The following is a 545,342-nucleotide window of genomic DNA, read 5'->3' as shown; positions in this document are numbered from 1 at the left end:
GTGTGTGTGTGTGTGTGTGTGTGTGTGTGTGTGTGTGTGTGTGTATAAATCTTCCATTGAAGCACATCTGATTGTCTTTGGAATATTCCCAAATCATGCTTTGCTCTATGTGTATAAAATATGTAATTTGAAGACTGACATCTCAGACATATGGACCCCCACTAATTCATATATACATAAATGTTTTTATTTTTGTGGCCTATGCTGTGGAGTACCATGAGCTTTTTTGATTGTTTTCACTATTAGACACATTTCCTTTTCTACTTTCAAAGCTGGATCAAATGAGCCTCTAACAAAAAAAAAAACCTGAATCAGCCTCCAACTTTGAAAGCATATATGACTGAAGAATTGAGAAATGATGTTGTTTTCAACATTGCCATTAAATTGTGTCACTTTACAGCCTTGACTTGTCAACATTTCTCATGTTTTATGAGAGCGTGACATTCAAAAACAACATGTGGTAAAACTCATTATTATAGCTTAGATTTACAGTTATGCAAATGATGTCAGGAAGAGACATGCATCAACATAACCCCGAGGCTGGTGTCTGTCACTGCTCTGCTACAAGAAAAGCCCTTTTTTTTTACATTTGAGGTTTTAAAACCTCAATGGCGTTACATAATAATAATATAATTCAGGTATTTGTTGTTCATACTCTGTGTGTCTTGCACTTCAATAAAATGCTGTTGTTAGACACCTTTAAAACGGCCAGATGCTATCAGGGTATCTGAGTGTGCTCTCAATGATATCACTGAGAAAAAGGTCAGCGTGATCTCGAGTTCATACCAGAGATCATAGCGGTGGGGTCAGGGGGATGATTGCATGTCAGATGTTGGAAGATCAGAGCTATATTTGCAGACGTGCAGACGTTCAAACTGACTTTGATGTGTAAGAGAGTCGGTACCAGATATGATTAAAGAACGTCTGCTCATTAATGAGAGGGGAACATCAATGCACATTCACCTGGACCGCAGATTGACCAAATCCAACAAGATTAAAATGCATGCAGTTGGAAGTTCACAATCATCTTTGATTTTTAGTTTTTTTTACTATTTCTATTGATATATAATATCACTTTGAATCTGAAAGCTCATCTTGTGCATTTTAATTCAAGGTTGACAGACAGAAGGGCATTAAACCCTTTCAGCCTTCAGTTTGAGCTCAGGATCTCTTCTCCTCCTCCAAAAACACTACACAAATATGAGGGATGGCAAATACTTGACTCATCTGAGGTTTAATCAAACCGCAGCTTCATCTCCCTTTTGTTCCTCCTTGCTTTTTTCCTTAAGAAGTTGGCAGCATAGCCCTATAATTTCCCCCCAATCGCCAGGCCAATGTGGGCTCTGTGCCATCGTTCCACCCATTGCTGTCTAGATTGTAAAGAACGGGCTCGTTCCCGTAGCACATGCAGGATCTCTTCTTCTGCATTCATAACGCTTAGAACAAACATTTTAATCCTGTACTGAAAGACAAATCTCTGTGTACGCAGTTGCCACCCATTATGCTTCATTCTCAATATTTTCAGGTCTAGATCAGGTTCCTCCATTCGAAATTTCACAGTGCTGTTGTCATGCCCGGCTGACGCTGAAACAGATATTTAGAGGAGATTAGAGGAATGTGTGAAGGTTTATTTCGTAATGAGGTGGAACAGATCAGATTCAGTCCGTGTGGAAACCGTATTTTGTTTGTGTTCAAGCTAATTAACATCATGGAAGCTCTTCAAGAGCTCAACAACTAAGCCACCAGGGAAATCTGTGGCAAACAGAACGACCAAGGCCTAAAATCTCAACCTTCCCTGCCCAGAACAATTACTCAGATAATTTAGGAGTTGGATTGAGAGGTGTTTTGGATGGCGGCACTGACAGCAGCCGAAGTAGGAACTATTTGTACTGCATTGATCCTCTACGTAAAAGCGGAATCCATCACGTATCGGCCTGTGGCTGTTTGAAGGAGGCTGGACTGGTGTTGAAAGTATTGGCAAAGCGGATCTATAATAAATGCACCCAGCAGACTGTGGCGCCACTCTTGCGTGTGCCTCTGCATATGAGCATTGCTCTCTCTCTGTGTGTGTGTGTGTGTGTGTGTGTGTGTGTGTGTGTGTGTGTGTGTGTGTGTGTGTGTGTGTGTGTGTGTGTGTGTGTGTGTGTGTGTGTGTTGGTTGAGTTTGTGAAACAGCCTGTGAGTGCATGTATTTGAGTCTGTATATGTAATGGAATCAAAGTTTATAATTCCTCTTGAATGATAGTCCCACTATTTATTTCCAAATGCAGGCTTAGGACTTAAAAGTTATGGATCACAGCCTTTCTTAATATGAGGAGCTGTGTAACAGAAGATGTGAAGTCGTAAAGAATACTGGCATTAAATGTCTGTGCTGCATTTTCCAAAGTAAACGAGTGGTGTTTTTGATGGATCGAGGCGGCAGGAGATTTGCTAATCCAGTTTTCTAAATTAATTCATCTTTTATTCTTTTTCTTGTGTTTCACAGCCAAACAAAACAAGCATGTAGCAATGGTTTAGCTATCTATTTTTTTTAATTATTATTATTTTTTTTAGAATCTGTCAGTCTGAACTATCACAACACGAAGGCCTGACTCTTATTCAGTGAACGTACTGACTTCATCCACTAATGTATTAAGTTTAGGCATGTAGAAGAACTGCACTTGCTTGTGGCTTTCATGTCACATTTTAAACAAAATTTAATCAAACTATGTCAAAACTGTTTTAGCAACATTCATTTTCTTCTAAAACTATATCTAATCCACAAGAACACATCAGAATCGCGTAGATCTCTGCCAGTGTACCATTAGGCATGAAGACATTTCCAGCATCCTCTGTATGTATGCCAAGCATAATGCGCCTCCTAGTGGTCCATATAGGAACACTGATTAATTCAATAAATCCATTGACAAGCTTATATAGCTGGCCTAAATTGCTGCTACATTACTTAAAAAAATTAGAACAAGTATTTTACTGAGAGGCCATTCAGCACCTTCCGTGATTATTAAATTGATGCAGTTATGTTAGTGGCATTTTGATTTGAGGAAAAAACGGACAATAAGCCTACCACCTTGTTAACAAAAACACGTAGCCTGCTTTATTGACATTCCCTTTCGATAAAGCGCGATTTATTCCATCTGGAAGACTGAATAAGGAAGAGACTAATCGTATTTACCACATATTGCTGTTAATAATTTATTTGACAAGATTCAAACTGATAAACGTAGTTAAGGCGAAAGAGAAAACTTACAATAAAAGAACGATAAAATGCTGCCAAACCGCCAGTTATCCCACTTACTTATGAGGACGCAATGACGCATGAAAGCCAGATTGCATAGCTAGATGCATAAACAATTTTGTACATTTTTTTTTCGAGATGTGGCTCAAAGATTAAAGACGTTCAGTTGACTCACGTGTAATGTACAGTATATAGCTGTTTCTCCTTCCTGAGAAGGTAAGTCAGTGAAACAACTTTTCATGGTTAGTTTCATGTTCCAATTCCTTATAAGTTTGTAATTCTAGGCTATATTAAGTTAACTCTTATGCCTTGTTGGCCAAGTGAAGTGGTCATAGGCCTTTGAGCATGTGGCCTAACCCATAAAAATCATTATGGAGATTTTTTTTATTTCTTATTTTATGGAATATTGCAGTGTTTTTTTTAAATGATTTATCCTTGTAACCTTTAATCAAAATAACTTTCACAAAATTTTTAAACGTTATTTTTTTTTGCCCGAGGGCAGTAGGCTACAACGGCTGCATCTGAAATCGCTTAGGCCTATTTCCCTATAGTAGGCGAAAAACAGTATGTGACGAAAGAAGTATGTCCGAATTCACAGTAGGCTACTCATAAAAGAGTAGGCAAAAAGTACCCGGATGACCTACTTCTTCCAGGGAGATTCTAAAGTGCGCATACGTTGGACACTTTACTATCCCCATGAGGCCACGGGAGAGGATATATGAATGGCAAGCGATGCAACTGACGTGCGTGATTTTTTTCCACAAACCAGGCCTGCGTTACAGTCCACTTTTAGACACGCACTGGGGAACTTCCCTAAGCACTTCCTCTTGGGGGAAGTGGACAAGAGAAGTTTATATGGACAGACCCTCGGTCCCTCAATTTTGACCGCCAGTAGTGGACACTAATGCAACGTAAGCAATGACGTACATCCGAGTGAACAAGACGGAGGGAAGTTAGCGAGTGAAGGGCATGACAATTTTGGACTGGAACGCAGCCCAGTTCAGCGGAAATCCCACCCTAGAGCTAATTTCATTTGTTACGGTTACAGTGACGGGTAGGATTATGGATCAGTGTTAGATGTAGGCAATTAGTGTAGGCAATTGACATGACCAATGAAATCTTTAGAATCGGCAGGCGGGATTTCCACGGAACTGGTTTAGGGAAAAAAATTCACACAACTGACGCTGGTAGGTCACGTAATAATGACAACATGGCGAATGTAGTAGGCCTATGTCCAGATTAGATTCATACTACACACATTCATACTATATAGAACATACTTTTTAGCGGTTGCGAAGTAATCAGGCTACTTATTCAAAATAAGTACCTACTCAAGAGACTATACAATTTCAGACGCAGCCAACCTGTCACTCACATGAGATCACAGCAATAGCAAACCACAACGATCCAAAGATCCAATCAATTCATGATGGACAAAATGAAGTACTGCCTTATGTTTTTTTACACTCTGATATACATCGCAATAGGGAAGAAAATATTATGACAACTTCTGTTTCATGCCGACTTCGTGCTTTAGATATTCACACTCAGAGAGGTTTGGCTCCATTTTGCACATGACTCATTATACTCTGATTCGATTGTTATACGTGAGAATCCATAACCAGATTTTGATTAAACCTTCTTACAATTGTAATAATGTCTCACAGAAAGACGTCATTTGTTTTTACATTGCAAAAAGCATCTTGCGTATTAGTGCCATATTGCACACCTCACTGCTCGCACAAATACATAAAACCAAACCATAGCTGACACAGACGAATGGCAGCTTTTGTGTTGGGCCGCTTTTTGAAAACGATTCTGAAGCGTCTATCCATCAAAGCACGAATGACAGATTTATGGCTTTACTGTTGAGACCATTTCCCTCTTTACATAGATATTACCTCCTAAATCTTGCAGCTACATTCGAGTTATTCAACCTGGCAAGCATGAAAGCATGAGGCAAGCATTGGAGGAGAGACCTGCACCCACATGCTGGCACGGGGAGAAGTTATCATGGATTAACGCCTTGTTTCAGCTCAAAGGAATGCCTCATCAGGACTGCCTGGGCGGGATTGTAGGAGCAGGCGAGTGAGGATATGGAGAGGTGTTGAGTCAGTGTTTCCATGGCGGCGCTGGAGAAGAAAGCACGGCGCGCTCTCTGTGCAGTGACACCTCATTGACAGGTATGTCAGAGAGGTGTGCTGGTGTCCGGAGCCAGGCGGGCCGTACCACAGAGCTTGTCAGAGTAAATCTGTCGTCGCAAGCCCCTACGAGGTCTCACCAGAGTGCGAGGCGACACGGTTCTTGTCCGCCCCCGCGAGACAAGGCCGCGGGAAGACATGGCGTTTGACCAAGACCACCGGTGCATCTTGGCCGGTCCTTGTGAAATAGTTTAAATGGTTTCAAACCTCATCCACTGGGAGCTGCGGAGCGTTTTATTGGACCCGCCACAATAAAAAGGCTCTATATTTGAATTTCAATTTAGATGACTGTTCGAATTAATATAAGACGACTATTTTTGGTATATTCTGCCCGTTGAGAGGAATAAAGGCGGTGCTCAAAAAACCAATACTCTATGAACCTGAAATAGCCCTGGAGAAAATAGTCCACATGATCCTCTTGATACTCCGCTCTGCATTCCCCTCAGCTCAGCACGTTTGTTAAGCCTCAGATGTAAACATGCTTGTTTCCCGGCTCAACCGTTCTTCTCAGCGCTGAACATCGCAGATGTGTGCGTAGTCGGAGGGAGAAAGAGAAAATCCTCTCAGAAGAATGTGACTGTTTGACATGTGCTCTCACAGCTAATAATGGATGAGAGCAGAGAATATTAGAGTGGCCCGGTTAGGAGCTGACATGTTGTGATAGAATAAAAGTGCTATGTAGGTCTTCAGAGGGAAATTCCCAAGTGTTTACACTATGAGCAGCCAAAACGACAGTCATAACAAGGTCTCAACGGGAAGCATAGCAGGCAACACTAGCCTCCTATTTGTTGTAACTGACAGATCCAAAACTGGGGGACGTTTAAAAGGATGCAGGGCATGTCTATATTGACAGAATGGAATATAACAATATGAGCTCAATCGAGAGCATTTTTGACAATAGTAATTTCTGCTTGTTGCTTTAAAAATGCAAATGATAAGATAATTGAGAAGCAGAAATGTGTAGCTTTTAATTTTATAAAACATCTTGCATTAATTGTTCTATTATATTTTACAAAAATGCCCCATTAGTTAACTCAAAAACTAACATCAACTAACAAGGAGCAATACAATTGTTACAGTATTTATTAATCTTTGTTAACATTATGGAAATACAACTGTTTATTGTTGGTTTATGTTAGCTCAGGTGCATTAAAATGATATTAACAGATACATCTTTTTGAAAACTTTTTTAATAATGTATTACTGAATGTTAATTAATGTGGATTAATACATTCATTAGAAGTATTTTTCATTGTTCATGTTAACTAATGTAGTTAACTAATGTTAACCAATGGAACATTATTGTAAAGTATTACCAAAACGGATAATTTTTATGGACGTTTAAGCGTTTCGTTGTAAAATTGCGTTTTATACAGAAACGGTTATTGATAAAACCATGTATGTGATTTTTTCTCTCTCACTAAAATCATGTTAACATGCATATTGTTTAAGCCTGGTGCAATACTTTTAAAATATTTGCAAGCTTACAAATTGGCCCAATTTCACTTCCATTGCAAGCTCCTTGCTTTTACCCGGATTTTTGCTTTTTTGAAAGAAAAGGAGGGACATGTCGACATGATTTTTTGTGGTAATCAATATTATGCCACAAGTGCTGTCAGCTGAGTTTAACTTGTAATATGCTTCAAATTAATTTGTCCACTGAGAGGCATCTCACTGACTGAAGTGCACTAAACGTCTGCACTCAAGACCATGTTGCTTTAGAAAAGTCCTGAATCCAAGAGCATAAAGGATGATCTCTGCAGACAGAGTGTGTGTCCTGCAACAGTAGTAGAGCGATAGACAAGAGACGAAGAGACAGAGAAATGTTATTGCACTGGAAGATGGATGGGAGTCTGGTGCGCGTGCCAGGGGGAGACTCCACATTTCCAGACTGGCTCTGTTCTGGCGGGTGACTGAGTGTGGGTACGTGTGTGTGTGTGTGAGTGTGTTTGGAGGGGGCTACACTGCAGCACACTGTTCAAACTGTTTATGCATACCAGCCTGCTCTGAGTGCCTCTTTGTCATGAGCTGTTTACTTAAACTTATTTTGGGAAAATTCCACATGACTGGTCGGGATTTCACCATAAATCATTGAATCTGCAGCTTTGTGTAATGATAACTTCTGTCAGTCATTTAGTCCTCATAAGCTCCTTTTCTGCTTTGTGTTTTTCCATAGGACCAACCGGCATTGTGCTGCCTATTGTGAGTGGTTAAAGGTAAATGTGTGTGTGTGTGTGTGTGTGTGTGTGTGTGTGTGTGTGTGTGTGTGTGTGTGTGTGTGTGTGTGTGTGTGTGTGTGTGTGTGTGTGTGTGTGTGTGTGTGTGTGCGTGCAAGCAAGAGTATTGGAAGACTTTAAAGTCTTAGGAATTGAGTGAATAATATGTGATTGTCATCATTAACAATATTTATTTGGAGGCATTTTGTTCATATACAGTCACAATTGTTCTAAGTTTAAATAAACTCACCATACACTAGATGGCCTCAGTATATACTGTAAAAAATATGCTGCATAAGGCAGTGGAGAATCTGAGACCACCAGTCAACATTTCTGAATACAACATTTTTAATTACAAATTATATCACATAAAAAAATGAATGAAGGATTGAAACATGCATTTCTGATACAATATCTTAGTATTGTATGTTCCCATTTTCTTTTAATGACACCTGCACTCAAGCTGCCTTTGACATGAATTCTTAAATTTTTTTAATATATATTTTTATAAATATTTCTATATTATTTAAAAAATTCACAAAATTCTACTTCCGTGCTTAAATAAAAAGAAATCGCTAGATGTTTAATGTGGTCTCAGACTTTTGGACCTCGCTGTAATATTAAAAGACAAACAAGCAATTTAAGAATAAGTGATTGTCCCTCTTAGAATGAAGTTTGCATGGAGTCCGTTTTTTCCTGGTAGACATCATCTATGTCTTTTGCTCTGTTGCAGAATGAAGGTAAAGTAAAACATTAGAATATCACAGAGAGGTAATGTGCTGAAAATAACAATGAATTAATGTCATACTCCATTTCTTACCTCAGATTCATTTTGTATCTTTTATATCCGTTGTAAGATGTAACAATGACAAACACAAAAAATAAAAATCCAGCCACAGCAGCAAGACCAATGAACACGTTCGGAAGACTCGACTTGGAAGTATCTACAAGAAAGAAAAAAAAAAGAAAAAAAATTTGATTTATGACCTGTACATTATGTAATTTGAGATAAGATATTGATAGAGCTGGTCCACGTGTTAATAGATCATGGGGTCATATAGTGAAGGACAGGGTAAATCCTTGCATGTTTTTATCAATTGGCTGATGATTGCTGCGATATAATTTAATGGTATTGTTTGTTTGAATGTTGTAAGCATACAATGATACCTTATCAAGATGCCAAACCTGATGACTATCATGATAAGGTGTCTTAAACTGTCAAGATAGTTAAGGACATAACAGAGATTGTGTTTGACATTATATGCAGTTGATCATTTATATTGTCAATCATTTTTGAAGCATATTTTAAGGAATGTCACTTTTTTTCTATAGTATGATTTTTTTTACCTCTCAAAATAACCAAAATATGTATTATCTCTGACCTTGAAGAAACTTAATAAGTATGTGAATTTAAATGATAAGATTTTTAAGAAAGTTTATTTTTTATTTTTTATCTTGTCACCTCCGGAATCACATGACTCTCCATTGGATATCAGCATATGTCGGGTGTTATCCAGTGACCCGTCATTGATTTCTGGTTTTATACCCAGTAAGTGGCACATTAGAGGGTAAACGTTGACGGTCTCAAATGGTCCAACCAACAGGTTTCTATGGAAATCTGGTCCCACTGCCCTGAAGAAAGGCTTCATGTCCATGACTTGATTGTCATATCCATGTTCCCCATTATTGTTCTGGAATGGGTAGAACTGGAAAAGCATTCAGAACATAAGATCACATATAATATAATGTTTTCATTGTAATATTGCTTATTGTGCCCATTGTTGTTTACTTCATGCTCACCCCATTGATGACATATCCTGGGTCTGCATAGAGAATGATGGGTAGAATACGAGGATGCTTGGCGTAATGCAGTCGAGCAGGCATGTCTTCTTTCTTATAAACGTGAAGGTTTGGATGACCTCCTTTCAATGCTTGATAAACCTTTTCAGTCATCCCTTCTTTGGGCAACAGCATCCCAGAAGGTCCATAATCCACCATGTGGAATTTCAGATCGCTTAAGGAGAATCCTGGGATGTCATTGAGTATTATCTGTTTTACTTGCTCTCCTTTGAACACAGTGCTCATTCCATGGTCAGCTGTGATGATAATATTAAGATGGTCACTGAGCCGGTGTTTCTCAGCAGTTTCCCGTATGTAGCCCACAGTTCGGTCCACTTTCTTGACTGCCTCACGTCTCTCAGGTGAATCAGGTCCATACTTGTGGCCGGTCGAATCTGGATCACCAAAATACAAAGTGACAAAGTCTAAGTCTTCATTTTTTAACCATTCTCTCATGACTTTATCCACATTCTCTCTCCATGCCGTCTCATTGGTGTAATCATAAAACTTTGGTTCCACCTCCTTCACTTGGACTGTTTCATTATGGTACTTGGCAGCAGTGCCAGGGAAGTGTAAGGATCCTGTTTTAAGCCCCTAAGAAAGGACACATTTACAAGTCAGTTTATGTCTTATTTAATGCCAATGTAACTAAGTAAGGTATTTTTTTCTCTTGCTAAGTTTAAGATGTTATAATAAATTATTTAAAGTCAATATCATAAAGAACATTAGCATGTCGAAGGTCACTAAATTATTTATTTTTTTGACTTTGAGATTTACTGAAACTTTTGTCAAGTTGTAATAGTTTGAGAGATGTACCTGTCTTTGAGCTGTGATCCAAATGGGTAGACTGCCATTATCCCAGTAGTCGTCCACAAACTGTGTCATGTAGTATTGCTTCTTCTCCTGTGTGGTTGTGTTGAACCAGTTGTTATGAATCACACCATGATTTTCAATGTACCTTCCTGGGGGAAAAAAAGTTTTTTTTTTTTTTTTGACATGGCTGAGACTTCCCCAGAACTTTATATTTGAGTTCATGCATTTGGCAGACATGGATATCCAAAGAAACTTACATTTCGTTCAAGCTATATGTTTTGTTAGTTCATGCATTCTGTGGGAATGAAACCCATTGCCTTGGCATTGCTAGTATTATGCTTGTCTGTTTGAGCTATGTGGACAATCGAAATATGGTGACCCAAAAACTCCAAATCCTTTGTGGCCATCCATTGTTCTTATTCTGTTTCTTAATTTCTAAAAATTATTTGGACTTTTACTTCACTACACTTAAAAATGTGTCAATTTAATTGCACTAGATAACAAAATGTCAAAGCAAGCGGCATACAAGCAATCAATGCTAGAACCCTCTTTTATTTTATTTTATTAGGAATTCTTTGTGATCTTTATGAGAGTCAAAATAAATAAATTCCTGAAATTAATTTAAAAATAAAGCATATACACTATAGTTTAAAACTTGTGGTCTCTTGTGCTCTTATGTTCACCAAGGCTACATAAAAAAATACAGCAAAATAGTAATATTGGGAAATATTTTTACAATTTAAAATAGCTTCCCCCCATTTTAATATATTTTAAAATGTAGTTTATTCCTGTGATGGCATCTCTGAATTTTCAGCATTATTACTCCAGTCTTCGTTGACACATGTTACTTCAGAAAATATTCTAATATGCTGATATGGTGCTCAAGAAACATTTCTTATTAGCATTGTTGAGTGAAAACAGTTGAGCTGCTTGATATTTTTGAGGAAAACCAAGATCAAAACAACAACATTTATTTGAAATATCTTTTTTGTAACAATATAAACGCCTTTATTGTCACCTTTGTTTAAATTATCTTTGCAGAATCAAATTATTAATTTCTTTAAAAAAAATAGTATACTGAGCCCAGTTTTAGGCACTATATGTGTTATCTATTTAATTTAAATTAGAATTGTTTTGTTATTGTATTTTTGTCCTTACCAGATAACAAGGTGAAGTGTGTAGGACTAGTGATGGTCAGGAAAGGTGGAGTGACATATGCGGCTTTGACTCCTTCTTCAGCCATTTTGTCCAGGTTTGGGGTGTCCACATCTCGGTCGTAGTCCCACCTGAACCCATCGAAGCTGATTAGCAGAAGTTTGTTTCTGCCTGTGGTGCAGCGATCTCTGGCTGGAGCAGAAAGACACGCAGGGAACATAAGCAGAAAAACGCTCAGTGCTAATAACATGACAGGTATTCCAATACTCTGTTTTATACAGAAACGGTTTTGATGAAACAATCTTGCTTCTCTCTGGTTTGTCTGAAGGTTGTTCCTAATGGCCTCAGCTTTTGACTGAATCTTTTGTTTGTGTTCTTTGCCATCCCTTTCTGCACACTGAAGTGCACATCACATATGTTTTATGAGATAAATTACATGCTTATGCTATCTTATGTTATCTTATCAAGTGGCTTATCAAAGGTTGTGAGACAAAAGCAGTTATTTTCTATGTAACTAACCTTTCTATGATTTACAACTCGCTGCTTATATAAAATGACATATGGTGTTTTATACTGTATTAAGGCTGCGTTGTGTGAAGGTAAAGATAAGTGTCTAGCCAGTCATTTACACCTGCATTGCTTAATTGAGTTATTTATCTACTCTTGTGCAATTGTGTTGGGAAAAAAATCCCCGATGCATTTGGACTTTATCAGTCAGATATTACATATGAAAGCTGCGTAAGGCTGTTCTTTGCAAAAAACTGTGACCTTTGACTAATTTCTGCTCTTAACCAACTTTAGAATCATCCCTGCTGAAATGACGAGCAAAACTTGATTTGTTTTGCTCCCACTAGCCTTCTTAACTGCAATTTCCTTGGCTAACCAGTTTTATCCAGCATCAGCTAGACCTGCTTGGACATTTGTGCTAGTATTTTCAGCATACAGGGAATCCTGCATTCTAGATCTTTAACCACCAGGTTATGTTAAGTTATGTATGATCATTAAGAACAAAAGGTATTTTCATTGTTTGTAACCACACAGCGTATGAATATTCTGGGTTATTAGATTCTGAAATTTGAAATTGTCCACAATAAATATATATGAATGTATGCATAAAACTGATGTGAATTGCACTCTTTATTGTGAAGCATATTAATCATAGTTTAGGGCAAGACTTTGACTGGCCATTCCATGTTGTTTTCTTCTGTTCGAGGCCATTTTCTTGTTGATTTACTCATGCTTTGGTCATTTTCCTGTTTCATTCACCTAACCTCTGTTGGGCTTCTATTGTTGAGTGAGTCACTGATCATAGTAAAACCTAATTTGCTCATTAATGAGGCATCAATATTGCACTGGCTTTTTATATTCATACCAATAATGTTGTTATGCAAGTTATGCAGTATTTGTTATGTTGATGTCTACAGATAATTCTTGCACACAAATAATACATGACTCTTTGAAATGAGTATTGCATTCCTATCTCTTTTTATTGGGCTGTTGCATATGTGCATATATTAAATATTCATAATAATATGCAGAACTTGTAGGTTTCATTTATAAGATCTTCAGTCCCTCAATTCTATTCATTATATTATACAGAACAGTAGGTATCCATATTTGTATACCCCGAGACCTGGTCTGAACACTACAGGCATGCTTTCGGTCTGCTTGTTTAATTGGTATTTTCATGGTCTTGACCCAGGCTTTCAATAACTGAAGTGCACACACACATTCAAGACCCCAAAACACATTTAATTTCATAATGCAGTTTATGATGCACTTTCCCACCACCACCTACCAAGTTCAGTCAAATGCTACCTGTTTAAGCCATGGTAATGTATCATGATGACTACTGAAAACAATCTACATAAAGCTCAGTGGACATAATAACAGGCTTATTTTGTGCTCTTCCATTAGAGATAAAGATATCTATTATAAATAATGACCCACTGCCATTACATGATATTAGAAGTCTGAACAGTATTATAATCTTATAAACATCATCTTAGAATTGTTTGCTTGAAGTTGGCTTTCATCTCTTCCTCATCTCATTTTTCTTTCCCTCTGTTAGAGAGTAGAGGTAAAGACATGCATCAGATTTTCACTAAACAGAAAGAAACTGTCCCCATAAATAACAAGTCGAATGTCTATGTGCCATACTTTTGACTCATTTTGCGTCTATTATATTCATTGTATGTCGGGTGTTCTATTTCGTTCTTCCTGACCGCCAGAGGCAGTGCTTCACACTGGATACTATCTCTCGTTGCAATGCATAGGTCGAGTCTAATACAAACAATGTCCCTCGTGACCAGGATGACTCGGGGTGCTCCTCTATTTAACCCCGTGACTTCCTGCAGACTGTCCCTATAATCTTCTCGCGTGCACGTATGCAGGTCGTAGATTATGTAAAAAAAAAAAAAAAAAAAAACTCGAATCCGTTCTTCACAGCTTCGCAACAGAAAACATTTGTTGGTGTCTCGCGACTGCGCGTCCTCCAGAGGCTGCAACGGATTCATTCATTACGAAATAAGCAACACGGCTGGTGAGTTTGTTTACATTGATGCTGGGGTTCGTTCTCGTTTTCCTGGCATTGTGTTGGTCGCTAGACAGAGTGTTTTCGCTCGTTGGAAGGGCCATAATAACTTGCAGCTGTAGGTAAGTTAGTAAGACCACGCTTGGAGGGTGTGCACTCTGTATAGCGATTGGTATCTGAGCTACAATAGCTGCATACTCATCTATTGTGTTATTGAATGAGTCTAGCATTGCTGTAAAAAAAAAAAAAAAAAAAAAAAAGGGGGTGCCCCTTGTGTGTGTGTATATATATATATATATATAACAAAATAATTATAGGATAATATATATGTTATTATTATTATTTTTATTTATTTTTTGGTATATTTACATGTACACTTCAATAATTGGGTGTGTGTAATATATTGTATTGAATTATTCTCTAGTAAGTTTTCTGGCAAGGCTTGCTTAGGACAGGGACAGTCAGAGTGATTCCGCTCGACCTACCAAATATCTTCCGAAACCAGAATGGAAAAGTTACCTCATACTTGCACATTGTGCATGGCTGTTCTCCAGGCAGATGATGGGCATGACTGCTGCCCTTCCTGTTTAGGCCTAGAACACCTTAAACAGAGCCTCACGGAAGATGCCTGCATGAACTGTAGCGTCATGTCTTCGGAGAAGAGGACTTCGAGGATAACCATGGTGGAAGGGCTTTTGGGGGAGTCGCTACCTCCACCCCCACCACGTAAAACAACAAGTAAGCGTAAAAATACTGAATCAACCAGTGCTTCCGCTGGTAAAAGACCCAAGGAAGACCCTTTAGGGAAGAAGGTGGATGTGCTGACGGCTGAGTTTGCTCAGATTAAGGCTTTGCTTATGAAGTTGCAACCGGGCGAGAGACTAGTATCTTCAGTCGAAGCCCCTGCTATGGAGTCGCCCATTGGGGAGGAGGATATCCTTTCAATGGTGGCTTCTCAGAGCCAATTCTATGATGATGTTGATGGAGAGGTGCAGGTTTTATCTGATCATCAATCCCAATTCTCCCATGATGGCTCCCAGGAAGCTGGTCATGGATCTGCAGAAGGTCCACAGTCAGAGCAAGAGCTAGTGAAGCAGGCTCTTCAGGCTGCATTGGCTCGCTTGGGTCTTGACACAGCCCCTGCTGTGGTAACCTCTTCTAGTGCTTTTTTCAGAGGTTCAGCGCAACCCTCTCCTCTTACAATTCCACCATCAAAGGATTATATCGAGGAGTTGCAAAGATGCTGGGCTAACCCTAGGTCGCTTACGCACCCCACTAGTGCAAGCAGGGCATTGGCTGCGATGCAGGATGCAGACACTTATGGCTTGGGTCAGATGCCTAAGGTTGATCCACTTATTGCCTCTTTTGTTCTTTCCCCAGAGGAGGTATTGAGGCCTAATGTTCGGTGCCCCCGGCCTCAATGTAGAATTACAGATGACCATCTTATCCAGGCATATAACACAGCAGCACGAATGGGTCGCATTGGCAATTCTCTCTCCCATCTCATGTTGGCCCTGTCTCAATCCCTTCAATCATCAGGGAGTGATCCTTTTAACCAAAACTTAAGTGATGCCTCCCTTCAGGCAATAGCATTCATGACAAGAGAGCTGGGAAGGCTGATGTCAACGCTCACACAAGCACGCCGCCAAGTCTGGCTTGCACAATCACCTCTGTCTGAGGCATGTCGGAGAACACTAAGGGACCTTCCAGTAGTTCCAGGGCAACTCTTTGGGCCAGCTGCACAGGAGACACTGGAGCGTAGTGTCCAGGTGAATCAGACCAGGCAGCAGTTTGCTGACCTGAGGAGAGTTCCACAGGCTCACTTAAATTACCGTCAGCCTTCTAGGGGGTATGAACTACCACGCTCTACGGTTTCAACACGCTCAGGTGATGTTCACAGGGGCCAGCCTCCGAGATCACCGCGAGTAGGGAATTCTGCTCAGCGGCCCCGGGCTCGGGGTCAGCAAGTATTTCAGGCCCCTAGGGGTACAGCACCTGGCCAACGGCCCACCAGGGATGCTAGAGGCCATGGACGTAGGTCCTGAAGGTCCGCGGCCGGCCGTCGGACAGTTTTCTTATCAGCAGCTCAGTTACTGGGAAGCAACAACTTCCGACCCATGGGTTATAGCAACACTAACCCAAGGGTACAAGCTGCAGTTCTGACGGCGGCCCCCCGCCTTCAAAGGGATCAGGATGACTGTAGTCTCAGACCCCAACAGTTCACTTGCCTTAAGACAAGAAGTAGCACAACTCCTGGAGAAAGGTGCCATCGAACCAGTAGATTGGTCAGAACGGCTAGGTGGTTTTTTCTCCATTTACTTCATCATTCCAAAGAAAGATGGCGGTGTAAGGCCCATACTCAACCTTCGCGGCCTCAACAAGTTCCTGAAGGTCTTACCATTTCGTATGTTGCGCATAACCGATGTTCTTCAGGCGGTCAAGCAGCAGCACTGGTTTACTACGGTAGACCTAAAGGATGCTTACTTCCATGTTCCAATTGCTCCTCAACACAGGCCGTTCCTCCGATTTGCATTCCAGGACCAGGTCTATCAATTCCGTGTCCTCCCATTCGGCCTTTCTCTGTCGCCACGAGTCTTCACCAGATGCATAGCGGCCGCACTGGCTCCAATCCAAGCCACAGGGCTACAGGTGCTTCCATACTTGGACGACTGGCTCCTTTGCTCCCACTCTCAGGAGCAGGCAGTGTTAGAAATCACACAGCTGCTCGCACATATTACTCGACTGGGCCTTTCTGTGAATTTCAGCAAGAGCCGATTAATTCCAAGTCAGTCTGTGAGGTTCCTAGGTCTCACGCTGGACTCACGGTCAATGAAAGCCACTCCATCAGAACAACGAATGGACAATATACTACTCCTCCTTCAACGGTTTCGGAGGCAGGCAAGACTTCCATTCAGGTGCTTCCTCAGGCTCACAGGTATGTTGGCGGCAGCAGCGGCAGTCATACCATTGGGCCTCCTTTCACTACGCCCCTTTCAAATATGGGTGAACAGTCTCCACTTGAACCCCAGTTGGCACAGGAACAGGTTGATCAAGGTGACACAGCAATGCCTTCTGGCCCTGAAGTCTTGGAGGAGCAGATTGTATCTGACCAAGGGGGTTGTTCTGGGCATGATTCCCTCTCGGAGGGAGATAGTCCAGACCGATGCGTCCCTTACTGGCTGGGGGGCAGTCTGGCAACACAGAGCAGTCACAGGACAGTGGGGTCCTCGGGAAAAATGCGAGAATATAAATACCCTGGAACTTCGTGCAGTTCAGCGAGCTCTGAAGCACCTCGCTCCGTTTTTGAAGGGCAGACATATCCTCGTCAGGTCGGACAACAAATCAGTGGTTTATCACATCAACCATCAAGGGGGCACAAGGTCCAGCCAATCCCTTCAAGTATCACAGGAAATGCTGACTTGGGCCTTCCCTCACTTTGCAAGCATCAGAGCAATGCATATCCCAGGGGTATCAAACGTGGTTCCAGATTTCTTGTCGCGCCACAGAATTCCATCGACGGAGTGGAGGCTCAACCCGGAAGTGGTAGAGATGATATGGCAGCGGTTTGGCAGGGCAGAAGTGGACCTATTTGCCTCGGCGACAACGACCCACTGCCGTCTCTGGTTCTCTCTTGCGGAGGAATCCAGTCCGCTGGGACAAGATGCTCTAGCCCACGCCTGGCCAGATCGGTTACTCAATGCCTTTCCCCCGATACCGATGATCGGGGTGACTGTTCACAGGGTTCTTCAAGAGCACCACAGGCTGCTGCTAGTGGCGCCAAACTGGCCGGGGAGACCGTGGTTTCCAGTGATGTACAGGCTCCTAGACGGGGATCCTTGGACCCTTCCCAGGAGAAAGGATCTCCTCCAGCAGTTGGAGGGTCAGATTTGGCACCCGAACCCAGACCGCCTGAAGCTCTGTGTGTGGCCTCTGAGGGGCCGGAACCACTCTTTGGAGCCTGCGATCAAAGGGTCCAGAACACCATATTGAACTCTAGAGCACCTTCCACCAGGAGTGCTTATGCCTATCGATGGAAGCTTTTCTCTGAGTGGTGTTCGGAGCAAGCAGTGGTCCCAGAGCACTGCCCTGTTCCTCTGGTTTTACGTTTTCTGCAGTCCCTATTAGAAAATAATAGAGCAGCTGCTACTTTAAGAGTTTATGTGGCTGCAATTTCAGCACATCACGTACGAATAGATGGTCAGCAATTGGGTTCTCATGCTTTGGTTACTCAGTTTCTTAGAGGTGCTCAGCGACTGCGCCCCCCTCAGTCCATTAGGGTTTCTTTATGGGACCTGGGCCTAGTCTTAAAGTCTCTTACATTGCCCCCGTTTGAACCTTTAGAGCAGAGCGATCTGAAGTGGATCTCATTGAAGGCAGCATTTCTCTTGGCCATTGCTTCGACTAAGCGGGTGAGTGAACTCCACGCGTTATCAGTTAACGCATCCTGTATGCGTTGGAACGCAGATGGCTCAGTCGTGACGTTATGGCCCAACCCAGCATTTCTCCCCAAGCGGCTTTCTGCCCTTTTTAGAAACCAGGCTATTGAGCTGGCAGTGTTTAATCCTCCAATGTCAAACGCGCTGGAAGAAAGTGGAAGCAAACTGCTGTGCCCAGTAAGAGCTCTCCGAGGCTATCTGAGAGCCACGGAAGTTTTTCGAAAATCAGACCAACTTTTTCTCTGTTACGGGGGCCCGAAAAGAGGTCAGCCCCTCTCAAAGCAGAGATTGTCGCAATGGGTAGTTGAGGTTATCACCCACGCTTACACATCTAATAAATATCCAGTGCCTTTGGGGGTGAGTTGCCATTCGACAAGAGGAATATCAACGTCTTGGGCTGCATTAAAAGGGGTCCTTCTAAGTGACATCTGTGCAGCAGCTACGTGGTCATCAACAAATACATTTGCCAGATACTACAGGGTAAATGTGGCTGCTTCCGGTAATATTGGAACAGCTGTCCTCTCCGGACCCTCAACTTCCTCTTAACTGTGAGTAGGACCTCCTCGTGACCTTGTTGTTATAAGTCATCCAGTGTGAAGCACTGCCTCTGGCGGTCAGGAAGAACGAAATAGAACGAGAGTTACGTATGTAACTGCGGTTCTATGAGTTCTGGATGACCGCCAGAGCTTTCTGTCACTCGGAGTCAGGCGAGAAGATTCCGTAGGGACAGTCTGCAGGAAGTCACGGGGTTAAATAGAGGAGCACCCCGAGTCATCCTGGTCACGAGGGACATTGTTTGTATTAGACTCGACCTATGTATTGCAACGAGAGATAGTATCCAGTGTGAAGCACTGCCTCTGGCGGTCATCCAGAACTCATAGAACCGCAGTTACATACGTAACTCTCGTTATCCACTGACCCACCATTGATTTCTGGTTTTATACCTGGTGGCCAGAAGTGGACAGTAACAAAGCACATTTCCTTGAGTACTGTACTTAAGTACATTTTTTTGAGTATCTACTTGAGTATTATTTTTTTCTGGAAACTTTTTACTTTAACTTCACTACATTTGAAAGACAAATATATGTTTTACTCCACTACAATTCTGTCAAGGTCCTTGAGTAGAAAGTAACACCCGTCAGGGGATGATTTTGGTTGCAGGGGTTGCATTTTGGTTGGAAATGAAAGTCTGGTTGACGTCAGAACCCGACTGATGTTGGTTTCTAACGTCAACCCTTTTTTCATTTTCAACTACAGTACGTCTGTCCAACGTTGGAGATTAATGTCAATCTGGCGTTGGATTCTGACATCAGCCTGATTTTCATTTTCAACGTTGGGTTTGGTCTTCTAAATGCGGATTTTGTCATTGTTTTGGAGCACACTAGATAACAGTAAGGTTATCATATTCATAATAAAATCCAAACAACTTTAAATAAGGCACTATTTGAGGGAACAGCCATTTGGGTGTCCGAAACCATTGTGGACGTTATTGAGTGCACTTATACAATCTCACATTCAATCCCACGACTGGAACTGTGTTCTAGAAATAAATTTGATATTGATATGGGGGTAGTTGTAGCCTGGCAAGCCACACCTATCAAGATGTTAGGTCTGGGAACTCACAATTAGCATACCTCAATCCAAGGGGCGGGATAAACGGTTGTCTTTCAAATTCCCTCTGCACGCAGTAGGACAGCGCTACAACCAACCAGAGCAACGAACGGCTGTGGCTGAGTGAGTCCCATGCGTTTTTCCACCAGCGGAGCTAACGTTAGTTGATATATTAAACTTTTGCCGTATCCGGTCGTCAAAACTCAGAACACATCTTCCTTTTTTAAGAATGACTTAAGTGACGTTCTCTTCACTCCAAGTCATCCCGAGTCGCGGCCAAAGCCGATTCGAAAGACCGCTAGGGTGCGTCTAGATTTCTAGACTAGGGTAGTTGAACAATAAAAAAACAATGCATTGACATTAACGTTTTACTTTTTGGTACTTAAGTACCTTTAAAAACAAATACTTCTGTACGTTTACTTAAGTAAAATCGGTCTTTACAACTTTTACTTGTAACGGAGTAATATTTGACCAGTAGGGTAGTATCTGTACTTTCACTCAAGTAAGGAAGTTTGTCCTCCTCTGCCAGTGGCACATTAGAGGCTAAACGTTGACAGTCCTAAATGGTCCAACCAACAAGTTACTGTGGAAATCTGGTCCCACTGCCCAGAAGACAGGCATCATGTCCATGACTCCATTGTCATATTCATGTTCTCCTTATTGGTCTGAAGTGAGTAAAACTGGAAAAACGTTTAGAACAAGACTACATAATGTAATGTCTTCAATGTATTTTTGTGTCACATCTCGGTCGTAGTCCCACCTGAACCCATCAAAAATGGTCAGCAGCACGGCCTGTGGTGCAGTGATCTCTTGCTGGATTTGAGAGAGATGTAGGGAATATAAGTAGCAAAATACTTGCCAATAATATGATGACTATTCTACTACTCTGTTTTGCACAAAAAACTTTTTCTTTTTTCCCCCCTGATGGTTATGGATTTTCAGCTCTCGCCTCTTGACTCATTAATTTGCCTTGGTGCTTTGCCATCAGTTTCTGCAGACTTAAGTTCACATTATCATTGAGATTTATTGGATGAATTGCATGTTTGTGTAATCTTTCGTTATCTTACAGTCTTATCAGAAGTTATAGGGCAATGATAATTTACTCAGCTCTTTTCCTTAGATTTATAGTTCGCTTTTAAAAATAAAATATATGTAGGATATTAAGTCTTTTTTTTGCCCATATAAGAATCTAGCCAGGCATTTTCTATCTATGCTTGTGAAATTGGTTTGAAATGTAATATCGCTTGATCATTTTCGTTAATCTTTTGATAATCATTCAGGCGGTGCTTCAAAAGGTGACCTATAGTGTTCAAACTGCATGAGACAGTTTCTCTTGAAAAATTCAACTTCATTCCCATAACTCCACCTCCAAAAATAAATAGTTACCAATTGTCAATATAAAACAGAAGCTAACAATTAAATGATATCAACTGAAGGTAGGTGGGACATATCTAGACACTTTAAACCCTTATTTTTGTACTATTGACGATGTGATAAAGTGCCTGTACAACCCCCCCTTTGTGCTATACACCTCACACTACACAAACTTGACCACCAGAGGGAGTTGAGCCTTTGACTAAGAAATACTGAAACTCAGAACTGGCTCTTTGTTGAGATTCAGTAGTCACATTTAAGGTCCCCTCCCTCTTACAGCGACACCTCTTCTCTTCTCTCATGATGTTTAGCAATAGCAAACCACAACGAGCCAATTAATTTCCTATGGATAAAATCAAGTCCAGCCTTACAATTTTTCTTGTTCAAAAAGCCGTTTTAATAAAGCCGTTTTACTCGGATATACAGTAAGACGAAAAGACTTCCATTTCATGCTCACTTTAAAATTAACTTGATGCATTTGTGAACACTGAAGCTTTAATTCAGTTTTAACATGGCTGGATGCAATAAAAAAAGAACAGAACACATGAAAAATGCAGGTTCCTTCCTTTTCAACCAATCGACTTGTTCTCTCAAAAGAGAGCTTTTCATTGGACAAAAAATTGTGTACGCTTAGTACAGGATCAGACTGCAATCATTTTGTCAGGCATTTGCTATGTTCAAAACTTTTATTATATATCACCCTGGAGAACACTGAACAATTACATAAGATATTCAGATTTAAAGTTATTCAAATGTTTGTTATTTGATATTAATTTCATACTTTTTTAATAGAGCTTTTCACATTTCAGCCTTCCACCCTTTAAATCCTCTGTTTTCTTTGCCTGTCATTTGTTCAGATACCTGACTGCCACCGCCAGAGCTTAAAAGGAACACTGGGAGCAAATCAGCCAAGACATGGAACTGTGGGACTTGGAGGGCCTTGGAGTCTGATACTAGAGCAATGGGACCTCTGGGAAAACAACAAAATCAATAAAATGGGTGTTTCATTAAACACCAGTTTTTAATGCTTGTTATGTCTTCCCAGAGGTCAGGTCAGGTGAAGGTAATCATTTGGAATATGAGAATAACTCTCTTTAATGACTGGTGGTTGAGTTTCCTATACGACCACATGATGGCGTCAGACACCTTCCAGATCTCTCTATGGTTTGTGCAAGTCTTGTGGTCTGTTCAGATTCTGTTCTTCAAATATTTGCTGTAATGATTTACATGAATAGCTTGCTTGTATTTTAAAAACAAGGCATTAACACATACAAACACTTCAAAACAACTTTATTTTAAATTGAAAAACAAAAACAAAACAATAAAACTTGTCATTATTTCAACAGAAGTACAAAAAGAAACATCATAGACTGCGTAACAGGGCCTTGTGAGACAAACGAATATTGCTGAAAATTGTATCCAATCTATTTATTTATTGACGTTCCTTGTGTCTGAGCTCCACTCCTTAATGGTCCTGTCTCCTACAAAATACAACTGGGGGTGCTTCTCAATATCCCTCCTCGTCTTCTCGCTCCTCCGTCCTCCATCCTATGACCCGGAAACCGATCAAGCTCAGCCATCTTGAAGGACATCTCAATTCTCTAACTGCATTCTTTCACTGTCTATGATTGCATCACGAGTCGGCGAGGATCAAAGAGTGAGGAGCTTCCTGAGGAGTCATGAGCGAGGATACACGGGTGGATCCTTTGCGGAAGTGTTTTATCAACTAGGCGGGCCATACACTGTGCGATTTTCGTCCGATTTTTAGCCGAATTCTGACTCGTGCGACTCTTTTCTGACTCGATTTTCAGCTTTAAGTCGTGCGTCGTTAGTCGTGCAGTGTTCGTGCAGTGTACAGGGAGAAACGAGAGGTGATAACCTCTCCCGATCGGCAATCGGATGGTCGGATGAATTTCTAGCATGTCAGAAATTTTGGTCGCTCGTCGTGACTATATCGCACGAAGCAGAGCTGCGAACCGATTGCCCTAAACTCAGCGTTTTTCCCTCACTGCGCCTGCGTGAAAACAGAACTTTAACCATTTCAATATGCAGCAAAAAAAAAAAAAAAAAAAAAAAAAAAAAAACGAAAAGAGGGAACTCTAAGTTCTGTAATTCAAACTAGCTACCAATTAGGCCTACTGTTGCTTACCTCCAGTTTGTCCAGTTATTAGCCACGTCTTCCAAGCCACCTGCGATGTAACACCGTGCCTCTTTAATTAACTTGTTAAACAATGATTTTTAAATAAACCTGTTTTTAATTTTCATTGATGACTAATTATTGCAGTGTTCGGACATAGACTGTTAATATAGTTAGGATATATGCCTATAATTCATTGTAATCGACCAAAATGTTTTAGACAATTTTCAATTGAAAATTGTCTAAAACATTTAGGTCGTTCAATGAATTAGGCATATATTTATATTGTAATTATTTTATTATTCCTCGAGGAGTAAGCTATGTAATATTTTATTATCCTCACAGCCATTGTGGTGATGTGCTGTGAAATTATTGCGTGGCAAATTAATTATAGCCTAATAGCAGATCAATTTAATAATAAAATTAGCCTTCCCTAATACAATAATATACATAAATTGGAAGTGCTAAATCATCTTGATATTGGTAACTAATGCTTGATTTGACAATCTATGGATACATGATATCCTCTACTCCAACCCAGCACGCGGGTTTATCGCACATATTTCACACCATATAGTTTGAGCAGTCAAGTCGCAGCTCGACGTTCGGACCGTATAGTGTGAGCACATAAATCCTGAGGTTTGGCTTTACAGCGCATGCGATTATCATTTACTCGTTCAGTGTGAGTAGGAACCTTGCTGAAATCGCACAGACATCGCACAGCGTATGGCCGCCTTAAACGTGACGCACGTATACATTCTCCTCCCCCTTCACATCGGTCACAATAATTTGAATTTATACTTGCAGTTTATATAAACCACACATCTCAAATATTTCAACAGGGTATCTTGCTTTATTGTTATTTATTATGATAATGAATTTTTAAAATAACCAGACATTTTAACAACATAAAGGCAGATTCTTATAGCGCAGCTGATGCAATATTATCTGTCTGCAGTCCCGGAGACTGCATTTTCAGGACCCCACTTCTAGGACCGCATTTCTAAGACCCTAGTTTTTTGTGACAGCGCCACCTACCGAGTCGGAGAACCGCAGTCCCAGGAACGCATTTCCAGGACCCTAGTTTTGGAGGACCGGAAAAAGTGCCACCAATGCAATATTTCCACCCAGTTTTAACTACATTAGAGTGTTTTTTTTCTTTCAAGATTTATTACACCCAAATACTACTTTCTTTATTGCAATTAAACCAGGTTCCTAGGAATGTTGAGAAATTATTGGGTCTAAGTAGCATATAATAACTCAAGTAAAATAAACAAGGAATCATTTTATAGTCTTTTCAGTCACTATGGACCACATTTTCAAGTACAGAGGGAAGACAAGGATGACTCTGGGGGTAGATTTAAGATTTTGTATTTTACAAAATAATATAAAACACCTGAACTTGAACACACAAAATATTTTACAAAATAATATATAACTGAAATTGAACACACAAAATATTTTACAAAATAATATATAAAAACTGAAATTGAACACACAAAATATTTTACAAAATAATATATAACCACTGAACTTGAACACACAAAAAAACAAATTTGATCATGACCTGAACCACATAGACAGAACTTCAATGGATGGACAAACACATGGACAACATCATCACTGACTCCTAAGAGAGAGAAAGAGAAGTGATTTAAATAAGGAACATTTAGTTGACCATGTTCTACTCTCTAATTTTAAATTTCATATTTAAAAGATCTTAGTTACCACAGAGTAATGATAATGATAAAAATAATGATATCAATCTCCATACCAATTAATTTTCATAATACAATTATTGCATACTGTTAAAAGATTTGAAAAAAAAAATGATTTTGATGTTCTCGGAACAAAGGTTCTAGAAACACTCATGTCGTTTCTTGAAAAACATTTTTAAGTTAATTTCATATAAATAAATAGACATAAATGTGGCCTAAGCCTAGTGCTTAACCAATTTATTTATTTATCTTTTGTCATACTATTGCCTACCCTGAGCTGTGTCCTTGATAGCACTTCATATAGAGTACAGTATACAGTAAATGACACAATCTAACACGTGGGATTTCAATTATTATAATGGCCTCTCGGAATCGGATATGTCTGACTATTAAAATGTCATATGTCTCAACCAACTTTATAAAACCATGTCAAAATGAAGAGACGTACACATAACATGTATTGTGGGTAACGTTAAACAGGCTGACTGTGAGCAGGTGACAGTGAAAACATTAAGATTATTTTAACTGAATTAAAATGGAAAAACAATGAGTAATAAACAAGCTTTCAGAACAAACATGCTACAGTTTATTGTGCTGTAAATAAGTCAACACAGGCTTATCATGCAACAGTTCCGTTAAATGAACGTGCTAACAATTCATTTTCCAGCATTAGAGGCTAATATATGATGGCTATGCATTCAAGACTGTTTAGCAAATCACCAGCACGTTGGCAACGTTAACTTTCCAATGAAATGCATCAGAATTTTTTTTAAAGTTAAACAAATAAAAATTGATTCGCATTTGATACTCACACTCTGAATGTCATTCATCTTCACTGGTCCTCTAATTCGATAGGTGGCGTTGTCACTAAAAACCTAGGGTCCTAGAAATGCGGTCCTAGAAGTGGGGTCCTGAAAATGCAGCCTCCGTGTCTGCAGGCAGATGCTACTCAGCTGATGACGCTGTTAAGTGATGCTCGAGTGATCAAGTAACGTTATTCCAATAAAAAAGCTTTCATTTGATCCCTCCGTCATTCTTTTCTTTTGCTTGCAGCCTTCCCTCCGTCGTAGATTATCAGGGTCATCAGCCAATCAACTGTTTCATGTACAGATGTGGGTGTGGTCTTTGAAACCGTAGAGGCCTTACGCAATTCTACATAAATAAAGTTCAGTCAGTTGTAACACTGAGCATCGCGCGGCATGAGCATTATGAGGGATGATTTTACATCCAAAAAAATAATAATTGGTAAGTAGCCTACCTACTGTGAGTTTTCTAATTGGTCTTTTACAGTTGGCTACTTTTTAACGACTTGAATTCGCGAATGACCAGGCTTTAAAATGTAGTCTAACAGTTACTGGTCGCTGCTGTGTCATGTTTCCTAATTAAGCAAACTGTTATTTGCAATCAACAGTCGTTTAACAATAATATAACAACTGTCCTATAGGCTACATGCAGTGGTGTTCTGAAATGAGGCAACGTCCTCATATTTTTGCTTTTATATTAGCCTAAATCAAATGCTAATTCATGATCAGTTAGCTTAACGTTACCTAGGGCTATGTTGTCACATTTTCCTGACAAAATTAAGTTATTGTTGTCACATTCCTTTACAGTAAAAAAAGTATTTTTACAGTAACAATAATAGTTAATGTTCTATTTATTATAAGTTTAAATCTAATCAAGTTAGTGTTTTAACCACTTTTGCATTCATTTCAAAATAATAACTAAAGGCAGTGTCCAAGGTAAACCATCAAGTTCAACACTAGGCTATAATATGTGTTTTATTGAACTAAATACATCGTCATCGGCTAAAACGCATGCGCATGTTACTTTTCTTCCTGAACAAGTCCATGTTGCTTTCACATTCACGTGAATCGTGTCACAGTTCGCGTGCAACCGAACACTGACCACCTCATGCACCCGGGTCCACATGACAGCTTTCACATTAGCAATGTTTAATGGGAACGGTGCCCGTTTCAAACAAAACTGCCAGTGTGAGAGCTCCCAGTAGGCTACCTGTTGGTGTTGCTGTCGAACAGTGTTGCTTTAAAAAACAAAAACGAGTGATTTATCATTTTTAATGTCATATTTTGTTAATTTTATAATATGGAATTTCTCATCTTTTTATTTTTGAAGAGGCACTGCCTCCCTTGCCTCCTCATAGGAAATGCCCCATGCATAGGCAAACATTCTGCAGGGCTTTTATTTATTGATTTATTGATTTATTATTATAATTTTGTTTACATTTAATAGACTATACAGATTTATACACATGTTAAAAATACCCCAGAAATGTAGTCTACAATACATACAAGATATTTTGAACATTTGAACATCATTGTACGGCACGCACAACCTCTTAGTTTCCCTTCGCTTGTGTTATTGGTAATTTCATGGTCTTGACCCAGGCTTTCAATAACTGAAACGCATGTGCTTGTTTTATATTACGACCTCTGTGTGACACACGTTCATGACCTCAAAACTCATCTCATTTCATAATGCAGTTTATGATGCACTTTCCCAGCCCCCCACCTACCTGCTTGCTAGGTTAAAGACAAGTCAAATGTATAGCTGTTTGAGGGCATGGTAATGTATTATGACGACTATTGGAAACAACTGGTGGTAAATGGTAAGGACCATTTAGATCTTACAGCAGTGATTACAACCTATCTCGAGCATTTGAATGTGATGGCCAGTAAAACAAGCATTTGTTACATAGCAGTTATGGTGATGTTCATTCATGTCAAACATTCTGTATTAATCTCTCTCCGTGTGTGTGTTTAGATTATTACCACAAATATAAATTTGCTTTATTTTTGAAGTCCATTGTAGACTAATGTGAATTAATTAGATATTTACATAGAACAGTTGTTTAATTTAATATTCACATAGATATTTACACAGAATATTGAATAGAACAGTTAGTTCTGGTCCTCAAATTTGTTTCGTCATCAAGACTGGATAACACTCTTGCTTTCTTCATAGTTCGGAATCACTGCCCTCTTTGACCTTTTATGAAATAAGAAATGATAGAATCGCATATCGATGCTAATGACGTCTGTTCGTATATCACTCGGGGAGTATTTTATCTTGGAGGCTGGTCAGTAGTGTTTTATGATGCGACCTTATTGAAGTCGATCAAATCATCTGACAGCTAGTTGCTCAGATGGGGTTTGCTTTTGGCCTTGGGACAGGTTCAAGGTGAACACCTAATCTCTTGGAAGATAAGCTATTACTGTCATCAGGGCTCATTTTTCTAATTTACATTCACTTACATACATGAACAGAAAGCGAAAGCCGTGTGTTTAAAGAGAGAGTGAGTCCTAGTTCCTCATTCTGCATTGCCTTTAAAGTTGACAGAATAAAATTCACCCTATTTTCTAAATGCATGTTATAGAATGTACTGAGAATGATTAATCTGTGCACGTTTAATTTTTTCTTTAAAATTTTGAGCTCGTAATTTTTAACTCTTTCCCCTGCATTGATGGAGATTTCTGTCATTTGTTAGACAACGCTTCCCCACCATTTATGGAATTTTACGGCTTTCTGTGTTTTCACTCTTATGTGGTAGGGGGCGCTATTACACATCTTTTGAAAGTTCACTGAATCCCCTGATCAAAACACAGTCGAATAACAGCAGAAACAAGCGATAGATAGCATATATAAGCAGATGCATATGTAAAATAACGCGATCAACATAAATCAAAACTGCTTAATGTTATTGAATGAAATGTCGACACAGATTTTCTCAGCTTTTTTCTCAAAATGTTGCTTTTTTATGAAACTTTCCTATATTCAAATGTTGTTTAAAAAAGGAATGCATGACGCTAGAATAAAAAGTCTTTTTTGTTTTAAGCAGAGGGCCTGTTCTTTCATTTGATGTATTGCATGTTCAGATATTCATACAACTAAATATTCTGGGGGCCATGAAACTTTTGTGAAAATTATCAAAAAATGTTATCGCTGACTGGCACTTGTTTTCAAAAATGCCGGTGGGGAAAGAGTTAATCAAATTATCATAACTGGATTTTCCAGTGAAAAACGACGACTTCTCTCTGATTATGTACTGTGTGGGATTTCTTCAATCATGTTAGCCCAAGGTATACTGTTTTTTTCCATGCTTACACTATTGTACATATACTAGAAATGTATGTCCAGTCTGCGCTATTTCTCTCCAGAAGTTATGACTGATAAAATGGTCTTTGCATTCGTTTAAACTAGAGTTGCGGGTATGTCGCACACAATAATTTTTCACCCCTCACACAATGCTTGTCAATGCAGATTCGTGTCAAAGTACACGTGGTTTAAAAAATCAGGCTGTACACATATAGTACGCATGAATTATGCTGATGATGGACTTCATGTCACACGCACTATACGCATACACTAGCTTACACATAAAAAGTGAAGTAAACTTTGGCCTTAAAATCCGCCCCTGGAAGCTTGTGTTAATCTGCCTCTATTTTTGAGTGCATCTACCTCATCAAAAAATCCAATCAACAACAGCAGACTTTTTTAATAATCTGTCATACTCTGATGTACATCAGCATACACTCTTAAAAATAAAGCTTATTTATTGGCATCAATGGTTCCATGAAGAACCTTTAACATCCATGGGGTCTTTCCATTGCACACAAGTTCCTTCATAGTGGACAAAAGATTCTTTACATTTTGAAAATGTTCTTCATACTAAGTAAAAAGGGTTCTTTCAAGAACTGTTGACTGAAAGGTCCTTTGGGAAACCAAAAATGGTTCTTCTATATGGCATCGCTGAAAAAAACAACCTTTTAGAACCTTTAATTTTAAGCTTGCATGGAAGAAAAGATCTTTAGCTACTTTCATTTGATCACAATTCACAACTTCAAGTTACATTATGCACTACACCTGTACACTGGATTGCTAAATTGCTGCTCAGTTTAAAAAAAAAGTCAATACCAAAGCGTACCACCACACGCACTCCAGTAAATTCACACCTTTTAATTAAATTATTTGGGCTGTTTTGGCTCGCTTAGGGCATTAAAGTCACAGCAAACTTCATTTAGTGCTCATTTAGCATATGGTTTATATTTGCAGCATTTATTTGGTTTGAACAGGCGTCAGACCTTGTCTGGTATTGGGACAAGGGGGTGGACGTTTCCATGTGGCACTGTGCAAGCGGGATTAGGACTAAGCCTGGGTAAAGCTCTGGTTAGGTTTAGTCTTAAGCCTGCACCGGGCGCTTCAAATAACACCTCATAATCCCTCAAATACTAGACTGCGGCCTGTGTCAAGCATCCTCGTCTATCATATTACAACTTTGAAAGGCACCTTGTAACACTTGTTCTGAGCCTTTTAATAGTTTTCCTTTTTTATGGCTTTACCTCAGTGAAGATTCAGTCCAAACTAATGAAGGCGCACCTGAATTGAAAGGGTAAAGGGGTGGGGGTTAACGCTTGTTAAATACCAATGACTGAAGACACTGTTTTACAGTACATCGTTAAAGTTGCATTCGCTGATAGCTGCGTGATGGCATCCACTATATAGCGCTGGGGGAAATGAATGCACGGCGGAAGTGTGAATTGATATTGTTTGTGCGAAACCTATGAAAACAAGTTGTTAAGTGGTTGTATCAGTCAAGCGGGGTTTGTAATCAAGCGAGAGGAGAGGCTTCCTGCGGAGATGTGTCATCTTGTCTTTTAGTAACTCATCAGTGACAAAATGGTGCTGGGAAAGACAAGTAATAGTGGAATATAATGGATAATGTTGTACATTTTATTGTGAGAGGTTTGTTTTCCTGTCGTTTTTTGGTCATTTGTGCTCGTATCACTGAGGGCGTGTGGCTGGCGAGGCAGCTGTGAGACATTATCGCAGCCCTGCGTCACGCTCATTCGTGACAAATGCGTTCTGAGCCACACCACTTTGCATTCAACTCTTATTGCTTAATTAGTTTTAACAGCAAATGTTGTTACACAGCAGCAGTCACATACGGATCTAATACTGAGATCGCTCTCATTAATTAAGTGCGTTAATTGCGAGTATAACAGATGAGTGCAGTATGGCTGGCTTCCTCTCCTGCCTCCCGTTTACTCTGTTTATCACGGGGACATAAGCTGTCATCGGCTTTTCAAACTCTACCAAACGCCGCAGCTGGCTAATTACCTGCCACTCAGATTGAACTCTTTCTCAAGAAACTGTGTTTAAAGATGGGAAAATGCACGTTAATCCGGCTTTGTTTGGAGTTTAGGTCAGGGGAGGACACATCATTTTCTCCGGACCAAGAGGTTTGATTAATTTTAACTGGATTGTTTTGTGGCCAATATCCTGCATTTTGATAGATCCTATCGCACTGTTGCACTTTTACCTGATGTTCAGTTTTGTATGTTCTCAGGCCCGGCTCCATTCCTGTCCCCAACCCATCCCGTGATTTAAGGAGGACACAAAAAAACCCATGAGCCCGTATGTCTCTGAACCTTTTGTAATGCTAATATCAGAATGTCCAGAACCATATAATTGCCCAATGATTTTATTTAGAAATTTCATGAATACTGTTAAGTTTTTAAGTTTTTTTTTGGTGAATTCCCATCAATTATTAAATTTAATTATTTTAGTTGTATTATGGTGTATGATTTCTTTGTATTTATTTTTTTAAGTGATATAAATTATTTTTGCCATAAATAAAGCCGTGGCTATTGATGTGACACTAACAATCTAACTATCAAACTCTTTAAATGAATGCATGCATACATGCATAAAAATAATAGACATTTTTATAATAGACTTTAACAGTTATATTCAGAAATTGTATTCATTTTATTTAAAAAAAAGTTCAATCTGGTATTTATTTCTATATTAAATATTAAGTAAGAATATTAATTGTTTTACTTTTATTTACTTTATTTTTCTTTATTTTTGCCATGATGTTAATGTTGAAATAAAGTAACAAGCATTATTTATAAAAAAAAAAAAAAAAAAAAAAAACATAGACTTGCTTTAGAGAAGGCTTGAATGAACAATATAAGACATTCAAGAAGCTGAAAATAATTGAATGTATCTTATTTAAAGCATTTGCTGTGCACGTAATCTATCAGTCCAAAAAAAGTACATTGTCATTTCTTAGAAGGTTTTGTGATCAACTGCTTTGTTTAATCTGTTGTCACACAGGCCTTTTTTTCCCTTGCAGGGAACATTTTGTTCTCGCTGTGAGTAAATTGTGTGGCTGTATAATCTATTTCTTTGTGTGTGTGTTTGTACCTGGACTGGTGCAGTGAGGCATGAGGGCAGGGTCTGAGATTGCCGTGCCACCTTAGCGCCCTCCACTGACTGCTGGCAGGCCATTGGAACAGCGGCCCCTTGTGTGCTGACAGTGATATATGGGTAATTTAAAAAGTCGTTCTTTTCAAAGCAGCCAGCTGCTGAGAGGGCATCCAACCACAGCCCATTCCCACGCAGTTTGTAAAAAAACCTCATTTAAATGTACTTTACAGATCAAGGCAAATCAGATCTACATTAATGTGGCTGCATCTTCTTTGTGTTTCTGCCATGGGCTTATGCATAAAACACACAAATAACCCAACTATACTGATTATCTCTCACATTAACAAGATCGAGTAGAGAAGTTTGAGTTATGTGGTCATTTAAATGCCGAACAAAATGAGGAAAAGTTGGACTGCGGGACATTAAAACGCAAAGCAAGTAATAATGCTACAACGGATCAATGTTATAAACTCTGCTAGCACAATTCGCAATAAATTAGGGCCCAGAATTGATTCCAGTAACACATGCTGCATTTCATGTATTTTTTTCTACAATATTAATGTACCTCACAGCTTTATTGGCTGAGTGCTGGTAATGAGAAGCCCACACTGTAATGCTGAGACTTTCTGAGGTTTGTTAACTGTGAGGTTGCTCTCTTCAGGTCACAGGGCCATGTTCTCATCAGGAAATCACACTTCTGTTTACAGGTCCCTGGAATAGGGCAGGCTCTTGTCACAAGTGGTTAAAGAAGAGGGACTTCCGCCAATTAGAAAAATTGTATATTTTCAGGATATTGTGCTGAGCTGAGAAAGAGTTTGAAATTACAGTGGGTTTCAGTTTTGAAAGAAGGCAGTGGTAGTTTTCATCTTGAACATAATGTTCACATTTATTGATGGACATTCTTCAGACAGGTGGCAAAAATAAAGATTTTATCCTACATCTAACTTAAATTGGACTACATTTAGTAATTTGTAGTCTGAAGCAGAGCGCTTTTAGAAATTTGTCCTCCTACTTTTTAGGAAATAATTATGCTATTTTAATTATTTTGTTTTGATTGACCACAGCAAGAAGAAAAATTACAACCAGTACTGTCAGAATTTGACTTTCACTGAACTGAATGAATATGAAAGCAGTAATCCTACTATGGCTAGTGCTCACATACCTGCCTGTCAGCAAATCAGTTTGCTGAATGTCATTGTCACATAATTAGTATTTATGAACCAAGCTGATAAAATGTATAATGTGCTCTCTTGGTACTGTTCCTGTACTTCTGGTTTGAATGCATAAAATTAGAACATTAGATTTTTGGAAATATCAATAGCTTGTCACTGGGGAATATCCCTTAAACATACACCTTTATCTATTACATTCTCCAAAATGGTATATTAATAGTCCTTTTAGACAATCTCTAGATATTCTGTACAGCATATATAAACCAGTTGTTTTCAGCCTTTTTGACTTGAAGGCCCTATATTGTCAAACACAATATTAAGGCCCCCCATATTTGCTAAGATATTTCCTTTGGTTTTTCTGCTATAATTATGACAACACTGCTTGTTTTCAAACTTTTTTAATTAACAAAAAACTGTTGATATTTTTATTAATTAAACATGATTTATTTTGTGATTTTATATAAGATTCAAGATTATAAGATTTTGTGTTTTTTAATTAAAAGTAATAATAGTCACTGAAAGGTGAAAATGCATATTTCAGTTTACATCTTGATTTTTTTTTTGTTGGTGTGTGTGTTTTTAGATTTGAAGTTTTAATAATTTTTTATCTAATTAAATACCTTTAAGTCATCCTGTGGGCCTTTGGAAGATTGGTAAACCCCCTGGTTGAGAAGCACTGATATCTTGATATATGTATTTGGTTTTCACTGTACAGTGACATGTCTTAGGGGCCGTTTACACGACACAGTTTTCAATTTAAAACAGAAAACATCAAAGTGCAAGTTTTGAAAGCGATATGTAAAACTACAAAAATGTGAATTTGTGAAAGCGGTGACATCATGCACATTCATATTACCTGTTGAGTCTATAGGCGTGTAATGTTGTTGTTTTTTTACAAAGTGACATCGCTAACTACTGGCCTGGCATACATAATACAGCGCTTTAGTCGTTTTCACGGATCCGTGTGAACGGGGATCTTTCTAACCACTTCTTAATGTAAAAATCATTTCCATTCCGTTTCCATCTTTGTTGTGTAAATGTACCCTTAGAAAGACAGTGCGATGTAGTGAGCATCTATGAGCTTAGCGACAACAGACCATTGTTTAGACTGCCTGTGCATAAACGGTTTGGCCTGGTGATGGCGGAAAATTTTCTCCCTTTAAATCTTTGCATATTTACTGTCTGAATTTGGTTTTCGACAGCTGGCCCACAAGTGGACTGGCCCACTGCGAAAAGTCCCCATGGCCAGACCATCCCTGCCTCTAACGCATATGTTATCTGATGCGCTGATGGCGAGATGCCATGAATGGACATGAGCAGAGTACTTTCTTTCCACACTGACTGCTACTCTCTTATGTCTCATATGTCATGCTGATGCTTTAGTCATTACTATGGCAACTGACTAGTTATAAGCCATATAAATGTGCAAGCTGCTGTGTTTAATGCTGTAAATGTGCTGCTTTTTTAGAGGTAGGTTTTTATTTTGTACCTGTAAATATCATTTATCATTTTTAAATTATTCTTATGCATTTTCAATAGCGAATCGAATAACAGTGGTTCTCTGTTAGTTTTCCCTCAGGATACAGATTGTAGAGCCAGGCCAAAACAGTACCAGAATTGTTTTTACAAAAGAGCCAAAAATATCCTTAAAATCAAGAGAACATACTATACAAACAGCCATTTATGAGCACTCTTTATTAAACCCTCCTTTAAAGAAGTCAACTGAGGCACATGAGATCACAGCCATAGCTAACGACAATGATTCAATAGCCCCTTTCTACACAGCAATCCTGGTAAATTAGAGCAAAACTGCCAGAATGACTTTACCGGTAAATACACACATATGCTGTTCACACAAGCAATGGCGTTCTGGCTTTTTAGAGACCATTCACAACGTTCTGACGTTCTACGTGAGCATACCGGTAATCTTCATTCCACGTTCACACAGAGGACATTACCTGTAATGTACTTGTAATGTTACAACTTCCCTTACTTGTAAATTGCTGGAACCAATTTACTGGTATTTTTGAAAAGCTCCTGTTGAAACATGATCTCTTACTGGTAATTTACCAGTAAAGACTGTATGCGTGAAAAGGGCTAATGTTCCAATCAATTCCCTATGGACAAAATTAACTCCCACCCTGCATTTTTTTTCTCGCTTGAGAAGCCGTTTCATACCAACTTTAAGCTATGCTTAAAACAACAACAAAAATCTCAGTGTACACAACCTTCTCCAGGCTAACGTTTTCACAGATACCAATATTTGGAAATACAAAGTTTGATTAGATTTTTGATGTCCTCACAAAAGATTTAGGGTTCGGTACGTTTTCTCTTCCAGTTTAAGCATAACTGTTGAGGATTGTACTGTCTCCATTTCTGCATTCCACTATTGCACACTGTACTTTGAGAGAGTGTATTTGCAGATCTTGTACATGAGTAAATGATTGTTTGACTCTTGAAAAGGCTACATAGGTTTTGGCTAATTAGGCATTGTCTCTGTGTGTGAGAGCGTCAGATAACTGTCATTAGTTACATATTGCCTGGTCACAGTCTCCTATTTTACACTGAGCTAATTAAAGCCTAATTTAAAGCTTTGGTTGCTTTCTGTCAGTCCTCCGTTGGCCATAATAAGTTTTTCTGACAGAAGAAAAATATAGCCATCAGCGTTATGTTCCAGGCTTAATTAAGCAGGCGGTATAGACGCGCAGTTTCTGCAGCGGTTCGATTTGACCTCTAGTTCCTTGCGATAGATTAGCTTTTCGTAGCTATAGAGTATTTGTATCGCTGCGAGGTGTGAACTCCCCCTGCTATTAATGAAGAGGTGCCGCTTCCAGACGGGTCACGTCAAGTTCTCTGGATTTGGGATAACAACAGTGGCCAATTAACGTCTGCAACGTGATTCGTTCGATTTGCAACGATGGTGCAGGGCCATCGGAATTCCCTGTTGTTTGTGAGCCGATAGATAAGCGGAGTGGGGCACTAATCAGAAGCTGAGTGACAGCACTCCCAAAAGCAATTCCTGCACTGTAATCCCCCTTTGTGGACAGCGTTGGAGATAAGTTGGCCGGGTTAATGCACCGTGCTCTTCTCTGCAGACCCATGCTGACAGGACCCTGACAGGTAGACACAGACACAGGTGCTTGTTTATGCTAATGGCGTGTCGGACTGGCCAGATAGAGATGTCGTGGGTATCTAGGAGGGATGAGCGCGCACACACAAACACCCCTAGCTGCTTCTTTACGTCTCAGGTGGCTGAATGGAAATCATTCGATGGGAATGGTTAAGGATAGGGACTTTGGGGAAGGAGGGAGGAGCCAAAGTTGTGTATACGTGTACTTGTGTGATTATGAATGTGTTTAGAGAGGGTAATGGATAGGGGTGATCCTCGGTTCCTGTGGTTGTCCCTTAGGTCGACAGCTCGACGGGGAGCCGGGTATAGAGGGTCATTACTCATATCTGCACACACAGGGAGGAGCCGGAGAGGGTGGAAGCCATGAATCAAGGGCGAGCAGCCATCACACAGAGATTGATGAAAAGCCAACGCATGGTTAAGCCTGATTTCATTTACAAGCACAATTTTACCCGAGGTGGGAGGGGCATATGTGCGTATGTGCTTATGTGTGTGCGAAAGGAGACAAACAACACACCCCTGGGCTGAGATTTCATAAAACAAATACTTGTAATGAATAATGGTGTGGTGACTTTGATTGAATGTGAGCGAGGTGGGGGTTGATCAACAATGCAAAAAAGGCAGCGAGGAAAAGGCCTCCTCGTCGTACCTGCAGTCGAGGTCACGTCCTCTTCGATGCATGTTTATGGCCCAGGGTGAAACATGACGTGAATCGATTATCATACACACTCTAATTATTCTCATGTTTTAATGCATAGGTAAAGGAGCAAGCGGCAGGCGAAATGCAAATCCAATCCCAATAAGGTCAGTAAAAAGGTGCTCTCAGTCATTATCGTGTAAATGCATCTGCGGCTTGGTGGATCTGTTCACTATTGGAATCCATGTGGCTGTTTCTCCAGATGAAATGAAGTGGGGGTTTTTTTGTTCACTTTTTAAATTCATTATATAAGTTCCCTGACCAGTTGTATGGAAACATAGTAGGAAATGGTGGCGTTTTGCTACCTCATCCCCTTTTTTTTATGCTGACACCTGTTGGCGTGGATGCATTTGATATTCTTACTTTTGGGTTTAGCCAAATGTTAAAGCTGCTTTTTCTGGGCAATGAAAGTGAATGTTGAAATTAACGAAAGCATCAAAAAAGTAGTCCATACGAGTCTTTGTGTGAGGAGAAGACATTAAAGTAATTATCACTGATGATTGTTGCAGTTTTCAGATATCATTCATGCACAATATTAAAATGAAGGCTGATACTGATAAGCGATGTGCTGCATTTTTAAAGCTTGTATTACTGTATGTAATTGACCCTTAAATCCTTAAATACTTTACCAACCAATCCTAGTCAGTTTAGACATAACTACATTAAATGTATGAAAGATGGTTATTCATTTTGATTTTTTTATATTTTAAAACTGCTAAGTGCTAAAGGTTTAACAGTGCTATGAATTTGAGTGTTTAAAAAAATTCTATAATGGTGGCAAAGGTAAAATTTATTATAGACAGGCTATTTTATACATTATTTAATTTTTTAATTTAATTCAGCATGCAAATTTCTAAGTTCTTTATGTTTTTGAACTGTTTGTGATGCCAGATTTGAATATGTGCAGATTCATATCATACAAATGAGAACTACTTCCTCACATACATCTGAGACTTACTTTTTGCAGCCTCTATATATTTCATATCTACTTCTGTTGTTTTATGTGGCTGCTCTGTGTTTGGTCATGAGGATGTATTGTTTGCTGTGTAGATCTCATCTTCAAAAACACACCTCCGACATAACAGAGCTCCTTACTTATTTAGCCCACGGCACCGCTTCAGTCGATAAAATGGCTCTCGCCAAGGGTATGAATGACTCCAAGGGCGGAGGCCGCTGGGGGTTATGGACGGGTATCTCTCTTCTTTGTGTCTCCTCTCTTCCGCATTTCCCCGGGGCCACTCCGACCTAATGGGTGCATGTTCCGCTCCGGCATTTCATTCCAATTTGATAATAATGATATTTGCACAGGACGCCCTCTGCTTGCACAGTGTAATTACCTACTTTTTATATGATCTCTATTATTGGAAATCGATGTCGATAAGAGCACCCCATTAGAGCTTGTTATTATCACAGCTTGGGTTTTGCAACACTGCCATTATTATTTTACACACTCTAGACTGGCAGGGTTTATGGCCTGCTCGCTGCAACCAGGCTGGAGTGTCAGTCTAATTCACAGGCGGGCAGCAAGGGAATAAGACTCGAGGACTCGAAGCGGAGAAATCACAAGTGAGCATTTTTTAAATTGGTCAGCGACTGAATCCAGTCCAATGTTAAAACCGACTGCCGGAAAAGAGATAATGGTGGTCTTAAGTATTAATGAATGAATTTATTTTTGGGGGTGAAACTTTCAGCCTTGTGCAGGTCAGATAAGGAAGATTTTCTCCACAGGGAGTGTCTAAGCACATTTGTCTGTGTAAAAATTCACAGTTTTTGTCTCGCACCCTGCAGAGAGAGTGAAATGATTATTAGCTATTAACTGTCCTCTAATGAAGCAGTAAAAACAGGGATGGACTGACCATAGGGAACTATGGGACTTTTTCCCGGCTTTTGAGACGGCTGTTGAAACAAAAATTATATATAATTCAAATATGAACGTATCTTTTGCACATTCACACCAGTTTCATGGGATTGTGCATCCCCCTCTGTTCATAATTGAATTTTTTCTCTTTCTCCTTTCACTTATTTTTTTGTTTCTTTTGCTTTTTCCTTCCTTTGACCTAAGTGTTTATTTATTCACTTTTTTATTTACAATGTGTAAATCAATCACAAGTAGATGAGGGAGATGCATCCTGATTACGCCTGGTGTTTTAATCTGTCTCTTTTGTCCACTTTCCACTGTCATGATATCTTCGAGGGGAGGGTCTATGGGCGGGTAAATGTACACGTTTTTTTCCCAGATCTTTAGATCTAATGGACAAAATAAGCTTGCATAATTTACATATATTAATACGCACGGAAATGACGGAAAAACATACGCAGAGCTAGGGCTCCCGCGGTGAATGAATTTCCCTTGCGGTAATTTTGAGTAGTCTAATAACAATTATATCGGTAAAAACAATATGCGGTATTATCATCATTTATTTATTTATATTTATTTGTTGCTATATAAATAAGTGTTACGATGTGGTCAGCATGCACAAAAACGAGGACATTTTCAGTAACCAATGTAACTGAAACTAAACAGTGTCTCTGCTCATTGAAAGGCTGTCACGCAGTTACATTGTTTCGGCAACGGACTGTCTTTGAGTTATTAAACCGCTCCTTAAACGAACACATTCAAAAACGCTGATTCATTAAAAGATGGATGTAATGAAACAAGGTTTTAATTATTGTTTAACTTTGAGCTCCACTTTTCAAGGCTCAGCTGACCAGCAATGCATTGCATTGGTAACGCTGAAGCTGATGCTTCACTTAAAGGTATAATATGTAAGAATTTTGTAATAAAATATCCAAAAATCACTTGCACATTGTGATATATTTCCTGCAGTTTAGTACTTACAATATCCCAAAAGTCTCCAAAGATTTTTTATTTCAGAGAAATTCCAATTTTAAATAATTGGCCGTCCTGGAAAAAAATGTCGCCTGCCAATGACGCAATATCCGCGCTATCCTCGTTTTCGCTCATAGCATGGCTCATACTGCCATAGCATAACGTAACCATGGAAACAGATGAGGACAAGTGGTAGTGCGTAACATTTAGCGGCACGCTGTTCATTTTCGGTCAAACATAGACCATGGCAAACAGACTTTGGGACAAAAAAGAGAACTAAAATGAGGATCAATATCGGTGTGGCGTTTTTGAGATGCCGAGAGCTCCACGTCCGCAACTAACTTGGACATGACAGAGCTTCACGGGTCACGACTTGACAGCTTTATTAGATAGGAGAGCAAATGTACATAAAACAAATCAATTAGGTCTGCACAATTAATCAAATTTCTAATTGCGATTACGGATGCCACGATTACGTAATCTTTCAAAGCCGCGATTACAAAAGAAAATCCACTCTGCGTGTGTGTGTTTAGAGCATAATTTTGTTATGAGAGGCGAATCACGACTACTTCAGAAAACCCAGCACAATATGACATTCCAGGTTGTGACGTAGGTGTACGCTGAAATAAAAAGTCTTTCACCTCAGAAAAACGGACTTTACTGTCCTGTCAGCCCTTATACTGTGCTCGTAGTGCGCACTCTTCAATTGCACGTGCAAATGCGGCGGCGCGCGCTGTGTAGCGCTTCACTGTATAAAGTGCAAAAGAAACTACGTGCATGCAAAAAATACCAATAAATCACGTGTTAGCTGAGAAGGATTTGCATGCAGGTATGATTTTCATTCTTTCATTCTTTCAACATTCTTTCAAACATGTATTATAATATGCCTATATATATTCAATGTAAATTGTGATAATCGTAATTAATAATCGCAATTACAATTTCAAGGGAATAATCGGCAATTATGATTTTTGTCATAATCGTGCAGCTCTAAAATCAATGTTATATAACGTTAGCTCAACATGATGAAATGTTAGAATATGATCAGTATGTTAATATTGTAAGAGGTTAGTGACCCCTAGCGCCGAAAAAAAAAAATACATGGCATTGATTCAATGCGTGACTCGATGTATTTTCCCGCGGCTTCCTCGCGCTGTGGAATGCTGACCTGCGCTGCCTCTGACACCATTCATGGTAAATACCCTTAAACCTTAAAAGGATGATACGAAAATTATTTCGCTTTTCTTGCACACGGAAACCTTTTCACAAATATATGACTTGGCCTCAAAGACAGACGCAGGTAATCGCACGCGCTCAGTCGATCTCTCATTCACTGTCTGTTTAGGCTTATGTGCAAATCCACGAAGCCTCTGTACAAATCACCATGACTTACTGATCAATTTTGCCTTGACAACTGTTACCCTCCATTTATTTAATAGTGATGCAACCAAAAGTATGCAGAATTTTCAGTTTTGGGCTGAAATCAGTGACGTTTAATTAGTAGGCTACTTTTCCGGTTATTTTGATTGCATCAGTGTCTATTTTGTGCACACAATGTGGATAATCTACTACAGATAAACATGTCAGCAGGTCGGACGCACTTAATTGTTACCAAAAATGATGCTAGAGTAGCAATATGTAAAATTTGTTTGGCAGAAATATAACAGGCGGCTCATTGATGCAAAACCTTACTGGTTTATCACCATAAATTATACAGATTTAATAAGTGAAACTTAATTTTTGGTTTAGAGTTTTTACTCTGTTTCTGTGTTTCTATAAAACAAATCAGTTTGGTACATCACTATTGTTTGCATATTTTAATGCAATTTTACATTATCCAAAATATGGTAACTAGTAACTACAAATTGTTTGTTTTTCCTCAATCTCTTTCTCTCTCTCTAAATCTTTTAAATATGTTGTGCTGTTTTTGTTGACCCAATCCATCCCTGAGCAAAGTATTCCTTATCACACAGTATTTGTCAGTACACATTTCCGTTCATTCTAAATGTATTACCGTTTCACACACACATGTGAGTAGATACATATCCCCTATTAAAGACATCAGGCATGCATTCATATTTTTTTTAGTATTTCAGAATCAAACAACTTACAATTTCATTATTGAGTCACTCAGTCATCTTTAATGTATCTAGATTGTCAAATCAGTCATTACTGAGTGACTTGGCTGCTCTGTCATAATATTTTACACTGAATATAAATGTCAAAAAGCTATACCTGTTGCACAGTTCACTACAAACTGAATCACCACTTCTCCGCAATCTTCTTGTATTGATTTCTGAAGAAGACCCAGCCCACTTGAAGGAATCTTGTTTTTCATTAAGCTGTGTGCCAAAAGACGGTAGAAGAATCAGACACGGGAGAAATAATAACCCTGACGTTTAGGCAGCGAGAATTAGGATGGTTTAATTGGGACACTATGCAACACTATGCTAACTGGTATTTCCACAGAAGGGAGATGAGGAGAGCAACTAACAGGAGGGTAGGTGCTCTTGGGATGCAATTTAGAACTGGTAAACAGATAAGAGTGGGAATGAATCAATGGAAGGTTGCTGCTAGAGAATGTTGTCTGGACATATTGAGTGGGATGGAGACAGTGGATGGAGACAGTCTTGACATGATTCCTAGACTGGTGTGAATTCAGGTTTAGTGGAGTCTGAACATTCACTCTCAACCTGATTCCCAGTTACCAAAAATCTTTGTCATATGTGTTGGTTATTAGTATGGATTTATGGATTTGGAATGAGGCTTCACTCAGGTGTTTACTTAATCATTTGTGACCTTCTGATCTTTCTATGCAGTGTCTATAAAAACTATAAAAAAGGTTGTTTGACTGCATGTACATAATACTTATGTCTGAGACCAAACTGCGATTCAAAATCTAATTTAACCTGGAAATAAAATCAGGGCCGTATGAAGCATGTGGTTTTTTGGGGGACTATATACACTCTAAAAAATAAAGGTTTCTTATTGGCATCTTTGGTTCCTTGAAGAAACTTTAACATCCATGGTACAAAATGTCTGTTATAGTGGAAAAATGTCCTTCACACCAAGAAAAAAAATTGTTAATTTAAGAACTGATCGCTGAAATGTTCCATCGGGAACCAAATATTGTTTTTCTATGGCATTGGTTCGAAAACCCCGTTTTGGAACCTTTATTTTTAGATCCTTTATAAATGGATTAAACAGTGGACAATATAGTTCAATGGTCAGATAAAACCTAGTCTGATAAAACAAACATGGCTTTTTTTTTTAAATGAATTTTTTTGTTATGCTTATGATTTATTGTTAAAAAGTATTCAGTTATAGTATTTATATAGTAAAAATGCAAAATGAAGGCATTTTCACTATCTCAGACTTTTTGCAACCCAATATATGTTTGTTGTATATCTTGTAAAACCTTATTTGATTGGTTTTATTTATGTTAAATAGTAATTTTTTCCCTTTATTTCAAATTCTTTCTGTCTTTTGGGAACTAAGTTCAACCGCAGACAGCAACTTTTCTCATGATGGATTTTGCCCCTTGTAAAAACGGGAGAGAACATTGGCTAGACTAGCATGTTACCCCAAGAATTCAGTCTATTGCCTAGATTTTAGAGAAACCCCTCTCTGCTCTGTGGTTTTGTACTTCAAGTGCTCTGATGTCTGAAAAACAAATATAGGCTCTCGGTGAGATTCGTGATCCTGATGCCAGGCACGGACAGATGGATGTGAGGTTGTTTGCTCTCTACTTTGGCTGTGCTGGATTACTTTTATGGAAGAAACATGAAAGTTGCTCATGATGAAAATTTCATGGATCAAGAATAGGAAGGAGACCAACCACCCCATTGAGTACAAGCCCCTTTTTTTTATTCAGGGAGGTTTCAGGGACGTCTCAGAAGTAGAAAGAACCATAATACTACAATACAATAAATTGTCTTGCATCCAGGCTATCTTCAAGCCTATCCGGACAGTTATGAACCTGACTGACATTTCACTCGCCCTTACAATTCTTCAAATTACTTTTATCCATGTGTGATGAATAAGAGATTTTTTCTTTACTATTGAAGAAGGGCAAGATGCCATATTCAATTGTAAAATTTTGTTCGGGTTGTAGTCTTTATTATAGAAAGTGACGTAAACCACAAAAAGCATTACAAATACAATGATTTTGCCATAGTTAAGGAATGTTCAACTTCTTAGACTCTGTGTGCTTTATTAAACTGAAGAAACCGGTATATGGTAATGTTCAATAAATAGATACATTTATTGATAATTGTAATTAACAATCCAACTACCAGGTAATGTAGTTCATTCACCTAATTGTAGGCCATTTACAGTTTCCAAGCAACGCCTCAACTCCACACATTCATAGAATATGTGGTCACTCAGCAGGTGTGTGTTTATCTGCTTTTTAGAATCGATTTTGAACGTGGCTCAATCATCAGCATCTTGAGTCATGTTTGTATCATGTAACAGTCACCTGTTAGTTTTATATTCATAATTATATTATGTTATGACTTTTTTCTTATCAGAAGTTGCATATCAGAAAGTCTTTAGATAGTCCAGGCAAATCAAACATTTTCAAATGTGTATTATTCAAACATACGTAATATGTCGAATGAAAGCGCCACAGTATTTGTGCCAGTTCTTCAAGTGTTCCCAAATCGAAGCAGAACAAACAACATTTAATCAAATAATTCTGCCCAAGGGGTTTGTCTTCGGTCCCATCTTAGATCAAATGGCAAATGGCTTTAAAGCCAATCTCAGATTTTATAGCAAAAGGTTGGAGCTCTGGCCCTTTCCCCCTATTCTTTAATATTGAAAAAAATGAAGCTATTGATTTTCTGTCTGTTTCTCACTCTGCTCGGAATATTAAAATGGACAGTGTGATCTCGCACATGGCCGTGTCCCGATTGTGAGGCCGTGTTGATTTTGAGCTGCAGTAAAAATGGTTGTAGATGGCAGGATGTTAGCAAGCTTGTTTTTTTGGAAGAGTGGAATGGAAGAAAATAAGGTCACAGGCTAATCTCACTGTTTCTTCTTGCGTGGTGCCATTAGTCCCTTTGTTCAGAAGGATAAGAGCCTTTATGTTTGTCTAGGAGCTCCCTCTTGAAGTTCCAAGAGGTGTTTCTTGCGTGATCTGGTAGCACAACTATATCTTAAAAAATGCATTAAATATCTAAATCTAATCTATAAAGACCTATGGGCTGTCAGATGGAATCAGGTTTGGTGAGATTTAGTGATACCGTCAGACTTCATGTTTATGGTTTTAAACAAGGATTTTCACTTTGACACATTTTGAGATTAATGTTGGAGTTTAATGTAAACTGTAAGTAAGCCATTTGCCATTGCCTGATTTTCTGAAGAGGGTGAAACAGGTTTGGAAAACCTGCTTGGATCTGGATCATCATTTTTGCTATTCTGTTTGGTGCCACTTGTGGCACTGAGATTAAACACTTCAAAGGGGGTTTATATGTTTGCAGATTTCTTTAACAATAGAGACATCTAATGCAACATTATAATAACCCCTTTGGTTTGTGGTGTGATTTGATTTGTATGAATTAAACAAGTGGAGTAAATGTTTTTTATCATAAACTAACCATCATTCCACTCTCTGTGTCGAGAAACGTCTCAGGTTACGTATGTAACCCTGGTTCCCTGATAGGGAACGAGACGCTGCGTTTGAGACGCGGAGTGAACGCTCTGCGTGATTAAATCATGAAGCACGTGTAAAATCAGTCCAATGGAAGCCCGCTACGACATAGGTGACTTTATAGACCAGAAAACTATAAAGCACTCCTGAATTCAGACCGCGACAGCTTCTGAAAAGGCCTGAAGCAAGTCGATCAGGGCATGCAGGAAGTATGGCATATAAACGCAGGGTCTCGTTCCCTATCAGGGAACCAGGGTTACATACGTAACCTGAGACGTTCCCTTTCAAGGGAACTCGAGCTGCGTTTGAGACGCGGTGGGAACCCCATACCCACTACGCCATAGTAACAAATGCCCGTTCTGTGTGAAACCCCTGCGCACAATTAAGAAGCAAGCAACCTCGCCCCAGGAGTGGAGAGGTCCAGGTCATAAAACCTGACAAATGTATGCGAAGAGGACCATCCTGCCGCATTACAAACGTAAAGAAGGGAAACACCCGAAATTAAGGCCATAGAGGCCGCCATACTCCGAGTAGAATGGGCCCGCACAGCCATAGGTGAAGGCTGTCCGGCCGCTTCATAAGCCAGTGAAATAGCCTCGACTATCCATTTACTCATAACCTGTTTAGATGCAGGGCATCCTCTCTTGAGTGACCCTAAACAAACAAATAGTTGCTCAGATTTACGCCACAGGGCAGCTCTCTGAACGTAGGCATCTAAAGCCCGTACTGGACATAACAGGTTAAGCTGTTCCTGGTCTGGGGTATTAAAGGGTGGAGGAAAAAAGGCCTGCAGCACTATTGGGCCCCCAACATTCAGTGGGACCTTAGGAATATACCCCGGCCTGGGGTAGAGAAATGCCTTCACCATACCAGGTGCAAATTCCAGACATGTAGGAGCAACCGACAGAGCATGTAAATCACCAATTCTCTTGATAGATGAGATAGCAAGGAGAAATAAAGTCTTAAGAGTGAGGAATTTTTCTGAAACCTCCTCGATGGGCTCGAAAGGAGCTAAAGCCAGACCCTCGAGTACAATGGCCAAGTCCCAATCCAGTGCTCTAGAGTGCAGTGCAGGTCTCAACCTCAATGTACCACGGAGAAAGCGAGTAATTAAAGGGTTTCTCCCGATAGAAGCACCCCCCAGAGGGGTGTGGTAGGCAGATATAGCCGCCACGTAAACCTTTAGGGTGGAAGGAGATAACCTGGCAGAGAAACGGTCTTGCAGAAAATCAAGAACTGAACCAACAGGGCAGTTAACAGGATCTAACTGACGATCAACACACCACGTGGTGAAAAGTCTCCATTTTAGCGCATACAGTCTTCTCGTGGAAGGAGCTCTGGATTGAAGAATGGTTTCTACAACATCGGTCGAAAGACCAGTTCCCCTCAGGCCCCCTCAGAGGCCAGGCCCACAGTTTCCACAACTACGGCCGAGGGTGAAATATCGTGCCCCCGGCCTGGGACAGGAGATCCACCCTGAGTGGGATCTCCAAGGGGGAGCCGTCCAGAAGAGACACCAAGTCCGAGAACCATACTCGGGTCGGCCAATAAGGGGCTACTTCTAGCAGACGAGCCCCTTCTCGGCGAACCCTCTCCAGAACCCCCGGAAGCATAGATATCGGGGGAAAGGCGTACAGGTGCAGCCTCGGCCACACCTGCACCATAGCATCCAGACCGAGAGGAGCTGGGTGAGTTAGAGAGAACCACATGGGACAATGGGTTGAATCTGATGATGCGAAAAGGTCTACCTGAGCACGACCAAACTCTTCCCACAGGAGCTCCACCACTTCGGGGTGAAGTCTCCACTCCCCGGGCCTCAACCCCTGTCTTGACAGAAAATCTGCTCCCATATTCTGACGCCCTGGGATCTATACCGCCCTGAGCGACAATAACTTCCCCTGGGCCCATAGGAGGATGTGATGGGCCAATTTGCAAAGATGACGTGACCTCAGACCCCCCTGATGGTTGATATAGGAGACCACCGAAGTGTTGTCCGTGCGGACCAACACATGATGGCCTCTCAGGTCTGGCAGGAAACATTTGAGAGCTCGAAATACCGCCATCAACTCCAGACGATTTATGTGCCAGGAACATTGATGGTCCTGCCAAAGACCTTGCGCCGAGCGGCCACTCATGACCGCGCCCCAACCCGTGAGGGACGCATCCGTCGAAAGCGTGACGCGTCGACAAGGAGCCCCCAACACTGGGCCCTGGGCGAGGAACCAAGGTTTCTTCCACATGACCAAGGCACGAAGGCATAGCCGCGTGACCTTGATCTTGCGGAACGGATTTACCCTCTGAGAAAACCCCGTTGGTCCTGAGCCACCACTGCAGGTGTCTCATGTACAGAAGGCCAAAAGTAATAACGTTGGACGCCGCTGCCATGAGACCCACCAGTCTCTGGAACTGTTTTACAGTGAGTGACTGGCCTAGTTTCATCTTCTTTGCGGCTGTGAGAATCGCAGAAATACGAGCAGGAGACAGACGTGCCTGCATTGTGGTCGAATCCCAAATTACACCTAGAAAAGTGGTCCTCTGAGCCGGGAGGAGCCAACTCTTTTTGGTATTGAGCCGCAACCCCAAACTCCTTATGTGGGACAGAACGACATCTCGATGTTGAACTGCCAACTGCTCTGACTGTGCTAAAATCAACCAATCGTCGATGTAATTTAATACGCGGATGCCCTGGAGTCTCAATTGAGCCAGAGCTGCATCCACGCATTTTGTAAAGGTGCGGGGTGATAAACCTAGGCCAAATGGAAGAACCCGATACTGGTACGCTTCGCCCCCGAAAGCGAACCTCAGGAACTTCCTGTGATGAGGATGGATAGATACATGGAAGTATGCGTCTTTCAAGTCTATTGTGACAAACCAGTCCTTGGACTGAATCTGTGATGCAATCTGTTTGAGTGTAAGCATTCTGAACTTGAGTTTCTGAACTCTGCTGTTTAGATAGCGCAGATCTAGAATAGGATGCAACCCTCCATCCTTCTTTGGAACAATGAAGTAACTGCTGTAAAACCCTGACTCTCTGCTGGGAGGCTAAACCCTTTCTATAGCTCCTTTTTGAAGAAGTGTCAGAACTTCCTGCTCCATAACCAGAGCCTGCTGTGAGTCCACTACAGTAGAGAGGACCCCTTGAAATCTGGGCGGACGAGAACCGAACTGAATTCTGTAACCCTTTTCTATTACGTGCAGGACCCATGTAGAAATATTTGGCAGAAGTTTCCACGCTGCCAGAAATTCCGATAGGGGAACCAGTCCCTCGAGACTGGACTCTGGATTTGATTGAACAATCATCTCGGTGCCCTGAAGCGGCGAACGGACAGGGAACAACCGAACTGACCGTTCTACAACCCTCCTCAGAATCCCCTCGGAATTCAAAACCCTCGGAATCGTTCCTCCCTGGAGGGGACCACCCTGAAAAGCCTGAAAGCCTTGGCGTCAGGACTTCTTCTTAGACCAAGCTCTCTTAGTGATGACAGCCCTCAGATCCTGTCTACCTCTAACAGGGCTTGGACTGCCACCGCCACTCAGGAATCCCAGATTGAGGAGGAGCCCGTGCGGCGACGCACTGTTTTTGCTGATTTCTATAAGTGGAGCTCGTAGACGGACGAGACTGCTCAGGCTTTATGTTGCGAGCAGCCTCGGGGACACTGGACTGGTGAGGAAGAAACCTCTGAAACGCAGCGGCTTGTTTCTTGTTTTCTTGAAACCTATCGACAACACAATTTATAGCGTCGCCGAACAGACTTGTAGGTGAAAGCGGTGCGTCCAGAAGAACAGACCTATCTTTATCTTTAATATCTGATAGATTTAACCATAAATGGCGCTCCGTGGCCACCATGGCTGCCATAGAACGGCCCACAGATTTGGCCGTCTCCTTGGTGGCCCGGAGAGATAGATCTGTATGCGACGCAATTCTCGAATTGCATCAGCACTAACTTCCTCACAATCGTCCATGTCCCTCAGCAGGTCAGCCTGGTATTCTTGGAGAATGGACATAGTGTGTAAGCATGCCGCGGCCTGACCTGCTGCCGAATACGCTTTACCCACCAACAAAGATGTATTTTTTAGAGGTCTGGTGGGTAACGTCGGGGCTTTCAGAGAAGAAGAAGACTCGGGGCGTGTCTTCAGCACGAGGCATATTCAAATAACCATAGTGATCAATCCCTTGCATCTTTCTTTAATTACTAGTCTGTGGGTGATGCACTCTGAAAGACGCCGGTTTAATCCACGATCTCGAAACCTCTGTGTGGAGATCGGGAAAAAACGGGAGTTCCCGACGAGGAGGTCGTGATCTAGATGGTAAATAACGTTCGTCTAAAAGACTCTTTCTTGATTCAACATCAATATCATCGGCTGGCCACTCAATATTTAATTTAGTAACAGCACGAGATAAAACCTCCAAAAGCTCCTCATCAGCAGGGGTATGAGCTGGCGAACACTCAATATCCCCCATACCAGCGACATCCAGATCCTCAGAAGCGGGCTCCTTCCTGGGCAAAGACACCGGATCCAGCAGGTAAGGGCTGAGAAACGGCGGGGCCTGTCTCAAACCCCGCTACTAGATCCATCTGCGAACCCCAAGATGAAAGCCGACGCTGTGCCTCGGCAGCAGCGGGACCCACACCTCGGGGAGGGCGAACCGAACCGTCCTCCTCAAAGAACGCCCGGCGAGAGCGGAGAGTTTTCATGGATAAACTCATGCAATGCTCGCAGTCAGCCCCCTCGAGGACTGACTGGGCATGCTCCACTCCCAAACAAGCAATACACATACGATGTGTGTCCCCACCCGTGATATAACGAGGGCAGGGCACAGCACAACGCTTATAACTTTGCTTGCTAGCCATAGTGATATATATATATATATATAAGGGGCTTGACAGACAACAATAAATAAGACAAGGACAGATATACAGAGAGCGCTTGCTGAAGGTACAGAAGCTGTCGCGGTCTGAATTCAGGGGTGCTTTATAGTTTCCTGGTCTATGACGTCACCTATGTCGTAGCTGGCTTCCATTGGACTGATTTTACACGTGCTTCATGACGTAAACAAGCAGAGCGTTCCCACCGCGTCTCAAACGCAGCTCGAGTTCCCTTGAAAGGGAACTATTGTATAGTAAATATGAGCTCGTTAAAATACAGCAGGTGGTAGACAAAATTTGATATTGAAAATTGTAACTGACTGAATTCAGTATGAGATTGGGGCCTACATCTATACTAAGTGATTGCAACAAACTTTTGTGAATTTAAAGCCATTCCAAATAATTACGATAAGAAATATACCTGCAAGCAGCAGTTAATGGGATTAAGCACAAAAAAGCAATGATGAGTTATGCAAGTATGGCTGGGAGCATCAGACCCACTGAAACTGAGTTTGGTGTTAATATGCCAAAGTGTTGCAGAGTTACAGGCTTAGAATCAGCTTGGCACCATGCCATCAAATTTGATGATGCATTATTTGAGAACGATTTGGTCAATCAAAAAGCTTTTAAAAACTTTATGCAGACATGGTCTTAAGATGATCTAATTAGTGTCATTGTTCTCAGTATGACTCTATCAAGACAAGTTTCATTAAAATCGGTGAAATTAATCAAAAGCTGTTAGCATTTTTTTTAAAATAATTTTCTTAATAAATTTTCACCAGAAAGCGGCACTGTTCCTGAAGTTTTTGTATACCTTCAGGGCATGGTCCTGATGACACATACCAAGTTTTGAAACGATATGGTAATGTTAGCATAAAATGACAACATTTTACAACAAAATGCGAAGTGGCCAACGCCAGAATTGTGAATCATTCGACTCGTTATGCTGCACTGAAGGTTTATGATTTTTAAGCAAACTGTTGTTCAGAACGTATGAGCAAATATAGCCATTTTTCATATCTCCTGTCGAAAGACTGCATGTAGCCTAAGGTCATGCCTGTGATGACGAACCAAGACCCGTCTTTGTGGAGCTATAGCATCACATCCAGTTTGGCGTGTTTTTGGTCGAATTCGTTAGCAAGTTATTCGAGGCAGGTTTGGTTTATAGAAAAGCTTTTAATTACTTTTTTTCCAGCATTGTCTGAAGATGATCTGTGCTAATTTGGGAGCATGCACAGCAAGATTTTTGAGTAATGCCAAGAGTGGCATCCTCAAAACAAGTTAAAATGCAATAAACACTTTTTATACAGACATTACAGACCTCAGATTAGCCAGCTGTACTTACGCGTATCTGCGTCTTTATGCAGAGCTACCTAGCAGCTTGAGCTAACACACACCTTTTCTTACTATTTTATTGATTAGACCTACTGTATATCGATTTAAAATTTCACCTTAACAGGCCACCACGTGTATGGCATTTTTGCAAACAAGTGGTTTTAGTTGTTACTAAGTTTTTTCGTAAAGTTAGAATACATTTTAGAATGAAAGTTAATGAATCATGATTTGTTGGTGAAAATGTATGTATGCAGACGTCATGCACAAATTCGTGCGTACGTTTGCTTAGTGAATGAGACCCAATGTCTTTTTTTATTTTAACTTTATTTTTTAGCAAATGTTGATTTGTGCGATTTATTAATCACTACATTTTTATATAATCAAGTTGACATGCAGATCATCTAGGAGGTCTGTGCTGTGTGTTATTTTGGAGAATTCAGTCTGTAACACGGAGGAAAGAAACCTCCTTTTTTATGGATTTTTTTTATTTAAATAATATAAAAAAAAGTTATTTTTGCTCCCTGTGGAAATACACATCTACAACTATCCATACACGCTCAAAACAACATCAGACACCATGAGTGTCCTTCAACACAAACTTTCCAACAACTTTCCTTTAATGAAAAGCGCAATGACAAGCCCAAGGAGAAGCAATTCAGCGAAAAACAATTTACGACTCAAAAAGGACAATGAGAGAGTTGAGGAAACAAAGAGAGAATGGAAAAGTTGCAGAGGAATGTGACAGGTCCCCGGAAATCACATAAAATGGTTAGTGATGTGTATTTTTGCTAGACTGTGGCAACACTCACCTTGAGGAGGCCACAATGCGAGGCGTTTGAAGAGACGGGGGCCGAAGTCACACATTTTACTCAAGCACTCCACGACCACTGAGGGAGGTTGTAACCCTGAGAATCTGTTTTAGTTTAGCCGGGTTACCATTAATACTGGCCGTTTTAACAGCCTAACCTTTCCGGTGCTCATCTCAAGGGTGTTTTTAGAGGGAAAAAACACAGCTTTTGGAACAATTGCTTAGGGCGATCTAAAAGTGACCTCCAGCCAAAGTCAGTTTTTCTCCCCCTTCTTTTTAATCAGTAGATTCCACAACCCCCAGCCGCACTGCGTCCCCTCACACTCTGCCCTTCATACTTAACTTCTTTTCTTCTTGTCCTAAGGGTGATTGTGGCACTGTGCATCATAAAACTGGCATCATGCTACTGTATGCCTTTAGTCATAGTGAAAGTCATGCAGTGTTAAATCATATGTAAAGCAGAAAGGCGAGGAGAAAACCAGGTTTAGATTTTGTTTGAACACTGGGGGACACGCATTCACCTGGTCATGCATTACAGATACCACTCTCTATAATTTTGGTTTGCGTGTGGTATAATGAGTGAGAGAGAATTTAGTTTTATTCAATTTTTAATTGCATTAATGTTAGGTCTGGAAAAATATATTTCTTACTTATTCTGATTAAACACATTTTTCCTTCCTTTCCCAAAATTGCCTATGCAAAAATCAATGTTTCTTCCCTTGAGAGTCCTTGTCTCCTGTCCTTGTCCTGCTATTTTCCAAACCTGTTGTGCAGTTTTCTTTCTGCAGCGATTACAAATGAAGTGTGCTTTAACTTTTAAAATGGGCATAGATGTACATTGACAGCTGAGAGGAATGTCAACGTGAACTGTGTTCTTTCATTTCGACAAAAAAGTCTTCAAGGAGTTTAAAAGTCATCACTGCAGTGTGTGCTGAAGTAATTAATAAACGTTTATTGTGCAGTAGCGCTAGCTCTGCGAGATATGAATAAGCCTCAGTGGAATTCTCACATGGAGGCATCATTTTTCTTGATGACAACAAAAGACCGTGCTCTTCGGATATCACTTTAAAACATCAGCTTTTTGTCTGGGTAAATAGAGGACAGAGATGTGGAAATGTGCTGTACGCTTTTCTGTAAGCAGAAGTATTGCCTTTGTTGCATGTGAATCAAAACGTTCTGTGTCTGATATAAAACTGATCGAAATAACTTTGGGGGAAAAAACAGGCTCTTGTTTATATTTGCTTCCATGGCAGATATTTTATCAAAAAAGGTTGAAAATGCATATAAATTGCAGTGTTGATTACTTCAGAAGGAAGTTAAGCTTACAAATGCAGTCCAAACCAAGAGGTGTCAGTAACAGAGGTGTCAAGTAACGAAGTCGTTACCTTACTTAAGTAGAAATTTTGTGTATCTATACTTTACTGGAGTAATTATTTTTCAGCCGACATTTAACTTCTACTCCTTACATTTTCACGCAATTATCTGTACTTTCTACTCCTTACATTTCATTTCGGCTTGTTTTCATTCTGGCTTGTCATCGTGAAATTATTCAAATACATACCAGGAAAGTATCAAGCAGGAAGGTATCAATCAGGATTATGAGTTATTTTTATTTTTTGATTAATGACTTGGATGAATCATTCATTTTGACCGCACTAATGTTTATTGTATATAGACAAGGGTAATTGTTACTAAGCCTGCCCTGGGTACACCAATCTTGTCCGTTGCCCTCACAGATTCCTGCAGCTAAGCTTGGATGTTTTACATTCCATTTACATTCCAATAAAGGTTATTGATAACATTCCTTTCCTCAGAAGTTTGACTTTTACAATACTTTACAATACAATACTTATAGGCAACTAGTCATCATATCTTATTTTTTGAGAAGGTGGTAGTGCACTATAGGCCCCCTTTGCACGGCCTAAGCTTTTGTCCTTGAAGTAAAAAAGTAAAAGTATTGTAAGGAAAAAAATGATTCAAATGATCAAAAAATTGATATTTCAAATTCAACAGAAGTCTTTTTAAACCCTAGTATCTGTATTTCTACCTGAGTAATGAATGTGAATACTTTTGACACCTCTGGTCAGTAAGAATATAAAATGTATGTAGTCTTGGCATTATTTTACCAGGTCAATCGAGTAAAAGATTCTGCTTCAAAGCCCTCTTGCTGGTATCGGTCTGCAAGAGATCGTTTTTTTGATTTTTGAGGCTCAATCCTCTACAGGATATCTCCAACTGCATCTCCAAACTGGTTGATTGACCAGGACCAGAGGCAGACGATGCATCAAATTACTGTGCAACTGTCCTTCAGGGAAGCATCTGGCCCTGAGCTGGGCCACACTAGACTTTTTAACTGTGACACCAGCTTATTAGATCACAGAGGTCATCCACCTTCTGCTCATTTAATGGCCGGGCCACCAATAATAGACATTCTGGGCATCATTGGGATGAAGCAGTGTGTCAACGCAGTGCGGGACTCCAATTTGAAAAGTGTTCGAAACCTCCAATGGGAGTCCCAGCTCTGTTTCAGGCACATTTGTCCGGTGACCTTGCAGGGTCACTCACTTTTCGAAAGGAAGGAAAAGATTAATCAGGTGCCTCAAACTGTTCCCGTCTTAAACGCTAACTGATTGGCCCGAGTGCTGAGGGATATAAGGCCATTTTACTGTCCTTCCATTTACTATAATAATACATTGTGTAAAGGTTAAACTCTGCATTAGATGTTTGCTTCTTCTATCGTTCAGCCGTTGTTTTAAAGGAGCACATATGGAGTTTTTTTTCCACTGACTCTATTCGTTCAAGTGATTTCTGGTGTTGCTTTTTCACACAGGTGCTGTTTGTTAGTCTTTTTTGCTCCTTTTCTTTCATTTCAGCTGTGGACATTTCTTGTTTATTCCCAACAAAGTTGTTAGCGGTTACTGCTTTTGCATGGATTCTGGCTGTAGTCTTAAGAGTTTAGTATTTTGCAGTGCATAAATCAGTCCTCACTACTTCATGAAATGGCTTGTAATACAAAGGAAGCATGAATGCTATTCAATTCTTGATCTATGACTTTAGTCTATAATGTGTATATATATATATATATATATATATATATATATATATATATAATGTGTATATATATGTGTATGTATTAGGGCTGTCAATCGATTAAAATATTTAATCTCATGATTGTCATGAGTTAACTCGTGATTAATCGCAACTTTAATCGCACATTTTTATCTGTTTTAAATGTACCTTAAATTAATACTTTTCAAGTTTTTAATACTTTAATCAACATGGGCATAGACAAATATGGATGCTTTATGCAAATGTATGTTTATTATTAGTGAAATCATACTCAACAGAGCATGAAGAACATAGACATAAATAAGTTATTTGAAAATCATGTCTATTAAACGCATGGAAAAAAGAACATAGAAAAACCACAGGTTCTTATTACTTCTACTTGCAGAGAGGGCTCAGCGCAAACGTCAGCATAGTGCCTCTCATATGTCTTCATACAGTCAAAAAAATGATATGTGAATGGCTCCTTAGTCTGTTCCAACGCCTCCTCAACTTTAGCTTTCTCCTCTTCATATAAGTTGTGTGAATTTTGCATTTATCTATCTAGTGTGTTCTGGTTTTGGCAAGGGGGAGGAGAGCTCTCTGCATCAGTTGTATGCTTTGCCATCAAGTGATATTTTAAAAAATCTTTTACACTCGACGTGCTGCAGTGATAACAATTCACAACGACAATAAATGCAGACAACTTTTGTCTTGTCGACAGAAACATCAGACATTTTTAATGTGAATTTTCCATTCAGAAGGCCTTTTTCTTTCTCCATTTCTGTTTGCTGCTGCATCCTTTACTACTGTCAGGCTGCATTTCTTCAACTATAGGCTAGGCCGCGGGTCAAACAGAAAATACACGCTGCATTAAAGGGGTAGTATAATGCCCCTTTTAACAATATGTAAAATAAGTCTCTGTTGTTCTCAGAGTGTGTAAGTGAAGTAAGAAGTTAAGTTTAGATAAATACCCCACAAATAATTTTTTACAGCATGTTAAAATTGTCCCTTTTTGAGGGTCAGTAAAAATGCATTGTTTCGTGTGTGTTCCTTTAAATGAAAATGAGCTGATGCTCCCGGCACAGAGGGTGAAGCTTCAACAGCTTGTGTGTGTTAGCACCTCCGATTACCTCTCGCAGACAAGCAATGAAATGTCAGAAACTGTTCTGCCTTTTAAACTGGTCGGACAATGATGGAGAAACTCAAGAAGAAGTGAAAACATGTAGAATGCAACAGGATGTTTCTGAATAGTTAGTGGATGAATTTATGTTGCTAATGTGGAGTTAACTATATTTAATTAGCATATTCTGTCATGATAATCTTTAAAATCGCTTGTGTGGGAACTGTTGTAAGGTGCAGACTTGAGCAGACTCACAAATGTGCTCTACTACAACAATTCTTCCTCTTCTCAACATGTTCCCGGGGGCAGGGTTTATGTAAATTTTAGGGTTAGTGATGTCACTAACCCAGGAGGAATGTCGTGTAGTCCCTACCAGCCATTTGCTGTAGTCCTTAAAAAAACGATTTCTTTAAAAGCAAATATCTTCCTTTGCTTTGAACTTTGAGCATTGTAACTTTGCAGATGTTGTTTATGCTCAAACAGCAACATTACACACTAACTAAAGTTGGAAAAAGTGAAATCATAATCAACCACCCCTTTAATCAAGCGTTAATAAAATTTGTGCCATTAAAATTAATTGCCGTTAATGCGTTAAAACCAGGTTGTTGATTGTGGCCTGTGGAATGTTGGTCCACTTCTCTACAATGGCTGTGCGAAGTTGCTGGATATTGGCAGGACCTGGAACAGGCTGTCATAGACGCCAATCCAAAGCTTTCCAAACATGCCCAATGGGTGACATGTCTGGTGAGTATGCTGGCCATGCAAGAACTGGGATGTTTTCAGGTTCCAGGAATTGTGTATAGGTCCTTGCAACATGGGGCCGTGCTTTATTACGCTGCAACATGATGTGATGGTTGTGGATGATGGGCACAACAATGGGCCTCAGGATTTCGTCACGGTATCTCTGTGCATTTAAAATGCCATCAATAAAATGCACCTGTGTTCGTTGTCCATAACATGGACAAGGCAGGCCCAGCTCAAAAGAGGAAGCTGGTAGTCAACGAGGTGCGAAAGCAGGAGGAGAGGATGAGATGTATAAAGGCCATTTCCCAGGCCAAGCAGGGAGAGTGGATGAGATGGGAGAGTGTGGAACAACGCAAAATGGGCTGGCAAGACCTTTGGTCAATGGAAGAGAGTAGGATCAGTTTCCTTATTAGGTCAACATATGATGTTCTCCCATCACCGCAGAACCTAAACCTCTGGGTAGGAGAGGATCCCTCTTGTTCTTTGTGTTCATCACCTGCCACATTAAGGCACATTTTGACAGGATGTAAGGTGGCCCTTAGCCAGGATCGGTTTACTTGGCGCCATGCCAAGTATTGCGATGTTTGGCTTTAGCATTAGAAGGCAAGCGTAGTATGACCAATAAGTTGCCGCCTGTTCTAGCAAAACATTACACGCAGAAGACAATATTCCTCCGCCCAGGCGAGCAACCACCAAGAAAAGGTGCTAACACCAATTCTCGCCCAGGACAACTGGAAGCTGCTAGGGACTGGAAGATGCTAGCTGATCTTGATCAACGCCTTATTTTTCCACCTGAGATTGCCACCACTAACCTACGACCAGATATTGTTTTGTGGTCTGGATCAGCACGCATTGTTCAACTGATAGAGTTAACAGTGCCATGGGAGGATGCGGTAGATGAGGCATATGAGAGGAAGAAACTGCGGTATGCTCATCTGGCCACTGAAGCAGAACAGCGAGGATGGAGAGTCCAGGTTTATCCAGTGGAGGTGGGTTGTCGAGGTTTTGTGGCATACTCTACCACCCGGTTCCTCAGAGACGTCGGATTCAGTGGCCAAGAGTTGCGTTGCACAGTAAAGAACTTACCTGAAGCAGCAGAAAGGAGCAGCAACTGGCTGTGGTTGAGACGGAAAGATTCTAGCTGGTTGTGTACAGGCCGCCATGCTAGGTTTCGTAGATTTCTTGAAAACTTGAAGAGTCTATAGGTTTATTTGTATAGGTTGTATAGTATTTACAGTCATTACGTTCCTGTGTATATTGCGTGAATGACGGGTGGTTGGGCAGATATTGTGTTTTGCGGTAGGTGGTATGCCATACGGAACCGTTGCCACTGAAACTGCATATTAACGCACCAGTGGGGCTCGACAGCCTTAGTCAAACGGGTTGGGGCGTATGGTTGGTTTCATATGCCTGCCCATACCGTAACCCCACCGCCACCCTGGGCCACTCGATCCACAACGTTGACATCAGCAAACCGCTCACCCACACAACGCCATACACGCTGTCTGCCATCTGCCCTGTACAGTGAAAACCGGGATTCATCCGTGAAGAGAACACCTCTCCAAAGTGCCAGACACCATCGAATGTGAGCATTTGCCCACTCAAGTTGGTTACGACGACGAACTGCAGTCAGGTCGAGACCCCGATGAGGACGACGAGCATGCAGATGAGCTTCTCTGAGATGGTTTCTGACAGTTTGTGCAGAAATTCTTTGGTTATGCAAACCGATTGTTGCAGCAGCTGTCCGGGTGGCTGGTCTCAGACAATCTTGGAGGTGAAGATGCTGGATGACGAGGTCCTGGGCTGGTGTGGTTACACGTGGTCTGCGGTTGTGAGGCTGGTTGGATGTCCTGCCAAATTCTCTGAAACGCCTTTGGAAATGGCTTATGGTAGAGAAATTAACATAAATTCAAGGGCAACAGTTCTGGTGGACATTCCTGCAGTCAGCATGCCAATTGCACGCTCCCTCAAAACTTGCGACATCTGTGGCATTGTGCTGTGTGATAAAACTGCACACTTTAGAGTGACCTTTTATTGTGGCCAGCCTAAGGGACACCTGTGCAATAATCATGCAATAATGTAATTAGCATCTTGATATGCCACACCTGTGAGGTGGATGGATTATCTCGGCAAAGGAGAAGTGCTCACTAACGCAGATTTAGACAGATTTGTGAACAACAAGAGAAATAGGCCTTTTGTGTACACATAGAAAAAGTCTTAGATCTTTGAGTTCAGCTCGTGAAAAATGGGGGCAAAAACAAGTGTTGCGTTTATAATTTTGTTCCGTGTATAAAACTGGAGCTGACAATGAGACATAGACAAAAAGTATGTTGTGATTTAGCAATTTTAAATATGCTAAAATAAGTTTGTACTTTGTCTACTGTTTAAACAACATTATAGTCAAAATTAAAAACTATGGTGACTTTTTGCTTCGGTGGTTGGGCTGAACTAACAGAATGGCAGTTTCTTTCAGTTTTCCCCCTCTGTTTGGCATAAAACACTGTTCGTTGTCATCCAGTTTGAAATGGGGACTAAACACCAGGTTTTCCAGATTTTTCATTGTGGCGTTCTCTCCAGATTTAGGATTCTTCGTAGCCGTTAACCACTACATACAATGCGCTCGATCTTTCACTTGAAACCGAAAGCAATTCACTCCCGCTAAACAATTGACACTCAGGAACAGTACAAGTTCCACACCATTATAACTAAAAGTTTTTCCTACAAAAGCAAGGCGATATTTGACTCTGGGCCTCTTGCCAACATTTGGGGTGTTTTCTAGGTTTTCTACCTATTTGGCAAAAGGAAAGACAACAGTCTTTGTCTTTCAACTTTATTGCACAGGTGTCCCTTAGGCTGGCCATTTTATACCACTTTAAAGGGCTCTGTCTGGCATTTTATATAACCGTTTAGGGGTTCCCATCATGTTATGGATTAGTTTAATTTTTGTTTTAATTCATTTTTAATTTTAATTAAATTCTTTTTTATGAATTAAACAGCTTGTAAAAATACTTTTATCAGTAGAAAAAAATTTAATAACCCGTTAAACATGAAAGTGTTATGCAGTCATTTAAGACATTTCTACTTATACAGTATATTAAGACAAGACCCTTATAGGGTGTTCTGTATAAAACCCCAAATAACCATTTATTCTAAGAGTGTGAAATGAGCAAATGTGCTACTTTAAACCTGATCAATAATCAAAAAGACCATTTATTTATTGAAATAAAGAAAAACTTGTTAAATTTTTAAAGACATTTTTAAAGAAAATTATTAGTTTGTATTAATATACACAAGACATCACAACTGATATGTTTTTCCCCACTTCTTTTTAAAACTGGCTATTACAGCAATTGTAACTTTACAAGACATGGGTGATCATGTCATTTCAACATGGTGACAGAAGTGATACCTATATAGAAAAAAAATGGCTTTTTTAAAGCCACTGATATGAATGCAGTCTTTATCTCAACTGAGTGTAAAAGTTTGTAACGAGGAAAAAAACCAGAACAACTTCAATTCTGTTCTGGCTAGTGTGAGTTATCAAAAAAGACAGCTTACATAAACTGACTTGTTTTCTTGGCTGTCAGTGTAGCCAGCAAAATTGTTTCCATCACATTATTGATATCCATATCAGTCCATCTTTCACTTCTTTCACACAGGTCATTTTATGTAAACAGACATCTATAATTCTGTTTTCAAGTCTGACCTGCAAATAAATGAGCTTTACTTTGGACTTTTAAGCATCCTTCATGTGTGAACTGAAGAGACATTTGTTCAGTGTGAAAAAAAGAAGAAGCTGAGATTGAAATGATCCTGGCACCTGTGATGGATTCCCCTTTCTATAGCTGTGAAACAAAGTTGATGGCTTTTTTTCTGTTCACCAATTACTATAGGCAATCTTTGAGTCTTGCTTTTTGCTCTTCTTCAAAGCTGTTTTGAAATCGAATACTGTAATGTAACTTTAATTTGTTTTTAATTGTTTTGTTTGAGCTTTTGCTCCCCTAAGTATTCCTCATGGTTTTGCTGGAATTTATGTTAAACTACCCTAAAATGTCTCTTAAAATTATTCACAAATATTATTATGTATTTAAAAAAAACTTTCTCTAAATTCAATTAGTTTTTCATAAAAAGGAAAGCAATATCCTAATATTACAAACTTGAAAGTTAAACGCGCCAACTGCTCTTTTTGTCAAACGGCCTTCTTCATTGTAGCTTATTTCAAATGCCTGTTGATAATTTTTTGTTTTTCAGTTTGTTTATTCATTTATTTTTGACTTTTTTTTTTTCAGCCCACGGATTCTTCAAACTAATAAAAGTTTCACAGAGAGAAAAACACAGCAGCTTTCCGTAGCTGGCTAACTTTGAATCCACTGGTTTTCCTAACAGCCATGAATTTCCGTGAATAATATATTTGTTTTGCACTGTTATCATCTGACGTTTTAATAAAATAAAAAGTCTTATTTTTTAAATAAGCAATAGTGGTTGGTGCGGTTTTATAGACAAGGCTCTTTTTTTTGCAAAAACGAGTTGTTTACTTAAAGGGATACTCCAGGATTTAGCATTAAGATTTGTATCAGTAGAAAACCAGTAGTATTTTCGAATTACCTTGCTTCCCCCCCTCATTTCCCCCTGATATGAGAGATTTATGTATTTTTAGTCTGGAAAAAATCCTCCGATGACGCAAAAATCGTCATTTTGCGTCATCGGAGGATTTTTGGGCCAGAGGCTTAAAACTACAGCCAGTACTAGTAGCTAGTTCCGCATGTTTTCACCACGCCCATATGGGGCGGGATCTCACTCACAGAAAGTAAGATATTGTCAGCCATCTTTCTGTAGAAGCTCAGCTAACAGGCTCTTGCTCTGTGTATAAAGTTTGTATAGTGGGCTAATCACGATAGCGGAAGGTAACGTTAGTTTGGAAGTTGAAATGACAGAAGGGGATTTCGAAGATCAGTTGCGCGAATCTGATGCTCGCGGCTACCTGTACGAGCCGCAATACAGCGATGAACAGTTGCGGGAGATGGAGGAACAAGATGCGGCCGGACCAGCTGCTGCAGCAGGAGAGCAAGACCTGACTCGAGCCCGGCCAGACTCCAGCTGGGGCGGACTGGAGCTGTCAGTGCTCTCGCTGTGCGCCTATGGAAACAGATAGAGAGTCCTATTACTGTCGCGAATTTCAACGATCCCATTTTCTTCTGGACGAGATAAATTGGAAACGCCAGCCAAAGCCCGCAGGGACAAACGGACGGCTTAGTGTAAAGTGAGTTACGTTATTTGGTTTGTTTTTCTTTTTTTTACCAAGACGTAATGTACAGAGGTTGGACACCCGGCATTATCACAATGTTCTTCCCTCGTAACGTTAGTCAGCTGAGCTATTGTTGTTATATTTACATCTATGATAGTATACTGTGTGCAAATAGTTCGCATTGCTAACGTTGTGCTTACTGTTTTGTAGACAATATCGCCTAACAGCCTATCGTCACTTTATGGAATGGTTCCAGCAAGGCGAGCGACTTGGTAAAGACTATCGTCTCGTTTTGCCCACCTGTGTTGTCCAGGACATCAGACGGAAACATCCAGCTCCTGACTGACAATACTGTGAATGAATATAAGGAAACAGCCGAAGCTCTGGAAGAGCTTTGAGTGTAAAAGTGTTAATATTAATTTTACGTTAATATAAAAGTTATAACTCCCATCGGTTGTGGTTCTTTTTATAAACCTTTAAACCTTTACTGTTAGTAGAGTATGTATTAGCCTAGAGAATGTGTGGAGAAATTTTTCGGATACTGCCGCCTGTAACCGGTAGGCGTGGTTTGGGAGTGGCCTGGCCTCGTAAGGGCAGCAAAGCAAGTGCATTCTGGGAGTTGTTGTCTTTCAGCCACATGAGTAAAAAATACATTTTCTGCCTTTTCTCAGTCTAGAATGCTTCAATTTAAAAAATAATTTCACATTTCTACTATATAAATGATCACTATTAAATACACATTCATCTTCCCACAGCTGGAGTATCCCTTTAACTTCAAAGCAACAACTTTGAAAATCTGTGAATAAAACATTTGTTTTTATAGACTCGAGTTTGTGCAGGAAGGTTCAACCACCACTTTAGTCTTCGTTATCGTTGCATCACTGTGGCAAGGTGCCATAAATGGTCTCATGAAGCTTGGCACTTTGTTCTGAGAGACCTGCCATCCAGAGCGAAGCTATTAGTTAATGGAACAGCATGACATCACTGTGATGAAGAGACAAATCTGTTCGCATGACAACAATGTTGTCACGTTTCAGCCCAAGTTGTAACGAGACGGTATGGGGCAAAAGGTCTGGTAGAGAAGGTCTGCCCAGTGCTTGCCCTCTGTTGTTAACAAGCTTTGGGTTCCTAGCGCTCCCGGGCCTCTGCCTACTGGCCCGACATCACTCAAAGACTGTCCGTCTGCTGGAAGGATCCCGTCTGTCTGACAGTGATGGATTCACTGTATTTCTGTGACTGCAAGCCTTCACATGAGTTCCCTTCACAGAGTAACAGCACTCATTAAGATAAATAGCCACAAATCAAAAGCAGCTTCTTGGTGCAAAACAGGGTTCACCGCTTGGCCAAGTGATTCATATTTACTTTTATGTACTCTATTTGAATCGATACGGGTCAGAGACTAACATGGAAGGTTAAGAAATTTCTTCTTGTATTTAAAGGACTTCAGAGTACTAATCTACATAATATGAATACAAATGACTCTGACAGTGGAACACTGTGCACAGCAGACCGCTGGCAGCATTTGGCTGTGTTTATCAATCATCTTGCCTGTTTATGATAGGGCAGAGAGAGCATGTGACCCTCCGTGGCATGGGGAGAGTGCACTGAATCTGTCACATGCTGTATGACATTCCAGGGACACAGTCCGAAGATGTTCAAGTAATGCAGCTTACATGAGAGCTCTAGATATATCATAATGTATGTCAGAACAAGGCTTGTCAAATGGGCGCAGGTCTGGTTTTGACTTTTAAAGGGATAGTTAACCCAAAAATTCTGTCGTTATTCACTCTCATGTCATTCCAAACCTGTATGACTTTCTTCAGGAAAACACAAAAGACACTTTAAAAATGTCTTTTTGTTTGTGAAAGTGAAAGTCAATGGGGTCCAATGTTGTTTTGGAACCCACTGACTTTTTATTGTTTGGGCAAAAACAGTTATGCGTTTGAAACGACATGAGTGTTAGTAAATGAAGACTGAATAATTTCCATTTCATCTTTGTACTTTTTGTCCTTTTTGGTGTTGCCTCTTGGTCTCCATTGTAAAATTTGTGTTCTTAAACAACACCAGTTTGTTAGAAGGTAACATTTTAAGACTGTATGTATATAGATATTAGACCATGCCATGCTCTCAATAAGTGACTATGAAATGAACATGGCGCAAGTTTCTTCTCTCCACCAGTAATAGGTTAAGACTTTCAGATAGGACAAGAGCAACATGATCTTTGAAAATATTGACTAATCAATGAAAAGTAATTTACAGTGATTACCCTTCTACGTGTGAAGATCTTTTAAACAGTGTCAAGACTTGTAAACCATCCCCCGTTTTGCACCCGAAGCTTTCACATGGCAAAAATCCATACCCAGCAAATACAATCTCATTTCTCCCTCAGCCCCGTCGCTTTAAATAGTCCATATTGAATTAACTCCATAAAAACGGAGATCGATCTTTCCATTGCCCATCTTGATACTGCTGTTCGCACCACTGAACTCATAATCACCTCTGATCCAGGCAAGGCATTAGTTCAGAAGAGAAAAGCTTTTCCCATCAACTAAGAGTCACATATATCCGACCATCAGACGTGTAGCTCTTTGCTAATATCAGCTGGCGTCTCATTATGCTAGCTAATGGGTCAGTAGGTGAAACAATGGTTCAACTTTGAATGTTGTAATGATTATTGATAGCGACTGATTTTCACAAGTAGAAACATACTGTTATGTGAAGCATCCAGTTTATAGAGAACCTTCTTAATAATGTATAACATTTGAGTTTCATTTTATGTAATTTCCAGAATAAACTGGCCACCCTTTTTCATGCAGTAAGCAAAATGATGCACTTTAACTCATGCAGATAGTTAAACATAATAATACCTAAAATTATTCTGAAGCCACAGTTCTTTTTTTTTTCTTAGTGTGAAGAATATTTTAAAGGGGTCATGACATTGATTTTTTTTTATTATGTTTTCTTATAATGTTAGAGTTTTTTGCACAAAAAAATGCTAAAATATACATGGAAAAATTAGTATTTTCAACCCTCATTTTGACCCTCTGTCTGAAATGATCCGTTTTTAAGGGTTGTCAGTACCGGCCACTGTTTTGATTGGCCAGTGGTGGGCCGTCAGGGCCAGCAAGGTCTTCTCTTCTGGCCTAAACACTATCAGAATCACTGACTTGCACTTTAATATATTTTTTCCATGAATGAGTATTAAATTATTCTCAGTAGTCCTTTCTCTAAATTTCATAGCTTTTCTCTTGGTTGCGCTGCTTCCAGTAGTGTATGTTTATGTTACAGCTTTTCTCCAATTATATTTCTGCCATCATGTGTTGCCATGGCGAAAGAAATCTGCCTTGAGGCCTTCAGAATCAATAGTGCGTGCGCCTGTAGCTTAAAATGAATGGCAATGAAACTGTTGCTTTAACCAATCAGATAATCAGTCAGATTTAATCAGCCAATTAGATTTCGCTTTGACTGCACTGGGGCCATCTCGCAGGAGTACAATAACGTCAGCATTTTCTCATGCTTTGATTGGATGATCAGAGCGCAGTACGCGTATTACTGTATTCAAAGCTAGCTAACTGCATCTGTAGCAAACTGCATAAACTAAAATATATTCCTGAAGATTTAATCAATTAAATTAACACAAATTAATGTTGCTTTCCCTCCTCGACAGTAGGTTTAAACCTACTGGAAAAAATCCATTATTCAGCCATATCCAGCTTAAGGCAGAGTCACGGAACTCTATTCGATCTTTCCGGGTAAAAACCGAACTGACTGTAATGTATGCCAGGTCTGATTTTGAAGGCAAAAGTCTCGCTGATCTCATTGATTTCGTTCAAAACTCTGTGTGAGAGCATGGGTCAGCTGTGCGGTGACTGTCCCTGTGTCCACTGCTTCTGTCGAGCGTACACTCTCAGCCCTAAAGCCAAGTAAAACTGATGCCAGAAATGAGACGAGACAGACTCCACTTTCAGCATTAGCCTTGATGGCGATAGAAAAGGCTATTGGGACTGAAACGCACAGATAACCTGTACAACAGAGTAATTTAAGTCTTTTTGAGGAAAGAAATTAGGATGGATTTTGAGTTAAAAAAAAATCAGTAGTTTTGGTGAGTATAATGCTTTTTTTGCCCCCGTTTTTCCCGTGGTGAATCTGATTTTCTTCTTAATTTTTCTAGGAAATGTATGATCGAAACTTCATTATTATTTTTTTTCAAACATTAATACTATTGCAACGTCTGACAAGGGACTGTAACCCTTGAACGACAAGACAAGGGAGGCTCCGCTTCTGAACTTATAGTCGGAACACAAGAACAACTGAACACTAACGCACAAGCCGAACATAACAATTCTCTGACGTGATCCGGGACACCATCAAAATAAACCATCCTCTTGTTTCCAATGTTGGGATCCTTCGTAAGTTTGTACAGAGATGCAAATGAGCTGTTTAAACGTGCTTTCACTCTTCCATTTGTCCTGTTGTCGACAGAATCTAGTGCGTTTGGGAGTATGTCAGAAACTGAACACCAATATGTATACTGTATCAGTGTAGACCGTATCTATTGATTATAATGGCTTCTGTTTGCTGTTGATGTGGTGCTACGCTCACATCCAATGTAGGCAAATTGCAGCCGTTAAACGACTGAATGCCAGAGGGCGGGGCCTATGGTGTGATGATGTTTATCTATTCGTCAATCGACGCACAATTAAAACCAATTATTTAAATCCCGCTCAAGTAAATAAATGCTTTGTTTATAATGAGGAGGACGTTTCAAACTATGAAACTTTCAGGATGTTTTAATGGTACAAAGAGTTCTTATAAGTCAAAAGATCATGGAAAATTTGATTTCTTAAATCATGACCCCTTTAATAATTAAATAACCTTTTGTGCAATAAGAGATTTCATGGATGGTAAGGGTTCTTAATTGAACCATCAATGCCAATAAAGAACCTTGATGTTTAAGAGTATGTGTTAACTTTGTGTCAGAAATGTAAGTCCTTTTTCTCTAACAATATTCCTCTCTATGAGGAGAGGAACCAATATGACCAAATCTTTGAGGCAGTGGATTAAACTTTAAAATTGGTTTTCATTCTGAACTGCTGTAATTGATTAATTGAAAAGATTTGATTTGTTTATGAATCAGACATCACTGCTTCTCTAATCAACTAATGAACTAGGCTATTTATGAACTCTTTATGAATGCTTCAAGCAGTGATGGGGTGGATTTCAGTGAATAACCATTTAAATTTCTTTTTTTTTTCTATCACGGAAAACCTGTCCTGTGACATTTGCATCCATTTAAAAACATCTTGGCTTAAAAACATCCGCCCCCTTTCATTGTAATTTCATGCACAAAAGTAGCCAGTGTGCTAGTAAAATTTTTTTTGTTGCTCTTTTTGCATTCCATTACAAATTTGAAACAGCACGAGGGTGTTTAAATGATGGCAATTTAGATTTTTACTGTAGATGAACTATCCCTATAATATTCTTGAACACAGCTGATTTTATATTGCTTCCCCTTCACGTTCCAGCTCGCCCCTGCTGTTATCAGTAGCGGTGTTTATTGTAATTAAGCCACCGTTTCGTTGGTTTCTCCTTTTAATGCTTTTCATTTGAACTACGTCTTCAAGGTCTGGCAGTTGTGGGTTATCTAATGAATCAACCATGGTGGAAAACAAAGGCAGTATAAAACATTTAAATCATACACTTGTGCATTAATGCTGACAGTCAGCACTGGAGGGGTATTTGATGCGATGAAATATTCTTGTGACTGAGAAACAAGAAAGCCTGTATCAAAGCAAACAAGAATAATGGAGCGAAGAATGACACATTCATTATTCATCACGGGGCTTTTGCAAAACATTTATTTATTCATCCCCCGACTTATTTATTTTATTTATGAGCGAGTCCCACGCCGCACACGACAGCAGACGCAAGCTACTGTTTAGGCTGTGCTTATAGGGATGCATGTGGCAGAGTTTCTTAAGATATTGATGCAACTTTAAGAATGTTGTTGTCAGTTTGCAGATTTATAGGTAAAGGTGAACGAGACTGAATGAAAAATGAGGATCGACTGGGGTTTTCACCTTTCCTCGCACTGTTATTGCCATGTGCGCACCATGATGTAAACCGTCGCCTGGAGTGATGAAGAAGCGTGATTGCGCGGAGGAGATGGAGGATGTACCTGATAAATCCTGAGGTCTGGTTTCGAGATTTTTACTGCGGGACGTTCGATGCAGAGCTATTACAGGCTGCGAAGTAGCTTTGCCCCAACTACCACATTCTTCTGTTATCACAATGGAGATTAATTTGCATGTGTGCCAGACACAGGCTTTTTTTGAATTTATTTATTGCTTTCCAGTGGCAGGAAATTTCCCAAATTTGATGAAAATGTGCACATACTCAATCTTCTATGCATCAGTCATATGGGAGCCATCAGACAAACATAAATTAGAGAAATGCATGTTGAAGGCCTCATTTATAAAAGCAAAAATAATCACAAAACAGTGAGCCCTCAGGGATCTCAAATACAATTTTCATTTGCTTCAGATCCTTCATTTTTCTCCTCTGTCACTTTTTGTACCTGGTCTCCCTCATCTGGGGACGATCATTAGACTAATTAGCAGGTAATCAATGTTTAATTAAAACAAGGTTGTTAATGAAAATGACTGGTGGTGCAATTTTGGACCGAGTCTCTTTGTCACACCATCCTCATGTGAGAAAGACATTACGGGAAAGCACTTTTAGCACATTCATACTTTTGATGCAGTTAGACAGAAGTTGACACACTCAGTAACCCTGTTGATACCGTGACAACTTCTACCGACATTATAATATTACTTAAAAACACGTCAGAGCACCACTAAATCTGAAAAAGTCATATAATATTTGATGTGAAAGAACACACATGTGGTTCTTTTCATTAAGCTAAGAGAAAATAGTGGACTTTTAATTTATTTCAGTTGATTTGATTTAAAAGTTTTGCAATTGTTCTAAAAAATGTAGTGTGTATCAAACTCACTTGTTGGGAAAGTGGCTCTGCTATTACGTAATATGTTTGTGAGTAAATGAAGCATGCTTACAGCAGAGCTTTACAGTCAATACTCCTACATGCTACTATTCTAGAAATACTACTTAAAAAAGTACCCTACAGAGCTGAGACATTCCTGGTTGACAGGTGTGAACATCCTTCAGTCAAGGTTATGAGATGGGCCGGGCAGAGGCGAATGAGTTCTCAGTGATCATATACCCTAATTTGAACAAAGCATAATGAGGGGCTGTAATAAAACATCTGTTTTAGCATAGTCTGTGATTAAAACTGACCTTTGAGTAAGACAGGAGAGTGCTTAACGACTGGAGTGGTATGTAAAGTGAAAAATGAATGCATTATCAATGTAATTAATGTCTATGGTGGACCTAAAGGCATTATGCAAATTGGACTGAATCTTAATGCCTTTCACATCAAATGTTCTGTCTGCTGATTGCCCACAGACTTTCCTCATGAAGGTTCAGTTCAGCTTTGCATTAATTCTCCAACCTTGCTAAACTTATAGTCGTCTCCATCCCGAACATTTTCAGAGTGGTTTAGATGTGATGGTGTGTCAGAGGGGTAAATGTCTGTCCCTGTTCAGAATCTCTATGCTATAAATAAGTTGTTGTTTTCAGAACTGAAATTGCACCTGACAAACTTTTACCTGTCACACACCTTTCTGTTGTACATTAGTAGTGCAATTAACAGTTTATAAACCTCCAAGTAGGAATTATTCTGCATGACATTTAACATAATACAACAACAACAAAAAAGCATTTTAACTATATATTTTTGTTTAAAAATATGTTTGAAAAACTATCTACTATTATTCCCTGGGAAAATTTTCACTTCATCCTATTTGCCTTTGCCTCATTTGATTTACTTTTTTTTTTAACCTTTATTTATATAGCCTTTTTACAATATATTGTTTAAAAGCAGCTTGTTCAAAGTCGTTTCTTTCTTATTGTTCCATACATTAATTGGATTTTGAATGAATTTGAATCATTTTATGAAATAGGTGTCTTTTTAAAGAATAAATGATTCATTTTGAGGTCATAAATGAATGCATGCTGGCTGGGCTATAATTATGGCAAAACCTTTTTTAACTTTTTTTTAAATATATATTACCAAATACTGTAGTAAAAGCTGGCATCAGCCATTCATTATTAAATGCATTTTTTAAGGGCTCATGACTGGCACCAGCTTTTTAAAATGACTTATTCCTAATTTCTTCATGTCATCTTGAAATTGTTTGGTTTTACATTTATGTTGAGGGTTTTAGTTATTCTAATGGTGTGACTTCATTAGTTATTCTGAGAGCATACCGAAATCTATGTTAATTATAACTTAAAGCAAACTGAAACCTCAAATAATGACATTAAGGAATCCATATCAGTGCAATTTATGCACTTATCATTGTGATTCTAGGGAATCTATAGCCTACTTTTATCTTGTGAAATACACTGCTTACCATCTAAATGGCTAGACCAGCAAGTAATTTTCAGAAATAAAAGAAAAACATCTATTTATGTCACCAGATTCCAACCCCAAAGCCTTGCTTAGAAATGAAAATAACTTTAAGCTATGTTGATGCGTATAAGCTAAAACTATGAAACAGTATTTCTTTAACTACAATGGATGGGACAGGCATGAACCAATGTCAGCAGACTAAACAAAATCTCATGGCAATTTGCAACCATTTTGGCAAATTGGTGACTGAATCGTATGAATTCGTATAATCTCAATCTTACTGTACGTTCACACTGCCGCCGACTTGAGCAGCAAAGAAGCTCTGGCCGCCCTGTCAAGGGCGCTTGTCAAAAAGTCGCAGCGTTTTAAAAAAACGCGTAATTCAAGTTAAAATAAGTTCAACTTTAAGAACAAAAATGTAAACTATCCCATGCCTCGTTCTTTTGTAACTGGTCCCTATAAGCAAACAACGTCATATCATAAATGATAGGAAACTCAGTAACGCCGATTATTAGCTTCTCCTCCATTTTCTCTGAACTAAAGTTTTGGTAGGAACGAAAGTTTACATCATATGTTTCTTCGGAATCAGCCAGCGCGGAGGATGTCTATATTCCGATTGGTTGTTGGCGTTTTGCCGCTGCTTGCCGCTGAACCGCGTCATGGCGGTCTGAACGTACAGTTACGCTTTATATCTACTTGCGCCCCACTGGCGGTTATGTTTAGGGGACCTTCATGCTTATGATACGAAATTGCCACCTTGAGAACCAGTTTGGAAAACTACTGTACACTGTAGGTTTCTAATGATAATTCACATGCACATTGACATATAATGTCAGTTTTGACCTTGTCTATGTGACCGCACAAAAAAGAGCAACATATTGACACTTTAGCTTGACACCGAAACATCTTTATCTTGCCCAAAGTGCAAAGAGAGCTCTCCACTCCCTCTTTTGTAAACCAAATGACCCTTTGTGTAAAATAGATTTCATTAATCTGGACAGAAGAGCTCTTATCCTAGCTGATGTGCTGTTCACTTTGTATTCATTAGAGTTGCGTACTGTGATAATGCAGGAAGGGGAGTTTTCCTGCACCCCCACCAAGGCCAACTTTTTCATCAATGCACCTGCTGTGTGCTTATAGGGATTTAGATTACCCTGCTTCATCAATAAGCTGCACAGGTCATCGATGAAATTATCCTTTGAATACAATTAAGGAAGTAATAAAGCCTTTCATTGTCCTTGACAGATTGATGGTCTTAATCTTTGTGGTGAGAACATTACCTGCTCATAGCAATGTGAGGTGAAATGTCCCCATATTGCCTGACATAAATATTACAGGTAAATAATGGTTCTGAAGTATCCATGTAGCAAGGAACCGATGCTTTAATGTGACTTCATATGGAAAGAATGGTATTAATTTACACGCTCACAACCTAGTGTCACTGATTAATTACAACTTGTTTATCTCAAATTATCTACATTAATTAGACACATGACTGCAATGACCTGACAAATGGGGGGCGTGATATTAAAAGACGTTTTTATGCCGGAAACTGCTCTCTTCCCAAAAACGCTTTCAGTTCTCGGGAAGATAATTAACAGCCAGTGAACGGTTAGTCAGAATAGTCAGAAGAGCACCATGCACCTTTTGTAGAAAAGCTCAGAGATGGGCCGGACTCAAAAGGAGAAGTAAACCCGAGCTGCTGTGAGTTAAGTAGCATTTCGTGCTCTCTCGATAAATAATTCACTCTCCAGCGATCACACCAAATTTAATTAGCTCTTGTTATCCTGATATTATCAGGGCCTCCATGGTGGAGCATCTCTCTCTGCATCAGGGCGAGAGGAACTCTCGCTGCACAGTGCACACACTGCCTCTGGGTCACAGGACGACATACACACACACACACACACACACACACACACACACGCACACGCGCACACACACGCACACACGCACACACACACGTGCAAACTCGCACTTCTGCTGGTTTAGTGTGAAGCCAGTTAAAGATTACGAAGCTGAACAAGGAACATGAACATTTCGCAGAGGGCTTTTGCAATACAGCGACTGCTCAAATTGCGTTGGGGTCACGTAGTCTCTTTTGTGGTACGTTGTGTAATTGGTGTAACTGAGATGTAGTTTGTGGAGGCGCAACTGCAACACTCCTGTAACAAATGTGTGAAGAGTACTGCTTTTCCAAACAGCATTTACCTCCCAAATGATTGTCTTTCTGTTAGCCTCAAAGGATGAGGATTTTAATATTACATATTGCCTATAAAATAACATATTTAAATTAAAATGTTGAAAATGTTGATTAGTTACTTGGGACATGTTTTTGATGTGCTGAATCTGATGTGGAAACCCTTAATGTGGCTGTTGTATCTCCAGCAAACGAAATTCAGTTGAGAGAAATCTCCCTCTGCTTGCATCTCACGTTTATCTCCTCTTGAATTTCATGAGATCTCAACAGTGTCTCCAATAGTGCTCAAGGCAAGACTGAGATTTCATTGATATTTAGAAAGTTGCATTTGCAATAATACGTTACATACAGTGCATAGAGGAACTAGTTTCCGCCAGGTTGGCTGCAAGACCTTTAAGCAAAGTGAGATGTATGCTTAGTGAATGAGGCCCAATGTTTTATGTGTTTATTTCTTTTAGGACATTTTAGTAGAAAAGCGTGATAAAGTTGATCCTTAAATGGCAAGATAATTTGGAACTGAGCACCTTCTAAGGGTGTGTTCACGCTCGGCATGTTTGGTTAGATTAAAACTAACCTTAATGCGATTGCTTTGTTAGTGCTGTTCATTTGAATAAGTGTGAACGCTGCCATCCGAACCCTGGTGCGCACCTAACAAGTGGACCGAGACTGCTGGAAAGATGAACGCAACCAAGACCAAAAACACAACCAAACGAAATCAAAACCCTGACCAAAGACATGTAAACGACTCCAAAACAGGACATGTCACAAGATGCGACCCTAAAAAGGACAGAATGCTCAAGCATACCTGTTTTTCCTCATCATAGTCGTGATGTTGCCCATTATAGTTCGGTACAAGGATCAGAATCACAGGCGTAACTATCGGTAAGCAGGGCACACGGTTGCTTACGGGCCCGGACCAATCAGGGGCCCGCGTGAGTGGAAGATATTGATTGACAGCCGAGGTGCCCTATTGCATTTTACTACTTTTAGTAAAGTAGCATTTTACTTTATGGTAAATGTATTTGAATAAATAATGACAACAACATATTTTACTGATCATTGAATACATGTGTGAAATGAACGATGATGTATTTTGGTGTAATTTGTTTCGAATTGGGACTGGGGAATCCCTGGGTCGTAAGTGAACATGCATATTCTCAAAGAGGAAAGCCCGAAAAATGCAGCTATAATGTAAGTGAGCATCTTTTTTATGTATTTGGACCTAGGCCTATATATGTATAGTCATAGCATTGAGTAACAATGTGTTATGGTGCGCCGTCACCAGCAGTGTTTTTTCATGTGTTATGGTGTGCATTCACCAGTTATTTTTTTTTTTTTGTCAGTCATCTCATCTCTTATATGCTGTGTCTCTATGGTCCTATCCTGTCCTATTCATGGTAGCCTACTCATGGACGTTGCGTCATCACGTGCTGTAGTAGGGGGCCCCGGCTTGATAATCCTGCATAAGGGCCCGGTGTTGGCTCGTTACGCCACTGATCAGAATCGCGTCTCCTTTCAGCAGAGCTTCGTTTGTGTGTGCGATGGAGGGATTTTTGTTTTGTATCTTTAGGTAAAAATGACCGCGTGAACACTAAGCGAACCAAGACAAAATGTATTATTTTCTTTTTTGATCCGGACTAAAAGAACCGAGAGAACCGAACTACAAGTGTGAACACACCCTAAGTGTATCACTTCACTCTAACATCAAAACTTTTACAAAGAAGTGATAACATTTTGTATAATGTTGTAAGCCCATCTTATTGGCCATTGAGCTGTCTGCTGGAGCTCTGAGCTGGAGTGGCATGGTGTGATTCGCCCAGGCTTAATTGCAGTGATTGTGAGAGCATTGTAGCAGTATAATGTGGTGGTGTTCAGGGAATCATAGAGCTGTAGAGCGATCAGTTTGAGGAGGTTACTGGTTGTGAGTCTCACACACACACACACACACACACACACACACACACACACACACACACACACACACACACACACACACACACACACACACACACACACACATACTGTATATATGGACACACACACATATAGACACACACACACACACACACATATAGACACACACACACACACACACACATATAGACACACACACACATATATACACACACACATATAGACACACACAGACGCTTGTTAAAAGCGAGGATGGACACACACACATATAGACACACACACACACATATAAAGACGCACACAAACACGCACGCTTGTCAAAAGTGAGGATGGAACAGAGAAAGACAGCAGCCCTTGGAGTCTAAAAAATTGTCTAACCTCATGATAACTGGATTGTGATTTTTAGGAGGATTTTTGAGCATATTCAGCAGTATTGTTTAGGGGTGGCACGATCCGCCTTTTTTGCCTCCGATACCGATTCCGATACCTGGGACTCAGTATTGGCCGATACCGATCCGATCCAATACTAAAATAATAATTAAAAAAACAGTGCCAAATTACCTAATAAACTGTATCTGTATGCCTCACTGTGGGGAAGAGACTGTGATTATTCTTTTGTTAAAGGCATCAAAGCTTGACTTAAACATTATTTTCCTTACTTTGTAAAACAATACAGACAAAATATATACTATATAATTAAAAGACAATTATTTTTAAATTTTAAGCGCAACTTTTTAATGAAGCAGCAACATATGATAGATTGGACAGAACAACTAAGGCTATCAATAAACTGCCATTGCGCAAAAGTATTGTAATATGAAAGGCTCCAATTCAGAGCGGCACGAAACCTTATGCGCATCCCGTGCGCAGAATGATGCGCTCGAAGCAACATGGAGTCACGGCGCGAAGCGCGTCGCATTGAAAAGTTCAAAGCACAAAAGTAAGATATACATATATTTCTTTATTTATTCATTAGTTTGAGCCTTTTAACAGTTTTAAATTTCAGTTAATGTGCGCGTGAAGAGCAATTATATCGTTCTCTACTCCAGTGTTGTGATCACTGATCAGTTGTGTTGTGATCTAACAGACACCCGGTATAAAGTAACATGTGAAACTCCAGCACGTTAAAGTGCTTTTATGCAAACCATAGACCTTTATCTACAGATCTACAGTATAATAATAGGAACATTGACTCATCTTGGAGAGTGTTTCATCATGTTGACTGTTTTACCCGAGTGCTGTTTGAGTACTGCATGGAGAATGATTGACAGCCGCAGCGGAGGGAAGCACTAAGATTAATTTAACGATTTAAATCTGTACCTCACATTAAACTATATGTAATGGCTTCAGAAAACTTGGAATATAGTACACGGAAACATTATAACGCTTTATAATGTTTTTGTGCCTTTTGCGTTGTATAACAATAACATTCGTAGGCTACAATATCGGATCGGATTTGGATGGTCTCGTCTGGCGATACCCGATCCGGCAAATAGTTGTAATATCGGAGCAATACCGATAATGAGTATCGGATCGGCGCACCCCTAGTATTGTTATTACAGAAAGAGTCAGGACTCTTTTGACTTTTACCTGGTTGGGATTGGGAAATTCATATCACTGCCCTAAAAATACAAACAATGGGGACACATTTCTGAGGATTTAAATTCAGAAGTGTGAGGCATATAATAATATGTAATAAATAATATAAAATATAATAATAGCTAATATAATATAATAATAGATAATATAATATAAATTATAATATAGTAAAATCACTTTTACATTCTTGATAACATGCTTATTATTCTTGTCAACTTTTTTTATTTGAAATGTAAAATTCCTCTTGTTATTTATTCAGTTGATAGTGTTGCATCATGGCAAAAAAGTTGTAAAATTGTAAAGACTTTAGCAAGCCTTTTACACTAATCATGTTTGCATATTGCGGCTGTAGATTTGAAACAGTGAGTATTTTGATGTTTACAAATTGGTCCCATTCACTTCCATTGTAAATCTCTCACTGTAAGTTAGATTTTGCTTTCTTTTGATGGGACAAAATGTATCTTTTTAATCTTTTAAATATTATTATTATTATTATTATTGTAGTTTTTATTATTTTGAATGAGTTTATATTTTTATATTCTCTCTCTCTCTCTCTCTCTCTCTCTCTCTCTCTCTCTCTCTATATATATATATATATATATATATTTAAAATATATTTTTATATATATATTTTTTTAATTAAAGTTTTAAGTATACTTAATTTTAATCAATATTGTTTTTATTTATTTATTTTCAGCTTTGAAAGTTGAATGAGAAATGTTGCTTTGGAAGCTAGCAGAAAAAAAGTAAACTTAAGTTTATTTATATATATATATATATATATATATATATATATATGTATGTATATGTGTGTGTATATGTATACTATTTGATTTTAGTCAACGTTTATTTTATTTCAAGTAACGAAAATGTTTTTATTGTTTTATTTTTAGTCGACTATAGTAAATCTGGTGGTAATCAACATTGTCTGACAGCATCTGTCAAATGCTGTTGATTTTGAATCCTTACGAATCCCATCCTAACAGCCGGTCATAACATCTCAGTCCTTCTCTTGCAGATTTCTCTCTTCAGAACATCAGACCAGGCGAGAGCGGCCTGTCCCTTCCCCTTGTTATTGGCATCTTGACATTATCAGGAAACGTAAGTGTCTCAGGAATCATGATTCCATCTCTGCGTCGCTGAGCTTCTGCATCGCCACGTTCCTAAATCAGCCATACGTTCTCGACAGCCATGTTAGCTTCACCCCACTTCACCCCCCCCCCCACCTCAAATCTTGTTAGTCATTCTCCAAAAGCGTCAAAGACATCTTTATTGCGTCTGGGCTGGCAATGTTTTTTTTTCTTCTTCTTCCAGTGTGACAAGATAAAGGCGAGTCTGCACTTCAAACGGCTTCTGTTGGCTGCGCAGGAATAACAATCGGCGCTTCATTATTTATTTTTCGTCTCTGTTGTCTCTGGCAGTTATCTTAGCCATACGTCGTTATCCAACAACCCCCATCCCCCCCCCCCCCCCCCCCACAGACAGAACTCCTCCCGTTATTATTACGAATTCAAAAGAAATACTTTCTGAAGTGTAGCGAGCGCCTGGGGAGCTGATTAGCTATTTACAGATGCCACCCACAAAATCCCATGACCCTTGGAGTGGAGGCTGCTAGCAGACAAGCCAATTAGCAAAGAGAGAGGCTGCAGTCTGCTATTAATGCCATTATTCTCTTTATAATGCCGGCTATTGTTATTCTTTGTGTAGCCATGTGGTGGAAGCTGAGGGCACCTGTGTGAACCTGTTAATGGAGGTGCTGAGTGCCGGTGATGGGGCTGAGAGAAGGGCAGGTGTGAGTGGGGAAATCCCAGTTTAGTGGCGTTGTGAACGGGATGCTGCTTTGAGATCCATTTCAGTCCCACAGCGTTAACTGGATATGATTATTGACTGCTGGGAATCCACACTGTGGATGAGTGAAAACACTGGGGCTTTGTTGTGTATGTGCGTGTCTGACTGTGGCTGTTTTTTTTGTTCTTGTTTTAATTTTTTTATTATAGGAAGTTGACTCTTTTTGTTCTTGAACATGGGTCCGTTTTGATGCATTCTTGCAACCTGTTGTTTTACTATTAAAAACGCGTCTCCAGGCATCTGCATTTTGTCCCATTCTGTTGCATGTATGTACAGGTAGTAATTTTGCTGCCCTGTAGAAATGAATTAGTTCAAATTAATATACAATTTAAGTTTGTTTAAATTGAAAATTAATGACTAAAAATGAAAAATAACTAAAATTAAAAAAATGTCAGGTATATTATTCTGTATTATACATTTAGGATCAGTAAGGTTTTTGTTTTAAAGGAAACAAATACTTTTATTCATCAAGGATTCATTAAATTGATCAAAAGTGACAGTAAAGACATTTTATAATGATACAAAATATTTCTATTTAAAAGAAAAGCCATTCTTTTGAACTTTTTATTAATCAAAGAATAAAAAAAAATAGGCTTTTACGGTTTTCACCAAAAAAAGTAAGAAATTAAAGCAGCACAACTGTTTTCAACATTGATACTAGTAATAATGCTGTAGAAATAAATGTTGCCCGATCACCAAATCAGCATAATAAATTGATTTATAAAGGATCATGTGACACCGAAACACTGCTGAATATTCAGCTTTGCCATCAGTGATATATTTTTTTATTTCATTGTTCTCTAGTTATATTACTGTTTTTACTGTATAATAAGCACAGGTGGGCATAAAATACTTTTTTTCAAACACATGAAAAAACTCCAAAGTTTTGAATAGTAGTGTATATTACATTTTGATACATTATATATTAGCCTATATACATTGGTCTGTCACTTTTCAAACAGTCACAAATTCATGACTGTAATTATGCATATTGGCATGCAACACACTCTGATAATGTGATGATGACCAGCAATAATCAACACAGCAACAACAGGTGCATTGATTTTGATAATGCCGATAAGTGCTGAAACATTATTGATGAGGTGAAGTAGTACCAGGTTTTATTTATGAGACACTTTCTCTGATAGCAAGACATGAATTACATCACAGAGCTAAGATCAGAGTTCAAATGGCTAATTTAGCTTTTAATTGAAATCAGTGGAGTGTAGTCTACCCTGACAGCATTGAGCGCTCAGGGGACCATAGGGCTGCCATAGACTTTCCACACTTTATATCCTCAATTTACACCATCAGTTAAAGATGTCTCCCAGCATCTCATGATGAAACTCTTTTATAGACCATGTTTGGGTCTTATATTGTCTTGAAGCATAGATTTCTGGGCAACTTCCCAATGATAAGCATGAATGCGTGGACATTGAATGGTATAAATCAAACATCAAGTGTATTTGCATATGCCGATCAAGTTTAACTGCAAGCATGCATTTTTTGCATCACATGACAAAGGAAAATATGATTGCTAAATGTGCATGTGCCAGTATGTATTGTGTCAGAGAAATGGTATAATTTTAGTGCGGATTAGAGATTGAGAGAACGATGGCGGAAAAAGAATAGAGGGCTGTAGCTGCCTCTCGTCTCTATCGTTCAGTACCTGTCAGCCTGTGTTAGCGGTCGGAGCCTTCCGAGAAGGGCTCGCATGAAACTGTCAGTGCATCCTCTCCACCTCCGCGTTCTGTCTCTCCTCCTCCTCCTCCTCCTCCTTCCTCCCTGTCCGTCCCTCCCACCCTCATCTCTCTCTCTCTCGCTCGCTCTCTCGCTCCCTCTGATGTGTTCTTACAGTGTAAGGCGCAGCCAGTGAGTGAAATCCCAAGCACCCTCCCCAACACACACAAACCCACCGCTTACACACATACACCCTGCTTGTGTGAACGTAAACACACATACACACACACCACAGACGCGTGTGGTTGACCGCACCGGGCTCTCGGCTAAGTGTGAAGACGCGCGGCACGCCAAAGAAGCAGCTCTACTGAATCTGACGCTCGCTTTGTAGCAGGACCGCCAACCAGATCACATCGAAAAACCATCCTCCTCCTTTCTCTCTCTCTCTCCCTCTCTCTTTTCCTCCCTCTCTTTTCAGTTGTGCATGTGTGAACGGAGCTGGAGAAAAGGAAATACCTCCCCCCATCTCTCTCTCTCTCTCTCTCTCTCTCTCTCTCTCTCTCGCTCTCTCTCTCTCTCTCTCTCACTTTCTCTCTGTCCTATGGTGGGATAAACAGTGAAAAGATGAGCCTGTGATACAGCACCAGACCTGAGTGACCTGACAGCTCAAACTGTGAGTACACGAGTCTCATACTTTCACTTCTACACCGGCACACCACTCCAGCCATTTCCATACAAACTCTTTTAATTGTTGTAAGTCGATGATATTTGAATCTTTAAAGACAGGTGTGTTGTCAACGACTGCTTTTTAACCTTTGATAAAACTCTGCGCTTGGTCGTTTAGATTTGCGCTGAATGATTGGTTTCATTTTGATGAAACAAATATCCTCCGGCAATCGCTGCGCTTCGTGAATTTAAGTGGCACTTAAGGCATCCAGAACTGCGTGTGGAGATTCGTAGTCGCGTTTTCTCACATGCGTTATTCAAAAGTACACCTCGCTCTTCGCTTATCCCAGAAACGGGGCACTTATCTGTTATGGTGTACCTCAGATCCTTGCATTTTTATGAGAAGGCAGAAAGTAAAAAATTTTATGACATCATCATCTCAAAGAGTGTCATCCATATTTCTTGCTTTCTTCATTTTAATTCAAATGGTCAGTTTGTGAGGTGTGCTATTGTTTACTTTGAATACTTCAGACTATCTTTTTTTTTTAACTTTTGAGAAGTATATCTTGTATCTTTTGTTGTTTTAAGGATTTTTTTGTCACATCTTGGTGTGGATTTCACAGCTAAATATAGAAAGAAATATATCAAATATTCTGCAGTTTTATTGCGTAACTCAATTTTGAGTGAGATTCCTTTTGTATAACTGTATTCTTCTTTGTTTTATCATTTGGCTATGTAGTGCCTTAACTGTGTGTTACATAAGCCTTAACTGTGTGTTACACTATAGAATGTTTTTGTGTGTGTGTGTGAGTGCTGGATGAGAAGAAAGTGAGAGGTTTGCCTCCTCTTCGGTTGACCGGACGGAGAGTGAGAGAGAAAGAGATGCAGACAGAGAACAGCGCGTCACATTCGGCTTGCTTGTGTCGGTTTGCTCAAGCAGTGTACCATAGCTGTCAACTGAAGCGGGAACACAGTGTTACCCTTAGCCTGTAAACAGTTAGGTAGCAAAGTGAAGTCTTTAAAATGGATTTCAGACGTTTTTTAGGAAGAGTAATCTTTTATGCAGAAGGGAGTACATATGAGCATGATATATTTATATATCTATTTATAGTTATTTATTTTGATTTATTTTTTGATTTATTAAAAAAAAAAGGTGAGTGGTAGGAATAAGCTAATATAGTCTTTAAGTAATAACATTATACCAAAAAATCTTTTAAAAACTGCTATTTTTTGTAGATTTCCTGAAACGGAATGTGTAAATGTATAATTACTGCTCTACATATGCGCCATCAAAGGATATACTGAAGAACAGTTTCTTAATCTTAGCTGTTCACAGAAGTAATTACATTGGTAATAGCTAGTTGCTTTGCCTTCCTTCACTAAACTTTGCTCCTTAATAGTTATATAGTGTATATTCATGGTCAATTCTATAGGCATCTTTATAATACTGCACATAATTTCATACATAGTACACAGAGTTGTATTTTAATATCTTATAGTATAACATTCTTTTCTTTATTACTGACTATTTGTCTGTCTATAGTGTATTTATTATTCACACTTCTGTCTCATGTTGTTTTTGCACTGCCTGAATCCATTTCACATTTACGTAAAGGGTTGAGAAATTGGATTCTAAAAATAGATTTTTACTTGCCCTGTCAACATTTACATTGTTAGCAACATATCAGGAATAAATATTCAGATTTTTGAATTAATTAAACACTTCTTAAAGAAAATGCTTGTAGTGTGCAATAATAGCTAGAAAAGTACAGTTCTAATACTTCATAAATGGTTGTGCTGGAAATGTGTGGCATAATGTGAAAGCATTGCTGATTTGTTTATAATTTTGTAACCAAAGTCATAATTCTAGTAATCGACAATGTTATCTTTAATACATGCTTAGAAATGATTGGAACACAAGAGTGTAAATACTGGCACAATAAGATCAGGAGTTCGCTTAACCGTCCAGAAACTCTTTTGCCAGCGGCTCATCCTTATTGTTGAGCCCGGATATTGCAATAAAGTACTTTACAACAACAACAACAACAACTACTATGACAATTTAATAGAAACCAACATCTTCTGGCAGTTAATCGAGCTCTCCAACTCTTTTCTCTCCTGTTCTCACTTTCCGGTGTGTTTGCGCTTGTGTGATTTCACCATTAGGCTTGACTACTGTGCTGTTTCTCGATATGACGACAATTTCCTGCTGAGGCGCATGTCAAATGAAAAATGGTGTGAGATGTGTGAACCACATGGTCAGAAAGGTTCACAGCTTGTGAATGCAGATTTCATTCAACCATGTGTTACCAAAGAGCGTAGCACTAACATGAAATTAGCTTTTTAGCAAGCTTCTTGATTTCAACGTAAAATTGGCATGCTACTTAACTCCATCCCAGCGTGAGACTCTGGCTTTTTTGTTGAAGGATTTTGTGTTGAATGCTCCTGTCAGCATGAGCTACATGGAAGTAAGCATCTGTGTAATAAATGCTAGTGATGGCTTTTAGGTGAACTGCATACGTTCTTTAAAAAGTAGTGATAACTGGCTTATTATTAAGTCAAAATAATAACTATCAATGTCAGAGTCTATATTGCAAGTATGATGCTCTATACATATCACTTTATTGGCTTTTGAATTTGCTAAAGACATAAGGTATAACTCTATATTGATTTTCAAAGACGTATCATTTAATGTGTGCTCTTCGCTTTTCAAATCGCTCTTACAGCCCTGCAGTGAAGCGCATGTTAGGGGTTTGACAGGTGAATCATTTACATGCATTTACAGATATTATAGTAGTGGTATAAATAATTGATTGCTGTTGTGTAGGACCATTAAAAGAAATGATGAAGTTCATACTAACAAAGAATGTCAGAATTGGTGCCAAATCACCATAATTATATCACTTTGGGGACTTGGACTGGCAGTTCTTACAAAGAGTGTTTTTTTTTGGCAGTAAACCAGTTAAGTTGTGAGTGACTCATTTACTAAACTAAATTATTTATGCAAAGTGATTATAAAACCTCTTATCTGTAACTATTTGTTTCCTGAACAGCATATAGTATATAGAACAGCGTTTGTCTATCTGGGCTAAAAAAAAAAAATAGCTAGTGTCTCAGTGGGAAAAAAATCCAGAATCGGACAGAATGCTCATTGAAAAATAATGGCAAGCAATATGAGGCTACAGCGACTGGCTATTTGTACAGCTGCCTTGATTCCAGAAATATATATTTGTTTATTTTCTCCACGGGGATTCAAGCAATTCTTCAGTATAGATAATTCAGGAATAAGTTGTAAACCTTGAAACCAAAACAACCAGCTCAAAATTATAAAATTTGGCTCGATAAACTTTGGACTAAAAACTGCATATTTTTTATGAGGTAGTAAGCCATAAAGCATTGTAAATGATGTAATCATATCATCAATGATGGTACAATATAAAACTATTGACTTTAAATCAAAGACAAAGTACAAAAGTACAATGTAATAGAAATTGTTAAAAATATTGATACTTCTCATGAAGTATTTATCATTTGCGTAATAGCCTCAGAGGTAATGGTTGGTCTATCTTGAAATATTTGCGCATTATTCCTAAAAATCTATTTCTCTGTGGAGAAAATGAATGGAATTTTGTTTCACCCTGCTGAACAAACACCCTCAGTATGGTGCCATAAAGCAGCCTTTTTTCATTTGTGCGTGGGCATTTTCTGTGTGCTTTTTGTTTACACATTTTTGTGTGTACATATGACCAGGATTTAATCTGTCATATCCAATTTATTCAGCCTTTTCTGTGGTCTGTCTTCTGCTTTATGGTGATAAAAGGGTGGTAAGGTGGTACAATGTTCCCGTGGGAATGGAGGTTCAAGTCCAGTCTTTCATGTCTCGATTCCACACGCTCTGTTTTCCCCCTCATTTTGCTATATACCATCTCTATCCATTCAGTATAAAAGGCACGAAAGACATATATGTATATTCATGCTTTTATATGTATTCTGGTATATAATATCAGCACTGTATAACCTTATATAAATGAGAATGCCGAAGGACAATCTTAGCCCTTCCTTTCTGCGCAGTACATAAATCACCCAAGTAGTGTGAAAACACACATGCGGATTATCTGTCATCATTGAATTCACGTATTGACAAATTGGAGCCGTAGCCATATTTGTTTGTAATCTGAACCTAATGATGTGTTGGCTGAATTCGGTCGGGCTGCGTTAGTCCAGGGTTAAAGGGAACCACCCTGACCTCACCTTGGACCCCTCGCTGTCACAGTCCCCCAGCGAGTGACTGATGCAGGACTAAAGGACCTACTTGTTTATGTTCAATGGAGAGCTTTCTCTCCCGTCTCCCTGTTTATTTATGAGCCCCTCTCATCCAGCCTGAGCGAGGGGAGATAAATCTGTCACACTCAGATCTACAACCGCTACAACCCACCCTTGCACACCAGCTAACTCACACTCTCTCTTTAGTTAGGTTAGAGTACACGAAGACAACATTCGCTTTATATTTTGCGTTGTTTTTAATTACAGGATTTTGAAATGGGGTACAATGGTGCTAAAAGCCCCCTTAAGGAAAGTTTTATATTATATTACAGATATTATTATTATTATTATATTATATTAAATATTTATTTTTTTATTATACTCATTTTTTTGATATGTTAGTATTGATTAGTGTTTTGTTGTGAAGGGGAAACTAATTTACCGTTATTTGTAATAATAGAATATACTGACTTATATATATATATATATATATATTTATTTGCCATCTCACTGAAGATCTCCATGACAGACCTCCATTGGCTATTTGTGTTCAACAGACGCTAATGCTTACAGTCAGCTGAGCATTGCTTTGTTTTTATTTCTCCTTAAATATAGTTTAAAGGGACACATGATTTATGTGTTTGAAGTTCAGAGTGATCTGTGGGTCCGGAAACAGTGACTCATCTTCTTGTCATAACTTGTCATGCTGCTCGTATTTTTGGATGGAGCTGCATTAAAGGCCTTCTGTTTGATCATCTGTCTATTTAGAAAGGCACCGGAAGTGCTGTCACTCACAGCATTGAGCACCTGTTACAAATATTTGCAAACATATTTTAATGGAAGGTGGATGTTTATTTATATATTTTATGTTTTTTTTTTAGTTGCAATGATTGTGCAATTTAGCTACAATTGGAGATGTCTGTGCTACTAAATTTATAATTGTGTACATGTATATATACTGAACAAAATTATAAACGCAACACTTCTGTTTTTGCCCCCATTTTTCATAAGCTGAACTCAAAGATCAGGAGTCTTAAAAAAAACAGTCAGTTTCTGGTGTGACCACCATTTGCCTCACGCAGAGCAACACATCTCTTTCGCATAGAATTGATCATCAGGTTGTTGATTGTGGCCTGTGGAATGTTGGTCCACTCCTCCTCAAACATGGTCCTGGCCATGCAAGAACTGGGATGTTTTCAGCTTCCAGGAACTGTGTATAGATCCTTGCAACATGGGACTGTGCATGATCATGCTGCAACATGAGGTGATGGCCGTGGATGAATGGCACAACAATGGGCCTGAGGATCTCGTCACGGTATCTCTGTGCATTCAAAATGCCATCAATAAAATCCACCTGTGTTCGTTGTCCATAACATACGCCTACCCATACCATAACCCCACCGCCACCATGGGCCACTCAATCCACAACGTTGACATCAGCAAACCGCTCACCCACACGACACCATACACGCTGTCTGCCATCTGCCCTGTACAGTGAAAACTGGATTCATCCATGAAGAGAACACTTCTCCAAAGTGCCAGACGTCATCGAAAGTGAGCATTTGCCCACTCAAGTCGGTCGAGACCCCGATGAGGACGACGAGCATGCAGATGAGCTTCCCTGAGATGGTTTCTGACAGTTTGTGCAGAAATTCTTTGGTTACGCAAACCGATTGTTGCAGCAGCTGTCCGGGTGGCTGGTCTCAGACAATCTTGGAGGTGAAGATGCTGGATGTGGAGGTCCTGGGCTGGTGTGGGTACACGTGGTCTGCGGTTGTGAGCCCGGTTGGATTTACTGCCAAATTCTGTGAAACGCCTTTGGAGACGGGCTTATAGTATAGAAATTAAGATTAATTCACGGGCAACAGTTCTGGTGGACATTCCTGCAGTCAGCATGCCAATTGTACGCTCCCTCAAAACTTACGACATCTGTGGCATTGTGCTGTGTGATAAAACGGCACATTTTAGAGTGACCTTTTAATGTGGCTTGAATAAGGCAAACCTGTGCAATAATCATGCTGTCTAATCAGCTTCTTGATATGTCACACCTGTGAGGTGGATGGATTATCTCGGCAAGAGAAATAGGCCTTTTGTGTACATAGAAAAAGTCTTAGATCTTTGAGTTCAGCTCATGAAAAATGGGGGCAAAAACAAAAGTGCTGAGTTTATAATTTTGTTCAGTGTGTGTATATATAAAATATGTATATGTGTACGTGTGTGTGTGTGTGTGTGTGTGATATATATATATATATATATATATATATATATATACAGGTCCTTCTCAAAAAAATTAGCATATTGTTATAAAGTTCATTATTTTCCATAATGTAATGATAAAAATTAAACTTTCCTATATTTTAGATTCATTGCACACCAACTGAAATATTTCAGGTCTTTTATTGTTTTAATACTGATGATTTTGGCATACAGCTCATGAAAACCCAAAATAACTATCTCAAAAAATTAGCATATCATGAAAAGGGTCTCTAAACGAGCTATTAACCTAATCATCTGAACCAACTAATTAACTCTACACACCTGCAAAAGATTCCTGAGGCTTTTAAAAACTCCCAGCCTGTTTCATTACTCAAAACCGCAATCATGGGTAAGACTGCCGACCTGACTGCTGTCCAGAAGGCCATCATTGACACCCTCAAGCAAGAGGGTAAGACACAGAAAGAAATTTCTGAACAAATAGGCTGTTCCCAGAGTGCTGTATCAAGGCACCTCAGTGGGAAGTCTGTGGGAAGGAAAAAGTGTGGCAAAAAACGCTGCACAACGAGAAGAGGTGACCGGACCCTGAGGAACATTGTGGAGAAGGACCGATTCCAGACCTTGGGGGACCTGCGGAAGCAGTGGACTGAGTCTGGAGTAGAAACATCCAGAGCAACCGTGCACAGGCGTGTGCAGGAAATGGGCTACAGGTGCCGCATTCCCCATGGCAAGCCACTTTTGAACCAGAAACAGTGGCAGAAGCGCCTGACCTGGGCTACAGAGAAGCAGCACTGGACTGTTGCTCAGTGGTCCAAAGTACTTTTTTCGGATGAAAGCTAATTTTGCATGTCTCTCGGAAATCAAGGTGCCAGAGTCTAGAGGAAGACTGGGGACAAGGAAATGCGAAAATGCCTGAAGTCCAGTGCTGCTTCTCTGTAGCCCAGGTCAGGCGCTTCTGCCGCTGTTTCTGGTTCAAAAGTGGCTTGACCTGGGGAATGCGGCACCTGTAGCCCATTTCCTGCACACGCCTGTGCACGGTGGCTCTGGATGTTTCTACTCCAGACTCAGTCCACTGCTTCCGCATGTCCCCCAAGGTCTGAAATCGGTCCTTCTCCACAATCTTCCTCAGGGTCCGGTCACCTCTTCTCGTTGTGCAGCGTTTTTTGCCACACTTTTTCCTTCCCACAGACTTCCCACTGAGGTGCCTTGATACAGCACTCTGGGAACAGCCTATTTGTTCAGAAATTTCTTTCTGTGTCTTACCCTCTTGCTTTAGGGTGTCAATGATGGCCTTCTGGACAGCAGTCAGGTCGGCAGTCTTACCCATGATTACGGTTTTGAGTAATGAAACAGGCTGGGAGTTTTTAAAAGCCTCAGGAATCTTTTGCAGGTGTTTAGAGTTAATTAGTTGGTTCAGATGATTAGGTTAATAGCTCGTTTAGAGACCCTTTTCATGATATGCTAATTTTTTGAGATAGGAATTTTGGGTTTTCATGAGCTGTATGCCAAAATCATCAGTATTAAAACAATAAAAGACCTGAAATATTTCAGTTGGTGTGCAATGAATCTAAAATATATGAAAGTTTAATTTTTATCATTACATTATGGAAAATAATGAACTTTATCACAATATGCTAATTTTTTGAGAAGGACCTGTATATACACATACACACACATATACAAATACATACACACACATATATACAGTATGTATATATACATACTGTATATATATATATATATATATATATATATATATATATATATATATATATATATATATATATATATATATATAATTATTTTAATAACACAAATTTATTGGTAAATAATATATACATACTTCCATTCAAATGTTTTGGATCAGTAAGATTTTGATAATTTTTGTGAGAAATTAATACCTTGATTTATACCTTGGTGCATTGATCAAATGTTACAATAAAGACATTTACATTGTTACAACAAACAATCAATTTTTAATAAATGTTAATCAAAGAATCCTGAAAAAAATATCATGGATCCCACAAAAAAAAATTTCAGCAGCACTACTGTTTTCACCATTGATAATAATAAGAAATGTTTCTTGAACACCAAATACGCATATTAAAATTATTTCTGAAGTGTCATTTGATATTTATTGATACTGAAAAGCTTTGCCATCATTGGAATAAATTATATTTAAAATACACATTTCACAATATTACTGTTATTGAGCAAAAAAATAAAGCCACTTTGGTGAGCACAAGAGTTCCTTTAAGAACACTAAAAAAGAACTAGGCTAATGCTAACTTTAACAGACCAAACTGTTCCTCCCACATTTGTTTAAAATTTTAGCTGGCAGATGATGTCTCTGAGATTCTTTTATCATTATCAGTCATTGTTTTCCCATCAAATTGTGAAAGTTTAAATTGAGGCAGACTCAAAGGAACGCTTTAAAAAAGCATCTAACAGCACCAACAACCTTTGCCGTCGTGTGTTGATGACAGCTCTAGTGTAATCCCACAGTATACAGCTAGGCAACATTTCCATATGCGACTGCCAAGACCGTAGCAGTCGAATCCATGCCCTCCAAGGAATGGCTTTGAGAGTCAGACTCAAAGAGATTGTGTGGTCCTAGACTGGATAATGCTAGTGCTATCCGTGAGACTCCCAAGTGGGAAGAAAAGAAAAGAAAACCTCACTATGCCGGTTATGAAGTGAGGAAGAGGGTAAATACTGCGCACAGTATCACAGGGAGGGAAAAATCACAGCAACACCTGGTTAGGGGTCATAACTTTTCCAGTAAATGTACAAACTGTGTCCTTAACGGTAAACAGGAGCTGAGAAAAGAGGGACCAGTGTTCGGACTGTGCCTCTGAAACGCCCTGACAAAAGACAGCTTAGCCAACAATTTCCTCTCCTTCACAGAGGGGGGAAATAAAAAAGCAAACTGGCTGGGGGAAAGACTAGCTTTATCCACAGTCCTTTTGATGTTGGATTTTGTGTGTGTGTGTGTTCAGGGCACCGCCGGTCCTGCGAGAGCATTGGTTATCATTGTGTGTCAAGGGAGGAATACGGTCGCCTCTGGCCCCTGGAGAGACACTCCTGCGTCACCCGAATCCACCAAAACAGGCAGAAAAGCTAGTTAACACGGCAGCCGTCGCGGACACACAGACCCTGGCCATTAGCGAATGCTCTATCTCTCTCTCTCTCTCTCTCTCTCTCTCTCTGTATGCCGGGTCTGGTGGCAGTGATTAGAGCGCTGTGGAAGCCTCTGTAATAAGGACGGGGCTACGGCTTTTGCGCTGGCATGATCTGCTGTGCGGCCGTGGCGGGTATTTTAGAGGGCTGCAGCAGGAAGATAGGGAGATTGAATGGGGGCGGGGGGAACTGTCCTGAGGTAAGAGAGAAGAAAATGGGTGAACTGGTATAAGTTGGTAAAAGAGCTGGCACGAGCGACTCGGAAGGGAAATGCACCAGGTTGACGGGCCTAATTGCACAATTATCTTCGAGAACTCTACTCAACCCATCTCTATTCTGCAGTGTCCTATTTGTTGTTATCAGTGGAAAAATCATTGATATGCAAAGGTGACATCAGAAGCTGTTTAATATAAACTTTTTTTGTTGGTAAGATGGGTGTATCCACCTTATTTTTAACATAAGCGTGGATGCATCCATTTGTTACTTCAATGTGCAAAGCTTCCCGTTTAATTTACTTTCAGTAATTGTAGCTGCCGTTATGTTGCTTGAAATCGCAAAATGGTATTTGCTTTCAGATTATTTTAATTTATTATCCTTATCATTAACACGCTGGTTTGTAGCACAGAGAGTGTTAACGTTTACTGCATTTTGTTATTCTTCTAGTTATTTACCTATTAGCGGCTAATGAATCGGAAGTGGCACACATTAACTCCATTGATTCTGGTACTTCAGTGACATGGTTAACGATTATTTTAGTACATCAATCTTCACGCACATCAACAACAATAACATTTCTTTGTACCATTTTTTCCGTCATCAACCATGTTGGAGATAACTACCCTATTGTTGCTCTGTACCTGTTGTGGAAGTCCCGAATACGGCAGAAAGCCAAACGCCACATGTCTGGGTTCACAGAACCATCCAGAGGCATCTATTGGATTCGTCTTTGGATTGACTTTATATGTAATCTTGTGTAAATAATTAAATTTGCTTTTGGTGTGCACACACCATTGGATTATCTGTAGTTGACTGCAGACACAACTCAGAAAAATGTATAAGGAAAATTGTAACACTTAATATGGCAGCTGTAGAAATGGAAGTCCCGCCTTTCAGTTAAAAGAACCAATCATGCAATTGTAATGCAATCTAATGTGATTTGAGCTAAAACAGTAAAAAACATGCATGTTATCATTGTTGTCTGAATGTTTCAGTTATTTGAAATGAATGTTATTGGAGTGCAGTCTTCATAATTCGAGATTTTTGTTCTTCCCCATTCAATTGGATAGCTATACGTATATGCCAGTTCCCTACATAGAAAATAGCTGGCTAGTTGCATTACTAAGGTACCAGCCAGCTAATCAGGTTTCCCTTAAAGGGATAGTTCACACAAAAATAACATTTCTATCATCATTTACTCACTCTCCTGTCATTCCAAACCTGGATTTTGTAAAATATTGGAAACCGACGCATTTTGTTGACCACTGACTAGACATGTGCCGGTATTCGGTAATGCGATAAATCGCGGTAATGAATATGCACGATATTGTTATCGCGGGGACTTCGAAATACCGTGAAAAATAATAGATCCGAATTTAGATTTTTAGAACGCGCATCAGCTTATTTTCCATCAACCGCTTAAAAAAACAATGCGTACATGCTGCGCAAAACACGTGCGCACTTTGATGTAAACAATCCCCACATCACATGTATAAGCACTGTGTGAATGCAGTGTGCACTCTAGTCTAATGTAAACAATTCTCACATGGAAAAGAAGCACGGCGGAAGGAGGAACGCTGCCTACTATTTATCCCCCGCATGGCTGCCAACTCTCACGCATTCAGCAGCTTCAGACTCACGCAATTGACACTTTCACACGGTCTCGCGCCACACATCCATTTTCTCACGCAGAGAAAAATCGCGGAGCAAAGAGGACACTGACACCGACAGACTAGACAGAGCAGGTTACTTTTGATATGAAAAAAATATCAGCTCTCAGGTTTTATAACGAAATTCAGACAATAAATACTGTTTTGGTGCTTGTAAATGACGTGACAGATCGCGCGCCTCAGTTCAAGTAAACAGATCATCTGTTACTTTTTATTAAAGATACAGTACAACCCACCGAAAGGTATACGTACTTTCGATCAATCAGTGTTTTTCAACCACGGAAAGAGGTCAATAACACTGCAGGAGAACAATTATGTCACAGAACGTTACATTTACCTCAGGAAAGCCATTTAATGTTAGTTGACTATAAGAAAATAGCTATAGAGAGGAGTATTTTGCTAAATATGTGCACTATATTACATATTTTAATATATGTTTACTTGTCATTGTATAATTGTTATTATAATGAAAATTACGGCATATTACATTTTTATATTATTATTATATTTATATTGTATGCATTATATTTAATTTCTCTCTGTATGTTTACAGCATTATGTGAGATATATTTTTTCTTGAGAAAAAATTAAATGCAGGCTATCTACTGTAGCCTACCTAATATTTATCCAAATGAGTCAATATTGAATCAAGATTGAAATTAAATCCAAGAATTTAATTGAAATCATGAAAATTGTGTTAAGCAATAATACAAACAGTAGCCTCAGTAACTGTACCATGTAAACATTATAACATGTTGTCACTAAAAAATAAAATTAATGTTTTGACAATCACAATTACACATTGTGATGCAAGTTTTTTTTAGATACCCCCAATCCGTCTGTTTCTCTTGTGCAATTAAAATATCGTGATAATACCGTATACCGTGATAAAAGCTCAATCAATTAATCGCAGCATGAAAATTTGATACCGGCACATGCCTACCACTGACACATTCCATTGTATGAAAAAAAAACCACTAATTTGAGACATTTATCAAAACATCTACTTTTATGTTACACAGGACAAAAAGTCATACATATTTGGGAAGACATCAGGGGGAGTAAATTGACAATTTTCAGTTTCATCGCTTTTAGAGGGTCGTTGGACATAATCCGCCATGTCCTTTTTATCAATAGAGATATAAAGGTGTGTTGAATTTGTCCCGTCACACCTGTGAGCTGTAAGTGTAGCTCAGCACAAGGGATGACAGATGGCCAGGTTGTTAGTGAGTGCACGGTTTGACCTGGCCCAGCATGAGGAGCAGTCGACTGACAGCGGCCAGTGCAGATCCCATACTCCACTGGACCATCCCTTTCCCGCATGGCAGCCAGGTCTGGCCTTAAACACTCCAGAGACTCGCACTTACTGTTCGGAGCATTACACATCGATGAGAGGTGAAAAATGGACTGTGTGTGTGTTCACTGAGAGAGAGACAGAGAAAGGTGTCCAGAACAAAAAAAAACAGCCACATTGACTTAACACACACAGACATGCTGACTAAACACAACAGAGAAACAAACACTGACCAAATGTACACTTTGTATATGCGCATGATGGGTGTGTGCATGTGTGTGTGTTGGTATAAATTTATTGTGTAAAAGCATGGCAACATAAGCCAATCATAACGGACATGCTTTTGTTTGCATTTGAATCAGGAACAAGAAAAATCATTTGAGTTTTCAGCAGACAGACATCTTTGAAAGACATTATATAAGGCAAGAAGCATTATTCACACATTTAAACCCTACACGATACAATTTAGCACAGCTTTTTGCATGTCTGTTCTGGAGTCCAAAAGATAAAACAGGCTAGATAATTACTAGGCTAGATAACTACTTGACTAGACACTTTTGGAAGGTTACCAAGTAAAGTTTAACCAATTAATATGCAGTCATTATTCATGTTCAGGACAATATACTATATGCAGAGGACATTGTAAGGAACTCAGCTTTTTGGAAATATTAATAATCAATAATATCTTGTTATTATTAATTATAAATATTTGGGTCAGTTAATTGGATTAACTTGATGTGGCTGAATTAATATTACAATCAATTAATCAGTTCTTCCAACGAACTATTTTGATTATTAATTTATTCTAATAAAGGGTATCTTCCATGGCCACCGAAGAATAATTATTTCTTCGCCTGTACAGTACTTTGAGCCAGTTGCAAAAACCGTGATCGTAAAGTGACTTGTATTGCAAACAAAACAGAACCAAATACATATTATGTACAAGTTTTATTAACTAAATATAGATATTTATATGAATATAAATAAACTAAACAACATACACACATGAATACATAAATAGGTTAGTGATAGGATGAAATTGGAAACCGGAAGAGGGTCTATGAGAAGAACCATCAGAATTTCATTTTATCATTTCATTGAATTGAATACTTGCATTTGTAATGGGAACAATTCTTGAAGTTGTTGAAAATTGGAGTCGTTGATGGTTCCGGCAGTGTCAAGTGGAAGTTGGTTGAGCGTTCTCTTTCTCCAGGAACGCATGACTGGTTTGGTGAAGGCCTGGGACTCTGTTGAGGCCACGCCGAGCAGGAGAAGTGAGGAAGTCGGAAGGATAGGTGATTGGAGTCGTTGTTGGTTGGAGTCTTTGTTGGTTGGAGTCTTTGTTCCAAAACTCCTGAGATTGTCCTTGGTTCTTTGTGAGAGAGTCTTCTCTCTTTTCCATGAGGCCGGATCTGGTTGGAATCGAGGCCTGCTGGGCCCTGGGGCCCCCGTGGAGGGGGAGGGGGCTCCCCAGTCTCACCAGAACAGTGTTGCGGCTGGATGAAAAAACTAAGAGAGGGAGGTCACATGTGGACTGTCTCTAATAAGGCCTGGAGAAGATCCTCCCCTAAGGGTTGAACTCGACCAATCAGAAAGGGGACATGTCTGAGAGGGAAAGTGGCTCTTAGTTGATTTACGGATCTTTGTCCCATAATATGATTATACCTTCATTAATGCTAAAATAGCTATAACACATCCACACTGCATTCTAGAAGAAGGTGATGTACATCAAAGTGTGAGTCATTAAATGAGGATTATTTAGGTAGGAGGCATTATACAGGTGAGGTTACATTGATCGTTAGTTGGTTGTATACCAGGATACATACCATAATATATACCTAATAGTACACGAGACAGTAAACCATTTACACTGTTTCTTTCACAGTTTTATGCATGTTCATTTATAGATCAGTTAGTCTATGATTAACGCAGCAAAGTCTGTTTTAAAGAGGGTTTCTGTTTCATAGTCTCTCTCTTGAGTATGTGGCCACATTCCTCGGAGGTCGTAAAATCTCCTTATCATGCCCTGTAACATGACACTGTTTCTTTCACTTGTGTTTGTTCATTTGGGCTGTGTGAGGAGTTTCATAAACCTTTGTATATAATGAATAAATAGTATGTGTCTGATTGGTCCATACCCTACAACATCTAAATGTAACCTAGTGCAGGGCTCTCTAGAGATGCACAATATATCGGTACCATATCTGCTATTTGCTAAAATGAGCATTTTTCTAAAAAAAAAAAAAAAAGTTATGTATCGGTATCAATCAATATTGTTATGAATGATATTTAATGTACATGCTAATCTCCCCAATTTATAGGTGTAAATTACCTGTGGTGTCGTCAAACTTTTTTTTTATAGCTTTTGACAATGTATTTTGGCACTATACACTTAAACACTAAAAACTAAAATGATTTATGTAGACAAAATATGGTTGTGCCGTGTCAATTTTAATATCAGCCATTTTGTAAATAATATTTATCAGTTTATTTGTATCAGGGTTATAACTGAAACTAACTAAAGCCATATAAAGTACATTTTTGTTACTTCAAATAATATAAACGCTAACTGAATTAAAAATTAATAGAAAACTTACCAAGGCAACATTTCTCATTTTCATTTAGGTTAAATTGATGTATTACATTTTTATTAAATTAAAATGAATAAAAATAGACATTTAATAAAAACCTAAAACTTATAAAAATGACAACACAACAGAAATCCTACAACTTTAACTGTAAATTCAAAATGAAAAATATAATCATAAAATTGAATTTAAAATATATATAAAACTATAATAGTAGCACAATGAAACTAATAACACTTGGTGTTAACCAGAATTTTAATGTTGACACAATGTGTCTTAATTTTGTGTACTTTCTTTGTTGACTACTTGAAATCAACAAACAACTAATCACAGTGTTAAAAGCCATTTGTGTGAGTTCTGTTTTACAAATTAATAATCTTAATTTTTTTTAAAAAACAACATCGGTGAACAAAAGCCTCAATATAATTGGTAAATCAATTACAAGCAGGTCATAGTCTCTCCACAGACCTCATGGTTTTTTCTTCAGGATAATTTTAGCCGTAGCTCTTCCTATAGCTGTGGGAGGTAGCAACTGCAGCATTATTAGCAGTGGTTGCATCACTGGCGAGAGCTCAGAGTTCACTACCAGTCTTGAACAGTATTGTTGATATAGTGATAGCCCTAGTCACAATAGGGATGGTGTTAGTTAGCCGAGGTTCTGCCCTGGCTGGCTAGAGGCTGTGTCGAGCAGCAAGGCCCTTGTGCCTTCTCTCCCCGTACACTGTCTCTGCACGTGTGCTTTTATTTAGCAGGAGCTGTCATCTCCCATAAACCCTCATTGCGCTTACATCCATTGCCTCTGCCAACTTCTCTGCGTCAGGCACACTTGTTACAGGAGAGAGAGCTGACAGCTCCGGTCCAACTGGCCGCTCACTATCCCTGGAGAGAGAGAGACAGGGAGAGAAAGAGAGAAATTTGGTAGCATGTATTAACCCTTAGGCCAGAAATATACCTTATGTAAGTTCACAAATGTAAACGGTGGCCTGTTGTACATATATACGTTGTACATGTGCCGTCTCTATGGCGGTAACAAACCTTGTTACTCAAGGGACATTAGAGTTATGGTAATGTGATGTTGTTCAGGTTGCTTCCTATTAACATGTTGACTTTAACTTACTTGCTCAGCAAGATTATTTTCAAAATATACTGCTGTACCATGTCAGAAGTTGACCTTAAAGAGAAAGTTATCAAAGATTTGTTTTTGTTAACGTATGCTATACCGCCCATAGTGAAAGTGTTTAACATAGCATGCATGTTAGGACTAACACAATTATTAATTTTAGCAGACAATATAATGATTGTCTGTTAACCATTGTCAGTAATTTATTTGTATTTAACTGGGATTCTATTCTATTTTATTCTATTCCCCAAACTGCTTAGTTGTCCTATGTACGATCGGGAGGATGCTTTTCGCTTTGCTTCTATTCTATTCTAATCGTATTATCCATCTATTCTTCAAACTGCTTAATTGTCCTATGTAGGGTTAGGGAATGCTGGAGATTCTATTCTATTCTATTCTGTTATCCATCTATTATCCAAACTGCTTACATTTCCTATGTAGAATTGGGGGGATGCTGGAGATTCTATTCTATTCTATTCTATTCTATTCTATTCTATTCTATTCTATTCTATTCTATTCTATTCATCCATCTATTCTCCAAACTGCTTAATTGTCCTATGTAGGGTCGAGGAGATAAAGGAGCCTCTATTCTATTCTATTCTATTCTATTCTATTCTATTATCCATCTATTATCCAAACTGCTTGCATTTCCTATGTAGGGTTGGGGGATGCTGGAGATTCTATTCTATTCTATTCTATTCTATTCTATTCTATTCTATTCTATTCTATTCTATTCTATTCTATACTATTCTATTCTATTCTCCAAACTGCTTAATTGTCCTATGTAGGGTCGAGGGGATGCTGGAGCCTTTATTCTATTCTATTCTCCAAACCATTTGTCCTATGTGGGGTATGGGGAATGCTTGATCTCATATACAGTATTATATTAATTACATTACATTCTGACTGATTCTGGCCTTATTGAGTAAAAAGCATAGCTTACCATGTTCTTCAGTGCAGTCAATAATTGTCTTTTGGTAAAAAGGTTTGGATCGAGTGAGAGCGAGTTATTCAATCGAGGGTAATGTTTGATGGTCAAATGGTACCCGTGGATTGCTCTACAGATAGATGTGGTCAGGGACTGCCAGTGTTGAATTCATCAGCATCTCATCTCATTTCTCACATGAAATACTATCATTTTCGTGCACATGTAGTCACGGCCACATTTATGCAGAGGTCACTGTATATTTTGACTGAGTGTAAAAAGCGCAGCTAGGGAAAACTTCTCATGTGTCTAAAACAGCTTCTTTGGTTCTTTAGCAGCCATGTTTGCAGGAGCTAAATAAAGAAAGCGTGTAGGAGTGAAGCTTTCAGGACTTTGGAAAGCTTTGGAGCGGCTCCCACCAGGGGCCAGATTCCTCCTCTATGTCAGTTAGCCTGCTGGTTAATCATCAAACAAACTACACACAGACAGAAAGCAACAAAAAAAATAACTTCCCGCCACATTTTGTCACGTTCCAGTCTCCTGTAAGCCCTCGAACGGACAGAAGATGAAATGCACGAGGCAAGGCGTGCTGACAACGCGCGGACATCCTTCACATTCGGCTTAGTGTTTCCATGAAGTTACAGCATGAGGTCTTCAGGTTTGAATTCAAATCATTGTACGGTCTCTGTTGAGTCCTTCTCCGCAGGGGCTTTCCTTTCAAGTGTTCCTTCCAGTCCAGAGAAAAGCAGAACACTTCTTCTTCTTTTTTTTTCGTGCTGAGATAACCTGTCTGCCTGGCTCTTGGGTATGCAGAGAGAGTTTCTGCTGCTTTAGTGTGCATGCTGTTTACTTTTAAGTGAAGAGTTTTAAGTATGCATTTGCAGACTCCGGTGACAATACATTATCAAGTAATTTTTGCTCTGCGCCCATGCTTGTTTGAGTGTGACATTTTCAAGCGTCAACCTGGTTTAAATTCAAACTAAAACAATGTCACTGCATGCGAAGTAAAGTTAATGAGGACGCTTTGTTTTGTTTCAGAGCAACTTGCTGACCACCTTTACAGGACTGAAGAATCAGGATAATACAATCCACGGACAGATAATTACAGCACAACCCTGATCGCAATGCTAAACAGAAGACCTTTATTCACTACGGCTCCAAGCTGAAAATCCATAAATCACAACTGCTGTCACACCATCACTATACTCTATATCGGTTTTAAAATCCCTGGATTTGACATTACCCTGTCTTCATAAAAACAAAAGATGGCAATGTCGTTGAATCTCAGCATGTGACTTCACAGTTGTAGGCTCTAATATATATATGTATTTTTTTTTTTACAGTTTTTAATTAAACTGAACACTTTTAATACATAAATAATCTATTATACAGTGGTTGGTAAACAGTCACTAATGCTCACCAGTGCTGCATTTATTTGAACAGTAAAACAGCAAAAACAGTCAATTGTAATATATTCCTGTGATGGCAATACATTACATAAATTTCAATTTGAATTAATTGTATTATTTATATATTTATGGTATTATTTATATATTTAATTGTATTATTATTATAGAAATTAGATGAGACTTACAGCCGTTTGTATGTCTATCCTTCATCGCTGTGTTTTTAAAATTTCACTCTGACTATGCTGGTTAGATAGTCAAAAACATTCTAGTGTCTTCTGATTATGACCCTCTTGCCTTTTCAACGGTCAGGACAAAGACTTATGCGGATGCAACCTTCAGTTTTAACCTAATTTGAATTGAAAAGTTTGAGTTGAATTGATTTGAATCAAATTACACCGTGAAAATGCTTTACTCCTGGCCATACTGTCTCATCAGGACAGGGCCTTGTCTTTTTCTCTTTGCTTTGTTCTTTGAGCTGTCATCAGAATGTCAAATAGAGCTGTCGTACCCATCACTGAACTCTTCTCTCATTGTTCTGACCCTTGGAATAGATTGTCTTTGAAAATAACATGATTCCATCTGACCTTCCTTTATAAACCCGCATGTAGACACTTGTAGTGTACATCAGGTCATGTTGGGTGTTGTAGACGAGTATTTTATTGACATGGAAAGGGGAGTACTTGGTCGTCAAGCGGAACGTGTGACTCTTGTTTCTCCCTGTGTGTGTGTGTGTGTGTGTGTGTGTGTGTTTGGTACCTTTATGTACTCTGGCACTGTTCAGCCCTGGCCTGTAGCCGGCTATGGGACAGGCCCTTCATGTGGGTAGCAGGAAGCACCCCACAGGCCCTGTGCCTCAGTACCAGCAGGAAGAAAGGAGCTTCTGCATCTGCTATTGTGCAAATCCCCACCAAGCTCCAAAGCCAGAGTCCTCCTTTTGTCCTTGGCCAACAGTGGCTGTGTCCCTTACTGTTGGGACGGGACGTGCAGGTGCTGCCGGGGCCGATCGCAGTGGTTGTACATCATTGATGTCAGTCATCGACAAGTGCCCTTTTTTTTCTCCTCTCAGGCATCGATTTGAAAAAACGTCAAAGAGTAGCCCAAGATGTGATCAATGGGAGCCAGGACCCTCCTGGAATCCCACTGCAGACTGGGAGGAGAGAATTCCATGTCGCCGAGAATTCTCTCACACCTGTATTTGGGTGTCGACATTTTCCAAGTCTGTTCGTCTTTGTTCAGTTTGTTTGTTTAGTTCACTTTGGTTTCTGCCTTTTTTTGTCCCCTTTATCTTATTTGGGTATAGGGTAAATGATAATGGCACAGAAATGCACTTTTCCAACATCTCTTCAGTAGGAATTGAGTTAACGGAAGTTTATATGATGGCGAGACTGAGATGTTCTTTTAAAGGGTTAGTTCACCCAAAAATGAAAATTCTGTCATTAATTACTCACCCTCATTCATGTCGTTCCAAACCCGTAAGACCTTCGTTCATCCTCAGAACATAAATTAATATATTTTTGATGAAATCCAAGAGCTTTCTGAGCACCCCCCCACCCTCACCCCCAATAGACTGCAATGTTATTGCCACTTTCAAGGCCCAAAAAGGTAGTAAAGACATTGTTAAAATAGTCCATGTGATTACAGTGGTTCAACTTTAATGTTATAAAGCAACGAGATTAATTTTTGTGCACAAAAAAAAAAAAAAATAACGACTTCATTCAACAATTTCTTCTCTTCCGTGTCAGTCTCTGATGCTGTACGAAAAGTACGAAAAAAGTAGTGTTTACTAAGTGAACAGTGTCAGAGACTGACACAGAAGAGAAGAATTTTTTTTTTTTAACTGTTTAACAGTTTTTTCTTTTTTTAAAGAGAAATACTGTGAAATAATTTTACTAAATATTTTCCTTTAAAATATATTTTAACTTCTAATTTATTCATGTGATGGCAAAGCTAAATTTTTAGCAGCCATTACTCCAGTCTTCAGTGTCACATGATCCTTCAAAAATAATTCAATACGCTGATTTGATGCTCAAGAAAACATTCCTTTTTATAAATGTTGAAAGCAATTGTGCTGCTTAGTATTTTGTGGAAGTATTCTGATCTTAACGGTTTGTGTGGCACATTGTTTGATTTGAAAACTGGTTAGAATGTAATACAGGTTTTGCAAAGGGCCTGTTCCAGGACAGTTAAAAACTAAATTGGAGTCTTAAAGTTATCAAAGTATCCAAATTAACGTGAAGTTCAGAAAGATGGTGGGAAATGGTAATTTATGGCTGTATAGCTAAATTCCAACAGTTATACTAATATAACTGGACCTTAGGGGAAAACATTATGAAAAAATGTATGATAAGTACTCTTTCATGAAGAGAAACCCAAAAGGAGGTTGTTTTACTTTATAGTATTTAATCGTTCCTTTAATGATATTTAACACTTAACCTTTATGACTTTATACTGAGCGATAATGCCAGTTTTAAAATGACTGTATTCTAGACGAGGACCCTGCACACTTGCATTTCTGCCTTTCTACTTGGTGCTCAGATCATGTAAAGCAGTTTGTTAATGGCTTTTAGTCTCTGATTTGCATTTATATTTGGAGCAGCTCTTTACAATTAGTGTAAGAGTGTGTGTGGCAGGTAGCGCTGAAATCGGTCTTGAGTTCTGGATGAGGGGCAGGGCAAGAAACTTGATCAATCTATCTGAACTGCTTAGGGTGCAAAGAGTCTCTCAGTCTCTCTCTCTTTTGCTCTCTCTCTTTTTTTTACTAATCGATAGCAGATGTTATCACAGCTCATCAGCTGTGAATAAGTGACGTAATAGAGGTCAAGCCACTGAGGACTTCATCTATTTTTGCAACCAGTTCAATGACAAGTGTTGATGAGACACACGTTCAGCAGCAACACAGGGTCTGACTACCGTGTGTGTTTGCGTTTGGGTGTGTTTGTGTACGACTTGGTTTACAATCATAGTGCAGTGACAGACATAGAATGATTACACTGAAAAATGGAGCTCTGTATATCAGTGAACACCACGTTCAGCATATCAGGGAGAAAGTTAAAGAGACAAATGCAGGCCAACCGGCATCCAGCAATGCGGTAATGGAGCCACAGCTCGATATTGTAGAGGAAGAGAAAAACTATAAAATCGGTGAATAGGTCCACCTCGAGCGGGACCTTGGAAATGGTACGGAAATCAAGCACAAGGCAAACTAATAAAATTCACCCTCCAAGCACAAACGTTACCCTGCTTCGCTTGTCTTCATAAGAGCAAGCCAGCAATATCGTAAAACCTCAGAATGCTGTGGAGAGGTCATGTTACTGAATTTGTTTGCCGTTTGGAGATTGATAGGAATATGCAGATTGCATGCGTGTAAATTAAATAAAAGGAACCATTCTGATCTGCATTTATTTTGTTTTGCTTGATTTTATATATATATATATCATTATATCTATAAATATAATGATATATATCAAGTCATTCTAATATACTGATTTGGTGCTCAAGAAACATTTCTTATAATTTTCCATGTTAAAAACTGCTATGCTGCTTAATATTTTTGTGGAAACCGTTATAGATTTTTTTCAAAATTCCTTGAAAAGAAAGTTCAAAAGAACTGCATTTAATTAAAATACATCTGCTTTGATTTTGATTATCTTAATGCGTCCCTGAAAGCATTTTTTGTAAATGTTGTAGTCTTGTTGGTTGAGGCTTTTTTGTCATTTTGAAAACCAAGACAATCTAATCTTTTTAAAAGGGTCATAGTATGATGATTAACTTTCTCTTAATGTTTTGCCATAAAATAGTTCATTGTACTATCAAAACATGCTGTAATCAGATCAGAAAAAGTGTTCCATTCGTTGTGAGTCCGCAGTCTATTCACTGTTTGGAGTATTGAGTTTGCTGTTTCTGGCAGTCAGTGGGGTTACTGGTTTTGCAAGTTAAATGCAGAAAGTTGAGGATGTGCTTATCTCTGGCTGACAAGTGCGATCTGTGTCAGAAATGGGTCCAAATTGTACCCTGTGCTCTAGCTGCCCCGTTCTGGAACATACACTGATTGACACTAGCTTGCCACAAACTACCCAGCTTCCTTTTTGCCTTGAGCCCTTCTGGCCCAGATCAGTATACACAACTACACAGCGCAAATAGACAAAATATGCTTTTAAATGAGATTCTCATATTTTTTAAGAGACAAAGTCATCTGGTTGCACTTTGCCAATTTTGCACCACAATTATTTCAGCTGCTCGTTATTTTAATAAACAAGAGGTAGGGCAATATATTATTGCTCTGAAGTCACAGTGAAATATTTGTTTGTTACCTTGTCGACCCACAGAGGTGGTCGAATCGTTGGTAAAGCCACATTCTATTAGGTTCAGGAGGCCTTTCCTTCACTCACTTGGGGCCAGTCGCCTGGCAAGCTTAATACAAATTGTAATTGGGTGCCATAAATCGTGCACAGCGACAGACTAGGTCAAGGCCCAGAGACAAGATTACTAAAGCATTACGGTCAATCAAAAGAGTCCTTGAATTGGAAGATTTTAATTAGAGTTTGGTTCTTGTGTGTGTGCGTGTGTGCGCCGTGTACTAATGCGTGTCTCTCGTTGTTCTCATGAAAGTTTGTTGAAATTTGGGGAACTGAAATTGGAATCAATTAAATCCTCAACGCTGGAAGTTAAATGCCAATGTGGATGCTAATAAAATGTCTCGGCTTCGGCGGTGTCAGTAATACAGTGATTAAAAATGTATCTTAATTGGCAATATTCATACGATTCTCTGCAACGCTTGGGTTAATGTTGGAGACAGGGAGACGTCCTCGGAGTGCTCCTTATAAACCCTCGTCTCCTGTCTCTGCCGAGAGAATATTTGCACGATGAAGGGTTTGGCTCTGTTAAGCCCCCTCATGTCTTAATGGAGCAGATCCCCCTAATCATTCTGTAATCTCTTTTAGGCTAATGTCAGCAATATGTTCACAGAATTATTGCTGATTTGGAGCACACTTTAAGATTGGGGAAGGGAAATCTTACGCTTGAGCAAGCGAGCTTTAGAAGTCTCTTGACATACGAAAGGTAAATCTTCCATCGTGCTTGTTTTCCTCACTCGATTTTACATTCATAATAGGTTAAAATCAGCTCATTGATTCCAAAGTGCTAAGAAGCTTACTACTAAAATGTAAAATTTGCACTAAAAAGTTTGAGTTCAGCCCTTGTTTGTGGGCGCCGTTTCCTTGAGGGCGACATGATCCAGTTTGCGTGTCACATGACAATATCAAAAGGCATCGTCTAGCTTGGGTGGGACTTTCAATCAGCAGATTTCCAAGCTTCATAATGCAAATGTTTAACAAACATGCTCTGAGGTTTCTGAAATGGCTCTGTTCATAAAAATGCATGAGTTCCTGATGTTATGCTTAAGGATCAAACTTTGGTCATTCGCCAGTTCAGTCTCGATGGCTGTGGCTGCCCGTCAGAGGCCAGGTAGGCTGAGCTTCCTCAAAAAACTATTTACAATAATGTAACAATGAAAGCCATCTATCCATCCATCCATTTTTCTGTTTCTTTCTATAGTTCTTTCTATTTTTCTGTTTCTTTCTATAGTTCTTTCTATTGTTCTATCAATCTTTCTTTCTATCTATTGTTCTTTCTATTGTTCTATCAATCTTTCTTTCTATCTATTGTTCACACACACACACACACACACACACACACACACACACACACACACACACACACACACACACACACACACACACACACACACACACCACACACACACTCTCTCTCTCTCTCTTTCATTATATTACATTATTAATAGAATTTTATAAATATAGAATATTTAAAAATGTTATTCTATTGTACAATTTTAAAATATCAGGTATGATATCTGAATGGGAGCATAATTATAGGACAAAGAAAATGTATTTGATATTAAAACTCACTGTCATTAACATTAACATTAACACCAAAATGGCCAAATATAAAAGATAAAAGTCTATCTGTAACTTCAAAAACATTTTTGATGTATAATGTTGTGTCGTCTTTTCTCCACACTAAGCCAAAAGTTTCAAAAAGTCAATGAGTGGTGTGTTATTCACACATGATTTGGCCAAGGGTGGAGGAGAGGGATGTACCCTACTTTGTCTTGAGCATGTCGGGCTGTCAGGGTCTCTCTCGCTCCGTCTCCCACCTGGCCCAATGAGATAGCAGGTGTGGGGAGAGGGTTCCCAGAGGACTCCTGTAGACAGCCGATTGTCTACAGGAGTAGACAGTCCCCCCCCCCCCCCCTCCCCCCATCAGCACACACGCTGGACATATGCATCACTCACCTCTCTGGTCTCCTGGCCATACATTTAATTGATGAGCTGCATCCGGTGACATTGGCATACGTTTGCATTCCCACTGCTGATCGCACTTCCCCAAGTTTCAGAGAAAGAACAAGTTTCATTTTGCTCTATCTGAGACATTAAAGTGCCTTTATTTGCTGCATGATTGATGTATCTATGAGTGGTGGTTTGGTTATTTGTCTCCAGGCATCTACATTTGTTAATATCAAGAGTTTTAGATCTAGCACTTGTATCATTGCTTTCTCAAGGGCCATTGGGTTGTTTATTCATGAATTAGGATATTCTTGTGTGCCTTGCAGGGATATTTAAGACATAATAGCATTCGCTAAAGAATGATGAAACCTACTTCTGCTGAATTTAAACAGTGTTACGTTTGCGCCACATTTTTCTGCTCCTTGATGTGTGACAGTAAACTATTCTTACATCATTTCCTAACCAGGCGACAAGTTTCCAGCGACAAGCAATTTGTCTGTCCACACTGAACGCGAGACTGCTGTGCGATGTGAACGAGGGGTCAAGGTTTGTCTGGTTAGTGTGGTCCAAATAGGTAGATGCTATAATAACATCATTCTGCTGTCAAAATGAATCTTTCCCTGTGGACAACAATTCAAAAGTAGGCTACTCTCCCTTAAAACATAGTGTGTGTATATATATATATATATATATATATATATATATATATATATATATATATAATATGTTTGTATAATATCATATTTATATACTGTGGCGAGCAGGTCGAGGCCGAGGGCTGTGATTACTGATGAGCGACACCTGCGCAACACACCGGTCTCGTATCTCTCACGGAGGAGCAGAAGCATAAAAGGAGGAACGACGAAGGTGAAGGACGAGAGAGGCCAGGCCTGGTTTCATATATATATATATATATATATATATATATATATATAATATACTGTATACACACACACATATATTATGTAAACACAAACATTTACGATAGATAAGTTTAGTGGTGATTAATCGAATTGACAGCTATATATTTATATATACATGTGTGTGTACATATATATATATATATATATATATATATACATATATATGCTTTTATTATATTATAGTGGCCAATATGTGTGTGTGTGTATATATATATATATATATACATCTATATATATATAGGCCTATATATATATATATATATATATATATATCAGTGGCGGGCCGTGCATTTCACACCTAGGCCTTCAGTGAATTAATAACTTTTAATAGCATGGCAGCGCACAGACTCTCTATAATTGTTGTGAAATTGCTGTTTTTACTTTGCACCGGCAGTTATAGGCTTAATGTGGTGCGTTCGGAAAAGGCCGGGTAGACAGAAACGAGCGAGTGAGTTCGGCTTGTGCGTTAGTGTACAGTGGTTCTTGCGTTCCGATTATAAATTCAGAAACGCAGCCTCCCTTGTCTTGTCCTTCAAGGGTTACAATAGTCCCTTGTCAGACGTTACAATAGTTTGAATGTTTGGAAAAAAACATTAGATCATAAATTCACAAGAAAAATTAAGAAAATCCTATTCACCACGGAAAAAACGGGGGCAAAAAAAGCATTATACTCACCAAAACTACTGATTATGTTTTACACAAAATCCATCCTAATTTCTTTCCTCAAAAAGACTTAAATTACTCTGGTGTACAGGTTATCTGTATCGAATAGAGTTCCGTGACTCTGCGTTAAACTCAATAAGGCTGAATAAGGGATTTTTTCCGGTAGTATTGAACCTGCTGGGGGTCGAGGAGGGAAAGAAACATTAATTTGTGGGTTGAAAAACGATTAAATCTACAGGAATGTATTTTAGTTTCTGCAGTTTGCTACAGATGCGGTTAGCTAGCTCAGCCTCTGAGTACCAGTAAAAGTTTGCGCTCTGACCACCCAATCTAAGGACGTGAAATTGCCGACGTTATTGTATGCCTGCTAGATGGCACCGGTGCAGTCAAATCGAAATCTGATTGGCTGATTAAATCTGACTGATTATCTGATCGGTTAAAGCAACGGTTTCATTTCCATTCATTTTAAGCTACAGGCGCACGCACTGTCGATTCTGAAGGCATCAAGGCAGATTGATTTTACCCTGGCAACACATGATGGGTGAAATATAATTGGATAAAAGCGCTAAAATAAATATACAATACTGGAAGCAGCGCAACAAAGAGAAAAGCTGTGAGATTAAGAGAATGGACTATTGGGAATCATTTAATACTCATTCATGGAAAAAAATATATTAAAGTTCAAGTCAGAGAAGGCCTTGCTGGCCCCGACGGCCCACCACTGATATATATTTATATATGTCTTCAGAGTTATTAGTTACTTGGCAATGCTTATTTTTAAATTCCATTTTCAAGGAATTAATATGCAATATTTTCAGTTATTATCCCAAAACTTGATAGAACAAGCTCAAGGATACAGAGTGACTTTGTTTTCTTCTAGTTTCATCTCAAGTCTAAAACCCAGTCAAAAGAGAGTGCAGGGTAAATTTCACAAAAGGGAAACAGAAGTGGGATATCGTAGCTTCGGTTCTGTGTCGATGACACCTCTCGAAAGCATTTCATTCATCAAGGGGGAGAGGGCTTGAGCCTGTGTAAATTGCTGCAGATAAGGGGTCAAACCTTGAAGAATTGGATTGTGAGGGGAAAGGATTTGAATTCTCCTCTGGTGATCGGTGCCGTGCATGGGACCACTTTCGTAGCCCGTGGCTCCTGTTGAGCTTTACCGCAGAACTGTTCTTTAGCTCACTACTGTTATTATTTCACCTGAATACACACAACTCAACATGTCCTACAGCAGGCATGATCTTTGCCAGAGGGCCCTTTTTTGTTAAAGGAGCATATCTTACACTTTTGTAGAACTTTATTTTATTTTTTTAAAGGGATCTTGAATGACAATTTTATTTTTTATTTTATAATGTTCTCTGAGGTCCAAATATAATGTTAGCAAGATTTAAAAGACCAAAAAAAAAAGTAATTTTGAAGTAATAGGCTATTTTTTATCCTCTCTATGACCCTCTCTCTTATGATGTGTGGTGGTAATGTCTGTCTGTTAGCTTACAGAAATAATTCACCAAAAGCATGAACATAAAAGATCGATGTGCAGATAAAAAAAAGGGAATAACCATTGTGCCGTGAATAATTTAAAAATAACTTTTTTTAGGTTGAGCTATTGCTTTCATAAACTCATGATCGTAACCATTATGATTTCCGTTGTTGCTGCTTAGTTTTCATAAATGGTCTTTGTGGACTGGAAAGAGAGGAAGCTTTGCACTGGGAAAATTAGTGTATGTCTACATAACAGATGTCTCTTTTAAACCCTTATTTCAAACGATCAAGGCAAAATCCTGTTTTCCTTGATATGCCCCATTTTAAAGCTGAATTATCAAATACGCTTCTAGTAATAAAGTACTCATGAGAGCAATGAAAGAAACTCATAAATGTTCTATGAACCTATAATGTTTCTCCATCTCTGATAGCTCCCACTGAGGTAGCGTGTTTGTGAAAGAGAGCCATGGGATGCATTGTGGAAGTTGCCTTTTTGTTTCCTCCATCCAGACGCCCATCCTGTTTGTCAGCCTTTCTGCGCCCGTCTCACACTTCCAGAGGAAACAAAGTCTTTGCATTAAATCCCCTCTGCATAGACGAAGACAACCATGATGTTTAATTCATTTGCTTCGAGCCAGAGGACAATCCTTGTAAAATTCTAGTGTAAAAAGAAAATTTTGGAGAAGAAAGGAAAACATTTTTTCCCTCTTATTTCCCCTTAGTATGTATGTGTGATAGGAATGAAGGCACAAGGCAACAGAAATCAAGAAAGGTTGAATGGTTGAGGAGGGGGGAAAAGAAACAAATAAATAATTCAAGTGAAAGTCAAAGAGGAAGAGTGGAGAAGGTCGTCTCTCACCTCTCATCTGTTTTTGCTTCTCTTGTTCTGGAGAGCCGAGAGAGGGTCCAATGCTCCAGTGATGTCTAGCAACAGTGTCTCACTAATCAGGCCTTGATTAAACATCCATTCAGAGAGGCAGGGATTAGGGGAAGTCCCCTCGGAACCGGGTTGCTAGACTGAGAGGGAAGGGAGGCAGAAAAGTTTTTGATGTGTCAGTCATGCAGTCCGGTCATTGTTTGACAGCTTCCACCTCCCCAGCCGAGACCGGCAAAACAGTTCGTTTGGAGCCACAGAGAAGCAATGCAATGGAAGAGCTACACAATTATGTCCATTCAGACGCTCATCCCTGGAGCGCCGCGTGGGCCTCGGAAAAGCTCCGAAGCACATGCGGAAAATCTGTCCAAAACGGGGTGACCCAAAGGAGAGTGCCCTGCTTTGTCAATGAAAGTTATTCTGCCCTTGAATAGCAGAGAGCAAAGAGTGTGGCATTACAAGATAGAAGATCTTAGATGGCATGCCTGTTTATCTCCTGCTCCCCATCATTGATTTGGTTATTGGCTTATTGTCGGGTACGCTTTTTGCATTTTTAATTTGTTAACGGGTCGGGTCATAACAGTAAGGATTTGTTCTGCTTGTTCAGATTTGAACTTGCCCAACCAATATTTTTTTACTGGGCTCCATTATAAAAAAAAAAAAAAAAATATATATATATATATATATTTATAACCAAAAATATTGGTTGGGCAAGTATTAACATATATATATATATATATATATATATATATATATATATATATATATATATATATATATATATATATACAATTTTATTTTAATGGAGCCCAGTAAAATGTGTATATATATATATAAATACAATTTGACCTAAAAAATTTCATGTTTAATAAAAAAATATACTTTTTTTTGTATTTTGGATGTATTTTGGACATTTAATATGCTGCTAATATATATATATATACAGCCTTTGCAGACTGAGATATCTCTTTTTGCAGTTCAAGGAAAATTCTTGAAAAGGTTAATGTTGCCAAAGGCGAGATCTCACCCACCAGTGCTCGAGAGGAAAATGGAGTTCATTGTTAATGATCCGCAGAAGCATTTAAATCGCACAGAGTTAAATTAACTTTATGCTAGCTCCATTTGAGTAGCACTGCATAGAGTAGGAATTCAGCTAAGGAAAGCCTAAACACCATTTTTACTTTTTAGGCCATCTAACCACACTAATTTATTTCAATATGTGGTTTTTCACCATCTTAAAGGATTATAATCTTTAGTAGAACATATTCTTGAATCTTTCACATTTTTTGATCTCAGTAAAACAAATAATGAATAAAGCATTTCAGGAGGAGATCCTGGACAGTGTAGCTCTTAACACACATGACCTTGATCTGTGGTAAACGATGATAAGCATGTTATGTTCTGACTCCTCTGTCACAGCGAATGTTAGAGTTATTAACTGGATGTTTCTCATGTTATTAAATGATTTATCTAAGATCGCTGGAGATGACTGTTATGTCCAAATTAAGTTATATGACTTCATCAATCAGACAGAGATGTTTTAGGTTAAAACTATTGCTGGGGGGGGGGGGGGGGGGGCTCATATTTGCTTGTGTTTTTTGTGCGAGGTGGGCTATTATATAGAAACGAGTGCGTGTCAGAGTATGACATTGCTGTGGGCCCTTTATTCTGCTTGTTACAGTGCTAAAGTATTTCATTTATTCAGCGTGATTCTTGCTGAGAGCTCTTTTTTTTTCTATCGGAGGGAGAGAGCGAACGGCACAGGAGGGGCGTAATGAAATTGCCCAAACGTACTTGCATCTCAGAAATCTAATCCATGTCTATTGTTTATTATTGAGAGACAGTCATTATTAAATGTACAACTTTGGCATCGTTTGAATACCAAGGGCAGGTTTTGGACCCTTTAAGCTGATGATTGCCCCTTTATCCAATTTGGAGGTGGTTAGATGGGGAGAGAATTGTTAGTGTAATTGACAGAGATTGCTGTAGGTTTCAGTGCTAATATGCTGGTTGCTGCTCACAGGTCGTTTGTTTCCTTTCACGGCTGTGAGAGTAGGTTTAAGAAACCTGCTCTGCAATAAGACACGGGGAAGGCTTTTTTTTTTTCTGTGACCACATTATACTTTACATGGCATTTATCAGTGCTGGGGCAATGCATTACAAGTAACATTCATTAGATTATTAAATTACTTTTTTGATGTATCTTGTAAAGTAACGAATTACTTTATAAATTTACACATTCACATTTTTTTTAAGTGATCCACATTACTTTTCAGTTTATTTACTTTGCTCAAACATTTTCAACCCTTAAATGCATGAATGTTTCACCAATCATTATTAGATATTCAGGTCTTTAGCAACCCAGATCTATAGCTGACGCGATAATATAAAACTCTCCTGATATTAGAGTAATAAATACAGAAGAATAAAATAAAGCACTTTTTTTTGACCTTTTTGAGCTTGAAAGGGTTCAGTTTAAGCAGATGTTTTATACCATCATCACTATCCTCGTCAGAGCTCATTTCCCAGTACATTAAGCATCTGGCTCATATTTGCAATCTCAAACATATTCTCAAAACTATCATTTTCAACATCTTCAAAATCAATATTTTGATCGCTGACAGCTTCTTCACCAGATCCACCATGAAGTGACCTAGACACTAATATTTGAATGCGTTTAGTATTTGGTCTGCTATAAATCACTGAGCCATTTCAAGTTTTGCTGATGATACTTCCTATCCTTCTGTTTTCTGCCTGCGGTGACAATGACACAGTGAATGGAAACTGGAGCTTTCAAGCTTTAAAAAAAGCAGAAAAGCTCCATAAAATGGGGTCCATATGACTGATTATTTGAGCTGCTTATTCTGCATATTCCGAAGCCATATGACGCAAGAAACTGGATGATTTTTTTTATTTTTATTGATAGTTTTCCACCGTAACTTGCCATTCTCAATTGTACTATTTAAATATGTCCATATGCAAATTTGGTGTGTTGCTGTCAGTTAGAGGACACAATAACAAATTACTTTTGGCATATTTTTTGGCTTAAATTCGTGGGCTGTTCATCATACAAAATCTATCGTACGACTCCAGAAAGCTTGCAAAGCATCTTGTCTTTTATCTTTTTGGGTCACGGTTTACTTTCACTGTGTTTTGCTAAACTTCTTTTATGTTCCAAGAAAGAAAGTCATATAGGTTTGAAACAACATGAGGCTGAGTAAATGATGACAGAATTAGGATTTGGTCAAATGTTCCTTCAAGCTCCAGATGTCTATGTGTGTGCGCGTTTAAACATACAATAGTGTCGTCAGGGCTGGATGCTCAAGAATTAGTCTCCAGGTGATTGTCAGGGTTAGCAATCAATAAGGATGTGAAGTGGCTTATCTCTTGCATTGTGTCAATATCACCACCATCTGTGTTAGCCCTCTGATAAACAAGGTTTCAGGAAGCTCTCCTTAAAACAAGCATTAAGTTCTATTGGTGACATCTAAATTTTCCTTCAGGGCCTTTTGTTGCTTGTAGAACCACTTGATGACATTACCAGTACACTGATGTTAGGCAGAATGAACGGCAAATACATAAGTGATTGATTGGTCGATTTATTATCTGATTAGTCATTTAAAAGAACATATCAAAGATGAGATTTGCGTGCACAGACCTGAACTTCAATGGAAATCAAGCTTCTTGTGATAAAATGCCACCCTTTCATGCATAAACAAATTTAACTATGAGTGTGAATTTTATGAAATGTTTGACTTTTTCGATAAGCGACAGCCTAAATCTATTTACACAAGCCTTTGTTGTATAAGAGTTAATGTCCTGTGAAATTAAAAAGCTCACCAAAAACATTTCCAACTTGTAAAAGCAGCATGCTATCTATTTATGATATTCATGCTTGGCCACTAAAAAAAATGAGCCATGACTATGAAAAAAAATTGCATTACTGGCAGATTCAACTCTGGAAAACAGGGTCATTAACAAGGAAAGACGAAATGTCCAAGTGTTGAGATCAAACGCGCGTCCCTCCAGCTGTGCTACAGTTCCCTTTGATAGAAATCTTGTCTCGGTTGCTTTAAGTTGTCAAATGACAAATGCTGCAATTAGCGGCCATCTTGGCGGACGTGCAAATCTTTAACATCACTGTTGCTAAACACAGCCAAGCATGAAATGAATGTGATATTACCAAGAACAAACATTAGAATAAGCGGTCATTTTTTCCTCAAACAGATCCCAGGAGCTAAACTGACCTCAGTCAAACTTCGAAAGGAACATTTTATCCCCAAATCTACAATGACAGCTGACAAAATGTGCAGCTAATTCTCATTAACAGCGCTAGATTTGAGTTGACCTGTGGTATGGTTTGTGCTAGCTGCGCAACACAAATTCCTCTATCTTCATCTTAATTCTAGTCATCCTCTATCTTCACCTATCTGATCATCTCGGCATGTAAGAGCTTTTACCTGAGGTCTGAAGTGGCATGTGTTATGCAGAAGGATCTGGGTGGTCTACACTTAGCATTCCGGGCTGGTGTTTGTCATTGTGAGTTATGCGGCTATAATTGCACAGTGCCGCTGGGCTAGACCTTGGGGAATGTGGCCTTGTCAAGGTGCATTCGTGGCAGGTTGCGTGGCTCTGCCCTTATTGATCAGGCATGGCCTGGATATCTCGCTGTGCTTGGGCTCCCCCCTCTGGAGTATTTACAAAGCAGCTCATCTGAAGGAAAGCAGATAATTGGGTATATTAGAACCTAGAGGGAGAGAAACTTTAGGGCCACTTTTGCTTTAGTATGGGAAGACTGTGATATAGTACATCATTTGAGAGAACTGGGCAAGGTGAGATTGTTAAAAGCTTCTTGCATCAGTTTAATATTTCATGTTTTTATTTTATTTAAATGTTTAGAAAGTTAATGTGTTTTTGTCATTTGTATTAGTTTATGTATATTTAGGCTTATTTTTTTCATTTCAGTTTTAGTTTTAGTTGAAATTTTTATTTCCAGTTGGTAATTTTAGTGCTTTAGTGGGTTAGTTCTCTCAAAAATGTAAATTCTGTCATCATTTACTCACCCTCATGTCGTTCCTAAACTGTAAGACTTTTGTTCACCTTCGAAACCCAAATGAAGATCTTTTAATGTAATCTGAGAGATTTGTGTCCCTCCATTGACAGTCCATGCAACTACTTCAAAAAGTTCATAAAGAGATCGTAAAACTAATCCACATGAATTGAGTGTAGTCCAAATTTTTTGAAGAGACACGATCATGTTATGATGAGTGTTTTTTATTAGAGAAGTCCACTGTTGTGAACATAATTTCTGTCTTTTTCCTTTTTTCTTTGAATTGTTTTTGATGATTCAGGTAATGCAGTTCACAAAATTGGTCTAAATGATTCCCTCATGTATTGGACTGATTCTTGTTCCATTTAGTGGTGAACTCACTAGAGGGGATGCTTATCAGTGAAAAACGACTTCAATTTCAGTTTGTTTCTCACACAAAGCTATCACATGACTTTAAAAGGCTTAACATACTGTAGAGCACAAGTCATTTGGACCACTTTTATGATACTTGTAGGGTGCTTTTTCATCATTTTGGACAGCCCCAGTCCTGTACTTTTATTATTACCGCTTCAACTTTTGTGTTCTGAGGAAGTCAGTCAGTCATACAAGTTTTAAACCACATAGTATAGGCCGAAGTTACAACAGACTTCTTCATAGTTAAAAGTGAGGTGTTCTTGTTTGTGTGAAGCCATGCTTATAGGAGTTGTTGAAACTTTGTTTTCATCTAAAGGAACCATTTAGGCCTGTTTCCAATTAGAAACATTGATCAAACGGGCGCTCCTGCAGGTTATGTTCCATAGTATTCCGTCAACGTCTTGTTCCAGAGTGCTGGGGGAGAAAAGAAAAATCAATAGTATGCTTTTATGTGCAATAAAGCTGATTCTTTTGCAGGCGAACTGAACCATAATCAAGGTGTGTTAAACTGATGATGTTTATGAGGCAGTCTGTGAACACATATTATGAGGGTATAAAATGTCCTGTAAGAGAAATAGATTTGATGGAAGCAAATCAATGCATGTTTACTGCTGCTTACACAAATATTCTATGTACAGTACACACTTTAGATGAGTTACTTCTTTCACTCTCTCTCTTTCTTTTTACTCCTCTTGGTATTTGATTAAACATACAATTCACATATAAAATAATATATTTATAACCCATTTTATGATCCGATAAAGGACAAAGTTTATAACTAGCATTATTTTAACTTTAAAAAATGCGATCTATCCATCTATCCATCTATCGTTCTATCTATTGTTCTATCTGTTCTATCTATCGTTAGTTCTATCGTTCTATCGGTTCTATCTATCGTTAGTTCTATCGTTCTATCGGTTCTATCTATCGTTAGTTCATTCTATCATTTATTTTATTTTTTCATGTTATCTATTGTTCAGTCTTCGTGTTTTCCATGTAAAACTCACAGCCACATTTCTAGGGTGTTGCTATGCAGTTGCTACAGTGCTCTGAGTTGTTTTTAGAATGTTATGTGGTTGCTAGGGGTTTTTTTTTGGGTGCATTTGCGTATTGTCCCAGCTCAAAAGAACCCATCCTAAAGTCTCTTTGATGTTATGGCTCTTAAATATTGTTTGAGTCACTCCTGTTATGTCCGTTTGTGGGATTTATTTATTTGTTCATTTTTCTTGTCCGTTTCATCATCAGTCTGGTAAAACCACAAGACTGGTAGCTTTGAAATGTGATTTAGTTTGAAACACTTAAACAAACCACACAATTTGAGGTATCAATCACTTCTGTAGCACAAAAAGACACACGCTTGTGTTAGATGTCAGTTTGTCTGATTCATTAAAATTGTGCTTGTTGGCAAGATCCATTGCTAGAACGATCTTTCTGTGATGTGCCTTGCTAAGTGTTAAAATAGCCCTCCTCAGCAGACCACAGACTGTGTCTGTGACCCGACTGACCCGTGCAAGCTGACCATAGCCGAGAGCGCATGTTCACCTCCTTTTACATGGCTCTTTACTGCTGAAGTCAGTGTCACATGCCCATCTTCCAAGATATTAGCAACTTGTCACGCTCTCCCTGCAGCTAAAAATATTCTGTCTGGGCTACTGGAGGGGTGGCCAAGTGGAACGGGATGACGGCTCGGCTCCTCTGCCCCTCTGATCAATCTCTCGCAGTCCCAAGCAGCAAAGCTGTCCCTCCTTGCCTAGTGTGACCTTTATCAAAGCTTTTCCCAGCATGCTCGGCCTGTCTGTCTGCTACCACCCAGCTGTCAGGTATAAGTCTCACCCTGCTTCGCCAGTGTGCGTAGTTGGTCACGCTGCCCTCAATGACACATTCTGACCTCTTGTCTTGGGCTGAAGGAATGCCGCTGATGGCAGTGCCCACAATTTCATTTTTCCAATTATTTTTGGTATGATATTGGTCAGAAATATGAAGGATCCCTAATTATGTATGCATTTAAGTGTTGAGTTATATTGTCACCCTTTTGCATTCAAAATATCTCTAAATTCTTAACCAGGCATGTATATCTGCGTAAACATTAACGCTTTGATCTTATTTATTCACTTTGACATCTTAAACTCTAGCAAGGGGTTATTGTTATCCGCACAAATCTTGATAGCTGAAATTCTGTTTGGTCGAGCCGCTCCCTCTATAGTGCCCTTGTTCAGCATCTGAACCCTGTTAGGAAAGAGAGTACTGTTGCCCAAGGGTCATCCATTTGCATTTCACTTGATGGTGAAATGTCAAAATAGCTCAAAGGAGTTTCTCTTGTTGTTTACTGCAGTATAACACTCCGCATGCCAAGCACTCCACGCTGCCTCTGAAGGCGCAGAAACAGTTTGGGAATTGATGATTTTCAGGAATTCGAAAAGACTGAGAGGGCGGGCCAGTCAAAAGAGGTTGTCCCTGTAGAAAAATAAAGGAACAAAATAGACAAATGGATTAGAAATGCTGTCTAGCATCAGGTTTAAACGGGGTACGGCAAGCAGGCCCTCTCCCTATTGGCTGGCTGCACGCTTGTCTTTAATGGAGCTACACGCTGTAACGTTCCTTTCAAATGGGCGAGGAATCAAGCGCTTTTGCTGCTCTTGATCCCCTTGCTAATTACCTTGGGGGTTACCGTATGCTTATTAAAATTCGTCCTCTCCCAAACATTGAGTTGTTTTCAACATGGGGAAGAAGGGAAAAAGCATACTGATAGCTTTGCTCAAAGCTAAAATACTATAGAAAGTTTCTTTGTAAAATTATAAAATATTCACCAGGGGTATGAAGTCTTACACTAATAATTCGGTGTAAAATCATCTGTAATTGAGGTAAATAAATAATCAACAGCCCTTGTTCATGCTGCACCAAGAATATTTTTAGAAGACATGACATTGGTTGTAGTATTACAAATATGTATGACAAAGATATCTGTATATTATCTGTATATACAATATTGTCATATTATATAGATTATATTTATATAATTATAATATATTTTAGATATTTTTATATTTTAATAAAAAAATGGTTTGTAATTTTTTTTCTCTGCTAATTTAATGCAAATTGTCCTGTATTGCTTCCATTTAGCTGGTTTTGTACATATCCCAGGTTTTAAAAAAAAACACTGATATAATGAATTGCGGGTAATTGTGCTCATGCCCTTCCCATCTATGGTACAATTCATTATTGCACACAGTGTTGACAATTAGTAGGGTTTAATAGTGCCATAATGCTATGGTTGAAATATGTCCTTTTTTGATTGCGGGGACCATGGATCAGAACTAATTCTAGTTTAATTGTTCCTATATTTCAGAGGTGGCAAGTTCTGAAGGATAATTTATTTCCTGCCTAAAAGGAACCTTGGCCCATGCCGGCAGATGAGAGTGGTTAATTACAGTAGATAGCCTTATCTCCTTGTAATTATTTTGGTCTCTTTGGAATTTCCTGGCTCTGACCAGCCAATCGATGCTATCAGACCATGAACGGTAGAGGAGAAGGCAGGATCACAATAAGCGTGCCGCAGATTTGGGCAGGAGGACAGAGGGACCGGCTTCGTGGAAAGTGTTCTTCATGCCTATTAAAATGGTGAGGGCAGTTTGATAGCTATCATTTATATCTAGCCTGCATTCACTCTTTCATCATAGATGCCCTTTTTACTGCATTAAATTAAATGGCCCTCTATTACGTTAAAGATGACCACCTTTCATTTTAAATGACCAACTGTACTTGATTTACATAATATGGATATTGCTTTATGTCATTTTATAAGACATGAAATTTACTCTATAATGGCTTTTTTAAAGTTCACAAGCTGTCTTAATGTTGAAGTGGTTCTTGGGTGTGCTGCCAAAATATCATCGCTTGGTTTCCTTTTAGGCACCCATTTTTAGGTCCTGCACTTCTGAAAATGGTCCAATAAATCTCATGGGCATTGCTCAAAGAAACGGTCCCTTATCATAGAAGTGCTGCCAGAACCTCTTCAGCATTGGGTGAAACGGCTCTCAAATGGAAAAGAGTATAAAAATGAGAGTTGTGAAGTTAAAAAGGATTCATATTCTCACCAGTCAGCTTGCCTATCTGCATTGCGTTGCTGCAAAACACCCCCTGCATAACAAACCGAAAACAACACCTCTTGGTTGTGTTCAGACATCAATGTGTCTGGAGCAGGAAGTCAGTTGAAATTGGCCCAAAAAGAAAAACTCTTGATGGAATGCTGATGAAACGAGCGCTGTTTGGCTTCTTGTAATCATCCCAGCAAGCCCAGCAGCTTGGACACAAACACAGACGAAATACTCCTCAGTAGCTGACTGGCTGCTTAAGCTGCCTGATTGCCATATCACTCTCATTACAGCAGTGCTTTAAATCGACAAAGGGAGAGAGAAGCTGTGGCGGCACACGGGAGGCAGTATCAGAGCGGTGGCAATGCAATCACTCCTATTACCTTTTATAGTCATGTAATTGACTTCTAGTTACTTTCACCTGAACGTTAACGGCGGTTTAGTGTGTCTCTAAGAGCACGCTTTGAAGTCTGAGGCAGTTTGTGTAGTGTGTTTCAAAGCCAGATTGAGCGGTTGACTGTCGCTGTGTGATTCTGTACAGAGACGCAGATCAAGCTGGCTTTACTCTCTTCTTCAGGAGGACACACTGTATTAAACATCCAAGTGACAGTTTATATATGCTGGGGAAAAAAAAAACACTTATCCCTTTTAAATGTATTCCCTTTTTTCTCAATGATTGGTAAACTGTATATTTATTGCAGATGTAAGGGAAAGAATAGATTTGTGAATCTGAAATGTATTGTTTTAAAACTCTCATGTTGTTCCAAACCTGTATGAGTTTCTTTCTTTTGTGAAACACAAAATAAGATATTTTGTTTTTCTGTTTTTTGGAGGGCTTTTTTTTTGTCCATAAAAAAAGTCAATGGAGTCCAGTGTTGTGTTGAACCCCATTGTCTTTCATTGTATGGACAAAACCAGTCTTTAAAATATACATTTGTGTATGTGTTACGTATAAGAAAGAAAGTCATATAGATTTGGAATGACATCAAGGTGATCAGATGATTTTTTTTTTTTTTTTAATTAGTCACAAGCTAAAACTATAAATCCAGCAAATTTTTGTGGTCATGTTTGTTTGTTTCACAGGTATTTTGGGTGCTAAACCCGCTGTACACCAGCTCAACGAGGTTGAGAGTCCAGCAGGACCCGATTTAAGACCTGCAAACCCACTTACGCTGGTTTAAAGGTCCTTTTTCAGTGTTCTTCCTGCAGGGATGGGTAATATAATTCCAGGCACATTTCTCTGTCTGCACACCTGTAAGGAACATTAGATTCAATGCAATCAAAGCTTCATTGAACATGCACCAAACCTTGCTCAGAACATCAGGGGGAGCTTGTTGAGCAGATTTGTGGGGGCGTATGGTCACACAATAGAAGAAAAAATGGCACAGGGATTCAGACAAGGCTTCTTTATCAGATCATTTACTACTTATTTTAGTCGCTGCTAAAAAAAATAGAAAATGCATAGCACAGAAAAGCCTTTCATCTTTGTAAATGACACTTAACAAGTTAGGCTAGTTAAAAGTGAATATTACATGGACAAAGTGCTTAAATGCACCACATCTCTGTAGCAGCGAGGGAGGCAATATGTTCTTCTTAAGGGGTTGCTGGCATGTCAACAGGGCGGGAGTATTGTGTCACTGTTAATCACTAGCTGCTGCTTAGAATGCAGGGAAGCCTCCAGAAGGGTCAGGGAGGGGGAGGTTGGGGGACTTGATCAACCTGCCTCCACACGGGCCTCCACTGCTGACCGGTTAATCACTGCTGCTAATTACCAGACCCATTCATGCCGTTTGCATGCAAATGCACTTTGCTTAAAAAGCACAAAGACTGTTGTTGAGCTGGTTTATGTTACAATTGTCTTTGACTGCTTAACATTTTAGTATGTTCAAATGTTTCCTCGTTTTATGTGGTCATGTATGCATTGTTTATGGAGCTCTCCAGATACGTTGCGTAGGTTTCCATCTTATTCAAAGAACTGGTTCATTCAAAATTAACCATTACAAATGTTTGAACTTTGGATTAAAAAAAAAACATGAAAATTATTATAATATAATTACAATAATGTCCATTATTTCTTGAAATTCTTCCCTTCCTGTGAGCTCTTACCTCAAGAACTCAGACGAACAGATCATATCAGAGTCAGTGAGTTGAATGGATCAATCTGATTCATGAACGTATCATTAAAACCAGTTTTCTGAATTGGATCAGCCACATTCATTGAAAAGATCTGATTCCAAAGAATGATTTGTTCGCTAATTGAACTTCTCTCATGAACTCTAGAATTAGGTCTTTTCATTACATAAAATCTATCATAGAATGTGTATTGCAAATGAGAATATAGCCCATGTTTATGATTTTTTTTTCTTAGACTTTTATGATGCTTTTTGAAGCTTGAAAGCTTCAGTCGCCATTGATTGTAATTGCTTTGAAAAGAGTGACCAGGACATTATTCATAATGCCTTCTTTCGTGCTGCACAGAAGAAAGCCAGTCATATGAGTTTGGAACGACATGAGGGTGAGTAAATGATGACAGATTTTTCATTTTGGGTGAACTAATCCTTTAAAGAGCTGTCCTCTGCCTGCAGCCATAACATACACTGAACAGAATCAAGTGAATCATCAACTAAAACCTTTTATTTACTTGGCCATGACCTTTCTTTTCTCTATGGTATCAGTTATGGAAATTGATTTGGGCCAAATCAAGGTTTTTATTTCTTTTTTCTCCAGCGAATGATCTCAGTCAGCTGTCTCTGGGTTTTTATATCCCTCAGTTTGGTCATGTGAAGGTCAAGTGCTTAAGGCGTGACACCTCTTTCCACTTCAACACTTTCTGACATGAATGCTGATCTTGGAGCATCTTTCTTTCTTTTCTCCTGCATGTACTGCCTCTATTACTGAAACAAAACCTCTTAGCATTGGGACATGTTAGGGCAACCTTCTATTAAACAGTGTTGCTGATGTTTATTGAATAGCTGGGGAAGAAGGAGAATCAGCTCCCATCAGCTGCTCACACTTTCATGAATGCACATTTCATGAATCCGCTCTGACCAGATTCCATTAACAAAATAACGGCCAGAGCTTGGCCTTTTGATTTCATTTGCAAGTTCTGAGTTGCGTTGCATTAGTTATGGCACGAAAACTTTTCACTAGCTCAACGTCCTTCGTTTCTTATTGGTTGGTTGATGCATTTAGTGTATGCAGTGGAACTGGGTGTGCCGAGACATTATGGTGTCTCCCTGTTATCGCAATGTTCTTGCATTTATTTCTCATCTTTTTCTTCCTTGGTTTTCTTTCTGGATACTTTTATCCAGCAAGGACACATGGAAACTGACTAAAAGTGAAGACTTTTACATTATTACAAAACATTGCTATATCTAATAAATGCTTTTCTTATGAACTTTGTTCATCAAAGAATCCTGAAAAAATATTACACACAGATATTAAGCAGGAAAAACTGTTTTAACATTGATGATAATGCAAAATGTTCCCTGAGCTCCAAATCAACATATTAGAATGATTTCTTAAGGATCATTTGTCACTGAAGATTGGAGTAACTTGCTTCTGAGAATTCAGCTTTCACATCACAGAAATAAATTATATTATTTTAACTTATTGCATATATATTATATTATATATTTGAAATGTTAATTGTTGTTTCCCTAAGTTGATTAAACTAATGTGTGTGTGTTTATATACTGTATATAAAAATACCATTACTATATGTAGCCTATAGTATGTTAGTATATTAATTGATAAATACAAATGTCACTAAAAACATTTTGAATAATTTTTCCTAAATTATTATTATGACTGACTCTGAACTAGTTTAAAATACACATTTTTAACAAATGGATTATAACTGACGAAAACATCAATGTTGACTTCACATTGGTTACATGTTAAAATAAACTATTTTAGTCTGGAGCCATGGATTATGTATCTACATAATATATAGTGCCTATTTCTCTGTTTTAGATAATACTTGCTCATGTAATGACTTATCCCTCAAAAAATACCTCCTATCTTCCCTAATGCAGTAAAGGGCACAGTGCACAATGTGACAGATGGGCCCAGTATGTTGATTTCATTTCAGTGAATTGCCTGGTTAGCCCAGTGCTGGGTGGGCCGCCAGATGTGCAGGCGTCCTTTTACTGGGCTACTGGGCACTTTGTGTGAACTATCTTTTTGAGATAGTGCACCCTTATAGAGACCATCTGTGTGCCCAGAGCCAAGGTGTTTTTCTGTTTTCATTGCTTTAGTTTGTTTGTTTATTAATGTTCTCGCTCCCACCAATACTGACCACCAGTGGCTTGTCTCTAATTGTAGTTTCGATATGCCCAGGAGATGAACGTTTTCGGCACGAGTGCCACTATGCCGGCGGTCTGCTTGCCACCCGGGGGCCTGGTGGTGGCAATGCCTGACATCTGTTGGCATAATGTTGTAAGATGCCTCCAAGGCAAGAGTAACTGATGTCTCAAGCTCATTTTCTTTTTAAAGGGGGGTTAGACAACATCTGAGGGTAATTAAAAGATGTCATGGGGTCTGTGCAATTAGTCCCAGCCTTTTCTGTAATGAAGGAGAAGGAAAGACGGCTTGGAGGGAACTTGACCGGTCTGTGTTGGTTTTAGTCCTTGGGCTGAAGTATCTCATCTGCTGCCACTTAATGTCCAGCCAATGTGAAGTAATGACTTGAAATATGGAGTCACCATATGCTCACACAGGGCAAAGTCACAATCAGTGATAAGGGATAAAATTAGGGGTGTAACGATTCATTGGTTTTCTCGATGCATCGATTACAAATCCTGACGATGCATATGCATCGATCTTGAAACGTATTTCGAATCGTGAATCGTTTATTTCGGTCAATATTCGTTTTAAAATGCTAAGAATCGAATAATTTGCGATTCTATATCGATTCAGTGCTTTAAAACATATAAACATTAAATGACTGATTGAGGCGTTGTGCGGCGTCATTTCGCGTCCTCACAGCTCTCACATACTCGATGCACTCTTACCATCTTTCACTGGATTTCGCTCGCGCTCGGTCCCATATAGCTCTCATCTACAGATTTTTGAGCAGTCCATGTTTGAGCTCTCCTCAGGACAGCCATTGGTGTTCACATGAGCAGATGACAGCTCTTTATCGAGAAAGCAAGCCATTGATAAAGCTGCCATATCATTGCGCGGGCACTGCTATGAAACAACGCGCTTGGTTGTCCCATTCTGTAAAGTACATGTATGATTTTGATTCACTAAAAAGATCTGGTTCATATGTGTTACTCATTTAGGGATCACTTTGACCAAACTGTTCAAATTATATGTTTTTGATTAACTGAAAAGAACTGGCTCATAACAGTCATTTGTTTGGGAATCAGTTGGACTACATTGGTTGAATCGGTTTAAAATAGGACTACTCTGGTCGCACAGTATGTTTCTGATTCATTAAAAGATCTGCTTCATAAGATTCATTTGTTGGGAATAATTTGGACTACATTGGTCGCACTGTTTATTTTTGTAGTGCTGCTTAATAGTAGTGTAGGAACCACTGCCTCGCCCAAGTATACAGTGTTCTGTACTAAGGCTTAATTTATGTACTTAATAATGTATGTAGATGAAATAGCCAAATTTGTAAATTAGAACTAGATGTTTAGGTGTATATATTGCATATTACGTAGAGTATCAAGCTCCCCAATAAGCTTTTTAAACACAAGCAACACAAGGCCCCAGCAGATTGTGTGCACCTTTGTCACATATTCATACATTGTATCATGCTTCCTGTCTCTCTCCTTTTCCAAAAAGCTTTTCTTCTCTTTTTTCATCTGTCAAGTGGTAAAATCCTGTGTCTCCTGGTACACAAGCTGTAACTTTCTGAGAGACAGCAGACACTAATCGCCCCCCTCTCAGCCCTTTACGACAGGAAGGAGAGAAGGAAAAACATGCCTTGCATGGTTCCCTTCTTTCACTTTCAAGCTTGAGCAAGCCACTGGAGGGGAGGGCCGATTGAATGGCATGAATAACAGAGAACAAGAGAGAAGGACAGAGGACAGATGATACAATCCCTCTTTTTGACACGAGCACTTCAGCCCACACGCGCACAGATCTCGGCAGCCAAACACTGATAGGAAGGCGTAAAATGAGATGTCTCATACATGGAAATGACTTGTTTTTCCCTTCTCAAGTTTTCTCAGTGTGTTCGCTCATTTATATAAGTGTCAGGAAAGTGTAGGAGACGGCCCCCCTCCGTCAGGCCTTGTCACGCATGTCCACAGATCGCACTGGTGCATGAGAAGCGCGCAGTTTCATCCGAAATTGCAAAAAAGTTGATTCGCCAGAGCTATTTAGTGCATGAAATGTTTGTGAGGGAGGAACATGTAAACATTCTAGTGTTTGTCAGACTCATTCATCAATGAAGAATAAATTACCAACATCCTACAGATTTTTTTGGTGGGCATGCTGGGTATTTTTTCAACTTTCGGTTAGTCTGGACAGCGCGCCGATATGTTCACGTATAAAATTCAATTAATACTTCCTCCACCTCCTCTACACTTGACGAACGAATTTATACTCGTGTGTTATGTATTACTCTCTATTAGTCTCTGACAGATAAGTTGAAGTAGAAAATACTTAGGTCGCCATTTTCTTCCTACTCTCGGAAAGCGATGACACATTCAAAACATCCGGTAGTGTGGGTTTTCCAGGAAATGCGTGTACACGCTGGACCTCTGCTTCTTGTAAATACTACTGTGTATTGTGCACGTTATCTTTTTGACAGACATCGATGTTTGTGCTATATAGATTTTTTTTTTAGTTGCAATATAATAACGTGTGTAAGGGGTGAATTATGTTTGATTTTGGGGCAATTACAAAATGTGCGAAATTCTTTTGACAGTTCATTATACTTATTTTATGGAATGTTTATGGAAAGTTTATTTTGTGGCTTAAATAAAGTAAAAATAAATGTTACTCAGATACTGCCATGTTTGGCTCGTCAAAACGTTACATTTAGCCGTCATAAATTTATGACAAAAATGTTGATGTACAAAGTTGTTTTATGGTCTCTTATTAAAAGAAAATCTCATTTAAACCCAAGCAAATGCAAATACAAATTTAATGATAAATAATAGCACAAAAAAAAATACCCCTAGGCAAATTATTTTGAATGTATATGTAAAAAAAAAAAGATATATATATATATATATTTTTTTTTTTTTTACCCAAAAAATACAATTTTGTCATCGTTTACTTACAAAATGGCTGTCAATGGAGGTACAGAGGTAACTAAAAGTTAAAAATATCTGTCTAACCCTTTAAGTACCCATATAAAAAGATGGATAATCTACACTCAGCTGGTCATTATTGCATTTGATCTCCAAATTCATGTTGGGGTCTCAATCACCCTGTCTGGGTTAATTTAGTAAATCTTTTTAAGTCAGTAACTGACTGACAGTACATTATCCCTTACATATACTTTTTCTTAAACAATCCAACTGAGTTTAAAGCCTGTACAATCAATAACCATTACAAGCTCTGCACATTTCTCTAAATTTCATTACAAAATTTCATTATCCAACTCTGTAGTCTTACGACATGATATCCCACGGAATCACATTGTAAAGATTCCGATCAGCTAAATTGTCGTGGAGATTGACTGTCTTTTGCTTACGGCCTGTTTGAGTCAGGCATTCCCCTTTGATGGCCCAGCTTCACCTGCCGTTGTCACGCTCTGCACGTATAAGCAATATTATAAGCTGCAGTCAATGAAATAAAAGATTCTGTGTACAACAACACAACATATATTCTCCCTGCATGACCATCTGCAGCCTTGTGCAAATCAGCAGGAGTCCAGAAAATGAGGTCAGTTGGGTTTTGATGGAGGAAAACAGTGGGAAGACGTAATGACTCCTGCTGTGTTGTGCCATTCGCATCAACTTTATGAACTCTGTGTTGGTGCAAACTGTTATATTTCATGCCTCTTAAAGGAATAGTTTATCCACTAATTAATATTCATTTACTCACACTCATTCTTTTCCAAACCTGTATGACATTCCTGATGTCCCTGGAACACAAAAGGATGATTTGGAAGAATTGTACCCTTCACTTTTTTTTCTCCTGGAAAGAAGGATTTAAAGTTTAAAAAAAGATGAAAAAGTATCATAAAAGTGGTCGGTACTTTGAGTGATAAGCAAACCAAATCCATTTAATAGTTTTAATAAACATAATGATTTACACAGTATTTTCCACTATTTATAAAGATAAATAGCATCTAACTACTACACTTATTGAAAAGAAAATACTATTTTTACATAGTTTAAATCGAATCGATCACTATTTTCACTTAGTGTAAATAGCAAATTGCTAAAAAAAATGCTGCCATTTTCACTTAGTGTAAATAGAATCTAAAGCCGCACTGCCGTTTAAATAAGCTAGTCTTTAGTAATTAATATCCAGCTAAAATAAGTCTTACAGATTTAGAACAATATTAGTGGTGACTGAATTTACTTTTTTTGTTGTTGTTGTAAACTGGTGCTTAAATAGCTCTCCACTGTATTTAAAGGAAGTCATTGTCTCTTTTAGTTGTTGTTAAGAAGCCTCTTTTCTATGTACATTATTATAAATCACACCACATTTAAAAAACAACACAGTTAACTGTGACTTTCCACACGAAGTAATAGCGCAAAGATGTTTCTATACATTTTCTGTTGATCATGACAGCAGCAATTCGTCAAATGATGCTCGAATGATGGAGAAGAGCATTATAACTGGGCACATATCCAGACAAACAATGTAGTCGAACACATTTTTGGCATTTTAAAGAGCTGATTCAGGTGCCACAGTAGTGGAGCAATGCTGTGCTGTAAAGTACGCCAGATCACGTAAGTCTGCTGCATCGTCCATATAGCATTTAGAACAGACTTACAAAATGCATGTTGATAAACAGTACTATCAGCAGTGGCCACAACTCATTTTTTTTGTGTATCCGCCCCCCCCCCCCCCCCCCCCCAGGTTTTGCCAGGCCAGTGTCTTCTATTCTTGTTCTCTGACAATCAGGGACCCTGTGAGACTCCAAACTGCTGACACAGGATGGCATATTGGTCCACAGCATACATACTGACTTTGGCCCTGTTAAATAGCACCCATGGAGAGAATGAGCTCCCGCACAGGCCCCTGAGCACCATCTTTCATGCTGAATATATTAAACTAGATAATATTACCATCCCTACATCCTCGCCTCATATAGGGAAAATGATAAAGGAGTTAATAAGGAAAGTCAATTTGTATAGGAAAACCACGTAATATCTTTCCTTTCTTGACTTTTTTATTAAAAAATACTTATTTTCATACACAACACAGGAGATTATGAGAAATTATGCATGTCATTCTCTGCACCCCAAGCTCCATAATTAAAATACTTTCTGTATGCTATTTTTTTCCTGTGTATTAAAAATCAGCATCATGATAACAGAACTTGGAAGTAAACAAACCACTCAGCTATGTGCAACCTGCCACCACTGGCAGTTTCTGCTGTTTATTTGGAGAAATTAATTGATTACCGCATCTTTACAGATTTTTAGAAAACAACATTAATCCGCAAGAAATGGCAAGTATGCAACGTGCTTTTGGAAATTGTAGTAAGAGATTAAAAGGTGAATCTTAAAAGATGTCTCATGGACGTTTACAATAATAATTCCTGTCAAAGTGTGATTTAAATGACATTAGTGGGTTGTAAAATTGTGGCTTCAGCCATCTGTGTGATCAGTAGGCTACAGGTAGCGGATATTCTCCGCCTGATGTTTGCCACCCGTCCCATGCCTTTTTTCAAAAGCTGTGAAATATTTGTTCAACAAAGTGTGAAATGCGACAACATCTGGTGTGCAATTGCATGTTTAGACCCAGCGAGGCCCAACAGTGGCTGTCAGGACAGACTTGCCTCCATACAGGTGTGCAGAGGAGAAGAGTTAATAAGCCAGCAGCTGCAGACTCCACATCTGGGTACCACTGGCATCCGACGCAGACGTGTTTCCCTCTCTGATCTGAGTGTGCTGTTCTCACCAGTCTTTAAGTTATTGCACTCTTGTAATGTCACCAGTCTGAGGACTGCAAAAAATGGTGGAAACGTGCACAACAGTGTCCTTGCTTACACCTGGTATTAACATCTTCTCAGATTGTCCAATCACAAATGGCCTGTGCTACGGTAAATACAGGACTATTGTAAATGGGGTTAGCTGTGTCTTGTGATCAAATGGTAACAATTAACAGTTTGTTAAAGGACAATTCCGGCCAAAAATTAACCTAGGGCTAAATAACACATGGGTACTGAGTCGATCGTTCTCTGGGATGCGTTTTCATGATAAAACGAATGTACACAGTTTTAACGTTAGTTTCAGTTTAACCACAGATTAGCTTATAATGCTAGTGTATGGGGCATCGAATAAGTAAAAATAAAAATCGCTAGTTAATACCACTAACAAGGCTCAAAATAGCCCCACACTAACATGGTAGCACGCGTATACAAGCAGGCCATCTTTGGAAAACCAGACATCCCAAGTCTCCCGGAAGTTCCGGGAGTCTCCCGCATATTGATAGCGGCTCCCTGATGTCTGCAAATTAGTTAAAATCTCCAGAAATCTAGAGCTCGCGAGCTCCAACCTGTGTAGCCCGTGCACGGCAAAGAGGGTTGCACGCACGGCCTTGCGTGTGTGTGCAAATTTGCGTGTGTGCCTCACGAAGCGCATGTAAGACCCTAATTATGCTACCGTGTTAGTGTGGGGCTATTTTGAGCCTTGTTAGTGCTATTAACTAGCGATTTTTATTCCTACTTATTCGATGCCCCATACACTGTCGTTATAAGCTAATCTGTGGTTAAACTAAAACTAACGTTAAAACTGGGTACATTCGAATGTCATGAAAATGCATCCCAGGGAAAGGTCGACTCGGTAGTACCCGTGTGTTATTTAGCCCTAGGTTCATTTTTGGCCGGAATTGTCCTTTAACATTCATTTGTTAGCATTAGGTATCAGCGAATACATTTATTGATTGATTAATTGGTTTATTGTTCAAGGTTAATATTAATTTAGTTAATATGTGAGTTGATAAAAAAATAGGTTAATGTTTATATACTGTCCGTAGTTATTGTTTGTTCATATTAATTCAATTATTAAAATATATATATACATAGTGTTTTCCATCAGCCTAAATATATATATTTCTTTTTTGACTGACAAAACCTATTTGCTAACAAAAATGACTGTTGTTTGAAGAGAGTTTATACACACGGTCACCGGAGGAGCTTTTGAGATGCATGTGTAATCTGTCTCACCTGACCGCTTGTGATAGGATCACTCAAGATGCTAATACCAGGTGTAAACGGAGCCATAGAGATCTGTGAGAGGCTTATGTATCTTGTCCGTTGTGTTGTTTTCCGTCTGAGTGCTCTGTGATCAGTATAGGCATGAGAGCATGTTGACTGATCATTCAGAGTTCCCTCGTGTTCCCTCTCATTCATTCAGCGTAGAAGACAAAAGAGGCAAGATACCAATGGAATGGACAAGTCTGGCTCAGAACCCAACCTCCATCTCATGATTAATGACCCTCCCCTTTCTGCTCATCTCACTCTGTCTCTGTCAAGAGCCAAGTGAGCTGAAGACAATAATAAACAGTCCAAAACCAAACAGATCCACTGTCCGCTCTCTCCACACCTGCATACTTGCACACTTGAGCCCAGAGTAAAGAAAGGTGCACGTACACACACATACACACAGCGAGCGTTCTTTGAATGCGTCATCTTTGAAGATGGAGGCTTTGATTTCCAGGCTCAAGGTCAATTTTCAGTAAAAGTGCTTAATCTTTCATTGAAATAGTCTTATTCATGAGGCATTTTTTTATAGCATAGCACAGATGGAACCATTGAGAAGACTAGATAGATTCCAGTGCTCTGTACCTGCAGGATTAAAAACTTATTATTAGTGTTGTTTAAAATATTTTCAAAGAAAAAAACATAAATGTGTAGATTTTTATTATAAATTATGTAATATTTCATATATAGTACAATTGATAAACGTATAATATATAATACGTATAATAGTATTACGTATAATACAATTTATATATATATATATATATATATATATACATATAGCAATTTTGAGCGTGGCATGGTTGTTGGTGCCAGACGGGCCGGTCTGAGTATTTCACAATCTGCTCATTTACTGGGATTTTCAAGCACAAACCATTTCTAGGGTTTACAAAGAATGGTGTGAAAAGGGAAAAACATCCAGTATGCGGCAGTCCTGTGGGCAAAAAATGCCTTGTTGATGCTAGAGGTCAGAGGAGAATGGGCCGACTGATTCAAGCTGATAGAAGAGCAACTTTGTCTGAAATAACCACTCGTTACAACTGAGGTATGCAGCAAAGCATTTGTGAAGCCACAACACGCACAACCTTGAGGCGGATGGGCTACAACAGCAGAAGACCCCATCCGGTACCACTCATCTCCACTACAAATAGGAAAAAGAGGCTACAATTTGCAAGAGCTCACCAAAATTGGACAGTTGAAGACTGGAAAAATGTTGCCTGGTCTGATAAATCTCGATTTCTGTTGAGACATTCAGATGGTAGATTCAGAATTTGGCCCCTTAGTGCCAATTGGGCATCGTTTAAATGCCACGGCCTACCTGAGCATTGTTTCTGACCATGTCCATCCCTTTATGGGCACCATGTACCCATCCTCTGATGGCTACTTCCAGCAGGATAATGTACCATGTCACAAAGCTCGAATCATTTCAAATTGGTTTCTTGAACATGACAATGAGTTCACTGAACTAAAATGGCCCCCACAGTCACCAGATCTCAACCCAATAGAGCATCTTTGGGATGTGGTGGAACGGGAGCTTCGTGCCCTGGATGTGCATCCCACAAATCTCCATCAACTGCAAGATGCTATCCTATCAATATGGGCCAACATTTCTAAAGAATGCTTTCAGCACCTTGTTGAATCAATGCCACGTAGAATTAAGGCAGTTCTGAAGGCGAAAGGGGGTCAAACACAGTATTAGTATGGTGTTCCTAATAATCCTTTAGGTGAGTGTATATATATATAGAACAATTAAAATAATTATGTATGTATGTATGTATACACTCACCTAAAGGATTATTAGTGCTGTGATTTTTGCGAAGTGGGCAAAAGTTTAAATATTTGTCATTTATTATATAGTCAATTTAGGATGCGCGCACAAACACTATTCGTCTTGTTTTGTGCACAGTGGTTTAGGGAGTGCAGAGACCTGTGCCTTTATTTAGTAGCACTGTCTCACTCACCCCTCCCTAGAGTGCATCCCTTCACACTGTCACATCCTTCTCTGCCTGGCACTCAGGAAGTGCCATGACCAATCAACCCGGAGACCCTGCTGATTCCCCAACTCTGGAGCTGCAGGCGGAGAGTGATTCGCCACTGCCCAACACCACTGCATTCTCACACATACTACTCTAGCCACCGCTGGGGCTAACATTTAGGCTGAATCCCAATCGCCCCCTAAACTCTCATTCACTATTCCCTACGTTAGTCCACTAATACTGTTCACTTGAAGGAGTAAATGAAACAAGTCAGCGAATTCGGACAGCAGTTGAGTGTACATTGATTGTACACTCGTTATTGCGGTGCAATGTGAGATTGAATGAGTGCACTCAATAATGTCCACTGTGGTTTCGGACACCTCTACAAATTGCTGTCCCCTCAAATAGCACCCTATTTGAGGGTATAGGGGGCGATTTCGGATTCAGACTTAGTTCATCCATGTGAAAACCAGCTGAGAACATTTATATGACTACAGATCTGCAGATCTCAGATGATTTTAGCTTTGTTTATGAGCACAGATTATGTAATGAGCAGTAGAAAATTATTAATCAGCCACTGACAGTGTCTTAGAAGCCTTTTGCAGTTGTTTGATTGTTACTTACTCCTGTTTTCCTATTTGAAAATGCACAGTATATTGGTATGATTTTAGTTATCAGGTGATATTAGAGATTTTTAACATTTACTGTAGAGATTTGCATTGAAATGACTTTTGCTGTCATTTAATGCACTCAAAGTTAATCTACAAAATAGTTAAATAACTTGGTTAAATGTAATCTTTAGCAAATTTCAAAATGTATTTCCATTTTATTTCTTACACACATCAGCCACAACAAAAAATAATTATAGGTGTCCAAATCCAAACGCAGCCATTTATTAATGGCAATCCACAGTCGAAATCCAAATGAAAGGCAAGGGTCAAAAACATCGGGAAGAAAATCCAAATAATAACAGAGTCCAAGATATAGTCAAACATGGAAATCCAGGAAACCGGACAGAACCATAAAACTGGAGAAAAGAGGGAGCATTTAGAATTGCAGTGTGACACTAACAAGACTTTGCAATGAGTGAGTGAAAACAAAGAGCTTATTAAGGCAAACACAAACAAGTTAATTATAAACAGGTGGATCCAAATCAGATCATAATGAGTCCAGGCAGTTAGTTATGGGAAATGTAGTTCATGATGGGAAAGCAAAGGAGACGGGAGGAGAGCATGGTGAAGATCATGGGTGCTTTTCAGTGTATCGGTATCAGCCAAAATCACAATAGTAGTGCATCCCATCCTGATGCAGGTCTTGACCAAACCACATTTATTGCTGCACAACTTTATTAATCACTTTATAAATCAATTTCTCTCTAAAAATGTACCATATTTTCCTTCCTTTTACAATTTTTTACTTCATACAACACTAGGCATAGATTCCAAGTCATTTTTGGTCTTTAAAGGATTAAGCAAATAAGACATTTTTCAATCGCTGCAAGGAAATGATTTCAGGCACTAACACTGTAGAGCTTCTGCCTCTTAAGTTCATACATGGTATCCTTCTAATATAGATACAGGACCTTATTGCTTTGTATAACTTTCCAAAAATGGGTCGATCTGATTGTATAAGGTACTTTCGGTCTCCCACACTGCCTTTGAATTGTGTTTTTGACAAATCAGGTGCATCGTGTCAGGTTCATTGTGTGTCATGTCTGATTCAGGGCAAAAGATGTTAGGAATGAGAGCCCTCCCGTTCCTGAGAGTCCACTTTATCTCCGTAATTGGCTCAGTAACGGGGGAAAAACTGTTTGCATTCTTGATAGAACACACAGCATCTCAAACACACACACACACATGCAGCTTTAAGCCTAGGAAGAAAGAAGCCTGTAGGCGGTATTCTTTAACCTACCTCGTTACCGCTGTGATCGAGCGGCCCGGGGAGAGGAGACACCTCTTCGTTTTGACCTGATTGAGGCATGTGTTTCTACGGCCCCCTGAGAAACTGACCACCTTGTTTATTGATGTGTTTACTTTACCTGTGGCTTTAAATGCTCTTTGTCTTTTGTTTGCACAGCACTTTTAAGCAAGCTCATAAAGCATTCATCTGCGTGCGTGATGAATATCATCAGTTTGCTGCGTTAACTTAGTTGCACAAACACGCAATCGGGAGAGAAAGTCCAATCCTGCAACCCCCTCGTCTGGAGCTTTCCCTTGAGGCCTGCGCGCACAGGGTCCCAATGCGCCAGAGAGTGGGCGGCAGCCCTACAAAAACACGTCGTTATTGCTACCCTCACCTTCAGCCTGCAGCAGAACTGCTGACATTCTGATGTTTGGTTACACATGACGGCTGATATCATCACGGGCTCATTACCGCAACATGCTTCATTTGAAATGAGCCAGACGTCGGCAATAGGAACGCAGTCATGAGAGAGACGCAAACCAAGGGAAGACACTGCGCACATTTAGGTGTTTTTTATGAGAAAAATTGTAGTAAAAAGGGAGGATGTTGATGATGAGCAATGCGGTGAATGTGCAGATGTGACTGCTCAGTAATTATGTTTGACTGAGCTTTTTTTTTGCGGATTATAGCTGCCAGCTATGCAAGGACAAAGAGCACTGACTCAGTGGGATTAGAACTACATCATGTAAGGACGTCCACCCAAGTGTAACAAAAACCTCATTAACATCTCATGGAAACACTATTTTAATTAGCTGCATTTTATTCTCTTTAAATCCTTTATACATGCACAAGAGGGCTTCTGGGGACCCTCGGCTTCTACGTGCATTTTTCCTTTCTTTCGTGTAGTCACTGTTGATGCAGTTTAGTGTGTCCTCTGAGATTTGAGTTTAAACCAAACCAGGAAAGCAGGCGAGGAGTTGTTTACCAACTGGAGTTAAGCTATATATAAGAAGCACCTCAGGCCCCTTGACATATTCTTAATTGAATCTTCTCGACCTGTTTAATGAGAAGGAAAGACAGAGTCTATCAGGCAGGGATCGCTATGTAATGCATGGCTAATGTTCTAAAACAATCTAGAGCCTGAAAACCAATGTTTATATGATGAGTAACCCAGCGCTTTGCCTCAACGACTGCCATCTAGTGTTGGGAACAGAAAAAAATGGTTCCATATTTTGTAAAAATATGTAATTGAACGATATTTTCGTGATGATGTATAGGAGTCCTACTCAAGATGAGCAAATGACTCTGAGCTGGTTCTTTTTTTTTTTGAGTAAACAGAAACATATTGTACAGTGCAACTGGTGCAATCTGATTTCCAAGCGCATAATTATGATCCGGTTCTTTTTTTTAGTCAATCGAACATTTAGTTGCCGTGCATGTGACTAAGACTAATTAAAATCAAAAGTATCATTCAGATTTTTTTCTGAATTTTTTTTCCTTAAGATTCCCAATCCCTACTGCCATCTTCTACCTGCAAACCTTTTCCTTGTTTTCATATTATTTTTGTCCGTAATATAAACAATTGAATTAATATATCAGATCATCAGCCATTTCTATCCTGCTCTAATTCCTTTTGTCTGTACAGATCAGCAGGCTACATTGATTTGAGACCGTCATTAACTCAATCTCAGCATATCGCTGTTCAGTGCAGATTGGTTTGTAGATGTAGGTTATTTGAGGACAGCGGGATTTCGAGCGCTCCTGGTTTAAGAATCAAAGCGCTTTTTAGAAGCTACGGAATTAATTTTTCACAGTGGTCTCACTTCACTGGATTCCAGAAGCACAGTAGGTTGTGCCAAGGATGGTGGGCTGGGGAATGCGATTGAAGGAAGTGGGGAGCGGGTCAAAGTTTGCTGTGGCTGTAGGAGCCACTGGAGAACATGTCGATCTATGGTGCTGGGCACCGGCACAGAACTGATTGGCCTTCTGAAACAGAATGAAACAAAACAGGAATGTTGGTTGCTGTCTGGTTATTTTTTGGTCTAGTGATATATATCACAGATTATATACACACTGTATATATATATATATATATATATATATATATATATATATATATATATATATATATATATATATATATATATATATACTATATTGTATATGACTGCATTGCTTGTTTATTTCCTATTGTTCAGACTTCTTATACTTTTATAATGGCTAACATTTTTTATATAGTTTATTTCAATATTTTTCAATAAATATTATTTTATATAAATATATTATTTATATTTAAAATATATGTTATATAAATACATAGGCTATATGTAAATAACATGCCGTATTTGGTATTGAGAAAGGGTTCGTTAGTGATTGTTATTTCGACTTCAGTGAAAGTTATAGCTACATTTTTACACCTTTAGATGGCGGCAAACTGTATTTATGAGTGAGTCAGTAGCAAAGACTTTTATATTGAAAGGGACTGAAACAAATCCATTGACTTATGGAAGCTTGTTTCCGCCACAGAATGAAAAATACAAAAGGTAATTGCGACTTTTCATCTCACAATTCTGACTTTATTTCTCACAATTGCGAGTTTACATCTCGCAATTCTGACTTTATTTCTCAGAATTGTGAGATATAAAGTCGCAATTGCGTGTTATAAAGTCAGAATTGCGAGATTTAAAGTCAGAATTGCGTGATATAAAGTCGCAATTGCGTGTTATAAAGTCAGAATTGTGAGTTTTAAAGTCACAATTCCGTGTTATAGTCAGAATTGCGTGATATAAAGTCGCAATTTCGTGTTATAAAGTCAGAATTGTGAGATATAAACTATTCTGAGAGGAAAAAAGTCAGTCTTTTTTCCCCATAGAATTTGACTTAACTCGCAACTGCGAGTTTATACCTCACAATTCTGAGAAAATATGTCAGAATTGCGAGATATAAACTCGCAATTATGTGTTATAAAGTCAGAATTGCGTGACATAAAGTCGGAATTGCGAGAAAAAAAGTGTTTATATATCACTTTATATATCACAATTCTGACTTTATAACACGCAATTGCCACTTTATATCTCACAATTCTGACTTTATAACACGCAATTGCGATTTTATATCAAGCAATTCTGACTTTATATCACGCAATTCTGAGAAATAAAGTCAGAAGTACGAGATGTAAACTGCAATTGTGAGAAAAAAAGTCAGAATTGTGAGATAAAAAGTCGCAATTATTATTATTATTTATTTATTTAGTGGCGGAAACAAGCTTCCATATTGACTAGTGTGTCATGGGAAATTCCCTTGACTGTTAAAAGGACAAAGACAAATATATTGCTTTCCTCAGTGGACATTTAAACTGATTTTGTGATGATATTCCATACAAATATTCATTTTAATATTTATTTTATTCATAAAATAAACACCAGCAACAAAAAATATAACGTTATTACACATGTATTTCTCCCAAGCAATGTTGTTCCAAAGAGGTTGCCAGGCAACACATGCAGCAACAAAGAATCGCTGTAATATCAGACTGTGCTGTAATACTAATGTAATGCGTTCACATGTATGTTTGTTGAGTGATTTACAACGGCTTTGAACGCGGCTCAACCAATTAGAATCAAGGACCGGAACTAACCGTTTTATAACTGTCAATTTGAGATTCGAATCCGTGACGGAAGTAAGTAGTTCTGCACAAAAGAAAGTTTTTATAGTTGTGGTGGGCCGTTATCGGCGTTAACGTGCTGCGTTAACCTGAGACTCTTTTATATTAAATATCGCCGTTAATCTATTCTCAAAGTTGGGTTGCATCTTAAAATAGCTTTTTCGAATATCGTTATATTTTCGCGCAATTCCCAATGTGTAGCCTAGTATATTTGACATAATTGACGCTGCGCCTACTGTCACAGATCGCGCAGCAGATCACACTCGACTCTGATTTATAACAGGAAGATTTAAGAACATCAAGAGCGTTGGATGAAGTGGCAGTGGATCTACAGTTTAGTCTAGTGAAAGCAAATCTGCAAATGCATCATATTTTTGCCAGCGATGAAGATCTTTATTAGTTGAACATCTTCGTAAGCTGTCTGTGAATGAATGATTCCACAGGACGATACATTCGATTTCATTTCATTCAGGTAATACATTTTACAACCAAACAGATTATTACGCCTCGATAGCACTACTAAAAAGTTTGACATTATCCATTTTTTGGACATATACATTAATTTATAGGCTACAAAAAAACGCTTCAGAGCGTCGGCGCACTGACAAAGGATAACAGGTTAACGTTAAATAAGCTAACGTTACTATTGTGTACAGTTATGTGTGTGTATAGCGCAGGGTAGTCACAAGAATAGTTTACATTGATTGAAACTAATTTGTTTAAAAAGGAGGAGGCTATTGCCGGTTAAGGCAGGTTCACATAAAATCATTGACTTGTTATGACATGACATTATTTTTTGATCTAACGAGCATTTGGTTTGGCGATGCAAAAACGGACTGTAACGTTAGCCTATACGTCGTGCTTATTGTTTTTTTCTTCCAATTAGCCTACTATGTATCTACGACGAAAACATGTTACTTGTTCAATTAATAAACAGTTTGTTTGATGACAAATCGCTAAAGATGAAATTGGCCTCCCTTTCTGTCATTGTGAGTGTGCGGGTTTTTTTTGAAGGATATTCGACTTTTGCTCCTCTATTGTCGAATGGCATTTTTGGCAGAAATTCACATCCCTACGCGAGCCGAACTATTCTGAAAGACTTACTTTTAGTAATTATTTGGGGTAGCACACATATTCTGAATGCCTTCGGCAGAATTCAAATGAGCCATTTTAATCTAGATTAATCTAGATTAATTCCAAGATTACAGTGAGATTAATCTAGATTAAAAAAAAAATAATCTATGGCCACCTCTATTTTAAAGACACTCTGTTGTTGTGTCTTATTTATTTACACACTTTTGCCATCGACACGGCAAAAATCTCAACACTACCAACAAATATTAGATCTCATTAAACGACAAATTAAACTCAATGTACTATTTAAATCAATTGCTGGACATCATAATGTTATTGTACATGGGTACATCTGATTTATGAATTAGCGTGGTATTAGCAACCCATTGTATTTAGCATTGTATTAGCAAATATATATGCGGGGATCGTGTCCCAGACACGGTGTCAGGGTGCTGCAGACACAAAGGCTGCTTTGGAAGAGAAAACAAATAATAAAAAACTGTGCCCCCTTCACTAGAAACTAGCTTGCAGCATTCCGCATGGCCAATGATGTCAGGGAGCTGTCATGGAAAATGCAGCAGAGCAAAAATAACATATATGTGTATAATCCTCACATCCCTTTTCTGGATGAGCTGCTTCTGCTGTGATGACAGACTTTCAAATGGCAAAATATCAGAGCAAATCAAATCAGTGTTTCTTAGAAAACAGAAGTTGTTTGGTTTTTGTTATACCCTGCGACTATTGACTGTTTAATATAGTGACAATTTTCTTCACCGGTTTATCAAATTGTGCTCCGTGAATGGTTGTCTGCCTGACTGCAAGTTCACACGCAGTTTCAGTTCCTCGTACCTCATCTGAGAGAGGCTCTATTTTCAGCGGTCTATCATTAGAGTTGTGCTAAGCTGGCATATTGTTCTTTATTATGCTAATGTGTGGGTATTGTATCACAAAGTAATTGTACATTGCGTTTTTGTGTGGCAACATCTTTTGTGTGGATGTGTGTGAGTATGTGCAGGCTTGTTCAGCCTTCAGGTTGAAACAAACTCCTGTCTTTAACCAACACCTTTATGTCTACAGCTTTATGCTATTACAAATCTTTGCAGTTTCTTTTTCTTTGAATTTAAGATTTTTGAGAATTATGTCCATCAAAAATCAGATGGTGGAAGATTGTTTTTAGGTTTTGCGTACCATTAATCGTGCAAAGGTGCAGGTAATAACAAAGGGATCATGGTTTGTAGGGGTGCAACGGATCAAAAAACTCACGGTTCGGATCGTTTCCCGGATCAGAGTCACGGATCGGATCATTTTTCGGATCAGCAAAAAAATAAAAAATAAATTGCCTCATGTCTGCACCTATAAACACACTGATAGCTAGGCCTTTCACGATAACAAATTTTGCTGGACGATAAATTGTCCAAGAAATTATTGCGATAAACGATAATATTGATAATAAACGATAATATTGTCGTTCTGAGACCATTTTCATCTAAAATAATGATAATGGCATAATAATGCAGGTATACCTTTTCAAAGATCAATAAACTTATTTCTATAGACTATTTAACACTGAAAACATTTTAAATATCCGCAATAAATGAACAAAACCAAAAACAATAAAAGCAATGGACTCTCATTCTCTGTTAACAAAAAATGCACTTACCAATATGTGACTTATGTTCACACTGAGAATCATATGCATCATGTACTGTGTGAGCATGCGTCTCATATGAGTATGTGCGCTAGTGTGTGTGCTCGAGTCTCATGAGTATGTTCGCGGAGAGTTTGTGTGTGTGCTCGTGTCTCATTGAGTTTGTGCGCGAGTTTGTGTGTGTGTGCTCGTCTCATATGAGTATGTGCGTGGAGAGTTTGTGTGTGCGCGAGTGTGTGTGTATGCGCGTCTCTCATGATTATGTGCGTGGAGAGTTTGTGTGTGCGCGAGTTTGTGTGTATGCGCGTCTCTCATGATTATGTGCGTGGAGAGTTTGCGTGTGCGCGCATCTCGTGTGTGTAAAGTTTGCGTGTACGTGAGTGAGCGACTTTAGGTGTGTCTGTGCATTTCATATGTATTTGTTTGAGCTTTCAGCAGTATACATGCATGTTTGACTACTTAGTATAGGTGTATGCAAGTGTTTCATATATATGTGCTTGAATGAAGTTTGATTTAAGCCGTAGATGGCACCTCATATGAGGGAGAGAGAGTGCGCGCGAGAGAGAGAGGGTCGAGCGAGGGGTAGTGCTGCGCGAACGCCGTTTGTGATGGCTTTAGCCCGCTCTGATTGTGCAACAAGGGGTTGCTTAAATGCCGCGGTGATAAGCGGTTGTTGAGCAGCCTTCGTTTTCACTCCTGTGAGTGAAACATCGGGGCGATGTCGCTTCAAATGCGTGGCCATGCTGCCACAGTGCCTACACACCGTCACGGGTTTTATCCACTAACCTCTTTCCTTCATCATTATATTTGACAGGGAAGCCAACATGCTCCCATACAGGGGATTTAAATGACGCGGGGCGTTCAAGCTCCTCCGTTCGCCATGATCACGCTGTGTGTGGATTGAATATGCGCACAATTTTTTTTTTTCATAAATCAATCCGCGGATCACGCGTGTGCCGAACCGAAGATATTGATCCGAACGGATCACGGATCAATGATGATCCGTTGCACCACTAATGGTTTGTCTGGTTAGCATGGTTTAGTTAAAAAAAATGGTGTAGGATTTGCTTTGAAACAATTTTCACTCAGAAAAGGATACTCAATTTCTCAAATAATTACAAAGAAATGGCATGTAACATTGAATTAAAAATGACATTTTGAAGGAGAAAAACTTAAAAAAATAGTGTTTTTTTTGTAAAAACCTACTCCAGTGAACTTCAAAAAATATTTTTTACAGTGTAGATGCTGTAAGTATACCATTCTGCAGACCCGTAATGTTGCTTTCCATTGACAGCCATTCAACATTAGCTGTGTATTCCAATTTATCTTCAAATCCAAATTTTGTAAGTAAAATATTGTTAATATTGCATTATATATTATAATCATAGACTGTAAAAAATATGGAGAAAGTGTCTGTGCCGTCACCCATAGACTTTCTGAAGAACGGTTTTGAGGTCGTTTATGGGGGGGTATGGGTGGCGCCATCTCGGAAAATCTTTTCAGAAAGGATACAGAGGTGATATGATGTGTTGTGTCAGATCATGGCCGAGACGTCAAATTTCAGGATTCCACTCGGCGCAGCCCGTTAACAGCCGTCAATCACGCTGTCAATCAAAGTTAACCATGCCCTTATTTGTCAAACATTTTATATCTAAATACGATCTAAACTAACGAGTTAGAAAAAAAAAATCACCCCCCTCACAGTTGTCTGTCACTCGGAACCTATCGAAAAATACAATAAAAGTCCATGGGACCAACCTGTAAAAACATGAATTTATGCTGTGAAAACGGAGATTTTAACATGGGGGTCTTATGCACATTTGCTCTCTTTTGGGACTTGCCCCTAGCGGATTTTCGCTGTATAATATTGCACTTCGGGGTAGGCTTCATTTTTCAGATTGGAATGTTGCCGCTTGATTATAATAGACCTTTATTAAAATAGGGATCTTACAATTTATTTATTTTTTGCCTGTCTGATAGTGTCGACGTCACAGTTCAGTACAGTCACCAGTGACGAGTTTGTTACTTTGCATATTCTTTTAGTGCCATTAGCCAATTATTATTGTCAGGACATAATTTTCATAGTGAAACCTGTGCTTTCATAGTGATTAGTCACATGGCATTTATTGGTCAGGTAATTGGCTCAAAAGCAATTGTTTCCAGAACTAGGCATATTATAATGTGTGAGTTTTCTAACATATTGTAATTGTACAATGATTGTCCTTGTAATTGTACTTTTTTTCATGAATTTTACATTTAAAAACTCTACTTTCAAAGTTAATAAAAATTAATTATGTGAATATTTCCACAAATAGGCCTTCTGGCGAATACAGGTGACTTTGATTAAAACCTAATAAAATATTCTGTACAATGTCTAGTAGAAAACAGAAATAGTTAACTGACCTTTTTCCTTACGCATGCAGGACTGAATTGTTGCGAATTGGCTGTACAAAAAAGCAGTTGTGAAAAGGGCCCTGTGAGGATGTTGTGCGAATCGGATCACCTTAGATTTTCTGTCGTGCAAAACACCATAAAGGTCAACTATATAAAAGCACAAGCAAATGAACATTTCAGCAATCAACACTTTAGATTGCTTACTTTGACATAAACCAGTGAACACCTAACACTGAGCTAGAAATACTCAGGTGAAAGCCTTTTTTCTGTAGGTTTCTTTTTTACTCTATTCTGTACAGTAAGTTTGAGCTCTGCTGAGGTGCCTATCTTTGTGTACACCCTGGAGCTGAGGCGCTTGACAGTTCATTAAAGAATCCTGAGATCGTCTGTCCTTATTTTTGGAAGGCATGTTGGAGGAGAGGGATTGTGCGAGCTGCCAGAAAAGCGACGAGGGGCGGACACAGGGAGCTAAAGTGGAGCTTTTCTCAGTGCTGGTATTGTATTTCCAGGGGCTTCAAAGCTGTCTTCCCCAAAGCTGCTGGCTCTTGAAACACTTTGGAGAACAGATACCTTGATCAAGCGATTGAGAAGACTGATTTGCGTGGAACGGAAGATGTTTACGGCTGAGGGTGCTGCTTTTTCTCTTTGTATGGAGAAAATTGCAGTTAATACTCAATTGAATTAAGCATGGTGCACCCGAGTCCACTCACTGGTCAGATTCAGTTGGTACTGCGGCATCAACTTGGTTAATTGGAAAGCCAGTCGTATGAGTTTGGAATTAAATACCACAAAATATCTTTCAGGAATTCGGGTAATGTTAAAAACGCAGGATGTGTGGGACGTTTAACAAGATACATTTTATTCTTCTTGAGCACTGGAAGAGAAAGAACTTGAGTACAGACTGTACAGCTGTAGGAATAACCGTCCCTGGAGAATGACTGTTAAAGGTGTGTTAAGGTGAGAGAGAGAACAGTCTCGGTTAGATGCAGTTCAAATACGCCGCAGACCTGGGGTACAAAGAAAGGTGAGAGACTCAGAAAAAGACAGAACAAATGCTCAGTGCTGAATTCATGCTGGTACAAGGGCAATGAAATGAATAGTTCTGTTTGGGCAAGGTAGAGGGCTGACCCGAGCCTACCTGCTGCCTCAGGCTTGCCACACTGTTTGAAAACCCTCATATTTTCTCTGTCAGCATCGTCGATGACCTCCAGCATGGTATCCATTCAGGAGTGCTTTAAAGAGAGAGAGAGAGAGGCTGGATTGTGATTGGTGCAGTGGCATAAAGACACAAGCAAGTCATCTCTTTTTAACTTTTATAACTTTATAAGCTAATTTGTCCAATATACTTTAAAAAAAAGTAGTTTGTCCAATATACTAGTTTCTAAGTATTTGGTTGTTTATTAAGTCAAACATTTACTATATAAAATAAATATGTGATTTCATGTGTAGGGGAACCTGCACAATATTTTGGCAAGCCATTTTCTTTCTGTTAATATCTCTTTGTATTCACTGTAGAAATGTAATTGTAACCTATAGTAACTGGCATTTGTTTTCCTTCATGCTAAATCACGCCCCCAACTATAATGTGTTGGTTATTGTATCTATGCATATTTAAAATGTTTTTTAAATGTCTTGCATTAATGTTAATGATTAAATGATGATTGATTTAATGATTTGGTCCCACTTTATATTAGGTGTCTTTAACTACTGTGTACTAAGATTTAAATTAATAATTTGATAAAATACACTTATTGTTTACATGTTTTTACATTGTACTGAGGGTGAGGAGTTGCTCATTATCATTTGAAGAGACATGCACTGAAACAGGTCACTTTGAACAAAGGAGGAGGTAAAAAGGGTGTTGTTTTACACAACCATTGAGGAATTTTAACCAAAGTATATTACAAACTTTACATGAAGACCCTAAAGAATCATACCAACTTGATGAAAATTGGCATCCAGTGACCCCTTTAAACCTACCTATACCACCAAACCTGTTCCACTTTACCCATGTCCCTCCTCAATAGCAGCAAAAGTGTTTTGCAATACAGTACACTGTACACTGTTCGTATTGTTTGATGTAAGTGCGTAATAGTTAAAGACGCCTAATATAAAGATACTATTATTAGTAATAGCCTAGCTTTTTTTTTTTTACCAAGGATACATTGATACAAGTTGGTCAAAAGTGATAGCAAATACATTTATAATGTTACAAAAGATTTATATTTCAAATAAATGCTGTTTCATTTAATTGTTCAGTTGAGCTGTTCTATTAATCAAATAATCTTGAAATTTTATTTTAGAAATATTAAGCAGCACAACTATTTTCATACTTTATAATAATCAGAAATGTTGCCTGAGAACCAAGTTAGCATATTAGAATGATGTCTGAAGGAATCTTTTTTTGTGTGTGTGTGTGTGTGACTTGAGTTCAGTAGAGATTCTATATCATCTTCGGTCATCTTTGATGACCATGTGCGTGTCAGTGGTGCGTTCTAAATCAGTTAAATAAAGAAAAGAAAAAAAGATCACAAAAAGCCTCTTGTTTAACATGAGTTCATGTTTTGATTATGGCTTTAACACTACTTCAGTTTTTGGCATGTGTTATGGTGCTTTTTGATAGCGGTGCACATCTAGTAATTCTCTACATCTCACAGTTCTTTTTCATCTCTGCATTATTTTCCTTAGAATCCTGTTCAGACAAGAAGGAATGCTGCCAGTTGAAGCCTAGACTCCGATAGCAGTGGAGAATAACAGTCTACTTCCCGGAAGAATACAAGACTTATCTGATCTGGTAAGCACACACAAGAAAACTCAAGTTCATTTCCATAGTATAGTTTTGAATAGAAGTAACTTTCAGGGGAGTGTTGCATAGTATTTTTTTAGTCTGTTAGAATGCCTTTTTTCCACAGGTGTTTACCACTCTTTTACACCTTCCCCCCCATTTTTTGTTTTCGTTTTGTTTTTACACCATGTAAAACAATGTTTGAAGCTGCTGAACTTTTGGTATATAAAAAAACAAAACATGGATGATAAGATTTTAAAATGAATGCAAATCAATTAAATAACGGATCATTCATAGTTTTGAATTTATTTGAAGGTTATCAGATGCTAAACAGCTTGATTCAGATTTTTGATTTATTTTTAGAGAAAGAATAAATTAATCAGACTAAACCAGTATGCAAAAAAAATTATATATATTTTTTTACAATTTCTGTTTTTTTAAGTTTTTTTTAGTTTTGTTACAGTTTGTGTGAACAGACCTTTAGAGTATAATTTAATTCAAATTTGTTTTGGAATTCTGATTGAATCATCTCTGTATTAGATTAGGAGGCTTTTAGCATATGAACACATACAATTAAAGTGCATTGATTATGTTTATGGCACGCCACAATTGCAGTGGTTTTTCTGTATAAGGAAACCATTGGATCGGGATACTGGTCTACTATGGGCTCTTGCTAGCTATCCATTGGACAACACAGGGCTTGATGACTGCTTTCATCAAATGGCAGAAACGCCTTCAGCATCTTAGAACCTCTTTAAATAATATCAAGAGCCACTTAAATGAGTATAGAGTAGATGTTTGGAACTGGCTGCAATTCCTGTTTTCCTCCTCTCCAATTCTAAATCTGTTCTCATTTTAAGTAAATACGGACTACAATCTCCACATGTTCCAGTCACCTTAGGAATGAATGTGCCCAAGGGGATGCTAGTTTCTCATTCAGCCCGAGTGTGCGGGGTAGGGGGTGTAGGGGGAAGTGTCTGTAAGTGCACTTGAGCTACTGAACTCACGCAGTGCGACAGTCAAGTGCACGACCAGCTAAAAGCTGCTCGCAGTGAAAAGACCCTCTCAAAATGTTTGTCTGAATCTCATAATTTCCCTGAATGCGTGTATTGTAGACTCATTCCAGTTATATGAACCTTTTATTACAAACTGTCATTCTTTGCATGCGTGCTCGACGGAAACAACAGATTGTGGGGGAAGGGTTGGCTACGTGTCTGGAGTTGAACGGAAGATGGGAATGGAAGAGGTCATTAGCATTCCATAGCAGTGTTGGCGTCTGGTGGAGCAGAGCCATGCTTCGCTGCCTGGCACGATAGGGCAACGCGGCGGCCATTAAGGCAGCTGGGTTTGGGAGTTAGGGCCCATGGAGGGCACTGCCACCCCCTGCATGGGAGCAATGAGAGGCCCTGGGCAGGTGGTCTATCAGGGACAGGGGCTGAAAGGCCAGGACAAATTGGTACAGGGAGGCTCATTTCCCGAACTCAGCACGGGGGACGGCACAGCAACTCCATGAGTGAAAAAAAAAGAAAAAAGAAAGACTCCTAAGGGCACCGGCATGCCAGTGATGGACTTGCCAAGAGGTCAGTCAGTTGTGATGTCAGTGGACCCCTTTTCACTTTGTGTTGCATAGTATATTTAGAAATGGTGCATCATATTGGAAAAAAAGTACCAAAATATATTTATTTCATTTGCTTTGGCATAAGAACATTTTGCATGTCGTGTAGACAATTTACTGTTAAAGTACTAGTGCAAAATCATATAAGCTATCTGGGTATAGATTAGCCATGAATTATTTCTCTCAAAATGGTAGCTGTTGGGTAAAGTGTATCCGTAGCTGTGTCAGTACCCAAGTGATAGGGAGCTTTGCATCTAAAAGAAGGAACTACTTTTACAAATAATATTGCTGTGACATTATTTCACTATATTTAAATATTTTGAATATTAAACCTTTTCTTGGCTGGAAATATACATTACTGTTCAAATGTTTGGGGTCATAAGGGCTCATTTTTTAAAATAAGTATCTTATGCTTAACAAGGTTGAATTTATTTGAGCAGTAAAACAGTAATATTTTACAATATTTTTACAATTTAAAATTAATCTTTTCTATTTCAACATATTTTAAAATATAATTTATTCCTGTGATGGAAAATCTGAATTTCAAAGCAGCGATTTCCTCAGTCTTTAATTTTAGAGTATTTATTAATTATATAATGCTTACAATGGTAGTGTACAAAAGATGCAACAAAATAATTTGAAATGCAATTATTTATTAATGATTTGACATTACACCATAATGCAGCTTACCCCAAATCTGATTTTCTTTTTCAGAAGTCATATTTTGTGGCTGTATTATACACACTTTCTTATAGTTTCAGTCAAAGCAGACATCTTAATTTAGTTTTTACCCTTTATCTAATTTCTCCTTTGCCTACAGGCCTAAATTGCATTAGTATTTTCCTAACAACAAACATTCCAATGAGAATTGGTTTGCAAAAAAAACACACGATCAGAAAATATTTGATGTTTAATATACAGTTATGTGTAACACAATTTTGGACTAAGGAGATTCTTTAGGACAAACAGTGAGATTAACATGAAAGACATATTTTTGTCTTGTTGCAATTAGCTAGGTCAACGCTGGTTCATATATGTCTTGCATGAGTCATATGCCAGCTTACATATGATTTAGGGAAAGAGTTTTAGTTAAATGTGAATTTATCAGACATCCTTGCCAAGTAACGACACATGCATCAACACAACAGTTTCAGTGAATGACATTTCTTCCTCTTTCTCAGACCTGTCAGCCTGTTTCTAAAGGCTGTTAAAGTGAAATCCATCAGAACTGGTGCAGTTCAGTGAGCTAGAAGCCATTCTGGACGAGGTAACCATGGGAATGTGGCATTTAAGGGGATAGTTGGGTCTCAAAGACAATCTCAAACCTGCATCGACCAATCAGACAAGAGGCTTGATTGCTACATATTGTCACCCTGTTTCTTTAAAAGGGTAATAAAGTAAACATATTGGATGAAATGTCCATGAGTGATGTTTTATATATTTATTTATTTTTTGACATTGAGTTTATAAAATCCAGTGTATGACAACTTTATTAACCTAGAGGAGATTTATTTTGAAAGCTCTTCATTTTCGTAATACTTCTTTTAATACTTTCTATTTTTTTGGGGCGAAGGACAAGCGTGCTATCACTCTTGTCGGAGGATTATTTTTCTGCTTGACACTTTTGATAAGTGGATGGATAGGTGTAAATCTCGCCTCTGTTGTTGGGGGGAGTCTGACCTGTCATTCACTACATAGATTACATACCTGCGCTGGCGGAGATTGAACTCAACTTGTTCTTGAGAAATTTTATCCTTCCTGCATCAGCCGATCGTCTCCTTGTAAAACTCCCTCTCTTTGATTGCAAACCCACAAAGTGAGTTTGCTGTGTTTTGCCTGTTATCATTTGTTTGCTGAATATGCCATCTAGTGCATGAACACACTGACACAACTCATGAATAGATGTGTTTGTTCACGCACTAGATTTCTCTGTGTTTTCCCGGTCACTCCTTGAGGCTCCTTCAGGGCATGCTGCTCCAGAAATGTGCGTTTCTTGCCACAAAGTGCTTTTGTCATTTAGCCTGTGTTTGCTATCTGTTGGATGTTGATGGCGTGTTTGTTTGCTCACATTCTTATTGTCAGACATTAAGACAGATTCCAAATACATGTTTTCTTATAATTCATATTTTCAGGCATCAGTGAACCTGTGCTTGAAATACATCATTTTTCCCCCTGCCTGTCACAGACGAAAAAGTGGCTGAGATTGTTACCCCCCTGTACAAACCCAGGTCAGCGGTCCTGTATAGGGTTAATTCCTTCTTGACTCATGTCGTGTTCAGACATTAGTGGCAATTAGAGGTGAAGGCTGTCCAGATGTGTGGCTACGAGTTGGGATAGGGCTAAAGTGGACACACTTGTGGCCATATGGTGGAGTTTTCCTCAGCCCTGCACTCGTGATATGCTAAGCTCAGGCATTGAAGTCAGTTAGAAACTCATTTTGCTTTTGCAAGGACATGTTTGGTGTCAAACATGAATTTCAAAGAGGTTAAAAGCATAGGACGGGACATGATTTTGGATGGTGGGTGATTATATGCCAGAGTAGAGCCATGAAAATTGTGAGTTGCTTAAAACAATGCCTGTCAGCAGAAAAATATTTTGATTTGATGTTATTAGGATAAAATGCTAATTTTGGTAAATTTCCTCATTCACAATAAGAGCAGGAATACATTTAGAAAGTAAATATTAGGGATGCATGATACTGTATATTGGTATTGTAATATCAGCTGATATTACAGATTTATTTATTTATCGTTTTGTTGATATTAGATATTTAATTATGTACGTTTTCTGTCTTCTAACACTCACTTAAAGTTAATCTTTAAACACACTAATAATTCACTGACAGTTAAATGTAACCTTTAACAAGTCTCAAGAGGATTTTTCATACTTCACATTATAATGTTGAGATGCCTTAATTCACTTGTAGCATTTTTACACCAATTGATTTTAGTGTGTTATTTTTAGTTTATCTGGATGAAACTGTAAAGAATTTTAATATCGGCTGTTTAAGTTATTGGCTATAACATGAAAATAGTTTAGCGGCTTATCACTATCGCCAAAATTTTAATATTGTGGATCTAAAAAAATACAGTCAGTTTTCATGATGATTAAGATTTCCATTACACGAGAGTAGATGCTGATTTGTACTCGGCTTTCGCCAAGATAAGCACCAACTAAGACGTAGCTTTACAGTAACCTATGCTTCTCCATCCATTTACGCTTCTTTCCATCTGGTGACGTGAATCTCCTTCTGTCTGGTGTTAATACAGTGTATTGCGCGTCAGCACACACAACGGCTGCAACCACAATGCGGTCTCCCCATAACAACCCTCTGGATTGAGCGGAGTAGGGAACATCTCTAGGGTCTTCAAGTGGGCACCTTCCGTCCTCAGTTTTTCGTCGACTAGCCCACGACACCTCAAGAGGGCTCGACAGTGACTCTGGCGTCCCAGAGTCACCCCCCTCCGTCCCCCACTCAACTCAGCCCAGCTTTCTGACCTCTACTTCCATCTTGCTGCTGAGACCTAACCACAATCTCTCCGCAACCCAACCATACGCGCCAACCTGTTTGACTAAGGCTGTCGAGCCCCACTGGTGTGTTAATATGCAGTTTCAGTGGCAACGGTTTCGAATGACATACCACCTACCGCAAAACACAATATCTGCCCAACCACCCGTCATTCACGCAATATACACAGGAACGTAATGACTGTAAATATACAACCTATACAAATAAACCAACAGTTGCAGCTGAGACCTAACCACAATCTCTCCGCAACCCAACCATACGCGCCAACCCGTTTGACTAAGGCTGTCGAGCCCCACTGGTGCGTTAATATGCAGTTTCAGTGGCAACGGTTCCGTATGGCATACCACCTACCGCAAAACACAATATCTGCCCAACCACCCGTCATTCACGCAATATACACAGGAACGTAATGACTGTAAATGCTATACAACCTATACAAATAAACCAACAGACTCTTCAAGTTTTCTACGAAACTATAGCATGGCACCCTGTACACAGCCTGTACACTTTTAAGTGCACTCTTAAAGGAGAACTCCGGGCAATTTTTAAGTTGATCTTGATCGTTATACCTTTGTGAGTAATGTCTACAGAAAAAAAAAAAAAAACGAACCGGATTGGTGCTTGCAACACAGAGCTGTTCCCGCAAATGCCCAGAGCTCCCACTCAGCTAAAACGGCAGTTATGGGGGCATATACATAAAGAGTGTCTTTGTTCCTCATAACAGACACAAAATGCAATTAAAATGTCTCTCCAACATGAACAGGGTACGGTTGCTGACACATACATACAACCTTTCAATTTGATTAGAAATTCATAAATATGCTAGAATGCTTCGAAACTGTGGAAGATGGTCTCCACACACTCACATACATTCTTTTGTGTAGATCGGGACTGTTTGGCACAGCGTGGCTTGCAGACACAGCCTGTTCCACTGGCAGCCCAACTGCTGACGCTGACACCTGTCTATGTGGATAAAGGTGATTCTGTTAGCATAACCGTGCTGAGGAACTGGCATACCTCGCCCACATTTGTCCTCTGATGGAGATTGCATTTCAGGAAAAATGAGCCAATATCTCTATCTTATGTTTTTAAGCTCGCTCTGTGTCTTTACTACAATCTGTGGTCATGTTACCTACGTTATTATCTGCAGTCCTTATCTGTGCTGTACACCGTTTAAGCAAACAAAGTTTTTTATATTGTATCTCCTAAAATTACTACCGCCTTCCAGATGTAATGGAATAGGGATGTATGAACACACACACCCCTCTCTCTAAAAATAATTATTTAAAAAAATAAAGCTGCAACATTTGGTGCTGTTGCAGTAGGCTGTAAACATATTAAAAATTAAATTGCACCTACAGGCTTTAAAGTTGCATTTTTAATCTGCAATCTCACAACTTTTTTCATGTTCACTCTTCCACGTTTCCAAGTTGCTACTATCAGAAATTAGGTCAGTGTTTTAACTGTCAATGTATGCATACCATAATAAAGTTATTTTTTGTGCATGCATATGAGTATACTGAGTGTCGTATCTTATCTCAGATGAAAAAGAAAATGTGAGTAAAGCCAATAAGGGTTAACACTGTATATTAGTCAATGAATTTGGTCTTATAAAAAACTAAAGTGTAATTGCAACTTTTTATTTGTGAGTTTGTCACAATTTCAAAATCAGAATCATTGGATATAAACTCAAAATTGAGAGAAAAAAAATCAGAATTGTGAGTTTATTAGCAATTTGTATTTTTCTCAGAAATGTGAGATATAAACTCAGTTGTGAGTTATACAGTCAGAATGATAGTTTCTGATTAACACTCACCTAAAGGATTTTTAGAAACACCTGTTCAATTTCTCATTAATGCAATTATCTAATCAACCAATCACATGGCAGTTGCTTCAATGCATTAAGGGGTGTGGTCCTGGTCAAGACAATCTCCTGAACTCCAAACTGAATGTCAGAATGGGAAAGAAAGGTGATTTAAGCAATTTTGAGCGTGGCATGGTTGTTGGTGCCAGACGGGCCGGTCTGAGTATTTCACAATCTGCTCAGTTACTGGGATTTTCACGCACAACCATTTTTAGGGTTTACAAAGAATGGTGTGAAAAGGGAAAAACATCCAGTATGCGGCAGTCCTGTGGGCGAAAATGCCTTGTTGATGCTAGAGGTCAGAGGAGAATGGGCCGACTGATTCAAGCTGATAGAAGAGCAACTTTGACTGAAATAACCACTTGTTACAACCGAGGAATGCAGCAAAGCATTTGTGAAGCCACAACACGCACAACCTTGAGGCGGATGGGCTACAACAGTAGAAGAGCCCACCGGGTACCACTCATCTCCACTACAAATAGGAAAAAGAGGCTACAATTTGCAAGAGCTCACCTAAATTGGACAGTTGAATACTGGAAAAATATTGCCTGGTCTGATGAGTCTCGATTTCTGTTGAGACATTCAGATGGTAGAGTCAGAATTTGGCGTAAACAGAATGAGAACATGGATCCATCATGCCTTGTTACCACTGTGCAGGCTGGTGGTGGTGGTGTAATGGTGTGGGGGATGTGTTCTTGGCACATTTTAGGCCCCTTAGTGCCAATTGGGCATCGTTTAAAAGCCACGGCCTACAGTACCTGAGCATTGTTTCTGACAAAGTCCATCCCTTTATGGCCACTATGTACCCATCCTCTGATGGCTACTTCCAGCAGGATAATGCACCATGTCACAAAGCTCGAATCATTTCAAATTGGTTTCTTGAACATGACAATGAGTTCACTGAACTAAAATTGCCCCCACCGTCACCAGATCTCAACCCAATAGAGCACCTTTGGGATGTGGTGGAACGGGAGCTTCGTGCCCTGGATGTGCATCCCACAAATCTCCATCAACTGCAAGATGCTATCCTATCAATATGGGCCAACATTTCTAAAGAATGCTTTCAGCACCTTGTTGAATCAATGCCACGTAGAATTAAGGCAGTTCTGAAGGCGAAAGGGGGTCAAACACAGTATTAGTATGGTGTTCCTAATAATCCTTTAGGTGAGTGTATTCTCGCAGTTGAAAGTTGAAATTTTAAGTTTATATCTTGCGACTCTGACTTTTTTACTCAGAATTGTGACTTTATTTCTCAGAATTTACATTTTATTTTATGATACCTATTGCACTAGTTAAAGGTAACACTTTACAATGTTTTAATTTGTTAACATTAGTTACTACATTGGTTAACATGAGCTAACAATGATTAATACTTCTACAGCATTTACTAATATTAGCTAATGTTAATCTCAACATTTACTAATGCATTTATAAGATCAAATGTTCTATCTGATGAAAAACATGTACTGTGAACCAAAATGAACATTAAAATTTTTATTAACTAAAATTGTTAGTTAATGCATTAATACAAATGTTCACATGTTCACGCATTAAACCTTACTGGAAAGTGTCGTACTAATAAATTGTTACTTGTTTAATTCATCATAATATATTTTATGTGCTCTTATTTTTATTTATTTTTTTTTACTGTGTTGGGTCACTTCCTGAAGTCTAATGTGGAACCTGCAACAAAATCAGTTAAAATGCACTGCTATAGAGTGTCATTGGTTTTCACTAATTGATACTTTTGGTGAACTTGGCTTCAAGCTGGTTTCTTAATGTTGCTGGGCAATGGAGTGAGGTTGTTTAAATTTCTGTGGGAGAATCTAATTGAGAGAAATTACTCCTTTGTAAGTTTATGCAATCCCTGTTGTGTTTTTCAGGATCAGGTTGTTTCATGTCACTTAACAGATGTTCAGTCAAGAGTGTCGTTTGCAGGCGTTAATGTGGCTTTTTACAGCTATGGAGCCCGTGTTTATTAGCTTATGTTTATGGTGGTGGTCGTCGCATGAATTTCTGAGCAAAATGGTCAATGTGTGGCCCGACACTTATTTAGCGACCCGTCAGAGAGCAATTTAAGTGGACGCAGATGTGCCTGTGACACAGGCCAGCTGTGGCGAACGATAGCCTGTCTAACAAAGACAATAATTACAACAACAGCAAAAAAATGCACATTATCAGTCGGTCAAAGCTTTGTGTAAATTCTAGGTTTACGTTACAATTTGAACCAGCTACAATAAAATGGATAAAATATGGATATAAAACAATGAAGCGTGTAATCGCATGTGTGTGATTTTCTAAAGCTGTGATGGGTGGATAAATGAAGCACCTCACCCTCCACCCCGTTGGCATGGAGATCCCCTGAGGCTGTAGCCATATGGGTGGCTGTGAATGGACTGTTAGAGCAGATGCGGCCGCAGTGCTCCTCTTTGGCGCAGGTGGCACCGTGGCACCGGCTGTGGACGATGGATCCAATAGAGCACTGCTTAGTCAGCCCACCATCTCCCTCAAGGGGTCCGGGCCCTCACACCGCGCCTGGGCCGACAGTGCCAGCGCACACCCACCCGCTGATCAGCACACAGCAGAGTTAGGACACAGGAAAGCTGAGGTCCAGGGGTCACTTCCATGTCTCAATTAACTGGTAAAGAAACAGTGAGGAAGCTTCTGCTCGGGTCTTCAACCTTTTCAGGCCGAGGATAAAAAAGGAAAGCAGAGAGCCCTACTGAATAAAGCTGAGTGGTGCATTTGAATCCATGCCTATAAAAATGTAATGTGTTCTCATACTTTATGATGCTTACTTTGCATCTGACATGGAAGCTCTGCATGTGCATCGATGTACAAGGTTGTGTATGTATTACATTTTAATGTAATAATAAATAATAATTGAATTGACTTTTAATATAATTTATAGGGCTGTAAATAATCTATTTACCTTTTGAATACGATGCATTTAAAAAAAATAATATCAGGCTTAATACGTATGTAACACACACACACTCTCTCTCTGTCACACACACACACACACACACACACACACACACACACACACACACACACACACACACACACACACACACACACACACACACACGTGCGCGCGCACACACACACACAGTATATATATATATTCAGCAAACCAACATTTGCAAATCATGTGACAAAATTGCTTCAAAACATGAAGAATGACCATTTAAAAATATCTGATTATTATTAAATTCTGTTATCAGTGTTACATTTTTTATTATGATGCATGAACCCGACCAAACGATACACTAATTACATATTCAATACATCAGTGCATGTGGGGCAATTTAACATTGGTTTGGAGTGTTTTGATTTTGTTTAACACATTTAAGGTCATTGGTCAAAAATATTTGTTGGATCCTGTTGTAGAGGCTCTAGACTTTTGGTACCAAGCATGTGTGATGTCCTGTTTGTTGGCTTGGTGTGTAAAAGTGGTTTTCCGAACTCGAGTGCAGCATTAAACTGCAGATTGCGCCCTTGTATTATTCATAGGGACAGTAGCTTAGACCCACACCATGCTTTGCATCTCCTGAGCTTCATCTTGTTTCTTGAAGCTGTACTTGGGAAGATGTTGGAGCACAACAGGGCACACTATTGATGGAGGAGAACAGTTACTTACAGCTCAGCTCATAGGCTTCACGTTAACAAGGGGATCACCCTGCCACCCTCAATAATAACTTCAGCTTCCTCTTACCACAGTGTTCTCCCCTGTCATCGCTCCAAGGGAGATTTAGACATCACTTTTTATGTCTACCTCCCCCCTTCCCGCACACTCCTCTGCTTATGAACCTTGCATATAAATGCACTTGGGTGCTGTCTTGATTGATGGCAATTAGCATTTGGTAATGATAACAGATGTTTGCTGTGCCAGGAGGCTAGTACCTGCCGCCCACTCCGCCATCTGCCGTGGGCATCAGGGGCCTGGCACAAAGGCTGGCTGGCGCGGGATAGTGAGGAGGGTGGAGAGGGCAAGATCAGGGGTGGTGCATTGTTGTTGTCCCCTCTTTATTTGACATGAGGAGCAGGGCCAAACTGCAGGGGGGTTTCCTGTGAATGCTGTGTCACCTGGTGCTGAGTACATTTGGGCAGGACACACATGTTTTGTGGGCATGTATTATTTATTAGTCTCTTAGGGCTCCAAGTGGGAGTGTGAAATATGGGACTTTTAAATAGCTATGATGTTGCTAATTTACACTTTTAAAGCGGCACTATGCAAGTTACAGAAGTATATGGACAGATGTTAGATAGATAGATAGAGAGATAGATAGATGTATGTGTGTATAGTGATTTGGCTGAGAATGCACTTTGTTAGAAGACAAACTAAAGTTAGCGTAACCCAATCTGCTGTCCTTAATGGACTTAGTAAAAAAAGATGAGGATCAACTGTGTTCAGACTTTGATTGGTCTTTTTTGTTTTTGCTTATGTCAACTGATTTTATTTCTTCTTAGAGGCAAAGCACTAATTCTGCATTTGCTTTTCAATTCAGCCCATGTCCATTTGCATTTTGTAAGCTTTTCCCTTCACTCAGTATTAGGAGTGGGGCAGTTCACTCACCGGTACAGGCACTTTTGCTTGCTCTTTTACTCAGTTTTAATATTGAATATGGATATATAAACTAATTTCTAAATATGGTTTTCAGGACATTCAGTTTACAGTAATTCATACAGTTACTAGGTCAAAAATTAGAGACTTAACTGACTTTCTACAAGAATTTTCACACCTAAATTTAGCCTATACTTTCCTTACTTTCTAGAGAAGTTTTGAAAACCCCGGGCACATCAATCTTGTCGTGTTATATACTATTGTCATTTATTTCACTTTCCTTTTTGGTCCATCAAAAAAGATAAGTTTTTGTCTGTATATTTCAGGCTATCTTCCACTGATAAACAATACTGTACACCAAGGGGAATTCACTTTAACTGAATAGCTTCTCCCGATAGTGCCTTTTATATGCACACACTTTCTGCATAGTTTTAGGGCTCGATTCACTAAAATAATTATGCAAATGCAAGCGAAGGGTTTTTCACACTTAAAGTGAATTGCAATGACAATGCAACCAGAAGTCATTCATTTTTAATGAGATTTGGCTTTTTTCTTGTGGAGGCATGAGCAATATGGACTGTTAACGATGGGACAAAGTTCAACTTTATGCAAATTAGTAGGTGGATGACTACCAATGAGAAGACATTGGAGCTCACGTGGTCGTCTTGATGATACCCTCAGTATAATATTTGCAATCTTTTGGTCTGTTTTTCTTTTAAATACTAAGTATCAATTAAGTTACAGGAAATGGTTATCATTGTGTGTTTCACATGTAAATATGGAGGTGAGTGTGTTCACCAGGGCAGATACAGGGCTATTGTTCCCTGTCATATTCACTCAAGAGGAAAACGTGTCATATGTATCACACCCTTCAAAGCTGCATTCTCAAACACGCTCCCTTTCACAGGTCTCACTCACCCCGATTTTTGTCGTGAAAAATCAATACTCTAATCTTTAGCCCAGCCCTTCTCAATAAGTCTATATTTCTCACACTGCTCAAATAAGGGTGACCTCTATGAGCCATTGGTATTTATATCTCAAGTTGGCACATGGGATATGCAGTCTGCTTTTAATGTTAGAATTTTCCTGTCTGTCATTTACTAATCGTGTATTTTTACGTGCAAACTTCTTTTACATTTTATTGTATTTATCATTTAATTTTTTCATTAAAATATATTTATTAATCTTCATTTTTCTAAATTTACCAAAAAAACATAGGAACACTATGTAACCTTTGGCCCTCTAGAGATTAAACAAAACTGCATGCATTTTATGGAAGAACATTGTTTTGGTTGTGCTTAGGCTCCGCACGACTGTGGATGAATATGGTTATCCTCCTGCTCATAACACTTATATAGATTAAATAGACTTATATAGACTAGATATAACCATATTTGGATGGAAAGGATCTCAAGCTGACTAGCTGAAGACATTACTGTAGCTATTAACAGACATGCAACTTCTTTGAAAATAAACTCAGCACAACCATTATAAAAATTTTCCTTCACAATAAGTAATTCTACAATAAACCCCATTAGAGAGCTACAAATATCAATATATCTTTTCAATAAAATGTCTTACTCTCCTGAGTAATAAAAATGTCATCTCCGTGTCGCTTTTACAACATTTCAAACTCCTCAGTTCTCACCATCTCCGAAAATCCAAGCCAATGTTGATTCTTGTTTTATTACGAGCTCTGACGCGTTCTCTTTTTGCCAGCAGACTCTTCTTTTTTAAAATGGGTGATTCCCCAGAAGATTGAGATTTCGCTTGCTCCATGTCAACCTTTCTCACTCGTTGTGACAACTAAACTATGCCACTCCCACACTATACATGCGTCAAAGTAGCCGGAGCAACTTTTCTCTATTAACGGATATGACGAGATTTGCACGGGCGAGTGACGTGTGTGCGCTATTTTCCACAAACCTTCCAGCCCGGTCTAAAATATAAACACTTATATAGGGTTACAATATATTATGCTAATTATGTTATTTAGAGTAATCCAGATTCTTCAACAATAAAATGATGGTGAGAACACATATATATGCATACACCTTTTTTGAATTTGGTGCAACTTTTATTTAAGGACATTTTATGTACGCACAAATATGCTAATGAGTCACTAACTATTAAATAATTAAGATGGTTTAACAAATCAAGAAAAGAGAATGTTCGAATTTCTGAACACCGAAAACTTTTAATTAGAAGTCACCTTGTCATAACTGAACGGCCACAATGACTTACAAAACACCTAATGAATTCTTCATGTCATTTGCAAAATGCTTGGTTTGAACTGCGCGTTAACAGTTTGCTTTGCGTATGACGACTTAGCAAATGAATTCAAAGTGCTGGGGCAACTTCAAATTGACTTTGGTTTTGTTTGAGCTCATTTTCATTTCTCTCCATGGAGAGTCCACCAACTCGGTAAACATGCTTGAATGAAGGAATTCTTCAGCTGCCACTCAAAAATGTAATTAACGTACATTATTCTTTCAGAAATTCATAACCTTGAGCCAAGACATACAAATGAGGATTGAAAAGAATGATTTACAGCACTAATATGACACAGATGGAATGACTATGCTGGCACCAAAAGGAAGAGAATGTAGCTTCTGCGTTGGCATGTTTTACACTGTTTGTGCTCATATTGACATAGGAAATTGAGTCCACTAGGTAACATGTCCTTGGCTAGTTAACATGCCTTCACCAGTGCTTTCATAAATGCAGGTTGGAAGAACATGTCATAGGATGGGTAGGAGGAAATATTTGTTTTCGTGTGAATTTCTGTCAACAAAGGCCCAATCTCTCAGTCTTAAATAGGATGCTTACTACGGAGCTGTCTGTCAGTAACCACATCCAACAGTCTTGACTGGTGCAGAGGGTCTAAAAAGTGCTTGCAGGCTCTGGTTACAAAGGATTGGCATCTAGGAATTACGTCGGAGCGGAACAATGCATGTTGAGCCTCTGCGGAACATGCAGTGGATAATTTAATCATGTAACATGAAGATTATTTCTGATTGCAATGCAGTTTGATCTGTTTGTCTCTTTAATTTGGCTCTAACCGGCTGACATTTTCACAGTATTTAATAAAAGCTGCTCTCGATTTGTGGCCGGGTGACAATCTTTTATTTACTTGGTTTGGATAAAACCATTAATTCACGGTAATCAATGAGTGAAGTATGGAGGGCGCTGGTACAGCCGCATCCGCTGGGAGGCTTTGTGGAACAGATTCATTCATCTTGATTAGACACACTTAGCTTCGGCTTTCCTTGTGTGGCTTTTCCATTTTAATATCAGCTAGCCACCGGTAAATTACATGTCTCAACACACTGTTCTCTGGTATCGCGGCTCAACAGTTAGCATTGCGTTCATAGATCTGCCGCCTTGATCGCTAACCTTTGGTGGTTTGGCCATAACTGAGTTTATATATTTGTGCTGGCCTTTACCCTCAGAGTGTTTAGAGTAGAGGTGGGGATTTTGATAAGCTTTGAGGGGATGGACTAACCCTGAGAGAGACAGGTCATGGATTGAGTTAATGGTGTCTCTGTGACTTGGTGCAGAACAATCGCTGGAGGGACGAGGGGCATTTTAGTTCAGAGCATCCAGGGCGTACATACACATTGTTTGAAATTGTGGGACTGTACACAATCTCAGTGTCAATTCATCCCTATCAGCCCTTGAGAATTGTTGTTGAAGTGAGAGGGCTAATTTGACAAGACGTGAATTAACACCTTTCAAGGAATCTGGCACATTGGCATAGTTAGAGAGGATCCGAAAACAAGTTTAGTCCTGAAGGTCCCGTCGAGCCCTTAAAGGGATAGTTCACCCAAAAATAAAAAAGTTATAATTTACTTGCCTTCGCGTTGTTCCAAATTTGTATGACATGAAAAGAAGGAGTGATAGGTTTTTTTCCCACAGTGAATGAGGAGCTAAGTAGTTAAAAATAGCTAAATCTGTGAAAGAAAGACATTTTTATTTATTTAGAAAACATGTAAAAAGCTTTTTTTTTTAAATAACTGTTGTTTATTTATTTAGCTTGATTGCAATTGATTATTTATTGAATATTATATGCATTTATATATAGACAGTTGTGTGAGAAACAGACCAAAACCTAATTATCTTTATACCACATCTTTGATTCAGTGGTGATCCAGTCTGAATTGCAAACTTGATGACTGAACCAGCCTGATTTGTGAACAAATCGCTCCAACTGATTCTTAACTCTCACCGTATTCATTGGCCATACACACTGCAGCTAAATGCGGTTATCCGTTCACCTCTAAGTGCTTAATCCTTCCTGTTCTGTAACTACACACACCGTTCAGTAATTTACAGGAGTGTCAACAGCATTCTACAACCGAATTAACTCCTGAAAAATTCAGGTTTTGACAACCGCATTTACAAAAACAATGTGTACGAAACCAAATTGAATAACTAGTTGTTCATGACATTTTGGTTTCAATTTATTTTGATGGTCCCTTTAATACATTCTGTTGAAATATAAGTAAAATTGTACCTACATGTCTACTAACTCTCATTAAAGTGTTAGTGGAGTATTAGTAGACTGGTAGGGTTAGGGTTACAATAAATTGACATGTATTTGCACAGTTACTTAGTTAGTAGAATGTCTGTTATCACAATAAAGTGTTAGCAGATATTAAGCAGACAGTCAACTAATACTAATGAGAGTTAGTTGACTTGTAGTTCCAAAATATATATATATATATATATATATATATATATATATATATATATATATATATATATATATATATACAGGTCCTTCTAAAAAAATTTGCATATTGTGATAAAGTTCATTATTTTCCATAATGTAATGATACAAATTAAACTTTCATATATTTTAGATTCATTGCACACCAACTGAAATATTTCAGGCCTTGTATTGTTTTAATACTGACGATTTTGGCATACAGCTCATGAAAACCCAAAATTCCTATCTCAAAAAATTAGCATATCATGAAAAGGTTCTCTAAACGAGCTATTAACCTAATCATCTGAATCAACTAATTAACTCTAAACACCTGCAAAAGATTCCTGAGGCTTTTAAAAACTCCCAGCCTGTTTCATTACTCAAAACCGCAATCATGGGTAAGACTGCCGACCTGACTGCTGTCCAGAAGGCCATCATTGACACCCTCAAGGAAGAGGCTAAGACACAGAAAGAAATTTCTGAACAAATAGGCTGTTCCCAGAGTGCTGTATCAAGGCACCTCAGTGGGAAGTCTGTGGGAAGGAAAAGTGTGGCAAAAAACGCTGCACAACAAGAAGAGGTGACCGGACCCTGAGGAAGATTGTGGAGAAGGACAGATTCCAGACCTTGGGGGACCTGCGGAAGCAGTGGACTGAGTCTGGAGTAGAAACATCCAGAGCAACCGTGCACAGGCGTGTGCAGGAAATGGGCTACAGGTGCCGCATTCCCCAGGTCAAGCCACTTTTGAACCAGAAACAGTGGCAGAAGCGCCTGACCTGGGCTACAGAGAAGCAGCACTGGACCGTTGCTCAGTGGTCCAAAGTACTTTTTTCGGATGAAAGCAAATTTTGCATGTCATTCGGAAATCAAGGTGCTAGGAAGACTGGGGAGAAGGAAATGGCAAAATGCCTGAAGTCCAGTGTCAAGTACCCACAGTCAGTGATGGTCTGGGGTGCCATGTCAGCTGCTGGTGTTGGTCCACTGTGTTTTATCAAGGGCAGGGTCAATGCAGCTAGCTATCAGGAGATTTTGGAGCACTTCATGCTTCCATCTGATTTCATTTTTCAGCACGACCTGGCACCTGCTCACAGTGCCAAAACCACTAGTAAATGGTTTACTGACCATGGTATTACTGTGCTCAATTGTCCTGCCAACTCTCCTGACCTGAACACCATAGAGAATCTGTGGGATATTGTGAAGAGAAAGTTGAGAGACGCAAGACCCAACACTCTGGATGAGCTTAAGGCCGCTATCGAAGCATCCTGGGCCTCCATAACACCTCAGCAGTGCCTCCATGATTGCCTCCATGTAACGCCGCATTGAAGCAATCATTTCTGCAAAAGGATTCCCAACCAAGTATTGAGTGCATAACTGAACATAATTATTTGAAGGTTGACTTTTTATTTATTTATTAAAAACACTTCTTTTATTGGTCGGATGAAATATGCTAATTTTTTGAGATAGGAATTTTGGGTTTTCATGGGCTGTATGCCAAAATCATCAGTATTAAAACAATAAAAGACCTGAAATATTTCAGTTGGTGTGCAATGAATCTAAAATTTATGAAAGTTAAATTTTATCATTACATTATGGAAAATAATGAACTTTATCACAATATGCTAATTTTTTGAGAAGGACCTGTATATATATATAGTCAACAGAATGTTCGAAAGGGACCATCAAAATAAAGTGTTTCTCATATTTTAACATGCATCAGAGATGTTTCTCTCTACTGTATGTTCATAAATCACAAGGGAGGGCGGTACGAGCCTTGACACATCAATGTTGCCAGATCTTGCTAGAAAAACAGCAAACAAAACTAGCCACAATATATCGAAATAAGTCTAAATGCTTTATAATGAAAATAAGACGCGACCCGCATCCCGCATCTACTCACTTAAATGACTCAATAAATTTGATCGCTTTGAGCCAAGATTAAACAACAAGCTCAAAAACACTTAAAAGAAGTGGACATGGCGACACTACAAGAACGCGCTCTGTGAAGTAGCCTTTGCAAGTGTAAAACTAAACGCCTAATATTTCTTTGGTCAGAATAGCAGATAACAAACACGTGAGATGCCAAAACTTTGCTATAGTTACGACGGTGTCAATCATCACAGTTTCAGGAGTTAACCGTGTTCCGTAGACACATGGAACGATAATTTATGGGTCTCACTCCCTCATTTAAATGTGGTTGTCAGTCCTGAAACTTTACAGTGTGTATGTGGCCTTTGAAAAGATCCAGCAAAATTTGCTACTTTCATAAACTCTCATGAACATCCCAAGGGGGAAAAGTGCAGTCTAGATATTTAAGTCATAAGTCATACAGGTTTGGAAAAATATGAAGGTGAGTAAATGATGACAGAATTTTCATTTTTGGGTGAAGTATGCCTTTGAAGCATCAATATCTTTTTCAGAAACTTGGTAAAAAAAAAAATTTAATAACCTGGGCGCCTCTTAAAAAGAAAAAAAAAAGAAAAAAAAAGAGCCAAATATCAGATTTATCCAGAGATGTAGAACCTATGGTATTAACCTCAGCTTGCTTGATTTACCTTTTCACTGTTTGTTTTCACTTTATGTAAATGTCACTCCACCATCACCTAATGCTCTGAAATCTCTATATATTCGATAGATTTTCCTCAATAGACAGCTGGAAGGAATCACAGTTACCCAGCATTACATCTCCACAATGTAATCAAGGTAGTGACAATCCTGACAGCTGACCAATCAGATCTAATATATCCCGAGCATGGAGAACTGCTCTGTCAGGAGAATCAGCCTAGGTTGTATTAAAATTCGAGATGTGTCTAAAATTGGCCTGGCCTCTGGCTTGTGGTTAACGTGCTCTATCGGGATTCTGCACAGGTCTGGGGACCAATCTTCAGGCCTGATTTATCTGATGTTTTCTAAACAACTGACAGGGGGAAACAAATTCATCTGGGCATTAAAATACAGCAGCAGGCCCCCGGCAGATTCCAGGAAGAGACCTGGCCGTCATTCTGCCGCCAGGCCACCATTAGCTTTATTAGAAATCCAATCCCGTCCTCTCCTGTGAACCTGGATCCATAATACACACCTGCCTAACAGAGTAAGCATAAACGGGCATTACATTACTAACAGAATGGAGAAAACTGTATCAAAGCTCATTTGACCTGATTATTTATCAAAATATGTCAGCACTGGGATAAAGATTGACAGCAAGTAATAAAAAAAGTATCTATCTAATGCAGACAAGGATATTTTAGTTAGCCATTACTGGTCATTTTAAATTATAAACAGATTGTATGAAATTCTCATCTTAAAGAATTAATTGAAAAATGAATCATGTAGGCTGTGCATCGAGCATAAGATTAACCCACGACTAGTGTGCTTTTGTTTACTGGCCACCAGTCATGTTGTAGAAAACCATTGTTGACTTTTCGAATAATAATAAAAATAAAAAAATTCTGCGGCTGTCAGTTGATTTTAAGTGATTTGAATTGAACCATTTAATTATATGCTGAATAAATAATTAAAATAAGGAATCATGCATATTAATATATTAGTGAGAAAAATAGATGACACGTTGTGGCTGTTAAGTTTTAAGTCGAAGATATTTATTTCCATTTTCAAAAAGAAGAAGAATGCCTGTTGTGAGTTGCAGTGATTACAGATTCAGAGAAACATGAGGCTTGAACTTTACAAGTAAATTGCTCCAATAGTAGGAAAAAATCCCTTATTACATAATCAGATGGGCATGATTATAATGCTACATTTTTTATTCAATAGTATGCATATGTTTTAAAGGGTAAGTTCACCCAAAAATGGAAAATATTGTCATCAATTACTCACCCTCATGTCATTCCAAACCTGTTAGATTTTTGTTTATCTTCGAAACATTGTCCATTGACAGTACAAGCAAGTACCACTTTGTTGCTTCAAAAAGTTCATAAATAGATCGTAAAACTAATCCATATAAATCGGACGGTTTAGTCCACATTTTCTGAAGAGACACAATCACTTTATATGATGAACAGATTAATATTGATCAGCGGACATAAACTTGCTTTCTTGACGCGCGAGAATGATTCTCATTAGTTCTCGCACATCAAGCAAGCAAGTTGATGAATGTTTATATGTGAATAAAAGCCTAAATTAAATCCATTCATCATATAAAGCGATCGTGTCTCTTCAGAAAATTTGGACTAAACCGTTTAATTCATATGGATTAGTTTTAAGATCTCTTCGGAACTTTTTGAAGCGTCAAAGTGTGGTAGTTCAGTGGACTGTCAATAGAGGGACAGAAATCTCTCATATCTTCATTTGTGTTCCGAAGATGAACTAAAGTCTTACGGGCTTGGAACGACATGAGGGCGAGTAAATGATTACAGAATTGTCATTTTTGGGTGAACGAACTCTTTAAGCCCTAATAAATGCATTACAATTCCATCTTTGTTATTATGGTTCACATGGAAGCATCCATTTTACCTCAGACAAAATTAAGAATCTTTCCGTGTGGGATTTTGGACAGTTATTTTGCCATATTTTTCATAGAACCAGTGCTATAAAACCAATAACTGCCTTTAGTCTCTCGCTGTGCACTTCTGCCTCTCTCCGCCGCCAACAATTGCATGTTTAATATTGTTGAAGTGCTATTAAATCAGACGCATTTCTTTTTGCTCTGAAATGTTGCTATTTTTGTGAGATTGTGTCAGCTTTACACTAATGCTGAGGAGTAAAGCACAGTGCCTGTTTTTGAGCAGAGAAAGCTCTTTTTAATATGAAACCTAATCCGGAAATATCTTGGCAGTGCACCCTGGCTGTTCTTTAATGTGCGGTTCAATTCTATGCCGATATAGTGCATTAAACCTCTTGGAAATGGCAACTCTGTCTGCTATAAGCTCTCACTCACCGCCTGCTCTCTCTCAAAGTTTTCAAGCGGCAACAATGACGAAGGGGCATCGCATTGTCTCGGCAACACGTGTTGCGGGATAGCCATCTTATCTCCACACTCCAGGCCCATGTAAACACAAAAGCGCTCTTTCTTCCTCTCCTCCTCTCCATCCATCGCTCTCACTGATGTGACTCAGAAATGTCCCGGCGAAGCTGAGGCGTTGTTGTGCGTGTGTGGTTGTGTGTTGTCGTGTAGCGGTGGCTTGTTCGTTCCCTCGCTTCCCCCTCAATCTGCTGTTCTTTGTTTACCCAACAGTTGTTTGACAGAGAGCGCAACACATGCCTATTAGGGCATTTGTGCGGCAGGGAGAGATTACAGCCTCCAGTTCCTTTTTTAAATAAACTCCCACTCACTGCACTGTAATCTGGGTGTGATAATCCCTCTCCAGCGCTGACAGACAGTGATGGGCGGCAATCTGGTGGAAGGCCTAGCAGTGCTTTTCCCTTTTTTTTTCTCCCCCCTCTCCAAGACACTTATGTAAAGTAGCCATTTATTTTGCATTGGAAACATCTGCACATTATGCGTTAAAGTGATTCACACATTTAAATGTGCATTTACAGTAAGAGAGATATGAGAGATGACATCACCCACGGACATACTCATGCACATCAGTTAGTAAACACATTACTTAGGCCCCGTCCACACTACTGCGTTTTCGTTTAAAAACGGAGAATTAAAACGAAAACGATCTCCGTCCACACCAGCGTTTTAGCTGCGTATTAGAATTGATCTCCGTCCACATTAAAACGACTGAAAACTCGGATCACGTGACCATTCTCCAACACTGTGCATGCGCGTGCCGGTGTAAACAGGAAACGGATGGACTATTCCTCAGATTTGATGAGGAAGCAAGTAACGTTAGCTACCTCTGCAAAGATTAGAAAATGTCGAAGACCAGAGATTTCTTTTCATGGACCGCCGCTGCACACGGGAATTGTCATAGATCGCTCGAATAATAGTTTGCCTCCGGCGCATGTAGGCAGTTATAGCATTGTAAAATGCAGAATTTGCTTGCCCAACAGCTGCTAACAAAGACATCAAAGTCAGTAACGCTTGTAATTCGTTATCCATGTTGCACTCACTAACATCAGCTACGTAGTCCAGGATGTTTTTGTTTGTTTTCTTCCGGTGACGGGACATGTGATGGGTGGCTGATGAATCAGGGAAGGATACGTCATGGGTGATGACACCCAATCATAGAGCCGAGCGTGACCTTCTACGTCATCGTTTCTAAACTCCTCCGTTTTTTCCCGTCTACACTAAAACGCCCTCCGGAGATTCAAAACGAAAAACGGAGCTGCAGCGTTTCTAAACTTCTCCGTTTTGGGTCTTCGTTTTTCCCGTTTTAGTGTGGACGGGAGGTGCAAACGTAGCAAAAGGTCTCCGTTTTTAAACGAAAACGCAGTAGTGTGGACGGGGCCTTAGTGTAATGTGATCGCGCATAAATGTAGGTGCATGTGTAGGTAAGTAAGGTGGGTTGTGCTGATCTTTAGCATTAACCTAATTTGGTATTGGGACAGGACAGCAGAGTGTTGCTTCAACTACTGGCACAGACATTTTTCGGTATATCAAGGTCACAGTAAAACTTTTTACCATGTCTTCAATTTTTCTTTTTATGCATAGTTTTTTTTTGGGTTGTTATTAAATAAATCATTTCCATTTTACAAATACTATTATTATTTTACCATTTGTTTAATTATGTATGTTTAATTATTTATTACTTTGCCAGTAATGTTTTTTTTTCTCTGTGAAAGTTAACATACTTATTAAGGTAAATTGTGAATTTATATTGAATATTATTTATAAAATATCGAATTGGGTGTTTAAAACAAATCTGTAAAAAAAGAATGGAAAAAGTTCTGATCATTTTCTGCCAGGATGTTTTAAAAGAAAGGATAAATAAACAATTTTATGTTAAGTTTACAGACATTTTTCAACCCTAAAACAATAAAATACAGTGTAATTTAAAATGCGGGAAAACATCCGTGAAAAATCTATAATCCTTCATATTAACACAGTACATTAAGCTCTTTTTTTTTATCAATTCTACCCATGAAATTAGCCTTAGCAAGACAAATCCAGTAATTGTATTATATATATATATATATATATATATATATATATAAAGAATTTTAAGATATCTTTTCCACAACAAAATGTCTATGGTGGAAATGAGGGTTGCTGTAGTAGAAATGACATTTCAGAAAAATGACAGAATTCTCCTGTGATGCACATGTATGAGCAAATTAAATAGTTTAAGTGTAAAAAGTGTGCATCAAGAGAGTCCACAGGGCCAGCAGTGCATATACTTATCACATATCATAAATCGGCTGCGTTGAATGTTCACTGGAGCATACAGTGTATAATATCACAGCATTGAAACTCTAATTTATTTATCAAAATAACATTTCTGTCATTATTGTAGTGTTGGAAATTCCTTGTGTCCAAACATTATATCTATTTGCTCTGTGTAGGTTTTCTCAATCAACCGTTTTACTCCAGCAAGGTTTTTATTCCACTCAAATGGAGATTATTAAGCATTTATCACGAGTAATGAACATTTCGGTCTTTCAGTCTCCAATAAGCATTGCTGTACCCTTGTAGATACACGGCATTCACTGCATCAGCTTCGTCTGATGAATCTTACCTTTTTCTTTGTGTTTTAATCACAAATCATGTTGTAATTGCACCTTACAAAGTGCAATTAGAGGGCTGAAGCCTGCTATTTAATCTAAGGCAAAATTTCACCTGATAGGTTGATTTTCATTATCAAAGATGGATAACGAGAGGGAGAGTTGTGCAGCTCTCAGCTCTATCATAAAGGCAATCGGTCCTTTTACCTGATTCAACCCCTCAAAGCGCTCTCTCTCTCTCTCTCTCTCTCTCTCTCTCTCTCTCTCTCTCTCTCTCTCTCTCTCTCTCTCTCTCTCTCTCTCTCTCTCTCTCTCTCTCTCTCTCTCTCTCTCTCTCATCTATACGATATAATGGTAAGCATTAGTGCCTATTGTCTAATTAATGATTTTAGAGATGGGGTCAAAATGTGTCAAATGAAAGTAAAAAATAATATGTACTGTTCATGTATTTGAGGAATAGTGTGTTCTTGCTCACTTGGTGCCAAAGGAGAAGTTTAACAACTTTGTATTTTTTTAACTTACACAGTAAGTAACTGTTAGATGTTTTCCTTGAGATACAGCTATTTTTTTTAAAATAAACTTATTTATACATTTATAAATATATTATAAATGTATATACATATGTATTACAATTTTTAAATCAATAAAATATACACATAAAATATAACATTTATATTTGTATAATTATTTTTAATTTTATTGATCTTGACAGTTATTGACCATCATGCATTCTGATTGTGTCATCTTCAGATAAACATTTTATTTATATTTTACAATAATGCATCAATGCTACTGCAATTTTTTTAAACCTTTTTTTGGGGGGGAAGTTGCATTTAAAATCCATCGGGCTCAAAAATCTTAGGGGGCACAGTGCTTTTAGGAATAGTGTCTGATTTAAATGGAATTGATTGGAACTCTGCTTGATATGTTGAGGCTGAATAAATCAAGACTGCTTTTATTTTGAGGATTGAAAATGTGGTTGTTTTTTAAAATTTCTTTTAAACAACAGTGGGCATAGAATATTCAGGCAGGCCCACACATGTTAATCTCCATACACCTCGACAAGTTCTTATATAAAATCCACACGGTCCAAACCTGCATGCACATTATATTATACAGTGTATAAACTGCTGAAACTACACTTCATCTGTAAGCTCTGTCAAAGCAATATATTACCATATATTATAACCACAATTATAAGCAGATTAGATTTCCCTTAGTATATGTTACCCAACATGTCAAAAAAACATGTGGATCAGTGGAATTGTTATTTGAGAACAAAATCATAAGACATTTATTATCTCAGTAGTATCTACTGTACTTCACAGTACATTGTAAACTTATTGTATATTTTGAAAATGTTTGGTCCTTTGGTTGGTGTCGAGTTCATGTAGGCTATCTGAGTTTTTTTTTTTTTTCGTTTGAATAACCATATTCACACCATGATATGCAGAATCAGATGGTTCCAGTGTGGCACCCGTGGAGCTGTCCTGGCTTGGCTGATCAATTCAAGCATCCTGATGGAATAAATATGGTGATTTGAAATTTCAAGGACTAATGAAATATCTGTTTTATATTTTCAAGGGCCCAATAAATCCAATAAAGATCTTTGGATTTTACAAAATTATCTTTAAAATACAGTATCCTGCAAAAGGGATGTTCCAATATACCAACAGAAATGAACACTAGAGGCAGTAAAACAGCAAGCACTTTTAACTGTTTTCACACACCATTATGATTACATGGGCCTATTATGGATTATGGCAAGACTTGTTTTCACGCGGCTCCTTGCACAATTATGTTATGACCTCAAAACTAATATATTTCGGCGTTTGCATCACTTAACTAGCTCGATATGTTTGGTTTTACTGACATGCTAAGCTTGCTCTATAGCTCAGCTGGTACAGAATTGTACTTGCGATGCAGAGAGCTTGGGTACGAAACAAATCCCGTAAAAGATGAGTCACGATAAAAAAGCTCAAAGACAAGAGTTCAAAAACAAGCTAAAACATCATGTTACGGTTGTGTTTTTATGTCAAATCTGCTTTTGTTAATACTATCGGGTAGGTTTAGGGTTTTAGTGTAGGTGTACGTTATTTTAAAATCGCGCATTAAGCTTTTAGCGCCACTCACCAGACATTTCAATTCAGAACAGCAATTCACAAAGTTTCACTTTGAAACTGTTGCAAAACGTGCACGACATAATGCATTTTGCAGAAAATGTTATCACAACTACGTTCTTCTAATGAGCCTGGGCTATAAAAAAAGGAGTAGGACTAATTAGCAGATTAAATTAGTGTTAAGACTATTCTCTCCATGCAAACTCACAGTTTATTTATATAAGCAACTTTCAAGTGATAAATAAGGGTGTACTCACACTAGGCACGGTTGCCATGAATCGGGCCCGAGTACGATTCGTTCCCGTACATCACGCGTCCTGTTCCGTGCTCCAGCACGGTTAGCGCTCACACTGCATGCGAACCGCGCCCGAGTCCAACTGAACCGTGCTCTGGCCCACCTCTTCCAAGCGGGCCAGGGCCGCCCGGGCACGGTTCGGAGCACTCACACTAGTCAAACGAACCGCGCTTTGGTGGTCAAACGCACTCGGGCACGGTTCAAACTGGCTAGTGTGAGTACACCCTAAGTGAGAACTTCAACCAGTACAGGATTCCATCCTGGTTTTAGTTGGTTTACCAACATGTTTTTTTTTTTTTGAGAATGTGGAGAGCTGTAGAGTGATGTTTTAATAATCACAGACTGAGGATGAAACATGAGCAACTACTCCTTGATGCTTTCCTGTCTTCCCATTGCTTTTCATACTCAATCACATCTGACACTTCTCAGGCTTATATACTAAATTTGAAGCGGGCTCAATTCAGGATAATAACACACCTACTCAAGCATTGCATTCAAATCTGGATTTTTTAACTCACAAAAAAGTATCTACAACTACCCCCGTGCCTAGATTTATCCAAGTCTCACATTTGGTTTACTTTAAGGACTTTGTTTGAACCCTGACTGAGAGGGATTCAGACTGGGATCATTCTGTTATCAGTCTCGAGTGCTTAGCACCTTTCAGACCTGCTCTACCTCTCGAGAACCTCGCTTTAACCTTTAAGTTATTGGCTTTCTGCTTCTTCGTCTTTGCGTTTTTTTGTTCAAGCTGGTGGCATTTGTTAAACAGTGAAATCACTGGTCAGGAGACCTAGTCAGGTGATTTAGACATCATATTGCTTATATACATCATTTGTGTTTTCTCAGTGTGTGCATGTGTACGAACAACAAAGAACGGCAGCAGAAAAACAAAAAAAAAGCTGCTAACAAGGTTTCTCAGTCATGCTATTGCAGCTCTTCACTCTGGTGTTCCTCCCCGCTGCGATACTGGGAAGGTGATATGACAACCGAGATTCATTGTAACCGATTGCAGAGATATGGGCATGTACGTGTTATTCTTTACAGTGCAGATTCATTTTAAGGGGACAGTAAAGGTGACCAGGCATCAGACAAAGGAAGCCACACTAAAACTCTATAAACGCAAACCCTTTTAATCCGAACTCTATTTCCTTGGGGCTCTCGAAAGGCGACAAATAGTCTTCTCAAAGCCATTGTCCCTGATGGGGTGACTTTTATATGGCTTGCACTCCTCCACTTGACTTAGCCAAAATGAAAAAGGAATAAAAAGGGGGGTTTAAAAGCTATATCCAGTGTGATTGGAATACATAAAGGAAATATATTCAGTGTAATTGGTTTACTACTAATAATTGTATATTGCAGCCTTCATTATTATCATTCATAAAGCAGTGTTTATTAAATATTAAATTTAAAGATAATAAAACATTTTTTGAGACTGACAAACGCTTTTTGTGTATTAGTCTCTACTATTTTTATTTACATAACATTGTTAATGATTACATATTTTAGAAATATTCAAATATAAACAAGATTTTTTTTATTAATAATGATAAATGTAAATAACTGTGTATATTGCAGTCTCTTCATTATTATTATTATTATTATTATTATAAATATTCCTGAACAGTATTCCCTCCAACTTTGTACGATTATTATACTTGTGCAGTGTTCACTGGCTATTCTTTCCAAAGAAACTATAACTGTAACTAAAAATATAATTTAAAAAAAAGTTTTTTTTTCAAGCTATTTATCACATTTTGGTAAACCCACACTTTGTGGGTGTTTCATTTTATACAATACCTAAAAACATAGTATTATAAATATTAAGGCTAACTGTGCCAGGATTACAGTTGCTTAATATTTGTGGTTGTTTTTAATTAGTTTTCTCACAACTTTTCAAAATGAAATCATATATGGATGGACTCCAGTTGACATGCCTTCCATTCATTTAGCAAATCTCATGCTTTTTTCCCCGACATAGTTTTTAGCCTACGCTAATTTTGTTCTTCCTACATAGTAGCAACAGCCGAAGTGCACAGCCGTGAATGCACGTAGAGGGAATGTTGCTTTTGAATATGCATTGTGCGTATTGCAGTTTCTAAGATTTTAGCTTCTCCAGTTATGGTTAAGAAACTAGATGAAGGCGGCAAAATGCTTCAGGAAAAATGCTCTGATGTCACTACAAAACACCAGCGCATAAGAGTGAAGAAAAATATCTTAAGTTGTATCCCCACTTGGAGCTGCGGCCCCTCACTGTTACTCTTGGTGATTGCTCGCAAAACTGCTTAGCATGCATGGCAATGAGCCAGACCATGGGAGTGTGTTCTCTCTCTCTCTCCTCCCCTACTTCTTCCAAGCTGTCTCTGCCGCCAGTAAGGCTTCCCAGAGCCACTAGTGAAGCACTGCACCAATGATGATTAGTCTAATGAGTGATTAATTAGAGAGCAGGCTACGGGGAAGGGGTAAGGCGTTGACCTCTCTGAGATGCCCTGAGAGAAAGAGAGAAAGAGAGAGAGAGAGAGAGAGAGAGAGAGAGAGAGAGAGAGAGAGAGAGAGAGAGAGAGAGAGAGAGAGAGAGAGAGAGAGAGAGAGAGAGGCCAAATCATAACCTGCAGAAGAAAGGATTCAGTAAGTGCGATATGTGATCAACACAGGATGCAATGGCCTTAGGAAGAAATTTCCCAGTGGGTTAGCTGTCAAAAACAAAAAATTTATGCAATTTATATAGTAAATATTGCAAAGATTCAATGGGGTTGTTCACCCAAAATGAAAATTCTGTCGACATTTACTCACCTTCATGTTGTTCTAAACCTGTATCACTTTCTTTCTTCAGCAGAACACAAAACCAGATATTTTCAAAAGTGTTGGGGTCTAAATATTGGACAAAGAAATCTAAACAAACCTGTCCAAGGTTTCCAAGGCAAGGGGTGCAGTCTTGTTGTATTGCTCGTAAATTACATACAAGTGCCATAGAAGTATTATAAGAGTGGTCCTTAAAGGGATAGTCTATCAAAAGTTGTTTAATTCTGTCAAAGTCCATTGTATTTTTTGTCCATACAATGGAAGTCAATGGGAACTGAAATTTCGCTATACCGTCATTCTTCAAAATATCTTCTCTTGTGTTCCACATGAAAAGAAAAATGGCATATACAGAAGGTTGGAACGACAATGAGGGTGAGTAAATCATAACAGAATATGCACCTATGGGTGAACTATCCCTTTAAGCATGTATTCACTGAAAATCATGAAATCTGCCTTAATACTCATTAGCACATTCACGAGTAGAACAATATTGATTCGGATTGTATCAGTTATTTTTTCATTTAGTCACTTTATTCTGTGCAATTGCAGTGTAAAACGACTACTTTTTACACATCAAAATACTGTGAAAATCAATATCTATGAAAATCAATATCTATGAATTAGACACTATTAAATGCATATGTGATACATCTATTGGGAGATTGATTATGTGCAATGGCTTGTGATGGGCTGATGTAGGACTTGGGCTGTTTTTCACTCCCTTTCCATCTCTGTCCACAGAGTTGAGTTGAGGCTTGGCATTATGCATGATTAATTTTTATTATGGGGTGTAATCTTTCCGACACTCGTCTTAAAATCTGCCTGGATCATGATTTACAGTTATTAAATTAGAGCCAGATCTCTGTGATCAGAACGTAGCATCACATGAAGCCCGTCTCTGAGACAGCGACCAAAGGAATCCAGCACGCACACCTTTCAAACAGAAAACTAATGGACGATAACTGTCAGAAACAAAAACTAACTGTAGGTGAATGAGGCAGAGCGTCAGATTTACTGCTGCGGGCGACTTTCTCATCTCTCCACCTCAGAACAAGTTCTTTAATAGAACTTGGCTTAAGGGTGACTTTTTTTTAAGGGTTTCTATTCTGGAGTACATGAGGGTATCGTAGAGAGACGGAGGAGATATAAAAAGAGCTCTCTGTTTACACAATAGGCGTACTCGATTTGATTCGGCGGTCCCTCTGTAGGCATAATGAGCGTAATACAGTACCTCGTGTTATGTGAGGAGATCAGGCACACTCTGTTACAGACAGCAGATTGCTTTTGTGCCCACTTACACATCTCATCTCTTGTCTTTCCCCCTCCAGCACAAGACTAACTTTTAAACTACTTTGAACAGAATTATCCGAGTAGCTTGATCAAGCTGAGCACAGCCGATCAGGTAAAACTATTTAGCAAGCTTCCTCTCTTACAAGAAGTCATTTAAAATAAGGATGAAAAGAGCAAGGACTTTATAAGCCATCCGCACTGAATAGGGGGAACGAGGAGAACTGCTTGCTCTGATCGAGGTGGAATGAGTGCATGTGTGGGTTACTTTTCTGGAAGGGGAATTCAGCTGGCGTAAGTTTTCTTGCCTTGAGTTTTGATGATAATAATCACGTTGGCTGCTCCCTACCTGTAATTTCTCAGATTGAGATGCTTGCGAGTAATTAACAAACTGTTCTGTGCTGTCTTTACTCGGTTTTCTGCCCTGCATATTTCTCCGATACCACCACTGTTTGGTTTTAATAATGTCTAAGGAGGTTTCTTTAACTATATGGACACTTTTGACCTTGTGGACTTTATAGTCTAATTAAGTATCTTAAAACACTCTTTTTACACTCTCGCCAGTTTATTTAATTTATCTTTTAAAGGGATAGTTCACCCAAAAATGAAAATGATGTCATTTAAAAGATTTTTATTCATCTTTAGAACACAGATGAAGATCTTTTTGATGAAACCTGAGAGATTTCTGTCCCTCCATAGCTACGCAACTACCATTGTAACGCTTCAAAAAGTTCATAAAGAGATCGTTAAACTAATCCGTATTAAGCGGTTTAGTCCAAATTTTCTGAAGAGACTTGATCGCTTTATATGATGAACAAATTTAATTTAGGCTTTTATTCACATATAAACATTGATCAGCGAACATAAATTGAAGCTCAACCGAACCTACTTGACACGCAAGAACAAACCTTACTGCGGAAACTCAAACGTGCTGTGTAACATCTGAAAATGAACTTCATTGGTTCTTGCTGAAGCTCAAACCTGCTGCGTAACACCTGAGAATGAACCTCATTGGTTCTTGCTGAAGCTCAAGTGTGCTGTGTAACACCTGAGAATGAACCTCATTGGTTCTTGCTGAAGCTCAAAGGTGCTGTGTAACTCCTCAGAATGAACCTCATTGGTTCTTGCTGAAGCTCAAACGTGCTGCGCAACACCTGAGAATGAACCTCATTGGTTCTTGCACGTCAAGCGAACATGCTCAAGCTTTTAAGTTGATGAATGTTTATATGTGAATGAAAGCCTAAATTCAATATTTTCATCATATAAAGCGATCATGTCTCTTCAGTAAATTTGCTCTAAACAGCTCATATTCATATGGATTAGTTTTACAATCTCTCTATGAACTTTTTGAAGCATCAAAGTGCAGTTGGGTAGCTGTCTATGGAGGGACAGAGAACCAGTAACCACTGTGGATGGTGAGCAAAAAAGTTAATGTCAAGCCCTATATAAATGATACGGTTCCTCATGCCATGACTATTAGACTGTTTGCCTTATTTTGTAATTTGGACCTATGATAGAATCAAATGGCCTCATTATCATTACATTTTTGATCCGCTGCCAATTCTAAAGCAGCTCTGATAGGGAGACGGAAATCTTAGTCATGTTTGAATGCCACCTCAGTTATAAATAATGCTAGGTCCCTGGATTTGTTCCCTTTTCCCCTTCTACGCCAAGCTTGATGCCAGAAGTTAGGGGCGTCATAGGAGGCATTTCCTGCCAGGAACACAGAGACTCCATCACAATGTGAGCACTTTTCTTCGTGTGCCTGGAGGGTGCCTGTGGAGACTCTGGATCTTCGTGTTCTGCTGTAGTTCTCGCTGGGTGATTACATTTCAAATTTGAATTCAGATCTCGTCTCTGAATTTTTATGGATCTTTTACACAAGATTTTCTGTGTCTTACTTGGCTCTGGTAACGGTACGGAGAGACTGCGGCAACTCTTCGCTCACATATTAAACAGTTTTGGAGCAAAACAAATGTAACAATTATTTCAAATTGTTAATATAATACATTTGAGAAAAATACAATTTTGATCAAATTTAATACATTATATGCCATTTAATTAACTGTTTTGATTTAATGACAAGGTGTTGAAATTACATTTATTTTTTACATTTTCAGAGTATGTTTTAATTTTAGTTTAAGTTTGAGTCATTTATGTACTTCTATAATTTTTATTGTAATTTTAAATTAGAATTTTCTTTTTATATTTCTATTAAGCTTTGTTTTTTACATTTTTAAATGAAGTCATTTTAGTAAGGAAACATTTTTAATTTGAATTTATTTAAGTTTAAGCCTTTTATTATATTACTATTTTATTATATTTCAATCTAATTTCAATTGACAAAAATGTTTTCATTTTACTTTTAAAGATGAAAAATTGCTTGATATATACAATGTTGATTTGTACTTATATTTATAGTAATAATACAAATATATAGGATAAAAAAATAATAATGCGATTTGTGATTTAATCATGTAAGAAATCATGTAAAAATATCATCATGTAAAAAAAATCATCAATATCAAAAAAGATATCATGCAAAAAAAAAATTGTTTAAATTGACTGTAGAAATGTGATTTGTTCAAACTCAATTTGAGAGAAATCAAATAGATTATTTGTAACATGTTGAAATACATATATTTTTTTGAAGTACTATGAAAGTGTACTTAACTCAGCTTTTTCAGATCATAGGTGAACCGAACCTTAACCCACAAGGAATTTTGATGTGAAGAGTTGTGACAAGAGTGTTGATCCCAACTGTAGGAGTGGCACTCTGGCCACGAGGTTAAAACAATTCCCACCCAATCATACAAACAACACAATGAAATAGCTGTCACACAGGAAGACAAGAGAGGTGATGGGAGTGGACAGGGCTGCGGTTTGCGTTCAGGTGGAGTGTTCCCGCTAATCCGATTTGACGTTCACATTTGCCGCTTGAGAGGAGCAGCTAGCCAGGCTTTGAAAAGAGCGACAGGCCTCCTTCAAAAGGTTTCAGAAGGTGTAGGGTTATGGAAGATTGGCCACAGTATATAAGGGTGGTTGACCCAGCCATATTTCACCATTAGACTGTGACTGGATTCACGGTTTGACCGCTTGCCCCACCATCACCTCATTCCAGCTTGCTGCCGCTACACTGTGTTATTTCCATATTGCCTCTGCTAAAAGCTATTTTGTCAACATTAGTCATTGTCAAAGCATATTTCTCATGTGCCGCAAGAGCGATTCTCCCGTTTTGATCATCAGATGTTTATTTGTTGTCTGTTTGCACCTGGGGGAATCGTACATTTCAGATTGAGCGCAAGCTAAAATCGTGTTGTAAAGCTACGTTTCACAGGGCGCACTTTGCTAAAAGAGGCTATTTGCATATGGTTTCTTCCAGTCAGTGGCCCTGTCACTATGTGAGGATCTCATTATAGTCGTGCCCCCTCCAGTGGCTCACAACCCTTCATGATCTCTAAATTTCTCTCTGTCAATCTGTTTTTTATTCTCCATATACTGTATGTTGCACAGGGACTAATTAGCAGAGATACAGACCTCTGTGATCTTTCTCCTGCAGTACGGGCTGTCGCCAACTGTGAAATAAAAACATTGCTGCATAAAAACGACACAGATTTTTCCAGATTAACAATAATTGAAAATATTTATATTATGCTAATTATACAAATAGATAAATGGACTATAGCATGCTACGCAACTCCTCGTCCAAGCTCTTGTTCTACCCAGACTGGAGTATTGTAATGGTCTCTTGGCAGGCCTTCCAGCATGCACTGTCAAACCTCTGCAATTGATCCAGAATACTGCAGCAAGAATGTTCTTTAATGAGCCGAAGAGAGTGCACGTCACACCTTCCTTAATAAAATTGCACTGGTTGCCAATTGCCACTCGCATAAAATTCAAATCACTTATGCTTGCCTACAAAACAACCACATACTCTGCACCCCTATACCTAAACTCAATATTTCATACCTATGTGCCCTCCAGAAGCTTGTGAATGGCGCCTTGTGGTGCCATCCCAATGAAGCACAAAATACCTTTACCTTGACTGTTTCAAGCTACTGAAATGACCTGCCGAACTCAACCCGAGCTGCTGAGTCTCTAGCCATTTTGAACTCTTTCCCGGCCGGCGTTTAAAAAAAATAAGTATATGTGTGTGTATATTTAAACATACAACATACAGTATACATTAATAAAATATTTAAAAATTATTAATCTGCTCTACATTTAACACTTTCAATACATTTACATTTTTCAGAAATATCTAATATTCAAATGCAAGTACCAATCAATGCATTTCTTTTACACTAAATTCACACAGTTTTGAGCTCTATACAACCCTTTAGAGTGCATATTTGTGCTTAATTTGTGCAATTTTACATTAGCAGCCAACCTTCTGCTGTTAATGGGAATGATTTTTCCTTCTGTAGGTTATGTTTTACCCAGAAGGCCTTGATCTTGCCGTCTAGATTCTCCATTTAGATAATTGAAATTGCAATGTTACAAAATAAATAAATAAAGTCATCAAGATGGATCATGACTTCTAGCCCTCTTCGGAAATTAAGTTGGTCAAGGTAACCTAATTGCAGACTCATCCGAAAAGAACTTCACCCTCAGGCTGCTGGGTGACAGAATGCATTCAGGATCCAGGTAGATGCTGGAAAAGGACACCCTGGAGCTATATATGGCAGAAGATAAAATTGGAGAATCCAGTTGGATTGGTATGAAGTGCAGAGTGTGCACTAGTTAATGTAAAAGGGAAAATTGTCCTTAATTAGCTTGGAGCTAGGAAAAGGTTAGCGTCATGTATCACTGCACAGGGCAGTAAGACATACTTTTAATTGGAGATAGAAAAGCTCTGACCAGAACACTAGGGTTGTGCATTTACCTCAAATTCTGATAATATCATGTAATTGGAGAGAAATCTGTCATGAAAAACACTTTTGCTCATATTCTGGAAGGCTTGCACTTTAAAGGAAGATTAATTAAGTTACGGCTTCATTCTCTAATTGTGTATACTGAGATAATGAGTTGAAAGTTGAAGCAATTATTCCCTTCTTGTTCTCCCTCTCTCTCTTTTTCTTTTCTTGGCAGCTGATATTTTTATATCTGTGAGTAGGTTTCGGTCAGATGGAAATAGCGAAGTTCTCACTGACTTTAAAGTAAATTGAATTGTGTTAAATTAATGAACCAATAGCGATTGTGATACCTTTCCCTCCCAATCAAACTCTGGGAAAAAAAGTGTTGATAGGAAGATCAACATTGTAACCCTCTTCATTACAGTTTTAGCTTGCCACATAGCATGGTTCACGGAACTCGAACTGATGCTAAATCATGAGTTGCTTAATTGTAGTTTCTGGCAGGGGACTAATAAATATTGATATGAATTATTCAGACCATATGTATATCTTTGATTGCTCATTATGGGCAGTGAGTACTACGCAATGTTAAATCGACTTGCTACAAATGACAAAGAGCAGAGACCATACATAGACTTGAAACCTACTAATGGAAGTCATTATTATGAATTTATGCTTTGGAAAAAACATAAATCATTATAGATTGTTTCAAATTGGCACCAGCTCAGCCATGAATTACCGTGTTCATGCAGAACTAAACTGAAAGGCTACAACAGCTGGGGGGAAAAGGAGACTGGGGTAAAGGTCTAGTGTTTGATAGTCTATGATGTACAGTAATGTAAAAAATCGTTTTTTAAGAGATGAGCTAAGCATGATTTGAGCCTGCCATAAGTGTTCCCATATACACACAAGCCTGGATATATACTGTAGATAATGAGTTCTATTTCAAATAAATGCTTGTGTTTATCAAATAATCCTGGAAAAAAAAGATTAAGCAAACATTAAGCAGCATTTTCAACATTCATATCTCAACTTCAATATTCAACTTCATCACAGGAATAAATTACATTTTAAAATGTTTAAAAAGAAAAGTTATTTTACAATTAAATATGCCAGTTTTTTCTGTATTTTTGATCAAATAAATGCAGCCTTGGTGAGCATAAGAGACTTCTTTCAAAAACGGTAATGTAAATTTTTGCATATTTGCATTTATATCACAATGGTTATTGCACCATTGCAAATAGAGTTGAGTTTTGTTAATAAGGCACAATACATAATGCAACATTGTGCTATGTTAAACTGAATTGCAGTGTCTCAGTGAAGGTGCAGGTTTTTCTGCTGAATTATTGTGCTCAGAGGTTGTGCAACTGTTTAGTGAATTAGTTTCTAAGAGTTTTGAGGTGTGTGTATGTGTTAGTCAAGATTAATATTTGAACAAAACCAACTGTTTTCAGCAGGAATTTTGTGTCACTAAGTATCCAGGGAGTACGTCATGAGACTGAATGAATTATGGAATGACTCGAGTTTGTACCTTAATATTACATTATATGGTTAGTTGTATTTTATTAGTGTGAACACACACACACTCACACACACACATACACACACACACGCACACACACACACACACACACACACACACACACACACCAGCTGCAATGAAAATTATTCAACCCCCTGGAGCCTGTAATGATTTAATATATAATGTTACATATTTTTCAGCTTTTGTAATACAGCTATGTCAACCCCTGTTGTTTTTAAGACACTAATTTGTAAGGTATGGTACAATATTGTGATAAAACACAATTAAACCTTTGGAATCTCTACAGCTAAACTGAATTAGCTTGTCCTGTTACACATACTGTACATTTAGCCCATGCATGTGCTAAAGTTGAGCAGCAAATATGGCCAAGTCTGAGCTCTCACAAAAGCAATACAGAACAGATTGTTTAATGACATTATAAAGTTTATGGCTACAAGAAAATTTCCAAAACACTAAAAGTTCCCAGAGACACAGCTGGAAGCCTCATTCATAAGTTTAAAATTGATTGTACCAGAAAATGTTTTGAGGGAGTTGAAGAAAAAGCACAAAAGCATTAATGGGGATAAAATGTTTGATCAGAGCAACTGAGAAAAACCCTCAATTTACTGCCAAAGACTTGCAAGATGGTCTTCATGTTGGGACATCTTGCCGAATGCCACTCTTGACCAAGAAGAACGTAAAAGGCCAACTTGCCTATGCTAAAATGTATTTAGATAGACCTGTGTAGTTCTGGAAGAATGTTTTACGGAGTGTCGCTGACTGGATTCCAGTTGTGTCTTGGAGTTGCAGCGATCCATTTGCTTCGCTTTTCTGTGGCTTTCGGCAGTCTGTTAAAATGTACCTCAGATTTCATGTCAAATCATTTTACAGTCAATCTCAAAGCTCTTTCCTGTTTTATGTGTGTTTTTTGCGGCATTCATGCTGAAAACCTTTTTTCTACTCAGTGGGCGTGAGCGCGGTGACTCCAGCCAACAGTGACCTTGCGTACATACCCGCTTTGATTTTTTTCCCATTTTTTTCATTAAATTCACATTCTCAGAATCACTCAGATGTGTATTAATACATTTTCTATAATGGTTTACTGATGCCTTTGTTGAATTGTTTTCATTTAAAAAAAATCAAATTTGATTTCAATACATACATTTTTCTTTCCAAAACTTTTCCAAAGAACTGATAATGAATCCGACTTTTACGACTTTTTTCCATAGCTTTAATTATTTCCCCCCAAAATTCGAATAGTAAAACGTTGTTACAAAAAACTGTTTAGTCACACATTTTGGTCCCACTTTATATTAAGTGGCTTTAACTACTATGTACTTACATTGAAATTAACAATGGATTTATTGTGTACATACATGTTTTTACATTGTACTTATATTTTTAAAATATCTGTATGTAATTACAGCTGTAATTAATTTATGTAATTACATTTGTAATTACACTGTTGACCCTTCCCTTACCTTAACCCACCCTTAAACCTACCCATACACCACACCTGTCTCTAACCTTAACAGTATCACACCTCAATAGCAGCACAAGTGTTTTACAATAAAACATGAAGACAATGAGTACATTGTACTTATTTTTCGATCTAAGTACATAGTACTTAAATCCACTTAATATAAAGTGGGACCCACATTTTTATTTTGCAAAGTCATATTACAGGACAAATCATACCTCAAAATTTCCTTTGTAGAAACATTGTACAACAAGCAGAAGAGTCCCGATTCTCTTTTTGACATGTCTGCTAGCCTACCGGTAAGCTGTTCCCCATTGCTATTCATTTAGAGTTGGAGTTCTGGCTCCAGCTTGTTATTCTGTTCAATTGCAGTGCAGATCCAAGCATTGAATACCAATGGGCGTAATTCTTTTTACCTGAGTTTCAACTGGCAATGCAATTGGATGAGGTTGATTCCAACAATCACATGGCTGTTTGCACTCAGCAGGATGACAGTGGGCTAGCTTGATGAAATAAAAAAAAAGTCGAGGTAGGTGCTTCCATGTTGAATTTGTGGACCTGTGCTGAAAATGGGCCAAGTGCTGGAAAAGAAAGAGGGGGGATGGGAGAGGGGGAGAGGGGTAGGGGAGGGGGAGCAGAGCATGAACTAAATCAAGCTCCTTAATTGGCTTGTTAAGACATGAAAGAGTCGACTGAGTGGGGTGGCCTTGAAGGAAAAGTATAAAAGGGTTGGAACAAGAGAGCAACAGACGGGAAGGAGGATAATGAAAGAGAGGGGAGGGAGAGAATAAAAAGCTGAAGTTAAGTTGACCGACAACTTTGTTTAATTTGGCCTTTTTTACGGAGTGATTGGGAAGCCAGAGCTGTTTGCAGGGGAATGAGATTGTGGCATGCACCAGGGCAGTCTGAAGAAGCCATTACGGGCCTCCTACTCTCGTACTCAATCATTGTGACAGATCAATAGGTGCGTTAGATGGTCATTCCTCAAAAGGCAACCGACCCACCTCACCTACAGTACTAATCGTTCCAATCATTCAGTGAGAAGCCGAGAACCTCCAGCCTCTGTAGCAGTGACCCCTTTCCCAACATTGCCTAAATCCAGCCAACCTTTTTAGCAAAGCCAGTGTAATTATTTACCCTTCAACTAGTTGTGGAATGGAGCAGTGGATGGATTCCTGGCAGTTCCTGGAAGATTTACCACAAAACTAGCTGTTTGGTGGGCTGATGTGATGGAGAGCATCATATGAAGCAATCTCAGATGTTTACTAAGCAGAGTGAGGCTTTCATACCTTCATCTCGTTTGGTTTGAGGTTTTTACCACTTCCCTGGCTTCATTCAGATTAATAGGCTCTTCCAGTCCAGAAATAAATGATTTAAAGAGTGAGAAGCATTTCTACTGAATTGAAGGCAATAGTCTTTACTGTGTTTATACTCTGCTGTCGTCAGTAGCATTTCACAATGTGCTTCCTTTCAGCAGCACAGCAATCAGATTACACTGTGGTTCCCCCGCTAATATTCCCGCTTTGGCTCTGTCATTTTTCTCTGTCTATGGCAAGGCGTATGGTCTGGCAAATAATGCTTCCATGTGTATTTTGGGTTTTTATAAAACACCTGGTAAATGATAGATTAATTTTCCTTGTGTTTAGGGATGCGCAATATATTTAAACTTTAACATAGCATAGCATATTACTGTATATGTTTAAGTTAGGGTTATATATATATATATATATATATATATATATATATATATATATATATGTATATATATATATATATATATACATATATAGTTGTTTTTATCAGTCAATATTGGGTATAGAAATCAATATCCATTTTTCATATTGTACATTATAAGATTGTGATGAATAAATTCTCTTGAGAACTTTTTAAACTATTAATTTTAGTTTTTTTATTATTTAGAAAAAAATATATAGAATATTAGCCTTTTTCTGTGATTTTTAGATATTTATTTCATTAGCTGTATATTATCAAATGTTAATATTTAATTGTACTTGCTCATTTCCATTTTTTTACATGTAGATTACTTTTCTTGTCATCCAACTCTCACTTAAAATTAATCTTTAAAAGCATCAATAATTTAATAAAACTGTTAGATGTAATCTAACTTTGCCTTTAGCAAATCTCAAAATGAATGTCAATTTTCCATACTGTACATTATAATTTTGTGATGCCTAAATTCACTTGTTGCATTCCATTGCCCAATATTGGATATTTAATTGTGCATGCTCATTTCCATTTATATTTATATATATATATATTTGTTCCCCTGTCATCTCACATTCACTTAGTTAATCTTTATAAACAGTAATTCAATTGCACTGTTGGATGTAATTTTAAGCAAACCTGAAAATGAATATCCATTTTTCATACTTTGCGTTTTAATGTTGTCATGCCTAAATTCACTTGTAGAATTTAAAACAATATAGTTTAGTTTTGAGTGTTATTTTATCCATTCAGACCAAGTATATAAAGTTAATATTGTTTGAGAATAATTATCAGCTTGTTGGTATCAGCAGGAAATATCAATGCTTGTGTTATAAATCAGCAGGGTTCAAAGTTCACAGGTGAATCTGAGTGTGAATGACTGTTAAGAGGTGACATAATCGCTCTTTCTATGTCAGGCTCTATAGCTGGCGAGGGTGCGTCAGTGTGCCCGGCTTTGAAGCACTTCACATAACCGGATTCTTTAGCTACACCTCAGCAGGGGGGGAGGGGGGTAGGGTGTATGAGAATCATGGGAAGCGACGTGCTCGGTACAGTTGCTTTTGTAGGGCTGCCTCCAGCCACCCACTGCAGTAATCAAACTAAGCCAACCTGACCCACTTTGCTGCCACTATCACATGCTCAAATTCCTCTCGCTCTCATCCATGTTTCCTTTGCTACCTACCATTTTTTTTTCAAGACTCCCTGCCAGGCTACCCACTCTCCACCTTGTCCACTGTTCTGTATCCACACACAAACGTTAAAAACGCTCCCCTGTATAAATTCCGAAATCTTCGTCTCTACGCATCGCCGCTGCTCCATAGGCAAGCCGAGTAGGAGGTGCTAACAGAAGGAGAATGCAACATCAACCCTGCATGCCTGACAGGTCTCTCTCCCACAGAGGAAGGATGAATTAGATGGAGGGTGCTACAATAGCCAAGCTGATTCGCACATGGCCCTCTGGGTTTTACTCCCACTGGCCTCTGCTTTCCTGCCTCTGAGCCCCATGCTGCTGTACTCCCACCGCAGCCACCGGGGTGAGGATCATTACCTCTGACAAGAGCTTCTCCATGAGTAATCACCAGTGTGGGAAACCCAACAAACACCCATTTCAATTCTGCCTCTGCTTAGTCGAGACTCCTCTGCATGGTATGCATGGCATCTTTGCTTCCTGCCTGTACTGTTAAAATAAATTTTCACCTGAAAGTGAAAATTCTGTCATTTTTTACTAATCTTAATGCTGTTTTAGTCTGTATGCTCTTCAGTGGAACACAAAAGGAGAATTTTTGAAGAATCTTCATTCAGCTGTTCTCCATACAATGACTGTTCATACTGTAGTGATATGCAAAACTGTATACATTTAAAATTTAATAGAGGGTTGCCTGAATGAGGGATAGTTCACCCAAATATGAAAATTGTCAATTACTTACCCACATGTTGTTCCGAACCTGTATGCCTTGCTTTGTTTTGGACCCCATTTAATCTTCATTGTCAGGTCAAAAGCAGTCAAAACATTATTCAAAATGTCTTCTTTTGTGTTTCCACTGAAGAAAATCATACAGGTTTTGAATAACAGTTGAATAAGTTGATTAAATCATGACAGAATAATAAAAAAAGTGAACTATCCAATTAAGGAACAAATAATTAGGCTGATTTTAGGGTCTACAGACCCCAGTGGGACTAATTCCCTGTGCCGTTCATATCGAACCTTTTCTTGAGTTCGAAGTCAGCTGGACCAAAGCAGGGGTCTGAAGATGTATCTTTTTAATAGAAGAAGTTTTATCTGTTTCAACAACAGTTCATAGTGACAACCACCATATGTCCCATAAAAGTAGTTGATATGACTAATCCAAGACTTATGAGACCCATATGATTTTGGTTTTTTGAGGAACAGACTGAAATTTCACATTATTTCCCTTATTTCTCAAATGTCATCTTGCATTTCACATTTGAACTGGCTGCTGTCGAACCAATGGTGTTCGACAGCAATGATGTGCCATTTATGATTCCGATCTAAGACTTGGATGAGATTTCAGAGCCGTTTCAAAGAGGGCCATAATGCTGGTACACCTTTCGTTTGACCTAATGATATAATGCACAGCTGTGAGGAGTATTGAGGCCCACACCAGCTATTCTGCTATGACAATTTGACATGACCCCTCATTAATGCATTAGCGATAATGCTCACAGTCAGCCTCTTCGACTGGCTTTCTCTTCCGCTCTGCTTAGAAGCAACTCAGTGATAACATTGGAATATCAAAACGTTTGCTCTAACATAAAATTATGCTATTATCCCACAGAAAAAAAACAGCAAAGAACCAAGCCATTGGGGAAAAAAACACAACTGGTTAAAGTGATTTTCTCTGAGATTCAATAAGTTGTAAATCAGTGAGCACCCTTCCTGCGATTACAGCATTATTTACTCTGAGAGGCCTAGTCTCTTTTGCTGTCCTGTGCCTCTTAAACAATGAAACAGGAGAACCGCCTGGACTTTATGAACATAAAACAAGTTAGCCGACACAGTCGTTTCGCATTCCCACTATTGCAGCTGTCAGGGAAAGCAAATCAAAACTGTGAATGGCTTTTTGTTGTTGTATTTTTTTCCTCTCTCTCTCTCAGTGTGACTTCAAGCACAGGGTTCATTTGTTCTTTCTCTCTGTCATTGCTGCCAACTGCTCTTTTCTAAATAATGCACTTTCCACCATAATGGCCACAGTAATACCCAGCCACAGAAATATTATCCTCTGTAATTTTCCCCTCATTTTTCAATGAACCAGCTTTTTTTTTTCTCCCTCGCAATATCAGACAACGCATTTAGCTTAATGAGTGGGGCTGATAAAAATATTGGCTCTCACAAAATTGCCAATGCAACATGTTAAAAAATCGTTCTAATTACTATGTGACCTGACACGAAATCTTTCTAGACCAGATGAGATCAAAACAACTCCCTGCTGGGCTTCTCTGCCAGCTTACACTGTTTTCTTTTATCCATTTTCAACTTCTTTTCTTTGTGTTGTTCTCTTTTCTCTACATATTTATTTATTTACAAAATGCTCATGTGCTCATGTAAAATCAGGGCAGTACTCTTAGGTGTATAAATCCTTGCTTGTAACAAATAATTCACCTAAATATATTTAAAAAGAAATGTCATCATTATTTACTTACCACTCACCCTTGCGGTGTGGAGTATGTGTGTACTTGGTAACTTTTTTAATAACTTCAGTTATTATCGTTGTATGGAAAAACCAGCATAAAAAATCTCGGAAAAATATCAGCATGCATGTTGGAACAACATGAGGGTGAGTAAATGATGACAGAAAATTTCATAATTGGCAACAGAATTCCTTTAAGCCGATAACTGCATGCCGTAGGACAGAATTAGCACAGGTCCACAACACCGACACCTTGCAGGAAGTAACTTTAAATCCATCCGCTCTGTAAATAGGCCTACAGTTTTACAAGTCTAAGTACCCACCAAGGTCTTTCTTCATAGTTGCATCATTAAATTCATGAACCTCCTTAAAAAAAATATTTGAGGCATTTCTGTCAAATGCCAAATTAAAGAATTATTACTGAGACAGATACTTCCAGTAGGCAGTGGGAAGCTGTAGCCTTGTGCCAGAAACAGAATTCTGTCCTTTAGATGCTGCTTGTTTGAATCCCCCACGCTCTGGAGGAAGGCCAAGCAGAAGGATGCCTGGCATGAGTGAGGTGCTATTAATCGCCTGTTCGATATAAACTCACAATCTCATGCTGAGATGTTTGAATAAGCGAGACCTTGTCATAGATTAGCATACTAACTGACATATGCGCCATATCTGCGATGTAAACATCAATGGTATACTGTTACAGTCCACCATGATCTAATGCAGCTTTGAGGAGTTTATTTGTGAAACATTCCCTCTCTGATATAAGATCTTAAGTCTTTTTCTTCTCGTTGTACTAGGAATGCGTACATTTTGTCACGTGAATCCAACAGAATAACGAAACGCCACTAAACGGCCATGTGGGCGTTCTTTGCCAAATTTGATAACTTTACCAAGACTAGATAGATTAGTGAGACTCAGGTATGTGGGTGGACTTTAAATGGCATTGATAAAAACAATGGCTCGTGTTTTCAGGCTTTTTAAGTCGGGCTACATGTTTCTACATGCCACCTGACATGTCCTTCACTGCTTTCCCATCTACGTCGTCACTCACATGCACGCGTCCTCGCTTCTTCATCCCCCAGCTTCTGCCACCAAATAAAAAGCTTGTCCCAGAGGTTGTCAGAGCATGAGAACTTATAGCCACCCACGTTCAGCTCAGTCCACAACCTGCACTCTCATTCCTGCTGTTTCACATGCTTTATCACTTTTTCATCCTCCTCCCCAGCTTTCGCCCTCAGACATTAAATCAGGTGATATGAGATTGTTGTCATCCTGGAATTACCAGACAACAGTCCAGCGCTGTACCGTCCATGTTAAAAGAGACATGCAAAATGGGAAAGGTTATGCGATTAAACCTAGTTTTTTTTTCTGTGCCAAACGCAAGCACAAATAAACAATAAACCATTTTTCTTTTTTATTGTAAAAATAAATCACTTAAAGATTTCTATATATATGAAGTCGTGAAAAAGAAAGGACACCCTATTGAATTCAATGGTTTTACGTGTCAGGGCATAGTAAAAAATCATCTAGTCCTTGGCAGGTCTTACAATTAGATAAATACAACTTCAGTTGAACAATAACACATGACATATTACACTGTGTCATCATTTATCTAACAAAAACTAGGACAAAATGGAGAAGCCATGGTGGAGAAACTAGTTCACCCTTACTGCCTCCAGGAATTAAGAGGGTAAGTGGCAGTCAGGCACTACTAATCAATTGCCTTCGATTAACTGATCATCAGCAAGCGTGACCACCTCTGTAAAAGCAGAAGTTTAGGCAGTTCGCTGATATGGATAATTTAGCTGTGTGTTAACATAATGCCAAGGAGAAAAGAGAAGCGATTGCTGCCATCAATCTGGGAAGGGTTATACGGCCATTTCCAAACATTTTGATGTCCGTAATTTTAAAGTAAAGAAGATTATTCACAAGTCGAAAACATTTGCCAATTGCCAATCTTCCCAGGAGTGTACGTTCCAACAAATTCACCCCAAGGTCAGAAAAACTGCAAAAAACTCAAGAGCTACACCTCAGACTCTACAGGCCTCAGTTAACATGTTAAAGTTCATGACCGTACAATTAGAAAAAGACTGAACAAGTATGGCAAGTTTGGAAGGGTTTCCAGGAGAAAGCTTCTTCTCTCTAAAAAGAACACGGTAGCATGGCTTAGTTTTGCAAAGTTGCGTCTGACTAAACCACTAGACTTCTGGAACAATGGCCTTTGAACAGACAAGACCAAAGTGGAGAGGTTTGGCCATAATGCACAGCGCCATGTTTGGCAAAAGCCAAACACAGCACAAATACCTCTTACCAACAGTCAAGCACTGTGGTGATTTGGGCTTGTTTTGCAGCCACAGGACAGGGCTTCTTGCAGTCTTTGAGTCGACTATGAACTCCTCTGTATACCAAATTATTCTAGAATGTGAGGCTGTCTGTTTGACAGCTAAAGCTTGGTCGAAATTGGGTCATGCAATAGGACAATGAACACCATCACATTTATAACAGAATGGCTGTAAAAGAAAATAATCAAGATGTTGCAATGGCCCAGTCAAAGTCCAGACCTCAACCTGATTGAATTTCTGTGGTGGGATCTTAAGAGAGCTGTTCATAAACAAATGCCCTTAAAACTCAAAGAGATGAAGCAACGGAGAGTGTGTCAAAATTCCTCCTGAACGATGCCAAAGAGAAATAAAGTCAGACAGAAAATGATTACTTCAAGTTATTGCTACTAAAGGTGATTCTAGCAATTGCATCATAAGGTGTACGTAGTTTGCCACACATGGCTTCTCTATTTTGGCTTTATGATTGTTGTTAATTTGTTGTTGTACATCTGAGGTTGTATTTACCTACTTTTAAGACCTGCCAAAGACCAGATGATCATTTACTATGTCCTGATACATAAAACCTATGTTGTATTTCTTTTTTTACATGACTGTATACATATGCTCACCTGGATTTTATATATTATATATATTGGTATATGTATATATATATATCAAAAAAAAAAATCAAATTAATGGAGCCTTGGTGAGCATGAAAGACTTTAAAAAACTACTGACCCCAAACTTTTTAATGGTAGTGTATATCATTTTATTTAGATATGTCGCATACACACACATTTTGTGGACTTCATTGTATCATTGTGTGTATGTATGTATATAAATATGGAGAGAGAGAGAGAGAGAGAGAGAGAGAGAGAGAGAGAGAGAGAGAGAGAGAGAGAGAGAGAGAGAGAGAGAGAGAGAGAGAGAGAGAGAGAGAGAGAGAGAGAGAGAGAGAAAGATTTCAGAAGGATGTGAAAACCGAGGAAGGTCCTGCTTGACTGAAACATTTGTGTGTTTTTAACTGCACTGAGCACTTTATTTTTTCTGCTCTTGAATAATAAAATAAGATTGCTAGTATCTCAGCTTGCAATCCTTTTTTGGATACACAGCAAATGAATTGCAAGTATTGCGGTTTTTACTCTTGTGGAGGAATATATTTTAAAATTTTGACATTTTCATTGCAGTGTCTAAAGGAATTTTGTATTGTATGTGAATGTATCTTTAAAATCAACACATTTCTGGTTTGTTGTTGTAAAGCCCTACTCACTATTGAGCAGTGGTTGTACATGAGACAAACATTTTTTGTAAAACACTGAGATATGAATTTTAAAGAAAGTTACATTTAGCCATTTAAAATGTGCAAACGAAGGAGATGGAAGCAAAAATCCAATAGAACTGCGAGTCGTTATTCTCCCCAGTTTTGAAGATGAATGAGCTGTGTTATTGTTGCATTATTTGGACAGGGTGATGAAGGAGCCTGTGACCTGCAGAGGGGAAAGTAAAATATAAGTGACTGATTCCTGCTTTGAGAGAGAGATAGAGCAAGAGACAGCTAGAGAGCGAGAGAGAGAGAGAGAGAGAGAGAGAGAGAGAGAGAGAGAGAGAGAGAGAGAGAGAGAGAGAGAGCCTGTTTGCTGGTGAGTTACATTTGAGCGCTGTGCCCTGCATCTCATCCGTTCTGTCTTATGTCTGAGACATAATCCCGTTTTCAGCAAAAAAAAACATTTAGCTCTTTGGCACCACGTATGTCATTAACCTGCCTGGGGTTGGGCTGCCTCTCCATTCTAATTCACTCTTCTGTTCCATCACCTAAGCTTCAGCGCCACTGTTATATATCAGCCAGACAGAGCCCAATCATCTAGCCGCCTGCTGTCTCTCTGATTATTGTTGACCAGCAAAACACTTGACCTGCAAACGGCAGCACTATGAGAGTAATCTACCCTGACATCTTTGTATCTAATGGCGTAGCAGGATCGATGGCCCGCGCGCACACCCTGTGGGCACGGGAGGCTGATTCCCCCTCTAAAGCGCGTGGCCAGTGCTGGCTGTCTGAGACACTCCGGCACACGGGCACATAACTCATTTAATTAGTCATAGTCAGAGACTCCTCCGGACTCCAGGGATTCAGAGTGTCCACTGCTCAGGTGCTGGCAGGAGAGGATATGAAGTTGACATATGACATATTGACATATGAAGTCATCTTTTGACAGACTGACAGATTGACATATTTACATTTTTGGATTAAATAAATTTCCAGCAAAAAAATATAAAAAAAAAATTATATCATTATTTGTTTTGTTTTAAACTTTCAAACTACATGGAATTACTGTATAGAATTTTATATATATATTTTTTTTTTTATTACACACACACACACACACACACACACACACACACACACACACACACACACACACACACACACACACACACACACACACACACACACACACACACACACACACACACACACACAAACACACACACACAAACACACACACACCTGTAATTAAAAAATGGGGGTGGGGGGGCTGCCATTGTCGTTTTGTATGGTTTGGCGGACTATGTGACATCAGACCTCGTAACTGGGAGTACACGGGTGGGAAGTCACGGGTTTGACTGCCGTTCCAGTGCACTTTCACGGGTATAAGGTTGGAAAAACACGGGTTACAGGTTGCCTGGAACGCGGCATTAGTTAACTATAATGACCCTCTCCCATGTGATTTATTAATTTATTGCAATATTTTATCTTTGTGCAGGCTACCATTGAAATCAGTTTTCATTTTCACATTTGCTCAACTTGACACATTGATGAGAGTTTACCGAAGTAACAAATTCGAGTCATATTTTTCAGTGAAACATTTGACCCAGTTCACAAAAACGATCTGAGTTCACTCAGACTTATCCAGTTCTCAAATTCAACACACAGATTCAATAGAAAAACCAGTACATCATTCAAAATATATCCTTTCGTTTTCCACACAAGAAAGAAAGATTTTGAACTTAGATTCAGTTTTGGGTAAACTATTCCTGTAAGCAGTTGCATTGATACAAAGCAATTGATGGATTTCAGAAAGGTGCTCAAAATAAGCTGAGAAGCGTTTATTCAAGCTGCAGACAGCAGGGCCACAGTTTGGAAGAAGAAAAAAGTTCAATGTATTGATGCGAGGCACAGAAGAAGCTTCCCAGGAAAAAGTGATGCGTCAGCTGCAGGTTTGATGTCCAGGCTCTTGCCCAAGGGGAGGCAGGTTGGCACCCAGAGATATTGACATGGGGACAGATCATTAGCCCTCTCTCCACCCTGCCTCAGTCCTGCGTCTCTGTTAAAGGTGCCAGTGTGCTGTTAAGGTGCCAGAAGCTTCGCCTGTTAGGCATAACAGGTAGGAAGACCATGATTCCTGGTTGTTCCGCCCATTAATCTGCCATTGTGAGCATGACAAGAAGTGCAATTATTTCTTAATATGACACTGCGTTTAATGGGATGGTGGAGTTTAGAATTTCTTATGTGTTGCTGTTTCTCCGTAGGCACATGAAATATGATTACACGTTAGCGAAAATGAGATATTGCATAGAAATACAGGAGTTTATTGATTTAGAGTAGGCAGTCTCGCCTCAAGATGGAAACAAATAGCTGCGATTTTGGTGGTGTGATGATAATTGCAGCTTGAGGTGGAGATAAAGTTTCCCAGACAGGCCAACTGAAACCGTCTTAGCTGGATTTCTCCCAAGAACAGAAATTATGTGATGATAACTTGAAGAAGAAAAAAAAAAAAAAAAAGAATAACGCTGCCTTGTAGGGAGCTGTTAGTGCAGCAGTATTTCTGTAAAGGGGTGTTTCTGAAGCTATGGGCACTTTTATATCCCAAGAGTTGATTTCTGGTTTAAAATAGCAGATTTTAACAGATTTCTTTTCTGTTATATGTAGGTCATATGAATATATGTCTGGAAACTTGATTTGTTTTAGCAACTTTTCAAATTCCTTTAAGCAGATTTTATTATTTTATCCTTGTCCCAACATTTTCAGTCTTAAATCATTTTAAAGCTCATAATAATGTAAAGAAATGTTGAAATAATCATAAAACATTTTATATTATATTATATTATATATATATATATATATATATATATATATATATATATATATAATGAATTATATAATTATAATTATATTATATTATATTATATTATGTAATATTATATTATATTATATTATATTATATTATATTATATACATTTGATCAAATTCTAAATATATATATTTTTTAATTCCGGTAACATTTTTTATCAAATTAGTTGAAAACTGTAATAATATATCTATAGTGTGCATATTTAGGATAGAAAAGACATAATAAATAAGAACGTCTTTGTAAATGTCATTTCCACCTCAGAATATTGTCAAAACACAATTAAAAAATTGATTTGATGAGTGACATTTGTGACAACAACGACAGAATCCTCCTATGATGCATGTATTTCCACTGTTGAATACGGCAGTGTAAGTGAATAAATTAAATACATTTGTGTGCACATAGTTGGGTGGAAAAACAACCAGAGAATGTTTTGGACAAAATTTTGATTCAATTAAATGGCAATAAAAGTGTGTACATCTACATATGATTTGCCTGAATTGAAGAAGAGCTTCATATAGCTGAGTGTTTGAGCGGCGGGTGCCTTGTCCTTCAGCTCAACCTTTGGAATCTGCTCTTCATTCTGGGTCTTTTCTCCATTGGCTCATTAGAGTGAGCCATAGTCCTCTAGCACCGGGAATGGGACATCTGTCACTTTACATTTAAACTGAAGATCCTCACCGCACACTCACCTAAGAGACAAACAATCCATCCTTATTTACCCAACACAATTGCAATTGGATTGGATTTTGGCTATGGAGGTGAGCGCTTTTCAATTTGAATCAAAACCTTAAATAGTGTTTTTATTCTCTACCACTGCAGGTTTGGAAGACATGAATAGAGCTCGGGCTGGCTAAACATGAGTGACCTTGCTTATATTGAAATAACGGGTGATACGAGGAATTCAGTTAAACTAATTGTCCTCTGTGGGGTCACGATGAATTTGAAAGAGCTCATCTAAGCAAATGTTCTCCTCTGAGCTGGATATGAACTTTTGCTATATCCTCACTAGCTGTAAACAGACTTTTACAAAAGCTGTAGTGTTTTCGGAATATAAATGCGATTGTGGATAACTCCAGTGACCCGAGCGCATGGGATCTTGTGCCATGGGCATGATGCATAACCGGCCACATCATCTTTCATGAACACATATCCAGCTCGCCGCTTTAGCATGTCAGACCATCAGGGAGTAGAGTAGACGCATGGACAAACCATAAATTGACGTGCTTCGGTATTGACGTGTTTTCCCCAAATGTCAGCTTATGGTGTAGAGGTCATCGTGTATCCTCTTAAAATGCAAAGCTTGCTGTTAAATAAAGATGAATGACGTAAGGTGGCCTTGCGGATTGATCCAAGTTGCCGACCCCATATGTGTAGGCCAGCCCAGGGGGTCCGTACCCCTCAAAACCTTCCTCTAATCCTGCCTGGCACTGCCTGATAAGTACATTCCTTTACCTATGGTCCAATGTGAATGCTTGCATATTCTTTGGTTCTCTCTGTTTTAGCTGTTGTTTTGGAAGGGTAAGACCGGAGGGATGGATTGTCCTAATGCCAGAGCGAGCCAAAAGGAATGAAAGCAAATAAACACCCAATGACAAGAAAAGTAAATTCTAATTTGAATAAGAGTTCCATCACATATGGCCGTCTGTGACTTTTTTTAAACTTCTAAGTAGTGTGGGAGCACAAACGGCATTTGCTAATCTTGTCAGAGTGATATTTGAACAAATCAGGTGTGGCATAGCTGGAATTGGCTTTTTTAATCACTTTAAGGCTTGAGAATGCAGAGCTGGCAAGCTGATTGATAGTGATAAGTTTGATAGTGCTTATACAATGTGCTAAAAATAATCTGAGAAACTTGACTACATTGTCACAGGTTTAACGCATTTTGATTGGTCTGATTTGGAACTGGTAAAATTTATTTTTTATTTTTTGCATTACTGTATTGACATTTTTGGATCAAAATGTGTTTAGCTGTCACACAAAAAATGTCCCAGTGAAAAAAAAAATCCTAAAGGCCTTATTTTCTTTTTCTTTTGGATTATGGTTGAAATGCATCTTGGACTTGTTTTTGACTTGATTTCATTCACATTTTTAGAATTCTGGTATGTGTAAACCGCCATTGTGTATTCACACATACTGTTGAAAAAACATGCCTCTCTATGCCTACTGATGTTTCAGGCCTGTGAGAAAAAAGTCTTTATGGCCGTAAGCCCTTCTTGCTCTCCTCTCTGGATAAAAAGAAGAGTTGAACAGCATGTGTCAATTTAACATTGTCTTATATTTATATTTATACCTCTGATTCTTTTCTCACTGACCTTGTTTGCTCTCAGCACATGATATTTTCCCACAAATGTATATCTCTTAAATATATCTTTCTGTATCAATAGATACTTTATCAACAGTAGATATTAAATTTCACATGTTTTGTCATGTGCCTGTGTCTTTAGCACGTGGTTTTCTTCTATATTTTTTTCTGCATGACATAAGTCTAGAATCAGCCTTTGGCGCAAACACAGAATACGATCGTACGTTCGAGATATTGAATGATGTTTCATATTAAAAATTAAATATGCATGATGGTTAAGCCGAATTGGCGCTCACGATTATTCACAAAAATAATAATACATTTCATTTCGTTGGTATTGTGTTTTCATATTTTGTATGATGCTTCCCAGGGAAGACAGGTCTGATATGTTGTACAATAACAAGATTATTGCTAAAACGAGGCTGGAAAGAGTCAAAGTTCACATCTCGAGTACCACAGGCTACACCAGTGACTCTGTATCCACCAGCAAAGAGAGTCATGTTTCTTGCTCTAAGGTTGCCATGGAAACTATACTGGCAAAACAGCACCAAATGAGTAATGTCCCCATATGCTTTTTGTGCTATTGAAGGAAAAAAAATTTTTTTTAATTGCCCAGAATTAAGGAGAGGAGGGAGAAAATGTGCTAGTTCTGCTCTCCATAAGCTCATTATTTATTTATTTCGATTTTATTATTTTTCTCGATAAATCCTTGTGTGATGAAAGACCATCTGTCATGTCCTAGCTGTCTTTTCCTTTTCAGTTTGCTTGACTTTTCAATTCTGATTTCATGGAGCGCCTGGACTCGCGGTAATGAGACTGTCTTAATTAATAAGAACGCACCCACCTAGCTCATCTCAGAGCAATGGGAAAGACGCCCCCCTCTATTAAGCAGGACGTACATGCTGCCCCTGACCAAATTACAGTCATTTCATTTGCTCTCCTCATCACTTATGTAAAGATTCCCACCCCGAGTGGAGGTGTTGGGACGGTGTGGGCGTAAGAATAGCTGCCGAGGGAGATAAAACAAGAAAACAACACTGACAAGCAAATAAAACCAGACAAAGGGCTTTGACAAAAGCTTATGAATTTATGTTTGGTAAAAGAGGTGGTTCTATTTTGGATGGCGTGTGTGTTTATTTTGCACATGTGGGAGAGATTTATAATGCAGTTTAGCTGAGCGCTGCACGCACAAAGGCGCATTCTTTGATTTTTGATTTCACACCCACGTACGTGCAAACACACACACAACGTAAGATTCGGTGGGAAAGCCGGTGGAAGGGGCAGCTCTTTTTTAGAGGGGGTGGAAGGGTGGAACTGTGGCCGGAGCAAGTGATTCTAAGGAAGCTGATGAATGGTGCCACTGATGGGTCATTTGTCCCGGTGATAGAGTTAGCCACTGCCCTTTGGGAGGAAGAATAAAATAAAGAAAGCTGGAGAGGAGCGTGACGGATCGGCCAACGGTAACAGAATAAGTGGCTGCCTCACACATGGCTACCAGATCCGACCTTCCTCTAATTGGACATTCTCGGGGAGCAAGAGGGCAGAGAGTGTGTCTCACATAACACAGAGACAGGCTGGACATGGTGACAGAGAAATAGGCATTGGGTTTACACTGGGAGGGATGCACATCAAAGATTTCACATCAAAGAATATAAAGGGATTAGACTTTCTGAACTGTTGTTTGGGCCTCCAAAAAGTGTAGTGCAGAAATCAAGCATTTTATTCTGGGGGCATGTCAATTTCATGTGTTCATTTGGTGTGTTAAATTAATATTCTAATACAAAATTACAGTGGTGGTCCTGTGAGGTTTACATTGGGTTTACATATATACAGGGCTTGACATTAACCTTTTTGCTCACCAGCCACTGTAGCTAGTGGTTTTCCAAAGTTACTAGCCACTAAGCATTTTCACTAGCCACAATTTTGACATTGATACTATAGGGAAAAACTGCCATATAGATATTTTTAATATTATCTTATAATTTTGATAACCAGTAGTATATTAGGCTGCTCTCTGTTTAAGACCTAAGGCACGGACCCATTATACTGTTTTGTATAGCCAATATACTTGTCTTTATGTGCGCGCACTTGGGGAGTGAATGAGTAAAATTATGCTCAATACACGCAATCCCTCGAAATTCAAGCTCTGTAACACCAACAATATCCATCAGCTGTAAATGAAACGAGTGAGTAAAAGGACGCAAATTTGTGTGTCATTCGCTGTCGGAGAGATTAGAGAGCGAGAACCTGCAGCTGGTATTGTGGAGGGCAGGCTATCTTACGGAAGAGTTTCAGTTATTTCAGTTTAGCTATGTATCGAGAAATCTATATTTTTGACAACACTAGATTGCACCTAGTTTATTATTTCAGATGCCTTTTTAAAACACTACAATTGGAAAATGTATATTATAAAATTCAACCCGCCAAAATGGCTAGTCGGAGTGACTGCGTTACACGCCACAGCTGAAATCCACCCACATTTGGCGGGTGATAATGTCAAGCTCTGCATATACATTTTTGTTTTACAAGAACATTCTATTAGTCCACTAGACATTCTATTAAATATAAGTAACTTGTCAAATTCATGTGAACTACCTGGCATTATATAGTAACAGTAGACTGTCTGCTTGATAGTGCTTTTTATCGCCACACAATTGCATAGGTGCAATTATCAAAGCATTTTCACAATTTGTGCATTCTTCATGAATCCCATATGATGCATTTCACAGCAAATAAATCAAGCATGCATCATGTTAATGCACTGAGGTGTCAAACTATAATGCGGGTCAAAAGTGTTTTGGAATTGTTTCTAATAGCAAATCATCACCTCAGCATGTGCATGTCAAAACTAAGTAAGACTGGCAAGCCTGCAAAGTTCAACGTGCTTTAAATAGCAGCACTTTGGAATCCCTCTGATGCGGCAAAAATATATATACGTTGAAATAATGCAAATGGATGATTTAATATGAGCGATTCGCGGACGGCTTACTCCGCATGAAATCCCCCACATGCAAGCAAAACAATGAGAACGCGAAACAATGATGACGCTGCATAACCACAGAGCGCACGTGCCAAAGCTGCTGTGGATTTTATTTAAAATTGTAAAAAAATAAATTTTATTTGATTTCATTAAAAACATTCGGTTAATTAAGCTTGACTATGCATTCACTTAGACCATTATCAAGCAGCTCTTAGTTGTTGTATGAACAGAACGGTTCAGGAGTCGCACGTGCTAGTAAATATGTCCGTCACTCCCAAACGTTTGTGTGTGAGCGTAGCAAGTGTGTGACATCCTCTGCATCCTCTGTATTTTTTCTTCTACTTTTTTTCTTCTGCAAACATTTTCCAAGCCAATCTCCCTGTGACTTTCCCCTCTCTCCACCCGGGTGGAAGGAGGAGGGGGGGTGTTATCCAGGCTGCCAGCCCAGAGCACCCTTTTTGAAGCTGCTCTGAAGAGCATGGTCTAGGTAATCTCTGCTCGGCTGAAAGCCGTTTACAGAGAGAAGCAGACAGAGGAAGAGGTTATACTGGGGAGAGAGGATGCAATGGAGAGTGACGGAGAGAGAGAGAGAGAGGGAGAGAATGAAAGAAAGAAAGAGAGGCAGGGGATATGAAAGGAGCGAGAACAGAGCCCAGGCAGAGGATGATAAGGCCTGGGGGATTTCGTTGCTGTTTTGGGGTCAGATTAGGAATGGGGTCTTGCTTTTGTCACTCGAGGAGAGAAGGAGAGAGAGAGACGCACACATCTGAGAAGCAGATAGAACAGTGTTGCATTGTGGATTCCTGAAATGAGGAGGCAAAGTTTTTTTTTTCTTTTTTTAGTCGGATGTAAATTCATGTTCCAGTTCCCTTTGATCTTTACACAGATTTTATGGTTTTAGGCATAGGGATCAGCATTTACCAATTGACAACAAATATTATGTTTAATGTGTTTGTTAACATGCATTTTTAATGTTAATTATAATATACAGCATAAAAGCATATTTTTTGTTTGTCACCACTAACTGTTTTTGGACTTGTTATTTGCACCGTCCGTTCAAATCATTTGTCATCAAATACTGTGTAAACATTACAGTGAGATCTATTTTTAAATTAACAATCTTAATCAGCTTACTCACAGGTCATTATTTTAAGTTCGTTTTGAGCTGGTTGTGACAAAAGTTGTGACGTTGTTAACTTTGTAATTAGTCATATTAACCAGTTTATTCCATTTTATGCTGATCTGTGGACTGCTTGCGGACATGATAGCAGGTTTGTCAGTGACATGGCTTCTCACACGTGACTATTTATTCATTATTTCACTGAGAACACAATGGGAGATATACATCTTCATCTGAAACTTTATTCACTGGTGTCATTGCTAAGTTGCGGTTGTGAATTTAACAAGCAAAAAAGGTACATTGTCAATAATATAGAGATGAATGAAGCACAGCTCACACAGATGTCACTTTCAAACCAAGCAGCTTTTTGTGTTGGTCAATGTGGTAATCTTTCGCCTTTCACAAGAAATTCCAGATTGTATGAATTCCTATTGAAATTACTGAATTTTGCCAACAAATATTCTTGATCATATACCTTTTAAGACACCGTTACTTTAGAAAGTAGGTGGCTAATTCAATATTCAATCTCATATTTTGTAATATTCAATCTCATATTTTGTAATATTCATCAGTTTTATATTTATATAGTTGATTATTGCTATTCCGAATCTTGTTTTTTTTTTCAGTGACACTGTCTCTGCAGATAAAACACCCCTGAGAGTGTAGAATGGAAAGAAAGAGAGAATGAGACATTGGGCAGCAACAGAGATACTAAAAGGAGAGAGTTGCTTCACAGTGCAGTGTTGTAATGTTGATCATCAGTTCTCTATCAAAGGCAGTTCAGAGATAAAGTGATCTGATAGAACTGTCGAAACACATACTTGCATATTCAAGACAAACACTAGCCTGTAAAAAAAATTAGCCTGGAATATTTTACCCAAAAAATTTAAATTATGTCATTGTCTCAACCTCATGTTGTTCCGAAACTAACTATACTGTTATTTTTTTCTAAATAACATACAAAACGGACCATAAAAGCACCATGAAAGTGGTTCATATGACGTTCAACCTTCACTAGATGCCATTTGAGGACTGCAGCAGAGGTGTAAAGTCTGATTAAGTTAGAATTGACCTTAATTTTGGTCTGTTCGTCACACTAAACTATTGTACAGCTTCAGAAGACTTGTAATATAGTACACAAATCATATGGATGACTTTTATGGTGCACTTTTTTGGCATTTTGCTGTGGTCACCATGAAACTTGTCGTTGAATGGAAAATATCTTTGTGAAGATTCTTTGAAAAGTTATTTATTGGGTTTCACAAAAATGTTAACAGCATACGCATTTCAAATCACATGAGGGTGAGTTACAGTGCTGCAATTTAAATTTCTGGGTAAATTATTTCATTAAAGCATTTCCGAAAATCATTAAAACTGCAAAAACATGTTGTATTGCCATGCAAATCACAAAGAAGCTCATTATTTGCCTGGTTCTATTGCTACTGTAAACAATTATGCTTAAACTGCAAGGTTAAATAAGGTATCTAGTTCACCCAGTGGTGTCACATGACTGAATAACAGTAAGAAAACTCTCCTGTTCGTTTGTCGAACTTTTAAAAGTACAGCATCTTCCCACGTGTCTTTTATTCTCATCACATGTTCCCCTCCCTCTGCTGCCTCCCCATTTCTCTCCTACCGTTCGGCTTCATCCTCGTTCTCCTCTGTGTTTCAGATTCTTTTTGTGTTTTTCTGTATGTGCCGGCTCTTCGTCACCCCTCCCTTTCTCTTAACTGTGCTTTCACAGCTGACTGTTCTCTCTTTCTCTCTCTCTCTCCCGCTCTTCCACCCGTGCAGGTTCATCGGACAGAGTGACTTGCCACGCTCCGACTGCCCCCTTCTCCCCACAGTGAGTATTGTCATGCTAATTTTACTGATCGGCACCGTGTAGACAATTTCCGTTGTCGTGGTTTGCTTTTTCCGCGTTCTGCCCTTATCTGTTTTGGAGGGGGACAGTCGAATGTGTGATTCATGAGAGGAAAGAAAGGCAAAAATGGAGATGGAATGAGAAGGAGAGAGCAGGATTCATGTGTGATTGTCAGAGTTTTGAGAGTTGAGCTCTGTGAGATTGACACATCTTTGGACTGGGGCTGTTAAAGTTGTGCTGTGTCTATGTGGAAACATTGAACACGGATGAAAAGGTGCTTAAAGAGGCTAAACCTAATTTCATATAAAAGCCATTCATCTTTTAATGTTAGTTGACATGGACAGTCACACCGTTCCTGTTGGCCTGTGTGAGTGTTGCTTTGCATTTGAGTGTATGCAGTTAGAAAGCGCTATAGTTTCTTTTTTCTTGTCAGACAATTTGTCAGTGCTGCATGAATTTAATATTTCTTTGACCTTAAAATGCTTCAGCTCATTTGAATTATATCCTTCAATTTATGTAGGAAAAGTCCAAGATTCTATTACAGAGCAAAGCTTGAGGCGTTCACATTTATACACATGCTGTTTTTTTTTCTTTTTGAAATGTTCACATACTTTAATATTTTTATAATTTAGCATACCTTGAAATTACAAATCCTGCCCCATGACAAAATACCTTTATCTGCTATCTGGTAATTTAGGACAGCACTTTTTAGACAAGGCCTGCAGGTGATAAACACACGAGGTTGTGAATTAATGCCAATTCATTGACAGAGGCTGAAAGCAAAGGAAACACTGTGACTGATTGTTGTAAATATGCATGAAGAATTGAGGTGAAATTCTTTATGCAGGGTGTTTCATATAGTTGTCTTTGCAACATTATAAAATCATGGATTCATTTATCTTTGTAAACAGTAACGTGTTATGAATGCGGAGACGGCTTTACACAAAGGTTCAATTGGTTAACATTAGCTAATGCATTAGGTATCATGGACTAATAATGAACAACATTTTCCCGAGAACGGTGGAATCAGACTAAATTTATCACAAGGCTGTTTCAAATCGAATATCTGCTGTTTGCTGTGAGGTTGACTTTTTTTAATATTGCCAAATGAACCAGATGTACAGCATTAATTTATCTGTTAACGTTAATTTATAAGTATACTATTATTCTTTGTTCATTCATGTTCACAATATCTGATTAATTTACACAACTGTCTGGAATTTTAAACATTCATTAGTATATGTAGAAATTAACACTAATTCAGTATAATAAATGCCATTGCATTAACTAATTTTAACACAGAGAGCCTCTTTGTAAAGTGTTACCTCTTTGCTAAACAGAAATTGAGCTGTTCGAGAAGATATTACGCCTAACATCACAGAACTCAACAAAAGAAAGTTTGACTGGAATTGCTGAGTAAGGATAAGGCTATCTAACCTCAAGCAGACTGCTGTTATTCCTTAGAAAAAGGAAAGTGTTTTGTATCATAATAAAGCTTCAAATAGCACTATTGATTCATGCATACAATAAAAAAATAAAAAAATATATATATGTGTGAGGCTTTTCATTTATCTTTTGCTTTTCTCTGCAGTCTGTGGCAAGTGTGGCAACCTGACATTACTTACTCCTCAACACATTTGTTAGTCATTGCTCAGAGCCGGGCTCTTGCACATGACTTGGATGGCCATTGAAACGTACTTTATTGAAGGGGAAGGGACACACTCTGGTCCAAAGCTCAGGCCCGATGACACAAAGGGAGGAACATGACTGGTTACAGGTTACAGACAAAACATTGTTTCCGGAGGCAGTCCTTCGCTAAAAGATCCCCAAGGCTCGTTGATAGCATCGCAGAGGTTTAATCGTGAAACAAACTAGTAACCTACCCTGGTCATGTGTTTTGCCTGGAGCTTTTCTGAGCACTTTGGAATCAGACAAAATGTATCCAAGCTTTCCGTGTGTAATAAGCACACTGAATCCTAGCTGAGTATCACTGGCTGTTTCAAATCGAATTTCTGCTGTTGGCTGTGAGGTTGCATTTTGTCTTATTGTCAAATAAACCAGATGTACAGTTAGTTGAGTTGCAGCATTTTGACGCCTTTGATCTCCTCTAAGAGTTTTTTTCTTTTTTTCTTGACAAAGACAAAAACAAAATTTTATACTTGCCTTTGCACTACTCTTTATTTACACTATGCTTGAGAGAGGACAGGAAATGTTGCAAGTGAATTCAAACTCAAGTCACTGACAAACAACATGTATGCATTTTTTTAGTTTGGCTTTGATGTGATACAAGCTCTGTTACCTCGGTATCGATACCTCAGGCAACAAATAAACAGCCTCGGGCTACTGATGAAACGTATCGTTTTTATACAGAACAACTGTAATGCATGCAAACCTCAAGGAGCTTTGACAATAGATGCAGATTTTCTTGCTATAGTTTTCAATGTGATCAGAACAAATGGTTGATTTTCTCTCACAGGTACATGCAATAGCCTATCCGTGTGTATTCTGCCATATGTGTGAGCAGTCTGAGCACATGCCTCACTGAAATCTTTAGAGAGGGAATCCATGCACCAGTAGCACCCCTTCAGCGTCTCGAAATCCCTCATGTTGTGACATTTCTGCTGTGAGACAGTGTAAAGTTCTCTTTTTGAGGCTCTGTCACAGTTTTTGCCCTGTGTAATGTAGTTTTGATACAGAGACTAGATCAAATACTCTGTGATCTTTCACGCTTAAATTATTTAAGGTCCCAAGATTTTTAAATTTAATATCATGCACATCGATATCTAGCCTCTCTTTCTGGGGATTAGACTCGCTCCTCAATAAGATATGATGTGGGTCTCATTTTTACATTGTGTCATGTTGCCGTTTTTCTGCTCATTTGGAATGTGACTACTTGTTTCTTTTCCTTTATTTATTAGGCCTGATGGCTTACCTTTGAAACAGATCGATGCTGTCAGTCATTATAAATGAGAACCACTCCACCAATTATAGATGATTAAGTTAGCCTCCGCCAATCAGAATGCTCAAATCCCAGGTGTTTGCGAACGGCTTGTCTGCCGGTGCAGAATTTGACTGAATACCTGAAAAGAATTACAAGGGTGGCGTTACTCATCACGCCGACCGAAAAATGAACCATTGCAAGCGTGACAATTGTAGTTTGTCAGATGCACAGCAGAACATATGGAAGTTTCATAAAGTAACATGAAATAAATCTGCAAGACAACATGTCTGTTCCATTTCATTAGATTTATAAATTTGTATGACATTCTCAACATATGTGATGGGATACATAATAGATTGGGCCTTCGCAGCACAACATAACACAAAACATTTAACCCGGACAGTTTTTGCTCTTTGCTCATTATGATTAAATCGACAGTTAATTTATGTAATATATGAAACTTTTCACAGAGGGCCTATGTCCTTTTACAAAGTTTTGTTTTTGTTTTTGGGGTCTACTAGAATAGGTTTTAATGCTTGAATATGAAGGAAAAAAAACATTTTTTTTCAGTACTTCTCTTACCAGTCTATCAGTAACGCTCTGTTTAGTTCCTGTCTCTATGAAGCCCCTCCTTATGAAAAGTGCTATGTGCTCTGATTGGTTCGCTGGACCAGTGTGTTGTGATTGGTCAACCACTTCGAGCATGTTTGAGAAATGGCACGCCCGCCATTAACCGCAAGTTTCAACACACTACTAACTAGCTCAACCAGGCCTCGCCCCTTTTTTTTGCCTATCCCTTGGCTGGAAATTATTTAAATGAGGAATATTGTGACAAGTTCATAACTGGAAGAAAACGTAAGATTTCAATCGAGGTGTTTCAGGGAGTTCAGAAGCAGTGCGCACTGATATAGAGAATAACATAACATAACAAGAAAGTTGAAAATGTAAAAAAAGCATAATACGGTCCTTTTTCAGCACATAGTGCACACACTATTAGTAATGAACTGACAAAATCTTCAATAGTTGTTTTGGCTAGATTTCTGTGGCTACAAATCAAATCAGTAACCACCATAGCAATTTGCATAGACTTTGTCTTCACAAACATGCAAATATGTAACCCAAACATAGCAGTCAATTAGATGATAATATCACTGTTTTGTCATTTGCTCTCTTTTCTTTCATATTATCAAGGAAATCCTCTTACGTGCCATTGTTGCAGTGAAGTTGACACTTGTCAGAGCTAAAACTGAGTGTGTGTGTGTGTGTGTGTGTCTCATTAAATGTGGATGGTGAACTTGCTGCAGATTGCCTGGAGATTGCCGCTCTCTCTGTGTAGCAGAGAAGCCCCCGTCCATAGATGAGGTGCGATTGACATTTCTCACTGGCCCTCCACGGGGTGTCTGTAAAGATCTTGAACCCATTCAGACTTGCTCTGAAATCAAATCACTGCAATCGCCACTGCCACCGGTCTCAATGGTCACATCAATTATTTAGCACCAACTCGAGTGATCCAGAAGGTTGGGGGAATTTGATTTTGCCAATACCTCTGGCTAGCAGGACCTTTGACATTGGTCTGTGCAAAAGAGACGGACAATGATAATGTACCAAAGGTTAATCACCTTATGCTGATTTGTGTGGAAAATGGCCGTTACTGATGCTTGTTTCTAAAGCTGATTCTAATTGCGCCGAAACATTCTCCTTTGTGCATACTCTAGCGCATCCGAAAGAATGTCCTCGATTCCTCCAGTTGGTAATGTTTTGGAGGTAGCTTGGGGTTATCTGAGCTAATTAAAGTTTGATTTGATCAAAGTACAACTTTTTCAGCTTGAATTTTAATTAGGCTATGGGTCACTGGTCCCTGGTCCATTGCAAGGACATCTGCAGACTTTCTAACGTAATCTGAGACTCTTTTAAATTCAATTTAGGGGATTTAATAGACAACGGTGGCTTTCGGACAGTAAGGGGATAACCATCTCGTCTGCTGGCTTCTCGTCGAGACAAAGGGGGCGGCAGTCTCCTGAGACCATCTCCATGGCCCGCTCCGGGCAATGTCGCCACGGCGGCTCTCGCTCCCTTCGGCCCATTACTGCAGACAATTGCTGCTATCAGCGCCACGACAGAGGAAATGTGTTAAAAACCGGCAGCCAGAGTCGCCGGTTTATTTGTCCCTCTGCTATCTGTCACCGGCAGCATATGCAGAGTGCCTTTTCATAACGATAAAAATCTGCGAGCTGACGCGCAGGACAGATATCTGCAAAAAAAAGGATGAATGCGGCGGAAGGAGACCCCTTCTGCTTCTCTGAGATGGGAGTGAATTCCATGGCAGCAGAATCAATTTGCAGCTTGGGGCCCGTTTGTGGGAGTATTGCTTTTTATGTGATATGATCTTTGCTTTACATTTCCGGAGGTCAGTACAGACACAGAAACAAGGTCAAGCGAGACTTGATCGACAGTTTCTCTGTCTGCAGCGGCGAAACAATTACCCACTTGGGGATGGTGGGGATATTAAACCGTTGGGCTTTAAACATCTGAAAGGAATCTCCTATTGGATTTAAAGCCGTTCCAGTTCTGAGCCCCCGTGTCCGTTGATTAATAGCTTTCCTTGTTTCTGCTGCCCCAGGTATTTATGCATGTTCTGATACGGGAGAAGTGAGGGTCAATTTAGGGCCAGGACATCATGCCCGCTCTTTAGAACGCAGGGAGCGGGATGATATATTTGTTGCTTGCCTTAATGGTAGCAACTGGAAGCCTTTCTCTTTATTATCATGGTAATGTAAAAGAATTTGCGATGTCCTTCAGCACAGAACGTGTAGCTCTTATCCTCCGTGACTCTGAAACCCAGTGGCTCGTTTTGATTTCGAAGCCACATTCCGCACTGGCCCGACCCGATGCAATTACGATGCCAGATCTTTGGTGTGGAAACTTTGATCAAACAGATGCCATGTGAACCCTGTCCATCCATTGATCTGTAGCCCAGTCAGGGCATTTCCACATGGGAAACAGTGCAGGGCGAACAGCCAACGCTATTATGTTTAATTTATGCATCAACAATTTGCAACTATTAGATTATACCTCCTGTTTTTTCCCCCTTTAGTAGAAGGTCAATGTATACCCCCGCCCATTTCAAATGGTCCCTAATTATACTAAAGGGAGGCTCCGAAGCCCTTCATTTGTCATTTAGCAGTTGTGAAGAAGGCCCACAACTTTGGGTTGGTCTACATGAATTGGATTGTAGGTTTTCTGATTGAAATAGGAAGTCAGAGTGATTGCCCTTTTTTTCAAAATAAACAATTGTGAAAAACATTTTTCAAATGTATTGTGAGATATAATTTTTTCTAGGTGCGTCAATGTTTTGTCACCTTTGGACCAGAAAGTTAAAAACCGATTCATAAAAGTAATAATTTATGACATTCCAGCTAATCCCTTATATAGACAAAGGCATCCAGCTATTGTCGTTGCTGAATAAAAAGCAGAAATGTTTTGATTAATGAATCATGAAGACAATAAATACACGGTTGCTACAATATATGGTTTTTTGTGCGTTTTTGCAAGCAATATTGGGGTATTTTCATATAAAATATACAAACAAACCAGTGCTAATTGACATTTTTATTACAGTATAGAAACTATAAAAAATATACAGTATTTTCTGCCTTATTTTGTGATAAAAGTTTTTTTTTTTTATTGTATAAAATCCATGACAACTTAAATCAGAAGTGGTTGTAGTACATAGACCAATCATAAAATTGTCATTAGGAAGATTTAGGAAAACGTATAATATAATACAAATTATTGGATTATTTATACCGAGGTTTACCGCAGTCCGCTGGATCCAGGCCGTATCCGAATCTGATGAAGGACCTGCGCCTGGACCCGACGACAACGCAGTCCTGAAGTGTCACTAGTCTCTCCCTTGTGAAGGCCTCCTTCCCTTTACCTCTGTACTGATAAAACGTTGTCGGGATATTTCCGATTCACGTGGCTACGCGGAAGCGATAAAAAAATTCTCAGAGCCACCAGGCACAGTTTTATGCAGATGAGCGGCCGGATCGCATTAAAGGTTTTGTGTTAGAACGGTGTCGTGTTAGCGGCCCCTAAGTTAATAACTAATGATCATTGCGACAGAAGTGAATCAATCAAAACTAACTTTAGCTGGACATTAACTTTATTCTAGAGCTGCTGTAAAGCCAAAACAATCTCTGTTACTTTAATTTCCTATTATCACTGTAAAGCTGCTTTGGAACAGTCCATATTGTTAAAAGCGCTGTATAAATGAAGGTGACTTGACTTGACTTCAAGGCCGCAAATCACTAGAGACGTCTGGACACCCGAAAACAAATTAACACCCAAATGCACTTTTACTTAGTTAACACTTCTGTGAATTCCAATATTAGGCAAACAAATCACAGAGTCTGCTCTGGTTCTGCTCATATACCAAGTGGCAGTGAGGAAATATCATCTAATAATGCTGGGGTTTATGTGCATATTTTTAATTTCCTTGTTTACCAAAGACATTGCAGGGGACTTACAGTGGGAGTTTTGTTAACTCTCATTGCAAGCAGCTTCAAGGTTTCACGCAAGAACGCCTTGATACTGCTGTTAATAGCCTGCACAGCTGTGGGGAATGACTAGTGAACCTCTCCAATTTTCCTCTTACCATTATTACATTATTTTAATGTATTTTATTCCATTTAATTATCCAAGTTCATTCAGTTAAGAAAAAAAAGAATGAAAAGAAAGCATATTCCAAGGTCCTTTAACCTCAAGGAGGCAGAGACCTCCCCAAATAAGCCCTCTCCTTTCGTACATGGCATCCCATTAGCAGCAGACAGAAGTGCCATGCATGGACTGATGGAGAAATGAGGGTGAGGGATGGTGGACTAGGAGATTTGAATATCTCACTATTAAAATGCACAAAGCTGGAGCATGTCTGCAGGGAAGGCTTTGAAATCCCCCCACCTCCAAGTCTTTTAACTCAATGTGTGCGGAGCGTCAGAGGACCCTGAGGGATCCTGTCTCTAAAAGGGGATGTTGCATGTTTCTATAGACATCACACACACACACATTTTCAAACTCATAAGCACAACAGACCAAATATTAAATGTGAAATTGCTTTTTATTTTCCCTTTTTTCTACCTTCCAAGCTTTAACCTTGAAACAGAGGTCGCTTTAAATATGTAACTACTTATGGGTATGTAGGCACTCTGCTTCAGTATTTGCGTGAGGCAAAGGTGTGCTATGCCAAATTCAAGATCAAGGCTAGTGCATAATATGGCTCATGAAAAGGGATTTCTTCCTTTTCATCTCTGAGACCAATATAAAAGTCATCGGGACATTCCTTAACTCCTTTTTAAAAGCCGTTTTCTAGACAATGGTGGTAAAAAATAATAAAATGAGAGTAAAGCAAGTGCTTTCAAAATAAATTTAATTTGCCACTGATGTTCCTTCTTTTTTCTTCTTCTTTGGTTTTAAGCTTTTCATATTTCAGGTGGTGTGTGTGTGTGTGTGTGTGTGTGTGTGTGTGTGTGTGTGTGTGTGTGTGTGTGTGTGTGTGTGTGTGTGTGTGTGTGTGTGTGTGTGTGTGTGTGTGTGTGTTTGTATTCAAAAGTTTGGAGTCAGTAGGATTTCTTTTTATTCTCCTTATTATCCTGATGCTCACAGAGGCTACATCAGAAAATACAGTGAAGAATAGTATAGTAATTTAAAATAGGTCTTTTATATTCTAAAATTGTAAATTTTTTAATATTTTAAAATGCATTTTTTCCCCTGTTATGGCAAAGCTGAGTTTTCAACAGTCATTACTCCAGTCTAGTGTCACATGATCCATCAGCAATCATTCTAATATGCTGATTTGCTGCTCAAGAAACATTTCTTATTATTCTTTTTATCAATTCTTATTATTAATCTTGAAAACTGCTTAATATTTGGGAAACAGTGACTGCTTGGAAACTTCTTCACATGATTATTTGACGAATATACAGCTCAAAAGAACATAATTTTTGTAACAGTGTACAGTAAGTCTGTACTGTCACTTTTAATTAATTCAATGCGTGCTTGCTGAATAAAAGTATTAAGTTCATTAAAAAAAACTATATATGTATTTGTGGAATGTGTTTAATGGCATTGAGGACAAATTTCATTGAAGAAAATAATGTACTACTAATACTGTAGGATGAATAATGTAATTTGAACTTTATATGTAATAACAAACAGGTCTGCATACTGCTCTACAGAAAGGTATGTGTAGTTCTAAAAGGAGTACAAAGTAGAATTCACATTAAAAACCAAAGCTTTGCCGTTATATTCATGCATTTATTTAAACCGAGGGGAGAAATGTCATGATAATGAAAAGATTTCTCAGGAAGGAATCACATATTTCACCCCTCACAAGACAGATGAGGTGCAATATCAGATATAGTAAAACCAGTGGCTAAATGTAATAGTATGACCTCTGGCTGGCAGCGAGACACTCCAGATGGGCCAATTTGAAAGGATCACAATGTCCAACCATATGACTTTATTATAAAATAGCCACCATAAAATGAGTGACTCTATCTCTTATTTCACTGAATGACTCTATACAGCAAGGACACACGGCGACGCCCGCACAGATCACTAGCTGGAGCATGTAGCTAATATTCCCTCATGATTTCTGTTGCAATTACTCACTTAACTGGTTTAGTTGCTATTAAAGTTGTTTTGTAGTGTGCACCTTTCTCTGGCACTCAGTCAATCTTAATGGATCACAGCGGTGAGATTCGCCCCTTATTTAAGGCTGTTTTCACTCTTGGTTTGATTGCATGATCCAAACTTAAGTTTGTTTCTTTGTCCCTTTTTTAATTTTGGTCCGAACTGCCATAAAATTGCATCCTCAATGCGACTACCACCTTCAGAACAATAGAGTGGTGCAGGGATGATGTCAAAACCCCGAAGACTAATTCACCCCTGGTTCCATCGAGATTTTCCTATGGGGTTTTATAATGGGGGTTTTGACAAAACAGTAAAACAAAGCCTATGGTAAACATAACTTGACGATACTTTGACATGTTGTTCTACAGCATAAATTACACTCATTCCAAAAACGTGAATTTTGAAGCAGTTATGTTTATTGTTAAAAACACGTGTCTAATAATTTACTATAAGAATGTTTGGAACCTTAATGTGTGCAGTTTACATTGTAGAACAAAACGTCAATGTATCGTCAAGTTATGTTTACCACAGACCTTATTTTACTCATAAATTGAAAAAAAAAACGACATTTTAAAACCCCTGGTAAAATCTCGAGGGCACCAGCGGAGAATTAGTCTTCTGTGTTTTGACGTCATCCCTGCACCACTCTATTAGCAGCTGTTTGCCACTCTAACTGGGTAACTGGGTAAATATGCTCTGTAGGATGATAACGGTGGATAAGCAACATTTTTTAAGATATATGATGTCAATTGTATCAACTTTTTTTTGTTTTTTGTTCCCCTAAACTTTAAATACAAATAAAATTGTGTCTTGCCCTGCAGAATTAAAGAGTGCAGAAACATAACTCCACAGCAGCCTTTGATGTGAAACAGTCCTCTCCGTCTCTTAACTGAAGAGGATTTTGGCAACAATTCCCTTTGATAGAATATACCTGGGCGTTTCTTAGTCAGAGAGTGTGTGGGCTTTTGATGTTGTGATCTTTTCTGTAAAGTTTTTGTTGTTGCTTCAGGGACGAAAGTCTGTTCTGCTCTAGAAGTTTGTGGTGGGACGAAAATTAGTCAGCTGAGCGGTGGAGAGATTGATGTGTTTTATGTCTTCAGGAAGGGTGGATGGACCCCATTGCATTCAAGTGGGTTTACAAGATGTCTCGTATGTTGCATGCTGTGCGGTATGACAAGTTGTTAGGCACAGTTACTTGTGCTGTTGCTATACTTTAAAGAGTTTAAAGCGATGTGGCATCAGTCTAAAGTCAAACTAATAAAAACAAATTGGTTGGTAAGAACTTAGCAATTGGCAGAGGTGTCAAAAGTATTCACATTCGTTACTCAAGTAGAAGTATAGATACTAGGGTTTAAAAAGACTTCTGCAGAAGTTGAAGTATCAACTCAAGCTTTTTACTCAAGTAAAAGTGTAAAAGTAACTGGTTTCAAATCTACTTAAAGTATAAAAGTAAAAGTAATGCAAAGAAAAAAATGCCATTAAGGACAAAAGCTTAGGCCGCTCCACAGGGGCACTACCACCTCCTCAAAACAACATGTTTCTAAAGGCCATGACTATAACGTTATATTAAAATGTTAATGTTGAAAAATTTGGAATGCACTACCTGTTTCAGCCGCATATATGCCCATAGAAAATGAATTTCAGTCCAATTTCTATTTTAGTAAAATGCAAATACATTAAAGAACCATATGTGTGTACTACTGAGCATTAACATGTGTTTCACGGAGAGGAAGATATGATGACTAGTTGCCTATAAGTATTGTAATGGTGCAAAAAGTCAAACTTCAGAGGCATGTTATCATCGAAATGGTATATGTTTATACTTCTCTTTAAGGGCGTAGGTTTGATTTTGAGATTGGTGGGGACTGGGGACATCCACAGAAGTGGAGGAATCAGGAAATTAATATGATAATGTATTATGGTTTTTAGTCTATATTGACCTTAACAAATACGTTAATTAATTAATTCTGTAATGTTACAGGTAACTAATAAAGACAAGGAGGCAGTTTAACAGAGACTTAACTTTACTCCGTTTATAGTGCAATGCAATAGTGCAATACTGTCTTGTTCCTTGCTTTTTAAAGAAGCCAAACACGTCGGCATCTTTCATTAAAAGGATATAGTTCACCCAAAAACAAAAATCATTTAGGCTACTCACTCTCAAGTTGTTTCAAACCAGTTTCTTTCTTCTGCTGAACACAAAAGAAGATATTTTGAAGAATGTCGATAACCAAACAGTTGATTGTAGCCATTGACTTCCATTGTAGGAAAAAAAAAATACTATGGAAGTCAATGGCTATCATCAACTGTTTGGTTATCGACATTCTTCAAAATATCTTCTTTTGTGTTCAGCAGAAGAAAGAATCTGGTTTGAAACAACTTGAGAGTGAGTAAATGATGACAGAATTTTCATTTTTAAATAAGTGAACTTATCCCTTTAACAGAAATTAACTGTTGGCATATATGTTTTGCATCAATACTGTCAAGTTTGTCCTGTTGGACACGACACACAGCAATACTGTCAAGTGTCATTGTGACCATTGCTCTGAGACATGTTTTCAGTGTCCTAAGTGCACTGAAACTTCTTTCAGTCCAACTGATGAGACTAGGATGACAAGGGTTCAACTTGATCAAACAGGCCTCTCATTTCAACAGACCAAGCAATGTTATTTTTTCATGTTTTATAGGGACTTTCCATAGACAATAATTTTTATACTGTACAAACTGTGTATTCTACCCCCCTACACTAACCCTGTCACAGATAACTTTCTGCATTTAAAACATCACGTAGTCTGATTTATAAGCCGTTTCAAAATAAAAAATTTAAAAAATCCCGACAAGGATTTCGGATATTGCTATCTTTATGGGGATATTTTGATCCTATAATGTAGGGTTACACACACACACACACACACACACTCTCTCTCTGTCTCTCTCTCTCTCTCACTCTTTCTCGCTCTCTCACACACACACACACACACACACACACACACACACACACACACACACACACACACACACACGCTCTCACACACACACACACACACACACACACACACACACACACACACACACACACACACACACACACACACACACACACACACACACACACACTCTCTTTCTCTCTCTCTCTCTCTCTCACACACACACACACACACACACACACACACACACACACACACACACACACACACACACACACACACACACACACACACACACACACTCTCTCTCTCTCTCTCTCACACACACACACACACACACACACACACACTCTCTCTTTCTCACACACACACACACACACACACACACACACACACACACTCTCTCTTTCTCACACACACACACACACACACACACACACACACACACACACACACACACACACACACACACACACACACACACACACACACACACACTCTCTCTCTCTTTCTCACACACACACACACACACACACACACACACACACACACACACACACAGACTCTCTCTCTCTCTCACTCACACACACTCTCTCTCTCTTTCTCACACACACACACACACACACACACACACACACACACACACAGACTCTCTCTCTCTCTCTCTCTCTCTCTCTCTCTCTCTCACACACACACTCTCGATTATGTTTGCCACTTATCCCGTGATTGTCTTACAGTACTATATTCTAAAAACGGCTGTCCCCAAATCAATATTTGACGCGATTTGCCCCGTATTCTTGAGCAGAAAACTGTTGATTTGTCCGTCACTTACCGCATCTAGGTTTCCTAATTCCTTCGGATGAGTTTTGCCGCTTCACACAACCAAATGTAACAGCCTCTCACAAGTTAGAAAGAAAACACAGAGCCAATCAGTTTAGCGATGTTCAGGAGGTGGGACTCAGATCTATTAAACGTTTGTGTAATTGGACATTTTTTGAACGATGACAACCCGAAATGAAAACAAGCTGAAATGAAATAGGAGTAACGAGGCTATTTATAAAATGTAAGGAGTAGAAAGTACAGATAATTGCGTGAAAATGTAAGGAGTAGAAGTAAAAAGTCGGCTGAAAAATAATTACTCAAGTAAAGTATAGATACCCAAAATTTCTACTTAAGTAATGTAACGAAGTATTTGTACTTTGTTACTTGACACCTCTGGCAATTGGCAAGAACTAAACTTTGCTCAAAGTTGGCCGGGAGTCACCAATCTGCAATTCTGCACTATTCTGTTCAAAGTATTTTGATCCTGTTGCTCTTCCTAAACAAAGACTGTTAGTCTTACAAGCCTAGATTTTGCCTTTCGGCATTAAATTTGAGTTGTCAAACTCCAAACAATGTACTAAACAGTGATCGATGAGGACTGAGAGATGTTAGTCTCTTTAAATTAAATATTGTTATATATATATATATATATATATATATATATATATATATATTATGCTGTATTTTTTGTACATTTGCTTAAAAATACAATTAATCCATCCAGCAAGAGGAGTACTGCCACTGGTTGTTTTCCACTTCGAGCATTGCATCTAGCCGAAATGTAACCAAATTTCCTGGTCAGTTTTTTATGAAATTACAAATTGAGATATGTCAAATTTCAATGCTATTCTTATTCTCTACCCAAAAATGATTCCTTACAGTACGAGTAGTGAGTTGTACTTCATATTCCATTACTGTATATCAAGTAGTCAGGGAAATTTGCGTGTGCCATGTGAATAAAAGCCCCGACTCATTCAGTTCAGTTTCTTCACAATAGTATAAAGGCCATATACGTGTGATGTGGGAAATGTGCTTGATTGTGTAGAGAAACACAGAGTGGTGTAAAAAGCTGGAGTAGTTCAGATGCTATATTTTAATGTCTCTTTGTGATTGTGCGTTGATAAGAGCTGACAGATCTTTTTCCTTAGCGCAGGCAGGCTGATGACAGTAGACTATTCACAGCGAGGCACTGATCACTCTACGGCAGCTCTCTTTCTCTCTCTATTCACTGCATGAAAGAGGATTTCGACGGCGGCATACCTTTTGTGTCATTTCATGGGCTGTGTTTTTTCATCAAGCGGAGCTGCGAGTAACTTGTAAAGCAGCTCAGCTGTGTGTCTGTCACGCCTTGCACTTCATTTCGCACACTTTATTTTATTTTTTATTTCTTTTAGTGCGGAGGGAAGGTCTTTTTCACTTTAAAATAGGGGAAACTTTTAAATGATGCACTTATACAACAAAGGGTTTTCTACAACTCTTACAGCAGTGGCCAACCCCTCCTCATCTTTACCAGCTTGTTTCATCTCAGTAAGAGTACATCCTTTCATTTTGGTGGGATATTTGTCGGAGACTCTGCAGACTGCATAAGTAACTGGAGTTAATGTTTGAGGGACACCCGCGCCGATGGTCTATAATAAGAGGCCTCGATGAGCCAAGGGTTTCCAAGGATATGAGCTCTTTAAACAAGCTCTCACTGTACTGTGAGATTACTTAGTTAAATATTATCAGCAGGCCCATCCATCTTTGCACATTGTATCACTTGAACTACAATATCTGACCTTCAGCACCAACTTGTAATTGAACTCGCTGCCGAGTCGCTCGGTGGAGTTTGACTTATGCTGGCTTTGCTGGAACACATCTCAGCATGACTACATTATCATGTCCTCTCTTCATCTCTCGAGTCTTCTCTTCACCTTTCCCTTCTCTCCTCTCCTCCTACAGAAAAGAAAAATCACAGATGAGATCTTAATTGTTTCTCTTAGGCAGTAATGAGATTAAATGGAAAGCAACTGGAGACTTTTTCTGAAATCTTTTGCACTTGAGAAAAAAGATGCTGGTATTCTCAAATACATCTCCACTACTTTCAGAAGAAAATGACCTGAAACATGTTTGATAGAATTCTTCCAGGAATAAATTATCCACATTGATTTCAGAATGCTGTATGATGACAATTTTCTCATTTAAATCTGTTTTTATTCCTGCTTAGGCATTTTAGGAGAAACATCTGAGAAAAAGTTGATACTTCTGTGAAACATGAAGTTTCCTGAGGAATGGAAAACCCCAGTAATCTCACATGTGTCTCTTCTAGAGTTTCAGAAGAAAAGATACAAGTTTGCCATCAAAAAGTCAGATCTCATTTTGACCTCAAACATTTTTCATCAAATACTTCCAAGGCCAAATCATTCACTTTAATTGTTACAGCTTTTCTTTTGTATGTCAACAATTATCACTTGTGTCTTTAATTATCTTTAGATATTTTAGGAGACATTTCATGAACTCTCCTCTACTGACAGTTTGTTTGGTAAGATGTTTCATTAGTTGAATTATCGGTATGTTGTTAAACAACAGTACAATCCATTTAACGCTCACTGTGTGACATTTGTTCTTAGGAGAACATCTGAGAAATGAGAAATCTCCATAATTATGAAAGAGTAACCTTTGAGCTATAAACATTACCTCTCCTCTCTCATTCACCTCTCCTTCTTTCTCTTAACAGCATGTGTTCTATTTTAAGAGTGTGCTGAGATATGGTGCCGTACCATTTAAAGAGTGGGCTTTATCATGTTCGTGAAGTTTGCTTGAGTCTAAACAGGAGCTGGTTATACACCAGAGACTTGCGAGCACTCATTTTCCCTTTTGAGCTGACTCCAGTAAATCATTTGACACCGTGTCTTAAAAAGAGATGCGTGCATCAAATCTGAATCCGCCATAACAAAAGCTCCTGTTGCTTTCCAATGCGATCCGGGCGGCTCTGGTGTTTGTGTGAAGGCAGGCTACGGGAATTCCTTAGGGCATGGTGTGAATGGAGGCTGGGAAAAAGATTCAGCCCTTCCCTGTAGGATAATTGCTCCTCTCCCAGATGAGCTGTGCTGAATTGCCCTGTACACCGTGTTGGAGGCAGCTGTAATTCTGTCTGAAATTTCACATTTTGCTCAGATTCCTGCTGTGGGTGCAGATCTCCTGCTGGGTACTCGACTGAACCTTCCGCGAGACTAAAACTCAGTCCCTCGGTCGCTTCTGATTGCTCATGGCCGGGGGCGATTCTAGGATTTCAGCCTTAGGGGGCTCAGCCCCTTACCTGAATGTGAGATGTTGTGGCTCAGAGGAATGTTTCTTGTGACGGTTCACAAGTTCAAATCTTGTCAGACTAATTTTTAATGGACCAATTAAAATAGCATCTGGTTTTCAGTAAATGTAAATGTGTAGCAGAGATGTATTTGGTACAGGGGCAGTGCCCTTGCTGCACTAGAGATCATTACCAATTTTACCTATGCCATTGACTAGACGGAGGGGTGATACTTAATGTAACAAACATTAACTTTTTTAAGGATGGTAAAGGGGAGGATTCGGAATAATATAACACCAGTGAGCTACTGCAGACACATTTTCAGTAAATGTGAGAGATGTCATTATAGTATTTAAAATATATGTAATTATGTATATATATATATATATATATATATATATATATATATATATATATATATATATATATATATATTCCACCATTCAACCACATCCCGAAGGTGCTCTATTGGATTGAGATCTGGTGACCGTGGAGGACATTTGAGTATAGTGAATTCATTGTCATATTCAAGAAACCTGGGCTGTGAGCTAAGTTGATTGTATAGACCATCTACAATGATTCAATGATCTAGTTAGGCGTACAATGCTTTTGAGAAATGCAGCCCAGTTTGAGATGATATGAGCTTTGTGACATGGTGCATAATCCTGCTGGAAGTAGCCATCAGAAGATGGGTACACTGTGGTCATAAATAGATGGATATGGACAGCAACAATACGCAGGTAGTTTATTCTCAATTGTGGTGTTTTTTTCTCAATTGCTCAATGCTCAGTTAGTACTAATGGGGCCCAAAGTGTGCCAAGAAAATACCTACACACCACCACCATCTTGATCCATTGATACAAGACAGGATGGATCCATGCTTTCATGTTTACTCCAAATTCTGACCCCACCATCTGAATGTCGCAGCAGAAATCGAGATTCATCAGACAATCTGCTATTGTCCAATTTTGGTGAGCCTGTGCGAATTGTAGCCTCATTTTCCTGTTCTTAGGTGACAGGAGTGCCACCCAGTGTCTTCTGCTGCCGTAGCCCATCTTTAAGTTTAGACGTGTTGTGCGTTGAGAGATGCTTTTCTGCATATCTCGGTTGTAACAAGTGGTTATTTTTAGGTACTGTTGCCTTTCTATCAGCTCAAACCAGTCTGGCCATTCTCTGACCTCTGGCACCAAGAAGGTAGAACTGCTGCTCACTAGATATTTTCTCTTTTTCAGACCATTCTCTGCAAACTCTAGAGATGGTTGTGCAAGAAAATCCTAGTAGATTAGCAGTTTCTGAAAAACTCTTCCAGCCCTTCACGTTCAAATTCACTTAAATTACTTTTCTTCCCCATTCTAATGCTCAGTTTGAATTTCAGAAGATTGTCTTGACCATGTCTACATGCTTCAGTGCATTGCGTTTCTGCCATGTGATTGACCGATTAGATGTTTGCTTTAACAAGCAGTTGAACTGGTGTACATAATGAAGTGGTTGGTGAGTGTAAACACACACACACACACACACACACACACACACACACACACACACACACACACACACACACACACACACACACACACACACACACACACACACACACACACACACACACACACACAAAAAAAAAAAAATAGAGAGAGAGACACTATTTTGTAAATATTTTTTTTCCACGAACATACACATACAGCATACTGGTATCAACAAACTCAAACACTTGTGTTGATGTTGACGGTAGACCAGTGGTTTTCTTTATATTCATTGATTTGAAAATAAGCAATATATTGACTTTTTGTAAAGTTGAATTCTCTTCATTTAGGAGCTTTTCTTAGCGTATATTGATTAATTTGATTATTTAATCAGCATATCATGCAGTTTGATTAATTTGTAATCACTTCATAGCCCTTGTTGAAACAGAAACAAGCTATTGATTAAATCCTTTCAAAACAATACTGAAGTTGACTAGCTCAATTTAGTTTTTTTTCTTTTTTACAAATCATGTTATTCGCCTCTTTTCATGCACTCTTTATATTGCATCGACATACGTTCATACATGCACATGCATGATTATGGCTTTAGGGCTGTGCTGCATCTGTAATATCCATCTCCCTTCAAACAATATAAGAGCTCAACTATTATTCATTGAAGTTATGACCTACTGAAACTCCTATGAGATTGGGCCGAGCATGTTATGCTGTTAAAGGAAATTCAAAATACTTTGTTGTTTCTCTCTTCTGTTTCCCAACTGACATTTAAAATGGACTTTTTGATTGAGTGTGGTGTTTTAACTTGAAGGTTTAAGTGTTTGCTAACATATCCTGCAGCGTCAACACTAGCATCCCTGGCTTAGTCTCATTAGCATAGTGAAGCGTTGCCTAGAGAGGGTGGTGCTTCTGCCAGCGCTGTGCAGTGAATTGTATTTGCCCTTTTGGTAGATGCAAAGGGGGGAAACCCAATCTCAATTCCACACATGAGTCATGAATTCAGCCGTGATGTGTGAATATGGCTCACGTTCAGGGCATGGCTGGAACTGAATCTAATTGGATGCAATTGACTTTGAATGCCGATAAAACACTTGATTAACAGTGCTACAACAGGCCTTGTCATTAGCACCAACTGGTAATGTCTGGCCTTCTGTGTCCGTCCAGCTAACAGAGCTGTAAGCAAAAAGGACATGACATTGGGAGACAAAACAGGCTGTTTTTGGGCCAAAATGAAAGTTGGACAAGATTCATTTGCCCTTTTTATCTCCCTTTAAAACTGGCTTGTATTTGAAACACTTTCTGGTCCCTTCAAAGGGAGGGCTTGTCCCATTTTTGTGGTGCATTGAGGCAATGGTGAAACTGCCTGTAAAGTAAGGCAGAGGAAGACTTAATGAGGTAGCCAGGGAATGTTGGGAACCATTCTTTCTTGTTGTGCCCTTTCAGTGAAGCTTACAAAATTTGAAAAATATTTTGCTAATGTAACTGAGAAACTTGTCTTTTTCATTTTTTTATGAACTTAGCATTTAGCTGGGTCGAAGTGCCTGTGGCTCTCATTACCTCGCTAGTACAGAACTGTTGCTCATATAGTACTCCTCCCTTAAGATACATAGTTTTTATCATAAGAGAAAACTGTGAAAGTGAAATTAAAACTATTTGAATGGGGCAGTACTAGTATTGACAGGAAGAATAGAGTTCAGGCATAGTTCTCGTTCCTTTTTGAATATCTCTTATGAAACAAATGGTAAAATAATCCAGCTAGATGCAATTGACAACTTTAGGATGTTAAGTAAAATATTTAATGCAAAAAAAAAAGTTCCTAAATGATGTTACTGTAATTCAGGATTGAGGTTATGTTGGGCAGTTGTGCCAACCAACTCCAACACAAAATGATTGGCACATGTTCTGTTGACTATGAAAATGTTAGGACTATTTTTTTAAAGGATTTTATAATTCAATTCAATTCAAATTTATTTGTATAGCGCTTTTCACAATACACATTGTCTCAAAGCAGCTTTACAGAAAGTGCATTTCGGAAATTTACATAGAAAAATACAGTTAGTTAATCATGTATTAATTTATAGCATAACATATCGCCGGTTTTGAGTCGTCTCTTCACAGGCGTCGAGTCGTCTCTTCACAGGCGTTGGGGCATCTAAAGTCTCCGTGAGAGGCTGGATACAAACTGGAGCTGACGAACGCTATTTACCTCGGGACTAGCGTCCCGAGATAAAAGCAGAAAGGCAGATGGGAAATAATTAGCATAGCTGATGTTCATAATGTTAATGCATTCAAACTGATTCAACAGTAGTATTAAAGGTTAAGCATTAAGTGAATGCTTGGTTAAAGAGATGCGTCTTTAATCTAGTTTTAAACTGGGACAGCGAGTCTGAGTCTCGAACAATATCAGGAAGGCTATTCCAGAGTTTAGGAGCTAAATGCGAGAACGCCCTCCCTCCTTTAGTGGACTTAGATATCCTAGGAATGACCAGAAGCCTCGAATTTAGTGATCTTAAAGAGCGCGATGGATTGTATGGCGATAGAAGGTCTGTTAAATACACAGGAGCTAAACCATTTAGGGCTTTATAGGTCAGTAGGAATACTTTGTAATTGATACGTAACTTAATAGGTAACCAGTGTAGAGATGATAAAATAGGTGTTATATGATCATATTTTCTTGATCTAGTAAGAACTCTAGCGGCTGCATTTTGCACTAACTGTAGCTTGTTTATTGAGGATGCAGGACAACCAGCTAATAAAGCATTACAGTAATCTAGTCTCGAGGTCATGAATGCATGAACTAGCTTTTCTGCATCAGAAACAGATAGCATGTTACGTAGCTTAGCAATGTTTCTAAGGTGGAAAAAGGCTGTTCTTGTAATATATGAAATATGATTTTCGAAAGTCAAGTTGCGGTCTAGTATAACACCCAGGTCTTTTACTGTAGTGGATAAAGTAACAGGACATCATTCTAAATTAAAGTTGTATTGTAAGGGATTTTGTGGGTAGTTTTTTGGACCAATAAGTAGTACCTCCGTTTTATCTGAATTTAATAGCAGGAAATTACACGTCATCCAGCATTTTATATCATTTAGACACTCTGTCAATTTAGATAAGTTAGTGTTTTCATCTGGTCGTGATGAGATATATAATTGAGTGTCATCAGCATAACAGTGGAAATTAATTCCATGTTTTCTTATAATATTACCAAGTGGCAGCATGTATATTGAGAATAGCAGAGGGCCTAACACCGATCCTTGCGGCACTCCATAGTCTACTGGCGTTATCTTTGATTTTTCCCCATTTAAACAGACAAAATGGTAACGGTCTGATAAGTACGATCTAAACCAGCTTAATGCCTGTCCCTGAACACCAGTGTAGTTTTGTAGTCGATCCAAGAGTATTTTATGATCGATAGTGTCGAACGCAGCGCTAAGATCGAGTAAAACTAGTATTGAGATACAGCCTTGGTCAGAAGCTAAAAGTAAATCATTTGTTATTTTAACTAGCGCAGTTTCTGTGCTATGATGCGGTCTGAATCCCGACTGGAATTTTTCATAGATATCATTTTCTTGCAAGAAAGAGCACAATTGAGCGGACACAACTTTTTCTAGTATTTTAGACATAAATGGAAGATTTGAGATGGGTCTGTAATTTGCTAAGTTATTTGGATCTAATTGCGGTTTCTTAATGAGAGGTTGTATTACTGCCAGCTTGAATATTTTTGGAACATGACCTAAAGATAAAGACGAGTTAATAATATTAAGAAGAGGCTCTTCCACTACAGGTAACACTTCTTTCAGTAGTTTAGTGGGTATTGGATCTAATAAACATGTTGTTGGTTTAGATGCAATGATAAGTTTATTTAGCTCTTCCTGTCCTATAGTTGTAAAGCGGTGTAGTTGTTCTAGAGGGGCCATAATTGAGGCTGAATCATAAGACATCATAGAGGATTGTATATTTACAATTGTGTTTCGGATGCTTTCTATTTTCTCATTGAAGTAATTCATAAAATCATTACTACTATATTGTAACGGAATATTTTGCTCTGGTGATGTTTGTTTATTTGTTAGTCTAGCCACGGTGTTGAATAAAAACCTTGGATTATTTTGGTTATTTTCTATTAGTTTGTGGAGATGCTCAGCCCTGGCTGCTTTTAGAGCCTTTTTATAACGTGACATACTGTCTTTCCACGCGATTCTAAAGACCTCTAAATTAGTTTGTTTCCATTTACGCTCTAAGTTACGAGTTTCTCTCTTGATTGCATGAGTAGCACTGTTGTACCATGGTGCTTTAGTTTTCTCTCTAACCTTTTTTAATCTAATTGGTGCAACAATATCTAGTGTACTAGAGAACATGGTGCTCAAACTGCTAGTCATTTCCTCTAGTTCATCTGTTTGTTTGGGTGCACTGCGCAGCTGAGATAGATCAGGTAAGCTATTTGAGAATCTATCTATAGTGGTTGGAAGGATTGTTCTGCCTGGTCGATAACGTGGCGCAACTTGACAAATTTCAGCAGTACGTATTACGCAAGATACTATGTAATGATCAGTGAGATCATCACTTTGCGGTATAATATTTATATCAGTTGGATTGGTTCCATATGATAAAATTAAATCTAGTGTATGATTTAGACGATGAGTGGGACCACTGACGTATTGCGTGACCCCAAAGGAGTTTAATAAATTTGTAAATGCAGTCCCTAACGCATCATTTGTATTATCTACGTGTATGTTAAAGTCTCCAACAATTATTGCTTTATCGACATTGACCAATAGATCTGAGAGAAAGTATGCAAACTCTTTTAGGAAGTCAGCATAGGGCCCTGGAGGTCTATATAGGGTAGCCAAGGCTAGAGATAATATGGATTTGTTTCTTAAATCTAAGAGCGTAACATTTAGCACAAGTACTTCAAACGAATTAAACCTGTGACCTGTTTTCTGAGTAACATTAAGAATATCTCTATAGATTGTTGCAACACCGCCGCCACGACCGATCAGACGGGGCTCATGCTTATAACAGTATCCTGGTGGAGTAGACTCATTTAGACCGAAAATGCATTATGCATTAATATATTTACATTAAATACATTATGTATTTATTTATGCATTTATATAAACATTTGCTTATGCATTCATTTATTTATTAATTTTGTTATTTATAATAATAATAATTACTATTATTAGGTTATTTTAACAATTTGTGATATTTTATATTGGTTTTAGTCACTTTATTTATTTTCATTTATTTTTTTGCAGCCACAAGCCCATAATCTGGACTGCTGAGGACCAAATAAATTATTTTAAAAATTAAATTAGGAAATCATGTCATTTGATGAATTATCATTTATTTAATGAACAAAAATGTGTGTACCACTTTCGTTCCGCTCGCAAATATTGTAAACTGACTTACATTTTTGGAATCTTTTTCTTCTTTTTTTGCACTGAAAGAATGACATTGACTTAATTTAAATACATACAGCATAGTGCAATAGCAGCATCTGGTTAAACTGAATGTGTGAATTCGCCCCTGACTCTTTTCTGTAGACTTTCTCAGGCACACACCCCTCTGAAGACGACTCATTGAAATGAGTGGGAGTGTTCGTCCTGTGTGGAGGACATTGCAGCTCTTCTGATAACCACCTTCCCTTGTGCTCTCCTATATTCCACCACGTCTTCCCATGATTCTCAGCAGCCTACACACACTCCCACATCCTCACACACAGAGACACCTACACTACCATACACCTACAACCGCTCTCCCTCTTTTACTGTGGCTCTACATTGATGTTCAGACGCTCCTCAGAACTCTCCTTCCTGCTCTGCTCCCTGTGTCTCCGACTCCAGGAGGAATGAGGTTGGAGATGAGGAGAGCGTGAAGGTGTGATGGGATTCAAATCTCCCCACTTCACAGACCCACACACAACTGATATATGATGGCTGGTACTCCTTTGATTCCACAAAGGATAAAGAAGTAAATAACAGAAAACAACAGCAAAAAAACAAGAGAAAAGAAAGTATAAAGTACTTTTGCATTCCGCTCTAACCTCTGAGCTTGTGTTTTTTAATAATTTTTTTTAGTTTCGTACCTCAATTTAGAGACCCGTCTTGTGTCTGACATATTGACAACTAATGATTCAAGAACGATGAGATTGCAGTAACAATGATCAAAACAATGTTTCTCATTGCGTGTTATATAATTAAGATTTTTCGTTTTGTGTAATAACATATGTTAGGCTTATATATTTAATTTAATTTATTATAAGTGAATATGGACGATATATAATTAAACAGTATAAACATTTTTAATTTAATTTAATAAATGTACAGTATTATATTCCTTTTGAGATGTTGAAATACATTTACCAGTGGTATTAAGTATTCATATTGTATGTACATCAAAAAAACATAATGTAGAATTAATAGGCTAATTTTTACCCTGTCCGCCATAACACTTATGGAATTCTTTTGTAAACTGTCCATGTTAAAAAATATCTTGTTACATAGTTGAAACATTTGTCAACAATGTGAAACATTTATGCGTATTACATATGCTTTACACGTTTTGGTTGTGGCAAATAAAGTTTAATTACTGAGTTAACCGTTATAGTTGACAAAGGATAACTTGCAGTGTTTTATTTAAACGGAAATATGAATGTATGAACCATCGTTTATCGCACTGTCATTCTTATAGGCTTTTCGCGGTTCATCCTATTCAATAAAGTGAAAAATATATACATTGTCATTTGCAGTGTCGGGTTTTAAATAAAATGAAACGTGTTGTAATGTCTTACTGATGACAAAACAGACATTACATTCCAGTCGCTCATGGAAGCTTTTATTCATGATTACAGCGAATAGCTTCGATCAAAACAGTAACTAAAACAGCGTTCTCTACGTGCTTTCTTCTGTATCCGATAAATCAACGCATTAACCCCATAAATGCTGAAGCAAAGGAAAAAAACAGCAAATTACAACTATCCACAGTTTGACTGCAGCGCTACAGTATAAATACTCCGTACATTTCAAATGATCTGTAACAGACAAAGCAATAGTGACGCATGGTAAAAACATTGTTTCTCACACTTGAGTGTTGCGACATTAATGTCTTATCCAATATAGGCGTCAATGCATTATCTTTTAATTTCAGTCTCTCTGAAAAGCCTGCACCGAACTGTGTCCTGTTTAAAAATTAACCCGCTGTAAACTTAAGCGAACAAACCAACAGTGTCTTACTGGAACTTTGTTAAAAGTAAAGTTCATCCACGCTTTCTTAATGTTGGAATCACAAGGAAGGCAAAGACTGTTTTTCCACAACCTGACACTTCAAAACGTCTTGTAATCGTCAGATCATCTCAGGTATCTTAATCATTTTGTTGCTGGAGTATTCCTGTGTTTTCGTCTCTCTCCTATTTACTACTACATGACATGCGTGAATTGGTGGGCGGGGATAAAGAGCAAAAGATGTAGAAGCAGAGATTCGGTGCGTCTGAAATCACATACTCTCTGAGTAGGTACTTACTTCACGACCGTTTAAAAAGTATGGTCTATATAGTGTTAATGTAATCCAACTGATACTAATACGATACAATATGATACTGATAAAATCTGCATCCCTAAAATATAGGCCAGTTTTTGTTACTGACAAATTTGTGTAGCAGTTCTACATTTGCATTCAGGGCAGGGCTATACACATGGAAATTTGCTTAAAAGCTGGCAATGAGAGAACATTCAGACCTCTCTCGGTTCATGCTTCTTTCCCAGGAAATCCCCACTTCATATGCACTCTGTCGATTGGAGGTGTGATCTGCTGGCCGTTGCTGGATTTAGGAGGCTGCAGTGGACCCTTCCCCGCGGCCCACAGGACCAGAGGCAAACCCTCCCTTCCACACAGAAGAAGGGATGAAGACAAAGCCGTCTTGGGTTACTCCTCACAAGCATGAAAGAGTAGAAGACATAGCCTTGGGCATCGTGCATGTTAATGCGCTAGTTTGCTTTTCCATGCTGAGGCTCACTCCTCTGACCTGCGAAGTTACAGCTTCACACTATCATTACAGGATTTAGCCTCGCTGCATTGCCATGCTCACAAACTCTCATCTTTCTCTTTTCTTACATTTTCTTCTCGCTCTTTGACCTTTGCCTGATACTTTTCTGTTGGCAGAGATTCTTCAAAATTTTTCACCATTTGACTTTGATTCATTTCAGTGCTTTAGGACAGGTTATTTCAGCAGGAAAATCGGCATCTTATTCACTAGCCACCGGCAATTTAGCTTAACCACGAAATAGCATCATGAGCGCTGTGATTCTTTTAGCACAAACCCGCATCATTTTAGACTTCTTATAGTTTGCGGCTTATTCTCAAAACTTGAATGTTGCAGTTTTATAGACTGTGGAAAGCAGGTCTGTAAACATAATTTCATTTAAAAGAGAGATTTGTGTACATTTTCAATTGATCGTGGCAGAAATAATGAATCGCATGAAGGTCAAATGATGGTGAGGAGCATTTGAACTGCTATATATTCAGATGTCTATCCAGACAGCCCCATAGTCTGATTCACAAACAAATAACTCTTAAGGCCACCGCACTGCAGATGCTCGCCATGCCGACAGTCACCAGATTACAGCATGTCACTTTCTCAGACATTCTTACACCAATTCTGCATGTTCAAGCGGTGAAAACAGACACAACCAGATCTATGGATCAAAAACATACAGCACAACAAGTATAGTCTGAATCGGAAACAAATGACTAATTTTTATTAAAAAAATTTATGAATCGGTCAAGAATAACCACAAACTTGTCTGTTCAATAATAGTAATTACATATTTTGGGACCTGTTATTATTTTTTAAAATTCAAATTTTTGTAATGTACCAAGTTAGAAGGTTCCCTATATAATTTACAGCAGTAGCTGAGAGATCATTTCTTGCACATGTAAGCAATAAATGGACATTACAACAATGTATACTTAAACTACTGGTCAAAGGTTTATTATTCAAAATAACTAATTGAGATGTTTGCAGTGTTTCTGAAAGAAGTGTCTTCATCTCACCAACACTGCATTTATTAGTCACATGATCCTTCACAAAACACTCTATGTTGGTTTGGTATACTTAAATATTATCAGTTACTACTGGTGCTACGATATTAATAATAGTTTTTTATTATTAACAATATTGAAAACAGTTTGCTTGTATTTTTGCAGTATTTTTGTGGCAATTGTGATAACTTTTTTGTTAGGATTCCTTGATGAACAGAAGAACAGCATTTATTTAAAATAGAAATCAATTTAATTATCTTTGTTGAATAAAAGTATGCATGTATATTATTTTTATCTTTTTTTTTATAAGTTTATCATGGTTTACACCAAAGTGTTAAGCACTGTTTTATAAAATATGAAGTTTTTTAAATATTGAGTATAATAACAAATGTTTCCCAAGCACGAAATCAGCATATTAGAATGATTTCTGAAGGATCATGTGACACTGAAGACTGGAGTAATGATGCTGAACATTTTTATAGAATTTTTACAATATTACAGTTTTTACTGTATTTTTTGTTAAATAAATACTGCCTTGGGAAGCATAATAGACTTCTTTCAAAAGCATTAAACAAAATGTTGGAATCAAATCTAATCAGAATCTAATCAAAAGAGAGATTATGTGAATTAACATTTGTAGGGTTTTTCTGTGTTTCACAAGAAGGGAATGCTGGTCTGGAGACACAGCCCATTCTCATCCCAAGGCGTCATCTAACTGACGCTGTTGACCATGCTTCAACATCCGACGCACAAGGCACCCTTTAGCGTCAATATGAGACGCTAACCCTACCCCAGACCTAAACCTACCCATTACGGAAGCGTCATGTAACTGACGCTAAAAACGGAAACGTCATCTAACTGACGCTAAAGGCGTTAGATGACGCGCGAGGATAAGCGTCATCAACCTGACGCTAAAGGGTGCCATGCGCGTCGGATTTGGAAGCATGGTCAAAAGTGTGAATAAAATGACGCCTTGGGATGAGAATGCGTTGGGAGACACTATGAACACTAAGCATTATCTGATGGTTTTACGTGCAGAGTGTTTCCTCGCTCTCTCCGTTTAGCCAGATTCCTCTTTCCTCTGATCCAGTCAGTAGACACCAGAAGCCATAGTGAGGAAGCCAGCCTGTCCCTTTGAGAGCTAGCGGTGGTCTGGGCATCCAGGAGCTGAGGGGGCTTCATGCACAGATGGCTGGCCCGAGGCTGGACAGGAGGGTGCTTTTTGGGCATTCTGCTGCGGGTTGACCAGGCAGTCTGGGCCTGGGGCAGTGAGGCATGCCAGCTGTTTTCCTGGTGCATACCCTGTGCTTGTCAAGACTTCCCTGCTGCTCCCACAGAACCACAGCATGGCCTCATTGTGTCTCAGATTCCAACTGCAACAAAGACTCAAATCGGGGTTTTAGATAACAGATGGGGCATCTTGAAATATTACAGCCAATTTAAACATGGACATATTTCTGCAATAATAGATGAATGAATAGCTGGAGTGTTTTACAGGGAGTTGACTCATAGTTATGAATATGAGCGGATGTGGCAAGCCTGGGTCTTGGTTATTGATGAACCAACAAACCCAGCTGGTGGTTTTTGTCAAATTCGTTTCATCAAGGTTGTCTGTAATTAGCAACATTAGATGTGAATCTATAATGTGTCTCTAATTATTGCAGCTATTTTGTAAAATTAATAGATTTTCTGCTAAAATGATGATTCGAATCATGGTTTAGATGGATTTTTGTCTTTCTGGTTTGTAGGGAGAACCAGTGGCATACAATCCATATATTAGCCTGGTCTCATTGTTAATATGTATAGCGGTTGGACAATGAAACTGTGAAACACTGGCCAATGCAGTGTTGGAGGTTGCATGCCTATATGTGTGTCAATGATTTTACATTCCATCAGAATGTAAGAGCAGAGTGAGAAAGTTGAATTAGCAGAGCAATCGCACAGCTGTACATAAACTATTGCAGTCCACACAACATACAATGGGAGACACAGTATATCAGAGTTCAAAAAGAGGATAAATTGTTTGTGCGGGTCTCGCTGTTTTAATATTAATAATAGTATTAAGCAGCACAACCATTTTCAACATTGATAATAATGAGAAATGTTTCTTGAGCACCAAATCAGCATATATGGAGATTTGAAACATATGCATGTATAGTAAATCCAGCTAGTTCATTTACATTTATGGCTCTTTCGATGTAGATTAGGCTTGGATCCAGTATAACTATACCTTCTGCCTTTTAGCAATAGAAACAGCATACACTGACAGAAGGCAGCTGGTAATTGCATAATTATTTATTGTCAGGAAAAGAAGCAGGGTATTTTAATTGATTGAGTGTAAAATAAGAGACCATTTGGCGTTTATTTTAACATTATGTCTCTGTAAGGTAATATACCACTGCATTACTTTGTTTTATTCATAGATCATTTTGTGCTTATTGGCAAAGTTCAACAATTCAAATCAGAACACATTTAACGAAAATTTTAAGACCTTTGGAATAAGTAAGTAATTTTATTTGAATGCAAAATATCACCTCATTCAGGACAAAATGAGTGTAGTGCATTAAATCCAAATGATGTAAGGTTCAAATCCTTGTATGAACCGCTTAAATGCAAACGGGTGGTTTTGATCACGTTGTGCCACTTATCCTTGCCGCTTAAAGGAAATGAACAAATAGAAATATCAATGATGGTTATGCTCAGCACTTTGCATGACCTGCATTGAATTGATGCCACTTCTAGAGAAAAAAACCTGCATCAAGCCACCTAAAGAGAAATCTTAGCGTTCAAATACAATGCTTAGCAAAAAAAAAGGAATAAAAAAAAGCATCTATTAAAATAGCCCCACATCATCACATACCCTTCAACATACCTAGAGATTGGCATGGTTTTATTTCAGTTAGCCTACTAGCTGGTGTGCCAATCTCTAGGTATGGTGAAGGGTGTGTGATGATGTGGGGCTATTTTAATTCCAAAGGCCAAGGGAACTTTATCAAGATAGTATCCTGGATCCATGACATAACTGGCCTTTAAAAATAAAAATGTGCCTGCGTCTATTGAAATTTAACATAGGGGTGTCCTGACTCATGCCCCCTGTATTTTAAGGAAGAAGATTTATTTAGTTATGATACATTATTCATTCACAAAGAAAATTGGTGTCCTTAAAGGTTGGATTTTTCCTCAGTTTTTAAATTAAGGCATTAAGATCAATTTCCAAAAGATGATTTTTTTATTCCTCTTTTTAGTCAACTTTAGCATGAGTGTATTCACTTATGATAAGCACTGTACTGTTTCTCTCAATTTGTTAATTTACTATATCTAAGCTTATCTTTTTTCTAACCTTCAGTGTAAAGTCGGGTTGTGTTCTCCACTTTAATCCTCCTGGATAAATCATTAAACAACTCTAGACCTACGTTTCGAGACAGGACAACGGAAATTAATTTTTAACATAATATCAAAGGCTTTCACTTTTTAGCACAGTTTCATGCTATTGATTTCCCCCTTCTGTCTTGAAAACAGGAACTTTTCCTGCTCTTTTCCATTTCTCTCTTCCCCCATTTACCCTTTATCAGAGGGTGTTGGGAATAATGAAGCTAAAGCCGAGCTCTATCATTTACATAAATGATTATATTGCAGTTTCGAACTTATTTGCATGGGCCTCCACGGTTGTATTATGAAAGTCATATATTATTCCAGTGCCACTGCCCAGGCAATTGAGAAAGAGGGGGGCTTTTATGTTCTCATTTATTGTAAAAAGTTTTGTGGCCTAGATTGTGCGGCTTTATTCAGCCTTTTGCAACGAATTTGAGCTTCTTATTACATCACCGGACCTATATTATGACATTGCAAGGCAGAAAGTGCAGTGGCTGAAAACACTTCCGCTCATCCAAATATGTGTTCATACATAACAAATCTCATAGCACGTAGAACGCCATATATCTCTATTTATTAGGAACCATGAGGAAATGTGCCTGTATATGTATTTAATGTGTCTGATCATTTAAGATTATGTGTTGGATTACAAAGCTAAATGTTTCATAAAAGTATTTGGAATTCCTTATAATAGACGTTATGCATTATAGCATTTCATAAGTAACTGTAAACACATTTTTTTTTACAATACTTATTCATAATTACAGCTTTATATAATCTATGATATTATTTTTTTTAAATGTTTTATGATCAGTAGATTTTTTCTGACAGCATTATATAAAATACATAAAGTATTGTAAACCTTAAGGGCTATTATTATTATTATTAATTGATTTTTAATTAAATTAAATTTTCTTGTGCAGGGCAAATTGATTTGTAATTTTTATATCATTTATAGAAAAGACCTAGTTATTTTGAATCTGTATTATACAGCTTTAAAGTGTAGAATATTAATATAAGCGTATTGTAAAGCATTTTAACAGATTCCATGTATTCAGGAGAACATACAACTGATTTTAAAGTATATAATACGATATTATAAATGCATATTAAATATTATGTAGAGAAGCTTAAAAAAATGTGTAAGACATTTATTTTGTCCCGTTTAAAAAAAAATTACTTGAAAGTTAAACTTTAAAATTGCTCAATATAAATGTAAAACGAATAATATCTGAAAACTTACACAAGTACAGGAACCCGAGTCAGAGTTGAATTGAATCAACAGCTGAATCTCAGTGGTTGCAAATTGTCTTGAATAACAAAGTGTCGTCCCCTCAGTAGATGCCACCCAGATTTATCACACAGATCTCACCAGAGAATTGTTGGCCCTATCTAAGCCCTGTGGAATCTGAATTATGGATCTGCATCAAAGTCAGGCTAAAGATATAGCGGAGACACGATTAAGAAACGTTTGAATATTATACTTTAAACAAACACAGGCTTAAATGAGCTCTCTTATCAACTGAATTGTCTGTCATCTACCTCTGTCATCCAGCATAATATTTTTTGCAAACAGAGCAGGTGAGAGAGAAGAGGAGATTGTCTCGCTTGTAATTAGTAAACTGAATGATTGCCAGAATGCAGTAATTTGGCTCTCTCAGTTTGAACGGATTATCCTTGATTTGTTGATAAATGTGATTTTAACAGATCGTGCCTGCCTCTCTCTCTCTCTCTCTCTCTCTCTCTCTCTCTCTCTCTCTCTCTCTCTCTATCTCTCTCTCTCTCTCTCTCTCTCTCTCTCTCTCTCTCTCTCACTCACACACACACACACACACACACACACAAAATCTGGTCAGGTATTAGCTCTATTTTTCACGATTAATTACATAAATATCCGCAAAAAATGACTTTATAATTTGTATTTTATTTTATTGATCAACAGCTCATTTATATAACAATTTACATCATGCCACAAAAGTGCCCATCTATTGGGGCATATTGTCACAAAAGGTAAATATATGTGCATGTGCTGTATTTTTTCCAGGCAATAATGATGCAAATGTTCAATAGCTTCTTTTTTAGTTAAGACTTTAAGGGACATGTTCCAAAAACTTGAAAATACAGAAGTTTTCAGTGATAACTAGCCCAGTCTCCCCTATATTTTGAATTAGTAACTCAGATTGTATTATAACTCATATAAATTGCTTTTTTTTTATCAAAAACTTCCAAAAAAGACAGAACAACAGTCGATGTCTGAACACTGTGTTTGACTTTGATATTTTCTTTGTCTGTGATAATGACTACTGTATCAGGCCTGTGTGTTTACAAGGTCATTATCTGACTTACCACCATGACGTTACACCTTCGGCCATCTACAGCACGGCTTTGCACTTCATATAAGATGACTGCCTAACGGCAGCAATGGCCTGTGTGCGCGCTTGTGTGTGTGTGTGTGTGTGGGGGGGGGGTTGGGTGTGGGTAGGGCTTTGAAGAATAGCACCGAAGGCCTGCTGAGATTAAAAGGTGGCCTTTGCATTTCCATTATTCATTTGGTACCCTGCATTTTGTTTTCAACCCCAAAAAACATGCACTGACATCAAAGGGAAAATGAAGGAAGACGTAGAAAAGAACAAGGCATTGTAAAGAATGGATGTTGCATTTATGTATTTCATTATCAAGGCCTCAGATATCCAACAAGGTTGTGTCCTCTCTGTTGATTACACCATTAGAGTGTTTATGTTATATTGGAACACACGAAAATCAGCAGGGTTTCATGTGTCAGCCCCTCATACCCCTGCCCTGCGCTCTGTGTCTTTGAAGTAAACCCACGCCGTCTCAGTCCCTCAAGACTGGGATTGTGTTTGACATGTAAACTCCATCTCTCTGAATCAGGCCTTATCCAAACACAAACAGCCAACATTAGACACAGCACAAACATGCTTGTCTGGTGCCACACACTGTTATCGTTTGTCGGCCAAATGTCGAGACAGTGAAGCTGATGATACATGGTGCAATGATTCCAGCAGTCTTGCCAGGCTGCATTGCAAAATATGAATATTTTAGGCACATAGTAGCGTTTTAGGGCAATGCCAAATGTGTTACTACTGTGCAAATTGCTTGGCCTGTATTTTGCCCTGTGGTCCTGTCCTGTGACATTGCATAGTCAAATCACTTCAAAACCCAGGCGGACCATTGACCTTAAAACACCTCTGAAGCAAATATGTCTCAGAATGCAATGTGCTCATCAGCAAATATCAGGAGTAAGTTGAATTTTGAAATCTGTTTAGACCTATTTGACTAAGGAGCTAGAAAAATAAGGGTTTGAATTCTGTAATTTTTAATTTTAGATGTGACATTTAACAACATGGACTTTTCAAGTATTTATAGTTTTTAATGAGAATTGTGTGCATTTTAGTTCTAGACTGACATTTAACAAAAGTAATTGCTTTTGTGTTGTTTTATGGATTTGGATTTAGTAAATTTGAATTCTGTAATTCTAAGAAAATAGACAATCATTTTTTGTGAAATTTCATGTTGATTTCGAATTTGACTTTGCAGGCCTATTATGTGAATTTAGATGTGACATTTAACAAAACTGTAATGTTTTGATTTGCATATGATCTGTGATTTTAAACAGTTAATTATTTTTATTATTTGGTCTGTGAAATATGGAAGCTTGACCTTTGAAAGTTATACAATCTAAATTTCCTCATCTCAAAGTTGTAATGTTATAATCTGAATTTGTATTATAATAAGGCTAATATCAACTACAAGGTTTAGAACTGGAAATCAGCTTTTTTAATTTCAGAACGAAAAACTCTACACATTTATACCTAGTATACTGTATCTCTAGATGGCATAAACTGATAGGTCCTTAACTCATATGGTAGTGATCGCATTGTCATCTACATAGCGCAGCTGATGAGCATGCGGCTCAACATTCAAATACAGGTAGTGTTGTTGTTAGCAGTCTGCAGCGAGCTTTCAGAAACCCTCCACCTTCCCCAGCTCCACCTGTATAGATCTGCTACGGGGGTTATTTCATGTATGTTTCATGTGCGCAAGAGCAGCATGTCTTACATGCTCACAGCAATGCCTGTGAATGTATTGGCAGTAGCAAGTCTCGGTACTTGCTCTACAGCAGCGTGGCAGATCTATTCCGCCAAGACCAAATACATTAACATTACCATATCCATTATACCATTACCATGCCAGTCACTACGAGAGTCGTCATGACAGAAAATATTTCAGCATGCATCTCTTCCCTGGAAAGTCTCTGGCTAGAAGCTCTTCATGGCTGTGAATGGGTTATTACTGGCATCACCACATTTCATTGGAGGACATTAATATCTGTCATGCGTGCGCACCCCAACTCCCCACTTCATTTATTCAGCTCGCTTTTGGATTTAATTACATCTCCAGCCTTCCTCCAGCAAGCTTGCACCAATTATTCTCTAAAACAATGAAGAATTAATTTACACCTGTTGTCAAATAGATTTTTTGGAGGTTGTGGGGGGTGGGGGAGTTTAGAAGATAATGAAGCCATCATTACATATGATGAATAATGGCAGGCTATTTTTCACATTCTCACTTGCTCTCTTCCTTCCTCCTTCCCTTTCTCCCTAGCTGGCAATTCGAAAGAGATCTGATCCTTCCACCTCTGCACCTTAGATTCACTTCTCATCATGTCCCAGAAGGCCTTTTTTTATTCACTCCTAAGAATGGTTTCCCTTCATTATTTCTGTCCTACCTCGCTTTGACACATTGCGGCATGGAAGCACAAAGGCGTGACATCAGCTGGCACTGTGATCCCGCAGTAAACTTATCTACTGTAGACTTTAGCCGCTCGAAATGTTGCGTGAATGCATTATCAGCGAATACCTTCTTAAAAGTGTTTGTTAAATTGTACAGCCTGACAATGAGGTGAAGCATGGGTCATGTCGGCATATGTTCTCGCTCTCAGGTTGTTTCCCTGTCCTTCTGTGTTGAAATGAAGGGAGCTATTAGTATGTTTCTGACTGGGATCTAAAACAGGCTAATCTGCCTCATTAGGAAGACAGAGGTGTATGAGCAAACGCAGCGGAGGGGAGAACAAAGAGTGGAGGTGGAGAAAAGCGTGGGAGACAGTGGTCTAGAGTAATCCTTATTCCCAAATGATTCCAGATCAGATGAAAATTGCTCAAATATTTGGGGGAGAAATTGCAGACTCGCTTGTGTGGTGTTGAGAAGAATCCGACACGGCTGTGACAATTACCATAGGTAATTGGCAGAAACACACAACCACACACACACTTCTCAAGTGAGCAGGTTTAAACATCCAACTTTATGGACTCTGTACAATGTAATCTTATTAGCATTTGCTAGTAAAGGATTATAATTTTTTTAGTAAATGTAAAAAGCTTGTAGTAAAAAGGTGTTTTTGTATGTTTGGCCAGACACTGCAATGTAAAATATCAACATATTGACTGCATCTAAAATGGGAACACTTTTTTGATAATGCAAGCATACAAATGGCTTAATGTCTAATAGTCTCTTATACATTTCGTTTATAAATAAATTTGGGTAACACTTTATTTTACAGTGTCATTGTTACAAATGTTACATGTAGTTACTAGTAATAACTATAAATGATGCATACTTGCATGCAACTAATCCTAAACCAAACCGAATCCTAACCCTATAGTGGTTACTTAATATTAATCATTACTTAAATGTATAATTACTCTGTAAAAGAGACACCTAAAAACCTTTGTTTTCGATGCTGTCAGTATTTTGACATTGTGCACAAGTGGCAGTTCTTGCTCACCTAGATGAGATAAGACATGGCAGATTAAACTAAGAACACTTTTTAACAACCTACAACCAAGAATAAGATCAACCTGATATGCACTAAAGACAATGTAGACAGATTATATTAAAGAATGCTGACAGACTTTATAATGAACCACTTGAGTTTTTCATCCTCCTTCGTTCCTTCTGGGAAAATTGTCTAATCATCTTGAATTGTCTTAAATTAGTGAGCAACCGAAAAAAGAAAGAAAGATGGAAAAAACCCACTGAGGTCTGAATCGCTTATTATCCTGTGACGACTTTGGCAGAAATCTACTTTTCCGCCCAGTTGAGTTTCTCTCACTATGTGCTCGTGGATGTCAGGGAAAAGTGCTTAAGAACTTTTAGCTATGCGACTGATTATCTGGCCAACTTTAAGGTGTCCCTGTCCTATCTCTGAGCCCAAGGGAGGGATTTAGCTCAGATTGGAAAATCTAATATTTTCTTCAAATAGAAATCAAATAGAAGTCACCGCACAACCTTTGTGTGGCTGAGCCAGGGAAGATGATACAATGCTGACCCTTGGTTGACAGGGAGTGCAGAGTTAAATGTCTTTGATCTAGAGAGCAGCCAATCACAGCTTGTGTGTGTGTGTGTGCGTGCGTGCGTGCGTGCGTGCGTGAGAGAGAGAGAAAGAGGTATTCCCGATGTTATGGGAACATTTGTCCCCAGAAGTATAGTAATACCAGTAAATTGTTACCTTGTGGGGACCTTTTTTTGGTGGGGACATTTTCATGAGGGTTATAATTTCATATAGGGCGATATAATATACAGTTTGTACAGTATAAAAACCATTACGTTTATTGAATGTCCCCATAAAACATGGAAACCCAACCCAAAAACTTGCTATTTTATTAGAGGACTACATTTTTAAATCTTAACCTAATATATGGTCATATGATTCTGCACATTTAAATAAAAACAATGAACAATAAATAGGACTGTAACGATACCGTCATGTCACGATTCGATACATATCACGATACTGAACTCACGATACAATATTATTGAGATACTCCAAGACATATGATAAAAGGTAAACAAAAAATGGACTGTTGATTTAAAATGCTAAATTTGGTTTTACATTGTGTGTGTAAATGAATAGTCTTGGACTTGATGCTGGAAACCCAAACCACAGAACAATAGAGACGCCAGAAAAAAAATATTCATGATTCTGAAGCTGAAAATACAGAATTATTTTAGACGAATATGCTTGCACTCTGTCACTGACTAAATATATTTAAGATAATATTGCCCACTTTTTTTGGTAGGATGAGACATTTGGCATTATCAGTACCCACAAATATCCCCCCATTGCTTTATTATACATTATATTCAACATCATATATATTATTTTATTGTAGGAGTGACACTGTAACTCTTAAAAAATTGCATTTTTTTCTCACACAGTAATTTTTATTTTGGGTGAACTATCCACAATACATATTTTCACTACACACAATACATATTAATGCATTTTTGTGTTGCGATATATTGTGACACGATATATTGTTACACCCCTAACTACTACTAGTACTACTACTACTAATAATAATAATAATTATGATTATTATTGATGATGATTAGTATTATTATTATTTTAAAATGTATTTAAAATGTATTTATTGTTCTTTCAAATAAATAATTAATACATATAATACATATTTAATAAAAATGATGATAATTATTATTATTGTGTAAATATTACTTTTTTAATAAATTAGATGTATTGTTTAATAAATACATATTTAAACGGTTTATTATTACCCAATTATTACCAAAATTAGATATGTTTTGCCTATAGTAATCTTAAAAGCTTACTTGTCAAAGAAGATGTTTTTGTTTCTGAAAAAGTTGCCATCAAAATTCACTTGGCTCAAAAATGGGAGGTTTGCATTTGAATGGACATTATGCTTCTGTTTTCACTCTGGGTTTGTTGTAAATCGGCTGAAATCGATGCTGAGGTAATGTTTCCTTTCCCCCACCGTCAAACACCAATAATAAACGGAAAATGTGATGCCATTAGAATCTGTGTGTATGGATTACTTGATATTTGACTCTCTACCACGACAAGTCCCTTGATACTTTTAGCACAAATACCACCGCAACCACAGCAGCCACTTTTGATTGCGCTAGTACATTGAGAATATCAATGTACGAGCCAGGCAGGCCAGAGAACAAAAACAAAAAGAGAATCGTTTCATCACAAGCAGTTTTGCTTTGCAACTGCTTGCAGCATCCCGAACTTCGTTTTGTGTTACTTTACCACTTGATAATCCAGCCCTCCTCTCCGCCGAGACTCGAGAATGGCTTTTTACCCTTCTTTGTGCTCAACAGACTTTACTGGAAACATCATATAATGAAGAAACAAATGGAGTCTGACTGGGCATTAACACCAATAAGGATCAAGCAGCCAGCTATCGTGCTCTCCTTAAGACACTCTCAATTAAAGAGACTGAATATCAAAGGCCTTTGCAATCTATGCACAGAAGACTATGTAATTATCCTTTTGTGTTAATGATATTATCCTAATAAAGTCTTGATTAGGTTTGCTACATTACCTTTGTGGCACCATCTTGATATGAAGGATTAAGGCATTTGGGTTTGTGTGTAATCCGGCTGATAAGGAGAAACATGGAAGCTGTGACAGATAATCAAAGCACATTTGCTTCCCACAGGAGAGCAAATCTCTGACTAGGCTGTGAAAGTGATAGGGCTTGTCAAGGCTGACCACAATCATTTTAACCAACGAGAGAAACCTGTTTGGTGCTTTCAGATGGCTCTTTATTGTTCTCTTCGAGCATTATATTGTATTAGCGGGTGGATTTATGTGCAGTTTCTGTGTGTTTACCTTGCTCTGAGCCGCAGCGTGTCTGTGCGCATGCTAATGCTAAAACATTTGTGCATTTACATAGGTTTCCGTGTTACTTTGAATCTACATGTTTGTTTATGTGTTAAAAAGGATTTTTTTATGTTTTCTCTGTCAGGTTGGTGATTATATAAAAGCACCGAACAGATAAAATGCATTTTTATTTAAATAAGGAAGGGAAAGCAGACTGGTTAGGGAGAAAGCGAGAGCGGTCCAGGTCGGCCGGCCCCTGGCAGGGGGTTGTGGTAGGAGCAGATGTAAGGAGACACTCTCGCGCTAGCGGACATATGGCCCTGTACCACAGTCCATGCCAGCTCAAGGAGGCTGGTTTACAAAGCTGATGCCGGAAGGGCGGGCTGGTCAGACTTTCTTTCCATGGGCCGGGCAAGCAGCCAACGGACTTGGAGCCGGAAGGGCTTAAAACTTGGTCGGTGCCAGCGGATGTGGCCGGGCCAGAGCTTTACCTCAGCCCTGATTATAATATTCATCCTGATTCCTCTCGGCCAGCGTAAACCAGACAGGGTACATGACACAATAGCCTTTGTACCATAAACACTTCAGGTCTGTCTGTCTGTCTATCATTCTGTCGCTGTCTGTCTGTCTGTCTGTCCATCATTCTATCTATCTATCTATCTATCTATCTATCTATCTATCTATCTATCTATCTATCTATCTATCTATCTATATATATATATATATATATATATATATATATATATCTGTCTATCCATTTATCTGTCCATCTATCTGTCCGACCGTCCGTCCGTCTTTTCAAAACTCTGACAAGGCTTTGTCAAGCTGACATTCAAAGTTTGTCTTGACATCTTTTGCTTTTCCAGATGAAATCAGTTGATCTGTCTATCTGTCTGTTTGTCATTTTTCATTCTATCTAGTTCTGTCATTATATATATATATATATATATATATATATATATATATATATATATATATATATATATATATATCTGTCTATCATTTTATCTATCTATCTGTCATTCTGTCTATCTATAGTTCTGTCATTCTGTCTATATATCTGTCTGTATCTGTCTGTCTATCATCTATCTATCTATCTGTCTGTCTGTCATTTTTCACTCTACCTATTGTTCTGTCATTCTATCTATCTATAGTTATGTCATTCTATCTATATACATGTCTGTCTGTCTGTCTGTGCATCTATCGTTCCAGCTATCATTCTAACTCTCATGTACTGTAAATATGTTTGTCTCTCTTTGTATGTCTGTTTGTCGGTCTAATCTAAGTTCTCCCTTTTTCCCCCTCCCAAATTTTTTTATTCAAAATATTGTCAAGCCAATATTCACAGTTTGTCTTAACTTTGATTTGCTGGTTAAAAATTGCAGTTATTATGTAATAGTAATAAAAATCTGATTTTTTTTCCCTTCTAGAATTTAAGTTCAGTCATATTCAATGTTCTGTTTGCTACCTTAATTCAAATGAAATTCAAATTCAAATTTGAGCTGGGCTGTAAAAGGCATTCTCAGTTCAATTCTGACTAGCGCAAAACCCTGCTGTGACGTATCTGCATGCAGACATGCTGCCAGAGCTTGCTCGCGTGCGATAGCGGGATTGGTGACCGTACGGTTTTACGGTGCAGGAATAGAACATCCCTGGATCACCTTGAGTTCCAAACAGGATCCAGTCGCCAGTGTGTGGCGGACCCGAGGTTCTGCGCCTGACTTGGCTGGCTTTGAGCACGCTCTCATCCCTCTCAACATCCATTCTGTTATTTCATCTCCTGCAGCAGCTGGGCTTATTTCACCACTGCCAGCCCATCCGCCTGAGATTTCCCACACTTAAATAACTCTGACAAAAGCCCCCTTGTTGTCTGCGGCTGATCCCCCCCCATTTCGATAGTCCTCTACAGAATAAGCAATAATAACCCAAGAGAGGGCTTCTTTTCGAAAGCTCTTTGGGATAAGAGAGCCAGGAGCAGTTGGATGTGGAGCTGAAGTGTGGGCCTATGGCGTGTTCTGCAGCCCCCTAAATGAAGGCAGCAATTACAGGGAGACGAATGAGAAAGTTCAACCCCCGATCCGTTTTCTCCCTTTGCCCCTTTTTACCCTCCAACCCATAAATCTGGGACAAGACAGCAACCACTAATTCCCCGGATGGATTTTTAACAACTGGGGGAACTGAAAGGCGGTAATAGAAAGGGCAGCGGAACGCTTCTTTCATTTCACACCTGTACCCTGCCTCCCCTCCTTCCTGCTCTCTCTCTCTCTTTCTCTCTGTCTCTGTCTTTCTCTCTCTCCCTTTTTTATGGTCATCATTAAACTAGACCTCCTTGCTCCTCTAACAAGAGGTTTTATAGCCCTCGAAGTTATTAAACACATATAATTACTTTTAGACAGTGCAACTGAGTAGTCAGAGAGTGAGAGAGAGAGCAACAGGAGCAAGCAGGAAGACGGAGAGAAAAAAGCGAGGAGAACAATTTAGCGAATGGTGACAGTGAGCAGGGGTGAGGTAAAAGAGTGCACTGAAATGCCTGAGAACTGGAAAAGAAAGACAAGTGACAAAGATAACAACATTAAGTCTCTAAGCACATCTATTTAATTCATCTGTATGCTACGGTAATTGAGAAAGATAGAAAAGATGTATAATTTTCCCAAGGGATCTGTCATCATTTACTCACCCTCATGCTGTTCTAAACCCCATGTGACTTTCTTTCTTCTTTTATGGTTCTTTTAACTCAAAAAGCAGTTTGACCACTCTCCTTTTAATGCTCCAAATATATTGTTTTTTTCCCAAGTCTTCTGAAGCCTTATTATGTGAGGAACTGACCAATATTTTGCCAAATATATACCAAAGTCGTTATTCACACAATCCTGATATTTGCTCTACTTTGTTTAAATGATTCTTTTCAATAAATCAGTTGAACTATTTCACAGAGCCATCCTGATGATTTGTCTCAATCATTCAGTTGCAGCAGTTAACAACTGATTAAAGGGGAAGATTATCAATGAATAACTATTTAAAGCTATTAATTGAACATTTGGAATATAGTGCATATGTTTTATGGACCAATTTTCTGATACTTTTGTGTTTTGCATCCGCTTCAGTCTCAATTTACTGGAGCTTGATAAGGTCAAACAAGTTTAGTATGACATGAGGGTGAGTAAATGATGACCGAATTTAAAAGTGTAAGTCAGTTCGTTATTTTATCTCTTTAGATCCATGCATTATTTACATGATGTGCAGTATATGTTTTTTATATTGTTGATGTTTCATTCAATAGAGTAACTGTTAGTGCTCATGGAATGGTTTAGACGTGCGCTGATGTCATCACCAGTTGATAAACAATAGTTTAAGAACAAGGGTGCTGTCAGTTACAGTACACACTTCATACGTGTGTATGGAGGACTATAAGTAATTAGGAGTATGACAAACTTGTTGAATTGTTCATAGAAAAATAACATTTTTTTCTTTCTTCAGAAGTCTGGTCACCTTACTCTGAGATAAAGTGTGTAGAAGTTTTCTTTACACTCATCAAGCCTTTTTTCTTTCTTATAGACACAAAGAACAGGATATAAAGATCTACAAAATCTGCAGATGAAGATATCTAGACTGGAAGCTAATTTGCTGGCTGTGTTTATATAAAGCGGAGTAAATCTTTCACAGTGTGCTGACTGATAGAATACAAATATTAGTTGATAGCATTAGTCGAGCCCTTATTTTAATTAGAGTTACACTCAATTAGAATTCGTTTCACTCTGGGTCCGTTTGTCTAGTTGAGCTCTGAAACACAGGGAACCAAACAACAGCTTGGACACACGCTTATGGTGTAAACTGCGATAAGTGACTCTCACCAGGGAACGTGTGCTTACTTCCTTTGTGATAGAGACATCCGGTGGACACTGAGGTGTGTTACAGCTTAAAACAGAAACATTTGTGCTTTCATTAAATACCACAGGTTATACCTCCAGAAGTGTCCAAGTGTTTTTTGAATGTTGCATTTTTAAAATGTATTTATTATTTCATATAATCAGAATAACTTTGAATGTTAAATTGATAGATGTGATTTGAGAATGTCTTAGGATTTGATTTACTTTAATCATTTTTATACTTTATTCATCATTTATTATTATTTTCTTTGCTGAAAGAATCATTCAGTTAAAGGGAAATAGCAATGCTGTGGCCTGGTGGGGCTTGTTAATAGTTCAAATACCAGAGTTGGTAACAGATGACAGCAAATAGACAACACAAAAAAAAAACTAGATCACTGATAAGAAACCGCTAATGACAGATAACGCTTTGATGTAATGCTTTGATCTTAATTTGTCCTAATGCTGGAAGGTCAGTTTAGTCATGAAATGTCTAAATTCAGAGAACAAACAGACTCCAAAATATGATACTGGCAAAAATGTACTTTAATGATTCACATTCAATTTATTTAAACTTTAAAATCTTAAATAAATTGCATATGGATTTTGGTGCATGTTTTGAGTTATTGTACTTGATTTTGTTTTAAACTGCCACTAAAAGGCAAAATTCCAGCACTTTGTTTCCCCTCTTCGGCCACCAGATGGCACCAGCAGTCTATATTTGTTCTTTAGCAAAATCAATATTTCATTGGCCATCTGTGCCATACTATCTATCTATCTATCTATCTATCTATCTATCTATCTATCTATCTATCTATCTATCTATCTATCTATCTATCTATCTATCTATCTATCTATGTCTGTCATTCTGTCTATCCTTCTATTGTTCTATCTTCCATTCCCTTCCATCTATTAGCCTAGTGTTCTATTGCTCTTTCAATCTGTCCCTGTTTTACAATCTTGCATTCAATGTATCTCTCTCTACAGATATATACATAAATAGATAGGTATATATAGTAGCTTACTTTGTTAATCCAGAAATTAGCATCTCAGAAAGTGGAGTGCTGTAGTAAAATTTCTAGAAAATATAGATTTAACTTGATTAAACATGCTACAAACACAAGCATAACATGAAACCTTTATAAATTCTGTGGAAATAAAGACATCCTGGTTGAGTAAAGACAGACTGTCATTAAGTGTGTCATTAGTGCACCTGCTGCTGTCCAAAGGAGCCTGTAATTGTTAAAATGCCATTGCTTACACAGAATGTTTAATTGAAAAACACACTTGAAAAGTCAAGGATTCCCACCAAAAATTAATCTAAGACAGAAATATAGCGATCTCGTGCCAAAAACAATAATTTGCAAGAAACGTTTAGTATAATGAAGTGATCACAAACTAAGTAAATCTCGGCTCTGTTCTGTCCAGGTCTCAGTTTCTCCCAGGGTCGCTGCGCTTATCTCGGCATGAACGTTCCTGCAGCTTAGCTCTCTGGAGTTACCGTGGCGGCTGCATTTATTTCCATTATTAATTAAACTCATTAGCGTCTCTCTGATGAGGCGATGCTCCGGGTTCCTGCTGTGGATGGAAAGAGAAAGAGAGATGAAGACAACAGAGAGAATGACAGAGAGAGAGAGAACACGACGAGGCCTTGTGTTGGCTAATCCCCTTTTGTGTTGTGAAATTTCTGGCTCTCTCGGTTTTAAAAGAGATGGGAGTCCTATTTGCTTCTCTCCCGTGTCTCAGCTATGGTTATTCTCGTAATACAATCTGATGTTGCACCTTCGCTGATATCTTAAGCTTAAAAAAGTTCAAAAAGCTGTGCAGTAATGTTATCAGTTTGCCGTCTTGCTTGTGCAGCACTTTGAACCCGGTTAAAATTATGTATGTAGTCTTGTAGAATTACCTTCAAAGTGTAAAAGCTCGTCTTTGTGGGAGATTTAATAGAGAGGAAAACGAAACCGCATGTGTGTGAGCTTTCATAAGCGTCTCCAAACGGCAGCGGTGCAGCCAAATGAATCAGATAAACACACTCAGTATGAGTGCCCAAATGTTCCTCAATAACTGTTTGACACTTAATTAAAACTTTCATCAGCGCCACAGGAAACGCAGATCAGTTCATTTCAGGGTTACACCTTAATTATACAATATACTCCAAATCATGTTGTCCCTAATGAGGAGCAGGGTGAGAGTGGAAATTAAAAGGCTTTTTAGATCGGTGAGAGCGCCTCTTTTTCTAATCTAGTCGGAGTGAGACGTGCAAGACGCCTCCAGGGGGTAGGATTGAACCAGAATTGTGTCTCTAATGTTTCCCGGTGCTTACAGATGCCGTATTGGTTGAGATCACGGGCCTGTTTTTTTTGTTTTGTTTTTTTGCAAAGCATTTCAGTGCCAGTACACATTATGCTGTTAGTTTTCTCATCTCTTCTGCTACCATGATCAGACTTGATTGCTTTCATATTGGTGTTGGTCTGCGGGAGTCTTGCCTTTTGATTGATGATGCTCTTGTATGTACTGTTGGGCAACTTGGAGATGTAAGTTTATGTTCACATAAAACACTGCGCTTTAAGGAGGCCGCTCTCCTCCCACTCTTGCTTTTTCGATTTTTCACCGTTCTCCTCTTTCGGTTTCAAAGCACAGCTGACTCATAGCGGTGAAAAGCCAGTAAAGATAGACACGGAAATAAGAATGGAAATATCTGGATAGAGGAACGCTAGTCCTGCCAAATGCTCACCTAGAGTTATCTTGCTTAATCTGGTGGAGTCCGGCCAGTCACCTCACCTGTCTTGTCTTTAATAACTTCTATAATTCTTTGATTATCAGTCGGATCCAGAAGCCTGTTAACTCTCTAAAAACACTGTTAGCTTTTTATTGATCGGACCATATTGCCAGTTTTAAAGTGCTAGTTCACCTAAAAATAAAAATTCTGTCATTTACTCACCTTCGTGTTATTTCAGACTTACATTTCAGTCGGTTTGTCACATTAATAAAAAGTTTAAGTAGCGTTTAAGTCATATAGGCTGCTTTTTTGAAAGCTTCAATCCTTGTTTATGGTAATTGAATTTTCAGCGTCATTACTCCTGTCTTTAGTGTCACATGGTCCAAATCATTCTAATGCAGTATGAGGATTTGCTGCTCAAGAACATTTTTTCGATTATCAATGCTGAAAACTGTTCATATTTGTATTTTTCCGGGTTCTTTGATGAATAGAAAGTTCAAAAGAACAGCATTTATTTGAAATTGAAATATTTTGTAACATGTCTTTATTGTCACTTTTGATCAATTTAAAGCATTTTTTTCTTAGTGACCCCAAACTTTTTAACTGTAGTGTATTGTATATTATATTACTCTCATCCTTATTTGCATGTTGTGTGTTGTGGCGTGGCTGCAGAGCGCTAAGCAAAGCATCCTGTGTCGCCTTCCATAACTCGTGTGGTTCTGACAGGCGCACGAGAGACCGGGACCGAGGATAGTGCTACAAGCTGTGGTGCGTCCACAGACGCTGCCATTATCATCGAAAGGTCGCGAGCATAATAAGATCATAGACCTTGCACATGGAGAACTGTCGAGAGGGAGAGAGAAACACAAATATTTACCCTGGATTGATTGGCAGGTGTGATTGTGTCCTCTCTGTTTCTATTGTGGCTAGATAATGGTACGCAAAGGAGCCGTCAACGGCGATCAATGTAAAGGGAGAGATGGGGCGCTTCTCCTAAATCCTGGATGGGTTTGGACTAGAGGTCACCTGAGAAAATTACACACACGTCTCTGTGGTGAAACAGCACTGGCATTTGAAAGTGTGTGTGTGTGTTTGGGGGGGGGGGGGGCAGGGTCAGAATAGAAGAATCTGAATTATACACTGAATTACATAGGATAATCTGAATTACACACAGGAAGTTGCCATTAGAATTGGAATAACAATGATCTATCTATCCATCTGTCGGTCTGTCTATTGTTTTATCTATCTATCTGTCTGTCTGTCTATCTATCTATCTATCTATCTATCTATCTATCTATCTATCTATCTATCTGTCTGTCTGTCTGTCTATCCGTCTGTCTGTCTATCCGTCTGTCTATCTATCCATCTATCTGCCCGTCCGTCCGTCTTTTCAAAACTCTGACAAGGCTTTGTCAAGCCGACATTCAAAGTTTGTCTTGACATCTTTTGCTTTTCCAGTTGAAATCTGTTGAACTTTGAATTTTATTTCATTTAAATTCTATTTCCTTCCTCTGATTTGAATTGCAATTCTGCATCCTATTTGTGTACCTCAGTTCAAATTCAGTTAATTCAATTAAAATTTTAAAAGGAATTCCCAATTTAATCCTGAATGGCGCGCCACCCTGCAAAAGACGTGCGTGTGACTTGAATGGGCTGATAAAGGTAAAACTCCACAACATTATTCCAATTAAATTGCTCTTTCAAGAGAGAAGAACAAGTTTGACGAGAAACATCAAAAGCACGGATTAAGACGGCTTGCCAGCTGGTTGTATGTCATAATGTGTTCACTTGGTAGGTGAAGTACAACCAAACGGGAAAACAACATCTTCAAAGACGTCTCAGCTGCCAGGTGCTTAAAAGGGCGAACCGAACATTGTCAATCCAGACAGGATAGACAAGTTGGTATCACTACTTCCAAAAAAACTACTCAAAAAATTTTTTTTTGATGTCCACCTTTCAGCCTTGAATAATAATCGGTACGGAACGGTCCAGTGCAGCGGTGTAATGAAATCAATGTATCTTTGCAATGCATCTTGTCTGCAGGGAGATTATGTATGGGACAAAATGGTGCATGTGAATATTTTCTCCGAAGCATCAGGATATTAATAGTGTTTGACGTAACATGCATTTCCACCCTGGTTGAAAAATTCAAGAGTTCATAGCAGGTTTTTTTCCCCTTTCCTCCATTTTCCAGCATGCTTCACAGGCTAATGTTTTACCTTAGCTGTTACATCTCATCACCACACAGATCTCCCCCTAAAGAACAGAAGTAATAACCGTGAAACAGTCCCTCACCGACATGCAGAAGAAGATTAAGAGTGTTAATATGCTGTGCTTTTCGCGGGCTTTTGCACATACACACGTGTAGTCTGGGACACACACTTACAATCTGTACCCCCAGGCTCTCGCTCTCTTTCAGCTGTGCTCTGCATGAGCTAATGACAGCTCTCAATGACATAGTGTAACTCTGGGCCAGGCTAAATGCACCAGTGCACGTCTGTCATGGCCTTGCCTGACACACAAACACACACACACATGCACACTCGTACAGGCAGAGTCTGAATTCCCATCTCATACTGCTGACCTGCCCTGCAGACACTTGTGGATTTATTCACATAAAGTTATAGAGGGACTGTAAACCATCTCGCCATCTTATTTCATGAGATTCCATCGCCTTACAGTCCCCTTGTTTGAGTTGTTTGATGAAATGGCGAAGCCGTGTGCCAACATTCTCATGCATGGGTAAAATTTAGTGTTGAGCCACATGAGAGTCTTGAAGGGTTTATAAAGCTACTCTCTTGACAAGTGTGATCGTGTGAAATACTGTACGTGTATGTTTTGGAGCGCAGTATTTGTGTGAAAACAGTTTTGCTTGAGCAGTTTTAATCTCTGCAACAAAATAATTCCTGAAAATGTTTGTTGACAGTTTTTCTTTATTACAGATTATAACAAAAACAGGAAATAGAAAGTGAATGATGCACAATGATGAAAAAGCTATTTTTCATTTCTAAAAGGTTATACTTCAGTAAACTCATTATTTTAGGCTTTATATCATTACTTTGTTAACATTGATAATCGTTATGTATACTCCATGTTTAAAATGTTTGAAAGTTTAGTCTATTACAGTTTAGCAAAAAATATACAAGTAAAACAAAAGAACTGTGTAAAAAATATAGTGAATAAGTTTCCATTTCCTCTTGATATTTTGTGTATTCTCTGTAAATGTGGATAATTTTTTCTCGACTAATTTCCCTGCTGTAATAATTGGAGTCTCCGGAGTAAAAGGCCGCAGGATGTGGGAGTGCTGAGGGTGAAATATGATGTGCACTGAGATACAGTTGAACAATTGGATGTACAATACATGACTGAAAGTCTCATCAGTATGGAGGTAATTAAATTCACACAGTCAATTCACACAGGCAGTTCACCAGAGGCAATTTCAACTTTACGAGGGATGTTTTGGTTTAGAGGTATCTGTTTCTTTATTTAAATGTGAGAGGTTGCAGGTTCAAAACTTGCTCAACTGATTTTTGCTGCCCTACATTACTGCTCTATGTGAATGTCTTTGTTTTCTATGTAAGCTACTGAGGAAAAATAACAGGCCTGTTCATTGTAATGATCTTTAAAGTTTGCTGTGTCGGCTCAAACAATAACACACATTTATTATTACCCCCCCCCTCCCCCCAAGTCTGAATTGTGAGATACTGTATAAACTTGCAATTGCGTGAAAAAAAAGTCAGCATTTTGAGATAAAAAATTGCAATTAAAAAAACATGTCAAATTTACTGTGAAATGTGTCAAACTACTGTTGTGACAGTGTGTGGCCGCCATCTTCAAAGCTTCAAAGCTACCTCATAGGGTGATGCTACCTTAAATTGTTTATACATGTAAGGCTTTACTGAGTCCATCAAAGCGGATGTACCCTGCAGGGATGATACACACTGCTAGAGGGATTATGTCAACTTTAGGCCCTACTTAAGGGCAGCCAATAGTTGGCCACGGTGAACTCCTGCCGAGTGCATGTCAGAGGCTGTAGAAAGCATCTCGACAAGACAACTTGTTGCCCCTGGCACATAGACTTTCCTGACAGAGCAGGAAGGAGATGGAAGAAAGGTTTGCTTCTCCAGGCTTCAGATAAACCAGCACTTGTGATGTCCTCACCTGCACCTGACCCAGTCCCAACAGTACCTTTCTCTGCTGCTTCAGTGTCAGTCTTCTCTGGTCCTGTGACGTTCACCTTTGTTCCAGAAGAGCTCAAGTTCCTCCATTTGTGCCAGTACTACAGACCTTAGAAAAGCTCGCTGGGTTTTATTCACCATCTATGGAAGCATCCATCACAGAATAAAAAATAAAAAAGGTAATACTTTTGTTTAGGGTCCAATCCTCACTATTAACTAGTTGCTTATTATCATGCATATTACTAGTATATGGGCTGTTGATTAGTACTTATAAAGCACATACTAATGCCTTATTCTGCATGACCATGTTCTACATCCCAAATAACTAAACTTAACAACTACAAACTCTGTATTGGAAGGTATTTATATACTTGAGATTATAAGCATTGGTAATGGATAGCCATGCCCACTTGGTTGTTGTGCATTTTGAGTAAATGTTGTTTACACAATATTTTGCTTTCATTTTCTGCAAGTACGTTTGTGTACAGTACATTTCATTTGCTATAACTGAACTGCATTATAGCTATCAGCATTATATCGGCAATTGAAAAATCCAACCACTATCTGTCGACCTCTAATATTGAAGCATCTCAGTAGGCGTCATCTACTACATCATTACGTGACTATTTGATTTACCTTTATACCTCTGTATAGTGATTGAGAAGGCAGCATTTTGTTTTAGCTTTCAGACTGCTGGTGGAAGTCCTGAGTGACACATGACAGAAAACTACGGAGCCCCTAAAGGGACATGGTGGCGAAAAAAAAAATTAGGATGGGAGAATTTTTTTTTTTAAATCTTTTGCGTTCCCTCGCAAAACTTTTGCGTTCCCCCGAGAAACTTTGCGTTCCCTCGAAAAGATATTTGCGTTCCCACGCAAAAGTTTTGCATTCCCTCGCAAAGATATTTGTGTTTCCACGCATAACCTGTTGTGAGCTCGGACAGACACTTCCTGTTTAATGCTTCAGAGCTCCGTACGTTAATGGAACGTTTCATAGTGTTTGAACTTGGACTCAAATATAAAGAAATGCGGTCAGTGTTTAACTCAAGGAACTTCCCGGATCAATATCCTTGAGCTAAATGTTGTTAAAATACAAACGACACCTACTTACAATCACAGTAACCTAGACAACGAGCTAGAACCCAATTTTCCTCAAAATGAGCTTTATAATATAGGCTAAATGGATCTTTATGTGCAGGTGGCTGAGAGACAAGTCAAGGGACCATCTGGAAAGTGCAATATAACCCAACAAACGACTACAGCATCAACTCATATTCAAAAATACAAAAATAGTCATTAACTTCAATGTTACAAACTGTAGTGCCACCCAATTCAGCTTACACATCAATGGTGACCCACTGTTCATACTACACTGCTTTTGCACATTTTTTATTATGAAAAATATTCAATAACTTCACTGTAACACACCAAATTTAGTTCACACATCACTGCTCTAATATTGGTTATACAACACTTTGTCTTCCAAATGCATAACTGTAAATGTACCTCTTTTATCCAAAGGTATACATTTACATTCTTATGAGTTCTTGCTCTTCCCTGGGAATCGAACCTATATGACCTTAGCATTGCATGCACCAACGCTCTACTGTTTGAGCTACAGGAAAGCTAGTATGGGAAGTAATTGCACATAAAAAATAAGTAGGCCTATTATTTCACAAAATTATATTGGTACTGTGTGCAGCTAGTGACTACGGAGCCCCTAAAGGGACGTGGTGGTGGAAAAAAAATTAGGATGGGAGAATTTTTTTTTTTTTAAATCTTTTGCGTTCCCTCGCAAACTTTTCCGTTCCCCCGAGAAGCGTTCCCAACAGGAAGAATAAAAAAGACACCCACATGGTCCCTACAGGATGTCTTGGGAGATACATGTCAACTGTCCGACATGATAGTTAGGCAGCATTGTTCTAGCTTTGTAAAGTTCCAGTCATAGTCGATCCATGCCAGGGAGGAAACGTTCCACTGAACGAGATAATTGAAAATCAAAAAGGACTTGGTTAATTTGATTAGGCGGTGCCCGAGCCTGAATTGTTCTTCATCAAACTAGATTTCATTATGACACGGCAATTAAACACTGCTGGCACATGGGCAGAATGGTGGGCTGAGAGAAGAGGAGAGAGAGAGAGAAAAGAGATATAAAAGAAGCGATTGTGTCAGAGAGGGCAGGAAGGACGATCAGTGTTATGCTGAAATCATCATTATAAAACACAAGCAGGGAGGTGTTTAACTGGGCCTGAGATGTTATATGTTTGATTAAAACAACATATTATTTTATGTTTTCTGTGTTTTGATTACACAGAAAGCATGTGGAGGAAAATGTAGCTCGTATTTAGAAAGATAAATAGGTGGAAGGAAGGAATTATACATACAGTAGTCCCAAAATGCTCTCTCGTGTCCCCATAATCATTTGAAATATTATGTAGTTAGCAACGCTGATATATTGTTTATTTACCACATTTTTCACACCAGCAGTATAAAGAAACAAAATGAATATAAATGGCATAAAATAGGAAAAAGGTAAAATGCAAATTGAGATTAAATTATTTTTTTTTACCTGTAATGAATTATATCTCAATTGTGAGGGGCTTGATTGAATGAACTTTAAAACATATATCACATTGCAAAGTTGCAAATGCTAATCCATCTCTTGAATTAAACAAAATGGTGAAAATGATGTGCCACACAGAGAATATTAAATATCAGCTCTATTTAAATGATCTGTTTGTGATGACTGCTGCTCAGTAAAACGTTCTTAGGGTGCTAAGTTTGTTTTTTTAAGAGAACAGATAGAGGCAGATTGCTCTGTTACTTCTAATATTGTACATTTGTAGCTTAATTTAACTAATTGGCCTGTTGAACTAGCGTTTGGACGAAATCCATTTATTTTCACCCCTCCAGACCTTTATCACATCTACAAAGGGCATGAAACTCTGGGTTGTCTTGATGAGTCAGCACATTTCAAAGGCTGTTTCATGATTCTGATCTGTCCAACCGCATTTCTGCTGCTGAGTGCATATGTCATTTTGTCTCTAACAATGGCTCTGCCCCCACATGCATGGCCTGCTGGGTAATTAAGCTGACTATCTATGAAGGGAACTGCAGAAATTGAGGAGCCTTATGGAGTTGTGGCCTCCACCTCTATAGAAAGGCTTTATGGCTGACAGGGACTATTACTTCCTCCCAGGCTTTGCGAGCTGATGGCTGATGTTGTTTTTCTCTTTTTTTGCCATGCCGTCACCTTCACAACTTCAATCATCCATCTTGGTTCTCCAACTCAGCTGCTGTTCCCCAGTTTCTGTGGAGCTAATTGTGCAGAAACGCAGTGGGAAGGAGCTCTAGCATTAAGCCCTGCCTTCTGACAGAAGGGGAGGAGGTGGATGCAGGAGAATTTGTTGTCAGAGAAGGAAACACCGCGCTGTGTTTAATAGAACAACAGACGAAGAGGATAGTGACTGAGAATTCACGAATGAGAGCGGAAACAGTCCAGTGAGGATGATCGCTCGCGCATCTCAACCGTGCTATTCGGTACACTCTATTACATCTTCTCTTGGGTGAACTTGCAAAAATTCTGGCAGGTTTATCAGAGTCACTCATCACCGAGTCTCTAGATTAATGCTAAATGCTGTTTTGGAGGAAATTCACCTCCACGGGGTTAATATTACAACTAAAATGACAAACAAAACCCTGAACTTTGAGTAGTGGTTTAGTCTCAGTATAATCTATGCAAGTGTGCCTCTCCCTGTAGTGTATCTTAGCTTAATTTTATGGTGTGCATCTACCCACAGGCCTCAAAATAAGTGACTTGGCAGCCATATCACCCTGTAGCCCAAGACTGGTTGCCCACTGAAGCTAAGCAGGGTTGAGCCTGGTCAGTACCTGATGGGGACACTATATTGTCAAAGAGCACCGTCCTTCGGAAGAGACGTTAAACCGAGGTCCTGACTCTCTGTGGTCATTAAAAATCCCAGGATGTCCTTCGAAAAAGTGTAGGGGTTAAACCCCGGCATCCTCGCCAAATTTACCCATTGGCCTGTGTCCATCATAGCCTCCTAATCATCCCCATATAAACTGATTGGCTTCTTCACTCTGTCTTCTCTGCCTGTGTGGTGGGCGTTCTGGCGCAATATGTCTGTCGTCGCACCATCCAGGTGGATGCTGCACATTGGTGGTGGTTGAGGAGATTCCCCCTTCTATATGTAAAGTGCTTTGAGTAGTCAGAAAAGTGCTATATAAATGTAACAAATTAATATCATTACTATATATTATATAATATACACATACTATATTATATCCAGGGGTTAAATTGTGATGTATTATGTGGGGGTGCTCTCCCTAGGGGGGTCCGGGGTACATTACTGTTAACCAGTAATCACTTGATTACACATTGAATTACCTTGTTATAGTAACCCTTACTATGTGCCAAACATAATGTGCCACATGAAGAGACAGTGCAGCATATGACAGTAGCAACAGCTGAGAAGATTTGGGTCTGTGGTGACCAGGTCCACCTCACACAAACTTCCTTCTCCCATTCTCTCTTTACTACAACACACACACACACACACACACACACACACACACACACACACACACACACACACACACACACACACACACACACACACACACACGCACACACACACACACACACACACACACACACACACACACACACACACACACACACACACACACACACACACACACACACACACAGCCAACTCTGCATCATTGAACATCAAGGTATGCACAAGTCACAAAAATAAAAATCAATCTATCCTTGTGGAAAGGTTGCTTGGTAGCTAAAAGTAGGTCTAGCAAGTCTTATATTTCTGTTATTCACACAGATCAAATATAAATGCTGACTGAATAGATTACTAGTTTATTTTGAGTAGCCAGCTAGCAGTTATCTTGGCAGTTTACTGATAATCCGGTGTCTGACGTAAAATGCTCAAAACATCTCCTGAGAAAAATCACATGGTCAACCTAATTTTGGTTATTTAATTTTGATTTAGTCTTCCTTACCTTGTCATTCAAGGCCAGGGCACTTTTTGTAAATTTCTGGAACCTTTGCGCGCTTCCACATCCCGCGCATCTAACGTTCATTGTATATTGCTGCGTACATTTATCTGTGTCACCTAGGTGCACATGTGCGAGCGGTGCGCGATCACGGTCGATTGACAACGAGATTAAGCAGCTGAACAAGAATACGGCCGTGTTCCGATTGTTCACATCCCAGCTCCGCGCGAGACAAAATAGACATGCCATTTCAAAAATCTTTCATTCATTGTCAGAAATATGTTTTCAAAAGCATCACTTTCATCAAATTTTATGTGACATAATTTCCAGTAGGCAACTGACTGCAAACAGGCACATCAGGACACAAACGAGCAGGCTTATGTGCCTGGGATGAGCCCCGGAGAGCCCCGGCCCAATTTAAACACTGATTATATACATGCTACATTTGTGTTCACCATACTAATTTAATATTGTGGTGGACTCTTCTGTATGTACCGGTTTTCCTTTCACCTCTATTAGCAATATAGAAACACAGGGTGTCAGGATCACAGCTGAGGACTGTGGAGACTTCATCACCTCAAACAGATGCTTGTAATTACATCAGACAATATCTGGATGATGAAATAGCTGGTTTGACCTCGACCGTGTGGAGTGTTTGCATTGAGTGTGTTTGTTGTCACTGCGTGTTTGTGTGTGGGTGGAACTGTGTGTTGGTTCCCCTGTGTGTGTTTGGGCACAGCCAACTGCTGTGTAGCAGGCAGCATAGGGTGACATCAGGTCTCACAGGGTTGAGCAGAGAGCTGGAAGAGAAGACATTGCCTAGCAGAGAGTCCCAGCCCCAGCAGATCCAGGCTGTTCTCGCAGTGAGCTCTGACATATGGCCAGATTCAGCCCCCACAACACTGGCACACAAAGCAGCTCCTCACAGACCCCGCTTTGAAATATTTCTGTTGTGGTGAGTGCAAAAAAAAACAGCTTGTGATTTCATATAGTCCCTTATGGCGTACTGCTCAGTGGAGGAAAGCGCTCTTGAAATAGCTACCACACAAGCCAAGGGCCAATCTCGAATCTTCTACCTTCTAATAACCCTGTCCGATCCTGTTCACAGGAACGGTGTGAATCCCTCGAGCTTGAGCCCTGCAAGGAAGCCGAGAGGATTCAGCCGTACCACGTGAAGACTTGAGGAGGAAGACTTTTGGAGAAGGCAATTAAAAGTCCATCTACAGAACAATATTAACTAAGACAGCTAGAATCGAGGTGTCCCATCCTTAACTGATATTCCACTTGTCCTGCTGCTCCTGGGCAGTCAGAGATAATTTCCCAAAAGGTTGCCTTAATGGTATGGCTGATATGTACAGGGTTTGTGACAATTTAAAGTAGTCTTGCACTTTCTTCCACAATGCTTGCTCTTTGGGGGGGTGGGGGGGAGGTTTGGGGGGGAGTGTTGCTGTTTGTTTTCAGATGGTGACATTATTATCTGTTCCGTTGAATAGATTCTTTATTGGCCCGGCCAAAGCTAATTACCGTGAACACAGATTTCCAAATGAAGGGTACCATTCTGACCTTTATGTCGAAGGCTCGTATCTTCACGTGTACTTTTTTATTATTATTGTTCTTGCTATCCCACCCCTAATGATGCTCCTCTCTAACTACCTCTCCACTACCGCTGGCTAGATCCTGTTGCAATGGAAATGTTGGAGCATTTATCTCTGCTTTTGTGATGTCCAACTGTTTGTGCCCGGCATCCCAGAAGGCCCCTGTGCAAATGGTCCTTGTGGTTCGATGATATACTTTCTTAGTTAAACAATCAAGCGGGGCTCAATGGTTTATCCATTAAGATGTAAAATGGCCTGAAAGATGCTTCTCACTGTTTAGGGAGAATATTTGCAGGAGGGTCCAAATCAATGGTCTTTTACAGCCCTCTGAGGCCATTGTCCAAGTGAAATTGGAAATCTTTTGGCGGGTATTGGATGTCCAAGGGAGAGAGACTCCGAGATACACAGCAGATAGTAAACCGCATGGAAGCAGAACAAATGAATCACTCTTGTGAGGAATGCGAGTCTACCAAACCCTGTTTGCTTCAGGCTATTATCAAGTGACACAGTCAATGATTGTGCGGCCATCATTTTCCTTAACTGTATCCCAAATAAATGCCAGCCTGGAGCTTGCCATCTGATCGTTATTGGGCTCCAATGGGACAGGAGCCCAGTCTTGGGCTCTCTCGGATCGTTGCCTGTGCCAGGGGCAGCGGCCATGCCAACTTTTCAGTGAAGGCCCTATCACCGGGGGTAACTCGCTGCTGAGTGACTTCCAAGGTCATTCCAGAACGCGCCTGCCCTGGCGCACACTTCCAACTCCTCTCCTTCGGTCCTCGCCCTCCACGGAACACACATACACGATTTCCACTTCCAAAGGTGAGATAACGAAGAGCATTTAAATATCTAAGAGTGCTTGCAAAGTCAGCAGCGCAGAGATCCAAGTAAAGTCAAGTCGGAGGAATTTTGTACTCCCCCTAAAGAATCGTTTAGGGCCAGCTGAGGTTCCAATTCCCAGACCCCTACTTTGGTTTAAATGCTGATCATCCTAAAAGTTTTTTTTAAAGAAAATGCCTCTCTTGTCTTCTGGTTCTTCTACCAAACCAATCTAATGTATTCATTAGAAATGATTGGGGGGAAAATTATAAGAATTTTTGCTGTTGGGGTTGTAATATTATTCAATATTTGTCCATTTATTTTGAAAGATTTTTTTCCCTAATATTTTTATCTAATATGTTTTCTATAAATAGAAAAATATATATTATTATTAATAAACCAAATAAATGTTCTTTTTCAATAACTGTGACTTCCATAACAGTAACAGATTGTTTCTTCAATCTTGTTCCATAACAGATATAATAATGTTTGGAAAAAATGGAAAAAGAATGAATATGAATAGCTATTTGTAGCCCCAAATTCGTACTTTTTTTAGTATAAAAGTACTTTTTTTTTAATAACTTTTTAATTTAAATATTTGGTAACACTATTTAGAGTCCACTTTAGGAATTATACTAACGATAAGTAACTTTGCAACTAACTCTCAACTAATTTTTGTTAGAGTATTAGTAGACTGTCTGCTTAATATCTGCTAACACTTTATTTTGATGCTCCCTGAACAGACATTCTGACTAGAGGTAACTTTATAACTACGTCAACATATTCTACTAACCCGAACCCTAAGGCCCCATCACAATAAGGACGATAATGGTAAATTTATAGTTCTAAAAATAAAACATAGAATGATAAATGATGAAAACGTTAAATATTTAGATGACATGAATTTGTAAAGTAACTCAGTGTAAAGTTACATAGTTATACGTATAGTGGACAATCTTTTTTTGAATTGTATCGTAAAAACATTAAAGCATTTTGAAGAAAAAACAAAACATATTCTGAGCTAAATTTCTCACTGTCTGTTGAATAATGATAGCGTTGAATGCTGTCATGGCTTCAGCCTCTGTTGGTGCTAACTTCAAAGAGTCAGGTCTAACTTTATAGCTCAGAGATTGGAGGCCTAGTCTGCTGATATATACAGAAATGAGGATATGGATATACGTGGCTTTGAAATGATAACTAGCCAGGCCTCGTGTTCCAACTCTCTATGGCCTGTCAGGGTCAGGTGAGACTGGGTAAATAATGTTAGTAGGAGCTAAACATTAGAGGAAACTGGAAGAGAGGAAAACGTTAAAGATACCTTAGGTGGAGAGTTTTAATTTCCGGTTATTTGCATGTGCATGTATCTGATGGATTCTGACATTGTTTATGGTGCACAGGAAACCACTGGTCTGTTTCTTTCATTTAAATCATTGGGTCTTCTCAATTGGAGCACTTTTGAAAATGTATTGTTCAATTTATTGTTTTTACCCTTGATGATGATCAATAGAGGGCGATTTTACAGAAAGGAGGTGTTCTTATTACATTTTATCAAAATGTAATGGAGAGGAGGAAGTCAAACCACAGAGCAATTATCTCTTAAACTAAAGAAAACAAATCATTTTATTGTTTGCTCAGACATAATTTAATAATACAATCAATGATATAAAGAAAATGTTTAAGGTTTAACTGGTTACATTCTAGTGCATCTGGTTTCATTATAACAGTTACCTATAATTCTAGTATTTTACCCCAGTTGTCATACTTGATTTTTCACTTTTAGCTTTTAATTATAATGCTATATGGTACACAAACCCTGATCTGGGACCAGATCAGTGTTTACACTGTAAATATATGGTTGTAGATAGGGTGTGCACTAATATATGGTCTTTGCTTGTATTTATTGATGCATTTGTGTGTAAAGAACTGCTTACAGGAACAGGATATAAGAGTGATGGAAGGTAGCTTATGTTACACAGATCCTAAGATAAGCCGTCTCCTTTACAAGAGAAGAGAGGATTCACTTAAGATTAACTTAAACCTTTGATTCACACCCATTGAGATGACTGAATTGAAATTACATCTATCCTCAGATCTTTAATGCAGTGGCTCCAATATCTGTTATGGATAGAGGAAACTTTTTTTTAAGCTCTAAAACCGTTGCGAAAATAACTGCTGGAAGCAGTGGAAGAATGCGGAACATGCAACAAATGCAACTAAGAAAATATTAAAAGAAATGCACAGTATTTCCTGTGTGGTAAATCACTGCAATGCAAATCTACAGACAGCTACAAAGACACCCTAGGGAATGCCGGTACCTATAATGAGCAGTGCGGCTCTGGTAACAGTGCCACTTTATACCATGTTTTTTTGACCGTACTATCATTTGTTTTTCGGACCAATAATGTCTGTGTGCACAAAATTACATTGCGAGCAAATAAATCATGGGGTGTTCTGCTGTTTGCTTTGACCCACAGGCAGGATAGTGGTTATGAAGCTATACAATATTAATTCATCAGGTATTAACTTCCAGACATTGGCACATTCATTGAGTCATTTTCATGGGGAGGAAAAAACACGATGCACCACAACACAGCATGTTAGGGATGGGACAATAGAGGGGGTGGGGGACTACACAAACTTGGTCACAAACAAGCAAATGCTTTGGCTCACTGTATACAGCCACTAAAAGCCATTCGCATCCTCGCACATTAACACGTACACATGCACTATTTATATAGTGGTGGAGTTAATGTGCTCATTTATTACATTAGATAGTAAAATTGGACCATAAAACAACAAAAGTGCCTGCCTTTCCAAAGAACTTTGCTTCTGTTGCATTTCTGGACATCGAACTCAAAAAAAAAAAATCAACTTTTATGTGCATTGCTGCTGACATGCAATATGCCGAATAATGTATGGAGGAGCATAGAGGAATTAGAGACAGAATACTTGCTGAGAGAGGGAGCCTTTCAAACACGATGCAGATTTCTCAAACCTACCTAAGGCTTGATGTTTGTAGAATGCCTGACAATAAAAGGGCATTGAGAATTGAATTTACGATTTCCTTTAAATGTAAAATAAATTCTGGAATGTCAATTGATTTTGAATTCGAATTGAGGGAGCAGAATTCACGCTGCTGTTCAAAAATTAATTTAAGGAAGAGAAACTTCTTTAAGTTTGTAGTTTTGAATAATGCATTTCATTTTTTAGTATGAATTGCCTATAGCATGTTTTCATACACACAATAAATGTGGTAGATTATATTAATAAATAAAATAAATGTTTGTATAAGTATAACAAAATGTGACATTTTTCAAAATTCCATGCCTAATTCAACTGGTTTACAGCAGAATTGAATTCTGTTTGCGTCATTACATCATAATTTTCCTGTTTATTAATTTAGAGGTGATTTGAAACAATCTGCATTGTATAAAGCTGTACATAAAGGTTAAAAAAATAAATAAAGCAGGAAAAAATCGGAAAACACATTGGAATTTGATATACCTTCTGTTTTTTTTTTCTGATTGAGTTTTTGAGGGTCGAGTATATGGTATGAGAATGTTGTCACTTAATCCCTCGACTTTGCACTTTCCTTTTCCGTCTTCCTTGCGGTGTGCGAATGATTTCATACATCGCTCAGTCACACATAAACCAGATCTTCGGCTTCCACAGCCTAGTTTCTCCAGGCTATCTCACACAAATCAATAGCTCATTAGTTTGAGGAGTGAAGTACTCCCTCGTGGCTACTCACCACCAAGCCGTCAGGAGTCAAAGGTTAGGGTGTAAATACTCACATCCCCAAAACCATACATACAGCATTGATTGATATTTGCGATGATGAATTAGAATAGAACAGTTCCAGTGAGACTGACATTTAGTGACATATTTTGTGCTTTGAGATACAGCAGACACAGACTGTTGCACAGGGAAAGAGAAATTCGTGTCAGGTTATGCTAGAGTATGTCGGGTGCTGGAGGCTAGAGCACATAATTACCCAGTTCATTGTTGTTCTAAATCATTTTATCGCTTTATCAAGCTCATTGATGTCAACCTAGGCCCATTGGTGAGTAATGTTCACTCATTGGCTTGTAACTGTACTGAATCAAAGATGTCCTCTTTCTGGCTTTGTCCTACCCTGGTGAATCATGGGTCCTCATTGCATTGCTGAACCCCCATGCTAAATCATAATCCCCTGACCGTGTCTGTTCTCTGTGTGGCTTAACCCCATTGGTAAATCGTTGTCATTTGTCACCAGCTGACATGAACTGCCATGGATGATTACGACAGTGTCATGTCCATGATACAATTATATGGGCTTTATGACGGAGTGAGTCAAGTTTAGCGTTAGCCATTCGTTCCTCTGCCTTCCGACTGCACCGCACATCAGTCTAGCCCTCCTTCCCTCCATCAATCAACATTACCCCTCCGCTGCCGACAGCTGGAGATGAGAGGCGTCTCAGAACCCCGAGGTGGGTTTAAGCACTTCATGAAACGCGTTGGAAAGACACACTATTCAAATTCCCCAGCTGCCAGGCAAAAAGAGCATTTATCCATGTTGCGCTCGGAATTGTTATGGCGATATAACATATGTGCACCGAGATTGTAATGCTATGATTTGTATTTGATTCTCTAATAGATTTCATGTTCTGAAAGCTGTCACAAAAAAACGGGCAAACATCAAGAAGCTTGTGTGTGTACATTTGTAAGTCTCTTTATGAGGGACATTTAGGGATGCCATTGTTTTATCATGTTTTATTTTATTCACACACTCAAACAAATGAAATGCGTTTGAATTTTAAGCAAATTCTTTTTATGATATGATATGATATTAGATTATATTATGGATTACTACGCTACTATCTAAATACTGTTAACACACTGGATGTGTCATGATTCATGTCTGGTGTTCCCCTGGTCTTGTGTGGACTTGTGTTATTTCCTGTTCTGTGCCATGATTTGTAGTCGTTTGTAGTTTTTCTTGTTTATTAGTCTCCCCAGGTGTCTCTGAATAACCACGCCCCCTTGTTATCTTGTTTAGCTTGTTTGCCTGTGTATTTAAGCCCTATGTCTCGTTCAGTCTTTGTGAGTTCTTGATGTTGTATGTTGGTTGTTCTGTTCCTGATTCCTGTTCCCTAGTCTGAGTCTGAATTTGTCAAGTTTTGAGTTTATTTAATAATATACTACTGCTTCACGTGGATCCTGCTTCCTCCTGTTTCTTTCAACTGCATTGTTACCGGATGTTTATATATATATATATATATATATATATATATATATATATACACACACATATACATGCTTCCATGCATATATATATATATATATATATATATATATATACACACACATATACGTGAATGCATGCATGCATACATACACACACACACACACACACATATATATATATACTATTAAAACACTAAACATATGTGTGTGTGTATATATATATATATATATATATACACATTAGGGCATTAGGATATTGAAGAAAAGTGCGATATGCGATAACTCATTAAATAATGCGATATTCGATATGCGATACGATAATGCTTAAAGTGTGTAAAATAAACTTAAATTATCTTTAAAATATAGTTAAAGTATATAACTTTTACTTTTTTTTTGACAAGAAAACATCCATGCAACTTCTGAAAGTGAAAATCAGTGTTTTACAGTAGCATAGGAAGTGTTATTTTAACATCAGTGTAAATCACAGGGTTTAGGGTTTCAGCTTATCCTACATTAGGTTTATTTAACAACAGAAACTGAATAATCAATTCAGATAAATAAAACACTGCTTAGTTTTCACTGTATGAATGAAATATATACTGATCCTTATTAAATCTACAAAAGTTATTCAGCCAAGAGCAGTGAGTGATTTTCTGTTTGTCTTTTATTCATGACCCCAGTTATTGCAAGCTGTTGCGAAATATATACATTTGCTATATTTCGATAATTTCGATATATTGTGCAGCCCTAATATACATATATATTTAGTGTTTTAATAGTTCTTAATCAGTTATTAGGTTAGTCATATAATACATATAAAACATTGGCTTAAAATTCAAAAGCATTGCATTTGTTTTAATGAATGTGTAAATAAAATTATAGAGAAAAAACTGTTTTATTTATTTGCAAAAAAAATTCTGACATTTTAAATGCTCTTTGCATCATTCACAAATCATGCTGGAGAACATGATCATCAGGTTTTACACAAACTTGTTCATACAGCTCTAGCTCTGTTGTCATTAAAGCAAAACTATGATTGATGCTCTTATAAAAAGAGCCCCAGTTCTATCAATGCTGCATTTTGTGATGTCTACATTAGGGACAATAGTGCTTTTAAAGTTGCCTTTTCAATATCTCAGACGATAGTTAGTCTTTGCGTGCTGTGATGTGGCAGCAAACCCTGTATAAGGTTTGCTGCTCTTTGCAAAAATAGAAATATAGGTGGCTCAAGGGAGGAGCTCAGAGGAAGCTTTATGTTTTATTTACAATGAGCAAGCAATACATTTCATAGGATGTATCGGGGCATGGGGGCGAACGCGGGGGAAGGAGAAGGGTGCGTTATCAGCCGAGTGAGCGCACGGAGTGAGGTATCATTTGATATAAATAAAACAAGCAATTTGATGAGAATGAAGCAGAATGGGGAAACAGATAGTCTGGAGTCTCATGTGCCCTGACAGTGTTAACACCCCCGGCCAAGCGATGCGCGGACTGCAGAATTGAACATACATTTCTCCTCCCCTCTGGCATCAAGTTAGGAGAGTCAGCAAGCAGCCAATATCCCCAAAAAGGTTGAAAAGAGCAGAGTGGTTGATTTACTTCCATTTAAGGTTATCCTTGTGTTGCATTTTCATATAATGCTGCTTTCTGCCTTTTCCTGCGATTACGGGGACTCATTTATTAAAGAGATAGAGAGCTGGGGAGTCATGTAAAGAGTTGTAGTCAATGCTCCTTTTGTTTATGTCCCAATGCTGTATTTTCATCTATTTGTCTCTGAGGAAAGTGAAATATCTCTAATGGGGAGAGAAAATGGCCTTTTCTAGCATGTACTTATTATTTGCGAGTGTGTTTTCTCATTTTACCTCTTGCGTTGATTTGGCGCTCTCTCCTAAAATTATTCCATGCTGGCAAGATACTTCTGAAACTTGCAGGAGTATTTCCTAGTTTGCTGCCAGTTCTGTGCGTCAAGTCTTGGGCTGTGTCTCGAATCTTCTGCTGAATCAGCTGTCGGCACCATCTTCTGGTCAGATGTGGGAAGTCATGACTCTCACAGTGCATTATGGGTATTCTCTAGCCTTTGCGCTGTTATTGCGGTGTATTGTGGGATTGAATGACTGCACTCAATAACGTCCACTATGGTTTCGAACACCACTAATAGTGCCAATTTAAGGGTGGTGTTTATCGGGGGTGATTTTTGGATACAGCCTCGATGGTGTAGTGATGGGTGGCATGACACAAGAGCATTAGCAATGCAAACAAAAGTTCACACAACACGAACCAATTGTGCTTCTTAATCAATTTACTTTTACGTTTTCAATATTATTTTTTCTCAATTAACATTGCAACATACTTTTTGATGATTTTTTCACAAAATTTCATTATGTTCAATACACTTGTAAAATGGAAGTTTACTTTTATATTTATGTTGGGACTACATGAATCATTTTTGTTGCATTAACTGGTTGGTGGATTTCCCAGCATGATTTTGCATCTAACTGGATTGGGGAGTAAATGCTGAAATTAATTGTTATATTGTGCTATATATATTTGGTATTTGTCAGTTTCTGTTATGGTTTTGAGTTTTGGAGGTAAAAGTGTGGTGAAGAGTAGGGCTTTTACTTGCCTTTTGTCTATTCCATACATTATATAAAGTAAAAAAAAAAACCATCTACAGTAGCATGGTAATGTTCTCTATTGCAAGCTAGTGGTTAACCTGAAAGAGATTCATTGAGATATTTAGCAAATAAAAATTTTTGTAACTACATTTGAATGGATCAGTGTGTTAAATTGATATTTTTGCATTCTTTGAAATAAGCTGGATATAAAAAGGACTCATTGTAATTGCACTCATACTTCTCTAAATGAGATTAAAGTATGCACATTTTAAACTAAATTAAAGTGTAATATAATTTGCATGAATTAAATTAAAACTGAAAGAAAATGAATTGCATTGTGGTTAGTTTAAAGATTAACAGATGTTCCTGTTAACAGTTTTAAGGTGTGCATTTGTGGAAATTACTGTTTTTTGTTACTGTGTATTTCATTGTATTAAAATTATTGCATTTTACCTCCGGGACCAACATAAAGTAAAAGGAGCGACTATACACCACATGGTGTGAAGCTGATTTCAGGATGCATATTTCATTAGTCACCTGAAATATTTTTAGTGTGACCGAATCTGTGAAATGTAGCTTCCCTCCAAATTGAAACCAAATAAAAAGACAATTACCTTTTGAATAATGTAGCATCGGCCGATCTGTTTCGACACCTGGGATGTTTGAGGTCTCATGAGGTGACCATCACCAGCCAAATATTAATCTGACGAGGGGCATGAAAGGCGAGCTGGAACCAGGGCTTGTCTCCTTCAAACTAGACAGACTATTTTTGGGTATGAGGAGACAGTTTCCAGATAAGCCGGAGCTCTTTTGATTGACAGGTGTAATTAAGGCACAGGCACTGATGTGATGTATTTCATTTAGCACGCTTGCCATTGCCGGCGAACCCACCCGCTCTTCAAATCACCGGCGCGTACCTCACCTGTCCTGCATCAATACTATGGCCGCTCATGCCTGTAGCCATGATGGACGCTGTCACCTGCGGAGAGCCGATTGGACACTGGTTATCCTGCACTGCAGCTATCAGGCCACCCTTTGCCTTTCAGCTTAGCAAAAACGTCTCTCTGTCTCCCTCTTCTATAGCTCCATATCAACAGAGTGTGGAGAACGGAGGGGACAAATGGATCAGAAAGAGGATGAAAGCGGCTTTATTGATTTATCTGAAAGGCTCACTCAAACAAGAAGACCTCTGCTGACTTCAGCACTTCCTGCCGTTGAGACCAAAGAAAAAAGAGTTATCATCTCCTGAAACCGACCCAAAAGGCGCCTCCTTCCGACCGCTTTGAGTTCATTCCGTCTAGTGATGGCTGTCTAAAGGTTTTTTAAAAGGCTAGACGTGGTGCTAGTCTGATGTTTTCCCAGTGCCTCAAATTTTTAAAATGCATCCTGGAATCTTAAGTAGGGAAGGTTATTGATGTTTCGTACATTTCTGTGCTTTTACTCTTACATAAAGAACATCGCTTTCAGTGGGATTCCTTGATTTTCCACATTTGTTTTATTTATTTAATATCTTTCACTATTCTGGTCAAACAAAATTGAGAATTCTGAATCATTTACCGTCATGTTGCTCTAAACCTTTATAACTTTCTGTCTTCTGTGGAACAAAAGAAGAATTTTTTTTTTTATATATATATAATGAAAGTCAAAGGAGTCTTATGTTGTTTTGACACCCACATTCTTGAAAATAGCATTTGTGTTTCACAGAAGGAAATATCCTACAGGTTTGGAACAGGCTTGTGCAAAATTCAGAATTTCAGAATTAGCCTCCATTCAATTCATGAATTGGAATTTGAATTGAATTGACTCCGCCCCACAGGAAGTTGAATTTGAATTTGAATTGACTCCGCCCCTCAGGAAGTTGAATTTGAATTTGAATTGGAATGACAGGAAGTGTAATTAAATTCATGGCAATTCAAAGAAATTCCACACAGTCGCACATAGGGTGACCACCATCAAACAAACCAAATGTGGGACGATGTGGGACATGTTACAAACACTAAAACATAACCTGAAACTGTTATTTAATGTTCATTTAACTTAATATAAACATTTGTATTCTGCATTTCAGCTGATAAAAATACTTTGTTATTTAGTCCCTTCCAGACAACACAATTACAACACAATGTAACATAACATGTCTTTATTTTACTTGCCATTTAAATTGAACATCACTGAGCAAGACAGCAGGCATCATGCAGATCACTATTTTTGAAACAGTTCTGACTAAGTCCATCTAAAATCCAACAAAATAAATAATGAACAAATAAAATATAAAACAACATGAAATTAGTTTATTGACAGCCTTATATATTAAGAATATATGACACCAAACACTTGCATATTTTTTAAAAGGATGTGAATTAAAACAACTACAGCAGGCAATAAGTTGATAAATTCCGTTAAATTAAAATTTTAATTTACCGAATTATCCAATTTTTTTCTGACAGGGAACACCGAATCACCGCTCAACATTTTGATTGACAACCCACTAGTGACTAGTTTAGTCCTTTCTTTTCAACCATTGGATATGATTTTGAAAACGCCTGTTGTATTTGTACTTCTGACGAAGCGCTGTTAAATATAGGTGAAAAACTACGGCGCAAAAAGAATAAATAAAATGCTTTCTTAAAAAAGCAAAAGAACGCATGCACATTTTCTTAATATGATAATTAAAAACAAACAGACTGATAAAAATGCGGGACATTTTCTCAATATGCGACGTGGGGGACAAGGGGTGAAAATGCTGTGCGGTACAACCCAAAGCGTGACGGGTGGTCAGCCTAGTCACACAACAGAAAGAATATGTTGAATCTCACATACAATCAGCGTTAGGAAGGTTACTTTGGATATGTAATTGCTTACTGTTATAAGTTACCCATTATAAATGTGGTTTGGATTATTTTATTTGGATTACTTTATCAATGTAAATCAATTTCCTTTTAATTTGATTAGTAACTAATTAAATTACACATTTTACCTCAGGAATAGGCTACAACTAAATACAATTACATTCATTTTGTAATTCAATAACATAATTTCATTACAGTTAACTCACTCCTCAACCCTGCATACATTTTGTTCTAATATATATATATATATATAGCCGAACCCTATATAACAAATGTCCACCTAAAATTGTTATTTTTCTTCTAAAGATTTACTAAAGTAATTCTGGGAGTCATGTTCTATCATGTTCCACAAAATTACAATTACAATAAATCAACTTAATTATTTGTTTTGTGACTAGAGCTTTTAACATTCATTGCTGGGGGAAAATATTTCCTGTTAATTTAATCTGTACAAGTAGTTCAAACTAATATAATTTATAGAATATGTAATGCAATCATATCTGACATATACTGTAAAGCTTCATTGTTAAACACTTCACTTAAAATATCTATGAATTTCTTAGAATTTGTTTTGAATTACAATTCTGCTTCCTTTAATTCAAATTCGAATTGTAATTCAAGATCCTGTTTTTGACATCAATTCAAATTCAATTAAATTTCAAGAATTGAATTGGAATTTAGGAGTCATTCTCAATTCAATTCTGAATTGTGCACAAGCCTGGTTTGGAACGACATGAATGATTAAATTGTGTTTTTTGGGTGATCAATCCCTTTACCTGTATTTTTCAGTAGTATTACAGTAGCTCAATTGCTTTCGAAATCTTTCTAGTGAATCGCTTCATCCTATATTGGAACTGAATCTAGCATTAGTTCATTCGGATGGTTCTTGCAAATGAACAGATTAAAAATGAATCACTGACATGATATTTCAGGCATTTTATAGAAGATATTTAGTTAATCTCTGTCTTTGACAAGAGCAAATTTATCTGTTTTGGGCATGCTAATGAACCGATTCATTAGGACGGTTCTTGTAAATGAACAGATAAAAAAGAAAGATTAATTGATTCAAGACTCTACATGGCATTTTTCATGGCAAGTGTTTATAGTGGAATATTCAGTTTATCATTGTCTTTGTTAAGGTATAGTTTTGTTGTTGTTGTTGTATTTAATGTAAATTCAATCATTTACTAATTTACTTTATTTTTTAAAATTATTTAATTGATGGTGTCACCCTAATTGGGATTGTTCGTTCCAAAACTTTTTTTTTTTCTTAACTTTTTTTCAAAAGAGTAAAGTGGTTCAAATTTATGACTCACTTGACAAGATACAGTTTCCAAGCTTCCACACACTGCAAGCTATTCCTGTGTTTGCTTGGTAGAATAAGCTCTGGCATCAAATGAAGAATGCAGCTCAAAGCACTTAGATATCCCTTAGCAAAGCATTTAAGAAGTAAGTAAGCGTCACCCACTAAAGTGAGGAAACAATCAAGGTTTTTAATGGGTCAAAAGTGTATGGATTCAAATTTTGACTATTGTGGAAATGTATAGATTTTTCAGTGTTCTTTTAATTGTGAAATTAATTACTCTGCATTGTAGCCGGTCCCAGAGTGAGTTTGTAATGCATGTGTTAAGCTTATAACTGTGACAGATTTGCACCAAATGCCTGAAATTAGACTTGTGCTTTGAGAGGCAGCTCACATTAGATTGTTATTTGGCGGTTGAGCAAAACCAATTACTAGAGGAAAAGAATCATTAATTATTTAGCTTAAACCTCACATTCAGTTCTGTAAACAAATTACCCCTAAAATATTGTAAGTGTGCCAAAACATTTTCAAATGACAGGAAGTTAGAGCTTCAAATTCAACAAAAGCTTCTATTATACAAACCCCTTTAAGACAGCCTTAAATTTCATTTAAGGTTGAATCTGTTTGGTACAGAACTGAACTGAAATGTTTCTTTTGATGCTTTTGAGAAAATCAGCAGCGAGCGATCACGGAAACCCTGTTTTTGCTCATTCGACACCGGATGTTTCCATCTCAAGGGAAACCGCTGACTTGTTTGACTCGTTTTGCTTGTGTTGGTTTAATCGCAGACTCTTTCAGAAGCAGATCTGTAGGCTTGCAGACAGCATTAGTGAGAGCATGTCTTTTTCAAGTTCATCTGAGTACTTCTCCCACCAAATCTCAGTTCCTTAGAATCCGGTGTCCTAATTTTCACCCCATCAAGCAGATCAACAAAGACCTCCGATAAAAATCCAGCGAACTCTGCTGTAAGTTTAAACTCTCAATCACCTCTAAAATGCCAAGTCACTTGGTTATCAAGTCGACCTTGGGTTGAATGTTTGCGTCAGTTGCATGTGCGCACAGCATTCTCGCTCCTCAGCATCATGGAGGCGATTGTGTTTTGCCGGACGTGTTTTGAAAGGTGGTCGGCAGCTGGACCAGGACACTAAAACTAATTGAACGGCGCACCGCAGAGATGTCAGAGCACAAAAGCCTCATGAGCCATTTGGACGGCGCTGCTATTTAAGAATCAATAGCGCGACAGTGATCCGAAATGTGAATGCATTTTCTGTCCATTGTCTTTCCGCCGTTGTCAGCAAAATGAGCCTTTTCATGCACACCAATCATCTTGCAGCCATGACATGTCTCCGTCCTACCGCCACACTTTTGCTGGCGCGTTTGGATCCTAAGGTAAAAGTGGAGAAAGTGAGCGAACAGCTTGAGTAGCTGAACAACTGTCAACAGGCTATTGACTGACACCTGCTGTTGGCATGTAAATTTGTTTAATATTAGTTGCCTTGTCCGGTTTTACTGCTGATTCTCAGCTGGGCCTGATGAGAGATTCTACTGAGGCCACTATGTTACAGTAATGGACAGCCTTTTAGCTCCCTCACCATAATCATAAATTTATCGCCTCTGAGTGCAGATGGTCCATAACCATGCATCACCATCAGACCCTCACCGGACCAAACTCGGGAAGGGTCTTTTATCCTTCCTCTCTCTCTCTCTCTCTCTCGCCCTCTTTCGCTGGCTCTACACATCTCTCTCACTCTCCATTCTCCACAGTGCTTTTGCTTTCTGCAAACTAAACAGATATGCTGGACTGCTGAAATTCATTTCCACTCCCAGCACTCGTGCAATTTAGCTCCAATGAAAATGAAAGCCGGGTGATGGATGGAGCCCCTGTAAAACAGGATTATGTAATCGGCAACTTGCTCCAGCCACCTTGCCCACAAAAAGCTTCAGCCGGGCAAGAACGATGAAATGAACGGAGGTTGCGAAAGGCCTGACCCCTTCTGTGTGTGTATGTGTTTTCTTGGCCGAAGGGCTGGCATTTTTCACTTCCGACTCTCTCTTCATCAGTACCCACTCAATCACCGCGGGGCAGCTGCCGGACTCCTACAGCAACCCTGTCAGGCGCACAGAAACCGTAGATCTGCAAGGGCCTGCTGAGTTTTCTGGGGGGAAACGTTACTGTATATCCTGTGTGTATGTATATGTATATGATTTCTGAAAGATTATGTGACACTGTAGACTGGAGGAATGGCTGCTGAAAAATTTTACTTTGCCACCACAGGAATAAAAAGCATTTCAAATATTTAAAAATTTTAATACTATTTCACATTATTAACATTTTACTGCATTTTTGATCAAATAAACGGAGCCTTTTAAATGGAGTAATAAGCTGCGTGCAAAAAAAGTAAGTTTGGGGTCAGTAAGATATTTTCCATTTTTCACAGTTTTCGGGTATTTCGAGTTTAATTTTGATGTGACATAAAGCAGTGATATCTGAGTGGGTGAGTTGTTTACTTACGTTTTAATTAATCTTCCCGGTAACGCCATCATTCAGGCCGATTCGCAAACGCGCACAAAAACAAGAGGTGGGATTTATCGCATGAACCAATCATAACATATCATAGCGCAATGGAAGCATTGCCTCCTCTCACGTGACTTTCCTCCATTCATGATCAATCCCCCCCCCCCCCCCCCCCAACTCTCCACCAAACCCACGGCACGCATTAGGGGGTCTGTTAAAAGTCAATGGGCTCAGGAGAGACAAAAGAGACCCTGACTCCCGCTGTAACTTTACCTGCTGGTGTCGCTGTTGGACATTGTTACTTTAGAACAAGTGTTGAGGTGTCCATGAGCAAGACACCTAACCCCCACTGCTCCCGACCAGCTGGATGGCGCCTTGCATGGCTGACACCGCCGTCGGTGTATGAGTGAGTGAGTGAATGGGTGAATGTGAGGCAACATGTAAAGTGCTTTGGTGGCCATTGGGTCTGTGAAAGCACTATATAAATGCAGTCCATTTACCATTTACCATATAAATGAAAAGTTACACATAAAGAATTATGTCTTCAAGAATATATAAATCTAAAGATAAACATTTTGAGTGATTTGTTTTTCCTCGGGTTTGTACATTCATATTTTTCTCCCGCTCTTCCTCAAAAGAATGTCTGTGATATCCCATAATGCTCTGTCACCTCTCTAACAAGCATGTATCACCTCTCAGAGCTGCTACTCCACGACTGATTCTATACTTCTTCACTTGTGAGCTTTTTTCTTTAAACATACTAATCACTAGCAAGGGAGTTTTTATCCCAGCGTGCTTCTTGCCTGATAAAGAGGCTAGACCTGAACTTGATGCCCATTGTTTAATTACCTGGGACATTTTAATGGCTCGTCAGAAAATAGTGAAATATGACTAGAGGCTAACTGATCCAAAAATAACCATAAATCGCCGACCAGGGAGCTGCTGTTAGGGTCTACAGGGGGTAATCTATAACTCTGACAGGTTGGATAAAGGAAGAACAATTAAAATAATGAGAGAGCTGATTAATCTTTACATTAAATATTAAAAGCTCCTGGGGGGGTGGTCATCCTACACGTGAGCAGTGATAAATGTCTGATATATGACTGTGTGTGTGTGTGAGAGGGGATCATGTTTAGCACGCTCCATCTGCACTGTTTTGCAAACTGTTGAATTTTGCACACCTGTAAGACACTCAACTTCATTGTGTAAATTGGTGTATCCAACTTAAAATACACACATAAAGCTTGCAGACAATGTGTTATTTTGTGTCTGAGTGGATGTTTAAGGGGCGATAGCGAGAGGCCAATCCTATGGCAGCTTTGGTGAGTGAAAGGGGCTCAGGCCTGTCATCTGCAACAGCAAACACTGATTCTAAATAGACTGAGAACAGAAACGCTTTAATAAAGCCGAGGCTGAACACCCACCTCTCAGACTACACCACCCGTCTCTCACTAACCCATGAAATCGAGTTCACCTCTGAGGATGGATGCGCGCCTCTTGCATCTTTCTCGTTCATCCGACACACACACATTACGCGCTGAATTACATACTCAGTTCTCATGGGAACTCCCCTTTCATTTGTCTAGTCAGAAGCTCACAAATATGTGACGGGCATCTCTGGCTTATTTAGTTTTACTTCATTCATCTTTTATTTACCCTCACGCAGGCTTCCTTTGCTGGGATTATCTACTGTAAAAATGGTGTGCTATGTACAGTACATTGTGTTGTATGATTACACCACACCTTTCTAATATAGAAACGGCTGTAATAGCTGCCATAACATCACCTTTTACATTATGTGGTCCCCACGTTTGGCTTAGTACAAATCAGTCAGGTCAACAAAGGTTACAAAGACTGTGCTTGTGAGTTCACCACATCAAACATTCAGCTTCATTGCACACAAACATGAACCAAGCCATTTCAGTTCCAGTTATTTGTTGCACATTTAACACCAGTATGAATTAACTCACAATGGCACAAACATCTGAAATTACAGCATGCTGGACCAATTCAGATTGACATCAGATTCTGAAAAGATATGAATTTTTAAAATTATAGTTAAATCTATAACCATAAAAATTTTTTTTTGCTTAAAATAAATAAAATTATATATATATATATATATATATATATATATATATATAATTATATATATATTATATATATATATATAATCAAAATTACTAAAATGAAAATGGATTCAAAATAATGAATACTATAATAGTATCTTTATGTTACTAAAATAATTTTTTTGTTATTAATGTTAATATTACATAAAATTTAAAAAATCACATAAAGTTAGTTTTATGTGATTTTATATTTATTTGTTATACATTATTATTACTAATTGTTATTTAAATTATTTTAACACATTAATTGATATTGTTGTTATATTATTATTATTATTATTATTATTATTATTATTATTATTATTATTTGATATTGTTACTATTGTTCTGCTTTCTGAAGACATGACAGTAATCACAGTTTATTTTATTCTATTGACTGCCATAGTTTTTAACAGTAAGAAATCTCATATAAAAGGAGATAAACAAATATTTTTCCCATATGCCTTTATACATTAAAATGAATGCCTTTATATTTTATAAATGGTATTGAGTATTGAAAATGAAGAAGGTGTTTTGGGGTTTCTAAGACAAAGCACACAAAGAATAGAAATACAGATGAGTTTAGGGCTTTATACTACAGCTCATTAAAATCAGTCTAGCTGGAATGAAGAGCTTTTGGTGGCATCAACATTTAGGAATGACACTTTTCCACTAACGACACTGAAGTCACCAAGTCAAGTTCAGACACAATGTTCAGGAAGACAACAAACGTTTGCAACGGCACTATAATTACGGCCGTTCCGTAATATAATGATATACTGTGGGATTCCAATGAACACAGGATGACAGTCTTACTACCTCAAACGATGACTCGATTTCCACTTTAACAACTCACTAAATCCACACGGCTTCGGAATAATTATCATAAAACCCGGTTTTCATCTGCCTCTATAAAGCTAGCACAGGTTGTTTTCCTAATTCTGAAGAAAGACGTCGATGGTAAACCAACAGTGTTTCATGATCGGAGACGCATCCCGCCTGACGTCTCGCTCTCCTTGCTTAAAATGATCAATTTAACAACATGCTTTACACCCTTGTTACTTTTTATTGTATATTTATGTTTTAGTAAATCAACTCAAACTGAAAATAAACCAAGCTGTTGTTGGTAATTATTCACTTGTTGTTGATTTTGTTTTGGTCCTTTATTTTCACCCTTTTACGGCGGGTCGTATTTCATTTAAATTTCCATCTCTCCCCCCACTTTCAGTCAATGGGGTGCTTTGCCTGTTTTAATATTCAATGCCCCTCATGTTCAATTTGCATCAGACGTCCTAGTATTCCATTTCCCAGAATCCTCTCTGTCCAACATAAATTGGGTGCATGTTGCAGTGGAATGACAACACTGGGATCTTAATGGAGATGTCGATTAGCTGTATATTCAATCTTTTTACCCAACAAATGCAATATAAAAATTGAGCGAACCCACAGTGGAGGTTATCCACGGTTATGAAGGGGGGTGGTGACGCATAGTGGAAAATCCCGTTTCTTGTTCATTTTAGGAAGGTCAATTTGAATACTTTGGCTTGCCGGAATAAAGAAGATTTCAATCCCATCGGCTAGTCAGTTAAGTCTACATGTTTCATATCACCCGTTTCCCTTCTTCCGAGGTCATTCGCCGCATGTGTCCACAATCTGCTGGGTTGGCTAAAGGCAGATTCCTCGGAGTGGCCTGGCATTTGGGAATCCTCATTAACATTTGCAACATGTGGTTCAGTAGGGCTGCTGGTGAGAGTGCAGTCCGCTCCGTGCTCTTAAATATCTCAGCCGCTCTGCAGGGATAAAGCTGGTATTTACTGCTTACCTACAGCTGTATGAGATGAAGAACATCAGGGATAGTCGCTCCAATTTTAATCACACTAGCCCCTTTCACACAGCAATTCTGGTAAATTACCATAAAATTACCAGACTTTCCTGGTACGACTTTTCCATTAAACAGTGTGGAATATTAGCTACACAGCTGCAGAACTGATGAATGGAAAAGAAGGAACAGGCAGACGTTTAACTAGCTTTCGCATGCATACATAAAAACAATTCAAAGCAGCAGAGCTTATCGTTAACTGTTTCAACAGACTTTATGATTGAACCAAAGCAAACTGCTTAAATCAGGGCCTTCTGACCTCGTATGTGCTCGTGCGGGTATTGTGCTGAATTTTGATTTCCTTGCCAAATGATTAACCCCATCGTTGAAGGTGCTACCTGATTGCTTAATCCTTACCCCACCCTCACCCCCACATACTATCCTAAACCTAGCTATAGGGGGGGGTGGGGGGGGGGGGGGGTTAATAATCTGGCAGTGGTCAAAATTCGGCACAACACTGGTAATCTTCATTCTTTGTTCACACACAGCTTCATACCGGCAATTTACTGGTAATGTTACAACTTTACATACCGGGAAATGGCCAAAACTAATTTACTGGTATTTTTGAAAATGTCTGTTTACACATGATATCTTAATGGTCATTTAAAGGGGCTAGTGTTGGTCAAAGGAAAAAGATATAAACGTATTTTCTAAAGTCTGACTTATGAAATAATAGTTCGAAAAAAGTTTTTGAAATGGAACAGTTTATTAAACCTTTAGAATATATACCTAAGAAATGTGCCTTATAACCTTAACCCTATGTCAGTCCAAATCTGCATGACTTTCCTTCTTCTGCGGAGTTCAAAAGGGACAAAAAAATGGAATAGTGTGCTGATTGCTCTTTTTCATTCAGTCACAATGATTTAGAGCTTTCAAGCTCCAAAATGACTAAAAAGCACCATACAAAATGTCATAAAAATCTTTGATATGACTCGTGCACTATATTCTAAGCTCAAATTCATGAGAAAAATAAAAATGTCTGATTTGAGAAAGAATCATTTTGAATCCGTTGATCTGGCTCACAGAACTGCTCTGAATGTTTCTGACTCAGTGAGGTTGAAAGTTCACTTGAGATGAAGATTAACAGAATAACGACTTAAATTTCTTCCTTTTCTCACCTAATGCTATTGCAAAATGCATGACTCATATGGACTGTTTTTATGATGCTTGCAGTATAAGCCAGTACGGTTTTCTTTTTGTGTTCCACAGAAGAAATAAAGTCATTCAGGTTTAGAACAACATGAGGGTGAGTACATGATGACAGGTTTTTTATTTTAAGATGAACGAATCCTTCAACAAAAGCCCGAATAGCAACAAACAGTCAGTCTGACAGCAATCTCAAGCGCATGCAAAAGCAAACATACATGGCACATAAATTCCCAGCCCAGTGATATGAGGTGAAACTCCATACGGAACAGGAACATTAGCTCTCACAGCTTTCATATATTGACCCAGTATGAAAATCAAATTACAGCAGGCTGTTCAAGGCTTAATATTTATGTCCAGACTTTCTATTCGGGCTCCCTGTAGGAAGAGTTGATGAGCTCCAGCTTGTCTGTAATTGAGAAGTGTTTCCAGGTCAGTGTGTGTGCCACTGTGCTCTGGTGTGTGTGAAAGGGGATATTTACTCTGTGAATGGGGGATGAATGGAGTTACAACTCTATTTACCAAAGCCTGTAAAAGCAGCTCAACTAATCTGCTTCACAAAGCCAAGTAGAATCCAAAAGGATTCAGGCACAGCATTACAAAGTTAAATCGTTCTTTTATGTCATGCCACTGCCCTGGCCATTTTTCACTTTCTCTCCCCTTTACAACCTGTTCTCATCCTATGCTGAAAGCTATAGAAGCATATCCCACAACCCAAGCAATGTTATTCTTCGCATCTATCCTTCACTTCTTCTTTAATGCACAATGAACTGATTGAAAGCATTATTTTGTCTTCTGATCTTTAAAACATGTATTGCTAAATCGATTGGAGTTGCCTCATGGAACATAAATCTCATTCGGCCAAAGGACTTTTATTTTTCTGTTTTGTGTTGTATTTCATGTTATTTAAATTATTTATTTTGCCAATCTGCTATGTAGATTCATTCTCTGCCAAAAACAGCATTTTTGCTCGTATTTGCCTTTTTATTAGGTTTTGTTCCATTGACGTCATTTGCAGTTTCTAGTATCTAACCTAGAAAATCTATACTATCCAGAGAAATCTTATCCATTAGCATTCCCATTCATCTTAATGCCACTTGCTTTGCAGGCACATGAAAACCTGGAATCAAACAATTTGAAATCTGCCATCTCTGCTCATAAACCATGCTAACAAGCAAACCCTTGACCCCTTTATTTTTCCAATAGTATCTGGTCACTGGAAAAAATGTCATCCATTTAGTTTTAGGCAGAATCTTAAGTCTGAAATGTCTTATTTATTTATTTTAGGTTTTGTGCTACTGGTCTCTATGTTTTGTGTATTCTATAATGCAACGGTTAGTTCTGGTCATTGGATTTGAGCTGTACAATAGTGACACATTTTCAATGACACAGACATCCCACTCTACTACATTATATTATATTATATTATATTATATTATATTATATTATATTATATTATATTATATTATATTATATTATATTATATTATATTATATTATATTATATTTATTCACATAAGCCGCCTAACACGGGTTTGTTCATTCAATGGTATTCATGTACTGAAAATAAAAGTGATGTAGTTGAGTTGTGACGGAATAAGATGCTCTCGTCAAAATCTGAATGCAAGTGGTCACTGGAGACGCTTTTGAAATGTGTGATAATACAAGTTGTAATGGTAATGCATCTTGACTGATCACGTGTGATCAGTTCACAGAAAACACATCTTAATACCAGGTGGAAACAGGCTTTCTCGCTCGCTTGATTTCTGGGATATTGTTTATAATTTGCGGGTGTCAGGGAGCCGCTTTCAATATGCGGGAGACTCCCGGAAGTTCCAGAAAAGGTGCGATGTCTGGTGACACTAGTAGGTGGCGACAAGTGACTCTTTTCAACGATATGTTCAAAATACTGGTTTATTCAATCGTGATGAATCATTGAATCATACATTCAACCGAGTCTTTAAAAATCACCCCATATACTGTACCTCATTCACTATTCCCTATATTAGTTCACTAATAGTTCACTTGAAGGAGTGAATGAAAACGAGTGAGCAAATTCTTTTGAATTAGTTTCTGTTAAATAATCATTTAAACTTAGCAAACTGGCAACTCCGGTAGTAAGATGAAAAGATTTATCTTAAACTTTGTCATGGAAACTATATGTATAAACCTTAATAAAAAAAAATAATTAAAAAAATCAACTGAAAAGGAATTTATACTTGTATGATATTACACTGTACCCACATTGAACCAGCAGTTTGGAAAATGGATGGATGGATGATTCAGCTGCGGTTGCCATCTTCTGGTCAGATGCATGAATTAATTTGGCACATGACTCTCACAGTGCATTATGGGTATTCTCTAGCTGTTGAACGTACATCGCTTGTACACATGTTATTGCTGTGCATTGTGAGATTGAATGAGTGCACTCGATAATGTCCACTATGGTTTCGGGCACCACTACAAATGGATGTCACCTCAAATATTTCCCTATTTAAGGATATAGGGGGGAAATAATGTTTGCAATATCACAATCGTACTTAAATGACAATATGTAACAAAATGTTGTCCTAAATACACAAATGTACATTACATGGCATTACACCTGACAGACTCCTTGTTTTCATCTGCTTACATGCAGCAGAGCTTTCATAGTTGAGATATAACATTTTTTTATTGCACTGTTCTCATCATACAGCAGCCGACAGTTTATTTATTGCCATGTACAAAACTAAATAGCTGGGCAAATAGACTTTAGTGAGATGCTATTTTCTTTTTGCTTGCGACATCAATGTAGTCCGAGTGATGGTTGTTTTATTGTTTTTTCCATGGCAGTCTTCAGTTCTGTGTTATTTATGCCTTTTTACCGTCCAAATAATTAATCAGCTCCGACACAACAGGAAAAGAAACAGCTTTTAATTACTTATGATGAAATAACAAATTATGTTGGCCTTGTTCCCAAAAATACTGGAGCCAGTGCCTGGTAATTCATTACAGAGAGAGAGAGAGAGAGAGAGAGAGAGAGAGAGAGAGAGAGAGAGAGAGAGACAGGGGGCTGTGAGATATGAGCTCTGTTTTGGATTAAATCAATACACATGCTTTGTTCATGTGTGTGTGCTGGCGTCTGTGTTATTGCGTGAGATCCTTTGTAATCCATCAATACCTGCTCAAAAGATTGAGTGTCAGGCCACAATGGACATTGATGCACTTACATATCAACAAACACTAATGCTTTAGACACCGGTTGTACTCGTAAATGAGCTAAATTTATCATCCTCCATCCTTAGTTTTAATCACTTATATCAGTCCCGCTTCAGACACAATTATTTTAGTAAATTTGTTGAACTTGAAGTAAAGGAAAGAGGAAAACCTGGTAGACTGCCTACAGAGGCAGCTGTCTTCTAAGGTAGTATCCTAACCTTCACTGAACCTCATGAGAGAATGATTTGGTAGCTCTGCTCCCTCACACAATTGACTAATAGAATTTGGTTTTTGGTATGTTGCTAAGCTATTAGCTTAATAGAGTGCAACATTTGAGTTCTGGAAATAAATATCCCATTATTTTTCTCAATGTTGAAATTGTTTTTGTATGATAACTTAGAACATTTAAAGGCCGAAATATTCTGAGCTATATACAGTATATGATCTTCATCAACATCAATCAATAGTTTTATTTTTGTCCATCGCTTTAAATTGGACTGTCATGTGCAAAGCTTCATGTGATTTGTAGTTCGTTATATCATTTAAGACATTAAGTAGGATACATCGTTTTGTACTTAAGTCTTTTTCTTTTTTTTATTCATCAAAGTGTTTAATTTTGTGATTCACCTTGTGGCTAGTTGGTTTGGTTCACTGTTAAACAAAGTGAATGGATAGTTGCACTATATAAGTTGTTTATTGTCTTTCACTTCTGGATTTTTTTTTTCCCCTATTTAGTTTGTTGCGTTAAATATTGGGATTGTCTTTTCTACAAAGTAGGCCTATATATGCGATGTTGTCTTAGTAGTTTGATCCAAAGAGGTATCATGTTTCCTATACATTTTGAAACAGCCTTGACCTTAAAATGCTGCCTCCGTTGGCAGCTTTCTGTTTTTTGGAATGTAGCATTTGTGAACATACACGTTGAGTTCGGTGGATGGACACAAATATGCTCAGGGTTTTGTTGACATGCAGAGACCTCTGTTTTTCATTGCCACCCCGTGAGCCTGTTTTCAGGCAAGCGAAGCGAAATTCCTCAGAAATGAATTCTCACCGAGTTAGTAGTGGCCTGGATTTCCCAGAAGACTTCCTGCATCTCCGGGTTTCAGTTCTACTCTTGACCACAGAGGGGAACACTCGGAGTGAAATTAGACCCTTCCCCGCAGAGAACTACAGCCTCTCTCAGATAGACAGACACAGATAGAGAATGGACTTTTTGAGAAGGGAAAAAAGAAGGTTCATGCTTTTTTTAAAGGAATTGTTTATCCAAAAATGAAATCAAACCTTGTCTTTCTAAACCTGTATAACTTCCTTTCTCCTTTGCACAAGTAGGAACTCTAAGCATTGTTTCTTTTGCATGCAATTACAATAAATGCACAAACAATGCAAAAAATACTATACAATTGGCCATCTACCTTTTTCTGCCAGTCTTCCAAAATCATGCAATAGCTTTCTGTGAAAAAGAGATCACTTGTAGCTTCAGAAGACTCTATATTTTTAATCTTGTCCAGTGTATTCTTTTTTCAATTCCACTGAAGTCATACAACATTTTACTTTTGGGAAAACTTTCCCCTTAAGATAAAAAGAAAGTGTGATGGGATACAGAGTCAATCAGAGGTACCAGAAAAAAAATGGGCATGATTCAGACTTGTGAGTAAGTTGATAATGAATGATGTGCAGGAAGGACAGAAATATATTCAGTTCCAGCATGGCAGAGTGCCTTTTTTTCAATAAACACATTTGCTGTATATTTCAGATTAATGCTAACAATTAAATGACACATAGGAACAACACTTTTATCAAGCCCCGTGGATATGGACGGGGCACTATGCATATTTAATCTGAATAGCCTGCAATAGAGACCATTATGGCCGTGTAATTACGGTAATGCTCTAACAGGGTCTTTTGTTCCGAGTGCTGCATTCACTCTCATGGGGTCCAGTGTTTGTTGGGTTGTATATATTTCTGTCCAAAGAAAAGTTGCAGCATTATCATTTTCCCCTGTTTCTTTTTTCTTCTTCTTCTTCCTCCCTCACACACTCTGGGTGAAGTGATTTCTTACTCACCAGAATGTTACTCTAAATAAGAATGTGATTTGAAGCCACCTGCTATCACGTACACACAGCCAAACCTGCCTTAGTTCAGTCGATTTTAAATTAACCGTGACATCAGGCCAATTTTCTCACCGGGTCAGACCAACAGAATGATTATCGTTCTTATCCAACTATCAGAGTTGTTTTCAATTGGAAAGAGTTAACAGGACGTGAGGGGGTTTGTTGTTAATATATAACTTGTGTGTTTGCAGCGTCCATGTGTACAGGTATGTATCCAATGAGTGCATTTTTTTGCTTTATTTATCCATATGTGAGGTAGCACACAAGCTGGTGAGTGTGTGTGCCAAATGTTACGGCAGATCCACTTCAGCTCCTGCGTAGCATGAAGCGTGGTTGCAGTACATGCAGAGGATTTGTGGTCCTGATGGGGCTCTGAGTTTATCTAAACCCTGCAGGTCTTCTGACGGTTCCTCAATCCCCTTGCAAATTATCATAACAAGGGCATGCAAAATGAAAAAAACAAACAAACAAAAAAACAATTACAGTCCAAACACACAAACAGATTCACTAAAACAAGGATTTTCCGAGCAATCTGTAATGTAAATTGGGAGCTCACCCTCTTTGTAATAGTAGACAGGCTTTCTTCTAAATTCAAAGGAAATTTAAAATACCACTTTTTGAGGAATTAAATGTTTTTTTTGTTTGTTTTTCTCAGTGTGTAATTACTTTGGCTTACATTCTTGCTTAAAGCTTGTCACTTTTTGTCTCTCCCTCAGGAATCGGACACTTCTGTGGTTGCAGTGAGACCCCACAAGCTCAGACACAGCTGTACATGGAGACCCCTAGCTGGGCAGGTGAGTGTGTTTGTGGAGGTCATGGACCAGATATGTTGTTTGGATGAGTAGGTAAAGATGTATGTGTGTGTGCGTGTGTGTGTGTGTGTGTGTGTGTAAAATAAATCATGCCCATTTAAAGTGGCACATGCCCTGCCTGATTTTTTTTAGCTAAGTTAAAATGTAGCTTCGCCAATTTTCAACCCGCTTTTTTTTATTGTTACAATGTCAGTAGTAGCTATATGTAAATGGACAATGTTTACTCATTCTCTGTGTTATCTGGACTGAGAAATTCACATTTATTTGTCAGCAGAAGACTTTTGACAACTTGTGAAAACTACAGATTACACTTCTGCATTTTTGTGTCCCCACCCACGGACAGTCAGATTGACAGAGGATTATTTACAAAACAGTTTTTGTAAGGGTAGGTTTATCACTGAAAATTGTACCGTACTATGTCTACTCTTTAAACAGCATTTTGGTAAAAATGGAGCACTTTTGCAACAGATTTCCTACCCGTACATGACAGCATTTTGCTTCGGGAAGTTGGGCGTAACTGACAGAACGGCAGTTTCTTTGAGTTTTTCCGCATCGTTTGACCTAAAACACTGTGTTCATAGTCATCGAGTTTGAAATGTTTGCTACAAACATGAAGGTTTTTTTTCAGATTGTCTGTCACGGTGTTCTGTCCGTATTTACACGTCTTTGCATCCTTTAGCCTTTACCTACAACTCGCTGGATCATTCACTGGAAACTGAAAGTAACTCACTCGCGCTAAATGTTTATTCTTTGAATTCTTGTGCCCCTGAACAATATAAGTTGACACCATTATACCTAAAAGTTTGCTAAGAAGTATTTCCTACTAAAGCAATGTGATATTTGACTCTGGCAAGCATATGCATAGGGGAATGTTGAGAGTGACCATGGACGGCAACGTGCCCAGTGCATTATGGGTGTTTATTTTTTCCTATTTATTTGGCAAAAGGAAAAAGGTCTTTTTTTTCTCTGTTTTCTCTAGTCATGTAGCACTGATTTAAAAAAAAATCATCACCTTTCTACTGTATAGGCAGCCAACTTTTATTGAAAGTCCTTTTGTCAGCGGTGAGGTACCACTTAAAGTGTATAAATATTTGTTGATAAAAAAAACTGAAATTTAAACAGAAAATTATGGCATAATTTACTCACTCTCATGTCGCTCCGAACTCGTAGGACAAAATGTCAAAACTTCCTCTTTTCCTTCCCTTTTCATACTGAACAACAGCTGTACTACTAGACAAACACGTCTTATGCTCATATTGTTGAAAATATTTGTATAAACTTTTTTTCCCTTTTGCCTAGGGCACCAAAAGAGCCTGATTGCCACTGGTGACCCATCAATATTTAGGTGCATGATTATCCTGGTTTTGAGTTATGTGTTTTCAAGAGTAAATGGTGCTATAAGCAAAGGTTAGATTGAAATTGAATCTGACTCTTCAATTCATGGGGTGGATTTCATATTTTTTGCACAATTTACATTTACAGGCTTTTTCTCTCGCTCCTATATCATCCTTATCCGCTGTATGTCTCAATGTCATCGTTGTTTTCCGTCTGTCTGGGGTGTTTCCTCTGTGGATCAGTTACATTACTAGAAACCTAGTTCAGATAGAGATTAGGTCTCAATCATTAATATTTGCATATAACATGTACAGACATACAAAGATTTTCCATCACAGTCAATGAAAATATGAAGCTTGTTTTATATTATATATTACATACATTCATATGTGAGTGTGTGTGTGTATAGTTATTTATATAATATAGTTTTATAATATAATATTATTGGAATTTTTGGCTTGGACTAACATGAGATGTTTGATGGTTAAGGTATGATGCAGTGTAAGAGTGGCAGTGTTTGTATTTGTGTTTGAGTGGAGATGATTTTAAGTGTACTATGCCAATCAGGTCATTGCAAGGCAGTCTGTATCTTTCAGTTATTGTGATTGTTTAATTTTGTTTTGTGTCTTGTTCTTTCTCTTGCTGCTGTAACACCTTAATTTCCCCTCTGGGAACATTTAAGGAAGTCTGAGTGTAGATATATTATGAATGCCTATGTGGTTTGTCTGAAGGCCCTCAGTTGTTTCTGATATTCTAAATTTAGAAACTGTTAACTTATTCATGTATCATGATTTCTGCTTGAAAATGTCTGCATGCAAGCTTTACCCACAAATATGTTTGTATGTTCAGTTGGTGAATAAGACCCACTTGATTTACCTTATGCATGAAAGCAGAAACTTCATGTGCACCTTCCTGATCTTACCTTCCTTTTATCCTGAGTAGTGCAAAGCTGCCTTAAGACTGAAATGATTGATATAGTTACATCTCTGGTGTGTGTGTGTGTGTGTGTGTGTGTGTGTGTGTGTGTGTGCGTGTGTGTGTGTGTGTGTGTGTGTGTGTGTGTGTGTGTGTGTGTGTGTGTGTGTGTGTGTGTGTGTGTGTGTGTGTGTGTGTGTGTGTGTGTGTGTGTGTGTGTGTGTGTGTGTGTGAAGGGTTCTCAACTGCAGGAATAAAACAATGCTAAATGCAAAAATTAATTGATGAAGTTGATGAAATGGTTTGTTAGGATAGCAAAATTATAACTCAAAAGGCTTATAAACTTTAAGGAGACGATTCCCAAATCCAGTTGTTGATATCAAACTCTACGGTGTCATCTGTCACAATTGAAGCTCGCCAAATTAGACAGATGCCAGTGTGGGCAGGTTGCATTACATACCGTTATCCTTGATAGTGCACGATGCAAGATAAGAGAAATAACTATAAATTGCTTATTTTACATTTTGGTGCTGTGTTGAGAGACCACTTGATGTCCAAATTAAAATGTGGGTCCTGAACCAAACTAGTTGCGAATTGCTACTACAGGCCTGTAAATGAGCTTGTGTCTTTAAAAGTGGAGTGGAGAGGAGAGGGCCGGAGCGAGGGAGTGAGAGAGGAGTGGTTTAAGTAGTGCTGACGACAGGCCTTTGATTCTGAGCATGCCCATTAGAGGGAGCCATAAATCCTGGGCTCTCTGGACTGCCTGTGTCAGCAGTCCATGGAATGAATTGATATTAAACGCGACAAAAAGCCTCTTTAATTCTGCCTCCACCAGTCTCTCTCTCTCTCTCTCTCTCTCTCTCTCTCTCTCTCTCTCTCTCTCTCTCTCTCTCCATCCCTCCATTTCTTCTCTCTGCCTCCCCCTGTTCTGGACGGTAATTGAAAAGAGGGAGGAGAAAAAAAGCCCAGTGAAGCCAAGCCTGTCATCATAAAAACATCTGCAATTACATCCGCTCTATTCATTATTTATGAAAGTCATTAATTAAATATTACTCACAAATAGCAATAGCATTTTCCCTCTTTTTACCCCCATGTTGTCTTCGCAATGGGCACATTTTCTGCCAAAACACCACAATGCCGTCTGCAGTAAACATTTATGTTTAGACATTAAGAACGATTATGAGGTTTATGTTAGCGCATTTGCGCCGTGGCCAATCCCTGTGGTGGACTCAGAGTGGCCTTTACTTTCTGACAGAGGCGGAAATCTGCTTCTTCCACGTCAGCGTTGTCACCGCACACCTTAGTGCTGAAATAATGGAGATAACTTGATTCACTTTCAGGCAAATGGCATATTCTAAAATGGCCTCCTTTCTCATTTTTATTGGCCTGTCTAAAAATGTCCCGTAATGAGAAGAGGAAGTGCTGTCACAGGATGACATCACCCCCACACATGATGTTCTAAAACTGTAAGCGGTGGGATTTCAGGTGCCAAATTGATAAGTTAGACTTGTTATTCCCAAAATTGTAAAGATGAGGAACGATACATCAAATGAGGAGCTCCGTGGCGTGACGCTCTTTTAAAACGAGCCGGATGACATTCTAAGTAGGGAGCCGGGCCGCTCTGAGAGCACCGACCAGCGCCAGGTACAGCTGTTGTAACTCTTTCACTTAGCGGGGCCCCTACGTGGAGGCTCTCAGCCGGTACGAGGGGCCGTGCTCACGACACGTGTGTGATGGATTGAGTCGGGGAAAGCCATCATCTGGTCGTGCACGCGCGTGCTGTGCGAGGTGGGCCTAGCGTGATTAATGATATTTGCCTGGAGTCATCGAAAGCTGGATTTAAGTATTTCGGATTTAAAGTAACATTCGTCTCTATTGTTCACAGCGAGAGAGGCATTAGTCAAATTCAGCCACGTCTCGGCAGACGACGACGCACCAACCCCTGGAGCACGCTGTGTAACAGTGCGGTTGTCTCGCTCTCGCGTCGACAAATTATTCATGCAATTTTCGCCCGTTTTGTCTGATTATCTACAAATCTCTCTCACAACTGAGTTTATCATCCTGCCAAAATCATTTATTTCTCAGTAGTATTTCCGCTGAGTAAATGTTTGATGAATTGCTGTCATTACGCCTGTTTTTAAAGTGCAAATATATTCTGCCAAATATAGGGCTTTGTTTATCATGGTAATTTTGCACACACACAAAAAACACGTTTTACATGTTAAATAAGACCTCTAAACATGACAATATCTGCTGGATCAGATCAAGTGATTTTCAGTATACAGTAAAACATTTATATTTTGTTAAGCAACTATCAAGTAATTTTCAGTAAACTACCTTTTTTAAGTTAAATAATAAAGCCTCAAGGCCAAGTTGTAAGGGCATGTTTCTTTTTTTCCCCTATATTTAGAGTTCTGCGTTCCCAAGGTGAAGGGCCATTGATGCCATTAACAGAATGGACAGAGAGAGGGAAAAATCCCTTGTGACAACTGAGTAATGAGATGAAATGATAGACCTGGCTCGGGTCTGGCACTGGTATTTTGTAACTGTAGACGTCCTGAACTCAGCATTAAACTGACCATCTGATCCAAGACTAACAAAGATCCTCAAGGTCAAAGACTCACTCGTCCCTCTAAAATAGAGTTCCTTAAATCGCTTAGCAAAGCATAATTTGTGCACCGTGTTTCCTTCGGCTCAAATAAATCACTCTGCGTAGATAGCCAAATACAAACGTCCAAGTTCGCCTGATACGAACGGACTTACCTTTTTTCGAGCACTGAGCCAGATATCAGCCCTCTCTGGTCAGATGCTTTCAAAAAGCAAAGGGGTAAAAGAGCAAAGATTGCACCAGACTGCCTCACTGCTCTGTTTCTGTACGTCTGCAGCTTCTGCGGATCTGTCAATGGAAATCCAATTGCCGGGAAAGCGTTCAATCTTAACTCGGTTACCTTGGTGGATAGTGGCATCCACAGTATCTACTGCTGCCTGTTTGAGCTGTTTGTTTTAGGCCTAAATCACGGCAGATGGGGTGTGTGCGAGTGCACCGTGAGGAAAATATACATTTGGAATTACTCAGAGCCGACGCAAAGCCTTACTGGGGACTTCAAAGAACAGAATATTATAATTCATGCTGTAAAATATTGAGAACCAGGGGAAATATGCAAAAGAATGCTTACTCAGTATCTGCCCTTTTTACACACCACTTATTTAGCACGCTGTCTTGCAGTGTTATTGTGCAACAGGTTTTAAAGAGACAGTTCAAATTCAAAGTTTTGTGGTCATTTACTTGGCCTCATGTCATTCAAAATCTGTATTCATTTCTTTCTTCGGTCAAACACAAAAGGAGATGTTATGAAGAATGTTCACAATGCTTTTTTCCATAGAGTAAAATTGGATGGTAAACACAGCTGTCAATCTCTCAAAAAACAACCACCACCATGTGATTAAAATAATAGAAACATCATAACGTGACCTAATATGATATATTGCAAGTCTTTTGAAGTCGCATGACAGCTTTGTGTGAGGAACAAGCTGAAATTGTAGTTATTTACTGGATATTTTTCTTGACATTCTTCTTGCTTGACCAAAAAGGAAAAAAAAATAGTAAAAAGTTGTAAAAATCCATGGAGTTTTTCATTTTATTGATGTACATGACTTTTCTAGGTCTAGAAATCACACTGTACAATGTTTAATTGGGATATCTCATAAACCCAATTTTTTAAACCCTCCACATTTTAATATTTTGGGGATATTTTGTTGCCACTTTTTTGCCACAAGCTTTTGTTAATTTCTGACCCTGGTCACCATTCCCTTTCATTGTATGCAAAAAAGCACCATAGGCATTCATCTATAAATATCTCCTTTTGTATTCTGCAGAGAGAGAAAAAATCATACAGGTTTAAAAAGACAAAGGTAAGTAAATTAATTTAAATGTTTTGGGTGAACTGTCCTTTTAATGTTGCACCCTCATGTACATTCTTTGTCAGTAGTGATGTTTTACATGCCTTGCTGTGGCTTGCCATTGTGAACACCATTGAGGGCAATATTGGAAACACTTTGGGCTTTTCTCTCACACTCACCCTTACGAGTGCTCTTCAAATCAGGGCTTTCTAATCGTAATTACACCCGAGACTATATGGCTTGTATCAGCTCTCATCAGAAGCCCCTCTGGCCAAATCACAGGACTCAAATCAGAGTCTCAATGACACGCCTTTAATTAGAAAGTTTTGATGTTTTAAAATGCTTCTTGGACAGGATCGGAGGTTCTTTGAAGCATGGAGACATGACATTGATTATCGAAAGATGTCTCTCTGTCATTTGCTGCAAGGAAGCGCAGACAGGAAGTTAATCTTAGCTTGCATCCTATCCTCTGTCATACTGATGAGAAATGTTTGCAATGTGGTTGACATGCTGTGATACGCATGATACGTTGTAGTCTGTGATCATTTGATTAGCGATGTTGTAGTCAGGATTATTCAATATTAAAGGAACTGTTCACCCAACAAAATGAACATTCTATCATTATTTACTAAACCTCATGTTGTAAGACTAAGACATTATTTCTTCTGTGGAACACAAAAGGTGAATATTTGAGGAATATCCTGGATCTTTTTTTTTTATACAATGAAGTAAATGGAAATCATGGCAGTCAAGCTCTAAAATATGTAACTTGTTAAAGGGATAGTTTACCGAAAAATGAAAATTCTGTCATCATGTATTCACCCTCATGTTGACCTCATTACGGAAGCTCAAACGTGCTGCATAACACATAAGAATGAATCGAATTGGTTCTTGAGGACGTTCAAATGTGCTGTGTAACATATGAGAATGAATGAATTGTTCTTGCATGTCGAGTGAACATGCTTGAGCTCCAATTTACCACAGCTGGGGCCGGTTGTATAAACATAGCCATTATATTAAGACGGTGTCTTAAGTTCTATTGTGACCCACTAGCTTTTAGTCTGGGGATCTCAGTTTTAATTTTCGGTATTACATTAGGCTAATCTACGTTTTTATGTAACTGATTTAAAAAAGCTATGAACAGTCTTAAAGAAAAAAAATTGGTGTCTACACTCTAAACACTTCTGGGTTGTTTTAACCCAAATTTGGGTCAAATATGGACAAACCCAACTATTAGGTTAAAAAATTTATTTAAAAATTTAACCCAACGACTAGGTTTGTCCATATTTGACCTAAATTTGACCCAGCATTTTTTAGAGTGTAACTAACAACCGGCCCCTTATGTGTGAGTTGATGAATGTTTATATGTGAATACAAGCCTAAATTCAATCTGTGCATCATGTAAGGCGATCTTGTCTCTTCAGAAAATCTGAACTAAACCGCTCAATTCATATGGATTAGCTTTATAATCCCTTTATCAACTTATTGAAGTGTCAAAGTGGTAGTTGCGTAGCTGTCAATGGAGGAACAGAAAGATCTCAGATTTCATTAAAAATATATTCATTTCTGTTCCTAAGATGAATGTAAGTCTTACGGGTTTGGAACGACATGAGGATGAGTAATTCATGACATAATTTTCATTTTTGGGTGAACTATCCCTTTAAAGGCGGTTCATTTTCTATGAGAATAGGGAAGTCCACGCTACAACTAAAAAGATAACAATACTGAGCAACCATATTGTTGAAATAACTCAAGCCTGATGAACGATAAAAACTTTAACAGCCATTAAGAAACCAGAGCTTGTACCTTTATAGCAGCAGAAGTCAAAGTGTGCATGCTTATAATAAACATTATCATCTGTTTGTGTATTATCCCTAATGGTTATCTATCTTTATAGTTATTGGTGTGAATGGGCCTTTTATTCACAACAAATCTAGTGATAAATGTGAACCATAACTTTGGTCTTTTCAATGAATCTGTTGATTCAATCAATTGTTTCTCAAATATAAATCACTGACTTTAAGATTTGGTCGCAGCCGTTAACGTTTTTTTGTATTCCACAGAAAAAAGAAAATACAAGGATGTAATATGATAAATGATGACAGAATTCTCATTTGTGGGTCAACTACTGTATTCATCTAAACAAGATTCATTCCCCAATCATTCGATTGTCGAATTGATGAAGCACGTATCCCATAGATGTAAAGTCGAAAGAGAATATATCTCACTGGCAAAGTTCCTTATGATGTTCTGGGCTTAAACAATTTCTCCTTTCCCAACCTGCCACGGTAATATGATTAGTCAAAGCTATGTGTTTCCTTGTGGTTAATGTTCTTTTCGCTCTTAGAGATGTTTCTCCACTAGTTCCTCATCAAAAATTAACAGAGAAAAAAAAAACGTAATGATAATCGCGGAGTGTTGCATTATTAAGCCTGCAGTGAGTGTTTGGAGAGGGGTGAGGGTGAGGGTACTCATCACGCTGATTTGAGGCCTCTCAAAGGACGCACGGGATTGTTTATGAGGATAATGAGCCCTTCATCTCACCCAATACAGCGTACAATGGGCTCATTACAATTAAAATGGCTGAAAAGCAGGCCAAGTGGAAGCAGGGAATGAGCATGATGAGAATTCAGTGGGAACGTTTGGAGGAATGGTGTATAAACCGGCCAGGAAGTCATTCTTAACCCTAGTGGCAGCTGAATTATGTTCCATTACTGAATTGGACCTAATGCTTTTTCTGCCAAACATATTGCTCTTGATGCCCACTTCAGGCAAAGCACTGGTAATGTCCACACTATTGCAAAATATATCCTGAAACAGCTTGTTTTTCTTCTTCCTGTTGAAATTTCGAATGTTTTTTTGGCCCGATAAACACAATCTTTCAACATTTATACATGCGTAAAGTGAAATGCGTCCTTTAAAAGAAGACCCTCAACCTCTGATGAGCTAGGATCATCAGAACGACCCATTCATGGCTTTGTATGCATCACTGTCTTCAGGCTATAAAAGAATAATGCAGTTATTGATTTGAGCATTTCAGCTCATATGTTTCCACCTCGCCCAGCTCTGCTGCCCAGATTAATTTTTGAATCTTCGATTCATGGGCACATCATATAATGAATAGAGGTGATTCATGTCATTGCTTTTAAATGCTTAAATTGATATGGTTCCCCTCTGATTGATAGTGTAACACTGGCGCACAGTCTGCGTCAGCAGTTATGCCTTAGAGAAATATGTATTGATCATGTTTGGGTGGACCATTCTATTTTTTTACTTGGTATTGCTTTCGTTTGATAGCATTATGGCTGATTTGCATAAATTTGTCCCTCAGCGTTAATTCATTACATTGTTGGAAATCCATTTTGGTTATACGCTTAGTTTAAAGTTCTCTGCTGTAATGCTTTGCATTAATCCAACTTTTACTGTCAAATGTTGCACATAGTAGCCTGAAATTATACGACTGGAGTCTTTAAGCGTGTAAGAGTCCCAGAGGGAGAGTTACGGACCGTTTTTACACACCCTGTTCCACCTACTTGGTCCAGGAGAGACGAGGAGCAGCCGCTCTGTAATCTGTTGTTCATTTTCCCTTCATTTTTCTCCAAAGTGACATCTACTGTCCAGCAGGTGGTACCAAACATTTATCTTTCCTCTCTCCCACGCCATCCAGCCTTCAGAAGATTTAGACACCCCAAACAATAGGCTCTCCAGAGACGCCTTTAGTCTGCAACACAGAAGTAAACACGTGGCACTGATCCAGACAAAAGGAAAAGACAAACTGAGGTGTTTTAGACACAAAAGTTTCAGTGCAGCTAGACAAGTTTACAGTTTTTTCTCCACTGAGATGCTGACATTTTCAAATCTATTTCTCTCTACTTTGTCTATGAGTCGACATTCCCTGAGTGTCATGCATCGTTTCAATCAAACACTGTAAAATGTTGGGGCTGGTCGTTAATCCTCCTCTCACCCGTTTAATGGCCGCAGCAAAAATGGAGTCGTAAAATTCCCTCTCTTTTTGTCTTATAGAAGGCGGAAAGTGGGGAGCGGGATCCTGGTAGTGGGGCGGGGGGTGGTATTTGCTTCCAGCATACCTTTAAGTGCCCAAATGGCATGAAGTTACCCGTGTGAATCTCCTTGAGGTTCTCCGATCGGGGAGAGGAGTGTAAGGTTGAATAAAAGGCATCGCAGACCTTTTCTAAAAACGTGCTGTAGCCTTTTTTGGTTAAAGTATTGGGCTGGAAACTGAATCTCCAGTGAAGTTTCTTCTGAATTGCAAAAAAAAATGACTGTATTTTAACAAGTTTCCTGAACACTTCCCCATATGCCATTGATTAGACACACAGCTAACCCCAAGCTCATGCCATTGGTTGTGCCATTTTTTTGATAATGCCAATATTTTTAGTTATTGCTTATTAATAGCTTTTTTTGACATGGAAAAATCACACACTTCATCCTTAACCAAAGGTAGCTCCAGGTGGACTGTCTCTATAAAGTCGATTTGTGTATATAGAAGTTGTCTTAGCTAAATATAAATTAGTAAATTAGTGGAACAAGCTGGATGGCCCGCCGAGGAACCGATTCCTAAGAGGGCGAGAGTCCTCTCCAAACACTAGGTTGTGCCAGCTTACGGCCTTGGATAATGCTGGAGTCAGTGGTTCTAATTTTGTCCTCCCGCTTCATTCTCTCAGCATCGTTGCCGGTGTGATAACTTCATCGCTAAACAATTAAAAGCCGCCTTCCATTTTCACACATGTCGGCACAAGAAGCAGCAAAGGAGCTTATTATGTCGGGACTGCGCAGGCAGCGATGCATGTAATGCAAATGACGCAAGCGGGAGAGTGCGAGAATTGTCTGGGAGCGGAGACTGTTTGCGGAACATTTGTACATGCGAGAGGCTTTTGATGTTGTGTTGTGAAAACACATGTTAGTCCTCATTATAGCGCTGTTCCTCAGCCCTTCATTTGTATATTGTGCTTGGCACGGGCACTGAGGAGGAGCCATCTACCCTACAGAAAGTGTGCACCCTTTCTCCACATTCCCCCATTCATCATGTTGACACCAGCGCAGCTACTTTTGTGAAATGGAGAAAAATGGTTAAGTCAGCTTTTTCCCTGAGCCTCTTCCAAGTATGTGTGTGCGCGTATATTTCCGTGCGTGCTTGTATGAGGAGTTTGCGTGTGTGATGAACATGGTATGATTTGAACATGACGTGCGAGACAAATAATAATTTTTTAACACGCTGAATGAATTGTTTTGAATCTGTTTTGCTGAATTGTACACACATACATTCAATTAATAAAAAAAGAAATAAAAAAATATATACAGATTTTCTCCTTGATTCTTTTAACTCAAAAGTTAAGAGTGTAATTGATGATATTGCTCCTGTGAAAGTCAGGAAGAAGAGTGGCAGACAAAAAGCACCTTGGAGAAACTCAACAGCAGTGCAAAATATGAAAAGACAATGCAGAAAAGCAGAGCGCATGTGGCGGAAGACAAAACTTGTAGTCCATTATAACATCTACAAAGACAGCATCCATGCTTTCAATAAGGAACTAGGCAAAGCTAGACAGACTTTCTTCTCGAATATTATAAACAGCAATATAAACAACACGCGCACTCTTTTTGCTACTGTAGAGAGACTGACAAACCCCCCAAGCCAGATTCCCAGTGAAATGCTCTCAGTGAGAAAGTGCAGTGAGTTTGCTTCTTTCTTCTCTGAGAAAATCAATAATATCAGAAAGGTGATCAGCTCATCCTTGAGTTGCGCTGGGGTCAGGCAGATCAGACAACAGCCTGAGAAAGTAGCCACTATGTATGATTTCGAAGAAATTGATGGCAAAATTTTGGAAGAAACCGTACAGCACCTAAAAACATCAACCTGCGCCCTTGACGCACTTCCCACATCTTTTTTCAAAAATGTGTTACACAGCTTAGAAGCAGATCTCCTAGAAGTGGTAAATGCCTCACTTCTCTCTGGGAGTTTTCCGACCTCCCTGAAAACTGCTGTTGTCAAGCCCCTCCTGAAAAAGAGCAATCTGGATAAGACCATATTAAACAACTATAGACCGATCTCAAATCTTCCTTTCATAGGCAAGATCATTGAAAAAGTTGTCTTCAATCAGCTGAACAAATTCTTAAGCTCGAATGGATACTTTGACCATTTTCAATCTGGTTTCCGACCGCACCACAGTACAGAGACCGCGCTCATAAAGATAATAAATGATATTCGCTTAAATACTGATACAGGCAAATTATCAGTGCTGGTACTACTCGACCTCAGTGCTGCATTTGACACTGTCGATCACAAAATACTTCTTGACAGGCTGGAAAACTGGGTCGGGCTTTCTGGGATAGTCCTAAAATGGTTCAGGTCATACTTAGGAGGCAGAGGTTATTATGTGAGTATAGGAGACCATAAGTCTGAGTGGACATCCATGACATGCGGAGTCCCTCAAGGCTCAATTCTTGCGCCACTCCTATTCAACCTGTACATGCTCCCAATGAGCCAAATAATGAGAAGGAACCAAATCGCTTACCATAGCTATGCAGACGACACACAGCTCTACTTATCCCTATCGCCTAACAATTACAGCCCCATTGACTCCCTTTGCCAATGCATTGATGAAGTAAACAATTGGATGTGCCAAAACTTTCTTCAGTTAAACAAAGACAAAACTGAAGTCATTGCGTTTGGAAACAAAGATGAAGTTCTCAAGGTGAACGCATACCTTCAGTCTAGGGGTCAAACAACTAAAAATCAAGTCAGGAATCTGGGTGTGTCTCTAGAGTCAGACCTTAGTTTCAGTAGTCATGTCAAAGCAATAACTAAATCAGCATACTATCACCTGAAAAATATTGCAAGAATTAGATGCTTTGTTTCCAGTCAAGACTTAGAAAAACTTGTGCATGCTTTCATCACCAGTAGGGTGGATTATTGTAATGGACTTCTCACTGGCCTTCCCAAAAAGACCATAAGACAGTTGCAGCTCATACAGAACGCTGAGCAGAACATATGAACACATCACACCAGTCCTCAGGTCTTTACACTGGCTGCCAGTTACATTTAGGATTGATTTTAAAGTATTATTACTGGTATATAAATCATTCAATGGCCTAGGACCTCAATACATTGCAGATATGCTCACTGAATATAAACCCAACAGATCACTCAGATCATTTGGATCACATCGGCTAGAAATACCAAGGGTTCACTCTAAGCATGGTGAGTCTGCTTTTAGCTATTATGCCAGCCGCAGCTGGAACCAGCTTCCAGAAGAGATTAGATGTGCTCCTACAGTAGTCACATTCAAATCCAGACTCAAAACACATCTGTTTAGCTGTGCATTTACTGAATGAGCACTGTGCCACTGTTCGTCCGACTGTTTGCACTGTATTTTATTTTATGTTTTAATTACTCTGATTTCATGTGATTATTTCTGTATTTTATCTTTTATTCTAAACTGTTTTAATTATTCTGATATCTTTTGATTATTTTAATTTCTTCTATGTAAAGCACTTTGAATTACCATTGTGTATGAAATGTGCTATATAAATAAACTTGCCTTGCCTTACAGTACATAATATATATATATATATACAAACTCACAATTTTTTTAAGAAAGTTTTTTTTAACTATTTAAAAAATGTTTTTTTTAAGTCATAATTAAAAAAAACATTTTTTATACATACACACACACACACACACATATATATATATATATATATATATACACACACACACACACACATATATACTGTATATATATATATATATATATGAAGAGTTCAGATGCAAAAACTTCTTAGTGCCATCTGAAAATTATCTAGAATGATAATTTATAATTGTCATTTAAGTGAAATTACTGAACTTAAATATAGTGTTGGGCAAGTTACTTAGAAAATGTAGTGAGCTATGCTAGCAGTTACTCTACATTAAATGTAGCTTCACTGCACTGAAGCTACCACCCTGGGAAATGTAGCAAGCTAAGCTACAGCAATATGGCAAAAGTAGTTTACTACATCTAAAGCTACTTTTTCAAATTTAATTTTTATTGAACCAACTTAATTCCAAGTATGGGCTATCTCAGTGATCAATAAAATTGTCAATCAAACATATAGGCAGGCATAATTTGTCAGTTCAATTGTTTATTCAACAACTGTTCCAAACCAATTTGGCCAAAAAAAAAAACTTAACTATATAAAACCATATAACTTTATAAAACTATAACAAAATCAGGTGTCAAGAGTGTGTGCATCTTTTTCCATTTCTCACGTGTCAGCCCAAGGATTGATACTGGTACGTGATGTCACACCATACGGAGCAGAAGGTGATGGTAATGCACCAAAAAGCTGGTTTGTAGGGCCCTATGAAATCCGTTTTATTTTTTTCCCACATTCCCCAAATTCAGTTTTATTTTGTTTTCATTTTTCTGGACTCCCATTTTAATGGTTAAATCACATTTTAGTAATCAAAAACGTCTAATTAATTGAAATCATGAAACGTATATAATTTAACAATAATTTATTAACATTTTTAAATAAATTACATTTGAAGGGCTCTATAAAATAGATTTTTTTTAATGGTTTAAATTGTAGTGACCAATTCTTTAAAATCTAGGCCTAATTATTTAAGCAAAACTTTCTTCAAAGGTTAAAACCAACCTTTTATTTTGACAGGTTGCCATGTAGCTAGACCTTTGAGTCTCTGTTTTGTTTTGTTTTTTTGATATGACGAAAGTTTTTCTCAAATCAAGCTAAAATGCTGCTAAAGTGACTCTCAGAGCGGCTGTGTAGATGAAGTTCATCGATCCATTACTGAAAACATCGCAAGCGTCATGGGTGCTTAGTGTTTGGTAAATGAATCCGCGCGTCTGAGCCATTCATTCACAGAGACACGCAGAACATGCATGATTCCTTTTTAAATAGTCTTTAAGCAGTTTAATATTCACAGACACTAGTCTATATCACGATTTTATTTAAGTTTAGGCTACTTACCTTCTTTTCATCCAAGATCTGACAAATTCCGTGAAATTCCGCGTTATACAGTAAAAAAAAAAATTCATGCATGGATATCGCAATTCAGTCCATGTTTTCCGTATTGCGTTAACTTAATGAAATCATATGGCCCTATGGTTGCCAACCACCGTAAAACAAGAAGAAGAAGAAGTCACCGTCACTAACTGATCCAGCATCAGTGATACTTAGCAGTTGTATTTCCGATTTGAGCTTGGGCTTTAGAAATGCTTGGGAAAATGTAACGCTAGCTTGTGTGGACGCTACCGCACTACTTGATCAAAAAAGAGCTTCGCTACTGAAAAGCTATTTGATTCAGAAAACAGCGTAGCTACCACCATGTAGTTAAACTAGTAGCGTCACTACTTGTAGCAACGCTAATGCCCAACACTGCTTAAATATAAGAGCTTGATAAAAATGATCATTGTAGAAGAAAATTTCAGATGGCACTTAGAGGCTTTTGCATCTGAACTCTTCATATATATATATATATATATATATATATATATACACATACAGTATATACAGTATATATGCACACACAAAAACACATATATATGTGTATATATACACCTGTTTAACCCCTAACAAGTCATAATACGAGCATGGAGACATTGTAAAACCGTACAATTGCGAAAAGCAAGGTGTAACACGGTTCAACCCTATAATTACCTCATTCTGAAATCATACAGACGTCTGTCTCAATCTCTTTCTCTCGCTCTCTCTCCATTTATGTCTCGGTCTGGCCTGCTGTTTTGCAATATTCTCAACTAATACTGAGATTTTATCAGTTTCCCAATCTACTGTCTGATTGAAGACTGAGGAGGACATTAACATACATGGTCTGTCACACACTAGAAGACACAAATAAATGAGCAAATTTCCATTTCCTCACATGTCACCTTCATTTATGCCTGATGCCTTTCAAAATAGACAGATTGCCCTCCTCTGTTTGGTACTTCCAAATAATTTTCAACTTTACCCCGGCTAAGAATACCAAATATAGCAATGTTTCTGTAATGAAGAAAGTTTCCTCAGTATGCACTTACACTTATCCTTTCAAATAGTTTCACAAATTCGAAATGCTTTACAGCCTTTCTGTACAATTCGCTGACAACTTGTTTGTGTTATGTGTGTGTGTTCACTTGCACGTGTGTTTGTGCATGTGTGTGCACGCTAAAGAGACTATGATAGAGCCATGGACCAATTACACCTCTTTTCCTCCGCGATTGTTATCTTAAGGGCTGTTGATTAGTCTTTGTTAGGAATGTTTAATCTTCATTAAAGATTTAAGGGGAGAAAAGTCACTTGAGAAATTCGGAAATTAAATATTTAATGAGCTAATTTCTATCTATGGCTCACACCTTTACCCAGAGCTCAGTGTTTCTCATTGTCGTTAGCCATCAGAGGTCATTTTAAAACCTTTTACAGAGTAGGACATTAAAATGGATCACAGCTCATTTTTCTTGTTCACTGCAAGCACTGGACCGACATATCAGACTTTGAACTTTTAAAGTCTCCTTCTTTAAGGTTAAATCAACTAATTATGAGACTGAGATTATATACCCTGAAGATGTCCGAAATTCAAATGAAGCCGAACCAGAGTGGGATGATTTTGTGCTGATTATCTATACTCGCTCATAAGTGCTTTATTTCGGGGGGGTTTGCGCTCGCTTGAGTTTGTAGTGTGTCCGTCAGAGTTGACTGATGGGTAGATGTTTTAACTCGCTACAGAAGTTCCGCTTAGTTGTTCAGCTGTTTGCTGACACCAAGCGTTCACACTACGGTTTATAGAGCCTCTTGTGGATATTGAGAGGTGTCCATGAGCGGAGGGGTTGGCCTGCTCGCTCTCTGGCACTGCGAGCGAGACTCCAAGACTGAGGAGCTCGGACTCCCTTCGTGTCACACGGTATTTGTCACATTTCAGTGAAGTGAACCAGGAAATTTGCTGGGCCATTGCTCAGGAGAAGAGGCGAAAGAGAGATAGGTCCTGATGATAGAGAGGGGTGGTGTTTGAGAATGTGTGTGTGAGGGAGAAAAGAGATTGATAGAGGCAGTAGGTTCCATCTGACATCTGCTGAATTGTCCTCTTTACAGTTTGGCACCATAAGGACATTTGAACTCATGGGTAGTGGCTACATGTAGACTGTATTCACGCTTTCTGGCTTTCCGCTCCGCAAGGGGAAAATGCATTTTAGCCATTGCATGTTCATCTGTTTCATACAGTTTGAAATATAAATGGCCTACCTTTCCAAAAAACTACCAGCATGGATTTGTATCCTTGTCCAGGTCAAGAGGTTTCAAGGAAAAATTCTGCTCAACTGACAAGATATATATATATATTTTTTCTTTTGGATAGTACAGTACCGGGCCGTTAAGATTTTTTTCAAATGTTTTTTAAAATAAGTCTCTTATGCTCTCCAAACCTGCATTTATTGTATTTGTACAAAAATACAGAGAAAACCATAATACTGTGAAATATAATTCCAGTTCATGATGACAGTTATATACAGTATATCCTGTGATAAGGCTGAATTTTCAGTAGCCATTACTCCAGTCTTCAGTCACATGATCCTTCAGCAAAAATTCTCAAGAAACATTTTTTAATATTATCGATGTTGAAAACAGTTGAACGGTTGAAAACAATTCTATTGAAAATATTTTTTTATATTTTATTTTATTTATTTATTTATTTATTTATTGTATAAACTGTTGTACCTTTTCTAGGATTCTTTAAATATTCATTTCTTTATAAAAAAAAAAACGGACCCCAATCTTTTGAATGGTTGCATATACTGTACATTAAATTACATTTTGTCGGTACAGATGTAATTATTATTTTGTGTTTTCACTTAAATGACACATACATGTCATTTACATTTTTCCTTCACCCGTAACTTCTTTATTCTTGAACACCAGCCCTTTTGCCTTTCTTAGTCAATTACAGTTTCTTTAGTATTTTCCAATTAATTGATTTATGTTGTTGTACACTATTTTGTTTTAATTTGCATATTTTTATTAATATGAAAATAATCATTTTATAATATGATTATAAAATATGTGGCATGCCAATATAGAACACACAAAAAAAACATGATAAGAGAAATTGAACATTTGTCTCTGTCAGACACTGCTGACATGTACTGTTCAAGTTCACTACTGATGTGAAGGATAAAACTTTAGTGTTTTAAAGACTATTTGATGTGAAATGGCATTTCTGCAAGAAAAATCAACACTATGTGAAGCTTTCCTGAACATCGGAATGCAGCAGGCCGATTGCTGTTGTCAGTGCTGGTTGTGGAAAAGGCATCCACTGTGGAAAGGAGTCCTATTGAGCAGGCCTTTAAAAGGAAGCTGCACATGTTCATTTAACTGGTCGCCCACTCCTGGGAGGCCATTGATTGCCTCAGAGTGAGACTGTAATCTGCGTGATTGTAACGTGAAGAGGGGTTTCAACGGAGCATGGGCACATTTTATTGCAGGTGGAGAGGACCCCGGGGGAGGGGATGGGGGTCTCAGGGGCCGTACAGAAGATGGAGATTGGGGGAGATCAGGCTCTTAAAACGAGCTGAGGGTGAGTTGTTAAGTCATTGATTACTTGCCGACTGAGATTACAGAGGTGTAATGGCTGTGCGCAGATAACATGGCAAGTGCTTTCTCTCGCTCTCAGCGAGCATGTGTGTTCTCGTGCAGCTGCTCTTGTTTTTTAAAGGAATAGTTTGCCCGAAAATGAATAATGTCAACATTTATTCACTTTCATGTTGTTCTGTTTGACGTTCTTCTGAGAAGCACAAAAAAAGGAGAAAGTTTTTTTAAGAATACCATGGCAAAATCTTTTCTCATATTTCATATGTCAAGTCTTCTGAAGCTACAGTACCTTTGTGTGAGGAACAGATCAAAGTTATTTATTGCACTTTATATTGGCATGCACAATAAATCGACAACATTTCAGTTATCAAATGATGTTATTGTTTTAGAGTTTGTTTGTATTACCATATCAGTCAATGTTGTATGTACTGTATATCTGTTGATATTGGATATTTAATTGTCCATGCATGTTTTCCCTAATTTTATATGTAGATTACCTTTGCTGTCATCTAACACTCAAAGTTAATTTAACTAATAGATAAATAAAAATAAAAATATACATACTAAAATGCTTTTGAAATGCATTTATTTAATGCTAAGTATACTACAAATACATTTACATATTTATGTACCTAAAACAAATATGCTGCAATTGTACTTTTGGTATACTAAATTAAATATAGTCTGCTAAATTGGAACAACCAATTTTGTGCTTAATGTACTTTAGTTATCCAGAGGTCCAACTACAGATATACTTAAGTATATTTGATTGTGCTAAAATGGAACTATTGCATTTAAATTATATAGAGAACACACTATCCTTACTAATAGATATTAAACACATTTAGGCTTAATATTAAGAAATGTGCACTGTGCAATATAGAAGTAATCAAAATAAAGTTTATTATAATATTTACTTATAACAGTAAGTCTCAAGCGATATGTCAGTAAATATGTTAATGGATTTGTAGTATACTTAGAATGAAATAAATCTATTTTAAATACATTTTGGTATGTGTGTTTTTCACTAGGGTAATAATTCTTCAATTATGTAATCTTTAGCTAATTTCAAAATAAATATACCATATAAAATATATCACACGATTCATATGAAGGTTTTTTTTTTTGTCATTTTGGAAAGTAATAGCCCCAGTGGCTCTTTATTTTTATCATATGAAAAGAGTAATAGGACAATCATAAAATATGTGAATAAATAAAATTTTTTGGGTGAACTCTTCCTTTAAAGGGGAACTTGGCAACTCTATCCATTTCATCGCTGATTTTCATTTTTGTTGTCGCATGTTTTCTCAACGAGCTCCGCCTACAGCTGTGGGGCGTATATTTCACAACACTGTTGTAAAAAAAACTCACTTGCGGCACCCTCCTCCACCTTTCTACCGCTGCTCATGTGCATTTGTTATTATTGGAGCCGGCCAACTTTATCGTGTGGAGCCGTGTCTACCGAGGTGGGTAATACATCATACACATTGAGGGCGGCATGTGTTTATGTCGAATTGCCGTAAAGCAGTTCGTGTTTCTCGCTCGTTCTCGCTTCTCACGAGACTTCCTATTTCCATCTTACCGGGATGTAGTCCCTATGTTGCAAAGTTGGTTTTCAGCCTGGGAACGTTGGGGGGAGCGGGGAAAATCACCATTCTCACTGGAACAGGTTATTAAACCATCCAAATGATTTCTAAACGGTTTTATTAAGTTGAAATAGTTGCCAAGTTCCCCTTTAAAGGAAGCTGCCCTTTTGTTTTTTGGCTGGCACTGCCGTCCTGCGTCATAGTTCTCGCTGTTATCCTTATGTCAAACAATAACACAACCATTACGAAATCCCCGTTGGTTGCAGCGGAGTGATCAGAGCCCTCTGCAAGCATAATTGATGTGTTTGCTAACGCCACAGAGGTGTTCGAAGAGGGACTAAAATGGCAGTATCATAATTTCAAACTTTAACAAAACAAATTGTATTAACATGGCCAGCCAGCCCTAATGGTGCGGACTGGAGATGTGGTGCTTGTTTTAGCTGTAAATTGCACTCAGCAGGGAGTCCCCTGGGCTTCTGGCCATTTACACTCCTAATGAGTTATTGGGCACCCAAGAGCAGTGGCTCTAATTGCTTTGGCTTTTTCACTCCAGTCGTCCAAACTGGAGGCATTAGCTTCCTGGTTAAGAGGACCGAGAATGAGGGGGGAAAGCAGGAAAACAAGACAGCTGTTGATGCCTTGATCGCTTAAGTTCACTGTCAGGTAGAAGAGAAGCTATACGCGAGAAGATTCAGATGTGGTCTAACATTTTTTAGGGCGTTGTTTGTTGATTTGGTCTCCTGCATGTTAGTCCCAGAGTCGGAGGATCCAAGCCCAGAATTAGCCAGTCTCTTTGTGCGAAATTGGACGGATCAGGCCTTTTTAGGGTTGCTAGATTCTCACTCGTGCAGTAGAAAAAAAGTCTCCTCTGTTTCTGTATGTTTAAAGCAATACAATTACACACATGCCTGTATAGTGCTACTTTCCCATTATTCTTTCACCGTTTGAATTATTGATGTAATGAACAGCCACATGGGACTCGTTAGAAAATGGAAATGTCTCTATATACTGGAATGTGAACCATTCTAAAAGGCAGCGTTGAGTATGTCTACTTAACAACCATTTCGAACATGCAACCCGCACATAAGAGCACAAAGACTCTTCACTGCTGAGTGCAATCGCCATCATGTCTTTTATAATGTCTAGAGATAACTATTGGTGTTGCCTTTATGGATTTTGCTCTCCACCAGAGAAACAAAGCTATTCCTCACACTCAAAGCCCGAAGGAACCAGCTGTTTCCTCAGGCCATCAACCTCAGAGAGATGCTGGAGACCAAGCTAAGAGGAGTCACGCATCAGCTTGACCCCGTTAGGTGCGCCTCAGAGAGTTTAGGGTAAGTCAGCCGTCATCACCAACCTCTGGAAGAAGTGATTGACAATTTGGCACGCCAATGTAGCGCGCCGACTGTGCAGATGAAAATGGGGAGCGCCTGCATTTTTAATGGTCATCCATGACCATAACAACTAGGGTTTGTAACGGCCCATCCAAACTGCATAGATCGAATCAAGCATCCGACGGGTCCTGCTCCTGTTAGTCTGCTTAATTATTTAGTGTGTATGTATTTACAATAGGTTGAGAAAGGCAAGAGAGAGTGGTGCGGTGTACATCTACAGCATGCATAATACATGTTCCCGCTAAAGGCAATATGAGAAGGGGTGGCGCACTCTCATATTTTGGGCTTTTCGTCGCATGGGAGTTATATTACAGAAATGCACCATTGGAAAACCTTGTCTAACAGATTACTGGTCCTCGTCACGCAATATTCTCTTAGTGACATCGGTGGGCTGAGCTTGAGAACAATCTACAACACGTGTTTTATTGGCTTGTTCTGGCTGCCTGGAACAACAAGGAGCGTTATGTAAAAATACCAGCGTATTGTTGAGTGCTGAACTGGAAAGTTTTGTCTTGGGAGAGCCGGAGTTCAGAAAGGAGGGGGGTTTGCTTTTGTTAAGCATGCTCTGCCTTTTCACTTCTGCTTAAGTTCCTCCTTTAATCATGAGCATATAATTAGAGAGGCCTGCAGTATGCAAATGTATTCGCATTTTCTCCAGGTTGTTATGCAAACTTATTAAAACGTATTAAAATCATGGATAATTGCAGAGGAGCCTGTGGTGAAGATGAGTCAGATTATTTTTTTTTCCTCATGGTAATGGGGGACAACATAGATCGCTTTTCCTCGTAATGGGTTAAATTAAGGGTTAAATATGCTGAATTGCTGGGATGGAGTGACGCTAGTATCAGGAAAGTATCCATCATGTGCTGTCAGTAATATCTGATTACAGAATAGATCTGAATGCAGTTTTTCCCCTCTGAAGGTCTAATGCAAATGATTAAACCTTTGCATTATTTACGCTTCAGAAGCATAGTGTTATTGTTTGGATTAAATACAATAGAGATGAATGCATTTTTGAATATAGCAATTATCAAGGGCGGCAAAGAAAATGTTTTGACTTGACCTTTTTGTATCCAAAAAAACAAACAAAAACAAATGAGAGATCCATATGACTAGTAGGTGGATCATTTGTGTGCATGATTTGTAATATTAAGTGTCCTTTTGAAAAATAGAGAGCAAAAGCTGATTTATTCACCAGCACTTTTCATTTGACTTTATACTCTATAATCACGTTTTGAGTCAATGTTTTAGAGTCTGCTGATTCTGGACAGGATCAAGACCTCAGCAATAAGTGATCCCCTGTGATATTGCTGTGTAAACTCTCTTACCATCGCCTCTATAGATCTAATGTGGTACTTGAAAATCCATTTCTGCTATAAATATTCAAATCTGTGCCTTTCAGGTCTAGAATATCACATTTAGCAAGATCAATATCACTTTGCCTTTAAAATCATGGAGGCACATTTTAGTGGATACTAGGGATTGTCAAGGTACCAAAATTTCAGTAGTCAATACCAATACCAGTCAAATTTCATGATTATCATTCATACTAATTTCGATACCGCAGGAGAAGAGTAACGGGCTTTTCTATGGACAGTTTTAGCAGCCTTGTGGAAAATACATTTCATATATATATATATATATATATATATATATATATATCTCGCAGCAAGCCTAATGCTGAGGATAAATTCCTTGTGTTTTCTAAATCCAAAATAAATAAAATTAAATAATACTTCCATCTTTTTTGCATCATTTGGCAATTTGATGGATAATCACTGCTTATAAAACTATAAACTAAACTACTAAAAGTCATACAAGGGGAAACTAAGGGGGAAATTACAGATATTATATATATATTTCACAAAATAAAAATTGACTTCCTTTTAATGGCACCATGAAATCTGTGCCCAAAGTTGAAGAAACACCCTAATATGCTGCTTTTTCTGTGGTATCTACTAGTATTTTTGACATCGCTTGCGGATATCACCCCATTTCCTTATAATTTCCTGGACTTCACTGCAGAATTATGAAGGATGAATTCCTTAATTCAGTTTTGTAATTTCAGATCCCTTCGATGAATTCTCCGTAGCTTGAGTGCTATCACCAGGCAATTTATCATTCTGGGATGCAGCCAAAATGAGACTGAGACTGCAAACTGTTGCTTTATGTGTGAGTGGGTGATTTAGAAGTGAGTTTCTTTCTTGCCCATTTCAAAGTGCAGGGGACTGACAAGCGGCTCAAAAAAAGAGCTACAGTCTGAGGTTCAATGGTGGCATGGAGCTCAAAGACTCCTGTAGTAGATAGCGGCTTGTGGCTCTGCCACTGGCCCCAGTTATGTTTAAACCTCTGACCTATGCCCTTAAGCAATATGTTGGTGGTGACAACTTAACACCATATAGGTTTAAAATGTAAATGCGTCAGGTTCACAGCAGATACAACAGCTGTGAGATTGTATAATGCGCATTTCTTCCTAGGACTTCGAGAACAACCTCAGCCTTCAAATTTCCCTGGCAAGTTGTAATATTATCCATTCTTCAGTTTTACTTCCTATTCTCCCGTGTAAAAAATGATGGGGTTGAGCCAAAGGAGCGGCAAAGCCAATTACAGAGCAGAAATCTGATGATGTTATTCTAGGCATGATTTATGGTAATTGACCCCATACTGCGATGGTCATAATTAATCTGCCTCGTCACTTGTGGAAAAGGCCAACTGCTGGAGTGTATATATATTGCGTAGCTGTGGGATCCTATTGTCTCTCAGCGACGCAGTGAGTTGAGCCGTTCTGTCTGAATCAGCGCCTTTGTCCCCCTTAAGCCACTCTCCGCAGCCCAGAGCCAGGTTTGCTCCTCTCTTTTTGTTGTTCTCTCCCTCCTCAACTTTTCTCTCCATCATCTTTCACACCCTCATACGCACAGCGCTGCACTCTTTTCTGCTGTGTCCCTGTCCCCTGCGGCTTTGGTGACCGTGGGGTTGGAAATATGGAGGGAATGAAAGGAAGATGGGAGTGGTGGGGCGAGGGGTTTGCAGAACAGAGATGGCGTTTTCCTCTCCTCTCTGGGTTTGGATTAGCATTTGTGCGGTTGGCTGGCAGCTCCAAACAAGCCTATCAGTGGATGCCTTTGATCAGTGCTGGCGCAGAAGCATTGTAGCTAATGAGGGTACGGGGGCCTGTGAGTTACTGTGCCCATCACTCCTCACGTGGCTGTCTGTGGCAGCGCCAATCCACCGCTGGCTCCCATGACAGCTGACTGCGTTTTCCAGCTTAAATCTTAGAGCACTCCTCTAAAGACAAACCAACACACTCACGAAGTCAGTCTACCTGTTCCCTTTCTGTTGAAGTCTGATTTGCTAATGACATTTTATTTTTTATGTTGTTGTTTTTTTAATTTAAAAAAAGAATTTGAAAGTTTTGGTGATGACTGTCGTAACAATACTACAAAAATATTTTATTTACATTTTTAACTTAGAAGAATAGTTACCCAAAAATGGAAAATTCTCCCTGTGTCTCTTTTTCAAGTTGTTTCAAACTTAACTTTTTTACTTCCATTGATTGATAGATTGGTTGAGTGATTCATTCAGTAATTCATTCATTCATTAATTCATTCATTCATGTAGTTGGTCACTCTTCTTCCAAGCAATTACAAGCTTTTAAACTTTCAAAGGAATCATCTAAATATAAAATTCGGATATATAGTATATGCAGGGCTCAATTTGAGAGGGGATGCGGGGGGATAGCATCCCTCTCGTTGAAAAAAAAGGACAAAAAGCATCCCCTCTGTAAAACCACCATCCCCATTAGATTAATACCGTTGAGAACTTATCATGCAAATGAAATATTAAAATTTTCTATGTATGTCAATTAACAAATTTTAATCAAAAGCAATTGACCAATCAGAACATATTGTAACGCGCCTCACACAGTCAAGTAAGCTTTCGTCATTCCGTCATTTTGTGTGTGTGTGTGTGTGTGTGTGTGTGTGTCTAGTGCTCAGTCTTACAATATTACAGTCATCTACTCTTTAATCCTATAAATAATGTTTTAAAATTTAGACAAATTTTGTAATCATCGTGTAAAGTTAGCGATTTTCTTTACCAAATCGCTGCAACAAATAGAATTAAAATTTACAAATGAGAGAGATCTGATTCCTTGCTTCCCCTATAGGTGCAACGAGATACTGTTGGACTGCGTGGAAAGCAGTGTTCTGGTTCCATGTAAGGGCAGTGTGAAACAAAAATGTTCTATTGACCTGTTTCCCTCCATTATGTGTGCACTGGAATCCCAGGAGCTAAATGGCAGGGGCCACTATAGAGTTCCCTCCTTTTCTCCTCCTACCTGATTCGGTGTGATCCCAATCAGTGTGAGGGCCTCCTCAAGAGCAGTGAGGTGGAGAAACGATTCTCCCATTGCTTAAATCCCGAATGGATCTGCCGAGGAGATACAGCCATGAGAGTGAGAGGCGATTTCAGTAAAATATTGATCTTGGTTAATTAGATTGCTATCTAGTCCTCAGGGTTTTGATTCTGAGTCACAAGCTGAAGACAAAGCCTTAAAAATGAATTTAAATTAAAGAAATTCAATATTTCAGCACAGAGCGTGATTATATTTTGTCCCCTTATGAACAGAGTGTGGTTTTAGATTTGACGTAGTTAGATCTCACTTGCTCTGAAACCTTTTTCTCATCCATTTTTTTACGTATTGTAATCTTTCAATTTATTTTTGAGACCATAATGTGTTTCAGGTCATGCTGCACTAATTAGATTTGTATTTTTTTAGCTTGAATTTGACAGCAGAAACCACATTACACAGACGACGTTAAAACCCCTACTATTCAAGGCCACCCTAACTTTATTATGTATTACAAATGTTATTAAGAAGTGCAGCAGAATCATTGTGCAGCTATGATAGCTGTCATTACTACCGTATGAATAGTAGTTTGTTCAAAGACCTGAAACTTTAGTGGTGTTTTCCCCACAAGCGTCAGTGTCTGTCTGACATACAGCTCCTGCTCTCTGACGTCTCCTCTTTGCTGACTGACTGACTGACAGACAGAGCCCTTCGGTGATTTCCCTTGTTCTCCTTCAGATGTTAATTCAACTATTTTTTATTACATTCTAGCAGTAAGAGGTCACTGTTTTGATTAGCCCACATGATACTGTCCACACACCCCGTCCACCCCCCATTTTTTATTAATGTTTTTTTTTTATAGCTTTCTGGGAGCCTAACTCAAAAAATTAAGCTCCTCATTCATAGTGGCCTTGCTTTAAGCTAACCTTTGCTATTCTAAAAGTAATATTTTCATAGCCCTTTGAAGGTTATGACTGACTAATGGCATCAAGTTTTTTTTTTGTTTGTTTAGTTTTTTTATTGGGGCCAGGGGCTATTTTAGGATTTCAATATTAGGGAGGATCAGCCACACATTGAAGATTTAAAAAAGTTATGTAATATTGTTTGAATACTAGGGTAAGCATGAAACATATAGTAGGTTATACACTACCTATCAAGTCAATCCATGAATATTGATTTAATTTCAAATAATTTTAAATAACCAGCTAGTAATCATTAATACTATAGACAACCCTTAAATTACTAGATTGGCAATGTTTAATCTGTCCCATATTAAATCATTCCCTTTTCGTTTTCTAAAAAATAACAGCATGTGAATCTATAATTCAAAGTTGCATCAAAATCACAAATGGATTTATTTTAATTTTAATAAATGTATGTCACAATCAGCTGCTGGGTCATTATTTAGTACGAATTAACGAATTAACTCCACATGATGTTTGTCTGTCTCTGTCATTCCCTCTTATAGAGAGTTAAATGCAGAGATGCAAAAGCATCACGGGTGAAATGGTAAAAATTTAAATAAACTTTAAAGAACATCTACATTTCTTATTTTTATTCATTGAGATAGCATGAAAAATGTACCATGCTTTAGTGGAGGATTTCTGTCAACTGATGGAAAACAAACACTTTTAATATGAAAATTACACGAAAATACCACTATAACCAGTAGATGGCTGCAGAGGACCACTCATTAGCTCACTTGCCATTTATAGTTCTTTTCACCTGTTTTGCTTTAGGATTTATTATACAATTAATATTATGACCATTTTTAAAAATGTATTGTACTTAAGTATAAAGTATAGCGAGAGTCACAAAGTCTTAAAGGTGCCTAGAAAGGGTTTTTTGTTTTTATTTCTATTTTTAAATTGCCAAACTTTTCTAAAGTATGCCCTCATGGGTGTGATCAGGGGTGAACGCAGCAAAGTCTTTTTGCAGTGGATGGGAAAACGTCTTGTATAGACCCCTTTTGCGCCGACGTCACAATTACGTCACGGGGTTAGCTGGAGACAAAACGAAGATAAAACTGGAGGCGGCCAATACAAACCAGCACAGATTCGGCTACATAATAAGGATCTTAAATGATAATTATTTTTATTAAATGTCATCTTGTTGTGTTTCTGGGTGCAAGAATCACCTACAGGACCCAATTTGAAATTTTACCTCATAATGTTTTCTAAATTATTCTGATTATTTGTGAATCATCTATGATTGTATACATTGTTGTGATTGATTGTGATAGACTTTTTGAGGAACCTGGTAAGAAAGAATAATCAAATACATAGTTAATTAATATAATTTTAATACCTGAAAAATATTTTTATTTCTAGAAAATATTCACATCATTAAAATTGCTCTGTAATGTCACTCTTTACATCGTCGTCTTCTGGCCTAGGCGCTGGGCAGGACCACGCAATGTAACGTTGATAACAAGTCAAGACCATTCATCACATAGTTATAGGCATCTAAAGATTTATATGCCCTCAGTTTGTCTTTACGCTCGGTTTCTCTATCAGGTAGGTGTAGAAGGCAGGCCACTCAACCGAGGTAACCCTGTCAGATCGTCCATCCATTGACTGAGTGTGTATGGGTCGGCCAATCTGGTTCCGTCCGTTAAAATTAACTTTTGCAAATAACAATCACGGTCCTGGACAGTGAGTGAGCTTGCACATTAAGACAAAATCGGATATTCTCCCGTCATTGTTAAAAAAACAAGCTAAAAAGCTAAAAACTTGCAAACTAGCGTTAGTGAAGCGGCCAGAGGGACCGTTCTGCCTCCACCTAAGCTCCGCCCACATAAAAACGTCATCATGTTTACCAACTGAAAAGGGGCCTATTGCTCCCACATAATATTATGCAAACTGCATAAACAAAGAACTACGCATATGTATATAAATATAAATGCACACTTCTTGTCCTCTGCTGCTGCGGACAGAAGAACACACTGAATAACACAGATTAAAATACGGGGATGAGCTAAAGCCTGTCGCCATTTTCATATGTGTTGGGGACTGAGGTGATCATGAATTAGTGTACAGATTAGGGAATTGTTCAGGAGCTCTCCTAAAATGTGCCTAGTGACTTCCTTGATTGGGGCCATCAATTAAGTGTGATTATAATAATATTAATACAAATAATAATTTATATATATATATATATATATATATATATATATATATATATATATATATATATATATATATATATATATTATATATATATATATATATATATATGCATATCGTTTTTTTTAGGTTTTATTTACATCATTTGTTTATAATAATTGTTTTGAAAAATCGGTTTGGACAGCAGTTAGGTCTATCTGACAGTTGCAAAATGTCCATTTAGTGCTTTTATCTGCCAGAATAATGGAATGTCTAAAATAATTTAAAAATAATATAAATGTGATCAATTTCATTAATTAATCAGTATAACGTAATTCATTGGATAAAAAAAATTAACCTATATTGAATTGGCAGCCCTATTTATTTATTTATTTTCAGGGTTCAGGGTCAGTAATACAGCATGAAAATCCTTGTGTATGTCTTGTATCATTCTTGTGCTTAAAGATGCCATGTGCTAGTTTTTGGATCAATATTAGTGTAGGAATTTAACCGATGAGCCAACCATATTGACTAATCATGGTGACAAACCTCCCTCTTGATGACATCCTTTTGTTATTGTGATTGAGAAACGTCAAAAAGCTCAGACATTGTCTATTCAGAACGCCGCCCTCCTCAACGGCCTGACCAGACAATAATCACAATAGCGATCTTTCTGCTTTTCACTTTAAAGCAAAAGTGCAATGAAGCCTTCCCATGATTATGTGTCAGCCTTCTCAAGAATAACATGCTCGTTAATCGACTCATCACTTAATGAATGAAGGCCATTAATTGATTAGCAGCGATGCTGATTCGCACTCTCAGCCAGGGCTTATTGCTTCTCTTTCTGTAAGATGAAGTAGCTCTGAGGGGCGCCCGCTGAAACCACTGTGTAGCTTCGCTTGGTGCAGCGCACTATCGATTTGACGTCCCTCCCTCTTCCTCTCCACCCGTTCAGAGGGGGATCTGAAAAGCTGCTGAAACGCCGCTTTCCTCAATCCCAGAGGTCCCTTGGACCGAAATCTATTAAAGGAAATAAATAAACACATTCATTAATAGAGGCTTGTTGCTTTTTTTAGCCCTTTTCTGTAGGTGGGAAGTTGGGACTAGGAGACGCAGAAGTCTTGAGAGGTTGAGATGGGTTAGATTCTCCAGTGGCCTTTCTTATTAACGCACATGGCTCTTATCGGAAATCTAAGGTTACATTTGCTCGGATGTGCCAACAGCATGGCCCGGGTGCTTGAGTCTCTTTTGCCAAACAAATGAGCTAACTGGGATCAAGTTATCATGCTCTGCTCTTACCTTTTAAAAGTAGAAGTCATAAAGTCATTTATATCAGCCGCTATCCAATAAGACGCTGACATCCTGCATGGCTCAGAGAAAGAGTAGTGGTCTATTCTTCTGCTCTTTTCCATTTTTTTCTCTCTCTCTCCTCCTAAGGTGTGCAGCTAGAGGATTTACAATGGCTGCCATTGCACCTCAGTCTCGTCCATAAACAACCGGCACTCCTGTCTCACGTGCCTCTACATCGTCACGGCAACATCCATCATCACAACTCTTAAGACAGTCATCCTCTTTCATAAGGAGGCTTCCTCCAGAGCCCCCTCAGACAGCTGGAGTAAATCACACTAGAGAGAGAGGAAGAGAATGGAAATAGCGACTGTGCTCATGTAGCCCACAGCATTGATATACAGTGTATCAATGGAATTTTTACATTTAGAACCACCCTATGCCTGGAAAATGTGATCAGATATGCAACACTAACGTTACATTTAGAACACAGACTGTGAAAAAAGATGGACGGCACACCTTCACTCTCTTCCATTGTAGAAAAGTAAGGCCGCCAATGTCCAAATATGGCGCTGACATCTTGCGCTGATTACGCAGATTCTAAGCCCGTAGTGAGTGTGCCATGTGGAGCCATGGTATCAAGAATCAATCAATCAGAATCAATCACAAGCTCATTATGTCGTGTGAAATAAACAGTTATGGAAATGAAGAAATTAAAGATAAAGCTCCAATCTCCTCCCAAAGATCCCGAAAAAAAGTCTGTTGGTGCCTCAGTGATTACTACGCTCAGAGAACCAGCTTTCAATCATGATGCCACATCCCCGTTTTTATAGCATCAAATAACTAACTAAAACCAAACTTATTTAATAAACGAACACATGAACTTACATCAGTGTGATAAAAGCTACTTAAAATGACTGAAACCATCTTTGTAAAAAAAAATGTTGAAGTGTAATTTGATTTAGTTTGTCTCACGTCCCATTAGATTACATGGAGAGGGCGGGGTTTATGACCTATCAACCTTATTCCTGACGAGCCGAATTATGAATCTTGGATTATGGGTGACACTTCCGGTTTGGGGAACATCCGTTCAAAAAGACTGAAACATATCATTTCAAAATATAAACTTGCACTACAATTAACAATTATTATAATTATTATTATTACAATTATTCGTCAGTTTGACTGAATGAGCTGTAAATTATCCTTCATGCTCCATTTTCTATTCTATTATTTCTGCCAAGTGCTCTTTTCCGTCTTTGCATTCTTTTCCTTCTGATTAGTTTATTTCTTCCCCTTTGTATTCTGCTGTAACAGTATGAAAAAAGACAACATATACTGTGCATTTATGGTGTGTTCTCCCTATTTAATTTTATTTACAATACGTCCCATTAATAATTAACTGGAATGCAGGAACAATCTCTAATTTTTCTCCCCAAATCCTCAACCTCTTTCCAAGTTTTTTTTACGCAGAGGCGTTAAAATGTAGCCTAATTGTCTCCTCTTTTCACTTCTAATCCCTGTTAACAGCGTTAACTGGAATTTTTCAAAAGCAGGTAAACAAAGCACTTTGAAATATTATCACAGTTAATGAACATTTTTACTAAGGCAATGTATGTTACATAATACAGATATTACCACAGTGGTTATTTAACCTGTCAGTAATATTGCTGCAGAAAGAATTACACCTTTGGGGTTAACCATGTCTGTTGAATGAGTAGAATAATGTCATTTCATTGTGACCAGTTTTTTTTTTTTTTTTTTTTACGTATTGTGTTCATATAGCGAACAGATTGTTTAAAATTACACCCAAAATTTGCATAAAGCATCATGGGACGTAGGGAAAGGTTGGATACTGCATCCAGCCACCTGGGGGCGATTGAAACGTTTTGTCTTCTCTTTTCTGGACTCGTGCGTACTCTTGGTTTAGACAGATGTTTACTAACTGGATCCAAACCACATCTATATTGCATGAGGTTTGAAATCAGATTAATGAGGCTAATACACAAAGTGCACTGTGGCAGTGGAACCCCATCAGATATGTGATACCATGACACTTTTTAGCTTCATTGTATTTGACTTAAATCTGTTAGCTTTTGTAGTCGGAACAGCAAAAAAACATAAGTGGTTTGAAATCAGATTAAAATCTGAAATGCACTTCAGTCTGAAGTTATATACAGGGATATGCACATATTACAGTACTTCCTCTAATGCATGCTGGTGAATTGAGTACTATAGTGGTATTTTTATACATATAGTATAAATCGCCCCCCTTGTGTATTTTTGTTGTTGTGACAATGAAGGAAATACTCAGATGCACTTTAATCTTTTATTCTTTCTTTTTTTTAGTTTTCAGTCTTTACACAATGACAGTTACTTTCTGTGTCATGATATAGCCTACAGTATATACTGAATAGAGATGACACTTTCTGAACAAACTGATCTGATTTCATCACTCGAAAAAGTGTGTCTAAGTCCTAAGGATCAGATTTAAAAAAAAAAAAAAAAAAAACTAACAAACAAATCAAATGTATGCACAGTGTAAACATCTTGAATCACACAGACACTCTTTTCTGGATAGCGCATACCTATGCCACTCATAGAGCCTGTAGACTAGAGGGACTACAAAATAAGTCATGACAGAATATCCTCCTCTACAAAGCTCCATCCAGCATGTATAGTTTGTCTGCAGGTGTAGCTAGCATAACAACATGCATTCCCACACATCTTAATCAAAACAGTGCTGTGCTTGCAGAGGCCACATGGGAAGTTGCTATAGTGTGCATGTCTGGTTTTATGGCCGCATAGATGTTTGCTGTCGGGGAGAGAGGAGGATATATCTGCTGTATGGGACAGGAATCTGTTCTCTAGCTCAGGCCATCAGGACTGCTGCAGCTCTGGCGAGTCTATTGGACATAAAATGATGATTAAAGGGTCCTGCCCTTTAAATAGACAATCCTGTTGACCCAATTTAGAGGCAAAATCAATGCGCCACTCGGCAGATTAATTGAGACGCGTCTGATTGATTTTTTTTTTTTTTTTTAAAGAAAGCTCGACAAACTGCAACGCTGCAGGGCTGCAACGGAAGAACGGAACAGCTGCCCAAAGTTGAGGTGAAGTGAAAACTTCCCTCTTGTTTTTTTATGTAATGTTTGCCCCAGAGGCCTTCTCCTGTGCTGCCAATAACAAGAAGAAATGAGAGAAGCCGGATAGTACACATGTGTGTACGGTCATATATACACATTATATAGCTGCCCTGTGGCACTGACTGTAAAATTTGATTCCTTGAGTGGTTCTGTAGGTTCATTTAGATAAAATTAGGTCTGCATGATGAACGGCATCTTTTTGTAAGTGATCTCTGTGGTGTTTTGAAGCTTGCATTATGTGTGTTAACAACTGGGGTTGTGCGCTAGTTAGAATTGAATTGAGAATGCATTTTAAATTCCATTTCAGTTCCTGAATTTGAAATCAATTAACATTTTTGAAGTAGCAAACAGGTTGGAGTAATTTGAATTGGAACGTTAAGAAAAACTGAATTAACATGTATTGCAATTCAATTTATACAAGTTAAGCAAAGTTTGTCAAGAAAAAAAGATGAATGGCTGGCTTGATAAAGTCTTGTTTGAAAGTTTTTGAAAAAGATTACAAACTTGATGGATGGGTGGACGGACAGACTGACAGACAGATAGAGAGGTGTGAGCCGCGTGTCAATGGATCTCAGCAATGTTTCCGATGTTTGTGTATCTCTGTGTCCCTGGTGTCTAGTGCAACCCGCTCCCTAAGGTTCACTCAACACATCTGAGACTCTCTCTTCCACAGACTAAATCCAGTTAAATGGCTCATCAATAAGAGCATCTGTTTCACCTTTGGAATCAATCAATCGCTGGTTTACAGCTTCCCTGATGTGAGGTTTGTCTGAGTGCCGTCAACCTCAAACACGGTACAGGTGATCAGAGATCTTATTACACACTAAAGTCTCGTGTGCACTTTCATCAGTCCGAGTGTGGGTACACAGAGGTGTCTTTTATCACGACGGAGGAATCTGATCTTATCATTCTGCATGGAAGGATCTCATTACTAACAATCGCACACGCTGCACGGCGCTGAATGATTTGAATAGGGCTATATAATGAACAAATAATTCACTTTAATAGTGACGATCCTTCTACTAGTGTGGTATGACACGTTCGTCATTATTTTGCAGGGTTGATGGGCAGTTTGTCTCGATCCCCCTCGGGCACCGAGGACTAGCGTTGAGCGCCTAATAAAGAAGAACATCATAACGTTTTACTAATGTTTAATTATGGCTTTGTGGTCCAAGGACAAAGTGGAGGAAAGTGCACGAATTGCAGGAAGATGATTCGTAACTGTACAGCACTGATCATTTATTTTTATTAGCAGTGGTCATTCTTTCTTCGGTTCCTCAGGTTCCCCTTCGGACTTTTCTCCTCCCTTGTGCCTCCAGCATGGCCTGAGCTCTCATCTTTAAAGGTAATGGTACACTGTCTGAGTGACAGTTCAGGGCCCCGAAGCCATACAGTTTTAATTAAGAACATGTCCCTTGTTGGCCCCTGGTCCTGGAGCAGGTAAGGCCAGCTCAAGCCCAGCTCGGACCCCGTGGAGGGCGGGCCGCAATGACAGTCCTGGCCCGATTAAAAGTCACAGGGTTGACAGTTGTGCCACTTGTGGCATTTTTCGTTTCTTTCTTTTTTTTTTTTTGCATTTCGCTTCTCCTTGGAAGAAGGTCAGTGAGCAGAAAAGTTCTAGAGAAAGTTAAGCAAAACCTTGTGCTGCAATATCTAGTTATATGAAATCTAACCAGGTTATTTTCAGTGCTAATTTTTTTTTTTCTAAAATTGCAGTGAAATTTGTACTCATCAGCATCTTTTAGATAAGGTAATGCGTTGTGTTTTATAGAGACGCTGACTAAACAAAGTCACCCCTTTTGGGAGCAGCAGCTTTAGTCTCATTTACATCTAAAACAGTGGAGGGAACTTCTAAACAAATGTTTTGTTGATGTGTTTATAAGCCAAGGAGGTAAAAAAAATAGAAAAGAAACAATTCCATATTTACCAGCGCATTAGAAGCAGTTTGTTTGGCTGCAGGGCACAACATGTTGGGTCGCCACATCACAGGAATTCCCTCTTGGGATTTGAACAAGTGCTTGTCTGGTGAGGTTTGCTGTTTCCTAATCACCTGGACTGGAACGCCGGCCTGTTTGTGTGGGTGTTTATATCTGCGTGTGTGTTTTTGGAGGTTTAGCTGAGGCTCAGGAGTTAATGAGGGCTGTTCAAGATGCGTGTGTCCGGCAAGGGGCAGGTAGTATGGCGTCAGCGATTCAGGCCAGGCTGGCCGGGGGGCGGCTCGCAGGTGGGCTGTGTGAGGCAGGCCACCCGCTCTGATTTATGGAGGTGTCAGCTCGTCTGGCCGTGGGTTGAACCCACAAATCTCAGCACCTTTAAATCATTCCTCTACGGAGCGTGCGTGCGTGCGAGGGGTGTGGGGCTGGGTGGATGAGGAGGGGTGAGGTCGGTTGGAGACGCGCTCAACTGCTGATCTCTATCGAACGGCGAGGGTAGCGTACATAAATTCGTGTAAGCACACACGCATAACAAACCCGAGCGCATATATATATATATATATATATATATATATATATATATATATATATATATATATATATATATATATATATATATGCTGATCTAGACAACAACGCCCCTCTTTATCAATCCGTCGCTCAGTGTCTCTCTCGTTGCAGAGGAGATGTTATGCATCACTCACTGTCCAGGGGTCCCGAACATCCCACCTTTTCCGCTGATATCTCCACCCTGACTTTGATGGAGGAGATTTTTGTAAATCGGCAAATCTATGAAGAGATGCATTAGGTTTTGAAAATGTAGATCACTCATATTGTCGGCAATTGATTCCTCTCGGAGCGTCTTATTCGCAGACAAATGACTGTTGGATTGATGCACAGACAGATCTGAGAATGGATTACATGAGACTTTGTCAAACTCCTGATTAGATTCTCAACCATTGATGCATTTATCTGTTTGGTTTCATGTTGTTGGATTTTTTTGCATCAAAACACTGGATTCATAAAATGAGCATAGTTAATATTGTTTGTCTTGGAAATAAAGTTTCAGTAAAATATTGAAATTGATGATGTAGTAAAGTTTGATTGCATCAACACTTTTGATTAATGATTGGAAACCTCCTGTGGGCCCAAAATTATTTGGAACCTTAAGACTTTTTAAATTATATATATATAATTTATTTATTTTTTTGTTTAACAATTATTCTGGGGTTTAGATTATTATTATTATTATTTTATTAATGTGAGTTATCTTATGCTCACCAAGGCTGCATTTATTTGATTAGTAAAAACAGTTTGATGCAGTAATATTGTGAGATATGATTATAATTTAAAATAACTGTTTCCATTTTAATATATTTAATTATGTGATGGCAGGAATAAAGCACATTTCCAGCATCATTACTCCAGTACAGTGTCGCATGATACTTCAGAAATCATTCTAATATGCTGATTTGGTGTTAAAAAAACAATTCTTATTATAAAAAAACAGTTGTACTGTTTAATATTTTTGTGGAAACTGCTCCATTTTTTTACAAAGAATTGTTTCTTCATATATATATATATATATATATATATATATATATATATATATATATATATATATATATATATATATATCGTAATGACCCCAGACTTTTGAACAGTGTGTTTAAATTTGATTTAAGTGTGAAAATACATTTTAGGGCATATATCCATGCAGACAGCTTTCAAAAATAAAAACCTTTATTTTCTTTTCTTTTTTCTTCAGTGTACATACACATCTGAAGTGTAAATATCTCTTTAACCACCAAGGCATATTATTAAGAGGCCATTCATAACATGCTATCATTATAATACAACTGTCTCTCAGGCGTGTAATACCAAAATAACATCTCCCAGGGGAAGTCTGGAGTTATGAGTTTGCATCTTATGTTGGTTGAGGTTTCTAGGAGATAGCAGACGTTTATAGCACAGTCCGCTTCCTGGCGAGAAGTTGTAAAATGTGACCTTTTTTGCATTAACAGAAGGAGTAAAATTCATGGTTTTACACAGTCAGATCTGATCAGATATGAAATATTACATGTATGCATACGTTTGTTAGTGTTACATATTCATGCCCTCGCAATATCTTTTGTTTGCGGGAAATCGATACATGACATGATTCTTTATGCATCTTATCTATACATGCAAACGATGATAAATCCGCATAGGGTTTTCCAATGCTCATGGGTATGTGAAGGTGCAAGTGTACATGTATTATTCATGAGTACACGGTATAATACATGTGTGTAGGTAAAAGAAAAAATAAGGCCTGCTTAAAAACATCCTTGATTTCACTGATGGAAGCAGACGGCAAGAGACACGTTTGCTGCGCTCTTCACTTTCTATGTTTGGCTTGTAATTTAATTGAAGCTGATTAAACTTACAAATTTAGTCAGAGCACAGCATGCTAATGTAATGAAATCCTTTCCTGTTCAAAAAATGTGTGAGCTCAACAGGTATGAGATCAAGTACAGGAATCCCCACGGTGACCCTCAGGAATACATGAGCCGCCAACAATACATATGCCACACGTCCCTCAGAAATATGCCATCAGACTAAAAATTACACACTTTAACAGAATTTCCTGATGTTTTATAACCTTTTGGTTTGCTGGCTAGTTTGGTCCCTCTGTTGTTAATACATATATAATTTCTAGCAACAATTTCTAGTAATTTTATTGGCTATAATATACAGTATTATACATAATAAAAACGAATATGATATTTTAAAGTGAACACTATATATGTATTTGTTAAAAAGTAAGCTTTTATATGTTAGGGTGCAATTCATAAATTACATTGAAGACAATGGTTTGTTATTTTTTAACCTTGTTTAATTTTTGTTGAAACTGGACATTACTATTCTATAATACTTAATACACTTATGTTGATGGTTGCGATTTTTTAACTTCTGATTGTTTTTCATGTTTTCAAATGAGTGTATTATTTTTGAGTCAGTGTCAATAAACTGCCAAAACTGTTGAGTTTATGAGATAAACCCACATTTCCCGTGTGACAACTAGCCCCGGTCTCACCCAACATATACATTTATTGCCTACACAACATGCACTCTTGTTTCTATTGCTCTCCTCATTTGTAAGTTGCTTTGGATAAAAGAGTCTGCTAAATGATTAAATGTAAATGCACTAATATCATTGGATATAAGATTAAAAGCACTGTATTTGTGCATTATACAATAATAAAAATGTACAGTATAATACAACTTTGTTAGGTGATGACTTCCCAATGAAAGTTATTATAAAGTGTTACCTTTTTTTCCTGCATGTTGACGGTCAATTAAAATTTGCATTCAATTCAACTCGCATGTATTTGTATAGCGCTTTTCACAATACACATTGTTTCAAAGCAGTTTTACAGAAAATGCATGATGGTACAAATGGCACTGATGTATGCAAAACTACATTCAAAGAAAATCCAGAACCTTTGGAGACGTTTGCTGAAAAGATCTTCTGCTATAATTTTATTGTTCTGAATCTCAAAATATAAAGAATAATTGTAAAACCGCTTAACTGCATTAAGCTGTGCTGATTTACATTTGCCTTTTAGGCTCCACAACAGTTTAAGAAAACAAAAAGCCTGATGCAGCACCCGTGACTAGTTCTGTTTCCATTAAATAATTAGATGATTAAATTGAATTGAATAAGATCAACACAAAATGAAACGCATAATCACTGCTCTGATTTGACAGGTCCCCTTTTTAAATACACAAACGCCAGACCAATTCAACACTGATAAATAATTGTGGTCCTGTTTGATAGCTTAATTGGCTATTTTGTACAGTGCATGTCATACTGGTGGCACTTTAAATCAATGTGCATCACATTCATTAATTATTGCTAGACAATAATGCTTCCATTGAATATAGCTTGGTCCTTCCGGCCAAGAAGATCACTTGCACCTTCAGATAAAATCTATTGGAGGGTTTAATTGAATGTCCGAGATCTCAACCAGCTGAAACGAGAATGATTTTGGGGTTTGATTATTTGTAATTCACTTTAGATGCAATTAAATCTTGTTAGAGCAATTCTTGTTAAAGTAACAAACAAATATGCCCGCTTAAAAGTTTAAAAGAATATACAATATACCTTGACAAAGGCTACATGTGCCAAAACGCTGTTAACAAACAAAGCTTAAGTGAGTGCAGTTACATTCTCGTTGCTTAAAAGTTTAAACATTTAAGTTTCAAAGTTTTCCTCAAGCAACATATTTTTCACAGTAAACAGCATATTTTAATACACCTCAGATGTCAGTCTGTATGATTATACAGTGACCCCATGTAACACGAGGTCATTTGTGAAATAAGTCTCAGTAAAGGTGAGTACCCATCTAATACAGATATGCAGTTTTTGAACATCACTTCTCTGATACAAAGTGTGGTGGCTACCTCCAAATTTGAATAGATATTACATATCAACACAGTTATTCAAAATTGAACATTGAATCATATACAGTTCAGGTAGTAGTGACCAGGATGTGTGAGATTTAACTTATGCAGTGTTGCAGTATGCAATGCTGAGAATGTGACATGCTGTCACAACTTCGGACAAAGATGCAACTATCTACAGTAAACCTGGTGTGTCCCGCAGCCACGTAAGGCAGATGTGTTTTGCATTAAGGCCCCTGAATGGCTTGACTAAATGGGGCAGCATGCAATTAGTTTCCAAAGTACTTATCTCATTAAAGTAAATGAATTATTGATTTAACGACACTCATGCTTTTAGTGGGTGGCATACTGATATTATGAGTCTTTTCTGTTGTTTGAAAAGGCAATGTCCATCTTTAGCAAATGCACGCCGCTTCTTTAGATCTTTGGCTTGGAAGTAATTTCTATGGACAGAAAAGGTAGATGACCTTGCTTCTATTAAAAAAGTGCATAAAAATTAAATGCATAGGACATACCTTATTTTATTTAAAAATCTAGTTTATATCCGTTTCATGATGATATATTTTACTACACTTTATTTTTATGTATTCCTATTGAGCATATGCATATTTTTATGCATTCCTATGTTTTGATGTCTTGCACTTGAATATTATATATATATAAATTCATATTCATATATATAAATATTCAAATATTTTGTAACTCTGTCTCAAAACTGCAAAACTCTAATTTGAGATGTGCATTTTATTATATGATGAAACCGGAAATCAATTCTGATATATATATATATATATATATATATATATATATATATATATATATATATATATATATATATATATATCAATTCTGATATTATATCACATATATATATATATATATATATATATATATATATATATGATAGATATATATCAGATAGATAGATATCAGAATTGATTTCAGGTTGCATCATATAATAAAATGCACATCTCAAATTAGAGTTTTGCAGTTTTGAGACAGAGTTACAAAATATTTGAATATTTAGTGTGCTTGTGCTTTGTTGTCCTTGATGCTTCAGCTATTGCTTAAGTGTCACCGTCCCGCTAGTGGGACGCCTAACTTTACTTAAATATATTACTATTAAATCCTAATTTAATCTTTACAAATATATCGTTGGAATGGTCTAAGACTCATAAATAGATATTTTAGTGCTGTTTTTTTATTACAAATTATGTAGGAACAGTAATATATGCATTTATGACAAGAGTGCGCCTCAAAAAATCTACGTCATTACAGGAGTTTCTGACCTGTTAATAATTGAAACTTTGGTTTTTAATGCTAAAAGTTCAAAATAAAAATTAATCTAGTATTTGTCAATAAAAAAATTATAAAATAATATTATCCTCTAAAAAGTATAATATATATATATATATAAACAAAATCAAAACAAAACAAAATCTCCTAAAAGCCTAAACAAAATCTCATGGGAACTTCGATTTTTGTGATATCAACTTTAAATTTGGAACACAACTTGGTTAGACATATAGCTTTCATTTCATAGTAATTTTAGAGTAAAAAATATTTTGTAAAATATTTATTTTATATTAAATATATATATATATATATATATATATATATATATATATATATATATATATATATTAATGAACAGTGTTGGGAGTAACGCGTTACAAAAGTAATGCATTACAGTAACATATTACTTTTTGCTGTAACGCAGTAGTGTAAGGCATTACTAATCAATTTTCAGTAATATTTTACTCGGTACATGTTCAGTAAGGCTTGCGTTACAACAGACTTTTAGTTTTAATTGTAAAACAACAAAAAAACAAAAAAACATCAAGACCGCGAGACATTAACGAATGAAAAATGCAAGTAGGCTAAATTACCTGTTTGTGGTCAGTCAATAGCCGCGTGTGGTGTCCAAGTCTCTAAATAAAGACTAAATGGCAGCGTCTGATATATTTGTATGGCGATTTATTTTTTACAGGAGTGCAGTGAGGTGTGAGGTATGATTTCGGCCTCTGTGCTCACGGTGGCCAGAGGAAAAGCGGCTAATGGTGAAGATGGCATGAAGAAGACTACATTCGCGAGATGGACGTATGCGCATTAGGCTTTTCGTTCTGTGTTTTCTTTCTAAACAGTTAGGCTATGTTTATGTGGTATTTTTCATGTTTTCATCACGCAATCATGTTTTTGATGCCGTGGTGACGCGTTCATGTAAGGGCGGCGGCACTGCCGATAAAGCACCTAAAAGCTGTCACAAAGAACCGGCAAAAGCAATGATTATGAATATGTCAAATATAGGAGAAGGAGACATTTTAATTGTTTATTAATAAAGTCAAGATGAAGTTGACGATGCTGACTCGCGATCTTCGCAGTAGGCTAGTGAATGCACCAGAGAGAAATGCACATTTCATTTCATAAGCAGAGAGCAGTCTGTTTTCTTTCGTTTTGAATTGTTCTGTTTACAAGTAGACATTTCAATATACAGTATATATATATTTTTCAGGTCCGTGAATAAGCTAGCTACCTTATACGCTGAGTTTCGGTTCATTTATGAGACGCGCTCCAGTTCACGCCCTGGCGCCTCCGTGTCGTGATTATCTATAATTGTCTGCTATATTTAGCCTACTTCTTATTTTTTAAATCCAGGCAATTGGTTGATGAAACATTGATTAAAATTATTATACAATTAATACAAAACAAAATTCACTTTAAAGAAAGGCTTTGTGTCTTCTGTGTAAGGCCTCTGTGAAAGTTTTAAAGCAGTCTTTTAACGTCCGTAACGGAGAACTGTCACGTCTGTAACATTGTTTTTTCCTCATAAATGCGAACACGGAAAATAAAAAATAAATGAATATTTTATGTTCTGTGGAGAGGCAACCCTTCTTCATCCGATTTTCGCAGTGTAATTCACAGAATTACAACAAAAAAATTGTTGCCTCCTAAAAGTTAAAGATTGTTTTTGTCACGCATGACTGTCTATTTCCCTAATATTAAATATAAAACGCATGTGTAGACTGATATTTTTCTAATGTCTGGACTCCTTTCAAGGAGGAGCCTATGGATAAACATACGTTTCAATATTTTGGTATTAATTTATTTTCTGAGAATTTATATTTCAAGTTTTGACTGCAAATGTCATGTCCATAACGCTGGAATTCCCAAATTTTAAATAATTTGTCCTCAGCTAGTTTTGTGGTGTAGGTCTACGTATTTTATAATGTTAAGTTAACTTCAAATAATACTAATAGTAATTTAAAGATGTGGTAGCATTGGATCTGCATGGTATGGATAACGCTGGGAGTTGGAAGGGGTGTGTCGATCTGAGTGCCCCGATTTCGGTTTCATATCGCATATCGTTACAGCCCTAGTCATTTTAGAATGTTAAGTTCTACTTCTGTATAGTTATTTTGGTGAAAGTAACTCAAAAGTAATACAGGAGTAATGTAACGCATTACAATTCTGAGACAGTAATATTGTAAGGTAATGAATTACTTTTAAATAACAGTAACAAGTAATGTATAATGTATTACAGTTTGGAAGTAACTTGCACAACACTGTTAATGAAGTATATTTGATTTACTGTAAATTTAAACTTCCATAACTTTTTCATACTTTAATTTTTGGAAGTGCTTCCACTTCCACACCAAACAAGACCAAATGTAGGTCTATATTCCAAAGCATTCTTGAATTACAACCATTTAAGTTTGTATAGTGCATTTTAATGTCCATTATCAAAACGGGGGTGACACTTAAGGGGTTCTGTCCAGTACAATTTAACTAAGGCAAAATTTTGGTAAAAAAAAAAAAAAATTATATATATATATATATATAGGCTATATATATATATATATATATATATATATATATATATATATATATATATATATATATATATATATATATATATATAAATCAGCGTTCATGTGTAAGTCAGATTTCAGCATTGTTCTCAGTTTAGCTGGATTTATCTACATCGATTAACCTCAGTATATTTCTAAAATAGCCAATTAACAGGATAGTTTTTACCCAAAAATGTTAATTGTCAAAATCTACCCACCTTAATGTTGTTCTAAACCTGTGTAACTTGTTTCTTCTATGGAACATACAAGACGATATTCTGATAAATGTCTCAGTGGCCACGTACACTGTAAAGTTGACAACTGCATTTAAATGTGGGAGTGAGTCCCTTAAACGATCGTTCCATATGTACTGAACACTGGCCTACTAACTCCCGAAACTGTGATGATTAACACCGTTAACGTTTTTTGGTGTCCGCTGTACTGAAAAAAGTAACATTACAGCAACAAAAGACTTATGTTCAGCAATTTCGACTAGAGCACAGTCGACAGATTCGTTGTGTTTTTTTTATGTTTGTAAAGGCTGTTTCGCAGAGCGCGCTCTTGCAGTGTTGCTATGTCCACTTATTATGTTTTTTGGCTTGTTGTGTAAGCTTGGTTAATTAAGCGATCGAGTTTGTGGAGTTATTAAAGTGAGCAGGTGCGGGTTTTGATATTTCGGTAGGCATATTATTTTTTAGCATAAAGCATTTATATTTTGTTATGGGTTTGTTCTTGTTTGATGATTTTCTAGCAAGATCTGGCAACATTTCTTGAGCTTTCCCTGAGATTTATTGCACCGAACACACAGAAAAGAGAAACATATCTGATGCAAGTTAAAATACGCCATTAACGACTATTTGTTCAGGACAGGATTAAGCACTAAAAGGTGAATTGAGAACCGAGTTTAGCTGCTGTGTGAACGTGGCCAGTGTTATGTTTTTGCCCATACAATGGAAGTCAATGGTAACCAATACTATTCCACAGAAGAAAGACAGGTATATAGGTTTGCAACAACATGAAGGTGAGTAAATGATGACAGAATTTTCATTTTTAGGTAAACTATTTTTTCAAGGCCCAAAACGGTTTGTAATGCTGAGTTTATCGTTTGTTCTGAATAATGCTGTTTTTCGTGTTTTTTGCTTGTTCCTAAAAAGTCAATTATTACCCACAATTCTTTAAAATGTATGTAATATATTGGATAAAATTAATTTTTATTCACAAATAAAATAAGGTGCATAGATCATTCTGACGATCAGTGAAATCTGAGGGCCTTTAGCATCCATCATCATCATCATCTCAGCGACCATTTCATTATACTCACATGACACGATCATCCTCTGGTTTTTGCCGAGCTGGAAACTCAAGCTGTGCACCTCTCGGCCTCCCACCCCCTTTCCCGCCTACCTGTCTACAGCTAAATACATTCTTACACTGCACTTATAGAAGAAGGCTGTCTGCCGTAGCCTCGGGGCTTTTGGAGGTGATTCTAAGTGCTGCAGCAGGAGCAACCATCTACTTCCGCTCCAAATGAGACCTGACACCCGAGCCGAGAGATTGCCTCATAATCCAAAGTCCTCACATGCACATTTCTTTCCTCGCCAGCACTTTTCAAATGGCTGTATGACATCAGTAAAAGTGCAGAAATTCTCAGTTCTGACTTCCTATATCCATATAGAAATCCATCCAGATTCTATCTAAATAAGCAAGGTGTAAAGTTACTTGTAATGCAAGTGGGTTTTGTAGCCACCTGCTGTTTGTTTTTCGGAGGCTGTGCTGCATGTTTTCAGGCTGCAGGTCATGTCTGTTTGTGTGTAACTGGTGCCTTAGCATGCTCCCTCTCCTCTTGCACTTGTTTACCACTCTGTTTATATGGCCACATCTCTCTCTCCCTTTCACTCTTTCTCTCTCCTCCTGCCTGATTCATTTTCTACCACAGCAATTACCAGGATTGATCCTTTCAGGGTCCACTTCCACTGCTCTCGGTTTTACTGCAGGCCCTTTATTTATTCGTTGTTTCCTGTTGCCTCTCCAGCTAAGATCATCTTGGGTCTGATTGAACATTTGCCCCAAAGTGCTTTTAGTGGAAATGAGTATAACCCCACAGCAGAGCTTGGCCGACGGAGGTGGGGCGTCCAAACGCCAGGCAGGTTTGAGTTATCGCAGGTGGTCGAATGGCACGGGGTGGCATATGGGATGTTTCCGTGTTGGCGATACATTGATCAGGCTGAAAGTGTTTTAGCTCTGACACCCGGACTTCGAAATGGCCATTGAGTGAGAATGTCCTCTTTTTGTCTTCGCCCCGAGAGAACTCTATTTGTTCTGCGGAGTTTTCCATCACAGATAAATCTCATAACATTGTGTGACTAAAGCCCCTCCTGACAAAGGAACTCATCCGGCTCCTGTGGCAGTACTGGGGAGACTGTTTGGGGAATGATACAGGCAGGAGCTCGGAAAAGCATGTTACGTTCTGTCTTGGTGGGGAAAGCCTCTTTTAAGCACCTTTCATCTCCCTCACCTTCCACTCTCTTTCTTCTCTAGCAATCGTCTTGTTAATAACAATATTTATACATATCTAATTGCGCTCTCATCGACGGGTGTCTCTTCAGTGGCACGTCAGAAAGGCAGTGTGAACGGTGGGGTTCTGCGGTGGGATTATTTTTAGCAAGATCTGGCTCCCTAGTGGATTAATTAAATGTTGTGAGAGGGGTACAGTGCAGTCTGGGTAAACCGCAGGTCTGTAATTTCTCCTGCCAGCAGTGCCGCTCAGTGGGCAGGTTAAGTCACAGATTAAGGGTTGCATGGCTGGTGCGGAGAGGAGGAGATGCTGGGTGGTGGCTCATTAGGCACGACTCCCACTGTGTTCTGGGAAGTAGTGAGAAAAAGGGAAAAGAAAGGGAAGGAAAACAGAAGGAAAACAAACAACCGTTTTCTCCGTCACAGGGCGGCTGGAGTGTTTACCAAGTGCTGGCGAAGAGAAGGGTTTGATTGACATGGTGGAGAACCTTTGAGTCCAGAAATGTCAAGAGCAGGCATAATTTTAACAACAACAAAAAAGAGAAAAAAGTCCCATTGGTAAAGGGTAGACATGTTTTAAGTGAAGGGGACATCAGATATGTATAGAAACGTTTCTTCAACATTTATTGGTATTGTACATAGGTCCCATTAAAACTGTAATTTGTACTTTCGTTCATTCATTCAAAAAAGTTAATGTACAACCAAAGCAGCATGGGATGAAACATAATAGTTGATGTGTAACAAAAGATAAAGAAATTTAAGATAAATTTCACCTTCACAAAAAATGATTAGTTCAAATGTATGTATCATTTCGGTAGTTTTTAGGACTGCCCTCGACTAAAGATTTTTTTTAGTCTAATCTCACGTGCATATTAATAAGCCCAATCATAATAATAAGCCTTTAATGACCTATACATAACCTAATCAGCGCTCAAGCGCACGCATAAAGCTTGCCACAGCGCAACCGCAAAAGTAATGATTATGAATGTGTTGTAAAAAAAAACACCAAATTGTAATAATGTATAGATAAACTGGTGTTTTCGGCTGTAGTGATGAAGTTTGACGATGCTGACTCATCATCTCCGCAGTAATTCACGCACCTATTTGTACGTTTCATAACATAATCTGAGAATATTTGTTTTCTATTTGAATTGGTTCATTTAAAAAAAAAAAAAAGTAAGCCTTCGATAGATGTATTTCTCATGTCTGCGATGAAAGTTCAGGCTGAGTATCGTTGTTGTTGTTGTTTTTTGACGCGCTCAAGGCCGATTATGAATGAAATTTGATACTTACGACTGATCATGCCAAAACTTGGAAACAGTCTGTAAGTGTGTTTAGTTCAGTCTTACAATGTTTCAGCTAGTCGCTAAGTGTGTCTTCAGCTTAATAATAGGGCACATTTATAAAGGTTAACATAAAAGCTAGAAGCCATGTAAAGTTGCTACTACTTACATGTTTCAAATGATAAGCCATATTTGAGGTTGATATTTTCCTGCAAATACTGTAATTACCACAAGGACCCGGCGTTAACTATCTGTCCATCACGGACTGCGTGACTCCGCCACAAGGCTTTTTTCTTCTTTTTTGACTAACCGACTGATCGACTAAATTTTGGTCGACTAAGCCTCTTCTAGTCGACCACGATTAGTCGATTTTTTAGCGGCAGCCGTAGTAGTTCTGCTAAAATGTGTGAGAATACAAGAAATGATAGCATTGAAATTAGCCTTAGAAGAGTCAGCCATTTTATTAAAGAGATCCTTTGAAATGTAATTCTGACCAACCGCCATTTCCATCTCAGCCTTGTTTTAAATTAAATTAAGATGTGGTGAAAATTTTTACAACTTGACGCATGTACTATACATCCACTGTTGGACATTTGTTAGCAAACAAAGAAAAAAAAATTAGAGTGTGAAAAGTATGTTATAAGAGTTTTTACTTTTAGTCCACAACACATGTAAACAGGTAACAGCTGATGGTGAGGGAGGAAGGTGTTTGTTATTTTCCCATTGTATGTAAAGATGTTAGGTATATGTGTTTGTGCATAAGTGTGTGTGTGCGCACACCTGGTCTTGACCCCTTCAGTAATTACTAACCAGCAGAGGAGTTTCCCAGCCTACCCTTTGACCTCTCTCCCCAACCGCATGTCTGACTGACCCTCATCTCCTAGAGCTGCCCAAAGACTCCCTCAGCTCTCCTACAGCCAATTAACCTCCCACACACACACACCTCTGAAAAATGATCCGCCTATTCTGTAATTACTCATTGTAGATTACGCATAGATTTTACTCATTCTTCTGTGCCCTACAGCATAAATCCTAAGGGAAAGGGGTCAGTTATTGCTTGTATCTCAAAGACGGACTTGGTTAACCCATCTCATTATCCAGAATGAACAGAAACTAACTACAATGGCACGTTCTCCCTTCACCCGTGCACAATGCCAGTGCCTCATTGCTTTTTTTAAAAACTCACACGCTTCATCATTGATTTGAGAGCAATACATAACCAAAACTTCTAGCCCCTCATTAATGCACGTTAAGTAATTGCGTGTAAAGATGACTTTGTGGCCTGCTTTTTAGCATCAGTGGGAGCATGCAGTGGCCACGATTGTCATCTTATTAGGGGCACTGCGGCTAAATGTGATCATTATCTCCAGCGAGAGGGCTGCAAATGAAAGCAATGGAGTGCAGAAATAGGAGGGCCCACTGAGCAGCATGTGCTGAATTGTCTTATTTCAATTAATTTCACTACTAATGTGCTGGATGGCTGTGATTTTTACTTAGATGATTTCAATAAGCAGAGCATTGCAGCAGAACGCATCGTTTTCTCGGAAGAGGTCAGCCAAAACAGTGTGACTTCACCAATACTGCATCCACGGTGCTTTCGGCAGCCTTTGTGGTCTCTTAAAGTAACCCATAATCCTTTGAGTGTGCGTTTGTGGCCCCTCAGGCTCCTGTGATCTAGTTGACCACTTGAAGCGAATTGTAAACTGTTTAATTGCCCTATCTAGACCTATTCGTCTTTTTATTGTTTGTACCCTAGAGATGTTTGTGCGCAAAGTAGCTTCTCTGGACAATTGCACATTTTTGGATACTAAAGGTGCCCCCGCTGAACCTCTGTAACATTATTTAAATCCCTCGCAGGCTTTAGCGTCGCTGTATTTAGGCTCCCCATGGATCAGTGTATCCCTGAGCGTTTTCCCACCGGATTGTCCATTGGCAGGCTCTTCTCTTGTTTCCGTGTCCTGGAGGGATTTCTTTTCTTGAACTGCATTCGGAAAGTTGCTCAAAGAGAGAAAAGAAACTTTTTTTTTGTGCTCACTCCAAATTATTTCACCACCACAACTTTGCAGGAACCGGTCGCAGCACATTTGCATTCTGCTAATGTCACTTGTTTAACATGATCTCCGCTCCTTCCCCTCCCTTCCGCGGCAGTCATAGACCCGACTCTGTGTTCGTAATACTTTGACTCTAAGCATGGTAAATTAATGTTTGCTTTCTGTTCTGCTGACTAGGCAGAATGTGCCCTATGGCACTTCATAATTACTCATAAGCTCGAGATCAAATCAAAATAAATGGCTGGAGTTTCCTAAAGTGAGACCTTGGGAACGCACTTTAGAAGAACAAATTATTCACAATGCAGTCAGAGCATGAAGAGAGGGTCTATGAAGTATCGTGCTCTTCAGAGGGCTGCGTATTAATCATTTACAAACTCACCTGAAGCAGTGTGGAGAATTGTTTGACTGAGGCCTTGATGACCGTGTGTATGGGTATTGATATATCCGAATGAGCATTTCAAAGTCTAGTATAGAGCGAGCTGCGCATTCAAAGACGTGTGATCGGTGAGCTAGAACAGCACTAGCAAAAAGCGAGTGTGAAACACTCTTTCGCTTCCTTGTCAACATCATTTTAGTGTAAAGATGCCATCTTTTCATTGCCTTCGAATATAGATGCCCGCCAGCCTTGCGGTTTGTTTTTTTAAAAGATCCTGTTAGGCGCATTTTTGGTGTATTGTGCATGAACTGCAGCTGGTTCTACGGAGCGCTCGCATGGGTAGAGCCCATTTTTGCTGAATCATCTGCCTGGCACACGCAGGCTAGCAAACAGAAGAGCAGTCATTAATTTAGCCCTTCTTTTCTCTGTTTCATTGCTGCTTCTGCTGAGGATGCACACGCGGACACAAAGGTTTATTCAAATCATTAAAGGCATGCATGCATGCAAAGCTAATCATTTGACCTTTGGTTTTGTGCTCTGCGGAGACAAAGGCTTGCATCTGCAAGCGGCGGAGCACATTATTTATATCATGTGATTTATGATTAGAGTGTTAATATACAAAACTCAAAAGCAGACAGAGATCAATATGAAACAAATAGCCAAAGCCTTAAATTAGCACAGAGCTGCTTTTATTCAAACAGGCCGTCGCCACCATCAGGGTTGTGCACCGTTCGGAATTGAATTAAGATTCCTCAATTCTAACTGAATAAATGAAATGAATACATTCTTATGACAGTAATGTTTAGCTCAGAAAAGCAAAGCTTGACAAGACAAACTTTTAATATCGACTTGACAAAGACAAAGTTTGAAAGTTATTTTTTTATGTTTTCATAGATGAAATTATTACAATTATTAGAAAATTGTATTAAAATATATTATAATGTTATTTAATATTTGTATAATTATTATTTATAGTTATACTTTTAAATATTGTATGTATTTATCGGTTGTTATGTTATTATAAATATTACAAATGTTATAAAATATATATTTTTATTTAACATTTATTTATTTTAAAAAAAAATTACTAAAATTAAACGTGTTAAAAATAAATAGTATTTTTTATTGGTATAACTACTAAAAGTTTCACTTTTAACTAAGATAGATGGATGGATGGATAGATTAAATATAAAACATTAGATTAAATATGAATATGAAATTATATAAAATGTAAAATACAATTTATTTAAAAAATGCATTTATTAATCATATATTCATATAACTTAGATTACTACCAATGCAGCTTTTTAAACCCTGCATTCTGATGCACTACATTAGGGAATCGTTTGTTTAAAACCCGCCTTGTCTTCACAGGTGATTCTGTCGCAGCATCTACATGTAGTCCTTCAGAAGCAGGTGCTAAGTCCGGTGTGAGACAGCCATTATACGTCTGGGATGTGTGGGCTGATGGTGATCAATTAGTGTAATAAACCACTGATCAGAGAGCTGGTCTTCAGTGTGACAGAGTAATCTGGTTTCTAATCCAGGCCTGGACTGCAGGGACACGGCGCGATGGAGAAAGACGCTCCCGGTCCCTCTATTATACATCAGTAACATGCGAGGCAGCGATCGATGATGCTGTTCATGACCGTAGTGTGGACTGTGCACAACATCTCGCTCTTGATCCCATCAGTGGCAATCGTTTACTTATTCATCGGTTCAATCATTTATTAGTTCGGGGATTTATTTGATGAATGTGTGTCACACTTAGAGACTCGTAAATGTACGGCGTGATTCACATTGCGGTGACGTGTCGTACCCGGTGGACACGAGATGCGGTCTGTGTTTACGTTAAACATCGGAGGTGAAGTTTGCAGGTGGCAGGCTTGATATTCTCACCCTGGGCAATGTGGGGGGGGAAAGGGGCTATTGAACTGTTCGGAGTTTGGAGTGCTATAGTCTCCCCCCTGCCCCCCCCCCCCCCCCCCCCCCCTCTCTCTCTCTCTCACTCTCCCCCTCTCTCCCCGTTTCTATCCAGTCACTTGATTTCTTCTGCTGCTGTCTGTGCACTCATGCAGAATTAGCTTATTTGTCAGCGGGTTGCGCCTCAGAGCCCCGGTGCACATCTCCAAATCCATTTCCAGAAGCGAAGCACAAAGGACGTTGTCCTTATGTCATGACGACAAATTTGCTGAGCCTCCTCGATCCGAATGCAATGCAGGAAAATGGTCCCATCGCTCCTGCGGGAATCTATGGAGCACTAATGAATGGGCTTCTGGCTGCGAGGAGTTCTCATTGCACCTTTTTTTTATTATTATGATTATTACTATTGAGTGTAAGCTACATTTTTCCCTTCTTCCTCTGAACCCAAGGTGCTCTGTAAACATGACTCATACACTTGACTCCTGCAAGAGAGAGATGATTTCTCTTACAAATGTATATATCTTTAGAACTACTTTTCCTTGTGTGAAGAAACACACTTTTCTGGCTCTGATTTTGACCAGAGGTGCTTCTCAAAAATGCTAACTTTAGTAAGTCGAATTTTCTCGTTCTTAGGGGCCAATCGCACAGGACACAATACTGGATTCAAAAGCAGCTAGATGCAGTGCAGCAGGAAGCAACAAAGTGCATAGGGTCTAGTAAACTTTTAGTAGCGCTCTAGTGCAAAACTAGTTTATTTGTTTTTTGCATTAGCTATTTTTTATATTTTTAAAGAATAAATCATTTTAATGTAGTCATACATTAATTATCAAATTCATTTTATTATTACTTAAATGGCACCTAATTTAGTTTTAGAATTTTTGTTAATGCAAAATTCAACAAATTATTCAAACATTTTATATATTACTCTAAACATTTATCAGCATGTTTTACCATTTACAAATTTGGGGTCGTATTAAAAAGTAAAAAGCATTGTATGCTTACCAAGGCTGCATTTATTTGATAAATATAAACCATAAAACAGTACAACAATTAATTTAATGTTAAATGTTACTAAATTACTAAATATAATGTATTCCTGTGATGGCAAAGCTGAATTTTAAGCATCATTACTCCAGTCTTCAGTGTCACATGACCCTTTGGAAATTATTATAATATGCAGATTTGGTGCTCAAGAATCTTTTCTCGCTATTTTTGATGCTGAAAACATTTGTTCTGTCACTGTTGACCAATATAATGCATTGTTCCTGAAAGTATTAATCTTTTTTTTCTATCTTTCTTAAAACTCTTACTGACCCCAAACTTTTGGATGGCAGTGCATGTCTGTGAAATAGGAAGATATTTGAAGAATGTCGGTAACCAAACAGTTGATGTTCCCCCAAAAAATACTATGGAAGTCAGTGGAGACAATCAACCGTTTGGTTACTGACATTCTTCAAAATATCTTCTTTTGTGTTCTGCAAAATAAAGAAATTCATACAGGTTCGGTACAACTTGAGGGTGAGTAAATGATGACAGAATTTTCATTTTGAAGTGAACTATTATTTCTTCAATTTATTAAGTTTGGACTGGCAGAAATTACAGGAAGTTAGAAATTAGAAGTTTCTCCCTTGTTTTTTTTTGTTCAGTCGTTCATGGAAACTGCCATTATTTTATTATTATTTTTATTTGTGCTTGTCTATTATTGTGGTATCATCTGTTTTGTATTAACCCCTTAGTTTCACGTAAACACAAAAATGAACTTTTGGTTTGTTACATTACTTGTCTCTTGCTGTCTAGGATGTTGTGTTGTATCTTGCTGTTCTTTAGTTTTTCTCTATTATTTTTATTTGTATTTTTTAAGTTTGACTAAACAAGACAAAGTACTGAAAGTTGTCTGTTTAATGCTTTTAGATACATAATCTTGAACAGACATTACACAAGAAGTTGTCTTGTACAAACCACCCCTTCCTTCTTATATTTGCATGATGAAAAGTTATTTTAAAACATAGAAAAAGTCTCCGTTGTAGCCTATTAGTCCTGAACCACATTAATACGATTGTCTTTGCAGTAGTTTTTTTGCAGTAAAAGACCTGGGTGTTACATTAGACTGCAACCTGTCTTTTGAAAAGCATATTTCATATGTTACAAAAACAGCCTTTTTCCACCTTAGAAACATTGCTAAGCTACGTAATATGCTATCAGTCTCTGATGCAGAAAAGTTAGTTCATGCATTCATGACCTCGAGACTAGATTACTGTAATGCTTTATTAGCTGGTTGTCCTGCATCTTCAATAAACAAGCTACAGTTAGTCCAAAATGCAGCCGCTAGAGTTCTTACTAGATTAAGAAAATATGATCATATAACACCGATTTTATCATCACTTCATTGGTTACCTATAAAGTTCCGTATTAATTACAAGGTATTGCTTTTGACTTATAAAGCTCTAAATGGTTTAGCTCCAGTCTATTTAACGGATCTTCTATCGCCTTACAATCCATCGCGCTCTTTAAGATCACTAGATTCGAGGTTTCTGGTCATTCCTAGGATATCCAGATCCACCAAAGGAGGCAGAGCATTTTCACATTTAGCTCCGAAGCTCTGGAATAGCCTTCCTGATATTGTTCGTTGCTCAGACTCGCTCTCCCAGTTTAAAACTAGACTGAAGACGCATCTATTTAGCCAGGCATTCATATAAATTTTTTATCTTACAGTTACTGTAAATTCGGCCTCTAGTTCATAAACGCCAGAGGAGAACTGGCCCCCGACTGAGCCTGGGTTCTCCCAAGGTTTTTTTTCTCCATTGGGTCACCTGATGGGGTGTTAGGACACCATTAGGTCACTGGATGGAGTTTTTCGGTTCCTTGCCACTGTTGCCTTTGGCTTGCTCAGTTGGGGATATTCAAATTAATTAACCAATCATACCATTGATCAGCTCTACCAAACTTGGATGTCTTTTTTCCAGTAATAAACAAACATTAAGTTGTTTTGATTGATACTGTGAAGCAGCTTTGATACAATCTGTATTGTGAAAAGCGCTATATAAATATATTTGACTTGACTTGACTTGACTAGTTTTCTGTTTCACAAATGAATTGTATCATTTTTAATGTTATTTTCACCTGTTGAGTGCCCATACGCTGATGTATTTCCATGCCGTTTGACTTTGTTTCCTCCCTCTATATGTCTGAAGCTGGATGTGGGGCTTCCTCAGCAGGTGTTGTTTTTTAATTGAATCCAAAATCTCAGTGGAGGCCATCCTCCTCCTCTCCTCCTCAAAGCAACAACAATAGCTAGTTACAGGGTAATGAATGGCTAAATCACGCCTGCTTTGTTTACTCATTTGTGACTGTCACACTGTTCTCTTTTTATGGATTCCAGGAACTTTAGGCTCATGCTTCCCAAAGGTTCCACATCTGAAAAGCCACACAGTGTGAGCTGAAAAATTACTCTGCAAATGAGTTTTTTTTCTTTTTCTACATTCAAAGGGGCCGCTAAAAAAAAGATAAAGCACCCCCAAAAATTCCATACGGTTTCATCTGGGCAAGCATATACGCATGAATTTCAGCCCTCACCTGTTCCTAGTGACAACAAACAACTCCATCCCCACTAGCATTAACGCAGAGCAGATGTACTAATGAACAGCTCAGCGCCATTGGAGGAGGTGGCTGCACACATTTTAGAGAGCAGAACAAGAAAACCATAAAGAGCAGGCTTATAGGCTAGCGGAGTCCTGACTTTTTTGTTACCTCATTTGTGCTGAGAAATACACCCTGTAGTCACTACACAATTTGGAAAAAACACAAATTGCCCCTTTTTTTTTTTTACACATTATAGTCATATTTATTTATCTGAATTTTTCTATTTTTGTATTACCCCTTTTTTGAACTTCTGTCCCCAAATCTATTGAAATATGCACATTTCATGCACATAATCATTCAAAATGATTTTATTGGTTCATTGGCTTTTCTTTTTTTTTATTCGGGAATGCGCATTGTAGTGATTCATATTTTGGAATGACTACAAATTGCATTTAAAGTTTTTTTTCCCATCTTTTTCTTTTTTTTTTTTTTACTTTCTAAACGAGAAGCCTGAGAAGCTTTCCAGACCCCATTTCTATTTGAGAGAACAATGTAGTTACAACATTTTTATTTTGGAAAGAATTTTTTTTTTTTTTTTTTTGTCAATTTTGTTCCTACTGAGAAATACACATTAAAACATTATGGTTGCCTCAATATATGTATATTTTTTTGCTCAAATAATAGAACGCCACATGAGTTTGAGTCCTAGGGAAACGCATTAACTGATAAAATGTAAGTTACTTAAAAAAAAAAAAAGCATCTGCCAAATGTCTGGGGTCAGGAAGATATTTCTTGATTTCTGAAGGATCATGTGACACTGAAGACTGGAGTAATAGCTGCTAAAAAAAAATCAGCTTTATCACCACAAGAATAAATTACACTTAAAAAAATATATTAAAATAAAAAACGGTTATTTTATATTGTAATAATATTTCACAATATTTCACAATAATATTTCTGATCGAACAAATGCAGCCTTGGTGAGCAGAAGAGACTTCTTTCAGAAACATCAGGACAACTTTCCGACCCCAAACTTTTGCCTGGTAATGTAAATGTAAGGAGGTCAGTCGATGTTTTAACATGTCTGTGAAGTCATTGACCGACTGGACGGCAAGGCAGAAGACTTCAGTCTGGGAGAGGGCCACTGTGTCCCTTTGTGGTGAGTCCTGGCCTGCTTGGCTAATTAGTGTAGTAATGGAGAATATATAGAAAGGTGAGGAGAGCATTACTGCCTCCTGAACACACACTTAATACCTTTACCCATCTATTGAAGAGAAGGAAGGTTGTCCAAATGAAATGGACTGCTTCTTTTCTTCAGTCTATGTTTAATGTCAGTCTGCACGCACACCAGCTGTGTGCAATAAGCAGTGTTGTTATGAATACTCTTATACTTGCTGATGGAACTCTATTAGAATCCCCCTGTTTATTTGGCGGCTCTGAATCCGGAGAAGTCTTGTTATGAAACTCGTAGATAGATAATCCAACCTTGTGATAGTCTAACCCACAGGGTGGTCATTAATAATAATCTATGGGATCTTATCTCACTTAATAATGCAATTAGTGGCTAAATGCATCGACTTGAGCTGTAATGTTTAGGGTCCGCAGTTCAGGGCAGGTGTTCCATCATCCCTTAATGCTCTGACAATTTACTGTCCATGAATGAGATTCACAACAGCGATCCTCTGGATGTAAACGATAAGCGTGATTTGTTTGCTGAAGGGCGACGCGTCACGGAAATGTGGATTCTTCTTGTTTTCTTGTCACGTTTATTGATTACATTTTATAATATGAACGTATTGTGCAAAACACTCCCAGGCTATTCCCCTAATAAATTCCCCTGACCAAGGTCGTGCATTGTGGGCAGATCATGAGGTATAGATCAGCATGGCCGTTCTATTTGATGTATTTCTCTGACTTGTTATCTCTCTAAGCATCTGTTTCTTGTTACAAAGCGATGGCATAGTATCTGAAATGGAGACAGAGTTCCTAACCATCCAGTTATGAGCATCAGAGGTTATTATTGATTACCTGTCTACTTTGTTATCCGGAGCCCTTTGTTTCCTCAAACTCCCCTGTTCCGTGGCACTGTGGCATTACAGCGGGTTAGAACTCTCTCATGAGCCGTTCTGTTATCATACAGTAGATATTTATTGTCTCACATACACATAACACTGCCTTAATGTGACATTGATTTCACAGAGCATGTTGGCTGTTTCAGTTCCACTTGGCTCCTTAAAGGAACGGTTCACCTTGAAATTCTGTCATTGTTTACTTTCTTCAGTCTGTGCAATAAAATTATTGTGAATGAGCTTGAGCTGTTAGATTAAAAAATGACAAAAAAACACCATAGATGTATCATAAAAGTTGTCAACATGACTTCTGCGCTATATTTCAAGTCTTCTGAAGTCATACGATTGCTTTTGTGTGATAATCAGTCCAAATTTTAACTATTTATTCATTCAAAATTGACATACGCACTATCACTACTTGGCATGTCCGTGAGAGTTAGAGACGTACAGATGTCCAGTTTTTAAATGAATCATCTTTTCAATTAATCATTTGAACCAGTTCACAAACTGGTCTGATTCATTCACAGAAGTTCAACTCACTTACTTAGTGGTCCGGTCACAACAGTTAACCTCTTGGAGTGGAACTTAAATTTTGGTCTGACTTGACTTGGATTATAGTGTACAGACAACTTTTATAATGTTCTTATAGTATTTTTTATGCTTTTTAAAGCTTGGCCTCCCCTGCTAGCCATCTTCTTTGATTTTATCCAAGAAAGTTGCTAAGGCTTTCTGCTAAATATCTTAGGTATTTCACAGAAGAAGAAAAATGCGTTCAAGTTTAGAGAGACATGAGGGTGAGTAAATAATAACGACATCTGCATTTTTGAGTGAACTATCCTAAAAGCATGTTCACTGAAGGGTGCATTGCAGTGTTTGTGAGAGTTTACAAACTCAGTAATGGTAACTTAAACACGTCGTGTTTCTGGATGCTGCTCTACATCAAAACCTTCTGCGCGTGATTCAATATAGCAAAACATATGGGGCCAATGGGTTTTATGAACCCCCGCCAAGATGAGAGAGACTGATCGAAGATCCCCCTACCCGTCCAACCCCCCCCCCCCCCCCCCCCCCGACCCGCCCGCCAGCCGCTCCCTCCGCACGACCCTGAGCGGAAATGGCTTTAATCTGCGTTGTCGTAAAAAATGAGGGTCGAGGGAGAGAAGAAAGAGAAAACAAACTTGTTATTCCGGCCTTTCCCTATTACTGATGTCTTGGCCTGGCATTGTCAGACAGGCAGGTGGCACATTATGCCAGTGGAGGAGAAGTACCTGCTGGCAGAGCAGGCAGGCAGAAAGAGAAAGACTGAGGGAGAGAACAAGAGTGAGGCGGTGGAAAAACAAGAGCTGAAAAGAGAATGATGGAGTGCATTTGAATGGTCAGGTAGTTAATGCTTTATGAGATTGGGCCGAGGAGGTGGTGGAATGCAGTGTGAGCAGTATTACGCCACATAAATCTGGAGGCCTGCTTTCCCTGCCTGCGTTTGCACTTAATTACCTGAGCCCTGTGCATACCTATAGCTCTTCCCTAATGGCCAGCTCTCATAGCCCCTCTCATGCCACAGGCCACAGAGGCCATTTGCACTCTGTGTATGTGCTGTGTGCGAGGCAACATACTCCATATACCAGTTGATTTAGAAACAGTCCTGATATAACTTTAATATCTCACAAATGCATAATTATTTCTCATAATTGTATCTTTATATTTCACTAATGCATATGTATGCCTTGTATTTGACTTTACGTCTCACATGTACGTTCACTTCTCATTATTGTGACTTTAAATCTCACAAATGCCTATTTAGTTCTCATAATTATGACTCTATATCTCACAAATATATATTTGATCATAATTGTAACTTTATATTTCACAAATGCATATTTATTTCTCATATTTTTGACTTTAAATCTCACCAGTGCATATTAATTTATCATATGTATGGCTTTAACAATTGTATATTAATTTTTTTTTATATAATTGTGACTTCAAATATCACAAATGTGTATTTATTTCTCATAATTATGATTTATATTTCACAAGTACTTTATTTCGAAATTGTGACTACATCTCATAAATGCGTTTTATCTAGTAATCGTGGCTTACAAATCTCACAATAGTGACCTTTTTGTTATTTTGAGTATCACTATGTCAGTACTCAGTAATAACACATTTAGGAGTGTTACTTGGATTGAATTCTCACATGAAATTATAATTTATTGAATTCACTCCTTAATTTGTCACTCAGTTTGAAACATACACATAAAAGTTAAAGTTGGCATGTTGAGTAAATCCCCCCTAAAAAAGTTGTGGCAGTTCTAGCTATTTAAAATGTTATAGCATGAACGTTATAGTGATTGCTTCACTTTCTAATTTAACGGTCAGCAAATGTATTTAAAAAAAAAAAAAAAACAAGGCTTGTATGCCTGTAATTAAAGGAGGTGCCCTACTCAGTTGTCCCATAAGCTGTCTCGTCCAGGTCAAGTTTGTTTGGCCTCTCAGGGAGGCGAGATCAGAATTTCATGCATAAGATGCCTCCTGTCACGATCCCTGCTTTTGAGCTGCCCGTTATGGATTTAACGATTACCCTGGTGCACGCGGTGCCTTCAAACCCCAGGATCCGTGTAATGCTGCCATCTTGAACGTCTCGCATTGACCTTGGAGATTATTGCTGGACTAGGCAGCAGAAAAGTTATGCTATATCTTAGTCAGGAGCTGTCTTCTATCAATGAGATGCTGTGTTGGCCATCGATCGGTTCTATACCAGGACACAGTGCTTGATTGATGCTTGGCGAGTGGCTGGCTGGCCTGGAGGACAGCCTTGGGAGAAAACAGAGGCACTCGGATTTTCCGCACCTAAAGTGTAATAGCTACAATGATTGCGTATGCATGGATACTCTTTGAGCTCCAAGACTCCCATTAGCCCTTTTTATTTGGGTTATTATAGGTTTTGATCTGTTTTGTTAAGGTATGGTAAGACCTCTTAACTTTAGGCTTTCTGAGGACGTGATAAACCGGTGTGCTTCAGACTCTTCATAAATACCTCATCATATCTTTTTCAGAGATGGTACAGTAGGCATAAATTATACACTCCCTACAGTGACCTGTGTATCTCCTTATAAATAACTTACTACCTTTCCCTTCCAAACGGTTTGGTCCTTGATATATAATGTTATGAAACCAACTTACATCCTTTCTTGAGAGCTGTCAGAGTGTCAATCAGTTGTGGCACCAAGTAATGAGTTGCATTATCAAGGTCTTCCAGAGGTCCTTGCAAAGACGCTTGTGCTAAATAAACTACACTTTCGAAGAATAGTGGGTCAGAGTTGGTGTTGTGCGTCATTCGTAATTGAATTGAGAATTCCAATTCATTTCTTGAATTTAAACTGAGGTAGAAAAAAGGGATCCATGCAGATTTGTAAGAGGATTAACTCTTTCTCTGCCAATGTTTTTTTTTAAGTTACCAGCCACCGCCTTCGTTTTTTTTTTTTTTTTAAATGGTCATGGCCTCCAGAATAATTTGTTGGATGAGAACATGCAATATATCAAAAGAAAGAACAGAATCTCTGCTTTTAAACAAATTAAACCCCATTTTATTCTAGCTTCATGGTTTCTTTTTCTTAACACTTGAATGTGGGTAAGTTTCATAAAAAAGCAACATTTCGAGCTAAAAGCTGAGAAAATCGCATTTTTGTCAAAGACAGTGTAGAGATGGGATTCAGAACTATCATCAAAACAAAGATGGAGTAGGCTAGATCAAGTCCATCAACCCCTCCAAAGCTTCACAGTCCTATACCTCGTCCTGGATCAACATTTCATTTGGCAATTTTGATTTATATGCTGTTTAATGTTGAGGATTGCGTTGTTTTACATATAAATATGATTACGTATGCTATTGCTTGTTTCTGTTTCTTCTTCACCTGTGTTTTGATCAGGAGATTCAATACTTTTTCAGAAGATGCGTAATAGACGCCCCCTACCATATAACAGTGAAAACACGGAAAGCCAGAAATTTCTGTCAATGGGAAAGAGTTCAAATCAGACATGGATTGATCGATGGATGGTTTAATGATTTTGAATAGAAGTTGTTTATTTGCACCCACTGCTGCTGTTTATGGGTTTCAATGCGTTTTTTTTCGTTTTGTTTTTTTGTTGTTGTTGGCAGATCACGTTGATGTATTTGTTTAGAACTGCATCTGTGAGTTTTCTGGGCCTGAAACATCAAACACATTCACTGTCATTGGCTGATTTTCAGCCTGCATGAATTGTACTGATTTTTGGATGAGATGTAACATTGAAATTCCTTTTGTGATGCCAGTCAGGACGTGTCACAGTCATTTAATTTTCCAAAGCCTCCAGCTCTGGCACAATTTCCAGAAATATTAAAGATCTAAAGATCACTTTATCTTTTATCTTTGAATGCTTGTGCGTGTTTGTCTGTATGTTGGTCCTGCGTGACCCAGGCCTTGTTAAGGGAATGCCTCCATGTGGTCGGTTCACAGGAGAACACAGGTTGTCAGTTCAGGCCCAATCAATCAGCTTTGATCTTTAATAGACCCTCTCCCCAAGCTCCTCAATTAGACCTCCTATGCTGGATTTTCCAATACAAGGTATCCTGAGGCTAGCAAAGGGATCACACTATTTGTGACTTACACACAAGCACACACATACACGGTCACATTCATTCGCACACATTCAAAGGCACTTTCTCCATTAAGCACATCGAATGTGACTGGTTATATGTGTGCATTTATCATGTGTTAAAAATCAATGCATTGTAGTGTATAGTGGTGGTTTTCAACTGGTGGCAGGTCGAATCTGGTGTGTGTCTAGAGACATATACTGTATTATGACAAATATAATTTATTTGTTTATATATTTGCACTACTGTTAAAAACGTAGGTCAGTGAGGTTTTTTTTTTATTATAAAAGAGTCCTAAAAAAGTATTATGGGATCCACAAAAAAAAAAACCATTAATGACACTGTTTTTAAATGTTTTAATTTTTTTTAATGATATTTCACAATATTACTGTTTTTTAAAGTGGCCCTATTTTTCTTTTTCGAATATTACCTTTAATGCAATGTGTAATGTAGCTGTCTGTGAATGTAAACAATCTGCAAATCTGTGAAGCCAAAAGTGCACAATAAATAAAGTTATTGTCTCTCAAAAGAAAGGATTCACTGTCAACCACCTATACGAGTCGTCAGGAATCTGAATCCCTCTTCCGTTATGGCTACAGGTCACTGGGTAACACGTTTGCCTAATGCCCGCCTATGTTCTACATTGTCCGCGCGCAAACACCTTGACCTGCCATCAAGCACTGTAGCTGGTTGGTGTTGTTTAAACTTTGATAAGACGCTGTTCCCTTCTCTGCAAAAGCAAATTCTCTTTGTAAACACATCCAAAGGATAAGGATGTGAACACTCCTTGGTTAAAATAACTACAGCGATACAACTGTAGTATAACCTTTTGACCATTGCTTCTCAAATCCCCAGGTCTAAATGGGATTTACAAAACACTTATCCATTAAAGATAGGGCAGTACCCACTTTATTTGGACTAACTTGCTCCTCAGAATCACAACCTGTAAGTATTATTAGTTATTGATGTATATATTTTCTACTGGGTATTCAAAATACATATTTTATATTGTGTAGGCCTCCAATTAACCAGCTAATTATTACATTATAATGGTCTTACTAAAATACTTCTGCTAAGCAGTTGTGGGCCACTATTACATAAAACTGTCTATTAATGCAGATTGCCTGTTGTTGTTGTTGTTACTACTTTGAGTAAAGATAAAGGATGGAGCAAGATTTGTTTTACAAACTTCAATGTTACATCAGTCATCCACGTTAATGCTCGGCTAAGGTATGCGCTGTTATTGATATAGTTCTAGCATTTGCACTGCAATAAATTAGAAATATACAAATCGGTTTGTTGATGGACACACACTTGTTAATGCTGATGGTGAGGAATTACAGTAACAACATCTTACAATGTACGTCAAACCAAGTAGTGTTTCACTGAGAAACGTCCTGCTCAAGTCGCCCTTGCGATGGAGGTTGGGGTTGAATAACTAGTTTTTCCAATGTTTCATAATCGGACTCTGAGATTGATATGATAAAACTGTCGCCATCGTTACGGTCTTTACATTGTGTATAATCGCTGAGCTTTAGGAAGCCTCCGGAGCTGAAATTAAGTTATGGTAATGGTTGTTTTGCTTCCAAAAGGCGGGGTAGACCAATCGGTAGACGATAGACCAATCGGTAAGCGGTAGACCAATCACAACAGACTGGGACGTCTGGCCAATCAGAGCAGACCAGGCTCTCAGAAAGGAGTGATTTAGAGAGACTGAATCTTTGGACGAGCCGTTAGAGAAATATTGAAAAATGTTGTGATGTGCAATTTTTATTATGAGAAAATAAAAGTGTTTTTTGACCTTTGATGCATGCAAATCAGTTGTAGTGGACCTCCAAAACAAAATTAGGAACCTTTAGAATAGCATAATAGGGGCATTTTAAATCAAGTAAATGTAGCCTTGGTGAGCATAAGATACTTCTTTCAAAAACATGTTTAAAAATCTTGCAGACCACATTGTTTAACCTGGTAGTGAATATACCGTATTTTCCACACTATAAGGCGCACCGGATTATAAGGCGCACCTTCAATGATTGACCTATTTTAGAACATTAACTGTATATAGGGCGCACCGGATTATAAGGCGCATAAGATACTGCAGTCAAACGTTTGACTGGGTTTGCGTTATGCATCCACTAGGTGTGCTAAAGGGAATGTAGCGAGTGCGCGGTGCCGGAGGCGAGGCGTTTATTAGTAAGCGTGAGCGCGCTGGGGCGGGCACGTAACTTACAATCGCAGCCTGACTCATACGAGTATTCATGTGCGGCGGCTCGCTGACAGCAACAGCTGGCTGTTTTGAATGAGGTTACTGTGAACGGGGAACGCTTTATGAACATTCTGTGACGCGCGAGCAGCGCCGGGGACAGTGTGTCTGTTCGTATGTCTGTTAGTAAAGGCTGATTAATACTTCTGCGTCGGACCTACGCCGGAGCCTCTTTGGTTTTAATTTATACTTCTGCGTTGTTGTCCGCTAGGGTTGGGCGGTATTTCGGTAATATCGTATACCGCGGGGTCTTAAAATAGCAACGGTATCAGTTTCAATACCGTCATTACCGGCACTCATATATAATATATAAATATCATTTATTCAATGCCTAAAAATGCTTATGTAGTTGTCATCAAGTGACAGTGTGGAGGAGAAAGAGAGAGAGAGAGAGAAGCGAGAGGCGGTAAATACTGAGGAGGCAGTTTGTAAATGTTGCAATAAAAAAGGTGACCGCGAGAGATGGAAACACCTCTAACCTAATGTTGCATCTCCGAAACAACCACCCACTCACTGCTGCGAGGATGCATTTTGCCCCGAGTTCATTAAATAAGCGCATTAGTTTATATTTGTTAAAATATTATAATGTTGTTGTTTTTTACGTTGATAATGAAAACTGAACAAAACGAAAAGAAATAGGCCACTCGCTGATTAGATAATCCATGATGTGCATTTCTCTCTATGCGCGTTCATACGGAAATGGCGATCATCAAATTAAACGAAACTATTCAAAACGAAAAGAAATAGGCTGGCCTAGTCTCTGATTCTGTGATCCATGATCTGCATTTCTCTCTATCGTTCACTATGGAGATGGCGATTCGTCAATTTCTTTAAACGAAACAATTCAAAAGGAAAAGAAATATAGGCAGCATACTCTCTGATTAATCCATGATGTGCATTTCTCTCTATAGGCGCGTTCACTACGGAGATATCAATCGTCAATTTCTTTAAACGAAACAATTCAAAACGAAAAGAAAAAGGCTAGCCTATACCTTCTGATTATGTAATCCATGATTTGCATTTCTCTCTATATATGCGCGTTCACTAGGAGATGGCGATCGTCAACTTAATCTTTGCAGCACTGACAGAAAAGTTGTATTAATAAAAATCAGTGGACGCTTGTCACCGGATTTACAAATGCACTTCTTGCTTGTTGCTTGTTAATTTAATTTAAATTTATTAATAAAATGAATACAATTGTCATAATTAAAATAATTAAATATGATTAATTGTCCCATTTTTGCTCATTTATAGATAGTATTTATATCTACCACCCCCTCAGCACCTGGGTTCAAAAATTATTTGGCGCCACCATATTATAACGGCCCACGTATTAAAAATAGTCGAGTCTAAATAGGGCTACGGCTGACACAACGTGCACGGGTTGGCCTTGATATTTTTTTTTTTTTTTTTTTTTTTTTTTTTTTTGCCCGATCTGGTTTTCAGTTACTGAACGGTGTAGCCACAAGCCAACAGTTTTGTGACGCTGTTCGAGCCTTATGTCATAATTTTTAATTAGTCACGGTAATACCGTATACACCGGTAAAATAGAGAGGAGGTTTGACGGTATCAAAATTTGGATACCGCCCAAGCCTAGCGTTGACACGCAGAGGGAGCATGTGAAACCCGAGGAAGCGGTTTGAGCAGACCAATCACAGCGCTTGCGTCCGCGTAGAATTGACGCGTTGTTACATTTTTGGAGAGGTGCACGTCAGGGTACGCCGAAGGGTACGCGCGCTACGCACAGCCTACGACGTAGCTACGGCGTAAGTTCGACGCAGAAGTATAAATTGGGCTTAAGAGTGAGCGCTCGTGAGCAGGCACGTGACTTACACACATAACCTGATTTATACGAGGTTGAACTGGCTGTGTGACAGAGCGGGCATAAGATGGACACGAGCGCGAGCGAATTTAATAACGCGGAGCGTTATTAACCAATTGGTCCAATTAACCAATTGATCCATATATAAGGCGCTCCGGATTATAAGGCGTAAAATACGGTAGATTATTTTATTTTTATTTTCAATAAATATATCATCTTTCTTTAAACAGGAATAGATGTTATAGCGAATATATTATTATATATTCTATATTATAGCGAATATTAATATTAATTGTCACACCATGGTCTCCACCAAGAACACATGTCGAAGATGATATGATTCAAAAGTCTTTAATAAATAATCCACACAACATAATTCAGGAGAGAGCAGGCAAAGTAACAGTAGCCATACAATGACGAGCAATGACGTGCACAGACCTCCTCGGGAAGGGGCGGAAGGATCAAAAATGGCCCAAAAAAGAGAATTTCCTTGTTTTTTTGTTTTTTTTATCCTTTCTGTCCTTGACATTCTATGAAAAGACGTTGATATGATTAGAATGTATAACACATCAAACGAAAATAGGGAAATGATGATAATATTACTAAATATGATTTACTTTAACAAACAAAACGGTGAGAATCAAGAAGTTAATTATGAGGAATTCATGTTTAGTTTTGTTAATGTTGTAAATGTTATGTGTGTATTATATGCACGAAAGTGTTAGCTGTTATAAAATCAGTAACACTTTACAATAAGGTTTCATAGTTAAATTTGTTAACATGAACTAATAATTAACTGCACTTCTATAGCATTTATTAATCTTATTTAATATTAATTTCAGCATTTAGCCTACTAAAACATTTAAATCAAAAGTTTTATTTGTTAACATTAGTTAATGCACTGACTGTGACATAACATGAACAAACAATAGTTGTATTATTATTAACTAAGATTAACAAATACAGTAACAAATGTGTTGCTCATGGTTAGTTCATGTTAGTTAATAAATGAATAATAAACAGTGTGTTACTATGGAATCAAAGATATAAATTCCTTACAATTTAGAGCTGGACATGGACTTAAGATTTCATTTCACTAGATGTATTTCCCCAAGCTAATAACACTTGCTATATACACTTTTATTATAGTTAAGCATAACTTGCATGCTGCCACAACTTTTACAGAAGTTTTCCTTATTAGCTTAATGTTAAGCTAATACGGATAGCGCTACAAAGGAAACTCCGCCTACCCCTTCACCTCCGCCAAATTTTTTTTTATATAATGTATATATATATATATATATATATATATATATATATATATATATATATATTGTTAGTGGCAATGGTGTTTAAGTGTATTGTTATTTATTATAATTGTTATAATTATTATTATTATTATTTACATTTATCAGAGATGGGCACAATACATTTTGAGACAAAAGGAGCAGGGGCTTGAACCGGGCAATACAAAAATGAAAAACAAGGACTTAAATACAAGGAACAAACAAAGGGAAATAATTAGGCTACTACTGAACAGAATAAATGATCAAATGAGTAACCATAGTAACTAACAACGAACTCAGGCAGGAAAAAGCCAATGACAGAAAACAAACTCAAACAGAACATAACTGTGACACTAATAAAAATTGCCACAGTTTATTTCTTGTATTAAGCTTGTAAATTCACGCATTTGCTAAACAAATGTCAAAATTTAGTTAAACGAAAAAAACAAAGGTAACTGATTAATCACTGATTGCAAAATTGTAATTATAAGATGCAATAAGAACTGTTTTTTTATATATATTACATACAAAAAAAATTTAACAGCACAATTCCATACAAAAAAAAAATAGCCTCACCCTGTCTATTGTTTTCATAATTCAATATTATTTCTTTTTATTTGCCTTTATTGGCCATTTGGAATTTATGTCTATATTTTTAGGACAGGTGCAACTCTTTTTTTTTTATGTACATTGAGCTGCCCAATCTATATTAAGTTTAGTGTTTAATGTTACTATAGCAGTTATATTGTCACACACTATTTATTCCCCTAATCCAGTAGCGAGTAGATTCAATATATGCTTTCATCACCTTACGACATTCATTTCTCAGTTACTGTCATCCACAGAGTTCACATCCTCAGAGTTCACACACACACACACACACACACACACACACACACACACACACACACACACACACACACACACACACACACACACACACACACACACACACACACACACACACACACACACACACACACACACAAAGAGAGAGAGAGAGAGAGAGAGAAACAGACAGTAAATGAAAACTGACAGAGGAGTTTGAACTCGAAGACTCTGTGACTCTTGACTCTTGGGAATCTTCTGGCAGCTGTGGGTGACAAAACAGAGAAGATCAAGAACGAGCGGCAAATTTCCAGTTTTCTCGAGGAAAGAATCCTCACTAGCATACAGACTACACTTGCAGCTAGTCTTATTTCTTTCTTGGTGTTTTCTCTCCCTCTAAATCAAGTTGCAGCACTTGCTATACAATATAAATGAATCAAGTCTGGGAAGGTGCTTTTTGATGCTTTTGAGTGATTGTTGGGGAGTGATACAGTACGGCTGTCAGAAATATGTCTATGTCTCTCTGTTTGTCTCTGTATCCAGGCGTTTCAGCTGTGTGGATAGACATGTACGTTTGTTGATTGTTGTGCATTCTGGCTTAAACAAGAGGGTGCCAGAGGTCCCGAGAAAAATTTCTCTATTCATTGTCAATTATTCAATCATGTGAGAATTATTCTATTATTTGTCTGCCAGTATAAAGTAGAAGGAAATAAAGTAATGTCTTTGAATTAACTTTAGATTATCAATTTATTATTTGGGTACTTTCTCAGTGAATTTTCTCATGTGTCACGTGAGGGTTCTGTTTAGTTTGTATCTCCCTAGTTTTACCTGGGTTAGTTCTTGTTTCCATTGTCCCTGTTCATTAGTTGTCATGGTTCCTCCTAGGTTTGTTTCCATAGTACCTAATTTGTTAATTGATTAACTCCACCTGTCCTTTGTTTTCTCCTTTCACTTAGGGCCCTTTCACACCTACCTTGTTTGGTCCGGATTTTCTGACTTTTCAGTTTGATCCGAATCAAAATTACAGGTGTGAAACCTCCCCCGGACCACGGTCAAGACCAAACAGTCGAAATTTTTCGGAGGATTGCTTGCAGTCTTCTCCTCATTTCTTGCCGGCGACGATAATATGTTCGCACAATGAGGACGTTCATTTGGCGAATTTGAACTAGCCTCAAATATAGTTGGTGCTTCAGGTAGCAATGCCGTAATAATAACAGTATAGTGGCAACAATATGCGTCTCGCATTTCATTCTTATCAAAGTTTTTTTTTTTCTTGTCCAAGTTACCCGCCGAAATGAAAACACGCTGACGTCAGACACACGTCGGTTTACAAACCAGTCAATGTCAAGATGCAGCCCACATAGATGATAACGACAGGACGCAAGTATGTCATGTAAAGTTCTTTAGTGCGCTCGCATTATTGCAATGTGAAACCCAAGCAAAACTTACCGAATGAACAAAATGTATAAAAACATGAACTTTGGTTCGGACCTTGGTGCTGACTTTTTTGGTGTGAAAACGCCCTTAGAGAACGTTAACACCATAACGATGTGCTAAAAAGTTTTTTGGTGCATTAACATTGTCAAAACAATCCCGTTCACATGAATCTGCAAAAACGCTGTTATTATGCCAGGCCAGTAGTTGGCGATGTCACTTTGTAAAGAAACACTACACGCCTATAGACTGAACAGGTAATACGCATACACAAATGTGCTTTTTTTTTTGTAGCTTACATGGAGATGATTTTGGTATCATTTACAAAAACTTTCACTTTGAAATCCATATTCAAAAGTTTGCATTTTCAGGCCCCCAACTAGTTGTTGTCATGTAAATGACGGCCAAAACACATACAAGTTTTTCAGTTTTTAGTTGAAAATGATGTCATGTAAACTAATGAAACCTTATTGTGAAGTTACCATATAATATAATATCCATTTTTCCTTTACTATAGACTATATTCAGGCTGTTGTTGTAAATCTTAAAAAAGAAACTGCAGTAGCAGGGACAGTGAGGGTCTCATTGGGCTAGACGTTTGCTCAGCTCATTTGAGATGTTTGGTCACTGATCAAAGCAACACTCATTTTGGTGGTCTGTGCACACAAATCTGAAGCAAGTGGAAGAGAGAAAGAGCACACGGGAGGGGGCTTTCCAGCTGTCTCTGGTGACATGCCAGGTGGGATGACATGGGGCTCTGAAGTGTTGAGGGGGAGAAGCTGGCTAGGGACGAACCTGCGGAATGGCACACTGGAGATATGCAAAACGCTAATGATCCTAGCCCTCCCCCTGCCGGGACAGTTCTCTTTGCCAGGCCGCTCCAAGTGGTCCTTTCCACTGGGGATTCTCACCAGCAGGCCCAGGTATCCATGATTGCTTTTTAATGTGTGGCTCTTGGCCAATAGGAGCAGGGATTTTCATCAAGTATGACTGCAGAAATATTAAACTAGCCTGGGATTATTTTTCAGTCACAGTCCATTAAACTGTAGGGGGAAGTGGAGCCAGGAGCTTGCTCCTGCCTGCACAAGTTAGGCCAATTAGGGTTCTAATTTTGTATTAATACGCTGCAATGTTAAATAAACATGCAAACAGCTTTCGTGTTGTATGCCAATTAAATGCTGTTTTATTTGACTGCCACTTTAATCAGGTGGCTGCACAGGGGGAGGATATGCAGTTTAATTAAATTGTATTACTCTGCATTTCATGTCAAGGCTCTTTTATGATTTCAAAGTAATCTATAAGGACATCAGCCATTGATTTACTCATATTTTAATAAATTATGCCGGGCTGTACCATCGCAAAACTCTGCACATGGTAGAATCGTAAAGCAAAAGGGCGGAAACAAAGAAACGAGCAGCGGGCGCGAGTCATTTTTTATCACACGGCAGAACGGCAACCCCCCACAAACAATCATCTCCCAACGATGGCAGGGAGAAAGTTTCAAAAGCTCATTTTGCCCGATTTTATCGCTTCTCCTGTTCCATCAATATTGCCTTCTGGTTGATTTTTAATTTCAGGTTGGAGACCTCAGCATATTTAGTGCTCGGCTGATGACATTGTATTTATTTAGTGTTCTCGTCAATAGCTCGCTCAAGTGCAAAAAGTCCCTCCCCCGCTTTTGCCGGGTTCTATTCAGATAAGTCAAATTCTCAATGCGCATACATACAGACTATCTGCATTGTGTTAGTTCTTTGCCGAAGAGTATGTTCGTTTTTCCCTCGTCATGATTCCATGTGCATATATATATATATATGTGCATATATGTCCATGTGCATATGTTTGGTTTTTCGATTTGAAACAATGATTTGCTTGAAAAGTGTGCTTGCTTTAAAAGTATGACACTTTGTTTGATATTTTGCTGTGTAATGCAATGACATTTATGCATTGTTAAATGTGGCACAAGTGCCCAAATACCTTTAGGGGCCACTGTAAAAAAAAATAACTACCCACTGCACTGCAAAATATCAAAATCTTGCTCTTGTTATTGCCAAATGAGCAACAGGAGTGACATAATATCTGCCTTCTTCCGGCTGGAAGCTTCCTCCCACAAGCCCTTTAGCTCTGGCAGTGGCCATCCTGTCCTGGGCCTGTGCTTCCATTAGCCATACTGACCCGGATCTGTTCTGGCATCGCTCTGAAACTAGACCGGCGGACTTGGCCCTTCCTCTCTGTGGGGCAGCTCTGTCAGGACCTCTGTCCAACCCAAACACACCAGCCACACCAGCCTGTCCATATGGCTTCTCCATCCTGCCTGTTTCTGAGCCAGAGCCTGATTCACAAGGGCTGGAGAAAAAGAAGTCCTCTTCTTCCAGAGCCCTCTCCGGGGCATCACAACGCCTCTCCAAACGATGTATTCATTACCCCCTCCTGTACCCTGGGGATGCTCAAAAGCCTTGTTTCAGAGCAGGGAGTGTGGCTGTGTCTGTTTAAACACTGCTCCAGTCCTACTTAATCATGTGCAGTTGGAGGGGCAGTCCGTGCCGGCGCTCTGATTAATACAGCATGAAGCTGTGGCGGCAGACATTGCTGCAAGGGACGCAAGGCATTAATAACCGCATACTGCCACTGTTTCAGACGCTACCTCCGCCTTCCTGAAGTCTAGAGAGACTATGCGTACAAACACACAAATACCAACTCATGTAGGCTGGACATTGCAAATATTGTCATGGGAAGACTGGCCTAGAAATCCATCTCTGGTAATTGAATTAGTGCACAAATATTGATTTTTTTTTTTTTATTCATACAATTTGTCAATCAGTCTTATTAGGACTAATCATTAGCATTTCATAGCTTCACAATAGTGAAACATCAAGGTCATAATCATTGTTGTCATTATCATTAACCACACTATCACCAGCACATGGACCAGAACAAACCTAAAGAAACAATTTTTCAGGAATCTTTGATGAATAAATAAGTTTAAAACAGCATTTATTTTAAATAGAATATTTGTAACATTCTAAATGTCTTTACTTTCCCTTTTGACCAATTTAATGCATCCTTGCTGCAGAAAAGTATTAAATTCTTTCCCCCAAAAAAAATCATACTGACTCCAAACTTTTGTCAAAAAACGGCTAAAGACACATCTTTTTCATCAACACTCGACCCATTAATATTAGCACGTATAATTCTATTCTTAAAAAAAAACGTTCTATTTCAGATAAACACTGTTTTTTTTTACTTTCTAGTCACAAAAGAATCCTGAAAAAATGTGTACACTTTTCAACATTGATAATAATATTAATTGTTCCTTGTGCAACAAATAGCATATTAGAATGATTTCTGAATGATCATGTGACACTGAAGATGATAAGGCAATGATGCTGAAAATTCAGCTTTGCCAACATATATATACACATACATATACATATATGTATATATACTATATATGTGTATATAAATGGGCACATTCTGGCTTTTAAATGTTAGTGGAACTAGGGCTAGGATTCCAAACACGTTTCAATATTTGGTAAAACTTTATTTAGATGGTCCATTTAAGACATTCAACTATAGCTAACTTTGCAACTACATGCCAACTAACTCTATAATATTAGTAGACTGTGCTAAATATCTTGTAACACTTTATTTTGATGCTCCCCCAACAGACATTCTACTGACTACAAGTAACTTTGCAACTGCATGTCAACTTATTCTACTCACCCGAACCCTAACACTTCATGCTAACCTAACTACAGTCTACTACAGTCTACTAATACTCTAATGAAAGTTAGTTGACATGTAGTTGCAAAGTTACTTATAGTCAGTAGAATGTCTAAGGTGGACCATCGAAATAATTGTAACCCAATATTTAATTTGATATCTATTCTTTGGGTTAAATTATACGAGGACCCTTCTAATTTGATACATTTGTTTCCTTCCAAACTATATGTAGTTCAAATGCTATTTATTTAACGGATCAACACAACCAAATGCTAAAGATTAAAATAAGCTTTAAACTGAATGTATTGTGCAAACCTATGTGTACAAGCAAAACAAATAATTATAACTGTGCTGAATGAAAAAAAAATAGCAAGATTGTGAGGGCTTTTATACAGTAGGGACAGTCATGTGGTTCATTCCCGAATTTGAATGAATCAGTTGAATGAATGATTCAATGACTCACCCAGTCACTTGCCGCTACCTACTGGTAATTCTTTCAGATTTTTTCTGAATCTACTATCTCATAAGATGAAATTGTTTGTGAATCAGACTTACCTATTTGCAATATTTTGAATTAAAAAAAAAATGTGTTGCGCTATTTGCGCTGTATGTTTTAATTCACCAAAAAGAACCAGTTCATTATAGTCTTTTTTCGTGATTCACACCACCCTTGTTCCACTTTGTTAGTTTGTGCAGCATGTGACGAGAACTCAGCATTGTATTTTCTTGCTATAATTTTGTAGTACACATTCTTTTTATCTCATTCCATTCAGTTCAGATACCAAACTCGGGTTAAATACCCACATCTTGCCATAGGATCATATATTTAACTGTGGGGCTGCTTGTGTTGCCGCTGAAAAGTAGTGCAGGAAACTCTGGTATAGAATAAAAATATCTATTGTGGGATTTTAAAAATCGATATCAAGATAGTTAAATGAGGATCACAATTAATTGGCAAGTCAATATTTTTACCCAAATGTTTGTGGAATATGTCAATGGATCTTTGTTTCCTCTGCCATGACAGCTGTGTGAACTTGAGATTATTTTGTTTAATGCAATTCATACATGAACGTTCGTTTTTCGGTTAAAGCCTCTGTAATGGGATATTATTTCCACTTTTATAGAGCCATTGTATATTGTAGATTTCTATTTATGTCTCTTCCCTTATTATCATGTTATCATGGAAAATCTAGAATCCTCCACTCTCGCATCACACTTGAGATTGAAAGCCGGGTGCTTCCCCACAGATTAGGCAGGGATCGTTTACGGTGCTTATTGTCATCCTTGCAGAGAAACGCGAGATAATATAGTCTCAGTTTCAACCTAAAATCCTCCATTCATCTGCATGAGTGCGCAGCGACGAGTCGACAGACCCTGGGCCGAGATGCGCTGATGGCAGATTTAGATGTGATGACACTCTTTTCTCCCTTATTCAAACTTGTTATCACCCACTATTTGTGTCACGGTTATCTCACACACTGTTTATGACAACTTTGACATTTCGCTCAGTTTTTAAAGCTCTTGTCAAATTTGCCAAACTGTCTCAGAGCAGAGTGAGATAGAGTGAGTTAAGGAAAGGTTGTCAGAGAGAGAGTGAGAGAGTGAGAGGGGGGCTTTAAAGACAAAGCGCATGAGGGAAAAACAGGGGAAAAGAAGAAAAAGAGACAGGGAGATAGTGAAGCAGCCTGGGGGGGTTGTTGTAATGTATCTGCAGTGTAGCATGTCAGTGCAGCTTTCCTTTACTGCATCCTCATCTCGACGTCAATAATTAATCACAGGTGAGGCGTGGTGAGAAACATGCCCACGGATGCCAAAGGAGCTTCAACCGGTGCCAACAGACAGCAGGAAAGCCTCAAACACAGTGACAGCCATCCCTCCCCGCATCGAGTCTCACCTTACGGGCAGGTTCCTGTGATGCAACACCGGTACGCTCTGAATTACATCACCTGCAAAAAGAGCAGGAGCGCCATTCGGCCTCCAAAGCTACGGCGAAGCGGCACGCCGGCTGTTTTATTGCTAATTAGGCCATATCTTTTTATTTCTATACACCAAAAAATCAGCCACATGTATCATGGATATAAATGCGTTATAGTTGTGATCGATTGGCTGGAGCGCGGCCCTGTGGCATGAATATTCATGGGGTGATGTATAGAGAGGGAGGGAGCGGCATTGGAGGCTCGTGGTGTGTGATCCGTGGACTTTACAGTCACCGCCGGGTAGCCTGCGGCTAGCAGCCACCATAAACAATAACGCAAGGCCCATTTATAACACTAAAACTCATGTGTCGCCGCAGCCACAAAGAGCACAAGTGACATTTTAATGGGCCTTTTTACTTTTTGTTTTTCAATAATGAATGCATGGCTTGCTGTGGTGCGCTCCACAATATGCGCTTCACTATTGTTTTGAGGCGTAATGCAGATTTTTGCTGTACTTGGCATTTATAGGGAATAATTTAATACAATCTTCGCGCGCGCTTCCCTGAGACCGCCTTCCAAAACTGGGGGAATGGAGAATTTTCTTCTTTTTTTTGCCTAACTGATGTGATGTGGTGTATGTGTGTGATGTCAGAGTCATGTTTTCTTTTTGCCTATGTGAGTACTGATCAATGTGTGTGTGTGTGTGTGTGTGTGTGTGTGTGTGTGTGTGTGTGTGTGTGTGTGTGTGTGTGTGTGTGTGTGTGTGTGTGTGTGTGTGTGTGTGTGTGTGTGTGTGTGTGTGTGTTACCCAAAGGAGGTTCAATGCAGCTGTTAGTTTGCTTTGCTGTGTAAGCTGTTGATCACATGCCAAGCACTTTCCCCTCACACCGTGCCACTCACACACAGAATGATGGGCACTAAACAGAGAGGAGGAGTGTTCATGGATGTGTTCAAATTTTCAAAGAAATATTTATGTCTCTCTTACGTTTGAAATCATGTTAAATCAAAGAATACATTTAATTTTTTTGTTTTCTTTATTTTTTGCCTCCTTCCTTGTTTCTTTCTTTTTGTCCCTTCCTTCCTTCCCTCCCTCCTTTCTTTGTTTTTACTTCCTTTCGTAGGGCTGGTTCAAACAGAACGCGTTTAAAATGCTGTTAGAAACGCGTTTTTTAAAAGTTGAACTTATGTTAACTTGAGTGTCGGGGTTTTAGAATGCTGTGTAATGCGCGAGACACTGCGAAAGACGCGAGACACGAGTGCAACAGTTAAGGCATTTGTCCCCATGTTTGCATTGAAAAAACAATGGAAAAGTAGCACAGAGGAATGAAAAAACTTGTTCTGAGTGAACTGCCCTCTACTGCATTTGTTTTCCTTCCTATCCTCCTTTCCACCCTTCCTTTTCTTCCGTCCGTCCGTCCTTCCTACCTACATATTCATTTTTTCCTTCCATTTTTGCTTCCTTTGTTTTTCCTTTCTTATACTTTTTTTACTGCATTTGTTTTTCCTTCCTTCTGCTTTCCATACTTCCTTCCATTCTTCCTTCATTCCTTCTTTCTTTTTTTTCTTCTACATTTTAGTTTTTCTTTCCTTTCTTGCATCCTTTGTTTTTGCCTTCCTTCCTTCCTTTCTTTCTTTCTTACTGCCTTTGTTTTTCCTCTTTTCTCCTTTCCACCCTTTCCATTTCATTCCTTCCTTACTTCCTTTTTTCCTTCCATGTTACCTTCCATCCCAACTACATTAAAATTTTTCTTTCCTTTTTTGCTTTCTTTGTTTTTCCTTCTTTCTTCTTTACGTCTTTATTTTTCTTTACTAACTCCTTTCCATACTTTTTTTCTTTTTTTCTTCCTTTTTTCCTTTCTTTTCCTCTTCCTTCCTTTTTCAATCTTTGTCTTTCTTTAAGTTCCTAGTCATTGTATATTGTTATTTAACCTATTCCATATTTCTTTTTTTCCCCTCTCCTTCTATAGAAACGAAACCAGGAAACGGGCTGTGTAAAACAGGAAGCATTGCTCTCTTTGGAAACGTAGTGTACAGTGGGCTGCTGAACGATCACTTCTGGCATTTCGGGGTGCCCCTCGTCACAAGACTGGTAAGTGGATGCCCTCGTTGTGTTTTCCAGATTGTTGGCATGGTTGGCACTGCCTCTCTGCTCCCTTTGCCACCTTAGGATCTCCCACTGGCATTTGGGATTTGGCATCATTTGTGTTTTGGCTAGCCAGGACTTTTACCAGAGTTGAGTTTTGATCTCCTTTTTTCTTTTCTTCATTTTTTTAAGGTCTTGACATAAGGGGGGACATAGTTGTGCTTGCACAGTGAAGTATTCATAATTACAAGTTACTGTATATAATTACTCAATAGAAATATTAAATTATGGCTAGGCTTATTTAGCTTTCTGCTCTGACAGCTACACCTCACCACAGAGAACAGCAGTGGAAAGGGAATGGGGCTGATCTTGCAGGCTCATGTCATGTTCTCCTTCCTGATTTCCCTGTCTATCATCTTTCTCAATGATACAAGATCTAAATGAGTAGATAATGCATTGGCATATGATGTGTCTGTTTAAGAACTGAATATTAGTAGGCTACTCAAGTTTTAATTAAACTGTAATCTTAGAGCATGTCAGTGCCTCTGTCTTATTATGAATTGATAAATATTGATGCTCCGTCTTCCTCAGAAATATGTCAAACAATATTAGCATACAGGCAGGGAAGGACTGGGAGGAGGCAGAGCTGGAGCAATTTACTGCTTATACTCGATTAAGATAAAAAAGGATTTGGAGGATCAGAAGTATAAATCTCTGAGGGTAACTTGTTTTTCACTGCTTTCCCAATTGAGCGTGCAGACGTGTTTCAGATGAAAACTTTAACAGCAGAATTGGATGTAGTTCAACTGCTTTCTTCAGAGAGAATGTAGCATCATTTGATTATATTTGGAGTATTAAGATTGTCTCTTATATTAATATGATTTTTTATGATTGTTTTTAATTTATGGCAAAGCACAAATATTCTTTACCATTCATGAACTGGCATGCTGCTTAAATTAACGTGAAATATCTACTGTGACATTTTTAAACATCTGTTAGTTTGCATCTTAATTGTTGAATGTCAAAGTGTTTCACATGTTCGAAAACATTAGTTTGTCTTTACTAAGGGGTCAGGGGTTTGATAGTTATCATGGCCCAGCTATCCCTTGCTAGTAAATGCTGATATTCTGTTGACATAAACATTTTTCTTCAATGACTGACAATTATAAGTAGCTATGTATAATGATTAAAAGTTTTTAATTTGTTGTTGTTGTTTTGCCAGCAACATAAATAAATTATATATTTGAGTAGATTTTATTTTATTTTTATTTATTTTTTTGCTGTAAAAAAAAAATATATTTTATTTAGATTGAATAACAGTCGGCATAGCTGGAGGGCCCAAAGCTATTACATTTTCCCAACATTTACCTTTTCCAAACTCAAATTTTCTTCTCCACTTTTGGAGATAGGAAATTCTACTAATGGAGACTAATTTGGAAATACAATGCTTTGAATAGCCAAAGCACGTTTAGCGTTTAAGTGCCCTCGCTTGCTACCTCTCAAATCACTATAAATGAGTTCTACCTCAGTTCCAAACCACATTCCTTTTTGACAAATTAAGTAAATTAGTCAATGCCTCTGTAATCAAGTGCAACAGCACCTTGCCTTTTGGCCGCTTGTTTTTTGATTAGGCCACACTTCCATGCATGTCTCTTCCAGTGCCGTTTGGTCATTGGTAGGTGTTTTTAATGAAAATGGACTGGCACTGCGACCCGTTCCTCAATCCCCCCACCAAACTCCGCTGCAGACGCTAAACTGCACCTTAACCAGATTAAGTCACTTGAACATGTTTGGAGAATCGAGCCTCCCCACCAGATGGAGAGAAATGGAGGGCGGTTGTTTTTGAATTAGTTCTCCCTCGATTTTCCTTGCCGGGTTAATGAATAAATGAACTGGCGCGGTAATTGGAAGGGAGTGCGTTGAGAGAGAAGGAGAGGAGCATGCAGCTCCACTGAGTTTATGGAGGCAGAAATGATGACGTTGGGTAAAGCACTGATGAGGAAGGTATAGCTCAGTGGGGCGAACATGCCTGATAGAGTATGTGTGTGTGTGTGTGTGTGTGTGTGTGTGTGTATCACAGAAGGGAGGACTCGACTTCATTATAAGGTGCTTTAAGTGCGACACGCTGTGATTGTGTCATCTTCGTTCCAAACAAAGGCAGTGGAGGGCAGGTACAGGGGACAAAGGAAACGTGAACGTCCAATAGCCGTTTGCACAGACGTGCACATACTGCTGAATCCTGTCAGACTGCGCTCAAGAGCTGAATTTCAGCTTTTCAGCAGAATGTGTGTAATTGATAGCACTCTGGGGCTGCGCGGGCCTTGGCAGCACGCAAAACGAACGCAAACCTCCAAAGACAGAGACTTTTAATATCTGGCAGGCTCGCACAGCGTGGAAGCTTGACTCTGTGTGGCATGTAGATGTATTGCTGCTCACTTTTGGATTGTAGTATGGGGGTAAGAAAGAGGGAATCGCTCGTTTCTGCTCCCGTCAAATATTCCAAGGTTTGCACTATTTCCAAGACCTGCTGCGCTTGCGGCCAATATGGCGTCCCAGATGTGTTCACCTGCCGTTGGCAGCGGCCGGCTCCTAATTAAGACAGTCTGGCTTGGCCACCGGCTCAGTCTGGGCCTGCTCAGACCAAACCTTGCCCATCTGCCCTGCTTAAAGAAGAAAAATACCACCTTTACACTTCAGGCCAAATGACATCTGTACTGGTGGGACGTAGAGGGCGTTAGTTGCTGCAGGCAGGGTGAGTCGTGCGTGCTTGTGTGTGGTGGAAAAATCAAGTGAGCAGTTGCGCTAAATGCACGCAATGCATCTGATGTGATTCTTTTTTTCCTCCATCTATCTGTCCTTTTTTTCCTTTGCACTGCATCAGAGCAAACTGTGTGACCGTTAACAAGCTTGTGCCACATTTTTAGACTCTGCGTCACATCTCTGCGCAAGCCCATAAGCTTGGAAAAAGATCAGGGGAGACATGGAGATCAAACCCATGGATCGGGCCAACAGACAACTGTACTGGACAACGCCGGCATTAAATATTGACTAAACGAATCGCGAGTCGGGGGAGTAAGAGAACACGACAAGGAGCATAACCAATTCAGGGCTCTGACTTTTTCCCTCCTTCTTCATCTGAGAGAAAAGGTTTCTTGTCTCTGTAATGGAAAATGACGTCCCCAGGGCCAGTCGTCCTCCGAGTGCTTAACCCGAACATGCAGCACCCTCGGCATGCTGGGGAAAAACAGTGCAGATAGTGCCAGAGAAGGAATGCAGGGACAGAGAGAGAATGATTTGGGTTTGAGAGAGAAAGAGAAGCAGTGGGAGAAAACAGAATGCTGATGGAGTGGACAGGAATATTACAGAAAGAACAACAACAGTAGGGGAGAATTGGGCTAGTTGACACACAGCTTACTTTCAGTAACTATGGTTTTCTATGGAGTGAGAGGTCCAATTATGCATAATGCGTGTTTTCTCTAGCAGTGGATTTTATGATTTTATTATTTTCTTTTCAAGGGAAGTTGTCACATTTCAAATTTCAGGACTTTGTCAAGACTTTAATGTATATCTCTTTATATAAAATAATCCTATACTGATAAATAAAGCATGACAACTAGCTGCAGTCTCCCTATATCATGAAATGCACTGATAGGGAATGTGCAGAATAATGTTTAGTTTAAATATAAGTTGCTTATTATATTAAAGGGGCACAATGCAGACATCTTTTAAGTTTTTGTTTGTGTAAACAACATTCATACTTGACCACTCATCGTGGGTGGAACACCGCCAAAAGCGCCTCTCCTCTGATCTTATATGTTGCTCACTTAGCTCAAACAACTCAAGAGACTACCTGTGGTAAGATGAGTGATGAGCTATTAAAAAAAATTTACATTTCAAAATTACGTTCGCTCTTCCTCGCTGGACATCTAGTGAGGGGGAGCTAAGCTCCATCCATTTGCTCTGCAGTGAGCAGCCTCTTAATTGTTCAGGAAGCAGAACTTCAGCCTCTAAACTTCGGTCCCGCCCTCACATGCATCGCACGTCATTATGAGAGGCATTATTTTTGGCTATATAGGCATTATTTGAGTCTATAGTTTTTTCTGCATAGTCCACATTTAACTTATATTACATAGAGACATTTTTTAAAGTTTGTGTGATGTTCAAATCAGCTTGGGCTTCAAAATTATTGAAAACATTTTTTCTTCAACCTTCTTCATACTGTTAAAAACAGTGAACAGTAAAGACCAGTCATCTCATGAACCCCTCTTTTTTTAACTTATTTATAATGCTGACTTGGAATAGACTTCAGTATTTGATAAGAATTTTTTTAAATGCAACTGCGATTATTTTATCGTTTCCCTGTGAAAAAAAAAAGTGCAAATGTTTTTTTTAGATTACAAAACTTCCCTTGCAGAGCAATAAAAGGATCATAAAAAATGCAATTTTCTTACATTAAATTATTTCCTTGTTAAACTGTTTAACAGAACAGATATTTACATTATCTGTTTATATCAAGACTAAATAACTTAAATTATGTACACTGTTTAACACATTTGTTCATAGTATTGTGCTAATTGTAACCATGGTACTGTTGCAGAAATAATCAAATGTTGTTGTTGTTTTTTTTGGTTGTTTTTTACATTATTTATCTCAGGGTTCATCCAAACTTTTGAGAGTGAAATTCTAGCACTTTTCAAGGGCTTTCGAGTGCTTCACACTTTTTTCAGAACTTCAAAGCTCTAAATGTTATCTAATTTAAATTTTTGTTTTGTTTTTTTATGTGATGATTTGTAAAACTAAAAGTGTAAAGATATAAGAAAACTAACTTAGTGGCAAACAAACACTTTTATTAAAAAAAAAAGACATGAAATTACCACTATAACCAGTAGATGGCGGCAGAGGAGGATTTATTGACTTACTTGCCATTTCCACTTCCTAATATTTTGGGGGAAAAGTAGGAAATCACAAACTAAACTAAACATTTTCTTTAAATTGTGACTGAATTACACAAAGCAAGTAAAGAGCCTTTCATAATCACTGAAGCTGTCGGTCATTTCAGTATGATACTATTGAAGAAAAATGGTTCATAATAGTTGAATATTTAAATTTTCTCTACAAAAATGGGATCTTGCAAGTTACTGTTATTAATAAAAGTTCTTCAGGGCAGTTAAAAAATTTTTTTATGATTTAATGTATAGAGTTGAGGTAGAAGAGTTGATCTGATTTTTCTTTAAATGCTAAGCATCTTGTAGATTAATTTTACATAAGGAGGTATGTACATTTATGAGCAAAACTGTATGTATTCATATATGATATATAAAATGTTATATAATATATACTAAACTTATAATTATCTAATAGGCTACACCAGATCTTAACATAACTCATTGATTTACGGGAGAGATAACATATTCCAAAGCACGATGGAAAATATGAACTCTCTTTGACAGTGTCACTCCTGACATGCCTTGTTCTAATCAAAATGAACCGAGAGCAAAATTAGCATTCTCTGAAATCCAAATATGAACGTGCAACAGCGCAGAGGTTAATATTTAAGAACACTGTAGCTGCCTGTTGACGGTATGGGTTTTAAATTGCTGAGACAGCTGAGATGTTAAATGGCAGCGTAACCCCCCTCACCCACGCAGCCTCCAGCCTCCATGGCTGTGTACGCATGCACTTAGACGCTCAAACCACACACACACATACACTCACACACACACAAACAAGTCTTGGACTCTCACACGCACCAAAAAAGCTACCAAAAAGAGCAGCACCGTTCTCATGGCATGCAACCTGTCAAGCGATTCCCCCTGCTCTCCACCGGCTCACTCCTACTCCTGATTGGCTGAAACCACAGCTGGAATCCTGCAAGCCCCTCTCCCACCGAAACCCCTGCCTCCGCTCCCTCTCTATCACTGAGAAAAAGATTGGAGAGAAAAAAGAAAGACACAAGAAAGAGCAAAAGGCATTACGTTGCACGCCGACTCGCCCTACCTAGTTTACTTACGCTTTTCCCCCCGTTTGCCCCCCTCCGACGGGTCTTTGTTGCCTCGTTGTCACGTTGCATGACTTTTCATGTACATCAGCTGAGCGTCGACACCAAGCGAGGGGAAAGAACCGCTCCTACGGTCTTCTCAATCCTCACCACTAGCCGGCTTCCCTCGGCAGACGTCGCAGCAGCAGCTCCCCTCCCCTCTCCTCTGCGAGTGCTCGGATGCTGAGCTGCTCCGTGGCTCTTTCAGTGCCTGAAGTGTCAATGGACTCCTCTCCCTGCGGAGGAACACAGGCTCACTGAAGGAATGCTGGGAACAGATGCCAAACACCTCCTGGAGTGCCCGCTCTAGAACTCTCCCGCCCGCCAATAAGACCCTGAACAGAACGACACGGGGCCGAAGACGTGCAGAGTGAGTGACGTGAAGAAAGCTACTTGTGTGGTAATAGGAAGAAGAAAGAAAGAGTGGAAAGTGAAAGGAAACTGAAGAGCGGAGACAGAAGCACCTTTGCCTGTTCCTCTTTTTCCTGTTGACTAGATCCTTTTTTTTATAGTGTCAACAGTTGTTGCTTCAATTAGTTTTTTTCCTTCTTTTTTCTGGACTGATCTGGGGAGAGCACAGGACTTTGAAGCACCAAGAATCTGACCCAGGCGGCCAAAACTGCGACAACCCCTCATCCGATTTTCATCTGTGAGTGCCCACCTGTCCCTGGCCGAAATGATGATGTACTTTTGGGTGAGTAACGTCTCTGCCACCCATCAGGTTGGCCTTTATGCCATTGTTTCTCCATATTTCCTCAACCCTGGACCTGCTGGGATAAGACGGTGTGCTTGTAGCATGCAATAAGCCTGTCTCCTCCTTTATCTCGTTCTCTCTTTCCTACACTTCCTCTAAGTTTATCTGTTCCACCAAAATACATACGCAGATTTCCTCTCGCTCAGTTACTGCTTTGCATTATTTGCTTTCAGTCGGAGCAGTGTTTAATTTCCCTCCACTCCGAAGGGCCTTGTTCCGCAGTGCTGGTCCTGGAGGAGATGAGTATTCAGCCGTGGCTGTTCAGAATGGATAGTATTGATGCTCTTTTTGAGGACAGAGGATCATATGACCTGATTCTGCATAGCTCTGGCAATTTCTCAGCTCACTGATGGGGAGTGTTCAAACTCACCCAGCGAAAAGGGGATGTACATTCACCACTTTATTATTATGTCCCTATAGAGGAGTTTAAATGCTTTGCTATTTAGGCATTTTTCCCATGTATATGTTTTGATAGACCTTCACAGCACTTGCTTGTTGGGTATCACATAAAGCTACATGTAGTTTCCCATTATTGTACTTGCAACTAGTAGAAAGGCATGTTTTTGCCACATTTTCAGTGAGTGGAGAGTTTTAGGGGTCTTTTTTCGTGTGAATCGTTTCTCCATGCATGCACTAGACAGATAACTTTGACCATTCTTGTGTTTTATTGTTTTTAGTGTCTTGTTCCATGTAAAAAGTTGAGCTTTTAAAGATATAGTTCACCCAAAGATAATCATTTACTCACCCTCAAGTTGTTCCAAACCTGTGTGAAGAAAAATAAAGAGACAACATTTGGAAGTAATGGTTTTGTTCATTATAATGAAACTCACCGAGGTCCAAAACAGTTGGAATTTTATTGTAAGGACAAAAAAGCGTGTATTCTTTTGTTTTACAGATGAAAAAATAATACAGGTTTGGAGTTAAATTTTTTGAGTAAACTATACCTTTAAATTGTCATACTGATCGACAGTATTTTTGTCATTTTGAGTCTTAGATACTTTTTTTTTGGTCTATCTCTCTTGTTTAATAGACTGACGTCATTGATCATATCAATGTGTCTAATTTTTTTTAGCATCTCTTAACGTCAACATAACAAAGTAACTTCAACTTTTTTAAAACCTTACACCCTCACACTGAAAGGCACAGATTGGGTCTCTTTTCCATCTCAGTTCTTTTTTAATAGGTTTTATGTTTTATTTAAATGTGCAAGACTGACTTCAATGATTTTTCTACGTCTCAATGTTTTTTTAGCATCTCGTAACATGAGACGCCTCGTCTAGTAGAAATAACTTCCTACTTTATAACTTTACAACTTTTTAAAAACCTGACACCCTCATACTGAATGGCACGTTGCATTTTTGTTGTCACTTTGAGTGGATCTCATGTGTTTTTAAATATATATTTTTAACATGCTTGTCTTGCATCATTGATCGTTTCAACGTGTCTATTGTTTTTTAGATGCCGCATCTAGTAAAAATAATGTCAACTTTTTTATAAACACGATACCACCATTCTGAACGGCCCCTTACTTGCACCTCTGAAAATAATGAAGAGGTGAGGGGATGAAAGAAAGATCCTACGACACTGGCAATGTCAAACTGTGCTGCAAATGGGCTTTTAGCTTACAGGAAACCTTCCTCCTCCATAAACCTGCTTCCCGTTCAGCATCCCGTTCCCTCGGCCACACGGCGCTCCTTCTCTCCCCGTCAGGGGCCAGATGAAAAGTGCGCGCTCGTAGATGTGGCAACCAGGATTTAATGATCGTCAGAAAGCAATCTCTCATCTTTTGAGCTGGCTGTGCTCTTTGATAGCACCGACTGCCCATTAATCATTCCCCTTCATCACTCCAGTCTCATCCGGCCCAGCGCGGGACAGAGGGCCTCTGCGCACCCTCACGCAGACGGCACAGGCTGTGTCACGGGGGCCACAGGGGCCTATTCTCTTAGAATGAAACTCGCAGACGTGCTTAATCTAATCTGAGCTTACTTTCTGATGGCCCGGGTGAGAAGAGAGATAAAATTTACCCCTGTCAGACATCCTGTAACTGATTAGCTCACACAGGCAGACTGACGCTTATTTCTGATGACAGATAGCTCTTCGCTTTGTGTGTGTGTGCTTTCAGAAGTATTATTTCAAAAATCTGGGCTCAGAGTAGATGAGAAGGTGTGAATGTGTGTGGACAAACAGACTGTTTTTCCTCACACTTTCAATAAGGACAGTGTGAACTGTGAATCTACTGAACAATTATGGATTTAATGATAGTATTACAGTAGCATGATAATGAAAAAGGCAGAGGAAGACGGGAGAGAAGTGCTGCTGTGTCTGTTCAATAATAAATAATTGAGAGCTCAGAGCAAGGGACTTGTTTTTCAACGAGCATGTGTAGAGATGGAAGAGCATAGAGCTTGTGTTTGGTTCGAAACGGCACGTTGGCCTATTTGTATGCCCCCCTAGCAAGGCCTAGCCCTAAACAACCTTTGCCATTTACCTTTAATGAGCTCTGCTGTTGGTGTAGTATTGGGTGTTCCACATCACCAAATCGTTTGATTTCTGTAGGGTGGTCATGATACCAACATTTTCTGAAATGTAACGTTTATTGATTCTTTTTAGCTTGTTTTATCCTTTATTTAAATCTCAATAAAAAATATAAGGTTACACTTTATTTTAAGGTGTCCTTGTTACAGTATAATTATACATTACTGAGTTATATTAATTAACTACATATATGTACTCTGGGGTTAGGGGTTAGGATTAGAATTAGGTCTGTTGTAGGGTTAGTTGCATGTAATTGTGCTTAATTTATAGTTATTACTATAGTTGCTACATGTAACGTGTAACAAGGACACTGTAAAATAAAGTGTTATCAAATATAATAATATTAATTTTAGATATATTTATCAACTCATACGGTTTGTAAACTAAATTTTTTTATATAATTTTATTTTTTTATTTTTTATTTTATTGTAATATTATCTTGCTTCCAATGTACTGGTATTTTTACATCTGTAGGGTGGCCATACATGAGGACCCCCATGAAAACGAGATGTTTCATCTCATGGGGCTGATCCTCTAATAAATGTTCATAAATAAATAAATAAATTGTGTGATTTTAGCCTATGTACTCATAATCCCCATGATTACTATTTTCCTGCCAAAGCTATTTTGGTGTAAATTGTAATATAGTCACAGTCCTCTTCTAAAATAGTTTTCAAATGATAAAAATGGTGCATGCTTACAAAAATGTGCAGTAAAAAAAATATTTATAGTTGTTCACATACATACAAAAGTTAACCAAGGAAAAGCCATGCTTTCCTTCACAGCGTTGCGTAATCACGCTGTGTCTTTCAATCAGCCATTTAATTCTGAGAGGAGAGCGGCTGCCGATGGTGTCATGTTGCTAAATGAAATGCTTGCGCTAATTTGTCACCACTCTAATTGACCTGTGTCCTCTAGTTGCATAATATGGGTCCTGTAACATTTATGGTGTGTTCATTTCATCCAGCCGCCGTCTGACGGCCAGAAAAACTTTATTCAGTCTAACAGAATGACCTACGGTAACACAATCTTTTTTGTTAATCCTTTGTTCTTTTCTTTTCTTTTTTCTGTAGAGCAGCTATTTTCAGCCGTGACATTTACAAATGCATGCCGAGCAAGTCTTGGTTTCTGTAAAGTCATTATTGTTGACCCCTTGGCTGTTTGTATTTTTAAGTCGAGTGCAATATTGTCACCTCGGTTGCCAACGACTCAGCATCCAATGCGATCCGCTCTGGCCTCATCTGTCCTTCACTCAATCACTTTCTTCATCTCACTTCTCCTCTCTCTCTTTCTTTCTCCCATGGGCGAGACCAAATATGGACCAGGGTGACACTGGCCGTGCCAATCAAAGCTGCCAGGAATATAGCTTACTAAGTTGTTTGTCAGTAGTGCATTCTGTGTTAACGTGTGTATGATTTACCTTGTTAACAATTGATAGATTAATAATTAGTTTTTTTTTATAATTAACCCTTTATATGGCACTACAAAAATACCTAAAAAGCTATATTATATAATGATATATATATATATATATATATATATATATATATATATATATATATATATATATATACTATATATACTGTATATTCATTATTTTCATTTTATATTTCATTTAAGATTCATTAAATCTATCCATTTAATGCATCAATGTTATTGCTAACTAAAACTATTAGGAATCATTACCCTTAATTTAAATAAAACTTAATAAAATATAAAAAAATTTAAACTCAAATAAAATACGTTTGTTGAAGTGCTACAATCACTAAAACTAAAACTGAAATAAAATCAAATAAAGCTACTGTAAGAAGAAATATTTAAAAAAAAAAAAAACCAAAAACTTGAATAGGACATGCAAGAAAATTACTAAAATTTAAACTAAATTAAAAACTGAAAATAAAAAAATGCGAGTTAACCACGCCATTGACAGAATTTCCCGCCATTTATAAGACAACGCTTTACTGCCATTAAATTTTCCGACTTTCTGTGTTTTCACTGTTATACGGTAGGCAGCGCTATTACACATCTTCAGAAAGAGTACCGGGTCTCTGGATCAAAACACAGGGAAATAATCTGTAGAAACAAGTGATAAAAGATTTGCTTATGAACGTTGCAGTTCGAAAAAAGAGCATATAAATATTACAGAAATAACACTGTGATGCCTTACATTATAATGGTATTTAAAAATATATGTATTTTCATCAAAGATTGATTGTGTGATTAATCTGTGTGGCTAAACTGTCTCATAAGGAAGGCGCTATAATTCTTTTACAGTGAGAGTAGCCGAAGAACACAGGTCCACTCACATGCCTCTTTCTTGCCTCGCAACTGTCCTCTCCAGCTTTTCTTTCATCTGTCACTGAATGTGTGAAGCAGTAGCATGATGGTCAGACACGCGTTGCTATGGTCAGGTTGATCGGAATCAGCTACAACCTCCCATCCACCTCCAGGATCCCGTGAGGTCCTCACTACGGGCCCACGGGTCCCTGCGGCTCCTCCCACCGTCATGTGTAATCCTGCCGCCTCACGCTGGCTCTTACACGCCCGTCACGGCCTAATCTTCTCCTCGCTGCAGATAAGACCATTAAACAGCAGAGCAGGAGAGGGATTTCTCCCCTGACTACAAAAGGGATCTGTGCCCAAAAGGGAATCATGCTGTTCTGCAGATAGTAGAGAGAAAGAGAAGGAGAAACAGAAAGAGGACATTGTGGCTCACGCTTATCACCCTTTGCCATTACATTAGTTGTGTTTACACAGGGTTTCCCAAGAAAAAGGTCATTACAGGGACGCTCCATTATCTTCCTCTCTCTCTCTCTCGTCTTCCTCCGCTCTTTCTGAAGGTGTGACTTTAAGGCATTATCCCCTGCACAGTTTAATGCCTGACACCTTTCTAATGGACTGTGGGAATGAAAGGTGAAGTGCAAGAGATCAGTGGACCCCCGCAGATCCCCCCGGCTCCAGACGCAGCGAGAAGAGTTTCGGATCCAGGGATCAATAGCGCTTTTTGGTCAGGCCCAAGAACGGAGGAGCCAGGTCACGCAGAGGGCTTCGGCATCCTCCGGCCATGGAGCCAAGCGGTGCGCTGAGAAAGAGAGTGTGAAATTAACGTAGAACAGAGGGCATAATTACTCAAAGAGTTCCTGAATCAGCACGTTTGGACAGCTGACTTATTAGGGGGGATGTTGGCCGTTGCGTCTTCCGAGGGCACATCCTGTAGTAAATGTGAGCGGAAGAACTTTAATGAGGGTGGAGCTTTTTGATTAAGATAATCTGATCACTTTTTTAACTACAATAATTGCAAAACTAAAAGTACTAAAAGTTCACACCAAAATGAAAACTCTGTTTATTTACATATGTCACATTACATAAGTCATTTCGAAACCTATATGGCTTTCTTTCTTCTGCAGAACACAACTTAGACCTACTCTAAAAAAGGTAAAAAAGTGGCAAAAAGAATAGGACATATTTACTAACAACAAATGACATGAAATCTATCCTAAAATCTCCAGCATGCTTTACTCCCTTTCAAAACAAGATTTGATCAAGTTGTGTACACCAGGTGTCAAATTCACATAAAAAGAAGAAATATTGGAAAATTACTTATTTTCTTTTGGAAAATGTGTTATTTTTTATGATACAATGAAAGTCAGTGGTGTCCGATGTTGTTTTTCACAATGATGGAACAAGGTGGAACATTCTTCAAAATATGTTCTTTTATGTTCCACTGAAGAAAGTAATTGATGGGTAGTTCTGATTATTCGCTGAGAAGTGTGGTTATTTTTACCTCCATTATTCATAAACCCCAATGCATAGCACAAATGATGAACTCGCATACAGTATTGTATTACTGGCCATTGTTTTAATCCACTTAAATCAAAAGTAAATCACATTTCTATGGGCATATTCAATATCATTTGGAGCCGCGTTGAACATAGAAATGGCGCTGGATTCGGATTGCCTACGCTGCTATCATGTTCTTCGCATCATTTTCTTCTCAGGATGAAAATAATAAATAATAACGATAAATAATAATGACGAATTATATGATAATGATAATGAATTATCAGGACGATAAATAATAATGGAGATTGCGAAATGAGTTGTGCTGACAGAGTTCAATGATTCAGAGTGGAGAAAAAACTTTATAATAATGTCATGGGGTTCATTCATGAAGTTGTGTGAACCATTCATCATTTGTGTATATGCGGACTTTGATCAGAGCAGTAATAATGCGATTAAGGTGCTTACATGCCTGTTTATTGTGATTAAAATCAGCGTACGCCACAGTTTAATGCGAGTATTGTTAGTACGATTATGAGATTAGTTGCATTAGTTTGATGGAAAAAATGTGTTTACATGAGGTAAAGTTTAATCGCAATATTTCCAAAATCCCATTATAATCGCATTATAAGGGTGTATGTAAACATAGTCAGTGATTTGCAGATTTTTCATTTTTGAATGAACTAACCCTTTGGTTTGTTTTTTATGTTGCATTCAAAATCCACGTAGCTCAGAGATCTATAAGGGGATGTTCCTCTTCAATTTGAGGAGCATGACACTTCTGGACAGCTCAGGGTGAGGGACGAATAAAGGAAGCACTCTTGGGGGGTGTAGAGTTTAGTACAGATCCAGGTACAGCTGTTGCTCTGCCAGCCATGGGTCATTAAGACACAGAGGGGACACACAGACTGTAAAACTAATGGCAGGACACTGACATTAACGTTATAGGTTATTGACCTATCTGAGGGGATTTATGGTGCAAATCAAGCGACACTGTCAAAGGGAATGGGAGAAATAAGAGCGTTTTCACACCCTGTGCCCACTCAGAGCACAAGCACCAAACTTACAATCAATTCCCTGTGAATTTTACAAGACAACGCTCGAGAGAAAACCTCAACTCCTGCTGGCAGTTCTCGCATGCTTTTCTCTCTCTTTCACCCTCCCTCCCATCTTTCGCTCACATTCTCGCTCTGTCTTTGCTCTCTGGTGTGTACAGGTCATGCAGAAAGGGATGTGCTGTTTGAAGTGTGTTGGCTCTTTTATTCCCTGCCCCTTTGTTCCCAGGACTCCCACAGCTTGACGTGTCTCAGTTCACTGTGTGTGTGTGTGTGTGTGTGTGTGTGTGTGTGTGTGTGTGTGTGTGTGTGTGTGTGTGTGTGTGTGTGTGTGTGTGTGTGTGTGTGTGTGTGTGTGTGTGTGTGTGTGTGTGTGTGTGTGTGTGTTAAACATGTGTGTTATGTGCAGACTTCACCTGAATCTGAATAGCACATTATAGTGCTATGAATATAACAATTATCTAATGTTCTGGTGTCATTCTAGCTGCTAATCTAGCTACTATCTTTCTCAATTTTAGACCAAGCAACCTCTGGAACGGTTTGCTTTTGGTGAAAATTCAATCCGACTCAGTGGATCAACCAATAGAGACATCTGATGTGTATGTATATCTGATGGATATTTGGAAACAGAAGATTTGGGTTACTGTGATGTAATTCTGTCGCTGTAACACATTTTGGTCCATTTTGAAATATTACCTTGTGAAAGCAAGCCAAAACAGGAAGAAAATGCAACACTGCCTCACTTTAGCCCATGTTAACTCACCCTTAGTGTTTCATGATTAAACTCGGAGAGGAGAAAGTATTTTAACATCCAAAAAATGGTCCAAAGAAGAATCACAATGACGAGAAATAGAACAGGAGTTATATAACACACAATTATATACACTACTGTTCAAGTTATCTATTTGTGTAAAAATGCTATTCTTTTGAAAGTTCTATTTATCAAAGAATCCAGAAATAAAATGTATCATGGTTTCCACAAAAAAAAGCAATACAGGGGTTTTCATAGGAAATGTTTTTTGAGCATCGAATCAGCATATTAGAATGATTTCTGAAGGATCATGTGACATTGAAGACTTGCGTAATGGCTACCAAAAATTCATTGTTGCCATCACAGAAATAAATTACTTTTTAAAATATATTAAAATAGAGAACAGTGTTTAGAAATTGTAATAATATTTCACAGTATTTATTTTTGTACTTATTTTTATCAAATAAAATCCATAAGCTTACAGGTCCAAATCTTTTGAATGGTAGTGTAGTTGTAAACTCGAGGGAAATAGTAGGGAAACTTTTACAATGATATCAGTGTGTGTTTAGTGTAAGATATACATGTTGTTTGGAAACAGCTCCATCTAAAATGCCTTTTAGATGGTCAGTCTCTAAATTATGGTTACAAATGTCTGGATTCATTCAAAGAAAGACGCAATGCAGTGTAAAATACCCTCCGCTGTCATTTAGCCAAGTGCAAATAGAAAGGCCACTATATGTCACTTTTAGTGCTTGCCACCTAACTCACCACACTCAGAAGGTCTCGCAAGGCCAACTGAGGTTTCTTTTTTCCAGCTGACTGCTCCACTGGCCTAATGGGGTCTATCTGCAGGCCTTCAGTTTGGGTATGTTTGTCTAAAAGCCATTTTAATATCCTACAGTTTGCTTTTGAGAGCAGGAAGCAAGCGGGAACCAATGGGATAAATGCTTGAGGCATTGAGGAAGGAGCTGCAGAAACCTGGTCAAAGTGAGATACACAATGGCAGCCTCAGACAATTTTTCAGTTTGTTCTTCTCAGCTCAAGCTAATTGTTGCAAGTCGGTGGAGGATCATTTTCATTGATATCAGTCTGTTACCATCTTGTTCTTTCTCTGTGAGAGCACTGGTGATTAGAGCTATAAGACAGTATCATGAAATTTTAAAATTGTGATTTCCAGCCCAGGAAAACTCTTTGCAATTAATTAAATCTTTAAAAAAGTGTGTGTGTGTGTGTGTGTGTGTGTGTGTGTGTGTGTGTGTGTGTGTGTGTGTGTGTGTGTGTGTGTGTGTGTGTGTGTGTGTGTGTGTGTGTGTGTGTGTGTGTGTGTGTGAATATGCGAGCGGATGAGCGGATATGCTTAGCTCTAAAATATTTTATAGGCTAGGATTTGTTCTTTTTGAAAGCTCTATAATATATATTTAAAAACTAATAATTGAATAATAACAAACCACTGGAAAAGATTCATCAGTGTGGGAACCCCGTAAGTCTTGCTTCATCTTTTAAAGTCTTCCTCTTCCATTTTTATTCTAAAGGGGTCCTATTATGCCCTTTTACGAAGTCTTGCATCTGTTTTTTCGGGTGTACTAGAATATTCTTAATGCTTGATTGTTAAAAAAACACATTATTTTTCACATATTTTACATTATTACTGCTCCCTGCTCCATAGTCTGCCCCTCCTTCCGAAATACGAAATGTGCTGTGATTGGTTAGCTGGTCCAGTTTGTTGTGATTGGCAGTGCTTAGCTTGTGTTCTGGATATGTCCCGCCCTTCCATAACTGCGAGCTTTACTCTAATGTAAATAAAGGATGGTGGCAATTTCAAACCAATTCGAGCCCGATTCAGACCCTGACAATGTTATTGTTAACAAACAAGAGGGTCAATCAGAACGGATTTTATGCATGGACTTTGCAAGCACGGATTTCACAGGACGTTTCAGAGTGGTGTATTTTTCTTATAGGCTACATTATAGATACGATGTTATGCACTATTAAATCATGATATTTGTCAGAAAACTATGGTAATACAAACAGTAATCGATCACAAAAACATGGTTAATTTCCTAAGGGGCAGTGAACAGCCTTACAAAAGCGAGAGCTTACAAAAGATATAGGAAACAAACAACACTATATCAACACTAATGTTGGGTAGCAGGAGAGCGCATAGCAACATAAATCGTATCGTTAATAGAAAACGCAACTACAAATAATAAGATATACTTACAAGTTGTGATCCAACAACAGATTCTCTTGATAAAAGTGGAAACTGCTCCATTTCAGGAGATGCTTTTATGTGTAGCCTGCATTGTGGTTCTGGAAGCCGTTCTCCGTAAAATGTGCAGCGCACAGATAAACATTGGTAGTATACTGTTTAGGAACAGTATTTAAAATAAATTTGAACCACTCTATATGCGTCAGCCTTTGGAAGGTCAAACAAATGAGTTGTGGACAAAACAGTGTCTTTGTAGTTCTTGAAAAGTGGATTATATTTAATAAAATATATATTAAATAAATAGTATAATAGTGGACTTTGAGCTTTTGTATTCTTGCAGATCTTTTATGTTCAAACAGCAACATTACACACTAACTAAAGTTGAAAAAGTGAAAAAGCATAATAGGATCGCTTTAATTTAATTCAGAAGGTTTGCGACTGGTCAGTAACAAGCTTGCAGAGCTGATATTTGCTTTTGTTGATTTGTTTGGATTGTAAATTGTGCTTACTAGCATCTCACACTACAACGTCCACTGGGATTCATCTTTTTATTTGTTAAGCAAAATATATTCAATGCCACGTTTAACTTGAACTAGAATTTCTTTCTGGCGACGTACAATAAAACATTGACCTATAAGCTGTGTGATATTTTGGATTTTGTGCAAAAGAGATGCATTGTTTCATTTTAAAATCTTGTTTTCAGGTCTTTGAGCTATTAAGAAATGAAAACTGAAACTTTGAGCATTCAATAAAAATAAAGAATAAACCCTTCTTTTCTCACATACAGTGATGTGAATTAGTTAGGACACCCATGCTAAAGTTGCCTAAAAAGAGGAATAAAAAATCATCTTTTGGAAATTGATCTTAATGCCTTAATTAGAAAAATTAGGAAAAATCCAACCTTTAAGGACAACGATTTTCTTTGGTATGAATAATGTATCATAAATAAATAAATGTTCTTCCTTAAAATACAGGGGACATGAGTCAGGACACCCCTATGTTAAACTCCCATAGAGTCAGGCAGATTTTTATTTTTAAAGGTCAGTTATTTCATGGATCCAGGATAATATGCATCCTGATAAAGTTCCCTTGGCCTTTGGAATTAAAATAACCCCACATCATCACATTCCCTTCACCATACCTAGAGATTGGCATGGGGCACCTTCCATAAGATCATCTTTCAATGCAAAGCAAACCAGCTATTAGGCTAACTGAAATAAAACCATGCCAATCTCTAGGTATGGTGAAGGGTATGTGATGATGTGGGGTTATTTTAATTCCAAAGGACAAGGGAACTTTATCAGGATGCATATTATCCTGGATCCATGAAATAACTGGCCTTTAAAAAATAAAAAATCTGCCTGACTCTATAGGAATTTAACATAGGGGTGTCCTGCCTTATTCACCATGTATTCTAAGGAAGAACATTTATTTATTTATGATACATTATTCATTCACAAAGAAAATTGGTGTCCTTAAAGGTAGGATTTTTCCTAATTTTTTTAATTAAGGCATTAAGAACAATTTCCAAAAGATGATTTTTTATTCCTCTTTTTAGGCAACTTTAGCATGGGTGTCCTAACTTATTCACATCACTGTATCTCTGAAATGAGGGGAATGCCAGCCTGTCATAACACAGCCTAAATAGACAGACAGGTGTTTATCCTCACATCCTAGTCACCATTTAATGTACATCACTACATTTGACTGATCAAAATTGATCACATTCCCATTTTGATCAGTCAGACCCTGCTCTTCCATCAACATATCAATTTGAACTTTCATAAATTTCCAAAACTTCAAAGCAGGTTGGAGCAGAACACACATTTACTGGAAATCTATTGATTGCTCAGCTGGTTTTATGGAAACGGTCTGCCGTGTTCCCTCTCTCCCCACATCTCTGACAGAATGATGTGGCAACGTGTGCGTCACCGTTCCCTTCTGTAAAAAAATAAGTGAATGGAAAAACACTTTTTCACTGTTTGATTTAAGGATTCTCTGAGCGCCTTCCCTCAAACGAGTCCTTTGATTCAGCGAATCCACACTGCCGCAGCCTCTCCTGCGAGGAGGATCTTTTCACCCATAAGCACATCTAATTGAATAAAAGCACGTGCCCTGTTGTTCTTGCCTGATTGCAAACAAGCGTCTTCCATTAATTCAATAATGAAATTTAGTCCAAATGATTGTCCTATTAGACACGAACCCTCATTCGCCAGCCGTTCATTCGACTTCACCTCAATGTGCCCTGCTTGCACCTCACAGGTAATTATGTCGGAATTAATGTCATGTGTAGTAATTGGATTCCAAAGCAAAGATACCTCATAATAGCACTTGTAATGAGGAAAAAGCAGCGGCATAGAAATTCAGTATTAGAACATGAAGCGGTGTTGGCACACTGGATAAGGTGGAGCGGCCATCCTAATGAATAGGCTCTGTATGGGGTCATCCTTTGATCATGGGACCTCAAAGAGCGCCGGCTCTAAATGAATAGTCGCCTGTGACATTGTGTGATAGACAATCAGGGAAATGGCTGTTTTATCTTATTAGAATTGCTTTACAAAATCCAAAATTGTTATAGTTATAAAAGTTGAGAGGTGTGTGCCTGTGATTTTGTTCTGATGTTTTATGTCTATTAGTCACACAGCCAAAGACACTGCAAATATACACTTTATATATATTGCAGTCCTTTTAGAAATATTTATCTTATGTTATATAATGTATAACATATATAACATACAAACATACAAAGGGATATACTGTATAGAGAATTGAAAGCTTTTTTGCATGTCTTTTGCTATGCTTGCAAGGCAGAAGTGCATTAATAGTCTTTAAACATTCTGGTTAGGTTATTCTACTTTTTTATGAATAATGATTTTCCCCCTGCACTGTACATTTCTTCAATGAATTCGACCAAATCTGATTAATTTTGTTTTTTTGGAAAATGTCAGCTATTTTGCAAACTTTATATTTACTTAATGTAGGCCTATTTACTAAGACTTATATTGTTAATTCCAATTGGCCTTTAAGTATAATTTCCATACTGTTTTCTGAATGTTTTTCTTTTTAACCATCTGTGTCTGCATTTTCACTGCTAAAGCAATGTTGTTTTGTGTGTTGATGGCTCAAACAAAGCCGACATGAAACAAGACACTTGCTGACTGTCTTTATAACAGCAAAGCAGCATTTCATTTACCCAGATCCAACGCCTAAAACTTTAACGCAATTCTTTTCCTGCTTTGCAAGCACTCGTATTTCCTTCAGGAAATGCAAATCTAGTTTTTTTTATTATTGCTGTCCGTATCAAGAACAGTATTATTTCATTTGCTGTTGTCAGTGTTGTGAGGCACTATTCAATAGTTCATTGGCAGTATGACACAATATGTATTTTTCATTCTTTCATTTCCCTCCTTTATACTTTTTTCCCTTCCTTCCTTTCTTTCCATCCTTGATTCCTTTTTCTTTCTTTCTTTCTTTCTTTCTTTTCACTTTAAATCATGCAATTGTTTAAAAATGGCAGCGAGAGGACAGGAAATCAGAGAGCGCTTGTTCCCAAGTTAAAGATGCTGGTCTGAAACACGTCTGACCTTTTCGGAGCTTGCGGAAGAGACAGACAGACCCTCAGTGTATGTTCGGGGACCCACCGCAGCAACCGGGATAGAGCAGCTGACCAGAAACAAATAGAAAAAAGCAGCAATCATTTTGCTGTGCTCTGCAACTGTTAGAATTCGGCCCATCATCATTCTAGCTATTTAAATGTTAATGCTGTTGCTTCTCTGAGCTGCCAGTGATGCAGGACCGTTCTCTGTGCAGTGAACACAGTTCGTCTGTTGGCGTGTTTCTACTCTTCACGTGCGTGTGCTTGTTTTTTTGTTTTGTTTTGTGTTTAGACTGTTAAATTGTGCTCCTAAATGCTGCCTAAATGAGTGAACGTTTTGTTTGATACTTTAATTAGCAGAATTTTCATCCACATAGTCCATACTTGTTATTTGCGCAAATCATGTATGGGAGGAAAACAGCGTTCACGTTTTTTCCAAGTGAAATTCCACACCTCTAATTTCTGCTCCCCCACCTTTCTTTTCCCAGCTCATTAATATTTAAACCCACACCTTCAGCAAACTCACAAAAAAAAAAGTGGGAAAGGGGATTGTGTTCTCAGGGATCCCTTAATCCCCAGAATTAGCAGTTTAATAGCAAGGAGCCATTTGTAGATTAGAGAGATCAGGCTCGCGGGACCCTCCTTTATACTCACTACTTAAATACTTAGAATTTTAATGCAGCTACAAGACCCTGTTTAAAGTCACCCTTTAAGACCTCCCTCTGTCCCCCTCGTGCAGTCACAAAGACTCAGAGAGGACTTCGCCAAGAGGTCGTGGAGTGATACTTTAGTGTGTGTGCTCATTTGCGTGTGTGTGTGTGTGCCTGAATAATATTCAATTTCATAATGCATTTCATTGAAATAACTACATTTGGGACTTTGGGAGAGCTGAAAAGCCTTTAATTTGTAATCATACATATGTATACGGCGTGCCTAATCCTCACACTGTTAATGTCTTATTTTCATTTTTCACACAGCTAATTTGCCATTCATTCCTCATTCCTGTAATGTGTGGTAAACAAGGCTTCATTTGGGGCAGGAATTACTGCTCTAACAGCTTGTGGAAGCCGGATCAAACAGTCGCTATCTCACCTCATTTTCATATAATATGCCAGAGATGACAACTGTCTATTTTAGCCAGATGAGATAAAGTCTGATCCAGGGAAGGCAGTGTGTTTTTAATAATCATCTGACTGGAAGTAATTTAGTCTTATGCTTGTGTGGAGATTGTATCTTTGTACTATGGACTCAGCCAGTCCAAACATGCAGGATTAGCACGAACCCGGTGAAATTGTCTTTAGAGGTGGACCCCTGACGTGATCAAAACCAATAAGCATCGCTTTTTTTGTGTCTAGGTGTGCTAGAGGTAATTTGATATGTTCTGTCACCATCAAAGATTAATCTGTCATGTCATTCTTCACATAACATTCCAAATTTTCTTCCCCCCCTCTCCTCCGTCCCTCTCTTCCTTCCTCTCTCTGGAACATTCATTCGTGATATTAAGTGCAGAAAATGACTTGCGCTTGAAAACCCTCTGAAATTGAATGGATCCGAGGCGATGGATTGCATGCCATTCATTTAGATAGAGGGAGGGGGGGGGGGGGGTGGTAGAGGCTGGTAATACTGAGTGGCTTTTGCCTTACGGCCGATAAATTGCTGGTGCACTAAACCTTTGGAGGGTGAAACACACATCGCCGGTAGCCTGCAGTGACACGAGTCTTTTTATTAACCAATGTCGCACTATAGGACATGACCAGCATGCTCCATTCCTCACATGTCGAGTATTTCTAGCTCCTGGGCCACTCAACCAATTACCGGAAAACACGTTTTAATGACTTTTCTTGTTTCTTTTTTTCTTTTTTTACCTGTGGAGAAGTCTTCCAATAGATCTACACACTGTCGATCTGTACCTAGACATGTGTGCAGCCCCAGATTAATTAGTTCTCTATATTGTTTTAAAATCAAACTATGGGGACATGCCCCATCAGTTTTTTTTCAACAAAAAAAAAATCATTTAAAATGCATTATCATTGTAGGTAAAAAAAATAAAAATAAAAAGATGCGAGGGAAAAAAAGTGAAAATTGTGCATTGTCGAAATTTGGAAAGCTAAATTGAGCCGGAGTTTTTGCAGCTCAGTTGTTTTAAAACTCAAAATTCTGTCGTGATGGAAATAGAAGGGAGACATGAAGGAAAAAGTGGAACAGGATGTGAGAAACAGGAAGGACAGAAAAAAAGAGAATGCAGCAAGACATTAAGGAAAAAGGGAATAGATAGATAGATAGATAGATAGATAGATAGATAGATAGATAGATAGATAGATAGATATATAGATAGATAGATAGATAGATAGATAGATAGATAGATAGATAGATAGATAGATAGATAGATAGATAGATAGATAGATAGATAGATAGATAGATAGATAGATATCTGGAAGGAATGCTGGAAGGAAAATTGAAAAGCTGTTTCATTTTAATTTTTTAAGTTGTCAGTAGTACGGCATTTTGCCCAAACTATGGTCACAGTGGTAAGTTATGGTATGAGTAGTGACTAAGTGGTGGAATAAACAGAGAGGTTTTGGATTGTGCGCAGGAGAATAAGTGAGGGAGGGGCATTTGTTGTCAGACCAAATGTGCCGTTGGCTGGTGACACAGCTGCACTGGTCCGGATGACTTCAGAACTCGCTCGGATGAAGCGGGAGGCCAGAATGTGGCTTCTGCAACCTGCAACACCCCCACATCCACCCCCTGTGTGCCCACCCCACATTACCAGCTGTTCCCCGTCGCTGCGGCTGAGCGCAGTGCCATGCTGTGCGGCCCACTTCTGCATAGGCTGTGCCAATGGGTATTAGCACTCCTGTGAGAGAGGCCTCGTCCTCCACACCTGTTTGTCTGCAGCGGTGCTCTACCGTTGCTTCTGAGGGTTTACCGTGACTCTCCGCGGGGTGCTGCGTTTGCAGTGTCGAGGTTCTGCTGTAATTTAACTTCTACGAAAGCGAGTCTATATATGGACTGTAATACTTTGATGTTAGAGAAAAGCTTATGGTTTGATTTTGTCCTATTTAAGGCATTGCTTTAAATGTAAAATATCTCTCTTGGTGACTTACGCTTTTTGGGTTTTTAAATCATGACTATTACGAGTTTCCTAAAGTCATACAGGAAAAGACCTCAATTTAAATCATGAATTTGAAATGAAAATGTTGACATCATCTCTAGCTCTCCATAGTATTCATGAAAAAAAAAGAATCATGTCCAAATCATGAACAAATCCTTCCTTTCAATTGGCTCTTTTCAATTATTCAGTTGAGCCCTCAGTTTGGTTCTTCCCTTTGTCCTCTATTGTCTTAACATGTCTGAAGCTGTTACATTGATTCTTGTCTTCAGAATTATCTTCTTTGATTTTAGTAATTGTATTTTTGTAAATATGTTGCAATTGAGATCATCTGCTCCTCTTCCCTTGACTGCACCATGATCTATCATATGGCCTCATAAGACTTGTAATATAGTGCAAGAGGTGTATGGTCTACATTTAGGATGCTTTTATGGTACTTTTGAATCTTTTTAAAGTTAGAACACCCCAGTTGTGTCTACAATATTCAGTTTATTGTATTTTCCGTTGTTTCACAGAGGTTTTGGATTGTCACAGAAACAAAGTCATATGGAGTTGGAACAACTTAAATGTTTATTGTTGATTGAGCTGTTTCTTTTTGTAAGTAACATGACGTTCACCCAGTAGCCTTACCTGATTCGAAGTCTGACATTTTAAAGTGAGCACTAATCGTGATATTACGTTTCACATTTACCACTTGCCTGTTGCTGATGCAGCTGTTAGCCAGTGATTACTTTGTGGTCATACATTTTTTAGTTGTCTATTTGGAGATCAAATTTTTAAGAATCTATTTTTCTTTGAAATCAACATCACTTGTTAGCAATTTAGTACATCTGAATACAACACAAGCCCATTTTGTCAACTGTTTTGTTTTCTTCTTGTTTCCTTAGAAAACTTTGCATTTCTAAATCACCGTGGAGCGGTTGAGAAGCGATTGGAACCTAACACTTATTTAAGTGGGGTTTTATTTTCATATGTAAATTGAGGGAGCTAAAAGAAGTATATGAAAGGAACAAGTGTGCGTAGTCTCTGGAGGGAAGCTGAATTACCTGCGAGGCTGAGGATAAATCAACACGGGCACGAGAAAGAAAATTTACGCTTCATGCTTGATTGATATTATAGACCTGCTCGATTGTACAAGGCATCTCCTCTGTGCCCGGAGTCCTTCAGCAGCTCCCCCGTTCCTCCTCTCCTCCTCCTCCTCTCTTCCCATTTTATCCTCGAAACGCCGGATGGGCTTGTTCACTTATTCCCGCTCTTATTTACTGAGTGTTCAGGGAGAAAAATGAAGTTTATGGTAATAGGGCTGTGTCAGGCAGGCCAAGGTGCGTTGTTTCCATCTGGGTGCTCGCTCTCGCTCTTCTTCTCTCACTCCATCTCCATCTTTCTTTACCCCCCCCCCCCTCTCTCTCTCTCTCTCTCTCTCTCTCTCTCTCTCTCTCACTCTCTCTCTCTCTCTCTCTCTCTCTCTCTCTCTCTCTCTCTCTCTCTCTCTCTCTCTCTCTCTCTCTCTCTCTCTCTCTCTCTCTCTGTTTCCACCTGATACCCTCTGTCTGTTTAGTTCCCTTTCTTATTCACTCAGTTTCCCGAATATTTACAACCTCAGAGATTAGCTTTAACATTCATGATCTGTTGAGTTTAACTGGGGCCTCAGAGACTCCAGGAGTCTACATGAAAAAATTATAATAGTGATTTCCAAATTAACCCTTTTATTTTCATCCTTAATTGTTTGTAAATGTAAACTTAAATGTTCCTTGTTCGAAATTGAGTAGGCATATTTTTTTTAAAACTAAATTAAAATAGTTGGCATGTATATTAGAAACCTGGCACATTATTTTGCCAATGGTTCCCTCAAGATTTTACTTCTTTCTTTTATAATGTGGTTTTTCAATTTATGTGTAAAATAAGGCCTGTGATAAACATAATTTGATGATACTTGGACTTGTTCTACAACATAAATTGCAGACACTCACACCCCAAATGTTCTTATTTTGGTCACTTAGCCTATTAGACACATACTGTTTTTTCTTTTTGTGTGTGTGTTGTTGTTTTTTAAATAAACATAACAACTTCAAAATTTTCTTTTTCGATATGTGTGTGTGCAATTTACTTTGTAGAGCAAAATGTTCAAGTATTGTCAAGTTATGTTGACCACAGACCTTATTTTACTTATAAATTGAAAACCCCCATTATCAAACGGCATTATCAAACCCAACAAATATTGAGGAAACCAGCGGCGAATTAGTCTTCTGGGGTTTGATGTCATCCCTGCATCCCTGCATCCCTCTATTTACACCAATTAGATAATTGTAGCTATTAGATTAATCTCATTTATTGTGTTTGTGTGTATAAATATATATATATATATACAGTGTATATATATATATATATATATATAGAGAGAGAGAGAGAGAGAGAGAGAGAGAGAGAGAGAGAGAGAGAGAGAGAGAGCATAGTTAAGCCATATCTGACAAAAAAAAGTACAAAATCAGATACTACGAGAATATTATTTAAGAATTGGTGGTGTATAACATAAAATACTATTGACTCAAACTCTATAATGTTCTTGGGTGCAGTTAGCAATCATCTTGAGATGTGTTGACAATTTAACCAAAGCGGGAGGTTTTCCCTCTGCGATCCTGCAATTGAAACATCCACTCTGAAGCAGGTTGCATATATGGTAAATCGTTGTTTCTGCCGAGCGAGTTTCCCTCGGTGCGCCATGCACATTCTCAATAAATCACACTCATTTGTTACACAGAAATGCAAATTTTGGTGAAGGTAAGCTTACATTTCATCAGGCATATATTGTATCTAAGTGTCAGTGAGTAGTAAACCAGAACAAGCTGGATTGCTTTGGTGAATTGCATTTCGACATGACGTCAGAAGACTTCTACTGTACGTCTTCAAAACCATTCCCGAGGTGGCGTAGTCGCTTTAGACTCTTGGTGTTAAGATATTGTAAGCACACATAGGGCTCTGCCTGTTTGCCGCTCTCTCTCCTCACCTCAAAGGCATGCGGACTCTCTGAAGTTTTCTTTTTTTGGAGGGCGAGGAGAAAAGAAAAGACTGTGTGATGGAGAGTATGATGGAGCAGCAGAAGAGGCCGATGGAGCGCTGTCTCAGTGCACTGCCCATATGATGGATGAACTTTGAACAGATTTGCTCAACATTAAAAGGGTCGGAAGGCCCCTGGGCCTGTAAGGCAGTGGGAGAGAGAGATGAGAAATAGTGCCGTGTGCCATGGACTCTGTTTCTGGGTGCTACTCTTAGATTTTGCAGCCCCATGGCCAACAGCAAGCCATACCAATATTTCAGGTGAGGGGCTGACAGATAGCACTGTGGGAAACGATATTATGTAGAGATATTAGAGTAATTCACCCTGGGTTGGCTCTCCCATACTGCCCTGTCCCTCAGGTGCTCTATTGTCATCTAATCCTATTCTAGTAGTCCTGGAAACTTCACACCTTTACATTGAGATTAATGCCTGAGGGACACGTTACATGCTCTCGCTCATTCTACGGTCATTGTATGGTATTAAAAATGTAGACACTCTCTGAGGCTCAACCTTTATAATACAGTTGGTGGCATTACAATAAAATGGATTTACAAAACAATTTGCACAATCTGGACTTACAAATTTGAGCAGAAATACAGGTTACCATTCTCTTTAGTGCCAGATTAGTAAATATGGTAACACTTTGTAATAATATTTTTTTTATTTACATTTGTTGTTGCATTGGGTGTCATAAAAATGTAAGCATTTATTAATCTAGAATGATATTAATGTATAAATGTGTTCATTGTTAATTCATGTTTATTCGTAATATTTTCAATTTAATTTATACAAATACATAAACATGTATTTGTACACATTAACATTCAGAAGTTTAGGGACAGTAAGATTTTGTTTGTTTTGAAAGAAATTAATCCTTTTATTCATCAAGGACAGATAATATTGATCAAAAGTGACAGTAAAGACATTTATAATGTTACAAACGATTTCTGTTTCAAATAAATGCTGTTTCTATTCATCAACAGATCCTGAAAATAATGTATGATGGTTTACACAAAACAGTAAACCCATTTTCAAATGTAAGAAATGTTTCTTGACAGGCAAATCGGCACATTATAATTATTTCTGAAGGATCATGTGACATTAAAGACTGGAGTAATGACGCTGACAATTCAGATTTGTCATCACATGAATAAATTACATTTTAAAGTTTATTAAACAGAAAACAGTTATTTTAATTATATAAATATGTTACAATATTAGTGTTTTTGTTTGTTTGTTTGTTTGTTTTTCAAACAAATGCAGTCTTGGATACCATGAGATGTTAAAATCTTACCAGACCCATCTTTTTGACTGGTAATATATGTACACATTAAAATTAATCAAGATAATTAAATGCTGTTAAAGTAATGTTCAGTGTTATCTATATAGGACCTTTTTTTTAAGTGTTACTGTAAATGTTATTGCTATTTTGATGATTTGTTAAAAAATAAATAAACAGAACAATAGTTTTTCCTTTTTTTCTTTTTTCCTGCTTCCCAGATTCTCATCGGAAGTGCCAAATACCGTCAAAGATTCCCAAATCAATAATTAGCTCCTCCATTTCGAATCATCGCACAGCCCCTCTCAGCTCTAATCGCTTCAAAATACACTCGCACAATAGTGAGCTAATTTACTTACAATTATATTTTCAATTATGCCCTAATAAACCCATTGTACTCTGGGTAATCACAAGTTACCCTTTGAGCTAATGCAATATGGCGCAGTGTGAAGTCAAATTCAATTTCGTGCAGTGAAATGAAATGAAAAAATAAGCACATGCTCTCAATCATCATGCCAGAGGTTTATTCATTGTGGACCCCCACTGCTGTTCAGTTAGATGTGATACAATAAGTAACCAGCAGTCTCGACTAGCAATCCTCAGGTAGTCATAAGCTACAGCTACATAATCCGTTGTTGTATATGATGAAACATCCCCCAGTGCAAAACACGGTGCTTTCTCATGTTGCAGTGAAATAGCAGATTAGTGCGTCACCCTGCAAGATTTTCAGCTTTGTTTGGACTTTTGTAGGTAATGTGGTCGGACAGCCATTGACTTATGCAATGCTCATGACCTCCTTGTGAACTGGCTGCTATAGAAACTCAATGGAGTAAGAAAGGGAAAAATGGTGTAACTGTGAAGCTGATTCATGATGTTTTGGTGGTTTTAAACTGAGCTCTAATTCGCTTGGAAACACCAGCATGAATGAACAGGCTTTTGTGTTTCCCAGTAGTAATGGGAAGTGTGACTCACTTCTGTGAATCAGTTCTTCTAATCTGTTAAAACAACTGATTCAGCTGTTCTTTTACATCGTGTCATTGAGTGAGTCTTCAACTAGGGGAAATTTCCTGTCCTTTAGAATGATTGAAAGTAATGACCATTTTAAATGTTTTAAAGGATAGTTTTAGTAGCGTTCATATAATATTGTCCCCTCGACACTGTAAGAAAATAATCTTTAGAAAAATGCATAATGTCCTGGCAGAAAATCACCAGCGCCATGTCCATTAAGTTTATGGGCATTTATTTGAACCCAAAAACACAATGCAATGCCATGCTAAATTCATGGGTATTTCATGAATTCATGGGTAAAGAAAGCTGTAAAAAACCAATCAATATGGAAAGTTCCTTCATATAGCCTTCAATGGTACTTTGGGACATATTTTTATCGACTTAATGTACAATACATTTTATATATCTATGTACAGTGTATATATATATATATATATATATATATATATATATATATATATATATATATATATATATGCCAGCGATCCATCGTAGCATTTTTGTTCCCATGATCCACAGGAGGCGTTTTACTTCTTTCGTTGCAGGCCAACAATGACTTACAATGGCTGCCGTGTGCGCATGTCTGTTAGGTTCATTGAGACTGAAGTGTTTCCCAAATGTCATTTTAGGTTTTAGAAGGGTGCACGCGAATGCCCCCTTTGCAGTCGATATGCGCCCTCGATGCGCACTATTGCCGAGCCCGCACTGATGCAGACTTCTTCCCGACAGTCAAAGTGGCGTTACGTCACGAAAGTGCGTACTCGTAGGAAGACTGCGAGTGCTTAGGATTCCATTTGGGACAGGGCCTCCATGGTTCAGACTTCAATCAACTACGTTTGTTGAACCAAGATCCTTGAATGTCTCAGTTCTTGGTAGGTCAGTGCCGTCAGTCTTGATCGTACCATGCTTGTTCAGGTCTATTGTCATGTACTCCGTCTTTTTAACATTGCCATTTAAAGTTGCCAGCCGATTGCTCCCCGTCTAGACATTCTGCTGGAGGCTGGCTTTCTCTTCAGCAGCAAGCATAACGTCGTCCGCATAGAGAAGTGTCCATGGCGCTGGCTGTTGTAGGTCTCGCGTGATGACGTGATCACAAGAATGAATAGGAGCAGTGATAATACCAATCCTTGGTAAACGCCCGCAGTAATATGGAACTCCTTCGTTGTTCCGGCGTTTTTCCTCGCACTCTTGGTTCCTCGTACAGCAGCATTACCCATTCCATGAGTTCTTCTGGAACTTTAAGGGTTCTTAGGGTACGTTTACACGACAACGATATGCTTAAAACTGAGAAGTTTTTCCTTTGAGTTTCCCGCTGACAGACGACACCATTATCAAAACGATCCCCATTCACACTTATACGCGAAACCGACTAAAAACCCTGTATTCTGCTGCCAGGCCATTAGATGGCGATGAAACACTATAGACTGAACATGTAATACGCATATACATGACGTCATCATTTTCAGAGATTCGTGTTTTTGTTGTTTACACAAAGACTGTCTTTAAACACTTGCACTTTAAAACCCGTTTTAAAAACTTTGCGTTTTCAGGTACCCAAAACGCTGTTGTCGTGTAAACGAACGGCCAAAATCCATAAAAAGTTTTACATTTTTTTTATTTGAAAACAGTGTTGTGTAAACAGCCTATTAGTGCATGCCAGATGGCTTCAATGGGAACACGGTCGAATGCCTTTTCGGTTTGGGAAATTTTTTTATTTATATTTGTTATTCATTGATTTTTACAGCTTCCAATGATGATATAAAGGAGGTGGTTGTGGAGGGTGGTTGATTACACATTTAAAGCACTGTAGCTGTGTTAAAACCAGACAGCAGTGTTTCATAGTTTGGTCAGATGTTGGCATAAATGTAAGTTTTGCAATCACCTTAAGACTGAGGATACAGATTTGACTTTCTTCTTTGCTGTTGTTCCACTTTCCAGAGGATAAGCACCTTAGGGGACAAGGGTAGAAGAATGTCTAATATGGCAGCCTCCTGTCAGGATTCAGACCCTTTGATTCCACATTTCAAACGGCGGCTCTACCAGCCAGGGACGATGCATGTGAAAGTCACTTTCCAATAGACAACCACTGGTTTTTTTGCATGCGCTTGTTTTACGTGCGTCCGGAGCTCACTGGGACTTGATAGCTTTTCATGACCGTTTGTGTTTTGAATGCATTAGACGTGCTCTCCCACCTCTCGCTCTCATCCCCCATCCCCGACGCTGTACGTAGTACTTCTTGCCCCGCTGCCCCCCTCTCCACCGCCAACCCCCCCACCCCCAATCTCATCTTCCGTGCTGGGCTTTTTGCATTGTGTCAGTAAACAAGACGTTCTCTATCACGAGGAGACTGAAAAAAAAAAGAGTTCAAACCATCTTTGAAGTTACAGCAGTGCCGCTTTGAAGTTCTCAATGTCACAGGGCATTTAAGTTCTCATAAGGATGAGTTGAAAAAAATAAAGTCGAAAAATTTCAGACTTCCCGTTGAACTTCGGAGAGGCATCTTTACAAAGATTATAAATGACATGACAGACATGATAAAACACCTCTGTTCTCATTTGCACAGGAGAACATGAAAATTGCAAGGGTACGGCCAACATATGCCATTGATCGACATATATGTATGCTAAATAATTGATTATGAAGATTTTATCTGAGGAAATACGCCAAAATGCATCTTGAGGGGAGGTTTTAATACTCAGGGGTTAGTGTTTTTATAGCTCAGGTGACTTAAAGGAGTTCTTGGTTATGTTTGATTTAAATGCCAGCTTTGTTTTGGATGTTTTTTATGAAGAGAAATAAAAGCAGAACCAAATAAGACTATTCTCGACATACAGTAAAATATGATCTATGAGAGCATGATATCACATTACAGATAATTTGGAGGAATTTGATGAGAAATAATTGAATTTATATTGTCATTTTGTTGCAGACTTTTGAATCATAGGACATTTTGAGACATTGGTGAGAATTTTAGCTGTGCAAAAATTAAAACAATATTTCTCCCAAAAATAAAAATTCTGACCTTCATGTGTTTCCAAAGCTGTTTGACAATTTCTTCTGTGGAACACAAAAGAAGATTGAAAATTGTGTGTTTTTCTTCTTTTGTCAATACAATGAAAGTCAATGGGGTCCAATGTTGTTGTTGTTACATAGATACAGCATTGGCAGGACCTAATGTTGAATAAATGACAGAATTATTATTATAATTTTTTTAAAACCTTTTAAAAATATCTATATTATCTAATAATTTTTGTTTTCTTTCCTATGGGATGTATGGATTCATAAATAAGAGGAGAGCAAACCCAGAACACATGAACCATCCTAGTTCACATCCAGAATCTACTTTCTGTGATTGCAAGTTATTTGTTGTAACTGGTGGAGGAGTGTGTTTTGGGGTAGTCACTGCACCTGAATGGCTTTGAAGTAGCGGTGTGTGGTTTGATTGATATAGTCTGAAATCGTATGCCATTACGCTCATCCACACTGATGTTTCTGTGCCAACAGGGATCTTACAGTTGCCCCCGCTGATTGAGTGTCTATACAGCTGCAAATGGAGCTTGTAGAAATGGCAATGTGAAAAATCCAAGCTGTAACATATTCAGTTTTTACTTCAGTTTTCTTGAGGATGTTTATCCACCAAGTGTGGAGATCATTTCAGCATTGTATTCTATATTTTTATTTCTATTTTTTTATTTTTTTAGACATGCTGCACGTAAAGAATCATAATTTCACAAGGTGAGCAACAGTTTAGTTTTTGTTTTTGTGTTTGTATCTATAGCTGACAGTTTCTCTCACTGTATTAGACTGTAATCTCTCCTTTGGTATAGGCTACTTTAGTGCTTAAACATTATGAGTGTAGACTTGAAATGGACATTTAGTACTAATGAGTGTTTGTGGCTGTCCATTGGTATTATGGTCAGAGTTAGCTTGAAAATGACTGTCCAGTGAACTCATCTTTATTTCTTTAGCTCACTCAGCTCATTAAAGCTAATGTCTCATCAGTTTCTATTAGCACTGTTAACAGGGTAGTGACAGGACGCTTAGACAAAGAAGCAGAATGAAAAGAAGCCGCAAAGATCTGTGTCTGCACCTTAAATGGGCAAAACATCTAATTTAAACTATAAAGGAAAGTTTCAAATGCGTTCGCACAATAGTCTGCTCATTTTCACCCATGCTAGTGCTCCCTGTGGTAAAAAATTACCACATCCACTGCATGCTTATGTTACTAGTGATTTATGCTTTATTAAGACTCATTAGTAAAGGACTTAATATCTAAGACTTTACATCAGTATTAAATGAAGATTTTGCTTACACATCAGGAGATACACTTCAAGCAATTTTTTATCAATTCAGACAGGCATTTTTAATTACCACTTTACTCACTTGTTAAAATTATATTATTTTTAAATCATTTGCTGACTACGATGACTTATCAGCAAATTAATATCACAAAAAAATACTGATATATCTCAAATACTTCTTACTTCATTGAAAAAGTATTTTTGCAAATTATGTCTTATGCCTATGTATTATGTCTTTGACATAATTCTAATAAAAATGTGCTAATTGGAATGCTAAATGGGTGAAGTTGTCAGTATATTATTAAAGTAATAAATTAAAAAAATTATTTTTATGTCTGGAAAGGTTTGACTGATTATTGTACTATGGCACTATCTACAAAATATTTTTATTTAGAATATTTAATATTTGTATTAACTAATATTAATTAATTGAATCATTTATAAATGAGTTAAATCATAGTCAGCTATTTAGACTCAGAAATGTATAGCACTCTGACCATAATTTACAATTTAATTACTAAGAAAACCATAAAACAGACTTACTGTACAAATCACAAACTCTTACCTGAGAGATCAGTAAATCAGGATTCAATCAATGTAAAGTCAGAGTTTTTTATGTTAAAATCAAATAAGCTTAAATGTTTTTTTTTTCCACCCCTGTTGTACCTCATTCCACACACTATATTTTTTCCTCTGAACTAAAAAAAAGACCCTATTAAAATCTATAAAGGTCCACCAAAGGACGTTGTGGATGGGGTTGTGTGGTTGTGTTTGGCGGCTGTACGGTTCATTGGTGGGGGTTTGATCCCCCATAATGGGGGCACATCTGGTGTGTCTGCATTCAAAGGGAAATAGATCAACCCCCTAAAGACCCTAAATGAACCCAACCCATATACCAGTCCAGTCCAGAGCGGTCTCATTCTCAACAGCCCTTTGGACAAGTCCTCTAGCTTTTGTGGCCATTACCTTCGATCACCTTAAATCATTGAGTTATTGTTTAATAAAAATTGTTACTATCAAACCCCTTGCATATCCTTTAAACGAAAGCTAAATATTCAGGTGTCGTTTTCATTATTTCTTACAGGAAGTCTGATGATTACAGTGAATAATTAATGAAAAGAGAAACAAAAGCAAATCAAATGTGTTGCGTATGTGGTCGTCTTCTCTGTTACGCGAGGAAAAAGACGTGCGCGGTGCTGCGGAGATCGGCAATTAATGTCTGAGATCAGCTGTAGTGATGTCATTATACATTCCCTTCATTTTCTACAGTGGGTCTATTTGATCTTTGAATACCCCCGGGAACTCCTGCCTCCTCCCTCTCAGCATCTCTCCCTTCCTCCTCCTCCTCCTGCTCTCCCTCGCTCGAGCAGAACCTCCCCTTTTCTCTCTCCGAGGGCTCACATTGGCTTCCGTATGTGTGTGCGCGCGTGTGTAAGAGTGTAAGTGAAAGTGCGCAGCTGAGCCTTGATGACAGAGGGCCCAGGACCATTCAGACGACTCGCACGCCCGCGTTCAGCCCACCTCCAGAACAGCTAAGAGAAAGAAACAGTCCAGAGAAAGAACAGCAAAAGAGCCAGATAGAATCAAAAAGACTTCTGGCACTAAACAAAGAAGAAAAAGAAGGAGTAGAGGCAGAGTGAAGGTTTCAGAGAGAGAGAGAGAGGGAGAAGGAGAGATAGAGAGAGAGGATCTCCCAGCTTAATGCGCAAAACGTCCCGCTACCACATGCTGTGCTCAATGGCCAACACAGGCTGTCTTCTGCTCTCCGGCTCAGGGATGCTTACTCACTCTCTCCAGTGTCCCCCTGCGTTCCTCTACCTACCCGAGGTAAGGCAATCCCCATCCCTCCGTCTTGCGCTTGCTCTTCCTTCTTCTTCTTCTTCTTCTTCTTCTTCTACTTGCGGGTGACACGTGCTAGCATTGTGTTCACCCCCTCCTTCTCATGTGCCTCCTCCCTCAAAGCCCTCGGCAGGGGTCATCCCTTCTCTGTTCCCATCTTTTCATTCATGCTGTGACTTTTTGCAGTGTCAGTTTTGTATACTGTTTTTGTTCCATATACTATACAAACTTTTTTTCACGTTTTTTTTTTTTTTCATTTTCATTTTTTATTGCGTTAAGTGTCTTTTTTTGTTGGTTTCGTAATTAGCAATAGTGTTTAATTCTATTTTTTTCTCTCTAGATATTTTTGTAATATAAATATATTTTCAATGTTTTTAATTTTCACCTTTTTGTACGTTTTATATATATGTGTGTGTGTGTGTGTGTGTGTGTGTGTATATATATATATATACACACACACACACACATTTTTATCTAGAGTAAATCACACATCGCTTCCTCTGTTAAAACTGTTTTTTTTTTCAAGAATTCACTCTTGAAGGTTTTCAAAAACCCACGAGTGTAATTAAGTTTGACCGTATAGGTTTGTATTGACATTCTTATTGTTTGAAAAGTGCTCTCTGTTTCAAAAGTTATGTGAGTCTGTCTGTTTTTTTGTTTTGTTTGTTTTTTTGTTTTAGCTACTGACTGAACGTAGACAGATGTCATTGAATTAGTCCGTTATAGTAAATGTGTGTTGGCTGACTTATCTGAAGGTGCTTTGAAATTGGGTGGCACGTGAGGGGCTGTGGTGATTGTTTTTGGCCGTGTGTGTGCTTTACTACGGGTGGTGTGTGCTATGGCAGGCTGCTGCTTTCCTCTAGATGGTGTGTTATTGCTCAGATATAAAGAATGATAAGGCTGTTGAGAGATAACCTGCCTCATGCTGCTACCAAATCGCTCCTCACTCATCACCTTAACAGTCGCTGTCCTGGCAAACACACACACAACACCAGCTGTCCGGGCCTCTGCTGTCCCAACGCCGTTCGCCGTGTGTGTACATGTGTGTCTGTGCATACAAATAAGGCGTATATAAGAATTCATCCGGTAATGCTTGCGCGTTTGAGCGTCCTCATAATTCCTCATCTGATTTTGAACAGATGTCATCGACAAGATGTCAGGGCTTGTTTTTGTGTACGCCCGTAATTGATTAGCTGTGAGAAACGTCTCTCAAATATCTGTCATATCGAAATCGTCGCAGTCGAGACGCTAGCAGGGGTTTGTTTTGGTTTCAATATTAGTGTTTTGTTTCAGCGATTTCTGATTTTTTTCCGAAGTCGGTTGAGGCGAGAGTTTTTTTAAAAAGAATGAAAGAATCAGACTGGGTCTCATCCATCAAATTTAGTATGACTCACTCCCAAATAATACAGACAGATTCAGAAAGAGTTATCACACCCTCAGGGATTCTACAAGATCCCATTCATTATTCCTTTTTTTTTTTTTTTTTTTGCTTTTATTCACCTGCTGAAATCGTAGCCACATACGGCACGTCACATCTTGTAGATTGTGAATTGTAACAAGATTTGTTTCTTCGCTTTTTTGTCTTCGTTCTCTTGTCGTATTCCTCACCAGTGCCTCATCTTAGACTGCAGTGTATGTACAAAAAAAGTTAAAGGAAACTGCTTCATGCGCTTCATAAACAATATAGTGAAAATAAAGTGTGATTTAGAAAAAGTAAACTTACTCATTTTACAGTTATAAACAAGTCTAATGTAATTGTTGGGAGAAAATGTAATTTAATGTGTATGTATGTAAATCTTTAAGCATATAAAAACACTTCATTCTTCTTTCATGTAGATAATTATTTAAGATTTAATAAAATTTCATTTTTAGTGTGTGTATTTTTAGTGATAACTCAAACTATTGTACAGCAATAGTTGTGTGTGTGTGTGTGTGTGTGTGTGTGTGTGTGTGTGTGTGTGTGTGTGTGTGTGTGCGTGCGTGCGTGCGTGCGTGCGTGCGTGCGTGCGTGCGTGCGTGCGTGCGTGCGTGTGTGTGTGTGTGTGTGTGTGCACGTGTGTGCACGTGTGTGTGTGTGTCTGCTGGCCGCTGTCTGCATGCACAAGTGCTGGTAAATGCTATTTAGTTGCGTTACTGTTTTCATTAGATTAGGAATTAGCTAGGGATCCAGACAGCTTTTGTTTTCTGTTTAATAGCAAAAGTTTCAGCCATAACATCACGCAGGTTGTGGTGCAGTTTTATTTTATTTTTTTTACGCAAACTGTGTTTTCTAACACTGCGTGGAGTTGCAGAACAAAAAAATTGCAGAGGCATGACGTGTTTCTAGTTCAGTAGCTTCTATAATCTCATTTAAACAACAAACCACTGTCGTTTTATACAGTCTGCTATTAATTTTTTTTTTTTAAATTGTCAGACAGTGATGTCAAGCGAGTGTTTAAAAAAAAAAAGGTCCTCACAAACAAATTCTCCATTACATTCTTCACTCTTTTTTTCATTTTAGAAAACGTGACCTCTATCTACATTTAATTTAAATTTGGCTGGATAAGATTCCCTCCCTCTCCTTTTATTGCGGCAGAGGCTGGTTCTCGAGTCTTGAGTCAATACGGAGCAGTAAATCTGCTTGTGCAAGCATCTCTCCCTCCCTGGAGGACCGAAAATCTTTACCCATGCTCAGGATAGTTAAACAATTCTCGCTATTGTATGATTTTCTCCTGAGCCATGGAGCTGAATATTAGAAGCTTATTCTCTAGTGAGTTTTTAGTCATTTCTAGCAGCGGTCGAAGTCATTTTGCAAGTGTAACTCCAAAATACACACACGTTACGTACTGTATAGGGAGGAGGGAGGATGGGGAACGCTTGTGCGTATTTCACATGTTGAATTGTCAGCACAAAAGCTTCACCTGCTCTGCTGCAGGTGGTCTCTCGCATGTCTGGAGCTACAGAGGGGAATAACGCCAGCTTTGAAAACAGCCAGAGTAGAGGTAGATGGAATAACAAGGGTGGAAACATTAAGGAGAGGAAAAGGAAGGTGTGGGAAAATGAAATCCATGAATGAGAGGGGATTGAGAGGGATATGTATGCTCAGCCACAATGAGATAGAATTGGATGGGTGGGCTAGTGCGAGGAGAAAGGAGAGTCAAAGAAATGTAAGGGAGTGGTAGAAGCCGTTTCTTTTTCTGTGCTGCACAGGAGAGATAGTCGGAGCTCATTCCCCTCTGAAGACGTCCTGCTGAGTGACATCAACCCCTGCTATCAATGATCAGATATTTAAAACACACATTCACCGTGTGTGCGTGCAAACTGGACACACTCAAACTCTCGCTATAAGTGTAACCGAGTATACACCCGCTTGTCAATAACCGATGACATAATGGGTTGGAAATGGAAGTGAAACCCCGGGGAATACGGATCAGTTGATGTCCACTGCGCTAAAGCAGACGTTAGCTTCAAATAGTCTCGTATTCTTTCTGGTTTGTCTAGAAACAGAAAGTGCAAATTAACGCTAGCTAAACGACAGCTGCAATGAGGATGAATCTGTATAGCCGGTTGTATCAATACTGCGTATCAATAGGTAATTGTTTTGCTAACGGTATTGTAGTTAGCCTGTTTCTACTCTTAAACACATTTGATAAGATCAAATTAATGAGCTGGTCGTTCAGTTGGGATTGTGCTTAAATAGAAATGCAAGTTTTGTTTTAAGTACAAGGGATTCTTTTATGTCACTTCGTACAGAATTAGTTTTACTGATTAGAGTCCCGCTAGAAAGACCGTTTTGTTGTGTGACTGGTGAGATTTAAAGCAGGTTATTATAGGAAATAGGTGCGTGCTCTGTCAGCATCGTAGCGTAGTGGTGCAACTCTCACATATTTAATCGTCTATAAACACACACACACACACACAACAAGGGGAGTGTTTTCCCCAGACACGCATTGATTGCTCTGCATTGATGTAAAGTGAACATAGCATTTTCATATTAATACTAAATGGAAACTCTCTTCATAGGTTTTCTCTGTTATGTGAAGTGCTCTGGATCTCATTAAAATATCGTTTCTATCAGCTCCACTAAATTATTGATTACAATGCATGCGATGTTCCAACATTTGTCTCTGTCTTGTCATCCCTTCAATCTTAAATTGAAGGAATATATTTTGTAGGCATAGAAATTAAGTGTGCATTAGTGGTGAATTAGTTTTTTTTTTTTTTATGTCATTGTTTGGATCATCACATTCAAGTTATGAGGCTAACCAATTCCAGAGATCTACTTTCTGAAGTAAAACCTGCGGATTCCAAAAACGCAATGAATTCAGCACTCGAGAGAATTTTGTAGTAATGTTTAAGTATCTGTGGTCTCTGCTGGTGATTGAATCAAAGTAATTATTTTCTTGGGCTTTTCATTCGAATCAGCACAATCAACAAAAAAGTTTCTTTGTATTTTCACACTGCATTGTTTAGTTCATGCAGCTAATTCACCAAAGTCCTCTCCTTCACTGTGCCCTAGTGTTAATGATGCATTGTATTGTTATTTATTAGGCCACCGCATCGGCATCTATTTAGCCATCCCCATATTTATCTTCCTCCATAATTGGGCGCACAACAGAAATTAGTCATTTTACTCTAAGCTTGTTTTTTTTCTGAGCCGATAATTAACCATTTGAGTTAACACTTCAGATATCTCCATTTAATTGTTTAATCATGTTAAACATTTTTATATTTACTAATGAAATGCCCATAGGTTTAGCTATGAAGTCACTCAAAACATATGCTTCTCAGATTATTAAACTTATTTGTAGTGGTATATATTATATCATTGTTACCAAAATAAAAACTTAAACTCAATGCTTTATTTTTAAATAACACTTCAATTTAATTATTTGATGTTCACATTTGTTTCTGTAGATTCTATTCAGTTACCTATATTTAGATAGTTCGATCATAATCTACAAACCAAATATGATCAGTCACATTTATATAAACAAAATGCAAAGAAACTTTTTTGTTGATTGTGCCGATACAATTGATGATTGCCGTTTTTAAAAAATCCACAGGTTTTAAATCAGAAGCTGAACTCAGAATTGATTACTATATATGAGTTTCAAAACGACACCTAATCAAAAACATCATGTTGCTGTATCTGCTTTGAGTGGAATTAAGTGAGAAACATCAGAGCTGTGGCATTTGTGTGAGTGTGTCTGCATTAGATCTCTGTAACTCTGCAGATGGTGTGATGTTCCCCACATGCCCAAGTGTTCAGAGTGTGCATCGGTATTGATGTTTCTGTGCTTTGCTGCAATGCACGCTGGGCCGCCACTGGCTCTGCACCACGGTTATCCTCCAGAGGTGAGAATTATGGAAAGGTTGGGTCCTCCAGGGTCTTCTAGATCCATTGGGTAGGTCTTAATAAATCTCTGAAGACCCTGTGATGCATAGAAACCTTCAGGCTGGAGTGTATAGTTAGTTATCTGTGTATCAGTGCACATGTGGTGTGCAGATCAATTTGTGCACACATACTGGAGGTGTTATTCACCTATTGTGTGTCACAACATCCAGTCTCTGTGTAGCTGAGGCTGTTACTGACCGATGCATGTATCACAAATAATTAATATGTACGCCATTTAGCGTAAACGTCCTCATGAAGAGTGACTTACAAAGTGCTTTTGTTTTGTGTGTCTGTCATGTCAGTGCAACTTCTTATAAAAGATAAAAGTGCATCTTTAAAAGCATATTCCAGTTGCTTATGTCTTTTATTCATGCAAACTGTACAGTCAGAGAAGGGACAAACAGGAACGTTGCCTGTGACGAGGGTGAACCACTAAACTTGTTCACATGAGAGGTGAATTCAAGCATTTACAATAGTAAATATGTAGCTAAAATTTAATTTAAAATAAAAAAATAAAGCTATTTTTATGGATTACTTTTATGTTCAATTAAGAACTGCTACATTATTGAAAGATATTATACGCAGAAATGTTTATTTCTAATGTATTTCGATTTTTTTTATAAGTTAAACTCTCCGTTTTATTATACATGATATTTGAGCATTGATATACTGCATTTAGAAATACTAAATTTTTTAGTTCAGTTGTCAATCATTCATTCTCCGTTTTATTTATGTTTCTTGTAATCACTTACGCAGCTTAGAGATCACTATCCTTACTGAGACGGCCTGTTCTGATCGTCCTCCCCCAGATCAACTCGACTGAATGACTTTTTGAGGCGAACCAACTGCAGTCTCCTCTGTGTTGCGCCTCCAAGACGAGCTAATTAGCAGCGTTTCATTTCCTTAGCAGACACGCAAAGTACTTCAGCTCCATTGCGAGCAAGAGGAGAATAGCTGGATAAATTGGATGCCATTTCTTCTTCTTTGCACGCTGCTCATGGTCAGGACGTCGAGGGTATCAGAAGGGCACACGCCATACGCCAGCCCCGACCACCTTTCCCATTAAGCCTATATAAGCCCTGAAATCTTAGCTTTGGTTCACCTGAAGTATATCTCTCACATCATGAAGTTGGAGCTGAATTTATAATGCTGCCCCTTCATCTCCTTTGCTATTTCTTTGCTGTACTAGTTCAAAACTTTCACTTTTCTCTCAGCCATACCTAGTTTGTTGAGCGAGACACTTTTTATTGGGTGTATGGACCCTTTGGCATCTGTGGAGTCTTTGATACGTATGAGAAGAATACTTAAAAGGGGCTTTTTCACTTTCTCTTTTGTTTATTTGCTTACTTGTTTTTCTGCTTTCTAAAGTGTTGTTATGTTATGGACTTTTTTATCTTCTTTTTTTACATTTAACACACATTCTTGAAGGAATATACTGGGTTCAATTGGTAGCATTTGTGAAATAATGTTGACAAACAAGGTTATGTGTAGGCATTTATAATGGAAGAAAATGGGTCCAATTTTTAAGGATTTAAAAGCATAAATATAAAATTATAATTTTATAAAAGCACTCTAAAGTTTTGGGTCAATACGATTTTTTGAAAGAAGTCCCTTATCCTTACTAAGGATACATAAATTTAATCAAAACTACAGTAAAAACAGAAATATTATTGCAATTAAAAGTAACTATTTTAATTCATTTTAAAATGCTATTTATTTATGTGATGGCAAAGCCGAATTTTCAGCTTCATTACTCCAATCTTCAGTGTCCCATGATCCTTCAGTAATCATTCTAAAATGCTGATTTGGTGCTCAAACTACTTTTCTTGCTATTATCAATGTTGAAAACCGTTTTAGCGTGTCAACGTTTCCTCAAAAAAAATTTAAGCGTTTAGGATTCTTTGATGAATACAAAGTTCAAAATAACAGCGTTTGAAATCAGAATCTTTTGTAACATTACAAATGTGTTTACTGTTACTTGTGATCATGCTTGATGAATAAAAGTATTAATATCATTCAAAAGGAAATATCGTACTGCCCCCAAACTTTTGAAAGGTAGTGTACATTAATTCTTCTGTTAAAACGTGTGTATTATGTGAGTTGTAAAGCTGTAAAGTCGTCATCATTTATATGGTCGTAACATTATGTTAATGTATTGTTTGCATCTTGTGGTTGTACTATTGAAAGTAGCCTATTGGGTTTTTTAACGTTTACATATTTGCCCCAATCTCTTCCATTGGAAGTGCTTCACTAAAGAAAAGGAGGATTAATTGGTGGTAGTCAACATTATGCCACAAGTGCTGTCGGTTGAGCTTACCTTGCACTGAACCCGAAACATTCCTTTAAACAAACATGTCGACAGTAACGCATCGCAGCTGCATATGTGATATTTGAATATCATATATATTTGCGAACATACGACACTTCCTTCGGCTCTCCACATGGTTATTTTTTTTCCCTCGCCGCCACCTCCCTATCCCTAACCATGTCTATCTGTCTCTTCTCAGTCTCTGCTGTAGTCAAGACCGGCTTTATCTGTGTGTTTAGACAGGCAAGGAAAGAATTACACTGACAGTGCTTAGGAAATGATAGGCTGGTACTGAGATATTTGTGCCCCATAAATTCTCCACTGCTCAGCATAATTTACGACAGAAGCTGCATGCGCGTGTCTGTGTGTGTGTGTACGAGAAGTTTGTGTCCCACTGTATCTGTCTCCATCTGCTTAGCCACTTTTGCTCCGCCGTAAATTAAGGGCCTATAGACAGCTCCCCTCAAGTCTCCGCTCACATAAAAATGAGACGCTAGTCATCTCTCTCCCCCTTCTCTCGCTCTCCTTCTCGCTATCTCTAATTGAAAGAGAGCTATGTAAAGGTGAGGCGAGGATCGACATAGGTGCGTAGCCCTGATATCACAGGTACCACGTTATCTAAAGGCCATTAAAGCAGGGGTTAGCGTTTTAAAGGTTAGCGTGAAAACGTGTTTTTAATTAGCGTGCCTCACTTCGTACATGTAGTTTCTGCAGGAGGTCCTCTGACACTGGGATCGTAGACGGTACGACGAGGTCTTCAACCTGACATTCAGAAGGTTATGGTAGTTAGATGGTACTAGTGATGTGGATCCCCTCTGTAATTACCTTAGCGTTCTCTGCGCACATCAGTCAGCTGTCAAACGCGACAATATTCCGACACCGATGGCGTAGAAATTGTACCTTAGCGACGGACATTTGTTGTTGACATTTAAAGTTCAGTAGCCTTTAACCTCAGTCGGGTGATGTGTTTTTCATATTCCTAGACCTAATTGCTGACAGTTTCATATGTTTACAACACGTTTTTAGTTAGCTAGCCTGTACTCTTGTGGTCTGTAAATGAATGAGTTCATTTCTAGTATTCCGAAGGGTAATACAGTGTTGTTAGCAGTGTTCTCACCTGCTAAACAATTAGCGCGACATAAACCCTGCAGCCATTTTCAGTCCAATACTAAAGCAAAGCTCAGTAACACGGCTAGTGAATTATGTATAGCTTAGTCAAGCATAGTTTAATATAGGGCTGTCTATTAATCAATTCTTCTCTAATTGCAATTTTCATTTCGTTCAGGTCTCTACCTGCTGTTAGGCACAGTAGTATTAACCTACAGGGCCAGCTAGCAGAAATGATTTAGATTTTTGTTCGACTTATTTTTATGTTTGCTGGTATTAGTGTAATTCTGCTGAATGCATTATCTGCATGCTGTTCTACACACGCACAGCAAAAGTGAGTCGGTCCCTGTGGCCCCGCATGCACAATAATGACATTATCATGCTTGCAATAAATAATCCAACATATGCCTCTGATTAACAGAGCCTTTCATTGCGTACCATAGAGAAAGAAAGAAAGCGGAAAATTTAATGAAATGCGCGCTGACATATCGCCTTCTTTGTGACTGCTGCAAATTGATTGTTGAAACTCCATTTTGTATATATGTCATAGAAAACTTTGCCCAGCATGCATTGCAGCCCCTAGCCATTACGTTCAAAACTAATCACCCTCTTTTTTTCTTTTGATACTCGACAGACTGTAGAAATCTTTGCTGTCAGTATGTGTATTTTTTTTTTCTCACAAGGCGCTAGATCAGTTTCATGTTGCTTCATTTTGAAAATCTTGATTAAATGTTCTTTTTTCTCTCTTTGCCCATTTTCCCCTGAGGATGGAGGAGCTGGAAGGGAGGGATCTAGTTTTGGCACCTTTCAATTCACTTCTAATCAACAGCTTGGTTCCTCTCACATACGGAAGCTCTTAATTACTGCTAATTGTGGCCATTACCATGGGAAAATTAAATAATAAAAGCAAGACAAATATTGATGTTAATTGATGGAGCTGCTCGCTGATAGCACAGCTTTTCGAAACGGTTTCAATAAGTTTGAATTAACCCCATTTGCATACATTAATTGGGATAATTAGAAATTAAGATGATTGCTGTTGAGGTTGATCACTAGTTTTGTGTGTGTGTGAGTGAGATGCGGTGTAATGAAAACAGGCTGGGCAGAGGGATGTTTTGGATGCTAGCTGCTCCGCTTGTTCTGTCATAAGTAATTACTCTAATCGCTCGAGCCGTTCACACTGAACTTGAGGGAACCAGCTCAGAGTGCCTTCAATCTTTTCTGATGCCATTTGTATCCTTGCAAATTACGGAGTGACAGAACAGCAAACGGTTTTATGAATGTGAATATATTAACGTATTCCTATTTTTAAAAAAAATCAATTAACCTAAAAATGTGGTTTGTGGTAGCAATTGAGCTGGTTTTATTCAAGTCATAAATATTTAATATGACTAAATCAACTTGAGAGGTCAGATCAGGCTGAAATGCTGTAACTCCTTAAATATGAACAGTTTTGCTTTCTACGGTATATTTAAATAAATGAGAGAAAAAAGGGTTCATGTACCAGTAGATATTGTCATTGTCATTTTTAATTAGTAGGTGTAAAATTATCTTTAACTTAAAAATGGGATAAAAATTTTGAGGAAAAATGTGACAAATATGCAACACACTTTGCATATAAATAAAGATGTACAGAATTGTTTACACACTTCCATGGGTTAATTTCATTTTGGAACATGTCGGTTTTGTATCATGATGTGTAATTTTGGATCCATAAATGTGTGCTGTAAGTGTGTTATAGTTTTTTTTCCAGGACTGTAATTTAATATTTATTAATTAAGTTAAGTTCTAGCTTATAATATTTAGATACGATAGATAGATAGATAGATAGATAGATAGATAGATAGATAGATAGATAGATAGATAGATAGATAGATGGATGGATGGATGGATGGATGGATGGATGGATGGATGGATGGATGGATGGATGGATGGATGGATGGATGGATGGATGGATGGATAGATAGATAGATAGATAGATAGATAGATAGATAGATAGATAGATAGATAGATAGATAGATAGATAGATAGATAACAGATTACATTTCCTTAAGTTCTTGCTAATTATCATATGTAATTTGTAATTGGATTGTAATTGTAACTCTATTTTGTGACAAAATTATATTTACATTCAAACATATACTTTTAATAACCATGCTTGTGAATCTTCTCAATCCAGAACTGAGTTTATTAATGATGATGAAATTTGTTTGCGGTTGTTGATGACCGCTTTAGTGAATCAGCGTCCTCTTTCGGCACCTTTCAACATTCATGCACTCTGTGTTCACCATTCGTCAGAAAAAAACAATGAAATCAAGCAGAGCAGGAAATATTAAGAAATCTTGTTCTTCAGTCTCGAGTCCCATGAGATGGTTATTGAGGTGGCTGTAATTTGATAAGATGAATAAAGTCTTTGGGCTCAAGGCAACTCAGCACTTTCCCCGGCACTTTTCCGACCTCACTCCTACCTTCACAGAACTTCTGACGGAGGAAAAAAAAATCCCTGACATTGGCAGCAGCGGGAGCCCACCTATCGATTAGGTCATATCTGGGATAGATGATGGATTGGAGGTAATTTTAGGGGCATAAAGGGGGTATTTAGCAGGTTGCAGCCCTCAAAGACCAGTCAGGTAAAACAAATGGAGGTAGACGGTGGTCAGCCTCATCATAGCGGGCCGTACGCTAGCCTGTGGCGTTCCTGTAGAGGGCGGAGGGGACAGATGATGTGATTCGCCTCTTAGATCCACCTCCAGATCCATCTGTGCTCCGGGGTTGCACCACTTCCCAACATCCCTCAGGATCTTTCCAGACATTGCTCGACATGGCTTCGCTTCGGCGCCAGTATTTATTCTCCTTCTTCTTTCCTATTCTTTCTCTCTCTCTCCCTCCGTTGTGGCTGTTTCTTTGTTAGGTATTCTTCCAATTTAATTACGAAGGCTTTGAAGTTCCCATGAATAATGGCAAAGTGCACCCTTCCAGAGCCTTCAGCTTTTTATTCAGATCAAAGATAGCTTTTACATCAGCCAGAACTCCTCCCCCCAGCTGAGAACAGTCACAGGGTTTTCAGACACCAGGTGCCAAGGCTCGTCTTTTTGCCTGCTCCCCCTTCAAACACGGGTGATGGAGGCTCCGCTGGATGGGTATTGAACTGTTGTTGCAAGATGTCAAAAGCTCATTCCAAGGCTGGCACTAAAACCTGCATGCCACATCAGACCCTCTTTGTAACTTTAACCTTTCATCTACGGGGCAGATGGCAACAAATAACCGGTGCATTTTGTGAACGGAAAAAGAATAGCTTCTGTTTTATTTATTCGTGCTGCGCCACACTGAACTCCTCCACAAACACAGGGCATTTTGTTAGCTGGTTATTTACCAAAAAAAAAAAAACAGTTATACAGTGGTCCTATATAATTTTTTTATTATGCATATAAGTTAATTACAAAATTTAATTTGTATTAATTTAACTTCATACCTCCACTTAAAATAACCTTCTTAGTTAAAAGTTATTGCAAAGCTATCTTTATTGTCAAAAGTTTTGATTATATTTTTAAATGATATTTTGCATTGAATGTGATGAAATTGATTCATTTTAAGTGTCCAAATGCATTTTTGGGTTGCTGTATAAATCCACTTTATGTATTGATCCATAGCGTCATCTGTATGAACTTCAAACTTTTATCACAAAAACCTGAAATAACATGTTTTTCTAATTAAAGAATGTGACATTAAATTTGAAAAATGTATCCGGTATTGCATTTCCGTCACACCAACTCACCGAATTTGACATTTATGTTCTCATTAACTTGTCAACTTCTGTCAAGTAATTGGCATATGAAGGCCGGCACACATATTCAGCACCCTACGAATACTAAAAGTAGAAGCAGGAAGTTCAGAATATCTCCTTCCTTTATTACATGCAGTGGCAAGCTGATTGTGTCAGCCACAGGTCAACAGACAGAGAGAGAGAAAGAACTGATGTCCCCTGTGCATCAGGCAAGTGTTTTTAGACAAGTATAGCATATGCTAAACAAACATACAGTCACACATTGACAGACTGGAGGAGGCATGCTGATGCACAGGGCATGCCGCCCCACTTTGCTTTCCCCATTCCTTTAAGTGGCTTGTCAATTACACTGGGTAAACAGAGGCAGGGAGTAAACCGAGTAAACAGAGGCAGGGAGTAAATCCACAGAAGACAAATATAAAATCGGATCCCTGGAAGATTAAAGGCCACTGAGCCATGCGAACAAATATTTCAATAAGACAACAGCGTTGAGGTTGGGGCATTAGTTTATATGAATGTGTTTGTGTGAAGTGTCTTTACAGTTGCATTCACAGTCCTGATGCAAGTGTGTTGTATGAAAATAAGACATCGTCATGGCAGAACTGACAAAAAAAGAAAAAAGGGGGGGAAATGATTAATGTGTTATGATTTGCACTATTGTTGTTAGAATGTATATCTTTAATATGTATTTTAAATGGTCAGAGCCTGAAAAATTGATTCATATGAGGTTTACAGTAAGGAAGTGGAAAGTTTATGAGGGTTATGGGTAATGTAGGAGACTGTTCACTTGGAATGTGCTTTTTTCAGGGGGGAACATCAGAAACGTACGGAAGCCCTGAACCGCAACGTAAAAAAAAAAAAAATTGGTAAAAAACTAATTCTGGCATTTCGAGATTGAAGTCGAAATATTTTGTAGATTAAAGTCGAAATATTTCGAGAATAAAGTCAAAATAATTCGACTTTAATCTCGTAATATTTCGACTTTAATCTCGAAATATTTCGACTTTAATCTCGAAAAAAAATTAACTTGCCTCAGCATCTCTTTGTAAACATTGAAAAATCACAGAAAAAATATTTTATTCATTTATTTTTTATATACTTATTTATTTTGTTGCATTTTTTTTTGTGTGTGTGTGTGTGTGTTACTTTTGTAATTTGCAAATGTTACATTTTTTAAAAGGTGCCTAAAAAATGAAACCAGTGAACTAGTAGTTATAATGCTTGCAAGCTTCCGATAACCCCATGATACAGCTCTGGTGCTGTAATGTTCTCCCCTAGCATTGCCTGACTCGACCATGTCATTCCATTAATTCCAAGCCATTAATGAAGAAAAAAAAAGGAAATTGAAAAAGAAACTGTGGCTATCAATCCCTGGTGTTGTTGGCAGGTATATAATGAAGTATTTGAGTCCAATTGAATTTGAACTAATTACACTACCCTCCAGATATTACTTCATCTGTACCAGAGGAATTAATGTAACGCTGCGTGTGGGAGACGCACCCCAACTCACCTCAGCGTCACACTCCATCACACACTGCACACTCTGAGATAAACATATTCTTATACGCTAAAACCCATGTAAGTACACATACACACACAGAGTACAGTGCTGCGGCATAGTCACATTCAGAGACAGCCACGGTTTGCTAAGCACCGCAGAAGCCCCCGGCTGGCCAGTCCTCCTTAATTACACATGCAGCACTTTGGAGAGAATGAAAATCCATTAATTCACTTCCATTGAAAATATTAGGTCATTTTCATCCCCCGTCACTTTGTAGTGCAGTGCAAGCGTCATACAGGGTTTTTCATTTTGATGTCTTCTGATACTGTAACCTGCACTTTGGGCCTCAGAGGTCTCCAAGATTTGGAAAAAACAAAAGAAACTACTGAGATTTGCTGACATGAGATTTGATGTTTTTTAGGGATTTGTTGGTAGTTATATTTAGGGTTTCCCTGAAGTTTTTTTTGTGCCCCTGATTCCGAGTCATTTAATATTGTGCACACTTCAAGAACAGATTGGAGTGCACATTGGAGCACACTTCAAGTACTTCAAGTTATTAAAATCAGTCCAATGTACTGTATAGAGGGATGCACAGACATTGTAAACAGACTGTGTGGTCTCAATGAAAATGGACTACTGGTATAAAATATTGTATTTTATATGTACAATAAGCAGAATGATTGCAACTAAAAAGAAGAAAAAGTAGATTTAAGGTTAGAAAGCATAAAGCTTGCGGCAGCAAGACACAACCATAGCAATGCATTATGGCAACAATGTCAGACAGTCTGACGACAGATAAAAAATAATCAGCTAATAAATTAATAAATAATTTTTACTGTAATTTTATTTTATTTCAGTGGTGATCCAATTATGAAATTGTGATGTATCCAGTTGTATTGAATTGTGACATGTATGGTGATGTGCATCTTATTGTGAGGTAGTTCCAAGTCGTTTCGACCTGAAAGTTCAGTTTTTTTGCTTGGTGGAAAAGCACCAAAAGTTAAGATCAGGGATTCACTCGACTACAATTCTCAATGGTATGATATAAATTTGTCCTGAGTTGCAAAAGTGAATTTAAAGTTAAAGTGAATAATTTTGCATCTTTGCGTAAATCGTTACAAAGCTACAGGGGTAAAAAGCTGCCTTTATCACCTGCATTGATAAATGCAGTTTGTGACAACAGTGCAATGTGAAGAAACCTGGAGGTTGAGTAGGGTGAAATCAAAACTGGGTTTGAATCAAACATTTACAGCAAATCAAGTCTTTTAAACGGCTTAAAAGTTCAGTAGGTGAATTTTCTTTTAAAAACGTTGTTGAAAAGTGGTTTGGACCAAGCACCACAACACACGTGTAGCCAATCAGCAGTAAGGGGCGTATACACTCATGATGGGGGAGGAGAGAGAGCTTAGTGCACATGACAGACATTAGAAGAATGACTATAGAAAGAGAGAGATGGCAGAGAAAATACAAAAGAGGAAAAGGCCAGAGGAATATAACTTTAAAAAGAAGGGTTACGATAGGTAGGACCCACGTTAATATCGGAGAGTTTTACAATGCTGGAGCGACCTTAAAAGGCTTGAAAATGCATGCTTTATTTCTTCTTGATACATGAGTAACGTTGGTTTAGCTGTATTTCACAGAGCTAAGATATGCTGTCTTTTGCTTGAGTATGTCATATTTATAATATATTAGTTACTTGGACTACCGTGCTATGTTTGTGCATCAACATAGGGGTGATATCTTTTTGAGTAGGGGTGTGTTTTCAAATATCAACAGCGTTCACCAGAAATTGCATACGGCACCTTTAAGATGATACCCCTTATGTGCCATTTTCTGCAAAGCCATTTATTCTCTGAATGCTTTATTCTCTGAATACTCATTCTGTGCCTGTATTTTTCTCGGCTCACCCTTTCTTTAAATGTGTGTAAAACAGGCCATTCCTCATTAGAAACAGCCTTATCAAATCGCCTGCCTGGCTTGATACTGCTCAATATTCATCAGTCCAGAACTTCATTTTCTCTAAAAATCATGTAGCTCTTCCTCTCTCCCTCTCTCTCCTCTAGCATTGAATATGCAGGCTTCCTGATGAGGTTGCGTAATGATTATTTAATGCTGGCATAATTGCTTAAGGGGCTTCTTGTGCTCCTGTACTTACTGGCATGATACATCAGCATCATTACCGGACCGATTGGCCTCCGATCACACGCCTGTGATCATCATGATCTGTGTGCTTCAACAGGGGTCCACTCACATACTATGACACACAGCGAGCATCATCCTCTAAACTGGACTGACGGGTGAGAAAAGAACTGATTTGTGTGTGCAGATGAATGAATCATGAATATGACCATGAGATATGTGCTTTCAAGTGCGTCCACTGGATTTCTTAGAGCATGTGGAGTCGGAGAGTTACCAGTTGTTAGAAATGGTCTCCACCCATCAGGACCTCTCTTTACACTGAGAAGGGACATCCCATCCCTTCGTAGTCTTTAAAGTTCTGTCTGTTCATATAAGTGTAGTTGGGCTTCATGTTGGTTTTGACCGAAATCCTGCTGCAAATTCAAATTCAGCTCGGATCTTAATGGATTCTAACGTCTGTAATGTTCAAAATAGTTCAAATTCAAAACCTGCCATAAAGTTCTAAATGGGAGAAGGAGGACTTGAGGATGTTTTTTTTTTTTTAATTGGGCCAGTAAGCAACTATCTAGCAAACATAGATACCTTGTAGTACTGTGTTAAAATAACACTCAGAACACCTTTGCTACCAAACATCCACACCAGCCTAGCATTGCATGGGAAAGCACCAATAACATTTACTTCACCCCAACCTAGTTTTATTATTATTATTATTATTATTATTACATGAATGAGATGTTCACAGGAAAGCTGTTTTCCTTGTGCTTTGTACGTGCGTACCTAAACAACAAGAGCTTCCCGTTGTGCACAGATCTCTTTGTACACTCTTTTGGTTGGAGATACTTCTGTCGGTTAAGAAGGGGAAGATTATTGGCATAGAGGGCTCATAGCAGAATTTGCAGTAGCACGTAATGTCAAGTAAAATTGCCATTTGATGTCAGACTGTGTGTGTGTGTGTGTGTGTGTGTGTGCTTTACATGTTTGCATGTACTGAGCTAATGTCTTTGCACATTGGAAACTTCTGTTTTTTTGAATGTCTAAGACATCTAAAAGTCTGAGACCATTTTTTTTGCAACTTGATACAAAATGTTTTATTATGTTATATTAATTATATGATCAACACAACAATCTGAGTGAAAGGTTGAATAAAAAGAAATACATGAATTTTATAACATCTTTGGTTTGCTTTACTTGCTTTAATGACTGCTGCACTCGAATTCCATAAATGCCACAAGTTTGTTTAAAACCTGATTATCATTTTCTCCAGCAGAATTTGAGAAGTTTAAATGGGGGAAAACTGATCTCAGGCCTTTGGATCCAATGTCTGTTTGCATATGTTTGTGTCAGTAGCTTTGTGTCGAGTTCTAGACTGATTCATATGATTTCCTGCGTCCCCGTGGCACGTGCGTTTCTCTCCCCATCAGTTCAATTGTCAGTACCACCACAATAACATTGACCAGAAGCGACCCGCTGCCACTCTCCCTCTTCGCACCTCTTTATCTCCATCTTTCTTTCTCTCTCTCAAGTAATCTGTCTTCCCTTTTGTCCCTCCCACCCTGTTCCTTGTAATCTCTCGTCTTTTAAAGCCTCATAGCTGTCTTCCTCTCTCTCCCTCCGTCTTTCTTTCTGTCCCTCTCTAGTGCCAGTTCTTCTCCTTTTTTTCCCTTTACAAGGATCAATTTAGCCCAACATGATCCTCGGTGTGCACAGCTAATTCCGCGGAGCTCACGCAGTTCTGCATTGTGTCATAATCTGTGTGAAATTGATTTATGGCCCCTTTTCCACCCTCTAAACAGCTGCTGAGTGATGCCTCCTGTCATAATCATTCCATCCTGCAACCCCTTCTCGTCTTTTTCAACCACTCCTCTCCGGCGGTCTGCCGCCGCACAGATTATGTATGATGAGATTTCCTCTCACGTTTATAACATGATATCTGAGAGAAGCCGAGTTTCTTCTTGTGCCCCTCGGTCTCTCTACCCATGCTCGCTTGTTCAGTCGCTCACTATCTCTGGTTTTTGTGGCTTCAAACATGCCTGCATTATTAATGGAAGTTTTACTAATTCATCTGAATGGAGGAGAGGGGGGAGTGAGAGAGACTGTTGGTTGAAGACCGCCACACTCTCAAAAGTTTGGTGGTGGTATAGAGCGAGCTGTAGCAAGTCTACAGAGCTGAATGAAGTCTTGAGAGCCCGCCTAACTTCATCAATTATGGAAGCGGGCGACATTTTTCAGCCGGTTTTTGTGGCTTATTGGTGTGGAATATAATGTGCTTTTCCCTAGTGTTGTCCAGGTGAACAGATGAACACAGACAGACTGGGGATATAAATGCTACTGAGTGAAATCCAGAAATGCCCCAGCATTCCAATGTCGTGCCCCCTGCATTTCACTTTTTTATTTATATTTTAAATATATATATAAATGATAACTTTTTAAATGTATTATATACATATATATTTAATTGGCTTATAGATCTTATTTAATCAGTTAAGTGTTTTAATCAGACAAAAAAAATCAATTTTCAAATATCATTTTTCTTTTTTTATTATTGTCTTAACCATTTTGTCATTTAATGTATTTATTGTAAATGACCAATTATTTAAAAATATGTAAATTATAACTAACTTTGTATATACTGTATATACATTTAAGAACAATGAAAACATTTATATATGTAAAATGATCATGTATATTAATTTATTAAATAAATGTATCATTTTTATAATCAGTTTATAATTGTATGCAATGTATATAAAAATAAAAAAGAGTAATATATTTTTATAATTTTCACTTAATCTGAATAATTTATTAAACAAATAATATAATAGTAAAATTCTATATTTATAAAAAAAAAATTCATTTCAATAATAATTAGTTTATTTCAATAGTAATTGTATATGAACATTTAAAAAAAGTGATTAAAATAATGTATATTCTTATGAAAAGGGCTATAATCTGAAACAAAATATTGCCATAAATACAGGCTTTCTGATCAGGCTTTACAAACAACTACGCTTTAGGGTCGAAAAGGCTTGAAATTCATACGGCAGCAGTAGGATTTAGCACGACACCAGCAGAAATAACAGGAAAAGGTGGGGCTTTGGATCCAGATGTGGTTATAGTCAGACAGATTAAATATAGACAGGCAGAGTTGGAGAGAGAGGGCCTGGTCAAGGCAGCTCTCCTCCTCTCCTCTCTTTTCTCCTCAGAAGAGCTGAGAGAGTAGAGTGTGGCCCCTGAGGCAGAACTCCCAGCATCCAAATCGGACAGGCGGTGCTGAATGTGCAGGAGCTGTCAGGTGCTATGGCTTGTAACATGAGTTAGTGCTGCTATCAGAAGCACTGTGTGAGTGTATTGGAGAGAGAGAGATAGGGAAGGCAAGGCAGGGACCGAGACTGCTGCTAGGACCCATAGCCACGCTCCACCAAAGCCCAGCTCATACATTACTAATGCTTCGAGCAATACATGTCTCATTCATAATAGATAACCCCACATGCACCTGCAACGTATATCATACACACTATAAAGAGGTCAGCTATTCACTGGCTCTGGATATGGGCCACGGACCGTGGAGGTTTTGGGGGCCCATCTGTAAATTAGCCATCAGCTTCACCTCAGTGTGTGTGACAGTCCACAACACACTGGCCATGCTTGGGTGGACCGGCACTCGACCCGCGGCCCGACACGTTACGCCCCTCCCCGCCCCGGGAAAATGAGCACCCACCCCCCGTCCAACCAATCACCTCCAGCCCTCTCGGTTCATGTCTCACAGCCCCTTGCGCTCGCAGACAATTTACGGTAATTGAGAGAAGGCGAAGCTTGCCTCATATGGCGGGTAGGAAAATTGCCTGCGCATGGCTGTAAATTAGCTAAGCAAAGGGGATTCAGGAATTACGGCCGCTCTGCAGGAAATGAGCGTTTATCAGGATGAAAAAAGCGCCGGTGCTGGACGGTAAGCAGGGTTCGGGCTGGCCAGCTGGGCTGTGAGGGTGAGGGACGGGGGGGCCTGCAGACTGGACAGGTCCATTGACACAGGGTTAATACTGCGGTGAATAGGCCCAGTAATGGAGCTTGGCTGACGGGGAGCAGTTTCCGGGGAACAGATGCCTCCCCCCATTCCATTTTACACCAAACCCCCCTCTTTTTTATCGTCTTTTCTAAACAGATCCAAATCAATTAGGCACTGAAGCTAACAAAAGGAATTTATTGGGCATCGCACCGTTATATGTATGGCAGATCTGAGTGTTTATGTATCCGTCTGGATCAGAAGGATCCATTCAAGTGTATTCATTCTGCATTTAAACAAGCCACAAACCAAACAAGCCTTTTTTAAGATGAAATAATTCCTTGAGTAATTGATCTGAATCCCATGGCAGTTCCACAAAGTGTACTGCACTGTCAGAAGTTCTAACATTGAACCGAGACGCATTTGCATCAGGTTGCATATTTGCATGAGTGTCGGCACGCGCATATCGGCATATATGTCTAAGCCCGCATTTGTGCTGCACCGCTCTTCGCAGGCACCAAACAAACAGAGGATCTGAGCCATCTATTATTTACTGCATTTTTATTTACCCCATCAAACATCTGCCACCAACAATCAGACGCCAAATGAGTGTAGTTTATGGCCGAGAAAGCAGGGCCGAGAAATAAAGGTAGGTTTTATCTGAGGAGGGGCTTTAATTGCTTGCGCTTTAATGGTCAGAGAGGACGGGGGAAGTTGGACCGCCTCGGGATACGTGGAGCGGCCAGCACATCACATGACTTTTCAAATCACTTTTGGATCAGGGAGCGAGAATGAAAGAATTGTTTTGTGCTCGCAAAATTGGGGGAAAAACAAGTAGGCATATAAATGTTTTTGTTTGTTGAGGTCAATTATTGTGCCACTGGCGAGAAAACCATATAACTGTTGGATTCAATAAAGATAATAAGTGTGGAGGTCCTGGAAATATTATCATGGTCATCTCATATGAGCTCTGCTCTGGAGTTGGCACTTTATGAAGTTTAGCAGACTTATGTAGATTTTTAGGCTCCCGTTTTCTTCATCGGGAACCTATAGCCCGCTTGTGTTTGCAAGGAGAGTAAACATCCATATGCTACGGGGTGGCTGGTATTGTGTGTGTTTGTGGCTGTCAGGCTTTTAGTAAGTGTGTCACATCTGCTCCTCATCCCATTACAAAACTGCACAGCTTTCTAATGGCTGTCTTTACACCTGTACAAACCCCAGCTCTGACACGCACTTCTCCCCATGCACTCTGCGACATCATAAAACAGTTCTGTACACACACACACACACACACACACACAGCTCTGCTCCTGTCCTTCAGTTCGAGACCCCTCCCTCTGACTTTTTTCTGTATATCTTTTTTATAATAGTCTGAAATATTCATGTGCTGCTGCAAGCGCAAAATGCTGTACCACTTAACGGATGAATATTTTATTTTGCGCTAAACTAGGTGCAAACCAGGTGAAGCCATAGCAGGAGCCAGAGTGGATGTTTCTCTCGGGTTTGCCTATCGAGTCTCTGGTTGGCTGCATGTTGTTTGCACTTCATGTCCTTGTTGCCAAGACACATGACAGTGTGACCCAAGCAAAACATAGATTAATTATGTAAAACTTGCAAAAGGACAATATTATCTTGGCTAGTACCTGAAATATATGCACGTTGGTCTTCTTTAACACACTCAAATACATTTTTGTGTATATGTTCCTTTAAATAGCTGTTTTAGTGCTATATAAAACATGAATGATTTTATAGCACTGAAATAGATGTGTAGAGGAATATTTTTGTTTTACCATTTTGACATTATTTACTCACCCTCATGTTGTTGTTGTTCTTTTTTTCTGTGGAAAAACTAAAGGAGAATTGTGGATTTCCGAAAACGCAATCTATGTCAAGGTCCTTAATGAGAAAAAAAAAGGAAAAACACCCAAAAAAAAACAAGAAATATAAAAGTGGTTAAATGACTAATACACAATATTCCAAGTTCCAAGTTGTATGGAAAGTGATTATTCATTGAATGTGCCTCAGATTACTTTGAATGTAGCGCACTGGTCACATTAACTTCTGTACTTTTATGATGTTTTATTTATTTAGATAAAGAACCTTCAAAAAATAACAGCTTACGGGTTTGGAATAACACAAGGTTGGATAATGACAACTTTTTATTTTTTGTGGGTGAACTATCCCTTTAAGACTTTCAGGTTTAAGGGTTTTAAAGTGTATTTGAATTTAGTCATATAAAACTAACCCACATCTAATTACACAAAGTATACATAAGTACAGTATGCTAAACAGTAAGTGGAAGGTTTATTTTGTCAGCCAAGATCTTCGGGGTGTTTTTTATCAATTCCTTTAGATTTATTTCTTTTATGTGTTTTCCTCCTAAGTTCCTATAGAATCCTTCTTTTTCAGTCACTCTACATCTTGCAAATAAACTGAGCAGATTTGCCTGCTCGTTCCCATTATGATATTCATGAGTTATCTCTTTTTTTGTACCTCACTGTAGCTCGCACTTGGCTTGTCACCTCCAGTCATCGCTGTGCTGTCTGCACTTTCAGTAGAGTTGGTGCAATTCTGTAAGAAACGCAGCTGTTTGAGTGAGGCTCTGTCAGTCTCTCCCTTCCCAGCGGATGCACTGTGACTGGTTCCAGGAGTAAGACGGCAGTTCGAGGCAGCGCTGAGGTAGAGGATGCCGTACTAATGAGTGGGTGAGAATGTGTGTTGGTAAACAGTCGAAAGAAAGAGAGAGATAAAGACATAGACAGACTATGTGTGTGAGAGAGAGTGAAACATAACGTAAACACATTTAAAGGAACCGTTCACCCAAAAATGAATTTTCTTACCTTCATGTCATTCCAATCACTTATATTTACTGCACGTACTTCTTCTGTGGAACACACAAAAATTTTTTTTTGAATAACATACTGTTTGCTTTGTTTCATGCAATTGGAATGAATAAGGAGTGGATCTTCAAACTTTCGAAAATGACTCAAAAGCACCAGAAAATCCTTATAAAAGTGGTCCATATGACTAGTGCACTTTATTTCAAGGCTTCTGAAGCTCTTTTGAGGAATTATTATATTCATAATCTTCACGACCAGTTCATTGAATCAGTGAGTTTCTGAACAGTTCAGTCCGATTTATAATCAAATCATTGAATATCATTGAATAATGACATCAATTTTTGTCTTTTTCTCAGACAAAGCTATCATATGAATTTAGCTGACAAATAAGAATTTAGCTTCAAATAAAGTGCATTAGTCATATAGTAATTTTTTTTTTTGCATTTATTTTGAAGCTCGAATGCTCCAGTGCCCATTCATTGTAATTGCATCAAAAAAAAAAAAAATCCGTATGTGTCCCACAGAGGAAGGAAAGCCATATGAGTGAGTAAATAATGACAAAATTGTAAATTTTTTGGCTGAATTATTGCTTTAAAGGAAGAGGGATGGTAAGGCAGGTTTGTAAACATCAGAAAAAAATGTGTAGACCGACCAGATGAGAGGGCTGTTTGTTTTCTCTGAATGAGTGAGTGTGTCGTATCTTTCCCTCATCAGTTACTCCCTGTATATTACGCTTTATTTCTTTTGAATCGACAAGAGCAAAGGTCCATAATAGGATTAGATAGATGCATTGCGAAAGGCAATTTTTGCTCATTCTTTCAAGACCCAGAACCACTCTTTGCTATTCGTCTCCCTCTCCATATCTTCCTCCCTAGTTGTGTACCCCTGCAATGTCCACTTCCATTTTCTAAAGTGTCACCTTTGGCATTTCTTATAGGAAATTAATTTGATTGGTCGGAAAGCTTGCCAGTCAGTATTTTAGGCTGAAGTTACTGAAATGCTCCGGGGTCTACAGTAAGTCCTCAGACAGTAAACTGGAAGCAGGCCAGTGTGAGTGTGTGTGGGGGTAGGGGGTGTGTGTGACTCCCAGGGGTCGTGTGACCTTTACACACTGTCTGAAGAGCTGTTTAAAGGGGAGCAGGTTTGTATAATATCAATTGTTTAAAATCAAGCATGTTTTTTACAGTTTTTTTTTTTTTTACTATTGCTAGGACACATTTTTAATAATTTGGTCATTTTTTCAAAACTCTCCACATAGTGATCCCAAGAGCAGTATATGTGGGCTAAACTGTGGATACTTTATCATTGCTTTGGTACAAAATGCATTCAATGAATACTACTTTCAAATTAATGAATGAATTATTTCCTCATTTCGACACAAACACCACCAAAACGTTATGTACTATACAGGCCATTTTGCGCGTTTTACACACTCTTTTCAAAACTGTTAAACTTAAGTCAAAACCTAGCACAGCACAAAAATTAATAAGACAGAAATTTTCTTTAAAAAGACACAAGTGTCTTTCAGTTTTATTACCATCCATTCAAAAGGGGTAAACTTAATTTTGTACAGACATGAATGAAGTGTTTTGATAGTTTTAGTGCATTTTAAATGTGAAATTAACTGCTGTGTCAAGTTGAAATTTGCCTGGTAGAACAGTGTGAAGAGTTTTGAAAAAATGACCTAAGTATTGAGAAATGTGTCTTAGTGATTGTAAAAAAGAACTGTAACCATAGTCTTGAGCAGCCGAGGTTTCGACTTGCAGCATAATGTCATCTTAGTGAATCTTATTTTGGCTCCCACTTACACAGACCATTTTGTTGACAGAAAAAATGAACAACTATTTGCTGTTTTATCATTAATAGATTGTACCATAATACTTAATACCACATCAATAGTTAAAGGGTTAATGGGAAAATTCTGTCATTAATTACTCACCCGTGTGTCGTTCCAAACCTGTAAGACCTTCGTTCATCTTCAGAACAGAAATTAAGATGTTTTTTCATGAAATTCCAGCGCTTTCTGACCCTCAACAACACCCCCCGCCCACCCTCAACCCCAAAGACTGCAACGTTATTTACTTTCAAGGCCCAGAAAAGTAGTAAACACATCGTTAAATTATCCATGGTTCATTGATTTAACCATAATGTTATGAAGCGACGAGAGTACTTTTATGCGCAAAAATAAAGACACAGAAGCGAATAAATTGTTGAATAAGTAGTTATGCATAGTGTCAGCGCCAAAAAGTCGTTGCGCACAAACAATGTTTTTTAACAATGTCTTTACTACCTTTCTTGGCCTTGAAAGTGGCAAGTGTGTGTGTGTGTGTGTGTGTGTGTGTGTGTGTGTGTGTGTGTGTGTGTGTGTGTGTGTGTGTGTGTGTGTGTGTGTGTGTGTGTGTGTGTGTGTGTGTGTGTGTGTGTGTGTGTGTGTGTGTGTGTGTGTGTGTGTGGGTGGGTGTGTGTGTGTGTGTGGGTGGGTGTGTATGTGTGTGTGTATGTGTGTGTGTGTGGGTGGGTGGGTGTGGGTGCGTGTGTGTTAAACTTGAAAAAAAATGAAATAAACTTGCAGAAATTTGCCTAAAGTTATCCAATCAGATTTTTGTGTGCAATATGGTCAGTGATTGTATAGGTCTTTCAAAAAGGTGGATGTATTGAAACTCAAAAATTGACATGTGTCAACTACACATTGTAGGTGCAGTCACAACTTGCAAACTTATTTTGTATCGGTTGTGTGACCTTTTTTGGGTGAAATGTAAAAGTTTTCACCTCTCTGTTCTAGTGCACTTCTTTGTGTAGGGCCAGTGGTGGATAATTACTGTCTCTAAAGGTGATCTGCTGAAGTGTTTCAGACCCTGCAGTGCACTGTGGGCCGCTGCAAGCCAATGGATTGTGTCCAGCGGACAGAAATGTGTGTGCGTGCGCAGCGGAGCTGATAAGGCTGTTACGGACACTCAGCTTCGGCCACAGGCCCAGATCAGGGACCAGAGGCTGAGGAATGCTGGGATACCGTCTCTCTCTGGTAGGACAAGTCCTAATGTAAAACAGCAGGACAATAAAAAGACAATGGAGAGCCATGATAGCCTTGGCTCCCCAGCGTGCTTTCTGAATGGGGGCCGGAATGGCAGCGTTGACGATCGATGGCGAGAGAGGCAGAAATGGAGGGGGGTTTGAGGGAGTTGAAGGCTGCTGATTAGGGAGACGGCAGACAGCAGAACACCACCACTTCACCCAGCCTTTATCTCTCTCTCCTTTTCGCTCTCTGCAGCCTTTCTTTCCGCACACTTTGGGTACTGTTTGCCTGTTACTCCCCATGGCATTGCGGTGACATGGCATTTAATAGACTCCCCGGTGTGAAACAAACTACCTCAATTAATTCCTCAGTCTCGGCCCTGGCCTCTGCTGAGCCACTCACACCAGTAGCCCCTCTGGCTTTCTCTGTGTGTGCGCACATGCGCCGGTGTACGTGTCTGTCTGTGTGCATCCCTGAGAGTATGCATGCAACAGTCTGTTTATGCGGTGTGCGATTCATTTATTTATTTATTTTTTCCCTCATAGAAGAGAGACTTTTGTACTTTGATAAGTACAGCTTTGGCTAGGGTTTCACCCTCATCACAATCAAGGCTCAATAGGGATGGCCAGTGTGGAAGAGTTTCAGACAGAAACAGTCACATGTCTTAAGTGGGTTTTTTTTTTTTTTTTTTTTTTTTTGTGATGTTTTCTCCATGTTTGTTTCAAATTTAATGGAGTTACATTATAGATCTATAGCTTATTAATATCCTATATACAAATTATGTAATTTTAGGCGTGAAGTCAGGTTGATTGGGACACTTTCCAAGTCATCTCAATGGCAAAAAAGTGTCCCACTCACCCGGAATTCACCCCTATTATAAATCTAAACTTTTATTTGATCAAATATTCTTAATAAAGCATACACATAATTTTTCTTGTAAATATAAAATACATTGCTAAACTAAAAATATAGAGTCCTTTTGTTTTGGGGCAAGTGGAAATATTTTAACTACTAGCTCAAAACTTTTTGTTGAGCCCAGCACAATATGGCCAAAAGTACACACGAGTGTTTCTCAAGAAATATTTCTTATTATTTTTAATGATGAAAACAGTTGTGCTGCTCAATAATTTTGTATAAACAGTGATACTTTTTTTTTGTCAAAAAACAGCAATTATTTTTGAAATAATAAATCTGAAAAAATAAATCTTTTGTAATATAATATTACAATATAAATATTCAGCAAGAATGTATTAATTTTGATCAAAAGTGACAGTAAAGATATTTATAATTATATAATTATCCTTTTCCTTCCCTTTACCTCTGTACAGATAAAATGTTGTCAAAATAGTTCCAGTTCACATGGCTACGTGGAAGCAATAAATAATTCTGTATTATACATTTTTAAGGCCTGACAAGTAATTTGTTGAGGTAAATTTGTAATGAAAGACTACACGCCTGCGCACATATATTCAAACATATGTGCACGCCATCAGCGTTTTCATAGGTTTGTGTTTTTAAAGCTTGCGCAGAGATAAAAAAAATTACCAGTTATTTAAATAAATGTATAAACCTTTGAATCTACTTTATAAGATGAACATTTAATTTTAAAAACATTAATAGGGAATTTAGGAAGTAACACTCTTTTGGAAAGGCTTTCCACTAAATATTGGAGCATGGATTCAGGGATTTTCTCATATTCAGATGAAAGAGCATCAGTGAGGTGAGGTACTGATGTTGGCAGACTTACTCAGTTGTTAAAACTCATCTCAGAGGTGTTAAGGTCTGGGTTTGTTTAGGCCATTCGAGTTCTTCCATTCCAGATGTAGTAAATAATTTCTTTATGGACCTCGCTTAGTGAGCGCTTAGCATTGTGAGGCTGGAAAATAAAAGAACCCTTCCCAGACTGTTATCACAAACTTGGACGCGCACAATTCTCTAGAATGTCTAGCATTAAATTTAGTCTTTGCTGGAATTAATCACCATAGCCAAATCCATTAATCTTGGCCATGTAGTGTATTCATCAGATATTTTCCTTCACAGAGATCCTAAATTGCCCTCCACAGATTGTTGAATCTTAGATTTTGGCGGCATTTTCTTGCATCAAGAGTATAATAAGACGGCTAAGTCCCTTCATCATTCTCCGTCTGCGCTTTCTGCACATAGGAGGACGTTGGGGCTTGTTGGCTGCTTGTCAAGAAGCAATGGAGTCCCTTGTCTCTGTACCTGTGTGTGTGTGTGCATCTGTGTATTTTCAGGATATGCCCAAATCCTGGAGAGTGGCATGCTGGGATACTCTCGACACCACCCTCCCAAACAAAGATAAACATGAAGTAAACATACATCACATGTACCCGACCTTGAGATCTTCTTTGAGGATGATCTCACCTTCTCAATGGAATGAGCTTGTGTGTGTGTGTGTGTGTGTGTGTGTGTGTGTGTGTGTGTGTGTGTGTGTGTGTGTGTGTGTGTGTGTGTGTGTGTGTGTGTGTGTGTGTGTGTGTGTGTGTGTGTGTGTGTGTGTGTGTGTGTGTGTGTGTGTGTGTGTGTGTTTGGCGGGGGTGGTGCTGGCAGGCCAGGCTGCACCCTATCCTGGGGCTTGACCATCTGGGTTTATTGACCGGCTGCTCTGTGATTCCAGAAGCCTGCTGTAGAGAGAAAGAGTGAAGGAGGAGTGAAGAGAATAAGCCTCAATCTTAACTGGACGTTTTTTGAGTGTCGCTGCTTTGTGTTGATTTCGTTGAACCGCCTTCCTGGGAGAGAATGTCTCCCATGAGTCTCCGAATGGTGCTTGAATTTTAAAAAAGCCACCTCCAAAGTAGTGTGTGTGTGTGTCAGGATAGGTGTGTGTGTGTGTGTGTGTGTGTGTGTGGAATGCTGACTCAATCCATCAATGATTCAACAGGACAGGGGAGCACTAGGGGCTCTGTAACTGCCCTGCCAGCATTCCTGGTCTGAGGCAGAAACCTTATCTCCCATGGGGTCCGACCGGCTCACTCGTCTGGGACCCTTCAAGGTATAGACTCCGGCCTTTAGGAGGACACACACACACACAGATAGCTGTTTGCAGTCTGACACGATACTGACCGCATCTCTCAGAGGCGCATAAGAGAAGATACGCCATCTGCTTTGGCGCTGACACTGAGACCCATCTACATATACACACATACACAAACTTAGAGACCCCGCCGCTTATCTACCCATCAACACCTTTTATTTTAAGCTCATAGACCGCTAATTTCCCTCATTGTGTTTGATTGAGCACATGACCTAAAGATCAAACTGTTTATAACTGCTGTGTCTAACCAACCATTTCCAGCTGGAGCTCATTGTGAGGCAAATCAAAGCAAATTGTGGCTAATATTCATGATCAATCACCTGACGTGTTCTCTGAGCCTATGAAATGAGTTTTAGCTGCGCCTGAATTGTAGATTGAACCTCTTAAATGACTTTTTTTTTGTTTTAAAGACATCTCGACAAAGCTTCATATTGTATATGCACAGTCATACGTTTTCCTCTCTCCCTCCAACAGCTCACTAATATGTGATTAATTGAGGTCTAATTAGCGGTTAGTTAGCACTTAATTAGTTCCTCATTCTTGACCATTGAAATAAGATGATGGAGCACACACCGTGCAGCCTGCTATCAATCCATTTATCATCGACAAGGATTTTAAGGGCTGCGTAAAAGTAGCTTTCTTTTTTGATTTTTTTGGAATAGCAAAAATGTTGTAAATCACAAATAGAGGTCTTGAGTAATCACATTTATTGTTGTTGTTTATTGTACAAAATAATTTCTTGTTGTATTTTTTTAAAGAAGTCACCAATGCTGCATTTATTTGATCACAAATACAATAAAAGCAGTATTATTACTATTTAGAAGAACTGTTTTCTATTTTAATATTTTTTACATTTTCAGCATCATTACTTGAGTCTTTATTGACACATGATCCTTCAGAAATCATTCTGATTTGGTGCTCAAGAATTTTATTTTTTATTATTATCAATGTTGAAAGCAGTTGTGCTACTTAATATTTCTATATAGCCCTAGTTATCAAAACCAACCCACCACTGACCTGTTGATGTACATTAGGTTGCGACGGATGTATTTTGTGTGTGAGACGGTGTGTATATTGAGTTTCTGTGTGTGCAGGAATGTTTTTTCCTTTGTTTTTTATTTGCTATGCATACTCCTACATTACCGGTTCTCCTCATTTTTTCTCCTCCTCCCCTCCTTTGAAAGTCAAGTGGCATTTCCATTTTCAAATTGCTTCCTACTCCTTTGTGAATAGAATCGAATTACTCTGAAAAGCCCTGATTGATTCTTTCTGAACACAATAGTTTTCATCGTTTAAGCCAATAGCAGCTGCTCACTCTCTCTTATATTGCCTATTGAGCCAGGCCCGAGTCCTGCTGGTGGTCATTATAGTGGATTCTGAATGGGAGACTGGTAAAAAAAAAAAGAAAAAAAAATGTAGGGACAAGTAACGGGTTGCAGGGAGGTGGGGGTTTGGGCGTAAATGAGAATACATTTTCGGGGTCAAGAGTTCGCTCTTTCTACGTTCATACAGTCCCTTCATGCCTCTGTTAATTCAACACAGTTGCAGTTTTTATTTGGCTTCGGCGTGTGCAGTGAAAAGCCGCTCGTTCTTTAATAGAGCTGTGGAGAACTCGTCTGGATCCAGCCCATTGCATATTCTAATTTGTTCAAGGAGCAAAGCGCCATATTGATCATCCCCCAACCCAGAGAGAGAAAGAGAGAAAGCGAGGGAGAGAGGAAGAATCTGGCTCACAGTGTAGGCTTTTCAATGCGATGCATACCTCAGAGGCTTTTTAAGTTTTGACCCCATGCACTGAGTAATCTCCTGAGTGGGCTTTGTAGTGCAGCCATCTCTAGTGTAGCCTGGAGCACCAGCTCACCCATGTCCACAACGTCTCTCTCGCCTCGACGTGTGTACGGAGCGCACACGGGGTCAACGCAACCGCCGCCGCATAGGGTGATGCTTTAATCAGTTTTATGGCCGGTGTATCATTCAGTTCGAAAATAAATAACCAAATGTAGTGCTGCTTTCCTACTTGGCTTTTGAAGAGGTATGTGTGTGTGCACGCACTAGTCCTGCCAGGGTGCTGCAAGGCAGGCAGGCAGCCTAATGGTTTGGAGCATATATATTTAATGGGAGTGGTGGAAGGCTGTAGAGAGTGTGTGGTTTATGGATCGGCTCCTGGTAACAAACCCACAGCTGTCAGAGCGGAAACCAGGGGAAGGGAGAGCTATGGAAGAGGCCCGGTCCCCACTGCGACCCTGCCGGACCGGGTCCACGGAGACCGCTGTGAAGCAGGAAGGGGGACCAAGCTGTTTTCCTGTTCCAGAGGGTCTAGTTGGGCACAGAGAAGGCTGGGAAGAAATGACAACTCACATGCCAGTGGACAGGGGGAAACGGATTCATCGCGACGCAGTGTGGGCTTGGCACCCGATCAGTTTAAAGAGGAAACACCTTTTGTCACGTTAGCAGCAGGTTTGTGGGCAGATTTGGAGAGTGGCCACATAGAGATGCCCAATTCGGCTGGCAATATATTGGTAAGATCTTGATTAGCATGTTAAATGGAATCGCCCCAACAATTTACTTGTTTATATTTATCCAACACAACAGAAAATATTTTTTTCAATTTAGATTGGAATCAAGGTTTATTCAATTTTAAAATGTACACATCAATTTTGTTATATGCAACATACTGTACATGGAACCGTAACATGTATATTTATACATAAAATACAAAAAATACTATATACAATTATTTACAATCATTAAAGCCTTAGAAAAAAAAATGATTTCTATTATAATGGTATAATAAAAAAAATACTAATAATTAATATTGTTTATATAGATTGTATTATATACCAGTCAAAAGTTTGGAAACATTAAGATTCACCCAGACTCACCAAGACTGTATTTATTTGATCAAAATACAGTAAAAACAGTAATATTGTGAAATATTATTGCAATTTTAAAAAACGTAATAATTCAAAATGTAATATATTTATATTATGATAAAGCTGAATTTTCTGCATCATTACTCCAGTCTTCAGTGTGTGTGTGTGTGTGTGTATGTGTGTGTGTGTGTGTGTGTGTGTGTGTGTGTGTGTGTGTGTGTGTGTGTGTGTGTGTGTGTGTGTGTGTGTGTGTGTGTGTGTGTGTGTGTGTGTGTGTGTGTGTGTGTGTGTGTGTGTGTGTGTGTGTGTGTTGTGTGTATATACACACAGTCTGGAGTAATGATGCAGAAAACTTCATTATTGTGGTTGTGTATATATATATATATATATATATATAATATAAAATTAAATAAAATTAACTATATATATATATATATATATATATATATATAAAATTATGAAAACTGTTGTTATGACAACTTTCAGAAGCAGAGTGTGAAGGTATGTTTAATAGAAGATTATTTTGAAAAATGAGGGGTCAGTGTTGTTTGGACCCCAACACTCTTCATATTTGTGTTCTGCAGATAAACAAAATGGAACATGATGGTGAGTAAAAGATGACAGAATTTTCATTGGCTGAATTATCCCTTTAAGGAGGACAAAACTATTTAAGTTTTTCAGCATCATGTAATTATGGTGATGTTCTTCGAGGTCACGAGGATTGATATGCAAATCATTGACAAATTTATACCAAGCAAAACGCCCCCAATCATGTTGTTGGAATGCAGTTGGACTGAATGGGCAACAGACGCTGGGTTTTAGTGGACTGAGACACGGCAGAGGGGGGCAACATCTCATCACCATGGTTACGCCAGTTACCGCTCAGAGCCTCCTGTGAAATGGGCTGGAGCTCAAAAGTTTTTTAATTTGCCACATCATAAAAATAAAGTCCATTTTCCACTCCAGGAACCTTAAGGGCTGACAAATATTATTGGGAAGAAGTGACAGAGGCGGAAACGGCAAAAGGAAAGCAATTTTTTTCTTCCATTTGTTTTATGGGTGGCACCCACCTTAGTGTGCAGAATGGGAGGTGACATCGTCCGGCTGTGACTGAGCCATGGGAGAGAAAAAATATATTTTATGTACAGGCAACAAGCCATTCCTACAATCTGTTACCTTTTCCTGCTTTGTGCAATTCCAAAGTACACCGTGAACACACAGTATGGAGTGAGCATCTATTTCTGACTCTGGTGCTCGGCCAGAAAAGCCGTGGATGAGAGACTGGATGTCTGAAGGCTTCTCACATTGAAGTTTCACTCATTTACATTGCACATTTACATTTAATCATTTAGCAGACGCTTTTATCCAAAGCGCCTTACAAATTAGGAGAAGCACAAGCAATTTATCATACTGGACCCAACAATATTAGCAGTACAGCAATAGTGGTTTTCAAGAGTAAAGCAGAGCACTATAAAGTATAATTGCAGAAAAGTAGAAAAAAAGAGCATGCGGTGGTCTTACTAGAGGAGGTTTAAAGCCTATTCCACTATACAGATGACTCACTTAATTGCTCATTTCCATAAGGTAGTGAGCTGCTTCATTTTAAGGCATCCCATGGTGTGGTATTGAGGTGAAGCCTGTTAAAAAAGGTATTCTGTCATCTTATATACTTTGTTTTTATTCTAAGACAGCATCTCATCTTTTAAGGACAACACAATCCCAGAATGCATTGCAACAGGCTGAGTGGAAAATGTATTGAATGTGGTGATGAGAAATGTTCTTTTTAATACATCCAATTTTAACATGTAATTTAAATTATCAACATGAATTTTTAATTTTCAATTTCAATAACTAAATTATTTAAAAAATACATTTACAATATATAATAATCAAATACTAATATTAATGTTTATAATATTCATATTAATATGTACATATTTCTAAGTAATATTAATAATATAAAGCATACAATTTGTGTAGTATGTATATTTATTTGACACAATAAGTCAGATTAAATAATAGTTAACATTAATAGTATAAATATTTTAATTAATATTAATAATTTACAAAGTTCTATTCTACCCACTATTTGTGTGTGCTATGTATATTCATGGTTAAAGTATTGCCACCTGTTGCTATCAGTCACATGCAGAGCAATATGTGTATGACGCACAGTTCCTGCCTGTGTAGAATCCAAATTGATCATTTATTTGGCTCTGTGTCAGTTAGGACAATGCCAAAGAAGGCAGCTACCTATATAGGCAGTGAGAATAGCTTTTAAATATGCTTATTTCTGAAGCAGACTATAGTAGCAAAGACCGCATGCCGCCATGCACCAGGACATACCTGAGTGTGCATCAATTCTTTATATGGGACGTTACATAACGCACTGCAGCCTTTACTGACCATGTGAGGTGGGGCACATCAGCTCCATCTGTGGGTAATGTTCAGATAAGACAGCGCAATGAAAGAGACTGGCAGGTGTGGATGTGTCTGTGTGGGTGTGTGTGTTTGTCTGCATGCTTAGGGGTCAAGAAAATATAGGAGTGTAGCCTGCAAGGAGCCTTTGGACCAAAATGATTCATTCCTGTAAGCTGTCATTGGAGCCGCTGGATTTAGTTAAGTAATAAGTGCAAAATGTTCTCTTTTGAATAATTGATACTTCCCTCGCTGAATTCTCTGCAACTCAGCCATTCATTTGCTCACATATATCCTGCTGATTAAGAAGTATATCTTACAGGAACAGGAAAAGTGAGCGTGTGTGTTTTTGTGTGTGTGCATAGAATACAGGCACGTACCTAATGGTGTGTGCTGTGCATGTATGATACATGAGAGACATAAAAAACAGATAAAATCTCAGTCTATTTATATACAAGTCAGATTGGTAAAACAAACAGCTAGATGAGAGTATGGAATATTTGGTTTTAGGAATTCAGCGGCCTGCTAACTTGTGTGAGTGAACCTGCAAATGAATATTACAGTCTGCACAGTGAAAACAGGTGGATTTACTGAAAAACTAGACATTAGTTAGAAAAAATATTAAGTGGTGCATCAATATTTAAGCAGCAAAAAATGATAATATAAAATTATGAGGAGGGAAGAAAAACCTTTAGAAGTTATCAATAACAATGTGGGTTTTTAAAATAAAGAAACCGTCAAATTTTTTTATTATCCATACATATTAGAGTAGTGCAAGTCTGCAGATACACATGTGAAAACCTTTACAAAACTGAAAGTGTGAGACTAGCTGGAGACTGTGTTTGACTTCATATTTTAACTGCGTCTGGTTGTCAGTTTTAGAGTTGTCATGACATGAACAATTCTTACATCAGCTGCCCAGTCGTGTGTGTGTGTGTGTGTGTGTGTGTGTGTGTGTGTGTGTGTGTGTGTGTGTGTGTGTGTGTGTGTGTGTGTGTGTGTGTGTGTGTGTGTGTGTGTGTGTGTGTGTGTGTGTGTGTGTGTGTGTGTGTGTGTGTGTGTGTGTTGTCAAACACTTGAGCTCACACATACGCATCAACACCCGAATATTTCCCCCAACTTCGATTAGAATCGGCAGTATGTCAGTTGTCTGCAGGCCTTTGTTTATTTTTTGCTTTTTATGTCTCTAATCTTTTTTCGTAGGATCAGCACTATTGTACTCCCACCTTCAACCCCTGCACCCCGTCCTTTGCTTCTTTGTCATGAGAGAGAGAGAGAGAGAGAGAGAGAGAGAGAGAGAGAGAGAGAGAGAGAGAGAGAGAGAGAGAGAGAAAGAAAGAAAGAAAGAAAGAAAGAAAGAAAGAAAGAAAGAAAGAAAGAAAGAAAGAAAGAAAGAAAGAAAGAAAGAAAGAAAGAAAGAAAGAGAGAAAGAAAGAAAGTGAGAGAAAGAAAGAAAGTGAAAGAAAGAAACTAATCAGTCTTGACACTGCTGTTTTGCATGCAATTTAAGAGCGAGTAAATAGTGAAAAGACACCATAGATTTCAAGTGAGTCCTTATTAGCAGGCAGAATTGTGCTAAAGCTGTAAAAGCTCAGTGGACAGTAAAGCTGCTGAGATTTGGTACATTATTAATGCTGATTTTTCAGTTGTAATAAGTTTTCATTCAACATTAGTTCAACAGAGCCATCAATCACACTGAAAATATAATTTCTCGAGCTGTCATGGATTAATTGTGTCTGTTCAATGGCTGACATGATTTATTTAGTGCCTTCTCCTTTTGTACCATTAAAATTTGCTGACATCTTTTAATTAACCATTAATTCTTCATTTTCCAGAGAAGTATCTATGGTATATATTTTTTATATGTAATATAAGTGATATATTAAATATCTTTAGTAAATGTTTAACACTAAATCATTTCTGACTCGGCTAGTGGGCTGTGCTTTATGACAAAGAAAAAAAAGAGAAATTATTTTTTATATTTCATGAACTTGCCAAGTAAGGCCAATGTCATTTGGAATTGATTCAGGAAACACTAAAAAGGTTAATTTTTATATTGGAGAATCTGAAAACATTTATGGGGATTTTCTAAAAAACATAAACATTGTAAAAAGGAAAATAAAAATTATTATTAAGCTTTTTTAATAAATATAAATATATATATATGTATATATATATATACTGTATTCACACAAACAAAAAGAAAAAAGAAAAAATTACAAATAATAAACAAAACTTTAATTAAAAAAGATGATCCCACTCTTATACTTTTAAAAGACTTTCAAAACTTTTTGAAAATTGACTTTTATTTGCGTTTATAGAGTTAGCCTGCTTGTTTCCTTTTGCACTTTTCCTTCTCCTAAAGCACGTCCTTTCCGTAAGCCATTCTTTTTTTTATCACAGGAGTTTGTGTGAACTTTTGAAGGTTAAGCGTGGCTGTGTATTTAGCTTGTGGCGTGTACAAAACGGCCCATTGATCTTGTTGATCTTTTGCTTATGAAAGGCCCGTCAAATCCATCTGTCTCCGCTCATCGATAGTCTCTGGCAGCAGGGATGTACTTAACAATGTCTGAAAATGAGGTATTTGTGCCTGCGTGCACTTCTTTCCACCCAGCTCTTCCTGTTTCAGCACTTTTGTACCACCAGAGGACAACTGGTCAAATTAGCGCTAATTAGCTTTTAGTGTAGCTGCTAAGTAAAGAGACGTGATGATCATACAGTGTACTTAATAAGGTTATTAATAAAGCGTAAAAACAGGATTTGAGACTAAACTGCACTTGTCGTCATGTGTCGGTGTTCTGAGGTCAGTCCGAGAGCGATCTTTTGCAGTTCAGGGGTGAATTGTGGCTCGGGTGAGTTTACCTCCACGGGAAAAAAAACATTGTGCAAGCTACACTGATGTTGCAGCGCTGTAAACTCCTAGTGCTGACGTTGTCCTTGGATCTGCAGTCTTTTCATGTGATGCTGGTCCCATTGCTATAAATAGCGGAAAAGCGCTACTTTACAGCTATAGGCTTTGGAGCTGTTTCTTACCTGCCGGTGACAGGGCTCAGGAGGAAGGGGAAATGGGGCCAGTGTTTCAACCTCTCCCCCATCACTCGCTCCACTGCGGGCATTGGTATGGCCCGCATGACTTTTCCCCATAATGAAATATTCACAGGTCACTGCTTCCCTGAGAAATGATGGGGATCAGTCAATTGCTTTTCAGCCAGTAATTTTCTCCTCCTTCAGAGCCCCTCTCGCCATGTTGACAGTCATTAGTGGCAGAGGAAGGCTGGATCGAACCACAAGCGCTGCACTTTCTACTGACAGCAGCTAGCGTTTAGAGTCTGTCTCAGCCGTTCCCCCTCGCCGTCTCCCTTCCCTCACTCGTTTCCATTTTGTACCTCCGCAATTACCCTTTTCCTTATTTATCGCCATGATTTCCCTGCGCATCCTTCAGAATCTCTTTGAAAAGTGTCTCTCCGAGGAAATCGGATGGCGTTAACATATGTAAGCCGGTTTTAATTCGTGTAGTCTCCACCGGCTCTTCTGCTGGCTCTTGTTTCTATCTTTTAAAAAATTCAGCGTGGCTATAGATTTAGCACAAGATGGAATGGCTAATGACGGCGAAGGAGGCTCTTCCCAGCATCTATGCAAATGCAGCCGTAACCTTCTCATCATTTTTACGGTGTAATGAGATAGCGGAAGATGAATATCTATCTCTGCTTATATTTGGCAAGTCTTTGCTTAAATCTGTAATTTGTTATATCCTGACTTAATTATGAGACTTTGTGAACATCCAAAACCGCCCTCCGCAGGAAAAGTGCAGTGCATTTGACTGCGCATATGAATCTAAGGCTTGTTTGTGAGGTTTGTCGCACTAAGTGTCTGACGAAATGAAACTTGTTGACTTTCGTAATTGTTGTTATCAATCATTTTTTGAAAGCCCGCCTCCAAAGCCCCACGCGGTCAGTCCGGCGTCTGTTTATATGATAAGGTTAGCAAAAAAAGACGACAGGGAAAAATTGTAAGGGGAGAAAATAGTTTAACAAAGCATCTTTTCCTCTTTCATGACTTCGATTGACCTTTAAGAATATGAATATCTGACATGATGAATCGTCCCGAGTGGAGCGACAGGCTATGTTCCTTATTAGCCAGCTGTGGTCAAAGGAGATAGGGACATCCTTTAAAGGCATGTTATACTCCATATTAGTCTTCAAAATAAAAAAAATAAAAAACACTCTCCAGTGCAATTGTGCCAGCGTCAGCAGTCCCGACCCCGGGTGAATTCCCATTAGTGGCTGAGGGAATGATAGACGGCCTCCCTGCTCTCCATCTCCTCTGCACACTCAATTAAAAGCTGACCTTCAACCCCACAGAGCTGTCCCTGCATATCCGCATCACGGCGCGGACTCGGGACAGGTGGGAGCGAGGTTCTCACACAGGGTGTGTTTGGCTTCTAGTCGCTCATTCTGTCTCCTCCTCTGTTATTCAATTCAATTCAATTCAAATTTATTTGTATAGCGCTTTTCACAATACACATTGTCTCAAAGCAGCTTTACAGAAATTGCATTTCGGAAATGTACATAGAAAAATACAGTTAGTTAATCAAGTATTAATTTATGGCATAACATATCGCCGGCTTTGAGTCGTCTCTTCACAGGCGTCGAGTCGTCTCTTCACAGGCGTTGGGGCATCTGAAGTCTCCGTGAGAGGCTGGATACAAACTGGAGCTGACGAACGCTATTTACCTCGGGACTAGCGTCCCGAGATAACAGCAGAAAGGCAGATGGGAAATAATTAGCATAGCTGATGTTCATAATGTTAATGCATTCGAACCGATTCAGCAGTATCAAAGGTTAAGCATTAAGTGAATGCTTGGTTAAAGAGATGCGTCTTTAATCTAGTTTTAAACTGGGACAGCGAGTCTGAGTCTCGTACAATATCAGGAAGGCTATTCCAGAGTTTAGGAGCTAAATGCGAGAACGCCCTCCCTCCTTTAGTGGACTTAGATATCCTAGGAATGACCAGAAGCCTCGAATTTAGTGATCTTAAAGAGCGCGATGGATTGTATGGCGATAGAAGGTCTGTTAAATACACAGGAGCTAAACCATTTAGGGCTTTATAGGTCAGTAGGAATACTTTGTAATTGATACGTAACTTAATAGGTAACCAGTGTAGAGATGATAAAATAGGTGTTATATGATCATATTTTCTTGATCTAGTAAGAACTCTAGCAGCTGCATTTTGCACTAACTGTAGCTTGTTAATTGAGGATGTAGGACAGCCAGCTAATAAAGCATTACAGTAATCTAGTCTCGAGGTCATGAAAGCATGAACTAACTTTTCTGCATCAGAAACAGATAGCATGTTGCGTAGCTTAGCAATGTTTCTAAGGTGGAAAAAGGCTGTTCTTGTAATATATGAAATATGATTTTCGAAAGTCAAGTTGCGGTCTAGTATAACACCCAGGTCTTTTACTGTAGTGGATAAAGTAACAGGACATCCTTCTAAATTAAAGTTGTATTGTAAGGGATTTTGTGGGTAGTTTTTTGGACCAATAAGTAGTACCTCCGTTTTATCTGAATTTAATAGCAGGAAATTACACGTCATCCAGCATTTTATATCATTTAGACACTCTGTCAATTTAGATAAGTTAGTGTTTTCATCTGGTCGTGATGAGATATATAATTGAGTGTCATCAGCATAACAGTGGAAATTAATTCCATGTTTTCTTATAATATTACCAAGTGGCAGCATATATATTGAGAATAGCAGAGGGCCTAACACCGATCCTTGCGGCACTCCATAGTCTACTGACGTTATCTTTGATTTTTCCCCATTTAGACAGACAAAATGGTAACGGTCTGATAAGTAAGATCTAAACCAGCTTAATGCCTGTCCCTGAACACCAGTGTAGTTTTGTAGTCGATCCAGGAGTATTTTATGATCGATAGTGTCGAACGCAGCGCTTAGATCGAGTAGAACTAGTATTGAGATACAGCCTTGGTCAGAAGCTAAAAGTAAATCATTTGTAATTTTAACTAGCGCAGTTTCTGTGCTATGATGCGGTCTGAATCCCGACTGGAATTTTTCATAGATATCATTTTCTTGTAAGAAAGAGCACAATTGAGCGGACACAATTTTTTCTAGTATTTTAGACATAAATGGAAGATTTGAGATGGGTCTGTAATTTGCTAAGTTATTTGGATCTAATTGCGGTTTCTTAATGAGAGGTTTTATTACTGCCAGCTTGAATATTTTTGGAACATGACCTAAAAATAAAGACGAGTTAATAATATTAAGAAGAGGCTCTTCGACTACAGGTAACACTTCTTTCAGTAGTTTAGTGGGTATTGGATCTAATAAACATGTTGTTGGTTTCGATGCAATGATAAGTTTATTTAGCTCTTCCTGTCCTATAGTTGTAAATCGGTGTAGTTGTTCTAGAGGGGCCATAATTGAGGCTGAATCATAAGACATCATAGAGGATTGTATATTTACAATTGTGTTTCGGATGCTTTCTATTTTCTCATTGAAGTAATTCATAAAATCATTACTACTATATTGTAATGGAATATTTTGCTCTGGTGATGTTTGTTTATTTGTTAGTCTAGCCACGGTGTTGAATAAAAACCTTGGATTATTTTGGTTATTTTCTATTAGTTTGCGGAGATGCTCAGCCCTTGCTGCTTTTAGAGCCTTTTTATAACGTGACATACTGTCTTTCCACGCGATTCTAAAGACCTCTAAATTAGTTTGTTTCCATTTACGCTCTAAGTTACGAGTTTCTCTCTTGATTGCATGCGTAGCACTGTTGTACCATGGTGCTTTAGTTTTCTCTCTTACCTTTTTTAATCTAATTGGTGCAACAATATCTAGTGTACTAGAGAACATGGTGCTCAAACTGCTAGTCATTTCCTCTAGTTCATCTGTTTGTTTGGGTGCACTGCGCAGCTGAGATAGATCAGGTAAGCTATTTGAGAATCTATCTATAGTGGTTGGAAGGATTGTTCTGCCTGGTCGATAACGTTGCGCAACGTGACAAATTTCAGCAGTACGTATTATACAAGTTACCATGTAATGATCAGTGAGATCATCACTTTGCGGTATAATATTTATATCAGTTGGATTGGTTCCATATGATATAATTAAATCTAGTGTATGATTTAGACGATGAGTGGGACCGCTGACGTTTTGCGTGACCCCAAAGGAGTTTAATAAATCTGTAAACGCAGTCCCTAACGCATCATTTGTATTATCTACGTGTATGTTAAAGTCTCCAACAATTATTGCTTTATCGACATTGACCAATAGATCTGAGAGAAAGTATGCAAACTCTTTTAGGAAATCAGCATAGGGCCCTGGAGGTCTATATAGGGTAGCCAAGGCTAGAGATAATATGGATTTGTTTCTTGCATCTAAGAGCGTAACATTTAGCACAAGTACTTCAAACGAATTAAACCTGTGACCTGTTTTCTGAGTAACATTAAGAATATCTCTATAGATTGTTGCAACCCCGCCGCCACGACCGATCAGACGGGGCTCATGCTTATAACAGTATCCTGGTGGACTAGACTCATTTAGACCGAAATAATCATTTGGTTTAAGCCAGGTTTCAGTAAGGCAAAGTACATCGAAACTATTATCTGTGACCATTTCATTTACAATAACCGCCTTAGGTGTGAGCGATCTAATGTTTAGAAGACCTAGCTTTAGAAATTGTTTTTGTTCACTGATATTTAGATTTTCTGGTTTAATTACAATAAGATTTTTGCTAGATCCTACACTAGATTTATTGTTTGGCCTCACTAAGCGAGGAATAGACACAGTTTCTATATAATGTTCTACACTACTTATATCAATTAAGTTGGGACAGCAAAGACTGTGATTTGGACTTTGACTTACTAGTCATATGGTGTGTAACGTCTTGGAGATGTTGTCGGACAGAACAGCCGCTCCGATTCTGCTGGGGTGCAGGCCATCAGCACGGTAGAGCCTAGGTCGCTCCCAGAACAGATTCCAATTATTTACAAAGAGCAGTTTCTGTTCATTACACCATGACATTAACCATTCATTTAGAGCAAATAATCTACTGAACCTTTCTTGTCCTAGTCGGTACGTGGGAAGCGGTCCAGACACGATGATCGTTGCTTCAGGCGATGTGCTGCGAACCGTCTCGATCAGGCTTCTGTAGTCCTTCTTCAGAACCTCCGTCTGCCGCAGCCTGATGTCGTTCGTCCCGGCGTGTAGGACCACAGCTCCGACGCGCTCGTCACCGTTCAGGATCTCGGGAATCTGTGCAGCGACATCAAGAACACGAGCACCAGGAAAACAGTGAGTGCGCACCTTACGCTTACCTGAGGTAGCACGGACATGACGGACCATGGAAGTGCCGATGATCACGGCGGCGTCACGTTCCGGCTCGCGAAGAGGGGAGAAGCGGTTCCGGGTGGAGATCTCGAAGACCGGGAGGGGGGGGGAAGTCCTTGGTCTGGTCCTGGCTCGTGTCTTCCGCTGTGGGATCACCCAGGGTCCGTGGTGTTGCCTCGGTGCCGGAGTGAATGAAGGCAGAGATGATCGCGTCCTCCTGGGCAGAGAAACGCACGGAGTAGACGAAGTCGGAGTCAAAAAGTTACTAACCACTGACTTGTGAGCATCGGCGCGTGATGTTTCGAGCGTTGATCGCCGATCTCGCAGCTCGGCTTGCTTCACCAGCAGAACGCGGATCTGTTTCTCCACCGACTCCAGCTCCAATCGTACCGAAACCAGCTCGAATGTGTCCTCACCTGCACTCAGAGGTAACGTTAGACACACATCCGATATGTTCGCCATTATAACAGATGAACAGTAAATTAGTAGTGATACTACCAATATCACTACTAATTTAGGACTGAAATGATGGATATAACACGTATCCTTTCAGTCAAACGGGTGTAAAATGAGAGGGTCGATAGGCGCGAGGCCACGCGTGAAATGCTAGCGGGCTAAAGGCTAGTAGCCGAGATTCGGAAAGTTGGATCTAAGTAGCGATATCAAAGCAATCCGATTGTTTTTTATAAGGAATAGTGTCGAGGATAAGTTCACATGATATAAAAATAGAAAGTGCTTGTTTATAAATGAGTGGTAAAGAAGAAAATCAGCGATTAATGAATCAATTCGACGGAGCTCCAAACACAAACACAGATCGCACGCGCATGCGCAAAAAGTTATCTCTGGGTTCTGAGGGCATCGCCAAACCCAGTCACCCCCTCCTACCTGGAGCACAGCAGGTGCCCGGAGCAGTGTAACGGTGTTCGGTAGCGACATCGATAAGAGCTGGCAGGGTCTTGGATCAGGGAATGCTGGGAAACAGACAGGTTTAGGCTCTCTCCTTGCCTCTCCTCTTGTAGCGAACAGATAAGCGCTCTCCAGAAATCACAATCGGGAGAGAGAAAAAATACAATCCTCCCCTGTGCAGCGTGGCTCAGTGAGTGTAATCTATATACTCAGACTGAAAAGAAAACACGGATTTCCCTGGAAGCCCAGACCCTTTCAACTCAGCCGACTCTGATAAGACTGTTGTACCTCAGACTACAACACATTCAATTTAATAACAATAAAAAACAGCATTTTCAAATCAAAGACACTGTAAGCGTACTTCTTTTTTTCCCCTTCTCCCGTCCTTTTGTGCTTCTAAAAGATTCACACTGAACTTAAGATGCAAGTCCAACACAAGCGTGTCAGCTTTTGTTATTTTCTTTTGTAACCAGTGGTTTTAGTAACGGAAGTGTTTTCAATATGGAATCTTTGTATATTGTTTTGCGTGTGTGCTTCTTTTTTGTTTTGTTTTTTTATTATAATTGTGCTGCTTTTTTAATTTTGTTTAGTTTTGTTGACTACTACTTACTTTGGCGCTGTTGTATTCTCCACTAGGAATAGATCTATATATTTACCATGATACTGAAAAATTTCAATACAAGACAAAAAAATAAATTAATTAGCTTAGAACTATTTAAAAGAGATTGTTCACTCGAAAATGTAAATGGTCCAAAACATTAGACCTCATTAACTTTCATAGTATAGACAAATAAAAAATCATTTGGAACGTGAGGGTGAGTAAATGATGATTTTTCGGTGAACAACCCCATTAAAAGAAAGTCATAGATCATTTAGTACTTTTTTACATTAACATAGTACTCTGCAACTTGACTCTTTGTCATACTTAGACATTTAGAAGTAGTCGTGTGTGTGTGTGTGTGTGTGTGTGTGTGTGTGTGTGTGTGTGTGTGTGTGTGTGTGTGTGTGTGTGTGTGTGTGTGTGTGTGTGTGTGTGTGTGTGTGTGTGTGTGTGTGTGTCTGTGTGTCTGTCTGTCTGTCTGTCTGTCTGTGTCTGTGTCTGTGTGTGTGTCTGTGTGTGTGTCCGAGAGAGTAAAAATGCAGAATGACAAGTGCTAGATTGTGCATAGATCTGCCTGCCTGTATGGATACACATGTATCTATCTATCTATCTTTGAATGCTTCAATGAGCTTATTCACAGCTGTCTTGGGAATTTGTATTGCCTTAAGGAAAACGAGATCAGGCCAGTAATAAATTGATCTGGGAGAAATCGGGAGGTGGCGAAGGACTTTCAAACCCTGTCATTTGCATCCTGCTCACCTGAGCCAGGCTCTCAGCTTCACTGAACCATTGATCAGCATGGATTGGTGCAAACCAGACATTGAGACCAGGTGCTGGTCGCTTGATCCAATTAAAAATTTAAACTGGAGTAAATCATTCCTTCCCTTACCTCCAGTCTCCTCAGCTCAACTTTGGTGATTAGATTAGCTTCGACTTTCTTTTGGTTTCTCTTTTCATCAGTGTAGCCTAGGTGTCACTTTGTTTTAAAAAGTGTTAGTGACAGTCGCTCTGGTAGTGTTGAAAGGGGAAAGGGAATTGTGCCGATTGGCTGGTTGTGACGTCGCATATAGTATTGAACATGGTATGATGATATGCAAATTCACTTTTGATGTGCTTCAGTTGAAGTGGAAACAGTGGTGAGGGCAAATTTGTCAAAAACTCCCAATAAATGGTACAACTCCAATGTAATATAGAAATGTAGCTAACATTTTCCATGAATGCAGTACAATTTGGCATCCCCTTGACTTTTTTTTAGCATTAAAAGTACGAATTCCATATTTTGTGTTATGAAAATTATTATATAAAATAAAACTGACCTAGCCTGAAAGGTATTGTACAAGTTCGGTACAGCAGGGGAGAGAAAACTAAACATAAAATTGCTTAATTTTTTTATTAAAACTGTGTGGGGGGGGGGTGTTGATCAAATGTGTCTCTGTATTTAAATAAGTTCAATTAAAAGGGATTATAAAAATCTATTTTAGCTAATCCTGTAAACTATTTAATTGCTACATACAATTTTCAGTGGTGCAAAAAATTTAAAACCTCAGAAAGTGATTAACAAGTTAATATACTTGTGTAATATTTAGTTTTGACCTCTTAAGGTTGGAGATTAACATTTTCTGAAGGTTATGTGATTTCTTCAACACTTTTTGAAAAACTAAAACAAATCAAGCCCTTTTTTGTACCCTATTCGGGGAGTAGGGGTGGGGCGGTATGGATTTTTTCTAACCGCGGTTGAAAAGCAAGATATTCCCGCGGTATAGAGGTAAACTGCTTTAGATACAAAGAAAAAAATACGCTTTAAATAAACGCTTTAAATGAACTTGCCTCACAGACATGAGAAATGCATAGAAATCTTAATGTCTACTTTTAAACAAAATTCAAAACGAAACGATAACGTTTTAGGCTACAGTAGCCTAGTCAGGTAAGGTCAGGTTTGCCGATGTGCGTTATAGGCTATTTTTTTTTATTTTATTTTTTATCCTGTGCGCCGATCAGAGAATGAGTTTACTGCTGATATTCTGGGGATACAACATAGCCAATAGGCTATACTAGGGACTTTAGCCTTTAAATATCTTTGCTGCATTGGAACAGTCTCCTTTCTAGAACAGTAAAGAGCTTTCTAGCCTCGCATCGCTCATAGACCTTAAAACAGTCAGCGCCGCGGATGCGTTTTCGAAAATTTATCAATAAATGTTGGTGCGGACAGATGATGAGTTTTGTGATTCGGATGAAATAATAATAGCCCATCCGCGCATCTCTAATACAAAAATGGAATGTTGTCATGGCTCCCCAACTCGCGAAAGATCGGATTTGCTCCATCTTTTGATAAGTTTTGTTTAGAAAACCTTATGCAAGACACAATGTCATTAGAATCAATGAATCCATGTCATTAGACACAACGTGCACATGAGCAGACCAATGGGTTGTTTTTTTGTTTTGTTTTTTGCCGTGTTGGCGGTGACGAGCTCAGACCCGCGGTTGGAGTCACGTGACCGCGGTATTGCGGTAATGCGGTAACCGTCCCAGCCCTACCGGGGAGCTAACTTTGCCAGCTGTCTATTTAAGACTATTCATATACAATGATGGATATACTTGTCAGTTGTCACGGTATAATGACAAAACTTTGACTGGAAGAAAAAATTATTTTTTAGGTACCAATGATTGTGGACACTCTGTCATTCTGTCTTTTTCTCTTTCCTTCTCTCACGTACTCTATCCCTCCAGCAGTTGAGGGAAGAGTCAGCTTTGGACTGTCTGAGAACCCTGGAACCCTATGAATAATGCACTATTGTTATCACGCTGCAGCCGGTCCCCTTTTACAATGAAACGGTCTTAAAGCATGAAAGATTTACCAGCTTGTCTCCATTAAAGAGGTGGCCACAGCCCTGCCGGCGACTCTCCACACCCGGGAATCACCTTTAATAAGGACTGGGGGCCAGAGAGAATCAGCTAGAAGAGGAAGGTGAAAGAGCAGGCAGTCTAGAGAAGGAAGAAAGATTTTGAGAGAGAGAGGGAGAGAGAGAGAGAGCGGTAGAAGCAGTATTCACCAATGAGTGCATTATTCATACCATTTTCAGAACATGAAATACATGTGTGAAGAGATTCCAACAGATTTTTTTTTTTAGGTCAAACATCACACACACCTCTAGTCTCTATCTCCTCCTCCCTCATGAGCAAACTCTACTGGGGCCATCAGATGTTAAAATGAAGACAAAACTTCACATAGGTCTATGCATGATTCAAGGAAAACAACTCTGATGAGACAAATATGAGGGAGACATATGGAAGAAACTGAAAACTTTACACCTTTCAGAGTTCTTGGGGGAAAGTCTTGCCTAAGGGGTTTCTACAGACATTAAGGTAACAAATAAATTGATTCTCTCACTATGCTAGTATCTTAGACAAAACAGGAGGGGGTTCGTACAACTTGTTTTCATGCTACAGTTCCACAGCAAACAGAGATGGCTGGTCATCAGCATAATGTTGTATTTTAGATGGAGGACCAGCATCTTTATCTTCTTAACCAGCAAGACCTCTTTAGTCAAACAGAGCATAATATCGTCGCTGTCAGGCGGAAACCTCATATCTCCAAAAAAGCTACTTTTCAGGAAATTGATAAACTCTGAGGGTTTTTTTTATTAAACACCACGTTGTTAAAGTTGATATTGTGGCTTCATATATGTTCAGACACTTGAATGTGGCATTATATTATTTAGATTTTACCAAAATCAAGCTCAAATAGCGTTACAAGGTTTTTGACCATGAATTTCAGAGAATTTTGGACATTTGTGTTTTGTCCGTCATTAGATAATAAGTATATCTAATTATTTTTTCATCGACTTACGGGTTATAACGTTTACTGTAGCTATGTGGTGGCCACTAAATTTTCTGTAATTTGACCAAATTTTCTTGTTATTAGAGACAATGTTATGCAAAGGCCATTTAAGACCGTACTGGCTATGACTTCACGGCTAAACTTAGACGCTCTTCTCTGCTACTCAAGTAGCCTACATAAAACATTAGTCTTTTTATATATGTGTATATAGTGTTTTTTGAGTAAAGAAAATGCTGTACTTATTCAAAGAATCAGGGCCCATTCATAAAGAATCTTAAAGAAAAGAGTAGCTCCTAGTGACAAAATTCTAAGAAAATTCTTAGAAATGTGGGCGTTTACTCTTAAAATTAAAGAAAAAATCCTAGTAAAGAAAAAGGTAATTCAGAAAGCATCCTAACCCTTAAAAGAGGTCTTAAGGTCAGAATTGTTAGGAGCCCGGATGAGGACTTTTAAGAGGCTTAAGAGTTTCTTTAGCAGAGGAGAAAATGGCAGAAAGACGAAGAGAGAGAAGAAATGTGTTGCAGACAATATGACAGTGAGTTAATAAGACGCTATAGATTAGATTGTGCAGGGATCATGTTTGTGACTGATCTTATTATCTTATGATCATTCTAAGCCAATCAAATACCTTATAAGAAATCAACAGCATGGTAAATAAAAAAAAAGGATGTGTGTGTGTGTGTGTGTGTGTGTGTGTGTGTGTGTGTGTGTGTGTGTGTGTGTGTGTGTGTGTGTGTGTGTGTGTGTGTGTGTGTGTGTGTGTGTGTGTGTGTGTGTGTGTGTGTGTGTGTGTGTGTGTGTGTGTGTGTGTGTGTAAGAACGGTCAAATAGGAAAAATGACGCATGTAATTTCAAAGTGAAGGCTTGGAATAGACCCTATACTTAAAATCAGTCTTTTTTTTTCCTTCTTGGACAACCAACCAATCACAGTCTTCAAAAGATTGTGTCATACATAGCAACGGGGTCAGCCCCGCCTCCTCACTAAGATGAAGGTTTTTGTCTTTTCCTTAATCAGAGTTGCTCTCAGATCGGTCCCGAATCACTCTTAAGCTAAGACTGCCACGTAAAAGATTTAAAGCTAAATTAAGAGTTTTCTGAGAGGATTCTTAGAATATTTATGAATACTGGCCCAGTTCTTTATTTACACTTGTATTGCAAACAAGCACAGACGGTCCAAATTGCGTGGAGTTATGAGGTTTATAGACAGTTTGAGGATCCAATGGACTTGCAAGGTTTAGTCACAATCACTTTTTAATACTTTCATTGGTTAAATACAGTGTTTGCAAAAAAAATTCCTACCCACAGCGATGATATTCAACTTTGCCTTGTTGGTTTTTTAACAGATTTAGACACGGTATAGATCAAAAGAGAGGCACATTTGTCGGCATTTTTTTATTCCTTCTTTGTTGTTTGTGTGTTTTTTTTTTTGGTTTTTTTTTGGTTTTTTTGTTTTTTTACCTTTATTTTACCAGGAAAGAAGCACATTGAGATTAAGAATCTCTTTGACAAGAGCGTCCTGGCCAAAACTGACAGACACAGCACGTTTGAGTGTAACAAATAACATCCAACAATACATACACATACACACACACAAGCAACTCTAATACAATTTCAATATCAAATACATAACTAGCTAAAACATCTACAGCCCGATGTTTCATTCTCCAAATCATTTAAAACTATTTTAAAAGTGTCCAACGAGACCAGATTCCTCAGTTTCAATGTACTTTGCAAACAATTCCAGGCAGAGGGAGCAGCAAATTTAAATGCCTTTTTTCCAAATTCAGTCCGTACCACTGGAACAGACAGTAAAGATAATTCCTGTGACCGGAGGCTATAGCTAGAAGGATTCTTTTTACAGATATATGTACAAAGATATGAAGGAAGTAAACCCAGGATAGATTTATAAATAAAAACATGCCAATGTTTTTGTCTTCGGATGGACAACGCAGACCAGCCAACCCGAGCATACAACACACAATGATGAGGGAGAGTTTTAAGATTTGTTATAAACCTCAGTGCACCATGATAAACAGTGTCTAAAGCATGTAAACATTGTGTAGATGCATGCATATATATATCACATCACCGTAGTCCAGTACCGACATAAAAGTCGCTGCAACAAGCCTCTTTTTTGCCTCAAAGGAAAGACAGGATTTACTTCTAAAGTAAAAACCCAATTTCACTTTCAGTCTTTTCACCAGTTGCTGGACATGAGGGCCAAAGGAGAGAGCGTCATCAATTAAAATACCCAGATACCTGTACTGAGACACAAACTCAATTTTTGAACTTTGCGACGTAGTAATAGGCAGAAGATTATTATGAGGGATTGATTTGGATTTAGAAAACAACATGCATTTTGTTTTATCCACATTTAAAACCAGTTTTAATTCAATTAAGTTATGCTGAACAATATCAAATGCAGACTGTAATTGAGAAAGAGTTAGATTGGGTGTGGATGCTGAACTATATATAACTGTATCATCAGCATAGTAATGAAACTTTACATTATGAACATTACTATCAATATTATTTATATATATAGTAAATAGGAGTGGTCCTAGGACTGACCCCTGTGGCACACCTTTAGTGACATTAAGTGAACCAGAGATAAAACCTTCTGCCTGTACACATTGAGTTCTGTTTGAAAGATAGTTATTAAACCAGCCAATCGTATATGATTTCAACAGTGTGTTTTCCAAACCAGCACACCAAGATAAGCCAGCCTAGCCCAGAATGGAAATTCATGCTGGTCTCAGCTGGTGATTTCAGCAGGGACTTCCTCGATACTGATAAGCTTATAGCCTTCTTTGGTTGTTTTCAGGAGCGCTGAAGTTAATGCGGTTAATAAGCAGTGTAAGTGCATCGATGATCGTCCTCCAAATTACACCACATCAGCAGCTCCCTGTCCGGCTATAAACTGGATGCACGCCTTTTAATCAGATACATATTATTATTAACTATCACTGTTCGGTGCAGTGGCCTTGTTTGACAGATCCCTATCAATGTATTGATCTGCAGCTCATCTGTTCCCTCTGTTCACAGAGACAAGTGGGCAATCGAGACTATCTGTCGCTCTGCTCTTTCAAATGGCCATCTGCATGTGATCTTCGTCATTCCATCCATCAGTTGCTCCTCAAACCGCTCTGTCCATCCATTCAGCTCTCGTTTGCACGACTTGTGCGATTGTTTTGCTGGGGGAAGTTTTCAAGCGGTGGATTTAGTTAGTCACCCCTTTCATTAAGGAGATGAGATTCATGGATCATTAGTATTGATAGCTTGCGTCTCTTTCCTCCTCGTTCTGAAACGAGAGCAAAAACGCAATACAGATAACAAAGGCATTTTTAATGTACGTTCAGAAAATGTGCTTTGACTGGTCGCAGTCCCTTTAGTAGAAATCTCTATAATTAGAATCGATAAACAATTTAATTAGCTTCAGCTGTCCTGCGATGCTCATGTCTGTTTTCTCTTTCATGGCGTAATATGGCAAGAGAATGAATGGAGGGAAAGAAAAGAAGGGCTGAAAGGAAAGATGTAATTGTGAGACTGTGACAATGTTGCAGAGAAAAGAGAATGTAAGACATCAAGAGCGCAAACAAAGCTACATGATGTGGCACAGAAACGGACCAGAGACGAGCAGGGAGACGGTGACTTGGAGCCGAGAGAGTGAGACGGTGCGTGCTGTGGCCTTCGCTGTCTGTGAAGAGTGTGTCAGTGGCTTTGTGATGAGCCCTGATTGGATCCGGCACTGTGTCTGATTTACATATGTTTGCCATTGTTACTGGGGTTAGTGAATATCATGTAGCAGGTCTAGTGGGATCTGCGACCGGCCCCAGCGAAGGCTCGCCCGGAATTACAAGCAGCTCTGCTTCGCTCGCTCCCGTTTCATCCCTCCAATACTCCCAAACGCTGATCTCTCCCTATCTATCTCTCAGCTTCCCTCTACTGCTTTTCATCTCTCTCTGCTTCAAGAATATCTTTGTATATAGCACACGTTCTCTGGCTTCTTCTCTCTGGTTTCTCTCTTATTTTTCTCTCTTTTTGGTCTCAGGTCTGGATGTAGGGGTCTATCACTCTCTTTCTCCGGGTCAGGTTTCCAGAACCTCTGGTGTGTGTGTGTGTGTGTGTGTGTGTGTGTGTGTGTGTGTGTGTGTGTGTGTGTGTGTGTGTGTGTGTGTGTGTGTGTGTGTGTGTGTGTGTGTGTGTGTGTGTGTGTGTGTGTGTGTGTGTGTGTGTGTGTGTGTGTGTGTGTGTGTGTGGGCAGGGAACATTGGCTGATCGCTACTCAGTCAGCTGTTAAATTAGATTCCTCTGCATGTCCTTTAGCACAATGCAGCCAAGACAAGAACTAGTAACATAAACACACACACACACATCAGGTTTGAAAGTGCTTTATGCTCAACAAGAGTATTGGGAAAAAAACACTCATGTGCAAAGGACATTTTTTAATAACATTTAATGCATTAAATGCGAGTATTCAGGAATGTCATGCAACTTTTTTTATTTTTTTATTTTTGCATCTTTAACCGTCCTGGCTCGCTTTATTCCCTAGGCAATATATGACCAAAGTGTTTGAAATAAATAAAAATACATTATTTGTGTTAGATGTTTAAGTCAAATGTTTGGGGTTATTAAGGTTTTTCTTTCTTTAGGGATTAATATTTTATTCAGCAAGGATGCATTAAATCAATAAAAAGTGACAATAAATGCATTTGTAATGTTACAAAAGATTTATATTGCAAATGAATGCTGTTCTTTTTTTATACTTTCCATTGAAAGAATCTGCGAGAAAATGTATCATAGTTTTCACAAAGGTATTAAGAAGCACAACTGTTTTCAAAATTGATAACAAGAGTTTTTTCTTGACCATGTGACACTGAAGACTAGAATAATGATGCTGAAAATTCAGCTTTGCCATCACAAGGATAAATTATATTTCAAAATACATTTTTAAATGTAGGATATAATAATAAAATGTCACAATATTACTGTATTTTTTTTATCCCATTAATGCAGCAATGCTGAGACTTTTTGCAATGCAACAAATTGCAGTGCATGATTAGCAATGTCCATTAAAAGTCTTTCATTAAAATACTACGATGCATTAAATAATAAGATGTAAATAAATAAGATGCATTGTTTTGGAAGTTGCATTCAAAATCTATTTGGGCGAAAAGTTTTTTGTTTTCGGCATGTCATGCAATAACGCTCCTAAAGGCATTAGACTAATTTACTTTAACGGTTTAGTCAAATGAGGGCAGAATGATGTGAACTTTGAGCCGGTTTCAAAGCCAGAAGTTCTTATTACACCATGCCCTGCCATTGATACCAATTTAGAGTTCTAGGACAGTTCATTCCCTGCGGTGTAGCACACAGTCTCATGCTCTAAGACCATCAGATCCACTTCACGTCAGGAGTATAATGCCTGCAAATCTCTGTCTTCTTTATTGCGAGAGATTTCTTGTACGGCAGAACGACATCTGATATCACTGAGGTGAGCTGAAGACAGCTTGCGGCATCGTGTTTAATCCCACGTCGGTGCAGACAATGTTTTCGGCTCTTGTTCTACAGTTCAATTACAGAATTACTCAAACACTGTGGCGATGAGCGCTATAAGAAATTTAAATCAGCTAGAGGAGCAAACACAGGCTTGCAGCAAGTTACGATTAGAACGGGGGCATGCTGGATTTTCAGCAGGAGAATGTAATTTCATTAAGGGTTAATACCTGAAATGCGATTTTCTTTATTAATTATGAGCCATACTATCATGATATGTGCGCAAATAAGTCTATTTGCATGATTGGGACATTTTCTAAAGCAGATTTTAACATATTTTCCCCTAAAATCGGCACAGAAAATGCATAAAAGGGCAGCGGATTTTGTCTGGGTCCGAATTAGCAATAATGTCACTTCAGAAGTGATGCATGCTGATGTCATTAACTGAAGCAGTTTCTTCTCTTCTCACACACACACACACACACACACACACACACACACACACACACACACACACACACACACACACTTCACAGGGGTAACAGACAGCCTAATGGTCCCTGAATAAAATAATATTCCAGCTGACAGGCCATAGGACAGCCCTAATTAATAAAAGTTATTAAAAACTGTTGTCAAGGGACAAAACGAATTAGAGCGGTATTATGAATCTGCTCAGGTAGGGACTATAATAGTAGGTCAGATGGAGGAAGAAAGAGAGAGATGGGAAAAACTGAGTCTAGACTAACTGGACATAGATTTTGGCCAGTTGTTTGCATTCGAATATGTGTTGCTACATGTATAATGTTGACGGGACAAAACAAATGTGACAGAGCGGAATTATGGGTGGAATTATAACCATGTCAAGATGACAGATATAGACATGCTGATGAGCCTCACGCTCTCATTTCTCGGCTTCACTTCACGTCTGTGTTCCAATTTAACCTTCGTGTTCTGTTGAAATCGACTGTTGTTTTTATCTTCAGTGTCCCAAATCATATTCATATAAAATAATGATAGTACATTTTAAATTGGCTTCTTATTTTCCTTTCAAAGGCATGTTTCCTTTCAAAATTATCCTTCCTTTTTTTCCCTCTGATTTTTTTCCCTAATCAAAACCAAGTGGACACAGATATATCTTTTTCCCTCTCTCGAAGACCCCAAAAACAATTAATATCTTTTTAAAATTTTTCTTTCATAGAGGGCATTTGAATTGTTCTATCAGGTTTAGCTTAAAATCAGTTCTTATAAGTCATTAACCTTCAAACTTAAGTGTGTGTGTGTGTGTGTGTGTGTGTGTGTGTGTGTGTGTGTGTGTGTGTGTGTGTGTGTGTGTGTGTGTGTGTGTGTGTGTGTGTGTGTGTGTGTGTGTGTGTGTGTGTGTGTGTGATTTTAAGATATTAAAGTCACCATGAAATCAAAATTGGCGCATTCAAATTTTTTTAGTGGAATATTGCAGTATTTTTTTAAATAAATGTATCCATGCACATTATTATCATTATTTTTATTCGTAATCTTTAATCTAAATACCTTCCCCTCCCTCTGGAAACAACATCTCTTCTCTTCTCTGGTGACGTGTTTACTGGTGAGAGGGCAGGACAACCTGTCAGTCACATGTGATCACAGCAATAGCAAACCACAACCATCCAATCAATTCAAATCAAGTGCCGCCCTACGTTTTTTCCTTGTCTGAAAAGCCGTTTTACTCAGATATATTTCACAATAGGTAAGAATAGACTATCGCAACTTCAGTTTCATGGTGACTTTAAAATGAAAAACTCTGAGACTCCAAACAGAACATCAAGTTTACAACCAGTGGTGCAAACTCTCGAATAAACAAATAAGCAACCACAGCTTCAAAAACAAGCCCAATATTATTATATTATTTATTATTATCAATATTATTTATCAATTATTTATCAATAAATGAGCTTGCAACATATTAAACTGAAACCACTCAGAATTTGAAAAGCAAAAACAAAAGTTATCTTACAAAAATCATCAAATTGCAACAAAGCAGGAGTGTGATCGTATCACACTATCCTCCCATCACCTGTGAGCAGAATAGGTTTGGAGATGGAAAAAGAGAAAAAGACAAGAGCACTAAGGGGGAGCTGTAAGATTTTTATTTTATTTTAGCCGTTAATGGTTAATACATTATAAAAATATTTTTAAAATTAAATTAGGTCCCTCTCTTCCCTGCACCGTGCTTCATCTCCCATGTTTCCTCTGCATCTCTGTACATCTCTGTTGGTGGCATTGTTTTTGAAAATGTACGTCTATTTGCATCTACAAACTATCATTGCTGGCATTTACAACGTCACATGCCTGCATGTTGAAAGACATTTTTAATAAGCCCAAAAAACGCCACCCACAACCCATGATTTTTTAACCTGACTTACCTGAAAAAGAAGCCCAAAGATATTATAAGTGAACTTGCCAACTCTGGTTATAACCCACATCAGCAGGATGTTTTCACTAAACATAAGATATTAACTTTAGTCAAACTCTTTTTATTCTATTTTTATCTCTCTGGGTATGGATTCCTGATACACATGGATTCCTGAAAGTGTATTATTGATTTGCAATAGGCAGCTTTTGTTTTCACGGTTTTATTAGAGATGAGAAGAACAAATTTCCGAGCCTTCTAAATGAGTTTGTTTCTCATTCCTTGCAGTGGGCGCAGGGAGTGATCGTCCCCCGGAGTCTACGATTAGCGCAAGCTTAAAAATTTTTGAATGAGCAATCGGGAAACGAAGAAAGCAGAGAGCAGTGAAAATGGTGTGATTTGTCTAATTAAAATGGATCCTACTAGACCGCCAATATTTTTGTTTACTGACTAAATGTCTGCTGTGTTTTGGGAAAATCGTCCCCCAGTGTCTCCCTCCGTCTGAAGTCTGTAGATAACCATCAATATTAACCATAGCAAGAGAGGATGCACTTTCTGTTTACACTGTCCTCACTAATCGCTGTGTGTGTGTGTGTGTGTGTGTGTGTGTGTGTGTGTGTGTGTGTGTGTGTGTGTGTGTGTGTGTGTGTGTGTGTGTGTGTGTGTGTGTGTGTGTGTGTGTGTGTGTGTGTGTGTGTGTTATCCATTTTAATTGTGTGCATTAGAACCCCCACAATCTTGACAAAATGGGGTGATTATCATATTTTTAAACCTACAGGAACACCTGATGTTAATACAGAACGGTCATGTACTTCTTTTGATTTAGTATCCCAGAATTTTTTGCTTTTATTTGATTTCAAAGAATATAAAAGCAGCTTATTTATATATTATGATCCGCACTAGCTCCGAGGGAGAAATATATGAGAAATAGTTGTTTACTGCTTTTGAAGTGCCCCCCTTCCCTGTATTAGTCTTTGACTGGGAGCTTTAGGGGGCATCGAGACATGTGCTCGGGTCCTGCGGGTGCAATGCTACATCCATACAGTTCACCTACTGGGATAGAGAGAGGCAGTGCTGTCTTTAATGTTGAATGTCTGCATATCTAAGATGTTCTCTTGTGCATATCACCACAGGGCTTCACAGAGAGAAATCTATAGGGCCGTGTTGGATGTTTGCATCTGTATGTATGGTTTTGTGCGCATGCAACATGCAGTTGTTGGTTCTCTGGGTGTCAATACAAGTAATTTTGTGGCGTTCACTAACACCCCCCACAGTGAAAAAAAAAATTCCTTCTCTTGTTCCTGATTACTAAACATCATGGACAGTGTTTGGTGTGTCATTCCTTATCAATACTGTGAGTGTGTGCGTGTGTGCGTGTATGTGTGTGTAGCTACACTGAACCAAATTATAAACGCAACACTTTTGTTTTTGCCCCCATTTTTCATGAGCTGAACTTTTCATAACTACACATAAGGCCTATTTCTCTCAAATATTGTTCACAAATCTGTCTAAATCTGTGTTAGTGAGCACTTCTTCTTTGCCAAGATAATTCATCCACCTCACAGGTGTGGCATATCAAGATGCTGATTAGACAGCATGATTATTGCACAGGTGTGCCTTAGGCTGGCCACAATAAAAGGCCACTCTGAAATGTGCAGTTTTATCACACAGCACAATGCCACAGATGTTGCAAGTTTTGAGGGAGAGTGCAATTGGCATGCTGACTGCAGGAATGTCCACCAGAGCTGTTGCCCGTGAATTGAATGTTCATTTCTCTACCATAACCCGTCTCCAAAGGCGTTTCAGAGAATTTGGCAGTACATCCAACCGGACTCACAACCGCAGACCACGTGTAACCACACCAGCCCAGGACCTCCAAATCCAGCATCTTCACCTCCAAGATCGTCTGAGATCAGCCACCCGGACTGCTGCAACAATCGGTTAGCATAACCAAAGAATTTCTGCACAAACTGTCAGAAACCATCTCAGAGAAGCTCATCTGCATGCTCGTCGTCCTCATCTGGGTCTCGACCGGACTGCAGTTTGTCGTCATAACCGAATTGAGTGGGCAAATGCTCACATTCAATGACGTCTGGCACTTTGAAGAGGTGTTCTCTTCATGGATGGATCCCGGTTTTCACTGTACAGGGCAGATGGCAGACAGCGTGTATGGCGTCGTGTGGGTGAGCGGTTTGCTGATGTCAACGTTGTGGATCGAGTGGCCCATGGTGGCGGTGGGGTTATGGTATGGGTAGGCGTATGTTATGTACAACGAACACAGGTGCATTTTATTGATGGTATTTTGAATGCACAGAGATACCGTGACGAGATCCTGAGGCCCATTGTTGTGCCATTCATCCACGGCCATCACCTCATGTTGCAGCATGATAATGCACGGCCCCATGTTGCAAGGATCTGTGCACAATTCCTGGGAGCTGAAAACATCCCAATTCTTGCATGGCCAGCATACTCACCGTGCATGTCACCCATTGAGCATGTTTGGGATGCTCTGGATCGGTGTATACAGTACGACAGTGTATACGACAGGTCCTGCCAATATCCAGACACTTCGCACAGCCATTGAAGAGGAGTGGACCAACTTTCCACAGGCCACAATCAACAACCTGATCAACTTTATGCGAAGGAGATGCTCTGCGTGAGGCAAATGGTGGTCACACCAGATACTGACTGGTTTTCGGAGCCCCCCCCCCCCCCCCCCAATACAGTAAAACTGTACATTTTAGAGTGGTCTTTTATTGTGGCCAGCCTAAGGCACACCTGTGCAACAATCATGCTGTCTAATCAGCATCTTGATATGTCACACATGTGAGGTGGATGGATTATCTCGGCATAGGAGAAGTGCTCACTAACACAGATTTAGACAGATTTGTGAACAATATTTGAGAGAAATAGGCCTTTTGTTTACATAGAAAAAGTCTTAGATCTTTGATTTCAGCTCATGAAAAATGGGGGCAAAAACAAAAGTGTCGCGTTTATAATTTTGTTCAGTGTAGATAGATGATGGATGGATGGACGGATAGATAGATAGATAGATAGATAGATTGATAGATAGATAGATAGATAGATAGATAGATAGATAGATAGATAGATAGATAGATAGATAGATAGATAGATAGATAGATAGATAGATAGATAGATAGATAGATAGATAGATAGATTGATTGATAGATTTGCAATTTTTTTTGTTTTAACCATAAATCTCATCAAGGTTTGTTAGATTAATGCTTGAAACATGAAAAAAACTATTTGCCAAGGAGATATGGAAATACACTTGAAAATTTTAAGAAAAACTTAAGTCTTAAAGTCTTACACATTTTTTGTTTTTCTAATGAATTTGTTGTTTTAATAAAGTTTTTTTTACGGAAGCTTCTTAGCAAAAGCATTTTCCTCTGGTACACATTCTTAGGCCAGCGTTAGTCGACTCAGTTGTAGTTACAGAAGTAAACAGTTCTCACTTTCCAAACTTAACAGCAACTTCTCCTCTGTGCCTGCTATCCTCTAGAACACAGCAGACCTTTGTGCTTTCATTGATCCCAAATCCCGTCTGCCGTTTGCACGGGAAATCACTCACACGTCTCACATTGCTGTCCCCACATTGGATTTTACCATCTGGAAAAAAACAATAGCAGTCCTACACTGCTGTGCTCGCCATTTTAAGAGTGCTGCTGTCTCACAGTGCTAAATTTTACCCTTCAAACCTGCTTTATGTCACCGTGTTACAACTAGGTGAGACAGACACACCACAGCAGCTCTCATTCTTACGCTTGAGTTCACACACTTGGTAAAAGTGCTAGTGGGTGTGTGTGACTGTGTAGTAAAAAAGAGAATGAATGCATTGGCCTAATAGCTGGGAGAGAAGAAATGGACCCTATGACTCTCAGATTGAAATAGATTATGTCTGCTTATAAGAGGGGGGATCCTAGCCTTACCCAAAGAAACACATGCGCGGTAACACAACCTCTCACAAGGTCTGTGCCCATAGCACTCGGGGGCACCGGGAAGGACCCGTGCTTGGCCGACGTGAGAGAAGCAGCAGCCCAGCCTTGGAAATGATTTCCTAAGTATGCTTGGGAGGGGCTTTTCAATCCAATTTGCACCAGCAGAGTGCTTGGCAGTAATCAGAGCGGAGGCGTGGCACGAGCCCTGCGGCGATGGAAGAGAGACGATCAATACCGGCTGGCCCTGACCAGACCAAATTCACCCTTCACTCAATTTCAATTTCAATTTCAAAGTACTTTATTGGGATGATTGTTTTACATACAGTATTGCCAAAGCATCAATACCACAACAAAGAGGTGGATGTATCAGTAAAACAAATGGTTACACTTTATTTTAAGGTGTCATTGTTACAATGTAATTATACATTTAAGTACTGAGTTATATTAATTAACAGCATGTACTTACTATAGGGTTAGGGTAGGATTAGGATTTGGTTGAGGGTTAGTTGCATGTAGTTATGCATAATTTCCTGTTATTACTATGGTTAGTACATGTAACATATGTAACAAGGACATGGTCAAATAAAGTGTTACCAAAAAAGTTTTTTAAAATTATATTTGTAAACAACTTATTTTATTCCTTATTTTATGTGTGTGTGTGTGTGTGTGTGTGTGTGTGTGTATATATATATATATATATATATATATATATTTTATATATATTACAATATATTATAAAAAATAAATCAAATAAGAAATATGTATATATCTCTTCTTTGAATTTTTATCATTTATAATACCAATTTATTTTTATAATTCATTTATATATATGCCTATTAAATTATTATTCTTGTTTCTTTTTTCTCACATTTATATTGAGTTTTTCCTGTCTGTGTGCATACACACACATTAGTACTTTGTTATTATTATTTATTTGTTTGTGTGTGTGTGCTTGAAGCAATAGATTTATATGAAAATACCCTGTTCTGTTCTTTAGTTCTTGATGTAGCAGCGTCTTCTATACTTGCTGGTCTTGTGACAGTCACTTACACGCCTGTCCAATCCACTCGCAAAACATCTCAAACTTCAAGCGGAGCTCTGAGCATCCATGATCTGCTCCACTGAGGATTTTTATTTCTTCCCATGTTTGTGTTGAGCATTCGCAAGTGTTTGCCAACAGCGTTAATCAAAAATTGCATAAGGCCTCCCTTTGAAACTGATGAAAGGTCTTGAGTTCTTGGCAATCTTGGTATCCATCCATCTTGCATCCTGTGGACTGGCTGTTTGTGGTCCCGGTAGTGAGGCTGAGGGTTAAATCTTGGCTTAAATGACTAGGATGCCCCACTCACTCTCCCCATTGGGAAGGAAATAAATTAATTTAGCGAGCATCGGCTGGGGCTCTAAGGCTGGCGGAGGGTGGAGGAATAGAGGTTGGGGGTGGATAATACCATTTAGCTCATCGCAGAAATCATTTACCGGAGCAATTTAACGACAAGGATCGAGGGATGTTTTTAGTGTGGCATGGTCTCAGTCATGTTGATGGAGATATTTGTATCTCCTCCTTCGGTTCTCTCACTCACTCACTCTTCTCATTACGGTTTTCCACATTTATAAGCTATCGAGGTCTCATTCTACAGAACGATGTGGAAAGGGCACTGATTAAATAAAAGCTGCCGCAGTGGAGGGCTGTATTAAATATCAATTTCTGATTTAAGTTTATCAAAAACAAAACCACATAGCAAGTGATTTTTCTCCGCTCCACGGCCCTGCATGGTTCTCTGCTCAGCTCAGACTTGCAGTCTACCCATGTAAGATGAAGGATGAATGGTATGTTTCCTCTATATGAAGCCTGTATGTATTTCCTGTGTGGTTTGACACTTTTATAACAGTTATGACCATTTAAAATAAAATCAGGATTTGTGTAATTCAGTGTGTAGACATCTGTAGTGTTATTAAATGTGTAAAGAGACACAGAGAGGTCAGATCTATGATGTAGAGCTTCAGCAAGCTTCTGTGTTTCCCTTCAGCCAGTGCAGCGTGGGAACTGTCCGTGGTGCTGAACACTGGACAGTAGATGTAAAGTAACAGTGGAGTTGGACAAAAATCTGAATCTGAACCTTTTTTATTTTGACTAACTTTCCTGTTTCAAAAAAAATCCTTATGTGAAATTCTTTATAAGACTTTTTTTATTATTAAAATATATACACCCATCTGGCCTTATAACCTTCCAATTTTTTTTTTTTTTTTTTTTACTTTTCAAACAAATCTTTATCATGGCAACATTCAAAGTTTGTCTTTACAGACTTTCCTTTTCAAGTTGGCTGTTACTGTATGATTTTCTTTCATTCTTTAAATTGGAATTACAATTCTTTATCCTGTTAGCAGGAATTCCATTAGAATTGAAAAGGCTTCTCAATTGACTCACACACTAGAGTTCTAAGGAACTCTTTCAACTGACTTCAGACATTTCAGCACAACTTTTCTCTCTCATCTGTCTCTCTCATCCATCGGTAACCTCACATCATGTAGTGGTCACTCTCTGACCGCTGCGATGACGGACAGTCCCAAAGGTTCAGTTTTACAGCATATCCACTCGGCGTCTGTGGTGGAGTACGGTACAAGCTCAGGTCATCACTCAAGCTCTCTGTGACCGCAGGCAGATCTAATGGGAGCTAATTGGGCGTCAGCTCTCTCAGGTCATTTTCGCTTAACCTTCTATAAAAAAAAAAACATAATGCACATAGAAACAACAAGAAAACAGAGGTCAGGCGGGTTTAGAGACCAAACACCTTCAGCACAGGTGTAAGACGGAGAAAATAAAGCACATTATCATGTTTGCAGGTGCAAGAGCCGGAAAGAAACGTGTCGAAAAATGTGAGGCTGGATTACTGACTGTTTCATCCGCCTCATAGCCCACCAGATGCAAAGGAAGCCGCTCTCTATCCTTCATCTTATCTTTGGAAAACGTGGCTTACTCGTCCATTTAGCTCTCTGAATATTTCATAGTGCGGAGTCAACACACACGGCAATAATAAGGTGATTTCAAGCGAAAGCCATTTCCAGGACTTTATGGGCGTGCGAGCACCTCAGCTGAATCCCCCCACCTTGCTTTCTGCCCAGACCCCATGATGGAGCAGAGGCCACCCCTCCCTGTCAGGCTTATCTACTGTTTTTCATGCCGCTGGACAGACCACACCCCCATCAGCGCTTCGAGACAGGGGGCTGCATCAATACTGCTTAATGTTTTAGTGAATTACAATATCCACCCCAGGCTATGGCTGCCTCGCTCCTTTTCCCTCTGTCTGACTAGGAAAGAGTAAGACTCAGCCTGGGTGGTGCAACTTGGGGATTAAAGAACAAGATGCAGAGCTAGATGGACGAACATGTATAATGAGAGAGACAGACTTCCACATCAAATCAATAGAACACCCTCACTTGTCAAAACTTAGTTCGGCGCCCCAGATAACTGGAGTTGCATGTATGGGCATGTGTGTTTGTGTATCAAAAATTGTACATGTTTCATCAAAATGGGGCTCGATGTTGCATCAGCGTCTTGGGTTGAGCTCCTGGTACTTCGAGACAATTGTAAGGAAGTGCAAACAGATAGAAAGAAAAAAAATTCCCCTGTTTCCTCACTCCTTCTCACCCCTCCATGCCTGTCCATCGGCGTTCGGCCACGGAAGAGTGCTTTTTTCATTTGGATAATGGAGCATTGACTCTAATTGTGAGGACAGCCTCATTTGTTTGCCAACATGTCAATGGCCAGGCCTCTCATTGTTTCCACTACATTTACATTAATGCATTTCTCCCCACTTCTATTAAACTGCAACCCTCCCTGGCCAAAGCTGCTGCTGCTGCCGCCTAATGCTGCTTAGTCAGTGAAAAAAGGTTAATAACAATCAAGCAGAAATGGGAAAGAAAGGCTCTGTGTTTCCTACGGCTCTTCATTGGCCTTCTGTAATGGACAGCGGCTGAAAAGGCGGAGGAAGCAAAATTCTGCTGAGATTTTCTCTTTTTGTAATTTTATTTATGGCCTTTTTAGCCCATATTAAAAGACAATTGAGAAAGACAGGAAAGTTAAGGGAATGTGATTGGGATATCGAGAGCCTCGAGAGCCAACAGCTCACAAGCAGAGATTATATTTTCTTTTTTCATTTGAATCATTTAATATATTATTTTATATAATAATATATATTTTATACTAAAATATATACTAACAATTTTATCTTATTTTAATAATTTCATTTTTAATAAAATAGTATTGTAATATATTATTTTTGTTATTTTTAATACTTTATCTACATTTAGATAGACTAATTGTATTTTTATAAAAGCATTGCATTCATATTTATTTGATATGTTTGTTTAAATTTTTAACTTTTGTTTGTTTGTTTTTTTACTTTTTTCTTGTTATAAATAGAAATATAGGAGTGTGTTTCTTGGAATTTCAGTTCATTTTAATTTGACTTCATTCAGTTTTTTTGTTAAACATTAAACATTTTGTTTGCTACCTCAATTCAAAGTCAAATCAGATCCAGTTATGGTATTGTTTGCTCAACTTATAATGTGGTTCCAAACAAGAAGTCGTTTGTGTCCAGGGGTGCCTGGTGTTTTTTTTAAGCCTATCAGATTTTGATTAATTAAGGAGCAGGCAGAGTAAGTGAGTGTAACAGAGATCCCATTACCCAAAAGTTGGTTAAACTCTCAGGACGAGTTCAAACTCCAAAATTCTAAATTTGTGTAAGATTAATACGTTGATATGAGTCCCTGGGGGTAAGCAGCTTTTATATAGCAAGATTCAGACAGGTACAGTACAGTACACAAACACACATTTACAGAAACACACACGCATACTTTGTACTGATGACCCAGTTGCACCTGTGCTGACAATAGCACTCTGCCCTAGAGAGTAGCCCTCATCTGTCATCACACACAGTGTTTTACCATTGAGATTAGCCAGGTCATCTGTCATTACAAACACGCACACACAATGCACTACCAGAGAGATTAGGCATTGAACGTTAACACACTAACACACCTGCATTCTGTCCAAATGAGTACTTCTCATCATCTCACAATGCACACACTCCCTAAAATAAGCCATCTGACCATCTGTACACACTTTCATGCGCATAAACACTAGTTTACAGACCCAAATGAAATAAAAAGTTTTTTTTTACCTTTATTTCATGTCTGTTGCTGTAGCTTTATTTTACATATTTTTTCAAATGAAATGTTATTTTTTTAAATTATTTTATATTGTTTTATTTTAATAGCATATTATTTTAACTTCTAAAAACGATCTCTTCTTAATGTTCCTGTTTCAACAGGAAATACGTCAACACAGGGCAAAAAAACTTTTTTTCCATTGGGTCTTTAAGCTACACACCAAAAACCGTCACAAAGTCAGCCTCCTCCAGCACAAATGATGACACCTGTCAGAGAAAGAGAGAAAAATGACGTGCCGGCACATCCTAATGTTCGCTGATAAGATTAGAAAACATCGTGTTCTTCGGTGACTCAAAACGAATGGGAAAGCAACAGAGTAAAGAATCTCATTTGCATCCTCTTCAATGGAGAGAAATGGATGTGAAGAAAGAAAAAGCACATTCATTTACATGCTGATACACAGAGCGAAAGAAAGACACCTCTTCACACAGAGACCTAAATGAGGGGGTAGATACTCATTTAATTCCAGCGCGGAGACAGAGAGCGGGAGAAAGCGCTTAAGTGAGACTGAATGAGTGAAACAGAGGGAGGTGAATATGAGTCAAAATACGAGAAAGGCCGTGAAAAGGGGAAACAGCAGCTTGTATTAGAAACCTGTAATTTAAATCAAAGGTTATAATCAAAAATTTATCAGTTAATTGATCTCGCACATGCTGCTTGCCAAGAGAGCAATTTAGAACCCTGTCGCTCGGGCTGCAAATCTATCGAGCGCTGCTCTATAAAGTAAGTTTGTCGTCTTGTAATGATCAAGCAGTCCTCTAATGTTCTCTGAGAGCTGATATGATAGGGCCCAGACAAAGCCATTCAGCAGTCGGGACCCCACGCATCTCTCAGATAAGACAAAGAAAAATCATGCCTCGGCTTCACATGAAGGAACAACCCAACCAAATATTAAAATGTCGTCATCATTTACTCACCCTCATGCTGTTGCAAATTTGTATGCTGTTATTGTATTTATTTTCTGTTTATTTTTTCATTACAAGTGACAGTTCATCACCACATCTGTCAAGGTCCAAAAAACACCATAAAAGCACCATAAAATAAGTCATGTGACTTAGTTTTTGTTTGTGTGAGGAACAGAGACATGTTGTTATTCACTGATAAACAAACATGCTCTTCAGTGAGGATTATTGAGTGAGCTGAACTTGAGAACAGAGTCAGTCTAAATTATTTAAAAGAACGGTCTCAAAATAAATAGTCATTCACGAATCTGATTCTGAAGTTCAACTGTCTGATTCAGTGTCAGTGAGTAATTTGGACTACTTTTATGCTTCTTTTTTTTTTACTCTGTTGTCTGGTAACTGTTGCTGTAAAATAGCTGTGTGAAGATTCTTCACAATTTCTTCTTTTAACATTTAACAGATTTGGAACAACATGAAGATAAGTAAAGGATATATTTTGAAGAATAATTATTTTAAAGGTGAATATTAGTGTGTCTCACAAATAATGGTGAAAATTTGTCTCGGCAGCAGGAACAGGGATTCGTATCAGTTCTTGGATTTTATCACTATAAGTGGCGTTAATATCTAAGGCTTATCATGGTGTATGATTCAGGTTGTCAGGTACAGTAGTTGTCCTAGAAGTTGTTCTGCCATTATCATGGAATTAGGTTTCATTCTCTCCTATCATGTTATCATCACAACCCAGACATACAGGGCGATGATCGCTTTTGTCACGTCTCATTGCAGGCATTGTTCCTTCAACAGCCAGAGAAACTGGATTAGTATGAGATGCGTAAGAGTAAAACTGATAGAATCTCTCTTTTTCTTTATTTCCAGGGTAACCAGGAGGCCCCAGCTCCCCCAGAAGCCATGGCTCAGCCGTACGCCCCAGCTCAGTATCCTCCCCCTCCACCTCAGAACGGGTTGCCTGGCGAATACACCCACCCTGGGCAGGACTACACGGGGCCCAGTCCGGTCCCTGAGCACGCTGCAGCCCTCACTATCTACACACCCACACAGACACACAGCGAGCCACCTGGCACTGACAGCAGCACGCCTTCCCTTACAGGGACTAGCAGCATACCAGTGAGTACTATTAGCAGCATATCTTTTATTTTATTTATTTTATTTTATTTCTATATTCTAGTAAAAAAAAGTAAATAAAATGCTGTAGTTGGCTGCAGTGTTATTTCAGTATTATGCATATACTGTTATAGTTTTTAGTAATATTTTTAATTAGATTTTTATATTTTGTTTTAATTGTAATTTTATAATTATTTGTAAATTTAGTATTAATTTTTGTATTTTTGTGAAGTGTTATTTTTTAAATTATTATTATTGTTATTATTATTACTTTACTTAGGTTTACTTTATTACTTTAAACTTAGGTTTTATTTTATTTCATTTCAGTTTTGGTTCAGTTTTAGTTTTTATTTATTTCCAATTAGCCATTTTAGTGCTTCAACTTATTTCAGTTACTTGCCAAGGCAACATTTCTAATTTTCATTTAGTTCCCCTCCCCATCTAATATTCTTATTGTATTTTATTTCAGCTTTATTTCAATGAACAAAAATGTCAATGTCAACTGCATATCTATATAGCACCATTAAAAACATTGATTGTTGACCAAAGTGCTGTACAATTTCAAATAACCACAAAATTAAAACCATATACCCCATAACAGATTACAATTGCAAACAAGACCAGAAACTATACAAATAGGGTATGATTAAAAGGCAGAGAAAATGTGTATGTTTTTAAATCATTTAGGGTAGGAGGAGCATTTACAGGTAGCAGTCTCTGGTTGGATAAACTTAGAGACCCTACTGGATTGGGAACAGATACTAGGTCAGAAATGTATGCAGGTGAAATTCTGTTCAAGGATTTAAAGTCCAGTAACAACACTTCAAGTAATCAAGTAATGTGCTCTCATTCCCACCTATAGGAGCCTGGCAGCTGCATTCTGTACCATTTGCAGATGGGCCAGAGATGCTTGGTAAATATCCATATAAATTGAATTACAATAATCAAGTCCTGTTGAAATAAAAGCATGAATCACTTTTTCAAAATCCTTAGCAAGAAAATATTGTACCTTAGCTTGGACTCAAAGATTTGTCACATTTAAGAGCACTATCAAAGAACAGTCCCGAATTCTTCACTAATGGTTTAACAAATGGAGTCAAATGACAAAGTTTAAACAAGGTGAGCTGACAGCTTCAGAGGATTCAAAAACTACTATCCCTACTATATGTTTTGCCTTCATTGAGTGAAGAAAATTTAAGAACATCCAGGCCTTTACATCAGCGAAAATAAGCCAACAGAGTATCCAAACCCCTCTCATTAGATCCCTGGGGCAGATAGATTTGGCTATCGTCAGGATAACAATGAAAATAGATACCATGTTTTTAAAACAAAGGAAGCATATACAAGGAGAATAAAATTGGAACAAAAATAGAGCCTTGAGGGACACCACAATTAAGAGGAGCTGTTTATGTAAATGTTTTTAACAGTTTAAATTTTAGTTAACAATATTAACCCTGGTTGGCCGGAACTTCTTTTTTATTAGGAGCTGCAACTTAAGACTTGATTTAGTAAAATTGTCAGAAAAATAGTCTAATGCTTGTTGGTGTAAGTGATCAGATCAAGATATAGAAAATGTCTACTAAAGGAAACTGTTGCAACTTGCAAGTCTTCTAATGACATTTACCTCAATGGAAAATATAACATAAGATGATTATCTGCAGTTTTTCTGTTTATCTGCAGTTTTTCTTCTCCGGAACTGAGTCATATAAGGAACAAAATCACAATGTAATACTATCTTATATTTTATAAGATGTAGATAGAAAGCCTGTGTTATTACACAAATACTCTACAAGACTCTAACATCCCATTTTTAACATTTCTGCATTCAGATAAAGAGAAATTGGTGCTTGGAAATAGAAGAGTTCCGAATTTAAAGAACTATAAAGATAAAAGGACAGAACTAAATAAGAGACATTTAGAGAAAAAACATCCTTCTCCATTTAAAGAATTCTTCTGCTTTCTCTCTCCATTTTATTGAGCTTTAAGCCATGGCTATCACATGGCTCCATATCTTAAACCCCATGGAGCCATTTACCATGGCTAACAATATCACAAAAGTCTCAATGGACCACTTAACGAGTGCTCTATCTGAGCATATGACAAGCACATGATGAAATAAAAGAAACTCTGAGAGGAGAGACTGTCCTTAGACCCGGTCCCGTGGGTAAGTTGTGTTTTTTTTCTGTTTGCTCTACCCTTTCTTGGTTCAGGCCTTTGATTAACACATACATTTACAAAAAAGGACAGATGATTCCCTGAGAGTCTTTTAAATGTTTTATTTTAGCACTTAGATTTGATTAGATTTTATATAAAAGGCTGGTTTCAGGGCGTGAGAATCATTCTTTACTGTGGTCCTTGTAAAATACTTGAGGATCAGATCAAATTTTGGATAATTTTGCCCAATGTGCCCTAACTTTGTCTAGGTAAGCAAATAAATACAGTATCTAAGTTATTGTTGTCATTGTTGCTAATCTATTGTATTTCTTACATTAAAAATATATTTAATGTTGTTATTGATAGACACCTTTTTTTTAAGATAGACCCCAAATTTGCCCTTATTCACTTCATAGGTAACTAGAAAGTGAAATTAACACAGCCAGAGAAAAGGCATTAGAGAAGGGTGGGATAGAGAATTTAAAGAGCATAAAACTTTTCTTCAATGCAAAAAGAAGTACAAGGTCTTCTTGGCCTACTGGGGGGGTGGAGAATGGATGAAAAATCTAATCTTTTTCTCTTTCTGATTGGGATATGTGTAAATCTCTGAGGTGGTGTGGTTTAAAGGAAGGAGATATAATCCCACGCTCAGCAGATCGCAGGGAAGCGATGCTGACAGGCCCAGTAAAGGCACCTTAGCTCTGGCTGCATGGGCTAATCTACAGCTCGATTGGAGGATGTACTTAAACTGTCATTCTGCCCAAACCCACCAGGGAAATTCTTCCTTTCTCCCTATTTTCTCTCTCCCTGTGGAGAATCATTAGCAAAGAAGGAACACTACACCTCAGAGAGTGGACGGTAATCACATCAGATCCCATATCAGATCACATCATCACAACAGCACAGACTCTAGATGCTCGGTAACTCTGCGATAAAAGACTACTTAGCTCTCTTTAGGGTACGTGCTAACAGTTTTCCACTACGACTGTCATATTGCCTTCGGTGGGATTGTCTAAACTGTGATTTGCAACTTGCTTAAACACAGCCGCCGTACTGCTCAAAGAAGCGTGATGTTATGTTATTAAGGGAATGCCATTATTTCCTGCACTTATTCTTGGCAGCCTTCCCTGAGTAGTTTTTACTGTGCCATTGATAATAGTACTGCAGGTCTATGCGCTCTTTAAGCCTCCATATTTGTTACCGGCTAAACTTGTTGTGAGTCAGATTATACCATGTCTAATTAATTAGAGCTTTGCACAAGACTGAAAGGCCAGTGTCTTCTTTCTAGGTGACAGGTGACGGTTTGTATTCGCATCTCAGTGGGAGGCAGGGATGATGAGATCGGAGGGGAGGGTAGCACAAGTGTGGAAGAACAAAAAAAATATAAAGCGGCTCAAGCTAATCCCTTTAAGTGAAGCGCTGGTTTGGCCCTAATCGGATGTAATCTACCTGCTTGGCAGCTTTCCAATCAGATAGTTTCAATTATGTGGTTGTAGGGGCATTCTGAAGGGGGAAGTGCTGAGCTGAGCACTTTGAACGTGATTTGCAGATAACACTGAATGAGTGCGGCAATAGAAACGATTTAGCAGGACTCATTCCCAACCGAACTTCACATACTAACACAAGCACACACGCATGTGTGCAAACACAAGCCTTCTCTGACGTTGTGGTAAAGGAGGGTGTAAGGTCCAATGTGGTGGTGTATGATAATGTTCAGGCAATTATTTCTTGGTGCTGCTTGGCTGCTCCTTTCCTTGTGGAACGTGAATTGCAGGGAAGTTGCTCCTCTACAACAGGAATGGAAACAAGAAGCGCATCGGCTGCATGGAATGATTGTAGTCCAGCATTTGGGAAGTCTAGCAAGAAAACTCAAATGAGAAGATTGATGATCTCCTTTTGAGGGATCTATATATAATGGGTTTAAGAAAAGCACATTATAAATAAAATGTATTATTATTATTATTATATTATTATAATGCCAGCTATATATTTTTGTATATAAATTATTAGGTGTGGCATGTCAAAGACAAATGGCTTTTATACTGCCATTTTACTAAAGCAAAAATGGCAGATATTAAAATGTTATTTTAATTACTTAAATGTTTTTATTTTATTCCTTCCTGTTTAAAACTAGTGCTGTCAATAGAATTAAAATAATAGCAATTAATTTTAATCATTTCTTACTGGCCTTTAGAAATCAGAATGAGATAGCTTTTATATTATAGTTCTAAATTTCATGAATGTAGATAAATCGTTACTTTAAACATCTTAAATCTTAATCAAACATTAACTTTGAAAGCCCAAAAAATACGTGGTCTAATTTTTCTGTAGCATCACCTTGCGGCCGACTGCTTTGAAAACCTCTTTTTTAGTTCACACATTTAGCAATTGTTTTCAGGTTGCATGTGGGAACAATCAATTGAAACTTGAAATGACGCATGTTTACAAAAAAAGTCCTGTACAGAATATGTTAGAGCGCTAAATTTTCCACATTTGTCATTCAGTAAATCATTTGGCATACTTAATCCCAGACCCCGGCAAATGGAACATTGTGTAACATTCCTGACTTCAGTTGTAGTAATTGGCTGTCATAAACCTTTAGAGGGGCTAATATACCTACTTGGGGTTAATTTGGGGAGCTTTTCTTAGCTGACCATAAAATCCTCCCATATGGATTTACTATTAGCTTTTTGGCAGGATCCACCTTCTAAGACCCGAATGCAGGTTACTTAGCTCCTCCACATTGTCTTCCTGGTAAATGGAGTGCTGGAGAGAGGGTTATAGTCTATCTGTATGTACAAGAAAGACATCAAATCCTCCACCTAAACATCTCGCGACGTCCTCCAGAGAGCGACCTGGCAACCCGAGTGAGCAGTGAGTTTGCCTCCGCCTCGAACGCCGAACACTTTTAATTACTTTTCACCTCGTCTGTGGAACTTGGGAGAGCAAAACCCTCTGAAACCTTGTCTCTGAAAGAGACAGATGCTGCCCATGCTAGCTGCAATATAATTAACATGCAATTAACACAAATTAAAAGGCAAATTGCGCTGACGAACCCCCTGTAGATGGCTGCTTAGCAGTGACGATGAGATAATTAGATCCAAACCTGGAGTGCAGCGTCTCGAACGTGTACCTCTCCTCTCCCTCTCCCTCTCCTGGCCTGGTGTCAAGTCCTCCAGAGAAGAGCACTCCAAGCTGCCATGCTCAAGAGCAGGAGAAGTGTTCCGAATAAAGCCAGAGAGATTATATCATTATAGTCGAGAGTGAGCGAGCCGGACTGTGTGTTTTACAAAGCACTTGTTATGGCAAAACAATTGTCCTCTTTTTAAGCCAAGCGTACAAGATGAATGCGAAGTAGCCCCGCGATTTCGCTTCATTTTTATCACTGTCTGTTACTCGCTGCTCCGCGTTGCTACATGATGACTTACATCTGAGAAGACCTAGTCAATACTTGTTCTCATAAAGTAAGCAAATCAAAGCCCTCATCCTTCTCTCCAGCTCTTGGTTGGACAGAACGAGGAATCTGAGGGTCTCAGAGGCCACGCTCCGCCGGTCGGTAATGGGCGAGTCCGCGCCTTCGCACCACTCACCTGTTAGACATGATAGATAGCTCGGCTCTCTCCAGAGCGACTGCAGACAGAGCATGTGAATGACCGATGGCACCGGCATGATGGATGAGGATGAGGGAGCGGGAAGAGGTGCAGCCCAGGGAGCGGGGGCACCAGGGGGTAATTGCACCTCCGCTTGCCCATCCATCTGCTCAGCTTTCCATCTACCACCATCAGGCAGGGGCTACGGGCCTCCGCTGCTCGCCGACCTCAGGCTGCATACACAAGGGGCAGGACGACAGGCTGTGTGGATCCAGAGCCGACCCGTGTGCTTTATCTTAACAGGGCTTGACTGTCTAAATAGCTGCGATGATTGATGGTGCCAATGTGCTGGTAAACATGGTGTCCTCTCACAGAGACCCTGGAGAGCCCATTGGGAGAGTCTGTGCATTAGAGAAGATGAGGAAGTTGTCAGATGGAAAAAGCAGAAGTTGGTGACCCTCGACATTTAATGGTTCAGAGGTTTTGCTGTTGTTTTGCTGTATTACCTGTAGCAAGAGTTCAAACTTACCTTCATCGTTCCCAAATAAGAATGATTGACCATGTGAATGGTCACACTATTATGACCATTCAACACTCGGTAAACATGCGTTTGTGCAGCTCAGAATTGCTCACTCGCACTGTATGACATGGCAGACAACTAGTTCAGTCCTGTTCCGTTCATCATTCCCAAATAATACTGACTGACCATGTGACTTGTAGTGGGGTGTATGTTTGACAATATTTGAGCACATCATTCATAGGGAGCACCGGGACTAGTTGACTGGCTAATGGAACTACATTTAAATACAAAATAAATGTACATTAAAAAGGGAGAAAAGTTCAGTCTGGCCCATTTAAAGTGATGGTTCAACAAAAAAATAATATTTTGTCATCATTTACTCGCCCTCATGTCATTACAAACCTGTATGAATCTCTTTCTTTTCAAAGCACAAAAGAAGATATGTTGAACTGTATTTTAATTGGTTTTGTCCATACAATGAAAATCAGTGGGGTCTAAAACAACAGTGGACAAGATAAAAAAAAAAGACTTTGTATGGCATTGTATGGACTGACACCCTTTTCAAACAAAATTTCCTGCAGAAGGATATCAAACAGGTTTGGAACTTGGACGTAAGGGTGATTAAATGACAATTTTCATTTTCGGGTGAACTATACCTTTAAGCCACAATGACAGCTCTTGTATCTTTATTTTAGTTTAGATTTAGGTAATTATTTGTGTTGGACCACCATAATCCAGCCTTGCTGTGTGGCGCTGTGATTGTGCATACTGTATGATACATTCATTTGTTTGGAGCGTCGTCCTGTAACAGGAAAATTTTTACTCTTAGCTTTGTGTTTGTTTTCCCTTAAAAATTGCCTTTGGTAGAGCTAGTCATGTTGTAGCCACTGTAAGGTTAAAATTAATATTTTTTTTCTTTCAGTAAGGTTGCTTGAACAAATATTAGATAAGCATGTAAGATGTAAAGATGCTTGTCTACTTGTTAAAAAAATCTGTTAATAACGAAAAAGATAAATCTGCAAGACCCATAGAATTGTAAAGTTGCTTCTCTCATGTTACTACTGTAATTTCCCCTGTAAAGACATATGTCCTCTGCAATAATGATATTCTTCAGTGAGTTAAACTTTAAAATCTCATTTCAGCTGATATTTTATCATGCCATTTTTCACCTTCTCTCGGTAATGAGTGGAAAAATGAACACCTTGCAGGTCCAAATCTTTTGCATTTGAGTTAGTATTATGTTCTTAGCTGTGTCTACATAATTGCATTTACTTCGCCTTTTTCCTCTATTTTTCTCTGTCAGGGTGCGAGCGAAAAGGGATGGAGTGATAGATATCTCATTATATCTTCATTACCTAATACATGATATATTGCTGTCTTCTATGATTCATATCTCTTGTGTGTTTTGTGCTTAATGAGGGGGAATTTGTCTTGCCCACTTATTATAATTAACTGTGTACGTGAAATAAAAGAAAAACATGCTTAGAAATGTACAGTTAAATCTGAATACTACCAAAAATCATTGCCAACCCAATTCAATAGGATCCCCAGACATCATGCATGAGGAAGTTTTTATTCATCAGTTTTTTTATCTCTTATCTGAATTCAGAATTCATTTGAGCTCATTTATGTGGCAAAAGTTTGAAAAATGTAGGTCTATTTTCTGGCCTGTTTTGGGCTTAGCCAAAACCTTTGCCATCTCACCAGCCTGTCATACACCATTTACTTGTTTAAAGTATTTACTGTAAGTCTGCTACTATTGTTTAGAGTTAGGGGTTTTATTATTAACATCCTCACTGTTTGTGCTGCGGACATGATGCCTCAAATCATGCAGCTTTACTTTTCTAAGTGACTTTTTTTTCCGACCAATTTTCACCTGGCAGATGATGTAAAAGGCACAAATATCCCATAGACTCAGCCTGTAGGACCCCGATCCATTTCTAATAGGCTACGTTCACACTGTCAGTTTCTTTTGGGATTGACAACTGCATTTATTTACAGGTGTGAATCCTGAAATGTCCCATTAACTCAGCAACTTACAGTAGCATTTCGAATACTGTCTGTATGAATGTGCAAATACTGTCTGTGTGAGTCTAGCTCGTATTCTCTTACCAGTAACTTTCCCTCACTTTTGACACGACAAAAGTCCAATAGTTAGTCAAATCTCCATTAACCGACAGAGGCTTTTATATCTCGGTGGAGAGCGGATCATTTAAGTGGAGCGTAGAACTCAAAACTGACGGGAACAGCTCCGGTATATAGGTAAAGAACAGAAGCAGCTGTTGCTTAAACTCCCTATTGACTGGAACTAAAACCTTCAGATAACACATTACCTGCAGGGCTGTACAGTGCGACATATATGCAAATAAATAAAAAGTTTGTCTAAAAACATTTTTTGTGATGGTTTGTATTCTTTGTGCACTTTATGGAACATCCATGGCTCTTCAAGTGATGAACTCCATGTGTTTGTTTTCAGGGAACAGACGTTTTATACTTGTGCTGTTTGGCCTGTGCTGTGCTATGTGCAAAAAAAAGTTAACGTACAGCCCTGACCTGTAAGTTACCAAAACCACAAATAAATCCTGCACGCGTATGTGCAGGCGAAGAGTGGCTCTCTCATACTGTATGACGTGGCAGACAGCTAGTCCCAGTCCCACACACCGCAGGTTTTCCGAGAATGCAGTTGCGAGTCATGAAAATTTACAGGTGTGAGTTGTTATAGAATGCGTTTGTCACTCCTATAAACTGAACTGTGTGAACGTAACTGTATTAAAGAAACAAGTACAGAGCTGACAACCGTATTCTGTTGTTGTGTGAACGTGACCATAGAGACTTTGGGTTGCACTGTTTTAGGCCAGGAAGTAACCACCTAGCAACCCAGCAGAACACCCTAGCAACCACATAGCAACAACCTTTCTTTTGTTCTTTCTTACGTTGTTTTTCTTCCTTCCTCTCTGTCTCGCTACAGTGCGAGTCTGCTCTAGTATACAGCTGTCTATGGGCCCAGCCAAATGTAGCTGCCTTCAGCATTTCTCTCTCATTGATCCTGCTAAGCCGAGGGAAGTTTAGCTGACATCATCTCTTCATCTGTGCTCCCGTGTTCTTCTAATTCATTATGTACATGAAGGGCTGCCGCTCGGGTGCTGCGCTCACCATGCTTTTTCCTTCATTGAACATGTCTGAACAGAATGGCTGAAAAACAAGACAAACTTTTAAACGCAGAGTCTGTCAGCCATTGCATCACATCTGGATTAATTATTAATTCAGTTATGCACTAACCTGATCCTCCCTCAAGAGCATTTTGTTAGATTTTTCTTTATAGATATTGATTTATTATTTTGTTTTCTGTATTGTTTCATAACATTTGGTATGATTGAATTTACAGTGTATAAATTATAATATGAATTTGAATTAACTAGACTGATAATTTTACATTTGTGTTTGTTTATTAAATATTTTAGCACATTTCGGCTGTTCTTCCAAGTATAGCATGTTTAATCCACGGCACAAATTTTCTTCTAAAATCTGCATAGAAAATCCAAAAACAGCACATTTGTTAATTAAAATATTTTATTGATATAAGTCATAAATAGGAAAGTGGGGTGAGTTGTACTCAAAGTGACTTTAAAGTGAGGCCATGACAGTAATGCCTTCAACTTAAGGATGTACATATATTTCAGGATGTGGTGCATCCCTGAGAACAATAACTTTGGGTCTGAAATAAATTGTTTCAGAAATATAGCTTTTGGGGAAAAAGTGGTCTCGTGGCACAACTTGCCCCTGGTTCGGGGTAAGTTGTGCCTTTGGGGTGAATACGTTGGGGTAAATTGTGCCAGTGATTTCTGAAGTAAAACAGAACATTTTTAATGTTATGAACTGTAATGCTATATGAAAGCAAGACAAATTCAATACAAAAATACTAATTTAAGGTTTATTTGGATATTGTCACCCTATTAAACTGTTGGAATAAGTCCACTTAAATACACAATATAGGATATTTCTGATTGAAGGCTTTGGCAATAGATGCCTGTTGACATAGATCGCTGTCTGTTTATTATGTAACATATAAGAATAAAGTGACTAGGCTAATCTCTAAACCTCCTATTGTGTCTTAGGCCACTTACAAACTTAATCAAACTTCTCTTTAATAACATAGTGCAAATTCAAAACTGAAATCAGTGTTAGCTAAATTAAACAAATGGCAGGTAGGCCTAAGTCAAACACTGATGAGGCATGCCCATCTCCTCACTTCTCCAGATTATCCCCTGTGAGTATGTAGGTCTAGGTGGTCTGGCCTACTACTTAACATCCCACTATTCAATTCTGCAGGGGAATATAAACGTCTGCTCCCTTCTACCTGTACCACCAAGTTTTGGTCTAAAAGAATGTCACATAGTTTAAGCGCTAAAATGTAAGAGTACAATGAACAATTACAAATTAATAATATGCTGAAAATAATTATAAGTGGGGGTGCCACTGGCACAATTTAACCCAGGCCCTTTGGCACAAATCACCCCAGACCCACAAGTTTGAAAAACTAGCATGATCCAGCAGTTAAGAGCTAACATCATGCTAACTCTATAGATTCATTGTGTAGCCTGCTAAAGCCCTAAAACATGTGTGAAATGTTTTCAAACTTGTCAATAATTGTTCAGACACTACAATCAAAAAACCTTAATCACAGAAATTTTACTTTGAAAGGAAAAAAACAGTTTTTTGAGCTAAAATGTCCTTACATCTCATGCCATGTGTCTCTCTTCTTTGGAGGATATGTAAAATGGATGGCTTTTCAAAATTATGTGGTCACATGACCAATTTCTATGGTTTTCCAGAAACAAGGGGTGGATCAACTTCCCCCCTGGCACAAATCACCCCACTCTCCCCTAGTATTTAATATTAAATATTTTAAATTAATATTTATAATACTGAAATGAATGTTTATATTAAATTAATAATGCATATTACACTGTATACAGTGTACTGATTATTTAGCTATATTGTCGAAGATAAAGGAAAAACATTTTTGTTCTCATCTTGGACTTTTACAGTAATATTTGACAGTTAATATTGGTTGATTTCCAGTAGAAACACCACTGCATGAAGCATATTCAGGTTTATTTTTGCACACCCTGCATGACAGGGCATCTGATCTGTGGCTGGTCAGATGAGGTCTTATGAAGCTCAGAAGACAGCGAGATAAATAGTGAGAATGGGATGAAGGCTGGAGCACCAGGGCTTGTGAGGTGAAAGATAAATGTGTCACGGACAGCAGTCCATCCTTGAGCACAGCTGTGTCACTACCATTTCCTCCACATGATGGACAGATGAGCACACCAACTTTACGCTTACTTTCTCTCTCCCTCTCCCGTTCTCCCTCAGGTCTTTATAGGCGGCTGCTCAGTAAATGCATTCTCTGGTCTCCCCATGTCAGAGTTTTTTTCTCTTTAAATCTGTATCCACACTTCCTGACAGCTTCCTTAATCTTCACCGCCACATACAAATGTTGGCAGAGCAGAGGGAATTTGTAATATGCCACCAGCATACCCTGATCTCCCCCTGCTCACCCAGTGGCTCACCTTCTGTAACCGTTGCCCGATGCACTTTTTCCAGGCCGTGACAGCATTTGAGGTAAGAACTAACAGAGTTGTGCTTGTGTGTCTTTCAGCAAGTGGACGATGTGGCGCAGACAGACGGCTCCCAGCAGCTTCAGCTCCAGCCCTCAGACTCTTCGGAGAAGCAGCAGCCCAAACGGTTACACGTCTCCAACATTCCCTTCCGCTTCCGTGACCCAGACCTCCGGCAAATGTTCGGGGTAAGTCTCAGGCCTCAGCCAGATGGCAGCAGGTTGTGTCTCTCAGGAAGGCCTGATCATCAATCCTGTTTTAATTTGACAAGGACCTTGATCTTATATGCATCAGTGTAAAAACCAGTTTAGATATTGTAGTTGTAGCCTGTTTTTTTTTTTTCTCCACTAAAGTAATGCATTAGTATAACTAAACTAGGGCATTTTTAATTTAAGTTGCAGCCAGTGTAGTCCAATTCCCGAATGAATTAATCTTTCAAGACCTTTTTTCAATAAATGAAAGGCATGTGTAACCAGTGTAGTCTGATTCCTGATTAAATGAACCGTATGAGATATTTTTTTTTTGTTAATCAAAAACAAAAAGTGTAGTCCACTTGAATCAATCTCATGAGTCAGTTCTTTTTAGTGAATCAAACACGTATAGCTTAGAACTAAGTGTAAGACTTTATTTCATATAACTATGTGTAGTTAAAGATTCTGTACACGTTGTCCATTTTGCCAGTAGTATTTTATAAACCAATAAATATTTTGTTTAATTTATTTACTATATAGCTAAGACCAATTATTGGATTGCATTTATGTAACCCCTAAAAAGTCTGTTTAACCTTTTGCAAGAATTGTTTTAAATGTAAAAGTTTAATCATTTACTTTTTCCAAGTATTTATTCTTTAATTCCGTTAAGGATCTGGAGACATTACATATTGTAAACTCAAACAGTTAGTCATATGAAGGCTTTTCTTTGCAAATACTGATGTATGTGATTAATTGTGATCCATTTTATTAACTAATTGCCTTGCCATGCAATTAATGTGATAAAAAAAAATTAAAGACTAAACCTCTATAATTAGCATGTAGCCCAAATATTTTATTTTATTAAGTTTTTTTCTTGTTTTTCAATTTTTTCTGTTTATCCCTCCGAGGCTAGAAAGAGCATGATAAAGTGCTAAAGGATTTAACTGCATTATAGTAGCTTTAGTTTCCGTATTTAGTATGTGACAAGGGATCAGAACTTTTTTTAAACAAGGGTTCAATTATTCAAGTTATTCAATCAAAAAGTTTTATTATACTGAGACCAGCTACAGGCTTGGTAATGGTTGGTCATTATTTAGCGTTTTATCCACAACTACTGCCCCTCAATCTGTGTTTAGATGTAAGCACTCTCGGCTAGAATAAAACACAAAACTAATGACCGACTTGGAGCTTTCTTTAACCAGCAATCTCTATAAGACTCAAGGACTCGTACAGTTAAACTCCACCATACCTTTGAATTAACAGCAGCCAGCAAGGGAGCGGCGTTAAACACTGGCAGCTTGTTACTGGAGGCTGCAGGCAGCGTACAGAGGAGAAAAAAACATTGTTGGTCCCAGCTTGTTAAAAACCGGAGTCTGTGTTTACAAAGGGCACTGTATAGCAAACAGTAACACTTAAACTGGTGGAGGACTCTGGGTACAGCCTGACTGCTGAGTCTTGATAACATCTGTTCCTCACGCTCTTTGTTGTCTCTAAGAGAGGCTGTCCTCTCCTCTCTTCTTCTCCCCAGTCCTGCCCAGTGTTGATGTGATGAACAGGGAGACAAGCATTGGTCCCACCAGTGGAGACGTAATTAATAGCGCTCCTCACTGTGGTTAAAAACTAGAAGTTTATCCTCATTAGGTTTGTGTTGGCTGACAGCTCCGATGCGAAAACAGGCATATGTGTGACCATGTGTGTGTATGTTTGTCCAAGTGTGTGTATGTATGTTTGTCTGAAGAGACTTTTGCAACTTGCTGTGAAGTCTCTCAGGGACCCAGGGGTGCAATTATCCCATGCCATAGATAGACTAGTGGGAGAGAATGGGATGGACAAGCGCTGTGCCCCTCTAAAGTCCCAAAAAGTGTGAGAAAAGGCAAGTCTGAGAACGGTGAGAAGTGACAGAAGCACAAGGGGAGGAGATCACCATCTACTGACGGTTTAAAACTCTTTAAGCACTTACTCTGGATTTACTTGCTACCCATAAATCTTTGGCTTCTGCAAAACGCTGTCCAGACTCCATTTCCCCATACATTAAGTTAATACTTTTATTTTCTTTCAAATTCATCAAAGAATCCTGAAGAAAAATGTGACACTTTCCACAAAATATTAAGCAGCACAACTGTTTTCAGCATTTATAATAAGAAGAATTTCCTTGATCAGCATATCCGCATATTAAAATGATTTATGAAAGAACACGTGACACTCGCAAAATTATTTGTGTTCCCCCGAGAAACTTTGCGTTCACTCGCAAAGAATAAAAAACATTTTCTCGGTGGAATGCAGAAAGTTTTGCAAGCAAATGCAAATATTCTCCTGGGAATGCAAAAATTTAGCGATGGATTTTTTCCTCCCATCTCATATTATTTGCATCACCATGTCCCTTTAGGTGCTCCGTACATAAGACACCTCTTTCAAAAACATTTAAAAAAATCTTACTGACCGCAACACTTTTACACCATATAATGCTTAAAGAGTATTTATATCACTTTTCTCACAGTTCTCAGACTCAGTTCTCTTTATTATATAGATTTTAAATGAAGCCTCCAATTGAATCATCTCTATCTTTCGATGTTAAGTCTTAAATCTAGATTATTGTTGAAAAACGTCACAGATCACGTTCATTTTTTACTCCAAGACAGCTTTCTAAACCATTTCTGATTTCTCAATTTAGTAAGATGGAAATTCAATTTAGAATAGCTGATAATGAAAACTCCAATTCTACGAGTCTTTTTCCTCATTCGAGTACACTTGCTTGGACCATAGTCAAACAAAGAGCGACGATTAAAAAGCTCCATTACCCAACCTTATTTGAGCCTCATTTTATAATTAGAAAAAGACATCCAAAGCAATTATACAGATGAGTATGTGGATTTAATGCTAGTATATGAAATTGGTTTTAAAGCACCACCATGACGATTCTACTCTGAGGCTGCAAAATTGTCCAACTCCTCCCATAATACTCGTATTACTGCAATGATGTGAGCTATCCTACAGATCAGTACATGCAGCATACTGTATGTATATACTAGTAATAAAAATTTCCCCCCAGCACTGGAGAAAGTTAGTGTTCGATTAAAACAGGTGCCTTGTTATTCTGGATTAATAGACCGTTATTCCCCTCGGTATTTCCCTTAGAGGTTTGAATCTTCTAAAATGTAGATCACCCAAGGAGGTTTACCTTGAATCTCAAACAAGAGTAGAAGCCCCATATGGTTTTGTAATGGGTTTATAATGAATACCTGCTTGATTTCCAAAAAAAACTAACTTAATGTCACACTACTGACTCGCTTTTTTAACTACTCTGCCTCTGTTTGCACAGCGTCTGTGACTAGCTTCAAACGACTCTCGCAAAGCGTTTCCTCAACATATCAAGTGTGTGGACCACCAGCAGTCTCACACTGCGGTCTCCCATTGATCCTAATTTCAAGTAGGCCTATACTCTTATTAAAGCTCTGCTGCACGGCAATGGTGATGATGGGGCCTATGGTGACTAGGTGTGATTAGTTCAGTTTTCCCAGAGATGACTACCCTGGGAAATATTTCAGCAATACCATAAGCCCATTAGGGTGGGTTAAAACCATTAGCGTCCGCAGACTTTGTTTTGAGCGAATTGTCTGCGGTCGTGAGCAGGTTCATGCTGAGATGCAAATGCCAGTGTTTGAATCTGAATCTGGCAGAGTGGAAAAAAGGATCTTAATTTGAACAAATGGAGGAAATCGTGTCAAGTAGCAGCTGTTTGGGTTTGTCTGTGGAATTTGAATTGGGCTGGAAAAGCAACAGCCGGCCAAAATGAACTGCGAGGCGTCTTTTTTTTTTTTTCCGCGTGAGATCAGAGCAGCACGCACAGCCTCCTCCTCACTGCAAACATGCACATATACAGTCCTCCTCGGGTTTTCCCCACGGCTGGGCGGATGAAAGGCAGCTCTTCTTAACCTTATTAGTGACCTGGGCCCTCGATCAATCCCATTGAGCCGTAGGTGCCTGGAAGGCCCATTTCTCCCCTGTTGTGCTGAAATGAAGCCAATGCGGCCTGCTTGACAGGGTAATTAGTTTTAATGAAATAATACAGCCATTTTAGACAGCAATTAAAACCTGCTTTCATTCCACCCATTAGGGGAACTTAAGGTTTTGCTTTCATTCCTCCACGTTCCGTAATGATCTCCAAAGCCGGCCACGTTAAATGGAACGCTTAAGCGCTGTTAACCCTCCGGGGAGAGCCGGGCCGGCCGTCATTCCTCTCCGGCGACCGCCAAAGTGGAAGAGAGAAATGCAAACAGAACCTTTATCACATGTGTCATTTTGTGCAATTGCTCTTAATTGCTGTCCTACGCTTTCATATAAACAGTCATGCTTCCCGGCACATTTATAGCAGTGCACCCTGGAGCCTCCTGTGTCTCCTGCTTCCATCTAACCAATTATTTAAGCTTGTTCCAAATGACTTCTTTAAGAAGCTGTCTCCTCCTTCGGCTAAAGCAGCGGTGACCTTGCGTTGGCATGTTTATTTATTTATTGAAATAAACCTGCTTGATTCAAGGCCGCGTTGTGGAGCTCCCTAACCAGGATCCCGATTAGCATAAGGCGAGAGGTGTTAACAATGTAGCGCTCTGCGTTACAGGCAGCGAGGGTGGTGTTTATCACCCCTAATCAGGCTGCTGCCTTAAGGGTTCACCTTTTGGCCACAGGGGTTGACGTTCAGTCAAAGACCAAGAAAGTTTGGGCTTCTTTCCTTGGCGGCCAGTTTGCAAATCCATATGCTGCATTCAGTGGATGAAAGAATTTTCCAGACAAAGCCGTATCTCGGAGGGAGTGGTCAGTGCCTCATGCCTAATGCTAATTAGAGAATAAAAATGAGAGATTGGGCGTTTCAGAGGGCCGTGAGAATAACAATCAGATAAAACCACAGAACGGAGCGCAAATAGCTGGAAAATAATAACCGAAGTGACAGGTAATTACGAGGATGGTATTCGTCAATGAGATAATAAACAAACATATGGTTTATCATCAGCGATGATGGCTGCTCTATATCCAATTATCCTTTTTTTAATTGAGTCGGGTGTTTGGTGTTAAGTCAAGCCAGAAATACCCTCTCCTATGGCTTCGGCCAGCTTTTATCAGTCAAAAACACCACAGAAAATAACAAGCCATATCGTGTCATTAAGAGCACTGGTGCATACACAGCAGGGTGCTTCTGTGATCTTTTGAAGTTTGCTCCCATCAGCAGTATGTCCTGCTCGTTCCCAGAGTCCCGACCCAGCCGAGAGCTTCATGTTGCACAATTGGTTAGGCAGCTACAAATAAAAGCCTTCAATTAAATTTACATAATAGGACCTGAGTTACATTTTCAAAAGCGTAACATGAATTGTTTTGGTTTTTTTACATTCTTTTTATAATTGATAGTGATAGAGGAGCAAATAGTTGTGCAAGCAATGTTGTGTGTCATGTAAAGTTAATATTTTCTGAATTAATCAGTTGAGTGCATGATTAATAAGTTATTCACAAAAAACAATAAAATGTATTTTTTTCCTGAATCAATCAGTGTTTTGAATGAATCAAATTAGTGAATGATTCATTGGCTCATAAAGAAAATAGGTGTGTATGACTTGAAGAGGTGCTGCGCGGTGTATGACATAGAAGTACCACAAGATCGATTCGAGAGCAGACGGCTCCGTATGCATTTGAATCGCTGTCATACTTTAACGTCACTGACCGGTCTGCGCAGCGCCGCTTCAGGTTGAACACATCCAGTAACATTTTTTTATATATTTCTGAATCGATCAGTGTTTTTACACTAATCAAATGTATGGTTGATTTGGTGACTTATTTATGAAGAGAGTCAATTGTTTTCTTTCTGAATGAATCTGCGTTTTGAAAAAATCAAATTAGTGAATGATTCATTGACTCACTCATTTAGACAATAGGAGTGTTCGACTTGAAGCAGCGCTGCGCAGATCGATCGGTGTATGACATCAAAGTACAGTGAGAGCGATTAGAGAGCAGGCGGACCGTATGCATTCGAAACGCTTTCACGGTACTTTGATGACGTACACTGATCGGCCTGGCCGCTTCAAGTCGAACACACCTTAGTAACTTGTTTTGTTCCTAAATCAATCAGTGTTTTGAACAAATCAAATTAGTGAATGATGCATTGAGTCACTCATAAAGACAGTCACTTGTTTGATTCCTGAATGAATTAGTGTTTTTTTAACAAATCAATGTGAATGATTTACTGACTCACTCATAAAGACATGCTGAAGAAACAAATAGTAATAGTAGTATGTGGTTCAGAAGTCACTTTTTTTTTTAGTCACACTAAATTAATTTGTGTTTTGAACAAATCAAATGAGTGAATGATTCATTGACTACTACCTCTTTCACATACTGTAAGGCAAAAAAATAGTTTGCGAAATACTAAAATTGTATGTCCAAATTCACAATCTTTATAAAACAGTAAGTAAAAAGTTCATATGATAGTGACAAGATGACAAATTTGGTACATCCGGATTACATTCATACTACACACATTAGTAATATATGAGTAATTGCTTGTCTAAAAGAATTACGTACTTAGAAAGTGTGAGATTTCGGACGCAGCCAGTCGCTTCTCTTTTTTTTCTAAATGAATCAGTGTTTTGAATTAATCGGATGAATGAATAATTAATTGCCTCACTCACCACCTTCTTGTATAACAATTTAACCTGCAGAACGAGAAAAATCCCCACTACAAATATACAGCCTGGAACTAATTGTTGTATATATTTTTTTATTTGTTTATTGTAGGATGATGTCTACTATTTCACTTAATTTAAAAAGAAAAATGCACAGTATATACTTTGCAGTGTTTAACTACTAAATTAGCATTCCACCCCAAACACAATTTCAGTCAGTTAACAGTTAGAGTAGCAAAGTAGCAAAAGAAACTTTATGCTTCACTTTCCATATTAAGAGACAATACAATTAGTTGTCTCATATTGAGTTGCATTGTAATGCGTTACTTTTAAAGTAACCCATTACTGATCCATTGTGTTTGTCAGTATCATTTCATAGCAAAAGTGATGTGTGAAGTTTTGTCTTGCGTGTTCTTAGCTCCAGTGAAAACGGTGGGTTTACTTAGCTCCCTGTGCAATCAAGTGCTCAAGTTTCCTGACAAACTGCAGAAGAGATGAATTCTAATTACTCCTTCTCTCTCCCTTTCTGTCTTCCTTTCTTTCTTTTTCCCCTGTCTCTCCTCTTTAATTTTTTTTTTTTACCCGTCTCCTTTTCTCTCCACAGCAATTTGGGAAAATTTTGGATGTGGAAATTATTTTTAACGAGCGGGGCTCTAAGGTAAGTCAACTGGAAGAGCAGTTCTTTGTCACTTCATACTTCTTCCTCCCTACAGGTCTCCTCTTCCCTTCATGAGCCGAATAATTACAGCTCTTGCACAGCAGCCGCAAAGTGACTCAAACGTCACACTCTCACACTCGCTCACACTGAGCCGAGACACGTTTTGGATAGGTGAATAGCTACGCGGAGAGACAAGTGAGTGGTTTCAGCTGAGTACAAGTTAACTCGCCCAGTTATAATTCAATGAAGTGAGCGTCTGACCAACACGCAGTCATTCTGCTCTTAGAGCTGTCCTACTGTAATAAGATTCAGCTGTTTAAGTCTCCAGTCTTGCGCTGGAAACGGGTTATATATAGCCATTCTTCCATATAGCAATGCTGGTCTCAAAGGAGGGTGACATTTTGCTGAAGAGAACTTCTCTCACCTCCTCCTAGTTGATTCACGGGGGTGAATCTGCTCGAACAAACCGTCACAGTGTGCTCAACCTAAACAATACACATTATTAGATTAGCCGATCATTCAGAAATAGCCTGTTTTCTACTAGTCTTTTGAATACCTCAGTAGCTGTTCCAAAACCTGCTACCTATGTGTATACTTGATTCACAATAGATTGCAATAGTCTTTGGCATTAGCATGTTACTAAGATAACTCTTTGTTATGCTAATGAGCATAAAATGACTTTGCATATGCAAATATTAGGAAAAATAATCAACCTTTAATGATGAACAATGAACATATTCTTTTCAGTATTACATATGCTGAGATCAGGAGAGGGAGGTTTACATGCAGAACTCTTACTGGCCTATGAAAGTTACACTCACCCCCCTAAACCTCACTCCCATCCGGGTCAACTCAATCTGCTCCGAGCGGGATTTGAACCTTAGTCTCTGGCATGGGCTGCAGTTTTTAGCCTCCTTGTTAAAGCATCCGCCTCCCACGCTGGAGACTATGGTTCGAATCACACTCGAAGCAGGTTGAGTCGAACCGGTTACAAATACTGTTTATATACAGTATATATATATATATATATATATATATATATATAATAGCAGTGTTGATATATGAACATACTATCAACACTGCTATTATATATTGTATTTTATATTATATTACATATGCAGATTTTTAGATGTATTTATTATTTATATATAATATATGTATATACAAAAACCAGGTATCTTGGCAAGCTGCATAATTGAGTTGCTTTTACCTTGTTGAACAGTCTCTGTGCCTATGATCCCTTAAAATACTGCCTCTGTAGGCAGCTCACTAGGTTTTGGAACAGCATGTACTGTATGTTTGTGTTATTCAAAAGATAGTGGCTCAGCTTTCTAGCTGTGTAAGCTAATTAAATCTGTGATAAAAGGGGAAAACTACAAGCGCTATGTTGAACACGGTAGCGCAAAATGTCAAAAGGATTAATTTTGCGCGCCATTCTTTTTTGATTTTGCTTTTTCCTAGCAGGCCAAGGACTCCTGGGCTGGTCTTTATTCATGCCAGACGCAAGGAATGGAGTGTCCATGTATGCATATCATACTCACAGGCCTCCCAAAGCAATTACCAGGCCGTACTTGCATAGTGTGTATGAACTAAAAGACCAGGGCTTGTTCCACACTCTTGTTTGCAGTGCATACCTAATAGCTGTTCCGGATATGGCGTTTGGAAAGCAGTTGGCCATAACTCACTGCTGACAGCAGAGGTGGGGGTGCGGGGACAGAGCAGGCACTTCCCAGCTAGAGCGCAGGACTGTGTGCATTAAACTTCTGAGCTTCTATGTGGCCTTGGAAATATTCTGTACATTGTTTATATAATTTAAAGACAAGGACAATATATGTGTTTATAAAGAATGACAGTTTGATACTTACTGATATGCTTGGAAAGACAGATTCAAGATTCACTATAATGTACACATGCATACATGCCAAATGTTTCAGTATTACCAAATGCAGAATTCGTCACTGTTGAATATAATCCCAGAATGCTCTTTTCCAGTAGCTTTCACCCTTAAGTCCTAATCTCACTTCTTACTAATGGATAGAATTTGCAACCCTGTTGACTGACCTTTCTCTCTTTCTTTCTTTCTTTCTTTCTTTCTTTTTTTCTTTTCTCACTCACTTAATTTGTTGCCCATTCAAATATCTTGAATCATCCCCTTCATTCTTTACTGGGAATCCTTTATGATCACATCATCTCAGGGTTTTGGTTTTGTAACTTTTGAAACAAGCGCAGACGCAGACCGCGCACGGGAGAAATTAAATGGTACAATCGTAGAGGGACGCAAAATTGAGGTGCTTTCCTAATCTAACTATCAATACCCCATCATCCCCTTCCCATGAGAACATAAACAGTGTCGATTTGATGAAACATGCATGCAGCGTCTCATTTCATCGCATTGCATCCCTACCGCTCACTTGCTGTCTGCATGCTGCACGTTTCATGTGTCTTTTTGATTTTTATGGATAAAAATCACTTGTGACATGTAATAATTATTGTATTTGGTGCATGCCATCAGATTTGATAATTTCTGCTTTGATGTGTATGTGCAGCTGTATTCAAAAAAAAGCTTTTGTACTTTTTATTATCACTTACAATGTGTGTAAACCAAAAAAAAAAAAAAAGTACTTAAAATCCCACTTGTTTATCCCAAACATCCGAGGTTTATTTATCCATTCGTATGTCTTACTTGGGGACACAGACTTCTCTCTCTTTTTTTCCCCCTCTTCTCCACAGGGCTATTAAGATTTTCTATAGGACAATTAAGATAATTCATGTAATGCACAAACAATACCTGGACCTATATATCAAGGGAGAGTCGAGGCCAGTTGTTTCCTCAAGCTAAATGACCTCCATGGGCCCTGTGGAACAGAAAGCTATTAACGCTAATTAACATGAGGGTGAAATACTAACATGGCTTCTGTTGCCAGCGGCCATGTTTAAATTCCTTTGGCGCCTCCCAACAAGCTGCTTGGCCTCTCTGTGTGTTACTAAAGTCCCTTTAAGGCAAGTTGGTTCACTCGGCAGCCATCTTGGTAATGTCCCCGAACAGCTATTTTCTGTGTAGGCAATAGGCATGCACATACAGCTCCTATTTACTTGAATGGGGAAAGGCCACAAGCTCAAGATTATATATCAATATTATAATAAAATCTGACAACAATGGTTTCATGTTGCTTTTTAAGCTCAAATCCTGCAATATATATATATTGGGTTGGTTCATTTAAAGTGCATGTGCGTTCTAGGATAAATAAACCAGACACCATTTTAAGCTTTAAGATTTTATTAATTTTCTAGTGTTACGCATAACCAGAAGACCTTGTACAATATGGCTCCTCCTTCCTGAGGTTAGATTTAGTGCTCATGAAGTCACCGCCTCAGGGTTGTAGTGTCTGGGAATATGTAGAACTGTCTAGACAATGTGGCAGATGAAATTCCAGAGAAAGCCTCAAGGAAGCTCCCACAGCTTGGCTAGTGGGGAATTCCAATATACTCTGGGTTTCATTAAAGCCCATTTCCAGAGTAGCTATGTTTCATTACATATTGAACCAGATGTCATCATCCAGTTCTTCTACAAACAGCCTGGATTAGATCCTACATCCAGCAGGAAAACAGAAGATCAGAGCTTGATGGATCACTTTCATTTTAGCATCTCATAATTTTTCAACTGATTAGCATGTGAATGTAGCTTTTTTTTTTTTTTTTGCAGAGAAGCATGAACCAGATTTTTGTCACACTCATGCCTGTGGCACATACACGTGTTTTCTTTGAGTTCTGATTTGGGATTGCTTCTCATATCTGCTTTCTTTATCTCAGGTAAATAATGCAACGGCAAGAGTAATGACAAACAAAAAAGTGGCCAACCCCTATACAAACGGTAAGAGCTTCTCTTTTTTTTTTTTACTTGAAATTACATTAAACACATTCAGTGGACCAAAATGTAATATTACTCTTAAAAGGTGTGCATTTCATTGCATTAGATAACAATATATCAAAACAAGAAGCAAATGGACAACAAAAAAAGAAACTGCCAAAAAAAGATGCTTTTGTCAGATTTTTGAATCATGTTGCAATTTATTTGAACCAACTAGTCCTATAAAGTCAGTTCTCCTCAAATTATATCCTTTATCACAAATTTAACTATGAACTATAACTATAACATTGAAAATATTCACAACCATGAAGTCTTGAAGTGTAAAAAAAATTGAAGAGTATATCCTTTATAAATAATTTAAAACCCAAATCTTTCTGTTTATAAATAGTCATATATTTGTTATGTTTATAATAAATTTAAAACCTAGTTGTTGTGTTTTGTAAAATTAATACAGTATATATATATATATATATATATATATATATATATATATATATGTTGACTGTTCTTTAAAATCCCACTTTGATATTCAACTATGATCAATTACTATGGACATGTTTAATTTTTCACAACCATGTATCCAAATACTTAATCTAAATTTTGGACAGTATATCTATTTTTTTATATATATATATATATATATATATATATATATATATATATATATATATATATATATAATTTAAAACCCAATTATTTATATATTTATGTTTATAAATGATCATACAAAATGATCATTTTTTCCATTTAAAAAAAATAGTTTTTGTGAAATATTTTGATTCTTTAAAAGAAATTACACTTGGTTTGATACTTTATCTAATCCAGTTTAAAGTTCCCAAATTCATTTTGGGCTGCGGTTTTAAGCTGCCATCATGTATAATATGAATGATGCAATGTCTACTTTGTGTCCCAATAAAAAAAGGGATTATAGGTAAAGAGCGATCTCTTCCCCTACAGCTCTCCTTATGCTGTTCAGGAGCTCCGGGGGGAGAGCTTAGCTGAGAGCTGGCTCATTCGCACAGGGGTCTTGGTGGGGTCCTGAGCTCTTCCGCTGATGCTCATTTCCTCAGACTGCAATAGAGAGAGAAACAGAGAGGGGGAATGAAAGAATCAAATATATCAGCAGCAGTGTAGACCCCCCCAGCTCTACTTCAGTCACAGCCAATGGGGAGTGAGAGGAGGCTATTTTACAGCCCCCATCTATCACTGACAGCACACCGGACAGCACTCACTACTCTCTTGCTCTCTGTCTCTCATTCTCTCGCTCCCTTTCGCATCCTATATCGCTCGCACCCTTCCCAATGCCCTGATATTGCCGCCCCCTAACTCCTTCAACTTAATGTCACCTTAAATATTTTCCTGTCATTTCACATCCCTTCCTCTTCCCCCTTCTTTTTGTTCTTCCCTCCGAATCTTATCCTCTTTATCCTCTTCCTTTGAGTTAATAGGCGAAAGATCGAGAAACAAACACTCCACAGGTCACAGCGATAAGCATTCGGAGCTAATTCTCTCTTCCCCTGTGTATTCCTCTACAGGCTGGAAGCTGAATCCAGTGGTGGGAGCTGTCTATGGTCCTGAATTTTATGCAGGTAAACTGCATTTGAGTGTTGTGGTCACAGGGTCCCGCTCGGATACTTACTTTGATTTACTGTTCTTCAGATGTTCTTTGATTTCAAAGAGGCAAATTTCGAGGCAAGCGCTTCAAAGAGACACTTAAGAAATGATTTTAAAACGACGCCCAGTTCTCCCATCATCCACAGTGCACAATGCATTTGAGAAAGCAATAATCAGCCAGGCCATCATTTCCCACTGAGATGAAACAGTGGTACGAGATGTTTTCTGAACCACAGATTAGGAAGCGTCTTTGTTTGACTGACTTGTTGTCTTTCTTTGTGCTGTTGTTTTCCCTCTCGATCTTTGATTTCTTTATTGCCGTTGGTTCTTTTAGCCCTTTGCATCCTAATGAGGGGGAAATGGTATTACAGTATTTCATTTGGAAGAAGTGCTGAGCACATAGCAGCTCTTTAACGGCCTGCCTTTTTGCTCATTAGACTAAAATCTGTTCATTTCAGGACAGCTTTACAGCAAAACTCTAAATAACCATCGGTGACAGAAAGCAGTCATTTATCATTTTTATCTGACTTTTTTCCTCTCCCTCTCCCCCCTCCCTTCCTCGGTTCTGGCATGCATAAATGCACAACTGAACACAGCCGTTACACGATTCCTCTCGATCGAATACGCACAATGTGCATATGTAGAGCGCATAAAAATGCAAATATGCTAAGCAATCCGATGCACGTAAAATGTTTATGCATGCTTTGACCCGAAGTATGCTCTGAAACATGCATGTGATTCCTTCTCTAATCGCAACACATACACCTTCATGCCTCCCATCCGTACATACACCTTCCCAAAACATCCCATCAAATCAGATTTATCGTGGTCCGGTGTTGTGCCGAATTTTTACCCCCCTGCCAAATTATTACCCCCCTCGTTGAAGTCCGTATGTGATTGCCTAATCCTAACCCCTCCCCCACAACTAATCTTAAACCTACCAATGCTAGGGGGGTAATCATTTGGCGGGGGTCGAAATTCGGCACAACACCTGCACTTCAGCAGCTTAGCTTGGGGAGCCGGTGTTGCTTGATTTATTGGATGCTAATTTTTCAAGTCGTCTTAACATGTCTCTAAAGTTCGCCACGCCTAAACGACACCATATGCCTCCTCTGTTCCCCAGAGGGCGACTGGTGGAGAGGATACAAATAAGATATAGATTTGACTAAATAAGGAACATTCAATGGCCGAAATGGACACCCCCCCTCCCCCCCCCCCCCACCACCACGTGTTGCCCCTTGTTTCCCTCCCGCAGTTCAAAAAAGGGAAGAGAAGCTTTCACGCGAAATAATTATGACTGCATTTAATGTACTTTGTTGGGGGAGGGGCGGCGCTGAAATCGGATGTAAAGGTGATTAATCACTGTTTATCAGTCCGAGTTTCTGTGCGGGAGATCAGCGGAATTGGGCACCATAAATCGTGCGCTGCTGACAGCGCACTCCGTCTCCATTCGTCCGGGTGCTACAGGTTTATTGTCCTCAAATCCCATACAGGAGAATGACTGATGAGGGCCGCCGACTGCCTGCTTTTAACCTCTTCCAGGGAAGTCGGGCTTCTCTCTTCCCCGTAAGACTCTCTCCCTGGCTCTCATTTCTCTACTCCTCTAGCTTTTCACAACCTTCTCTCAACATATATCGCTAATTCTATTTCTCTCTTCATCTAAGCCTGGGGTGTTTTCCATCTGCCCTTTTCTTACTCACTCTATCCTTAAATCTCAATATCTTCTGTCTTCCCTCGGTCTCTCTCTCTCCCTTAGGCTCTTAACTAGCACTGGGTAGCCAAAGCTAAATTAGAGATGCAGACGTGAGGCTGAGGCGCTAGCCGTGCACGGGAAACTTAATTGTGTAATCTGGGGGTCGTTTTTTCCCACCGTGGGACGTGGGAAACATAATATTGATTGATTGACAGCTCTCTCAGCCAATGAATTTGGTCCTTGGCAGTATGTTGAGACAAACAAGGCCAATAAGATTAAAATGCAAAGTAGTTTTTAAGTTTTAAAAAATAGATGATAAAATATATTGAGTGATGTTTGGAAAGGGACGTTTGACTTCATGCCATGTGTGTCTGATCAATAAAAATCACTGGCTCAAAACATACTTTACGCAAGTACGTGAATTACAATTGCATGCGTCATTCCATTCCAAAATGTGTCAACCGCAAATCAAAATGCAACACAATAATGCGCTGTATTCTCAGTGTTGCCACAAGGGGGAGCTATAACAGGCATTAATTCAAACTGTATTCTTCTGTGGTGTTTTTCTTTTTCTTCTTGGTCTACTGTCTACTACTGTTAAATTTAGTTAAACTGACAATATTTTATAACTAGCTACCTCAAGTTTGTTAGAGTGTCTAATAGAGTGCCGGAAAGAGAGTCTGTGGGTAACACAAGCTCAAGATATGTTCACGTTTTATTCTACAACAAAAAATACATCACCAGCTTTTACGTTTCTTGAAAAAGGTGGTTGCTAGCAAGTGGCTAAATGTTACTACAGAGATTGTTTGGGACATTAAACGTCCTCATGCTGAACAGGAAAATTCATCTACTCACTGGTCCCCTTTTGCATCCTTGTTGTGTTTATACTCACACTCTTGCAAAATATTTAAACTCAAACTTTCCAACTTGCAGATTTTAAGTCTTTTAAAGTTTGAAAGAGTTGTCGGAAGTTGAGTGGTGGTGACATTGAAGAAATTGCTACCGTGGTGTAGTTTGTTTATGCTATAGTCTAACTTTAGCTTTTTATTGTATTTGGGTTTTAAAATTCATTAACGTTGCTTTCATTTGTCAAGATTATATTAATAAACAAAACGTGTAAGAATAATACACCTTATTGATAACAGAGCTTATTTCATGCAATATTTCAGAATACAATGGAAAAATCCTATTGGCTTTTTGTCGAGCGAACATTTAAAGGTAACTTTAGAGCCCCTAGGTTTATTGCCAGAACAGCAACACAACAAATGCTACAAGTATAAAGTAGATTCAAGCGTTCACATCTGTTTTTGAGAGCACGTAATAGTGCACCCATGTGTGTGCACTCCTTTAAAAGAGGTGCATTGTGGGCATTTTATGCTTTTTCAATTACAAAACCACTCAAATAAATCTATAATTGAAATTAAGTAGTCTAATTACAATATTAGAAGTATCAGGGGGAGGAAAAAACACCCTTTAATCTAGCAATGGTGTAATTTTCCTCATGATATGGGTTTATCGGTGGTCTGATTATCTAAAGACATTTCACAATAGCACGCAGTGTGAGAGAGGCCGTCATCCGGCGATTTCCAGTCGCACCGTATTAAAGGAGCCAGTCTTGCAGTAAATGAAAGAGACCTGAGGGGGTTGGGGATGTAATTGCCCCCACACCTCCATCCAAACAGCCCAGGGACTCTTTCCAGCGCCAGAGATACCCATGTGTAAACCCAGATAAATGCAGCAGTGTGCCAGCATCCTTATTGGTTTAAACTGTAGATGTGCAGATGTGAAGGGTTTTTGACCTTCTCTCATGTTAAAATAACAGGTTAGCACAAGGGCTGCAAGTATGTATGCTCACACACACTTTTGCCTTTGTGAGTTTCATAGGCTTTATGGAGTGTCATAACTGGCTGGAATGATTTATGGCTTATTATTGAATCGGTGCTGCGTGCAGACCCATAGCTCATTATGAGATTACATTTATGTACGTCATGGCACACATAACATACACACACACAAAATCAAAGAAAATATAAGAGCATTGTCCATGACTGGAATTCGGAATAAATTGACCATGGCCTGGCATATATCAGAGACGACCACTGTTTGGCATATTAACACCGACTCTATAGCTTAAAAGGGACAAATTAAAATGTCAATGGCTCCATGCTATATCAAAACGAAAGAGCAAACGCCTTACCTTCAGCCATTTGTCTTTCTTTTACGTCTGATGAAGGGCCGCGCCGTACCTCTCCGCCGCTGATTGGTGTGTCGCGTACAAGAGATTTTATTGTTTGTTTGTTTGTTTGTCTGAGAGGAGATACAGGAGTCAAAAGAAAATTATACCAGTACTTGCAAACCCCAGGGCCAAAAGTTTGCTGAATGTGAATCGAAGAAGTCTTTACACCAAGGCAGTGTGCTAAATTTATAGACATACATATATGTGCTCAAAATAAACCCAGCTGACCTCATTAAAAGGACAACTTTGACACATATTGACTATCAACTGAGTGCTGCTTGTGTGATGCCTGTACAGTAATGATCAGGAGGAGGTGCAGGTTCTGTTTGGGGATATGAAATAACTAAAGAGGGCTGTCCTGCTCCTCTGAGACACAGGATAGACAGTGATAGTGTATTCGGTGCATAAATGAGAAAGAAAGCTTTGTGGGCCGCACTGCTGGGCTGTGTTTTGCTTGCACAGTACTATGGGTAATTCTGGCTGTGTCATTGACTCATCAGGGCCATACTCAGTGAAGGTTAAAGAGAGACTTGAGGTTAATATGCTCTTGCTTTTATTCTTTTTACAGTTTTAATCATTTTCCTTATCTTTTTCTCCTTTCCTTTTAATACAATTTGGGTGACTCTCACACTCAAACCTGTCGCGAACATGTCTGGGTCGTATTTCTCAACTACAACAAAAAACTCTTAGAAAGCGCCAATAAACAGGAATACAAAGTAATGTTTTCATGTTCTCCAACATCCAGCTCTTTCTCAGTCAGAGGTAAGGCAGGGCAAGGCAAGGCAAGTTTATTTATATAGCACATTTCATACACAATGGTAATTCAAAGTGCTTTACATAGAAGAAATTAAAATAATCAAAAGAAATCAGAATAATTAAAACAGTTTAGAATAAAAGATAAAATACAGAAATAATCAAATGAAATCAGAATAATTAAAACATAAAGTAAAATACAGTGCAAACAGTCGGACGAACAGTGGCACAGTGCTCATTCAGTAAATGCACAGCTAAACAGATGTGTTTTCAGAGGTGAGCAATTCTTGATATTATTTTGCATTTTGCTACATTTTTTGGATCTTGCACCCATATTTATCAACTTATTGGATTTGTTTGCCTTTTTCTGTTTGTCTTAGGTCATATTTAACATAAAAAATGTTATATATAAAAAAATATATATAAATCCTATATCATTAATATTATTTGAATCAAGACCCACAATTTTGGCATTTTCCTTCTGAATTCTCTATAATACCATAAATCTCATTCGAAGAAAAAAAAAGAGAGAATTCAGAAGGAAAATGCAACAATTGTGTATATAAAATATGCATGTTTTTATTTTGACTATATGATGGTTTTGTTGTACTGTCTATAATTTAATTAAATAAAAACACAAATAATTGTATTACAGTAATGAGACTCATAATTGAGAACAATAGAAACTCAGTAAGTAAAAAACGGTAAATACAGTAATGACAATTTTATTAGGAAAAAAAATGTCATTGTTAATGACAATGCAGAATATAATATGTATAATATTATGTGCAATTATAATATATTTTCTTTTATTTTTCCTTTTTTTCTTCTTTTGACTTTGGTGTGAAATTAAATGTTGACTAATTTTTATTTTTTTTAAATTGATGTGTCATCTAGTCAGATTAGAGATTGCAAGATTGAGAAAGAGCTTTCCGTTTTAATGTGCAATGTGCATCTAATGTACTGAGCTGCGGGCAGTTTGTCGGCGTCTGTGGCTGAGACTGAAATGTGACCTGGACATGTTTTCACCCATTTATTGTTACACATGCTGTTTCAAGTTTCATTCCGACAGTTTCACTTTCACGTCCGTGTATCTTTCCTTAACATGCATAAAGCCTCATTCTCTCTCTCTCAACTCTGCCACCTCTCCCAGTCTTGACCCTGAGTTGTCCCTGTTCTCCTCCAGGCTGGGTCTGGCCCCAGCGGTGGCGTGAGGCTGGGGAAGTGTGTTTGGGGGGAGAGAGATGAGGGATGGCGCCAGCCTGTGATTGCATCTCTAAACAATCCTCTCCATCTGCTCTCTCAACCCTGTGTGCCAGAACCTTGTGTATCACCTACAACAACCTACCATCTCCCCTGCCTCGCACACACCCCTCAAGATTGGGAGATCAGCCCAGACACACTCACACACACACCCCAAGCACAAGTGTTCAGAGATACCCACAATAGAGAGGCTTCCCCAGACAGGGTTTGCCTTACCGTTTCGCTCTCTAAGATTAATGGTAAATATTCAGCTGGAAAAAATCTGGAAAGTTTAGTTTAGTTTTATTGCTTCTCAATTAGTGCGGCAGTTTATGCTCGAATGTACACTACAGAGGATTTCTCATGTCATTTTTTCATGAGAAATCAATTATTGAGTCAGTAAATGGGATGCACAATGGTGGTGAGCCAATTTTAGATTTTTTTTTTTACATTTTAACTGTGCATGGTTATTTATTTATTTATTTTTTACCATTAAATTACCTTTGCCGTCAAAGGTTAATCTTCCAAAACACAAATATTAATATTTCACAAGATTTAAATGTAAAATTAAGCCTGTCTCTAAATTTTGTGATGGCTAAATTCACTAGCATAGCATTCACAGAGCATTTAAATGAATAGATTTTAGTTTTCAGGGTTTTCATATTTAATATGTAATTTAATATATGTTTTTTAATAATTTAATATTATTTAATATCGATAATTTATAGATTATCTGCAATAACATGAAAATATTTATTGGTGTTATCGTATCATGCAGAATTTAAATATCAGTCCATCAGTTTCTCCACAAGTAACTTGTTGTTGATGTTGACAGACAGCCCAGAATTCCATAGTGTACCTTTAATAAATATTACTTTTGAGTTTGAAGGACATTTTTGTTTTACGTTTGTACACATTTTGAAGTGTATCGGGTTGCACACAAATCTGGCTCCTGAAGCAAAACCATTTGAGAATCACTGGCTGTAACACGCTGCCATGTTTGATGTTTTGTGCCAACATGACGCACCGGTTGACATCCGTCTGAGTTGTTTTAAAGCATCACATTTTAGGATGACAGTGCGTTGTCACACTACCGACTGAAATCCGATTGGTGGTGACAGGTGCGCCTCTTAGAAGCAAAAGCTTATGTCACCACCTTTCTTCTCTCCTTTTTTCCAGTGACAGGCTTCCCCTATCCAACCACAGGGGCGACGGTGGCTTACAGGGGCGCCCACTTGAGAGGCAGAGGTCGTGCCGTCTACAACACGTTCCGTGCCGCGCCTCCACCCCCTCCCATTCCCGCTTATGGAGCGTGAGTGACCCTTCACCTAAAACATACACATACAGTATCAACAAATAGCTCACCTTGTTTTTGTCAAAGCCTGAGGCCATTATTAGGTAAACTTCTGCACTTAAACGCACTGTCATCAAAGGGTCATTTTCGCATTATTTGTGCTACAGCCTTAACCTGCAACATGACCGCTTGATAGCTATAAAGTGCGTTACACTCTAATGGCGAGCCCTACCAGTTTTCCCCAGTGACAAGACAGAGCAAACCCCATTATAAAGCAACATCATTTTCCTCTAAGCACAGAAAAATGGCCGTCTTTCCAAATCTGCTCCATTTTTTTTTCCTTTCCTCACTGTCTGGAGTGCAATGTTTTGTCTGCTGAATGAATGCATCGCTGCATAATTTATTTCCTTCTCTGTACAGTGCGAGGAAACTCTATGGACGTTCAACACTGATGTGTTGTGTTTTGTTATTTCTTGTTGTGTTTTTGCAGTGTGGTTTACCAAGATGGCTTCTACGGTGCTGAGATCTATGTGAGTATACTCAGTTTTGCCCATTCTGCTGCTATTTCCACTGTTTCAGTAAATTAAGTAAGGTTTGTATGCAACGTTGAGGAAGGACGCTCACGTTCGCTGAGCCTAACCTGAGAAGCTGGTGCTGAATCTTTCATAAGGGCAAGGGTGAGCTCAGGTCACCATGTGCAAATCCACTAGGATGGCCGTTTGTGGAGTACTAAATACCTTTTTGGGTTCCCCTGTGCATTCCGTTACATGGAAGAATGAAATCACACACGGCTAAACCGTCTTACTTTGAAGACTGTAGTTGATCTCAATGGATTGTATGATAATGCTAACATGTACAGTGTTGATTGAACCAAAAACAACCCCCCCTACGCACTTAACGTCTCATTCTTCCACATTTTATCTCCACTGCGGCCTGGTTTTGCTCTAAGTGGGCGGAAAATCACGCCGGATCAAGTTGATGAAGTCGACGTTACAGTATTTTGTTTTAATTTATGGCACGCGTTTGATCCGCCTTTCCCTCAGCTTCCATTAAAATACAGCCCAAAGGCCTCACTCTACAGACCGAGATTGTGCCCAGACCCTATTGTTTTTGACAGGCCGTCAGAACGTATTAGTCTGTCAGGTGATCAGAGAGCGTGCCTTCCTTTCCCAGGATTATTTCACTGCATGAAAAATGGAAATTAATTCAACATTTAGATCTGAAACAGGACAAATGAACATAGACGTAATTGTGATGCCTTTACCTGGCATGCACAATAGTATGTTTGCCACAGATAGATCACAGTCGAACGGATTTTGATGAATGCATGAAACACGTGTTCACTTGCCAGTGAAGTCTGAATCTGTCTCTGCGGACTACCCGATCAACTTTTGAGGAGCCTGAAAGCAAGATAACTTATATAGGCATTGTTGACAACAAATTATGATCCTCTCAATAATTTCTGTCAGTGTTTCTCACTCATGTCGTTCCAAAACTTTATGCTGATTTTTAAATAAATCTTCTTTATATAACTTTTCTTCACACATACAATAACAGTTTATAATGACCAGGCACTGTCAAGCTCTAAAAAAGCACTTTTAAAGTAGCATAAGATAGTCCTTAAGTCTCATGTTCAACATATTCACTCAGAGGATTGGGATAAAAAAATTTTTTTTAAGAAATTAGTACTTTAATTCCAACATTATTGGTCTTGTAGTGTCTCGTAACTTAATTTGATGATGTCAAGCTCAAGATTTGATGGTGCTTTTGTGACAGGCCGTGGTCATTATAAACTGTCATTGTATGGAAAAATTATTTTTTTCACATTCCACAAACAAGAAAACAGCATAAGTGTTTGGAGGGCCGTGAAGGTGAATAAATAATGACATAAATTCTCATATGTGGTTTATATATCTCTTTAAATCCATCTGTGTGGGGAGTTGGTGAAACCACCGGAATTAAGAATATGTAACTTCTACGGAATCCATGTACACACTTTTCTATGACCTGATTTTTCTTCAACTCCAGTAGCTAAACATTTGATCTTAGCAGAGTAGCATTGGACATTAATCCCCAGCTGAAAAATAAATGAGAGCATCTATAATTCAGCGTGCAGTCCTGTATCTGCGATGCCTCAATCCTGTACGCGTTCTGGCACTGCGATTATTCACATAATGTACCAGTGATGTCAGCGAGCTAAAATAACAAAGAACGGAGCTGCGTTTCATTAAAACAGACACTTCAATAAACACCCCAGCCACTTAGATACTCGCTTGCAGCCAGCAAATACATTCCCTGTTGTTTAAAGCTTGGCATGTTTGTAGCGTAAGCGTTCACAAAACATCACCCGGAGAAGACTAGCAGACAGCGCTCGGTTGTTGCAGCTAACCATCTCGACTAATGTCATCTGATGCCGCTTACAACTCGAATATTAATAGCTAGCTTGAATGGAGCAATTAATAGCTTTGTCAGATGTCATCTAATGCTTATACAAGCAATATTTAGTGTTGTCTTGTGCTGTTCTCCAGCCACGGATGAGCACGTTGTGTGTGTCAAGACCGCTCCCCTGGGCACCGAGCCAGGGGACTCGTATTGGCCAGCCACATTAATTAAAAGGCCCCTTCAATAGCTTCAGCCAAATCTTCCATTTGGTTCATTCGCAGTAAGCAAACATTGACTGATTTTAATTGTTTATACCAGATTGCCACTTACCATGCTGATCGATAGTTGCCCGGCCCTGCCATTTCAATTGATGGGATTGATGCGCTCTGGAAAGACAAGCCGTTGGTTGCACTACTATTGCTGCACTCAGCTTAGATAAGTGAAGACGCTCAGATGGTTCGCTTTCGGACTTGGGCTGTTAAGCATCTGTGCTGAGATCTATATGAAGAGCTAATGCAGTCAATCTGACAATTCCCCATTAAACAAAAAGGCTTCACAAAAAGCTGTATTGGCAAACTAAATAACACCTAAATCACTCAGCGCTGATTTTAGTGAGCATTGGCAGGCCTTTTCAGCAGCACTCTTAAGGTTGTAACTGAGCTTTTGGGATTCACTGCATTGTTAATGTATGAACAGTCCAGTTGTATTGTGGTTCTAAAATTTCATGTCACCGATGTCCTACTGTTTGCTTGTGTCTGACGGATGCCCTTATGTAATTGACAGGGTGGCTATGCAGCATACAGATATGCCCAACCAGCCGCAGCAGCCGCAGCGGCCTACAGTGACAGGTAAGAGTCCAGCAGCACTTCCTGTTTGGTTTAGTTAAAGTTGAGAGAAATTAAGGGCCAGATTTACTAAACTGGGCAAAATTGCATGAGAGCGTAATTCCAAAAAGGCGCCGATGGGAGTGTTAAGTTCTGCAGCTAGCGTCTGCTTTAGGACAGTCATTTCTTAACGCCAAATGAGGGTTTGCGCTAGCACAAGCTGTTAGTAAATCTGGCCCTATCAATTTTACAAAATGTATTTTTATGGCTGTCAAAGTTAACATGTTAACTTGACATATTTAATGTTTGTTTGTATTTACTTTTCTTTTGTTATTGTTTAATTCTGCTTTTAAAGACAGCCTTTGTTATGATTATTTTAGAATTTTAGACATTTAGATTTAGATATTTCTTTATACATTAAACAGCATAGTTGTAATACATGTAGATGGTCTTGGGGGTCTGTGGAATCAAAACCCTTGAGATAAACTTCCGGTTTCAATAGAAAATGTCAATACATCAAAATGTGCAATTATGAAGCTACTTAATAGTGTCCTACATCATTATTTGAAAATTAAAATAAAAATAAAATAGCTCCTTCTCTGGTTTAAGAGAATAATCTTATCCATTGCAAGTTGTAACTGTATTTGTGTTCCAAAGTCCTTCTGGAAAAAAGTCTGAGTTTACAGTTTACGGTTTGAGTTTACAGATCTGCTCTCTCATTAAACTGGCTTAAATGAGATCATTTTGACATCCCTTCCCTATCTTTGATACACTCTCACCCTTTAAACTTGAATTCAACCTGAATTTCTGTAACCACTTAGCTTACTCACTTCAGGCCACCGGGTTGAGTGTATGTGTGTGCGTGAAGACGAAGGTGGTGCAGGGTTGTCAGTAATTTATCCAGGACCTGTGGGGACCCTGTCAGGTTGGATCAGGCCAGGCACTGGTTTAATCTAGGCAAGATTGAGCGTGTCAGTGCCGATAAGGCACGGCCCTGCCTGCCAGCCTGAAGAGCCCAGATAATGTAAGATTTATCAGAGCCAAGCACAGATCCACATCAGAGCAGGTGACAAGACTGGCATTCCACCGCGCTTATTTCAGCCCCCTTCCTGTGTCCCCTCTTTCACTCCAGCTCTCTTTTTCTCTCTCCACCTCTTTCTGGATCACTTGTCGTTCAACTCCTTGCTTTCACATAAGCCAGCACTGCATTTTGCACTCTAATTTGATATGTCATGGCGAAGGGGGTTTAAAAGTGAGTGTTTAAATGTCACAGACTTTTGAACTAGCCTCTTTAAAGAGTGTTAATTCTGTCGTCATTTACTCTCATGACTACAACATAAAAATATATTCTGAGATGTTTTTTTAACTGTTGTTGTCAATGCAGTGAAAGTCAATGGGGTCCAAAACAGCATTAGGCCTTATTGACTTTCATGGTGTGGCAAAAATTTTTTTTCGAAATGTCTTTGTGTTCACACAAGAAAATAAAAGTCATACAGGTTTGGAATGGCAAATGAAAATTATTTTGGTTTATCTCATGTTGTTCCAAGCCTGTATGACTTTTCCTTATGTTGAACATGAAAAGAAGATATTTTGAGAAACGTCTCTGTTTTTTTGTCCATACAAAAAATTGTCTTTGTGTTCAAAAGAAGAAAGTAAGTCTCAGAAGGGTTAGTAATTGAAGACAGAATTTTCATTTTGGGGTGAACTATCCCTTAATTATCGAGTGGAGACCGTTTGAGGTGAGAAAAATCACCCTTTTTGAATATGGCTAGAACTAGCTATCCAGGTTAACTTTGGAAGGGGTAATTCCCGCTGCCTGGTTAAGATACAGGTTAAGTAGCCTGGCCCGGCTTGAGTGTTACAGGGATTCCCAGCCGCTCTCGTCTGCACTGTCTGTCACAAGCAGTTAAAATCCCCTCCGCTTGGCTCTCTCACTCCACTGAGCTGGCCTGACCTTTGATGTTGTAATAATCCCGGACGACAAAAACCTGGTCAGATCCGATAGTATTTCCATATGTAATAGCATGTCTGGGCCCAGGATTTTCCCCGTCTCTCCTCTTTTCTCCTCGCTCAGTCTGTGCCCTCGGCACCCGCTCGGGCTGCCTTATCTGCTCCCTGCAGGCCCTCATTTGCAAGCATGTGTTTGTAGGGAAAGTCAACAAATGAAGAAGGGAAGTGTTGGGGGTTAATAAATAAATAAAGAAAGAAAGAAGTAAGGCCCATCTTGGAGGAATTAGTTCCAAATCGGTACCAATGAAAAGAGTCAGAGAACGCCACCGCCGCCACCAGCCCTGTGCCTCTTTACAGAGCAGCCTGGGTAAACAAGAGAGGGCAAAGGAGCATGAAAAGGATAAAGAGAGCTGTGAACATAAACTCTCTGCCTACTTCACTCGCTTTTTTAATGCACACGCACAACAACACAAAATCCAAAGCATCCATGCATCTCTTTGCTTGCTGGGTCTTTCCTGTTCCGCAATACCTTTAGAACTTTGTAACTTTAAAAAGTGGATTTGCTAATGTTGTAATTTAAGGAAGTAATTCTATAAAATGGTTTGCCATTCATTTTATTTATTTATTTAAACTTGATTATTTACACAGTAGCATGAAAAAACAGGATTTCTAACAGGATGAAAATAAAGGGCTGATGTTAGCCATTGCTTAGTGATGGACTAAGAGTTAGCTTACATGCAGTGTGTTTTTTAAATTGTATATTTTAACCAACTTTTAAGATTATCATACATATTTCTGAAGGATGATGTCATTAAGGAAGTGTCTTTTGTGAGTTAATGGTATTTTACACATTCTATCTTACAAATTCTAACATGGAAAGGGATTTTGAGACCAGGAAAAACAATTACTTTTTTTTTTTTTTTTTTTGGAATCATTTTGATTAGAGGAATGACAAAAATAAAGAAACACCTGGAAGATTTCTTAATAAAAAAAATTAAAAATCAACTAACATGATTAAAAAAACTAATATGATTTTCCGACTAATGATGGTGACATTAAACTTTACTGCTTGGTAGAAAGGACCCTGCAGTTCTACTGTTCATTTCTGTCTCCTGTTTCTACTTTTCTCTTTTCTACGTTTCTTTTCTGTGTCTTGTCCCTCTCTGACCAATATCATTTTTACCACAAGCTCATAAGATAAAAAATACTTTTCCTCCAAAACAATAACAGAGCATCTATCACTTTTAACACACTCTTACCTTTATACCGTGTATTTATGGCAAGCCAGTGATTGTATTTTTATCAGACAGGAAGAAAGAGAGGGCAAGAGAGAGGGAGTTGTAGTGATAATGGATCTAGTTCAAATGAACAGCATTCACTGGAGCATCCCATCTTCACGAAGCTTCAATACTCCCTCCGTTTCTTCCTTTCCCTGTAGCTATGGCAGAGTCTATGCAACAGCAGACCCTTATCACCACACGATTGGACCTGCAGCCACGTACAGCGTGGGCACTATGGTGAGTCATGAAACATTAATACATGTCCTAATGTTACACAGACCCGAGCACCCCAACAACATACAAGGCAGAGCCCAGTGCAACCGTAATAATGCTGAAATATATCGTTGTACATTCTTTTCAATTTATTTGAATTATGAGTTTAATTATTGTAAATATTATGAAGCGAATAGTAAATGAAGCATGTGCGGTGAACTGGAGATGTGTTGTTGGGGTGACTGAATTCTTAAATATTGTACATGAACATATTCAGGGTCCAAAATTACCAGCCATAAATTTACAATCCTTACAATTGTATTTTGCTTAATTCACACAGATTCTATATATTTATTTATGTAGATAGATAGATAGATGGATAGATAGATAGATGGATGGATAGATAGCATAAAAAATGAATAATTAAAAATACATACAATATGATTTTGTTCCTCATATTTTTGTTAGCTCTGGAGAACAAAAAACAGATCCCAGATAAATTTCTGATAAATTTTTACACTATTTTAAATGTAAGACTATGCACAAGTCACAAAAGATATTTTCTTTAATAGATGATAGTACCTTTTTTATTTTAATCTCTCACTTCAACTACATCAGCAATTATTCTTAGATAAAACCATGTAATATTGCAACCGGCCAACTGACGAATTGTTTTATTTACTCGCCAAAGCCATTTGTTCATGTGCTCACATTTGATGCTTGGAAAGTGTTAATTTTGGACCCTGTTTGCATCTGCATTAATAATGTCAGGAGTGTAGATATATGTTCACATATTCTGATACTCATCAGCTGATATATGTGTATGTGACAGTTTTCCAAGATGGATCCTGAGCCTTTTGTATCTCATTAAATGCAATGGGGTTACCCAGCATACTGACACTTGAATTAGACCTTCCAAATGAGACGTTATCCTTTTGCATATCAGCATTCTCAATCTGATGTGGGGATCGTCGTCCTGTTAATGTTTGTTTTTAGCTAGCTTTTGCAGCTAACATCAAAGATGAAAAATTCTAAAACTCCTATCTGAACACAAAAAGAGAAAACTCTTTATGATTTGTTTTGTTTTTTTTTGCGGCTGTTGGTCGGGACTTTTCTCAAGATTAACGACCATCAAGCTCGTGCAGCAGCGTGCCGAGGGAGATTAAAGAAAAGGCGAGAGATAGAGGGAGAACGACAGGGGAAAAAGAAAGAGAAAAAAAAGATTCCATTGCACCCACCTCCCCCTGCCCATGAGGCTTATTGGACAAACACTCTGCCTAAGACAAATGACTGGAATTTACCAAGTCGACATCCGTGTGATTCTCAAAACCGTACTATTCCCCGGTGCAGCTGCTAGCTAAAAGCTTTCATTAATTAAGACCATTTTTTCCTCTTCATTTACTTAATTAAAACTGTGGCCTGTGTTGCTTTTTTGCCTCCTTTTTCCTTTCTTTTTTTCAAATTTTCCTCCCTTTCTCAAGACTTCAATTTGCCACTTTAAGGCATACCAAATATCCTCCGGCGCTCCTCCGGTCGAACGAGGGCCGCAGGGGGGCCGAGGTGAGCACTCAGAGTTCTCAGTGATGCCAGGACCGAACCGGTTGCGACTCAAATGAGCAGAACTCCTCTCAGTACTTGCACTGAGCCTGCTGAGGATGAAATGAGTATCATTAAATCATATTTGACCAGCAGATCACAAGTTAAAAGTATTTAATAATGAGCCCCTCAGAGGGTTAGAAAAAAGTTAGTTTGCTTTGCTCTCTGTTAGAACAGAATTCATTCCACGTTTAAGGCGTGTGTATTTTGCACAGGGTCGGAGCTGAGGAGAACGGCCCATAGAGCCTTTGAAGTTTTTTGTATTTGGCAAGAGCAGAGTGGGCACTACTGCAGTCCGGTTAAAGATAGGTCTGAGAAAGCAGCGCATGTTAGATGTCTCCAATCAGATCAACCTATGGGACAGGCGGCCATGATGGAGAGGTTCAATAAAGAGCAGCTGATGAGATACACCAGCAGGATTCAGCGGCCTGTTTCAGTCGCAACCCGGTTGAACCGTGAAACTCTGAACTCTGACACCGACCCGCCCTGAAATTCACACTGTAATTTGCAAAACGAGACGAAAGGGAAGAAAATTTCAAGAACTGTTCACCCCAAAGAATCTATTTAACACTGATTGGGTCCTTTTTGTTTTTTCATCTTTGATGTTGCAGGCTAGCCTTTACAGAGGAGGTTACAGTCGCTTCACACCCTACTAGAGAGAGAATCAATCCCCCGACCAAACAAACAAAAAAACAAACAAACAAACAAAAGAAAGCAAACACAAACAACCCACCCACCTCCACCTTCAAGGTTTGCAAAGCGCGAACCTTCCCCGAACAGTCACATTTGGGCTAAAGCTCTGCTTATCATCCTGCGGTTATCCAGCATTTCTGTTGCTTGGCTATTGATTTGGAATCTGTTTTGTTTGTATTGAAATGTGTGGTCCGGGAGGGGAGGGGCTGAGTGACAGAGAGGAGGTGGGGCCCGGGGGGCGGGGGGCGGGGGGGCTGTCCAATGAGTTTTCTCATTTAGTCGCGGTGTAGATTTATGGGCATGAGCTCAGCTGATTTATGTGGACAGGGAGTGGGCCAGGAAGTGAGTTTATTTGCCTGACTAAATGGCACAGCAATGAGCAACTTGAGCAAAACAACAGCAGCGCTAGACTTGCACACGTATATTTGCAGTCTTTGCATTAAAGGCCCCACTGAACACCCACTTATAAGAAGTGACGATGACTGCTATTCATTACAATGTGAAACGAAAACCTCTAAGGTTTGCTTATGCTATCTGTAAACTAATATAGCCTTTTCTCCAGTAAATATCAAAGGGGAACATTCATTTACAAATCTCTTATGGATTCTAAAATTGTTTACCAAAACTATATTGCAGTAGTGTTTAAAATGATAGTTAGCTACGTGGAACCATCATGAAGATTTCAAGTAATTCTCTGTCACTCACACCCTCTTTCAATTTGACGTACTGTTATATAACTCAATGAATTTATTGTCTGTATGATTGCAACTATGTAAACTGGTATGTTTGGGAGATTGATGTCAAGATTTTTTTAAAGTTTGCTAAAAAAAAAAAAAAAAGTATTCTATTGCCACAGATGGACTTAAAATACATTTTATAGGAATTTAGTATTATTTTGGTAGGTTTTTTTTCCACAAATTGTTAGGGTACGAGCACCGAAGGAGCGTAGGCACCTATTGTAATCATTGGCGTTTCTTATTATTCTGCTCTTGAGTCTGTGGCAGCCCACAGAACCGCTTATGAAATTAAGCACATAGATATAGGACAGTCTGTAATGTCACTATGGCAATCCTCAAAAACTCTAGCGCCACCAACTGTACAAAGTTGCACTCACGTTTATACTAATAAGTTTTGAACTGTAAGGGCTAGAAACTAAATTTGTTTTTCCTTTGATTCCTTGGCTCAAGACGATTCTATGACCGAAAAACGACTTTTTCTAACACCTCCTAGACCGTTGCTCTGATTTTCACAGAAATTGAAGGAGATCAGCTTCAGACCATGCCGACTAAAAGTTACAGAAATCGAGTTAATTCGTCAAAGCGTTCTCAAATAACGCGCAAACAAATTTGACGAAGAGCGTGTCAAAATGGATGTGAGGCTATATCTCCTCAGCGATTTAGTGAATTCTGACCAAACTTGGTATGTGCTATGACAACCATGACCTAAGATTACCTGCACAGTTTTGGCACAGTGCCATCTAGTGGTCAGGAGATATGAAAAATGTATCTTTTTGCTTATAACTTCTTAACGGTTTAGCCGAAAATAAAAAAAAATGGTCGAAACAATACCTAATTTTCTCATATTGGCCTTAATGAAATTTCCAAAAATAACTTTTAATTAATTTAGCCTATTGTGATGAAACTTCTTAATAGATTCCTTGGGTCATGCCGAGAACATAGATACCAATTTTTCCATAGTCTGCATAACTTCCTGTCTACCATTATGATTTACTTTCAAAACCTACTTTTTCAAACTTCTCCTAGACCGTTTTTCCGATTTTCACAAAAATCATCTGAAATGTATCATCTTAAGACTGTGCCGACAAAAAATTATGTGTTTCGTGTTGATGCACAAAACTGTTTTTAATACCGCTGCAAAAACTTTGAGGCAGGATGCCAAAATGACTCTGAGGCTATATCTCTGCAATGCTTTGGCATATTGACACCAAACTTTGTCTCACCTTACTCTGACCACACCACATCAATTTCATAACAGCGCCACCTACTGGTCAAAAGTAATAAACCATTAAATCAAATTACTAGGGACTGTACTAATGATTTTTCAGCCATTTTGCCTAAATGGTTTGCCAGTTGGTCTGACGCTCCCAGTCATGTTGTCATGTATTATCATGTTCTTTGTGCTTGACCCCGATACTTGCTGCTTGCAGCTATATTTATTATTATTATCATTATTATGGTAACACTTTAGATTAAGTTTTCGTTTGTTAACATTGCTTTACTACATAAGTTAACATGCACTAACAAATAATACTTCTACAGCATTTATTGATCTCTATTAATGATAATCTTAACATTTTCTATTACATTTTTAGGATCAAAAGTTGTATCTGTTAATATTAGTCACTGCACTGTGAACTAAAATTAACATTAATTAGGATTAATATATGCTGTAAAAAATATATTTCTCCATGTTAGTTCATGTTAGTTAATTTAACTAATATTGAGAAATGAGAACTTAAGTGTTACCATAATAATAATAATAATAATAATTTGGTTTTTATTTCAACAAAGCCATAAAATCGACAAATCTGGTTACATTTTCTCATACGCAAATCTACTTATTATTTTCAAGCAATAATACCAAAATATATAACAATGAAATAATCTTAGAGCATAGTGCATGTATGATATAATGTTGATGTTTGCTGACAATTCATATTTTTAACTAAACCTGTGTACAAATACGTCTGCCTGTTTCAAAGCAAAAGCAAATATTCATGAAGGAATGCCCTCAGCAAGGTTTCCTTCAGTTTTAATCTGTTAGATGTCACATAAAGAGCGTACACTTAATCAAGGCTGCTTCTGCTGCTCAGAAGGCATTCTGTAAATAAACATAGTGCGGTAATGTGGAAAGAGAGAACACTTCCCCACTACACGGTCTATTGCACCCTCTAGCTGATGATATGTCCAGAATCCCACTGCAACAGAGATGACAGGCTGAGCAATTACTGCTCATTGCTGAAATCTCCATCACGCTATATGTTAATATGGAAGACACAGTCCGCTTGAAAATAATTTTGAATAGAAAATTTTAACTAACAAAGATACAGGGATATACCATGTATCAGACTATAGGGATTGATACATTTAAAATAAAAAGGCATCCCACTACCCACTACCCACTGGGAAACTGCTCCCTTTGCAGAGAGTTCCGCTTATGATGTTCTAAACAACATGTTCCAGTATTGATTTGCTGTTGAGTTACGTGTTAGGCACTGAGAGTATGCGACCTAGTCATAGATCTTCGGGACATTTTTAGTCAAGTCTAAAATGTATGTGGAGAACAGGCCAGGCTAAGAGTTCCCAATAGGAACGGGAAGATTTAAGATATTGTGCCGGGAAACAATTAGGAACGAGACAAACATACTCTTCATATAGATTCAGACAACTTCTCATTGAACAAGAAACTTCTCTAATCCATTTATACAAAAAAAATATTTGCACACACTGACACACATAAAAAATGTGTTCAAAAGTTTGGGATCGGTATGAATTTTAAATGCTTACAAAAGATCTCTAATGCTCACCAAAGCTTTTATTTCACAATAAAAAAAACGGTAATATTGTGATATATTATTACAATGTAAAATAACTGTTTTTTATTTTTATTTATTCCTGTGAAGCAAAACTGATTTTCAGCATCATTACTCCAGTCTTCAGTGTTACATGATCCTTCAGAAATCATTCTAATATCCTGATTTGTCACTCAAGAACATTTCTTATTATCAATGTTGAAGACAGTTTTGCTACTTAATATTTTTTGTTCAAAAGAATAGCATTTATTTAAAAACTTTGGTGACATTTATAAATGACATTTTGTGACATTTACTGTCACAATGTAATGCATACTGAATAATGAGTATTCATTTCTTTCTTTTTTAAAATCATACTGATCCTAAACCTTTGAACGTTTGTGTGTATTTCGTTTTTATAAATACAATAGAAATATATTCACCCAGACATTAGTTAACATAACAAATGAGTTGTATCTTTTTGTAAAATGTGGAATAAGGCTTGAAAACCTGATCTGTTTTCAAAAAGATCCAGCCTAACGTTCTTTTCACAATTGAGAGGCACTTGTGCACTATAAGGTGAGAGATTTTCCCCCAAGGTGACATCCCCCCCCGAGTCCCAGCACTTTATACAGGACCTGTGATAAGACATGCCAGGCCTTTAGAGAAGAAGAATGAGAAAGACAGAGTTGGGGGTGGCAGTAATCCTCCCAGTGAAATAGGGCCTCCCTCGTTTCCTGGTTCCTCTGGGCGTTGATCATGTCCTCGTGTCTCTCACACACACACACACACACACACACAGAGACACACGCACACCCCCAGTAAATAGCAGCCTGCACCCCTCAAATGGAATTGTAAGGGTGGAGTTATAGAAGAAGGGGAAAGAAACCAGGGTAGAGAGGCAGCATCCAAAGTAATTTACTCCACAGATTAAAGATAACAGCATTGAGTCAATAACCGCTGATCTCATTTGGAGATACACTAGGCCAGCCAGGCGCGTGGCACAGCCGTTCTGCTCAGTCTATTACCATAGCTGTTGCGGCTGCCTCTTCAGACACACCGTTCTCCCATGAGTGTGAAATCACAGCAGCCTATTGTAAAACATAGATTAGATGCATTGCTTTTTTCCACCTTTGTAGGGAGAAATCTACAGCGCAACATAATATTTCACCTAAACGAATGTGTCCTTGTTCCCCTAGTGCTGCGTGCGGCTCACATGGCTCTAAGAAAAAGGGGGGAAAACTGCACAAGGGAAGGCGTTTATGTAGACTGTACAAGCATTAGCTAAACTAAAAACTAAATTTTGTTAAATCAGTATTGAATATGTACGGAGCCCCGCACATGATATGCGGGAAAAATATACGTAGGCTAAATCGTTTCCACTAATTAATAATTCGTTCCCAGGACTTACTAATACATCTGGACGTTTTACTAATTTGTTCCTTATCGTGGCCACCTTGTAATAATTATTTCCCTTGGTTTAGTTAAATCAAAACGAGGGAACAAATTAGTTCAACGTAGCCACGATTTACTAAAATGAGGGAACGAATTAGTAAGTCGTGGGAATGAATTCTTAATTCGTGGCCACAATTAAACTGAAACGAGAGAACAAATTTGTGGCCACGATGCATATTTCTCCGGGGCTCCATAAATATGTTTTCATTTGGGAGAAGTGTTTAAAAGTGGACTAAAAAAAGGCCTTGTTTTCCTTAAATATCCAAACTATCGTTTATCAGAAACCAAAATACAAAAGCTAAATAGTCTTCTGTGGGAATGGAATACCAGATTTATCATGCACTGTAAATAACATTGTGATTTTAATTTCCCTATTTAAGCTTATTTTTCTTTACATTTTTATTATGTCTGGCTTTGAAAAATGTGTTGTTAGTGTTGATCAGTTTGAAAATGAAAAACAAGACAGGTGTGGCATATAAAAACACTATTGCCACTATGTGTTAAACATATAAGTACGAAGTCCTTTCTTTTGTAAACTTATTATACACCATTAAGAATATTATGTGGTGACTTTTTTATATAATATAATATAATATAATAGGCTTTAAATCCAAATTGTTTATACCTTTTCTGAGGAGAGGAGAGCATATTATGTCCAGATGCGAGTCAATTTCTCTGTGCTGTGTAGTGTTGAGCGATTTAAATTTATGTCCTTTTTTCCTTACATCGGGAAGGTATTTACACTGCCCTCTGACCTCAGTTTAATTTACGTGGAAGACACAATTTTAATTGACTTTGTTGCATTCACATTTTCTGAAGTGGCTTTACTCAGAGTGGTCATTTACAAGCCTTTTTTTAAATGAAATCATTGTGTTCGGTGCTTCCAACCACGTACTTTGTTAGTCCTAAAAAGTGGCAAAACGACGTTTTTAGTTTGACCATAAACCGCGCTTCCTCTTGTTTAATATCTATGCAGAATTGTAAATGAATCGGATTGAGTTAATTCATGCAAAAGACTATCATATTCTTGACTAAGGCATTTCCATCTCTATTTCAGACAATTAAACTAATCAAGCGACTATATTAGGACTCAATCACCCATTTATTTAATTCCAGCATTTAGGCAGAGAGAGAAAACACAGTGCTGAGCATGAAATGACTGCTGAGGAGACAGTTTGCAGTCGTCTAAATGAATGTGTGAGCTTGCAGATTGACAAGATGGAAGTCTCCGTCTTGCATGGACGCCGCAGTGGCCCATTAAAAGATTGCCTGTTTAATTAGCTCTGTTAATGCAGTGATTTGTAAGATGGCACCATGGGCCAGGGGCCAGTCCACATAGCAGCAGATTTTCATCTCTCTCAATTTGATGGCACAAATGTTAATTTACTGAGAGGTCTGTTTGAGGGTGCAAAACTGCAAACCGTATGAAATTAGAAGCTAAAAAATAGAAGTTAATAATATAACTGTTTATTCACAATGCATCGGCTTAAATTGCATTGAATGATGTCAATAATAGACCCAGACTGGGTCACACTGGACGATAACGCAGTTTAACATTATATCTGCTGTTACCTCATTAACTTTCCGTCATTTAAAATTGTGTCTATTCTATGTGCTGTTTCAATGTGCAATTTTCTTCTGTCAGGGGATTTTTAGAAACTGTTTTTTTTTTTAAGCAAAAACTGTACTCTTTGTATATATATATATATATATATATATATATATATATAGTAATATATACAAATGTGAGCACATATCGCAGTCATCTTTTGTACGTATAACCTGTAGTATTAAATGTGTTCTTGCTGTCCATTTCATGTAGGCTTAACATTGTGAAAGTTTCAGCTTATATGAATCGCGTCATCTGTTAAAATCAAACTGGTACACTCTGCTCTCGCTTAGCCATTTGTTTTTGGACTTCAAGATTCAGTAGGTAAAGCTATGTACATACAATAAAAATAAGTAATATTTAAGCAATTTTTGTGTCTAAATAAAAGGAAAATTATAACTCTCTGTGTTAGTTTTTTTCTGTTTTGCTAGACTTGATGCAAATGGACGTAATTGATAGTAATATATATATATATATATATATATATATATATATATATATATATATATATATATATACTTTTTATGTAAATGTTTTATATATAATCTACCGTTGAAAATTTTGGGGCCAGTAAGATTTTTTACTGTTTTTGAAAGATGTCTCAACAAGGCTGCATTTATTTGGTTAAAAATACAGTAAAAACCGCATTATTGTGAAATATTATTACAATTTAAAAAAACTTTTTTCTATTTTAATATATTTTAAAATGTAATATATATTGGAATATAATGTAATATATTGTGGTCTCAGAGCTGGATTTTCAGCATCATTACTCCAGTTTTCAGCATGATCCTTCAGAAATTATTCTAAAATGCTGATTTGGTGCTCAAGAAAATACATTTCTTATTATCAATGTTAAAAACAGTTGTGCTACTTATTATTTTTGTGGTAACGGTAATATACATTTTTTTCACAGGATTCTTTGATGAATAGAAAGTTCAAAAGAACAGCATTTATGTGAAATATAAATCTTTTGTAACTTTATAAATGTCTTTACTGTCACTTTTGATCAATTTAATGTGTCCTTGAAGCCTAAAAGTATAAATTTCATTCAATCAAAAAAAAAATCTTACTGACCCCAAACTTTTGAACAGTTGTGTGTGTATATATATATTAGTATTTTAATTGTTTTAAATTAATTATATATTTTATTTCATTGTATTTTTTGAATACCTAGTATTATTTTTTGTACATTCTGCCAGTTTTGAAACTGAAATAGTCTATAGGACTCGGATAGGATGTTGAAAAGGGGGTTTAGCATTTATCATGTTACCAGCGCTTTTGTTTTTTTATCGACATGACTGGCCACCAACAGTTTTACGTCTCCCTCAGCCGATTTCTGTTCATGTTTGTCAAGCAAAAACTTGAGGATCCCATGTCTGTTCCAGATATATTACGCCCCGAGCAGAGAACAGAGGCCCATCATTGGGTATGATCAGTATGCCGGAGCACATCTGTGTGCTCCTCCAGGGATGGGTGAAGAACTACAAAGTCATGTTAAAATTAAAGTCAGCTCGCTCCCTCTTCTGAGGCTCCTCCACACGGCACCACATCTCCCCGAATTAGAGAGCTTCTTTCAGGATGAGAGCCCCCAGGACACCCCGGAATCTCCTCCTCCTCCTCCTCTCTCTCTCTGCTTTTCTCTTCCTGTCCGGTGGACGTCTTCTCAGCTAGGTGTCGAACATCCTCCTCAGACTCCAACGATATCGCCGAGCCTCTGATCAACCGGTTCACTCATTATGCTGAAAATTTAGCGGAAGCCCTCCCCGCTAAGCCATATTTTCACTTCAGTTACTATAATCCAGGATTTGGGAGATAATTCCACAATGTGTGTTTAGCGTTACACCCAAGGATTGTTTCTGATATTGAGCCGGTGCATGGAAGATAATGTAATCAGAACATATTTTCCTGCTAAATGATTTGCATTTTTATCGTGTAATTAGTCCACAAGTCTGAGATCACATGAAAAATCTGGGATTCAGAATGTAATTTAAACCTGGGAATGAAGGTGTAGGATTTAGAAAAATGTAAAACAAACATTTATGATTAAATTACGGTGTTAAATCAATAAGAAATATATATATATAAAATTGTAGATAACGTGATCATCAGATTTTAATTTTATACAAATTTGAGTATTTTTAATGATGCTGTAATATTTTTTATTATTTCATAGGAATCTTTCAATTGATTTATTTTTCCTTCAAATTATACTGATAATTTAATTTATGGAAATTTTAAAAATACTTATTATTATTACTGTTGTTATTATCATCATCATTTCATAGGATTTTTCAGTAGATTTTTTCCTTCAAATCATTATTTTGATAATATGATTTGGAATAGAAAAATGGCAATGGAAAAAAGTTTTTTTTTTTTTAAACAATAATAATAATATTTCATAGGAATTATTAAATTAAAATGTTCCTTCGAACTGTCATGCTAATAATATAATTTGCGATGGAAATTTCTTAAATTAAAAAAATGCAAAACAGAAGCATGGTCTCCGACTTTTGGACCCCACTGTATGTACATGTTAAACAGTCTGCATGCAGTTCAACAGATTAACTCATGTTTTCTCTTTTTCTTTTACATCTAGTAAATATAAAGAAAGAAGACAGAGGAGAAGAGCATCAGCTAAAAAGGAACAAAAAGGATAAAGGAAGAAAAGCGTCAATGAAAAAAAAAACATACAAAAAGAAGTTAAGAGGAAATCCTTACACCAAGGCTGTCAGGAGAAGGCATTATATATCTCTGTAGGGACGCAAGACTGACGCAGCCAAGCTGTGGATGAAAAAAGGGGTTAGCTTTCACCTGGGACAGCCTTTCAGGTGGAGGAGAAGAGGAGAGGTCATCATAAAACTTTTTATTTTTCTAAACTTTTTTAAGTTTATGGTTTCAAAAAGATGAAAAAGATGAGTGTATATATCTATATAGCGATATATATGTATGTATAAATATGTTACAAAAAAGAAGTGAAGAAAAAAAGTAGTACAAATAGTGCAAATAGCAACAGAGTGATGAATTAGTGCTGTAGGAGGGGGGGAGGGGGTGTACATGTTGGTCCTTCACACCCCCCGCCCCCCTCCCACCGCAGACCTCCTTGTCCGGCCTGCGCGAGGAGGCCGGGCAGAGAGGCTAAAGGGCCCACCAGACACGATTCCATGAGGCCCCTCTTCATCCAGAGCCCTTGAATATATGGCACAGCTGGGTCTTCCATCAGTACGTTTTTGTCGTGGGTTGAACTGCATTGCTTCCTTGGAGAAAAGGCTTAGTCGCTAGCATGGGGCAGCGATCTTGTCAAAGCTGTTATTCATCCCATCTAGAGGTTAAAAAACGAAGGCAGACGAACTTGCATGGGACTCCAAAATTCAATCAGAAGATCCACTTACAATACATCAGGTTGTTATTCAGGTGTCGCATCGAATGGGACAAGAGAAGACACTGTAAATAAACCACCCGATCTGAAGGAGGGAATGCGGTGTCATCCCGCTGTTGTTTGTTTGTAGCACAATACGAAATGGCCCGTCGGCAGGTTTTACTGGGATGTGCGCGTGTGCGTGCGTTCTTGTGTGTGAGTGGTTACGGGCGGAAGGGGGCTTTATAGAGTTGTGTTGGGTCGCGGCGGCCCCGGAGCCCAGGGCTACCAAAAAGCATTTCATTGTAGTGTTGTGGAGGTGGCCGTGCTGTGTAGTAAACACTTTTGTATGTGGTGTCATGAGGCTACAAATTAAGAAAATTGGAGCTGTCTTCCTGGTATTGTCACGGGAGTTTCCCTATCCATCTTGAAAATGGGTTCCTGCCCGCTGCAAGGTGGAAAACGACATGCCAGTTTAGTCATAGGGTTGCGAGCAAAAGTTTTATTAAAAATCGATTACCTTTATACTTCTAATGAGCTCCATTTCAGTGACACATCCTTATATATTTAAACGTTGTACTAATTACATGCTGCTCAGCGTGGTCAAACGTCGATTGTAGCCATTTACTAATGTTGTATTATTGTATTACCAGTATGAAAAACATTTATATATGGATATATCTATTTGTGACTTTGCGACCCTTCAAGAGGATTGTACCTTTTTTGTTTTCGATGGTGGTCCAGGTTTATTTTCGGCGACGATTTATGCAAGTACTGAGAGATTTTCACTTGTGTGGCATTGTTTCTGTTGTCTGTATATTTGGTTCAGCTATTGAATGTAATTCAACTTTTTATGTACATGTCTTTGTTTTTTTAAGCAGTACTTTGTAAATGTGTGCACATGGTAAAGCAAGTCTTCGTTTTGAAGCCAAACCCGATGGAGATACTGTACTGTCCAGCTGACCACAGGAGCACTCCATCTGGCCGACGGACATTATCATGACCCTGCAGGACAATAGCAGAAAGACATAAAACGATTGGAGGAGACAGAGCAGAATTATGCTCTTTGGCTTTTATCGACAGCCACGTTCTTTAATTCATTTTTTTTTTCTCTTTATGCAAATGGCGAACAGTTGATCCACATTTAAACGTCTCCTGTCATAGGGTTTGTCACTCTATAATCTATGTTGAAAACGGCAGTATGTTATCAAGGGAAAGAAATGCACTGTAAAAAAAAAAATGTTGTCAGGTTACCTTGAAATCTGCTAACATCTAGATTTAATGGTTTTATTCAGGTCAACATTTTCATTTTAACAGGACTGAATCAACCTGACTACATTAGGTTACATAGATGAAAGCAAGTGGGTCAGATCAGGTAGAAATTCATCTTTAAAATAACAACTGCACATTTTCACGCTTTTTACGGTGTGTATTTTGGCTCAGTGGGAGGAAATGGTACATTTAATAGATAGCCCACCTCTACAGACAGCATTCCCAAGCTTTGCAAAATCATGCGCTTCCTCGGACTCAGGTGTTACATGACAGAACTGATGTGTTCCCTTCCATAGGTAATGATGCTACTCTTCCTTGCTGCATTTTTCCTCACAGAACAGAACTTTATTTTCTACAAAGCTGGTGACTTCTATCTCAGCGACTGTACTACTTTGTTACCCGAAGGATCATTGAAAACAGTTCGCTGGGTCAGATGCGAAAGCTAGCAACGGGAACTTCGGCGAAGATGTGTTGTTTCAGGGACTCTAAAAACCGAGTGGCGGATTCTGCTCTGGAAGAGATTATGACTGAACAACCTAACAAAAAGATGTCAATTCTACAGAGATCCGAGACCTCTGGGTTTATTTATTTGCTTTAGTCCGTATGAGACATTACTTGTTTACATGTCCTGGTTTTTCCGACCCTGCTGTGAGGTATATGTCAGCTTTTGCACTGTATTCTTTGGCTTGTTGTCTTCCTTCTACTCTGTTTCCTCTCAAACAGCCCATTAACCTGAGCACCAAAGTCATTCACCGTCTTCCTCGACCCAAAGCAGAGAACCAATGCAAACTGTAGTCTGCTTATAGTCTATTGTCAGAACTACGATGAGACTCAAGCGCATGTATCTGCCACTTGTTCCTTCATCAGAAACGTCCTTCAAATCTACACTGGTCGTCTGCTCTAGATATTAGGGCAGGTGTAAGATCAGCTATGCAGCTCACCTGTGTCTGCACAGTTCCCTTGAACTTCATTCAAACGCAGTCAAGCCAATGGAAATGACAAACTTATCTTGGCAATTGCTTTTCCCAACACGAAAAAGGAAAAAATGAACTCCTGCCAACCTGATTTTCCTCATCGCCATTGCCAGATCCCCGAAGCACAAGAGTTTGAATGGAAGTCAAGTTAGTTGTCTCAGTGATAGTTACCTTCCATGTAGCTTGGATGTGTATGTGTGCGTATGTGTGTGCGTATGTGTGTGTGTGCTTCCAGCCCCTTTGTTTTCTACTGAAAATATACAAAAGTTACTTCCTCTGTCATCTCAATATAAAATGTATTATATTAAAGGTTCTCTTCATGTACAACATGAGCTCTACGCAACAAGAAATCTATCATTTGGGTTTTTCTTTTGTTTGTTTTCATTTTCTTTCATTCTTTTTCAAATTTTGAAGTTGTTCCAAATACATGAGCGTGTGGGGGGGGGGGACTATAGAAAAAAAAAAGAAACCAATATAAAGTATTCTATTTACAATGAAATAACGAAACTTCTGCTGTCCTGGATCTGTACTCTAAATTTCGGTTTTCTTTCTGTATGCATCCAATGTGCTTCAAACAACCAGTACTGTTTATTAATGAAATCATTATATTATTATGATTATGATTATTATTATTACTATCATGATTAATATGGTTATAAATAAATATTTCTTTCTTCAATAACAGAGACTCAAATCTCTGAGCTTGTCATATGCATGTAGCATCTTAATTATGATGTCATTTACTGCATTGCACTTCACATACACTGTAGAATATACACTGTGTACATTTATTGCACGACTCTCTAGACTACTCGATTCATACATTGTCCTGTTCTATCAGATATAGGATGATTTAGTAGCATATAATGTGTACTTGGTCTCTAATGCATGTTTCTCAAAAGCCTATTGTTTTTTACTTGTAGGTAACATAAAACATTTTTAAATTATAAGTGTCAAACCACAAGTAAATCCATGCCGCTTCAGATCTTTCTCACTGCTTTCACAAATTATCATAGTCGAAGATATACACTTTGATTTTACTTTGATTACATAGGTAATTGGGGGTCAAATATAATGCTAAGATAAATCTGTACGAGTTCCTGACAGGTTTTTTTTTTCATCGTTTTTATGTTTGGAGACAAACCCCTGCATAGTTATAGCACTCATGTAGACTGTTCACGATTGTTTCTGAATTAATCACTATTTTAAATGAGCGAATGAATCAGTGACTCATTCATTTAGATAGTTACATGTTTCCTGAATCAGTGGCTGCATCTGAAAACGTGTCTTTGCGGGCAGCGTTTGCGCACGAAGGCACCTCACGAAACTGATTTAGCCAGACTTCTGAGGCAACATAATGGTTTAATGATCTACAGCAAAATAGAGTGAGCTTTGGTGAAAACTAAGCAAACATTTAATTACTACAATAGCAATTTCTCGCTAGAAATGACATCAAAAGTGGAAAACTTTGGTCAAAAACGTACATTTAAACACAAACTGACCACCATCTGCAACTTTCAGACGCACGGAAAACACAGAGCCAAATTCAAGGACCAGAGCAAAATGCTGTAGGTACAACATAAGTTAGTCACATTCTTTCCAGATTTCCAAATTTCTTTGATTTAAGTTCCCTTTTCTCCTTTTTCAGGCATTTGTTACTAAAGATGTTGGTTCTTAAATACAGCAATAAAAATACTAAATATTGACTGTCTGGAAATAAATTCCATCTAAAAATAACCTTTGAATAAGGTACAATTCTATAACCGCTGCTGAAAAATATTTGACCCAGTTTGTCATTGTAGCTTCTCCGTATGTATCACTGCCAGTGTTAAGTTGTAGAATTGAGAGTGAAAGGGATGATGGGAGTTCTAGCCCAATTTGTCTTTTGTTCCCTTAGGGCCACAAGACAAAGTGGTCCTGTCCATCTCCACAATGATCATTTACCTACACAAAGCAAACGCACCATCGATCCCCTTCGCACCCTACAAAACAGCACAAAGACGTTCACATACCTACGCTAACGAACAGCTTTCCACCTCCAACATTGATCCCATGGTACGGTACTTTGTCTTTCCCTCATTACACCAGCTTTGGAAGGTCTCGTCCAATCAAAGAAGACTTTACACCTCGTCTCGAGGTCACTAGAGGAACCTCTTGAAAAAGAAACAAGTAAGAAGATTGCACTGGAAGAACAATAGAAAGAGACACAAAGCTTTTATTTTTATCTCTTTGTCTCTTTTAATTGCCAATATCTTTATTTGTAATCAAAGAAAGAGCTATTAGCTGCTTTGAAATGCAAACACACATGATCCAGATAGGTGCACGGAACAGGAAAGAGAGGAAAATGTAAAAGAAAAGAAAATCTAGTCATACCCGAGCATGCATCTTCACAAGTATAAGTTTTAACATGGCAAAACGCTTTAACGTATACCATCATAAAGACCTGTGGGGCAGTTCACGCATCTTGACATTTCTCCATCCCTTCCTGCAAAAACCCTAAATAAAAAAGAGCTCCACATGGAATTTTGCATCCAATCATCTTAAACCCGCTGTCACTTTTGCCTATATAGAAATCATCCATTCATGGCCAGCGTGAAGAGTTGGTTCACTCTGGCTTTAAATGATGACTGACAGACTAGACAAGCAAAGTTTTAGACACAACCCCAACCCTGCCAGCGGGAGACAAAAGCCGCCGTTCCCAGGATGAAAGCTATTAAGAGTACATGCTAGCTTGCCCCCTGTGCTCTGCGAGACTTGTGTTAATTACACATGAATATCGCATGTAACAACAGGCTATATCCTTTCATCTGAGCTTGGCGCAAGAGAGAGCCAAGCGTCGGAAGAGGAAAAAAATGGCAAAGCATTAATACTAATCACTGGTGCGGTAAATTAATTTTGGATTGCTTCTCTGGATTCATACAAAATTGTTTTGTTGAGGGGAAAAAGGAGATTAAAGCTTTAATTATACTTGGTAATTCATTCCACAAAATAAATCCCCCCTTTTTAAAGGGTCTCTTTCGATGCGGTAATGTGGTGTCTGTCACAGGGCAGGCTTATAATGAGAACCAGCAGATGAGGTGTTCACCCATTTCTCATTTTAAATTGAGCAGTAGTATCTTCCAATGCCCCTCCCAATCTGACAGACAGTTCAGCCCTCAAAACTACATCCTGATGCCATTGGTAAAGGAACTTCCTGTAAAAAAAAAATCACATGGTTTGGAAAGGCTTCTGGAAAACCAACTGTAATTCAGGAGAAATAAATCACTATTCACTTGTCTATGGAATTATCACTTTGAAGAAAACAAAGAACTCAGCATTTACAAGCAAATACAGAATAAACTAAATATTCTAAGAAGGTTACAATACAACAAATTCTGAAATGAAAATAATAGTATAAGTTTTACGCCATCTAAGAGTACAAGCAAGACTCTTTTTAAAGTTTTCAAAGAATTCAAATATAGATCACTTTATTTCTTTTAAAAAAGTATATTATTTAAGACTTTTATTTGAAAAGTCATAGGATCAATTTAATTTTATAATTTCAATGAAATAATTGTAAACTTGCAGTATGAAAAAAATAAACGTTTTGGCTAATTCAAAAGTTTGGGAACTAATTGGATTTTTATAACATTTGAAAAGTCAATTTAAAACACTTTGCAATAAACACCAAAAATTCCAAAAATGTGGGTAGTCTAATTGTTTTCATTCTCTTTTTTCTGAGATAGCAAAACCAATTTGATGAAATAGCCTACTCTCATTAAAGGGATAGTGCACCCAAAAATTACCCCATGATTTACTCACCCTTAAGCCAGGTGTATATGACTTTCTTCTTTCAGACGAATACAATCGGAGTTATTAAAAAATGTCCCTGCTCTTTCAATCTTTATAATAACAGTGAATGGCGGTCCTGATTTTCAGGAAATAACTAGCTTCCCACAGACGGCCATACACATCGATTTACGCTCCTGACCTGACGCATGACGTATTGATGAACACGGAAGTGCAGAGGATAAAGCAAAACAAAACACCATTCACAAATTAGAAGTCTAAAACTAGAATTTTTAAAGACAAATGTTGGAGGATTTCGATAAAAGAGAAGAGGAGCTTTAGTTTGTTGCCCAGTGTCAGTCACCACAGGGGTGGTGATGGCGGAATGGATAAGACACATGCCTTTGGTGTGAGAGACCCGGGTTCGAATCCACTGTGAGACACCAATGTGTCCCTGAGCAAGATACTTAACCCCTAGCTGCTCCAGAGGCGTGCGACCTCTGACATATATAGCAATTGTAAGTCGCTTTGGATAAAAGCGTCAGCTAAGATGAATAAATGTATTACTATTTCGGTCTTTTGTCACGCACTCCCGCCACACATTGTATTTCTCACGCGGAAAAACTATTTATAATATATTTAATATGCCGCAGCGAACAAAATTTCACTCGCCGCGCCGCTCTCATATGGACCCGGCAGGAATCAAGCGCATCTCCTCTGGAGTTCTAAGTTGTGCCGCCACTTATCAGCCAATCAAAAAAAAGAAATTGGCTACACAATAGCCAATCAGAAAATAGCCCAATTGACCCTTCGCTAAGCCCCGCCCTCCCTGGTTACTGTTGCTACGCCTGGCAAGCTTTCTCGCCTGGCACGTGTATTACAGTGTGTATGCACCGGTGTCAGACATTCCCAATGAGATAATCAGTAATTTTTGTCGAACGTGTGAAATATCTGAGCGAGCAAGACAAAAGGGACTGCAGTATGCATTTGAGGGATATATCCAGGGGCGTCATGCAAGCCAAAATTCTGGGGTGGCACAATCTGAGACGTTGCAATTGTTTTCTGACGGGTGATATGGATCATGTTAGGAGGGGTCAGGGGGTTTCACCCCCTGAACATTTTTAAATTCTGGCTGCTAAACATACCATTTTAATGCAGTTTGGGAGGGACATAAATACCTTAACGGAGCTAGCAGCAACCCTATTCTATCTGAGGACTAAGTTAAAGTATCTATTTTGTAAGTTTATGTAAAAGACAGGTTGATGAAAGAACTGTAAGCTCAAATTCAAAAGCTTTTGAAGTCTACTTCATTAAAGCATGTTTACACACACACCGACTGTACACTTACTACAGGCCTACTACACACGATTTTAAAAACAGTACCATTGCAGTTTTTATGTTGTGATTTTAAATTGGTATGTGACCTAAGAACAATCTTACATTAAAGGTACATAAAGGTGCTGAGGTCTGACTTTGTGGTGGTCTGAAATTAAGTTATTTTAATATTAATATGTGATGAAGGACTTTGAAAGAAGTTTGACAGATTTCAGTGCTGAATAAGGTTAACACTACCCCGTTTATTTGAAAATGGTTAATATTTGACAGAAATGTAAAAAAGTAATCAAATCCAATGTAATATGTAAAATTACTTTAGTAAAATCATTGAAATACTGTAGTTACACTGCTCATTATTATATTTTAAATAAGGAACTTGTTAAGAGTACAAATTTTATGGCAGGCAGTAACGTTAGCCAACTAGTTTACGGTTAGACTAGCTATCGATAGTGCTACACTGACACAACTTAAGTTAATGCTCTGAATTCCCAGCTAATATCAAATCCATAACTTTTTGATCAAATTAAAATTTCCAGGTCAACCACAAATAATCCCACTACCTTTTAATTTCATCCGATAACTAATTCAATGCCGATTTGTTGCTTTGCCCACTTACCACTTCAAGACCATCTGTAAAACATTGCCAGCTCAACGTGCGAGACGAGCGAGTTGCTTGCACATACACAGCAAAGATTATAGAGCGCTGCGCGCGTAGCACAGATACCATATTAGGAAAAAGGGGCGGGCTGATGCTGATCGATTTATTACACATCCAGAAGAATACATTTCAGTCGTTATAGGCTCTGGTAATTATGGAGCATAATAGGAATAAAGTTGTGACAAAAAAATTATCAGGGAGGAAAAATCTGAGGGGGCACGTGCCCCCTCACTTTGAATGGGCATGACGCCACTGGATATATCCATGACATAATATGCACTGATTAGAGAATAATTTCATAAAAATTTAAGCTAAAGCCATTAGTCCCAGCGCAAGCAGCAGCCGTCTCATACGCTGACCATTCAAAATGGGAAGCACACAAATTGAGGAACAGCTATGTTCGTGCACAGCAGGGTAAGTGAAATGTGAAAATAATCTAATAATTATAAATCATACGGCTTATCCATAAATCTTGTGGAGAAACACAAACAAAAGCCGCGATTGGATTGGGTTAAAGTTACTCAGTCGGGGGGAGTAGGTCGTCGTTTAACAAAATGGTGAAAACATTTTTTAAAGTATGTCAGTTAGTCTCCATATTGTCTTTAATCGTCTTATTTTACGTTAAAATATATGCATTATGAACAAAGAACCGTCATTATTTTCAAGCAATAGGTGTTTTTGTTAATCCTGTCGACATTTAGATGTGAATGGGGTCTCCCACACTGCTTGATCCACACCCATCATTTCTCATCTCGGCTTTTAGATTTTCGGGAAGGAAAAAAATTCCACTCCCCGTACAAACTTTTAGGATACCGGGTATCAGATTTGCAACAATCCATACGCACAACGCTTCCTCATGTTTCCCTCGCTCGAAAGCTTGCCAGACCTCCCGCGCCTAGTTACGGTTGCTAAGTCACGATTGGCCAGTGGTGGTTTTCGGGCGTGGCTTAGCGAAGGGTCAATTGTATCTGGGTAAGATTTAACCAATGAAAAAAAAACATATCCTGGAATTGTTCACATGATTCTGCTACAACATCTTCCGAAAGTTTCGTTCACCCACAGAGGAAACCACTGGAGCTCCGAGCATCACTTTGAGCACAGAATAAGACATGATCTCCTGTTTTAATGTTACAACAAATTCACAACTTGTTTGACACAAACAATGACAACTTGACTGCTGATAGAGAATGTTTGCCAGATAATTAGCATCCGTTTTTCACGAGTGTCTGTAACTTATCCAACAGTTTTACAGCCTGTTCACTGACAAACCTGCTCAGAACAAGTAGTCTAGGCCTAGTCATATTTTCGTTATCACACGATGACTGACATATTGTCATGAAACACCACAATTCCCACGACCCATCACTCAGGGTTGTCACTCTTGCCTGTTTTCAAATCTTGAGAGCCCTTATTATAATAATAATAATAAAAAATAGTTAATTAACCAGAGATGGAACTTTTTGTACACCGCGTACAAACCACTGAAAACGGTTGATAAATGTAAACGTTATTTTTGTTTTTATCCAGAAAAAACGCAGCTCACCCGTTTACTTGCATTTGTTTACAGCGCAGTCTTGCCCTCAGCTATATGGTGGACGCGTTGAGTATCGCAGCAATGTTCCAAAGCGGCCTATAGGACGTCTATGTATTTATTATGTCTATGGTTGCTCCTTTCAATAAGTGCGTTCCAAACGACTACATAATGGCTCACAAGTGCCCTGCTCACTCCAAATTTTTAATTTCTCACTTTTTTTTTGCCTGGGAGTTTGACAAGAACCATGAAACAGCAGTCTAAGTGAGGTCTGGCAAAGCAAAACCACAGAAATAAAGAAATATCTAGGGGGAATAATAGAGATGGAGTGTATCAGGAGGGGAAGTAGACTATACTCAGAGACAAGGCTGAGATCACAGACTCAAATGAGAGTAAATATTTACTAAGGGCTTGACGAGAGCAAGAGGGAGCATTCAGTCATCAAACAAACAAGCACAAACACAGATACACACACACTTTCTGTCTGGTGTTGCTGGAAGATCTCATTAAACGCAGGTCAGCTTTTGTCTGGCCACCTCTGGGCTCAGACTTCACTAATCTGCCATCACAACTGCATTGTCCAGCATTACACACACACGCACAGATTTCCAGACACAAGAGCAAACGCACGCTTGCTCCCCAGTGTGTGCTCTGTCTACAGGTCTCCAAATCCCGCCGCAAACAAACCACAGCAACACTGCTGATCTACTGCTAGCTTTCAGCACGGACCAGAAAGAGAGAGATGTTGGGGTGACAGAGGGGTAGTATTGCCTGCTTTCATTTTACTTTAACCCTCTTGTGAATTCTCCCCCTTTGATACATTCAGTCTGCTTAATGAGAAATGGGTTGAACCCAGCAAAAATGTCTCCTCAGACAGTCCCAGTGTGTATTTGTGCATACAACTAGAAATGTGTATACATTTGAAACATCTTTTTTGATTTAAGGGGCCAGCCATTTTGTGTTTATAAAGAAAAAGTTTACCCAAAAATTTGCCCAACCTCATGTTCCAAATGACTATATAAATCTAAAAGCACCATACATATAATTTATCATAAATGTCGACATCAAGTTAGAGACATCATTTTGTGACTCTAAATAATGTATTTGGAATGTAATATAGATTAGATAGAATAAAATTGTACAATAGAATACACATTGGCGCTATATAAATATATATATATATATTTATTTATTTATTTTTTATATATATATAATAATAAAAAATAAGAGTTAAAAATAAAGGTTCTTTAATTGTCATCTGTGGTTCCATGAGGACACAAAAGGTTTGTAGGACATTCTACTGAAGGTTTTTAATAGTAAAAAAAAATGCTCTTTTAGATTTTCTAAATGTTCTTCACTCTACATACATAAAAAGAAAGGATATATTTATTTATTTTGTAAACTTTTCCAAATCAGAAATAAAAAGCTTCATACAATTTAAGTGATAACATTTTTCCCCATAATATATTACCATGAATAATTCACCATACATACAAATTTGAATATAACAATAATAGCAATAATAAATAAAAAATCAAAATATGTAAATAAACTTTAAGATACATTTACAAATGAACATAATATCATTATAGGATAAATAAATAAGAATAATAATTCATTAAATAAAAATACATAAATAATAATACAAATCAAATATTTGACATATTCATGGTCTGATATAATATTATGACTATATATGACTATCATCGTGCTTAAATCAATCAGTCTCCACAAACTTAGTTATAATGATCAATTAAGGGGGAGAATCTTCATCTTCTCAAAATATGCGATCATGGGTTTCCATTAAATCCAATAAATGTTTTGAAGAGATTAAATATTAAATAGTTTTATTAAATAGTTAATTTTCTCTAATTTTAAATATGATTCCACTCACATATTCTCACTGAAGCTTTAGGTGGGTTTGTTGACTTCCACTCCAATCATTTTCTTCTCCTAAAGTGGAAAAATAAAGGTTCTTTATACTGGACAAAAAGTAAAAATATCCTGTTTAATTTACGGTAAAAAAAAAAACTGGCAGCTGTGGTTGCCAGAAAATCATAGTAAAAAATACCAGTACTTGTCACAGTACTGGTATTTTTTACTACGATTTTCTGGCAACCACAGCTGCCAGTTTTTTGGGGGTTTTTTACCGTAAATTGATTCATTTTTACTGGAACATTTTCCAGTATATTTTACAACTTATAACCGTATATTTCACAAAGTGATATAATGTTAAAATAGCTACTTTAACTACCAAAATCTAACTTTTTCCTTAAAATGTACCGATAACCAATCAATAACTCATGTGGCACAATAGAAAGCCACATGTTGAAATCAGAGTTTATCGTAAGTGGACTGTTCACAAAAACATGGTCAATACTTGTATATAGACGGTGCACAGGGTCATACACACAAACACAAAACACCATCAGGGCACACATGACACTAAAATAAACAATCAATACAAATTACACTAATGTACATTACTGGTAACAAAAAGAAGAAAAAACTAAATTATGTATTGGAAATTTAATCATATGTGATGTGTAATGCAGGGACTTTTTTTGACCCTAAATTATATTGTAGTTCATAGTTTTTACTTGCAAAAAAACATAAATTTGACAGTACTTTACAGTAAAATTGCATTTCATCATGTAAAGGTAAATAAACCAGTTACAGTTCACCGTATATGGTATAACTTTTTGGAACCTTTATTTTTAAGAGTGAAAAAAAAGGTTATTTTTCAGAACTGGGGGCCAGGTTCATGAAAATCTTCTTAAGAGCGAAGTTAACTCTTTCTCCGCCAGCGTTTTTTTTTTTTTTAAGTTGCTAGCCACCGCCAGCGTTTTTGGCCATTTTCACAAAAATGTCATGGCCCCCAGAATATTTTTTTTATAATACATTGTTTATAATTTTATATAAATATCTGAACATGCAATACAAAAAAAAGAGCAGGCCCTCTGCTTTTAAAAAAAAAACTGTTTTATTCTAGCTTCATGTATTCTTTTTTTTATCATGTTTCACGCTTCATGTTAAGGTTCAGTTGTTTTTTCATTTTTATTCATTGTGTTTTTCCCCCCTCGTGGGTTTTTTGCTTTGTGTTTGTTTATTTTTGTAATAAACCATTCTCCTGCATTTGAGTCCTCACACCTTTTTGCCTTACCCGTTCCGTGACATAACGATCCGACCTCATGAGGACTCAGCAGAGAAGAGGGGCCATGCCAGGGACTGTTCACGTTCCGTTTGCCCAGCGTGAGGCTGTTCACGTCACGTCTGCCCAGCGAGAGACTGTTCACGTCACGTCTGCCCAGCGAGAGACTGTTCACGTCACGTCTGCCCAGCGAGAGACTGTTCACGTCACGTCTGCCCAGCGAGAGACTGTTCACGTCACGTCTGCCCAGCGAGAGACTGTTCACGTCACGTCTGCCCAGCGAGAGACTGGTCACGTCACGTCTGCCCATCGAGAGACTGTTCACGTCACGTCTGCTCAGCGAAAGACAGTACACGCTCTGTCTGCCCAGTCAGAGACTGAGCACGTCCAGTCTGCCCAGTCTGAGACAGATCCGGAAATGCCCATTTGTGTGGCCGCCAAGGCACTTACGGACTATCTGGAGCGTCTGGCTCGGATCCTGGACATGCCCGTGTCTGCTGTTCCAGAGCCGGAGCCAGTGTCTCCTGTTCCAGAGCCGGAGGCAGAGCCTGTGCCGTTCCAGAGCCGGAGGCAGAGCCAGTGCCCGTTCCAGAGCCGGAGGCAGAGCCAGTGCCCGTTCCAGAGCCGGAGGCAGAGCCAGTGCCCGTTCCAGAGCCGGAGCCGGAGGCAGAGCCAGTGCCCGTTCCAGAGCCGGAGGCAGAGCCAGTGCCCGTTCCAGAGCCGGAGGCAGAGCCAGTGCCCGTTCCAGAGCCGGAGGCTGAGCCAAGGCCTGTTCCAGGGCTGGAGCCAATGTCTGTTCCAGAGCCAGCGCCTGTTCCAGAGCCAGTGTTTGTTTCTGTGTTTGTGTTTGTTCTTGTGACTGTTACAGTTCCTGTGTCTGTTCCTGAGCCGGTGTCTGTTGTTCCTGAGCCGGTGTCTGTTGTTCCTGAGCCGGTGTCTGCTGTTCCTGAGCCGGTGTCTGCTGTACCTGAGCCGGTGTCTGCTATACCTGAGCCGGTGTCTGCTGTACCTGAGCCGGTGTCTGCTGTACCTGAGCCGGTGTCTGCTGTACCTGAGCCGCTGTCTGCTGTACCTGAGCCGGTGTCTGCGGTACCTGAGCCGGTGTCTGCGGTACCTGAGCCGGTGTCTGCGGGGTACCTGAGCCGGTGTCTGCGGTACCTGAGCCGGTGTCTGCGGTACCTGAGCCGGTGTCTGCGGTACCTGAGCCAACGCCCTGGCCGCCCGAGGGGTCTTCACTGCCATGGCCGCCCGAGGGGTCTTCACCGCCCTGGCCGCCCGAGGGGTCTTCACCGCCCTGGCCGCCCGAGGGGTCTTCACCGCCCTGGCCGCCCGAGGGGTCTTCACCGCCCTGGCCGCCCGAGGGGTCTTCACCGCCCTGGCCGCCCGAGGGGTCTTCACCGCCCTGGCCGCCCGAGGGGTCTTCACTTTCGCCCTGACACCCCGAGGGGTCTTCACCTTCGCCCTGGCCGCCCGAGGGGTCTTCTGCTTCGCCCTGGCCGCCCGAGGGGTCGTCTGCTTCGCCCTGGCCGCCCGATGGACTGTCTGCTTCGCCCTGGCCGCCCGATGGACTGTCTGCTTCGCCCTGGCCGCCCGACGGACTGTCTGCTTCGCCCTGGCCGCCCGACGGACTGTCTGCTTCGCCCTGGCCGCCCGATGGACTGTCTGCTTCGCCCTGGCCACCCGATGGACTGTCTGCTTCGCCCTGGCCGCCCGATGGACTGTCTGCTTCGCCCTGGCCGCCCGATGGACTGTCTGCTTCGCCCTGGCCTCCCAGGAGTAAGCGTTCTGTTCCTCCCGTCTCGCCCTGGTCTGTCCCTCCCGTCCCGCCCTGGTCTGTCCCTCCCGTCCCGCCGCCCTAGTCTGTCCCTCCCGTCCCGCCCTGGTCTGTGCCTCCCGTCCCGCCCTGGTCTGTGCCTCCCGTCCCGCCCTGGTCTGTCCCTCCCGTCCCGCCCTGGTCTGTCCCTCCCGTCCCGCCCTGGTCTGTCCCTCCCGTCCCGCCCTGGTCTTATGGAGCGTCTGGTAGCCGCTCCGTAGGGAGGGGGTAGTGTCACATGCCTGTCCTGTCTTGTGTTGGACATGGGTGTTTTGTTATTTTGGGCCATGTGCTCTGGTCTTTGTCTGATCCCTCCCCCTCGTTACCTGATTATTGTTTGATTTCTTCCACCTGTCCCCTCTTGATTTGTTCCCTTCTTAAGTCTCCTCTTGTTTGCAGTCTTTGTCGGATCGTTTGTCTAATGTCTCCTGTTCCCCGTGATTCCCTGTTCCCCGCTTTATGTTAAGGTTCAGTTGTTGTTTCATTTTTATTCATTGTGTTTTTCCCCCCTCGTGGGTTTTTTGCTTTGTGTTTGTTTATTTTTGTAATAAACCATTCTCCTGCATTTGAGTCCTCACACCTTTTTGCCTTACCCGTTCCGTGACACTGACAGTCTATGGTAGCTAGCTAAGTAGCATATCAGCAATGGATAAAAAAAAAGACAGCAGCAAGCGTCCCCTGCTTGCCCCTACAGTAAAGTTAGGACGAAAGAGAAAGTCATTAGAGGAACGAGCAGAGATTTTTTAAAAAAATGTGAAGAACGCCAAACTTTGAGTAGGATAAATATAGGGTCCACCATTGACCGTTGGAAGAAACTTCAGGAAGACGCTGACACGGCTGACTTTTTGTTGAGCAGGTAAACATTTATTTATACTTTTATGGTGTGACGTGTTACATAAATAGCTTTTATTCAGTTTGACAACTTGCTCCTGCTGCCGGTCGGCATTGGAATCTTAGCCGTTTAGCATCGCCTATCACGGGTCAAAGTAATTATATTTCTTGAAGTCCTTGAATATATTTCAGTAGGCCTAGCGGGTTTCTGTTCGAGCCGATCGAAATTTGAACAAGATGCGCTGTGTGCTGCAATAACAATTACTGAAAACCTGAGAAATACTAGTAGTATTATACTAATGGTGGTGGGGAGTTTAGAACATTTCATGTGTTGCTAATCTTGCGTTGACGTGAACTCAAACGTGACATTGAATTGTTGATGAAGCAACTAAGTTCAAGTGTCTAACGGTAAATTTTACATATGATGTGTGTCCGATGTTTGCTACCGGTGATCACAGCTTGACTGAGTGACGTTGTTCAATTCGTTTCCCGGTGGGAGGGATCAGGTAGCACAGAGGGGAGGGGTGTGTGTGTGGAGGGGGGGGATGAGTTTTTTAAAACTTCCCTTACGTCTCAGGCTTTCTCGACCGATTTTTATCATTGTATACTATAGCTTTAAATTTGTCTAAAGAACAACAGTAAGAAAAAAACTAAAACAAGTATTCTTTAGAAATAAAATCCGGCGTGAATCCGGCCCCTGTTCACTGGAAGGCTCTTTGGGGAGACAAAAATTGTTCTTCCATAGCATCACTGTGAAAACCCCCTTTTAGAATCTTTAGTTTTAAGAGTTGAGAATGATTCATTTATGAATCAGACATCGTACTTCTCACATAAACTGTTGTGAACGTCAGTAATGACTTCAATTTCAGTCTGTTCATCACACAACCCTATTTTATGACTGCAGGACACTTTTTTTATATAGTGCTTAATATATGGACCACTTATATGTTGCTTTTGCATCTTTATTGAAGCTTCAGTCACCATTCATTGCAATTGCATGACAAAGCACAAACAAAGATTATTCAGAAAGTCTCCTTTTGTGTTTCACAGAAGAAAGTCAGTTATCCAGGTTTGAGATGACATGAAGGTGAGTAAATGTGATGACAGACTTTTCATTTTTGGGTGAACTATCCCTGGGAGCAGTAAAGATTTGTCTTTTTTTGTTGTCAGGGCCTGTAAGTAGCTGTGTTTACTCCTGGCTGGGAGGAATATTCCTGTTTAAGGTAGCTCATCTGTCTGAGTCACACTCAATCTAGCTACAGCTGGCTTACGGCACGGCCTATTTAAAATGGAAGCCTATACAATCTTAATAACGCCAGACTGGCCTCGGTCTCCTTCTCTCTCACTTTATTCTTTCCTTTTTTCTCTCACTCTCTTTTGATCACCCACTCATTTCGGTTCATTTGAAGAACGCTTTGTCGGCATGACTGTTAGAGTAACGTCATTACCCAGGCCATGAAGTACAAGTCATGTTTAACAGAATCTGAAGTGAATGATGAAAAGACAATAAGACATTAATTGCACAAATTTAGATGTTCACTGAATAAAATGGATTATATAAAAAAAGAATAATATGTAATGTAGACTTATCCCTGCACACACACACAGTCTCTCTCTCTCTCTCTCTCTCTCTCTCTCTCTCTCTCTCTCTCTCTCTCTCTCTCTCTCTCTCTCTCTCTCTCTCAATCTTTCTTCCACTGATTTTTTTTTTTTTTACAAATGCCTGGAGGTCCATGGAGGGTTTTTCTCTCCCTTACTGCTGTTTAAAGAGATCACATAAAATAGAGGGAGAGACACAGGGGGAGCTGTAATTGTGCTGGAATATTGTAACTATGGTGACGAGCAGCCCAGTGATACCCTTCTTCTAGCTTTATTATGGGAGTTTATCATGACCGGTGTCAAGTTTATATGTTGAAATCACTCAGGCTCAGGAGCTCTATGCTTCTTCTGCCTTGAGTGGACTGGAAGGGTGGAGGGCAGCAAAGCAGTGGCACTCGGTGGAGCAAACCCTTTGTTTGGGTTTTTTAGTCAGATTTTAATTCTAGTTCCAGTTCCATTTTAGTGTTTACGTTGTTTTTGGGTTAAAGACAAATTGAACACCATTGAGAACATTTAAAGGCATAAGAACATCTCATCAGTGTTCTTTTATTAGATAAGGGTCATGAATGGTTTAAGAAATACAATAAAATATTGAGCAGCACAACTGTTTTCAACATTGACAATAAGAAATGTTTCTTGAGCACCAAATCAGCATATTAGAATGATTTCTGAAGGATCATGTGACACTGAACACTGGACTAATTTAAAATATGTTAAAATAGAAAACGGTTATTTGAAATTGTAAAAATATTTCAAATATCGCTGTTTTTACTGTATTTTTTATTAAAACCCAAACTTTTGAGAGCTGGTGTAAATGTCATGTAATTACGATAATACAATGGAAAGCAGATTTCATATACCTTTTATTTGTAACTATCACCTTTAATGTGCCCAAGCACAGTATTTGCTAGCAACCAGCTGACTCACAGACCATCAGTTCATTTTGATGTGACTTAAAGTGGTAATGTCTGAGTAGGTGAGTCACTTTCTAGTTAGTCCAATCCTTTTCACACATTTAACCCATTCAGGCCAATTTTCAGACTGGTTTCGGACATAATAAACGGGTATTAATGCATTCAGTGCAGTAAGCCAATCATGGCTGATGTGATGTGGAGACACTGAATGCTCTCACCTAACATTGCCTTTACTTTTATTGACTTTATGCAATGTTTCTGGAGCTCTGTATTATACTGATTATCACTTTCATATCTGAATCTTTGTATCTTCTCATCTACAATAAGCACAGCTTCTTCGGACAAAAGACAAGAAACTCGTCCTAATGCCCATTCCACTGAATTTGCATGGAGATGGGAGTGTTTGTCCAAAGCCAATTTCTCTCCTTTAAGCACACACAGAAGCCCAGAATCAGTTTGCAATGGTTGTTTGACTGAAAAAAAGTGTGTGGCTCCATTAATTAGCCAGGCAGAAAGAGAAAGTGTCCCAGCAGAACAGGGCAGCCACACATCTCGGCCCACATCGGTGCGTCTTGACAACGGACTTTCAGAATTAAGCATGCTCCTGTTGGACCACGTTCTCCGTGCCATCAGAGCCAGCCTCCCTCATTATTCATCCTACTGGAAAGAGGAAAAAACAAAAGCACAGGGATGAGGAACATTAGCACGTAATCACCCGTGTGTCTGCACCAGACATATGAAAGCGGCTCATCTTTACTTTTTTACATGAACGTATGAGAGGAGGAAGGGGGGTGGGCGGTGATGAAGTGTTTGTCAAAGTGTTTTGCGGGCCCACACAACAAGGCATAAGGGAGAGATGGTGAAGAAGATACACTGATAAACCCCCACCCCCACCCCTCCGTCTTTGACGTTTACCACCCCCTTTCCTCAACTCCTTGTTCCTGTGCTCGGCTTGTGGCACAAAGTCATTTATACATGAGTGATTAGAGGCCTCAGAACCAGAGGATAGATTCATTTCCTCTAAATGAGCTTTCGTTGTGACATTTTTCGCATCTGGGCTTAAAGTGGCAGTGGTGGGGTGCGTTGGATCATATATGTGGATGAATCACATGCACAAATGACTGGATTACATTTTACCCCAAAATTAAAATGAAAAAAAAAAAAAAAAAAAAAAGTTAAAATTATATTTTGCATAAAGAAAATAAAGCCTGATTTTTTTTAGTATTCTAAAAAAAATACATTTCAGATAATTGTGGATAATTTTCACAGTAATGACTAGTTCTCCTGACTAGTTCTCCGGATTTGGATTTTTTTTATTAATAACTTTTTTATGAATTTCTCTTTATCTTATTACTATAAAACCCTTTAAATTAGCATAATTAAAGTGAGAACAACAACTACTTTAATTATGTTTAAACGCTTTACAGTTAATAATAATATATAAAGTTTCTTACATTATAGTAATGTACTTAATCATCATGAAAATATATTACATATCAGAATTTTTTGCATTTTTTATTTGCAAAACTAAGCTTAATTATTTTCAAAATGTATGATTTCTAATTTTTTCTGTTGATTTGGGGCTGAAATATCACCCGTATGCAGTTCTTACTGTATGCACAGATGCAAACACTGATATCCTGATAACTCCTGAGCTGTTGTGATATTGTGAGCTAGACCGAATGCAAAACATTCATCAAGTGTTTTCCCATGCCACACAAGCAGCAGATATCAATATCGCACATCAGGCAAAACGTTTGAAAATCCAGTTGTCGTACGGCCAAAGAGAGCAAGGGCTTGAGTGATTCACTCGGCACGCTGACTCAGTTGCTCTCTTGTTAATTAATGAAATTGCTTGAATGGTTTCAGGTTGGTGACTCATTGGACTGGTACAGTCATTGATATCTTCCTGTAGAGTGTGGGCGTCAGGCAATGTGCAGAGCCACCGCACAGGATTGAGTGCTGAGCGCATGTGCTCGCATGGCATGTTTATCCACTTCATTATTTAGTGTTAATTAAGTTGGAAGCCTTCACCAGTAAGGCAGAACAGTAGCATCTGCTGTGGGACAGAGGAAAAGAGGGACGGACAAGCTTCCCAATCTGAGAGGAGGGGGCAACTTTTTACGACTGAGAAACGAACGCCAGCCCGATAAGTCTTTAGTGGACCAATTAATGAAGTATGTAAGGTGGGGAGGGGCCAGTGGGACAGGACAAAGCGCTGGCATCTGGTTGGGAAGCACATTACAAGAGCCTATTCTGCTGTTTGAACACCCATAAAAGGTGCATTAAAAAAAAGGGAGGCCCCCTTTAACACTTCCCCGTTGTGTACTAGCCGTCCCTCCGCACATGGGCATGACCATAGAGCAAAAGCGTCCAATAAACGTTTAATGGTTCTACAGTCACAGGACGGTCGCCCCGTGCTCCCCAAAGTCCCCAGACTCTAATTGTCCGCAATTAAAAGGGAATCATGTGTGCTGGAAAACTGGCCAAATGCACCTCGGAGAGATCTTGTCAAGAGACAAAGGGGACCTCTAATGGTTTTTTAATGTAAATATTTGTTGACTTCAGCAACAGGGCTGTGGAATGTAAAAAATCTGATTGAGGGAACCGGAGGAGTTCTTTTCCGTGCCAAATGTAATTATTTTCAGTGCCGAAAAACTTTTCTCTCCGTAGAAGTGCTCTCAGAGGAGCTGCTGTTAATGTTTATTTGTGCTGAGAGGAGGGCGAGCATCCCTACGTTTTGTTTTCAGAGTCAAAATCGGGGTGTAACCATAAAAGAGGTCAAAAGTCACTTCGGTCCACAGTCACTCTTTACTTATACTTTCTTCCTCGTCTACTTCTACTCTCCCGGTCCTGTCGGCAGAGATACAAAAAGCTGCTCACCGCTGTGCATGAAGGAAGGTTCCCCTGACAACATCTGCACCAGGAAGCTGTGAATGGCAACAAAACCGTCAGGTCCCTCTCGACGAACAAATTAGCATTCCAAAAAGACCTGATTAAATGAAAAGAGAACCACTGGGTAGAGTAAATAAATAGAGTGTCCCATCCTGAACACCTTCATGCCATGTAAAAGATATCTGCACTTAACAAACAAACAAATAGCACCGCCATCAGTAGGAAAGCATTTTGACTGTGGCTTTGATATAGTTTCACATGTTAACAGCAGAGATGTCGACTATTTTCATTAGGTGTCGTTGTGCAAATCTGGAGTCCAGCCTTCAATGTCTAATAACCCAATATAAAAATTAATCTCATAAGAATTTGTTTTAAAATTCAGCAGTACATTAGGTACATTCTCAATTAAAAATTAATGTTACCAGCAGGCTTCAGAGGTGGATTATTTATTATGTAATGGCATATGCTAATAAATTCCCCTCAACATTTTCAAAGTGTGCGTCAGATTAAATATTGATATTACTTGTGGCCCTCAGACAGAGAATATGCATCTAGTTGCATGGCCTTTTTTTTATATGCTCACTTATCCGAGTGGTTTCAGCCAAACCTGAAGACACACTGAGGGGAATTCGTCGGATTGAACCTGTCACTTATTGTGTTTAGATGCACTGGTTACCTTAAGTGCACATAGTTATGTATTGACTGTATTTGAAATTGCTTGCATATTTCATATTAAAGAAATTTGAAATAATTGTGCGACATGCAAGAGGCGTTTACACAGCTGTCTACCGCTATTAATCCAATGCAAATCTGCACAGTATACCTTCACTGGAAGCTCATGTTTAAGGTGTCTCCTGAGACTGGCAGAGTATGTGCATGTCTGAACCAAATATGGTCTAGGATCAAATACCATCTCATCTGTCTTCACGAGGGTTTGATACTGACTGGGTTTGACAGCACTGAGACTTCACTGTTTTTGATAGTGAGCAGAGAATAAACTGAGAACAAAGATATACAGTGCTGTGTATGTTCATGTACATGGAGTAAGTGTGCTTCAGTGTATTTCACCGCCTGACCATGGATTGATATAAACCATTTAAAGGCTTTTCTGGAAAAATCATGGGACAAAAGTGAGTATGAGAGATCTGAGATGAGAAATGTTGAAGAGAGGTTTGAAGTGAAGCATCAGTAAAGACTTGTACAGACAAGACTGCCATCTTCTGGCCTTATAGTGGCATCACAGTATTGGAGACACATCTATGAGAGAAAGTACCTGGAATTTGAGGCATTTTAAAATAGAAAATTGCTTATGTACTGACAGATCGTGTTGCTCTATTTTCAGTGGTTTCTAATTTCATTTATGTGTCTATTTTATTTTATACCAACCAGACAGAAAACTGTATTACTCACTGGAGTAAAAAATTCACTACAGACTCATTACCGTCAGTACATTGGTTTCAATTAATGCATGAGGTAAGTTTAATCACTCCCTAAAGACAGACTTAACATAACAAGCAAGTTGGCCGCACCTTTTCCCATAATAACTGTTCACTTCATTAAAACTTTCTCAGGACGGCGAGTCTAAGCAGACCACAATGGGCCGACAGACCTTCTACGGCAGCTCAAGTCATCTCAGTTGCATTTTCTCCGAGCAAATTGGGAATTGATGGCACTCACCAGCCTCTTAAAACAGATGGTAGCACACCAGTGAATGACTTCAAGGACTAGCTGTAGACAGGTGAGCCTCTACAGCTAGCACAAATTGTCCTCTCTCTTTTGAAAAGTGCTTAGCTTGTCTCCAAGAGAGGCTTGGGAAGTGTAATGACTGTTATATAGCTGGAGAGTGATGGAAAATGGTAACAGCCGGATCATTTTGCTACCTTTCGTGCTGAGCTTTTAGCTCTCTCTCTTCCTGTTATTTTACTGTGCTTTTCCCCCCTCTGTCTCTCCATGGCAGAGGTAAAGCGTTAGAGAGATGGAGAGTTTCATAGAACAAGTTTGGCAATGAAGTGCACAGGCAAAAGAGGTCACTTACAGACAACACGGCCTGTCAAGCAGAGCACAAGGAGGACGGGGAAAAAAGCAGACCCCTGTGTCAGACAGAGAACAAAGTTGACAAATCTCAGATGACTGGTGGGAAATCAGCAAACACAACAATGCATGTGGCGTACAAATACACAGAATAGAGCACACAAAAGTGAGCAAACAGTTCGCATCAGAGTGGGCCCAATGGATATTGACTGTGAAAGTTTGGATCAAATGCATTTAAATTGTTTAAGCTTTCCGAAAGTTTTAGTTGATGCGTTTTGAGGTGTTTGGAATTGAAAAGAAAATAACTTTGGGCTTTACAGATGCAGCAAAGGCACATTAAATTGATAAAAAGTGACAAGACATAATATATATATTATTAGATAAATGCTATTCTTTTTAAACAATTTATCAACCGAATGTGCGAGAATGATTGAGATTTAAAAGCCACACTTTTTTTTAAACATTAACATTGGTCTGTTCCATACACACAGCATTCATATGACTTCAGTATTCTGTGAATATAATGTATGAGCCACATGAACCATTTTATAGAGCTTTGATGGTGCTTTTCTGTGTTCTATTTTGCATTCTCTTTCACTTTAATGGAAAAGTGCAGCATGAATATGAATCTTTTGTGTTCCACAGAAAAAAGTAAGTCATACAGGATTGGAATGAGTAAATTATAACCTTAAATCATTTCAACCCCAGGTTGTGCCAAGAGATTTTCCCTGTGATGTGTATTGTAAGTCATTTTGGTTAAAAGCATCTGCTACTCGATCTCAGATCCTGGATCAGTGGACACCACATCTGCCTTTCAGTTTATCTACAGTACTTAACCTCCATTCCAACTGCCTAATTAATTAGGAGCCAACTCTTATTTACAATGATGACCTGGCGAGGCACGGAGATTAGAAGCCACATGGCCACAAATGCACAGAGGATTTAGACTCTCTGTCCGAGCCAGTGGTATATGGCTGCTGAATTTCATACTCGTTCCAGCCAAACCACACTTCTTGGGTATTTCTCTCTGATTTAGGATTTTGCTTGGCTCTGAGCTTTCCTCATATAGCCTCTGTTAATTACTTGGGGTTTTGTAATCCTTTTTTATGGCTTATTTTCCTTCTGTGGTCTTGGCTTGGTCATAAAAGCTTTATAAATCATTTTGCATATCTTTATCGAGGCGGCAAAAGGCAGAATCAGAAAAGTAGACAAAAATCTTGTCATTTCTTTTTTTTTTTTTTTTCATTATGTAATATTTGCTCCTCGTTCCTGCAAGTGGTTCGATGGCAGAGTTCCAGGACTTGCACTGAAAATCTAATTTGAGAGGCTAGTACAGAGCCAAGTCCAATCTGTTGGATGAGCATGAGCTTTCCACTATCACTGCTCCCCATCTCATGACCGAAAATGTATTTATTTATTCTCTTTTTTACATCTTTTTTTCTTCTGTTTCTATCTCTCTCAAGTTTTAATTTTACAATTTAGCGCTTTATATTGTTATTCAATCATGATGTCAATTTTTCAGCCAACCTGGAAAGGCTAATTCACCATTGTTTCCTCTGGGAATTTCTAATGGATTTTTCGATTTATGAATAAAATAAGGTCCGTGCTTCACATTCCTTTCACATTTCGTTCGACAAGATAAATTGCACACAAACGTGATTTTGTGGCACCATAATTGCTAAGAGGTTGCATAACATCTTAACTGTCCAATTAGTCGAGCAGTATATGCTATTTTTTGCAATTTTGGCCTTATCCATAAATTGAAACAAATGAAAAAACTCTCAAAGGATTCCATATGCCAATTATCTTAAAGGCTTAATATTTAGGATTTTTGCATTAAAATATAAACAAAAAACACAAAATTCACTTTTCAACTCACATCATCCTAAATGCTTCCAACAATGTATAAATCCAGAGAAATGCGCCGTTTTAACCAGTGTTAAATAAAAATAATAACCTTCCCATTGTTTATTTGTCATTTTTGACAAATAAAGTGACATGTACAAGTAGTAATTTAGCTTTAAACATTACCAGCGGCTAATTCATTAGAATCATGTGAATAAAATCATGTGATCAAATGTAACGGTTATCAAACTTTATTTCATTACCACATCCATGAACATGATTTGTGAATCCCGTCAGATTGATTTCCATCGCCAGTGAAGGTGAAGATGACAACTCCCATCATCCCATGCTCCTTCACAGCGTCATCAACCTTTGTTATTGTTGTGAATGTGCGACGTCTAGCGGCGAAAATTACACACTGTGCCTTTCAGTTATATCGGCAATAGGTAACATAAAATTAAAATAACAATAGTGCAGTTAGATATAAAATGTAAAATAAAATAATAGTTCGACAACAAAATCAGAAATTAGCAGTTAGCAAAAAGTCAGATCACATGTCACATTGTCGCAGTTTCTCTTTCACACGTTGACACTGAAACTGTGACTTGTGACATTCTGAGTTAGTGTTAGCTTAACTGGCTTAAAAGAAAAGCACTCTCGGGTGACACCTTAAAAGCGCTTTAAAAACGAAAGCAAGTGGGCTGTTCAGTTGAGTGCACAGAAAGAGTGTGTGCCTGCTGAGTAAACACCCCTCCACCCCCTCCTTCCCAGCAGCATCTGATGGCCCATCCAGATAAAGTGCCATCACAAGTGCAGCACACATCCTCAGCATTTTACCCCAGTGCTTTTTAATGGGCAGGGCAAACTTTGAATCTATTGCCTGTCGATGCATTTTATAGCTGCAATCAGACTAGGACCTGATGGCTGTAGTTTTTGTAGACAAAATAACCCTGCTATTGGCTAGATTGAAAATTGAATTTAAAATGCTCTCTATTGGGTCCTTCTTGGGTGGCTGCTGACTCTTGATACAATATTTTTTCTCTTATTCAGATCATTATCTTAAATTAAT

At 38.6% G+C, this 545,342-nt stretch overlaps 2 protein-coding genes across 11 annotated transcripts; one reads left to right on the top strand and one right to left on the bottom strand.

Moving 5' to 3' along the window:
- Nucleotides 1-7,858: 7,858 nt before the first annotated feature.
- enpp7.2 (ectonucleotide pyrophosphatase/phosphodiesterase 7, tandem duplicate 2) lies at nt 7,859-11,709 on the bottom strand. Its single transcript, XM_077201249.1, has 6 exons — nt 11,463-11,709; nt 10,308-10,453; nt 9,453-10,085; nt 9,115-9,358; nt 8,473-8,596; nt 7,859-8,376 (listed from the first exon to the last, which is right to left on the bottom strand). The coding sequence occupies exons 1-6, from the start codon at nt 11,707-11,709 to the stop codon at nt 8,316-8,318; spliced, it is 1,455 nt and encodes a 484-aa protein (XP_077057364.1). The 3' UTR covers nt 7,859-8,315.
- A 69,365-nt stretch (nt 11,710-81,074) lies between these two features.
- On the top strand, nt 81,075-522,581 carry rbfox3a (RNA binding fox-1 homolog 3a). 10 transcript variants are annotated; one of them, XM_077200537.1, is made up of 17 exons: nt 81,075-81,556; nt 146,930-147,035; nt 205,260-205,311; nt 288,425-288,502; nt 366,028-366,149; nt 468,417-468,665; nt 469,525-469,575; nt 480,592-480,738; nt 488,011-488,064; nt 490,260-490,352; nt 491,875-491,935; nt 493,468-493,521; nt 500,650-500,782; nt 501,255-501,294; nt 503,930-503,994; nt 507,359-507,437; nt 509,621-510,570. In XM_077200537.1, exons 4-17 carry the CDS (start codon nt 288,481-288,483, stop codon nt 509,663-509,665), a joined length of 1,215 nt encoding a protein of 404 aa, XP_077056652.1. In that variant the 5' UTR covers nt 81,075-81,556; nt 146,930-147,035; nt 205,260-205,311; nt 288,425-288,480; the 3' UTR covers nt 509,666-510,570. The 10 variants fall into 10 exon arrangements, with proteins under 10 accessions (XP_077056652.1, XP_077056657.1, XP_077056660.1 ...); XM_077200542.1 differs by lacking the exons at nt 469,525-469,575; nt 509,621-510,570 and adding an exon at nt 518,898-522,581 and having other exon boundaries at nt 81,160-81,556; XM_077200539.1 differs by lacking the exon at nt 469,525-469,575 and having other exon boundaries at nt 81,266-81,556.
- Nucleotides 522,582-545,342: the final 22,761 nt, after the last annotated feature.

Source organism: Siphateles boraxobius, unplaced genomic scaffold (genome assembly GCF_051911475.1).
Source record: "Siphateles boraxobius isolate OS27281-9 unplaced genomic scaffold, OSU_SipBor_1 46, whole genome shotgun sequence".
Classification (NCBI taxonomy): domain Eukaryota; kingdom Metazoa; phylum Chordata; class Actinopteri; order Cypriniformes; family Leuciscidae; genus Siphateles; species Siphateles boraxobius.
This window is presented reverse-complemented; position numbering and strand designations above follow the sequence as displayed.

Excerpts from the sequence above, each read along its gene's own strand:
- enpp7.2 (XM_077201249.1), bottom strand. The coding sequence starts at position 11,709 with ATGTTATTAGCACTGAGCGTTTTTCTGCTTATGTTCCCTGCGTGTCTT. Across the intron at positions 10,454-11,462 it reads ACACTTCACCTTGTTATCTG|GAAGGTACATTGAAAATCAT; the intron begins GTAAGGACAAAA and ends TTTTTCCCCCAG. Across the intron at positions 9,359-9,452 it reads CAGGATATGTCATCAATGGG|TTCTACCCATTCCAGAACAA; the intron begins GTGAGCATGAAG and ends ATGCTTTTCCAG.
- rbfox3a (XM_077200537.1), top strand. The coding sequence starts at position 288,481 with ATGGAGACCCCTAGCTGGGCAG. Across the intron at positions 480,739-488,010 it reads ACCTCCGGCAAATGTTCGGG|CAATTTGGGAAAATTTTGGA; the intron begins GTAAGTCTCAGG and ends TTCTCTCCACAG. Across the intron at positions 493,522-500,649 it reads TGGTCCTGAATTTTATGCAG|TGACAGGCTTCCCCTATCCA; the intron begins GTAAACTGCATT and ends CCTTTTTTCCAG.